This window comes from Lissotriton helveticus, chromosome 11, assembly GCF_964261635.1.
Source record: "Lissotriton helveticus chromosome 11, aLisHel1.1, whole genome shotgun sequence".
Taxonomy (NCBI): domain Eukaryota; kingdom Metazoa; phylum Chordata; class Amphibia; order Caudata; family Salamandridae; genus Lissotriton; species Lissotriton helveticus.
Window position 1 is genome coordinate 719,602,703 of NC_136072.1, and position 576,716 is coordinate 720,179,418.

The window sequence follows — 576,716 nt, forward strand, 5'->3', positions numbered from 1 at the left end:
CATTCTAAAACTCACTGCGAAAAGAGTAATGGAATATATCTAAGCTGGAGTGAAGGATAAGGTAACGTCGTTTATTTTACTAGCGAATGTGGATTTCTATGGCTGGTTAAAGTCCTGCCGAGATTTCATATGTGTGGTTAGGGAAACTTTCCGTTTGGAAGTGCGTAAATGATTTTGTAATTCCGTTCGAGTCAAACTTTGAATTGCTACTCTATGTGCATTCAGAGGGAAACGGGTTCGTTATTATGTGTTAGAAGGGTAGAGTAAAAGTTTACTTTATCGGCGAATGTATATTCTGTGAGAGTAGCGTCGTCTATTCCACGAAAAGAATACTTGTACGTCTGTAAAAACTGTCACTTTATTTAGCGAAACAGACAAATGGTTTGTTCTTTTGCCGTTATTAATTGAATTTCATTGAAAGAGCGTTCTTAAAATGGCGCTGTGAAAAGTTTTTGTGAAGGAGGGGTGAGCGCTGGGAGTGAGACGCGAGAAGCCGCAGCGGCTGTGTACGTCACAGGGTCCGCGCTGTGATTGGGTAACATATGTCACAGCTAGCGCACTGGTTAGTTCACGTGACTCTGACAAGCTGCAAGCTGATTGGCTCTTGGAGAAAGCAGTAATTCTATTGGTTGAGCAAGGTGGTGACGTGGCTTAACCTGATTGGCTTGTTGGTGTGTTTCGCGCACGGATTGGTTGGTTTAGCGGAACATCAAGAAAACATTTACGATCATTTTAAATTGAACACATTTGATTAAAACATGAGTTTTTATTATAAAAAAGAGGAGAAAAAGCTTACATTACTGCAGAAATTTAAACATTTTATTTCACCCGATAAGAAAATTGAAACGCGAGGTGAAAAATTACTTCATAAATACAAAACACCTGCAGCGTATATGGAAGGCGGATATGGTTATCATACTTGCCTTTGGTTTGATGCTTGGATGCAGTATACAAAAAGTGACGGTGTTCTAGCTTGGCCGGAAGATGGTTCATTTAATATGAGGATTTTGAAAAATTTGAGAGAGAAAATGACAGCTCTTGTTCCGAAACCTAGACCAACACAATTTGAGGCTTTAGTTGAATGGGAGAATGAGATGATTCAGCTTCAACGGGAGGCAAATAGTATGATAAGACCTCCAAAATCATCAAATTATAAACAAGAAACTCATGAGGATAGAATGCGTCGATGGAGAAAGGTAGATATGTACGATGGTCTCTATATTGTGAGAGAAATGATTACAGAAATACCAGGTCAAAAGAATACCCAAAAGAAAAATAATGCTGTTGTAGAGAGTGAATCAGAAGACCCAATTTTGGAAGAAATCTATTTGGCTAATAAGAAAGAAAAGCAGACCCCTTTGAAACCAGCTTGTTCTTGGTCTACTCCAATGGTTTCTACAGAAACCACACCAAGTGCTCCTCAATTAAATGATGAATCATACAGACTATATCCGAATAATTCTGAATCTTTTGAAACCCCTGAAAGGTTAGAAACAAGAACAAATTATAGAATTTTTAATGAAAGCCAAAATGTTCCTGAAACCCCTATGGGAAGAGAAGTTCCTAGAAATTCAATGGGAACTAGTAGAGATGAGGAAGTTGTAAATGTCTCAGAATATTTACGCTCAAAAGAGGAATTAATTCGATAATTAACAAAGGGCATGGAAGCAGTGACAGTTCCAGTAACGATTGGTCCTGTTCAACCTGTTTTTGATCAAGGGGAAGTTAGGCAGCCAGGTTTGACAATTCCTTTAAATGCAGAAATTCAGAAAGTAGCTGAAAATTTTTACTCAGAATTAACTGAAATACATCGAGAAAAAACAATGATGCCTGATTTAACATTTAATCCAGGTTCATTATGCAGAACTCCAATGTGTGCAAAATCAGATACTGAATCTCCAAAGAAAATAGACTCTACTTCAAAGCTTGATGTTGCAGGATTAAAAGCAGATTTAGAAGAGTTAATAATTGGCACAATTGGTCCTGACAGTTTAAAGCATTATCAAGATGATGAACTCTTGTTTATCTGCAAGAGCATTCAATGGAAAACTAAGAATAAATATGATCAATTAGAAGAATTGGCTGCTGAGTTCGAAATTGATTTGAATAAACAGAAAAATTTGACAAAACATTACAGATTAGACTTCACAGAAAGGGATATAGGGAATTTCAACACGATGGGGAGAATCATGCACATAAAGGATTTGATTGTGTACAACAAAAAATTGGGTGATCTGAGTAAATGGAGAGTGAAGTGGACCAAAAAGAAGGAAGAGGAAAGGCAAGAAAGGTTGGCAAAACAGTTCCCAATGAGAGAAATTGCGGGTGGTGGTTATGTTCATGTTCCCTGGTCAAGACAGGACATTTTATTATTCACAAATGATTTCCCTCGGCTGAGAGAGAAGCCTGTGGAATGGTATCGACAGGTAGACAGATTCATAAAAGTTTCGAAAGTTCTGTGGATTGATCTGGATGGATTTTTTTACATTGTTGTCCCATCAGATCTTTGGGCAGAATGCAAGATTGCTGTAAGCTGGCCAAAAGTGGAACCAGCTCGAGACAAAGAGACAGGTGCTCCAGCATCAGAAGTCATGGGATTGTATGACAAAGTAATTTACTGGCTAAAACAAAAGATTCCCCCAAAAGAAGTAGATTGGGTAAAAATAGACAGAACAAATCAGGAGCCAAAAGAGTCAGTTCATTCATTCTATGAAAGGTTATTGCTGATTTTCAAGCAGTACAGTGGCTATGAAAAATTAAATGAAAAGGACATGAGCCACTTCATTTACAGATTTGTTTATGGTCTTAGACCAGAAATAGGTGAAATGATCAGGAACAATATTGTCGGATGGCAATCAAACTCAGTTGACGATATTCTGAGAAAAGCAAAATACTGCAGTGATGAATTAGACGCAAAGCAGAAGAAATTAAAGGAAAAAGCAATGTGTGCACAAGTGAAGGTGGCTGAACATCAAATAGCAAGCCTAGAAAATAAAAATGTGAATTTTAATCAGAATCAGGGTCAGGGAAAGTTTAAAGGAAGCTTTAATAAACCAAAATTTAATGTTAATATTCAAGAACTGAAACAGAAATTGCCTTGTTTTAATTGCGGCGAGATTGGACACTGGAAGCGCGAGTGTAAAAACCCGCCCAGAAATTTAAAAAATGCATCATTAAACCCACAGATGCAGAACAATGTAAATCTGCAGCAACAGCTACAGTGTCAGCTTAATGAATTGAGTATTCAGCAACAGCTACAGCGACAGATAGTGAATCAGCAAAGCCAAATTCCACAGCCTCCTCTCCCAAACTGTGGTGGTGTTCAAAGGTTTAATTCAGAGACAGGATTCTGCGGTGGTGATCAGGTAATTAGAACACAAAACCAAATTTGTCGCATGCTTCTGGACAATTTTTGTTGACAGAGAACCAAGGGAGTGATTCTGATGACTACTTATGACGGTGCCTGAGAGAGGGGGAAGAGTGTGTTCTTGGAGCCACTCTTGAGGTTGACCAGTCTGGTCCATTTGTAAATGGTAAAGTGAATGATGTAGAAATCACTTTTCTTGTGGACACTGGTGCTACCCGTTCTACTGTTAGATCAGTGGAAATTGAAAACCTGCCTCTCTCTGGGGATACCATCCAAGTAGTTGGTGTAGCTAATCAGCAAATTAAAACAGATTTGACAGAGCCTGTGAAAATAGAAATTGGAAAATTCAGTGACAAACACAGATTTGTGGTTTGCAACAGCAGTCCTGTAAACTTGCTGGGAAGAGACATCCTATGCAAGATGAACTGCAAAATATATTGCTCACCGGAGGGTATTGAGCTACAAACCATGGAAGAAGATGGGCTTTATAAATTAACAATGTTAATGGTTGAAGCAAAAAAAACAAAATTGTTCCCAGTTTTTGATAAAGAAAATTTGCCTGAAGAGTTAAAAAGGACAGTTAAAACTGAAATTTGGGATTTATCTGGATGTGAAATGGGTCTGATGAAACATGTTGATCCAGTCAAAATTACTGTGAAACAGGGAGTGGAATTTCCTAACATTCTTCAGTACAAAATCAAGGCAGAAACAATTGAGGGTGTCATTCCTGTGATTGAGAAATTCATAAGGCAAGGTGTTTTAAAAGAGATTGAGAGTAGTCCTTGTAATTCACCGATCACGGGGATCAAAAAGCCAAACGGAACGTACAGGATTGTTCAAGACCTGAGAAAGGTTAACCAGATAGTTGTTCCATGTTGTCCAGTTGTTCCAAATCCAGCAGTGATTCTTTACCAAATTCCGCATGATGCAGAATGGTACACTGTTATTGATCTTTGTAATGCGTTCTTTACTGTTCCATTGCATCCAGAAAGCCAGGAAATCTTTGCGTTCAGGTTCCAAGGTCGTACCCTAGCATGGTGCCATATCTCTCAAGGGTATACAGAGAGTCCTTCTATCTTTAATGAGCTGTTAAAGAAATCATTGGAGAATCTAAATTTACCTGGAAGGTCAACATTGGTCCAGTACATTGAGGACCTTCTTGTTGCAGCAAAAACAAGAGATAACTGTGTTACAGATACAATTACTCTTTTGAATCATTTGGCAGATGAGGGACACAAAGTGTCTCCAGCAAAATTACAGTTTTGTAAACAAGAAGTAAAATATCTTGGTCACAGAATTGCAAAAGGAACAAGACAAGTAACAATTGAGAGAATTAAAATGATTCAGGGAATGCAACCTCCAAGAACACAAAGACAGGTCAGAATGTTTCTAGGAATGGTTGGCTATTGTCGTCAATGGATTAGTGGATTTTCGGTAATTGCGAAGCCACTGCAGAGACTGACAAAATCAGATGTGAAAGATCCAATTGTCCTAACAGAGGTTGAGATGGAGGCTTTTGAAAAGCTAAAAAGAAGTTTATGTGAAGCTCCAGCTCTGGGCATGCCAGACTATGAAAAAGATTTTGAGCTGTATTGCAGTGAAAGAGAAGGATGTGCATTGTCTGTGTTGATACAGAGACATGGCAAATTGAGGAAACCAATTGCATACTTCTCAGCAGTACTTGATCCAGTTGCAAAAGCATTACCAGGTTGCTTAAAAGCAGTTGCAGCAACAAGTGTGAGCCTTGACCAAAGTGAAGGAATCATAATGGGATTTCCTGTAAAAGTCTATGTTCCTCATTCAGTTGAGATTCTCCTTACCAGGAGTAAAACGCAGCACTTAACAAGTAACAGACTCACTAAATATGAAAAAATGATCCTGGGATCAGATAATGTTTCAATAGCAAGATGTGTGAATCTAAATCCTTCCACATTATTGCCTGATGGAATTGTAACAGAAATCAGAAATGAAAATGACGTTGATCATGAGTGCTTGGATGTTTTGGAATATTGCACCAAGCCAAGGCAGGACATTAAAGATGTACCATTGCCAGTATCAGATCATGTTTACTTTGTCGATGGTTCTTGTCTGAGAACAGAGGAAGGCTTTTTGAGAGCAGCCTACTCAGTCTGCACAGTTGCTGATGTGGTAGAAGCATCAAGTCTTGAAGGAATTCGTTCAGCTCAAGTAGCAGAATTGATTGCTTTAATTTGTGCATGTGAAAGAGCAATAAATAAGAAAATTACTATAATTACTGATAGTCAGTATGGGTACGGAGTTGTGCATGATTATGGACAACTCTGGTGTCAGAGGGGCTATTTGACATCAGCAGGTTCACCAATTAGAAATGCAAATCTGATTAAGAGATTAATTGATGGCATTCAATTACCAGAGAAAATTGCTATTGTGAAATGTGCAGCCCATAAAAAGGGGGAGGATTACATCACCAAAGGAAATGCTTACGCAGATGAGATGGCAAAGTACTGCGCAAGAAATGATTTTGCAATTAATCGAGAGAAGAACAATGAACATGTTTTGAGTTCATTAATGCTAACATCAATATTTGAGACATGGCAGGAAGTGAAAGATTTACAAGACGAAGCTGATGATGAAGAGAAAAACACATGGTTGAGAGCAGAATGTAGACGCGAGATGAGGATGGAGTTTGGACTTACAAAGATGGCAGAGTAGTTTTACCAAACTGCATGATTGCTGACATGGCCAGAATGTATCATGGCCTGGTACATATTGGAAGAGATTCAATGGTTAGGCTTTTCAGAGAAACTTGGTTTAATACCATATTCCGAACCATTGCGGAATCTCTTTGTCAGAGGTGTTTGACTTGCCAACAAATGAACCCGATCAGGAAAACAATTGTGGGAATGGGAACCATAGGACGGGAGGGTGGTCCATTCACCAGATTACAGACGGATTTCATTGAAATGCCACAGCATAATAAATTGCACTATGTTTTGGTGTTTGTCTGTTTGTTTTCAAGATGGGTTGAAGCATTTCCCACACGTCACAATGATGTAATTACTGTTGCAAAGTTACTTTTGAGGGAGATAATACCAAGGTACGGTTTCCCAGTGACTGTGGAGAGTGATCGAGGAAGGCATTTTGAAAACAGACTGTTAAAATTGATTTGTGAAGCTTTACACATTGAGCAGAAGTTGCATTGTGCATACAGACCAGAGGCATCTGGAGTTGTTGAACAGATAAATGGAACGATTAAAAACAGAATAGCCAAAATGTGTCTGGCTACAGGCATAAAGTGAACAGATGCTCTTCCACTTGTTCTGATGACTTTAAGAAGTACACCAGATAAAAATACAGGATTAAGCCCACATGACATTCTCATGGGCAGGGTCATGAGACAGGTGTTCATACCAGTAGGGAAATTGTTGACCATTAATGCTAGTGCAATTTTAGAATATTGCAGGAAACTGTCTGATGTGGTGACTTCTGTGTCTAATCAGGTGGGAACTGAAGTACAGTCAAGAGAAAAGGAGCAAGCACATGATCTGTCACCTGGTGACTGGGTAAGAACAAAGGTTCACCGAAGAAGAAACTGTCTGGTGCTGAGGTGGCAGAAAGCAAGGCAAGTTATTCTTGTCACAACAAATGCAGTGAAGTGCAGAGGTATAAAAAGGTGGATACATGCGAGCCATACCATTTGTGTACCTACACCTGAAAACTCTGATGAAGAAAGTGATACCACAGCTGATTCAGATTCAGAAGAAGAACCTGAAAGAAATTCAGATTCTGAAGTTTGACAAGCAGGTCGACATCAGGAAAATTCATCTGTGAATGGAAACCTGAATGAAAAGGATTTGAAAATCATAGTTGTAGATTCTGAAAATGATGAAGATCTGCTAGAAAAAGAAGTAGCAGAAGAATCTGATCAAGTTCGGAATCAAGACCAGGAGAGTATTGAAAGGCAGGAAAGAAACTCTGAAAGCAGGAACAAGAATTCTGAAACTGGGAAGTTGAAGGTAATAGAAGAAGAAGAAGAAGAAGACGAATTGGCAAGTACCAGTTACAAAGATAGAGTTCGTAACGGAGTGAAGTGGCCGAGTAAAGAAGAACCTGAGTCAAGAATTCGAATCTCTGACAGTGAATCTGAAGATAGTGATGAAGATTCTCAAATAAGGAAATTCAGAAAAAGAACTTAGAGAACTGAATGCAATGTGACTGAGCCAAAGAAGAAATTACCAAGAAAAGGTGATAATTGGCCGAGTGAAAATGAAGGATTGAAATTCAAGTTGATAAAGAAATCAAAGGAGCAGATTAATGAAATAACTAGTCAGGAAGATCCTGAAAAGAAAGATGAGACAGGGAAGAAAATAGAAGTTATTTCTAGAAAAACAAAGAGAACGTTAAAGCCAAACCAAAAGTACAAGTCACCTGAATGGACGTACATTATTATTAAACCTGTAGTTGAGGTGAATAGTAGCAGTCAGGAAGACATTGAAGAAAATAGTGACAATGATTGAGGCATTTTTCTGTTAAAATTTAGGGTTTTGTTTTTGGCGTAAGGCTGAAGAAAATGTGTTAGGTGACACAAGGTCGAAAAAATTGTGTTAGCTGGAAAACAATTTGTGACGCAAGGTCGAAGAAAAGCTGTTAGAGGGTTGATATAAAAAAAAAAAATTTAAAAGGGGGGTGTTACATTTTTGAGATTTTTAGATAATTTTAAATTTTTGTTTTATTTTTCTGTAAACAAGCTTAGTGAAAATGCCTTATGTTTTTGTAAACAATAGCTCAAGATGCTCCATCTTAAAAAGATGCTGCAAGATGTCTCTGATATGTGTGCTCTTAATAATTCTGCTCTGGTTAGTTTTAGCTGTCATCTTTCCTTTCGGGATCGATAAGGAGATGTACAAGGTCAATATGACGAGCAAAGCTTCAGTTAGTCAAGACAAACATAGTGCAACAAACAAAGCTAACAAAGTTATTGATCACAGACCAGAGATTCATCAAGATAGGTCTGTTGGTGATTTTTCTAGCAATACATTTTCAAGACTACTGGCTGAATATGTTAAAGTTATGGAAGTCAAAGACTGCTACATTTGTGTGAAATTTGCTTGCTTCTGTTTCTGAGGGAGTGACATACAATATGCTTCCTCTTACTTACGGCATAACCTGCAGTGTGGTAGCTAGTTTATTTTATCAAACTGGTCGTTTGGAGTATTATTACTCTAATTACGATGAGATCTTTGCAAACTTGAAAATAGAGAAGGCTTTAAATAAACACAAGCAAGCGAAACAGATGAGGGAATTTTTCATAGTAACTAACAAACGTACTTACGAGTATGTTTTTAGAAATAATTTGACATACAAATTGAGAGCTGAGGAAAAATATTTCCTGAACATTGTTGAGGAGAGAAGGGCAATCTATAAGAGAAATGAGATGGTCAAGCAGACCAAATCGAAATTCTGGCAGAAGGAGGATGAAAAATTCAATGGTAAATCTTTTGACAATGTTGCAATTCACATAGACAAACCAATTAGTGGCAAGCTTTGTATTAGAAGTGATAACACACTTTTTGATAATTATTTTGTGGGAGCTAGCAATTGTGAAGACACTTACCAGATCATGGGGGGTTGGGGATTTAAAGGTGGTAGAGACCCAATTTTTCCTGGAATCTTTTTTGTTTGTGGAGACAAAGCCTATTATAATCTCCCAGACCATTGGTATGGGACGTGTTTTGTTGGACTTGTTTTTCCCAAAAATGTTCATGTTGAAAGAAATACAGAAGGCTCATTTGAAATCAGTAATCATGTAAATAGGTACAAGAGAGAAAGTTTCTCAGAGATTTTGGGAGACATTTTTGAAGCAGTGATACCTTTGGTGGGTATAACTCAGAATGCAGGAAGTCAGAAAATTGTCCACGATAGTTGACAGATTGTCAACTGATACAGCTGGTGGTTTCCAATTAGTGGATACCAAGGTTATTGCAATTAGATCCATGGTAATGCAAAACCGTCTTGCTCTAGACATACTCCTAGCAAAAGAGGGAGGAGTCTGTGGTATTCTACATGTTCAACACTGCTGTACGTACATCCTCGATGAGAGTAGAAACATTGAGATGTACATTAAAAACATTACAGAGATGCATTCAGAAATTGTCCCTTTAGAAGAAAATGATTTTTCAGAACGTCTATCCAAAAGATTTCAGGCAATCAAAACCTGGTTTCAAGAGATTGGTGGTTCAGTTCTTGGCAAGATTCTAACACCTTTATTTGTAATAATTTTTGTGATAATTTTGTTGAAGATCAGTTGCATGTTACACAGGAGGAAGAAGTATTTGAGGGAAAAGAAGAGAATTTACAAGATCTGAAAGGAACAGGAGAAAGAGATAGAACTGGAAGAGTTTCGTAAAGCTCAATATGAAAGTTGTAGACAGACAGCTGAGACAAGTCTTTAGAAATACTAACACGGTGAAAACAAATCATGTTCATTTATAGAAAAATTTTGCAAAATTTTTGGGTGTAGTTTGGTGATTTAGAAATCACCAGATGAGGGAGTTGATGGAGCGAGATTTAGAAATGTATTCATTTCAGCTCGTGAAGTTATACTTCCATAATTAATTAATATTATTAATAATGTGTGCAGTGAGAAAACTAACCAACCTAGAATTAAAGTCACATTTTCATGAACACGCGGGAAATTAATATGTGTGCTCATAAACGTGCATTATGTTGCATTTGCATGTGTGTGAAAATAATGAAATAATTTTGTCTATTGTCATGTCAGAAACTAAATGCGGCTGTTTATTAATGGCATGTGCTTATTTTCTGTGTGCTCATGTTATGTTTTTCTGTCCTAAATGTTGCACAAATATGTTTGTTGCTTTGTTTGGCTTCTGCTAGGTAACATAGATTAATGGGTTAATAATTAGCAAAGGTGGGTGGGTAACAGAACGAACTTTATTTCTCACATTAATTGATGTTTTGTGTTTGTTTATACATTAGTTTTACGAATGGGCCTGACTAAAATGGATGACGGGTTGTGCGGTTGGTGAAAACTTGACCAGAGGAAAGTTTCAGCCATGCGCAGTCGTGCTGATGAAAAAGTCATCTTTCTGCTGAACAGACAATGATTGAACAATTTAGACCTGGTCGAGTTGAATTGTGTTCTCGCTGTCATTGTCAAGGACAGGATGCGGTGGAACCTGCCAAGATAGAGAGATGAGAGTTCCTCTCGGGAAATGTAACTTTTTGAGGAAGCAAGAGGATGGTAAAACTATGAACAATAAGGGCAAAGATGAAGCCCCGGACTTGGTCATAAGTGTGTGACCTCATGGTGGACTGTTGTGATTTGACCAATGAAATATCTGGATTAATGAAAAAACATACGTTGTTGTTACTTTAGTTAGTTAGTAAGGTATAAAAACTGACCCCTTGGGAGGGAGAGTGCGCTTGCTGCTCATCTTCTCCTGCGACGGTGACGTGCTAATGAACTTTCTTGGAGCACGTAAGCATCAATAGGGCTAAAAGACTTTATTTTATTCCTTTAGGTGAAGTGAGTATTAGACAGGGATGTTAGGGTTTAGGTAAATGGAAAACTGTTTATTCTTTTTAAAATATGCTAACTGATTTGCTTTTGACTGACAATACTTTTGCTTAATCTCTTAAATAATAATGTTAAAATAAAAAGATTCTAATAAATAAAATGCGCTTTCTTTAAATAATGGTTAATAAATAAGATTCTTAAACCACAAGCTGGCCTTGTTATTTATGAATTTTTAGGTTACCATTAGCAGATCTATTTGCCTCAGTGGCTTGAATAATTTGGGTATTGTTTAAGTATAACGAATATGTTCTACTGCAGTTGTATATAAATGTATATATTTGTGAATAGGTTAATTAGGTCACATGATTCAGTTGCTCAGAATATGTCATGTTAGCTTATGGGCCTTGTGAATGATTTATGATTAATGGTGAGTATTGTGGAGTTGGGTAGCATAGCTTATGGCATATTTTCTATAGGGCCGCTGGATCACATGCTTTCTGTGATTTGTTGTAAATTTGTTCAGTCATTTTAGAGTAATTAAGGTTTACAATATAGACCTCTCGACTGCTGCAGGACTCTTGCCAGAATCCAATGGAAAAAAGCAGAAAAAAGGATTCAGATTTGTTGGTTCCCCGGGGGCCCCGCAGATCCAAGCAATGTAGTTGGCAGCCACAACATGGAGAAAATGGTTTGTCCACCATAGGAATACCATAGTGGGAAAATAATAAATATTTCTTTTTTGGCATGTTGATGTACCGTGAGACTCTTGTGGGTGAAAGCACTCAACCCATGTGGTCCCACACACTCCAAAACAAATGAACACAATGTGGGGTTGGGCTCTGGCCAGTTGGCCACTCATGGAGGTGTTGATCACCTGCAAGGTGTTGGCTGACAACGGGGTTTGGGGGAAAGGCCTGGCCACAAGCCCGAGTCCTTGATGTGGTAGACAACTTCACATCATCATCATACTGGAGTGTCCGTGCAGAATATAATTATTTTCTTTTCTCCTTGGTGCTTCCTGGTTTTGCTGGGATGGAATAATGCAGGCATCTGTATGCATCTGGTCTCACTCTTAAGAAATAATGAGAAAATGTTGCCCTCCTATCGCGGGCTCCTTCTTTCTACAGAGCGAGGGCTTGCTTTTGGGATAGTTTGGATTGTTTAGTCTTTCTGATGGCTCCTTTCTTTTTTAGGGTTTTCAAATACACAGATTAACTTCTGCACCAGTAGAAACAGTTCTTTTCCGGGTATAACAAAACCAAAACTAGTGTTGCAAATCCCATCGTTTTTTCCACATTTGAGTTTAGTGAGAACTTTAATTACATTTTATTCGTTGAGATTAGGGCTTGCAAAGGGCAACCGGAAATTCTGAACTGTAGTGCCACTTTTCACAATTACCATGATTTGGGCCATTTTGACCCACAGCACCAGGATATGGAACCACGGTTCTAGGGCATGCCTTTGAAGCCATGAAGGATTTGCGAACACCTGAGATCACTGAAGAGATTTGATGGGTTAACATGACTGTATAATTCCACATTCTAGTACTTTCTCACCTTTTTGCACATATCATTTCCCTCCTTGCTCTTCTAGAACTCTGCAGTAAAGGTGGTCAAATAGGCATTTGTTGCTGTGCTTTCTTGTTTTGGTGACTAAGAACTTTTGAGAAAATTCAGCAAAGGCTTCTGCACATGACTAGTAGGAGAGAAGAAGTCCAGAAGAGAATGATCAGGAGAGCAATGAAGATAAGAGAGATAGTGACTTCAAGGAATCTAGCTCTTCACCTAAATATGCCATGATCCCTGAAAAAGATAAAAAGAAATCACCAAAATCTATGCCACCCAAATTGATTAAAATAAAATGGAGCCATGGCAGCAATGACAATGTACAAGCATCTTTATGCTTGACATGAACACTGGCTGCATCAAATCATGTCATTACTCCTATTGAGATTGCCACTGATTGACCTTCATCAGGAGCAGGATGAGAGTGACCCATGCTTTGTCGGAGCACCAAATCCAACCCATGGACGTCGCAGGGTGGATGACTGCCATCTCTCTCCAGCTCAACGCCAGCAAGTCTGAGGTCATGCTGGTGGGAAAGATCTTGCGCTATGGAGTGAACAGTGGTGGCCCACCACACTGGGCCTTGCACCCACCCCCAAAGAGGTGGTGAAGAACCTTGGGGTTAGGGTTGTTTCGGCCCTTAGTTTCCAAACCCAGACTAGGAAGGTGGCGGCAACATGTTTTGGCATCCTGCGTGGGCTCAAACTTCTGCTGTTTTTTTTCTACCCTTCCATCCGACAGATGATTGTCCAGGCATCCGTGTTGTCGAGACTGGACTACGCCAGCTCACTCCGTTTGGGGGCCAACAAGGCAGAGATTCTGAGACTGCAGGGAGTTCAAAATGTGGCCTCCAGAACTCTTCTTGGCATGCCTAGATGCTGCCCCACCTCCACCGCCATTCGTCAGCTTCATTGGCTGCCGGTGGCAAAACGGGTGGAGTTAAAGTCTGCTTTGCGTTCAGGATCTTGAACTCCCCTACACCTGGTATTCTAGCGGGCCTGCTCTACGCCTACATTCCTACTCGTCATCTTCGCTCAGCAGGTAAACATCTGGCAGTTGTCCCCCGGGTCAGGAGGGCTCGGGCCGGTGGGTGCTCCTTTCACACACTGGCAGCTAAACTGTGGAGTGTAGGTTTGTGGTCCACTAGGTGCTTATACGAGGAGCCAGGTCTTCATCCTCATCAAGAAGTGAGTAGGAGGCTCTGATGTGTTGAGGGAGGTCGTTCCATGTCTTGGGAGCGATGTAGAACAATGAGTGACCTCCAGTATTGCTTTTACAGATGCGGGAAATATGTGCGGGTTTCGATTGAGGCAGAGCGTAGGTATTTGGTGGGTTGGTTAAAGTATGTTCAGAAATTCTGGTCCTGTGTTGTGTAGGGCTTTGTATAATGGTAGCAGTCCCAGCATCTTGAGAAGGGTATGGTGGATGGTCTACATAGGTGTATTGCACGAACGTTACATATCTGAATGAGGCTGTTATGATGAGACTGGACATCTTGGTGTAGAACATTGGCATGGGATTGGGTACTCAATAGATGAGCTTAAAGATTGAAACAAAACTATTCTCTGTAAGAAGGACAGCTCTATTAGCTGTGTACTGGAATGCAGAGTGAGTGTTGATGAGCCCGGGTTTTTTCCAGTTAATAATTCAACCAATAATTCAACCTTCAGCCAGTGACGGGAACTCTAATATACCTTTAGATTTGGAAGACAGGGTTTGTGTAAGGCAATTCAAACACAACAACAACAAAAAAACTAAACCTGTATTACTTTTACATTTGTGTTTTATGAACACAATCTATGATCTAGCAATTATCACTCCAATGTTGCACTTTTTGTATATATAATTGTGACCATTTTTTTCCAAGTTGAATGTTTAAATATAAAAAATGTACACATAACTACAAAAGTATTTCATTTATGATGCCATTGCCACCTTCCAAGGGCCCAGGCTCCAATGGTCTAAACATGAGACGTCGGGCTTGAGGTGTTCTTTTCATTAGGTTTATGGTTTCTTTAACATGCTGCACATAAGGTAAGTTATTGGTGGAGAGTCCATGATTTGGTACGATATTGCTATTTTCTGAGTATATTGATAAACTATTGTGTTAATTTAGCCGATAAGCTTGTTCTAAGTCTGAGTGATCTAATGTCCATCCATCAACATCAACTTGCCAGATAGCGTCTGTTTCCTAGGTTGACACCTCTATTCTACAAATCACAGGCGGATTCCTCACATTATCCCTTAACCGATGTCATATACAAGCCAGAGGAAGTCAGAGGAAGAGACTATTCCATACAGTAACCGTTCCTTAGCTTAAAACAAATTTTGCCAAAACAGTTATTGACTCTCCAATGTTCCATCCATATCGAGCAGACCAGAAAGATCAAATCAGAAGAACTAGACCCATAAAATATGTTATTTTAAACACAGAGGAGACGTCAAAGCATTGATCATTTATTTGAACTGGACGGCAGTAGGGTACCTGCTGGATAATGGCTGCACTCTAATGAACCTCTGTGCTTAATTTGAAAAAAAAGCATAAGTGCTGGTGCCCAAAGTTTTGTTTAGAAGCCCGCGGCAGGGGCTATCGAGGGCCAGGGTGCCGAATTCAAAGGCAGAAAAGTCTTGATTTCACCTCATGCCTCTCTTATCCATCACCAAACAGGTTGTTTTTCATCCTTATTTTCTCCTTTGGGCACTGGTTTTCCGTTTTTCTCCAGCTCCCTCTTTCACTCAGTTTGTATTTTTCTCTCTCTGCTCTGGATCAAAGCCTTTTAAGGAAATATGAGTACCGGTCCCGAAATTGAAAGCCGGTAGGCACCCAACTGCAACCACTGGCTCAAACTAAGCACGCAAGACACCAGGACAGGGCACTTTTAGAAGACAAAACGTAAAAGTATATAAAGTGGAAATCAAAGTGATGAAAGTCAAGAATGTTCAGTTCACTTGGAGGAAGCAACTTTGGCAAGGCTGAGCAATTAGGCAATATCAGATGACAGCTCGAAAGGGCCGGAAACCACAGACATCGCTGTTTTAGATTGGAGGTTATGCGCATATTAGAACGTAACACTAGAGTCAGTGCCGACGATGAGGAACAGGACTTCCAATTTAATACCAAAAAAAGCACCAGCAGCAATGACTACACACTGCTGATCACATCGGTTCTGACTGGACTTGGGCAATTTAGCACGTGAGGAGAATGTCATTCAAGCTGCTGTGATGAGTCATGGTAATGAGTACCATTGAACTGGGTAACAATAAACATATGTTACTCAGCCCCAAGATACCCATCTGGGTGAGCGTTCAATTTGCAAATATACACATTAAGTTCTGTTATATTGGTGGAGTGTACTGACTCTCAGTGCCCTTGAGCAGGCGTCAGCAGCGTGGCCAGTGAGGACCAGGCCCATGAGCCCTTTTTAGTAAAAGTGATGTGTCCAGCTATGTGCCATCTCCAAGCATTGCAAATGCAAAAACATGGAGTTACAATACTTGCAGGTGGTCGCTGAACCTTGGGGTGGGCCATGAAGTCCCCCAAGAGAGAGTGTGAAGCTGCGGATATTATTCATCTTTATTGGGTCTTCAGGGTGCAATTTAGGGGTCAGCTCCCAGTTGCAACTCAGCAGGTTTTGGCATGGAAGCCCCTGCAGAGCAGTCTGTGTGAGGGCATCCCAGTTGCTTTTTGGAATCTACTTATCAAGGTGGGACCTCTGAGCACAGGATCACCTTTGCTGTTCCTAAATGGTACCCAAAAGGGTAGACTAAATGTTCTCCACCTTCCGGTGGTTCACCTTTAGTGTGCCCACGAGTTGCTTGTTGCCTCTGCATGGAGGATTTACATCAACACAAGCTAACAACATGCAGCCACACAAATGAGGAATCGTCTAGTTGCAATTGATTTTTTTTTATTTCATTTGCAATGCCCATTAAAGAAGGCCTCTTCTGTGAAACAGGCTCTACCTAGTACCGAAATTGGTGCTAGCATCCTTTCCGCCCTCTGGCCAGTTCTAATATACCACCTCTTGGTGCCAGATTTACAAATGGATACACAGGGCTGGTTTGACCCTGCATGCATCATGACTTGGTTTAACAGGTACAGACCGGAAATATGTTCCCTTTTTAGCAATTAGAAGGCCTATCCCAAATGCTTACACTCAACTAAAGTGCTGTGTTTATTCAGAACATAATGTAGCAGAGAAACATGGAGCAGAGATGCACACGCTTTCTGTGTTGTCTGCAGGATAAAATACTGAACAATTTTCAAGGACGTATTTGTTTTTTTCATTTCAACTGTTAGTAGTGTTCAAATTTCAAGGAGGTAACTTCCTGCCATTATGGCGTCCTACTTCTGTTAAGGTATATGAGGAGCGCAAACTTTTAGGTAATGCGGACTTCGAATGCTAAAGAACGGTTCAAATGCAAATATACCCAAAAGTTCTCGTTTCATCAAGATGGCAACACCCTGTTCTAGATCATGGGCTTAAGTCACAAGTTGCAAAGACAACAACACAAATTACTGAACTATGACGGACAAAGATCGCAGACTTGGTGTGAAATGTGACTGAGCGCCCACAAATTCCTGACATCTAAAAGTAGAACTGGCATCTCTAAGGGCTCTCTGGTATATTGTTTCTGGCTTAGCAATGGAAGTTTGGATCAAACACTCAGTTTTTCCTCCGAGAGATGCATGGTCAACAGCACCACCAGGAGTTTAGCTATCACTGGCAGTAGCCAGTACAGTAGTGACAAGGTCCAGATTGAAGACAGGTCCTAGCCTGCTCTTCAACAGCTGAAGTTAGATTAGAAGTCACTCACTCCCTTTGAATAATTTTGATAAAGGGACTACCAAAGCCCTGGCACTGTTACTCTGGGTGCACGGAAAGTGGGTAGAGGGATTAGCAGTAGAATGTAGAGGGTAAGGGGAAACTTGAGAGGAGTTAGGAAAGTAATGAAAGGTTAAAGAATTAAAAGAGATGAAACAATTATAGAAAGGAGAAGGAGGTAAATATTAGCAAATGGTTTAGGGAAAAGCAAAGCAAAATGGGCCGGAAATAAGGATGACAAAGAGAGAATAGGGAGAGCGCAGTGGAATTTATAGAAGAAAAGACAAGTGAAATTAGATAAATGTGAAAGAAAGGGAGGAGGAGAAATCAGATAGAATAAGGGGTCTTGGGGAAGAGAAGAAATGGATGCAGCCAGTCAAAAGAGGATAAAGGAGGATGAGGAGAATGGAGAAGAAAATATTGAGAAGAAAGAATTTAAGGGGTATCAGCACAGAACATTGAGAGACAGGGTATAAGGACAATTGGGGGCAGATTTCAGAGAGAGAAAGAGGACCAATGAAGGATGGAGCTAGGGTGGGAAGGATACAGGAAGGAGAGAAAGGAAGGTAAGTACAATAACAAACTTGGACACCTGTAGCTACCATTAGTTCAGCAAGTACAGTGATGCACAGGCTATGGGGTGTTAAGAGATCACTGCACCTCAATTATTGGATTTTTTTCATTACTGACCCAAGGTGCAGGGGCAATTTTCTGTACTTTTATTAGCACCCTATAACTCTTGCTACATCACCAAACACCATATAACAATACAGTTAATACATATTGGAAATATGCATTCTGCATGTTTATTCAGATTATCTCTAACCTGTTTCTACTCGTACCACCTCTAGCAACTTAATTCCATCCCACTACAGCTTACCTTAGATGGTAGGAAAGCCACAATACCCAAAATAATTGGTTTGAAGCAAGTTGCAGTATTTGGCCCTCCTAAATTCCTACATAAACATGATCAATCTATCCAGAGCACTACCATCAAATCACTTTGGATCCTGCCTCACAACTTAAATTCAGATTCCCAAATTAAGGGCTGATATATAGGTTAGCGGAGAGGTTACTCTGTCACAAATGTGATGGATATTCCATCCGTCATGTTATGAGTGCATTATATTTAATGGCATTGTAGTAAGCTGGCAGGATTTAACTCGCCAGTTGAACTATAAATAAAGCTCAAAATCTTACCTTCCAATTGATTTATGAGATTCTATGCAATAAAAAACACTTTCTCTGTCCAGATGGCTTCCTGCACTTCCCTTACAGAGTAGAAGATTCATAGGAGCAGGAATGAGAAATGTTGTATGTGGCCCACTGATATTCTTCCAGGCAGGCCACATCTTTTTCTGGTCTTACTTTGATCTTCTTTTCTCCTTGTGCCATCCATCACTGTAACCCTGTTCTCTTTCTTAGCACTTTGTGCATGGTGTAGTGCTACAGAGACTTTGGCTCATCACCAGTAGCGGTTCTTCCATGGGGGCGTTTGGGCGCCGCCCCCCCTGCTTTCTCGCCATGCGAGAAGAAGGCAGAAACAAATGGTAGTTATTTATTTATAACTACCATTTGTTTCTGCCTGCCCTTCTCGCATGGCGAGAAAGCAGTCAGCAGAACTTCCTGGTTACTCAAGCCTCAGGGCAGGGGGGAGTGGCTTGCCCACTGTTGTTAATACTGACTGTTTGGACAGCCTGAGAGGCGTCCAAACAGACAGTATTAGCAACAGTGGGCAAGCCGCTCCCCCAAGCCACCTCCCACTCTCCGTTCTGCAGGATGCAGACTAGGAGAAATGACGCGGTTAGGGCAGCCGGCCGAACCAATCAGCGCCGGCTGCCATGGAGGGTAGGGAGGCTGCCTGCAGCCTTCAGTGACGAGAGCCCACACCACGTCAGACGCAGCGGCGGCATTCAAAATCCAGGACGGCGGGAGCAGTCTCGGGACTCGAGTCGGGAGTCAGCGCAGAAAGCCAAGGTAAGTTTTTTATAAGCTATCTTGGGACGCCTTTTATTTCAGTGCTCGATGTGCTCCCGTGTTGAATCTTATTTATTTTCTGTTCACCAGTCTGACCCCGTTACCCTTTGGTTGTGCGTGCATCTGTTTGTCTCGCATTCATATTTATTTGGTTGCCGGAATTTTTGAGAGTAGTGAAACTGCCTAATAATAGTTATATAATTCTCTACAAGTACAAGATCACAGAAGCAGCAGCACCGCCATATGTTGGCCAGGCCTTTTTTGTCGTCTGCTGCTGCCGCCTTGGTTGGTGTTTACTGTTGTGTTGTTCCCTGATATTACTGGCACGAATATCGACTACAGCTCAAAAGAGTCAGACAAATTAATGCAGTCTACCCGTGTAAAATAATAGCTACACCGTCACTGTATATTTTCAAGTTCAAATTTGCCCCGATTTGCACATATTTATCTCGGGCCTCTTTTATTTTGGTGTCCGACATGCTCATGTGGAGCTTATCTATTTTGTGTTTTCCAGACCCTGATGTTGCTTGTGCGTGCCTCTGTTTTGCTCACATTAATGTTTGGTTGCCGGAATGTTGTGAAACTGCCAAATAATGGCCATAACATTCTCTACAAGATCATAGGAGCTGCAGCACCACCAAATGTAGGTCTGATTTGTGTTCAGCTTCTGCCAGCGGCCACCTGGTTTGGTGTTTACTTTTGTGCACTTGTTCCCTGATATTACTGCAAACACAGACGACCACAAATAACAAATGCATGAGGTATACCCTTGTAAATTCATAGCTACATCATCACTGCGTATCTCTACTGTTTACAAGCTCAAAATTGCCCCAATTTGCACGTCATTGTCATCAATCATGTGGGCCGGTTTTTAGTTATTCATTTTTTCGGTTTGCCAGTCTGAATAGATAACCATGATGTTGTGCTTGCATCTGGTTTTACACCTCTTTTACCACTGGGCACTCAACCATTGACTTTTACGCCCTACCACTTTCAAATGCCACCAGCCGCCACTGCTCATCACTGTTCCCCAACGTAATGAATATACTGAAGTGGGACGTGTGTAGAAGAAACCTCTTCCATCCACCACAGCCCCAGGTGTCACCACCTTCTTCATACAAACGATTCACACACACAGAGCATCAGCGACACGTCAGTGTGCAAAGCAAGCCACCGATGATCGACAATGGTCTTCGTAGTGTAAGTTTGATCCACATCAACAAACCTATAGTTTATTGTTTTTTGTTTATTGATACAATTATTATTACTCATGATTGTGAAATGAATAAAAGGGCGTACTACTTGCATATCACATACAGATTCACATCAAGGAAGTTACTTAACCCCTCCTAGAGCTAAAGACTTCAGGGAATGGTAGGTATCGTCAGGCCACTTTTTTGGCCAGTAAAGGCGCTTTAGCCATTAAGAAATGTTTTATCCAAAAAAAGTCCCACTGGAGAATATACTTAATAGTCTTCTATGTTCTGGGTCTGAGGGAGTAGTTGTATTAGAACAAATAGAGCACTCACTGTCACCAGTTTCACAAAACATGGAACTTGAATCCATTTTTGTTTCAGCTCTTGTAAAGGAAATGATCACAAGACATTTAAACATGGCAGCATAATTAGAATCTGCAAACTTAAGCCCACTTTGGTGGCGGAATTCACTCCCCCTCTCGTAGTTCCAAAATCACATTGCTCCGAGCAGGTACATAAAACAGGAGCTCTGTTCAGCACAGTGCCCGAAAAGCCCATTATAATAAGGCCCACGGGCTTTTATTTAATTATCTATTGTGTTCTGTGATTGTAGTTATTGGTCCATTCCGTTTGACAGACACATCTGATACGGATTTAAATTACAAATAACCGAGCCTGATATCTTGGTGTTCGGATGAGCTGCCGTGGCAAGCATATCTGGTAGCATGATCACAATATGACTCCATGCCACGTTCTAGATTTACTGAGGAACCTCTGGCCTGTGATCTTGTTGCCTGCTTTGTAAGTGTGAAGGGGAGAGAAAATCATTTACCAATTATAGTTTACCATTGTCCATGACCTCAAAGGAACACAGACTCCTAATCCATGTTTTTGTATATTTATTATAAAGCCAAGAACAATTGGACATATAAACACCTCAAGACGAGAGTGTAAAGATACATGGGCACGAATACAAAACTAAACCTACGAATGAAATGTAGACAGTGCAACAAGCATAAAATAACCAATTCCAAAATCAAGACACAAATGATTTTAGAAAAACACATCCAGAGCCTTCTTCATTGGTGGGTGGTAAGCAAAAGCATTATATGTCCATACACTACTTCTATCGTAGCATCCTTACTTAGCATTCCCCAGACAAGTTCCCAGAAATGTGTCATCACGTGAAAACTTCCTAAGAAGCACACTCATGTTGAATGGGTTGAGTAGCGTAAAGCTACAGAGCTCGTTCTAAGATGTTCTCCCCTCTCCAGTTAAGGCAGAAGTCCCTTGGGCTCTGTCCCTAACCGCAATACAAAAGTCGAAAATCACGCCCCCAATTATATCACTTGACCGCCTTGTCCAGTTATGCACTGCTTTGAAGGTAACTATCCTTGAAGTAATGATACATCCAGACTCTTGCTCGATGACCTTGGTTTCCAGGCCTTTCCAGACATGGAAGACATCCTCCTACATTATCAGCTCTGCTTGTTCAAAGAGATCCTCTCCTCCCTATGTCTGTCTAACTCCTGAAACAAAGACATTATTTGAACTAACGAGGACAAATCCTTGCACCTGCAACAGAAATGTGAAAAGAAAAAATATTCCACAGGCACATAAACTCCGATTAACAGTTTCGATCTAAGAGCGAACAGGGAGAAATGAAAGTTACGCCTACAAAATTCGGCTAACATGGAGAAATGAAAGTTACGCCTACAAAATTCGGCTAACATAAGAACAGTGCACATGGTTAAACTGCAAGCATATATGAGTTATTAATATACGCACATTATATGAGCCTTTATACGAAAAGTTCATTAGTCATGAATACACTTCACGCGTATATGATTCATCTAAATACGTATGTTTACTACGTTAATTCTTTGATTACATGAAGAAAATCTCTGGAACTTCACTTACACGTTATTAAAATTTACGTTCTAATGCCCTAATTTTAATACAACAGATTATAAGTGGATGCAAACTAACCATAATTACAATGCACCCCTCAAATGAAAAGCGAGGTTGCACTCTATCAGCCTCCCCCTCTGATGATTAGTGTCATCACAATCAGCATCCTTTTCCCCACAGGGAAGTCTCCCTGCAGAAAAGACTGACCTAAACAGAAGTCATAGCCAGTCTTAACTGTCTGAACCTTTTAAAATTCTTGAGATTCTCATAGTGAATGTCCTGCAGTCTTTCCATTCTCCTTTCCTGCTGTCTAAGAAAACTCTCAGCCTGTCTTGCTCTATGCCACTTATAAGCTCCGATGGCACCTAATAAAATAATGACACAGATCACAGCTATGATGATGGGCTTCAAGATATAACCAAAAAATCCTTTCCCAAGATTCGCAAACCAACTCCCAACCTTCCCAAATCCTAGACCAATTTTATCCCAAATTCCATCTGTGGCCAGGTCATGTATCTCATGACGTATCTAACTGATGTTACTTATATATTTCCTCAGATCCTTACTATGGTCTGGGATATAAGAACAACACTGTTAAACCTTCAAATCTTTACAGACTCCGCCTTTTTTTGCTAACAATACATCTAAAGCAAGATGATTTTGCATCACCATAGCTCTTATTGAGATCATCTCCCCATCCACAAGTAATAAAGACTGGGATGTATTCACTGACGACTAATCCACTATAGTTGACAACTTTCTAATCTTTACATCATTCAAAACTACTCCCAGACTCTGTATCAAAACACATCTCCCATAATCTCTCCTGCACTTATCGAGAGAAACGTGTATAACACTGTTTCCCTTCTAATGACCACAAATCCTTCATGTGATAAATCATGGGAAATACAACAGCTACATAACATGTACCATACCAATTTTGTGGAAATTGAACATATGCATTCCTCCCACATACAAAATACACATTCAGCACCACCTGTATTGGATCCTGCAAGGACTTCTTTACAGACTCCTCAATCCCAAAGATGTGATCACATTCACTCTGTACCACAAATATCTTATCATATTATGTATGTGTCTGTCTGATGCAAAGTTTCACCTGCTGTTGACATCTTGCTCCCTGGCCTGGAAGCAAGCGGACAGATAGATTGTGGTCAAATCAAAACATGATCCCACTGAATCATTTTACTTGGCAGTTCCTATTCCAAAACTATGTGTTTTATATAATTTCTAAACCGGTTTTTTGATTGTCACAGAATGCACTTTCACTCATGTATCACATTGACTACACGAGCCTCTGTAGTAAGCACTCCCTCCACTACCAGCACAACCACGCCTGCACATGAACCACTGAAGTAATTCTGTGCCGCAACCCGAAGTATGCCCCTTCCTTTTTCCAATGTACATTCACCAATGGCTGCCATTCAAATCGATGCCCTACATAAGCCACCCGGAGGAATTATTTTGGAATTACCCATTCCAAAATGGCCGTCGAAAGTTAAGAAAGACTAGCTCCAAAATGGCCGCCAAAAGTTGGCCTCTTTCTATTTCCATTCACACGATGCCTTAGGCCACACAAGCGTCCTACCGAACCAGACTGCAAAACACAGCAGCGGATCGAGAGGACATCGCTCCCCCGGCCACCCGAACCCCAGCTTCAACGTAGTCATTGTACTACTAAGGTAAAAGCCAGAACCCTCGTATGACCGAGTAAAGATTGAGGTATTCCGAAGGGTAACTTAATTATTGACCCGTTCCCTTTTTCCTTCCCGGTAATAGACGCAGCGGTGGTACTCCATCGGACCCCACATTGTAACTTATACGGCATCGAGACATAGGACATTGTTCCCCCCGGCCCCCAGAACACCACCTGTAAAGTGGTCAACAAACCACCAAGGTAAGAGCCACAACCGCGCACATATAGCGATTTTTCCTAACGATATCTCAAGCATGTTGAGATCCACTCCAAGTGGCACAGACTGATCCGCCTCCTCTCCCCTCCCTTTAATAGACGCAGCGTTGTTACCCCTGCGGGCCCTGCAGTTCAAATCAGACTGGTTGGACGTAGGCTAGCAGACCACAGGTAACTCCCTTTTAATTCACTGCTCGGCACTCAAACCAGTGCGCCGCTTTATAGTATTTAATTTTTAGCATTCCCCATTCATATTTCAGAAATAATCTCTTTGGCACATACAAGGACCGGCAGTCCATTCCCCACTGCACGGACAATCATATTCAGGTAAATATTCCTCTCTGTATGCCCTGAGAACAAACAAAAAACCCCGGGATGGTCATAACAAGTGTGTAATGGGCACCTTCCTTCCCCAGGTAGAGCACCCAGACCGCGATATTAACAACCCACGCTGTCACTCAACCTTCCAGGCGAGCAAGCCACACGTCCCCAATATTGAGAGCCTAGAAATTGGTAAGCCACTTTTTATCGGTCACTAGGGAGCATAAGGCGCAATCACTCCCAGGACACTGTATGAATGTACACGTTTGCTTGATCACTCGAAGGCTGCGGGAAATCGCTACAAATGGTCACGTATAGACTGTATCACCTGAATGAAATGAATTTAAGCAATTATATCCTCTAAGGTCTCCCGAACAGAGCAAAATTGTCAGCTAATCGAGATTCAAGACACCAACACCAGTCACTCATGCACTCGGTTATGAAAGCCCCTGAACCATCACTTTGCTCTAAACACTAATTAGAACACGTTAAGTCGATTCCGAATAATTGTAAAATGTACAAAGCAGCTGGACAGTTTGACTTGTTGAAGGTGCACTTTTTAATTCAGCCTTTGGCTATCACTTTTTTCTTCCTTCCTTCTTCCTCCACAACAGGAGGTTGTATTATAATTACAGGCAGGCAAATGTTGTCAATTGTAGTCCTGATGATGATCCCATGTAATTAGAGCAAAAGGGATCGAAACGTCGACTTTAAGTAGTGCTTTCACAACCTAACCATTGTGTTTTACCCTAGTTGTGTTTAGCACTGACTGGCTAATACTTTAATTGAACACTGATTTAAAAAGTGGCCAGCATTGCTCTTTTTTGCCTGTGGAATCCTTTCTCTTATATGTTGTTTGTCCCTCTTGAGTAAGGTACAGGATTTTGCCTAAAAACTATTCATACCATTGTTTTTCATTGTGTCTAAATAAATACCCTGTCCGGCTGGACAGAGGACAAATATAGTCTCCTGTTATGGCCTATATTTCACACACACTCTTTATTTTGATAAGCTTAGGACCTTTGTCTTTTGAAGTTGTAAATCTAAAGCTATTGGACCATAACTTCCCGTTGCCCTATGAGCTAACTCCTCCTTAGTCCACACAATTTTTTCATCTTTACTGTTAGGCCTAAATAATGATTGCCTATATCTATCTGATTTACAAATTTCTTTTCTATGTCAATTAACATACAGGTCAGATTGTACCTGTGAGCATAAGTCGCATCTAATGTAACAGTAGGTACAAAGTATTTTGCCATTCTCTCTTCCTGTTTGTAAGAATCATACTTATTCAGGTGCTTGTAAGTTTGAACCTCTGAAAGCACTACATCATAATTTGAAAAGTAATACTCGTAATGCCTCGTAATGCCCCTTGCCATAAAACATGCTACGCAATAAACTACAAGTGATACCATACGTCTGAGGTAGGTGATGATACCTAATTCCCTCCTCTACTGACGCTTGCAACTGCATGCACACATAACAATCTCTCACATCTGTTGTGTCCACATATTCATACAGCAGCTTTGCATATGCATTCAACATGTAATCACCTTTAGACAAATCTACATGCAATAAGCGACTAGTTTCCTCTATCATAGCTCTAGCAGATCCTACTGTACCCTCCTTTGTGCTTGAACCAGAAGGTGTGGATGTCCCGGGTACTCCCATCCCCTCAACCTCTGTTTCATGCGACTCAGCAATGGATATAATAATGACTACAGCTATAACTATGATTACTGCTACTATGAGTGTGCTAATTACACTTCTTTTTATGGTTCAAATTTCCAGACTCCATTTTGAATCAACTTTGGATATTGCCTTGCGCCTTGCAAGAGGATCAACCAAAGTTTCTTCCTTTCCCCTCACTTGTTGCACATAAGTTCATACGCAATGGCCTGGAGTCCTGGAATTCAATTGTACTCAGTTCATCACACAATTATTTACACAGTCCAAAGACTTCCATAGCCCTCTTTCTTCTTCTACTGAAAGGTCTTTACGTTTATTCTTCTTTCACTAGTGCCTAGGTTTTCTTCTTAGAGCACAACTTTCTACTCACAGTTCAATTTAAACCATGTATAAGGTCGGCGACAAGCTCTTCAACAACAGGCTGCAAAATTTCCATAAACAATATTGCTGATGCCCAAAAGTTGGAAATGAAAGCTCGCTTAGAATCATATTCCGTAAGCCACACAGCCTTGGAGGATCTATACAGTCAGTGTCAGAACTCTGTGAGCTTCTACTCCAGGAACCAACAATTCAATTTCAATATCAGTGCTGAGGTTCCGCGCCTCACTCCTCCAGATCTCAGTCTCCCGGACCCCGCTGTTCCCTGCATCTGTGATCAGATACGTCCACTGCGAGGCAGCGTACCTCTGGAACGGTACTCTTACGCTCCTTGATCTTCTCAAACTTCTATTATTTTGCTCTGTGTCGCTTTGCTCTGATTTAGACGTCTCAGATATTGGGGCAAGATCTCTTTCAGATACAAGTCTCAACGTCCCACAGCACTCAACCATGCCCCACAGTATTCCCTTCAGGTGAGTCTGACTCTATACCACTCGCAACATTACCGTCTCTCTCAGAGTCTATACCTGGGCCTTGTGTAGTTTGACCCCGCAGTCGACATGGTGGGTAACCAGCTTAGTCAGGAACCCCCACAGCTTGGCTAACCCTCTCCAACGGCCTTGTGAACAGTGAGAGGAGCCGTTTCTTCGGAGGGTTCTCGAGCCTGGCGGATATGGCAGGCGTGAATCCAATTCAGCAAGCCTCTGCACTTCACAGCAGTATTCGTCACCAAGATCACCTGATACGGACCTCACCACCATGCATCAAGGCAGTTCTTCCTCACATACTTGCAAACCAATATCCAGTTCCCCAGGCATAGGTCTCGCAAGAGGTCCTTCGAGGTTGGTGAAGTTGTGGCTTCAACCTGGTGAGACACAGATTGAACCACATCAGCTAATCCTTTGCAATAATCAAGGATCAAATAATTGGTGAAGTTTATCAATGCCATGGCTGGCACAGCAGGCAAGCACATCGCACTCCCCATCAATATTTCATGAGACGAGAGTCCTGCTCTCCTATCTGGAGTGCTACGCAAACTCATCAGTACCAAGAGTAGCGCATCAGGCCCATTCAAAGACGTTGAAGAGCACACTTTTGCCATACTCATTTAGATCATCCGGTTTACCTGCTCCACAATTCCAGATGCCTTTGGCCTATAGCTACAATGCAGTCTTTGGTTAACATGTAAGGCAGCACACAACAGTTTCATGATCTCACAGTGGAAATGAGTTCCTCTATTGGGCTCCAATAAAGTTGGAAATCTGAACCGCAATATCAGCTCTCTAAGCAGTAACTTGGCTACCATGAGACTATAACACCCCGGGTTGGGTACGTCTCCATCCATCAAAGTAACAGGATTTAACACAGAGCATCTTTTCAAGGTGACATTTTCAGAGGCCAATATGACTTGCTCATATTGGGTGAGCCTGTTATTTGTCAGATGCTGAGTATTGGTTCTCATCATCAGGAGCTCAACTGAATGTAACATAAACAGTAAAAGGATGACTGATCACAATACTTTCACATCCTTTAATGCTGACACTAGTTGCCGGAAAGGAAATGAGACATCCGGGCAATGCAGAAGCTACAGGATCTAATGTCGCTGAGCAGTAAGCCACTGGTCTATGGATACCCCCATATGTCTGGGTAAGTACAGCTAGTGTGCAGCAAAAGCAAAAGAGCGATGCTTTGTTATTATCAGGCATTCCCAAAGCAGGAGCATGACACAGGCTCTCTCACAGCTCCAGAAAGGTTACTAAACAGTCCTTATCCCATGGTACCTGATCACTTACATCCTTTTATGTCAGTTTCAGTAAAGGCTTCACCTTCTGTGAAAAATTTGGAATCCACTGTCGACAATAACCGACCATTTTCAGGAACATCCAAACTTCCTTTTGAGTTGTAGGCAGATTCATCTGCATGATCGCCTCAATACGATCTGGTGACACCATTCTCTTGCCTTTCTCAATACGATAACCCAAAAATTGGACTTCAGAGAAACCGTACTAGAGTTTGCTTGGTGACCGCTTGTGCCCGTTTTCTGCCAGGTAATTTAACAGACTAACAGTATCGATCCCACAAGCTTTCTCGGTCTCTGAAGCAATCAGGAGATTGTCGATATATTGCACAAGTACTGAACTCTGAGGCAACACTAGACTCTCAAGGTTCTTTTTTAAGATGTGATTAAAAATAGATAGACTTTCAGTATACTCTTGTGGGATACAACACTCTGTTAACACGTGGTTCCCCAGAGGGAAAGTGAACAAAAATTGGCTTTCTTCATGCAAGTGTATCGAAGAAAATGCTTAGCACAAACCAATGACAGTAAACCATTCTGCTTCATAAAGGATTTGGAATAGGATTACAGCTGGATTTGGTACCACAGGACAACATGAAATCAAAATCTCATTGACCTTTCGCATGTCCTGGACAATCCTATACTTGCCATTAGGCTTTTGCAATCCCATGATGGGTGAATTGCAGGGACTTCCTCTGATCTCCTTCAAACTTCCCTGTGCGATCATGGCTCTATTACAGTTGTTATTCCTGCCACCGTTTCCGGGGTCAGGTTGTACTGCAGCATTCTCAGAAATTCAACTTTGGGTTTATTTTGTATTCTAACTGGCTCAACTCCTCGAGTCAGTCCTATCCCCTCACCTCTAAAGTCCCACATCACTGACAACATCTCTCAAATTGTATGGCAGCTCATCCAGTGTTAGCACAGGAAATATTTCTGCACATAAATTTTGACTCAATAGTTTGAATGGAATATCATCATCATTGATTTGTAATTTTATTCCCTTGGGCATGCAATAGATGGTACAATTTAACTTGCTCAAAATATTGCATCCTAACAAACAGACTGGACTCGAATCGTACACGACAAACTGGTGACAATCCTGGAATGTTCCTATTCTTACAAGTAACTCATCTGTCAAAAGGTTGGTCATTCTTTTATTGGCAACTCCTAAAACTTGGATTGATTGTCCCGAGAGAGGTAGGTTGGGGATTAGTGTTGATCTCACAGTAGAACGGGTAGCACCAGTATCAACCAAGAATGTCATGGGATGACCGTCAACATCTGCCTCCACAACCGGTCCACTCTGATCTACCTCCAAGACTGCTCCAAGTGCACAGTCTTCCTCCCCCTCAGGCACTGTCACTGTGAAGGGTCTGGATCAAAATCCTCAAACGTCTCAATGAAAAGCATCTGTTGTTATGTGGGATTATCGGAGGCTGGGGTACCTGCACCTGCTGATCAAACCCCCCTTTTCATGGATCTAGGTCTCAGCACTGCATTCACGCACTTGAGTTATCTCCACATCTTGTATATAATTTGCTGGGTTTGCTGAACACTCACACTTCAAATGCCCAATCTTGTTTTTTTTGTTTTGTTTTTTGTTTTTTTGACTCATCTCATATGACCTCCGTAGCTATAGCACCATATCAATCTGTACCACCACCGATGTGTATAGCTTGGTGGTTCCACTCTCAGCTGATGTTCTTTACGGGGGATACCCATAACATGCAACTTGAGCTGACGAGAGGTTTTAATCATTGGGTCATCGTCCTGTCCCTAAGCTCTCCCAGATGCCATATCATCCAAAAGAACCCAAAACAGTCCCTTATCTGGCTTTTCTCTATAGACATTTACTCTTTGATCTAACGTTCTGAAATATCCCACAGAGTTCCACCAAGCATTCCAAGTGGGAGATATTGTCTGGCTCCACATTTTACAGATCTCCCCCCTGGCCAATAATATTAAATAAAAAAACAGTTTTTGTTGGGGCCCTATCGGATCTGCAATTCCCCAAGTGCAGGAACATAACCAAATATTATGAGAGATAAGCTCACCTCCATGATGCTGCCCAAGACCCTGGAGATAGTCTTACCCACATTTATCCAATATTTTTGTATCTTAGGGCAGGAAAAGAATACGTGCACATCGTCTGCATTCTGCTGACCACCTCTCAGACAGCTGGCTTCTCCACCACTCTTTATCGTGGAAATCTTAAGTGGGGACCAATAGATCCCATAGAGTGTGAATATTTTTTTTTTCTGAGTGCAGCAGATTTGATCAGGGGGTAAAGAATATCTAAAGATACTTGCCATAAGATTTCCAGCTCCTCCCTCGGCAAGTAATTCTCCCAAACTCTGTATGGCTGCTCCATCTTTCTATCTGCTGCTGCCAAGAGATGATTATACCATTGCGCCACTTCTTTTTTTCTGAGAGTTAGCTCTTGTAGTTCGCTTTCCATTCTGTTATCATCCAAAAGCGGCCAGTATTGACTCTTACACCAGGACGAGAGCTGATAAAACTTGAACCTGGACAATGTACAGTTAGTAATGTGGCTCCAATATTCCCATGAATGAAATTTAGCACCCAGTACCAGGTCTCTCCAATATATAACTCCTGCCACTTTTAATGGGTAAGCAAGAGTGTCCAGAAGACACTCCGGTGTGCCGGGAGAGTCCAAAACTGGAGCCCATTTACGGTAATAAGATATCCCTAAACAGTTTTGGCAGTCCGACCATAACCTAGCCCCCAAACGCAAGGTTTTCAAGCGGATTTGTTTGAAGAACTTAGGAGAACCAAACTTGTACATAAAACCTAGCTCCCCTTCTCCTACAAGCATAGCTCTAAACATACAACCTATCAGTGAATCATCCAGGGAGAGCAATAACATCCTACAGTTCTTTAATTGATAGGCCCAACAGTACAGCTGGAAATCTGGCAGACCCACCCCGCCTTGCTGGAGTTTACGTCTAAGTTTTTTCCAGGATAGCCGAATTGCTTTCCTTGCCCAGATAAAAGAAGATATCTTACCCTGGATTTTAAGAATGTCAGATTTTCCAAATTCTAAGGGGATGTTATTAAAAAGATAATTGAGTTTTGGCAGGACGGACATCTTAATCTCAGTTTTCTCATTACTTATCTTGTAGCCTGATAGAGTTCCAAACATTTGGGCTTCAGCTACATGCTCAGGAAGTGTAAAGTTAACAATAGATGATAAAAGGATCAGGTCATCCACGTGCAGTGCTACTTTTATTTATTTATTTATTTATTTATTTATAGTGTTTTATATAGCGCGGACATGACCCGTGGGTATCAGAGCGCTTAACATATGGAAACAGATTGACATAGTGATAACATTTATAACAGCAAGACATATATAGGGGTAGGGCAATATGCTTAGAAAAGGGATTACCTAAAGACATAGAAGAATTAAACAGTTGACATTATAATAGCAATTATAGCAGCAAAAACAAATCAGATGTGGGAGGTAGTGTGCTATCTACGGTGATTAAAGTAAGATATATTCCTAAGGCCTAAGTTGTTAGTATTAGAGTGTGCCTGTGTTTAGGTAGTGTCATAGTCATGCAGTCAAGTTCTATGAGGTAGTATAGTATATTATTAACAAGTCAATATCGGCGTAATAAGCCATAAGAGTAGTATGGGTATCGTTGGGTGCATCGAACATAAATATTAACAGGTTCAGGTATGGGTGATATCTTCCGGTGAGCGGTATGGAATAGATATCACCTAATAATGAGGTAGCAATAGGTTGTAAAGCCGATGCTTGAGTGGCATCAGTCGTTTGTCTAATTGGTCTTCCAAGAGTTCGTAGTGACTCCAGTCCTTTTTGGCAGAAATGATCGTATCGCAAGTCTGTGGTCATCTCAATATAGGGTATTTACTCATCATGTGGCTTTTCAGTTCCCTTTTAAAAGCTACGATATTTTGAATCCTCCTGATGTGAGGAGGGAGTGAATTCCAGACTCTGGGGGCCGCTCCTGAAAAAGCTCGGTCATAAGTCTTTTTTTTCTGGAAGAATGCCGGCCGCAATAGCAGCTCTTTGGAGCTTCTTGTTGTTCTGTTACCTCCCGATATCTTAATTTTCTTGGCGAGATATCTCGGCGTGTTGTAGTGAACCGCTTTATGTGTGATGCAGGCCATCTTCATTTTAATTCTAGCATCATAAGGTAACCAGTTTAGGGCCTTTAGGTGAGGAGATATGTGGTCGAATTTCCTAGTTCCTGTGATGAGTCTTGCCGCTGCGTTGAGACAGGCTTTTAGTGGTGCAGTGGATGTTTTTGGTAGGCCAGCTAATGTGGTGCAGCCATATTCGATCCTAGAGATAACTAACGATTGGATGGCAAGTTTTAGGTCTGCTTCGGAGATAAAGGGCTTCAGTTTCCTTAGATAGTTTAAATGGAAGCGGGCGCCCTTGGCCATCAAGTTGATGTGTTCTTTCATGTCTAGGTTCTTGTCTAGTGTAATTCCTAATGATTTGGCTGAATTAACTAGGGTCGGGGTGCAGTTCAGCGCAGTCACCAATTTCGCCCATTCCTTTGCCTCTGTGTAACTCCTTGTCGGTGAGATTAACAGGAATTCAGTTTTATTGGCATTCAGTTTCAGGTGATTGGCTGTAAGCCACTGCAATGCTCTTTTTAGAGATTCATTCATAAGATCAATGTCTTCACTGCAGGCAATCTTCATGTATATTTGGGTGTCGTCTGCGTACATGTGATAAGATATCTGTGAGGTCCGAAGAATCTCTGTGAGAGGTTCTACATACAAGTTGAATAGATCTGGGGATAGCGTTGAGCCTTGAGGGACCCCTATTGTGTTAGGGCATGGGGAAGAGGTTGCTTCGTTGACCCTGAATAGCTGAGTCCTGTTCTGCAGGAAGGAGTTAAACCACTTCAGAACGTTACCAGATAAACCCATCCTGTCATGTAGTCTGGTCATCAGAATCGCATGATTTACCGTGTCGAATGCCGATGATAAGTCCAGTAGTATCAGTAGGCACGCATGATTTTGGTCAAGGGCTTGTAAAGCGTCATCAACAATGTGTAATATCGCAGTTTCCGTGCTGTGACCTGTTCTGAAACCTGATTGGCAGTCGTCTAGTAGTGAGAACTTAGTGATATGTTGACTCAGTTGACCTTGTACACATTTCTCAAGAAGTTTGGCCAGTAGAGGGATGTTGGTCACTGGTCGATAATTGTTCGGGTCTGTTGCATCAGCTGTCGGTTTTTTGATAATGGGAGCTACCTGCCCCGTTTTTAGGCAGTCAGGCAGGGTCCCTTGTATTAGTGAAGCATTTATTATCTCCGTCCAGATTGGAACTAGAGTGTGACTGATTTCTCTTACACATTTTGCGGGTAGCGGGTCTTGGTAGTGATTGTTAGGTTTAAGTTTCGCTAGCGTTTTGGCGATCATTTCCTGGGTGTATAGTTCAAATGTGTCCCAGCTTGCCTTGTTTTTTGAGAAAAAGTCCATCGATGGCGCATTCGTCTCCTTTTTTGAAGGGGGCGGGGTCGTGATGTTAGCCGCTGATTTTGTGAGCTCGGCTTCTAGCAATTTAGATTTGTCCGTGAAAAATGCGGAGAATTTCTCACAGCTTATAGGGTTTTTTGGGTTCTCTTGGGCGGTTTTAGTTAGTTTGTTTGACTGTTGTTTTAGGATCTCGAAGAGTTTTCGGGGTCTGTTTGTGGCATTGTCAAGTTCAGCCCTTATAAATTCTTTTTTGGCGTTGGTTATCTTTAAGTTATATTGTTTCCTCGTTTTTCTGAGGTCCTTCAATTCGGGGGAGGCGGGATGTTGTCTCCATTTCCTTTCAGCCATTCTCAATTTTCGCCTGTCCTCGTTCAGAGCCTCATTAAACCAAGGATTTTTGGGTTTTTCCGAGACTCTTTTCAGTTTTTGAGGCAAGGTGTCATTGACAATATTACCGATTGAAGTTATGTAATGGTCAGTCAGCTCATTCACATTCTGCCAGTTGTTAGGAAGCTTGAGGTCTTTCTCACATCTTTCAACCAACCTTTCAATATTAGCTTCTTTAGTATCTCGTATCAATTTTTTGACCCTGTGCGGTTGTATGTTCCTGCCCTTTTTCATTGTAGGTATCATGAAAGTTATAGCGTGATGATCAGACCAGTCACGTGGGTCTATATCGGTAATTAGAATTTCTTTGTTTCTAGAAATTATCCAATCTAAAGTCGCTCCTTGTGAGTGAGTGGGCTGGGTGCATATTTGAGTGAGGTTTAGCTCATTCAGGAAGTCTTTGATCGATTTAACCATTTTGTCATTGCCATCATCCCAGTGGAGGTTAAAGTCACCTAGGAATATGTTGTTAGCGTCTGGGTTAGAATTAGCAGTTATGATCTCCATGAGATGCTCTGTAAACTTTGCATTATCTCCAGGTGGGTGGTAGATCGCATGCAGGTTGTAGCTCTGATTATTTGGTGATCTTATATTAAGGCCAAGGTATTCACATGATTCTATAGGGTCTGATTGGAATTGGTTAACCTTTATCTCTGAGCGATGAATGCACGCTATACCTCCTCCCACTTTCCTTGGTCTGTCTAACCTGATAATGTTATATTGTGGTGGTACTAGAAGATCCATGGTTGGGGAAGATGATTCATTGAGCCAAGTTTCCGTGAGGATGGCCAGGTCGATTTCTTTGTTGAGTATTAGAGCGGCTATGTCGGATGCATGTTTATTAGCTGATCGACAGTTAAGTAGTAGGCAATTCAGTGTTTTCTGTGAGTTGAAGTTGTTTCCGTTTTCAGCTTCGGTTGCATTTATCTGGATGGGTTGTAGGTTGTGGAGGATTGCTTTCCTATCCTTTGTTGAGGCCGTTCTATTAGGGTCAATAGGTACAACTTCGATAATCTCTTCCTTTTTCGGGGCCTGTTGTTCATAAGATCGAAGTAGGGCCTGAGCTTCTTCATTTGGAATGGGGTTGGTCCTGTTTGGTCGGTTGGGTCGAAGTATAATATTCTGGATGTGTGTGATCTTGGAGTTCGTGTTTATCGTCATCTCCCAAATTTTCTCAATTGTCTGTGAGACTTTTATTGAGTCTTGTGCCATGTAGCTTATTAGTTTTCTAAGCTCCTTCATTTCTTTCTGTGTTCGGGGTAGCTTCTTAAGTGAGGTAGGTCTGGCAGTTTGCGTTCTGTATTTGGCTCTCCTCCGTGATCGATCTGTTCTCAGTGTCCCAAAGTTTATCGTTGTATCCTTAATTTGGTTGTGATTCTGGATTCTATTAAGGGTGACATCATTATTTTCTATATTGTTAAGTTTCGGGGGTGTTTTTGTGGGTGAGGATCCGTGGGCCTCTAGTCTCGTATTCGAAGGGTGTAGGGGAAGGTAAATATTCTCTACTATGTTCCTTTCGTAGTTCTCGTCGTAGAGGGGCTCGCTCTGATCAGAGTTGTCCTCTGCCGTTGGAGTGGCCACGTGTGATGGTATCAGCGGTCCTTCTAGGACTGTCAAGTTCTTCTCTTCGTTTCCAATGATATTATCTACCGTTATCCTTTCATTTTCATTCTCCGGTATTGTCATCACACTTCCAGGTAAATCTCCGGCGTTAGATGTTTGGTTGTCAGTTAAATTGACATCTCTAATGACTGGGTAGTTGTTGTCAGGTGTGGTCTCAGGAGGGGTCACGTTTTGTTGATGACTAAGTCTCACTGTATTTTGCAGGCGATTTGGTCCTACTATGGATTCCTTTAAGGCTTGGAAAGTTATCTCAAATTTCTCAAGTTCTTTGTTAGTTCCTTGTATAAGCACTATTCCCGTTTTGTATATAGTAACGCATACATCTGTATTACCTCTTTGTGTTAATGAGGTCGTTATTTTCGTGCCATGTGGTATGTTTTTTACCGTTTTTATGAACAGTCTTTTTGTAATGATATTACGCCATTTAGCTGTTTTGTCTGTGTGGAATATTAGGTCATTCATCATTATACCTTTAACTCTATCAAAGTATGGGTCCACGAACAACGTGTCCGGGTTTTTTCTCAGAGTTGCATGTTTGAATTTTTTGGCTGCATTTTTTGATAGGGTGGAAGGATATTCTATATGTTTTGCATGAGATCCGGGCGACCTGTGGTATCTGCCCTCCATTTCCGCTTCTCCTTCACGTTGTGGGTCTCCAGCAGCCCTTTGTCTATTTAGGGTTAAGTAGTTCACTGTTGTGACTCACTCCAGACTGAATATTGACTATGGTTATTTCGATGTGTCAATATAATTCACTTTAGTGTTTTCAATATGGCAGTGATGATACTTTCATTTCCCATTCGTTATTTCAGTGTGACCATATAATTGGCTTTATTTAACTTTAGTTAATTCAATGTGTCAGTGCTGATACTTCCACTTCCACGATATAATTGGCTTTATTTGACTTTTGTTAGTTCAATGTGTCAGTGCTGATACTTCCACTTCCAAAACATTTCTTGCGCCTTGAGTGTTGTAGTTTCTGGTGACACTGCAGGTTACTTTCTCTGTGTTGTTTGATAATTCTTAGTCCTTTTTCAATTTCTTGTGTTATTGAATTGTTTCCTTCCTTCTGAGTGGGCAGAGTTCGATGTCTCAGTGTTATTTGGTGTTTCTTTGTTCTTTTTGTCCCTTTTCAGTTTCTTGTTTTCAGTTTGTTTACTTCCTTCTGTGTGGGCAGGCTTCGATGTCTCAAGCGGCCGCCATTTTAAGGTCAGGCGCGCCGCTTTTGAATGCTCCCGCGTTAGTTTTCTTAGTCCCAGTTCTTTCCCTTTGTCCTCCCGTAGTGCCGCTCACCCGCTGTCTCTCTCCGCTTCCTGTCCTCGTTCTTCCTTCGCTCCCGGCTCCCGCTCCTCACCCGCGTCTCAAGCCGCACCGACAGTGCTCACTTGTCACCGTTCCTCACCGCCTCGCACCTCAGCCGGTCCCCGGTCCCGGGCCTCCGATACCAGTGTCGCTCTGTCTTCGGCGCCAGTGACCCTCTTCTCTCGACCACCTCTGGGGACATCGCGCAGCTAGGGCGCCATGGGCGTTGCCTCCCTCGTGACCACCGCTCCAGCGTGGGGGTCGGTCAGTGCCCCTCTGTCCACTTCCCCTCACGAGTCACCGGGCATGGAAGCGCTGCATTCGGTCCTCCGGGCCGTCGATCCTCCGTCAGGCAGTCTGGTCGATCTTCCAGGCAGTCGAGTCTCAGCGATGGTGGTCCGGTCCAGCAGGGGTCAATCGTGGTGGACACTCGTCTCTCCCCACCAGTCAACCCAAGGTATGTTGACGCTTATTTACTTATTCCTTGTGTTGTGGGGGCGTTGGGAGGGGGCAAGGATGACTTTTTTGGTTGGGTTTACAAGGATTTAAACTAAAAATAGTTATCCTTGACCCAGGAGCTCTCACCGGAGCTCCTATGTAGCGGCCATCTTGTTGGCTACCTTTTGTACAAACCCATTTAGTTCAAAAGGGACAATCTTCTGGTTTAATCTTATACTCTGAGCTAGTGGATCTATGTATAAATCAAATAAAATGGGGGAGAGTGTGCAACCTTGCCTGGTACCTCGTTCTATCTTAACTACAGGGGAGAGATTACCATTAACCAGGATTTAGGCCTGGGGGACTTGTATATTTTTTTTCAACACTTCCCTGAATCTGTCAGCAAAACCAAAAAACTTCAGGACCCTATCCCAAAAATGCCAGTTTACTCAGTCAAAGGCCTTGGCCGCATCGACGGTGATGATTGAGAGAGGGCGATCCTGTGATGAAGCCAGGTCGATTGACCCAATTAGAGTATGTACCAAGTCTGACATCTGTCGGCCCGGCAGGAAACCTTTTTGATCCGTGTGGATTAGTGACCCTGCAATTTTACTAAGCCGCCTGTTCAAGATCCCGGCGAAGACTTTATATTATTAGCCACCGAAACTTTACGGTTAGGAGCGGACGCAGGCCTAACCATGGCACTTGTCATGTTAGACCTTAGTGCAGCGTTCGACACTGTAGCACATATCACCTTGCTACAGTGTCTGAACAGAGGTGGTGTGACCGACAGAGCACTCGGATGGCTTAAATCGTTTCTGACATGCAGAAGCTTTCAAGTCCAACGGGGCTCTTTTCAGTCGGAGGAGAAGATCTTAGAACAGGGGGTGCCACAGGGCTCCGCTCTGAGTCCTACCCTTTTTAATCTTTATATGGCCCCCCTGGCTGAGCTAGTTCATTCGTTCGGCGTAGAGATTGTCTCCTACGCCGACGATACGCAGCTCTTACTCACCCTCACCCAAACCTCGGCAGCAGGGGCAAATAATTTCCGAGCTTGTATGCAAGCAGTGGCCACCTGGATGGATAGTCATTGCCTTAAACTCAACAGCTCCAAGACTGAAGTCTTGGTAGTAGGTGGGGATCGGCGGCTCTGGACTTGTGACTGGTGGCCTAGTTGTCTAGGCGCTATGCCTATACCTTGTCCTGAAGCAAAGAACTTAGGGATATGGATGGATCCGACACTCTCCTATGAGACTCACATCAATCGATTAGTAGGCAAGTGCTATGGTGTCTTAAAGACTCTCAATAAACCCTGGACCTCCTTCCTTTGGAGGCTCGGCGCACTATGACCCACGCATTGATTACCTCACGCCTGGACTATGGGAATGTCCTCTTCCTGGGAGCATCCAGTAAAAGCATTGGCCGACTCCAGATACTGCAAAATGCTGCAGCTCGCCTAGTGCTTGGACTCCCAAAAAGAGCCAATTCCGCAACCGCTTTGAAGGCTCTCCACTGGCTCCCAGTGAAAAAAAGAATAATGTACAAAGCCCTCCTTACATGTCATCGTATCCTATGGCATAAAGCTCCTAGTTATTTGACAGGTCTGGCGACCTGGTATGAACCTCGCAGATCGCTCAGATCGGGATGCAAGGGCACGCTTGTGACCCACCGATATAGGAGAGAAAAAATGGGAGGCCGTTCTTTCAAGGTTGCGGTGGCCATAGGTTGGAACAAACTCCCTATCAGCCTCCGCTTGGAGCCGGCAGAACCTATCTTCCGTCGACTGCTGAAAACCCATCTATTCTCCTCATAAGGTCATCTGTTTCCCTCGCTTTTCCGACCCCCTCGCATATGTCTTCTTTCCTCTCCTTTTAGCGCAGGGACACGCCGGGATGGCGTAATCCATGCGCTCTACAAATGTCCTTATTATATTATTATTATTATTATTATTATAGTCGACGTTTAGTAAAGAGATTGGGCGGTAAGACTGACAAAGCGTTGGATTCTTCCCTGGCTTTAAAATCAAAGCAATAACTGCATCACTCCAAGAGTCACGCAGGGGAGATGTACCATCTAAGATGCCATTGTACAATTTCAGCCAGACCGGGACTATTTCCTCCCTCAAAATTGTATAAACCTCAATCGGGATAGCATCGGGGCCTGCTGCTTTTCCTTTCTTTGCAGCATCTAAAATCGTTAGAATCTCAGATCCCGTTATTTCTGATGTGAGGCTTTTCTGGCTATCCTCGGCTAATGTGGGGAGATGCTTCTCTTTAAGCCACCCATCAATATATTCTTCTGCCATCTGGAGATCTTCTTGGTAGAGTTCCTGGAAGAATTGTGCAAAGGCTTGTTCTATACTGCTTTTGTCCTCTACCACTTGAGAGCCAACTTTAATCTTGGTAATAAAGTTATTTGATCTATCAATACTGCTCTTCATTGCGAGGAGTTTACTGCAATTCTCCCCCTTCTGCTCAAAGTCACTCATTTTGCTTGCCTCCCATTTTTGGCGCAGAATCTCATTAGACCTGATTCTAAACTTCCATTGCAGCTCTTCCACTCTCATAATTAAATTTGTATTATCTACCCCAGAAGGACCGCTCGTCTTTAACTCTGACTCCGCCCCCGCTATCTGGGCTTCTAAGTCAGCTAGTTCTTTCCTCTCAGCCCTAACCCAACCCACAACCGCTCCTTTTAGTATCCCTCTTAACCAGGCCTTAAAGCAATCCCAGACCACATGCACAATGGCTGGGCCCAGATTCTCCTGGAAAAAGCTAGCAGTTTCTAACTTCAGGAAGCCAGGGGTTGAAGATTGCAGAAGAAATCTTCTGTTTAAAGTCCACCTCCTCAAAGATAATTATGGGGGAAGTTCTAGTTTCAAGAGTATGGCTCCATGATCAGTTAAATGTATGGGCAGGTATTCTATTGCACATATTTTATCAAGATCGGGATGCTCCATAAACACATAATCTATTCTTGAATAATGAGCATTCTTCTTGCTGTAAAAAGGAATATTCCCTCCTCTCACCCATTTTTTTCGCCATACATCAAAAAGATTAAGATTCTTCAGCATAGCAAAGAGATAAATTTTAACACGCCGGACTGCTACCAGAGTTCTGGGGGAGGACCTATCTAATTTATTATTTAGCAAAATCTCCACCCAAGATAGGGGCTGAATCAAAGTCTGCTAATGCAAAACAGAGGTTATTCAAGGGAGTAGTATCATCCTCATTAGGTCCATAATAACTAACTAGAGTGTATTTTGTCTCCCGACACTTGAGTTCCACTATAACCCAGCGCCCTCCGTCATCAACTTGAGACCTAATTACCTCTACCCCAGAGTTTTATTTTGATTATCACTGCAACCCCTTTCAAAGAGCATTGCTGGTCTGTTCCTATAATCTTATCCACCCATCTCAATTTCCCTAATAGTGCCTTACATTCTGACTGTAGAAGGTGAGTCTCCTGTACCATTATGATACTAGCTGAGCTATTTTTTAGGTATTGAAGAATCAAGCGCCGTCTTCCTTTCACCCCCCCTTCCGTTTATATTCCAGCTTAGTAAGTCAAGATGTTGCTTACCTCCCCGTAGGGCTATCCTCCATCATTGTCTTGTCTCCACCCCCCACTATAACTGCTTAAGCTACTCGAGTCTATTATTTCACATAAGATTTTTATTACACTTTTTTTTCTTTTTTTCCCCATGCTCCCCACCAGCAAACGTGAAAAACATTACCCCCCCCACCAACCCCACAACCCCCCTCTCCCCTGTGTGAACCCTCCCTGATTACCTATTGGCAATATAATATTACCTATTCGGGTCGGGCCCCCTGGCCTCAATCGGAAAAAAAAGAAAACATATTTAAACTAGTGACTTGTGTCGGGAGAGACCCCCTTTAAACTTAAAGTAAATCAACTAGGATTAGTCCATGCCAGAAAGCTATCCACTTCCTCTGGGAATCTGAAATTGTACATTTTGTTAGCCCATACAACTTTTTAAAAAAACAAGGGAACCGCAGCTGTACTTGGGCTCCCAAATTCCTCAAAGCATCCATTCTCTTGCCCAGTTCCCAACTTCTATCCTCTGTGACCCGGGAAATATCAGACCGAATCCTAAAGGTGGCGTCCTGTGCCTAGATGAATTTAAGTTTAAGGGCAGCCCCCAATAATAGCTCCTTTAGAAATTGGGATTGGATATAGATTAGTACTTTCCTGGGCTTTTTCCGGGCAGGATTCAGCTTAAAAGGATCCCTATGGATTCTCTGAATTTCAGACTCCCAGATGCTGGCTGTTGCGATTTGAGGAAAGGCTTTAACTAAAAGATCAATGACATAGGCCTTTAAACTGTCCCCTTCAAGGCCTTCTTTTAGATCTAGGATCCTGATATTGTTCCTCCTCGAAATATTTTCTAACCTCTCCAATTTCTCTGTTAAATCCCACTCTTTCTCCTTCTGTCTCCGCACCTCACTGGAGTGATCTTTAACCTCTAGGCCCAGATCCTCTACTTTCCTCTCAAGTGTCTCCATCTGATGCGTCAATGCAGTAAATTTTTCTCTAGGCTGGTGCAAGTGTCTTGTATCTTCTTTTGGTTTGATTCAGAAGTAGAAAAACATACTCCAATCACAATAGATGACTGTCTTAGTATCCCATGTAGCGCATCCGGACTTTGTGTTACTGAGGTCAGGGATGAATCGCCTGGCTCATCTACTTCAATCTGACTGCCACCTTCTGTCTCAGAAGCAAAAGAATTCATAGGAGTCTCGCTTAACGGAGCGTATCATTTGGAAACAGGGATTGAAGCCAGTAAATCCTGATTCTCAACTGGCGCTGAGGCCATCACTAAATCCGTTACTACCTGAGTGGCAAGGCTCCCGGCGGCCTGGGTATTAGTCATAAAATATGACTGAAGAGAAGGAGTCACGTTAACTAACTGCTGTTTTTTTTCTTCCTGCTCTTAACAGGAGTGGTTTTCCTACTTTATTACCCGCCTTCTTTTGCCTAAGACTTACTGCTGTTACTGCTGGAGTAGCTAACGCCTGACCGGGGTGATTGGGCTGTTCAGGAGGAGGACCCCCACTTAGAAGGGTGCGTGATCTCAGTTTGTATCTTTTACCAACAGGCACTTCTGATTTATTTGAATTGGGCAGGCCTCCTCTATTTTCAGGCTGGCCTGATGGCTGTGCCACTAACTCCATAGGGCAGAGGGTGCTTTCTTTCCTTGTCTCTTTAATCTCAGTTTCTTTGGATAGTGTTACAGGAAGTGTAACATTAACCTGATACTGGACTAAATGATCTGCTCCCAGAATATCTCTATCCTCATTAAGGTACCCCTGTAAATAATAAGAGCCCCCCCAGCTTTGGCTCGATATGGAAGATGAGCAGGGACTAGGACTACATCTATGACTAGTCTGCCAGCCACACTGAAGCCAGGCACGTCGATGTACAGCAAGTGCCCCTGCTGCCCTAAAGAACGTAGTGTGTAAGTCAACAAACATTCAGGTACATTCAGGGAGGCTCAGGGCAAAAAAGTATTAGGTGCAATTACACCCCCCTTTTATTTATTTACTATTTTTTCTTTCTAGCTCCTACCGTGTGCTTGGCTGAACAAAGTAAAAACCATTAATGGTAATGTTGATGTGGCAGGCAGAGACAGTGGAGCAGCGAACAGTGGTCCTCCTTAAGGTGCCCAAATCTACTCCTGTGATACTGTTAATCAAAAAGGGTCCACCTCACATTGGGTGGGTGTATATCCAGATGTCAATGGAATACACCTTCTTTGTTAAAATACCCCTCACACACCAAAAGGGCCCTTGGTGTCATGCTTCATCATCGGGGTCTTCCCGTCCCGCTGCGGGGCGGGGCAGTGCTGCGACAAGCGACTACGCTGGAGCACCTTTAGATGGGGGTGCTATGTGTTGGGAGTGAGTGTCAGTGGGGTCAGGAGTGATATAAGGTGTGAGTTGTTAAAAAATACCTGGCCTAGTGGAAAAAAGACTTTATTAAACACTGGCTGGTATTATTAAAAAGAAAGAAAAGTGAAGCGGAGAGATAGAGCTAATTAATGGGCTCACTCTCCTGTGTGGGTCAACATGTTTCGAGGCGTGAAGCCTCTTCGTCAGGACCTAGGGGAAGATCCCCCTGTCACTCACTAGTGTTTCTCCACAAAGGTAGAAAAAAGTGTATATACAGAAAAAGTGAGATAAATTTATCTATGTGAGTAACTACAATTACTAATTACAGCACATTTCTACTTTCACACTAGCAATGTAGTAAGCTTATCATTAGAGGAGTCAATGCCTCATGAGCCAGCTCAAGACAGAAGGGTAATGTGGGGTCCCAATCAGCCCCCTGCACGCTCGTGCTTCCTCCTTCGTCTGCGGCTTCATCTACTCCTGACCTGGAATCTCTTCCCCTTCCTCTTCCCTGTCCCATAGGGGGCGACACATTTTGGGTGCCTCCATGACCATTCCTGTCTCCGACCCAAAGTTCCTCCATTTATCTGTGCCTGCTGTGCTTTATCTGGATTTCTCAACTGTACCAATATTAGTTGGTCTTTCATATTCCTATGCATCACTACAGTACCAGGCATAATGCAAAAGTTTGTCCACTGAATTATTTTGCCAGCGGATAGATCAAATGCTGTTGAATCATAAAGCTAATCTCTGGCCTCAATCCTAGCACAAACTTGGAAGCAAACTGTCCCATATCCTCAGGGTCCAAAGTATCCAGCCCGCTGTGGTGCTTGAAGGATTGCAGAAGCCTCTCCTAATGGGCATTCACTGCCTCCTTAGGCTCTTGGGTGGTTCGATTATCTTAAGCCAATCAAAATCCTGAGGGGCAACCTTAGTCTGCAACCATGTGATTACCTACTCAAACCTTTTCATAACCTCAGGTAAAGGACCATGCATTACAGGATCTCTTTCTGGTTCTGCAGATGGCCAATCAACAGCAATTTTACACACATAAATATATTGGGACCACAATATCAAACAAAGTATTCAAATCAAACCACAACACTTTTGAAATGTTTACAAAGCGGTCAACTTTTTGTAACATTCAGCAGGTTTCTCCCTCAGCTGAGGAAAATCATTTGTAAACACTGCTAAATCACCCCTACTCCAAGGCACATGCACATACCCTCCACTCTGTACTTCTCGCAATAGGTAAAACCTCCACTCCTGTGGTCCCCCCTCCGGGAGGTAGTGTATCTCCCATCCCTTTCTTGACACTCTATTTCTTATACCACCTTTCTTCCCACTTCTCAAGCATGCTCCATGCGCATATTCCTATGACCAACTCTTGGATATGTGTTTTCAAACTCATTATTCTTTTTTCCTCCAATTCCTGATCACTGTAATTTAACCTATGATTCCCCTGCAACATTTAAGTTTTGGTCATATCCACATTGTATCTCTGACCCAGTTCAGTCACTTTCTCAGGTGCCTACCTTGCTGTACGAGTAATAGCCTTCACCACAAACAACAACTCATCCTGCTCATACAGTTCTATCCTTTCCAAAGGCAAATATTCCAGTCATTTTTTTCATCCACTTCTGCTTTCAAATTCAACACATCCAACAATTTTGCTTTCATTGAAGCCTTAATCTTTCCCTGACTCAACACATTAGTCTGTCCCTCCCTTTCACAACTCTGATTCCTCCGTCAATCTTCTGACCCTGTATGTAGTGAGACGTGCTGACCTCCAGAAGCTCCCTGACTCATTCCCACCTCGGTATCTTTCCCATAGGTCCTCTAACTGGAGCTTCCCCCATTCTCAAATCTGACTGGGAATTGGCCAATATTCCTGTCCATACTGTTTTAGACCCTGCACACACCTGTGAAGGGTCTGCGGTTGCTGGCAATTGTGTACTAGCTTCCACAGGCACCAAAAATGGACCATTCCCATCTATCATAACGATTACCCCCGAGCTGATTCTCTCTCCTAGTCCTATCAATTGTTGGCTGCTGCTTTCCCCTTGATTTGGATCATTTACAGACACTACAGGCTCAATGGTGACCGGTACCGTAAGGGCTCTCTGTAACAGTATAGCAGAGCTAACTCCACTAGTCTCAGGTCCTCCAAGTCCTGGCCCCGCCCACATCCTTCCCACTACTCTTGCACTAAAACCTGTCGGTGATGCCTCAATTCTGTTCCAAACTCACTGCACTTATCTATTCTCGCTGTCCCTCTTCTGACTGTGGATTATAGGGTGGGGGGCACTCTGCTAATAATTTGTCCAACGGACTGTCATCAGTGTCACTTCCATCGTCCCCATTCCTAATTTGAGTGTCTGCTTCCTTCACCAATAAGGGGTACAACCTTTCCCCCTCAATGGTATCCTATCTCCACCTCTTCAACTATGCATCCCATTGTTCATATGGATATGCCTTCACTGCTTTTTTCATCCTGCCCTGAGATCTTTCCCTGTCCTTCTTGTGACCTGCTCACATCCAAGCATCTAATGCCTTAAATGATGTTGGTCTGGGTGGGGGTTGTAACGAAGGCATTACTCCCCTCAACTGGTATAACACATCTAATCGAAATGACCCATAGCATGGAAAAGCCAATTCTCCCTCCTTCTCCTCCCTGCATGGAGTATCCTTGGGCAGTGCTTCTTCACCTACTCGAGTTACTACACCTATGTCTCCCCAGCATAAATCTTGCAGTACCCAAAAGCAGCACATTTTAAGCAAATTCCTTTCGCTAACATTTTTTCCTTACTTCGACTTCTTAATGACAACCCACCAATCCCAGCGCAGCACTACACCAACCAACCTATCACAGCGCGGCACACCCTGACATCACATGTTCATTCTCACAGCAGTTCACCCTCATTCACAATCTCACCACATGCATTCATTCTTACAGACATAGAGCCAAGTAACTGTCTGCCTTCCAAATGACCGGAGAGCTACAATAAACCAAAACCAAGTAATTGTCAGCCTTACTCAAAGAGCTATAGAATTCACTCACTCAAGAACACTCACACCCTGTGACCCACGACTAAGCATGGGCGGATCTAGCGGATCTCGCGTACGCGAATTTGCGTATTTACGGATTCGCAATCCGCGACAATACGCGAACTCTCGCGGATTTGCGGATTTTCCCGTTTTTTGTGTTGGCGAGCGTTCGCGCGGATTTTGGGACGATTTCGCAATTGCGAACTTACTTTTCGGCTCGCAACGGCCGCGACTATGTTGTTTCTACATCTGGTTTATCATCACAGGTTCACAGCACCCTCTGTTTCACCACTGCCACCCTCTGGGACACCCATGCCACCCTCTGGTACATCCTCACTGCCACCCATTAGGTTTGTTTATCACTGTAGTTTATGGGGGTTGAAAAAAGCAAGCACACCTCCCCTACTTCAACTGCCATGAATTAATTTGGGGTTGATTAATGTGTCAGTTATTTTGAAAGTTCCAGTCTGGCTGGCACCTGCTTCCTTCCTTATCTGTAATTTGCTTTCTGTTGCAGTGCAATTTTTCTTTCACAGGACCTTTATGGTCTACTTGTAGCTATTCTATGAGCCTGCTGTTTGGGTCATAGCAGGGTCATAGAATAGTTGCAAACTCTGGAGGGGCCCCTCAGGAAGCACTAGAGTGAATGTTACTAATGTTAAGTTTGAACTTTTGCACCTGCTCATTGCTTTCAGTTTAGCAAAAATCGTTTTTTCTGCAATTTCGCGCGTTTTTTGGGGCGCGAATCCATGCGAGATCGATTTCGGAAGCCGCGAATGCTTGCGAATACACTAAGTTTTTCTTTGCGACGTGTATGTTCACGTGATTTTGTGCGTATTCGCGAGGCGCTTGTAGCTATACGTTTGCCAAGTTACCCTAGCGGTCGTACACGGGCGCGGCCATCTTGTTTGCGTGACGTAATTCCGTTTCCGGCCGCTATGTGTAATCTCGCAAACTGTGCTGCTCGCTAGTACAATTTCGCGCGTGCTCGCGAGGAAAATCTCGCGCGAACTTACCCACGCGGTCGTGAACGGGCGCGGCCATCTTGTTTCTCATTCATTGCTATGGTTCTGGGCATGCTTTCTGTATCCTCTCTGAATCTCTGCCATCCTTTGCTTGTTTGAAGTTTATTTGATCTATTTTACTTATTATCTATCCCTCTATTTTTCTAGCTCTATATTTTTGTGTTTTCTGCTGCTTTTAGTTACTTTTAAACTACTTTTTTAAACTCTTTTCTTTTCTTCTTCACTATTCTATTTCTTCTTTATCATTTAACTTTATTTCTGCCCAGACCATGGTAAAGGGAGCCGGGAAGCACCCTGAGAAGGGGAAGGGTCCCGCACCCCGTGCCCGGCTCCCGTGCGGGCGTTTGAGGGGGGAGCAAGTGGTGCCACGGGAGATCTTTAGCGCGGAGGAGGTGGCCGCACTCATCTTCCACGTCCAGCGCCGCCTCCCCAAGACGATCCTGGGAGGCGGCAAGATCGCAACCGGCTATGGCATCCGGGAGCACCGGAAGCGGTGGGAGAAGGTGTGCCGGGCCATGTTTAAGCTCTCTGGGGTTCGGCGCACATATAACCAGGCCACCCACCGCTGGACAGATGTCATGGACCGGGAACGGGACTTGCTGGACGCGCTCGGCGTAGAGGTCCCCGGGCTTGGTGAGTAGTAGTAGCTATTCATCACTACTCTGTTTTATCCGGCTCTGTCATTTGCAAATCTTTGTTCTTTACCAAGAGCAATAATGCTGCCGATTACATTGTAGGTAAATTATATTTCAAAATCTTCTATGCATTTCAGGTGCACTGCTCTCCTTCTCAGTAGCCTTGCTTGCTACTATGCTTATTTGTTTTGTATTTTGTGTTCATTTCATTGGCCTGAGAAATTATGTATGAGTGTAGTGTAAAGATAAGAACTGCGTAATGCTAGACACTAAGGGTCATATTTTCAATTACCGGCGCATCCCTGCAAAGTAGCAGGGGTGCGGCAGTAATTGTGTGCCATGCCACCACCACCCATTGGCCCAAAACGTCACAGAAGCCTTACGCATCTGTGCCGTAAAGGCGGCGCATTGCTGGAGTTGCGTGCCAACGATGGCGCAGCTCCAGCAATGCTCTGGGGTACCCTATCTCCCCAATGCTGCATCAAGCCGTACGTCGGCTTCAAGCGCGCAGGGTTTGAGTCATGCATCATTGTCCTAAAAGTGACTGATTGACATCTTGTAGATTTCCCTCAGCCACTTTTAGGATTCGTTCCTGCGCAGGTACGCCCTCCCTTGCGCCGGAACGCCCCCTGATGGCGCAGGGCTTTACAACGTGATGCATATATACGCCGCACCAACACCATGGCGAGTCTTTTGTTCTGCCGCTGCGTCACAAAAGTCACGCAACAATGGAGGAAAATGAGCCGCAAGGGACTTCTAAATCAGCCCCAACAGACTGAAGTTCAGTCCTTCCTTTAGACACATGGCTATAAGAAGAAATAGTGGCGGTGGTCGGTGGATTGATAGTTTGAGTATTCACTGATCTGCAAGCAGGATGGACTTTGTCTGTCACTTCGCGTGCTGCGGACTGCTGCCTGCCAGGCCTAGGCAAACCTCTTTAGTAGTCTGTTTATTGAGTTACATAAGAACTTTCTAAGTCAACGGTCCGCAAATCAGGCAATACGAATAACGTAGTATACCACATGAGATAGATTCCGTGGAATAGTTGTCTATCTATTTGCTATTTCTCCAAAATATTTTGTTATTGTTCTTTTGAAATGTTTGATTTGGTTGACAAATCTCATCCATGTTTTCTGGTCTTTCTTTCTTTCATGTTGTACATCAGCTCCCTCCAAGGGCAAGAGGAGTCGGACACAGGAGGAGGAGGAGGGTGCTGTTCAGGAGGATGCAGGCCAGGATCGGGCAGGCGAGGGCTCCTTTGCTGGCCCCAGTAAGTTTAAATTTTAATAAAGAGTACCTATTTTTTCCTAGCGTTCCTCATTCGATTTTTTCTAAATCGTCTTTGATCTTCTTGTAGACTGGATATAAATTCTTATCCTGCCTCGAATATGACTCCATGTGGTATTACTAGATTATTCTTATTAGTCTGTCTGTGTAGCTAACTAAGATTGGACATTTGGCAATTCCATTGTACTCCCATTCTATTCAGCAATAGCTCTATGCACTGTCTCCTTACTGACTAGATAGTGTGGCAGAGTCATTTAGCTCCCGAAGTCACCGATGATTGATCCCCAATGATCTTTAGATTATCCTACGCAGGACAAGAGTACGGAGTCACAGTCAAGAAGTGTCAGAGGCACTCATGCTTGCAAAAATTCCAAAACCTTTAGCTCATCCACTCTAGTCTGGAGGACCAAAAACCACAGAGTCTATTTAAGTTTAATAGCTTTATTAAAGGTAAACACATTTATTAAAATCAACCTTGTCATAAAACTATTTAACTGAAAACGGAAAAGTGCTTAGTGCTGACGATTAATTGGACACATTTCTTGTGGTCGAGCCGAGCTCTCACCTGGTTTGAACTTAATCCTGGACTCGTGTTCTTAGAAGTCAAGCTTCTGTCTGTTAGGAGAAAAAGTGGTGCGTGTTAAAAATAAAAAGCAAGCATTCATCAGTTGTGCATAAAAGTGCAGCAAGACAACAGCCTTCCCTGGAAAAAGGGACATTTTTACTTTAGAGTAGACAGTCACAAATTATTACATTGTATTCTGTTTTTTTAACATTTCTTTATTACTCCTAGACCAAATATTATATAGTAGTGAGTGGTGTATTCTAACATTCTTAAATGTACTTTGTAGGTGGAACATCTGGTGGCGGGGCCAGCGCGGAGGTGGCGGTGTTGGGCGAGGACTCGGAGGACTCTGGGGAGGAAGCGGTGCAAGAGCCCGCGGACGGTCCTGTGGGGGTTCCCACGGTGGTGGCGGGAACAGGTAAGCTATATATTCCTTACTTATTGAGATTGAAGACTGCATAGTGTGCTTTCTGCACAGGTGTATTACAAATCAACCAGGTAGTAGCCTCCTCGAAATGTACTCCGACTTAGCTGTGAAGTTTTTGGTGAGAAGAATCCCAATAAGATCTTAGATGAACGTGATGGATGGGATGAACGAAAAGCGAAAGAAGGGTGTAAGTAAGTGGGACGCGAAATTTTATGATGGCTGGCAAAGAAGAACGATATGTGTTTGCTTGGCCCCCGAGGTGGCTGGGAAGGAAAGAATATGGTATGGTGCATGGCTGGGTCAATGATGAAGCAAGGATGGGTGGAAGGACAGCAGCCTGGGTGGGTAAAACAGAAACTGTATGTGTGCGTATACTTTGAATGAATGGATGCCTGGAGCATGGTATTCTCTGACTCTTAGATAGCACATGTGTATCTAGAGAGAGTAGATGGTCGCTGGATGAACTAAGTGTTACCTTGAAGAGCATGTACCACCGCACCCGCACGTCCGTTCCAGTGTAGGGAAGGCAAGGAAAAGAAATTGTAAATGTGTCCAATACTACCATGAATAGTAGCAGTACTTTGTATTGCAACTGCAAGCACAGCATATATCCGGTTATTACGGTGGACACTCCGTACCTCTCTTAATAACTTTAGTTTAGTTGTAGTACGTCATTCATGTGTGGGTGTATCACTGTTCACTCAATATTAAGCAAAGCACCTAAAGTCATCCCATATGTCATCAAATATGTCCCATGTGAAGTGATAGATAATCAAATTATTGAGCTTCTTCATTTTCCTTTTCTAGTACTCATTTGCACTGTAGGGTGAAAGGTAAATTAATTAAGCAGTAGCCCAGAGTATTCTCAGTGCCACCCGTAATAGAAAAGTAATAGCTTCACCACCTGCATGTACTGGACCGGTACAGTAACGCCAGTGTGTCTCACTCATCATGGTGTGCAACTGTTTTTCTCGGGTGCAAGTTCACTGTGCTGCCATTCTGCCGGCTTGCATAAGATAACGTACCAATTTTCCTAAACAAGAGAGAAGAAGAAGAATAAGACTGGGGTACTGTCATAGTCGACTGTAATGGAAGTCCATAGTGGTCGTAGAATTTTTTCATTAAACTACCACTAATGTTAGAGCTAGGATGCAGAAGTGGGAGGTTACATAGATACTGTCCTCAATAGTTATGTACTGTGCTTTCAATTTGCTACTTGTACTGTGACCCAACTTTCGGCTCAATCACTTTGTGTTATTAATGCTAAGGACTCGGAGCATTGGTTACAGACTATGTCTTTCTTTCTTCATATAGTTGCTCCTTCCAAATCGACATCACGGAGGGAGCAGGCTCGAATGGCCCGGCAACGGAGGCTGGATGCCACTGTCGCCGAATATCGGCGGCTGGTGGCCCTGGAGGAGGAGGAGGACACGCAGTCGACCGGTGCAACCACCACAACATCCTCGACTGGGACAGCTGCATCCTCCTCCGTGACCCCACGGGCCGCCAGCATGCGCAGTGCTCCAGCGGTACGGAGCCGGGCTAAGAAAGCCAACCGCCACCGCCAAGCAGCAGAAAGACCAGCTGCCCCCCACAGGAGCTGCAAGGCACGCCAGCGCCGCCTAGGAGTCCGAATGTCCTACCTGGAGCAGGAGGTCCTTACGTACAAGAACTTGGTGGAGGGCCTCCGCTTCGACCTTGCCACCCTCCGGAAGGAGTATGATGCCCTGGCCGCAAAATTCACCAGCACCCTCCAGTAGTGGAGTGTACCTTGCCCTTTTTTTAGAGACTTTTGGGGGGTGGGATTTGGGAGTTGGGTTCTTTTTGGGACTTTTCAAAGACAATCGTTGGGGTTAGGGAGGGTCTTGAGGGAGATTATTTTGTTAGGGCTACATAAATATACTTTTTTGAACTTTATCTGACCATACCTGTTTTTTACTGCTTTTCAGTCTGGTGGGTGGGGGACGGGGGTGTAACAGTAAGTTTGTTTTCCTGAACAGTCGTAGGACTTTAGTAGTACTACCGTCAATCTCTCGTCTAGTCCTAATACTCCATTATACTACCTCCCACCAAACGCTTATCTTACCTGTAATTTGTGTTAGAAATTAGGGCTAGGCCCAGGGCTGGCTCCACGTGAAATGGGGATTAACGTTGGCAATCCTGGGCGGGTGAAATTTCCTCATTGCGGTGGTACTAGTGGTGTGACACAGTGGCAGTTGCATGCCTATGGAAAAAAAGAAAACGTTTCCTGGTTTGTCCTTACTGTAGCATTACAACAGTTACGGTACGATCGAGAATATAGCAGGTGACAGTACACTAGAACAGTGCCATAATGTAGCCTAACAAATGGTAAAGTATTTGCTTGCAAGTATAACTAGTACTTGCGTTGAATTTATTTGACATTGGCTCCTACTACTAGAAGAAATAGTACTGAAGCTGAGTAAGTCTAGAAGATATCCTCGTATTCCTTCGCCAGCCTGTTGCTATGACCTTATCCTCCCCAGCAAGTGTGTGGAATTATTGATGTCATTTTAGTCAGACATCAAGCAAAACAAGACAGCCCGGGGGAAGAGGGTTAGGGTTTGGAAAATGGATGGGAATGGGGGTTTCTTTTTGGGTAGGTTTTGTGGAGAGAAGAAAAAAAATGCACAGCCTGGACAAACAATAATTGAAGATAAAGAAATCTTTTGGTACAAACTAAAGCTAAGCACATGCAGTCACACTCATAGAAGAAAACAATGGATACTGTATCTGTATTCTGTATGTTGTTGGAGTTGTCCTATTGAATTTGGTAAGTAAGTTGCATGCAGCAAACAATTCCTCTTATTAGCGGCACTCCTCCATTCCAGCTGACGCTTCGTCCATCAATGTTGGTGACCACTGACAGAAGACACCCTGTTCACTGCCTGCCTGGCGGATGTTGACTGAAACCCAGCCTGTAATTATTGAACGGCAAACAGGAAGTGCTATTACAATACCACTGATAAATAAATAAAAGGTATGTACGCTGTGTGGTGCAAAAAGTCACACTTTGATTTCCCTAATAGACAGTACAATATTTTTGAAATTGCGTGCTCTGTCTGAGTCACCTTTTTAAGGATAAATAAGTATGGCCAAAATATTATAGCGGATCTTTCCCCTCAAGGTAGGTGTACTGTAAACTGTGTTTTAGAACACAATTTGACCTTCCCAGCAATGCTCCCACCAAGACCCTTTCTAAAGCCAGTCGCAAAAATGTAGAAGACCCCCAATCAGATCTCCAAAAACGATGCCTAGCAGAAAAATGGTGACAAAACGTACTTTGAAAGTAACAGTAGGCCCAAATACACCCTTACCGACCGTGGATTGTATTCAAACCACTTGCAAGCAAGCAAAAGTATCCATAGCCAGCATCGCTCCAACAGTGCTCTAAAACCCCAGAACTGCGTTGCAATAGAACACCCCGAAACACATGCAATCCTGCTGCTAGGGCTAACCCTAACGAACCCTAACTTACAAAAAGTGCCAAAAGGTGTTTCCTTATGGATTTTGTCCAAAACACTTCTATCCGTTATTAGACCTTCCCAGGAATGCCCCAGCCAAGACCCGCCAACCCACCCGCAAAAAAGCACGCGACAACACCCCCAAACAGCGAAAAAGACAAATCTCATACTTACTATATCTCTCGGCCTTCGGTCCAAACGCGCTGTGCAGCTAGGTCATCATCATAACTCCTGTTTTCCACCACGGATTTCCTGAAAAGCAAATGCAATCAAGATTAGACTGTCGCAGCAGTGCTTCGACAGAGACCACGGCCGCAACCCACCCACGAACAGCAGGAAGCCCCCCAAAACGCTACATTGAGCAAGATGTCAGAAGAAATAGCAAGAAAAACGCTTTTCCTTAAGGATTTTGTCCAAAACACTTCAATCCGGTATTAGACCTTCCCAGGAATGCCCCAGCCAAGACCCGCCAACCCACCCGCAAAAAAGCACGCGACAACACCCCCAAACAGCGAAAAAGATAAATCTCATACTTACTATATCTCTCGGCCTTCGGTCCAAACGCGCTGTGCAGCTAGGTCATCATCATAACTCCTGTTTTCCACCACGGATTTCCTGAAAAGCAAATGCAATCAAGATTAGACTGTCGCAGCAGTGCTTCGACAGAGACCACGGCCGCAACCCACCCACGAACAGCAGGAAGCCCCCCAAAACGCTACATTGAGCAAGATGTCAGAAGAAATAGCAAGAAAAACGCTTTTCCTTAAGGTTTTTGTCCAAAACACTTCTATCCGGTATTAGACCTTCCCAGGAATGCCCCAGCCAAGACCCGCCAACCCACCCGCAAAAAAGCACGCGACAACACCCCCAAACAGCAAAAAAGCTAAATCTCATACTTACAATATCTCTCGGCCTTCCGTCCAAACGCGCTGTGCAGCTAGGTCACCAATCATCATAACTCCTGTTTTCCAACACGGATTTCCTGAAAAGCAAATGCAATCAAGATGAGACTGTCGCAGCAGTGCTCCCAGACCCCAAAACTCACCCACAAACACCCGGAACCCCGCCAAAGAGCACCTCAAAGGCAAGCAAGTCAGCAAAAACGGCAAGAAATTTCCACCTCATATTTGGTCCAAAACACTTTTATCCATTATTAGAGCTTGACAGCAATGGGCCCAAAGCCGTCAACTCACCCGCAAAGAAGTAGAACACCCCCACAAGTGCTGAGTCTTTCTTCATTGGGCGTAATCCAGCACTCTGCTTTGAGGGAAATCGCAGTCTGGAGGAGGAGGATAGAGGAGCATGTTCTTCTGAACTTGTGAACCTGAGGAATGTAGACTGCGGCACCTTCAAATCAATAAGCAAACAAGTGAAGACAGTTCTGCTGATGGGCTTGTTTTTGTGGTTAGGTGATTAAAGTTTGAATTAAATTAACTGTGCAAAACAAAGAAAGACAGACACACAGGAATAAAAGTGAATAAGGACGAAAAAGAAAGTTATTGATTCATTGTCTCATTTTCAGGGCTCGGTGTCAGGGAATAAGAATAAGAGTTCGTCATCATACTCTGCGAATTCAGGCAGGATGAGGTCAGCGTCACCGAACAGAGAACAAATTCCCTCATCTACGTTGCTGTCCTCCTCGTCTTCATGCGGCGTGCTTTCTCGTACTTTGTAATCTGGTGGTATGAGGTGCTGATTCATCTTGATCATTGTTAGCCTCTCCACATTTTTGGGCGAGAGGCGGCTCCGTTTGGGAGTTACAATGCCACCAGCAGCACTGAAAACACGTTCAGAAGACACACTTGCGAGTGGGCAAGACAAGTAGTTTATAGCCAGGTTGGAGAGCTGTGGCCACAATTGTTTTTTATTTACAACAAGGGGTGGTGAGGGACAGAGTCTCTGAATTAAGCAGAATACTCTCACCCTGTCAAGAGATCAGGGCTAGATCCAACATCGTTTTTTAGCTCACTGCACCATCCCAGTTTCAGAACCTGGCTGTATGCAAATTAGTCTGTTCCTGTCCCAGTGCATGATGGGAACAGGGCAAACCAAACTACAAAAGCCAATTCTTACACTGGGAAGGAAACAAGTTTCCGGGGACCGGTTTCTGGCATTACAGCCGTCTTCGGCCCGGCTTGCTTGAATCCTGATGGTGCAATGAGCAAGGGACTCATGTCTGAGTATACCCTTCCACGCTTAGGGTGGACAAAAATATTTACAACAAGGGGTGGTGAGGGACAGAGTCTCTGAATTAAGCAGAATACTCTCACCCTGTCAAGAGATCAGGGCTAGATCCAACACCGTTTTTTAGCTCACTGCACCATCCCAGTTTCAGAACCTGGCTGTATGCAAATTAGTCTGTTCCTGTCCCAGTGCATGATGGGAACAGGGCAAACCAAACTACAAAAGCCAATTCTTACACTGGGAAGGAAACAAGCTTCCGGGGACCGGTTTCTGGCATTACAGCCGTCTTTGGCCCGGCTTGCTTGAATCCTGATGGTGCAATGAGCAAGGGACTCATGTCTGAGTATACCCTTCCACGCTTAGGGTGGACAAAAATATTTACAACAAGGGGCGGTGAGGGACAGAGTCTCTGAATTAAGCAGAATACTCTCACCCTGTCAAGAGATCAGGGCTAGATCCAACACCGTTTTTTAGCTCACTGCACCATCCCAGTTTCAGAACCTGGCTGTATGCTAATTAGTCTGTTTCTGTCCCAGTGCATGATGGGAACAGGGCAAACCAAACTACAAAAGCCAATTCTTACACTGGGAAGGAAACAAGCTTCCGGGGACCGGTTTCTGGCATTACAGCCGTCTTCGGCCCGGCTTGCTTGAATCCTGATGGTGCAATGAGCAAGGGACTCATGTCTGAGTATACCCTTCCACGCTTAGGGTGGACAAAAATATTTACAACAAGGGGTGGTGAGGGACAGAGTCTCTGAATTAAGCAGAATACTCTCACCCTGTCAAGAGATCAGGGCTAGATCCAACACCGTTTTTTAGCTCACTGCACCATCCCAGTTACAGAACCTGGCTGTATGCAAATTAGTCTGTTCCTGTCCCAGTGCATGATGGGAACAGGGCAAACCAAACTACAAAAGCCAATTCTTACACTGGGAAGGAAACAAGCTTCCGGGGACCGGTTTCTGGCATTACAGCCGTCTTCGGCCCGGCTTGCTTGAATCCTGATGGTGCAATGAGCAAGGGACTCATGTCTGAGTATACCCTTCCACGCTTAGGGTGGACAAAAATATTTACAACTAGGGGTGGTGAGGGACAGAGTCTCTGAATTAAGCAGAATACTCTCACCCTGTCAAGAGATCAGGGCTGGATCCAACACCGTTTTTTAGCTCACTGCACCATCCCAGTTTCAGAACCTGGCTGTATGCAAATTAGTCTGTTCCTGTCCCAGTGCATGATGGGAACAGGGCAAACCAAACTACAAAAGCCAATTCTTACACTGGGAAGGAAACAAGCTTCCGGGGACCGGTTTCTGGCATTACAGCCGTCTTCGGCCCGGCTTGCTTGAATCCTGATGGTGCAATGAGCAAGGGACTCATGTCTGAGTATACCCTTCCACGCTTAGGGTGGACAAAAATATTTACAACAAGGGGTGGTGAGGGACAGAGTCTCTGAATTAAGCAGAATACTCTCACCCTGTCAAGAGATCAGGGCTAGATCCAACACCGTTTTTTAGCTCACTGCACCATCCCAGTTTCAGAACCTGGCTGTATGCAAATTAGTCTGTTCCTGTCCCAGTGCATGATGGGAACAGGGCAAACCAAACTACAAAAGCCATTTCTTACACTGGGAAGGAAACAAGCTTCCGGGGGGCGGTTTCTGGCATTACAGCCGTCTTCGGCCCGGCTTGCTTGAATCCTGATGGTGCAATGAGCAAGGGACTCATGTCTGAGTATACCCTTCCACGCTTAGGGTGGACAAAAATATTTACAACAAGGGGTGGTGAGGGACAGAGTCTCTGAATTAAGCAGAATACTCTCACCCTGTCAAGAGATCAGGGCTAGAAACTGGTCCCCGGAAGCTTGTTTCCTTCCCAGTGTAAGAATTGGCTTTTGTAGTCTGGTCTGCCCTGTTCCCATGATGCACTGGGCCAGGGACAGACTAATTTGCATACAGCCAGGTTCTGAAACTGGGATGGTGCAATGAGCTAAAAAACGGTGTTGGATCTAGCCCTGATCTTTTGACTGGGTGAGAATACTCTGCTTAATTCAGAGACTCTGTCCATCACCACCCCTTGTTGTACACAATTGTTTTTTGCCATGCCAATACTGCAATGGCTCATCATTAAGAAAGACCTCTGTTGAGTCATTCAGATAATCCTGCACCATCGACTCAAGGTCATCAACGGTTCCTCCACTTTGCTTACTTTTTGCTGTGCCTGTGACTTTTTTTCGAGAACCATACCCAAGCAAACTTAGCCAATCCTCTACAGCAGCCACTGTTACTGTTGTGTGTGGTGCAGATGATCCAGTTGCCGGTGTCTTTAACGGCTGAGAGGTCACTTGTGCCCCAGCCACAGGTGCAGAAGTGGATTATTGTGACTGGGGATGGCCTGCTGATGCTGATGCTGATGTACTGCCTTCTCCTTCAATAACCTGCCGTTCTTTTTCAAACCTCTTGGCTGACCAGGCTAGCCAATGTTTGTACTTTTGAACATCTTCATCAGTAAAAGGAAAGAATGCTTCGCCTGCCAGCGCCTTTTTGTAGCGTGGATCCAGAATAGTAGCACAAATGTAATGCTGTTCTGACTTGATCTTTTGAAGACGTTCATCACCACGTAGGCGCTCTAATAATTTCTCAGACAAAATAAAAGGGTCTTTTTTTTTACATCTTTTTCAAACTCAGAAGACACCGCCATCAGTTGGTGCTCCAGCATGCACAACAATGGGATAGCTTTTCCCAAATTACAGTCCTCCTGGCTGACTGCACGCGTGAAGAACTCAAAAGGACGAAGCATGTCTGTCAGGCTTTTAACTATGTCCCATTGCGCCGCAGCCATCCGCAGGTCCTCCTTCTGAGATGTACCCTCTGTTAAGAAATAGTGATCGAGTACCGTATACTGCTCATACAGACGCTCAAGCATGTAGAAGGTTGAGTTCCAACGTGTTGCCACCTCCTGGATGAGTGCTTGCACTGGCATTCGACGTTCAAGTAGCAGCCTCCTCAGATGCTTCCGGGCCTTAAAAGAATGGCTGAAATGGTTGCACATTTTGCGGCAGGTGGCCATTACCGCGAACGCTGCACTGTCTCTATCACTCAAGAATTTTTGAACTACCAGGTTGATACAGTGCGCCAAACACGGCACTCTGAAATAGCCACCCAGCGACATGGCCTTAACTACATTGGCGCCATTATCCGTGGAAACATAACCAATCTGGCGTTTTTTGGGGGATAGCATTTTCGAGACCTTTTTGTTAAACTCGTCCAAAATGTTTTCGGATGTGTGACTTTTCTCCAAGCCAAACATGGCTAGTGTTGCATGTTTCCGAGCAGCTTTGAAAACTTGGTCCGGGTCAACACCTGCGTTTAGCTTTGCTTTAACACCTGAAAAAGAGACCCAGTGTGCAGTGATGCACATGTAATCAGCGCCTGCGCCACTGGTCCACATGTCTGTTGTCAGATGTATTGTGTGAACAGCACTCTTCTGCAAAGCTGCCCCAATCGCCTTCAGCACATCTTCATGTAGTGCTGGAACCGCAACTCTGGCAAAATAGAACCGGCTAGGAACCTTCCATTTAGGGCAGAGCGTTGCCACGAATTCTAGAAAACCTACCGCTTCTACAAAAGAAAAAGGGAGAAGGTCCACAGCTAGCATTTTAGCCAGCTTAGTGTTATACAGACGCGTCAGTGGGTGGTTGCGTTCATATGGCACGTCTGAAGAAAACATGGTTCTAATGTTGCCCTGTACCAAGCATTTACGGGCTGATAATGACTTTGTTGACCCAATTTTGCTCGCTGGTGAACTTTTGTGCGTTGGTGTCTCACTCGCTCCAACACTCTTAGTGTGCCTCACATTGGGTGTGCTGCTGACAGGGGTACTGGGTGTAAGGGAAGTGTTTGACACGTCTTCTTCCTCCTCGTCATCATCAGATGCAACATCAACGTTTTCTTGAATTTGGGCTTCCTTGATCGCATCTAGGTGCGCAAACCATTGGACAGTGTGCTGTCTCCTAAGATGACCTCTCTGGCCTCCGGTACCATAGTTGGTACCTGACTTACCACGACTCACTGCAAGCTTACAAAGGGTACAAATGGCAAACTTTGGATTTTTTTGACAAACAGTAAAGAAGTCCCAAACTGGGGACTTGAAGTGTCTGTGGGGCCTGGAGGAGGTGGCGATACTGGTGGTGGTGGTCATGCTGCTAATGCCAGATGAAGTGGAGGATCTGGATTGCCCAACTTTTGTACGTTGTGCACTTTCACCGCCACTAATTAAGGTCGAGGTGGATGGAGGTCCCTTCTTGCCAGAAAGAAATATGGAAGCGGGACGAGTTGGTGTACTACTTAACTCCAATGATTGTGGTGTTTCCACTGCCTCCTCATCGACAATATCATCATCATCACGCTCAGCAGCTCTTCGGGCTAGGGTCAAAATGTCTGTTTGCTGCATGCCCGCTGGGGCTGCAGTGACCTTTATGATGACTGGGTCGTCGTTGTCAGAGTCTTCATCAGCAGCAGTATCCGCCACTTCTTGTTGAGCCTCATCACACTCCATAACTCTGAGACTTTGGACGAGCTTCCTTTTACGCTTAACTACCTTTGTCAGATCATGGTGTGCCTCACTCTCAGACGGCAGTGGTGCTGGTTCCCAAGTTTGATCCATATCATCAGAAGGAGGTGTGCTTGAAGAAGATGTAGACACCACCCTTGATCTCTTGCTTGCTAGGGGTGTGGAAGACAATGAATGATCATCAGGAGGAGTGGCTTCCTCAAATGATACCTCGCCTTGATTGTCGATTTCCTGATGTGCCCCTACTTCGGGAGGAGCAACTATTGTGGGCACTTGTGACCCTCCATGCACCTCTGCTTGCGCATCTCCTTGCGCTGCCTCTCCTTCCACATGTACTTGGGCTTGTACTTGCACATGTGATTGTTGTTGCGGCTGTGGTTGTTCAACACTCGTCAGATGAGCTACAACAACCTGTGTTGATTGAGGGACATTGCTGCTGCTTTCTTGCGATGAGCCAACATCACTGGTCGATGGTGATTGAACAAGTAGATTGGCTGACTCTGCAGCACTCAAGGGCTTGGACTTAAGTTGGCGTGGTGGTGGTGGTGGCACTGAGCCCAATGGAGCGGGGGTGCTGCTGCCAGCTTGGTCCCCAGCAGATCCCGCTGCTGCTGCAGGCATACTTTTTTTTTTACTCCCAAAAAAAGGGGCGGGCGGCACACCAGTCTCCTTGGTAACTTGCTTCTTCTGCTCCTTACTGGCACCTTTCTTGCTAGAGGAGCTACGGGTAACTTTTTTTGGGGCCATCTTCTTCAGAGCAGGTCAGAACAGCAGGCAGCAGTTGCACGAGTTGCAGAGTTGTCTGTGTCCAGACGTGACGTCGCGTGACGTTATGCTGCACACACACACCGCTGCAGGACTTCTTCCTGGCACTGGTGGTTCTCTTGAGTCTTGTGCACCTAAAAGCAATGGAAGACAGAGGAACATCAGTTCAGTTATACACCCCAAAAAATCGACAAAACACAGAAAAATCAGCACAATCCCATGCCATCCATGATGTTTACATTGAAGACACCCCACAGAAAGATTAGGGCCATGCAAGTATGCAACACTCACTACCCCTGGGCATAATGGAGGAAAAGTAGGCAAAATAAGTGCAGGCCTCAGACACTGCCTCTCTTCAAAATGGCCCCTTACACCCCAAGCCAGTCCACATCAACAGTACACCCCAAAAAAACAGAAAAACAGCCAAAAATCACCACAATCCAATGCCATCCAGGAAGTTTACATTAAAAGAGAGTGAGACCACACTACATGCCCCACCAGCAGCCCCAAAAAAACGACAAAAAACAATAAAATCAGCACAATCCCAGCCCATCCATGGCCTCAATGGTGTTTAAATTCAAGAAGACACCCCTCAGAAAGACTAGGCCCATGCAACACTCACTACCCCTGGGCATAATGGATGAAAAGTAGGCAAAATAAGTGCAGGCCTCAGACACTGCCTCTCTTCAAAATGGCCCCTTACACCCCAAGCACATGTTGCCTGTACCAGCCAGCACTCAAGATGGCCACCACCACCACCCACATGGCCAGTCCACATCAACAGTACACACCCAAAAAACAGAAAACCAGCCAGAAATCACCACAATCCAATGCCATCCATGATGTTTACATTAAAGAGAGTGAGACCACACCACAGGCACACTCAGTCCATGCACCACTACCCCTTGGCAAAAGGCCCCACCAGCAGCCCCAAAAAAACGACAAAAACACAAAATTCAGCACAATCCCAGCCCATCCATGGCCTCAATGGTGTTTAAATTCAAGAAGACACCCCTCAGAAAGACTAGGCCCATGCAACACTCACTACCCCTGGGCATAATGGATGAAAAGTAGGCAAAATAAGTGCAGGCCTCAGACACTGCCTCTCTTCAAAATGGCCCCTTACACCCCAAGCCAGTCCACATCAACAGTACACCCCAAAAAAACAGAAAAACAGCCAAAAATCACCACAATCCAATGCCATCCAGGATGTTTACATTAAAGAGAGTGAGACCACACTACAGGCACACTCAGTCCATGCACCACTACCCCTGGGCAAAAGGCCACACCAGCAGCACCAAAAAAACGACAAAAACAACAAAAAACAGCACAATCCCAGCCCATCCATGGCCTCAATGGTGTTTAAATTCAAGAGGACACCCCACAGAAAGACTAGGCCCATGCAAGTCACCACCCCTGGGCAAAGGGCCCCACCAGCAGCCCCAAAAAAACGACAAAAAACAATAAAATCAGCACAATCCCAGCCCATCCATGGCCTCAATGGTGTTTAAATTCAAGAAGACACCCCTCAGAAACACTAGGCCCATGCAACACTCACTACCCCTGGGCATAATGAATGAAAAGTAGGCAAAATAAGTGCAGGCCTCAGACACTGCCTCTCTTCAAAATGGCCCCTTACACCCCAAGCACATGTTGCCTGTACCAGCCAGCACTCAAGATGGCCACCACCACCACCCACATGGCCAGTCCACATCAACAGTACACCCCCAAAAAACAGAAAACCAGCCAGAAATCACCACAATCCAATGCCATCCATGATGTTTACATTAAAGAGAGTGAGACCACACCACAGGCACACTCAGTCCATGCACCACCACCCCTGGGCAAAAGGCCACACCAGCCGCCCCAAAAAAACGACAAAAAACAATAAAATCAGCACAATCCCAGCCCATCCATGGCCTCAATGAGGTTTAAATTCAAGAAGACACCCCACAGAAAGACTAGGCCTATGCAACACTCACCACCCCTGGGCAAAGGGCCCCACCAGCAGGCCCAAAAAAACGACAAAAATCAGCACAATCCCAGCCCATCCATGGCCTCAATGGTGTTTAAATTCAACAAAACAGTTGCATCATGCACCCCTAACCAACCCTGGTCCTACTGGATACTGTGGCTACCCACAATATAATTTATTTAATGCTCTGAAAAAGTTCCAAAATTGTACTTGCAGCAACTATAATGCCCCAAACAAACTTACTTGTGAAAGTTGATTTCTAATCCAAAAGTGATCCAAAGACAGTCAAAAAGGCCTCAAATCCAAATATCCAGCAGCACCCACAAAAAGTAATCCTTCCAGCTCCAGATCCAAATGAAAGTGACCAGGAGATGGACAAAGCACTGGGAGGAGCCTGCTGGACAGGAACAGGAAGTTGGAGACTGTGGGGCACTTCCTTCCTCCCCCCCCCAAAAATGGACTCCTTGCAAAAAAAAGCCATGCAAATGTCAACCTGAGGAGTGATTCTGATAAAAAACATAATTTTCTGAAGGTTTATCCTGTTTGCTGGTGATTTTCTTGTGCAGAATTGCAAAATCTCTATTTCGCGAGTGCGAGATTGTTCCTTTCCGCCGCAACTACGTGTTTGCAATTGCGAACTCTCGCGAGGTGTGCTGTGCAAGGTGGCAAGCCGCGATTACGTATTCGCGGGCGCCAAACTCCCGCGGGATCACGCAGCAAGATCTAAAATGGCGCGGCACTAGAAAAATATGATCGAGAAAAACAACTCGGCAAACGCTTAATGACGGAAAGTGAACGCCGTGCACCACGCCGCGCGCCGCAACCAAGCAAAAATCCGCCGCGAGCGGATTCACGGATTTTCGACAAATTCGCGAGAGTTCGCGGATTGCGAATTTGCTGAAAATCCGAAAAATCCGCGAGCGGAGCGGATTTTACGCCCATACTTACCCACGACCTGCGCCAGCCACTCAAATCACTGTAGTCTATCCCTGTACAGAAGGCTTTTAAACACATCACTCTAACAAGTCCACTCACACAAAGTTCCCTGTCTCTAGCGCGTCGTCGATAGCACTCCAAGACTTCCAGACAAACCAACTTCCAAACAATTACAACAAATTAGTGTTTCCTACACCACAAATATATCTCGGGATCTTACGCTACCCTCGAGCCCGATAAGCCAAACCTAAACTAAATCTCATGGACCATTTGTGTTTGGCCCAAAAGACCACATTCACTCGAATTTCATCCCAACTTCGCAAGACATCACACAATAAAATCACTGCAATCAAACACACACATCCCTGTTCATACTCACGCCACCGTTTACCACTGTCTTCGCCGCACCATCAATCTTCTCCGGTCTCCTTCAAAGGCTGTTGTTGTCCGCTGTCAGTCATTGGGTTATATTTTGGGGCTCCATGGATCTAAGTCTATTGTAGATTTTTCTGGATTCTGGCCTTACTTCAACAGGCAACATCATGCTCTGCTACTAACTTATGGAGCCAGGTACCACGTTCTAGATTTACTCAGGAAATTCTGACTGATTATCTTGTTGCATGCTTTGCAAGTGTGGAGGAGAGAGAAAATCATTTGCCAATTAAACTATACCATTGTCCATGACCCCAAAGGAACACAGAGTGCTAATCCAAATTGCTGTATATTTATTATAAAGCCAAGAACAATTGGACATACAAACACCTTAAGACGAGAGTGCAGAGATACATGGGAACTATCATAAAACCAAACCTACAAATAAAGCTTTTTTCCAGAACCTGTGCCGAAGAAGGAGGACAGGGAGGCCGTCTGCTTGGTGCCAGATCATTGGACCATTGGAAATCCTAGAACCTGACGGTCGTAACATAAAGAGAAGTTAATTGCAGTATGACTAAATGATACGACTAGATCCCATGATTGGATTGTATCGCTGACCCTACAACAGCTTTGTTCCTTTGAATTGATACGTAACCACAGATATGGTGGTCACCTTTGGCACAGCTTCATATGTATTGTTGAACAGCCTGATTACAGGTGGATGTCTAAAAGAGTTATAATCGACATCTGACAACAGTGCAAATGACTAAGCAGCATTGTGTTTCCTATTTTTAACCAAGAATAAGACTAGTCCTTAGAGACTAGAGAGAAAAAAAAACGTCCTGAAGAAGGTGCAACATCCATATAAACACCGAAACGCTGCGTCGACTCTTTGTTTTTTTTAATAAAAGTTTCTTTATGAATTGCATATTGTGTTATTTATGTACTGATCATAGGGCTATGCCTTGTGCCTTTTTTTTAATAAATAATAAATCCTGATATTTTTAACTAAAACTGTTGATTGAGTATATTGTAACTTACAGTGCTCCACTGACGTTGTTTTTGTGTATTCCATACCACATGGTATTTTGATGAATGTTTTTAAATCACTTGATTACCTACTCTTTAGGTAATGGTTTCTTACTGCCTCCTATATGTCTACTATAGCAGACGGTAATGCCATACTAGAGATATTTTATATCTTGTAATCAAGACTCATTTAAGTTATTGTCTTTCACCCCATCCTGTATTGGCTTAGAGGGTACCTCCCTTTCTGTTTTTTATACCCCCCCCCCAAACACACACACAAGGCTGACAAAGTCTCTACAGATCTGAAGGCCCAAGAATGTGTCTACTGATACTATAGCACCCGAAGACTGGGGTGCCAAGTAAGCGCTAGAGCGGCCCGCGGACCTTCCAGACATTGTACCTGCGTTATATTAAAAAAATTACATTGTGTCAGCAATCGCCCGGACTCGGAGAGACTCTGCTCTGTGGGGGTGGGGGAGGGGAGGGGGGGCTGATTGTCAGGGAGCTGCAGGGGCGGTAAGAGGTGAAATACCAACAAAGCTTAATTAACATGTAAATGGTCTTTTAAAGACCTGTGAAGTGCTCGGGTGCGGCTGTGTGTGTGCGCTGGGGAAGCTGTCTCAGCCCGCCCCAGACCCTATGCATTAGTATCGTACCAGGGTAGGGATTATTGCTCAGGTCGGGTTTCCTTTGCCACTGCTGCTCGGTCCATCTGCCCAGTATTCCCGTTGTGCATATTGTTAATATGGCCTCAGCCCTAGGCTGTGCTAGTCTTATTTGCGCCATTACATCTCATTCCAGATCTCTAAATAACACACATGGTGTGGCTCACATGTGCTTATACATTCTTAAGCTGACACCCTACCCATTACAAGTATTGAAATCGTTTTTTTTATTTGACATCTCAAGAAGTGGTGTAGTTATTTTATTGTTTAGGAGTCATTATCTAAGATATTTACAGAGTTAGGCACGAGGGAGATTCCCTGACTGGAGAGTAGTTCAAGTGTCTCATCACCTCTCTCTTAGGATAAATGCAGGCACGGGGTGAAGCATGGCACAGGGTGGGGACCATACGCCCAAACTCTTCTGGATACCCCACTGTTCTACACATCTCTTCCCAACACTGGATCTTAGGAGAGTGCATTGGTTCTAGATCAGCCACACATCACCAAAGCAAGTGTGACCAGGCCACAGAAGAACCCCAATTGCAAGCTATATGTGCAAGTTACCAGAAAAAAACAGAAGGTCTCCGAAATGTTTACTTATCGAATTTTACAAGTTGCCCTCACAGGATGTTAACTGAAAGGCAGCATATGCAGCATATTCTTGATCACTTGCACAAGCTTACACAGGCCAGTTTTCATGTAAAAGGACCACAGGCGGTCGATCATGCTTTTTTCACACAGGGTGTTCAGTTTGTGGCAGCAGGCATCCACTGGCACACCACACCTTTAACATGGTTTTAACAAAGTATGAGTGGACAAGGACAGACACATACTCCTGGAACAAACAATGCCCAATACAGACAGGGAGGCAGGGAGGGAGACAGAGGGAGGGAGACCGAGGTTAACAGAGGGACTAGAGTTTACAATCTGGGACCTCTTTAAGGAGCATCACCCCTCCTGCAGGGAGTAGGGTCAAGGAATACCAAGGGGCGGATGTGCAACCTTTCGTGTGTCTCCCTCAGCTGTTCGCCCTTGAAAACCGAGTGAAATATTTTCCAGGCTTCCCCATGACATGCCTTTGGAGCATGCTTCCAAAGGCACATTTTTTCCGAGTTCTCATTAATTTCCAGCGGCACATGTAGCCCTAATTATCTGCCATAAGGCTGGCACTTCACAGCCTCACCAGCATCTTGCCGGGAAAGTCTTGGCCTGCAGATTTGTAGCAGGAGCTGTTTAAATGGCTTAACTACGCATGAGCAGTTTGGTCACTGGTTGCTGCATGCATGATGAGAACTGATAAAAGGGAAATTCAGCCCAGCAGCGTCCAGTATGCTCTCGTCACACCAGTGGTCGAAGTGGGGGAAAAAGTAGGGGAACTGTGGGCAGAGAATCAGTGGGTGGATTGGGTCAGTGGGCGGAGTCATAAGTGTTACAGAAAGAGCATAATATCCCAACATTTCGCATTTATTTCCCATTTTACTAAACAGTTACAGCTTATTACGTTATTTACTGTAACCTATGGATACACATGTTTATGTAACTTTATATGAGTTATTGAAATTAAAATACATTCACAAAGTGGGATGCATTTCTAATCATAGAATGTCCTAAATATCCTTAAAAGTGGAATTGCAAGCCATTTGTCTCCCAGCCATGGAGTTTCTGGCATCAGCAATTCTCCTCCCTTTTTTGCCACATTAGGATAATCAGAGACTGGAAGAAAAACCATAACGCTCTAACTTATACCTTGCAATTTGCATACAGCTCTTACGTGACAGTTAATAGCTCACTGTTCTATGTTAATATTTTGACTTATTAACTTCAAGTAATAATAGGGTCTATCTGACAAAATCAGTAACCCACTGACCTATTTACATTATGTGTACTTCTCGAACTACTATGGAGTAAATTGTATTAGAAGCCAATTACATCTTGGAACTCGTAAGTTGTGTTTTAATTTTGGTTTCAGGTACTATTTTATTATTTTCAGCCAGGACAACGCAATTTATTTTTTGACGCTAGACACGTACAGTCTAAAAATCATGTACTGCAAATTGCCGCAGAAGAAAACATTTGTAAATACGTTTCCATCAAGGGAAGCATGACATACTAGAAAGCAACTTTACTTGCCTTGAAAAACACAGAAAGAGTAAGAAAAACACTTTCTGTTCTTGGTAGTAAATTGGTATATGTGAACATATTTTGATAAAGAAGAAACAATTTGCAAGTAAAAATGTACAACCTAAGTTCAACGGAAAACATTGATGGATTTGAATTCCTACATACTCAATCCCGCAGTGCAGATAATGGCTGAGTGTTTTGTCATGGTCACATACAGTATTTTAAACATCAAACCAATGGCTGCTTAACCGCTTGCGCGCTAACGCGTTTTCCCGCTGTACGCGGGAAATTCAAAAATGGCTTGTTTATGACAAAGCCAGCTCGTCATCCGCGCAGTGCAGGTAACGCTGATGACAAGCTGGCTTTGTCATCAGCGCCGAAGGGGTTAATTGTTAAATCCTTACATTTATACAGATGGGCCGCAAACCCAAGGACATTGATGATTACGTACAGGAGTATGCAGAATTCGAAGCTGTATCCCTTAAAGGGATGAAAATGTTCACATGGAAGTCATGTCGAACAACTGTTGACATTAAAAACAGGGCAGCGGATAATATCAAAGACCACCTGAGCAGCAAAACCCATGAGAGACTTTCTGCTCCAGTTGTAAAGGAGGCCCGCATGGAGCAAATGACCATGGAGCAATGCACAACTCGTGCACGTCAAAATATTGAAGAGGCTGCGGATATCCCGCACAAGTTTGTGAAAGCTCTGTGTGAAGGTGGTGTTCCACGTCACCAGACTGATGGTCCAATTGGAGACCTGATTAGGCAGCTGTGCCCTGCAGCAAGGACAATGTGCAAATCCAGTCAAATGTATGAAAAATATCTACTGAAGTGTTTGAAGCACAGCTCGGAAACATACGTCAAGCTGTAGCAAATGTCCCGATCTCGTTAACAATTGACGAAACCACAGAGGTGCATGGTGACCCAGCCATTGGAACATTGGTCACATATTACTGTGATGATGAAGAAAAGGGTCGCCGCTCAGCTTTAGTTGACACCACTGTATCTGATGAGAGTAATTCTGCTAAAATTGCCTTAATTGTATTCAGTGTGCTTCAAAAGTTGGGTAAATCATGGCATGATCTTGTTGCAATATGTTCTGATTCTGCATCCTATATGACAAAGGCAGTAACTGATTTGCGCGCTGCTCAGAGCATTAATTCCATCCATGTAAAAGATCAATGCCATCTTATACATGCTGCTGTTTCCTATGCTCTGTCTCAAGCTGAGAACCGGGACATGTATGATTTTGTTATAAAGGCTGGTGCAGTATTTAAGTATGCGCCAAACTTAAAATGTATTTATTCGCAAGGAAATGTAGACGGAAAAATTAGATGTCCAAGGGCAGTTGTTGTGATCCGATGGTTCAGCTGGTATGAGGGAGCAGTAAGACTTTTGGAAATATGGCACTACTTCCTTGCTTTTGTAAACAATGAAGAAGCCTCTGGATCCAAAATTGATCACCTACGTAGACTCCTCGGCCCCAACAGTGCAAACCACCAATCTTTCTACGTCAAGTTGCATTTCATTGTTAAAACCCTAACTGGTATCATGTTAATGTTAATGTTAATGTTACTGGTGTTTTGTATAGCGCTCGGCTACTCCGAGGAGTGTCCCGGCGCTTTATGACCTACAACAGAAACAAAGGGGCAGGCGAGAAAAAGGTATGGCCTACTGAACAAATAACCAAGATTTCAGGTCTTTTCTAAAAGCCAACAAATTGGTATTCCTGCGAAGAGCAATTGGCAGAGTATTCCAGAGCTGAGGCGCCAGGTACTTGAAGGACCGGCCCCAATCCGAGCTCTTCTTATGACTGGGACCACAGCCAAAGCCAGCGACTCAGACCTCCAGGATCTGACAGGATGATAGAGAGCCAGCCGTTTTTTAATGTATTTGGCTCCGGAAGCGTGCAAGGCCTTATGAGCCAGAGTAAGAGCTTTGAAAACTATCCGTTTCCGGATAGGCAGCCAGTGGAGAGACTGCAAGAGGTCCGATGTTCTGGCTCAACTGTGCAGGCCGTAGATGGCCCGCGCGACCGAGTTTTGAGCCACCTGCAGACGTTGGAGAAGGTACTCTGGCAGGCCCAAATACAGGACATTGGCATAATCAAGCCGTGACCCAATAAGGGCCTGCACCGTAATTTTCCTATGCGCCAGCGGGAGAAACTTAGGGAGCATCTTGAGGAGGCCAAAACATGTTCCAGTGATGCCAAGAATCTGGGACTTCAGCGCCAAGCCGTTATCGATTTTAACACCGAGGTTCTTGGCTATCATAGAAGCAGCCGACGGAGGAAACATGTTTACAGGCCACCAGTCCTGCCAGCTTGGATCAGACCGACAACCGAAAAAGAGCACCTCAGATTTATCCGAGTTGCATTTGAGGCCATTTAGCTGGAACCATTTAAAAACCGCCCAAGGCACCCTCGGATGCTCTCTCCGTCAAACTCAGACCCCTTCCCACAAGTGAAGAGGAGCTGGGTATCGTCTGCATACAATACGATCTGGGCCCCAAAAGACTCCGCCAGTGTCGCCAGAGGGGTCAGGAAGATGTTAAAAAGAGTAGGGCTCAAAACAGAGTCCTGGGGAACTCTGACCTCCAACATTCAGAGGAAGCTAGAGTCAGAAGAAACACATGCCCACCAAATATTTTCAGCCATATAGGTTGACATGGCTGTGGCATTGGAGCAAGACTATACACAATACCCAATGATCGCCAGTCTATTGCAAATGTTACCACAAAAAAAAGCAAATGCCCTAATAAAAGTGATGATTACTTTTAAAGATGCACTGAAAAACAAGTGGGATGCTGTCCTAGCTCGTAACATAACTGGGCAAATGAGTTACAGCTCTTTTTGGAAACGGGTTACAATCCTGGACCCATTCAAGAAAGTTCAGTGTAGTCAGGATTTCAATGATTTCAAAGATGTATTCATGTTGGTTAGAGCTTCTGATGATGTAATGAATGTTGTAGAAGAAGAATTCAAGAAATATGTAATGCACCCTATCCCACAAAAAGACATCAGTGCAATGACATACTGGCGTTCTCAGAAACAAGAATGGCCAACACTGTGTAATCTCTCTTTGAATCTCTTGGCAATTCCAGTCTCATCAGCAAATATTGAACGGGTTTTCAGTGGTCTTCAATTTATTAACAAACCAGAAAGAGCCTCAATGTCTGCAAAGTCTCTTGAAATGCACATGTGCTTGTACTACAATGGCAAAGTTTTCAGATGAATGTATTGTTTTGACCAATAACAACCAGGCGCTGGTGTGCATTGTCAATTTAAACAAATGTGGAAAAATACTAGCTGTAGCGGCGTCTTTTGCTTGTGGCAAAAATTAATGCGTATAAATACAGAAAAAATGCCCCAAAAATAAATATGGATAAATACAGACGGAAATGGCAAAAAAATAAACACCATAAAACCGGGAGCCCTAATTATAATGCACCCTTACAAATGAAAGAGCAAGGTTGCGCTCTATCACCACCAAGGATACAATGCTGCAGCCTATTGATTTTCTCTTACAAATCATTATTTTCAGGTGTCTTCGTGCAATGTGATCAACTGAAGTGACCAAGGACAACAGCTCCCATATTTCACCAGGATAATAGGCTAAAAATGCAGCAATGAGCCTTAATTTGATAATTCTAGACACATACCCACAAAGCCGACAGAAATACTTTGTATCGTCTTTGAAAGGTTTATGCGTGAATATATCATACAGTCCGGGGTTTTACTTTGCTCCTAGAGTCCTAAATTTAAAATGTACTCCAGGTACCGGAATGCATTACTAACACCTGGACTTGGTGAGCTACTCACGCATCTTTCTGGTTAATTTGAGAGCTCAGCTGCTGGTCTCCTGCAAAGACAGTCACCGGACCTTTATGCAAATCAGGCCAGCTGTCGGCCAATCCCTGAACACATCGGGGTATTTGGGCTCGATGCACCCAATGCCCTGAAAGCATTGTTTATGCAAACTGAGAAGTCGCTGTACTGCTCATGTTGCCGACCCCTTCATACCGGTAGAGTGACAAACGTGTTTTTTTCGTGTTTACCTGTGACCCTTACCCCCATTGAAATAAACCTGACTACACCCTGCCTCGATTTTCAAAGCTGTTCACGTCTTACAGAGGAAATGTTTGAGTAATCACATGTTCTTTGTCTCAGTACACCTTGGCAGGTAAACTGCTGGGAGAATCTCTCCTCAAGGCAGAGGCGGAGGGAAGGAGGAGCTGAGCAGGTACCTGGAGGGCTGATTTACTGGGACATTTCGAATGAGTCATGCTCCAGCTCCGCTGATATCTTCATGAACTGAAAACTTTCTGCACTTTTACCGTCTTGTGAACAACACCAAGCCATCGTTTTGCTTTAAACATGTAAATAAATTCTTGTTGCTTAGAAGCAATTTTTCAGTGTGGTTCTTAGAGGAGAGTGTAAGGGTTAGGGGGTTTATTCACAATGTTCAAAATCTGGGCTTGGAAGAACGAATGCATTTTGGGAGTTGTAGTTTTCGTGTCACTGATTGCACTAAATTGATTTAACTACCATATTACCGAAGGCTGGCTTGGGATTTAAAGCAGGGCATTCTTCACGGCAAACACCAGGTAATCAAGGACTAGTAGAGTCAAGATTACGAGTAACAACTACGAAGAAAACGCAAATAGGTTATCGGAGAACTTGGGGCAACTTGACGTCTCTATTTAGTCTATTAGGAAGAATTATCCATATTCAATTTCACATAGCGCCTATTATTTCTTTGTGTTCTGTTCCTAAGCACTTCCGAAGTGGCCAGACAAAGATGCACGGGGAATGAAGGGATTTTCCCAAGATCACACAGAGTGAAAAAGTGGTGAAGACTTGAATAAAATCTCCGGTCTAGTATTCCTCACTTGGCAATTTAGACTAAACTAGGCCACCTTCCTAGTACATTTCTCTACTCACCACTGTTCGAAGAAATGTGCACAAGTACGTACAGAGAAGCCTGTTACAGATCCCGGCGCCCTGTTCGATCTCACACAGGCATAGCCCCTCCCCTCCTTCGAAGAAGTGACATGTGCAATTTGCCATGCCGAACTTCCGCCTTCCCTAGCGTTGTTGTAACTTGAAAAGTTGTGCAACTCCTTCTGCAAACAACAGCCCGTGCCGCGCGCAGGTAGCGGGGAGGAGGGGGCTTGGGATAAAAGCTATCTTCCCCTTCCTTCCCTCCATTGAACAGGAGCATCGCGTGGGAAGCGGACGAAGGCTGCTGGAAGCCGAGACTCCGAGGTCTAGCCGCACCTGTCTACCCAAGCGCCCTGCGATGTCCCCCCTTCTCCTGTTCTCTGCAGCCCTGTTACTTTTCCAGCAGCAAGGTGAGCGTTTCACTGAGGTTTACTCACTTCAGTGAGCTGAACAATCCCCAGCAGGGACTGTCCACCCATTCAGCAGTTGTATTAGAAGTCCGGTCCCCTTCCACGGGGAAAGCGCTTTTATGTGGTCGGTGTGCTCCTGGGAGAACACACCGAACTGAAATGTACCTTGATGTGTCTATTGGAGCAATATTTTGACGTTTAGTAAAAGACAGCGCTCAGCCCTCTGGAGGCATGTTTTTAATATTTCAAAGACACGCTGCAGTCTTTACTAGCTGTGTACCACTCCCTGATACAGTGTCTTCAGTATCCCGAGTTTGAAAGCATTGCTTGTATTTATTGGAGGTATCACATTAGCTCGTAAGAGGTACGATGTGTACTGAATCGTCTGTAGTTTTTAATTCCGAAATTCTTTATTGTATATAGAATTTTTTTTTAATTATTTTTTTTAAAATAAATATTGAATACTTTTATACGCTCTGGTGTTGCTGATCGACTATATAACAACACCACATTATAACACACAGCACCCTGAATGTATCAACTTAATGAGCGCTATGATAAGTTTATGTGCAAACTGTATAGCAGAAATATAGCCCAATGCCCTTCATTGGGTAGGAGTTGTTGTGGGTAGTATGTTCACGTTTTTGGTTCATAATATCTTTGTTTATGCTGTGGAATAAGTACCAAGTAAGGTGCTGTAGCCTCGGGGTGACTGAAGGTCTGTGATTATGTGGCTGCAGTATTTGCATGTATTTATGGGGGTTCTCAAGAGGTTTAGCCAGGGACATCTTAAGGATTTTGGAGGCCCAGAGCGGATTGTATTTCGAGGCCCCCTGTTTGGAACAGTTTTAACTTTATGATCCATTTTCAGCTTTTTCCTGCCCTCCTTTGCTAGGTCCTGACAGCACACAGGCACACTAGCCCAAATTCTATATGTGTTTACATCTAATATTCAAGGATAGTCATGTGTGTTTTCAATATTGTAAAACAGCAGCTGCTCATTAATATTACACAAATAATCTCTGACACTCTCCCATTCATCATATATGAGGTCCTGTTTTGATCTAAAATAAACTTTATGGAAATTGCTTGAAACATAAATGCAACATTTCTCTGCAAAATGTCTGTAATAGACTTTGATCAATAAATAAATTAAAGAGAAGCAGAATTTTAAAAAAAAATCAGCGTAAGAAATATTGAACTATACAAAAGGGGATGATGGATGGAGCGTTTGAGCAAATCAAACACTCGCCCCCAGTCAACTGATCTGGGTTTAATCCATCACCATTCTTTAGCCCACTCACCCACCCCAGTTCAGACATGGCCATATGCAAATCAGTCTGACCCTGTGCCTCATGGGAACAGTCCAGCCCGAACTGCCAAGCCATGTCTTCCTGGACCGGAAACAAGCATCCTGGGACCGGTTTCGGATTCATAATCCTCATCAGCCAGGCTATCTTGAATCCAGTGGCAAAGTGAGCAAGGGACCCCTTTTGTACCGCATTTGGCCGCCATAAGTGTGGCAGGGTATGCTCACATGTGAGTCCCTTGCTCACTTTGCCACTGGATTCAAGCAAGCCGGGCTGAAGACGGCTGTAATGCCAGAAACCGGTCCTCGGAAGCTTGTTTCCGGTCCAGAGAAGGCATGGCTTGGCAGTTCTGGCTGGACTGTTCCCATGAGGCACAGGGTCAGACTGATTTGCATATAGCCATGTCTGAACTGGGGTGGCAGAGTGGGCTAAAGAACGGTGATCTATTAAACCCAGATCTTTTGACTGGGTGTGAGTGTTTGATTGGTTCGGATGCTCCGTCCATCACCACCCCCTTTTGTACCGCAAGAAATATTGAACGTCACCAGGGCAAACCTTTGCAGATCAGAGCTGGCTATCAGGGGTCCCTGGGCAAGAGCGCACTTAACCATCCCTTAAAACGTCTCTGGGGAAGCCTCTCTTAAATAGACCTACTTTGCACTTTGCAAATGTTAGCTGGTCATTCTTCGTCTGTTGATTGATGTGTGCAAATAGGAGAGAGATTTGCCCCAATGTGCTCTAACTTTTGTTAGGAGCAGAAACCAAAAACTCTTAATGTTCGGATATTTCAGCAAAGCAAAAAAGAATGTTTATTTGGCTTCGACGCCCAGTTTCGTTCTTCATTGCCGCACTGTTCCAGCGCCTTGCTGTATGGCTACTAAACCTATTCATTTGACGTCTCCATGCAAGAGAAAAGGTAGCATTATGATTAAGTCTACCAGTTTTCAATTTTTACCGATAAATACAGACAGCAAACGATCTATTTTAATATCTGGGTTTATTTTTAAATATGGATAACAATGGAAATGTTTTTTTTGTTTTTGAGTGATTCTAAATGCTTATAGTCATGACTGCCAGGCCAATAGCTCTGCAGATTGATAGTTGAGAAAGTAAAAAAATAAATAATGTGTATTAGTGAGGTTTAAACAGCTGTATGTATGGACAATGTTGATACTAACACGTACATGATTTCATACTAGTGGATTAATTTATCATTAATGGGTATGTTTGTCAATGAAACCTGTCTGGTGTTCAAGTATCCATGTACATTTATTGGTTAAATAAATGTGGAAATTCGTTTAAGATTACGTTTTTTTCACAAAACCCAAATGGATATATGCTGATAAAATAAACATGGATAAATACAGACGGAAATGTCAAAAAAATAAATACCATAAAACCGGGAGCCCAAATTATGATTAGGTAATCTCAGTTTACAAGTATTGTACAGTTTTCAAACATGTTGATATACAGGTCAAAGGGCTGCCATGCATTGTCTAAACTAAAGTATGAGTGCGAAACGTAGGGAGGAAAGAGACGCAATAATGCTATTTGTATTGACATTGGCTAACATGATACAATCTGAAATAAATCAATTATATTGTTGTGTCAGACTGTGGCAATTACTGCAAGCCTCTGCGTTGTTGTCACATCGAGGAAAGCCTTACTCTCTTCAAATCTTCAACCTTAGTTGTGTCTGTGTGTGGGTTATACATTTGGAGGCGTTTGCCTTGAAATGTTTGCTAACAATACATAATTCATTGATTTCTTAAGCAGACATTTGTGTAAATATTGAAAACTAGATCCACCCAACTGTTGACATTTATGCAGGCACACATTCATTATACTGCTTTTCCAGCTGACAAACTGATTTTCTAACAACATTTTAGAGTTTGTATGGGTCTTAAGTAGTGGCCCGTGAAGCATGATTGGTCTTTCTTTGATTTTAAGCAGCATATGTTGCATGTGGTCCCATGTCATGTGTGAGAGCTTCCACTTGTCATGGCTTTTAAGTACAGGAACTTTCATGCTTGAAACAACGCATACCATTACACCGCAAGTCGTAACAATGACTTGTGGAGGGGGGAGAAGGTGTTGGATTTAAAATCCAACACCTTCCTAAGGAAATGAAATGAAAAAGGTTCTTAATAAAGCGCACTGTGACCAAGCGGCTTCCCACCTCTAGCGCCAGGAAGCCGCTTGGTCACAGTGCGCTTTATTAAGAACCTTTTTCATTTCATTTCCTTACTGTCCACACAGACTAGAGCTGGAATAGTAAATCATACTATTCCAACACCCAGCGTCCCCCTCCGCAAGTCGTTGTAACGATTTGTGGGGTAATGGTATGCGTTGTAACAACATGCAGAGTAACGGGATGCAGGGTCAAGAGGCATATTCGTGCCACATCGCACCATTGATGGAGCCAGCGTCCCCTATCACAGCAAATGCTCTGTTAACGGTGCCGGCATGACCTGAGCAGTGCATTAGTGAAAGGCAGACTGACTGAAGCTGCTGGTCCACTTTTCTCGGTGACCAGTACACTGACCTCACTTTTAAAAGAAATGGGGATTGGTATCCTGCTACAGGTGGGGGCTCAATGAGTGACTCTACCCGAGAGCTGGGGATGCCTCAGCGGTGTCTTAAATACATTTTTTTTAAAAACACTGTCTTCTCTTCACTGATGTGAAGGCAAAGGCACCAAATTTTCTCATTTGCATCGCCGACGCTCCCCTGTAAATGAGGGAACACCCCTTGAGATTTCACCAGTGCTAAATGTGCACAAGGGTTTGTGTCCTCTTATGTAATACCAAAATGCCCCTGGAAAGCAATAAATGGGAGCATTCACCCTTTGGGCACCTAGGATACTTTGTATATTGTGCCCCCTAATAATGATTTGGTACAAAAGGGGGTGGTGATGGACGGAGCATCCGAACCAATCAAACACTCGCACCCTGTCAAAAGATCTGGGTTAAAGTTCGGGCTGTACTGTTCCCATGAGGGACAGAGTCAGACTGATTTGCATATGGCCATGTCTGAACTGGGGTGGCAGAGTGGGCTAAAGATCGGTGATGGATTCAACCCAGATCTTTTGACTGGGTGCGAGTGTTTGATTGGTTCGATGCTCCGTCCATCACCACCCCCTTTTGTACCCCCTAATAATGATTGGCACTGTATCTTCAGTCATGGACTTATAATTGATGATCTAAAAAGTCTGGGTGTTCTAACTTTGGTTTGCTTACTTTGAGTTAACTACTCCAACCCACCAGATAATAGTTTATAATTTAAAATTCAAAGACTTTAGGCAATATCTGTCATGACGAGTGAATCTGGCATCCTTAGCGTCTTTTAGTGTTCTCCTAGACGGGAGCTTTTTATTGGTCTACTCACCTTGAGGTTTCTAGGGTCGCAGCCACGTTATGATCCCTCCCTTTGCACAGGCCCTGGCTGGTGGCAGTGATTTCATGTGCACACTTCTCACCCAGGCTGATACATTCTGGTTTCCCTTGATAAATTAAATTCAGTTGCTTGTGATCTTTTCACATTTGTTGTTTGATGTGCTTGAAAGTAAGAATTGTGTGCATAGGTTGTTCAATAGGAACCGACACTTGAAGGTGTATATAAATGGGATAATTCACCGTTACTGGAGGCACTTTTTCCATGAGAATTACCGATAGCTGATTGTGACTGTGGGGTATTTTAACTATGGAGGATCGATGATGCCCCAAATACAGCAAGAAGGAAAAACCAATCGACCCCCCCCCTCCCCCATACACACATTCACTCCTTTCTCACCTGTTTATTTGGTTCCAGGTCAGAGGAGAATGCACATGATTTCTTTCCAGGGCAGGCAACCGAATGATGAAACTTGCCAGCTACATTTATAGAGTGACCACAACAATGTACTTTGTGGAAGGAGTCCAGCGTTGCCTTTCCGGCAACCCCGGGAAGCTGCTCCAAATAGCCTATCCAACATTTTGAACTTCTAAAGGGTGCACTTGCTGTGATTGGCAGTAGGCAACTGCCCATCTTCCAGGACTTGGAAATATAAACTAACGCTCACATCAAACTTATTGAACTACTTGTAGGCTAAAGAGCTACATGGACCCTGCTGCTGAATGTATAGCTCCTCGTTCGTCATCTTGGCTGCACACCAGTCTGAAACCTCGGCTCTCCTTCCCTCTTACTGCACTTGCCTATGTGGAAGAAGCCAACCAGCATAATGAGTCCAGACACACAGACACCGTGCCTGGAAGCCCTTTCTATCCATCTGCAAAGTTCAGAAGAGGGCGGACCCAAGAAACTACATCCACACGTGCAGGTGACCTGGGAGGGGATTTCGATTGGCCATCACATCGCTTAACTGTATTGACTTATTGTTTTCTTCTTTTTCACCCTGATGGTTGAATGGAAGTCCAGTACCTGGAGCTCCGAGTTGTAGCCATATGAAGAAGGGTCTGCCTTCTCAGTTGTGGGCCCTTTGTGCCCATGGCATGTACCCTTTACCTAGGTATGTCCCTCCTGGGTGATAATCTGTTGACCTTTAGCCGCTATTGCTCCAAGTAACGAAATGACACAATTTAACTGAATCCAGCAGCACTTAACTCTATTCTGTGTGATAGTCTTATCTTTCTGGAAAGTTTTTTTGTTTTGTTTTTCGGAATTTTATATTGCGCGGACTTGACCCGAAGGTATCGGGTATCAGAGCACTTTACATGAGCACCAGTTGCGTAACACAAGGACACATTCATTTTTGTTAGGCACGGGGAGATTACGTGATTTGCCCAGAATCGCAGGATGTTGAGCGTCATTGCCGAGTCTTCACATTTGAGATTGGCAGTTAGGCCACATCCTCTCCCTACAGTTTAACTTCCTTCCCTGAACAATCCAAGCACTTCCTAGTTATTTGCAGGTTAACGTTGGACTATATTTTGATTTCAATTGAGTTCTTCTGTGTTTATGAGCCAAGGTCTGCTAAGGATTGGGAACCGTAACAAAGTTATTCATTCTGATCCTCCATCTTACAGTGTTGTGATTGAGTGTCTGTTGCAAATAGAGCCCGCTTGAAAACAGTCCTTGGACAATTCCAAGAGCATTTTGTTGCTTACCATCACTTTGTGATTGTCCAGCATTTATATCAAATGGCCGTGATTTATGGCGGTAAGATCCTGCATTACACTTTCCGTGCTTTGCTTTTAACAATTAGACCCGCTTCCCTTGTGTACACATACTCATATTATTATGGTGTTGTGAACTTTCAAAAATCGATATCTCTGCCTAGACATTCATATCTTTATTGCTGCCATGTAACTGTGTTGTACAGTACTCCTTCTCATCTATTCACCACCACCTTTGAGCTAGGCCTTGAAACACTTTCCACCTTAACTCTCAGATTCCAGGAGGACTGAGAGCCCAGCTTTCCATCAGAGTATCCATTGCCTTCCTCACTTGGGCTCTCCCTCTCTCCTTCTCCCTTTTTCATTATTAAAGTGACAAATACTGTGACATGACCCTTCTTGCCTGTGCCGTGGATTGCCACATGCTGATACATATTAATTAATTCCTGTATTCAGTCATGTATTTGTACCTTCCTACTGTGGGACTAGTGCTTTGCTTCTGCTGAAGTCTCCTCTTCATATCTTACAGCTGTCTTATCTTCTGAGGGGCCTGGGCTGGGTTGCCTCTTCCTTGCCCCATGGTGAGAGTGTTCTTTTCATGGGCCTGGGCTGGGTGGTCTATTCCTTGCCCATTGATAGAGTGTTCTTTTCAAGGGCTCTCTCCTCTGTGGGTGATGGTTGTCCTATGTGTCTGCGTACCTTGACACCCTGTTAAGGATTGCCTTCTCGTTGTGCATTGTGTATTATTAGTTAATGTCCTTGTTGTTCACTGCTCTCCTCGAAAGCAGCCATGACTTCACAACACAAGTGTTCACACAGTTTTGCTGCGGTCCCTTGATATGTATTATGTAGGGGTGCAATTGACGCTCTCGGGTGTGTTGGTGTAATTTACATTGCGAACCTTAGGGCCCTCTCCAGTGTCGGACTGCAATATAGGCACAGGCACCACCATAAAAGTATTCCTTATGAGCAAATCCGATAGCTAAAAGCATACCACGTTTGTAAATTGGGGCCGCTGTGATCTTGTAAAGACTCAGGACCTGATTCACAGAGAGCCTCCGCCGTCAAGGTGGAGGCTTCACAGTTGTGGTGGTCTCCACACTTGTGGCTGGATCTCAGCACTGCAGTTTCTCATTCTGGAGATCCCATCATGAGTGTGGATATCTCGCCACAAGTGTGGAGATCTCGACACGACTGTGGAGGCTCTTTGTGAATCCGACCCAGATTCTATAGGTGTTTTGCGAGGAAATGGGGGCTACATTAATCTGTGGTGGCTGCAGGCAATGTTTGTGATAATATCAGGGAAATCAACAGTAAAAACCAGACGACCAGACCATCAAACAGTCCCACAAATGGCTAAAAAATTGGCCCACACACTGACATCTCAGACCAACCATTTGGGCACTGCCAACTGCCCTACAGACCAGGCCGACCCTGGGCCATGCTTTCTTACGATTTGGGTGGGTAAACTGGACTAATAGGCAGGTCTCTGCAGCACTCTCATATTTGTTATTACTTGGTTGTCCAGGGGCTGCAAGGATCCAGGGTGGTGGTAGGGGGTTGGAGTCTAACAAATATTCTTCCAACATATTTTATTGGTTGGCCCTTTTTAAATTAAAGATATTTATATTGCCCAAATCAATGTACAAACTCAAACACGTGACCTCACGGTCCCTAACAGACAGCAGCAGCGGGTGCATCCGCCCACTGACCTGTCATTCAAGCCGACCAGGCTTTATCAGTTGGAACTATTCACTGTCTGGAACATTTAATCTTTAAAAATAGCTTGCAGCCAGGACTTATTCTCATTTGCTTAAGTTCCTGCTCTTATGATTTCAATGTAAGCTGCATAAAGGACAGTTTATCCTCACATTTTAAAGGGAACATGACCCACACTTGGCAATTCACTTCCTGTGACCGGATACAATAATTCACTTGCAAAGTTTGCAATAGAGAGAGAGCAAACCGTGAAATGGCCAGTGGCGGCTGGTAGTGAACAGAGGTGGCAGTCAAGAGTGACGGGGGTAGAAAACAAGAGAAAATAAAGAAAACTTACCTGCTGGTCGCATTGCTAGCCACATTCTCTCCTCCGTAGCAGGAAGCACTAAGGCTCCCTAAGCCAATGACAACACTGCAATGCAGCGTTGTGACTGGTTCTCCTAAGCCAATGATAACGCTGCAATGCAGCATTGTGATTGGCCGGAGTGCCATGGTTCTGTGCTCAGACAGGGACAGGTAGCCACTGCATGTTCCCCACCAATTTGCGTATTGCAGCCTGGTGGGGAACATACAAAGTGCGCATGAATATTTGGCCAGCCCAAGACAGCCGGCCAACCATTCATGCACACTTTGAGTGTGCTCACTACTCTGTTCTGTTATTATCACTTTATTTTTCCTCTGCACTCCTCTTAAAGCAGTGGGGCGACGCGCCTCCGCCTTAGCGGAGGAGCCGCCTCTTGACATGGTCCACTGTGTTGAGTGCTTGCTGTTGACATTGGTATGTGATCTGCAAAAATCACAGATTCCTGTCATATGGGTTTAAATTCTGATGGGGCCCAATCAGCCTTTCATTTTTCTGAGGTCGATAAAGTGTATTAGGGGTTTACTGTTTCTTTTCTTAAGTGCGTTAGAATTCAGGTGCAAGTGTGTCATGTTTCTAACCAAATTAGAGTATTCTACATTACAAAGATGTGCATTTTGTTTGATTGGCTGCGAATGTAAAGTTTTATCATTCTTAAGTTAAGCACATTTATGTGCTTTGTTTTGTTTTCTCATTCTTCATTCTGTATCAATCCTGTCTTCAGCAGGACTGCGCCACCTTTCAAACATTCGCACCAATGTCACTATAAAAGTGCTTTTGGCAGATCTTGACACTATCCAGCGACACACAACCATAACAAGCAAACTGTGACCCAAGAAGAGAGTACCGGGCATAGAGTGAAAGAGTGCACAGTTCCTTAGTTAGTTGGTTATTTAATTTGTAATGCGCAACAGCTACCCACAATAGGGTTTCCTTAGCTGTCTTGTGCCATTGGTTCTTCCTTTAAACAGGGGTGGCTCCTACATTGGGGTGGAGGAGCGACTACCCACTGCTTTCTCGCAGTGCTAGAAGCAGAAACATAAAATGGTAAAACTACCATTTCATGTTTCTGCTTCTCGCACTGCGAGAAAGCTGAAGGGTTTGGTTGGGGGCGGGAGGGTGGGCGGGTCTGCTCGAAAGCAAGGGAGGAGTGGCTTGCCCAATGCAATGGGCCCTGACTGTTTGGTCGGCCCAAGAGGGCCGACCAAACCAGTCATGTGCACTCTCCCTTTTCTCTATGTGGGCTGCATGCCTACATAAAGAAAATGGCCTCCCCATAGGTGCCCGGCTGGGTACCGTCCCCACCAATCGCAACGCTGCCATTGCAGTGTTGTGATTGGCTTAGGGGAGGGGAGGGAGGCTGCCTGTGGCTGCTCCCTTTTCAGGAGAACAGCAGGAAAACACAGGTTCTGGCCAGGAGCTGAGGCGCCCCCTCGCTCCCCCCGCAATCCCGAGTGAACCCCTCACCTGACCGTCCCCCCACCCGCGAGTCATGGCGGCCGCAACTGCTTTTACACCTGCTTTTTAGGTGGGGCTTGGAAGTGCAGCTTTCTGCAAGACCGATCTTTACGAATTCTTTAGAATATCATGGAGTGGGCTTTTTTGCTCTACCCACAGAAGTATTACTATTGGACCATATGCTATTGGGTGCTTGCTGTATCATTCCGCCTCCCATGGAGTGTTTGCTATAAAAGGCAGAAGGGATTTTTTAACTAGTATTGTTTTACATTTCTACAGTACTGTGATTCATCACACATTAAATTATTTACCTCACAAATGCATGCATATATAAAGCAAACACATTTATTTCCCACTATATCTGGCTTTAAAAAAACAAAAAAAACAATGCTTAGTAAGAACTCGAAATGCAAGCCAGACTTCCTGATTTTTACATTACTTGCCCATTTAATATGGCTGAGGGCAATGATTTTTGGGCCAGAAGCCACTTGGTGCTTTTTGTGAGGTCACTTTCTGTGGAGCTTTTCAGCTTTGCCTCTCCCAATTGGAACTCTCTTTATTTCCCTAGCATCAGTGCACTGAACCCGCATTGCATAAGCCGACATTTTGAGTACTCCATTTTGCCTTTCACCCTTTGAGGACATAAATATTGTTGACTTTGAATAATGGCTACAAGTACCTGTTGTTCCATGTCACCAAGAACAGTGTTCCAATTCCAGAGCTCCTAGGTTTCCCAGTTCCACGTGTAATTAGTTTGTCAAGTCTAGACTTGTTTTGTTGCCACATTTGGATTTGTTGTCCTATCTAATCATTAAAAAAGCGAGACTACAAGTTCCTGATTTCAAAGAAAATGTGTGGAATGTTTGAGCTTCTCACGTGGAGCAGGGACATTTGAAAATGTTTTAATTGTAGGCTTTTGTTTAACCCAATGATGTTTGCTTGCCATATTCATGGTTAAACTTCATTTGATCCAAGTGCATTTCAAAATATGATAGAAAAGCCCAGCACTAGCTCACCACATCCTTGGTGACATGGAATCATAAGGTAACCTTAATATTAGCGTTTGTGTACAGTGCTTTGATGCTGCAGTATACAGCTGTAAACACTATCCACATATACACTAATCTAGTTATTCCATAGTCCCCTGCAGAAGAGGTTTGAAAATCAGGTTTTTCTGTTTATGATTTAAGTTTTTCAAAATTTGTGGCTCAACCTTACTGTGGCGGTATTGCTTAAGTCTTCTGATGTAGTGCTAATTGCGTTGTACACTTTCATCACAGATCCTCCTTTACAGTCTTTACTTCTGCTATTCATAAGCCTTTTCTTGGTCTCATATCTACTTTCAGAAACCACAATATGAAAGCGGAATAAATGAAAGAGAACTGGGCATCTGCCGCCTACTGACAGGTCAGAAATAGGAGCTATTTAGACATGATCACATCTCCCCTGCCCTGAAAATTATTTGTAAATGGCTCCAGATTGACGCCTTTTGCTGCTTCAAAATGGCCTGCCTCACCCACAAAGTCCTCTACACCAAGAAACAAACTTACGTTACGTCCAAACTCTCTAAGGCGGGCCAAATAAAAATCTTGGAGCACCAACACTCTGCATCGCATCCCACCAAAAAAACACAAACAAAAAGCCTTCACATGCTCCTTTTCTGGCAATGCACCCAAAATCAGGAATGCCCTGCCAATGAATATCCAGACTAAACACTCTTTTATGAGCTTCAAAAGACAGTAAAAAATGATTCTCCTCAACTGACACTTAAACCCTTCGGACTCCAACACTTAGCTCACCACTGGACTCTTTTTCTCCTATCACTTGTTTTCCCCTCCACAAACTGCTGTAAACCAACCCTCAATCAAGTGTGTATTTTACAATCGATGCTCTCCAATCACTGCCTTGTCTCTGTCTCCATCTTTGGTCTGTAAAGCGCTCCGATACCCCTGAATCTACTCAGTGCTATATAAAACTCTTAAAAAAAAAAAATGTGTTTTAAAACTCGGAGAGGCCTAGATGGAATAGGACCAATACCTTATTTATGATTCCTCCACTTCAGAATGCACCTTTTTAAAGGCTGTAAATCCATTGTGGCTGGTAAGTGTATCCTAGAATTGCTTCTGCAAATATGTTGTTTCTAAACCAACTAGCCGTTAATTCCACAGAATTGGGTTCGGATTTTAACAAGCCCTCCAATTGTAACTGCCATTTCAAGAAAAGTGTGTTAATGCTAGTTCAAACTGCCAACCTTTCTTTTTTGGTTTAGTTTGCTGTTTAAATCTCATTTACCCTGGATGTATGTGAAGGGTCTATATGAGGTGAGCATTTGAAATCCAATGAATACCAAAGTGGCCACTGTTTTTATTACCTGAAAAGTGTTTTGTAAGAAATGTAAAATGTTTCATGTGATTCATCCCTGATAAAACATCCTGTTGACCACTTACTATTGATTTACTAATACCATACCCATTTTCTGATGATGGAACTACTAAACTGCTGTAGAAAAGAATCCAATTCATTGGTGTCAAGTAGGGTACTTTAGTTTTGACAGATACTTGCTTTTCTATGCTTCTTTGATTAGTCATGGATAGTCCAGTGTTCAAAAAGCCAAATGCTGCAACTAAATCAACCTGGAACTGAACCTCTGATTTTGACTAGTGGTGAGGGGATCCCATTTAGTGAATGGAACGCATTGAAAATGGGACCCCTATATCGTTGTGTTAGATTGAATAGACACCATACATTCTGTGTGACTAGACGTGGCAAGAGTCAATACAAATCTTTTTGTGCACCAGTTCTCTTTCTTGGCCATTAACAAGTGAATGATGGCCAGGTAGTCTGGTATGCAGTAACTCCTTTACCTTGTTTGTCATTTCATATTCACTTGGCAGGTCATATATACATTTTAAGTGAGATATTTGTGGGCAGTCCACTTCTTGTGGTGAATGTACTTTTTTTCTTGGCACATGCAATGGCAAGAGACCTTATTTATGAGTCAGTGTTCTCTAGCATGGTGCTCCTCAATTAGTAATTGTGTATGTATTTTTTTGTTTACGTGGTTCTTGCACCCTAGTCAATTAATCAAGCACAGAAAAAGTGATGTAAGGAATGCTTGCAATTTCTCTAACCCCAGGCAATCGCTCTGGTTAGCAACCTATCTTTCTTTTGTTCACGACGCCACCTTAGTTTGGACCAAGCCAAATGCAACTTCGTCCTTACCCTACTCCTCATGGGAATAGTCCAGCCTGAACTGTTAAGCCAGGTCCCCCCTGAACAGGAACACCAGTAACCCAGGACTGATTTTACCTTAGTTATGGGCTCATCAGTCGTGCACAGCTTAATTCTAGTGACACAGTGTGCATGGGACCAACATTAGGGCATACCCATTCCACTGAGAGTGCGAAACGTCTCTTACCATGACATAGAAAGGGAACAAAATAAGGACACAATAATACTGCATGCAAAACTTTACTAATTTTGAATATATTTGAGTTCTAAAAAGTACTGGTGGTTTCGGAGGTCACTGATAGGCCCAGATTCTGCATTATACTGGCACCTTTGTCGGTCTACTCCAACACTCTTAAATCTCAGTTCTACATCATTGCCACAGTACAGTGTTAAAACGTAATATGTGACCACTGCGCCTTTAACTAGGCCGGGTCACCCCCTTGCTTCCTGCCGCTGCCTGCCTCCTGCTTCTCCGCTGCTGAACGCCCCAGCCGCCGCTGGGCCGCCCGGATCTCCCCCTGCCCCCCTCGCTGGACCCAGGGACACAGAACCGCCACCGGACGCCCAGAGGTTCCCGCCGCTGCCTCCCTGCGGCCCCGCCCACCACCAGCCCATTGGCCGCCCCGCTCCCGCCACCCAGCTGACCCGCCCACCCGGCTCCTTACTTATGACGCCCTCAGAGCGACCGCGCAGCGGACGCGCGCAGCAGGAGCACCGATTGAGCGCTGAAGGTGCGCCAAAGGTAAGCCCGTCTGCGCCCGGACCGCGCCCAGTGGCAGGACCCCTGGCCCCCACCGACGGAAGCTGACCCGACGGACCTACGACACCACCGAACTCAACGCACTCAACACCGGCCGAACCCCGGGCTGCTACCGAGCCACACCGAGACGCACCCACGGACCCTTCAGCTGCCACACCTGCAATTCACCTGCAACCGGACCCTCGCCACACCAGCACCCACCAAGCCGACCTCCAGCAGCACCCACCTGAAGTGCATCCTGCTCAACACCCGATCCGTCCACAGACACGCCGTCGAGCTCTGGAACCTGCTCGACACCACAGACCCCGACGTCGCCTTCCTCACGGAAACCTGGATGAACGCCTCCTCAGCGCCCGACATCGCCATTGCCATCCCAGACGGCTACAAGATCATCCGAAGGGACCGCATCAACAACACAGGAGGAGGCATCGCCATCATCCACAGGAACACCATCCGCATCACGACCAACACCGACGACACCCTCGCAACCGCCGAACACCTGCACTTCCAGATCCACGTCAACCCCAAGACCACCCTCAGAGGCACCCTCATCTACAGACCCCCGGGACCAAGCACACAATTCAGCGAGGACATCGCCGACTTCATCAGCCCACACGCCCTCCCCTCCGCCGACTACATCCTCCTCGGGGACCTCCACTTCCACCTGGAGAACAACAACGACCGCAACACCACCACCCTGCTGGACAACCTCGCCAACCTCGGACTCAAGCAACTGGTGACCACCCCCACCCACTACGCCGGACACACTCTCGACCCGATCTTCGCTTCCAGCAAGGACATCGCCTTCAGCCACGCCACGGGGCTCCACTGGACGGACCACAGCTGCGTCCACTTCAGCTTCAAAAGGACCACGCTCCACCATCACCAGAAACAGGCTCCCCGCAGAAGCTGGAACAAGATCACTGCAGACCAGCTCGCTACTTCCCTGAACAAGAACCCTCCCACCAGCACAACAAACCCCAGCCAAGCAGCCACCAATTTCACGAAATGGATCAGGGACTGCGCAGACGACCTCGCCCCGCTGAAGACCCCGCCGAGCAGACTCGGCAGCAAGAAAGCCCCATGGTTTAACGACGACCTCAAGAGCTCCAAGAAGAACTGCAGAGCACTCTAGAAAACCTGGCGCAGAGACCCAACACCGGACAACATGACTGCCCTCAAGCTCGCCACCCGAAAACACCACCAGCTGATCCACGCCACCAAGAAAACAGCCTTCAAGGAACGACTGGTCAACAACGCACACAACAGCAAGGAACTCTTCAACATCGTGAAAGAGCTCTCCAACCCCAACGCCGGAAACAACGACCTCACCCCTTCGCAAGACCTCTGCAACTCCCTCGCCTCCTACTTCCACAACAAGATCGCGGACATACACAACAGCTTCAGCACTCAACCGACGCACGCCACAACCGAACCACCGCCCCCCACCACCCCCCTCCGCGCCTGGACCCCGATCAGCACCGAAGTCACCATCCGCACGATGAACTCCATCCACTCCGGATCTCCGACAGACCCCTGCCCTCACCACGTCTTCAACAAGGCCGACGCTGTCATCGCACCCCACCTGCGGGAAATCATCAACACCTCCTTCGACACCGCCACCTTCCCGGAGAGCTGGAAGCACGCCGAACTCAGCGCTCTACTCAAGAAACCATCAGCAGACCCAACCGACCTCAAGAACTACCGCCCCATCTCGCTGCTCCCGTTTCCAGCCAAAGTCATCCAGAAGACCGTCAACAAGCAACTGGCCGCCTTCCTCGAGACGAACGGATCCCTCGACCTCTCGCAGTCTGGCTTCCGGGCCAACCACAGCACCGAGACCGCCCTGATCGCAGCCACCGATGACATCCGAGCCCTGCTCGACAACGGAGAAACAGCGGCCCTCATCCTCCTGGACCTCTCCGCGGCCTTTGACACTGTCTGCCACCGTACCCTAGTACAGCGCCTCAGCAACGTCGGAATCCAGGAGAAGGCACTGGAGTGGATCACCTCCTTCCTTGCCGGAAGGACACCGAGAGTCCGCCTCCCCCCGTTCAGATCGGAAGCCACCGAAGTCATCTGCGGCGTTCCTCAAGGCTCCTCGCTCAGCCCAACACTCTTCAACGTCTACATGAGCCCCCTCGCAGCCATCGCACGCCAACATAACCTGAACATCATCTCCTACGCCGACGACACCCAGCTGGTCCTCTCCCTCACTAACGACCCGGCCACCGCCTGAGCCAACCTGCACGAAGGGATGACAGACGTAGCCAAATGGATGTCGAAAAGCCGCCTGAAACTGAACTCTGACAAGACGGAAGTCCTCATCCTGGGATCCTCACCCTCCGCCTGGGACGACTCCTGGTTGCCCCCCGCCCTGGGCAGCACACCCAAACCAACAGACCACGCACGCAACCTGGGCTTCATCCTGGACTCCTCCCTCTCCATGACCAGACAAGTCAACGCCGTCTCCTCGTCATGCTTCAACATCCTGCGCATGCTACGAAAGATCTTCCGATGGATCCCCACCGAGACCAGGAAGACGGTCACCCAGGCCCTCGTCACCAGCCGTCTCGACTACGGCAACTCCCTCTACGCTGGAACCACTGCCAAACTCCAGAAAAGACTCCAGCGGATCCAGAACACCTCAGCACGACTCATCCTGGACATCCCCCGCCGCAGCCACATCTCCGGACACCTGAGAGACCTGCACTGGCTCCCGGTCAACAAGAGAATCACCTTCCGGCTCCTCACCCACGCACACAAAGCCCTACACAACCAAGGACCAGGATACCTCAACAGTTGCCTCAACTTCTACGCTCCCAAACGCCAGCTTCGATCGACCAGCCACGCCCTCGCCACCGTCCCCCGCATCCGAAGAGCCACCACAGGAGGAAGGTCCTTCTCCTACCTGGCTGCCAAGACTTGGAACTCCCTCCCGACCCACCTCCGCCTGACCCAGGACCACCTCGCCTTCAGGAAGCAGCTCAAGACCTGGCTGTTCGAGCAGTAGCGGACCCCCCCCCCAGCGCCTTGAGACCCTCCGGGTGAGTAGTGCGCTATATAAATGCTATGATTGATTGATTAATATGGTGCCTTCTAGATTTGTCTTGACTTGAGAGATGGAGGCTGCCTGCCAGATCTCCCTACAAGTCTTGTATATTGACTGAGGACTTTCACAAACATTAGGGCGTTAGTTAGAGTTTGGCAAACAAGAACCAGGTCATAAATGTGGCACACTAAATGATCCTCTGATTATAACTCAGTTTTAATACAGTGGATGAAGCATCTCTGGTGTTAGTGAGTGAATACCCATGTCTAAATAAATCCTTAGTTTCTAGACAGCCTTGCCATGTGTTATGCGGCTTGCTCCTCTTCACACTCTTCTGGCTCGGAGTCTGTACTGCTATTATGTTGACTTTCTGATGATGTTGGTTCCTTCTGAAATGAACGAGAATGATTGCTATTGCCAATTTTACCAACAGGGTTGTCTAGGTTCAGATGTTGTGATCACCTTTTGAGTTGGTTTGTGTAGTCCTCAACGATTCAAGTTGCATTTCCTCTTGCTCCGGGGTTTGTAGTCTAGGATGGTAGCCAAAGTAAACAAACCACTCACCTGTGTCTAGTTGCTGTTTTTGTAGAGGAGGACTGAAACTTCATAAAGCAAAAAAAGAAAAAGACTGTGGCGGCTGGCATGGGTGGTGGGGGGGCCATGGGGGGTCGGGGGGAGGTGGATGCAGTTGGGGGTCATGCAGGGGCGAATAAAAAAACGGACCTTCTGCTGGGTCCCTCGTCTCTGCTTCTGCCTCCGACTCCAGGAACAGAAAGCAGGCAGCCAGGCCCCCTCCCTTAAGCCAATCACAATGCTGCAATGTAGCATTATGATTGGTCTGAGCGCCGTGACAAGCCGCTCAGACAGGGGCTGGAGGGGTGAGCATGTTCTCCACGCAGGCTGTGATGCAGCCTGCATGGAGAACGGGGAAAGTGCGCATGACTGGTTTGGGCGGCCTGAGAGGGACGACCAAGCAGTTATTTGACACTTGGGAGTGGGCAAACCACTCCTACCCTGACCTGCTCTGAAAGCAGAGCAGTCCTGCCCACCTGCCCGCAAAGCTGCACTACACAAAGCATAAAATAACTCAAAATTATTATAATTTTTTATGTTTCTTCTTGTTTGGCACTGCTTAAAAGCAGTAGGGCAACGCTTCTCGACCATAGCGGAGTAGCCGCCACTGGGAAAGAGCTAGTGTGATATAAAAAAAAATGATATTAATGAGCATATTGCCACCACCGCCTAACCACCTCCCAATTAGATGGATACTGAGTCTCCAAAGTTGAATGCTGCAAGAAAACACAGCTTGGTGAGTGGATCAGAAATTCCCATCAAGCACACAACAGAAGCAGAAACTTTAAAGTGACACAAGATTAGCCACAGTGTATTTGACATCTTCACTAAACCAATATTCAAGCAACTCAGTATAGAATGCAAACAAACACAATACGTATCATTATTTCATGCGATTCGATAGGAAAAAAACGATATGCAAGTTTAATATTCTCAGAGAACCATAGACTTTGATTACATATTTTGCAAGCAGATATTCACATGCACCACCACCCAAGCAAAAAACAAAATATTCACGCAGTCCATGTAAACCAACATCCCTCAAACCATTTCTTGTATAGGCCGATTCATACAATCTTTTGACATCCACCCTATAGGTACTTGAAGAACCACTATCTCTTTTAAAACGTTTTGAGAGAACAGTGTACCACTACTGTTCAGCACTATATTCTACCCTTCTCTGCCCCCACACATTTTCTCCCTGAAGGTTTAGGAGGGTGACTTGTTTCTGTAAGACCCATTGGGCCTGAACACACTAAGAATTAATCTAACCACACCCCTACAAATGCACTCTCCTCAAGACAACAGCCCCTAGTGTTAAATGCCTTATCCAGAAAACGATTTGTCACTCATGGCATGGCCAGCTGCTGGCATTTTACCTTCCGTTTTATTAGTAGTGTTTTTTATTTCAACTACCACTTATGAATGCATTGCTACACTGCTTAGACCAGCATCACCTACCCTTCTCTGAAGCGCTAACACAAAGATCCCTTAGTTGTGCCAAATGAAAACCCCCTCTTATAACTTCTGGGTCTCTCTGTCCATATTCAACGTGGTAAATCGGATCCCACATGAATAATATTTCAATCTGGGCCACCACGATTGTTGAATGGAATGAACCCACTTGAGACTAGATGGAAATTATAAAGGGCGCTCATTACAAGATAGTTGAATGAATGTGATGTACACCCACCTACATTTAAATGCATGTTGATAAACCTCAACTATCATCCACACACAACTATAAAGGGTGGTGGACGTTTCATACTGGCAATCCAAAGCCTTCCATCGTGAAACACACTTTTCTCTTAGTTGGCATCCGAGAGATGGATTATGCATGTGTGTGTTTGTGAAAACATGTCCGCTGCATTCATGAGCCTGGGCTTGCATAGACTAGAAAGGTAGTGATGACTGATCAGGGTTAACGCGCCAACAGTCTGGTAACTTTCCTCTTCATCATTACCATTACCTGATCTATTTAACTCCTTCCCTCCTCCAGAAGGAAGAGGGCCAAATCACATTAGAGGAGAGATATTCCTCTTTACTCCTTTTGGGAGATTCTCTCTCTGAAGAGTTCATTCAAGCCTTTCCTCTGTAGATTGCTATCTCCCTGCCTCCTCTGCAACATGCTAATATTGACTGAAAATACTCCAGTAATCATGATCCTGTGGCAAGGTTGAACTTCACCATTGGACACAAGGTGTCTTCGGCTGAAGGTTGACTGAGATGAGAATGTTTTACATTTTATATGAATGACTGAGACCACGACCACTGCACCACATTTAGATTCATTTTTTTGTTCCCAGACAAGCAATCGCCATTTGCTTCCTACTTATCTCACTCTGCATCACCCAGGTGCTCCCAACCTGTCCTCCACACCCCCATCCACACATAGCAAACCATGAGCACATTATTCATAACCCCTCATCTCCACCAAAACTAAATGGATCATAAATTAAAGTCCTTGACATCAACATTAGTTATGCATTACTTTTCGAAGCTTGCATCATGTGCACAATTACAACTGGTAGATTGTATTGTCTCCCCATCAAGGAGCCCTGGTTCTCTGCCACCTCCCAGCACAACTTTAGTGACTTCTCACCAGCTAGGTCATAGCATCTAACACAATGACTATTTATATTAGATAACAGAAGGTAGTATTGCAGTCCTCCGCAAATCATCTTTGCTTTGTAACCACTAGGAGCATTGACCACCTCATCGGATATTTCCCTCTTTGTGGGTCAAGAGTGTCCCTTTCTTCTCCTCTCCAGATCCTCTGGAGCCAATTCTATCTTCAATTAATATCTATGACCTTGTCACCACATTTCCCATCAATTACTCAACATTTTTATTCAATTTTTGTCAACTTCAGACTTTGTTTCATGCATCACAGAACCTGCATGGGCATATTTTGTAACTTCTGAACACCACTCCTACCAAACAGTAAATCTCACTTCTAGTCTACATCAAAGGCAACAGGTATTCTTCTCCTCCATAAGGACCTTCAAATCCCACTAACTACATACTCTGAACTAGGCAGCCCACAACACGAGCTCCATTAACCTCGGACACCTTAGAATGTCTAAATATGGCCATTTCAAACTACCCTTCTGCGCTTCAAACCACCGAAGCAGCTATTTAATTTCTCTAGGGAATGGCCCATTGACTCCTTGCTGCAAGTCACCACAAGAAACTTCCAAACCCAGTTCAAAACTCTGAACATTATGCACTAATCAGACATAAAATTCCATCCATGCACCTCTGAAACCCACTCCTTGAGAATTATGTTACTGTCTGTGTTTTGGGAACTCCTCAAAATTAAAAGTAACATTGGTAAGTAAGTAGGACATGGGATACAACCATGCAGACCTCAGTGTTTTAAAAGCACTCTACTCTACGCACAGGATACTCATAGACACTGCAAGCCAGCCTACTGCATTGCTACCAACGTAGCCCCAACAAAAGTGAAGCACTCTTGAAATATATGAACAGTACACCAGACCCTGATTGCACTTTTGGAGATCGTGGCGACCCAGCATTCAGGGCAGATCGCTGAGCAATAGGGACAAGGGGATACATGATAGCTCTATATGGTGAACAGACAGATAAGCACTTGCCCATGCATAAGCAATCAGTTATACGAGTCTGGAAGGAGGCGACAAAGCACGTGGGGTGTAAGGGCAAGTTAACCAGTAGAACTCCACAGTGACAAGTTGATAGGGTTTGGGGCCCTTAGGGAGACTTTTAAGAAATGGGAAATTCTGGGGATCGAGAAACTAGAAGATATAAGGAGGGGACAGAAACCACTCGCATTCATGGAGCTCAAGGGGAGTATAATTTGGCGGAAACCGAATAGTAGGCATATTTACAATTAAGACATGCACAATACCATCATATAAGGGAGGGAGACACCCTTTCAAATCATTCCCCTCTGGAAGATAGATTGCTGATGGACCCAAAGGAGGCTAAGGCCACCTCCTTGACATATGAAAAGTTGCTCTATAACTCTCCCAATCTGATAGATCCTCTCCGGGCGGCGTGGGAGACAGAACTGGGGCTACTTGAGGATGACGACTGTGATAAGGCAGTGCAAAGGCCCAGAGAAGTGGCAATTAGAGCCAGGTTCTGTCAGATGCAGTTGTGCATACTGCATAGATCCTATGCCTCCAAGCCACTAATACATAAACTGGGATACGGATTGTCTGAATTCTGCGTTAGGGAATGTGGTGAAATCTGTACCTTTTTTCAGATTTTGTGGGATTGTAAATTCATTAATGAATACTGAAGGAAGTGGAAAAAGTCATGTCAGAAGTCACGGGGATAACCATTACAGTTGACTCACGCTGGTTTATTCTCTGTTTAACTGGGGAAGAGAAATGGCCGAAAATACACAACCATTTGGCTGAAAGTGGTTGCGATGGTGGCAAAACGAAACATAGCCCAAAAATGGGGAGCAAGACAGGTACGTGAATTGAGAGCTTGGGAAGTCTGACTTGGACTGGTGCTCTAGGGCAGAGAAAGTGATTTACAAAGCCAGCGGTTGTCCACACAAATGGGATAACATTTGGTGGGAGCGGCAGAAATACTGTGGGTATTAGGACGATCCGGGGAAGGGGTGCCTGCTCCAGATTAGATCAGAATACTCCAGGAGATCACTAAGGATTCGAGGAAAGAAATGCAATTGTGGATATAGTGTCAATATGATGATATATTTTGTATATGTACCTTGAATATGGTGGGACTGTGGTTTATTACTGAGCTTTTTCAATAAAAAAGCTCGTAAAAATCAAAACCGTACATCAGACCCAAAAATTAAATACTCTACTGACAATGCAAAACAATCAACAGATTATTTTCCAAGTGAAGATGGATAACAACCGAAAGAACATTTACAAGAAAACGGCTGCTATGCCCTTAATTCCGGGATGCAACTTGACCAAATAAATTCACTGCTCACCATCAACCTTCTCAACTCCTACTGCAAAGATCTTGCATCTTCCCCACTAGGAATGTCCATCCCCTGTGAACCACTCATGCCTCAATTGAACATAATATTTTTTTTTCCGTGAAGACATCTCGCTGATATAGTTGATCCTGGTGTGATTCTCCAGATGCTCAATAAGGCAAATTCCACTAAGACAATATCCCCTAATGCTGCTTGTTTCCAAGCTTTTCATTTCTCTTAAAGATCATTGAAAAAGCAGCACTGCTCAGATGGGAAATTCATTCAGCACAATTGCTCTTCTCCATGACTTACAGCCTCCATTCACTTTACAACGTAGGATAAAAACTATCCAGACTGTCGGTGTTAACATCACTGACAAACTCTGTCTTGCCCCTTTCTGCTCCATAAACATATTGACCATTGAGCTGTACACAAAAACTCACACTCACAAAGGATGATAAAGTATAGCAACACATACCCACCTAGTTGTCTATTGACACCAGGTTTCTCAAATAAATGCTACCACCTCAGAGTTCATCCTTGAAAAATGAGGCATATCCTCAAGAGTCAATTGTCACTGGTCCTCGTCAAGACCCCCCTGGGACCCTGGCTCATTCCTCCAGTACTATAATGACCGCTTTCCTTAAATGTCTTTGTTGATCATAACATCAACTGCTTGAAAGACCACCTCTCCATAATTAAAGCTCAATTTTAAAAGCTTATATGCATCAGAACCCTCTTTAAAAAAAGAGTTAATCCTAATTAGCAGCAGTGACCAGCATGGAGAGGTTGAAGAACTGATATTTAGTAGACTCTGGATGATTCCCACCACCCCCAGTGCACTTGATCTCCACACTAAGACCGACATCCCTGTCATGACTCCTATTACACATAGCCCGGTTTAAGCTTGCATCTCTGCGCGGAACAGATATATCTTCAGGAAAGTGAGTACAAGCCTCTTCTTTCTTCCCTCTGGACGGTGCATTGCCCTGGTTGTCTACATCAGACACACAACTGGCACAACGTCAGAGCATCCTGTATGCAGCACTGACTCATCAACGGACTGCAGAAGTAGAAGTGGATGACTCTTCTGACTCTAGTTCAGCTTACATCATCAACCATTAAAATGTGTTGACTCGTCTTCAATGCAGTTACTTTTAACTTACAATGCTTGGAAGACAAATTTAAGATGTCAGCTGACCAGCATGTCACATGTAGAAGTGAAACAAAGTCTATGCCTTGCACCAAGCTATGCCACAAGGATCTAGAACTACTTTTAGATGAGGATTCGCTCGGAGAAACCTCACTCTTTCTCATCCTAATGGAGCTGAAAACGCAACTCTTGAAGGAAAATCTCTAACACTTCCACCAAAGGATCTTATTAGACCAGCAATGCCCCACCTCTACCCAAATGAAGGTTTGTATCCCTACAGTGCACAGCACACCATTATTATACCAGTAGCGTTGCACAATACAAGAATCCTATTTAATTAAATGCTTCTATTTCTGGGCAGACTCAGTTTGCCAGTTAAGGGAAGTGACGCAAAGGGAGGTTTGTCACATTGAAAACCATTAGTTCATCCAGAAGGAAAGTCATAATTTCCAGGTTTCACAATCACTTTAAATCTTAGGCAAATCTCAAACTTAAAGTGAATGTCGGGGGCGGGCCCTTCGTAAATATGGGATGATTGTCAGCATGTCATTCTGCCATTTTGGCTGAATTGTTTTTTATCACATTTCTTCAGTACATCTGAGAGGATCTTTTGCTGTTCTTAGACCTTCATCACAAAATATTTGACAAAGTACAAAAAATTATTTATGAGCTTACCCTATATTTCTCTATATAGCTGTAGCAGAAATCATCGTGTATTCTCTACAGTCTTATTGGATGGCAGCAGAAAGGATTGTCTATCCGTGTGATATGAGGTGCAATGTTAAGTAGGATTTAGTAGTGAGGACACAGGACACTCCCATGTTATAGTGATGTGCCTATTTTGAGCATTAGGCACAACTGCTCGGCAGGAATTCAGAATAATAAAGGTACATTTTGCATCACCATTTCCGTTTACTGTTTATGGCAGGGGAAAGACCTGATGGCTATCTCATCTGATTTTTAAATTGAATTCAGAGTACTTTAAATAGAATCCCAGGAGAAGTAGGTAGTTCGAAGATTTCACACTGTTGTATACATTGCCCCAATTGAATACAAGTATTTGGCCATGTGTAGTGCTGGACTTACTACAAACGTGGAAGTTACTACAAAAATCAAGGATGTTAATACCAGAAAGTAGTAAACTTACTCAAAAGTGCAGTTTCGGAACTGGGCCCTTAGTGTCGATCTGGTACTAGTGATTTTTGTAATGGTACTGTTTCTGTCGATATATTATCAAAACTGGATTCCTGTTCAAAGCTTCTCTACACCATTCAAGTAAGTGGGTAGTAGTTCTAGCTGTGAGAGGGTGGTGACTCCTAGCTAAAATCTTAATGCAAGTTTCTTTTATAAAGGTAAGGCCTCCCCACTGTTGGTTCTTTAGATTCAGGAATTTTGGAACTTCAGTGTTTTAAACCAGGATGCTGTCTGGAAGCAATGACTCCAGATGTACTGGTTTTAGGACTTATTGAATCCAGCACATGTAGGGCAAAAGCCTTTCGAGAGACATGTGAACCTCCTTACTGTGGCTGTAGAATGCGAAGTTCTTTAGTTCAATGCAAGAGGTCTTGCAAGTTCAATGGTTAAGTTAACGTAATTTTGTCGCAACTGACCCTATTTAAATTGTACCAGGACTAAGCTCAATGTACTCTGTCTACTTGTAAAAAGTTGTAGAAGTCTATTCACATCTGGAACAGGTCCACAAAAGATTCCCAGTAGATCAACTTTTAACTTTAATGTCTAAAACTGGTCAGTATGCTCCTCTCGTTCATTATCTTTTCAGCTTCAGTGATCTTGGAAAGAAAATCCCCAAAAAGCCACAGCAGGCTAAGGGCCTCATTAGGATAGTGGTCGGACCACCACCGACAGGCTGTCGGTGGCAGTCCTACTGACATCCAGCAGACTGGTCTGACCGCCGCATTATGATGCAGTCGGTCAGACTGCATTGGTCAGAGGGGCTGACCGATGCATCAGGTCGCCGGTCGGGTCATATTCCCTACAATAGAGGCAGTGCCTGCGCAGGCACCTCCGCAGGGATTACGATGTCCTTTTCCGACAGCCTTTCAATTGCAGTCCAACTGCCATGAAAAGGCTGTTGGAAAGGGACTTTGAAACCCCCTAGCAGGGCCCCCGACCCCTGTGGGATTCCGCTATGAGACCTGTGGAGCACCTGTGGTGCTCCCCAAACATCCATACCCCATGTGCAAGGCATGACATGGTGCCTTGCACACGGTACATGGATGTTTATGAACATAACTTTTTTTTATTGTGGCTTGTGCTGCAGCCCTTTTTGGGCTGCAGCACAAGCAGCAATGGAAAAAGCCATGATTCCGACCGCCTACATGGTGGTTGCATCATAATTTGGCGGGTGGGATCACAAACTACTTGCCGGTTGGTCCCAATCCCTCTGCGATGGCAGTCAGACGATTGTCCCACCACCATCGTATTTGGGCCCCAAGTCCTGAGTATTCTGTGACTCATTTTCAGGTGGTTATCTCCAACTTCCCTGGAGTAATTCCCTAACGCAGTGATTCCAGTTAGACACTTGAATAGCTCTCACAACTATTACATCAAGAGGCAAAGTGAGAATGTTTTCTTCAAAAATAGTAAGATAATCATTCTCTATTCCTTTCTTCCAATATGAGGACCAATTGGCTGTCCATGGGTTCACGTGACCAGTCAGTCATTAGTAAATACCAGAGAGCAATCGTAACTGCCACCAAAGTGAGCTGTCCAATTTTCGTTATCATTTTATGCTAATGCATACAATCTCTATAGCTGCCTCCTCAATTATTATATTTAATGGGATAACTATATTTAGGAAGGATGAGGCTAGCAGTCTATTCCATCATCCCTTTGTGTGGCCGCCTTGGATCACAAAAACAGGCTCTGTTTACTCCCTGAAATAATCAAATTGCTGCATTGTGGTGATGCACATTATTGGAGACTGTTCATTTTGTTCCTCTGACTTTTACAGTTGTCTTTCCGTGCCAGCTGTGATGATAATGATAATTACCAATTGAATATCTAGTATTGATGTGTGTCAGGAAGACTCCACTTGATGTGAATATGAAATCCCGGCAGCCACAACATTTGTCCCTGCTGGTAATGCTACATACGCCATATTCAAATTGCTTTAGAAAGCCACTTGCTAAAAAATGCCACCTGCTGGTGAACCTTCCTAAATATACGCAAAATTCTGCCCTTAGATGCCCTAATCGGGCACCTCTTCACAGGTGGCTTCCATTAGCGCTGAAGACCTTGCCTGGATGGCCCACAAACAGCACATGTTCCACTGCATGGGACTGTCAGTACTGGAGATGTCCTGAGAGTTGTGCGCTGCCTTCACCAATGTGTCAAGACTTACTATCTATCTGTGCACTGAGGCACCTATGTTCACCAATTGGTTACACCATACCCAAGGAAATGGTGTTTAGAGCAAAAGCTCTAACAGCTTTGAATCATAGAACACCATTGCGGTGGTGCCAACCATGGCCTGATGGGAATGCCTGCTTATAAGAACTTATGCCAACCTCCTCTCCCCCCCAAACAACCAGTGGTCTATTGCCATCACATTGTCCTCAAGGCCACTACAAGCCAAGCTGTAGCATCTTCAGCTCAAGTGCACCGGTAGCCTGATTCCTTCTCTGCCTGGAGGGAATCACTGCTTCGCTTACCTCCTTCCTTTTGAAATGGGAGGGGGGGAAAGCGGACTGTGTTTTTCTGATTTAGACACATGCACACCAAAGACTTGTTTGAGACCATACCATTATGGGCCACTGACAATCCGTTTGATGACCACGACTTATGCTTTGAAATGCGGACGTTTTATTTACTTTATTATATTTTAACTAAGCGTTTCAGAAAAAAAAGGCTTGCTCGCTACTCGGTGCTAAACAGTAAATCCAGATGGTGACATAAAATTCCCTTATTTGCTAACTGGATTCACAGGTTCTAAGTTATTTTGTGGCTTGTGGCAGTGATCCAAAAGACTATTGGTGTTCAATCTGGTTTTCTATTTAAAACCTTTCTAGTTAGTTATTTGTTTATCTGTACAAAGGTAAGGTATTATATTAGCATTTTGATACTCCTATTATTCTGCATAGGAGAGATTATATTTTAGTTGTATATATTTCCGATTTGACTTCATGCTGGTTTTTACCCTGGGGATGTTCTGTAATTAAAGATGGATATTTATCTCCTTTCTTTTCTCTTTTCTTTATAGAAATAATGTATGTGGCTCCACCTGACATTAGAATGATATTGGATGTTAAATAGCAGCTCTTCGATATTAAAGCATCCTTAGGCTCAAAACATTAAACTAACTTTAAAGCTGTAAGCAATGAATCCTTGCCTTAAAATTTCTTGTAGGACATATAATTTAGGCATGAAAGATAACTGTATGCATATAATTATTGGCACTCCATCTTCATACTCTGAAACATATTTTAGTGCTTCATCTATGAAAATTGTAGCTGTGCTCTTAATATTGACATGCCTTCTGCATGGCATTACTTTTATTAGACATTTCTAACAATCCAACAAACTGATATGATTTTGTCTCAGTTTATATTGTGCCTCAAAGCTGCATCTTCAGGAGGAGTCCTTGTTTATCCAAACTATATACAGATTCTAAAGAGCTAAAAACACCATGAAGTTGGTACACATGCTCTGTGGTCATTGCAAAATTTCTGACTTGCAGTAGCAACCATACAGCTTCTTCTCCGTTTCCCTGATGCCAAGATTTGATCACAATCCACATGCTAACATTCATCCTCTGTTAATAAATTGTATCCTCTTCTTCCAATTTATCTTTTCTGTTTATTTCTTTTTTTAACCCTATTGTGGAAAGCAATGTTCGTCCATCCCGGCCTTTATCTCTAATTAGTGGATGGAATCTGTGTTCTTTATTTACTCAAGTTCTCTCTATAGCAAAATTCTCTGACTATTCCCTCTTTGAGTCAATTCCTTTTTTGGTATCAAAACGAGAAATCTTCACGCAGGGCCGGACTGGGAACCCAAGTAGCCCTGGCAATTTTGGTAGACCAACCCCTAGGGGTGGGGGAGGCTGCAAGTGTGAAGCACTGCTGCTTTTGTTACTGGCGGACGATATTGCAACACAGCTGAAAAACTGTCCCCCAACACTTCGAGACCAGCACCCACCCTTCCAACCTCCCGGGAAACGCCCGAAGCCCGCTATGGCCAGTACGGCCAAGTCTGAATGGCTCTGGTAGCACTACACTTTTGAAAATGCTATACAGTACGAAGGAAACCTCAAAACCTGGGGTCTATTGGGAGACACATTGAAGTGTTTTGTTACAGGGTAAGAAAATGAGAGGGCAATTAACTGTTTCCTTTTTTTTTTGGAGAGACAGCGGTTAGGTTATATTATAATTTTAAAGGTTGTTTTATTGTTATAGTTGTGCATATATATTGTGGCAATTAATGAACTCTCCAAAAGATGTGTTTAATAAGCACTAGGAGCATTGAGACAATATCCAATACGTTAATGTAATTGTTGGAAAGGTCTAATGACATTGATGAAATGAAAAATTAAGTGTATTGTGAAAGATGATTCAAATTCATTTTGAATTGATTTTTATTGTAGGTGATGCACTTGAAAACAATTTACGAATATAAAGGGAGAATGCTGATAAGCATGTACATCGCAGACTTTAGAAAGATATCTCTAACATAAAATTGAGTTTTCAACAAACTACATAACTGTAGCGGTAAGGCACATATGAAGGAAAGTTAGTGGAGTGATTTATTATGACGGCTAATAGTTTGCACTTTGAGTGTCTTTGTTATCCTATCAATTTGAATTCCCGAATAAGTACCCTGCTTAAAGTTCTTAGATTAAGAATTAGTGAAGTAAATACTTCCTTCTTTGCCTCCACACTCTTAGAGATAATGTGACATTTAAAAAGGAAGTGGTGACATATGACCTGTGTGAGACAAATTATGAAATGCAAAAATATGGGTTATTTCCAAGCTAGACTTGTTCATGTTAATTATTTTTTTCTAAAAGACAATAAACCTCACCAGAAACGCCCTCTTTAAATAAGGAACACTTACTTGTGTGATCAGTGCTATCCTCATTTAATGTCTGTGACAGTGATGGCTGGTCTATATGGTACACATTGTAGTTTGCTGAGCTTCCAGCTTCTTGCCCGGTAGGTAACTGGAGAGATCAGCTGCACCAATAGGAATTTACGTGGCAAACAAGTAAAATTGAAGTTTGCAACAATCTAGAAAAACAGATTTTCATCTCCAACGTTTAAAAAACAAGCTCATTAACATATACAGACCCGATTAATCAGAAAATAGTACCATCTTGTATAGAAAGTGGGCAAAAGAGTCCTTCAAAAAAAGGGTGGCCAGTATTGCAACCATAACAACAGGGAGTTGTTGCAAGGGGAATGCAGGAGCATAAAATATGCCATTGCAACATGTGCACCAATAAGAAGAGGGAACCCGTTAGGGTGCCACCAGCAGTGCTGAAGGATTTTACAAATCTGTGTGGCAGGCGAGAGAAATGTAAAGAAGTTGAATATTCTGCAGTAACTGTTCTTGCAAAAAAATTTGCCTTAGGGGATCTTGCCAGATGTAGCAGGGACTCCCAATGATTTTGCGTCTCCACTTTGAGCCAAGGAGTGAAGCTTCTTGGAGATTTATGATCATGGACATCAGTAAAGGGAGTAGCTGCTACCCCAGGCTTGTCGTTTAGTACCTCTAGCACTGTCTTGCTGCTTCCAGGGGTGTAATGAGGGCCCCCGCGGTGTGGGGTTGGGTGCAGGCTTATCCTACTGGAGGGGGGGCCCCCTCAGCCTCTACTGATGTGAGTGTGAGGGGCCCCTTCAGCACATCTTGCAGGGGGCCCCCTCACGTTTTGTCAAGCCACTGGCTGTCTATAGTCTGAGGGTATGAACACAGCAACAAGAACTGACAGAAAGCTGGGAAAGAAAAGTAGCAGAAAGCTTCAGTATATTTGCTATATTTGTAACAATAAGTATTGTTCACTGTCCTGTGTAATAAAATGGGGACTATGCGTGACTGACACCATCTCGCTCTGTAGTGCACAATGTATTAGAAAGGTATAAAAGATCTCAGTTCAGTTGAGGGGGTGAGAGTTACTTAGACAGGTTGATTAAGCAATGTTGAAATATGATGATCTGACTCCAAGCCTCTTAAAATAAGGTACATGTGGAGGCTTGAAATGATGTGTTACATCCCAAAGTTCATAAAATTAGTTATATGGAGGTGGCTAGCAATAAATCTGTTATTCAGCACCAACATGCCCAAACGGGGGAACGTGCACTTAACATCTACACGTTGTGTGTGATAATAAAATATTATTCAGACTTAGTTTTCGCCCTAAAATGTATGAAAATCGTTAAGTTGTTCCTACTATTGACAATCATTCCAATGGAAGTGATTTACAGATGAACCATAAATTATCAATTACTGTAAAATACCAATTACTGTGTGGGCTGATTGATTTTGGGAAATGAGGAAGGGATGTTTTACACCACTTGCAGACAAGGTAATCTCTAACTAGTTTTGTCTGACTTCAAACACTTTCCCTTACCTTAAAATAACTCCGTAGGGAAGGGGTGAGAGACACCAAACAGTTTTCTTTTCCTTTGAAATTGTCCTGGTACATTTGAGGCTTAGGAAATCTACAGGTATAGCACCAGTAATCTGCAAGTAACACAACCCCTCCATTATTACCGAAGACTTCCCCTAACAAAAGACTAGCATGTGTTGCCAGTGCTTGGAAGTCAAATGTGCTTGTTGAAAAAGATTTTGAAAAGTTTCCAAATATTGTACAGGACGCTAAAATAATGAAGCTGGGAACAAATACTCAGGAATCTGTCAAAATATTATAAATCATAGGCCCCCACTCAAAAAAATATGACATGATAGGCAATATTGCCATTTTTCCTGGTTTTTTTTTAGTGCTAAATGGCACCACAGTAATTGTTACACAAATAGTTAAAAACAGGATACATCATTGTTATGTAGTGTGTATTTGTACTGTGCGCATATCACCCAGGAGAAAGCAGGACACTTTGGCCCTGACTGGACCAATTGGAATAGCCAGGTCTTCAGTTTTTCAGAAATCTAGGACTGAGCTTACAGCTCTGATGTGTAGGGGAGGTTGTTCCAAGCTTTGGTGCCCATGTACGAGAATGCACACCTGCCAGCTCTGGCTCTTTGGATGTGGTGGATTGCTGTGAGCATAAACCTGGATGAGCGGAGGTGTCTGGTAGGGGTGTTGAGGCTGATGCAGTCATGAAGTTATGTGGATCCATGGCGGTGCAGGGCTTTTTATGCATGTGGGAGGAGCTTGAAGGGTGTGTGTTTCTGTACTGGGAGCCAGTAGAGGTCTTTGAGAAGTGGGGCTAGGATGGACGTTTGAGCATGAGCCTGAGCCTGGTTGCTGGGTTTTGGATGACTTGGAGTCTCTTGGTATAACGTACGGACATGCCGATGTTGAGTGCATTCCAGTAGTCCAGCTTGCTGGTGATCAGGGCCTGAATGATGGTTATAGATGTGTTGAGCGGAAGCAATCTGAATCCTTTTCTGAGGAGCCTTTAGGGTGTGAAAGCAGGAGGAGGCAACCAAGTTGATTGTTAGTTAAGAGTTGATTGGCCACAACTATTCCTAGACTCCTGGCTTGGTTAGATGGGTTAAGTGCTGGTCTTTTTTTAAGCTGAGCACCACCTCTGTCTTGTCTGAGTTGATCATGAGACAGTTGGTCCTCAACCGATTAGGCACATAGGACATGCAAGTGATTAGGCCGTATTCCAAGTTGATAGGGATCCAGAAGTTACCTATCATTGGGTGCTTGGCCTGCCTTTTGTTGACAAGTTTTCTAGGACTTTAGCTGCAAAGGGCAGGAGGGAGAATGATCTGTAGTTTGCCTGAGAGTTTGGGTTTGCTGAGGGTTTCTTCGGAAGCAGAAGTATAGTGTCAATTCCCCAGTGGTTCGGGAAGGTAGTGGTGGTGAGGGAGTAGTTGGGTGAGGGCTGCCATTAGCAACTTAGTCAATCTGGTTCATAAATAAAAGTGAAATGTCTTTCAAATTGACCTGATCTATTCATTAAACAACATCCATGGCACCATCAGGACTGCCCCAACCCTGGTCCAATTTACTTACGAACTGAAGAAATGCATCTTTAAAGAACACAATAGCATGAGGAAATAACATTCTCCGCTCTGAGAACCCAGCTTCTGCTTATATTTCAGATTGCCCGTATCTTTGACCCTACAAAACTCACTGCAGCCGTTTGACTTAGTTCATGCTATACAGATACCACACGCCTGGATACATATGTGTCCAAGCAGACAGCACCAATAGCGCACTCCTAAGGTAAAACATTAGAGATGGAGAGTAGGTGATTTTTGAAAAAGACCTCTCAACCCTTGTTGGTACTCTCATTTGACCTTCGTTACAAAATGCCAAATTGTGCTATTTCTTAACATCAAAACTGAAAGATTTCATATTGAACTGCAAAACACTGACGAATGGAACAAGATACTAAAAGTGAGAAAGCCAAAAAAGGGTAGACAATAGTATGAAACGATTAGAAGAAGGATGGAAAGAAAGAATGCGATGGAATCAAAGAAGGAAAAACAGTTTTAGAAGGAAAGGGATGCCAATACCCATGCAGCTCCGTAGCAAGAGCTGGGGTGGCTCACTGCTCACTCACTTATTGCCATATGGTTTAAAGTGGGGCGTATTCTATTTTTCCGTATCCTGCCTTAGAGGTGGTACTAGTCCACGGCAAGTCATGCTAGTAGTCCCCGGACAGCTGCCAGGCGAGGGACAGCAAACTGCAATAAATGGTGTCCTTTCACAAGGATCCGTCACAAAAGAGCTTATGGTATAATAATAATTAATCCTATTTTACTTTGGCAATTGTCTGATTCCCCCCCCCCCCTCTCCCCTGCAACCATCTAAAGACACGGCCCTTCCCTACATCTTGCACAAGGCTCGTCACATGCCTCTCTTTTGTCCCCGACCCATTTCACAAAGGACCTGAGCATAACGCATTTTTGACACGGACCGCGATAGTGCACGTCACAAATGTGCTGCACTCTATTTGAGAGCAAGATCCCCGGATATTGCGGGTTTCGGTGCCTCTTCACGTTTACCCAATATGCGTGCGACGCTTTTGGCCTGGACGTTTCAGCACTCTGTGTGCTATCCAGAGTTCCTCAATTCTTTGCAGCGGCAGGGTCTGAAGTAACTTCCTGACCTTGTCACACTGGCCTCCATGTTCTTCGTTTGTATAGATTGGTACATCTGTCCGCGTCTTCCACACTTACAAAATGAGCAATTAATGAAGCATAGCTTGTAGAATATGTCCGGCACCTTTCTCGCCTATGGCCTCCACCGAGGGATCATTGCACTGAAATAAATCTGGAACCTTTAGTTTTATTCCATAGCGAATCCTGTCATTTAAAGCATCTGGAGCAAAGAAGGGCGAAACCGACGATACCGGTTCCCTGGTCTCTTCAGCACCATCAGTCCCTTGTTTATGTCACCGTTTCTTTTACTTACAACCGGCGTCGATACTGCCACTTCCCCAATGAAGGTGAAAAGGAATTGGATCCGAACAATCGTTTTCACTACAAGGTTCGACGAAATGAAATTGATGTCAAAGCTTTATAGGTTAAGAACATGTTGGAAATAAAAAACCTGTAATCAAAACACGGACATTTTACATAATAGTAACTACATGTGGTCGTGAAACTAAGGACTGCAACGGAAATGTGATATCCAGGGCCTTTTTTGCAGTTAATTATTATTTGTGGGATGCTTTTGAATTTGGTAGCTGTGAAAAGAGGGAGATTATTGGGAGAATAACTTGAAAGAGAATGGTCGCTGTTCTTTTCTCCACTGCTTAGTCCCAATGTATTTCTGTCTTTATTTTCTGTCCATATTTGTTTGCCTCGCTTGTCAGTCTCGCTCTGTCTCTAGCTGCTGCTTCCTGTCGATCTCTATTCCTTTTAGTCCCATATTGCCCCCACTTCACCTGGCCTCTCTCTGTTTCTTACCTACCCCTCTTCCTATCCCATTACCTCTGCACTTTGTCTCTCGTGCCTTTCTTTTTTCAGACTCCTCCTTTTCTCCATGCTCTCTACTCTTTTCCACCCACTTAAAGTCTTCCTATACGTGATATGTCAAATTCACCTATTCATTTGGTCTCCCCCTCCCTCCCGCCTTCTCTCTCTCTCTCTCTCCCCCCCCTCCCCCATCCCTCCCTCCCCCTCACACTCTCTCCCTCCCTCTCTCTCTCTCTCTCAACCTCCAACACTTTTTCTCTGTTTATCTTACATTACTTTCCCCTAACCTCCCATCTTCCAGTATCCCCTTAAAAAAATATTACAATTGAAACAGCTGGCCAAGGCCAGTCATATTGACTTTGCCAATGCTTGTTTTTTTGCATGCATTTCTCTATAATAAACCTACAAGCCGGGATCTCAAACCTTAGAGTGTCTCGGTCAGCAGGCTTGCATTTTAAAGCTTCCCTCCGGCTAATTCGACCCGGAGTTTGATCTCCAGTTTGGGTCAAATGATAATTAAATACAAAAATGCAGTGGCGGCTGGTGACATTTGAAAGTGATGAGGCCTAAAATTAATGTTGTTCTGCGGCGAGCGAATCCCGAAAAACCTAAGGAGGTTTAGGGGTGGGACTACCGTTGAGAAAATTTTGAAAAAAACTGTGGAAAAATGGTGCATTTTCAAGCAAATTTGAGAAAGCAGGAAGGTTAATAAACCAATTGTGAAACTGCAGTTATTACTAGGGGTGGGCGGAATTTGCGTAGTCACGCTTCGTAGAGGTCCGCGAAATGGTAAAAAATCTCGGCTAGCACGCAGAAATTCCGCGAACACGCGGAATTGCTTGTTCCGCCTGTTTGCAATGCTTTTTTCCTGTTTGCATTTTGGTAGCGAACAAGAAAAAATTTGGCTAAGCCGCAGATTGCAGAATTTTTGGCAATTCCGCGTCCTCCGCGTAACGCGAAATTACCCAAATTCCGCAAGCGGAACGGAATTTACCACCCAGGCCTAGTTATTACATTAATAAAGATGTCACTCAACAACATAGGTAGCTGCTTATTCAGTATACCCAAGGTCATGTCGCTCGCTGCTCGAAGCATACGTGCTTGTGTTTCTAAAACTAAAATGCTGTAAAATATGTGTGTGATGTGCAGCCTCACATGCAGTCAGTTGCACACTGTACTCTCTGTGTAACTTGTTTAGTGCAGCAATACAGATATAAATACATGAGGAAGTCAGCCACACAGACTGAAAATCGTTCCCTTATAAGTTATATGTATCCTGTGATTATGTAAGCAAGATTCAGTGCTAACAGTGCACTATTAATGTATTTTGTTTTTAACATAACTGTCCCTTCAATGCCTGGTATGGGGTAGTAAAGGATATGGATTACCTACTGGCGGTCGCCAGTAGGTATATATAGTTAGGATTTTTTCTCTATGGGATTTTTGAAAATTCTATGTCTAATAACTTTGGCGTTTGTGGACGGAATTGACTGAAATTTTCAGGAAAATGGAACATTTTGTTTCTGAGCAGCCACTGAAAATTTGGGGGGGTTTCGTCAAGGGGATCCGAGAAAAAAGGGGGGTCCCAAAACGCGTTTTTCCCATGTTAATTTCCATAGGGCGGTTGGCCTCACTTTTAGCCCGAACGGCTGAATGGATTTGCACGAAACTTGGCAAAATTGTAGGGACTGTTAGCCTGATGTGCCTTTGCTAGGTCTCAAGATATGTGCTCCAGTGGATTTTGAGAAATTAACGTTCAAAAAAAGATATATATCTGTAAGCGCGCTCCGGGTAGCGCTCCGGTTCGCGTACTTGACGCGTAACGGAACTTCGCGAAGCGAAGCTGATTGGCTCTCCGGTGTCTGTCAACATTCTAAACAGTCCGGAGCGGCCGCCATCTTGTCTCTCGGTAGGATCGAGAGACAAGAGGAGGCCAAAACAAAGGGGGAAATGACCATAAGGGGGCATAGTAGATCCTCCCTGACCCTCTAGGTTTGATGTGGAGGCTTTAAAAGGGCCCCACGGGGCAAAAAAAATAATATTTTTTTTCTTTGTTTTTGCGTGGGGAGCGCCCGGTACGCGCACCGGGAAGCGGTCCGAGGAGCGTACTATGAGGAAAAAAGAAAGACAGGGTATACAAATTTGGGCAATTTTGTTATAAATGGAAGGTAGTTCTGAAAACTGTTTTTTTATTCTTTTTATTCTTTTTATTTTTTTTATTAATTTTCTGAACAATTTTTTTTTTTTTTGAAAACTATTTTGTGGTTTTTTTGTGTTTTTTTAGAGGAAATAACAAAAAAGCAGGGTTTGAACATGTCTCAACAGGAGCAGAAAAAAAATAAAAAGGATTCATTGTTTTCTCATCTTGTTGCATTTATGATTTTCTCCAGCTCTGTTAAGCAAAGTAATACTCTTCTCTCTATAACAAATAGTTCCTCCACAATATATACAAACTATTTTGTAGTGTTCAAAAGGAGCTTGAATATTGTCTGGGCCGGCGAATGAGCTTTGTCCACTGGAGGTGCTGGGGATGACATTTGGGGGATTGGCAGCAAGATCCCATACTTGTGCTTGGGAAAGATTATTAGGGTGCCATCGCTCCATGTGGCAAATCATTGTATGATTGCCAAAGCTGTATTTCTTGTTGGGGTTGCCACGAGAAAGTATATTTTTACATATCAAACAAGACACCTGGGGTGCATTGACCTTATTTTGTCCAGGTGGAATTTTAAAAAATTGCCATATGTAGTGCTCTTTAATATGGCTCTGCCTTGGTGTTTCTGGCAGGAACTGCCTTACTTGCTCTTCCTCCTCCTCCTCCTCTTCGTCCTCATTATCTTCCTCTCTTCCAAAGTCCAGTGTTGGAGGTGGTCCTTTTGGTGGTGGTGGTGGTGGTGGTGGTGGTGGTGGTTGCTGAGGAGCACCAGCTGCAGCTATTACAGAAGCCATTGTGAAAAATAGGTCTTGCTCTCTGGAAGTAGAAAGTAAGAATGAGGTAAAAACAAGGAGGGGTTTTCATCATTTGGGAAAAAAAATAGTTCTAAACCAATGAAAAGTGTTATTTTTAGGTCACATGACCTAGCCTAACAACATTAGGAAACCAAAAGTGAAATGAACCAATGAAAAGTGTTATTAACAAGTCACATGACAAATCACATGACCTGTTATGCTTACGTTACGCGCTCCGCGCCGCGCCCCGGATCGCTTCCGGGAAGCTGCGCTTCGCGGACCGGAGCGCTTCCGGGTGCGCTGACGCGGCGCATCATATGACGCATTACGCGACAACGCGATACTTCGCGATTACGCGATGCGTCACGATGTTGTTTTCTAACGTGGCAGTTGCGCAAACGGAACGTTTACCGGTTCGCGGACCAGGTCGCGGCAAGAAATTGAGCTAACGGGAAGCTACCCGGTTCGCGGACCGGAAGCGAAACAAAAAAATATATTAAAAAAATACATTAAATTTTTTTATTAAAAACATATAAAATATATTTTTCGATTTAAAGAAGAATACATTTTAAAGCTTTTGATATTTGCTAATAAAAAACCATTGAAATTCACTGAAAAAACCATAGGTTATACACCATATATAGTTAGGAATTAGCATTTACAAAACCTTGAAAATTCACTGAAAAAACCATAGGTTATAGACCATATATAGTTAGGAATTAGCATTTACAAAACCTTATTTTACTCACACAAAACCATTGAAATTCCATATATAGTTAGTTGCACTAACTATATATCGCGCACCCGCAATCCACTGCTGATGATGTCACATATTACATCATTCATGACATGGTCAGTGACATCACTGATGACATCACTGATGACATCTCAAATGACATCACTGATGACATCACTGGTTTGACATTACTGATCACATCACTGATGACATCATTCATGTGATAATACGATGAACTTCTTCAGACTCTAATATAACCTTAGATACACTCAGTGTAAACAGACACTCACAGACTGTCACTCATCCATGAAGTTACACACACACCTAGTCAGTCATGCAAAGAATCAATCACACCTCCATTTTCTCAACTATACAGTTATACACACCTTACTTATTCAAACACATACTAACACATATTTACTCTCTTATACAATCCCGGATACAAGTTCACAATGATCCATACAGCCACTCACACATTCACTGGCTCTTATGCACAGTTATTTATATATGTCAACTCTCACATGTACTGTGTTTTACATATGCACTTACTTTGACATGTAGCACTGAGATATCCATTCACTCACCAATACACTCATGTACACAGTCAACCCCCCATACAGCTGTTTCCACATGCACTTTTGAACCCATACATCTAGTGAATCAACTGCTCACACATCTATGCACAGAGTCATACACCTACCAGACACCCACACACACACTCAGTCTCCCATACAAATACATGGGCAACCAATCAATAACCCATATAGTTACTCATATAGCTACTGATCAACACATGCATCAGTTTACAGAACAAAAGATATAATGATGCAGAAATTAAGACAGTTTAGTCACTAACCCATGCACTCAGTGAGACACATTTAATCACTCACTCATACAGTCAGTCATGCACCTACTAAATCCTTCATCCAGACACTTATAAATCCACTCATTCTTCAATATGTAAGACATATTTTAACTTTACAGAAACATACAGTCATTGGATGTTGTCATCAGTGATGTCATCTGTGATGTCATTTGAGATGTCATCAGTGATGTCATCCGTGATGTCACTGACCATGTCATGAATGATATAATATGTGACATCATCAGCAGTGGATTGCGGGTGCGCGATATATAGTTAGTGCAACTAACTATATATGGAATTTCAATGGTTTTGTGTGAGTAAAATAAGGTTTTGTAAATGCTAATTCCTAACTATATATGGTCTATAACCTATGGTTTTTTCAGTGAATATATATATATATATATATATACACACAGAATTAAAAGCACACACTTATTTTACAGCTCAGTTGTTAACTCTTTGCACTGATGCTCAAAAACAATAAATATTTGCCACAAACTTTGGAGTGATTTGATCAATTATTGCCAATTTCCCAATATCAAGCTCCTAACCACCCTTTACACTTGCAGATTAGCCTTAACAATTGCAGATTAACTTGTTGTAGTGTACATTTGAATTTCTTTCAGGCCAGCAAGTACCCTGGGAGGGAGGCTTGATTTTGATTAGCTCAGCTCTCTGTCGGCATTCGTTTCAAAGAACAGGAAACACACTTAATGACTCTATGAAGTATTTCATTTAAAATATTGAGTCACGCAGTGATTGTCACTACTGCTGCTACTAGAGAGGACTAACAAAAAAACAAAGTAACATTAATATCTGCATATTGTTTGGAGCCCCTGCTGTTCTAAATCCCTGTTCTGCATTGCAGCCTGTGTCTGTTTCACCTAGAAGCAAGCAGGTGAGAAAGCAGGTTCAGTGTAAGACATTGAGAGTGGATGTCTCTCCCTAAAGAGGGTGAGTTTGCAACTGTGCAGGCTGCATTGCCAAGGAAAAGGTTTGCCCAGCCTTGTGTGTGAATATGAAGCACATGCCTTCTTCGGAGTATGCTTAATGACAGACTTAAATTCTGCTGGACCGGTAATTATGCATTAAAACACTCCATGATGCCTTTCACATACAATGCGGCACCCAAAATCTGGTCCATAGTCGAAGATGGCCCTTTGTTGCAAACCATGTTTGAAAAGCCCAAACACATAGCTAATCAACTGGAGCCTTTGCTTCCATGTTGCAGACCATGTTTATGAAGAGCTGATAGGTAGCTGAATCACCTGCTCCCCATCATTAACCAAAGTAATGGAGGAAAATGCTGAGCCTTCCTTGCTAGAAATTTGAATAGGCAAACTTCTGGATGGTAAATCGGCGCACAATCAGGCTACCTTTTTCCATCTTTCTACCTTCCTTTGTAAAGAGAGTGTGTTGGGGAGAGAACAGTGGGTAAAAATTAGATAGCGACAGACTGGTCAAGGGCAGTGGAGGATAGGAAGAAAAAAGACAGGATGAAAGATTAAAGTGAGCCCGACACTACAGCAAGTAAATAAAACACTCACACTCAGGAGTCTTCCAATTGGTGCACTTCAACAGTCTACGGTGGCATTTTCAACGACAAGGCCCAGCTGCTGCAGCTCATAACGAGCATTGGCATAGCCAATAGGTCTTGCCTTTAGGACCTTATAAGTAGGCCTGGGCAAAGCACTACGCTACGCTCGTGTAGTTTGCGCTACTTTGCACTACGCAGACTGTACGTAGCACAGTGCAAACATGCATAGCATAGCGTAGTCAGCGGTAATTTTTTACTTGCTCGTGGTCCTCCACATCTAGTTGGCGACCGCGAGCAAGCAAAATGACATCAAGTTGCTGATCGGGAGCATGGAAAATGAGCATGGAAAATAAACCTTCCGGCGAGATTCTCAACACGGGGAGGTCCGGTTTCTCATTGCAAGTGGTCGCTTATGCTCGCTACCCCTCGCAATGAGAAACTACCAGTCTGCGTTGAGAAAGCTGCCGCTCGAGTAAAAATCTACTTGAGCGGCAGAAAACTACAGCTCGCACTGTGCAAGATGCTGTTTTCAATGATTGCACAGTCCGGACAAGCATCCGGCACTGTGAAATCATTGAAAACGGCATCTTGCACAGTGCAAACAGGCTACTACGCAGTTCGCGTGGTGCTACGCGTAGCTCGCGTAGTGCAAAGTGCACATTGCGTAGCTTCACGAAGCGCTACTTCGCAAACTATGCCCAGCCCTACTTATAAGTGTTTAGCCATGCAACATCTGATGTTGTTGCACCAAGGATATTGTGCGCATAACGAAATACTTATGAGGTCCCAAAAGCGAGACCTAGTGGCTATGCCAATGCTTGTTTAGACTGGATGTGGTTTTCAGTGCGGGCACTGTCAAAGAGGATGCATGGGATTGGGACCGCATGGGTGTTTTTCCCTCTCTAGACAGTTAGTCAAGGAAATTGTGGAGTGCAAAAAAACGATGGATTTAGGCCCAGATCCTTGTACTGGGGTGAATGTATGACATTTTTCTACATTCTGTCCATCAACTGTGTTTTTTGCAATTTTCACCCCGAGTGGGCTGGGTATGCTCAGACGTGAGTCCCAGGCTCTCCACACCACTGGAGTCAAGCTATCCAGGCTGATGAAGGCTGATAGCCAGAAACCGGTCCTTGGATGCTTGATTCCGGTCTGGGAAAGACATGGCTTGGTAGTTCGGACTGGACTGTTCCCATGAGGCACAGGGTCAGGGCTGATTTGCATGTAGCCAGTGTCTAACCCAGGGTGGTGTGGAGTGCAAAAAAACGATGGATTTAGGCCCTGATCCTTGTACTGGGGTGAATGTATGACATTGTTCTACATTCTGTCCATCAACTGTGTTTTTTGTAAGGAAATTATTGAAGCATCCTATACATAGGATGTTAAACTAGCCCAGGTATGGCATAATCACTGTTAAGAACAACACAATTATCTGGGTTTTTCGCAGCAGTGGAACATCCTGCGAAGCAGACCCAAGATAAAAAAAATAACATTTGGGTGCTTTGCAGTGTTTGTTCCTGTGGCAAGGTGGTATTTGTAGAGCTATGAAAAGCCCGGATTCGGTCGGATGCCTGTGGATACTGCATGGTGAGGAATCTGCAGCGAGGCTGACTTCAGGTGTGCTTAGCTCTGCCTCTTTTTCAACGATCCTACGACTGATGGGAAGAAACCTACTCTGCAGGTGCAGTGATGTCCGTGTTCACCCAGTTATTTGCACACCACTGCTGCAGTCCATTCGTTTTTGGACCCGGAAAACATAAAAAAAAAAAAATAGATAAATAATTGAGCATCCCTGTCTTGGGAGAAAAAAATGAAAGCGAGAGGCCAGAGCACAAAATCTTTGCAGCAGCCTCCTGGTTCTTCACAAACAAAAACTATATGAAAATGCCAGTGGGTGTGGGGAAGGACATAAAAGGGGACAGCTATGACCCATTGGCTCATGTGTAGAGCATACACGCTTCTTACAACAGCCCAGCTCTGGTTAGGAAGTGACCAATACGGGAGCGGATGGGGCCCATGCACGCATCAGCAGTAGACGGCGACAAAGGTGGCGCAGACCTGCTGGGCCCCAGGAGTCTTGAGTCGCAGAGGTTCCAGCACATGGTCAAGTGACTCCAGGTGGGTGAGCAGCAAGTGTGTGGGATAGGGTAGCACACACAGCCACAGCAGCATCAGCGAAGAGCAGCTGGGGAGCGGGCAGTGACTAGCTTCAGTCTGAGGTCATTCTTTCAGAAGACAGAACAGTGGGACAGAGCAGCAGTCGGGCTCTGAGGTGTACTCTTTGTAACTGGAAGGGCACGAGCCCAGAAACAAGCTGCTGACCCTCAAAGTGGAGACCCCATGGCTGACGTGGGGTTATCATTGCGCCATGATGCATGCTCGGGCAGGCAGAAGTGAAGTATGATTGACAAGTGAATAGACCAGTGGGCAAACGGTCGGGCAAAATTACTTATCTGTATGTATAATATATATATTTTTTTCTTTAAAAAAGTAATCCGCCTTGAAAGAGAGAGAGTGTGCGAGCGAAAGAGAGAGCGAGGGGGGAATGAAAAACAAAAAGCGCGTCCCATGCTGTGTTTAATGACGCGGCCGCAGTAGCCTGATACCAAGTGGGGGAGGTGTGCTGTGTCTGACTGCTGGAACTTGCAGCAGCTGTGCGGAAGCACTCCTGCTGGTGCTGGCCTCTGCCTTGCGGGAGCGAGCAGCGGTGACGCGAGAGCCATATGTTTTCAATTAGTAGGCGCACTGCAGCAAGCTCCCGCAAGGTGGATGCCAGCACAAGCACGCGCGAGTGTGCTTGAAAAGGAGCAGACCAATTTCTAAAGGTCATCGCCTAGAGCAGCGCTGCCTAGGTGAGTCCTAAAAATCATCTCTCGGGCACTCTCTGCTGGTGCTAGAAAACAATTCTCAAAACAGAATACACACGAGGCGCAGAAGCATGCGCTGTGTAACTGTTCGGAGCATGCTCAGGATGAATCCATGATTTTGTGTGAAATTAGTTTGGGCATGTGGATTTAGATGAAAGTTGTTTGGACTACAGCAGTAAATTTCGCCTCCAGGGCCAGACTCGGATCAAAGTTCAGCCACAGATTTTTAACAATGCTAAGCAAGATTGGTGGCTTTTCCTTCACACTGAAGTAATTTCTGTGCCCTGGATTACTGTTCGATTTATTTCATGTAGGTTATGCAGGTATCCTTTTTTTATTTTAAAAATACAAACCGGGTGCATTCCTAGATTTTGTGCTGATAAACATGACTAACTAAAACAAAGTTAATCATACAGTAGCTTTACTGCTAATCTCGGCTGTGTTTTGTTGTGGAACGTAAATCTCCCCCACTCCCTATTTCTTTCTCCAAAAGCAGCGACTTCTTTTATTTTCTCTGGCTGTCTGCCCTGTCAAATGAACACTGACACCTAAACATTCATTCAGAGCTCTAAATTTAGGTTCCCCTTAAAAAGCCCTCATTCTTTTTAAGCTCCACTATTGCGTAGCAGGCGACATGTGGTGTTCTGACAAGCAGGCATATGGTTGTCAAAGCCCCGGTGCACCGAGAGGCCACTCGGTGGCTCGCAGTCCTCAAGCTGTCAAATACCACGCTGTTAAAACAGCCCTGTCCTCTCTTTCGCTGACGTCAGAGAGGCTAATGCATTTAGGATGGAAAGCAAAGCCCCCTCAATATTTTCGCTCTTCTTAAATAGGTTGGGACTGAAAACTACAGGACAAGCTCTTTGGTAGGGGCCTGGTTTCCTTGATTATATGCACTTTCATCTAGGTCCACGAAATGTGCCCAGAGAATGAATCGTTGTGAAGTAAGGAAACCCGGCTTCAGACAGCGAGTAAATGAGCCTGAGACGGAACTGGATATTCACTTCCGAGAGCCATGGAGGTATTTACAGAAAGACTGAATTAAAATTAGCGAAGCATATTTTTGGGTGCTTCTTTGTCCGGAAACTCGGCAGCAGCAACCCTGAGTAAGAGGGAAAAAATTAGCAAGCTTAGCCGGGAGGTTTCGACTTCTTCGCTGGTGAACTGGCTGGCCAAAAGGTTCAACCCGCGCGCTTTACAACACCAGGGGCCTGCCACAACAACAGACGAGGCTCTCGGCCTGCATCGCGCAATAACCACTCCACGCATCAGTTAGCGTAAAAGGCCATTTATTAGGACAGGCATGACATCAGCAATAAACATAACACATTAACTTTAACAATCCCCCCAACATCCTGCCATTCACCCCATCATCCACTCACGTGCTTCACCAGCCACTCCCCCTTCACACCATGACCTCTTTGCATCTCATTCACTTTCCCCCTTTCACTTTCCAACTCCTCTGTCATCTCCATCCATCGCACTCCCGTCTACCACTCCCCCCATCCTGCACCTGTAACCCCCTCCCTGAAAGGGTGATTCTGCCCGTCATGGACTCCCCACCCCTCCCAGTTCCCGCCACCCAGGGAACCTGCCCCACCAAGCGTGCACCTTTCGAACTCATACTCTCGGACACCAGATAGATTCATTCCACAGATGGCTAAGCAGGTCACGCAACTCCATTAGGTAAAAGGCATCCCCCATGTGAGAAAGGTGCACGCAGTCATCCCGGAAAAGAAGTGGCTGCTCCAGCTGAAGCCCGACATGAGCCAGCACGTTGATCCCCTTGTCCGCACAAAAGAGTCTCATAGCCCTATTCAGTTTCCTGCGTGTCCGTTCGACTGCCACAGGCTTGAGCGCACCCCTCCAAATCCTTTGTGGAACAAACTCAGTCCACACAATACAACTGCCAGCCAGATTGCGTTTCATCGCTTCCAAATCCCTCTGCATCAAGTGCAAAAGTGACACCCCCGATTGCTTCACTAAGTCATTCTCTCCCAAGTGGATGATGAGCATGTCCGGGCAGCCCAGCTGCAACACTTTCTTTGTGAGCCAAGGTAGCAATTCTCCCCAACGCATTCCGCTCTTACCCCACCATTGTACTTCGTGATGGCTGCTCCTCAGGCCAAGGTTACGGCCGTACACCCGCCTGGCAGCGTACTTCTCCCCACAGTGCACAAAAGAGTGCCCAACGATCCAGGTGACCGTCTTGGCCCCCGACCCACGAACACAACCTACGAAGAGAAAGAGATTAGTACCCCAGCAGAACAAAAAAGCAACAACAAAACAGTGCAGCCGGCCTAGCAGCACGCCCCACCCCTTCATTTACGCACATAACGCTCGCAGCATCGCGACCGCCAACGACCAATCCTCTGAATCTCCTCCCACGACCAACCCAAACCCGCCGCTGCAGTGGACGCCCCAATCCGAAACGAGTGCGTGCCAAAACGCGCCGGGTCCCTGCCCAACCTCCGCAAAGCCATCCGCTGGACCGCCAGCAACTGAGAGGACGTCAAGCGCTTCCGCGACGCATGCACAAAAATCTCCCCCTCCAACCTCCGCACTCGACCACAAAACCCCAGCCACTCTCGCACCGGGCACACACCCTCACACCCACTCTCCGACAACCATACCCATTTGCCCCGACCCAACTGGTCTGTCTTGGAACGTCCCAACCATATGCCTAAACGAACCCCATCCACACGCACATCCCCAAACACTCGACCCGGCGCTCCACGTGTCCCCAGCAACTCCGACACCCGAAATGCACCAAAAAACATCCAAATCATGCATAATCGGAAGAGCGCCACCTCTTCCCCATCATAACAACAGAAATGCAACTCCCTTAAAACCTGCACCAACAAATCAAACGTGACCGCCTCCCGCGGCAGTTCCCCCCCACCCATCTCCGCCCTCACCCGACCCCAACCTTTTAACATTCGGCTCAGCAGATCCGCCCTAGCCGGATCAAAACCCAAATACACCATGCTGTAGAAAGATACGCCCGCCAACTTGCCAGCAATCGTCGTCTGCGACAGCCCTTTATCCATGCAATCCAACACAAAGCTCATCACCCCACGCTCCCACTCTTCCTTGGACAATCGTCCCACTCCCATCTCTCCCCCACCAAGGACCCAAACTCAGCCCACGCCAACCTGTACGCCCGCCTAGTGGACCCCGCTATTGACCTTTCAACCAACCCAACCACTCTCACTCCCCCCAGGCCCAGATACCCTCCAGCACCTTGGTCTTGCAAGCTTCCGCTCCTGGCGCCAGCTCCCTGAAGCGCTGCCACTGCGAACGAGATAACGCATCCGCAATTTCGTTACTCACGCCTGGCATATGTTGCGCGCAGAACAGCACATTGTAACGCAGACACAGCAGCATGAAACTTCGCAGCACCCGCAGGTCCCTCGCCTTTTGGTTGTTCACCAAGTCCACTACAGTCATATTGTCCACATGAAACAACACCGACCTGTTCCTGAACTCCGGGCCCCACACCAGCAAAGCAACCAACAAGGGGAAGAACTCCAAAAATGCAATGCTCCTGCCCTGCCGCAGCCAAGGAGCCGGCCACTGCTCTGCACACCAGCGGCTGTCCCAGAAAATTCCGAAACCGGCAGCACCCGCCGCGTCAGAGTAGAGCTGAATCTGCCACACCATTCGGTCACGCGCAAAATCCAAGGACACACCATTGAAGTCCTCCAGGAAAACCAGCCACACTCGCAAGTCCGACCGGACCCCCAGCGTGATCCTGATCCTGTGATGCGGGAGGGCTGCCCCCGACATGGCCATGCCGAGCCGCCTGCAAAACGTCCTTCCTGCCCTCACCACCCTGCACGCAAAGGTCAACAACCCCAACAGGCGCTGCACGGACCTCAACTCCAGCTTCCGAACCTCAATCGCACTTCTCAAAGCTTCCTGCATCTCCGCCACCTTCCGTACCGGTAGCCGCGCCTGCCAAACCACCGAATCCAACTCAATCCCGAGAAAAGTCAGGCAACAACTAGGCCCTTCAGTCTTCTCCGGTGCCAACGGCACCCCAAAATCCTGTGCCAACAACTGAAACTGCCGCAAAGCCTCGCTGCAAGCGCCAGAGTGACCCGCGCCCACAAACAGAAAGTCATCCAAATAGTGAGACACCAGCCGGTGTCCACTGCGGTCCACAAAGGCCCACTGCAAAAAGGAGCTGAAAGTCTTGAAAAGCGCGCAGGAAATCGCACAACCCATCGGAAGAGCCATGTCCACGAAGATGGACCCATCAAACTGCATGCCCAACAGTGAAAAATCCGCGGGATGAATGGGGAGGAGGCGAAAGGCCGACTTGATGTCACATTTGGCCAACTCCGCCCCCCTCCCACAGGACCTCACCAAGCCTATGGCATCATCCACCGACGCATACAGTACTCTTGAGTCCTCCTCAGCAATGAAATCATTCACCGACCCTCCCTCAGGCCAAGACAAGTGATGAATCAATCGAAACTCTCCAGGTTCTTTCTTGGGCACCACCCCAAGAGGTGATACAATGAGCTCCGACATCGGCCAGTCTGCAAAAGGACCCGCAATCCTGCTCTCCGAAACCTCCTTCTCCAATTTACGCGCCACTACCTCCGGCAATTCCTTGGCGGACCGCAAGTTCTCAGCCCAACGTCTCTCCCTCGGCCCCTGATAACCAATCCAAAAACCTTCCATGAACCCCCAGTATAATCGCAACGCCGCTTCTTCATCAGGGTACCGTGAGAGCCATGGACACATGGCCTCCAACCTAACCGGAGTATGGACCCTTCGGCCCAGGCTGACCCCTACCCTTGGCAAGTTTCCACTGCTCTGACGGCGAAGCCAACGTGAGGCACTGTGTGACTGCATGCCGCCCCCCGCACTTTGAACACTCATGCTTGAACTTACAAGAGGGGCGGTTGCAGAAACCCTTATTGAAACCCCAACAGGCTCCCGAAGACACTGGCTTGTATTGTTGTCCCGCAGCCCCGGACCACACCGCCTGGCTTCCCAAACCACCTATACCTCCTTGGCTACCCGCCCCAGACTGGGCGGGGCGCGACTGAAAAGACCAATAAGTCACCGGAAGACCGCTAGCCGTATGAGTGGAAGCCGCCGCCTGCGTCGAAGACATCCATTGAATCCAAAGCTCCTGGTCCACCTCCCCCCATGGCTTGTCCGGATTGACGCTGATCCTGGACCTAAACTCCTCGTCGTAGCTCAACCAAGAAAAACCCCCGAAATGCAGCTGCGCCTTCCTAATCACGTCCATATACTTGAACAGAGCAATCGCCCGATCACCATGCTTTTTACAATATATACTCGCGTAAATCAAGAAAGCCGACGTCCAATTCTCCATCGTAACCGGCACCCTCGGCCGCCTGGTCAACTCCCATTCCTCCTCCTTAGACCCTTCCTTCGCCTGAATCTCCCTATGTAGCAGTTTAAACACATCCACATATTCGTGCCTCCAAATCTTCCCTCTCGTTTTCTCCGACAGATGCGAACCCAGGGGCACGGCCAAACCCATATAAGGCAACTTCTTGGGGAGCTTCCCCACTCCATCATCTTTACCCCCTAAATCCTCCACCTTGTCGGTTTGCGCACTGGCCGTCGTGACCTGCTTCCCCCCAGCAGCCGCCACCGGCTCCGCCCCAACATGGGCCCAAGTCCGTACAGACCCATCCCCCACCCCCACCGACCGGCAGGGCTTCTTCCTCCCTCCTTTCCCCCCGTCAGTCCATGCGTCCCACCAAGAGCCCTCACCTGACAAGGTTGCAGGAGCGTCCGTCTCCCGTCGCCGTGCGTCCGCCGGCTTCATGGTCCCCTTGGTGGCCCGACTGGCGCCATCTCGTGCCTCATGGGAAACACCTACCGTGGCGGATGCCACTTTAGCCCTGTCCACACACTGCGACTCGCGCAATTCACCCTCTTCCAACTCATCCTCCTCATCCTCATAGTCCAACCACTCATCCTGAACATCCAGTGGCACCACTTCCGTAACCACTCTCTTGGCACCCTTCCCTTTCACTCCAGGCATAAACTTGCATTCCAGCATCGATGGTGCCCGCTCCCTCGATGAAGGGCAGGCCGCCGCGGACCCCCCTGCTTCTTCGTCCCGGCGTTTGGAGGCCGTTTTGCGCCCCGCCGGCCCACCCCGGCCTCTGCCAGCTGACCCCGCTGGCTTGTCCCCGCCCCCCCCCGAGCCGTATGCGCTCGGGGAGGCCCCGGTGCCAACAGGTCTCTGATCCGTTAAGCCAGTCCCTGAACCTTCCACCCAGACCCACTGCCCGCGTGACCCAGGGGCCCCCCTGCCTCTACCTCCAGTTGCCCCCCTGCCACGCGCAGGCGCCAGGACCCCATCGCCCTTGAGCGCCCCACCCGCCTTCGTCCCCCTGGCCTCCTTCAAACGCTGCCACTCCCTCTCATACTCGGAAATGACGCGGCGCTGGTCGCGGGCCCTCTCCTCTTCGGACATGTGCTCCCACCTGTCATAAATGGACGACCGCCCAGGCACCCCCAGGCCCCCCCCCGGGCATAGGTGCTGCAGCACGCCCTGCCCCAGGCTGCTGTTGCGCCTTCAACGGGCCTTTGCCCTTGGAACCCTGCTGTTTGACAACCCCTTTCCGGCCCCCCGAAAGGTCAACCGGTTGCTCCAGGATGGTGAACTCGTCCTCCTCTCCAGACTCCCCCCCCTCCCCCCCGACAGGGTGAGCGCAAAATCCCCAGCCGCCGCCTCCCACTCACCCAGTTCCTCCCCCCACTGCCCTCACTGCTCTCATCGTACCCCACCAGTTGGCCCACCCTCCCAGACCCCCCGGCACGCAGTACCAGCGGAGTCTCGCCATCCTCACCGGAAAACGCCTCAATGGACTCGATCTTAGCCGGGAGGCTCAGCCGCCTCCCCCCTTTCTTGGGCGCCTCCTGCTGCTTCTTACCCCTAGCCTTCTTAGGCGCGCCCTCCCGAGCCCCAGTGGGCTCATCCATACAGGCTGCAACAGCTGCGGCCACCCCCGCTGACGCCGACCGGGGCGTGCGGGTCATCCCCACCCATGCCTGGTCCAAGACCCCGGGTTGCAGGAGGTCCGTCCTCCCCGCCCGTCCAAGAACCAGTAGTGCAGCCCTCACTGCCTCTGCATCAGGTGCTGCCATGCCTCTAAAAGCGTTTTTCTACCGTCCGCGAGATGCGTGAGGTTTGGCAACCTCAAATCCAGGCCGTCCGCGAGATGCGTGAGGTTTGGCAACCCCGACCCATCCGCGAGATGCGTGGGATTCCGCACCGCCGCGCACCGTACCGGGACACCGAGGACTAAAACCTGTAAAAATCGCCCAAATTGAGAGCCCACCTAACTGGACACAGTAAACCCGCCTACAAACGTCGCTCTGGGGCACCAGAACACGACCAAAAGACCCCTAAATCACACTCCACCTACAGCTCCTAAAACTAACTTCTTTCCCTGAGGCACCGGGGACAGGAAGAGGAAGTCCTTCCCCTTCCTGTCCCCTTAAATAACCTCCTAACCCCTCCCACCCCTGACCTAACCCCCTAACTACTTCCTGCCATGTCCCTAACTATCGCGCGAACACCACGGGGAAAAGACTGGTCTGCCGACCTGCTTTCCCCCGGGGGCCGCATTGCCAGGGCCAGCCTATCATGAATGGAGCAATCTATTTATTATTATTATTATTATTTATTTAAATTATTTATTTCGGAATTACTGCAGCCTGACTGTGAATATGTAGCACTAAAAATCGGATAGCGAGATTGGATAATGGCGTGTTGGTTATGCCATTATGTACCAGTGAGTCATTAATCAACAACAATGTGATTGTAAGGCATATACGTGCTCGCAACGTGCCATTTGTACACATAATGCTGCCATTTGTTAGCCACTTCCTGGACACACTCTTGGTTTAAAGCTAAGGGCACGGAGGCGGAAGGGAGGCTTAGACTTTACAAGAAAGGATCACATCCTGTTGTCCAGCAGGTAATGCTGGACTGTGACTAAAGCTTGGAAGATATTCCATAGCCAAATGCGTTGCCACCAGACCTCTTACCCTTTAAACGTTTTTCATCAGTACCGGGTTTCTTCTGTCTTTTAAACAGATGAAGTACTTACTTTTCTACACAGTGTGGTAGCGCTCTAGTGTTCCTTTAGCGGAACAGGAACCACGTCACAGGATGTGGTAGGCGGGGATTGTTCTCTGGCGCGCAGGCTAGAGGAAGCCAGCCCCGGCGCTCCTGTAAGAAATAAATAAGTTTACACCTAAAACGGTGTCATAGCATTATTACAATGGCGACGAGTCGGGATTACTAATACCCGAACGCACGCGACCCCTGAAATTGCACGCATCTCGCGTGAGAAGCGAAAAACGGACACGGAGCGCGGCAGAGGAGCCGGCAAGGCAGCAAAGAGCGTGGAAAGGGCGCCAAAACGCTCGAAAACGCACACAAGCCAGAAGGGGACCCCACACAGTTACCAGAGCCCAGAAAAGGCCACAGCCCGAAGTACCTATATCCCGAGGGAGTAGTGCGCACTGCGAGGCTGCTGACGTCACCACGAGGATCCCCTAAGCACCTGGCCAACATCACGGTGAGCCCTTGAAGTGCCTCTGCACCAGAGAGAAGAGGTGCACGCTGGCGGAAACCGCAGGCCCATCGAGTAAGAAGGGGGAAGGCAGCACACTAGCCACAACTCGCACCAAAGTGAGTGGACTGGAAGAGGACAGCGAGGGAGAACACAGAGAAGACGAGGGAGAAGAGCAAGACGCCCCAGGGAGTCCGTCCAGGCAAACAGTCACTGTACCAAAGCCCAGGAGGAACGCCCCAGCCATGGCGAGCCAGAGCACTTCCCTCACCCAACTAGTTCCATTCCTCACGAAAAGCGGAGAACCGGAAAGGAAATGGGAAGACTGGAAGAGGTACTTCCTTAACTATCTGGAGGCGCTAGAAGAAGAAGGGGACACCCCATTCTCGAGTAAGAGAAAAAAGAAGATTCTGCTCCACAACTTAGGTCCAGAAGGGCTCAGGATCTACGACACGATCGTGAAAGGAGAAAGAGCCGCAACGGACACGGAGGTATTTGACCATGCCATCGAAGACTTAGACGCACATTACAGGCCTGTGGTGTGCGTCGCCATTGACAGATTTAACTTCTTTCAGAGGAAGCAGAAGAGCGGAGAGTCAGTGGATGAATATGTTGTAGCGCTGAGAAAGCTAGCTGCCACGTGCAGATTTGGAGGACTGCTGGATGAATTCATCAGAGACCAAATAATCATGCATACCTCTAGTGCCCACATACAGGAGAAATTGTGGGTGAACGGCGACGCTCCACTCAAGGAAATCTGGGCGATGGTAAAGAAAGCAGAACTATCGAGAAGGTGCGCCCAAGCGGCGAAGAGAGACGCCCAGGAAACGCAAGCAGTGTGTAGAATAATGGCGCCAAACAGAAACGACCGTTGGAGGCAAAATGAGACGAGGAAGACCCAGGGAGGAAATAGAGCTGATTTCCCCAACAAATCACAGGTGGACAGCAAGTCACACAAGACAGGAAAAAACCAGTGTTACAGATGTGGGAGCAATAACCACCTAGGAAACGACAAGGCGTGTCCTGCTTTCAAAGTGAGATGTTCGTATTGCAACATCTTTGGACACTACGAGAAGGTGTGTCGCAGGAAACCGAAGAATGCCGTGGTGCGCTTGGTGGACCAGGATCTGCGAGACGAATGCAGCGATCAGGACGACAAAGGGGAAGAGGAGGAATTCCTGTACATTGACGTCCAGATTCTGGAGATGGATGGTTCCAACTCAGACAAGCCCAGGCTGGATATGCACATAGGAGGAATACCCTTGGAGATGATCGCGGACAGTGGAGCGCCCATCTCGATCGTCCAGAGGCAGGTGTGGGAAGACAACTTCGCATCGAGGATCAAAGGAGCACTCCTACCCATGGATGCGAGACCGGTAACGTACACTGGACAAAAGATCCCCATGCTAGGCTACTGCCCGCTCTTGTTTGAATTTAGAGGCCGTCATGCGCAGTGCAAGCTGTACGTTGCAGAGAGAGGCCCTTCCGTACTGAGTTGGAAGGACCAGGGAGCCTTGGGGATCCAGCTCAACCCAGGAGGCATAGAGAAAATCCTGCTCATGGATATGGAAATCAAGGAAGACGTGCAGCTGTGGCGGAAGACATATCCCAAGGTATTCAACGGGCAGATCGGTGAGCTGGGCAAGTACACGCAAAGTGAGGAACATCCCGTTCCGCAGCAGGGAGGCGGTACAAACAGAACTGGAAAGGTTAGAAAAAGAGGGAGTCATAAGGGCAATAGAGAGCGCAGAGTGGCTGTCGCCCCTGGTGGTAGCCCAAAAACCCAATGGCAAGGTACGTCTCTGCGTGGACTTAAGAGAGTTAAACAAAAACATTGTCATAGACAAATTCCCTTTACCACGCATCAGTGAAATGCTGGCGAAAACGAAGGACGTTGCATGGTTCTCCACGGTGGACCTCTCGTCGGCCTACCATCAGGTCAAACTCCATCCGTCGTGCACCCACCTCACGTCGTTCATCACGCTATTCGGGTGCTATGAGTTCGTGAGGATGCCCTTCGGCCTAGCTTCAGCCGCTGCTGTGTTCCAGAAAATCATGCACAAGCTCCTGAAAGACATGAAAGACGTCCTCTTCTTTCAAGATGACATTCTGGTGATGGGGAAGTCGAGGCAAGAACACAATGTGAAACTTCACAAGGTACTGCAGAAGCTGCAGGACAGTGGATTGACCGCCGAATGGACAAAATGCAATCTAGGCGTCCAGTCAGTCACATACCTCGGACATGAGGTGAGCGGGCAAGGGATAACGCCGAAGAAAACAAACATGAGAGCCATCATGGAAGCACCCACCCCGGAAAAGAAAGAGGATGTTCGGTCATTCCTAGGAATGGCCGAGTACTACAGCAAATTCATTCCTCACTTCGCTACAAAGACACACCACATACGACAGCTGCTCAAGGAAAGGAACCGGTTCCAATGGGGGAAGGATGAGCAAACCGAGTTCGACGCGCTCAAGCTGGAAATGGGAACAGCCATTCCCCTCAAAGGATTCGACCCCAAAGCGGAGTCAATTCTCACCACAGACGCCAGCGATCGAGGCTTGGGAGCTGTACTGATGCAGAAAGAGGAGTCAGGAGAGATGTCGACTGTCAGCTTCGCCTCCCGCTCGCTCTCACCCAATGAGGAGAAGTTCAGTGTGGTAGAGAAAGAAATGCTGGCAGTGGTCTGGGCGGTCGAGAAGTTTAGACAATACTTGTGGGGCGCCAAATTCCTCGTGAGAACTGACCACAAGCCATTGGTTCGCGTGCTGACATCCAGCGGACATGACCACGCTACACCCAGGATAGCCAAGATGACTCTACGGCTATTGGACTATGTTTATGAAGTCGAGCACATCCCGGGACCACAGAACAAAGTAGCCGACTTCCTAAGTAGGGCAGCCGCCATGGAAGAAGCACGGAACGAGGACAGACAAGATTGGGATGGGTACGTGGTAGCCACCATCCAGGACACTGAAGAGGTGATAAGCGCCCAGGAATGGGAGGAGGCCTACGGTGAAGATACAGACTTAGTAGCGGTAAAGAGTTATGTAGCTCACGGCTGGCCAGAGAAAAGACACTTAAAGGAGGAACTAAAGAGGTACTGGGAAGTCCGAGAGGAACTGTCCTTGGCTGAAAATCCAACGTTCTTACTCCGAGGGGACAAGGTGGTACCGCCCAGAGACTTGTTGGAACGACTGATGTCCTTGCTACATGAAGGGCACCAGGGAATCACAAAAACGAAAGCCTTGGCCAGGCAAGCATACTGGTGGCCTGCCATCGACGCGCAGGTGGAAAGACATGTGCGCTCTTGTGAGTATTGTCCAAAGTCGGACAAAGCTCAGAGCATGCTGAGACCACCGCTGGGAAGGTTTCCGATTCCAGATGGACCGTGGGAGATGTTGTCGGTGGACATAATGGGGCCAGTCCTGAACAAGGAAGGCACTCAAAAATATGTGGTGGTTGCCATCGATAGGTATTCTAAATGGCCTGAGATACAAATCTTGGAGCGAGTGGACACTGAAGCCGTGATAAAGTTTTTGCGCACTACGTTTGTCAGCGAAGGAATCCCAAAGATCATCACCTGCGACAATGGACCCCAGTTCACTTCGGAAAAATGGACAGCCTTCACCAAAAGAAACGGAATTGAAGTGAAGCACACCCCGATCTACCACCCGGCGGGGAACGGCCAAGTGGAACGCTTCAATAGGGTGATCATGGGCACCATACAGGCAGCCATTGAAGATGGAATGGATTGGGAAAAGGAGCTGGAGAAGATGATTTGGGCATACCGGATCACACCGGGTAGCACAGGCTACAGCCCTTTCAAGATCTTAAGAGGCAGAGAAGCGTTCACCAAGGACAATGCAGCGTGGAGGAAGTTGATTGTCCAGAGCAAGTGGTCACCGGCGGTGGTCAGGAAAAATTTGGAGAGAGCTCAGGAAGTCTACACGTCCCACTACAACAGAAGACGGAACACTCACAGCACAGAACTGGACAAAGGTGATTGGGTAAGGGTGAAGTTGGCCATCATGAAGAGAAAGGGAGAGAGCAAGTTCTCACCTCCCCTTAAAGTGGTGGAACCCTACGCCAGATCGGCTCTCCTGAGCGATGGTAAGATTTGGTCGATGGACAGAATGGCTAAATGCAGCAAGATACTGAAATGGGAAGAGGATGTGGAAGAAGGAACAGAGGATGTCTTGGAGGAAGGAGAAAGTGAAAGTGAAGAAAGGACAGGAAGGAAGGAGATAGGAACAGAAGGACTCAGGGCAGGTACAGAAAGAGAGCGGAGTGAAACGACGGGAGGAAGAAGCAGAGGAGAAGAAGGGAGTGAAAGGAAGACGAAGGACGAGGAAGTAGAAGGGACGAGAGAAAGAAGAGAGAACGAGACAACGGGAGAAGAGAGAATGAATGAGAGAGTGAAGACTCGAGCAGGGAGGAGAATTAAGGTACCTGAGAGATTCAAGGACTATGAAATGGACTGGAAGTAAGACTTTGTACATTTGGTTAAGGTGCATAAAGGGGGGAGATGTGGTAGCGCTCTAGTGTTCCTTTAGCGGAACAGGAACCACGTCACAGGATGTGGTAGGCGGGGATTGTTCTCTGGCGCGCAGGCTAGAGGAAGCCAGCCCCGGCGCTCCTGTAAGAAATAAATAAGTTTACACCTAAAACGGTGTCCTAGCATTATTACACACAGGGCAAATTAAACGATTTCGTTGTGCATGTAATTATGGTTAGTTCTAAAACCGTGTACATTTGGAAATAAATAGAAACTGAATGCACCCCTTGTTACCTTCTCAGCACCATCCCCGTTTAGAAGAAGGGGCAGAAATAGCTAATCTCTGGGAGGTTCAAGGAGGTTCCGGTCACTTCTGTTTTTTAGGAACTTGTCCAAGATACAAATCTTAGTCAAGTGTTACAAAAGAAAAACAAAACAAAACGAAAAAAACACTAGTGTCTAAAACGTCGGATTAAACCTTTATGAAGTCGGCACTTGCAGTTCACAAGAACCAAGTAAACATGCAGGGACTTCAATTTTCTACTTTATGAGCAAGAGGCTGATAACAAACACCAAAGTATGTTATGTTGGCACCTGTCAAGCCACAAGTAACTGAACCACTCACACCTAGGAAACTGCCTTGATGGAAAATAGGTGGTGAACAGGTGGGAGCGGCAGAGACCCATGTAATGTTCTCTTTCATCATCCAAATACAATGAACAACTGTTGTTCACCAAGAATGGACCAACGCCACCGTATCCCTCCTAACCTCTAAACTGACAGAGCATTGATATAAAAGCTTCCGACCTCGAGCTGAGGGGCTTCATGACTTGAAGCACCAACTTCTCCCCAGTATGACTTTTATTATATCATTTATGGAACTTCTAGCTGCCTTGTTCTGTAGGAATACATAGATCTAGCAAATCCCCAATGCCCCCCAAAATTCCCACCTCCAAACCTCTGCATCGCCGGAAACAAGAAAGAGGCACCCACACGTGGTTCAGTCAATTCTTTCATTGACTGCCACAAGTCTTCACTCCGATTAATGGTTATGTGACTGAGTGCCTTATTATATGATGGTGGTCGGACCTAAGTCCAACCGCCATCATATATGAGACGGAACCACCCGACTTGCTGTCGGTGGTGTCGCCAATGGCATTACAATGCGACCGCAAAGTGTATCTTTTGTATTGCGGCATTGGTTGCCGGCTGCAGCACACCGCGCAGTGCAAAAAATACACTTTTAGCATATCCCGGCACTATGTGGCGGGCACCATGCTGTGCCTGGCACTATCTGGCAAGCTGTGCATGGTGCACAGCATGGTGCATGTCGGTGACAGTCCCACCATCAACGCAATCAGGCCCTGTGTTCTTGGCAGCTCTGTAACCTTGAATTGCTCACCTTCAAATTCCTTTTCCCTTTTTGCTGCTGAGTCACCTATTTGTGTTTTTTCGGGGTCCCTCAATTGTGCTACTATGTTCAGAAGGCCAACTTTTCCACTCGATGGACAACTGCATTATTGCTTAAAATGCATCAATGAGAAGTAGGCATTCTCAAACTTCAGGCTCTTTTTATAGACTTTCCTCCTGATAAGTGACAAACTTCTCCATTAGCTCTGCGCAGCAGTCCAAATTCCCCACATTATGCTTTCTGTCTCCCATGTGACTGCTGGTGGATTTCAGCATCCTCTCCATCATGTACATCTTATCCTCTATTCCTTTGGAGGAAACTTGCTGCTCATTTAAGCTCACTATGATTAGCCTCACTCATAGGGTGTGAGTGGTCCCAGCACTCCTCAAACAGGGTTCTCTTATTCTCTATTAATATTGAGGTTCAACATCTCAATAAGAGATATTCTGAATTCATTTAATTGCAAGATTTTCTCTTTTTAAGGTATATCTGAGGTGTAGTTGTACATTCCTGCAGCCCCTGCTTCCTTGGAACATACTCTGCTCCTTACTCTCTGGAAACAAGGATGCTGGTCCACTGGTCCAACCTGCCTTACTCCCAGGGGTCCAGTCCTTTATGCAATCTGTGCCCAGTTTCACTCTGGTCCATAGAGCTTCCCCTGGGAGTTTGCACGTGATAATGCTTTCATCTAAGGGATCTAAATTAATTAGTCTTAGGTGTCACCACTTTAGGGCTACCATCTTGGGGTATGGGTCCGTGCAATCCTCTGACGTAAATTACTGGCCATCAGGCAATCCACAGACCAACTAAGGAGCCTGGTGGAGGAGTACTCAGAAGATGCATCTATGCAGGTACAAAAATCCTCATTGAGCCTGGACACAGGTTCTCACCATTAGGAAATGGCTCAAAGGATAGAGCCAATCAGAGCTTCAAAGAAACACTGCTATTTTGGAGACTAGCAAGCTCCATATTGCCAATATCAAAATTTGAATTCAATTTTGAGCTAAAGTCCTAAAAAATAACCTAACTTTTCTACAAACTCCTGATTAGAATTGAGAGTAATGGGTAGCTTTGCCTTAACAGCTTCTGATTTTTGCCGCATGTCCGTTTTGAAGATCCTCTGAAGTTAACACCTTCGGCCTCTAAAATTACTTGAGATGACAAGCCCTTCTCACATAGGGCTCATGCAAAAAGATGGAGAGGTGTTTGATCTCTTTCAAACTTGGTTGGTCTGTGAACCATAGCTGAATGTCTATATATTAAATTCTGTGAAATTATCATGTCCACTCCACAAACGAAATTCAAGGTGCAATATTACTTCACATCACTTTCACTCGTAGTGAATATTGCACATTGTTGATGATATTGCAGTCGGTGATCCCCCCCCCCCAAAAAAATTGAATAACTTATGCTTCATTCATTCTTCCAGGTGTAGTTTTTCAAGAATGTGACTGGGAAATTGACGAGCATGATGAGGAAGTGTGAGATTTCCCAGCTACTCATTTCTTAAGCGTCACAACAATATCTCCCTTAGTGTAGCGCACAGTTTTTTTAATACGTTTAGTACTATGAAGGAGAAAGGGGGCAATAAGAATGGAAGAAAGAATGATCTAGAAATGAATCCTAGAAATGTAAGGTCACTTCAAGCATGTCCATCGAAATATGAAGATTTAAAGGTCAAATCATGTAAGCAAATGATTAGTCTTATTGGTGATCTTTTGAGGGAGGGTGTTTGGTTCGGTGACTTGATCATCATCATAAGCTTCAATCTCTTGAAGGTACGCTACCTCACAATTTCTGCATTTTAATCATGTGCCTCACATTGGGAAAAAATGCAGCATTAACCAAGGCATTGTTGACCTGTGTCAACAAATTATGTAGATTCACACATTTTTGTTGATTCACAAACCATTGGGAGAGTTTTTTTGTTTTTTTGACAGATAAATACAGCCATAAAGCAATGTGTCTCCTGTCTGCATTTCTTTTTAAATGCGGAAAAATACAGAAAATTAGACTTCTTTTGAGTGACCCTCCAAGTTGTTTTTGCTGAATTTCAGGCTAACAGCTGAGTAGTTAGGTTGCATAGGGAATTAAAGAGGAGGAACAGACCTGCTTAATTAACAGCATACATCCGCGAATGGAAGTATAGATAAATACTGATAATATGGGCAAAAAATCAATATGGATAAATACAGATGAAAAATAAATATCAAAAAACCGGAAGCCATAATTGTAGGTATGTTCCTTTACCTTACACACAGATTCACTTTTTTCTCATTCCTTTTACAACACTTGTTTACTACTTTACCGGGGTTGCCAGCTACCTGCAAAACAGTGTTAATGACAAAAACGTGCTTAGCAGCCATAGTACATCAAATCAGAATTCATGACTATCTGGTGTGTACTTTGGCTCAGTTTAAATGTCCCGCTTTTCGGTCTCCCATTGTATTGTGAACATTGGAATGATTACTTTGCAGTGGAACTGTGAAATGTACAAATGTGGTTGTTCTTGTGGTAAACATGTCCGTGAATTTTGCTTCAATACGACTCCTGTTGTATGGAGCAGGCAAATGAATATATTAATGATGGCAGTCAACCACCTAAATATGTATACAGCTTAACTCTCCAGAAAATGTTCAAATAATTTTTGCTTAAAACGAAACCTTTGTCTGTGCTTAGTCACCAGTCTATTGTTGCGTCTGTCCTCCTAAATACAATTGCTATTAAAATTTCACTGGTATTTCTTTAAAATCCCTGTGATCCCTATTAACATAATTCTAAAATTTAAACTAATTTAAGCTTGATGACAGATAATCCATAGGCATACTGCAGCAGTGTTACAGCTGTGTTTTTGACAATTCCCACATCTAAAACATAAATAATTCTCAGACTTGTAGTCTGCTTGAGAACTGTGAATTTTTGGTTTCAAATGTCTAATCACTCTTATAAAATTGGTTATTGCCACTATTAGTAATTGATAATGTATTGCTCTTCACAGTGCTTGCCCTCGCACCTCTGCCTGGAGTGAAGGATTATGAAGTTGTGCGTCCACAGAAACTGTATTCCCGACACAGACGAGACACAAAGGTAAAACATGAGTTCTGACACGATTTCATTGTTGACTTATGAATATTTGAAGTGTTCTGAGTCGTAGATTCATTTGTACCAGCGAATTTTCCCATGGACACAGAATGGGAAAAATCTTTCATACAACAGCCGTAGTGCCTCGTTTAGAATTTGGCAGCCGGGTTACTGCATCACTAACGTGACCGTATTTCAAGTGCATTATATACAATGGCCCTTGTAATATGGACGACAGAATATCCATCACAATTTTTGTATTTATTTTTTAAGTTTATTAACAGTATACATTAACCACAACACAGTGACAGATTATGCAATACATTCATAATAGCTGCATTGACATCTCAGCTATATTTCGTGTATTGCAGTTAGTTTACATGCAGAATGAACAACAAATGGAAAGACAAAAAAGAACCGAAAATCAAAAGATACAGAACATGTGCTATTCAGTACCATGCAGCCGCCTAGAGGCCAAATACTGTCTGTCAACACACATAATACCATAGTTGAACATTATATTCCACTTTAGGCTATCCGCCCAAGAGCCACTAGCTATGTCGCATCTGGTTGTTCCAGCAGATAGCAAGTGAGGGGCGCCCAGCAGTTTTTAGGTCTAGAGGCCTCCGGCAGCTCCTCAGCATAAGTCTCCAGCTGTTCTTTACAATAAACCAATTCTTTTAGCCATTGTCTTATCTTGGGTGCTGTTCTGCCACCCCAGTGTTTGGCAACCGATTGCTTCGTCAATAAGGTAGTGACCGCTACAATGCGCCTGTTGCATGGCTTAAACTTTTTTGTCCGGCCCAATAAGCAAATTTCATGTGAGCAAACTACGGTCTCCATTATAATCTGTGTGAGTGTTCGTGTCCCGTCCAACCAGAAGTCCTAAATGGAGCCACATGACCAGGCCAAATGTGCAAAATCTGCTCATCCTCTCTGCATCTTACACATCTAGCATCCACTCGCAGCCCATATCTCCGCAGCCTCTTCGGTGTATAATACATTTGATGCAAACATTTGAAATGAATAATTATGAGATTACAGTTCGCCGTCAGGCGGCCTGTCAGCACAGAGCAAGCCACCCAATCCTCTCAGACGAACGGCACTTCCAACTACCTGTTCCAATTATCAAAGGAGGTAGGGCTTTTGGCTTCTATTTCTCTTTGGGCGGCATTGTACAAGCTGGTGATAAGCCCTGTAGATTCCCCCACTGATAAAGCAATCTGCAATGCATTCAGCCATTTCGGCTCTTCCGGGAAGCCTGGATTCAACGCCCTCATAGCCATGCGCAGGCTGGTGTAAACAAACCCATGCATTGCATTACGCTGTGACCCTGCTCTGATGTCATTAAGGGATAAGAACTTCCAATTTAAGTACATATCTCCCAGTTTGGTAATGCCCGCATTGGGCAGCTCAGCTAGTGCACCTGTCTGGCACGCGACTGAAATATCCGGGTGCGCTGCAATTGGCATAGCCGGAGCGTACAGATATTCATGTCTTGCACGGGCAGCCAGGGCTTTCCACGCTTTACCAGTGCACACAACCGTATCTATCTTTCTTGTTCCCTGAGTGTTGTGCTGCAGCATCATAGCAGTCAGCGTTATCTGCTTCCACCGCTACATGCAGTAGGTTACGCTGGGGGAAATACCAATAGTACATGAAGTGGGCCTGTGCACAGAGATAATATAATAGCAGATAAGGGGCTGCAAAGCCGAGCCGTTCAAATGGTAACACCAATATTTCCCAGCTGCATCTCAGTTTTTTACCTGCCCAAACCAGTCACAGCAAGCATGACTGCATGGCCTGAAAGATAGCTCTATTGAGTTGTAATTGGATATTCACAAACAAATATACTAATTTTGGAAGGAAGCTTATTTTGGTAATGGCTATTCGGTCGGCGAATGACAAAGGTAGGTGTGTTCATCTAGCAACCTGATCATTTAGTTTTGCAATCAATCACCCATAGTTCATGCTAATCAGAGTTTCGGGGTCTCTGTGCACCCAGACTCCCAAATAACGCACAGGTTCACTTGACCAGACCAATGGAAACTCCAAAGCCAGCTCCCCCGTGCACTGGGTTAGAGGAAATACCATAGACTTACTCCAGTTAATACCAAGGCTAGAGTGTCTTTGAAAGCGAACAAACTCCCTCATCAGGGGATCCAAATGCAACGCGGGTTCCCTCACATACAATAGCATATCATCTGCGTATAAGGAAATAGCGAGTGGGCGCTGCCTGAAGCCTAGAGCCACAGCAGCATGGCCTTGCCTTATCTTGCAGGTCAAGGGCTTCAGTGCCAGCAAGAACAGCATTGGGGACAAGGGACATCCCAGCCTAGTTCCTCTGCAGACAGCTATAGGATGAGACCACCCCATCGACTCTCACCCTAGCCACAGGGCCAGTATATAGGAGGCATACTCATTTCAAGAAAAATGGCGGCATCGCCATGCGCTGCAGCACCACAAATATAGTCCCAGCGAAGCGAGTCAAACGCTTTAGCCGCGTCTAACACTACAGCAGCAGCTGGGAGCTCAGGGTCTAGCTGATGCAGCACAGCAAATATGGTTTGTGAGTTATGTGTTGTGGATATTTTGGGCACAAACCCCGATTGATCCGGGAGGACCAGATTTGAGATCAGAGGCTGTAGTCTGTTAGCGATTATTTTTGCTAATATTTTAGCGTCAACGTTTATCATAGAAAGCGGCCTATATGACTCGCATCTATTGGCTCTTTTGTCTGGCATTAACAGTGTCCGTATGAGGGCCTCGCGCAGGGAGGGGGGGGAGCACGCCTTTCTCGTATGCTTCCGCGTAGACCTCCAACAGCCTGGGGGCCAGCTGGTCCACATACGCTTTATAAAATTCACTTGGCAGTCCATCCAGGCCCGCCACTTTACCATTGGGGAGCGACACTATAGCCTCTTTAACATCCTCCACTGTCCAGGGCTGCATGAGGTACTCGCGTTGGCCCCAAGATAACCAGCCCAAGGCTAAGTCATCTGGGTAGATGAGAATTCAGATTCTGGGACTGGAGGTACCCGCCCAGAAAGATCTGAGAAGAACCTCACAAACACCTGACTAATCACCAGTGTGGTATGTCGTATCTCAAGGTTGTTGTCCAACATTTTGACAATGTGGTCCTGTCCCACCAACTCTCACAGCTTGCCAGCCAAGGAGCGGCTCGATCTACCCCCTCACCATATTGCTGCGCAGTCCATCTCCTGGATCTATGTTGCGAATTTTTTGGGGGTTATTAAGGCCTCGCACGTTCCATGTCAACAATTTAACGGTACCACTGAGGCCTATCCATTACCTATTTGTGTCCAGCTATTGTAATTATTACAGTAATTTCTGATGGCACTACATGTCAAGACAGCTAACACATGGGACCTGCACTGCAACTGTATCAAAACACATACAAACATCCCCCCCCCCCCCATCTACTTCAGCACCCAAAACTTGCTAAAGCCATTCCAGTAACCACTAAACGTGACCCAAATACAGAACATAATCCACAAGTCGATCGCCAAAGTGCAATTAAACATCCCGGTTTAGGGAGGCTGCCGAACAAAATTAAAACATTAGTCAATCAATCAGAACACTTGTAAAGCGCGATACTTACCCGTGAGGGTCTCAAGGCGCTGAGGGGAGGGGGTGCCACTACTGCTCGAAGAGCCAGGTCTTGAGGAGTCTTCTGAAGGCGAGTAGGTCTTGGGACTGACGTAGGTGGGTAGGGAGGGTGTTCCAGGTCTTGGCGGCGAGGTAGGAGTAGGATCTGCCGCCGGAGGTTGGTCGTTGGATGCGGGGGACAACGGCGAGGGCAAGGTTGGCGGAGCGGAGCTGGCGGGTCGGGGTGTAGAAGTTGAGTCTGCTGTTCAGGTAGGCTGGTCCGGCATTGTGGAGTGCTATGTGTGCGTGGGTGAGGAGCTTGAAGGTGATCCTCTTGTCGACAGGGAGCCAGTGTAGGTCTCTCAGGTGGGGGGTGATGTGGCTGCGGCAGGGGACGTTGACGATCAGTCAGGCGGAGGTGTTTTGAATGCGTTGTAGTCGCCGTAGGTGTTTGGCTGGGATTCCTGCGTAGAGTACGTTGCCGTAGTCCAGTCTGCTGCTGACGAGGGCCTGTGTCACCGTTCCTCTTGTTTCGGTCGGGATCCACTTGTAGATCCTGCAGAGCATGCGGAGGGTATTGTAGCAGGAGGAGGAGACGGCGTTGACCTGTTTAGACATGGAGAGGGAGGAGTCGAGGACGAACCCTAGGTTGCCTGCATGGTCGGTGGGAGTCGGCGCTGTTCCCAGTGTGGTCAGCCACCAGGAGTTGTCCCAGGCTGAGGGGGTGGGTCCGAGGATGAGTACCCCCGTCTTGTCCGTGTTCAGCTTCAAACGGCTGTTCTGCATCCAGTCGGCGACGGCCTTCATTCCCTTGTGGAGGTTGGTTTTGGCGGTGTGCGGGTCCTTGGTGAGGGAGAGGATGAGCCGGGTGTCATTGGCGTAGGAGATGATGTTGAGGTCGTGTTTGCGGGCCACTTGTGCGAGGGAAGCCGTGTAGACGTTGAACAGCATCGGGAATTATAAACAATTGCCTTTCATGCAAGACAGATCCTTAGGCGGGGAGGTAGTACAGGTCAAGAGAAGTGGATCGATTTGGACCAATGATGGCGTGTATTTCAGATTATCCCGCTTTTGAGTCAATTAGACCATCCAGATCACGGCTCGAGTTGTGCCGGTTGCAGAATTGCAGGACGCGGCATCTCTGTCTTGCATGAAAGGCAATTGTTTATAATTCCAAGACAAACATGATTTATATATTTGTCCTGAAGATGATGCCATTTATCTTGTTTTTCGGCATCGAAACGTCGTCGATACAATAGGATCATATGTACTGAATATGCTTGTGAATACTATGTACAATGGTCACTCAAACTACAATCAAGTCTGTTCACTGATTATAAGTATACAGACCGATTTGCTCGTTCTTGCCTATACTTGTTGTTTTGTCTTGTTCACTGTGGGTCACGGGCTGTGCCCCCTTGACATTACTTTCTGATTGTGTGCATCGCCAAATAAATTCCTGTCCGGCTGGACAAAGGACATAAATACTATTCCAGTTTGTGTCTATTCTTACCCTGATCACCCAAACTACTAGGGTCCACTGTTTTTTGTAATAAGCTAAACTCCCAAGGTCCCTAGTGTACTACCTACGGGTTCCCTTGTTTCCTACAACTGTCAGCAGGAGTCCCGACCAGGCACAACAAGTTTCCCACAGGCACTGTATGCTATCTCAGTGGCCCCTGATCACAGATCCTGTGCCCAATTTCAGTTCAGTGAAGTCACAGCAACAGCGCTACTGAAGGAGCGCTGGGTCAGGGTACGGCAGGTGATTCCCACTCTGCCCGCGACAGCACCTGTTGATTTATCTATTGTGGGTACGCAGGGGACTGCGGGTAAGCACACAGAGCAAGAGCCACCAGTGCGAGAACCAGTACAATTATACCTCAATTGAGTCTGTAAGGCAGATGTGGAGATCTTCAGTGGCCCTACCAGCCTCCATATCCAATGCCGCCCAGTCAGCACACTTTCTACCATGCGAGTGTTCCAGCAGTCCTCACCTTCACCACCATCATCCAGTGGGGCACAGCCTTTCAACATAAAGGACCTGCCAATTATAATTACGCCTCTTCTGCCACGCTAGGAAGCGAAATCCCCACAGCAGCAGCAGGGGGCAGCCGATGCAGCGCAGGAAGCAAACTGGAGCACAGCATTCTATCCTCCAAGCTTAGCTGCTCGTTACCGCAGGAGGCCTCCATGGGCCTCAGCCGCATGTCCGTGGCAGGCCGCACCGACCGTGTCTTATATGTGCAATTAATGCTCAGCAGGTATGGTCGCTCTTACGGGCTCCCTGCTCCTTGGCACCCAGCAAGGGTCTCAATTAGGTCCTGCAGCCCCCAAAGTGCACCCGGTGTCCCAGCAGTGGGGATCGGCAGCACGTGTAGACCAGCAACTTGCTTTGCCGCCGCAACTACGAATCTAGCCTCCTCAGCATAATTGCGATGCATTCGGGCCCCAACACATTCAAATGATTCCAGGGTCACCAACAAGGGATCCCGCCCCACAAAGGCCCATGCGGCACCCTCTGCAGCGATTCCACTCAACCACCACCAGCAGGGGCCTCCCACAGTTCACGCAGCCGCCATTTTGCATTCAGGGCTGCTGCGAGCAGTAATGGCAGAATTGCAGGCAATCCACCACTCCGCAGCCGCCAAATTGCACGCCGCAGTCCTGCAGCAACGATTCCCTCCTCGACTGGGCACAGGCTGTTCAGTTTAGATCAGGATATTTGTCTGATGGAGTGTCCGGCCGGCGGAGCTGCACTAACGTGCAGCCATATTTCTGTGCACCCTCTAGCGCACCCCATATCCATTACAATTTGAATATCGTTTCTAACAAAGTGCAAGTAAAGCCCTTATATTTGATTCTGTTCCTGTTATTTGTATGTGTAATGGACATCATTGATCACTAGTTAGCAAGAGTAATAGTGTTTTCGTAAAACTGTGTCTCAACAATATGCTTGTGTGCAATTCTGCACACTTAGAAAGTTTAAAGAGCACATTAAGTTTGCTGAAACAACAACTCGATCAAATAGGCAAGGATGTACAATATGCCAATCAAAATGCATTGCAGGTATTTGTGTGACAAAATATTAATTGGCAGGTTAAACAACTGTTATATTGGGACCCAGATACATACTACTGAGACAGTGCCAATGTAAGGCTCAAGTGATTGGAAAAACCATTCAAGATGTAGGATTTCTTGATTAAGGTATCCCTACCTTGGGACCCTTTATGATGGTCTCATAGGTACCGCGTTAATGGCCGAGATGTGATCTGTGCATCGAAATGGGGATGCACATAATTCCTCGTTTATTTGTAGTCCATACTTCAGCAACAAATATATCTTTATGGGGGAAAATTATCTAATCAGAGACAATAACACGAGGGTGGGGTCTCTGTGTTTCTTACACGATCCTGAAAATCCCCATCAACAGTTCACAAGTCTGTACATACTTCCCTTACTTTGTAAACCCTTAAATCCATTCTTCTCCTTCCAATAAATTCTTCTCCTACTCTGTACCGTGGGGGTCAAACCTGTAAATGAGATTGTAAGGATACCAAGCAGTCCCTAACCAAAATTGCTTACAAATCACTCATTTGAAATAAATGTTCGTAATAACTGATTCTTTCCCTCTATTGCATGCAAATGTGTATTCTAGGAGTAAAAGTATAGATAGCTCGTAGCATACTCATTATACTACTCTAGGGACCAGATGTTACTACATTATCTATTTATTTGATATTGAGTAGAAAGCAAAGTTGAGTGTACGAACATTGCAAATTATTGTATGTCACTACTGTTGCAAATTTGCTTAACGGTATAACAAAAGAAAGCGTGGTTGTACTTCATTAAATAGCACTGGAACATTATCTGTTCTATTTCTAACAGCTCAGAGGAATTATGTGGATTATCGCAATACATTGTTGTATTTTCTATTCTATTATAACATTAGTGAGTGGAGCGTTATTGCGAAGTGGTCAAAAATGATTATTGGGGGACACATGTCAATGTTCGAAAAAGGGTACTAATGTAAGTTATGAGAATATTGCACAATACTCTTTGTCACCTAGAGGTGCCACATCTCCCTTGCATTTCATACACAGGCAACACATTACAAAGTTGCTAAGGTCGTGGGGAAGTTAATGTTCAAAAATTATTATTTTTGAAAAGCATTCCCACGTTCTCGTTAATGTTTCCTCCTACCCCTTACATCATCTTCATTTTATTATCTGTAGGCAAAATATCCAGACGAAGTGCATTATGGCTTTAAATTAAAAGGTGAAGACTTGGAGGTGCATCTTAAAAGAAACGAGTGAGTATTTTGTACTATTTTTGTTTTTCTGTTCAACTCTAGTACAAGCAATGGATGATTTAAAAGTGGCCGGGTTGTATTTATTTGCTGTGAAACGGTGTGTCATATACTTCAAAGCTGTTTTAAATAGATCACTGTGTCGGTGATATATTGGTGTATTGTTTGAGGAGACCAATCCGTGAACAGCTTTTAGCATTGGGCGAAATTGAAAGTTTTGATCAATTAAAAAAAAATTCCCCATGGGGGAAAAGGGAAATGTCTATAATGATCAATTGTATTTGAATATACAAACATTTTGTCACTTGAGCGAATCAAAGTTCTTTGCCAGTGATGGTCATTTACTGCCTCGATGATGGCCATTAGCCCTCCATGGTATGTTTTGTCACAAGTGATGTTCTAGTTGCCTCATAGGCGATGGACATTCATCCTCGTGTGATGCACACTAATACTAACAATTCACATGCTATTTTGGCATGTGTCGCATACAGATACACTAGAATTGTTGAACGAATGAATGAATCGGTGAATGACAATAGTGAACCAGCCTCACAAGTTCTTTGTATTTCCACATGCACAGCTTGAAATTCAAATATATGTAATGTGCTTTCCATAGAAATGCCCTCCCAGCAACAACTTCAAAAATACATAGAATAAACTATTTTTAAAGGAAAAAAAGCAAAAGCGAGCAAAGTTTAGTTAAACGTTCATTGTAACTAATTTTGGTAAATGTTTTTTTTTTTCTAATGTTAATCATGACTTCAGTTCTAGGGCCTATTGGTTTGAGTAAAATCATGCAGGCGTGTGCCCATCTCACACACTTTAGATTGGCTACTGAAACAAAACAAGAACTGTTGAAGCTTGACTTAAAACCCTCATTGCCTCTGCATCTGCATGCATGAGACAGCTACACTGGCAACCCATGCGCCAAAGAGCAAGATTTAAGCTGCTTAGTCATGCACACAAGGCCCTGTACCGCCACGGCCCTAGAATTCTTCAGAACAAAATCAAATTCTACGTCCCCACAAGATGTCTAACATTTAGGAAAAACCTTAAAACTCAGCTGTTTCTCAAGGTATAAGTACTGACAGTGTATATGCACCGAGGATTACCTCAACCATGCGTTTCCTGCTACCCAGCGCTATGATATCCAACAGGATGAATGTTGCGCTCTATAAATAAAAAATAAATAAAATAACAAATTGCCTACCAGTAAATCACACATCCAATCATTTTGCAGGAGTGTATCTGAAAGCATTATTGTAGAAAAGATGCTGTTGCAATTTTTGATTGGCATTGCTTGGAAGAAGCATGTGATATTCTCACAGTTTGCACCCTCTTTATTCCTGGTTGGTTCCTGGAGACCGACGAATCTTTTTGTTGATGTGCTTCACATGGTAGAACTTCAGATATTAATATTTATAGTATGTGGTGGCAAGACCATTGCTTGCCGTTGATGAGCATGTATCGATATAATTTACAAAATCGTACATAATGAATCTAAGTCAGCAGTTTCACATTGGTGGGGGGCAAATATAATGAAAGTGAGGGTAGGGGTACAGAAGGTCATACTACCGTCTTACCCACAAGATCCCTTGTAAGAGCAAAGGGTTTCTCACCGGCCTTGCTTAATCCATATTGCTGGCTAGCCTACTGGGAGTTGAGTCACTGCAATAGAAGCTGGGTGAATGAGTCATAAAAACAGTAAGGGGGTACTAAAGTGAGAGTACAAACCCACTAGGCGGGTGAACAGCTCAGGTGACCTGTACTTATAGTGCTAGAATAATTTGGCCACCCTCCTCTGGTCTCTGGTGAGGGGTGAGAGGGTGTCAAGGAACTGTGCCTAGACCACTGTACTACTTGACCAAGTCTGGGGCACTACGGTGAGGTCAGCAGCAACATTGCAGGTCAAAGAAGTCAATCCAGGGCCGTCAGGCTTCTTTCGTGCCAGAAGGGAAAGGAGTAGCACTTGGAGAAATGCTCTGGAAGCACCAACAGCAGTGGAGTCCCAACAAAAGCAAGTCCAACGGTGGTTAACACACTAGAGGAAATATCCTGCTTAAGTGTCCGAATTCAAGCTGGTGAGTCCTAGCCACCACCAGTAGGAGTCCACGAATCCTCAGATTGAATGATCGCAGTGCTCGTAGTGTTCATAAAGCATTAGCTTTGTGCACATACTCTAATGATAGTGTTTAGTGTTGCAGAAATTGCTTACGTTAACTATCATCCCAAACATTAAAAAATATATATAAATGAATGAGCTTAATTTACACATGAAGGCAAGTACATTCCTTGCTTGGGTGTAACTATTACACACCAAAAGCTATAATTCTGCTGCAACTCAGGTCGTTGGAAAAGGAGGCCAGTGGGAGCTGGCCCAATCAGATAACATGTGGCGAAACCTATTCGGGGTCTCCACTCAATATGCACCAAATTGTTGTTCATGCAGAGTACCAATTTGCGATTTGAGGGGTCTCTCTGGATGAGGGGGGGACACACAAACTGTTGTTAAAGAAAGCACAAAGACTGGAAGACTTAGAAGGACTATGGAAAATGGATGACGATGGTGCAGGCTGCACATATTACTAGCGGCTTTTGCACTTTTGCACTGTAGCACGGGTGATGCGACAAAAAGAATCCAAACACATTATGTCATTTCGAACTTTGAGCCCTTTTGGGCACAACCAGGATGAAGAACTACATTGCCACCTCTAATCATGCTTCCAAATGAACCCACAATCTGTGTAACAAGGATGCCTCCCTTGTAAATAGCTTTAATGACACCAACTTATTATAATTTTTGATTAGTTTTCTGAATGACTGGACTTGTAGACTATATAAGTTAGTTCAATCGAATAAGGTTGCTTTAGAAATGAAAAGTATAAATACTGTTTCTATTTTCAATACAGTGAAACCAAGAAGTGGTTCACAGCCCACTGGAGGGCTATAGAATTAGACATTCTCTCTCTGTTTTTTTCAAACTTAAAAATGTTAGTATATACATGAGGTTAACAGTTTCAAATATTCATACTACAAGTCCCAGAAACCCTGTGTGTAAACAGGAAGTGATGTAATTGGAATGAGTAGTTTCCTTTGATTGCTTTATTTAAATGTCAAAAAAATGGCCGATTTTGTAAACCTGTGAGCAAGATCTCTGTGGAGATCGAAACGCGTAAGGTGTTGCTGGTTTATGAAGTAAATAAACGAAAATTCCGGCTGAAATCCGAGTGTGGAGTCATTCCCTATCACACGAGAGTGCATGGGGAAAAACGTCTCTGCCAAGAGACAAACGGAAATATTTACATGCGGCTGGTCCGGCCGCGCCTCGCGTGCACCGCCCCAGAGCGCCCGGTGGCCTTGAACGTGGACGACATTGAAGTATATATATATATATATATATATATATATATATATATATATATATATATATTATTGTAAAGTAAAGCTCTACCATGTCAATTCATCTCAAGGCCACTTTTGGAATATGCGTCTGCTCCAGTTGCTATTACATCCAATGCCTCCTATTAATGAAATTAAGAAGATGATGTTTTTAGCCCGCGCCGCTCACCTAATCCTTTACCACATGGCTCTAAACCAAGAGATTACAAAAACCATCCAGATTTGTCGGTCCGTCAGCAGTGCTGTACAAATGTGCATTAGTGAATTTCAGTAGACCTTGTATCATTTAAAAAATAAAACAGAAAAGCTGGTATTGATTACGTTGCATGGTCAATGCTCCAAACTACTCAAAACCCAAAATACATTTCTAGCGAAATCCTAAAAAAATCACATGTTGTTTGGCTTTGGGTTTCCTGATTGGTACTGCCTTGGAATAAATGTTTCTACAATTGTTTTTACCTCTTAATATAACTTACAACTTTTCAGCCTATGCTTTTCCTACATTAATGAACTCTCAAAAACTATCAGGGTATTTGAATTCATTTAACCAATTTTTTTCTAAAAGCAACTCCAAGTTTTCCCTTAACAATATATCTTTTAATGGTTGTCTGTGCTTCCATTAGTATACTGTCACCACCCGATCTACCATTACAAGAGTTATTTAAAATGCATGCACATACACAATCCATTAGCTATGCATAGTTATGATTTAATTCCAGTGCTGACTTTAGGGCCCTCTTACACTGCCCGCCCCAAAAAATCATTGCTTCATAGTTATACTTTACCTTCAAATACCAGGTCCTTCAGATGATTAACATGAGTGATGTTAAAACTTTTTTCTTTTTTTGTGCGACATGGCTGATATCATGCTTTCAGCTTAATTCTGTTCATCTTGTTCTAATTGTGAGAACTCTAGAAGTGTTTGAAATCATTATCCTAAGGTGTATATCTCGGGTCCTGTTATCTTCCCACAAGCTAAGACTTTTACATTTTTCATGTTAATATTATTATTATTTACAATTTAGCAACATTTGTTTAGCTCAGACAATTGGGATTCTTTTATAGATTTATTGAATGCTCTATATTCATCCATAATTTAAAGCTGTGCCTGCTATAGGAGCAAAAAACGTTACTCTCTCCAGTTTGCTAAATATCTCTTTTGTTTTACTGGTTGAAATTATTTGGTGTAAGAACAGTTACAACTGCTCAAGCTGTAGGTGTTATATGTGCTTAGAATGAGTTTGGCCCAATCTCTAAGATTGTTTTACACTGACCTTCACCTAATATAAGAGACCCTATATTTTCCCCACCACTTGAAAAGGGGGGGCCCTCGGCCCCCCCGCACGCATGGCGGCGCGGCGACCGCCTCACCCCCTCTCCCCGCGGGTCCTTCGACGGTGGGGGCGTGCCCTGGGGGCGCGGCCCACCGCCGATTGGCCGGCGCCCCTCCTGACCCGGAATCAATGGACTGGTTCCGGGTCGGGGGGGGCGGGCGTGAGGAGGGGCCACCCGGCCCCTCGGGAATAAGAAGTAGGGAGCGCCCAGGAGACTCCCTTGTCCCTGGACGCTCCCTCGCTGAATGCTGTGCCCCGCGTTCGGGGCTTCTTTGTTTTAGTAATTTTTTCCTTTTTCTTTATTTAGGTCGGTTGGGCGGAAGCTTGGAAGCAGCCGCGTTGTGAGAGCGTCGGCAGGCCAGGGACGCGAGGCGACGGTGTTTTTTCCCCCTTGTTCTTTTAGGTTATCAAGGGCTTACGGAGACCTGCCGCGTGGAGCCGCGTCGGGAGATTACTGAGCGATCTTCGTCGACAGCCAGGAAAGCCTTGCGTGGGCGTCACACCGCAGGCGCCGGTAACAGTCGAGGAAGCACGGTGCACTAAGGTATCGGGTGGGGGCAGCGGTGGCTCGCTGCGAGGACAGGCTTGACAATCAGGAATTAGGCGCCGCTATTGTCTCTGGAGCAGGCAATTTTGGCGCGCTTTAGGAGGAACGACAAAACAGGCGTAAGGGGGCAAATTGAAAGTGATTAAGAGCACGCTCCATAGAAAGCAGCGAAGCAGGGTCGACCAGGGCAGCACCTGGAGGGGTGACCCTTTGGGAAGTGTACAAAACAAGGGGGCATTTGTGTAACTGTTTCTCACGCTACAGTGCAGTCTTTGGTTATAATTCAGTGTGCTGATTGTGCCACAAAGTGTGCAATTTTAAGAAAACGAGGAGACATTGCAGTATTTAGTTATAATCCATTGGCTATAGTCAGTCCACGAATGGTATAAAAGCAAGGTGACATTTATTGAAAGTGTTTTCATTAATATATGGTATTAACTGATATGTGAATTGTTGTTCAAGCATACAAACGTGGCATTGCTTCAAGTATTGGTCACTATTGTGGGGTATTAATTAGTCAATAACTTGTTGTTCAAGTAGTTGCACAAAAGCGCACAATAAAAGGGCTCAGGAGGGTACCGGTCTGTTGCATTAGTGTAATTTAAGGCCATTGATACAAGGAGTTTTGGTGCAACTGCTTTGTTACACGGTATTAATACTTGTTTTCAATTCCAGGCAACCTTAACTACATTATTGGCACATTTCAGCAGACAGTGCACGCAACGTGGTGAGGGCTGTGACCGCAGATCACCGTCGTCGACGAGGATACAGGAGGGGTCGGTAAGAGGGGTACGGGGGGCTAGCATTCATAGCTCCTGGTGGCCGCCGGGTGGGTCTACATTAGGTTTACTCACCCCCTTACATAAGCGGACAAGCCGCTAGTGTTGCGGTCGCCGTTGCATGGTGCTGAAAGCCCCCTGGTGACCCTCCATCTGAAAGGTACACACAGCTGACCGGTTGGGAATTAAGTAGGCAGCGGGTGTTTTTTGGGGGGTTAGCATCATGCCAGGTCCAAGGGGTGGAAAAAGGGGGTCCAACATGGAGGCTATGATGCGGGCTATGATGCGGGAGATGAGTGACATTAAACAACAGCTAGGACAAATTAAGGAGCGGGAAGCCCGGCTGGAGGATAGAGATGGCGAGGCACCGGGCCCGTCCGGGAGACCGGTCCGCAAGAGGGTGGCACCAGTGCCAAGAGGGGAATTTGTCACCCCGCAAGGGAAACCCAGGTCCAAAAGACCCAAGGAGGCGGTCCCCACCCCAGGCCCAGGGGATCCGTTACCCGCCGCACCGCCCGCGGTGGTCCCACCCCCACAGGTGCCTACACCCATTGCCCCTGTGGTGCCGGTGCCGGCAGGTCAACCAGTAGACGCTGGGGCTGCTTCCGCACCGGTGCCCACAATCCCGGGTACGGGCGGGCCACACCCGACGCCCGCTTTGCCAGCTGTGCCAGGACCACTGGGCATAACCCCAGTGGTACCTGTTGTCCCGGGGGGTAACGTAGATTCAATGCCACCCGAATTGTTAGCTCAGTTAACGGCCATGATGCCATGGCTCCAAAAAGGAGGAGCCTTCCCGAATTCGGTGGACCATGCAGCAGAGGCTGCAAGGTTCGTAGAAAAAATCAGGTCGGCACCGATCGCCGACAGTGTTGCATTGCCAATTTCTTCTCCCCTTGCAGGTCCAAGTGTTCCCCAGCTGGACGGAGTACGAGGGCAGCCGCCCCCGGTGCCCGCACTTGGTAAGGAAGTGGCATTGCCGCTCTTGGGGGACGGCGTAGTACCTTCCAGGAGCGAAAATCTAGCTCAACATGTGTCTTTAGCTGTTAAGGAAATGATTTGGGCTGATAAATACGTGTACATTTATTCTTTATTATTGGATAATAGGGAAATGGAGCAGGCAAAAGCACTGAAAGAGTGGATGCTCCCGAGTGAATGGAGGGCGCAGTGTACTAGATTCAGGGTTGAGGAAAATCTCAATAATTGGATGCAAGCATGGGCCGTTTTTACTGCAGTTAAGGCTGAGCGTCCTCCAGATCTGCAGGCTGCATTGGCTTGCTACTCGAGCAGGATTGTGGGTTGGAGTCAACAGTATTCTGGGGAAGCATGGAAAGGTTATGATGTTAATTTTAGAAAGGCATTGGAATTTAATAGAGCATTACCATGGGACTCGGTAGATTCCATGGCCTGGCACAAACAGTTCTCTGACACTGCACCTCCCCCTCAGTTCGGTGCGGGCAGGGTGTTCACTAGACCGCAGCAGCCCTTTCGGCCCCCCCAAACGAGTGAAGTACCTGGGAGATTTAGGGCAGGTGGGCCAGACAAGAAAGGAGTGTGCTGGGATTTTAATAAGCGTACTTGCACAAGGGCCGCGTGTAAGTTTAGGCATGCATGTGCCTCCTGTGGGCACCCCTCTCATCCAGAATCTACCTGTAGGTCCAAGCAAGGGAACACTGGACAGAGGGGTAGGGGAAGGCCACTGTGAGTCAGACACGTCACGCCCCCCCACTCCAGTGGATGTGGTGGCAATGATTCCATTCTTGAACAGATACCCTGACCACAAAGCGGCCACCCTACTCCAGGAAGGTTTTTCTAAAGGTTTTAGGATCCCGGCCGGGGGATACACAGGCAGTGCACACTGTAGAAATCAATTATCAGTCACACACAATCCGGCTGTTGTGGCCGCCAAAATTGACAAGGAGCTTTCCTTAGGCAGGATATCTGGCCCTTTCTCTGCGGTGCCAGTACACAACTTTGTGTGTTCCCCACTGGGAGTTGTCCCCAAGAAAGAGAAGGGGCAATTCAGATTGATTCATAACCTATCAGCGCCAAAGGGGGCCTCACTGAATGATGCCATTGACGAAGGTATCTGTAGTGTGAAGTACGCCTCTTTTGATCAGGCTGTGACCTTACTACAGGCCACTGGACCAGGGGCGCTGATGGCGAAATCAGACATAGAGTCCGCCTTCCGCCTCCTCCCAGTCCACCCGGGGGACCAACATCTTTTAGGTTTCACCTTTAGGGATAGGTTCTACATGGACAAATGCATGCCTATGGGTTGTTCTATTTCTTGCGCCTACTTTGAGATGTTTAGTTCATTTCTTGAATGGGCCATGAGACAGGTGACAGGCCATCAGAGGGTCATGCATTACTTAGATGATTTCCTCTTCCTCGGTACAGCGGGTTCTCAGGAGTGCGCACTTGCATTGCAGGAATTTTGCGTGCTCATGCGGGCTTTTGGGGTCCCGCTCGCGCCTGGGAAAACGGTGGGCCCGACCACCTGCTTAGAATTTCTGGGCATCGAGATTGACTCAAGGGAGAAATGTTTTAGACTACCTAAGGACAAGGTGCGCAAATTCAGGACGTCGCTACAGTTATGCCTCCGGAAGGAGAAGGTCACTTTGCAGCAATTACAGGAGGTGGTAGGGCAACTAAATTTCGCACTAAGAATCATCCCAATGGCTCGCCCCTTCTCTCGCTCCATCGCGCACGCGATGAAGGGGCTGAGGGAAAAGCACCACCGCACGCGCCTATCGTCTGAAATTCGCCAGGATATGCTTATTTGGATGGCATTCCTGGAGGATTTTAACGGTAGGGTGGTCTGGCCCGGCCCGCTCACTACATCAGCGGAGTTAGGACTATGGACCGATGCGGCTGGTAGTGTGGGCTTTGGTGCCATCCTAGGGAATAGGTGGGTCGCTCAACAATGGCCAGAAGAATGGAAGACATGGGGTTTGATCGGCAACATTGGCTTCCTGGAACTTTTTCCAATATGGGTGGCACTGATGGTTTGGCCCGAACACCTATGTAACCAATCAGTGGTGTTTTGGTCAGATAACATGACAGTGGTGGAATGTATCAATCAGCAGGGGGCGCGGTGTCCTTTCATACTTCGTCTGATCAAAGAGATTGTGCTGCGGTGCCTTAAACTGAATGCTACTTTTAGAGCCAAACATGTCCCTGGTGTTTTAAACAATGCTGCTGACTCCCTTTCTCGCTTCAAAATGCAGGTTTTCAGGGAACATCTCCCCACAGCAGACCCCTCGCCAGCACACTTCCCAGCGGTACTTTGGCAGATTGGTGCCCCAGATTACAAGACCTCGTGGTCGCTAGCTTAGCCCCCAGGACCAAGACGGCGTACGAAGGGGCGTTTCTGTCTTATTGTTCTTTCTTGGGGCCGCAGTGGGAAGTGCTTTGGGCGGAGGAGGATGGGTTTGCAGCCTATTTAGAATGGATGCACACAGAGGGGCGCTCAGTGGCTGCGGCAACCAGACATAGGGCAGCAGTGTCATTCTTCGCTCAAGCTAGGGGCTTCCGGGATCCCACCAATACCTTTATGATACGCAAGGCTTTAAGGGGATGGCGCCGTATTCAGGGACACCAGAAGGATAAGAGGAAGCCCATGGGGTTGGCCCGGCTAACAGCCTTACTGGGCACGCTGGAGACTGTTTGTAACTCAGAGTGGGAAGTGCTTCTTTTTAGGGCGGCATTCTCCCTGGCATTTTATGGGGCACTGAGAATTAGTGAACTTGTGGCAGGATCTAAGGCTGACATACTAGGTGGCTTGCAGAAGGCTGGGGTGACGATAAGGGGGGACACCATGTGGGTGATTATCCAGAAATCAAAGACCGACCAAGAAGCTAGGGGTCACACCATAGTTCTGCAACGGGCCCCCGCCAACCCGTGCTGCCCGGTGAGGCACGTGGAATCATTCATGGGGTTATTGGTCGGTTCGGCAGGCGGGGCGTTGCTCTGTCACGCCGACGGGAGCCCCTTAACCAGGTATCAATTCAGGAGAGTGTTCGAATTAGGGGTTACAAAAGCGGGTCTTGATCCTAGAGATTTCGGATCTCATTCCTTCAGGATTGGGGCAGCAACTGAGGCGGTGGCGGGGGGCCTCCCAGTGGAAAGAGTGAAGACAATTGGGAGGTGGTCGTCAGACTGCTATAAACGTTATGTTCGGATTGACATGCTATGATTACCTGTCACTCACGCTTGGTCTCTTTTCCGCTCTCTTACAGTTTCTCAGACCTGTTACGCAGGGGAGGAATTTGTCGTCGGGCACCGCCAATATTCATCGCCACGGAGCGGCGACCAGGAAACAACAAAGAACAATGTCTGGATTGTTGGTCATTCATATGTAAAGCGAGCGGAATGTGTCTTCCTGTCAGGTGTCAAGAAGGAAAGGGCGGCACAACTAGGGTTGAATATCACGTTCTTTGGCAGGGGAGGGTTGTGTCTTCACGAGTTTAGGGGATTCTTCCAAGGGCTGTTAGCACGCCAGCGGGCTCCACCGTCAGTGGTGATACTTCACCTTGGGGAGAACGATTTGGCAACACTGGGCAGGCGCACCTTGATTGAGGAGATTATCTCAACAGCGGGTTGGATAGCTAGGACCTGCCCCGGGTGCACACTAGTATGGTCACAACTAATACCTCGACTTCAGTGGCGGGGGGGCGATTCAGTCAGGGCGTTGAATCACTCGGTAAAGAGGATCAACACACGGCTGGATAGGTTGTTCCGAACCCCCGTGTTACAGTCAATACCTCATGGGTGCATCTGGGGTCAAAAGTATTACTTGAAAGACGGGGTTCATCTGACAGAAGAGGGTAATGTCCTATGGGCTGACAATATCTGGGCTTGGCTGGAGGGTTGGGGTAGAAGGATGTGTCCTTAGATAGGGGCTAGAGAGGGAGGCCAGATCGTCGGTTAACAATACTGGCCTGTGGCGGTAAGGTCATTATCGGTGAGCACATATTTGAGGTCTGAGGGGGCGGGCATCATCCTATGGAGGTTCCCGCCCAGGGGGAGGAGCCTGCGGGCCACTCCCAGTACTCCAGGGGCAAGGTAATATGCAAAGGAGCGCGGGTAGGAGTAGTTCACGCTTTCCTTAGGCTGGTAGCCACCCCGCGCGCGTGGACTCATGACGCCACCGGCGCAGAGTAAGGGCCCTCCTTTAGTGGGTAAATGGAGTTTGGGGCGTAGACCGGGCAATTCCCGGGGTAACACTGCGCATGCGCACTTCTAAGGGGAAGGCGCAGCTTGTAGGACCTGACACCGGTAGTGACCCTGCCATATGGCCAGAAATGTACAAAAATCAAGATAGGATGTTTAGTTAAGCTAGGAACAACTTGTATTAGAGTTTTGTTAAGGTCAGGCTCTCAAACTTGTTGATAACGATTGTATAAACTGAATGTCCTGCTGATTTTTGTATTTCATTGTTGATTATGCAATTAAAACCCTTTTTTAATTTCATACTTTAATAAATACGGCCGGGCGACTAGCGCCCGCCTTCCAAAGAGTAAACACGTCTCGTGTCCACGTTCCTTGGTGTTGGGTGCCGGAGTGGGGGGGAGGCGGCAGCTAGTCGCTGACCATGTGAAAAGGGGGGGCCCTCGGCCCCCCCGCACGCATGGCGGCGCGGCGACCGCCTCACCCCCTCTCCCCGCGGGTCCTTCGACGGTGGGGGCGTGCCCTGGGGGCGCGGCCCACCGCCGATTGGCCGGCGCCCCTCCTGACCCGGAATCAATGGACTGGTTCCGGGTCGGGGGGGGCGGGCGTGAGGAGGGGCCACCCGGCCCCTCGGGAATAAGAAGTAGGGAGCGCCCAGGAGACTCCCTTGTCCCTGGACGCTCCCTCGCTGAATGCTGTGCCCCGCGTTCGGGGCTTCTTTGTTTCCCACCCACCATCCCTTGGTACAAAGTTTAAGCAGCGTTATGTCCGGTCTAATGGTAAGTTTCATAGGTATAGACCGCGGGAGAGAGTAGGTTGTTGTGGTATTTTGTGATCTGTTGTCAGGACCTTTTTCCCTTTGTAGAAAAATGATGTGTGAAGTGAGCTATATTTGAAGATATGTGTCGTTAGGCCTTTTTTCCCTTTGTAGATATATGTAGATATTGTGATTATGAGCAACATGCGTGAACTGAATTGTAATTTTATGCCATGTGTCGTTAGGCCTTTTTTCCCCTTTAGCTATGCGTGGATACTGTTATTTATTAGCCAGTGTAGTTGTCCTTTAGACTTTTTCCATAGGTCGTCGTATTTATTAGGTATGGGGCATGCGGTAAGGTCATTATCGGTGAGCACATATTTGAGGTCTGAGGGGGCGGGCATCATCCTATGGAGGTTCCCGCCCAGGGGGAGGAGCCTGCGGGCCACTCCCAGTACTCCAGGGGCAAGGTAATATGCAAAGGAGCGCGGGTAGGAGTAGTTCACGCTTTCCTTAGGCTGGTAGCCACCCCGCGCGCGTGGACTCATGACGCCACCGGCGCAGAGTAAGGGCCCTCCTTTAGTGGGTAAATGGAGTTTGGGGCGTAGACCGGGCAATTCCCGGGGTAACACTGCGCATGCGCACTTCTAAGGGGAAGGCGCAGCTTGTAGGACCTGACACCGGTAGTGACCCTGCCATATGGCCAGAAATGTACAAAAATCAAGATAGGATGTTTAGTTAAGCTAGGAACAACTTGTATTAGAGTTTTGTTAAGGTCAGGCTCTCAAACTTGTTGATAACGATTGTATAAACTGAATGTCCTGCTGATTTTTGTATTTCATTGTTGATTATGCAATTAAAACCCTTTTTTAATTTCATACTTTAATAAATACGGCCGGGCGACTAGCGCCCGCCTTCCAAAGAGTAAACACGTCTCGTGTCCACGTTCCTTGGTGTTGGGTGCCGGAGTGGGGGGGAGGCGGCAGCTAGTCGCTGACCATGTGAATTCTGTGGCACAGAACTGAAGTGGTGCATGCAGGGTTATTTTAAATGTATGTAAAGATGTTCCTCTTTACCATGACACACACTTAACCACGTGGGTCAGTATCATGTATGGTAACTTAATCCATTACTGGATTTTTAGTGAGCAGAACCTTGCATATTTATACTGGGAGAAATGAAACTACAAGTTCCAAAATGCAAAATAATGTTAGCTAAAAAGGCCGACCTCTGTGTGTGTGTTGATGGTAACACTGATGAACGTGGCAGCTGTGCTTTTTCAGGATCACGGAACGTTCAGTTTGTACTATTGCTACTGTTTTGGGGCTACTTGGCACCCTTTACTTGCCAGTTTTCATCATTCCTACATTAAAGGAGCATAGAGTATATAACTGTGGTAAAGCAGAGGGTGCAAGATACCACCCATGCTTTAGGTCTGGCCTAAAAGCAGCTTTAGCAGGCTCACCTGCCTCGTTGTTGAAGAGATAACCATAATATAAAATGCAAGAGCTTTAGGTCAAACCTCTTAATCCATTTGCCTGCTCAAGTGTCACTTACGATTTGCATACACCCACTACATCGCACATGATGGGGCAATGGGTAAGCCCACTTCATTCAACGGCTCTCCTGATTGTGAGTGATGGCATGTGCCTTGTGCCTAAAGAAGTAATCCACTAAACTGCCAGAACTGGTTGGCCAATCTCTGCTTTTACGTCTTTGATTTCATGACTTTTTATGTTTATTTTCACAATTGGTCCTTTATTTTTACATGTTTTTTTGTAAACTTAAACATGTCTCAGTAAGACAATGTCATTTTTTCTTTTAAACTTTCAATGCCTATTGCATATGTTTTCAAGACAAATAGATTCCAAAACGTTGCAGGCTTGCCAAGGTCCGACTTCTTGGCTTTGCCAATGCATGCTTTCTGTGTGGCTTAGCCCTAAAGATTTTCAACTCTGCCATTTGTTTTGTCACCCCTGTCGTTATCCCACCGGAAGCCTTTCACTTTTTTGAGATGTTATTGTCCCCTCTTCACTGAGAAACCTCTTCGGATATCGGTGTTATGCCCGTTATAAAACCAGTACCAAATATGACTTTAAACAAATCAAATTTCATATTTCACACTTTAGAGTCGTTGCAATTTGCCTGCCCTTGCTGATAGCAGCATTTCGCATCTATGCACAGAACTCTGGTTCTTATTTGCCAGAACGACGACCCTTATGCACTAACACATTTCCCTACTTACATAGAATGCATAAAAATCCTTGATACATCTGGCCCTAGAAATGTTAATCACACGTGCCATTGCACACAATAATCATGCCAAAGTACCTACGATTGGGCTTCGTAATACATATGCACCCACTCCACCTACTTAGTTTATGTAGTATAGTGCCTTTCCGTAACTGGGGATGCTGCGAGTACTTTATTGTACTTTGTCCTGCTTGAGAAGCTTGGATCCCGAGTTGGCCGTCTCTTGTGGGTGACTCTCTCAAGGCAGGCGTGTGTGGTCATTAATATTACTTTAAGACAAATTGGAGGGTGGGTCTGTCTCTGTTATTGGCTAGAAACAGCTGGAAGAACTTCAAGTGCTGATACTTGTCTTTATACTACCGCTGTAGCAAGGCCCAAGTCAGATGGCCAGAACAACATCAGTTGTGATGTTTAAAGGCACTGATGGTGCAGACAGGGACCACAATCTCGAAGCAGCATTCCCTGTGCACAGGGCTGGTCCAGCAAAGCAGGCCAAGAGCTATTTCATCTGAAGGAGAGTGGCTTCCCCACTTCAGATCATTTACTGGGAGGGTACTTTTTTGGGTGTAGCCAGACCCATTAGAGACCTTGAAGGTTCTACAGGTAGCCCACTGCAGCAACTATGCACAATTCATGTGTGAAATTATAGAACACATGTATTTTTGCAGTTTCTTGCATAAATACATTTTTTTAGTTTTTTTTTTAAAGTAGGCAGTTTATGAATTTTAATGCGACACCAACTCTGCATACTTCCCGGTCCACAGATGAGTCCCAGTGCTCAGTCTGGCAAACACCAGAACACACTGAGATGACTTATGATCACCAGTAGTGCCGTACAAACAAATTAAAGTTCAGTTTTTGTTAAAAAAGGATTGCCGGTAAAGATTCAAGGATAAAAAATGTTATAAAAAATCACAGTTGTTAGGGTTGTCGACGCAGCGTTTCGGTGTGTAACGATACCACCTTCATCAGGACTAACAATTCTATATAGAAGAAACATACCATTAGATACATTCACTGGTTTATTAAAAGCACATTCTTTCAACAATTGTTTTATCCTTGAATCTTTACCGGCAATCCTTTTTAACAAAAACTGAACTTTAATTTGTTTGTACGGCACTACTGATGTTATATGACATTGATTTTATTGATTTGTAATAAACTGTTCTTTTAATTCCACACACATGTATTTTTTATGATTTTTTGACATTATGATGTTTTTAATATATGTTAAAATTGAGTAATTTTGTATACGTTTCTAGTAAGTCGGCATTATGAGTTATTAGGGCAATACAGGTAAGGGCATCTTAAGAGTTGAACCTTTTGGGACTTCTCAATTTCCTCACTTCAAATCTCCTTGTCCCTAATTGGATTATAAAGGAGACCTCCCTTTCTTTTTTACTGACTTATGATCACCGCCAGGATGACACGAGAGCTGTTTGTGAAACTGAACAGCATCTTGCTGCAGGGAGGAAGCTAGTAACTGCACCTACTGCAGGAGGGAGGCTGCAAGAGCAGAGCACAACTGTGAATATAGTCTAAATGATGAAAAATGGAGAGGAAGAGCCTCTGAACAGTGGACAGTGGTGTACAGTTGCGGCAGAGTTGACCAGCATCTGCTAGTGGTCGAGGAGAATGAAAGCAGAGGAGACAAACCTTTTATGAAACTGATAGGTCACTGATCGGAACCAGAAACCTTTATAGTGGGTTGGCACCCTGCCAGAGTTCAAAGTGGAACTTTAGTCTGCATTATGCCGCAGGAGCGATGACACGATAGCCATGGGGGAAATGTAATGACACCAATTCTCCACTCAGGCTGTGTAAGATCGAGAGGAGGGAATTGAAGTTCATCAGGACCGAATTTGATAACTGTAAAGGAGGGCACCGGTAACTTCTCTTGGGCTGAATCACTTCAGGGTAGGCCCCTAAGCGGTGTCAGGGATGTGAACATCCTCGAATCACTTCTGCAGAAAGTTGTGTATTTGAACATCATCTCCTCACTGCAGCAGAGGAGGTACACTGAGCACAACATCAGCACTCTGCATCTCAAGAGGGCATCGAGATAGAGATAGTATTTGACTTATTAATCTTTACATGCTGTTTGATTGGCCATTGGTAGCTGGGTTTCACGAGGTTCTTGATAATGCATCATTCGCCTCTATTCAGAGAAACAGAGGCACCCTCGTAGGTCATCTCGGAGAGGAGCACGAAGAAGTGAAGAAGCTGATTCTGCTCCTTACCCCCTATCCCTCCACCTACATTTTAAGAAAATATGAAGCACTGTTAAACGTCCTCGTAATTCAAATTCCACTCAATGCTAAGGTTACTGATTTTAATTAAAGCACAAATGTCATGCTCTGCACCTTAGACCAAACCCGGCTGATGGGCATTTGACAGTATCACGTCACAGGAGCAGTATTTTCTAACTTCTGTGGAACTCCTTGTTCCCAAACACATTAAAACATCCAAATTTGGGAGAAAGAATAATTATTCCATCGTCTACTTTAGATTCCAGATCCCAAGGCTGAGTAGTGAGATGTGTTCACCACGTGAATCTTCTGTTATACAAACTGAGTAGTAAAGCATATGAATACACCCCTAGGGATGTCTTGCAAAGACAGTCCTACAGAGAAACTTAGAGATTTCCAGACAGCATGTGGCCTTTAAATGGCCAGCCAGATTTCACCATTTAATTGCATTTTCTTTTTTGGTGAACTTGCTTTAATTTTACTAAAGAATGTAGATGGTAAATGTAGTTCCTGTATCCTTGAGGGGTTGATGGGAAAGCATTAGATTGAGAGAAAAATGCGTCCAGTAGTAAAATCAGAAATGAAAAGAGACCACCAGCACCAAGAAGTCTCCGAGCAGCTCAATGCTCTATTCATAACAGCCTGGCATGACCTGGACCAGCAGCTTGATGATCCAGCAAGCTTGGACTGATCTTGAGAGAGACTTTCCCCATTTGATGGCTGATTAAAAACCAGTCCAAAATGTTGTTACAATTCAGATGAATGAACTATGGAATCTCTTTAAACGACTGTGCGAAATGTGTTATTAGTCTTCGTTATCCTTACATAAAAATATAATTACTTCAAGCAGTAGTAGAGTGGAATTACTTCAAAAAGAGAAGACCAAAGTGAAACCCACATTTAAAATGTTGCCCTAAAATTAAGGCCTATTAAACCTGCATGTCCCCATATATCTGAAAAAACATGGAATCTAAACTCTGGAGAGCTACCAAATTTCATGAATTCTAAACCTCTCTTCTGGTGCTTCCAACTAGACACATTTAAGCTCACTACATCCGTGGTATTTCCACATTTAAGCTCACTACATCAGGGACATTTCCTTGCCAAATGAACGTTAGAGAACAATAGAGGTCTGGCTAGGAAAGAGCTCCACCAGGAAAATATTCCTGGCATGGGAAGGACTCGGTATACACTCTGGTCTCACGAGATTTGCATTCAGAGCATATAGCATTAAGACTTCTCAACCAAGGTACAGAAAGTACTGTTTTGGCAAAATATCCCGTGTTTCAATTTTAAATGAAACTTCCTAGAGTTGGTAATGGCGTGTTTTGAAGCAGGTAAATGGGATCTATTACTAATCTTACATGACTTATTGTTTTTTTATGCTTTTAAATGTAGACCAAATATTTTCCATTCCTTAGAGCTGCGCTGAATGTGCAGTGCTGCACAATGAGTGAATGAGGTATAGTGATGAGACTAAGTACACCAGAGGGCTGTATTACATAAAGTGCCCTCGGGCACAAGGGGCACCTGCTTTGTGTGTCCCTGGGATACTTTGGTATTTGCAGATGCTTGTGCAGCCCCTTCTATAATATCAAAAGTAAAAGTGCACATAACCGCGCCAGTGCTTTCTCAAGAGGCCATGGGCCCATGCAAATGAGGAAATCCCATTGCCTCTACTCCTGCACCATATTTTAGATGTGGGCACCGAGGCAAAGAAGCTGTGAGGAGACACACTGACAGTGCACCATCTAAAAGGTGGTGCATTGTCAGTGCATCCCCTGATAGCAGCCCTCTGGATGTGGAAAAAGGGTACTATGTATGGACCCCCATACATCCCCTTGCAGGTGAGGGCAGTCACTCCGTGCACCCGCCTACAAGGGGATCTCTAAGTCACTTTAAATGTGCAGGTGGGTTGCTGCCTGCACAGTGAAACGTGGCTGACTGCTTCAAAGGCACTCCATTTTTCACCTGAATGCATTGCCCCCGGGGCAGCGCAAGTTTGTGGCTGCCCTGGGGGCAGCAGATTCATGTAATAGGGCGCACTTTCCCTGTTTGCGCCCGGCGCACGTATTTTAAGGTGCGCCATGTGCACACGGGTAGAGTGCGCCCTATACATAATGTATGTAGCCAGGGACTGACCTGTGAACACAAAAGGGACCCCTGTTGCATCATTTTATTGACCAGCAACAGTGAGGGCACAAAGATCTTTACTCCCAGGGTGCTACCATAGTAAGGGCCTGCTTTAAGCATATAGCCTTAACAAATACATGAAATACCAATAATCTTTCCAGCTAAGCTTGATCTGACTAGGACCAAGTGTTTTTTCTTCTTCTTTTCTTCTTGTCTCCTTATTTGGAAAAGATGTTGACTGCTGGGTATCCCTTCAGTTTATTCTCTTCAGGTTTGTCCCTTTGGTTATTGCTTTGATTCTTCTCTTTAATTCAAAACTTCCATTGATCATTTAGTTACATTGGGTTGACCCCATCGTTGTATTCTTTTATCTTCTATCAAATTTTCTGTATTTGTTTTGTTTGGGATCACATTTTCTCCTTTAATTTGCTGGTAAGGACTCCCTCTGTAATCTCTCCTTGGGCACCATATTTTTCAAAGAACATAATAATGCTAAATACTTAAGTGTAGAGTTCGATTTTTGAATCGATCTAGAGTTTGCTATGTTCCTAAATATATTTTTGTCATTTAATCAACTAGGCTTACAGACAGTCGCGGCCAACATGACTCGTGAGTGTGGCTCTGGGGGTGTCGCCAGGGGGAGGAGAGGTTGTTAATTTTTAATTAAAAAAAGGTAATTTACCTTCTCCGGTCCCGTGTTGTCTCCGCTTCTCTGGCTGCTCACACAGGAAGCAGGCAGACTCCCTCCCCTCCCCGAAGCCAATCACAGCGCTGCAATGGTAGCGTTGTGATTGGCCGGGACGCTGACCACACTGGCGTCTATGGGGAGGCCATTTTCTCCATGTAGGCTGCATGCAGCCTACATGGAGAAAGGGGAGGGCGTGCATCACTGGTTTGGTTGGCCCTGGGGCTGACCAAACAGTCAGCACCCTCAGAGTGGGCAAGCCACTCCTCCCCTACCCTAGAGCAGGAATGCCCACCCCAACCAAATCCTTCTGCTTTCTCGCAGTGCAGGAAGGAGCATCATAAAATGGTATTTATAATACTATTTTATGTTTCTGCTTCTCGCATTGCAAGCAAGCAGTGGGGCGATGCTCCTCCGCCCACATGGAGGAGCCGCTGTTGCTTGCAGAGGGGTTAAATACTCTGTGGTGTTCACATCTTAATCGGCACTATGGGGAAAACACAGGGTTGCAGAAGAGGCTTCCACCAGGTGAGAGAGCTAGTTGTAAAAGTGATGATTACAGGACCCTGAGCAACACGCGCAACTAAGACGTGGAGACGTTTCCTCTTGCCTCGTGGGTGGTCTGGCATCCCCTCCTCTTGTGGACCTTTGGTTCTCTTCCATAGGAGTGCCTCAGAGCAGTGATCTCCTCTTCCCTCCAAGAATTCATCATTAGCCGGGTATGATTCTTTTGACTCGCAAAGCCAGCTGACGCCATCTTTTAGAACTTCCATGCTGTCAAAGGAAACATGGCGGATAAAAAGGAGAGTAAAGATGACGTCTTCGTGCTGTAGGCCTGCACGAGGAGCAAGGGTCATAATAGTGAGGAAGAGGATTCCCAAGTCAACGTGAGCTTGGCAAGAGATGAACAAACTCTCCTTATATGCATTAATGTGCTCCATACAAAACCTGAAGAGAGAAGTGAGGCTCTGATAAATGGAGTGGTGCAAATTGCATAGGGGTTTGTGTAACGTGCTTAATACAGTTTAGCGTAATCACATGAACTTGCCTAAACATTCTACAAGGTTGCAGAACAGAAGGGTAACGTGAGACAGTTGGCAGGGTATGCCTAGATGTGGGTCCCTTGCTCACTCTGACACTGGATTCAAGCTAGCTGGCTGATGACGGCTGATTAGCCTGAAAATGGTCCCGGGATGCTTGTTTCCCGTCCAGGTAAGACATGGCTTGGCAGTTCGGGCTGGACTGTTCCAATGAGGCAGAGGGTCAGACTGATTTGCATATGGCCATGTCTGAACTGGGGTGGCGGAGTGAGCTAAAGAATGATGATGGATTAAACCCAGATCAGTTGACTGAGGTTAGTGCTTGCAATGTTCAACACTCCGTCCATCATCTCCTTTGGTTTTGGGTAACATGAGACAGGCCGAAGAGCTCTTGCAGTGCCAGGACAGCAATTGATCTTGCATATGAGAGAGTGGGAGACTAAACCCTTGATGCCAGTCTGGCTACTTAACCCCTTCCATGCTCATGACGAGCTGAGCTCGTCATGAGTTGCGCCGCTTGCATGCTCATGACGCACAGCGCAAAAATGACCGCAGCACGCATGCGGTTAATTAGGGCTTGCCCGAACGGTGCTTGTCTGCCTTTGGGAGTTTGAGGGGCACTTGGGGTGTGAACCCTTGCTCAAAATGCTGGCTTTCCTTAGCCCTACAGGAGTAGATGTAATCTTGGCTTTTGAAAGATTTTGTAGTCCCTGTTCAAGTTGCTGCTTTTGTTGCCTTTTCCTCTCCTTCCGTGTTCATTGACTATATGTGTTCAGTAGTAGTTAGTTAGTTAGTATCTTTGGGCCATATGTAGGAACACATTTTCCCGTAGACATAGAATGGGTAAAACCCTTTGATACATCAGGCCTTTTGACTTTAAAAGCATAAGCGCATGGTGTAGTAATAAATCACCACACATGTAAGGTCCCAAGAACGTTTATTAGGTTCACAAGATAACAAGTGCTCCCAGCTTGGCGGCTTCAAATCTCATCAACGTTCTAACCCACACTCCAGGATGTAGTGCGGGTCATACCAAGGGAGCGTGGAAGGAGGGGGGACAGAAGGAGGGAAAGGGGAAGGGGTAAGATTACAACACACCTCCCTCACTATAGAAAAGGTGAGAGAAGGAGAGACAGAAAGGGACACCAGAGGGTGGAAGAGGTACGAGTAGAGGAGCAGGGTAGTGGGTGAAGGAAAGGCAGGGCAGAGCAGCATGCGGGTGAGGGGCGTGAAACCCTTTAATATGGATAGGATAGAGGAACAGAAAAAACTGCCCGATAACAGTGGTACAAAGACCCTGAACAGTATGTTTTCCAATGAACACGACAGGAGAAAGATGCATATTAGCACCTACAGCATGTCCTGTAATGATTTCCTGAATAGCTCTGTCACCTATTTATCTGAAAAACGATATAATGTTCTTAACCGTGCAAATTGAATTCAGCTAAACTATCAGGTTACGTCAACCAAACATTTAACAACAGTAACCGGCTGGTGCAACTGGAGTGTGCAACTTTATGGCGTGAGGAATCCATTCAATGGATGCACGTGGACGAGTTTGCTGCAACCTGACATATATGGAACTCAAGTGAATGTGTAACCACCTTTCCCCACTTGTCCCCCCTGTGCCTGAGGTTGCCACACCGTCTATTTCTCCCTTGGATACCTAACTCCTCATGCTGGAACTGCCACCGCCTTACGGAAGATTGAGAATGGCTGCACTGTTCTTTTCCCTAGGCAGCAGCTATGGCCAGGACACCCATCCCCGCAGACTACCTCTGATAAAATGAGTCTCTCTTTCCTTGTCCTGATCCATGGCAGTATTGGACCTTCTACTGCTCTCTCTTCCCTGGCCATGCGATAATGCAACCTTTATAGATTTAGTTTTCAACGGTCCCGGTTCATTGGCATGAGTCTCATAAGCTTTAAGTATGTCCTCCTGTCCCCTCTTGGGCTTGCCGTATTGAAACTTTCTGTGGCTTTAGTGGAGATCTGCATTTTCTCACTTCCCCTCTCCATAAGACCATAAACAAACCTTAGTAAGTATACAACTTTGTTCTCTCCTTTTGACTCCATTTAACTCGCACCTTTCACTCTTTCCAAATCAACGTTGTCCATCTACTCCTCTGAAACTTTGGTCCTGAACCCAGCCCACTTGATTCTTTTCCGCCTCTCAAAGCGATGGGGCCGGTTGATTTTATACATCTGCCCTTCTTGTTCTTTGGTTGTGGAATTTACGCACTCCACCCCACTTCCAAATTTTACATCTGACTCAATTTTTTGTTCCCTACAGTCCAGCCTCTCTATTTTCTTACGTATTTCTCTTTCCTCCACCTGACTTTGATATGTGTTTTTTTTCTTGATGCGTTCGTCCCCGCTGGCTTCTCTTCCATACTTCTTTGTACTTGCAGTTCTTTCAATCGCTGTATTACCCTTGGCTAGCTGCCAGTAAACATTGACCATTTCACCTCCAATATCTTGTTTGCCTTGACTCCGTGTCAGCTCATCCTTGTGTCCTTTTATCTTTACCTCAATGGAAATCCTCAACTTCTGTGGATCTTTCCACTGTAGCCTGTTGATAACATCCTTCGTTATGTATATAGTACTCCTGTCTTCTTTGCGGGACCCGAACAAATATAGTTGAACTTTTTGGTGTGCACTTCTAGCGTTGAGCTGCGACTCCATTCTTTTATTTTCAGACACTTCGCCATTTATCCTTGCCCAGTTCACTCCTTGCTTACTGCCCCTATTTTTACTTAGACTCTGACTAACCACCGTTGCATGGTCGAAGTCATTTGTACATTTTTTCCTTGTTCCACGGCTGGAGTCGGCCTGTGCCGTTGAGCGCCACACTTTCCCTCCTTTACGACTTGAAGATTTACACATATCACTCTTTACTCTTGTGACTATGGATTCCCTCTTCGTTCTCTTACTAATCATGTCCTCTTTTCTCGCTCCGGCATCGGCACAGGCTCTTTCTCCACGTTTTTTGTCTATTCTTTCATCCTCTCCATTCCTCACGGATATTTCTTTGAGCATTATGAATTCCCCCACTTCTGCTTCACTAGTCTTCTCTTCCTTCTTCACTACCCTTGATTCTCCTACATCAATCGCAGTCTGTGGGGCATTCTCTTTTAACACCTCCCATTTATTAAGATCCCGACAGTAGTTACTTGTCATCTTACTCACTGGGTCTGTTTTTATGGGGTTTCCTGTACATCCTAATTTCATTTGATCATCCCCCTCTAGAACAGATCTCTCTTCTACAGAAATGTAAACTTGGATCCAAGTGCATCCCTTCATGTGACCTCGATACATCTCTCTTCTACTTTCCAAGCTAATGTTGAATTCAGAGTATGTTACCAGGGATGTGTCTGCTTCTTCCAATGTACTCTCTAGTTTTACTTCCAATTTCTTTCTCCTCTTACTTTTGCTTATTTCATCGTGAGGTGACCCAGTGTCTTCTTTATTGTCAATTTTCACATCAGCCATGTAGATCATATACACAAGTGCCGTTCCCTTAACTTGCTCTATTCTTTTGAAATCTCCAACTTCCTCGAATACTGTGTTCCACAGTGTAAGCCCCTTTGTTAATTGCTTGCTATGTTCTTCTAAAACTTGCATGACTTTTCCATATGAATTCCTGTCTTCTCCCTTACTGATCTCTTTTCCCATATTGTTGTCGACTCTCCATCCAATGGCTCCTATACAGCGTAGCAACCTTTCTACTCTCTCCTCTGGTGTAAAAGGTTCTTTCATTTCCTCAAGGATGGCCAAATCATTGTAAAAATGTTCCTTCCATTTTCCCCATCCTGCCCACTTGACACCAGGTTTCTTACTCGATGACTCCGGAAGTGTCGACTTAAACATCATGCAGTTATCCATTAAAAGTAGCACTGGGTAGCCTCTTGGCTATGGGGTTAAACGGTGCTGCTTTGGTTATCAAGTTGGGGGTCAGTTGAAGGAGGGTCGTAGGTATGTTATGCTCTCACGATATGGACTGTTCAATTGAATTAAAACTTTGCCTAAAAAGTTATGCTGCGTGTCACTGCTATTTTGTTTATATATTCAGAATAGTCACCATGGTACTTCCCTCTTTGACCTGTATATTGCTCGTACCTCCAACCAGGTGCGCTTCCTTGCATCTGTGTCAAAGAGAAAAAACTCCACCTGGGGCTCACTTCGCTCCCTGCCCCTCTGAGTTTTCCTCACGCAGTTTCAACCCGCTGCTTCGGTACATTTATCTTCACCGACCCCAAGGTCAGACACTCTCTATATACTTCTGCAAACTCCACGCGCAGTTTCCAAGCGCTGGCTCAGTCGCTAGTGACAACAGGGATTAAACCCTTTCTCTGCTCCTTTCGGACGTTTCAACAGCAGAGGTGCTGCCTCAGTGAATTTACGATAGTGTGAACCCCGGTTCACTGCACCTATTGTTCCTCTGCTCTTAACTCATGCAGTTATGACTCACTGCCTAGATCGGTTTCAGCGGTTTCGTGTTCACCATGTTCCCCGCACCACTCCTCACATTTTTTCCACAGGCTCACTATAATTGAGAGTTATCAAGATTGGGTCCCCTTCAGTTAATCTTCCTGACCTTTGTCTAAACAAAACTCCCGAATACTGGTAAACTATTACTCACTCGACTCAGATCATTCGTCGAGTTTGGAGAGTCCCGCTTCACGATGCTGCCACTCTCTCTTACCTCGAGCGCCAGACACGCCGCCTCAGTTCAGTTTCTTGTGCAGAGACAGAAGCGGCTCTTTTCCCCGCTCCACTCCTTTCTCCTCACGCAGTGTCATGCGCTCCCCTCATAGACTGGTGAGAATCCCTCATAATCCTTCATGGGTAATGTTTTCCTGCACCCAAAACAATTTCTCGGGGACACTATACGTAGCCTGAGTAAGCCTTAACCTTCCTTCCTTTTCATCAATATTCATACAGGAAAATAATGTTGACCGCGAAGTCCTCTTTCTTTTTCCACGGTAGAAGCACTGGAACTTCCCGTCGACAACTCTGCAGTTACTTGGAGCAAGACCCGCTACGTCTTCTCCCTCATGAGTTTCGACTGTCTCTCACGTCCCGCTTGCCAGTCCACACAAACTTTGGAGGGGACTTGAAACACTCACCCTCGGCTTCTTCTCCTGCTGAGATAACCGATCACTGCCCCGGGCGGAACAGCTCTCACACCGTCACGTTGTGCTCACTCCGCCGACGCTGCCTGCTGCCGTCTCACTTCACTGAAACCTTCAATTACCGCTGGACTCACACAAAGATGCCAGCTGGAGGATCCACCAACTCCTGTCAAACTTGACACGGAAGAACAAAAATCCTCTGTTTCACACGGCACGAGCTCACCTTCATCGAGACCACACACCTTGCTTCAGATGTGCGTACTTCACGTTTTACAACCTCGATGAGTTCAGCTTTCATCAATACATCCGCTGTTCCAGTGACCTTCCTTCTTTCACTGGGTAAGCCTTCATTTCAAATGGTAATCTCCGCTCAAGCATCAAGTTGCTCCAGGGGGAAACACTACGCTGACCCTGGCTCAGCTCCTCCTCCTCCTCGTCGCCAAACAATGTAGTAATAAATCACCACACATGTAAGGTCCCAAGAACGTTTATTAGGTTCACAAGATAACAAGTGCTCCCAGCTTGGCGGCTTCAAATCTCATCAACGTTCTAACCCACACTCCAGGATGTAGTGCGGGTCATACCAAGGGAGCGTGGAAGGAGGGGGGACAGAAGGAGGGAAAGGGGAAGGGGTAAGATTACAACACATGGCTATTGACTTATGTCATGTCACTGATTCTTGCAATTCGTGCCCCTTTCGATTCACATGGATTTCTATGCTTTCTCTGATTTCCCCCCACCCCCCCCCCCCTCATTTTTGGTTCAAACATACAGAGCATCCAGCTGCCATATGGCCAGGTGGGTACTGTATATCTGCCTATTTTCTTTCCAGACCCTAGTACGATACTAATTTCCATGCCTATCTCGTGCATACCCTCATGCAGACAGACACTGTGTCCCATTACAAATGAACGGTCTCGTGGTGGTCATCTTTCACAACATGCACACCTTTCCCACATAGGCTCAAATCAAAGGCAAAACAATGCCAACCACACGCACTAGTCTCGGTAGCAATCCAGAGTTCATCGTAGTAAGCACTACACAAACGCTACTATACAATATAGGTCTTTGAGTGGCCTTTTTCAATGTCATTGAGCTTTGTTGAAAGGTGAGCTTGGGTGTATTGATGGGTCTCTCTAGAAAGGTGGTGGAGTGAGAAGAATGTTATAGATGCCTAACCTTGCCTGCTTTTACTTTCCCCCAACTACTTTAGATGTTGTCTCCCCTAATTACCATTACTGTGGCACACAATTATAATCCCATTTTGATGTTTGGATACTGATTAACTAACTAGTAGAACAGCAGTTTCGGTCCGTCAACCTACGTGCTGCAATATATATATAAAAAAATTGTTTGAAGGAACTCCGAAAGTTGGCTCAACAAAGCAATATCCGGTACATGCTTATTAAATTAAGCTCTTATATAATCAAGTCTGCCTACTGTTTCCTGCTGTAGCCTTTCTTGGTTTCCTCATGTAACAGAATTTATATAATGTTGATGTTTATTTCGCTAGTTTAATTAGTAAAACAAAGTTTAGTATTAGCTATGTTAGCAAACACTTTGCCATTCTGAACGCTCTATTATGTTGGAACAATTTAGCCTTCTAATTTTCTTATTGTACATGTTATGTTTGTGTTTTTTTACCACTCTTTTTTCGGTCTACCATATTTCTTCCAGGAAGTAGAACCTTGGCATTGGCACTGATCCTGTAAAGCATTCGCCTATCGAGGGAGCAATGAAGCGCTGTGCATAAGCAGGCTAGAGCATAAATCGAGTTCAGGCACATAACTGATGCATTGAGGGAAAGGAATCGAGATTGTTTCAACAATGCATTTGGTATGGGGGTACGTTCTTCGCTGTAGAGCTTCTGATAGAACATGAAATTACTGTAGGCTTCGGACCAATGTGAATGAATGTCTCCTGTAAAACATGCATTTTCAGTTCCCTTTTCAATTTCAAGAGTTTTGGGGCAGGGGCGTAGCTAGAGCTTGTGGCGCCCGGGGCTATTCCTCAGATTGCCGCCCCTTGGGGGCGGGGGGTGCTGGGGGGAAAAGGAGGGCGAGCACTTGAAAGATGTTAGAGAGACACGTAGTATTGCCGCTAATAGTTACCTCGATCACGCAAGTTACATGCACATGCATGACATGGTCAAAGGCTACACAGTTGAATACACCGGTGACTGGCAGTACAAAAGAGAATGCACAGACTGCACGATCTATCTGGGGACTCAGAAAAACCACATGTGATATCCATCAGAGAGCTGCTTGAACAATTACCTGGTAATCCCCTCAGCACAATGCAAACATGCACATACCTGACACTGTTCAGGGATCCATCATCTACAGCTGACATTAAATGACCATACATCATAGTCCCCCCCCATTAAAGCAGTGGGGACCTGCACAAATGTGACGTGCTCTGGGGACCCAAAACCAACTTAACAGTGTTGAAGCCTGTGATTCTTTATCTTTCAAAAAACGCAAATTAATTATTCACAGGGAATGAATCACTGTGTGCCCTTAATACTAAATGCAGCACAAAGGGGTCAGTCAGCTCCACCGTGCCAATATATGCATATTGTACCTCTTAATTGAATAACAAGGGCGCAAACAGGCCATCTGTGTATCTCGTCATACATCTTCATTGAATAACAAGGGAGCAGACAGGCCATAGGTGTATCTCATACCTCTTTATTCAATAACACGGGTGCAGACAGGCTATCCATGTATCTCCTACCTCTTCATTGAATAACAAACACGCTCACATGAGGGACAGGTTACCCATGTTCCTCATGACTCTTCAATGAATAGCAAGGGTGCAGACAGGCCACTAGAGTCTCTCATACCTCTTCATTGAATAACAAGCATTTGCAATGCAATAGGTCTCGCATTTGCGAGAGTTTAACTTATTGCCATTGTAATTGACAATGTCTTTTATTTACGTTTTAAAAACCAACACATAAATAAAAGGCATTGCCATTTACAATGCCAATGGCTCAAACTCTACAACTGCAAGACCTATTGCATTGCAAATGCTTGTTTATTTCAGTACTACTGTCTATCCTATGTCAGCTCCCCTGAACAAATAAACTGGGAGACGTTTAATTTATGTTTTAAATTCTAAATAATACATTGATTTCAGATCCCAAAAATTGGCAAAGCTCAACTAGTTTAGTCAAATCCATAAGTATTGAGACACTGCGTGGCAGAAATAGTAAGGCACCAAGGATACAACCAGTGACATACTATTCTTCATGTGCTTTCCATAAACCTTTCTTATGTATGGCAGTAATAAATTATTATTTAATATTTGAAGAGTCTTGGCTCTGTGATCTTGTGGCGCCCCGGTGTGCTCGTTTCAGTGGTTACCCTTGTTTTGCTTTTTGAATAGTCTGTGATACCCTATAGCATTTATTTGATGCGCTTCTAGACCAATAACAACAATTCTGCCCTCCGTGTGACATTTATGCCCTTAAACCCTTAAAGATGGTCTGTGTGAACATGATTGCGCTCTCCAGGACCACTGTGCAATCCTATTTATGCCCCCAAAACCTCAGTCTTACCTGTTCTGGAACTCTGAGGCATTTAGGTAGCATGCCTTATGTCCCCTGAATGTCCTGAACATCACCACCTTCTAAACATTAAGAAACACCCGTGCTACTCTATGCTCTGCGAGCACCCTCAACATGCCCACATGTGTTAGCAGGCCCTTTTGTCAGTGGTCTAAAGCTCCTGGGGTCCTCTCCTGGTCACAGCTGAGGTTGGAAAGCCTCCCCACTTCACACTACTCCTGCCCCCACACATTTATCATGTTGCTCTCCGAGCATCAACCACTTTCTCTTTCCAGCACATTCACTCAACATTCTTCATTACAACCTGTCCGCCCTTTGCTCACTACTAACACCTCCCAGGTTGTTGACTTGTTTAAGGTCTCTTCTTTTCTGTGGTGTAGATTAGGTCCTAGAGGCCACTTTTAGTCACCACCGACAGGTTGTAGCTCAAAACAAGATGAAGGACACAAGCCTCTATGCCAGCCAGGGGGGAGGATTTGTTTTGCATCGTTGCAAGCATTGTTAAACTCACACACACAGACATTGTGCAAAAAGGATTAAAATCGTGTCAAACAACCTTGGCATTTTATTTAGTGCAGTGATTAAAGACTTCACTAGAGTAGACTACGGCTGAAACTTAGAATGCCATCTCTCTCTATTCAAGGCGACTAGTTTGATATAATTTAGTATCTAGGCGCAACACAGCAGTGAAAACGCAAACATGAAACACCACAGGCATACTTACCCCACTGCTTGCCAGAGAAGTCCTCGAATTCCGCAATAGAGCCTTCTGGGGGTTGGCTGTCCTTTCCGGCACTAGAATCCTCTGCAAGAGCGTAGCGGTGAAGCGCGTAACGTGTCACTGCTACGTTCATCGTGAGGGCTGGCCAAAATATCCCTGTACAGGGCCGTCATTGGTAGCGCTTGCGCATGCCGCGTACGCTACAAGATTAACGGCCCTGGACTCTGTCTGAGGCTGTGACGGAGGGGGGGGGGCAACACCGGTCGAAGAGTCTGAGGAGACACAAACGCGGGTCTTAGTTTTTGGCAATTTAATTGAAAGCACTATGCCTGCAGTGCTTTCAATTGAATCGCCAAAAACGAAGTCCCGCGTTTGTGTTGTGTGCAAAGCCGTGCTGCACTCCACTCCATCTCCTTCTGACCTGCTTTGATAACAGCTCAGCTGTTACCAAAGCAGGACAGAAGGAGACTGAGTGGAGTGCAGCGCGGCTTTGCACTTTTAAACTGGGCCGCGGGCGGCCGCAGCACTGTAGGGCATTGTGGCCGCGGCCACCTTTATAATTTACTTGGGGACACTGTGTTTGTTTCCAAATAAATTATAAAGGCCGCCGCGGCCGCAATGCCCTCCAGTGCCGCGAGGCCGCGGCCGCCTCCAAAATGATGCATCCTGGGGCGGACCGCCCCCCCTGCCACCCCAGCTACGCCACTGTTTTGGGGACAGTCTTGTATGTGGAAGGATGCTGTTCCATGATCAATGAGCGAAGCTTGAGGAGGCTTTTCATTGGGTGTTTTGCTTTGTGCACTTCTTGGTTTCAAGTCTGAAGTTGTGGCTTGATGTATTGTTTTTTAGTGGTAAATACGTCTGCCAGATAGGATCCACTGTTATTGAGTTGTAGCTGCTGCAACATATCTTCAGATGTTGTATGCCTTCAGATCCAACTAGCGCATTGCCATCAAAGTAGGAAAGTTGTGTCTTCAATCCATTAGATTAACTGCAGTTTGCAGGTGGTCTTCAGTGGGGCCAGTGTGGAATTGGGTATGCCTCTAATGAGTATGTTACAACCATCAATGGGAGAAATTATCAAGGCTTTTCAATCTGGCAAGATTATATTGTGTTTGTTTTTTAACTTCATTCCACTGCGGCTTTATAATTATGCCATTCTTAGCCTTATTGTACCATAGAGTATTTCAATGTACACTATTGTGTTTCATCTGGACCTACCCAGGTCCCTGATCTTTCTTGGCGTGTACACCCCCTATCCCCCAATGGATAACTTAAAATTATACCACTTATCAAAACTCGATTTTAGTAATCATTTCTGTCCAGTTTCTGTATAACAGCCCACCCGCATCTAAAGTGCTTTGAAACGGTTTACAGTTTTATACTGGGATATACAAAAGTCCTGGGGGTGGGAGTGGCGGGGGGGGGGGTGATTCAACTTTGGTGATCCTTCCATGTTTAGAACATCGTACTGCCACATTTAAAGTGCAAAGTTGTAAAAATTATACAATCGTCACGGTAATGCTAAGTAGAGACTATTGCGGAAGAAGCAAATACAGCTCCATGATTTCTGACCACCTAGACTTGGCCCTAAAACTTTGGTTGCAGATATAAACATATGCTTTCTACATTTATAAACCTTTATGATGCCTTTAGGGCAAGACCCATTTAGGATGTTTTACAAATAAAGCAGTAAAACTACACTTAGATTTTTTTTAAATCCATGTCCGTGAGTAGGTTTACTACTTTCTGGAATTCATGCATTGCCATGGAAAGCTGTGCCCGGTATAGTTTCCTAGCAGATTCCATGGAAAACAAGCTGATTTCCATTCAAAATTCAGTTCCCTCACTATGGTGTCATCCACACTGGGGGGGGGGGTGTATTGTCAAATTCCATTACATTCATCCCCTTCTTATATTATGTTGTACAACAACTTCACTCTCAAGAACAGATTGCCAAGAAAACAAAGATAATCTGGTACCAGCTCTCTGTAGTAAACAATGTGAAACCATTCCTCCCAGAAAGCAACTTCAGAACTGCCAAGAAAGCCTTAATTCTCAAACGTATTGGGCAAATGCCCTGCCACATGGACTCCCAGACTCCACTATGGCACCTAATAAGGGCCTGATTCTGATCCGGTTAGGAAAGCATTCCCACCTAGGACCCGATTTATGACGCGGATAGGAAGACCTCCTAAAGGCATTTGATCCTTCCAAATCCGATCGGGAACGTGTTTTCCCGACCGAGGGATAGCTTACGATGCGGTTAGGAACATAGGCTTTTATAGAAGTCAATGGGAGTCCAAACAAATCGTATCTGTAAGCATCCGGATGCATCAAACTCGGTCATTCGGACTCTCCAGATCCGAGGTGGTCGGGAACTATTTCCAAGCCGATTAGATCGGGAAGATTTCCTAACCGAATCAGAATCAGGCACTCATTGTTTCCTACACTCCGTAGAATGGGCTCATGAAAGACCTGAATATAAATATGATACCGGCCCCAAACGGAAAGAGCTCAACTGGCTCCCAATGCTGGCTACCATCATTTTCAAAACCAGGTGCATTATCCACAAGCCATCTGGTGACTCCCGGCACACTTTCAGCCTGGACCCCATCAGTATGGAGGGAGACAAAGTAGCAAAAACAAGACCGTAGGCTCCCTCCATCAATTAATCCAGGTACTGGAATAACATCAAAGGAAAAAATTAAAGATGAACCTTTATAAATATTATTACATCAAAAAACGTTAAGGGTTTACTTCCGGTCTCCAACTTCCAGCTGCCCATCCTGTCAGTCGTTGACTTTATCTTTGCCATTGACTCTGGACAATGATCTGCTGCCTTTTGGCTAGGTTTGTACTTGGTTTGTGCTATAATATACCACATACATGTTTGCATACCTGCAATCAGGGGCGGCCTTAGGCATGTGCAATCTGTGCACCTGCACATGGACGCCAAACCCCAGGGGCCACCACGCCAATATATATCCTTAATATAATAATCCTCTGAGGATGGTTTCATATTTGCGTGGCGGCCCCTGGCAGGGATTTGGCGGCCTCCGGCTCTGTTCCACTTCCAAACACCCTGATCCCCCCCCTCTTCACTGGCCTAGGGCCGCCATGAGCCTAGAGCCGCCCCTGCTGCAATCTATGATCTGCATTGCTCTTTTCTGAAATGTCCTTGTATATCTGTCATTGAAAGAGGAGCCACAGGACCACCTTCTCATGTGATGTATAATGACTCTATCAAATAGGTGCCTTTTGCTCTAGAAGTAAAGCTTTACGGTCTGCTTTTTCGTTGTCATTGTAACAGTTTCTGACATGTGGTATGTAAGCAGTTTTTACTCTTTGAAGCGTTTGTGAAAAATGAGTAGTACTTAATTTGTCACCAGAAACATTTTGCTGTCACATATTTTTAGCATTGTGAGCTGTCGGCTTTCTTTTTATCTTTTGTGCCGTTTGTATCGTGACCTCTTATGTCATCCATGTCATTTGCACTAAATAATATGAATAAATTGCACAATGAGGGGCATTGTTTGCTAGTGTGTGCCATTTCTCTACTGGCACCTGTCATTTGTGCCTGCCTCGTCCGAGCTATGTGTACAGTTTTGTTGTACTAACAAGAGTGCTGAAGAATTCTGCTCGGTTTCCGGATAATCTTTTAAGCATACCGATCTGGGCATGTAGTCAACATTTAAAGTCTGGAAATGCAGGTTCTACGTCAGAGTGAGGTGAAAGGTTAATCTAGACTCCTCCCTGTAGAAATTTCTATAGTAGATACAGGTCTCAGAATCGCTTAATTTTGAGGGATTAGTTTTAACATGGCTAGCTCTTTTCTGTGTTAACCCCTTCCCTGTGGCGGGAATTCTGCTGCGGTGCAGGAATTTAATTAGGGGTGTTTTATAAAATGATGGATAAGCAATAAGCTAAAATTGTTACCATTTTAGGTCTACTATATGTATTTGAGTTTCATGCAACAGAACTTAGGGGCCAATGTAAACTGATATGTATGGAAATGCCCGATAATCCCTATTCATCTTTTGATAGCAGGCAAAGGAATCCTTTGATTACTTTGTAATTGTTACTCTAAACTAAATGTTCTGATAAGCTTTGGGAATTATTTCTCACCTAATAGCCGATTTTCTTTCCTCCAGGGATCTATTGGGCCAGAACTACACTTTAACACACTATTTACCAGATGGTCAAGAAGTAACAGTCTACCCTGACGTTAAGGTAAAGTATCCTAAAATATTATTGACTAACACCCTACTTTGAATGTAAAGCAATGATTTAAGCGGGAGACGTCAAGGTAGTCTAGACTTTCAAGCACTTCTATTAGCCGGTAAGACTTAATTGTTGGACATCGAGTAAAGACCGCATCTCAAACTTCTGTTTTCTTGGAAGAAAAAATAAAACTGATCAGACTGCTCTGTAATGCAATTGGGATATGAAGTTCCTTCACTATGTGGTAACTGACTTACTTGCAGCTCAATGATCTAAAAATCAACGTAATGTCCTGTGGTGATGTCACTTTATCTAGAATAACAGAATTTGTAACTTTTTTTTTTTAAGTGAACGGAATAAGAGAACTGTGCATAAAGAAATTCAAATTGGTATCTTTCTTTCTACAACCAATTCAAAAAAATTCAATTATTCCAGCTTATAATGGCACCATTGGTCAAAGGTCCAGGTACCAATAATACTTCAGTAAAGTCACTCACACATTCTGTTTATAGTGAGTGTTTCTTTCATGCACACCCTTTTTTCCATGTGTGTAGATATGCCAAAGAAAAACCAAAGGTGATGATGGACGGAGTGTTGAACATTGCAAGCACTCATCCCCAGTCAACTGGTCTGGGTTTAATCCATCATCATTCTGTGTGTAGATATGCCAAATTCATGTTTAGTGGTGTTCTCACCAAAATCCTCTTGTGTATTAATGGGAGTGCCTGGTCACAGGTGACGCTAGTGTGCCACCCTTCAACTCTGGCTGTGCTTGGTGCAGATGGTTGCCACATGTCTGAAGGGGATAGAAAGAGCGCTATCGGTAGTACATGAAATCATTTTAGGTTCACTGCAATTTAGCCACACATTGGGTACAGGGGCAGCATGGAGACATGAACCTGTGATTTAACCATTGACCTGTATTTTTGTGCAGATGGTTTGCACAAATTTGAGGTCACCGTCTCCTTCCTATATGAGTGTTGACCATGTCAAATGCTGCACCACAACTCATAGGATCTTCAGGGCAGAGGCGTAGCTAGAGCTTGTGGCGCCCGGGGCTATCCCTCAGATGGCTGCCCATTGCATACGCAGTCCTGTGATTGTGTGAGGTTAAGTCTCGACTCGAATTTTGAATCTCACCTCATTGTCAAATTTCGGGCACAGATATTTCTCACATGTATCATTGGAATGCTAGTTTTACATTGGTCTATTAACTAGTGCAAGTAAGTGTTAACTATCTGAACTCGCAGTTGTAGAGGGCTGCCCACAGCACCCCGGGCCACTCAATTATACTGGTGTGATTTTTAAAAAATACTTTTAAGCACATTTGTCAGCCTGCCTGACTGTGACCGCTATGTGTTTCTCACAGGCTCTCCGAGGCTTGCCCAGCAATCATGCTACCACGCACATGCTCACTGTTGCGGCCAGAGTCCGTGAGTCAGCTGACTAGTGAATTTATGTTATAGGCCTGAGGCAATTGAGATTTGTGTTAGGGGCAGGGTCTCTCACACCTTGTTAAAGTCTGGGCCCATCTCTCATTGTTTTGACCTATATGCCGAACGGCCTATGTCCCACCCCACCACTTGCGCAGAGACAGAACAATTCCACAGGTGTGCACAGCCATTTTAAAATAATGCTCATTACAGTATTCAACACACTTATTGTAATGTGTCCCCTTCTTACATATCAGTTTGAGTTTTAACTGCTTTTTTATTTCAGTAAGTGTGTCATTGTGTGGCAGTCGTCTGTTAATTGGCTCCAAATCACCCAGTCACACAAATTCAAATATGTATATCATGGAATTATTGTGAAGAACATTCAATCGCTCTTTCGTATATTATTGAAACTTTTTTTTTTTTACAAAACTGGAAAGGCTCATTCCTCGAAACATCGAATTTAACAATAGCAACTCTTGATAATGTAAAAAAAGACTGTATATATTTTCTGCCATTATTTTGTTGAAGATGTTGTGACAGAAAAATGTTCTTTGTGCTGACACAGTACTCTGTTCTCTAGTATTTCCTGTAAATTGACAAGGCCGCACCTGTGTTTAGGTGAAATAAAACAGAATATTGGCCTGGATAAGGTGATTGCAGACAGCAGTGCTGTTCTTCAAAAGCAGAAGTTATTTTGGTCGGTAGGAATATCGCAAAAATATTGCTGCAACAGTAATACAGAAAAACACGATCAACTAGCCATTTAAGAAAAACAGTATTGGTTTTTACTTTGAAACATATATAGTCTATCGATCAAATGTATGGCTGAGTTCGATCCCCCTCAGATCTGACTTAGTCACCCATACTTTCAACTTGACAAAATAAGTATCAATGTACTAGATTTTAATACAATGAGTTATTGATGCGCTTAGAGGCAACTCAGTGTTTGATACGTAATATTTGAACGGTAAATAGTATATTAATAAAAGATATGCTTTGAACTAGTTAAGTATATATATCAGATTTGCGTGGCAGTGCGACCGCCTTAGGATTTCATTATTCTGTTGTCTATTAAAAAGAGTGCGGTTAAATCGCATTATACCTATATTTAAGTACCAATCGACAATGCATTCTATTGTGGTGGCAGTATACCAGCTCAACATTAAAACAACAAAATTTACACATTAAAGCAATCAAACATGGAGATGCAGCTTGAATCCTAGCAGGGCTGACTCCAACTTACATCATTCCGTATTTGATCAAATGCGTTTGAGCAACATAAAAAAAACCGTCTTTCTAGTGGCCCATTCTGCCAGTGGGGCTGGTGTATATGGTCGAAGGCACGTTTATGGGATCAATCAATCAATCAATCAGAGCATTTATATAGCGCACTACTCACCCAGAGGGTCTCAAGGCGCTAGGAGAGGGGGGTCCGCTACTGCTCGAACAGCCAGGTCTTGAGTTGCAAGCAGCCTTGGAAGTCAGTGTCCCTATCACAGCAGTCTCCCAGCAGGTCAATGCAGTTATTGATTAGGCCCAGGTGGGGGCAGGCGTGGTGCTTCCAGGGAAATGCATGGCCTCCGCTGTCGTCAGTTGCCTCCTGCTGCATCTCTTTCCAATTTTAGCCCTACAATAATGGCCCTGGCTGCAGCTGCAGTGCAATGTGATAGCGCAGATTGTAGGCGCCTCGGCGTTCATCTGTTACCATACTGTAGGCACGGTGGACGAGCGCAGCCGGGCTACAGTATATACAGCCTGCCAAGTACCACGCATCGGGCATTAGATTAACGCATCTTGGGTGTGATGTCCGCATCACCGCCTTAAAATGCATTGTCACGCATTTGTAGCACCCCGACTACCTATGCGAGGAGCGCTGGGCAAAGAGCTACATTCAAGCAGGAAACGACACAGGGCTTGAGTGCCCTCCGTGCTGCCTGCCTGCTGTCTGAAATACACTGCAGCACACCTTTTTTCAGTTACAAATGTACCATGACACCAGTCAACACAGAGGTGTTTACTTTTTGCTGCTGTGGGCCCAATAATACCACCTAATCTTATTCAGATCCGCTTTGTGGTGCTAATCATTGCAACGAGGACCCAGCAGTGACTATGTTTAGTGGATCCGGGGGTGGCGACTTGCCTGGTGTTTTCTGGCAAGGAGCCACCTGTTATATGACCGTGATGGTGTCTGATTGGCGCTTGAGGCGGCATGTCTGGATTTCCTTATGTCTGGATTTCCTTATGACGCCTGGGTCAGCCAGGTGTCACACTTCACACGCGACTCTATGTGCTGTTTAATGCTGCAGATGAGGACGCGCTCTGGCTGTCAGTCAAAATTCCTAGTCTGCTGGATGACAGTGAGTAAACACAACTGAACTCACTTTCCGCCCTCTGTTTGTTAGCGCTCTCACCTACATTTGTTTGGTGTAGGCAAACACTACGCCGCTCATGGAAAATACATTCTCAAATTAAGAGCAGGAAAATCAGTCCCCACTCCCCCTGCCTGTCCACCGTTCACTTTTATCAACTTCCAGAGCAAAATTAATTTTGAATGTGAAGCGTGATCTGCAAAACTGATTGCAGCCCCACCCCCTTTCGTGCATGCACCATCGCGAATAAAGTAAGCCTGGCCTAGAGAGTCTTGCATGAATCTTGGAAGTATCTCACAAGCACAGGAAAGTGTCACAGGATCACGCACGGCAGCATCACCCCACTAACCGACGGTGCACTCGTTGCTGCGCACAGTTTGCAGGGCCTCCACATCAGCACCGTTCTTTCCCAACAACGGATGCTGTTGCTGTCCAGTCACACCCTTAGGGGTCCAGGCTCCAGGACCAGACCCTATAAGTAGCTGCTCTTATTTCCTTCACGGGCTAAAGCTCTAGGTTGCTGTGTTGCCTTACACAGACACCCCATTGCTCTCCGAATGAACCTTTTCTTTATAACAAAATAAACCTGAAAGCACTATCCATGAAAACATAAAAAATTATTTTCCCAATGATAACTAGTTATACGGGTTGCATAGCCAATTTCTGATATTCGTGTTTCCCTCGTCTTCATTGCTTGATTTTGCTCAAGAGAAAGCGTCACTCATTGTTGTGGAAATGTCACTCATAATTACACTCAAATTATAAAAATGGCACACATAGCAATCTGAAACCTTGGCAGCTATGTATATATTTATACAAAAACTATGCACCCAGACGTGCTGTGCTGTAAAATGTGACGCGAGTGAAAACAGGTCATAGTGTATGCACCTCCAGAGATACACAGGGCATGTCACTGGCCAGACATTTAAAGCCCTGATCCAGTCACTGTATAATATAACGCGCCTACACTGCAATAGCGTCCCGTCTAGGCACTCACGTCTAACATTGAGAGTGCTTCACAGTTTTTCCAGCATAAAAAATGCTTCAATATATGGCTCTTTGCTTCAGTTTTTTCAGCATAAAAAATGCTTCAATATATGGCTCTTTTCATCCCATTCCCAGGACTCCTACCTTCCAGCATTGCACTGCAGTCTTCCCGGAGGAATTGTAAATTGTAAATTGTAAATTGATACTTGTATAGCGCACTACTCACCCGCAAGGGTCTCAAGGGTCTCTATGCGCTTGTACGAATACCGCTGTGGAACCCATCCTGGCTTTCCCTGTGAGGTGTCCACTCCTGGGCACCCCCAAAGTGGAGGCCAGGCATCCTTAGCATTGTGGGGGCCGTTGTGGAGATTAAGCAAGCTATTGCCCAGAGTTGTAGAGTGGGACTCAATGATTGGAATAGGCACCGAGGCGAGAATTATCAGGTCTGTGAAATTTTTGAGCCCAAGGCCCACCGAGGCGGGGAATTGAACCCTGGTCCCGGGCTAGACCTCTGCATCAGGGTCTGCCCCTCTAACCATTGAGACACACTTCTCCACAATTGAAAACCACGCGCGAGGGCTGGGCTGGTCAAACATTATACCCAGGGCCGTCATTGGTAGTGCATTCGCGCGCTACAAGATTGATGGCCCTGGGACGTCACAGGACCGGACTCACAACCACAAACGCTGTACGTCACTCACCGCACGCACCACCCCTACGCTAGGTGGTGGTACGTCCACTGCAGGCAGGTGTGCTTGCCTTGCACTTCACATGGGGGCCTCGCGGCACTGCCGTTCCAGCGGCTTTTATAATTTATTTGGGGACACTGACACTAATGACTGACAGTAGTGTCAGTGTCCCCAAATAAATTATAAGGGCCGCCACCATGGGCAACAAGTGCCGAACAGCTTCTGCCCACAAGCTAGTGCCGCCTGGGGCGGACCGCCACTACCGCCTCCCCGCCCCACCTTAGCTACGCCACTGCATCAGGGGTCTCTTCGGGGATGAGATACAGGATGCTCCTGCACTGATATTGACCACTTGACCCTTGCAACATTGTAATGGCCTCTCCAGGGCACACCATTTAACTGAGGAGGGGAGATTAAGTGTTATTAATCTAGTTTCCTTTTACCCATGGGCCTCAATCTGCAGTATGCAGCAACAATAACATGGTTGATGGAATACTTGAATAATCTCAGAGACTGGTGATCACTTTGTCCCCAGACATGGCACAGGTGAGGGTTCTGTGCTCATTCCCATAGGATTCACAAACTGCTGACGTGCCAAAATAGGTCAAGAATGATCTGGGGGTTTGGCTTCTTGCGATGTCTGGAGGGTGCCAAGCATGGCATGTCGGGATTGACTGTTCTCATGAAAGCAACGTCAGTGATAATTTGCACAAGTCAGGCCTCTTTCTAGTGTGGCATGGTAGGTAAAAAACAATGGACTGGAATGGGGTCCGAGCAATGGCCAGTAGCTGAGATAAATGTAGACATTGCATCCATCACCTTGTTTGCAGCAGTTGACACTCTTTCTGCAAAATACTGTGTAGGCAGAGTCTAATTCATTCCCTCATTTCAATGTAAAATTTAGAACATCCACTTACCACTACAATGGACCTAACTTGCAATTGTGTAGCAGGTATTGCTGAACGTCCCCTGCAGTACCTTATATTCTTATGGATATCATGGGAGCACTAAAACTGGCACATATTTTCGTAGTACAGCATTGGATGAGCTTGTGATAGTGTGATTTGCCATAAAAAACTGCTTCCAAAGTAAAGTTTGTATAACTTAGAAGATTTATTATGAGGAAATTCATACAATTCTTGTGTTGCAATCTTCATTAACCCTTTAACCGCGGCGGAAATTCTGCCGCGATGCAGGCAAAATAAAAGGTGGGTGTGGTTCGGACGGCCCCCGGCCGTCCTCGGCACACGCCCACCGTAACGTCAGACGGCCCCCGGCCGTCCGACGCATCCAAGGGGTTAAACAGTTAGGTAAAGTTCTAAGACAACAGAAGGTATGCTGTGTTGGCATTAGACATGTCACGTGACAATTGTTTGTGTTCTTGTAGATTAGAAGCCGTATAACAGATGCCTACGGCATCTCCGATATCTCTCAAATAAATTGCTTCGGAAAATGGGTTATGGGACATGGAACTTAGCCTAAGCATAATACAAGTTAATTCTATAAGGTGCAATCCGGCCCTGGTCAACATTTAGTAATATCTGGAGGTTTAGTGTTTGTCCAGCCTAAGTCAGTGATGATAGGATTGATTGGCATTCCTGTAGGTCAGATGACCTTCGCTGTATGCGTTGAATAACGGATGATTATGCTTGACAGCCTTTTTCATAAGCTGCCTCTCTTAACTATTAAACTGAAAATAACTATCAAAAAAGGACATTTAGCATTGTGTGGATCAATCCCAAAAATGTATGTAGCATAGGTTACAATGGAAATTGCAATTGATGCAAAATGTGCTCATAAACAAAGAAGGACAATGCATACCACGTCATTGGCATAACATTGGCCTCTTCTGCCACTGTGGCACCTACGAGACCTATGCCTTTCAGGGATGGGGAGGGAAATCTGGCTACTAGGATACTTGTGAGGTGGCCAGACTGAGTGCTCCAAGCTGGCAACTTAAAAACTGCCACTCAAAGGCCACTCGTCCCATTTTGAAGGACCCATTAGCACTATACAACTGGTTTCTATCACTGGGTGGCCATTGGCCAAGAGGATCCGATCCATGTCCTAATCATACCCGCTGACAATGTAGTTGAGTTACATTTGAATTAATTGAATATAAATGTAACTGATTTGAATATCTTCAAAATCTGGCATGGATCAGGCCCTTCTGGAGGTACTTTGGACACTCTTGACTTAGGGCAACAGTCCGTTCGTTCATTGTATTGACAGTGCTACTACTGCCATACAAACTCTTGCCAGATGCAATAGCTCCGCTGGTTAGGGAGCCAGCTGTTGGAATGTTGCTGCCTGGAGCTACCCTGGCTGCTTCTATCCATAATTATGAAGCGTCTCGGCTTGTAACCATACCACAGCGCCCCTCCTTTCTTGTAATACACAACTGAACGGCGGCCTGAAATCTAGACTGCAAGCAGAGACATGTTATTTCTGCCTCACTGTAGCCTGGTTAGCGATAGATAGCTGTGCATTGAATGTTTTGAATGCTTTCCTAAACCTCTGTCAGTAAAGGTATACGCAAAAAGTGGTAGTTGTGGCGAATGCATTTCCACTGAAAACACTTTCTCTAATCACTGCCTACGCCCCCGCAGCCATCACATGGGGAAAAGACGCGGATGTGGGTTTAGTGGCCTGTTCAGGAAGCTTGCCACCTCCTGTGGGCTACTGCCAAAAGAATGGTGAGATTGCTGTAGACTGGGAGTGGATGCGGCCTAAAGCCCATATCTGCCGACTGCGAAACCAGCCTCAAGTCTCGGCGTGTCACAACATCCTGTGATTCTGGGCAAATCACTAAATTTAACAGTGCCTAGAAAAAATATTCATCTGACCTTGCCTAATGTAGTGGTGGTGGGGTGTGTGTATGTGTGTCTGGGGGTGTGTATGTGTGTCTGGGGGTGTGTGTGTGTGGGGGGGGGTGTGTGTGGGGGGGGGTGTGTGTGTGTGGGGGGGATGGGGGTTGTGTCTGGGGGTGGGGGTGTGTGTGTGTTTTACTTCGGGCCGAGTTCACACTATATAAAACAAAAAAAAAATACTAAAGTTTGCTTTCTCCCAGACTGTTTTATATTCATTATATATTTTAAAGATATTCCATGAAGTTCGAGTGGAATAGAATAATGAAACAGGCGCAATGGGCCGTCTTAAGAAGTAAACGTTCTTGAAAGGTGTGAGAGAGCACAAGTTTGAGAAAAAAATGTATAAGTACACCATATTTACAAGCACGTAGTTAGTTTAAACATGTTTTGCACACGAGTGTTTTATATCCAGGAGTGAAATATACAGAGTGTTTTATATTTAGTAGTGAAATGTATAGAATGTTAAGTAGAGTAACTATAATTATAACGGTGTGAGATTAATGTAGAAATGTTGGAATATATGTGAAAACCTCATGTTCTCATGTTAAAAGAATCATGTCCGAATTAAATGTAACTTTGAAAATCCAGTATTATGTGTAGGCCTTAGGGCAATTCACAGCAAACCTGAACGTGCTGCTAAATTAATGTGAGATAAGGTTGACATGGTTCTTCCAAAATGTACTATTGAACTTAGGGTTAAAAGTATATGCTTTATAGATGTGTTATTTTAGAAACGTATGCTAGTTAAGAATGTTTGCTGTTTAAATCAAGTTAACGTTTTAAGAGTGCAGGGACCTGCTGCATGTAAATCAAGTAGGCCAGAGCCGATAATGTCATGTAGTTTAAATTGTCATGTGCTCGTTAGGGAAGAGGTCGAGAGGTGTCCAGCACAGAGCTTTGAGAGTGTTTTATGACTAAAGATATGGTGGAGTCTGGAATTTGAGGCCCACTGCAGGATGAGCTGTATGCAGGTGCGAGGGTCCTAATCAGCTCGAATGAAAGGGACTTTGTTCAGTGGCGCCTTGCGCAGGCCTGTAGGAGTTTCCAGGAATTTCAGGGGGTATCAGCGCACTGGAAGAAGAAGCCTGGGAACCAAGGTCAACTATAACGAGGGTCTTCAAGAGTACCATCATGGAGTTTGCCGCGCAAAGATGTACCACGTGAGGGGCGTCCCAAGGGGCGTTCCTATCAGAAATGTGATTTGATATTAGGGAAAGAGACCCGGGAGGAGAGCAGAGCAGATGATTTTGGGAGCCTAAGGAAGCGGATGGGTAGGCAGATAGGCTGATCAGGAGAGACCCATTATCAGAGAAGAGACAAAGAGAAGTGCGTGATCTTCTTAGGAAGTCACCACGGCTGACACCTAGAGGGTTAAGATCTTGCTAAGTAGGGATGTCATTTAAAATAGTGTAGGGACAGACTAACCTTAATTTTCTTTTCTGTAATGACTTTGAGATTGCAACTTATATCTATTTTGACAACCCTTATGGTTTTTGAGCTTGTACTTATTATTTTGTTCTTCAGACTTAGATTATTCAAGAAGTTCATGTTTATAGTGATACCAATTTACCTTCTGAATCTCATTTAGAGAAGTTTGTATCTTCAGTTATCTTTGACTTTATATTAAATCTTTAAAACTTAAATTTGGTCAGTGGTCATTTAGAGTGGTGTAAGTTCTTAAATTGATTGACTTATTGCGAGATTACCTTTTACTCAAAGACAGGTACCAACGATTCAGTCGACATAGTTTGGGATTTGGTAAGATAATTAGTAACCAGTAATCCCGCGTTAGCAGTTGGTAGCAGAGTGAGGATGGTTATCTTCTTGAGGAAGATAATCTAGAGAGGTTAGTTTACCCCAAGGCCCGAGACGCCGAGAGACGAGCAGCGGAAGAATCGTGTGCCGAAAGGTGCAGACGGTGCGAGAAAAGCAGCAGTATCGGAGAGTGAGTATAAAAAGGGTCATGCGTGAACAGATTGCGGTGTTTTGTGTTGTATTTGTATTGTAATGTCTTGCGGAGTTGAATGCCTGTAGTGTGAATGAGAGAAGGTTGTGAGCGCGCGCAACCTGGTAAGCTGGTAACCTGGTAAACGGGTGAACTGGTGAAATCTTAAGTTCAGGCCAGAGCTTAAGTGGTTTTGGGTGTATCGAACATCCAGGGTAGTTGTCGACCATAGTACGGAGGTCACGAGGTACCATTGACCGCCGTGGATCCAAGATAGGGGGAGTGTAAGAGTGAGTGTATGAGTAACGGACGCTGGTCGAAAGTTACTGCGTGTGAGTAACCTATCGGAGAAGGCGATTGTCTGGAAGTAAACGGAAAGATATTTCGCCAGGTTAAGGTGACAACTACAGAAAGACTGTGGGCGTACAGTCAAGAAAGGTGATCGCTTGGACGGAAGTAATCATTTTTCAGAGTATGAATGGGATGCGTGCATGACCGAGGAGACGAGCTGAGAAAGGAGGGGAATTGCTGCGAAGGGGGACGGGTGACGTCGGCTAGAGCCGCGCTCTGATTGAGCGGTTGGTGTGACGTTAGCTAGAGCCGCGCTCTGGTTGGGCGGCTAGCGTGACGTCGGAGGAAAGTCGCGTACGGATAGGCCAGTTAGTGAGAACGGCGCTGAGATTGGTGGAGTGTCATCAGGAAGTAAACGAACGCGGAGAAAAGAGAAATCATGAAGTGTTTTAAGTGTTTGAAAGGGATTTTTAAACGTAAACGAAGTGAACATTATTACGGGGAAGAGGCTCCGCCGGAGGGTACGCCAGCTCATTATATGGCAACGAATGTGGGGCTGCATACCATATTGTGGATTGGGGCTTGGAATAAGCTTACGGAAGGGAATGAGGAAATGCAGTTCCCGAGGTACGGGACGTTTAAATTAGAGGTGTTACATCGACTAAAAGCAACCATGTCCTCATTGAAACCCTCGCCCAGACCAACACAGTTTGAGGCTCTTAATGCATGGATTAAGGCTGCACACGACCGAAATTTGAACAGGCGTCAACAAAGACTGACGCGATCGGTAAGGGCAGTGCGAGATTCCAAATGGGATGAGGAGGAAAAGCGTTGGAGAGTACAGGCTATTGAGGTGGAGAAAATGTATCCGATGAGGGAGGTGGCAGGAGGAGGAGGAAACCTCATGGAAGAAGACGAGGAAAGCGAGTCGGAGGACAATCTGATAAACAGATTGTTAATGGATAGACCACCTCCGAGAGTGGGGTTAATAGAAGATAGAGGGCTCGCAAGGGAAGATGGAAATGACATAGAGGGATATACACCACTCCCTATATCGGAATGGACACCTATCAAAAGTGGAGAAACACCTCCAAACAACACTGTACAGAGTGTAGTGGGAAGGTTTGTGGTGCAGAAAACGCCAACCACAGAAAGGGTTGAGTCTGTGGGATTGCCAGACGCTCTTCAAGTGCCTGTTACCATAGGACCCATAGTTTCGATCTATAATTCCGAGAGAGATAGAGGGGAACAACAAAGGCAATTGGATAGGGAAAGGATTGAGATGGAAAGGAGGAATAATGTGACAAACGCATGGAAACAATTGCCAGGTTCGGTAACATGGAACACCCCATTAGACACAACTGTCGGTCCCAATTCAGAACAGGGAGGTCCGAGAGGACCAATGGATCTAAGGGGACCACGGCCAAGATCTTTTTCAGAGTTAAGAGCTGATTTGAGGGAATGGGACGGGTCCGTAGTATCTCCAAGTAACAGGACAAGAACAGAACCAGAGTGGGAAAGCAGGGGTAACGGGACTGTATCTCATTGTGGGGCCAGCGAAAGCAGTCAGGGCCGGGAAGGCCAAAGTCAAGAGAATAGAGGGGATGCATGTCCTACAAATCAGAGAGAACAGCCGGAACAAAATACTAGGATTGTAGAATGTGAGGAAATGTCCCGTCTCTGGGGGAAAGGAGGAGATGAGGCGGTACGGGCTTTTCAGAATAGGTTTAGGTGCCTTCATCATACACTCGGGGAAGACGTTCAACATTGGAGAAAGGAGAACAGCGATAGGTCCCGCCACGCCTCGAATAATCAGGAATCACAGGGAAGTAGGGAAGAAAGAGGGAGTAATGGAACATCTTACCCTGCATCCCGTGAAACTAGTCAGGATGGGGAGAGAGGGGCTATGAGGCATGAAGGAGTGTTTCACCACCCACCCCGAGAAGATGGAAAGGCATGGGACCTAGAGAGATGGGAACAGGGGAGGACTCCCTATAATTCACCAATACCTAAACGTAGATCTCGGAGCTGGGATGGGAGAGATGCGGATGGAGGAGCTAAATTGAGTGTCTTGAAAGCTGAAATTAAGGCAAAAAGGCTTGATGTTACCAGTTTAAAATCAGATGTTGATGAGATAATAGATGGAACATTGCCTTTGGAAAGGATAGAATTGTATGAACAGGATGAGTTATTGTTCATGGCAAAGGATATTACTAGGAAAGCTAGAGCGTTTCATGAGAAACTGACTGATTTGGCAGATAGATATGCAGTGGATTTGTCTAGGACAAGGGCATTACAGAGTAACCACAGATTACAGTACGCAGACCAGGATCTAGATGAGAAGAGAACTACTAGATTAAAAACACACATAAGAGAGCTGGTAGCAGGGATAAGAGTGTGGAGGGAACTGGATAAATGGGAAGAAAGGTGGTCGAAAAAGGGCACAGTTAGGCGAAGTACAAATGTGATGACCCCTGAGGGAAGGGTAATGCAGATGGAGGCATTCCCTTTGCGAGAAATATCAAACGGAAATTATGTACATGTGCCCTGGAGTAGAGGAGATTTAGCTGCATTTACCAACTCATTTCCGAAGTTGCGGGACAATCCAGTAGAGTGGTATAAGCAGGTAGAGAGGTTTGTTAAAATTTCGAAAGTATTGTGGATTGATTTGAACACGTTGTTTGACATCGTGGTCCCATCTGATCTGTGGACCCCTTGTAAGACTAGTGTCGAATGGCCAAATGCTGAACCATTGAGGGATGCTCGGACTAATGGACCGTCTGAGATTGTCATGCGAAAGTATGAAAGGGTAATAGCATGGCTGAAAGATAAGATACCACCACAGGACATAGATTGGGTAAAAATAGACCGAACAAGGCAGGAACCCAAGGAGACAGTTCACGAGTTTTATGAAAGATTATTGAAAACATTCAAGCAATACAGTGGACTAGATGTAATGGATCCCAAAGATATAGGGCAGTTTGTGTCAAAGTTTGTCTTGGGGTTGAGACCTGATATTTGTTTGATGATACAGCAACATTTAATCTGTTGGCAGAACAAACCACTAGATGAGATTTTACGATATGCGAGGTACTGCAGTGACGAGATAGATTCTAAAGCCAAGAATCTAAAGGAGAAATTGATGGTGGTGCAAATGCAGTCCGCTGGGAAGGGTGGCCAGCAGAAGCAGGGGATGGGACGAAAACCAAATGGTCAGAGCAAAGATAATGAAGAAGGGCAGAGACCTAGGATAGACTTTGCCACTTTAAAGAAAACGACAAAGTGTCATCAGTGTCACCAGGTGGGGCATTGGCGACGCGAGTGTCCCTTTAACCCTGAAAATGGAGAGCTAGAAGTAGAAGAGCAGGTCCAAGAAGACCCAGTGCAAAAGGTGACAGTTCCGAGCAGTAAGGTGGCCAAAGGGGGGACTTCGGCTCCACGGGCCCAATTCCCACAGCCACCGAAGATAGCAGCTGGAGGAAAGGTCTTTAAACAAATGCCTCTGTTTATCGAGGAAGAAAAATGTTATTACATTGATCCATTGACAGGACAACGGGTGAGCAGTGAAGAGGACTGTACCCTCGGGGCAGTTCTAGAAGTGGATCAGAGAGGGCCATTTGTTGAGGCAGAAGTGGCAGGGTGTCCCACTACGTTCTTAGTGGACACTGGGGCTACTCGTTCGACTCTGAGATCAGCGGTAGTTCCAGACTTGCCAATGTCAGGGGAAACAATTCAAGTGGTAGGAGTCGCAAATAAAAGAATGACTAGTCCCTTGACAGAACCAGTGTCTGTGAAAATTGGAAACCACATGAACGAACATCAGTTTGTGGTTTGTGACTCGAGTCCGGTATGTCTGTTAGGAAGGGATTTGTTGTGCAAATTGAACTGCACCATATACTGCACCCCGCAAGGAGTGGAGGTACAGACTACCGACGAAGATGCTACTTTTAAGGTGGCCAATTCCAAATCTTGTGTAGAACTATATCCTACTCTGACAATAGAAGATCTTCCCCAAGACCTACGAGATGCAGTGGCGTCAGAGGTATGGGATTTCACAGGAGAAGAAATAGGATTGATTAAGGGGGTAGAGCCGGTAAAAATATTGGTAAAACCAAATGTTGAGTTTCCAAGAACGCCTCAATACAAATTGTCCCAGGAAACGATTGCGGGAATAAAACCTGTGATCGAGTCAATGATACAGCAGGGAATACTGAAAGAAATCGTGGGTAGTCCTTGTAACTCCCCGATTATGGGTTTGCAGAAACCTAGCGGGAAATTCAGGATAGTGCAGGATTTACGAAAAATTAACAACATAGTCGTTTCATGTTGTCCCGTGGTACCGAATCCATCAGTGATACTGTTTCAAATACCATGTCAAGCAGAATGGTTCACAGTGATAGATCTTTGTCAGGCTTTCTTTTCAATCCCATTGGATGAAGAGAGCAGGTATCTTTTTGCTTTTAAAATGGAAGATCGCGTTTTAACATGGTGTCGAATCCCACAAGGATTCACAGACAGCCCATCCATCTTTAATCAGTTGCTGAAAAAGAATCTTGAGAATCTAGTACTGCCACAGAATTCGGTTCTGGTACAGTACATAGATGACCTACTTGTTGCGTCAGAAACAGAGGAAGCTTGTAAAGCAGATTCAATTGCCTTACTGAACCATTTAGCTGAAAATGGACATAAGGTATCTCCAAGCAAGTTGCAGTATTGTTTGACAGAAGTACAGTATCTAGGGCACAGGTTAGAAAAAGGGAAACGTAAGGTGTCCCCGGAGAGGATTGAGGCGATAATGAAAATGAATGCGCCTGCAACACAGAGAGAAGTTAAAATGTTCCTAGGAATGGTGGGTTACTGCCGACAGTGGATAGTTAACTTTTCACTGAAAGCAAAACCCTTACAGAAACTGACGCACAAGGAGGTGAGTGATCCGGTACCATGGGATGAAGAATGTCTGGTGGCGTTTTTACAGCTGAGAGACGATTTATGTCGTGCCCCGGCTCTGGGAATGCCAGATTACGAAAAGTCATTTTCACTCTATTGCTGTGAGAGAGAGGGATGTGCTTTGTCAGTCTTGGCACAGACCCACGGAAATGCCCGTAGACCAGTTGCATATTTTTCGGCTACATTAGATCCAGTAGCCGCAGCGTTGCCCGGATGTCTCAAATCCGTTGCTGCAACGGGTGTCAGCATTGAAAGGAGCGAAAGTATTGTGATGGGACATCCAGTAGTGGTGTATGTACCACATTCAGTTGAATTGTTAATGACCAGGACGAAGACGCAGCATCTGACCAATAGCAGGCTCACGCGTTACGAGCAAGTTATACTTGCCGCAGAAAACGTGACTCTCAGGAGATGCTCTGTCTTGAATCCTGCTACTTTGATGCCATTACCTACGGTAATAGAAGGCGAAGGATGTGAAGACCACGATTGCCTTGATGTGACTGAACTATGCACGAAACCCAGACCAGATATTGTGGATGAGCCATTGTCAGACCCCGATGAAATTTACTTTGTTGATGGCTCATGTTTAAGAGACGATACTGGTCGGTTGAGAGCAGCTTATGCTGTTTGTACCATTACTGGAGTTGTGGAAGCCGCTTGCCTGGAAGGAGTACATTCCGCACAGGTAGCAGAGATTATTGCCCTAACTCGTGCCTGCATAGCAGGAAATGGAAAGAGAGTCACCATCTACACGGACAGCCAATATGGTTTCGGTGTGGTTCATGATTTCGGGCAGTTGTGGTCTCAGAGGGGTTACATGACCTCCTCTGGTTCGCCCATTCGAAATGGAGAATTTGTGCGATTGCTGATAGAAGCATTACAAGGTCCTGTTGACATCGCAGTAGTGAAGTGTGTAGCTCATACTAAGAATACAGATTTTGTGTCACAAGGTAATAGATATGCTGATGAAGTCGCACGCTATTGTGCGGAACAAAGTTATTCTTTCTCAAAGGTGGAAATAGAAGGTGCAGAAGAAAAGACTGAATTAAGTATGATGTTAGAAACTGTAGACACTTGGGAGGATTTAAGAATAATGCAGGAGAACGCACCTGAAACAGAGAAAAAGGCATGGGAAATAGCAGGTTGTGTGCGAAGTGAAATGGATTTTTGGGTTTCAGCAGATGGGAGAGCTGTGTTACCTGAAGAATTAGCTAATCCCATGGCGAGAGAAATACATGGTCCAGTACATCTAGGAAGGGATGCTATGATGAGAGTTTTTAGGCAGACTTGGTATTGCCCGAAATTCAGAATAGCAGCAGAATCAGTATGTAAGCGATGTGTTACTTGCCAACAGCTGAACGTAGGCAAACGAACACCAGTCACACTGAGTCACATTGGGAGGTCGGGGGGGCCTTTCAATAGAATGCAACTAGATTTCATCGAAATGCCAAGAGTCAATCGCCTTCGGTATGTGTTGGTGATTGTATGCGTATTTTCCAGATGGGTTGAAGCGTACCCTACACGTAGGTGCGATACACTCACAGTGGCTAAATTGTTGCTCAGGGAGTTGATACCGCGCTTCGGGGTGCCTGCCTCTTTGGAATCTGACAGAGGAAAACATTTTAACAGCGAAATAGTGAAGATGTTGTGCTCCACACTGAATATCGATCAAAAGCTGCATTGTAGTTATCGACCAGAAGCTTCAGGAATTGTGGAACAAGTGAATGGCACTTTGAAGAATAGATTGGCTAAAGTAGTGGCATCCACATCCTTGAGTTGGCCAGATGCTCTTCCTTTAGTGCTCATGAGCATGCGCAGCACACCTGATAGGAGGACAGGTCTCTCTCCCCACGAGATCCTGATGGGGAGGGCCATGAGACTTCCTACAGTTCCAACTACTGCTCTATTGAATATTACAGATGATCTGATCTTGGATTATTGTAAAGGACTGTCTGACGCCATCCATTCTGTGTCCCTTCAGGTGCATGCAGTTGAAGTTCCAGCAGCGAGGAACCTGTGTCATGACCTGAACCCAGGGGACTGGGTCTTAGTTAAAAAACACGTCCGGAAGAACTGCCTAGATGTTCGCTGGCGTGGGCCCTTTCAGGTAATCCTGATAACGAACACCGCGGTGAAGTGCGGGGGGCTGCCAAATTGGATCCATGCTTCCCATACTCGCAGAGTTCCAGCACCTGTAGAAGGAACAGCTCCCATCCCAGACGAAAGCCCGGAAGTGGAAGAAGAGTCGCAAGAAGGGATAGAGGCGGCTGAGGGGGTGTCAGAAGAAGTTGGGAACGCAACGGATTCAGAAGAAGAGCAAAGGCAGGACGGCAGTGAGACAGAAGACGCAACTGAAGGAGAGAGCAGAAGTGAATACGACTCAGACTCAGATCCGTATCGGAGCGACCAAGAACCAAGTGGGAGGACAAGGAATAGGAGAATAAGGCTTGGAGCTGCCACTTGGCCAACTAGGAGAAGAAGGCTAAGTTTGAGGTCGGCCCAGGAAGAAACGCTTACTCCTATATCCGAAGACTCAGATCCAGAAGAAGATATCCAGGATCAGGCCGAGGAGGGTCTTAGAAGATCAAGGAGGGTGCGAGTGCCTAGTAGAAGATACTCTACTCCCGACTGGACCTACCTCGTTGCAGATGTCTGGGAGACACAGAACAGGGAGGATCAGGGAAGTGGAACTGATCAGAACTGACCCGATCATCACAGTGCAAATAAGGTTTCTACTACCAGGAGCGGAGACCGAAAGGTTGCTGACACTCAACATCGTTCATCCTGCTCTCCTGAGTGGAATAAGAAAATTGATTTTAGAGACAGTTGAGTTTCCAGTTTGCTGTTCACGATATCCAATATTGGAGGGAACTCTTCTTCGTTTGGAAATGCTTGAGCGAGTAGTAGAAATGCTAGGAGCGCTTATTGTTGTGGATTAATACCATATTGTGAATGTCTTCAAAGGGGCGCAGAACTGGAAAGGTGAAGAAAGTGATCTTGATTAGAACGGACCCCTTTGTAATTGTGGATGTAGAACTGATAGTACCAGGAGTGGAAATTGAAAAAACGCTAACTCTCAATTTTGTCCGTCCACTTGTCTTGAGCGAAATAAGGAGAATAATCCTAGAAAAAGTTGACTTTCCATGTTGTGGGACGAACTGCCCAGAACCTGAGGGAATGATACTTCGAATGGACATTTATGAAGAAGTAGTGTCACTCCTTGAGTCATACATAACTTCAGACGAAAATAAGACTGTTGAAAAGAAATTGTAAAAACTTGTTGCAAGATAACCTAGCGCCGAGTGGAAGAAGAAAAGTGATAGGGGTTTCATTTTAGTGGATGGAGAAGGGCTAGGGTTGTCTATTTTCTACTGGACTTTGAACTGTTTTGCGGAAACAAATTGTCAAGCTTCCAAGTGTTCAAAGAAAGACATTGCAAGAGAGAAAGACTTTGTTTGAAAAGAAGAGGAAGTGAATGCTGGAAGAAAGTCAAAAACTACACTGTTTGAGAACATGGAGGCTGGCAACCCGAACCGCAGGGCAAAATGTATAGCTGTTACACTTTTAGGAGTAGTGGTTTCTCTTATAATTTTAGTGGTAACTGTTTCATTCTTAGCGGGACACGAAGGGGATGAAACCGCAGTTAAGGAGGATAAGGGAGTATCAACACCGAAAACTACCATTATTAAAGAGAAGGGAAACATCAATGAGAAAGACAAAGCATTGTTAGATGCAGAAATAAAAAGGCTTCACACCGATGAATCACAGGGAAATTACAAGTCAAATGCTTATGCTAAATTGCTTTATGAATATGTTGATGCCATGGAAGTAAAGGATTGTTACGTTTGTATGCAATTACCAGCTTCAGTGGAGGAGGGTATCAGATACCATCATCTTCCGTTGACATATGGAATAACGTGCAGTTTATTGTTGAGCATGTTTTATGGACGAGAAGGATTTGAGTATTATTTCTCGAATTTCGACTCGACATTGCCAGAGGTTCCGAATTTCAAGCATTTGAACAAATGGGACTACTACAAAAGCGAAGACAGACTACACAAATGGTTTATTCCATGGAAAACGTTAGATACTTCACATGCTCGAAGGAACAATCTGACTTGTCAAATATCAGAAGTTGAGAAAAAGTTTATAGCACAGGTAGATACTAGATATAGGAGGCAGAAGATTTTGAAGGCATCAGGGCAATGGGAAACAGATTGGACCAAGGAGGAAAGGGCACATCAAAGAAAAGGTAGTATTGGTCCAATTGCTTTGGATAAGGATAAACGGGGAAAACTGTGCATTCACAGGAGTTACTCATATTATGAAAACTTTTATGTAGGTCAAGTCCATTGTGAACATGCCTTTCAATTGGAGTATTACTCTAAGAACTTTTTGAAAGGGATGCAAGCAATACCAAATGTATATTTTGTATGTGGAAGAAGTGCCTATGTGAAGTTACCAGATAATTGGTACGGATCATGCTATCTGGCTGTTGTCTTCCCTAAGATATATCATGTTGAGAATTTAGACACGCCTAAGAAAGAAATATCAACTAGATGGAAGCGAGGGCTGGGTGCAGCAGAAGTAGTTGGAGATGTACTCGGTGCTGCATTCCCTTTCTTAGGATTGATAATGAATGACATCAAAATTAGGAGGTTAGCTACAGTCGTAGATAGGCTATCTGCCAGTACTGCAAGATCCTTGATGCTGATAGAAGGGGAGATGCAATCGATTAGGGCAATGGTTCTTCAGAACCGACTTGCTTTAGATGTTCTGTTAGCAAAAGAGGGAGGAGTCTGTAAGGCCTTGAAGGTCCAGGAATGCTGTACTTACATTCCAGACAATTCAAAACCTCTAGAGAAGTATATACAAAATATCACTGCCATACACTACGAAATTGAGGACCTAGCAAAGGTAAATGTGTGGGAAAAAGTAGGTCATGGAATGGGTAAAGTTGGAAGTTGGTTTGCCAACTTAGGAAAGGGTATCGTTTGGTACATATTGAAACCCATCATCATAATTGTGATTTGTGTAATCACTTTGTGGGGATTGGTGCGTTTGTATCAATGTTATAGAGCAAATAGGTTACAGAGAGCTATGAAGAAACAGGAAGAAGAGTTGACAGCGATGCAGGACACTCAATATAAGAGTCTGAAAGCATTAGAGAGTATGAAAAGAGGTGGAACTGCCCTGTCTTCACTTTAAAAGGTTCTACATTTTTAGTGTCTTGGTGATGATGACCCCTGAAGGTCATCAAAGGGGGGACTGAGAGAGCACAAGTTTGAGAAAAAAATGTATAAGTACACCATATTTACAAGCACGTAGTTAGTTTAAACATGTTTTGCACACGAGTGTTTTATATCCAGGAGTGAAATATACAGAGTGTTTTATATTTAGTAGTGAAATGTATAGAATGTTAAGTAGAGTAACTATAATTATAACGGTGTGAGATTAATGTAGAAATGTTGGAATATATGTGAAAACCTCATGTTCTCATGTTAAAAGAATCATGTCCGAATTAAATGTAACTTTGAAAATCCAGTATTATGTGTAGGCCTTAGGGCAATTCACAGCAAACCTGAACGTGCTGCTAAATTAATGTGAGATAAGGTTGACATGGTTCTTCCAAAATGTACTATTGAACTTAGGGTTAAAAGTATATGCTTTATAGATGTGTTATTTTAGAAACGTATGCTAGTTAAGAATGTTTGCTGTTTAAATCAAGTTAACGTTTTAAGAGTGCAGGGACCTGCTGCATGTAAATCAAGTAGGCCAGAGCCGATAATGTCATGTAGTTTAAATTGTCATGTGCTCGTTAGGGAAGAGGTCGAGAGGTGTCCAGCACAGAGCTTTGAGAGTGTTTTATGATTAAAGATATGGTGGAGTCTGGAATTTGAGGCCCACTGCAGGATGAGCTGTATGCAGGTGCGAGGGTCCTAATCAGCTCGAATGAAAGGGACTTTGTTCAGTGGCGCCTTGCGCAGGCCTGTAGGAGTTTCCAGGAATTTCAGGGGGTATCAGCGCACTGGAAGAAGAAGCCTGGGAACCAAGGTCAACTATAACGAGGGTCTTCAAGAGTACCATCATGGAGTTTGCCGCGCAAAGATGTACCACGTGAGGGGCGTCCCAAGGGGCGTTCCTATCAGAAATGTGATTTGATATTAGGGAAAGAGACCCGGGAGGAGAGCAGAGCAGATGATTTTGGGAGCCTAAGGAAGCGGATGGGTAGGCAGATAGGCTGATCAGGAGAGACCCATTATCAGAGAAGAGACAAAGAGAAGTGCGTGATCTTCTTAGGAAGTCACCACGGCTGACACCTAGAGGGTTAAGATCTTGCTAAGTAGGGATGTCATTTAAAATAGTGTAGGGACAGACTAACCTTAATTTTCTTTTCTGTAATGACTTTGAGATTGCAACTTATATCTATTTTGACAACCCTTATGGTTTTTGAGCTTGTACTTATTATTTTGTTCTTCAGACTTAGATTATTCAAGAAGTTCATGTTTATAGTGATACCAATTTACCTTCTGAATCTCATTTAGAGAAGTTTGTATCTTCAGTTATCTTTGACTTTATATTAAATCTTTAAAACTTAAATTTGGTCAGTGGTCATTTAGAGTGGTGTAAGTTCTTAAATTGATTGACTTATTGCGAGATTACCTTTTACTCAAAGACAGGTACCAACGATTCAGTCGACATAGTTTGGGATTTGGTAAGATAATTAGTAACCAGTAATCCCGCGTTAGCAGGTGGCAACCCGAGATGAGCATTGACGGATTCAGTTCCATCATTGTCTTCTTGGTCAGAATGTGTAATTATCTCGGCTCCATAAACACGTTCTATTCTAACAACTTTAAGCAGAGAAACCGGTTTTCTTGAGGGGCGAGGCTCCGCACCGCCCAAGGCATAGCTATCAGACTGCACATGACAAAGGGGCTGATTTCCAGGTGAAAACCTCGTGACTCTTTTTGTCAGCAGCGTCATCCAGGGAAGTCTAATGTTACAACTAGTCCTTAAAGGTGTTCACAAAGAAAAAGCAATCTTCTTTGGAGCGTAGTTCCAAATGATTCCCACAGTGCAGTTGTTTTCAAATGGCGCTTAGAAGCCTGGGGCAGATTTATGAAGGCCGTGCGCCGCCGGTGCGTCATTTTTAACATGGGAAAAAGTGACGCACCGGCGGCGCAAGGCCTTCATAAATCTGCCCCCTGGCATTCACCAGCTCTTGTTCTCGTCAGCGCCTTTAACCAAAGCTGAATTCTCAAGTCCAACAAACGAGTGCCGGAAGGAATGGGTTGCCTGAGAGCGCAGGGGTCCTGTTTCATACCGCCTGATTCATCAAGCTAAATTGCACTCGCAAAGGGCAAGATTCTCAGAATCTTGCCTTTTGCGAGTGCAATTTTTGCATTTGGGATTCATCATCCCAAATGCAAAATTCGCTATTTAAGAATTCGCACATTTGGGAAGAATTGAATTTAAGGAATCTCTATTTGAGATTCCTTAAATGCAATTCATGAAGCATTTTAAAATTGCGAAATTGCAATTTTGGGCCGCTATTTACCGAGAGGTCAGACCTCTCGGTAAATAGCAAAAACGTAGAAAAATGCATTTAAATGCATTTTTCTAAGTTGCATGTTACACACACACATGTCCTTTGGACATGTGTGTGCGCAACACCAATGTAGATGACATTTCAGGGGTGCTACAGGGTGTCCTTTGGACACCCCTGCACCCTTGAAATCGCATCCTTATTTGCGATTAGCTAATTGCTAATCGCAAATAAGGAATCACTCCCCATGCATTCCTATGGGCCTGTAGGCCCATAGGAATGCATGGGGAGTGATTCCTTATTTGCGATTAGCAATTTGCTACTCGCAAATAAGGAACATGTAGGAATCGCAATATTATTTGCAATTCCTACATGAATCCCGTTTTGCAAGTCCTTAATAGCGATTCCTTATGAATCGCTATTAGGGGCTCGCAAAACGGGAGAATGATGAATCAGGCTGTAAGTGTTTGCACTGTGGCGCAAATAGAACAAATACACTTTGTACTATTCTTGCTGCGTCACTCATATATACTAAGCCAAATCAATTGTATGTCATGCCTACTTAGTAAAAAGAAACGGAGCACGCTGAATTTGCCTGAAATGTACTTTCTCCGTTCCTTACTACATCAACACAGGAAACTAATATTACATTTGTTTGCTTTAAGTTTTGTGCAAATGTTTATATAAGATTGTCTGGGCTAAGATTGAAAGAACTGGGTTGCTCAAGTCCATTGGCTCTACATGGTAAAGTAAATCCACAAGTGACTTCCCCCGCTATTGGCAATCCTTGTGGAAATGAAGTGTCCTGACAAAATGCACTCCCGACTAATTGAGCAGCAAACATGGCAGCATGGCAGACTGAGCATCGAAAGATTAGTGGCACTCTAGATATTTTTGTAATTGCTTAAAATCTGATTGGAAGCATCCTGGAGTATTTGAGCAGCACTCTTATAGATTGGGACATATGGTTTCTGTATACTGCCACATAATGGCATCGACTCTGAAGGGTTTTTTGTTTATTGAGAAAATAAGATGGGTGGGATGGCTGGATTATTTTCAACCACTGACAATTACTATGGGAAGCATTCTCTACCATCCCATTCAGATATAAACCAAGCATTTTCAAATCAATATTGGCCCAGCCCTATAAGGAACACTCCATCCTGATTTGCTAGGCTGCGTCCTTTAGGAAATGAACTACAATCAACCTGTTTCGGCCGTATTGGGCATCCGTGAGGAGCAGCATGAGCCACTATGCATAGCAAACAGTGCAGCCCACATTTGAGCATAATTGTTCCCAGTAGTGCCTCATTAGGAAGAACAAAAAGTGATGAATGGAACGCGTGAATTAATACTCGAAATGTTGATGTGCTCTGAGCTGGAATGAGAAGAGCACTATGGGCTTTATGCTTAGGCACAGTAATTAACAGTGGTGTAATGGCTCCTGGCATAGAAAGATAATCCTATCAGACATGCGTTACTTCGTCCTCTATGCAATATAGACATACTCCATCTGTAAACTTCTTTGTGTCAAACACATGCTTTATATGCAGGCAAAAAAGAGAAAATAATACAATGGAGAAATATTGCTCCCTTGCAATACTTTACACACTGAATTCCGGGAATGTTTGAGTTTCCTTTCCCAGTTGCCTGAGAGACTTGGGGATTTTCAGGTAATCTATTTACAAATTTGTTTGACATGGTTTACAGATTTTTATTTGGTGTTGGGGGATAAAGGAATGAAAACCTTTTGGAGATGGTCGGATGTGCATGCTTTGTTCATTTGGATCTAGCAATACACTTTTTTAATTCATGGGCTGCACTGTCGATCAATTTAGTCCAGGTGTTGAAATACAGAAAACCTTCTAACATGCTGCCTAAATAAAAACTGTGGAGAGGGAGAACCAGCCAAAGATGATTAATTCTAAAGCAGGGGAGTGAGGTTGAGGAAGTAAAGCAGGACTTTAACCGGTCTGGAGAAGTGTCCTGTGTTATGATGGAAAGTAACGTCCGTAAATATGTTTAGCTTTCTTATCGTATAAAGTGGTTGGGACCTATGCCAAGTGTTTGACTACTGCATGTAATACTACATGCATACGCTTATGTATTCTTGCCTTTGTGAACCAGCCTCAAAGTGTGTTTACAGTGGCAGGGCAGTGAGTAAGTCTAATGTATTTTAATTATTTGCGTAATGTATGAATGTCTTGATGGAATGGTATCTACCACTGTATATGCTTGTTTTACTTGGTTGTTTTTATCTTTTCTTAATTGTAATGATTTTAATTAATCAACAAATAAATACTTACTTAGTGGCAGGGCAGTGAGAAATGCATTTTAAAAACTTGCAATGGCAAAGCCAACGATCTGGCTTTTTTTAATGAAAGTGCACTGATTAGCTACTTTGTATGTGTGATGATCAACTCAGTTTTCAAAGAAGAGGCTCCTTCAAATATAAAAGTCAGCCATCATATAAATCAGGGTCTCCAACCTTTTGAGTGCTAGGAGCTCCTTATGTAAATGGAAATCACCCCAAGCTACAAATATCGTTAGTCTTGTAATAGTGACCACATCCGACAAGATTACATTAGTGCCACGATATGCATGGTTACTAGAAGTAGTCGCCTCAGGGCACCAGACAAGGCTGTCAGCAGTAAGGTTAAAAAAGCTTTGTCAATTTGAAACGCCTCGATATAGGTAACACAAAAAAGCCACAGCTGCAATAGCCTTGGCACAAAGGTAATATTAGTAATAAGTCTCCCCACATGATTTATCTCTCAAAAATCAACATTAAATATATGTTAGAGACTTAGCCATTTTCTCAAAACATCAGTTTTAGAAATGGGGGTCTCTAGTTGGCACTGGCTGGCACCAATGTCCAAATAGGGACCCTTCTTCCTAAGTTGGGGCAAGTGGGTCATCCCCTTTGACAACCCCTCCTCAACCCTGTGGTAACGTAGCACGAGGAGTTAGGCCCGTCTCAGAGGCAGTGTGTGAAGCATTTATGACCACATATAATAAGGCAGTAATGACACCACAAAAGGACACAACTCCGGTATATATAGAAAAATAATGCCTTTATCTAACAGTTTAACTAAAAACTGTGAAACCGTTTCAACAACTACAATTCACGTCAACCCGTAGGGACTCCGAGATAACAACGTATTCACCAAAGCGTAACACTGACTGAGTTCAGGGCCGGGGCCTATGCAACCCATTGCGCACCAGATACATGTCGTTAAAAGGGGAGACAGCATGCAGCTTCTCAAAGAAGTGGAGACGGTGACAGGCGGACTCCCAGCGACCCCAAGTCTTGGAAGCTGAGGTTCGCAGCGTGTACTCACAGTGATTCAGGCACTCTGGGACAGGCGGGCGCTCAGTGGCAGCAGCGCGTGGCTGCAGAGGCCCCGGCTGGTGGTGGTGAGCCCATCACGGAGCTGCACGACGAGAGTCCTAACAGCGGCTGCAGCTCTCTTTAGCTGTGGCGGCCTACAGGACCAATCCGAAGGATGCAAAGTTGTCAATGGTGCGTGCGCTCAGTGGCCACAGCTCTTTTAGCTGCGGCGGCCCACAGGGCAAATTATGATGATGCAAAGTAGCAAAGGGTGTGGGTGCTCAGAGGCTACAGCTTTCTCTTGGCTGCGGCGGCCCACACAACAGATCACGATGATGCACAGTAGCAAAGGGTGGTGAGCACTCAGCGGATACAGCCGTCTCTTGGCTGCGCCGGCCCACGGGACAAATCACGATGATGCACAGTAGCAAAGGGTGGTGGGTACTCAGCGGCTACAGCTCACTCTTGGCTGCGGTGGCCCACAGGACAAATCATGCTGGTGCACAGTAGCAAAGGGTGTGGGCACTCAGTGGCTACAGCTCTCTCTTGGTTGCGCAGCCCACGCGTCCAGGGATGGCCTCGACCAGGCTGGCACCACAGTGGACGCTCAGCGCCACCCACCACTCGCTCTTACTGTAGCGGTCCACGCAAATTCAGTGGGAGGTCCGAAGATGCAGATTCCGGCAGCTCTCCCTCAGCTGCAGGGGCCCACACTGATACTGCGAAAGGTTGGAAGGTACAGATTTAGGCAGGCTCTCAGCGGCAGCAGCTCTCGTCTTAGCTGCAGCAGCCCACACAGGTTTAGCAAAGAAAGGTTCAAAGGTTCAGAGTCAGGCTGGCGCTCAGCAGTGGCAGCTCTCTCTTTGCTGCAGCGGCCTGCACAGGTTTAGCAAAAGTTCAGAAGATGCCCAGTGCGTGGTCCTCACAGTAGGACTAGAGGCTCCAGATTACTCGACTGTGGCCTCACCTGCAAGCAGAACTCCTCACACTGGAATTCCGACGGCTGACGGGGTGAAGTCGAATGTTCTTGAGACTTCGGCAGGAGGCTCTCTCGGTTTAGGCCCTCGGGTAGTTTCTTCGGCAAGCTTGGTGAAAGTTGCAAAGTCCTTTCCTCTGTTCACTCAGACAGAGTTTCGTCTTGACATCCAGAAGGAACACACTTGGCCAAAGTTCTAGCACAGCATTTTACACCAAAAAAGTCTTTGTTCTCTAAGTTTGCAAATCACTGACTCCAGTCAAACTCGAAGTTCCTATCAGGTTCCTAGGGCCAGATAGGATGATAGAAAGTAATCCTTAACAAACAGGCTACACAGATTTAAGCATTAGAGTTATCCTTATTCACACAGTCATTTATGTACAGGAAACATTCACGCTGTGGCACTGATTAGCAGTGGCACGGCGCCCAGAACATCTACATCCAGCCAACATACAAGACCAGAAGAGTAAAAGGGGAAGGGAGACCCACACCCATGATGCCAGGTCTAACAATCAGCTTATATGTTCTGAAAATACACACCTTCTTGTCTTGAATACACAATTTTGGCATGCATGCAATAATTCAACTAACCAAAAGCTTCTAATTTACTAAGTTAGGTGCACACAGGTAGGTGGAGAGCTATTAGTAGCTCACAAGTTACTAGTTGGAGAAGCCTGATATAAACCCTGAACAAGGTAATGGACTCGTTGTCTCAAACTTACACAAGCTTCCTTTAAAATGTAAACGGACTCGAAGGTGCATTGCCCTATCAATCCTTATCAAACTGCCAGGAGAGGTCGCTCCAGAAGGGACCACAAGCCATACCTAAGACCAGTTTTGGTCTATTTGAGGATATTCAGTAGGCCGGAGCTTGAGTCATGTGGCACAATGCGCACAGAACTACATCTGTGCAATATCTGTGCCCAAAGTTTTGGAGTCTTAACTATAAAGAATTGTGCTGAGTTTGTGGGATGAACTCCTTATATGAAGAATATTGCATGTGGCTGACCTTAAAAAGCATCAAACAGAAGCCTGAGGTATTGCCCTCCCAGATTGCCAAACCAAGTGTGGTTATGAAATCTTTGACTGGGCACCTGTTAAAATACAATATCATGCCTGAAGCATGCTAGCACATTTATACATGAATTAACAAACCTGGTTAACGCAGTCTGCCACACCTGTGAGATGCAGAAGATGATGAGAAGGTAACCGACATTTCCAGGAGTTTGCCATACCTCTATATATTGTTGGATTGAAAGTTAGGAGTTGAGTGAGGAATGCCATTACATGAAAGCCAGGTGTTTGATTCAGATTTGGTTAAAAGTTGATTGGAAAGTCCAACATCTCTCAAATGCCCTATCAACCTGTCAACTTCCAAAGACCGATGGTAAAAGGGAAGCCACTGTACTTAGAAGATTAGGAGGAAGGTTGTAACCCAGTGTTTAGAAGGCAGGTGGAGAGTGAACAAGAAGGCTGAGACTCCAAGAAGAACTACGTTCCAATACTATAGAGCAAGTGTACATACACATTAGTTCGGGCAAAAGTTCATTTATTAAGAGATAGATTTTGACTGTACCACAGTGTGAGAAGTTGGCCTGGTATATGATGTCCACAGTTCTGTGGGCACCTTGTATCCGTCCAAACAATCCCTTATGGTGGTGGTTGTAAGGCAACCTTATAGACAAGCTATCCTAGGGGTAGCATGGACTAAGCAGCCTTAAAGGCTTAACTCCAAAGGACATGTGAAGCCAGCTGTTTTACCATATGCAATCCTGTAATACCAAATGAAAAGACACCACACAAGTTATATATTATCAAAATATATGAATTTATGCTTAGAATAATCCACACTACTCTTTATGAGCAATGAAGCACAAGCGTTTAAATAAAAGCACAGTTGAACATAGACAAGTTGCACGTTTTGGATGAGGCCGGTGGCCACTCAAACCATATATCAAAAAAGTGGTATAACAATCACTAATCGATCTGGGGTAAGGCCTAGGGCCTTGTGAATCGCTGGGACTACACTGGACTAACAGCAGTTAGGACGGGAGTAGCCCGCGGGATTCGGGTGCAGTGCGGGAAGCACGGCTTGCACCAATGCAAAGTCAATGGTGCGTAAAAGTTACAAAGTTATTGCAAAAGGAGTCTTCCGACTGGACTAGGACTACCAAACTTTAGACTTAGGCACTAGAGGTGTGTACCAGTGTGGGAACACCAGCGCTAGTAAGTTACCTCACCCACAGGATGCGGGTGCACAGGTGCCAACCTGTATCGGGTTTCGTCACGCAGTTCGATGGTGCCTGAGGATGAAGATGCTGCAGGCGTCCAGAAGAGAAGTGTCCGGTGCGATCCAAGGGTGGACCGAAGTTGAAGGGTACCTGAAAGCAGAGGGGACAGAGTCTGGGTCACTAGCCAGTGACCAGGAAGGAACCAGGAAGGAACCAGGCAATGTCGGGCGCAGTCAGGTTGATGTCATGTGCATTGTCTCCGCTGCCACGTGGACTCTGGGGCACCGAGGATGTCCTGGAGTGGATCACGAGCTGTCCCACAAAGGCTCTCACTGTCGGCGGCGTCGGCTTCCAGATCAGAGTCAACAAGCCTTGGCAAAGACAACCCACACAGGATTCGAAGAAGGTTTAACACTCGGACCAGCAAGGTTTGAGCGGGTGCTCCTTTTCAGGGGAGCTAGTGCCAGTCTGGAGCAACCAGATCTGCTGTGTAAATTTGTAAGTTCGTCGGTTCTGGGGCCACTAGCCAAGGGGTAAGCGACCGGACCAACGCGTCAAGCAGAAAAATGCAAAAGGGCCCCACACAGCACTCGTCGAGTGTGGAGGGGTGAGCTTCGGTGCACAAGCTGCTCGGGGCTGGAGCTTCTCAGACTCCAATGCACAGCTTCGAGGGAGCCTCGGGTGCTGCACGGTCAGCGCTTCCCTCGGGTGCTGCACGGTCAGCGCTTCGTTGTTCCTCCAAGATGGCCGCTCCCACACTTCAGGTCGCCTCCACAGGTCTCAGCTCTGCATAGACTGTGGATCGGGCTGTTGGAAGGCAGGAAAGCTGGCTCTTGTTGATCTCTGTTGCTCGAGTTCTAGCAGGAACTGCAACAAAGCAAATGTTGAGGTGCTGGATGGTGCCTGTTTGCAGAGGGTGGTCACTCCTTGACCACAAGGGAGATTCTTCAGTCTTCCACGTCGAGTGGGATGTTGAAGGGTCCAGAGTTTCGTTTCATAAGTTTCAGTCAGGATAATCTGATGTGCATTGGCACTGCTCCCACCTATATTCCAAATCTGGGGGCTGGATTACCTGCTAGGTCCCTCCTATGGGTGGGACCCAGGAAGGGGGTGGTTACACCCCTTTCCCTTCGTCCAGTTTCGGGCCAGGACTGGGGCAGGATGGCCCCAGAACCGGTTTGACTGGAATCTGCCCAGGGACACCTTGTGCGCCCCAGGCAGTGTCTAGTTTCTTTCAACCCTCCCTGCTACAATCCACTATCTCCTGTCTGGGGTGGTGTGACACCTCCCTGTGACAGGAAACTCTTTGTCCAGGCGTCCTCTGCCAGGTTTTGGCCAGCAGCAGGAGGTCAGACATGTGTCTGTGGCAGCAGCGTCCATTTTGTGATGCTGGGGCTCTGGTTAGGATTAACCGCGTTTTCAGTAAAGTAACATGTCTTCTCCCTCTAGAAGGGTGGAATGCTACCCCCGTCGCCAGAATTGGCGAGGGGGTAGTATTCCAAAATGTATGACCCCAAACACGACATGTTTTGATAAAGCCAAACCAAAGTTAGCAATAACCGCGAGGATTATAATGCACTTAAGAGTATATGGTATGGCAGCATCACTAGAACAGCTATAAGGAAATGGTTCCGAAAGCTGCAGACAGGCTCAGCTCATGCTAGAGCACCATCTCGCATAAAACCAAGCACTCTGCCTCCAGGATTGTTAAGGACTGCCATAGGAGTGACTTATAGGTATATATGTGTCCAGATATAGGTTTAGACATAGGTATACTATATCTAAGCAAGGGGTGATTACACCACCTTGCCCCAGCTGTGTGAACAGCCAGTTGTGTCGATTTTAAGTACCAGCCAGGGGTGGCAAAAGATATGCTGCAGCCCCTGGTAGGCCTTGGATGCACCTATGCCCATGGCACCTATAGTGCACTGTATAGGGGCTGACAAGGTGTCCAGTACCAAATTGGTTATGTACCTATAGTACATGTCTGTGAATTTAGAGAGAGAACAGCAGGCTGAGGGTCTGATTAGCAGGCCCACAGCCACATTAAGTCGAAAACCAGTGAAGCAAAAAGCAAAAATTGGGGTGACCATAGGATAGCAGACCCTACTCTCCTACACACAGCATTTGAAAGAAAGTAAGAAGGTGTACTTTTTAAAGAAAAAGAAGTGTAAAAAGCTGGGTGAACCATGGCTGTTTTAAGTGCTTGACTGCATTAAGATTGTAAAATGCCCCTGCACTTGCCTTGCGTTCCCTTCTGTGACATGGTTGATGCATCTTCAATTCAAAGCATCACACCCTCCTCTTAAACCCGAAAACAGGGTTGTTGAAATCTGTGTGATTAAGGACTGCGAGAATGTGAACTCAGGACCATTAGACTGCACAATGACTTTTGTAGAAGATGCATGAACTGATTCGGCTACCATATGTGCTTAAAAAAACGATCTAGCAGCACACAAAAGACACAACACTTCATCTCTGGTGGTTCTTGGCACACCTGCAGCGAAGACACCTTCAGATTGCCAACTAAGAAGTGTAATTTTTTTTTTTTTAAAAGGCTACAGGCCTTGTTCCTTTCATTCTCCGAGGATCTGGAACAACATACTCGTATGCTTTAGGACCATCCCAACACTCCTCCAATTTAGGAGGACTTTGAAGACTCCCCTCTTTTAAGAACACTACATCACTGTTCAGTAGCAGCCCACAAACCATCTGCTTCTCCTAGCACTCATTGACTTTGAGCTCGTCTTTGACCCTGTGGCAAGTTCAACTGTATCTTGGCTACGTTCACACTATGAAAATAGCACATACGTGGGTACAAATCTTACATGTAGTTGTAGGCCTTTCCCAGTCCATGATTCATAGTGGTACACACCTCTCTTTCTTAGAAAAAAAATCCTCCCTTCCTCCCAGTTATATTCTAGTTGGAAATTGATAATAAAGAGGCCTTTTTCTGACAGATGAAGAAGTTTAAGAAGCCATCCGTTTTGCCTTGAACTTCTAATGCTAGAATTGAACTCAAAGCAACAGACATATATCCAATATTACAGATAGGATCACCAATAAATGACCTGATTATATTGCCACATGAAAACTGCTTTTCGAAAAGAGAAGCAGAAGCCACCAGAGAGAATACCTTTAAAGCAAAGACTCCTACAACACTTTTGTTCCACCTGGAGTTTCCCTAGTAGGCCGGAGCCCTTGGAGGCCGGTTTTGATAGCCCAATGCCACTTCTGGTGCCTCTGTCACTTTCACCAGCTTCCAAAATGTTGTCTGCAGAAGTCACAGGAAAAGGTAGAGGGAAAGCCATCAGATATGGAGAAGAGATAGGCGGACAGGGAAATGATGGATGGATGGACGGGCGGATGGATGAACGGATATAAAGAGAATAGTAGAGCGAGGAATAGAAGGGAATGGGATGGTTTGAGCATTTTTCCCAGCGATAATTTTGGTTCCCCTGTCTGGCCCTGCCAATGCAGCGCTCCGCCTTACATGGTGAGCACTAAAGAAGTGACATGTAGAGGCAACTTTAGTAGAATGTTTAAGAAAGTTAGCTGGTTTTAGGTGTTAGATGTGCTATGCTCATTACTGCACGCACAATAAAACACAGTGTACCCAAGCCTACACACACATATCCACAAACAACATGCATGCATGTGCCCGGGCAGCCACACAATAGTGTGGTGCAATGTCTCCATATTGTGCAGGTGTAGTCTGGCTAGGCGCATTCGTGGACAACAAAGTTAAAATAGAAGAAGGACAATAGTTCAATTTATCACCAATCAGAAAGCCCCTAAAGTAGCAATAATTTCAAAATAAATGTGCATGTTAAAAAAAACGCAATCCTCAAATGTAATCAATTTAAAATTGAAAGTCTCATGCATCCTAGAAGAATGCTTTGTCATTCTGGTCAATTTTAAAAATAATTTGTTATAATCAATTCATCAGTGATTATTTCATAATTGATGTTTTAGCAAAATCTCCTAGAGCTGCAATGAAGCTCTCATCCACTTGGGGTGGGCAAAATGTCCATTCTGCATGTGTAGCCAGGTGAAAAAGGGAGATTTAAGCATTCATGGAGTCAGCTGAGCCTTCCTGAGTTTGTATTATTTACTCCTGACTATGTGGGAACTCTGGTCCACCTCACCTATGAACAGTTCTTGGTCCACGATTTCCACCAATGGGACATTCGGGGGCAAGACATTTTAAAATGCAGGCCGCACCATCCTCAGGTCATCAGTAAGCACATGTGGAGGATGATGGTGGTCGTGGCAGAGGGAAAATTAGGGTGTCTATGCGTAATACAACTACATTAATTCCTAATATAGTGGCGGTGAAAGGGAGTGGGGTAGAGAAGAGGAAAATGGGCACTACCAACTAGCTCCAGTCCAATGGAACTACAACGCCTTATAAACAGTTTCCTGCTGCTACAAAGGACTGAAAAGCCAGTCCTTACTTTTTTTTTGTTTTGTTAGAGTTTTGCCATTTCTAAAGCTCAAGTAATTTTACATCCTTATCCATATGTGATCAGAGATATTAGAGAGGCTTCTGACGTTCTAAACAGGACCATCGGTTGGATCTCTTATGAGAAAACGCATGGTTTGTAATAGGAAGGCATACAAACATGTCCTTTAGCAGTAGTAGTAAGCAGTGTATTCAATTCAATACTTTCTCAGTGATTTTTTTTGTATATGTATTGAAAATGTTAATCTTTTTTATAGGACCATTGTTACTATCATGGTTACCTAAAGAATGAAAGTGACTCTGAAGCCAGCATCAGCCTTTGCAATGGTGTAAGGTAAGTAGCCAAACTTATTTTTTTTTTCAATTTTGGAACTCCAGTCTTTGCATCTGGTCATTATTGATACATTACCAAAGACCTTCGAACATACACATATGTTTCAACTAAGCTTTGATTAACCTTTTTGTTAATGATGTGCCAGAAGAGACAAAGATGTCTATAGGTAGGATTCTCGGATGACTATTCAACCAAGACCCTACATTCCTGGCCTTGGTTCAGATCAAAATAATGATTTGGCCAGTGGGTTTGTGGTGCTTCCTTGCTTCTCTGCTCCATTTCTGCTCGTCTTTCTGCAGCACAACCTGTTTAGAAATGTGCTCAACATGCAGATTTGCTCCAAATTAGCAGACACATTTAGGCCAAGTTCATCCCCTGTGGTTACAAATCCTATCCCTAAGCTAGTACAAAATACCTTGACATAGCCATTTGTGGTTGTCCTGAAAAGTGTCAGACCGCCACCCAAATGTTGCCCATTTAAAGGTGATAACATTTCAGCTTGAATGCTTGTAGGGAAAATGACATCTCTTCCAAATAACATGTTAAAAATGCAACTATTCGGATATGTTTTTTATTATAAAATGAAAAGTCCTCTATCCTTCATATTTAAATATATGAAGGGCACTAAAGGCATGAACATTTCTCCTTGTAGGAAGGTCCAACCAAGGTGAAGAGATCTTAATGATTTTGTATTCAATTTGAGAGATTAGCGATACAAAACTCTGTGGTGTTTTACGATTACTCAATTGCCAGTGTGTAAAGTAACCCATTCAGAAGTCATGCTGGAACAGATGGTATGTTTGTTTTCCCTTCACAGCGGATATTTTAGAACCAAAGAGCAGAGGTATTTAATCGAACCCCTTCAACGCGCAGAAGGCGAGGATCATGCAGTGTACCCATATGAGAGCGTTGAAGACACCCCAAAAACCTGTGGAGTAACAAACACTACATGGGAGGGAGGCAAAACGAAATCGTCTCGTGCCATGACTAGTACACAAGTAAGTCATAATTGTACATGTTGTGTTTTGTCTTAATTGTAAACTTTGTGTTTGTTGTAGAAGAAAATCATTGTACATCAATTGTGATAGCATTGATTTTACTATCATTTGCTGCACATTCTGAAACACCAAGTGGCATCTGGTAATGTCTTTCCAACTAAGAAGCTCTGTCATACACACGTACAAATATTGCACGTGTAGGCACACGTGTCTGCCTGTTTATGAGAGAACTTGCCGGCTAAACTGGTGGAAATGTGTTTTATTACACTACAGAATTTTGGTAGGATTCTAGTGACTTGCAGTGACAGCTCCTCTGTTTGAGCGAAGGAGCATCGCCCCACAAACAAAAGCCCCAGGCCAGAGCTGAAAAATAAAATGGTAAGGTTTATCTATTACCATTTCTTTTTTCGGCAACCGACACGTCCTGAACGGAGCATCAGGACGGGGCAGGGCTATTGCTGCTGAGTGGCAGCAGGGAGCTTTGTGCTCTCTATTTTTTTTTGGACAGCCATCTTGCGGCGGTCAGCCAAGCATGCACATTTTAAACCTCTCTAACCCAGCTGTCATTAGAAAAAGCATAGGGCTCCAGTGCTCTTGGCCTCTCCCACCAATCCTAGCGCTGCTGTAAACAGGATTGGGGGCACTCTGCTCCACCTCTCAGCTGGATTGCCCCTGTGCATACTGGGTCATGCAGTTCGTTTGTCTTCGCACGTGGAAAAGAAAGGGTTTGTAAGTATTTCACCAGGTTTGGTGTAAGTAGGTACTTGTTTTCTCCAGGCATCTCTAGACACGAGCATCGACTCGTGTTTCTGGATCAATATCCTTTGTCAGTATAGATAGGTAATGAGGCCACTGAATAGGCTGCCCAACGAACAGTCACAGTCTTAGGTGCCTAACGGACGCCCAGGTGCAGCCCCACTAGCTCGTCAGCTAGGGAGGCTCACGGGAGCCCTTAAACCTAGCGCTGCTCTCAGGCTGCATGAGAGCAGCACCAGAATTTGCTTGTGAGTTGGGAGCCTGCCTGCCTTGGGGAGAGAAAGATTGTGGAGGACGTTGTGCTGGTAAGGTAAGTGCCTTTTATTTTAGTTTATGTGCCCCCCACCTCACCACCACCATCTGTACATTCCAGCCGCCACTGGTGACTTGAGGAAGAAAAGACTTGAGTTTGTATAAAATGCTTATACTTTCAATTTAGGGTAGAATTTTTAAACTTTTTCTTCTTCTTAGAATTTTTCAACTTTTGGACTTCTAATATTAACCAATTTAGTTCTGATTTCTAACTACAAACCAAATATTTGCACTTAAACCGCACCTTTTTGGGTAGATCATCTCCCGAGATCTGTATTTCCTAACTCTAAGCTTGAGAAGTCACCGGGTTGAAAATAAAAACTGCAACCTATGTGTATCCTCAAACAGTTTCACCTTGTGGTAGCCATTGTGGATTGTGCTGGCACTAACCAATTTATATTCAGCTCATACATTGAAGCACTTTAAAAAACATGTAGCTTTTTTTTGACCAGCAGTTTTGAAGTTTTGTTGCGTTTCTTCTTCTGTATGGTAGTTTCTAATTGTGTTTGTTCTTTTGTTTTCAGAAGCAAGAATTCTTGAAAGCTAAGAAGTACATCGAGTTAGTCATGGTGGCCGATACGTCCATTGTAAGTATCTAGATTTGTATCATGATAGTAGCATGTGGTTATTGCACTCTATAGAACATATGCAGAGTTTTGCTGCACCCAATTTTTCTTGAAAGTTTCTGCCTCTTCCCCCACACTTGTGTCTGGGGCATACCCATCAGAGTGCAGCAGGTACAGTGCTTCAGTATTCAGAGGCACACACTATATTCCAATTATGCATGCACTGGAGTCAATAGCACCCTTGCTATACCATTGTGCAGTGCCTTAGCAAACATGACCCCTGTTAGAGGTGCCAGTTCTGTGGCAAGCATAAGATTCTATCCTTTTGTTAATGATTGGACAGAAGCCCTCTTTGATAGGCTCAGAAAGAGGTAGTAAGTGCTGATGCCACGGTGGATTTGTAGATATTCACCTATGCCACACTTTTGTGCGGGTTTGAGACCTAGAATCTTGTCAAAGCACTGCAGACTGCCACTACAGGAACCAATGATGGGTTCCCTGGGGCCGTAATTGTACAGAGTGATAATTTAGGACTTGGACCAGAGCTCTTAATCAAATATTATTCTGTGAATGAATTACAAATAATCTGTATAATTCAGTGTGACACCAATATACTGTCTATTTGCTGTTCTAATATCGCATTAATGTAGATAACTCGATTTTCCCAGACTCCATTACTTCTGCGGGTTAATAGGACTCCTCCTAGCCTGTCAATTATTTTTTTTGCCTGCTTCCCCATGTGAGTTGGAGGTTAGTCTGAATTAGGTAACTCTGAGGATTTATGTCCTTGTGCCATGGAAGGTTCTAACACCTGGAGATACAGGCTTGTACAAGGATGCATGGTGGTCCACAATGGTAATGATAGCTCTTGCTTGCTCATTTTTTACAACTTTCTAATGCTGTAAATAGAAGCTATTGGCCGAGTCGATGGTGATCGGCCTCAGAAGAATGAATAGCTAAGGTGTCCCTTTGCGAGGATCGAACGTGTGCCCTTAAGTTTATTCATTTATTTAATCACTAGCAGCCCGTCCCGACCTTGTCCGGGAGCAATCAGGCTTCCCCGACCCCTGCCCGCCCCGACATTGTCCAGCAGCCCGGGCCCCCGCCGCGATCATTAGTGCCCTTTGTTATTTGGGGCTCTTGGTATTGAGCACAGTGTACTTTTCTTTTGGAGCGATGCGACATTGCTGCTGTTTTGCTCTATCCATGACGTGACCCCCGCCTGCCCCGACATTGTCCAGCAGCCCGGGCCCCCGCCCGCCCCGTCCCCCGCCTGCCCCGACATTGTTCGTGGGTCCCCCGGAGCCTTACCTCAGCCGCCGGTTCTCCCCCGCGCTCCTCAGTTCACCGTTCCGCCTTTCCTCGCCGCTCGTCACCGCTCCTCCCGCCTGTCCGGCGCTCCTCCCGCCTCTCCGCCGCTCCTCACCGCTCCTCCCCCGCACCATGTCCGCCGCTCCTCCTCGCGCTCCTTGACGCCGCTCCTCCCCACGCTCCTGACGTCAGCACGCAGGGTCGCGGCCGGCGCTACTTCGAAGGGACTACATTTTTTTAATGTAAATTTTTTAAATAAGGCATATTTTTATAGTTTATATAGCCTATGTCCATCTGCACACCCTGACGATTACAATGATGTATCGGGTGTGTGGATTGGCGCTGTGGTTCCCGAGTTTACCCGCCTCAAAGGTTCAAAGTTCTTACTTTATAATAGTAGTATAGAGGAGGGTGCCTAACTACCCAAGCTGTTTGTTCAATTAATTACTTTCATTTAATTATAAGAGTAAAGATAAAACACTTTGCCATGTGCAAGACATACATCTGCTAGACATTTCCTCAATTCTGTACACATAATGGATAGTGTGGCAACATGATAAGAGAAAGAGACTGGGGGAAAGTAGTCGAAGACGTTTGTGATTGAAAGTAATATCGTGATGTGATTACAAGGAAGACTTCAAATACAAACGACATGGATTTGCTATCATTCAAGCTAAATTGGTTACTTTATCAAGTTGATAATGATTTCTTGTCTTTCAGTTCAAAAAATACAACCGAAGTAATGCACAGGTGCAGCAAAGGATATTTGAAACTATCAATTATCTTAATTTGGTAAGTGGCGTGTAAAATAAAAGTAACTATCAATGATCAGCATTTACCAGGAAAGAGTTCGACTTTTTCAAATGACCTAAGTCCACAAATTTGAGTGTGAAGTGAGGTGGGGTTTTACAGCGCCCAATTACAGAAAGTTAGGGAGCATATTAGGCGTTAAGTGCGTGCATAACATTACTAATGATGGGAGAGGCTGAAAGGGGATTTGCGCTTCCTCAGAGCTGCTCTCACAACAGCATCTTCTCTCCATTGCAGTACTCCGAAGCCTATACGAATGCAGCTTTTTTTCTAGGTCTGGCTAACAGGCTAGACTAAACTATTTTAAACAATTCTTTGAAATATACATTATTTGGGCTTGGCTCTGCCTAAAAAAAGTATTTTCCTCGCCATCATGTCATTGGTTACTTGGTGTATCATGCCTCCTCCTATGCTGTACCTGCATTGCAAAGCCTAAGGGTCAATTTTGCAACTCAAAAGTGCACTGAATCATGACACATTAAATTATTAATCAGATAAGAGCATAGATAACAAAACGTATTCCTTATTGTTTTGTTTTTCACTTTAGCAGGCTTTGTTAAAACCTGCTTGAGCCTGGAATTGGAAGGCAAACCAGGCTTTGCCAATGCTGGTTTCCAGCTTGCCTAAGGGATATGTACAGTTGTAAAAGGGGGCAGAGGGTGAAGGGGTCGTGGATAACCTGTTCATAAAAGTGAAAACATCAGCGAAAATATCTTTAAAAACATATAGGCAAATAATATTGTGCAGAAAGGTTTTAGCAATTGCAGAAACGTTACATAGGCCAAGCCTTCATGTATTAACAATAAATTAAATCTTAAAGAAAATAGTTAAAGAGAAAATGAGCAGGCTGTGCTCTTAAAGTCTATAATTCATAAAATGATAGTACACATGCTATTATTTCTAATTTTGAACAAGCTTCTATAGCCTCTTAGGAATAAAGTAACACACTTAAAGACTTTGGGGATTAAGAGTTTGGTAAATTATTAACAACCACTGGCGATTTACGGTGGCCAGCAGCGAGTGGTTATATGGTTTCTGTTTCACACAGCTAGAGCTGACAGACGTACATGAAAAGTATACACAAGAAAAAGGTTGGGGCACACATTTGGGACCTCCAGGGGTGGGAAAACTATCCTGGTTTGTACATAAGACCTGTGCATTAGATAAGGTCGGCCAAACCTATGGACCCCCCCCCCCCCCCCCCCCTGAGGAAGTGTCCCCGACAATATCGCGGCTTGAACAAGGTACAGCTTACAGGCTGCTTAGATTGGCTGAAATCCAGGGGAGCATAAAACTAGGCCGTCTAACCTCTGACTTCCTCAATTTTAATGACCAGTATTTATACTCCGTTCAGATTGGGTTGCCTGCCGGTTCATGCATTTACAAGCAAATGGTCAAAAGCTTCTCATAGTGGATATCCTGCTCGTAACAGCCAAGAAGAGTCAGCCATTCGTGGTTTTTTTTGTCCTGGCTATAATGCAGCCAGGAGGTATTGGCTCTTACCACTATGCAGGAACCTGGGGTGTAGGCAGTGCCTGGAGGCCTTTAGAGTTTTGAGAACTGACATTTATCCTCAGATTGTTTTTGCTGTGTCCTGTTTCCTCAACTCTGTGGCATAGGCGCCGCACGTTTTTAAATTCCCCCTGCACATATTAAATGTCCCTCTTCTTTTTCCTACTATTTTAACACTGTTAATTCATAAAATGTTTGTTTTAACCTCTTTTTAAATTTCAATATCTTTTTAACTGCTATGAAAATTGACCAACTCAATTGTATTTTTGGTTATATTTTGTAATGTTTACTGATGTTTTTGATGCCCAAACTTAGTGATGTATGTATTTTACCTTTTGCTTTTATGGTCTATAATGACCAAAATAAAGCTTGGAAATGGAATGGTTATATAGTTTCTATTTCACACAGCTAGAGCGGACTGCTGTACATGAAAAGTACACATAAGAAAAAGGTTGGAGCACACCTAGTACATTGCTTTATATGTTTAATAATTGGTACTGGTGCCCAAAGCGATGTTCAGATACCCATGGTTGGCGCTATACCATGTAATTGTGCTAAGTACCAAGGGTGCATAGTCGTGAATCCACCTCAGGTCCCTTAAATTCTCTCCCAAGCACTCCCTGCCCGCTATCTCACTCTTACAGGTTTCTGCTCGCTCCTTTAGTGACAGATTTCTGTCTTTCTTTTCCTCCCCCTTTCCGGTTTGTGTGTATTTTCCTCTTTTTCTCTCGGGAAATGTCTGATGAGGAGAAGTAAGTGCCAGTGCACAAAACAAAAAAATGCCCTTGGCTCCCACTGGTAACCATAGGCTCAAATTAAGCACTGAATGGTATCAGTTAGAAAAGTAATCATGTGGCTACGATAGGCATGCAGTTTTGGTGCATCAATAAATTTGTTTTCTCCTCACGGGTGGTCAAAGGGCTGCCTTGGTCATTTTATGGAATCAACTGATCTTCCACAAAGTCTACATAAGTATGGCCAACTGCGATGAAGAAACTGAAATTGATGCACTGAACTACATGTCTATCAAGGACTTCAGGATTTCTTATGTAATTGATACTATGTGTGCTTCTACCTTTTTCTTATGTTTCGACTGGACCCTTCCATTTTAGGGATCCGGCACACAACACCCGAGGTATTTGGGTGTTTTGGGGGTGTTCAGAGCACCACTATTTATTGCTTCAGATATACTTTTGGTGGGTATAGCACCAGTTTCTCTCTTTACTAATGCCACACCCTTGCAATAGGATGTGCAACTAGTTTTTCGACACTGCTGCCATTTTAATAGCATACATGATCAGACCAGTGTACATTTTAACCAGTGTGTACAGTAGTCCCATCTGCAATGGTAGAAATTATTATGGCTAAGAGCAAAGCTAAAATGACAGTAAGGAAGTGATATTTGTTATAAGTTACAGCTGGTAGTTGCACTTCTCTACTACTTTCAAATGTTGTTTTTTATTAAAACGTTGCAAACTGCATGAACGGGGATTGAACTGGTAACCAGAATATTTGAAGCAGCGAAGGCTTATTTAGATGTCCAAGGGTGCCACAGGGACTTTAATCTTAGCATTTAGCCTGTTCATAGAAAAGAAAATTCCTGCATCCAAAACTGACGTCACTAAAATGAGCACCATACATTTTTTAAGAATTCTAAGAGTGTGCCCTTATCACAAGTGCATCAAGAAGATACAAAAATAAATTTAGTGTTTGTGGTCCGTGTGAAATTATTGTATACACCAAGAATTTGTATTTTTTTTTTTAGATATTTGAATTCTCATGTCAGTAGAGGCTTGTAAATTATATTACGAGGTCTCTGAATTTTAATACAAATAACTACTAAATTACAACAAGATATGAAAACCACAGGAAGATAGAGCAGTAAGAAATATTAGTCACCTGATGGTGCTAGGCTAACATTTTACAAAGTCTACCTGTTCATTGGCTGGTGATCAGATTATAGCACCACAATGCCTATATGGTGGGGCGTGAGCAAGGTAAATAAGCGTTGCAAAATAAGTAAGGGGATCAGTCAAAAGAGTGAAACAAAATCCAAAGGAGACCATTGCATAAATCCCATTTTACAGGCACTTGATGTTTGCAAATTATACCTGAAAATGGTCCTTAACCCCTCCCATGCTCGTGACGGAACCGCTCCGTCACGAGCCTCGGGTAGGCTGTGCTGGTGACGGAGTGGTTCCGTCACGGCACACTCCGTGCGCCTGCGCGGCGCTGATTTCGCGCCAGCGCGGCGCGTTCTATTGAGCGGGCGGGGCCGTGACGGAACTGCTCCGTCACAACACAGCTCGCCCAAGGCTCGTGATGGAGCGGTTCCGTCACGAGCATTGGAGCGCTGCGCGGCCTCTCCTCCCCCCTAGCGCTGCGGCGGAATTGCCGCCACAGCGAAGGGGTTAAAGCAAGCTGTAAGTTTTTTGTTTTGTAAAAAATGTGTTCTTCTTTTATTTATAGGTTTACAAAGGAATAAACGTTTTTGTAGCACTGATTGGCATAGAAATCTGGCAGACCACGGATCTGATAACCGTGGATGCCTCAGCAAGCAGTGATCTGGACAGGTTTTCGGCTTGGAGAACTCAAAACCTTCTGAAAAGAAAAAGGCACGACAATAGCCAGTTTCTCACGTAAGTTGTAGCATGATTTTCCGTTGTTGTGTTTTCTGAGGTTTTTGTTTTGTATTAAGTCTAGTTAGGTAGTCACCTATTCTTCATCTTAGTTCATGCCATTGGAATGATTCTTTCCATATGTGCTATTTTTGTCCAGTGCGAGAAGTGGCTTGCAAGGGCTCTCTGGTCTGTTCTCAGGTTCAAAGTTTCTAACCAGAATAAATCAAGGTAAGTAGGTATGCCACTTAACCATTTTTCTTTCCTACTGAAGGATGTATCCATGTCATGAAATGGTCTCCACATACCATTTTTATTATGTATAAATATGTCAATAGTGGAAATAACTTGTATCCAGTAATCGTTTTTAATTTGGTATGCCCCCATATGGTGCAATCTCCTAATTTGTACTGGTGTTGGGGAAGAAGTTTGACAGTGCCTGATCAATTCTGCACATCATCAGCTAACTCATTAACATGGTTCAGCTATAATACCAATTGTGACATCATTTACCAGACATATATTCTAATGAACATGTCACAGATTAATTTGGCAAAACTGGAGAAGAAATCCACTAGAATGTTTTGTGAAATTGAATAACATGATGGGAATAGTTCTGTAATGGTATGATGTGGTAGGGTAGGAATAATTCTGCTGAATGGGAGATAACTACAACATACAGGGAAACAGAAGATGTTTCTGTGGCCACCATGTATTCCTCTCATCTATACTTTGCCCTGTTCGGCCTGCCGAAGGTATGTCGTTTCTCACCTTCTATAGTAATATCAATATAGCAAATCTCCGTTTTATTGTACATTTCTATATATACCCCAATTTAGACAACTTTTATTCCAATATTTGGTCCACATGATTTAATATGCCTAGTCATTGTTGGTAAGAAAGAACATCTAATAGAGAATTAATATGATAATTAATTTAGCAGTTTTCAGAAGGGACTCTTGGACTATTATGTAGATTTTACCAAATGTGTATTGATCTGGGAATAGTAAAAAGTTAATCAGAAAGCTTCATAATTCTCTTATACAATTCACACCTTGGTGAGTAAGGTCATCTATAGTTCAGTTGGGGGGGGCTTTTTCCTCAAGTCTCCACAACAGGCATCAATTTTATCATTCTCCCCTTTCATCTGTCATTCTACATACTTGACACACTATTTACTTCTCTTTCCAGGAATGTTGACTTTGAAGGGCCAACGGTTGGGTTGGCCTACGTGGGTACCATGTGCAGCTCCGACCATTCCGCTGGCGTTATTCAGGTACTTTTATATTAATGCCTGCTTGGAAGTCTGAAGCTAAAGGCGAGCCATAAACTGAACCAGCCTTTAAAAGAAATTGCCTCAGATTTCAATAGGGGGGCCTGTGAGATTTCTTTTTCCAGGGCTGACACTTTACAGGAGCACCAGTTACATTACACAAGCTCACATTAATTGTTTATAGGTATGGGGAGATTAAGTGGATTGCCCAGAATCATAGGATGTTGAGCTGATGCAGAGACTCGAACCTGATTTCCCAGTTCTAGAGTCAGCTGGAATGGCTATAAATCCACATCCTCGCGCTCTTCACAGAACTGAGAAGTACATGGTACAGATTTAACTGAGAGGTAGACACAGCCCTAGGTCTTCGATTTTTCTAATGGAGAGCAGCAGGTCCTAAATAGGATGGAGAAAAAGAAGCTTGGAATGTGAGGTTCTTAAATCTGGCGAAAATAAGGGTGTTACACTATTTGGTACCTGTTACAAAACTATAGTGCATGAAGCTCTCTACAGATGACTAAACACTTGGTTGCTGGTTTGGGTTTCGGCGTTTTTGTGGACGTTTCTGAGGCCTGAGCTGCTGAATGCCTATCAGTCACTATATCGATCATCCGACATTCCCATTGTTTAAAGTACCATGATCAGGCATGTGTCTAGCATGGGGTGAACTCATATATGAGAGAGAGAGAGACCAACTCCACCTTAAATTCTTTTGTGAAATGAGTACCACTAAATTGGGGAATAATAACTCCTGTTTAAAGCACTGTTGTGTTGAACGTCAAGTAAAAATGCATTATTAAATTCTTATATGCATCAGTTATGTGTAGGTCCGCAATAATGTCTTCAATACCCAAAGAGTGACAATCTGTGTACTGGTACTTGCATAATATAAATACGCATAATTTATGTTTGGAAATCTGTAGTTTTATTTATCAGTCTGAAGGGCTGACTAAACCTCCACAAACTTGCCTTTACACTGGTGTAATCTGGCCTCATTTCTGGCATTTTGCTCAGTGTGTTACTGGTAATGCCTGTGATTATTCCATTACGCCACATCAACTAGTTTTCATTGAAATAGAAATCCTGGTGTAGGAGCATGGAAACCATGCAAACAAACCGTACATAAGTAGCCTCGTGAAAAATGTACTCCTTAAAAAATTTTTTAATTTTGTTTACCTGATGGCCATTTCGAATAATAGCACATCATTTTTGGGCACTTCACATTTCTGTAAAGGACATTATTTTCCCTGACATCTTGGTGCTAAGTTGATGTGCTGAAGATGGGTTAAATGGGCAGTCTGGTGGGAATAATATTGCAAGGATGGCTATCTTTTTCAGTGCCAGGCAAGAGATCATTGTGCTTGTGTAGTTCTGAGAAAGTCTCATATTATGAAGGAGGGGCTTTTCACTGATGAGTGTGTTTCTCTTATTGCAGGACCACAGCAAAAGTTCAATTGCAGTGGGAGCCACAATAGCGCACGAGATGGGACATAACCTTGGAATGAACCATGACGCCAGTTCTTGCTCATGTCCGGAAAAGAGTTGCATTATGGCGGCTTCTCTGAGGTTTGAACATCAGCCTGCATGCATAAATGGGTGCCTGACCATCTCACGTACGCCAATGCATCTAATCTCGGATGTTCTCTCTCTTACTATTTTACTGTTTTGCTAATATTTGCAAATCCACCCGTCTTGAGAACCGATCAAGGTGGATCATGTTGATTTAAATCAGCCATGGCCCACCACATGAAATTCTTTTAAAAGTCAATAGTAATTTTCTTGTATGCTTTTGAACTGTTCTGTCCCAAAAAAAGAACACAGTTTGGTACAAAACAAATGTTCACTTATGTAATACCACAAGCAAATCAAATGTAGCTTCCTACAGTCCTTCATGGTTCCTTTGTGAACAACATCGAGTAGTCAGTCCTCTGTAATGCATTCCTTTCCTATTTCAGCCATTCGTAACCATATCAATTTTTAGCTGGTTGTTAACCCTGCCTTTAAAATAGCAAATGGAGCCTTAATTGGTGCCAAAAAAACAGCTTTTTTCCTCCATGTTTGAGACCCCCAGTGGCGCTACAACTGGGTGAGCAGCCTGGCGTGCCCGATACAGTGCTTTGAAGAGGACTACTGTTTAAAGGCAATTCATAAAACCTATTGTTTTTGTGTGTCGGTTTTTCTGTCATGTCCAAAGCCAACAATGTTGGTCAACATATTGCGCAAAGATATCAGATCAGTGATTGTGGGCTACAGTGATATGGGTATTTTTTGTCTAACCCTTACAGCTATGTAACTCCCAAGCTATTCAGCACGTGCAGTCACCAGAACTTCCAGGACTTCATTTTAAACAGGATGCCCGAGTGCATGAGGGCCATACCATTGGCCACCGATATGGTTGCTCCTGCAGTGTGTGGGAATGGTTTCATTGAAGCTGGAGAACAGTGCGACTGTGGTACCCCACAGGTAACGAGCGCCTCTTACTCACTTATGTGTAACACTTGAGGGGGATTATTTACTACCCTGAAGTACATTTATCTTCTTTAATTTCTGTTCGGACAATGAACGATCTTGGGCTTATGATTGCATTAAAATCTAAGTGGGATAGACTTCTGTAAAAACAACAACTTATTCTGAGTGCCCAATGTCATCTAAAGTAGTAAGGTTGTCTCCTGCAAGGTCTCACAATCCATGCTATGAATGAGGATTCTACAATAGAATGATTTGCTAAGCAGGTATTATAAGAGACATAAAATATATTCCTCCATTTCTAACATGGGTGTACTGAGCTGAGTTGTCCTCCTCAATTGAGCAACCTTACCATTGACCTCTACCGGGATGTTGTCTGCCAAGTCCTGTCATCAGACTGGACCACTGTTGGTTTTCAGAAATGCTAGGCCTAATCCGGTATTTCAAGGTGTGTTTTTAATATTTCTTCATATCACTATGACTGACTACATCGGGTAGTAAATGGAACTCTTTGCTGACTTGTTCTCTTGGTCACCTATCCAAAAGGAAATGTGCACTTAAGAAAAACCTTTAGTTAAAAAGCGTGGAAAATGAAAGTGGTGCAATCTCACCCCCAATATTGTTATTCCCCTGCATTTTAAACTTCTACTCAGTAACGATAGTCTAGCAATGTTCCTCCAGATAAATCAATATATCTTTATATCTTTAGCCATGAAGTCCCACTAAATAGCTCTAGCATTTGGTTTAACCTAAATAACTGAATGTTTTCTTTAAGCCCAGGCAAGATTAGCAAAACTCCTGAATCTTTTTGTTTTGCGAAATTTCAAGTAATTTTCTCACAGAATATAATACTAATGTGACCTCTTAAACAACCAGTCTGCTTGTCATACACTTGTCTATTTGCCAATTAATTAATTAACTAATTCCATATGTAGATACCTACATTTGTGAAATGGCGTTTAGGTTTGGAAAAGAATGCCTGGAACAGTTTGTAAAGACTCTCTCTATTTGCTGCATTTTTAACGTTCATGTTTGGGATTCTATTATTTCTTGTTAAGTCAGTCATGTTGGATACCAAGGGCCCAATTACGAGTCTGGTGGTATGAGAACCGCCAGACTTGTGGATGAATGATGGTGGCAGTTCAGCCACCGCCACACCTGTGGTCCGATTGCTCCTAATGACTTGGGCTATCGGACTGCCATGGGACCACCAATGCTGCCAGGGACCCGCAGTTCCCTGGAGGTGGTGTGGCCGTCCTGAGGCTGCAATATGCTGGGTGGGATGCCGTCGTCCCGCCAAGTATATTACGAGTTTCCTCTCCTTCATGGTTTTCATAGCTGTTCCACCGCCTTGAAAACCGTGGTGGAAAGGAAACAAAGCGGGCCCACAGGGTCACCTGTTCCTCCTCTGCATGGGTATGCAAAAGGGGGATATAACATGTGCCCCCCCCTGTGTGCATGCACACTAGGTCCTGCACTGCATGGACTTTCGCGTCCATGCCATGCAGGAACCTTGTGTGGCGTTCCCATTGCGATGCCACACCACTGCCTTTGAAAGAGGCACTGCAGTGTGAACCGCCTCAACGCCCACCCATAAATTGTAATCTGGTGGGCGGCGACTCTTTGCGGTGTGGGGGTGCGGCTGAGGAATGCCGACCGCCCCACACCACCAATAGCCATCCTCTGGTCCCAACAGTTTTATCCAAACTTGGGCTTTTGTTTCTCTAAATTATCCAATTAATATTGGCTTCCTATTTTAAGTTAGTATGCCACGTTTCTGCAATTCACAATTTCGGTATTTATTTATGTATAGGAAATAGATGCGTCGGAATTGGATTCTCATTTATGAAGATTTTTTTTTTTTTTGAGCAGCCTTTACACAGTAGTAAATTCAAAAGCGCAGTCTTCAATGTGCTAACACACTGAAATACTATCCTGTACAAAAGCGCATTGACTACTGGTGCTTCTCTGTGCCAACCTTTCTCTCTATATGCCTCCTATGTCTGTGCACCGATTTAATGCCACACATTTATGGTACAGCTGTTTTTGGTTTTTTTTTACTTGTGGTGCTGGTTCCATGCAGCACTGCTAGCTCGAGGAAATTAAGAGGGCATAAAAAGAAGCCGGTTGCACAGAGACATGGCACAAATAATCATTGAGTGTTTGTGCATGCCTCTCTTTTCATATGTTAGCATATTGGAGCCAGGTATATTGGTTTTGCAAGTGCCTACTGTTTTATTCTTGAAACCCAAATGTAACTGACCAATTCTGCTGTAAATTAATGTTAAAACGAACCGAAGAAGAAGCAATTTTTAATAAAATCCCAACTTTTCCCCTTAGCTGTGGGCAACAACCATACACACATTGGTAGTCTTTATTTTGCAGATATTTTGCTTCTGTTGGTAATGAGTAATTTAGCCTTCCCTACATGTTCTAAAAAGGTACTATCCACTAATAAATCTAGCCCTCGAAAATGCATGCACGTTTTTAACTCCATGTGTCCGTGTTTGCAGACTTTTTTCTAAACATGTTTTTTTTCTTTTAAAAGCTGTGTTTAGGCTTCTGCTGTGACAGTGCCTTTCCTTCTTCTTTTACATAGTTTTCATGTTAATTGCTGCAGTTTCCGGTTTTAGGTGTTTTATTTTTCTTGTACACAACAGTCAAATCAGTGTCATCCACATCTGGTCCTCTCAGTGACGCTCAAATAGTTGTAATCAACCAATGTGGCCTCTCAGATTGGTTCACTGAGCCACAATATTATTATCTTGGTTTGTTTGACAGGAAGCTTTCTTGCCTTTTTTCAACTCTTATTCAGTATGAAATGGACCAGTAATAACCAGGAGTGCGAACTTTAAGAATGATGGTGCTTTTGCTGTCAAATAATCCCAACCCCCACACTCCTCCTACAGACACAAACTGGTTCTTTCTTTAAAGGTATTCTTAACACTGCTGCGTTGTTTAAGGAGGAAAGATGATGCTAATCGGTCAGACACCAGGAATGTTGATGACGGGCGCGCCGGTATTTGGAAGCAGCCCAGACATGCTCACTGAGCTTTCCTTTGCCTTGCTTGAAACCCAGTATATTTCTTAGGGTTATCAGCTTTTCTTCTTGAAACGGAACATGCTTTTTTATGCTTTGCTCTACAATCGCTTTCTTTCGTCATTGAAAACGTCATTGTTCCACCTCTACTCGGACAACCAGACACCATCATGAATTGCTCCAGAGTCCAGTGCTTAATTTTTAATAAAAAATAAATAAGTGCAGGGGCCCTCGTCAGGACTAGGAGCTGTAGTTACACTGCATATTGCCACTGTACTAACACAACTACTAACCATCACACTTCTACACGTGTGACATATCAGACTGTTCGAAGCTGCCAAAGCTTTAAGAATAGCTTGGTTGGTTGGTATTAGTTGTTTTTAATGTATAATAAATTAACAAATAACTGTTTTTCTGCTCATCTTTATATTGCAAAAACAGTGCTGCCATGTGGCAGCTGTCATAAGTGCAGGTCCCGGCAATTAAGTGCTGGTGCTGAGCACCAGAAACCACTGGCTCAAATTACGCTCTGCACCAGACTCTGGCCTACTGGTGCATTTCCAGTCTGCTGCTTCAATGTTGCAGGACCTGAACCCAGACGTTCACAAGAACAGTAAATGACGTGTTTTAAAGATGCAACACTGTGGCTGGGTTCCAGACACCTGCAGGCAACATTCTTTATCACTCTCTCTGAACTTTACGGGAGAAAGTGTAGCAAAGTTGTATACATTCAAATAGCAGAAAAATAGGATGAACCACTCTCACTTCAAATCCTTATGCACACGGTCTCCAGATAGTTTTTTATCTCAATTGTTGACTGCAGGTGTGTTAGTCTAATTAGTTTATGGAAGTAAAACAGGAGTACAACACACAGAAAGGGCACACCTCCAGTCCAGACACCTTGTCAATCCTAGTAAATCTACATTATGATGAATTTACAACACATATATCTAGCAGATGAAGAATGCCATGCCGTAAAAGCAACCTTATTACGAACTTTTGTAAAAAGATAATGAAAGGTGAAAAAGAACAGCTGTTATTGAGTCTTACTGCAGTCACCAGAACTGTACTTCCACTGCCATATTGCAAGTGTGGGTCATGTTTAATAACCAGTGGTAAAATGCCCCTATTCTAAAAACCCACGAGGAAAAAGACAAATGAAAAATGTTCTGGAGCACCAAGGGCAAACCTATTGTTACCCAGCTGGCGATCCTTGCTCTTTAGGTCTCGCCTAGCGTTGCAGCGCACATGTGTTGGTCGCTCTGCGAGGCTTCTTGTAATCAAGCCAATTTCAGAAGTGGAGTCTAGGTTCCACCCCTTCTTTCCATTGGCTTGCGTCACAGTGCAGGCTAAACCCTTGCTTTCTATTGTTAGTGAGGCTTTTTAGTCCCTCCTTGTTACCGCCTTGTCTCCTTTTGGCCCCGCCCACCCGGACTGGATCTTTTACTCGTGGCATGACAGTGTCTTTTAATTAGCCGCTGAGCACTTTTTTTTTTCTTGTTTTGTATGCTAGGCTGCAGAATGGCACATGTGGTTTCTAGCCACCTGTGTGCACTATCTCGTGCTGACGTCCTCAAACTTCACTTTCAGCTGCGGTCTATCAATCTGGCACATGTCGCGTGCATGAATTCGTCAATTAAAATTGCATAAAAGGGAACAGAGGTTGCCTGGGGATGCAGTCGCCATGTCAGAGTCAGATCTCAGCAGCGGAAAAGGCCTGCCAGCCTGTTAATCAAGCTGCACCTGCAAGATAAACCGCAGTTCGCACATCACCAAGCGAGCAGCTGGCCTGCATCAATCCCGCGGGCAGCACACCCGTTTAAACGTGGGTCGCCGACAGACCGCGCGCACAGGAAGCAATCACTGAGACATTCGTTCAGGATGTTCTTGCACTCTCCAATCTATTCATTCAATTTTTATCAACTCCTTGCGCTGATCTGGGTGAAGTGGGGGTAGGGTTGTTACCTGGCCACCATTTTACCTAGAGTCAGACGGAAACCTCGACCTCACCCTAAAGGAGGCTGTCAACGGGATATGGCTGTGGGGGCATGGTTCTATGATAGTTGGCCATCCTGCTCTGAAAACAGACAGCCCCCTAGCCCAATTTACCTTTCAGCCTACCAGAGAAATACCAGAAGGCACCTCTGGCCTTAATTCTTTCTGTTTGAAATATTAACTTGACGTTGAATATACATGAGTAAATTACTTCAAAAGTATTTCAAAGTTTTACAGATTATTTATAAAAGTTTGTTAAAGTAATCAGAAGCAGAATGGCCATGTTAACAAGCATTTGCAATCCAATAGGTCTCGCATTAACAACATTTTAAGCTATTGGTATTGTAAATGACAATGCCTTTTATTTATATGTTTTCAAAACCAACACATAGATAAAGGGTTGTCATTTAACATGCCAATAGCTCAAAGTCTCGCAAATGCAACACCTATTGCATTGCAAATGCTTGTTTTCAATTAGTGGCGAAACCTGGATAGTTTACAAAGGAATCCACGATCTCGCATAGAGCTTGACCTTGTAATGCACTTTGCATTCATATCCCAGACAGCACTGTTAATCAGCGCATACCCGTATTGTTCTGTGCACCTTTAACTAAGGTTTATTATGAACACTCTGATTTTGAACTCGTCAATCGCAAATATTACTTGGACATCCCCTTATTTGTGATCCTTTGCCTCTGCCCTCAATTGGTGCATTCCAGCTCACCTTCTTCTTCATTGCTCTATTTTGGGCCAACTTAAAATAACGTAATGTAGACAATACACTACTTTTATCTATTTTAATGGAATTTATTTCACTGAGCTTGTAAGGATGAAAGGCTCATTTGTCCTTGCCTTGTTTAGAATTTGCGAATTTTACACCTCTTATTGCTTTGCAATATTATGAAATTAATTCTGCCTTCCTACACTCGGAACACTTCAAATTATATGACTGTTTCTCTGATACAATTTATCTTTGCTACCACTAATTCACTAACCCTACAAGACCAAATTAAAGACTCTATATGTGCACTAGTGATGTAACCAAAGAACAGAGGGCATACCTATAGTAGAATACGCCTCGATAACCTTCAGTCAGGGTCAGCTTTAGTGCAGGTGGAGCCTGGTGCGACAATACTTCTTGGCGCCCCCATGACCTCCTTCGCCGCAGATTCCCTCACCATCACACTTTTAACAGTGCCCCTCAAGTCTCCACAACCACTCTCTCTCATGCATTTCTTATGTTATATAGCACCACTCGCCCCACTGTAAGTTGTCAGTGCACTTTACACCACATACACGTTAGACGGAGACAATGAATCATGAGTGTGTAAATCTGTGTAAAGGAAATGTTTCTTCAGCAAGAGGACTACAAGGTGCAGGAGTCACAAGTCTTCCCTAATGGTACATAGAAATGAGAGAAAGAGTCCCTATCTAGCCTCGGATTGGGTGAAGCAAAATGCTAAGTGAACACTCCCAGACCCAGTATAAACATAACCACGTATTTAACAAATCACAATAATAAGGGAAATGAGATCAAACCAATTAAAAATGATATATGAAAATTTTGTACAATTTATTTAGTTCAACAAATACATACTTTTGCAAAAATATACAGTGCCATTGTTAAAACAAGATTTAAAACAAAATGTGTCAATGCACATCAAGAACAGATTAAAACTCACACAGTTGTCAACTGTGTGAATTTAAATCTGTTCTTGATGTGCATTGACATATTTTTTTAAAATCTGGTTTGATCTCATTTCCCTTATTATTGTGATTTGTTAAATACGTGATTATGTTTATACTGGGTCTGGGAGTGTTCACTTAGCATTTTGCTTCACCCAATCCTAGGCTAGATAGGGACTCTTTCTCTCATTTCTATGTACTGCTCCTTGTCCCTGATTGGATTCATAAGGAGACCTTCCTACTTTTTATATACTTCCCTAATGGTAGACAGTAAAGTTTAAGAGTGCTAGGTCTGGAGAAGCACATATTCAAAATGTAAAACTTAACACCATGGTTGGGGATTCTCTTTACTAATAAAAATTGATTTATACCCAAATGAACCCTTTTTGCAACATTAGGATAATAAAAGACTGGGGCAAAAAAAATAACGCTCAAATCTCTACCTTGAAGTGTGCATGCAGTTCTTTGATGACAGTTAATACCTCACTGTTCCATATTAGGATTTAAATTTATAAGATGCAAGTAACAAAAGGGGCTCTCTGACACATGCAGTAAGGCACTGACCTATTTATATTGTATGCCCTTTGTAATCTGCATGGTACACGTGCTTTGCAGCAGGCACTTCAAACCCCTTGCTACATTCTGGTGAGTCTAAAATTCCACTAGACAGCTGTTCTCTCTCTAACAGCTCTATCAATCACCAGTTATATTGACATTTTTATGGCTGCCTGAAAATTGCTGAAGGCCAGGAACACTGCCACGGGTGCTTTTAAAGCTTGATTGTACTTGAAAACATGGTGCCACCCCAAAGTCATCACCCATTGCAGTGGCACCTATTGCACCACCCTAGAGCCGGCCGTGCCTTCAGTATTTGTGTGGTGAGGCTATCTTTCCTATTGGACAGTGCCCTCTTCCTTTTCCTTCAGCCAATCCTCCTCTTTCCCCAAAAATGCCCCTCGGGACTCCCTGGCATTCATAACTTATATCATAAATGTCAATAATGCTAACCTAACAGAGGCAGCTCCTCCGTGAGAGAGGAGGAGCGTCAACCAGCAAACCAAAATGCCCCCAAGCCCCAAAGATGAAAAATAAAATGGTAATAAAGTTAATTTTAACATTTTATTTATCATCCGCCTGCCACACATCGAGAATCATGATGGGGTGGGGCTTACTGAGAGCAGCAGCAGGGAGGAGGGTGGGCTGCTGGGCACTTCATTTCAAAGTGCGGATGTCGGTTTGGTGGGCCGCCTTGCGATGGCAAGGCAGACATGCACACTTTGAAACCTCTAACATTTCTCTCTTAAGATAGCTGGGTTAGAGTATGTGTAGGTCTCCAGTGCCCTTTGGAGTGCTGAGAGCAGCTGCTCCCTCCAAACCTGGCACTGCTCTCATGTAGCATGAGAGCATCGCCAGTATTGGTTAAGGCACTTCATTGGGGCCTGCCCTGGACACCAGACTGCAGGAGGAAGATGTGCCGAGAGGAGGAGGACGCATCACAGGGAAGTAGATTTTCTTTTCTTTTTTACCCACCACCTATTTACCGGTCTCACGGCTCTCCATAGATGCCAGCTACCACTGTAACCTACTTGCTGTCCATTCTCAGCTTGCCCATGTAGCTCTATTCGATCTCTTGAATGGAATACTATGAATTTCAGTACTTCATAAAAACCAACAGCCTGGGGCCGTAAGGACATCAAGGATGTCTCATTCAACCTGGTATCCGAATGAGGGTCTTCTGTAAGGCCCTTTGCCACCTATTTTGCCATTTTCCCACAGAGAGTTAGTTCAAAACTTTATGCAAAACTATTTATATTCAGATGCATACAGCTTAATAACTGTCATTTGGCTTGTTGAGCTGTTGGCAATATGTTCAGTAAGCACTGTCAAAGCATAGTATTGTCTTTAGCTACGTCCACTCAAACAGACATACTCACCACTATCAGAAACATGTCACAAAAATGTGTTAGAGGTGAATTGACCTGATTTTCATTCCAGAGTGAACCATTTATTCCACGGGACCACATGAACGCTCATTATTCCTCCATCGGTGTGCACATTTCCATATCTTTTCTTCTGCCACGTCTTATCCTAAGAAATAAATCATGTTGAAGTTGGAAGGATAAATATGCAGTTCACTTTCTCTGCTAATTTATAGCACTGCTAAATCCATATAGGGCAGTGATCTTCAAAGTTTTTAATGCCCAGCCCCTCCACTCATGGGGAGGGACTTTGAGGTATTTATAACATTCTGCTCTCCCCATTTGTGACACATTCTCTCGGTCAGAACATGAGTGCCACACAGTTTTTCCACTAAACATATTGCTCTGTTTTCAACATGAGGCACCTATTAGCCAATGTCTGCCACCTTCCCTTGTGATCAATTCAGGGCTCACAGGGGGGTATGTCTCCCAATGTGAAGACAGCTGTTTTAGGGGTTATTTTGCATAATTTGTTTATGGAGCTAGAACTACCTCCTAAGTGGGTGTTATCCAACTTCTCTACCCCTGGATCATCGCTCAAGAAAATTATATTTTGACATTCCTAATTTAAGCATTACATCCATTCTTTTTTGTATACTTCAGCGCAATGACCCTAGTGGGACGGCTATGCCAAATGTGGGTCCAGTGCACACTATTCCACTGGAACCAAATTATACCCGAGTGATGACCCTTATAAGGGTGAAACCGGTCTTGAGTTGCTTGTGTTCTGTTTCAGGGAGAACCTGGCCTGACTGTTTGAGCTGGACTGTTCCTTTTGAAGAAGGGTGAAGACTGATTTGCTTATGGCTGGGTCCAAACCAAGCTGGCATGGTGTGCAAAATAACAATAGACTTGGGTGCAGCCACAAATAGTCACCCGTGGCTGGGATTATGTCAAGCGTTCAACCCATTGCTTTTTTGTATACTTCAGCACAGGCCATTAATGATCATTGGTTTTCATGGACCCTTTTCCTATTCCGTATTCTGGCCTGTGTCAATTTCCTCTGTTCCCTTCCATGCCAGCTGCAAGTGGGTTTCATTTTCTTCTTCTGACCTGCCTAATCAATATTGCCTGATCTGTTTTCCTGCTCCAGTTCATATCTCTGTCCTCCTTTTGCATCTCCAAACCAGTGTACCAATCTGCTGCAGGCACTGTTGTATGATGGCATCAATCAGTTGCTCCCATACCTAAAATTGACAGATTGCATTGCTTTTTCTCAGCCCGACACCCGTGCCCAAAGCAGTACCCAGTTGAGTAAAATGCCTTCCCTGCATTTATTAGTTTGATTTTGTAAGTAAAAGGTACACATCAAGACAATGCCAGTTGCATAAGTCAGTGTTCTTCGGAGCAACTAAACTAGGGAACTGCTCGAGCTCTTTCTGGCAAAAATGGGTCCGAAAATACTTGCAATGTTCACTTTACTTCAGGGAGAGCCTTCGTGATGACCACCAGCCAGCGTCTGACTCACAAACTTCAAAAGTGGGCAACCTGAGTGAACATCCAGGAGAATAGCCATACCTGCCCCCCCACACAGACACACATCCAAAACATGTTATGTGAAATCATTCATAGTTAGTCTTGGGTGCAGCAAATAACATTAAGAAGCCAAACCTTCCCGTATCTTTTCTTGTGTTACAACAAAACCAAAGGATAAATGAATTGAGATAAAACACCTGTAAAATATGTCAATGCCCATTCCCTAAAAGAAGCCTGTTCAATAACCAATATGTATTCAAACGCAAACAAGAGGGCTGAAGTGGGTGGGGAAATGTGTGCTTGTTCCATATGCTTTACCACGTGGTTTCCCATCCTACCCAGGCAGTATAAGTAACAAATAAATATCATGAAAACGGGTCTGGGCCGCAGTTTGAGAGTGGCAGCCCAAGTTTGTATGTGGGCTGCGCCCATCATGACCGTGGCAAACCGCACAATTGTGCCCCCAATCCCTGCAGAATGTAATAAGGGACTCTCAAGTGTGTCATATCTCGGATATTCATTGATCTTGGGCTTAAGAAGGGTTGAAGGTCCCCATGCAAGGCCAAGGTTATAGGAGTCTTCATCACCTCACATCCCTGCATTATCCAGTAATCTGGGCTGCACCATCACGATTATTGGGAATACTGGATCCGGCTACATAAGATTGATTACATTTCCCACAATAGCTAACACTTTTCACAATACAAGTTGTTGTGATAAGATCATACTTTTTTACATTCAACTGGTGCCCGCGTGTAATACCAGTGGGAGAATGTCTCCATAGGATTTCTATGTGATTTTAATGTTTCTCTGTACAGCATGTGCACAACTTTTTGATGGATTATTTTAGTTTTACTCATTTCTGAAAAGGTCAAGAGACTGTGTCATGACTCAAGGTCTTCAAAAATGTACTCCTCTATCAGGGAGGTTGTTATTCTCTCAGACTTGTGCAGACCGCTTCTATACAATATTTGGACATCTTACAAGTGTTATTTTATTTTTTACGTAATAGGAATGCCAGAACCCCTGCTGTGACGCTACGACATGCAAACTTAAGCCCGAGGCCATGTGTGCCGATGGGGAATGCTGCGAGAATTGCAAGGTGAGAATATTAGGAAGGAGAAATGTGGTGCTTTGGAAAAAGGCGTTGTAAAAGTGCCTGTCCAGTATTTATTGATGTGCCATCCATCCCTTGTCATGGGCTGCTGACTTTATACTATCTGTGCATGCTTTCAAACTGTGCCCCACTGATGATTAGCAGGTCTATGTAAAAAGTAACATAAAAATAGAATTACCCAAAATATAACTTCATTATAATAATATATGTATATGTTCAATTTTTTTAATGTCTTTCATAACAATGGCTTTTCTTGAATAACTTTCTTACCATTACACCAAGTTCAGGCTGCGCCAGCTTTCATTGTTTAGTGGTGGCGGGGTATGGACGACATTAAAATATATATGTAACACACATACATACTAGAATTCCTTGCTGTCTTTTTTGAAGAAACAACACACCTCTTGAAATATTTGATGGAAATAGAAAAAACAGTTTGCAATGTATGATGATATAAGCCCTTAGTCAAAAAAGGGCTTGGGAGAGTTTAAAGAGGGAACTTGTGATGCAGGACTGATTAGGGATGTGAATGGCAATCTTTCTGAAGGACATATTGTGATCATGTATATTGTGACACGAAGCAGAGTGTCACCCCTAGAGTCAAAGGGTTAAGAAGTTCAATAGCATCCCCTCTTTTGGGATATTGTTGGGGGGAATTTTAAGACAAGAAGTTCAAAAATAATTTTTCAACCTGCATGTGAAACTTTATACCACCCTGATATTGCAACTCATGGAAACAACTAACAAATACTTTGAAAATAACATAGAAGTGCCTGATCTAAGACGTGTTCAATACTAAACCACTGGCTGGTTGAATTCAGGATGCCCTCCTGTAGTTCGATACCCTTTCCGTCCAAATACTTGGAAAGTACAGGAACTATCTTTTACATCCCCAACAAATCATCAGTCTTAAACGGGTTGCCCTTTATTTTTATACCCTAGGTCACTTTGTCCAGAAACTACCACTAGATCCAAACTTTAACTTTTAACCCAACACAGATGTGCCCACTGAATCCTATCCTATCATATGTTCTGTCTGACGTGGTTCTGTAATTTGTCAATATTAAACATTTCCAAATCTATCATACTGTACTCGAAAAGGAGAAGTTTGTCCAAACTGGTATGAAACTGCTGTAATGTAGCTAGTACAATACGAAACCCCTGATAGATCATTTCTTCTTTGAGCATCATCAATTCGAAGGAGCTAGAGTAACGTAGTACATTATAGTCGTAAACATCTGCATACTCCATACCATTTAGAGATATAAATGAAGTCCAAACATTATTTGAGGAATATTTCTGACTGTCTTGCACTCCCGGGTATATATACCTTTTAGACTGCATTGCACATAGTCATGAAAGTATATTTTGAGTCAGTGACCCAAAGACACAGCCTTTTCTTGGTTTTCAGCCAAAGAATAGGAAATGACGTAGAATTTCATAAACTAAAGTTACTAATGACAATAGTAATCCAGTGGGATATCCTGTGTAGATAGGAACCTGTGCCAACTTCCCTCTTCGAATCAATACGTCTGTGCTTCTACAACATATCTATAGACCTTGACTTGCCATAAAAGGCTCAACCAATTTCCCCCTTAATTTTATCTCCGGTTAAACCACGTTTTACAAAGTGGTCATAGACCTGTCGACTGGTAATAAAAGTAACTTCATAATCTACAAAGTAATAAAGGGGAGGATCTCTGCTGCAGGCATTCAACCTTATAGTAGGTTGTCACCAAGTTATATGGCCAGATAACACCTCCTAGCTGTTGTGTGTGTGTGTGTGTATATATTAAAATAATTAGTTGTTTAAACCATTATATTTCGTTTTCTTCCCTTCTTTCGTGTTTGTATAATTTGAATCTTTTATTAGGAATACTGCACTTGCATTTTATATATTGTTTTCATAGAGTTTGATGCCTTAATTTTGTCCACTACTTATAATTCTATTTTAACAGTAAATGAAAAAAAGTGAACAGTTGCAGATGTGAATGGTAATAAGGAATAAGGGTCCCTTGCTCACTTTGCCACTGGATCCAAGATAGCCTGGCTGATGAGGGTTATGAACCCGAAACCGGTCCCAGGATGCTTGTTTCCGGTCCAGGGAAGACATGGCTTGGCAGTTCGGGCTGGACTGTTCCCATGAGGCAAAGGGTCAGGCTAATTTGCATATGGCCATGTCTGAACTGGGGTGGCGGAGTGAGCTAAAGAATAATGATGGATTAAACCCAGATCAGTTTACTGGGGGTGAGTGCTTGCAATGTTCAACACTCCGTCAATCATCCCCTTTGGTTTTGCCCTGGGAATAAGCAATACACATGTATTGAGGCAACACTGCCCCTTGCCATCTTTCATGACCGAGTTCCAGGACAAACAAATACCAAAGCAATAGAAAATGGTGCTCTTTGAGGAAGAAACAAAGTAAATCCGCCAACAGAAGGCATTAGACTGAATTTAAAAAGCAATTGGGGAACTAACACTAAGGGGGTCGTACACAATTTGGAATGCAATAATGTGCAGCAGATTTACTGTTATTTTCTTTCCACAGATTAAAAGTGCTGGGATTTTGTGCAGACCAGGCAAAGACGACTGTGACCTGCCTGATTTGTGTGATGGCCAAAATGCCCAGTGCCCAAGTGACCGCTACAGAGTGAATGGCTACCCTTGTAATAATGGCGAGGGATACTGCTACATGGGGACCTGCCCCACACTGAAGAGCCAGTGTGTAGATATCTGGGGAGCAGGTATGTGGGGAAATGTCAATATGTTACTGCCTTGACTACCATCACGTTGACTGGCCTCAACATTTCTGCTTGACCTGTAGCTCTTTCAAACATTTTTGATACAATGTGAAAAAGGACCGTGGATTTAAGTTAACCATTCCCTTTTTCAAAACCCATGCACCAGTTAGGTCAATTGAAGAGCCTTGACTACTGACTATATAGACCATGCTGTTACACACAATGACTAATAAGTCACCAATAACTTCAGAGGTGATATCACTGATAATAAACAGTACCATTGTCTCCACCTTCCCGATTATTGTGCTTCACAAGCTACCTGGTAGCATTGCAACAAATTCCCACGTCTTGCGCATTTATGACTAAGAGATTTGTAAGAGGCTAGTATGCTCTTAGTGAGAGAGTTAGGTTGTGAGTTAATAGTAAACTGGCTAAAGATATTTCGTTTGGAAAGTGGGTGAATGGTTGCATGAATGAATGGTTGAGGTGCGTAGTATAAATGGCTAGGTGACTGCAAGCACGTGTCCATTGAGTGATATGACGAATTTATCAGTGAGCAATTAAATGATAGAAAAAGACTGTGTAAACGTAATTTTGTTTGTGTGAATAAGTGTGTATTCCCTGACATTCAATGACATGCTGAATACCCTTTAACCTAGAGTCTTATACCATTGCATGCCTCTTTTCCACAATTTTACAGGGCCCCACCATAACCTTTGCTGTCACAATGCAGTGGGGATTACCGCTTACAGTTTACCTCGCCTGTGCCCTAAGGGTCTCCTTCTGGAATATTTTATACTATTGATATTTACTTTAAATTTTTCAGAGCTGCTTGATTTTAGTTAATACATTTTTACTCTATTGATTAAGTCGCGTTCAGAATTCTAAGTTCTAAAATTGTATTGTTTTTAAATGTTACCATTCACACATCTCTTGAGGTTCGCCTTGATTCTCATGCAAGCTTCTAAAGTGTCAGCCAGAGGATACCTTGGTGTTGGGTGATGAAAGATGGATTTTCCCTGTGAGATTCTCTTCAACAATTTCTGTGACTCTTCTATCATGACACACGTCAAGCTTTTTGGCCTTTCTCCCTGTCGGTTTGTGACTGAGTTAGATTTTTTACAAAAACAATCAAGCTTTGCTGGAATTGTAAATGGCCAACGTAGTATGACAGCAAACCAGTGACATTAGATTATGTTTACCCTTTTGCAGAAGCAACAACGCACTGGGACAGCTGTAGATCTGGGTCTCTGAGGGAAGCAGAGAAAGTGGGGAAACAAAATGTTTTTTTACCGTTGATGTGCTCTTACAAAAATCAGTTAAATGCGTACGTTTTTTGCGAATAAAAGTGTAATTTATATTGCAGATATTTCGAATTCATTGTGTTGATTTAGAATAATAGAGTTGCATATTAATTTTCACATTTTGAAAACTTGTTATGGGTTAATTTTCTATCAAAATATATTTTTTAGGTTAATATATTAAATTGATATCTGAGTGCTCTTATTGGTTGGTATTATTTACCGGTATTACTTTTGGGTGGATGCATGGATGAAATCCGTATTTCCCTCTGGTTTTTATTTTGACAACCTATTTTGTAAACTTGAAAAAATGAGAATGTCGAACGGATGTTATGATGACCCTTCAACACACACCCTCTATCCTCCGAGCACTTAGCATTAAGCTGTTATGGGGTTGACACACTGCTGAAGAGTTGCTTAAACTCTGAGATTAAACATTGACTGAATGTTATCGGAAGAATTAAAATCTGCCCCTATGGCAACATTTCTCTCAGAGAGGGATATCTTATGTCAATGCAAGACACTCGGTCTCCAAGGGATAACATATTTATTATAAAATTACCTTGGACCTTCGACCACAAAGAGGCAACTAGAGTGGGGTCTACTCACAAAGGCATTTTGGGGTATGGAAAGTATTACTATTCACGTACTCTTACATGCCTTTGAAAATGGGCCCCGAAACATCTAAAGTGAAAATATATATATTTATATATTTACTACAAATTTAAGTAACTGTCTTAGTTGCACCTTTAATAAAAGGGAGATGTACGTTTTGTGGCCATTTCACAAAGGCGAGAAGAAGTATGTAAAAGAGTATGCCTGTAGTACTATTTTCCCTGCTCCAAAATGCTTTTGTGAATTGGCCCCTGAATGTTTATTGCTCTGTACTTGGTACATGGGCGGACACATTTCTAAGTAAAGGATGCTAATGTCAAAAAGAACTCAAGACAAAAAAGCCAAGAATTCTAAGAATTTGCTTAGTTCCAGATGTTTAATCTTTAATGATCTCGTTTGAAAGATTGAGCCACACATTCTGACAACAAATATGACTTCCTTAAATCTTCCATCTTGCTACTCTGAGTATAGGTTGGTGCGAATTCATCAGGATCCAAAAGGTATATATAGTATTACAATAAGTGAAACGAGCAATTTAATGTCTCAAATGGGATTATCTATATTTAATTTGGTCCTTTCTGTTGGGTAATCTCATACTTGATGCCTTCACCTTCCTGAACCGGTTATTGTTGGCTTTTAGGACTCTGCACACTTTACCACTGTTAAGCAGTGCCGAAGGGCTTGTGCTCCCTCCTTAAAACCTTGTAGGATAGCCATATTTAAATTACTTGTAAATCCCTAGTAGGTGGTACTACCTGTGCCCAGGGCCTGTACATTAAATGCTACTATTGGGCCTGCAACACTGATTGTGCCACCCACTTAAGTAGCACTTTTAACATGTCTAAGGTCTGCCTTCCAGCCTGTGTTTGGGTGCACTTTTAAACTGCCATTTCTACCTGCCAAATAAACCTTTGGCCTAGACCAAACTTTCCTTTTTATTAAATAAATCACCCCTAGGGAAGGCCATGGACAGCCCAGAGGGTTAGGTGCAATATATTTAAAAAGTTTAATATCTACTTTTTAAGTTTTACATGTCTTGGTAGTGAAAAACTCGTACTGCAAGATCTACCTCTTCCATAGGATAGCATTGGAGCTACCTTATTACAATACGCTTTAATTTCAAAATGGGAGAAGTTGACTAGCCCTTGTTTGGTGTCTTCAAGATTGTAATGAAAAATTCAAATTTATGGTGGTCTGATTTTTAAATTACCATTTTAAAAAAATGCTACTTTTAGAAAGTTTAGAAACCAGTCTTGGTCCTGAGCATAACCCATAATAAGGGGAATTTGAAATGCATTGATCATGTTGCACAAGGGAGTTGGTGGTAATTATTAACCACACAAAGGCAATCCAAAAAGAAACATTGGATGCCTTTCTTTATCCAAACAAAATGGTGGTACAACCCCTCTAAATTCGTAATCATAAGGAGTTTGCTTAAAAATAGGGCAGAATAGGACCACTTCAATCATTGTTTGAATTAAAGACTGTTATAATGTTTGCTACAAAGTAGAAAGGGGAGGGCAACAGAGGCTCTCCAAAGGGTGAGACCCTTGACCTCAGAAGAACATTAACAGGATTAAACCCTCCTGTCCTGTATGTAATACAAAAACTCACTGGTTTTGAGGTCTTTCATGCATGGAGTAATGCAAACTTAATTATGGGTTTTAATCTCAAGTGGTTCTTATTCTGAAAACAGAAAAAGTTTATTGATTGAGTCTTTTTAATTGATCTCAACTGATGTTTATTCTTGAAAAACCTAATATTTATTTGTTCAGGCCAACCCGTGTTTCACGATATGTTCCTGCATCAGGGCCATACAACAAATTGTTAGTACAAGCACTCATTTTATAATAAACAGCAACATTTGATAACATTCCAAAGGAGATATGGGTGGAATAGTGAAGACAAAATAGAAAAGGTATTTATTCACCATAGATGGTAAGTGATAGTATAGAAAAAAAGTGTATTCACCAAGATTTAGTGAATTGAAAAAGTGATGGAAATGAAAAAAATTGGATGAAGCGATAAAAAACATTTATTTAGAAAGATCCACGTAACATTTTTTACATCAATTGTAGAGATATTGTTAAAGAACCCCATTTCTCTTTTTTTTTTTTTTTGGGGGAAATATGTTTTTATTGCAGGAAGCAAATAGAATCACATTATTGGCATCTGGCAGGTGATCTAAAGCAATGTCGACAGTATTGGTACAATATCTATACACGGCCATTCAGCCCACAACCCGGGGGTCGGGCGGCATGTGCCACTAGTTTTCAGTAAATATCCCCTCGTTCTGGCAGTGTAAAACAGGTGAAAAAGAATAAATCTCTTCTGCTTTTCCAAACAACCCAAATGAAATACCCTCCCCTCCCCAAACAGTCTTACCCCCCCCCCCCAGAGGAATGAATTGTCAGTCTTGATGGTACAGATCTCTGATGCTTGATGGAAGCGGATGGCGCTCCCCTTTCCTCTTTCCCCCTCCCTCCTCCCCTCTCATCATCGGCAATATAGTGTACGGTCAAATAGTATGTGATAAGAGACTTAGTCCTTCTTGTTGGGTATACCTCTGCAATAGCATGTTATTGGGACCTAGGCTGTTCCTCATCGGCACTATCAGAGTCAGTATGTGTGTTATGGTCGCGCAGGGCCTGCACCAATGTCTCCCAAGCTTATGTCGCCTCTAGAGCTCGCTCATCCCGTCGTCGCCTCGCCTGTTGGTATCTCAACGTGCTCTTACTTCCTGCCCACTTGAGAAGTTCATTGCGCCACTTAGTGCCTGTTGGACCAACTCGCGCCTTCCAGTGTCTGGTGATTTCCCGTTTGGCCAGGAGCAACCCTGAATCGATAAATTTGCTAGAAATCTTATTTTTGGGGGTATGTGGAAACCAATGTAGAATCCCTACAGCTGCATCTATCTGCAACGATCTCCCAGTTACTTCGGATAACGTGTCTCCCACCAACAACCAGTAGGAGGTCAGCACAGAACAGGACCATAGCATGTGAAAAAGGTCCGCTCCGGATGTCCTGCATCTGGGGCAGGCTGCCGTCTCCAGGGCGAAATATTTCTGTAGTTTCTCCGGGGTCAAATAGGCTCTATGCAAGATATAGAAGTGGACCAGTTGGAATCGGGCACTACGTGTGCCCTTCCAGGTCCGACACAACAGCTGGGCCCACGTGGTCTCCGGGATTTCCTTCCCTACGTCAATTTCCCAGCGGGTCTTAAGCACCGTCAAGGGGGTCAGTCTCTCATCGATCATCCTGGAATATAAGCATGACACTGCTTTAACCGTTCCTGCGGACATCATGACGTACTGGCACGCCGCCGACAGCTGTGGTTCTGCAGGACCAGTTTTCCAGTGTGCCTGGAGTGCCCTTGTGACCGCCGCGTGGAGCAAAAAATCGCCCCGAGGGACGTCGTATCGGTCCAGAAGCGCCTGGAAGGGCAGTAGCGTCCCGTCCTCATAGAGGTCACCTAGGGTCTGTACACCCTACTCCTCCCAAGCTCCCAGTCGAGACCAGTCACCGCCATGGGGCAATGCAGTGAGCATTCCCAGCGGGATCTCCGGGGCATAGGGTCGCGGCCTTCCCAGTTTGCGATGTACTCGGTTCCAGCACGAGCGTATGGTGCGTTCCTCCTGGGTGAGGTCCCTCAAATCGAGCCTCTGTTGCAGCGCAATATATGATAAGACATGTCTGGGTATGCCACTGCTCCGTGTCTCCTCTGGGCCCCGAAACTCTCGCACTACCTCCTGGGTATAGGTCTGTAGCTGGGCAGCCAAATAGTACGTCTCAAAGTCGGGCGCCGCCAGCCCCCCCTCCGCCCTCGGTCTCATTAAGGTCCTGAGCGCCACTCTGCGGCGGCCCGAGCCCCACAGGAACGCCACTATCATAGAGTCCAGGCCCTGGAAGCAAGATCTAGGGATCCAGATCGGAAGTGTCCGGAAGTAGTATAGCAGGCGAGCAGTGCCACCATCTTCAGTAGTGCTATTCGTCCCGCCACTGAGAGGGGTAGGGTGGACCAAAAGGTCATGCTACCCTTAAGCGCCCGGATGCCTCTGGAGATGTTGCCCTCGAGTGCGTCAGCAGGGCGATGGTAAATATGCACCCCTAGGTACTTAAAACAAACAGGCTCCCATCGGATCTCTCTGTGAATGTCCGGCTGGGGACTATCGCCGTGGACCGGGAACAGGTAGGTCTTAGCCCAGTTTACCCGGAGTCCCGACACCTCACCAAAAGCCGTGAGCACTGAATCAGCTCCGGCCAGGGCCGTCCTAGCGTCTTCAAGGAAAAGCAGTAGGTCGTCAGCGTATAGGGAAATGTACTGGTGACCCGACGCAGACCGCAGCCCCCTGTAATGGGCCCCCGTGCGGATCGATATAGCCAGTGGTTCTACTGCAAGGGCGAATAGCAATGGGGATAGCGAGCAGCCTTGTCTCGTGCCTCGTTCTACGGGGTATCGTTGAGAAATCAGCAGGCCCGATTTCACCCTAGCCACCGCCGAGGCATATAATACCGTGGTCCATCTCAGGAATCCCTCACCCAGGCCAAACCGCTCAAGGACCCTGTGGAGGTAGATCCACTCCAGGCTGTCGAAGGCTTTCTCTAGGTCTATCGAGAGGATCATGGGATCGGGAGCGTCTGTGTGATCACCCTCTAATAGTCGAAACAAGCGTCGGATGTTCATCGTAGTATTACGCCTGGGGATGAGGCCCGCCTGGTCGGTATGTACTAGAGAGCCCATATGCTCCAGCAGCCGTGCGGCCAATATGCTGCTCAAGATCTTATAGTCGACCGTGATCATTGAGAGCGGTCTTTAAGACGCTGGTTCTGCGCCCTCGCGATCGGGTTTAAGTAGAGGTATCACCAGGGCTTCTCGCATCGAGCCCGGTAGGCGTCCCAGGGTCTTCGCCTCCTTGTAAACCCACAGGAGTTTGGGGGCCAGGAGTTCCATGTATGAGGAATAAAACTCCACTGGGAGTCCATCAAGGCCCGGCGTTTTATTTCGCGCCATTTTTTTTATGGCGCTTCTGATCTCTCCCAGCTCCACATTGCGTCCCAAGTCCTTCGCCTGTTCTGGTTCCAGAGTGTGGATCGGCAGATCGCGCAGGAAGGCGTCCGTCGGAGTAGTATCCGGCGGTAATCGACTGCGATACAGCCGCTTATAGTAACCCCAGAAGCAGTTAAGGATCTCGGGCTGAGTATAGACCTCACCGGAGGTACGTCTCGTTGGGTTGGCAAGCCAAGCCAGCAGCGTTCCCGATTTGTCGCCCTCAGCCAACGATCTAGTCAGGTAAGCTTTGTGGTCATAGCTACGCAGTCGCTCAACCTCTACAGCCACTGCCTCCTTTGCCGCCAAGGTCTGTTGTTGGAGCTCCGGGCGGCCAGGGCGGGTAATTTCCAGTTCGCGGAGGACCCGATCAGCCCTAGCCAGATCTTCTAGGATTACTCGACGCACTCCAACTCTCTGCGTTATACAATAGCCTCTAACCACAACCTTAAAGGCGTCCCATTCCGTGGCTCTTTCAGCAGTCGTGCCCTCGTTCATCTCAAAGTATCCCGCGATCTTGTCCTCCAGGTCACTGCGGAACACCTGGTCCTCTAGCAGTTCCGGTCGCAATTTCCAGGTTGGCACACAGGGGGTGCCCTGGAGCCACCGGAGATCAATCAATAACGGATTGTGGTCGGAGATAGTCCTCGTCAGTTATTCAGACCGTACAGCCGAGGAAGCCACTTTTCCCGACCCCAGTAGGCCATCTAATCGCACATGCAACTCGTGCATGCCGGAGAAATGGGAGTAGTCCCGGGTATGCGGGTGTTGGGCCCGCCAGATATCCGTCAGTCCCCACTTAGTCTGCCAGTCTAACCTGCCCCTGGCCACCCGACGGGTCGGGGAGTCCAGAAGGGGAGGATGAGATCTATCCAGGTTAACATCGACCACCGAATTAAAGTCGCCCCCTAATAGGATGGGTCCCGATAGGTAGCGGGCTAAGGAGCCCGACAGCGCAGTCAGAAAGGCGAGCTGGTCCGTATTAGGCACGTAAATGCAGCAAACGTTCACCTCTCTTCCCCCCAGTCTCCCTGCTATTGCTACGTATCTCCCCTCTGGATCCACAGTGTGACTATCTACCTGAAAGGGTACCCCCGCTTTTATCCATATTAGCGCGCCTCTTGCATAAGCTGAGTACGTGGTGTTATACACTTGCCCCCGCCATCTACGCTGTAGCGCTAGTCCCTCAGATTTGGTGAGGTGTGTTTCCTGCAGTAGTGCAATCTGTATACCTCTGCGAACTAGATAAGCGTGGACTTTATGTCGCCTGGACTTGGTGTGCAGACCCCGCACATTCCAGGTGATGCATTTCAGAGTTGAGAGATCAGCCATTGTCCCATGTCGTGTCTTCCTGTCTCTCCGAACACACTACAAGCATGGGCAAGCACCCAGTCAAATCCATACCGATGACGAGTTCCCCCCTCAACAACAATAAATCAACTTTCGAACATGAATCCCTCACCAACCCCCCCAGAACAGGTTCCAAATAGTACCATCTAGTTCCCATCCAAACTGTACCCTCAGAAAACCCCCCTCCTACTAACCTGTCGGTAGCCACCGCAGGTGTGCCTTAAGGGCAATATGGGGGCCGAGCGTTGATGTGGGGTCCTCCCACTGCCAGCTGCATTGCGATCGAGCCCTATGTCATCAGGGCCTATGTAGGGAAGCCCCGCAACCCTCCACACAGTCAGTTAACTAACAGTTCCCCTGATGTGTTCCATCTCCCCCATTCATTCGCCCACCCCCATCCCCCCAATCAGAACTGGCTCACCCGAAAGTTTCATTGTTCATCAAGTAGGTCTTCCGCTGTCTCTGGGGTGACCACCGGGAGCTTCACGCTATCTGATTCAGATCCCTCCGTGTCTGAGTGGCCCCCACTCTCTCCAGGCTCCGATCGTGCAGTCCCATGGTCTCCCTGAGGGCAAGATATGGAAGAGACCATCTCCAGCGCACCTCGCCGCTCCGCCTCAGTCTCCACCGTAGATGGACGAGTAGTTCTGCCTCTGCGATGTCGGAACCTCTTGGGTTTCCGCTGTAGAATGTCCTCCATCGCGGATTGGGAAGAGGTTCCAAAACCATCCTTGCCAGCCCTGTACAATTCAAGCCAACTACACGCATCGTCTGGGGTGTCAAAGAACTTGGTTGAATCATCTATGATGATGCGGAGTCGTGCCCGAAAGAGCAGGGAGTACTGGATGCCCTCAGCTCGTAGCTCTCGTTTGACGGCCAGGAAGGAGGACCGACGTCTCTTCGTCTCGTAAGTATAGTCCGGGAAAATGTTCACACGGCTATTGTCCACCTGATAAGGTCCCTTCTGCCTGGCGGCCTGTAGTAGGAAGTCTCTGTCGCGGAAATGGAGCAGCCGCGCCACCAACGGACGGGGGGGTCGGCCCTGCAACGGCGGCCTGGCCGGCACTCTGTGCGCACGCTCCAATGTATAGAAAGGGGACAGCCCCTCCGGCGCCACCGCCGTCCGTAGCCAATCTTCCAGAAACGCCACCATGTCCCCACCTTCAATTTTTTCCGGAAGGCCTACTATCCGAATGTTATTTCTCCTGTTGCGCCCTTCTGCATCCTCCGCACGCTTCTCTAGGGCTTCTATTCGGGACAGAGCGTCCTTCACCGTGGCGTCCAAAGTTTTCTGCGCCGGTTCTAGGTGTCGCACTGAACCCTCTACCTCCTTCACCCTGTCCGAGAGCTTACCGTGGTCAGCTCTAAGCAAACCCAAGCCCGTCGCAACTTGAGCAATGTCTTCTCGGAGGGCCGATCTAGTCTCAGTGATCGCCAGCAGGATTTTGTCAAGTTGCTCTTGAATATGTGGGCTCCCTGGTCCTTCTAGATGTAGGCGCTCTTCGTTGTCAGGCGGCTCCACGTCGGAGGCGGTCTGGGCGCCCCCCTTAGGTCCCCTCGGTTTACCCATAGTTTTCAGGGTCTTCGGGAGGGTCTCAACAGGAGCGGGGGACGGTCAAGCCGGGGGCCTCCGTCGATGTGGCGCGGCCGCAAGAAACGGCGTCGCTCTTCAGTCTGTTCCACTGCGGCTATTAGCAGGCCCCCGAGGAGAGCAGGTCTCCAGTCGGCGGTCAAGTTGAGTGTTCGCCGGTAGGACAGTCCGGGATCGTAAGGCAGGTCACAACGTCTGCGGTCTAATTGCTCCCCACTTCTTCAGTGTGCTGAGCAGATGTATGCTCCCAGCTCCAGTGTCAGGGGCAGGGGAGGTCCTGGATAGGCGCGGAGAAAGCTCGGGGAGCAGCGTGTCCTCATAGAGCCCCAGGTCCCCACAACGGTAGCTGGCTCCTCAGTCGAGTATCACGGCACCCCGCATTGTGTCCTTGCAGCATGGGGCGGTGGGGGCACTCCACAGTTCTCAACAGTGACCCCAGAGCGGTCCGCCCTCCACCAAGCCAGGGGCCAGAGCCAGAGCGGCGGGCCGCCGCGGCAACCTCTGTGCGGCAAAGAAAGGGCCGCTTCGCCTCCTTCCCACGCAGCACTCCAGCACCGTTCTGCGGCAGCGGACCGGGGTCTTCCACGTCCGGCCGCCGGGCGTCTCCAGGCCCCCCAGGGGTCGTTCACCAGTTAAGCGCCATAGCGCCACGCATTGCGTCCTTGACTCAGGGGGTGGTGAGGGCGCTCCACAGTTCTCCCCTAGTGACCCTAAAGCGGTCCGCTCTCCTTCAAGCCAGGAGCCAGATCTAGAGCCGCGGGCCGCTGCGGCAACCTCCGCTCGACAAGGAACAGTCCGATTCACCCCTCCCCCACTCAGCTCCTCAAAGACGTCTCGCGGCAGCGGGCCGGGGCTCACCTCGTCCGGCCGCCGGGCGTCTCCAGTCCCCCCAGGGGTCGTCAGGAAGCAGGCTGTATGGTGTCCCCCCAGTGGGGGAAGGATCCTCTGTCTCGCTAGGGGTGTCGGGGGTGCCCGTCGCCTTCGGGTCCTCGGCCGTCTCCTAGGTCGTTAGGATGAAGCGGGCGCCATCTTTGCCTCCGCCGCGCAGTCCTCTCTATCCATCCGTTCCCCGACTCAGAGACCGCCGTAGACCTTCAACCGCGCTGATCGGTGGTCAGGTCACAGGGGTCTCCGTTGTGGGGTTCGGGTTTCCCTGGCAGCCCCCGGGATCAGGATTATTGATGGCTCGATCGCGGAGCCGAGCTACTAGGCGACCTCCGCCATTGGCGCTCAAGCCACGCCCCCTAGAACCCCATTTCTCATGACCCAAACTTAACATAACCGAAACCATAAGGTGAGCACAGCTGTATGTAAAATCAAGACAGGTAGACAACAATGCAAACCAATACAACCAGTGAAAAATCAATTTAAAAAGAAAGTTTATGCTTTGCTTATTTACAAGAAATCATATTGACTGGCAGGATGGAAGGGAGAAGCTGGGCCCAGCCCCACTTACATTTGGATTGGCTGTGTCATTCATCCACACAAAGAGCTGCATACCCCCGTAGTTAGTCTAGAACCAGGGTCAGGAAAGCAGGGCACCTCTAGGTGCTTGCTCAATGCATCTTTACAAGTATTTTTGATTCACTAGATTTCAAAAGTTATAACATTTGCAACAAAACGTGAGACAGACTAAGGGAGTAGACCATGTATTACAATACCTCAAATACATGTAAATAAATGTTGAGCTTTAAGCAGAAAGAAAATGCATGAAGGACAACGGGCCTATTTAATTTATTGAAGTGGTATGACACAGTCCTGTCCCCCCTCCCCAAAGTAGCTGGTCAGCTGTGTTTCTGCTAAAAAAACACAGAAGTCTAACAGTGAAAGGTTCTTAAAAGCGCATGACCTCCCAAACATAGTCTATAGCTTTTTTTTCAAACTTTCAGTTCACTGACTCTTTCTCTTAAAGAGAACGAAGGCCCACACACCTCCTTTCAGACTTCAGATTTATGATTCACACCACAGTAACTTCCTGCATTGACATGAGAAAGCAGTCTTAACTGGGCTTTGTGTTTAGACAATGGCACATCTCTTAACGACCATTTGTGCTGCAGCCAGATGGAACTTAAGAGTGATAAGAAAGTACTATATCACCCAGATCTCTTCATTGACTTCCTCTGGCCACCACAGGGCCGGACTGGGAACCCAAAGCAGCCCTGGCAAATGTTGTAACCCTGGGTGTGAACGTATGCTCTGCTCACAGACTTTGCAGAGTTTTTCCCACTCAATGCTCCACGTAGAGTGCGGAGTTCGAAAAACTCAGCATAGCGGCGCAGAGTTTTTTCTCTTGCGCGGCTCACCAAGTTGCTGAGGGTGAGCGAGGAAAATCTTACTCCAGACCACCTCCGCAGTCACGGCTGGTCTCTACCGCTTGTGTAAGAAACCTTCCACTTGCATTGAGGAAAGCTGCCTCTCGTGTAGAACATCTACTGGAGCGGTAGAAAGATGAAGCGCCCTCTTGCACTGCACATGGTGCCGTTCGTGCTGATTTTACAGCATGGCACAAACCCAGAATTTAAAATTTAGGTAGATGTATCGCACTCAGCCGCTTACAGAACTCTGCATAACACAGTGGATTTTTTTGGGCACTTCATGGAGTTCTGCATAGCGGAACCCCTCAAACTCTACCCAGGCCTAACATTTTGTCAGACCAGCCCCCGTATGGTGCATAGTGAGTGAAGCAAGCCTGACGACTACAAAGGGTGGTTTGGGGGGGGGTTCTTAACCCCCCAAGAAAATTTGGGAAAATGGTGCATTTTACAACACATCTGTCATTATATGTTCAATTTTATTCACTTTTAAGGCATAGTCGTATCCTGGTGCAAAGTAAGTCCATCCTTTTCTATCTGTTGGAGCTTTTCAATAATCCCCTCACTATCACCCTCCAACAGTGCCTCACTTCTTTCCATAGCCCCCCTCACATGCATTTTATTTGTTTTATAGTACCTCTCATACCAGTGTAGGGTGTCGGAGCACTTTACATCTCACACACAAACAGACAGTGAATCCTACATATGTAAATCATTGTATAGAAAATGTTACAAAAGGCTAAGGGGACCACAAGGTGTAGGATTCACATGCGATCTATACTTTTTAAGAGTGCTTCGAATGGAAAAGGACAAACTCATTATTCAGAACAAAACACAGTGGTTAGGGTTGACTTTAATATCTAGAGTTTATTTCTACCCAAACAGACCTTTTTTTAGCAACATCCGGATAATAAAAGACTCAGAAAAAACATAACTTTCTAACCTGTACCATGCAGATTGCATGCAGCTCTTTGCACATAACTCCCTGTGCTAGATTACAATTGCAACTTCTGAACTGCATAGCAACAAAAGCAGTAGCTCACTGAGCTACGCACATAAAATATTGTTCTTTGATGTGCATAGTACATGCTCTTTGCAGCAGGCATATTAACCCTCTGCCCTACCTTAGATGAGTCAAACTGCCACTAGACAAACATCCCATTTTTTCCCAGCAAGTACATTAAACACTAGAGTTAACATGACACTTTTATTGTTGCCCCAAAACTACTGAATATACAAGGAACTTTGCAGTGCTTTTAAAACTACTGCACGGCTAAAACAAAAATGGCCCCCACTAACAAAACAGCCCCTCCCCACCCTTCCAGCCTCTCAGGGAAACAACAAATGCCTGGTATGGCCTGTCTCGCCCTGGGCCACCATAATAAAATTTTATTTGACCTGCAACTCATTTAAATCTATATGTTTCAGTGCAGCCACGTGCAGTGCAGTGCAATTTCGTAGCACGCCCTGCATCGCAAAATGCGATGCAGCGCGTGCTACGAAATTCATTTTATTAATTAAATTGTTTACTTGCCTCCAATTATCCATATTCCGTTTTTTAGCACCCCCCACCCCGCCTTTCTGCCCCACCGGAACTCCCTCCACGGGCCGCGGCTGTGTCCGTTTTCTTTGACCTGCGAACAAGGAGTCTCCAGAAGGCCCAAAATACGAAAGAACAAAAATTAATTTCTTAGATTGGGGGCAAAGTTCAAACCAAATTAGGCATGGTCTCAACTATTCTCAAGATCATTCACTTACAACTTACAAAGAACTTAACCTGACCATTGTGTTTAGCAGACAGTGAAGGTCACTATACGTTTTTTTTAACTGTCATACTCTTTCCCCAAACATATGCCCAAGCCCCTCCACCATTCATGTTACTCCCAGGAAGAGCTCCTTCAGTATCCATGTACACTCTATTGTGTGTAAAGTGTGCTTTAGCTATCGGGCCTAGTTTGTTCTCAATTACATATTTAAATAAGTAGGTAAATATTTGTTTGAATAAAAATCAGCATTAACACTTGTCCAGTAGAGAAGTAAAATGCAGTTTCCCAAGTAGTTGAAGTAGAGTAGAAAAGTATAATGCAAGTTTCCCATTTCCATTAGAGAGTATTTCAGGTTTTTCCCCTTAGCAGTCTGGGATTGGTAGTCTTGTGAATCCGCATAGAAAATGAAGTAGAAAAGTACCAGAATGAATATAAAAGACCTGGACTGGATGAGCTGCTCATGCAAGGACCTGGGAAACTTGAAACATTGGCTTGATCAACCTGTTTGTACAATTCTAGCCACAGTACCAGGAGAAACGGGATATGTGGAAAATAGATCTAATCTATTCAAAAAGTTCCATTTTAACCAGCCCACTAGACTCTGTATGGCACTTGTTACAAAGCAAGTGTGATCTTCAAAGCACATGAAATGCTATATATATGTGATTTTTCTCTTCATATCAGGACTGTAACAGCCCAGACAGTCAGTTGATGGCATGTTTTCATCTCATGCAGTAAATAGAAGTTTGTTTTCTTCTGCTAATTTTGAGCTCTTGTTTGTTGTTGTGATGGCTTTTTAAAATGAACAAAAGTTACCCATTGACTAATTCCTCAATGCGCCTTGTAAATTATTAACCCCATGAAGGCATAGCAGGTAAAAGCGGGATGAGTCACTGCCTTTGTGTACATGACTGACTAGTAGATACGGAATTTATCTACAGACCTGTCCCCAACCATCACGCATTAGTCACTGGATGTCTTTGGGTGCAGTTGTGGCTTTAGATTAGTTAAGAATGATGTAATGCAGTGTTATAGTTTGTCAGCCTCGCAGGATAGTATTTCCTTTACCTGAGTAAAAAATGCTTTGATGGTAGGATTCTTTAAGATAATTCTGTTGTTATCAGGTGGCCAGAGTAAACCATGCAGACTATTATTCGGTTAAAGGTGATTTGTAAAAAGTTACGTGATGTAACTTTGCTTTTAACTTCTCCAAAAATATACACCTTTACCGTTCTTGTTAGTGGGCATCTGCTTTGGCATGCTTCGCATGTTAAGAAATTCCTTCCTCTTCTTTCGCTCATCACCAGGAAAACTGTAGTCCAGGCCTCGGTGACTTCCAGACTGGGCTACGCCAACATTTTGTACCTGGACCTGCCTGGTTATCTCCTTCAGCATCTTCAAGTGGTCCAAAACGCCGCTGCCAGATTGGTCCACAGGCTTAAACCCAGGACATACATGGCCCCTCATTTCAAAGTATCACACTGGCTCCTGATGAACGAGAGGATCAAGTTTAAGGCCCTGGTAAGGTTCTTCAAAGCCCTCCATGGTAAGGGCGCGGGCTATCTCAAAAGGAGAGCAAGTCTTTATATGCCGGTCAGATCCCTGCAATCCTCCTCTTTAGGATTTGCCTGCATCCCCAGAGTACACCTGGCCCATATGGAGGCAGAACCTTTGGGTTTTTGTGAGATCAAGCGTGGGACCAAATTCCGGCTTCTCTTAGAGCCATAACTGACTTGACAGCCTTTGGGAAACATCTTAAAACCTGGCTTTTCCGTGGCTAGACGTGTCTAGGGGTCCTGTATGTGTGAATCAACCAGCACCAGGATACTCTTTTTGAGTAGCTGTGTGCTCTACAAGTGCATTCATTCATTCTAGTACAGTCTCGGGGGCTTATTTAGAACTGGACAGATGAGGTATATCCACTGACAAATTGTGGGTGTTTTACCCAAAGCATTATGGATGGTTCAATGTCAACAGCTCCACCAAACTCTAAATTATGCCCTTGATTTCTACCCTCCCCCGAATCCAAGCACTACTTGTTAAACATCAAACATTGAAGACTAAGGGCCAGATGCACTATTTACTCATTGCAAAATATGGGTTGCAATTTGTGACCATTTTTTAGACCAATACATTATTTTCTGAGCTTACAGATGTACAAATAGGTTCGTTAGGGATATTCAGAGTGGTTCATAATCAATTGGAGGCCATCGGAGGGGTGCTGGCCATCTTTGGTCAGCCGACCACCATGTCTCGGATTGCCTTTCAATAAAATATGCTTTTTTTAGTGCATTCTGTTTTCCTTAAAGGAAGTGGCATGGGTTCAAAAGAAACGTTTTCTTTTTCTGTTTGAGAGTTGGCAGTGGTCCTGAGAGTTTGCAGGGGTCCTTTGGACCACTGCCTACTCCCTAAGAAACATATATTTTTAAAACTTTTTTTCATTACATTAATAAAGTGGAAGGAGTGCCCTTTCATTTTGTGAATGGATTACCACCCCAACATAGGGATTGGTAACATTTCAATGGTTCACAACTGTGATTTTTGTGTTACACCGTTGATACATATGGATAGGGATATTTATTTGGAAGGGACAGCTAAACACTTCTCTTCCAAATAGTGATTCCTTAACCATTTCTAAACATATTTTAGGAGTCAGAACATATCTTTTACATCTAAATTAAGTTGAGCACATTGACAAAAGCATTATTGAAGGCACAAACTCAAAATCAGAATGTTTGCTGCCACAAAATTGTGTTGTTCGTCTGGTCCTATATGGAGATATATTTGACTTGGAACTCCTTATCTTAGACTAGTGCTTTGATACTGCCAAAAGTGCTAGACAGTCCTTAGAAAAACCTAAAAAATGAATAAATAAGATATATTTTCTGGTGGAAGCTACTTACTGAAGTGAATTATGAGTCCTTCTTTGCCCCTGACTTGCCAACAACTGACATTTCTGCTCTTATGCCGTAACCATATTTGCCTAACCTTAATTCGAGTTTGACATCTTATAGGCAGGCTGCATGGGGATGGGGTTAAAAGCACCTGCTGCCGATTTCCTTGTGGCCTAGCCATTTTCAGGCAGTAATACAAATGTCACGGTAATTGATTGATATATCTAATGGAGAGATATTGGAGAGTTGTTTAGTCACAGTTTTGATTTGCTATAAAGTAGCACATAGGGTTAATGTGCCTGCAGAAATACACATGTACCAGGCAAATAACCGAATTGTTGTTCATGTAGAGCGCTCAGTGGTTTACTGCTTTTGTGGGAGAGATCCTTTTATTACATGCAGCTTATAAGTCACAATCCAAATACAGCACAGTGAGCTATAAAATGGCATTAAAGAGTTGCATGCAAACTGCAAAACATAGGATGGGAATGTATGTTATTTTCCCCAGTCTTTAATTCTCCTAAGATTGCTAAAGAGGGTTCACTTGGGTAGAAATAAATTACTATTAATAAAGTCAACACCATCCTCAGTGTTCCGTTTTAAATCTTGAGTTTGTGCTCCCCCAGGCCAAGTATTCCTAAATCTAATGTCTACCTTTATGGATCACATGTCACTTTTACAACCTGTAGTCCTCCTTGCCTAATGTAACATTTCCAGTGCACTGGTTTACACAAGCATAGTTCCCTTTCTCTGTATTATATGTGTGTGTGATGTAAAATGCTCTGACTGGTATGAGTAGCGCTATAAAAGTAATTAAAGGCACGAGAGAAGGACTCTGAAAGATAAGGGGCACAAATGGTGGGTGGTAGTGAGGGAATCAGTGGAAAATGAGGCCTCTAGGGGGGCACAGACAAAGATTGTCACACTGGGTGCCAACAGCGTAAAGCCGGTCCTGCCACTTAAACTCGCTCACAGACATAATTACTCACCTAGGCTAATGTTGAATCCATCAAAGAAAGGCTTTACTCGTGATATGCATGTCTTGAAGGTGGCATGTTGACAATTTACCAAATTAATAATGGCACACCGTGATATATAATATTAAATCTGTGAAATCCTCTTGAAAAGTTCTATACACTATCGTTTGCGGATAGTATTGTTCATCTGTTTACTAAATTGGTTTGGAAGTTTTACTACTTTTTCAATTGACTTTAATGCTGCTTTGCTGCTGCATACGCACGAGTAACTAATCACAAGTGCACTAAATGGTCTTTGATTTACTAGAGACCTAGCCCCTGTTCTGCTTCTAGAGAGTAGCCAGCCAATCATGTTTTATTGTTGTGGATGTACTTACTCATTGTTGCCCAGATCCACCCATTCATCTATCCACATAGCCATTCAAACCTACTCACTCACTCAAACGTCCAACCATTCACAAGCTCCGTCTTTCACCAATCCATTCCTTCATTTGTTCATAAATTAATCTATTTATTCATTTACAATGCAATTATCAATCGACTCTTCCACCAATCTATTCAACCAATCAAATCCATCTGTCTACACAAACTCGAAAATCTATAAGGAAACCATTTCGTTTGTAAAAAAAACTATGACTGCCAGTGTTTATTTTTCTTTGCTTTTGACTTATTCTGCTTTTATTGTCTCCCAGCCAGTGGTGATGAAGATGCAACGTCATGCTTTAATTCGAACAAACGAGGTCTTTACTATGGGTTCTGCACCTATTCTGGAGGTAAATACATCGCCTGTCCAGACAAGTAAGTGTACAGACAAAAGCCTTTAATTTGGCAGTTAGGGATACTGCGTGTGTCAATATATATGAATTGCATGTCACACGATGGGAGTGGTTTGTGTAGTGTCCAAGTAAAAAGAACAATCATGCTCTTCTACTGTGGTTTCTAATTTACTAATGTGCCGCTCGCCTGAGGTTTCAAGTGTCTGAACTTTACCCATTGCTACAGGAGTAGCTTGTTTGTTTCCCAGCTGTTTTCTGCCGACGGAGGGAGGAGGAAATCATTCACGAGGCCGCAGAGGAGGTGAGAGGCGCGGCCCCGGGACTGCGAGGTACAGCGTTCAATACCACCAGCTGTTTCCTCTTCCCGCGTGAGCCGCGCCCCCTCCCAGTGCCCGCCCCCACCAAGGTCTTCATAACCTATCGCGGCCCCCGCTACGCGGGAGCCGCTCGCCTGAGGTTTCAAGTGTCTGAACTTTACCCATTGCTACAGGAGTAGCTTGTTTGTTTCCCAGCTGTTTTCTGCCGACGGAGGGAGGAGGAAATCATTCACGAGGCCGCAGAGGAGGTGAGAGGCGCGGCCCCGGGACTTCGAGGTACAGCGTTCAATACCACCAGCTGTTTCCTCTTCCCGCGTGAGCCGCGCCCCCTCCCAGTGCCCGCCCCCACCAAGGTCTTCATAACCTATCGCGGCCCCCGCTACGCGGGAGCCGCTCGCCTGAGGTTTCAAGTGTCTGAACTTTACCCATTGCTACAGGAGTAGCTTGTTTGTTTCCCAGCTGTTTTCTGCCGACGGAGGGAGGAGGAAATCATTCACGAGGCCGCAGAGGAGGTGAGAGGCGCGGCCTCTGGACTGCGAGGTACAGCGTTCAATACCACCAGCTGTTTCCTCTTCCCGCGTGAGCCGCGCCCCCTCCCAGTGCCCGCCCCCACCAAGGTCTTCATAACCTATCGCGGCCCCCGCTACGCGGGAGCCGCTCGCCTGAGGTTTCAAGTGTCTGAACTTTACCCATTGCTACAGGAGTAGCTTGTTTGTTTCCCAGCTGTTTTCTGCCGACGGAGGGAGGAGGAAATCATTCACGAGGCCGCAGAGGAGGTGAGAGGCGCGGCCCCGGGACTGCGAGGTACAGCGATCAATACCACCAGCTGTTTCCTCTTCCCGCGTGAGCCGCGCCCCCTCCCAGTGCCACGCCCCCTCCCAGTGCCACGCCCCCTCTCCCTTTACACAGACTTAAGCAAGGCCATTAACGCGCATAGCGGGACGCGCGCGGGTCGCAGCCCGGGGCGAAGCCCGGGCAAAGGGCGGGCCCTCCGAGGCCTGAGGAGCCTGGGCCTGGGCTTGAACCTCTGCCCGATTCACCCCAGCCTAAAGGAATAAGTGCTCACGGTAACCGTAAGTCGGACGTCCATTCTTACACTACTTCCATTGACTAGGTCACTTTGCCATCTATATAGGGGTGCCATGAACTGCCGGGAAACCAGAAGCATGGCCGCAGCAGGCACTTAAAAACTAACTGGGACCCTGGATGATTTTATTGTCCGCACCAATGCATTAATCGACGAGGGAATAATACTAATGGACAGGAGAGTATCCCAGGACCTAGCTAATGCCAAGAGATCTTCGTTGGGCCTTATTGCCCAGGCACACACTCCCAATATTAACTCCCGTCATAATATTCATAACTCAGTCGATCACACTGAGGTTACTAGGGAACTAGATGTTTCAAATTCACAACTGGACTTGGAAGCTACCCCTAATCTCAACATTCTGACAGAGAGTGGATCAAACGCTACTGAGCTAGTTAATTTTCCCGTGGTAACTAACGTAAATCAAAGGGGTTTGATAGAAGGGGCAATCCCCAAACGAAAGGCAAACAACCCTACCACCCCCAAAGGGAAAAAAGCTCAAACAGCGCAAACTGTTCGATCTCAACAACCCTCAAACGCAGATCCGGGTATGGTTAGCAATAATTTGCCAGTTCACTCAAATGATATAGGGGGGGTGCATCCCACAAATTTTGGCTTACCGATTAGTCTTCCAGACGATACCATCCTAGATAACAGTCTGGAGGAAATTCTGGAACTCACTGGGGAAGTCACCAATCTAGCCATACAGAATCAAGATGGCCATGGGCAGAATATGGTCAATAATATAATTTTTAACACGATAAAAAGCCTACTGGAACCCATAGAAGCTAGACTACGCGGCTTGGAGACCATCCTGAAGAATATCCACAAGGAGATAAGCGCTCCATGCTTCTCTACGAATGCCAAGACACCTTATGCTGCGAGCACAGCTAACAAGCCATCCTTGGGTAATAACGTCACTGCGCTCAAAACTATACCTCCCAAAGACCCCAGTAGTACTCTAAAACAGGGAGGCACGAAAGCAAAGACCTCTGTTCTCAATTTACAGGCGAACACATCTAATGCTAAACAAACCCCTCAAGCTACTAAACAATCCCCCCAAGTTACAGCAAGCGTTCCCACTTCAGTAACCCTAAATCTCGATCAGGCCCCGCGAACTAAGGCTGTGGCTCGCAGAAACATCCATCTTCCGCCAGACGCCTGTCCCTATGTAGTGATTCTTACTGGTGTCACTGAAATTCCCCCATCGGAAGTAGAATCTCATCAGGCCCTTAAAAACAAGGTGTGTCATTGGCTCACTAAAAACCATCCCCTCCCGCCTAACATTCCTAGTAAAATTCTGATGGTAGAAAGAACTCCATGGGTGGGCGGGAATAGAAAAAATCCGCAAGGGGATTGTGTTGTGGTCACTTTCGAGAATACTCAGGTTGTAGAACACATATGTAGTAGAGCACCTAGACATCAAGCTAGCACTGTTATGGCTAGGCCCCTTTCGTATTTCTATCTACCGGGGAAGCAAACAGATAAAAGATGGAGCTGGCTAAGGGGTCTACATGATCAAAAACCTAGACAGAGGTTTACCATCCCATGGGAGGAACAATCATACGGATGGGAGGAGGAGGGTGATGTGGGCTGGAATCTAGTGAGGAGAAGAAGAGGCAGACCACTCCAAGGAGGTTATGTGGTAGGGCCCCAAAATAGTTACCCACAACAGTATTATCAGACTGCAAATGGGCAAGATAACTATTTTGACTTCCCAATTGCTAATCGTTATGAGTGCTTGTCAACCACGGACTGGGTTGACTGACATACACAGGGTTCACTAGGTGGTCAGCGGTGCCATAATTCCCAGACTCTTGTGTTAAAAGAAGATAGCATCGTGGATGTGCAGAAGACTAACTTAACTCTCTCTCCTGATAATTGCTTGGAAGCTACTGAGGTTAGAGGAGTGCATAACCTGCATAACTCTAATAAACCACTTTGTAAATTCCTTACCTGGAATATAGCGGGTATTACTGCTAAGGCCTCAGATCCTAGCTGGCAAGGGTTTGTTAAACAACACGACATAGTGGCACTTCAAGAAACGTGGGATACATCAACCTGTTTCTCATTAGATGGTTTTCACAGTTTTTTAACCCCAGCCGTATCAGGTGCGAGAGGGAGACCGAAGGGTGGGCTTCTCACATTATTCTCACTGAATCTGGCTGGGTCTTTTAAAAAAATAGAACCTGCTCCCAGGAACACGTTAATAATTGAGTGGGCTATTTCGGACCATCAATCCTTTTTAATTATTAATTTCTATAATTCCAGCGATGGTTCCTTTGTAAATGAGTATTTGACTACTCTGTTAGATTTTTTGTCAGTCTATAGACACGATTGCACTTCCGTCCCAGAGATGGTTATCCTGGGCGATTTTAATATTCACCCCTGTGATGGGGACTGCTATAACGACAGGTACGGAGGATCATTGGTTGAAGGGATCCCCCATTTTGAACACACGAAGGAGGGGGAGGGGCTTGAGAGCTTTCTTGCCACTTTAAACCTATTTGAAATGGGCTTTGGCACATATGAGATCAGAGCACCCACATTCATCGGGAGAGATGCTAATACCATCATTGACTACATTTTTGTATCATCAGGGGTGTTAGCCAGGGCTCGTGAATATAGAGTGGTGACCGCTATCTTTAGCGACCACAATCCTGTCTTGCTGACCATGGACTTGGACTGCCTCCTGATCGGGAGGGAAACAGGGGTGGTAGCCCCAAGGGATCTCACCTCTAAGGAGCAGGGGAGGAGGATAAAGTGGGAGAAGATTGTCCCCGAAAACTTCTTCCAAACACTAGCACAGGAAACAGAGGCAAAGATGGCAGTTTGCCTTGATCCTACTTCCTTGGGGCCTGAGGTTGTGGCCGCCTATACTGAGATATGTTTAAGTATCTCCAAGAATCTGGAGTCCAGGAATGGCCCGTAAGGCAATAAGTATATACACAGATGGTTCGATAAGGAGTGTTCGAAAAAACACAGCGCCCTACTGAAAGCACTCAAACAGAGACCCAGAGATAGGACCCTGCGACAGGGATATAAAACTGCACTTGCCAATCGCAAGACTCAGATTAAGGAGGAAGCTTGGGAGAGTTTACTATCTGTAGATATACTGAGAGACAGTAAGAAATTTTGGGCCATCATCAACCAGCCCTTTTTTACTGAGGATGGGAAATCAGACATGGATTGCGTGATTGAAGACGAAAGATGGCTTAATCATTTTAAACAAATCTATGAAACTGAGGTCCCAATCTCTCCAGCTAGTGTCCCTTCGCGGAATACCATGATCATGGATTTTAACATTTTTGAGGTTGAAAAGGCCATTAAAGACACAAGTAAACATAAGGCCCCGGGACCCGATGGGGTACCTGCTGATCTTTACATGCAGTATCCCCAATTCTGGTCCAAAATACTGACCAATGTTTTTAATGCGATACCTTCGGCAGGCTTTCCGTCTTCTTGGTCCACCTCTATAATTGTCCCGATTTTTAAGAAGGGGAACAGGGGGGACCCCGCTTGCTACAGGCCAATCTCCTTGCTTGACTCTGCTGTTAAGATCCTGGGCAGAGTCATTCTACAAAGACTCGGGGATTGGCTTGAGGGGAGTGGGGTCCTCTCTGACCTTCAGTATGGTTTTAGAGCTCACAGGGGGACCATGAACCAATGCTTAAACCTCCACCTCATTATTAGTAAATACACTGTGGTGAAGGAGGGGCATTTATATCTAGGGTTTATGGACTTATCCTCTGCTTTTGATTTGGTTAATCGCTCTAAACTTTGGTTTATTTTGCGGGATTTGGGTTTGGACACTACCTTGGGGAATTTTTTACATGACCTCCATCAGAATTTGTTTGCTTCCGTTAGGGTTACAAGGGAAGGTAGGTGTACTGAAAAATTTAGATCAGGGAGAGGGTTCAGACAGGGTTGTATTCTGGCCCCTCTTCTATTCACACTGTACATTAATTCCCTTGGTAAATCACTAAATTTAGCCACCTTGGACGTCCCGCGTATGGGAGGGTCTTCCATCCCGGTCCTCCTGTACGCGGATGACGCAGTCCTAATAGCTCGTACAGGCACGGGCCTGCAAAGACGGTTAGATCATTTCGGATCTTTCATGGAATCTTTAGATTTAAAGATCAATACACTAAAATCCCATGTCATGGTTACTGGCTCACGTAGGAAAAGCCTGAAGATTAAAACTTTTAGTTGCAATGAATCACGAATCTCTAGGGTACCTTTCTTTTGTTATTTAGGTGTCACCTTTGACGAAAAAGGATCCTGGGGACCTCAACTAAAAATGAAGGCAAATGCAGTTGCAAGATCTACTACAGGCCTTATGAACTTTTCTAAAAAAATTAGGTTCCAGGCCCATGGAGGCCATGATCCGTATCTACAAATCCAAGTGCCTGGCTATCGCATCCTATGGGGCTGACATCTGGGGCTATGTTCCTTCCCAAGGCATTCAAATTGTAGAAAATAACTTTATACGAGCTTTGCTGTCACTCCCAAAGTCATCTCCTACATACTCTATTCATAGTGAAGTCGGTTTGGGCCACATTGCTGACCTTCTAAAAATGGCCCCCCTGCTATGCTGGGTGAAAACCTGGACAAACGAGGAGATCACGTTGAACCATCTCATACTCAAAGACTGTATGGCCTTGGATAAGGCGGGTAGTATTCCCTGGCTAGCGTATGTTAGAGCGGCATGCGTGAAGCTAGGGCGCCCGGATATGTATTCTTCACCACAGGGCCTCAAGAAAGAAGATGTAGGGTGGGTAAAGTTGCATCTCCGGAACTTGTTGGAGTTAGAGAGGGAGGAGGTTGAACTCAATAAACCCATGGTGAGAACAATATATCAACTATCTATTCCTCAGTTATGGAACCTTACCTAAAATATGTGACCAAACTATACCATCGTTTTCTTTTATTGAGATTTAGGTTCAACCTTATCCATTTAGTGCTTGGTACTAATATAAAGTGGGGGACCTTTGAAAATACCCCACCTTGCACATGTGATAGCTTCTCAAATCAGGACACAGTTCACTTTGTGATGTTTTGCGAACACTATCTGGAGCCCCGAAAAAAAAATTTATATCCCATTCTGAAGGAACTTAATTTTGTCCAGGTAAGGCCTGCACTTTTACACCTGCAAATGCTTAACTCTGTGCAGGTCACATATGGTGTAGCCAGTTTTTTGGTGGCGGCTGCCCGATTAAACAAAACAAGACTTACCCAGACAAATACACATTCTGGTTGATACTTTGTCAACTTTGTTCTGGGGCACTGTATTAAGATTAGTGGGACATGGAGGTGCCTGTTTTCTCTGGACTCTACCTTATAGTGAATCTATTTTGTATTCAAACTTTTAAAAATAACCTCTTTTAAGGAAGCATTTTAGGAACTGCAACAGGTGTACAAATTGTTTAATTGTTAATTTTTAATCTATTCGTATGGTTTTTATCTTTAAAAATGAATTGTGTATTGCTTTTATGGTTTTAATCAACCGAATAAAGATATTTGACTGACTGAATTTACTAATCTCCTTACTCTCTTAATTAGGTTTCCTTTCTCAACGCCTTCCTTATTTCTGTTCTTCAAATTACATGCCATTCTCTTACACCTACCTCGTGGCCACTCCCACCTTGAGTCCTGATTTCACTTTTTTTGTTTAGTTAAATGAAGCATTTCTACCAGACATACTTTGTGGCAACAATGTGTTACATTAAATTATAGGTAGCGTTGTAGTTACTTAGATAAATGATGGTGCTGATAGGGAATGAATGGGGCAATCCGATGCTGGCATGTTGTTTATAATTTACATTACACATATGGACACATTTTTAACATTGCATGTTATACTTTTCCAATTTCAGGGCATAATGAGCAGAAGTGTTTTTTCCCAGAATCTCACATTGTTAAGCCAAGTGCTGAAGCTGGCCCCAAGTGTGGCCCCAGATTTGAAGTTTCACATCTTCACACTGATCTGTGTTTCTGTCCTTATTCCCGAGCCCACGTTCCCTCCAATTTATCACCCTTTGTTTCCTAATTTCCAGTCAACTAAATGCCTACACTTCAGGCCTCTGTGCGGTTGGACTGGCAGGTTCAGAGGCACACTGGAGGATGTTCATAGGTGACTGATTGCATCCTCTCCTGTTAGAAATGGGATTTCTGGTTGGCTAGGGTATACTCCTAAGCCAGGCAGAACCCAACACTCTAGTCAGGGAGTTACACACTAAAGATAACCCCTGCTCACCCCCTTGGTAGATTGGCAGAGCAGTCAGGCATATCCCAGAAAAAATGTGTAAAGCTTTTGCGCAACACACACACACTCACCAGTGACACACCACAAATAGAGAGACTCCTTACAAGGGTTATCAACAATATCCTTTGTAATGTACATAAAAACACATAGACCACAGTTACATGAATCACTTTGCCAACTAGGCAATAGTCTTAACATCACATGTATCATAACTCCCTTTGTGTCATATGTAAAGCACATTAGACCCCAAATCACATAAACCAACATCCACCTTGTCCCAAGGCAATGTCATGACAATGCATTGATCCTAAATCACTTTGTACAATACTTATAGCACATTATAACCTGAGGACATAAAACAGCTATAGTTTCATTACACATACATCACCAAATATCACTGTTATAACCATAAAACGTTTTATAGTGCAGCTCACCTGCCCCTTCACAACACTTTATGGGGTGACCCCACCTGGATCATTAGGGCACCATAACATTTGCGTGCCTTCCTGGGGGATTATGGTATTACTCCTTATACTCTTCTCAAAGGCAGAGAGTTCCTAATCAAGGGTCCCGTCCCAGACTTGCCCATGTTAGAGACCCCCAAGTAAACGGCAGCTGCCCACTCTGTGGTGCAGCCGCCAAGACAAGTACAGCGGGAGACCGGGCCGCTCTGCTCAGGCCGATGGAGCCAGCTGTGCCCCAGCAATGCCAGTAATACCAGCAATACCAAGGTGGTATTTCACTCGCACCCTGCCCCTGTTGGAGGGGAGACCTCACTGGGTCCTCTGTGGGTGGGATCACCTTAAGGCCCTGTACTGTGAGTAGGATTCTGTTCAGCAGTTCTGGCTTCTCCTTTGAGAATGCGGCACCACACACCGTGTAGTTCTCCTGTGCTCTGCCTCAGCAGCCCAGTTGCAGCTCTCCAGTTGTGCTATTTAGGATACAAGAGGGAAGATGGACCTAGGGCAGCACTCGGCAAGCGCTGGTTAAAGAATCTCCTGAACACGTTTCCCCTTCCTAGCAAAAGGGGCAAAGGACAATTGATCTGTTCTTCAGCCAGGAACAGCAACTGCAGGCCAGCCTACCCCTCAAACCGCAGAAAGGGTATTGCTCCTTACATGGCTTTTCAGGTCTCCTTCCAGGCAGGTTCTTTGTTTGAAGCCTTTGATTTGTCTGAGGCTACCAACAGGAGGCAAGAACACACAAGCCCTTAGAGGTTCTTCACAAGTAGGATACCACAGCTGTGCAAAAAGAGTCAGTCCTTTTCCTCCACCATCAGACAGAGGCAGCAACTACAGGCCAACCCGCCCCTCACAAAGAAAAGTCAGTGCTCCTCACACAGTCCTTCAGCTTTTTTTCTTGGCAGGGTCCTCTTGTTCCTTGAAGTAAACTAAAGCACTGGAGTTTTAGGTGCAATAATTATACACCATTCGGTCATTGTTCTGTGTGCTGTAAGAGTCTCTGAACCCAATCCAAACTAGTCCTGTCCTCCCTGTTGCAGCATGACCACAGGGGGCAGAGACAGCATTGTGAAAAAGGAGACACGGCTTATCCAGGTGCAAGCAAAACTCCACCCATCACTCTAAATGCAGAACAGGACTATTCAGCCCAGTGATGAGTCACCCAAGCTAGGCAGTGAACACCTCAACCCCCCGTGACTGTCTAGAGTGAATGCACATCCCCAGCTCCTGTCACTCAAACAACAGACGCTGAATAAACAAACAGCCAGCGGCACACAGAATGGTAAAGTAAGAAAATGCCCACTTTCTAAAAGTGCTACGCCAACAAATGATGGGCAAAATTCTGAATCAATCATACATTTACCCCCCAGTCAAGAGATCTGGGTAAACTTCTTTGTTATTTTGCTCACCATGCCACCCCAGTTTAGATCCAGCCATATGAAAATCAGTCTTGGCCCTGTGCCTCATGAGAACAGTCCATACCAAACTGCCAGGCCGGGTCCTCCCTGGAAGGGAAACAAGCATCCTGGGACCTGTTTCTGGGTATTACCCTTCATCAGCCAGGCTAACTTGAATCCAGTGGCACAGTGAGCAAGTGACCCATGTCTGGGCATAGCTATCCCACTTCGAGGGAAAGTGATATGCAAAAAAATGATGGACCGAATGCTGAAAAAATCATACATTCACCCCCAGTCAAGAGATCTGGGTTAAATCCATTGTTCTTTTGCTCACCATGCCACCCCAGTTTAGACCCAGCTATATGCAACTCGGTCTTGACCCTGTGCCTCATGGAAACACTCCAGGCCGAACTGCCAACCCAGGACCTACCTTGACCAGAAACAAGCATCCTAGGACTGGTTTCTGGGCATTACCCTTCCTCAGCCAGGCTAGCTTGAATCCACTGGCAGTGAGCAAGGGACCCACATTTGGGCATACCCATCTCACTTAGGGTGAAAAGTGCTACTGCATTCTGTCCATCAATTGTCCTTTTTGCATTTGTCATCCCGAGTGGGACGGGTATGCCCAGACGTGAGTCCTGTGCTCTCCATGCCACTGGAGTCAAGCTATCCTGGCGGAGGAGGGGTGAAACCCCGAAACCGGTCCTAGGATGCTTGTTTCCAGACCAGAGAGGACCTGGCCTGGCAGTTCGGGCTGGACTGTTCCCTTTGGGCGCAAGGTCAAGACTGATTTACATATGGCTGGGTCCAAACTGGAATGGCATGTTGAGCAAAACATGATAAATGTAGGCCCAGATCTCTGTACTGGAGTGAATGTATGACATTATTCTGCATTCTGTCCATCAATTGTTCGTTTTGCACTTTCTAAAAGTGGCATGTTCAAACTAGAATTTAAAAATCACCTTTACCAAAAGATGAGTTAATAAATTCTGAGTTCAGAGACCCCAACCTCCATTTTCCTATCTTGTCCGTATGGATAGCTACACATGTAAAATGTTACAGCACATCGCCAATGACAAGCCAATGGGACAGACAGCCTGTCAACAGTGTTAAACAAAATACCCAGGGTTTTGCTATCAGGACATGCCACACTCATTAGCACATGTCTTACCTTTCATATACACTGCACCCTGCCTATGCTTGGGGATAAACCTGTCAAAGGGGCAATATCTAAATACCTCCCATGTTGAAAACCTACCTGGGATCATCTCCCTCTTCAGGTGGTCAGAGGTCCCAGGCTCTGTAAATACATAGGGAAACTGGGGGTGATGAAGGAGGGGCTGAGTGTGGGTGTCCATGTGTAACAGTCTGTGTTGGTATATTTTGGTGGCTGTGATCTGGTGTATGCTTTTGTGTGTGTCCTTGTTATTGTGTCAGTGATCCAGTGTGTGCTTTTGTGTGTGTCCTTGTTAGTGTGTCTGTGTGCATGTCTGTGTTTCAGGGAGTGTGCCTGTATGTCTTTCTGTGTATGTCTGTGTGTAAATAAATCAGTGCGTCTGTGCCTACATGTGTGTCCCTATGTATATCCCTGCAGGTATCCATCTTGTTATAATTTCCCGTGTAATAGATCAAGTGTATGAGTGTAACTAATGCGGGGTCTCTGACCTTTTCTGTAATATCAGCTACTTGCATTCAGTGGAAATCATCCTGAGCTATTAATATTAGTGTTGTAATGTTGAACACTTCAGTGATTACATTGGTGGCCACCCCATTCAAGATCATCAGCAATGGACATCTCAGTGCATCAGGCAGGGTTACTAGCAGTAGTGATGAAAAAAAGCTTTGTCAGAGTGAAGTGTCTTTACATGGGTAATGCATAACATTAATTTTTGGAATGCCTTGGCACCAAGGTAATAATGAGTCAACCCCCCACTGCAGCGTGATTTATCACACAAACTTCAGCTTTAAATATCTTTTAGAAATGGAAGCATTTTTCTCCAAACATCAGCTTATATCATGCCTTAGCTATGCAAATAGTTCAAATAAGTCTCACCCATCCATTTAACCATAAACCCATCAACAGAGATACAGCCTTTCACTTGTTAAAAAAATAAAAAAGAACTGACTTATCGGTGCATTATTAGTGCATATTTACTTAGTAATTCTTGTTTGTATAGAGTGTAATATTGATGAATTTAACCAAACTATGACATTAGTCTCGCAAATAAACCTTTTATTCTATTGGCTCAATCTGAGTTGTTGCTTTTGGCAAAGCCTTTTACAAACATGCACATATATTTTGCATGTATTTGGACATTTGTGGAGCGCATGGCTACCTCCAATTGAGATGTCCCGGCGCTAAGGCGGACAACTGAAACGGATGCACAGTGCCTGGTTTTAAGGGCAGTTGAAGAGCCAGGTTTTTAGAGCTCGTTGGCAAGCAAGTTCTGATTGAGTCAGGCAGAGAGATAGTGGCAAGGCATTCCAAAATTGTTCGGTCCTGATAGAGAAAGCTCTGCCTCCTGTCCTTGCCTTGCAGAAGAGAGGAATGGTTAGGAACCGCAGATGGTTGGATCTCAGGGCCCTAGCAACATGGTAATGTTGAAGTCTGGCTCTCAGTTAAACCGGACCTAGGCCCCTGGTGGCTCTGTGCACCAGTGCGAGTGCCTTAAATTCTATGCGCCTGATGACGGGCAGCCAATGGAGATTTCTCAAGTGGGGAGAGAGAGAATGGCAATAAAATACCTTGAATATCCATCTGGCTGCTGCATTCTGGATCATTTGGAGTCTGCGGGTCAGATAGGCGGGGAGTCCAAAATAGAGACCGTTGGTGTAGTCTAGGTGGGCAGTGATGAGGGCATGGATTACCGTCCTTCTACAATTAAAAAGGAGGAAGTGGAGGAATTTCCTCAGAGTTCGAAACTTCCCAAAACAGGAGGAGGAGACTTGCCTAATCTGAGATTTACAAGAGCACTCATTATCGAATCTGAACCCCAGATTTTTCACCGAGTCCACAGGCTCGGACGGGGATTCAGTTCTTGAGACCACTGGAGTGCAGTGGGAGGGGGGGGGGCGGCTGGTTGAAGAGCCCCTTGGTTTTGTCAGAGTAAAGCTTAAGACAGTTATGAGACATCCAAGCTGAGATGTAACCTAGACACCTCCTGAAGTTGGCAAATGCCACCTCTGATTGATTTGTAAAGGAGAACAGCAGTTGGGTGTCATCCGCATAGGAGATCACCTTTACTCCACGGGATTCAACCAGTGCAGCAAGTGGCAGGAGGTAGGGGTTGAAGAGGAGAGGATTCATTGCGGAGCCCTGGGGGACCCCACATTGGAAAGGTTTCTGGAAGGACATGTGGGGCCGGAGAAACACTTGCTCTGTCCGGTTCTTCAGAAAGACCGGATCCAGGACAAGGCCATGCCCTGAATGCCCAGGCACTTTAACCGCTCCAAGAGGATCGAATGGGCCACTGTGTCAAAGGCCGTGGACAGATCTAGTAGCACAAGCATGGCTGTGTTGCCCTGGTTGATAGTCTCATGAACACAGTCAGACACTTCTAGGAGGGCGGTTTCCATGCTATACCCTACTCTAAAGCTGGATTGGGAGTCGTGGAATAGATTTTTAGATTCTAGAAATTCTGACAGTGGACTCTTGACTAGTTTCGCAAGAATTTTTTCTGGCGCCGGCAGAAAAGAGATAGGTCAGAAGTTTTTATATTCTGTGGGATCGGCATCGGGCTTCTTGAGAATTGGCAATGGGAAAGCTGTTTCCATACTGCAAGGAAAATGCCAGAGCTCAGAGAGGCATTCCATATCTGATTCAGAGGGGTATTAAGGCAGGTGGGCAGAAGTTGAAAGATCTGGGCAGGGCAGGGGTCACCAGGAGAGCCAGATTTACAAGCTAATAGGAGTTTTAAGGACTCATGAAGGGAAAAAGAAAGAAATTCGTTCAGCGCCTCAGTTATCTGAATGGGCATTGTGCTTGGGTGGGGTCATGATGGAAGGGAAGGTGTCATAGATGGATTGGATTTTGTCCTGGAAAAAATCAGATAGCCCAGCACAGAGGGAGATGGTAGGTCGTACAGTACTGACAAGAGCAGTGGGATTAGCAAAGTCTTGGACAATTAAAAAAATAGTTTGATGAATTTTCCGCTAATTCAATCTTGTGAGTGAAGTAATCCTTCATGGTGCCACGTTTAAGCTTGTGGAATTTTTTTAGGGCTTTTCTGTATACACGCTTGGCTTCGGGGTCGTAACATTGTCTCCATGCGCGCTCTAATTTTTTACATAGGCATTTCGCCGTTCCGAGCTCGGAGGAAAACCATGGGGCTGAAGGTCTTTTTTTGGTAGGGGGGGGGAGCAAACCATGGCAAGAGCCTTAACCACCCAGCTGTTAAAACTCACTGCATCTTCGTTTGGGTTCCCTGATAACTTGAGCAGGAGTGTTAGGAGTGCAGGTGTCATACTATCTGTAGTGACATTGCACCAGTTTCTCTTTTTCTCAGGGGCTTGCTGCTGTCTGGAACAGTGGTGGGTCAGCTTGAAACTTAGGGTAATAGAAAGTGGTCCGACCATGTAAGTGGTAGGGGGACCTCTACTCTCAGGTTGGGGTCATTAGAAAAGATGTCAAGTGTATGCCCAGCAATATGTGTGGGAGGGGTGACCAGCTGTGCCAGGTTAAGTCCGCCCAGCATTCGGCCAGCTGATTCGCAGTAGTGCATTTGTCATTGTCCATGTGGACGTTGAAGTCCCACAAGATAGTGAATTTGGCATGTTTAACCCCTTGCGTGCTGCCGTCGGCGCACTACCTCGCTAGTGCTGCCGTCGGCCAACGGCCAACACGGCCCCGCCCATTTTGCGGAAGTGCCGCACTGCGCGAAATTGCGGCCGCGGCAAAGGGGTTAAGGGGGAGGTCAGAAGCTATATTGCAGAGTTCAACTAGGTGGCATGCCGGAGTGTTAGGGGTCTGTAGACTAGGATCGTGAGGATGTAGGTTTACAAATATGGAATTGGGATTCGGGTGTACAAAATGGGAATAGTCCTAAAAATATCAAGATGACCATATTGAATTCAAATGCAAAAACAACAGTTGATTGACAGAATGCAGAACAATGTCATACATTCACCCCAGTACAGAGATCTGGGCCTAAATCCATCGTTTTTTTGCACTCCACACCACCCCAGTTCAAACATGGCCATATGCAAATCCGCCTTGACCCTGTGCCTCATGGGAACAGTCCAGCCCGAACTGCCAAGCCATGTCTTTCCTGGACCGGAATCAAGCATCCTAGGACCGGTTTCTGGCTATCAGCCGTCTTCAGCCAGGATAGCTTGACTCCAGTGGTGTGGAGAGCATGGGACTCACGTCTGAGCATACCCATCCCACTCTGGGTGACAAATGCAAAAACAACAGTTGATGGACAGAATGCAGAGCAATGTCATACATTCACCCCAGTACAGAGATCTGGGCCTAAAACCATCGTTTTTGTGCACTCCACACCACCCCAGTTCAGACATGGCCATATGCAAATCAGCCTTGACCCTGTGCCTCAACTCAAATTCAATACAGAAGCCGTTTGGGTTGAAACTGACCACACAAACGCATTCTCAGTCTGCTGGATGCCATCTCTTTATTTCTCAAACTTTGTTTGTCTAACCAACTTTGCAAAGGTATGCTGAGAAAACAAGGATTGGTCAATGGCTAATACTAGGTGTACTGGTGGGAATGAGGAGAAATGTTATTGTGTAGATTAAAATCATTTACATTAAAAACAATGACCAGAAATAACTGCAATGCAGGCCAGCCTCTCACACAGAAAATATTAGATGCCATTGACCTCTGTAATTGGTACATATTAATAAGTCAATGTTAATTTATAAAGTCATCTAGAATCATTATAGAACTATTGTCCATGAAAATGAGAGAATTCCCTTTTAAGATAGCACTGGTGCTGTTTGTCTTCAGGTGAGATCTGTTTTATTTACAGTAGGGGCAACAAGATCATTCAAGCCCCTTCTGTAACACTACAATGCTCCAGGGGTGCAAAAATCAGGCACACTCCCTCATTACTCTCCCTAGGCATTGAAAACAATATGGCGTTAGTTCCCCAGTTAGTTGTAGCAGAATGAGACCCCACATCCTGCCTCTCATGTGACACCTCCTGGCTTCCTTGGTCAAATCAATATTGTTTTTTTTAGTAGGCATACAAACATCAGCTTATTCCTTCTCCGAGCGAGGGTGGACGAGGAGCAAATGGGGAAGTATGTCTTTACCCTCTGCCAACAATTAGCTTTGGCAGAGGGTATAAGTTTTAGCCAGCAAGGCTGAATGGTGTATATTGGGGTGTCATGGAGGACACTTCATTGCTAGCCTCTAGACTAATAGGTAGCTATTGCTCTTCCTCTGAATTAATTTACCCTTCCCCTTTAAAATCCGACTCAAAAGACACCTACTTTGACTTTTTCTGTCCAGGTCTTAAAAATGTGTTTACAGATAAAAAGCATTAACATGTGCTCAGTATTCTGCTGAATTTGTCACTTAACACACATGGGTCATATTTATGGGCACTTTGTAGCTATGAAGTAGGTAAAGGCAGTACTTCATTTGAGCCGGTGGTGTCCAGTTTATGGCACTAGCACTTAATTGTTAGCACTGGTACTTATGATGAGTGCTGCCACATGGCAATTTAGAGACGAGCAAAACAACAGTTGTTTATTAATTCAATATACATTTAAAACAACTAGTACCTGTCACCCAAGTCATTTGTATAGCTCTGAGGTTCTTGAACAGTCTGAACTGTCGCATTTGTAGCAGTTTGATGGTTATTAGTTGTGTAGGTACTGTCATTGGTAGGGCTGGCAGGGGTAATGGGTGGTGCAAGCTGCGGTGGCCTTGTGACGAGGTTCCTGGCACTTATTTTGTTTTACAAATTAAGCACTTCATAGGACTTTAATACCTTCACAATTTAGGCTGAATGGCCTTCCTGAAACACTGGCGCCATGTTGCTGGAACATATAGCATAATCCGCAACATCGCTGAGATTTAATATTGAACCTGCACATCTCATGGAAATAAACATTCTTATCAGATCCACTTAAGGGAATGTATGACTGATAGGGTGATGGTTAGTAAGCTGATAAATGGAATAAGGTTGTGGTAATAGAAATGTGTTCTCTCCTGTCAACACTCACCCTCTCCTCCTAAAACCATGTTCCCATGTGAAACACAACCCTATCCAGGACCTTTCAATATCCTGACACTGTGCTTTGCATCCTTGTGGTAGAGGCTTTTTAGGAGTGCTGTAGGGGTGCACCAAGTGCCATGCCTGGGAAGCTGACCATGCTCTGCAGCTGTGACTTTTCTACTTGACCAGCGGCATTGCTGCAGCTCACCTCTCTTCCTCCACGTGGCCCTTCCCGTTACCTACTGTGCATGCAGCTGGAGCTGCAATAGTGGCTGTAGCGGCAGGGCTATGCTGCAAAACCGGTCCACGATAACAAAAACCGCACCATGGAAATGCTCGGTGCCCGCTACTGCCTGTTCGGCCCTGTGTCTCGTAAAGCTGCTAAAAGAGGCTACTGATACTATATTACTGCCACCCACTGACGCACAAGGGCAAAATGCGTGCAACAACGTAATCAAGTGTGCAATGTGGCTGAAGATTATCCTTCAATGGAAGGTTGGGGCAAGCCCCACGGCCAGGCGGCTGCTTCTGCCTCACTTTCTCCTCCTCACCCCCCTGCTACATTATTTTATAGATGTGCTGATGACAATGTTTATAACTTCATGAACTTTATTAAAGGGTGGCAACAGATTTTGTGTAGGTCAACGGATCTAACTTCCCAGCAGCTCTTGGATTTCCTGCGTTTGATACAGTACTATATTTCAAATTTTCACATTTTGAGAGCCTGAGGGATGTGTTTATGTACAGAGATGAGCACCACAGTCATGGATTTTTTTTAAATATTTGTTAGATTAATTTTGTGCCATAAAGACAACTAGGAGCACAGGACTGGCTCACTAGCTACTCAAGGGAAATACGTGTGTGCTAATTAATCATTCACGCCCTCATTCAAGAAGACTAGAAGAGGTCTAATAAGATGGCAAACGGCTGCTGATAATTCCTATATTCAAAAGCATATGAGGAGTCACTGATGATTAAGGCTTGATTTTAAAAGAATTTCTCATTACATTTCATACCCCTGTTTGTAATTGCAACTGTGATTTTCTTTTATTCTCTGTACACAGGGATATTAAGTGCGGAAAGTTATTCTGCAAGGGTGGATCCAACACACCTTCAGTATTTGCTACTACGCTTACAGTTGGATCTGTTTGCAAAGTTATCATCCCCACATCTGGATACGTGGATAACTTTGGGATGGTCCAAAATGGAACAAAATGTGGAACTGATTCGGTGAGTTTAAAATAATTCAGTTAAAATCGAACTATTCTAACCACTGAGTACTCCCCTAACGTGACTGTTAAACGCGACTTTGTTTGCAATTTGCTTCTGCGTTGCTTTGAGTGCCTCAGAAGCAAATATATATTCTGCCGGTTAGTTCCTTTGGTCACGAGGGTAAGGTGGATCTCTCCCATTCAGGCTCATCATCTTCCAAATAAAAAATATTCTGTAAAATTCCTAACAGTTATGGGATCTAAACTAAAGTTTGAGGAAAAAGATACATAATCTTCCACCTGTGAAAAGACGCTTGTCCAAGCACCAAGATGACTGAGGCCACTGAAGCGGTAATGTGGCATGTGTAGGATGCAATGTCACCATTTTGCTTTCCTTCTGGGAAAGTTTCCAGGTTACTTCATCAAGCACCGCCGCTCCTATATGAGAGTGCTTTGGAACACATGTGGATTTCTGTATTCGTTTAGTCTAATCTCTACCCTTGATCTGAATGTCCGGCCCTTACTTTCACCATTTTAGATTTCTAAAATATCTGTGCTCTTGGATCCTATCACCCAAGGGCATACTGTTGTGTCTTGAAATTCACTTAATGCTAAGAGAGCAGGTCGCTCTTTGATTCTATACTCTGGTCCTGTGAAGCCTGTCAACACACTGAAAGCAGTCAGCACAGGTGGAATTCAATATTTCACCTTCAAGTGCATAGCTGTCAAGATCCTGCATAACAGCTCCTTTTTATAATGTATCTATGACATATTAGTCCATATCCTTTCCATTATCTTCATTGGGCAATAGCAGAGTACATTAATACTGTACATTAATACCGCACATAAAGGTTTGAATAGCAAACACTAATTTTGACCTATAATTTTAAAACATCCTCTTGTTGAAGTGAGTACTAGAACATTGCCAGTGTATGCTTTATTACATTCAATAACATGAGGTAATGACTCGAAGTGAATTTGGTCTTGCTGATGTTCTAAGTTTGAAAATTACAGTTGATTATAACTTGGCATGGCTTCAAGAGAAGCAGCTCTTTAAACCTAAGCTTCCTTCACACAGCTAAGAGAAGAAAAAGTGAAGCACAACCCTGGTGAGGAGCTAATCTTCACCCAAGCCTTACATTACTGAATTATCATTGGAATAGAAATATTTACATTTTGTTTGATTAATTGAACACCATAAGTAAATTCCATTCTGAATGTTTCTATATAATGTTTTAGTTGAAGGACGTGTGCACTTTTGCAGTGTTTAAGTAAGTGGAAGGGCTTATTTATTGACCTTCTCTGTCATTTTTACTATAGGTGTGCAGCTCTGGAAGATGTCTCAACATGGAAAGTGTATACAAATCAACCAACTGCTCGAGTAAATGCAGAGGACATGCGGTAAGACCTAGGAGCTCTTTATATGAAGTGTTTGAGGGCACATGGGCTTTGGACTCGTAGCGAAAAAACTGATTAATATTCCCTCTAAAATGTATTCCAGTGGTTCCTCTTAGCAAAGAAAAGGCAACTCTTATCTCTGGTGGTATTCCAAAGTCTCACTTCACTTCACTCTTTTTTTGTTCTGACAGTAAGACTGAGGCATTGACCTTGTGTTAATGGCTCTGAATAAGCGTGCATAAGAGTATTTGACATTATGGAGTTGAGGCTGGCAAACAATCTTGACCATTGCAGACTTTTGCTCTTATACAATCAGCTAATATACTCAGCATACTTACTTTTTAAAGATTAACTAACATTGTAATGGAAGTTCTGTCGTCCTTTGAATATGCGTTTCATTGATGTCTGATGCTCTGTCTGTCCACTGTATCTTGTGTAGTTTGCAGCTGGGCTTTTCCTGCATATCAGCTTGTCTGAGGGGGCTCGTACATCTACTTGGGTTTGCAGCTGCTCATTCTTGCAATTAGTTGTTCTTTCCCTTCATTTGTAAGAACCTTTAGGATATCCTCTGGGTATTACGTTACATGGACATTTTCCAGATATCTCTACAAAAGCCCTTATTGATGCATCCACAGCCCTTTTCACATCTCTAATCTTGCCTGCACCTTTCTAAGACTTATGACAGTTCATTCTTCCCCCCAGGCACCCTTCACTGCTGTTTCAAGATGTACCCTTCACTCTCCTCATCACAAACCCCTTCCACTCACTCAGCATCGTCAAACCACCTTCATTAACTCCTCAATCCTTCGAATGCATTCACAATTTCTTCCTCTAATCTTCGCAATATTTTATAAAAAGAAATTGGTGTACTTCTGATGGCTTAGTTAAACTATTTCTCATTAACTAATTTTATAAACTCCTGTGCACCGTCTGTGAAATTAGCTACAATTTACTTTAAATAAAACAATCCCTCACAAATGCCCGTAAATGAAGTGTGTCAACCCCCTGAAGTTTAAGATGGGGGTCCTAAAAGTCGGTTTCTTTTAGTTATTTCCGTTGGCTCCATGATACTTGGCTGAGAAGCCCTATTCAGGAGACTCAAGAAGTTTACCCAATTATTTTTTTTTAAATCATGAATTAAGTACATCCTAGACAGGTCGCAATCACTTTCTAGCATTTTATCTATCTCTATATGTGTTTTTTTGTGTGCTCATTGTCTGTATTCGATTTGTAGGAGTTCTTAGTGTCTTACGATGAGCAGAAATATAATTGTTTACAATAAACATTGAGTGCCAATGTAATATTTTCATATAATCTGGGTAGGTGGCTCCATTGCAGGTTTTCTGATTACTCTGCAATTCACTGGCACAAAGGAGGAACTACTTTGGGAAATTACTGAACTCACTTTCCTGCAAACACCTTGACCTGTACTTTTCCTGTGGAAATCAATGGGGGTCTATTGTGTCCCTTCATATAAACGAAACCTTTCATAGATTCCACAGCCATTCCAGTGTGGGTAGTGATGTGTATTTTAAGCCCTTACTAGCTATAGATAGGTCCAAGGTAATGAAACAGTCGTGCATCCATGACGTTTTCCATTTAATTATTTGACTGCACTTGTCACATAATTCACCATCTGTGGCACAATTTAGTATATGTTACCAAAAGAATTTAGTTCAAATAAATCAAAAGTTACAGAAAAAAAGTGCCACACGTGGTGCCACGCAGTTATACTCCCGTTTGCGAGGTTAATTTGTCATATTTAATATGCCGATTGCTCCATTCAGGTGATAAAGCGTTACTAATGCGGCAAAAGCTTTTCCCTCAGTGTTAGCAAATTTTAGAATGACAAAATAGTCTGTTCATATTCTCTCAGATTGTGCTGAATTATTCCACACAATTTGCATTTTCTTGCTGCATAATTTAGTCAACGCTGTTACATAATTTGTTCGCCATTGGCACATAATTCCCATTGCCCTGGGTGGAGGTATGTACGAAGATGATCCTCTTCAGTGTTTACGTTCGCATGTTATGTTATGTTATGTTATGTTATGTTAATGGCATTTGTAATGCGCGCAGCTGCTCCAGCGAAGGAGCGTCCCGGCGCCCGACAAGGTAGCCACGCAACAGAACTAAAGACCAGATTTTTAAAAAAATGTAAGTTTAACAGAGCTATGGAAACAAAAAAGTCTTAACAGCCCTGCGAAAGGATAGCAGGTCGGCAAGGGTCCGGATTTCAAAAGGAAGTGCGTTCCACAGAGCGGCTGCCCGCACCCTAAAGGAACGTCCCCCAGCTCGACTACGTTTGAAACGTGGAGCTGCTGCTAATTCGAGATCCGAAGAACGGAGGGAGCGGCCAGGGATATAGGGGCACAAAAGGTTATGCAGTATTGGAGCAGAGGGGCCTTTTAGGATCTTAAAGGACATACAAAGCACCTTAAAGTGAATCCGCTGCCTGACCGGCAGCCAATGGAGAGCACGCAAGGTGTGAGAGACCGAACAGAAACTAGGAAGGCCTACGACTGCTCTGGCTGCTGCATTTTGCACTCGCTGGAGACGAGTAAGCTCGGCCTGATTTAACCCTATAAAAAGGGAGCTGGCATAATCTAGCCGAGCCAGAACCGTCGCCTGAACCACAAGTTGACGGGTTGCGGCATCAAAATATTTGAGTGCAGGTCTCAAATTACGCAGAATGCCAAAGCAGCAGGCCGCCATCCTTTTGGTGTGGCCAACAAAACTGAGTGAGGGGTCCAGCCATACCCCCAGATTTTTAATAGCCATCTCTCAAAAGCTCGCTACGTCACTCCCTCTTTGAAATATGGGCAGCGAATGTTTCTTCCAAACAACATTTCTATTTGGACTGTAATACTTGTAAAATAAATGCGTTTAGGTAAAATACTACACGGATATAGCTTTTTTTCCTCTTCCATATTGTAGGAATACCATGAATGTATTGTCTCGTTAGGCAAATTATTTTCTTTAAAAAAAATAAATGAATGAAAAAAGCAAATACACCTATTTGGGCTTCTGGGGCTTTTTTGCTGCTCTAAAAAATTGAAAAAGAGATTTAAGTTGTGCAATCAACTGTTCACAAAAGAAGAAGTTTACAGAATAGAGCTGAAGAGATATTCTTAATTATGGATGATCTTGATGAGCGAAAGGAATGAAACAGCAGTTATTTCAGACAAATTAAACCACAATATAACTTGCAGAGCTACATTATATCAAGATAATCTTTTTAAGGCCCTTGCTCGCTTTTCTCATGCAATAACAATTCGATGCAGCAAATCATTGACCATGTGGTGGTGTCCGTCTGTATTGCATCTGGTGTACATGTAAAACGCCCTGATACCTTCGGGTCTTGTTCGCTCTATAGAAAACTCTGAAAACTAAACAAAAACAAATGTGATATAAAGTTATTTCACTGTAGACAGGCCTTTGATGTAATTGGTGTGATCAAGAGTCTAGACCTCGTCTTTAGCAAATTTCCGAAAGTTCTGGGATGTCTTTGCATCATCTTCCTCTGAGGAATATTTTACAATGGACATAGGGTCACACTGTCTTAGGGAACAATGGCAACAGTGAATTTTCACCACATGGTACACAAGTGAAATTTGTCCTACCTCTACCTCGCGAGAGCCGGGTCACTAAACCGGAAGAGCAATGCAAAATATTTACATGTGTATAAAGTGCGGTTCCTCAAGCTCCCTGACACATATTTTGAGAATAATAGATGAGAGAGTGTGGAAAAAAGTTCTTGTTATTATTTGGGGCATATTTTATAGCAATGAAGAGGAAAACAAGCGTGTTTGTGTACAGGAAGTTAAAGAAAGACACAGCAAGCTACTTCATGGTCAATAATTGGGAATTATGCAAACCTAAAAAGTTCATACAACTCAAAGGGGGGTATAGGAGTTTATCAACACTTTGTATGGCCCTTATTTATAATGAAAAATGGAAACCACGAGTTTTAGCATCCAAGTACAATTAGCTGAAAAGCCAAGACTGACTGGATTGTAGGTGGATGACAACACTGGGCTAGGTAGAAACGAAGAAAGCAAGTTCTGGATTTGTGGAATGATGCAAAACTAACATGCAATGTTGTTTCTTTAGGTATGTGACCACGAACTGCTTTGTCAGTGTGAGGAAGGCTGGGCCCCACCCAACTGTGACACCACATCCGGAACAAGTAAGTAAAGACAAACTCACTTTGTCCGGTTTATTCGAAACCCTGCACATCTTTGTTGCTCCTGTCCCGTATTGTTTTGACTCCAATAGAACATTGTTTTGTAATGTGGTTTTTATACTAATCATGCTTCTTGCAGCTACATTTAAATTCATTTACTAGATTGTCATTAAGTCTCCCCAATCCAAATTTAAAAAATGACAATACGAAAACTAAATAGTTACTAGTATTTAATTTTTTCAAAGCCAAGACTATTAGCCCTGTTTCCAAATACGAAAACTGTAGTTGATTGCAAAAAAGCCTTATGTAATTAATTTTCGTTAAGAAATATACAATCGCCAATATCTTTTGGAAAACACTTTTCTTATTGAAGAGGAATGGTTCCAGCATCTGCCAATATTATCTGCTCCCCGATTCCGGAAGGTTTCGTTGTGAAACAAAAGGTACTTGCTTTGATTCTGGAAAGTAAAAAGTGACGTTTTTAGATCTTATTTTTTGTTTTATCTTAGAGCATTACTTTTCAAATATATATATATATATATGTATATATGTATATATATATATATTTATTACTTACTTCTGTTAGATGGGTTACCAATAGAATAAGAAAGTGTATTCAAGTTGTCAATAAAAATGATGCTAGTGCTTTTAAAAACAATATGGACTAACAGTACAACATTTACAAAAACTAGGAGCAAAATAAATGTAAGGATTACAATAAAATATTGGATTTAGTACCTACTGTTGCACATTATAAGTATATTGCAAGTTTCCAATGAATGTTTTGAACTTATAGCAGAACAAAGCTGAAAGCAATTGTTAGAAATTGAGCTTTCTGATTGGTAAAGTATACACCCTGTCCAAGCAGAAGCCACTCTGGGAGAATTGAAAAGTAAAAAACGCCAACTGAAGAGTTGGAAAAAATACCAACAGAGATCATAGACAATTGATTCGAATTGGTCTGTGTGTGGATACTAGTGTACACTAAATTACTGTACTGCACAAACACAAGTCTCAACCTCACCGCTGATCACCAGTGTTAGAAATCAATGTTTCTGGTTGGCAGAGTATACACCCTGTCCAAGAAGAAGCCGCAATCCTAGTCTGGATTAGTCAGATACACACCCTAAATTAATCTGTGCTCCCCCTCTGGTATATTGACACAGAGCAGCCAGGCTTAAATTAGGATGCAATGTGTAAAGTATTTGTTCAACACTTAAGTTACAGAATCACAATAAAAACGCCCCATAAAGACTTCACACAGTTTAGAACAATAGAGAATATTTATCTGAGTAAAACAAGTGCAAAACGACAAAAATAAATTCAGTACAAGTCGTGGTATGAATGTTTAAAAATTAAATCCAAAAACAGTATTTAAAAGTCAATAGCGCTAAAAAAGTATTTGAGGACCCGCTAAACCAGGGTAAAGCTAAAGTTAAGGCTGATTGCGATGGATTACAGGCCAGCTACAGGACCCACGCAGGGCTCGCTGAAAAAGTGCCTTGTATGGAGGAAGCGTCGGCATAGAGTACTCCCTGGGTCTGTTCCAATTCACACAGTCGGGTCCATATGTTGAAGTTATGCCTTACAGTCAGTGAGAAGGGTCAGCACTTCATTGTAGTCGGGCCTTGCAGTGGCGTCTTAGAATCAGCATTGTCGAAGCTCACAGTCAAGACGTGTGTCGGAAGGCACTGGTTCAGTTATGATTGATGCAAAGGGGTCATGACATCGATTTTTACAGAAACAGCTTCAGAACTCATTTCTGAGGCCCAGGGCTGGAGAGGGCTCCTTAGACAAAGGTTGGACTCATAGATGGTAGAGTACAGAAGCACCAGCAGAGTTGCAAGAAGTCTTTTGTGCCCCTGAGACTTCAGAGAACAAGAGGCAAGCCAACCAGTCCATGAAGAAATCTGGGTTTTAGGATGTAGAGAGCCGGTCCAGTCCCTGCCACTCCCAGTCAAGGAGCTGCAGACCACACAGCAGAGCAGGTAGCAAAGTGGCAGTCCCTCCTACAGCACAGCTATCAGCAGACAGCAGGCCAAAACAGTAATGCAAGTAGCAAAGTGGCAGTCCCTCCTACAGCACAGCAGCTCTTTTTTCAAGCAAAATGCCCATGATTCCAGCAAAGTTTTGATTTGGTGGTGTCAGGGTCCAGTAATTATACCCAAATCTGCCTTAGAAGTGAAGGGGACTTCAAAGAGGCCTTTGAAGATCAGATAGGTCCCTCTCTTTCCTTCCTTGTCTCTAGACTCCCTACTGGCAGGGTATGCAGTTCTTTTTGTGGGGACAGGTAAGGCCCTATTCAGGTGCAAGTGTCAGCTCCTCCCTCCCAATCAACCTCAGGAAGGCCCATCAGCCTGGTGATGGGTCATCAGGATGCAAATGTCACATCCAGCTCCCTTTGTGTGACTGCCTAGAGGGAATGCACACCCAACCCAGACGTGTAATCAGAGACCGCTTCAAGTGGGTGTGTGCCAGGCAAAGAAGTCCAAGATACTCTTGTAGTTTGAAAAGTCTTCGTTTCAAATAATATTTCCCAAATGTTAATGACACATTAGATACAAAAACAGTCCAAGAGTAAAGCACGGACTGTCTCGCTTAGACTGTTTTTTTCTGATCTTCGTTTTCGGGCATTACCTAGGCCTGGGAATTCCCCTGTTTGTTTAGTGTACTATACTGGAGCACTCACACTGGACCATATCGTCTTGTTGTTGTGGTAATTTTGCTTCGCTTGACTTAAGCCCTGATGAAGTTCTCGGTGAGAGAACGAAACGCGTTGGCTGAGCCTAATGTGTCATTAACATTTGAGAAAAATTTATTGGAAATAAAGACTTTTCAAACTACAAGAGTATCTTGGACTTCTGTGCCTGGACTACACACACTTGTAGCTGCATTTTCAGGATCTGGGACACAGAGGCATCACCTATTGGTTGGTGCCGGGGTTTCAGTGCGCAGGACTTTTGAATTTGGGAAACTGGTGTGAGGTGCAGAACCCTTAGTCCGCCGTTGAAGTTTTGCTCTTTGTAGTTTATTCAGAGACCAGCAGAGTCACAGAGTGTTTAAAGTAAAAAAAATGCCAACTTTCTAAAAGTGGTTTTTACAGACTCGCAATTTAAAATCCGACTACACCATAAGTTGTGATTTTAAATTGTGAATCCAGAGACACCAACCTCCGCATCTCTAACTTTTCTCAATTGGATATTACACTTAAAAAAAAAATCTAGGCAATCTCATTGCTAACCCATAGGAGAGAATAGAATTTCAGTAGTGAAAAACTAATGTAACCTTTTAAATATACTGCACCCTGCCCATAGGACTGCCTAGTGCCTACCTTGGGGGTGACTTGTATGTAATAAAAGGGAAGATTTGGGCCTGGCAAGTAGAGTAACCTGCCCAGTCTAAATGGCAGTTTAAGCTGCACACACAGGCTCTGTAAAGGCAAGTCTGAGCCATGTTAAGGGGCTACTGAATAGGTGGTTCAATCAGTGCTGCAGGCCCACTAGTAGCATTTAATTTACAGGTCCTGGGCACATATAGTGCACTTTGCTAGGGACTTATAATAAGTAAATTAAATATGCAAATTGTGCATAAGGCAATATTAGCATGTTTTGAGTACAGAGTATATGTACTTTAGCATTCGTTAGCAGTGGTAAAGTCCCCAGAGTCGTAGGGGCAGATGTATCCAGCCTTTTGCGACTTGCAAAGGCCGAAATTTGCAGAATTTCGGCCTTTGCGAATCGCAAAAGGCCTTTTTGCATGTTTTGGCATGCATCAAAAATCCTCAAAATAAGTAATAGCAAAAATTTGCGATTCCTTAAATGCTATGTATGTAGCATTTTTTAAATGAGATTTTTGTTTAAGAATTCGCAAATTACCACCAACTTGTAGTTTGCGAAGTCTTTAAAAAATGCACAATTTGGCATTTTTGATGGTGGCATGTGATGCACCCACATGCCCATAGGGCATGTATGTGCGCCATATGTACACACATGTACATTTCAGGGGTGCAGCAGGGTGTCTTTCAGACACCCCTGCACCCTTGAAATGATTGTCAAATTGCGATTAGCAAATTGCGAATTCGCAATTTGAGAATTACTTCACAATCATTCCTATGGGCCTCCTGGCCCATAAAAAGGCATGGGAAAATATTCCTTATTTGCGAATTCGCAAAATGCGAATTCGCAAATAAGGAAGATTAAGGAATCGCAAAAAAAAGCGTTTTTTTCATACATTCCATTTTGCTATTTCTAAATAGCGATTCCTTAAAAATCGCTATTTAGGAATCGCAAAATGGAATCCTGATACATCTGCCCCTTAGAGCCAACAAAAACAGATTCAGCGAAAAGGGAAGGAGGAATGCAAAACATTTGGTGTGACCTTGCAGAAAAGGCCATTTTCTACAGCCATGTTTCTTTTTTAAGGTCATGGAAACCAAAGGTGACTGGCAATATCTTGATAATGTAAGATAGGAGGTACTTTATTCATTTTAATACATGGTTACACCAGCACCCTTCCTACAAACCATTAAAATCCTTGATGTGCTGCTCTTTCACATGAAAGAGATAGGATGTTTGTAGACAAAGTATAAAAGTAGAATATGTAGTGAAAGTTAAATCCCCAAAAAGCAGTTAGATGTTTGTTGGAAAAATACATTCAAATCACCTCAACAGAAGTCGGATTTTGGAAAAATGCTGTAACTCGGAATGAGTAGAAAAATGCAGAGAGATTTTATCCTATTATTACTTAAAGTGTGCAAAAATACACATTTCCATAAATATCTACTTTTTATGGTCACTGTTCACCTATAAAAGAGACAGAAGAAGGAAAAGAAAGTTAAATTTTCGTGTTTATGCTGCAGTTTCTATTATGATCCATGTCCTGTCTTTCCTCTCGCTTGATGGCTCAAGCAGCAGGCATTGTGACGTCAGAACTTAACTGTAGTATGTTATTATAGTTGAGCAGCTATGACTTTTCTTTATTAGAGGTAACTAGAAATGTCACAAGTCTCCTGTGATAAGGGAATTAAGGACTGTATTTTGTGCAAGGAGTGCAAGCTTACATGTAAAACTGTAGCATAACCTGTCATAGAAGGCAACTTACATGCTCATATTCATGTCATGGAACCATGAATAACTTCATAGCCTAAAAAACTGTTATTCAACACTTACAGACATCATCATCATCGTTGTCGTCGTTCTCATCCTTGCTGTCACCATTATCGCCATTCTTGTGCTTTTGTGGTACCGTGGAACTTTCAAGAACAAGTTACAGAGGTAAAACCTGACTGTCCTTGTTACACGCATTAGAAAGAGACAACAATTCGACATGATGACGGTTGACACACAATGAAGATGTCTTTACTCTTTTGTGCATGTTCTTTCTACAGTGCAATTCTACATTAATCATCGTAGTGTTACCCCATTACCCATTTAGAATGTTTTCCCATGTTGGTCATGTTCTTTAGTGCTCTTTGCACAGGCCTCTGTCCATTTCTTTCCTGCCACTTATTGAGAATGCACTTTGTTTGAAATATAAACTATTGGACTAGAGCGGGGATGTAGGGAAGATGCTTGTATTGTTATTTTGGGTAATTCTTCAAAGTTAGTTTAAAGATTATGACAATGAATATTAACATTTCGATGCTTATTGTAATGATAATGTCCTTGAAACCTTAAATACTTTTATGAAAGTTCAAATGCTTCAAGTTAAGATGAACTTTAACATATTTTGGTTTGTCAACTTTTAAACAATACTGTACTTGGTCTTTCTTAAAAGTGTGCTGAGAGTATTTCAAAGTTTTTAGTATCCACAACTAATTTGCTGCCCACAGTAACTTTGAGGATACTTTATCGTCTTGTTTGTGGTAAAAATCACAGGTACACATGAGCATATTTTGGTGGTATTAACAGATGTCACCAAAGCCAATCTCTGGTTGTGCAATTATTTCTTATGAAGAAGTCACGCTGAACAATGTTCATGCTGTGAGGAGCCTCTTTTCGAACACTAATTGTGATGGGGTGCCACATTCTAATTAAAGTCCTTGAAAATGTTGTGAAAAGTGTTTTTAAATGTTTTCATAGTCAGAGAGAACACTGCAGACAATGGACAGCATATACGTTTTTCCTCGCCTAAAGTTTAATCTTCCTTGTCTCCCTGAAGAGATAACATGCCTCAAACACATGTATAATGAAATGACCCTCATTACACCTCACCAAACAAACATAAATTATATTTGAAATGCATGTTTCAACCTGAATTACTATCCCACCTAGTTTGGTAATACTGCACCACACAGGAGTTTGCCTGCACAGTTTGTGACCTGTAAATCCTGTTGCTGGCAAATACTATGCACTCAAGGTCTGCCCATCTCAGAACAAAGGAAAATATTTGGACTATTTCCAAAATCCCTAAGTTTGGAAGTCAACATCATGCAGTAATTGTACACTGGTAACCACTGCACCTAGTGGAACAGGCATTTACTATGATCACTATTATCCACCTTGATTGTGAAGGAGATATACCAAAGTCTATTGTTGGTTGGAGGGGCTGTTGATTAGCTTTGGGAATAATGCATACTTGCCTCAAAGAGTGCAGGAAATGGCTACGATGCAAAAGGAACACTGTCATAAAATGAAACAGTGTTATAGCCCATCATTGCACATCTCTTTGATGTCTATAGTTTTCCTATTGGATTAAGTACTTGGAAGGGTTACTGAGTGCTCACCACAATTTTAATTAAAAATCAACTGGAGTTTAATAGCCTTTAAAACTGTACAACATAACGTCATCTGAATGAAGATAAACTCTTATGTTTTTTCAGCTGTCAACCAAACACTGTGGCGGGCTTAAACAACCCAGGATTTGAACAAAAAACAAGGAACCAGCCTGTGATTGTTCACACACCAGAGGTAAATTGAATATTTCAGGTGTTCAATGTTAAATCGATATGTATGTATATGGATTGCATAAATGCATTTAGTTACTGATAGTTGATGCAACCTGCCCAGATACATGGAACAATGTATATTGGCATTCTGAAAAACGACTGCAAATGGTATTTTAAAGCTTAAAATGTCACTTGTGAATATGGAGGTCAATTGTTCTACATCTTATCTTACAAAAAAGCTCAAAACTGACTATGTTACCATCTGCCCGGTGGAAAGATCTAAAAGACTTTACTTCTGTCCAGGAGCGTCCCGTGCAGTTAAGAGTGGTGGGGTGGTGTGGGATGGAAGTTGACGGATGACAACGAGGCAAAATACATTTCTTTTTAAAAACACTTACCGTGCACACGCCGCATTGCTGAGGCGGCGATGCTGCGAGCGCAAGGAAAGTGGTTTTCTTTTTTTTTATATTTAACTTTTCCTCATCGTCATCTGTCGAGTCCCTTCCCACCCTGCACCACCGTTCTTACCTGCACGGACCACTCCTGCTTCTGTCATGGATTGTACCTCAAATCAGAAATACATTTAATTTCATAACTGTACGTGATTATTCAGTGTAATGCCTCCTTTTAAGAGTGACCCTTTGCTTAACAAGCTAGCTCAGGGAGGAAAATGAAGCAGTTGTGCTTGGCAAACATTTGGTCTCCTACCAGACTAGGTTACATTTATGAGTCAAGGCAACATCTATCTATAAAGACAACAGCCATGTTTCAACTGAGTTTTCCATTGCCTTGTGTTTAATTGCCAAGCTTATTGACAAATAAAGCCTATCTCACACAAAACCATGGAAGCTGTTCAGTGTACTTATTGGTTTAAGTTCAGAAGGCACACAGGCACCACTGAAATTGGACCAGTGTTTGTGCCACACAAGATTTATTTGCATTTAAACTGATGAATAATACGACAGGGAAGTTTATATCATAAATCCTTAACACAGAAATACTTTACAAAGGAAGGTTGAAACATAACCTGGCCAAGCTGATAACAATAATCAAAGCTTTTTGAAAATAAAACAAATTCTATTTTGATATGAGCTTAGTATAGAAGATGGGTGTGCCCATCCAACTGGACCACATACTTGGCAGACCTGATGTCTGTCACTCAGGTAAGGCTGTCTGTGTGGACTGATCGCACTATATATTATCAGCAAATTCTCTGCAGAAGTTTGTCGTGTGGATGCAATGATACACTTGCACAATTCCCACTTAACTGGTCATGGAAGAATAACATAGAAGGACACATTTTACTAAATGTATAGTGTACAAAGGAAATTTAAAGAAGAGCAAATCAGAATAGAAAAAAACGAAACACTTCTGCAATATTTACAAAATCAGCATTACTGATCAGACGGGCCACTACCTAAATAAAAAAGTAATAAGACATTTGTTCACAAGTATCAACAAATTGATGTTTTGATGGTTGAATGAGAGTAATTTACACAAGATAGAATTAACACCATGGTATAGTTCCAAAAGAGCAACCAACCAAAAAGAAGCACTGGTATTTATTTATTTGTCAAGCAAATGCAACACTTATGTTTCCATAAAGCTGACGCCAATTTATTGGATTCAAATATTTTGTCAGGCTTCATATTACCATAATAACTGAGAAAGTGGTGAAACCTGAGAAGAAATTACTTTTATCCTTCTAGGACATTTTGTTGCCTCGTGAATATTTAGTGGGATTTTTCTTCTTGCTGCAGGTTGATGGGTTTTGCAGAGATCAACACGAAAAAGCTAACTGATAGTATATATTGATGCATTTATGTTCTCATTATCTAATGAACACTAATCCAGCAAAAAAAGGTCTTCGTATTGCACATGTGAAAAAGTTGTCTCCTGCTATACCTGAATTATGTTATTACGTTACTTGAAAATTGCATCTTCCTAAAGAGGAGAAACGTTCCCACATGTCACTCCATAGAGATTTTTTAAGTGCAGCTTCTTCAGTAATAAACACAAATTCATCAAATGGTAGATCCAGTCCTAATTTATTTCCGTAGAATCTCATCAGTGTGTATGGTGTCATTCAATCACACTATTTAGGTAGTTATTCATCAGATATCCGTTTTTACTTGAATCATTGGGAATCTCAAACATACTCGGACTATTGAACTCAGAAGGTTGAAATGTTGATTCAGGCATGCAGGGACTTGGTGCAGTTCGCTACCAGTTACGCTGTTAATACCATGAAATATTATTATCCCGCTCATCAATGCACTGACACAGTCCTAAAAACGAAGAGGAAAAGAGCTAAAAAAATTGAAGATAAAACTCAGATACAACTATCTTTGCCACAGAGCGCACCAAACAAGTACCATAAGATAACACACATTACATATACACTACGCAACGTGTGTGATTACATATGTGGGACTTAAGACAAAGTGCATTTCATTTTCAAGTCACAACTCCAAATGCTTGGCTATGATTAGCCAAACGGTGATGGATGCTCATGTTAAAATCTGGAAGTGGTTTCAAGAAAACTGCATTCTAATCCCATACTCCTTCCACACTTGATCAAATTATGTGATCCTCGGGAAATGGCTTTATCTCCCTGTGCCTTAATGTACTATTAATGGAAACGCTTAGAAATTGGCCATATTCCAGTATGAAATACTTTGTAAATAACAGTTATATATTGCACCTTCATTTTAACCCTAGCCATCCAAATCTGCTTTCAATAAGGCCTCTACCTGTGCTTGGAGGTAAATTAGTTAACTGTTTATTTCAATGTGGTCCATAAGATTCCTATTTAAGTTTTTGTATTATCTGGCCCAGAGCATGTTGTGTGCAAGGACGCCCCTTGGTATGTTAGTCCTTGGTTTCGTCCATTCACAAAGTTTATTGCATTGTTACTCTCCTCCATTGGTGCTACAAAATCACATTAAGAAATCCTTGAACATAGCTGGCTATCTCTCCACGTCCTAAAGACCTAGCCAGCTACAATTTGGCCTTATTCTAGCTAAATTCTACATTTTTCTTTTAGAGAACAATGAACAGAGTGTACATCTTTGCCTTTCAGACAAACTTTTTTCGCATGTGAGATGACCTTATTCGCAGCATAAAGTCACCTATGTTATCAGTCAATGGAGTGATAAAGGGAAAATTAACTGAGCATCATGTGTTATTCACCCTCCTCTATCATTTAACATCCATAGAATTATATACCGACAGTCACCAGTAGGCAGTTTTTGTTGGGAACTAGTTAACATGGGAAAATATGTTTTTGACTTGCTTATAACTGTGGCGCCCTTTGATGTATCTTCATGAAACTTAAAGCCCCACTTTGTCTAGTTGTGCATGGAAAGTTTCTGGGTGATCTATCAAGCGGAAGTCAAGAAAAATGTGTTTCCCATGTTCATTCCCATTGAATCTTTAGACATGACTAAAGACTAAACTGCTGGCTGTAATTACACCACAGTTTCCTTAGTGGGTGCTCTTGGTACAGAAAGAGCCCTTTTTGTGATTTGGCATTTTTGAGATTTTATAGGAAAAATACATTTGTATATCTAGTGGTGCGGATGCTCAGCGAATCCAACAGAGCTCGTGCTGAGATCGGATTGGCTGCCAACACGTCAACCAGAAATGTTGCCAGCCATTTTGGGACTCTGACTCATTCGAGTCCCCAAAAAATAGATTTAAAAAAAAGAAGAGGGCAGGGTAGAAATACTCGGACCCCCCTAGGCCTGGTGGTGGTGTCCCATATGGATCCCACCAGGGGCCCAAAAAATGTTTTTCTTTCAATTTAAGCTGCGATTTCATGGAGCATCCATGAAACCACAGCAAAAATAAGCACCGGCTCTGCACTTGTTTTCTATATGTTCCTAGGTGGGTCAGGTACCAGGGATGGATTGGGCTGCCCCATGCAGTGGGCCGTGAGAATGGCATACTTGTTCTTATAGCTCTTAAAATGAGAACATTCATGTTATAGAAATTAACTACTAACTTTTCATTGGGATTAGCTATGTTGTGAATCGGCTATATCGCGTGAGCTCTATCCCAAAGCTAATTTTTGATAAGACATTGTTCTTGAGGGCAGTTGTGGAAAGAGGGAAGCCATCACATGGACAGAATGCAAGAAGGAGAGACTGTGTTCTCTGTAAAGGGTTACACAGCTGTCATGGGTCTACTACAGAAAGTCTGCTAGACCACAAGCTCCTCCAACTTCCGAGCCACCTGTGGAAAGGCACATGATTATGAATGTAAAAAATGGTGTCTCTAGTTGGCAGTGGTTTGCACCCTGTCCAAGTAGATACCCTCAATCTAATGGGGTTAAGGGAGTCACACAGTTAAGATAACCCCTGCTCAACCCCTTAGTAGCTTGGCACGAGTACTTTGGCTTATCTCGGAGGCAATATGTAAAGTTTGTGTACACATACAGTGAAACACTATAAAAATAGTCCACACCAGTTTAGAAAAATAGCTAATATGTATCTGACTGAAACCAGGCTAAAACAACAAAAAATCAACATTCACAAGTATCACTTTTAAATGATTAAGTACGTTTATTCCGTACAAATCAATGGATATGTGTGTTTAGGACAAAGTACCATAGGTGCATCACAAATCAAAGATAATACATAGGGGAGGAAAGGTGCTGGAAAAGTAAAACGATGCGTCAATGCCTTACTAACGTAGAAGAGGTGATGCGTTGGTTCCTTACTGCTCCACAGAAGTTGAGGTGTTGGTTCTTTACTGCTAGACAGGGAAAGTGATGTGTTCGTTCCTTACTGGCAAGGGAGCTGATTCATTGGTTCCTTACTGGCAGGGAAGGTGACGTGTTGGTTCCTTACTGGCAGGAGAGGTGATGTGTTGGTTCCTTACTGACAGGGGAGATGATAAGTTAGTTCCTTACTGGCAGGGGAGGTGATGGGTTAGTTTCTGGACACGTGGCCTCGGTTCCTCACTGTGGTGCGGGATCAATGAAGAATTGGCACCCAGGAACGATGTGTCAAAATCCAGATGCACTGCGTTGGTTTAACAGCGGTGAAGCAGGTACTGTGTCAATTCTACAGCCCCGAAGCAGGCGCTGCATCTGCTTTGGTGAAGGCAACACGGACGTCCGAGTTGCGGTGCTTGAGACTCATGCAATGGCGATTCTTCTGATGTGCTAAGACAGCAAGCTGGGGCCTGCAGTGAAGGCCATGGTTGGTTCAGCAAGTGGGAACCATGCTTCATTGCAGGCAGCAGTGATGATTCAATCTTTACAGGGTGGCATCAATTTGGGAAAATGCTGGGAGTCAATGGATGGATTTTCTACTTAAGATCAACAGATTTCACTTTCAAGGGCCGGGGAACTGGATTTGGCACCACCTGGCATGTCAGGATCCTCACAGAAAAACCCAGGCACTGGCAGGCGAAGTCTTTGATGGCCCTTATTCAGGTGTCCTTTTCGACTCCTTCTACCACTCTAGTTAAGGAATACCCATCAGCCTGGTGATGAGCCATCAGCATATGCAGGGCACACTTCACCTCCCCTTGTGTGACTGTCTAGAGTGTATTCACAAACAGCCCAGCTGTCATCCTAAACCAGACATGTATTTAGCAGACAGGCAGAGGCACAGAATACTTAAGCAAGAAATGGACACTTTCTAAAAGTGGCATTTTCAGGCAAGCAGTTTAAAAACTAAGTTTAACAAAAGATGTATTTTTAAATTGTGAAGCCGGAGACCCCTAACTCCAAATCTCCATCTATTCCCAATTGAAAGATACACTTGTAAAATGTTACAAGGCAGCTCCAAAGCTCACCTATTGGAGAGACGGGCCTTGCTATTGTGAAAAACGAAATTAGCAGTATTTCACTACCAGGATATGTAATACACAACAGTACATGTCCTACCTTTTAAATACATTCCACCCTGCCTATGGAGCTACCTTGGGCCTACCTTAGGGGTGCCTTACAGGGTTGGGCAGAGTTTGCAGCGTTGCACTACATGGAATTCCGTGAAGTTGCACAAAAACTCTGTGGAATTCCGCAGACTTCCTCTCAGCCCTAGCCTCCAATTTCCCTAACTGTCCCAGAGCGTCCTGTATCTGGTCCAAGGCCACATCTGCGAGTCTTATGTCATCCTATAATGGCAGTGCCGCCCCTGAAGCCCTTGTGAGCTTCCAGCTCTGCAAGCACATCGGTCACCCCGCCATTGCTTCCATCGCGGTCAGCAGGGCCCACTGACCCGTGCATGCAGATCAAAGGGTGCACCCACATTGAAGCGCCGATGCCTCAGCAGCAGCACTACACGTGACCTCGGACAGCGTTCTTCACACACCACAACCTCACTCTTACCTAAAATGATGCGCTAATCAAAAAGTCTGCCACAGCACTCTCCGCAGCTGAATTTCCCCAAAGAACCTGCAATTGATCTATATCTCCCAAAGTATGCCCGGGAAAAACAAAACCAATGACCCAGAAGTGACTGTCCAGCTGTACTTGGATCGGTACAACAGGGTCGCGTTACTTGTGAGACGCTTTGTGTCCGCAAAATGTTGTGGCCTAGTGAACTCTCTGATTCCCCTGGCATGGAGCAGTGCTATAAAGAGAGGTGGGGAAAATCCAGGCACATTAAACAAATCCTGTCAGGTAGGGAGAGTCTGATGCCTTGCCTTCTGTGCATGACTCTAGGACAGGTCAGACCTGTTTCATGCGCAAGCGTTATAATCAACAGTGGATTTGTCATATGATTTGTGATTATTGGGTCAATATCAATCTGGTTCAAGCTTGAGGTGTTCTTGATAATCAATTGGTCAGTCTTCTTTATTACACAACACCTTTTTTTACTTTTATTTAGCAGTTGAGCCGATAAAAATCACAAAGGGTAGTAACCTGTAGACTTAACCAAAGCTGCCAGCATATCTCATACCGAAGTCCCATGTCTATCTGTTGCACTCCTTTAATTCACCACACTCTGCCATATAACATGATCCGGTGGGTGGCGGGAGCAATCTCCACCATGCGGCGTAATCTTAGTTTTTTGCCAACTCCGCTCTTCCAGCGTAGCGTGGAGTTGGCAAAATCCACTGGCAGAGCGGAGTCCTCCGTCCATCCTTGGTGCCTTACATGTAATAAAAGGAAAGGTTTGGACCTGGTAAGTGGGTGCACTTTCCAAGTCGACATCGCAGCTTAAAACTGCTAACTGCTCACACTGACACTGCAGTGGCAGGCCTGAGACATGATTGCAGGGCTACTCATGAGGGTGGCACAATCAGTGCTGTAGACCCTCTAGTAGAATTGATTTATAGGCCCTGGAAACACCTGATACACCTCACTAGGGACTTATTAGTAAATCAAATATGCCAATCATGGATAAACCAACCACCTGTACCATTTAGACAGGGAGTACTTTCACTTTAGAACTAGTCAGCAGTGGTAAAGTGCCCAGAGTCCTAAAACCAGCAAAAATGAAACACATGGGAAACACTTTTTCTCAGCCCGTGCTTGATGGATCGCCCCAAAACTTTTGATGTACACCAAGGTTCAACGTGATATTTTTGGGGAAAATTTCGCGAAGATTCGTTAAACAGCTCCAAAGATGTATGAAGTCAAAAAAATGCTTTCCCTATGGAAATGTGGTCTTAACTATATCTCCATATCTCTATCGCTCGAAATATATCTCGATCTCTTGATATAACTCTATCTCTCGGTATAACTCTTATCTCTTGGTATGACACTTATCTCTCGGTATGACTCTTATCTCTCGGTATATCTCTAGCTCTCAAGATATCTCTAGCTCTCGAGATATATCTCGCTCTCGAGATATATCTCGCTCTCGAGATATACCTCCATCTCGAGATATATCTCGCTCTCGAGATATACCTCCATCTCGAGATATACCTCCATCTCGAGATATATATCGCTGTTAAGATATAGCTCCATCTTGAGATATAGCTCCATCTCCAATGTATGATTACTGATGACTTGTTTGAGTGAGTTGCATATTGAGCAGTGAGGGGGACAGGTGAGTGGAGTGTCATGTGAGTGCAGGGTGAGTAGTGTGCTTGTTTGACTGCAGGGTGAGGTATAGCGTGAACAGCGCAAGTGCATTGTGAGTGCAGACTGATCACTGTGAGTTCAGGGTGAGTGGTGAATGGTGTGAGTGCATGGTGATCGCTGTGAGTGCAGGGTGAGCTTGAAAATGAAGGGCGGGAAAGAGTGAGTTGTCTGAATGCAGGGTGCATTCCCAGACACTTGAAGTAGCTCAGCATGTGATTGACGGCGGCATAGGGTTGAAGATCTAAGTTAAACTATTGCTATTATGGTATTAAGCAGGAATAGAGGCTAGAGGAAATATATAATGTGCGGATCCTGCAACAAACTTCCAGTTTTATGGTTAGGGTTGTCAGCAGATTATTTTGATTGCCCAGTCGGTACAAAAACAAGCAGTCACCTAAAGCTGTATTTTAAGCACTTATCTGTGCATCCTTCGAACAGCAAATATAAATAGAAAGCACTTTTAATTGTGTTCTTGTGCTGCTTGAATGATCCATGACTGATAATTAAAGAGAACAAAGACAGAAAAGTCACATAATTAATGAATACATACTTTTTTATTTATAAGTCTATAGTGTCAAGAGGAGGTCTTTGCAGGCTCTTTAAACAACACAGCAGGCATTTTCCTTTTGGCAGCCCTACTTTATATTCCTTTTCATGAAATGCATTCTCAAACTACGGCAGTAAATGTAAAATACAAATGTAAGGAATAGGCAGAGTGGGGAACCAGGGGGTATTGGAACCAGGAAAAAACACTAAGCCTCTGTAACCAGTTTACAAAGGCATGTAAATATGCAAATGGTCTTTAAAGACCTGTGAAAAACTCGGGCGTGCCATAGATAGGACTCCAGACACTGCCCAGCTGAGCCCGCAGCAGCTCGAGTTGCACTGCAGCAGCCCGGGCTGAGAAGGGGGGCTGAAGCCCTTGGGCCTGGGCAGAAGTTTGACTGGGAATGGGTGGCCCCCTTTCCATTGCTCCTTGGCCCCCCTGGGGGTCGCTACCCACAGTTTGAAGACCCCTGATATAGGTGTTTAAAATAAAAGTAAATTCACGTTCAGGAGTCACAGAATTGATAATGAAGAACGTTTGCTACTAGCAAGATGTATTTCTTGCCTAAAAAAAGCATAAATGTGCATTTGCGAGTACTGTGAGTTTATAGGTGGTTTCACCCACAAAGATTGGTGAACATCCACAAATTCATAGATTTGTGGGTATTCACCAAAGGTTTAATATTTGTTAAACATTCTGTAAATTCACACACATTTGCCTACATTCTTTTATCATGAGTGACAGGGAATTGGGATTCTCCACAGGAAAAATAAGCATGGTGCCTATAAAGAAACAAAGCAGAGAGTAAATTGTGACATGTTAATGTACATTTGAATTAAATTAACATACAAAATTGTACACCTGCTGTCTTTCTTTATGTGGAAATGTTTATAAATCGGAGTACTCAAAGAAGTCATTGAATGCCCTAAATATGTTGGCTAATCCTAGAATTATTTGTGAATTAGGAATTTAGTCAGAATAAGGGACTACTCATACAGAGGGAGGCAAGCTCTTACTTGTTAACTTCTCAATTCAATCCACTTAAAACAGTGTTGATAAGTTCTGGGGCCAAGGTTTTTCTCAATAGCCTGTGGATGATGCTTTCAAAGGATGGGGAGCTAATACCAAGGCTGCTTAGTCTTGATTTCTCCTCATTCCTCCTAGTCTTCCACTAGACCGTCCCTGCTCCTAGAACGAACTCTTACAGGTTCTTTTTAATCCCTTTTTTCCCCATTGTCTGTTTTCTGTCTTTCTCTTCCTCTTTCTTTTCCCCTGTGTTCTCTCTATTGCGGTAGATGAAAGTTTGATGAGGAAAATAAGTGGCAGTGCTAAACTATGCGTGCCAGTGGCCCCACCTGAGACCACTGGCTCAAATTAAGCACTGGGGTTTGTCCTTTAATGCATCTATGTTCCTGGAGCTCAGTTTGTCATCTGTACATTAGTAGCACTGAAGTAGCTACTTCGGTTTGATTTTACCTATTATTTAAGTATCACTATTTTCAGTGCTGTTAAGTTTCTGCATTTCTTTTTAGCTGCCTACCAGGGCTCTTCTCCCTTCCCCTCCTCCAACCCCTACTCCTCCCAGTCAAGCTGATAAACCAAGAATCTCTTTTGTAAGTTTTAACACAAAAAGCCATGTCTCTCCTCCCACACCAATGGCAATCAATCACGTAGGGCATAAGGAGACATTGTAGCCCAAGGGCTGGGAGAATGTATCTTTGTTGCAAATGACCCGTGGAGCTGTCCCAAGACACAGGTGATCTAATAATTTACTAGATTCCAATCTGCTTGTCACAAAGTGAGTTCACATTTGTCATAAAATATAAAAGCAAATGCAGTTTCCTTTTTACGAATTTCTTAAGAAAACATTTAGAAAACATGAGAGCATTTCATTCATCCTCGTGAAGAGAACATTTGCTCAAATATTTGTTTTGGGCTACTTAAAATTCGCCCAGCCCTTAGGCTCACAATGAGGTCTTCCTGGCCATGGTGAAGATGTTTCTCAATAAATTGATATGATGGATTCTTTGATTGGGGTTATAGAATTCTGGGGCACAAATCCGCATGCACACAGCTAGTTTACCAATCAAAGCTTGAATTTTTGTTTTCTCAGAAGTAATCTAACCTTCTGATTTTGAATTGCATTACTGTTTACCTTTGAATTATGGGTTTCTCTAACAGATGCACTCCTCTGATGGACGCCATCAGCAGACCAGAGTTGGATATTCCAGCCCACAGTATGTTGTGGTGAGTTACCAGTATGTTTTTCTGACTTGTTTCTTCAAATGTGTATGAAGTACTCTAGCAGAATAATGGTGATATCAAGAAAATATTTCACAGCTTAGATCAAAGTTAACCCAAGCAAAGTTTTTTACTTGTACCTATTTTCAAGGATTTCAGTTGCGTTTCTGAGGAATACTATCTCAAACCTTACCCGACTAAGAAAACAATATTGTTGGCCCATCAAGCGATATACGATAGGTCGACCATTTTCCAAAGATTTGCCCCTTTGTTACAAAAGGCTCACAGATGAGTGTGAATTACACTGTGTGTGTATATACACTTTTGTTGGTGAAAGTTAATAGTAGGCTCCTGACTCAATGAACAGTGCCTCAGAAATCCCTGTAATTTCCTCACCATGGAATTATTGTTGAGGGGAATCCCATTAAAACTGGAGAGGGAGAAGTAACTTGAAGTATGATTCCTGCGTGTTTTTACAGGGTCTTTCGCACAGAGATGCTTAGCTGTTTTCAATGCTCTCAGAATTTATGGACCTCTTGTGATAAGGACCAACGTCTTTGAAATATGCTTGCATGACTTATTCAGGTCTATAGAATTGCACTTTAAATTGGACAGAAAATTATTTTAGAAGTCAAATTAATAAAAAACTGTCCCTTTACCGATGCTCTTAATGGTGCAAAGAGTGTCCTTAGGATCAATGGTCAGGGATTTGGTAGCATTTCTCCCAGTCTCCAAAGACTCACCCGTGTCCAACGTCTCATCCACAGCTTATCATTAAAAGTCTGAGAATTGCTCCTACCAAACCTGTGGCTGGATGTAATTAGCTAGGGAGATATGCATATTTTATGTAATTAGTAAAAACTATGCAAAATATGGCGTGCTTCTGGTGATAGTAAAATGTGGTTACTTAGGATGGTTGTAATGAATACATGTAAGTAGGGAACTGTAGTAAATACCACAAAAGGCTAATATGTGACTGGACCACAATATCACTGCATAAAAGTCTGAGAATTGCTCATATCAAACCTGTGGCTGGATGTAATTAGCTAGGGAGATAGGCATATTTTATGTAATTAGTAAAAACTATGCAAAATAGGGCGATAGTAAAATGTGGTCACTTAGGATGGTTGTCATGAATTCATGTAAGTAGGAAACTGTAGTAAATACCAAAAAAGGCTAATATGTGACTGGACCACAATATCACTGCATAAATACCAGCTAGTATGCATGCTGATAAGTAAATTGAATTGTAGGTTAATACTGCATCGCTAAGTCATTATGGATGCTCTACTTCTGTCGATGCAGTGGTTCAGGTCATCATTAGTAGATGTAGGGCTGTAACCCATTATCTGTAGTGTTTTTACTGCACTACAGTTTTCCTGTGCAATCCTGTCGTCTATCTCTTGTGAAATAGTATTGAGAGTAGTATGGCAAATAGGTGACTAGTTAAGAAACAAAATAACTCATTATGACTCAAAATCATAAAATTAACAACATAATTTTGAGACTTTCTGCCCACTACTGCAGGAATCCCTACAGCCACTATTATCTAGGAGCCTAATCATGATTAGTATTGTGGAGAAACTGTGCCATCATCGACCTGTATTGTGTAGGAATTGGCCCATCATCAATGCATATGTCACAGGAATCCTACTCATTAGCTCGTCCTGTGACGAAGTCACTCAGCCAGCATCGTGGACATTAGTTAGTATTGTCAAATATTCCCCCACCAGCCTATTTACCCACTTGAACTCCACTCTCCTCTTTCTGCTATGAACCCAACTCTACTCATGTAACTCTTTTCCCTGCTCATCAACACCAGCATGGCAACAACTACAACACTGGGCGACTTTCTGCAAGTACACATCACTTAATGCAAACAATACAATCACCTATCAGATTGCTCTCAAGGATTGTGGCCACCCTCAACTACCCAGGGATGGAGTAACAGCAAGTGTGTTACATCTAGAAAATGAGCTACAAATTCTCACTATCCGAGATATATCTGCTTCTCTTATATGGGAAGTTGAAAAAAGTTATGTGGACTAGAAAATCTTAAATCATTGCAAATCCATAATCCTCCACGCTTCTGCAAATGGATATTCCCACATGCTTGTAACAAAGAGGCAATTAAATCAGTTCTTCACTGGAACAAAAATTGCCTATCTTGTTCATTATATTTTTGCTCTCCCTATAATTGGTACCTGTGTGTTCGTTGTACTAGACCCAATTCTTAAAGCATTTACATGCATCTCAGTTTGTCATAAGAGCACAATGGACCTGATATACGAATATTTGGTCTCAAAATACTAGTTGTAAATTCTGACCAGTATTTTTTTGACCAGTAAATATTTTTAGGAACGGACCTATCAACTAGGAGGTCAGTTCTTAAAAATCCAAATCATAGTGGGTGACACTCTGACCTTCCTCATAAATATTAAGGAGATAGCTTGCAAATTGCTACATTTCAATTGGAGACTATCCCTGGGAATGGTGGCTGCCAGGGGCCAGTAGACCACTGTTAGCAATGGGATTTCTGGTTGGCTAAGGCTTGTGCCAAAGCCAGGCAGAAGCCACCACTCTAGTCAGGGCAAGGGAGTTACACGCCAAAGATAACCCCTGCTCAACCCCTTGGTAGCTTGGCACGAGCAGTCAGGCTTATCCCAGAGGCCATGTGTAAAGCATTTGCACACGCACACAACAGTAACAACATCCCAGGCACACTACAAAAGGAACTCCACACAAGGTTATATCAAAAATAGCCTTTGTATTCTCAAAAAACATTAGAATAGTAATCACATCATGTACACTGTGCCAACTGGCACTGGACAATATTTACAAGGGATTATGTACACCTGACAGAGCCCCATGGACCACTTTCAGAACCATCACAAAATGAACTTAGTAAAAGTAAATCAGATCATAAACATACAACCAGTAACCACTGGTAATCACTGTACTCAACATCAGCCTGTAACATAAACTACATTATGCACAGTCCCACATCAGGCGCGAATTACCTTCTGCGCCAACCTCACCAGCATAAACACATTATCCAATCTCTTACAAGTCTAAACACATTAGACCCTAACCTCCTAAGCATACCTCACATTAGGGGTGTACATCACACAGTGAAACATAATCTCACTAGCATAAACCCCGATATGCAAAATAACCTCATAATTATTAACCATATTTAGAGGTATCAAACAGGGTGCGTAAAACATACTAAATGCATTACATTTCCTAGCACCACATCGCATTAGCACATCCATCACATTAGGGCCTGGCGCCCTATAAATCTACCAGTCTCCCTGGCCAACTGGCCATCTCCAAAGGGGTTCAAATGCCCTGTGTCCAGAATGTCAGGGCACGTTGCCTAGGCAGTGACAGTCAGGGGTGCACCATCTGCGCACACCTAAACGTTGCAGCTGCCCACTACTTGCTGGGCAGCTGAGAACCATGACATGGGGGCCTAAACGATGCAGCTGGCACTAAGTGCGGCACAGCTGGGGATGGCCTGGCACCTCTGTGCCACCTCTGGGGCTCTCTCAAATAACTGGCAAAACATTGGAGTCACATAAGCTCTGGAATCATGCGCACATTGGAATCATCTAGGCTCTGAATCAACTTGTCCCCTGAAACGTGGCAGCTGCCCTCTAGCAAGTGAGGCAGCTGTAAATGATACTAGGGAACAGGCACCGGGTGCCCTCTGGCCATCACAGGGCATTTAAATAAACTTGCCCTCTTGGTGGAGCCACGTAGGCTCTGAAAACAATTGCCAAACGTTGGACTGGCCCGCTGCTAGACTGGGCCGCTCTAATTCTGGGCCTCTCCCCACCCCCCTTCCAACTGTCATCACTCACCGGCTCTCTGGGTGGGGAATCTGGGCTTCTCCCTCGCTGGGGAGACTCCGGCCCTCGCTTCACCCGGGCCCCCTCCTGGGACCCGGGGCACCTCTCTGCGGCAGCGGTGCTCTCTCTTCTTGCTGGCGGCCCGGGGCTCTCTACAGCTCACGGGAGCCCCGGGCAGCCGGAGGCCATTACACGGCCTGCTTCTTTCCACAGCATGGGCGGGCGCAGGGCTTCCTTTTTCAAACCGGAAGCCCCTCCCCCCATCAGGCACCATGTTGCCTGACTTCCGGGTGGTGTCTGGCAGCGGCCTGGAGATCTCTCCTTGCACTCGGGCTGCGGCGGTGTAAACGGGGGGTGGGCACCTGCCCGCTTAACAAAAATGAACGCAAAATTCCGGGGTGGGCACCCGCACATTCATTAAAATAGGAACAAGCGGCCATGCAGGGTGGGCTCCCGCCTCTCTCCCCTCCAGCAGGGGGGAGTCCCTAAGTCAGGATTCCCCCGGGAAAAGTTGCAGCGCCACACTGCGGAGCCCTCGTGCTCCTCACCAGCTGGGCAAATCACAAGCACAAATAAAGCGCTCCTCCTGGCAATCTTTGCTGTGGGGAAAATAAAGCACTCCCAGGGCGCTACAGCAAAAAGGTCCTGTAGGAAGAAGAAATTTAGCGCTCTCTAGGCGCTAGATAACAGAGACAGGTCTCTGGGTCCATGGCAAGGGGACCCCAAGAAAGAGATCCTCCAGGCATCCAGGGGCAGGGCAGAGCCAAGGGGGGCAAGCCCTCCCCTGGGCTCCAGCAGCAGCACGCCCTGGCAGATTCAGCACTCGGGTACAGAACAGAAACATGGGGTCACAGCCCCTTCTTTTATACACTTAATCCTTTGTCTAAAAGGTGCAGGCAATGGGAGAACCAGCTACAACTGGTGCAGGGGAACTCCTGAGCACTTTGTTTTGCTCAGCCCCTCCCTCCCTTTCACAGGACAGGCTAGGGACATCAGATGCACCACCTGGGGTGGAGCCAGCACTATGGAGGGAAGGCACAGACCTATTCAGGTCCCAGGTGCAACTCCTCCCTCCCATCTACATGCAGATCTCCCTATTCACCACTGGGCCGACACATCCTAGCTCCTTGAGCCAAGCACACGAGCCAGCCCCTGTCAATCACAAGCCAGACATACAATTCACATCAGGCAGGCAGACACTGCCCACAGAAATGCCAACTTCAAAAAGTGGCACTTCTCCACTAGTCACAATCAATCTGCGCACACCATTGCGCAGCATTTATTCTCACGACTTCACACATACTAAACTTGCCCCTGCACTCCTCTCACACCAGGAACTACCAGGGACACACATATCCCCCATGCATTCCTATGGGAGGGCAGGCCCATCTCACCACACATACACAGTGTGTGCACGCACTTTACACTGGACCACAGTGAAAAAGTGCGCAGAGGCCTCAAATCACCAACACCAGGTTACAGAAACATGCTAGGAGTACGCAAAAAGTTTCAGGTTGAACCTGCCAAAAGGGCCAAGTCCAACAACCACCATGGTTGTGGTTGCTTTCAAATGAAGCAAGCTTTCCATGAATACAAATGCAGCCCATTTTCCATAAAGGAAACAAAGCTGTGCTTTTGTTTTAATTTAAAAAGCAAACTTGTTTTATTTTTTAAGTTAAATAGTTGGCAGTGGTTCTCTGAACCACAGCCTACACTTCAACAAACTTTTAAATTATTTTTATTGTTTACATCCTCAAAGGGGAAGTGTTCCCCATTTTGTGAATACATTGCTACCTCCTTTGAGTTATCAGCTAAAATGCATTGCAATGCGTGAGATATCAATTTGGTATTTTGAAACACAATTATATTTCTTTTCTTTTCTGGAGATATAAATGTATTCTCCTTATCCTGGAAACCTACACCTCTGGCAATTGACATTCATACCAAACATGTAATGTAGAACCTTAAATTTAACAGTGCAAATTTGCTGCACTAGAAATTGACAGGCAATGGAAATCCATGAATGTAGTCATCTGATATCAAGAATATAACAGAAGAGTGAATGGTGATTTGTTTCTAAAAGAAAAACCACACTTGATTGCAGCATAGTCTTTATATGAAAAATTGATGACACTATAGATCTTGTAAATGTTAATCTTGCTTTTCAGGAGAGTTAAAAGGAAGTTCTGCATGAATATTTGTGTTTAGGGTAGGAGATCAGTGGCAGGAGTAGAATGGTACATCCAAGCTGGTTTAGGAGATCTACAGAAAAATAGTTTCAGGCTGAAGCTGAAATCATTGAATCAGTTATTGATTATCCTTTATTATCGGCTTGTCAATTTCTGTGCAGGCCTCTCCCAGCCCTGAACCTTCTCTCCAGTCTTTCGGTGTCAATGCAGTAAAGGTAAGCTTAAGAATGATGACTCTGATTTTCACATCCAATTTTTAGCACTTTCCCTTGGGGGCTCGGACTTTCCACCCTAGTCATAACTGCAACAGAAAATCTAGCATGATATGATTTAGAGTCAGATACATTCTCAGATCTTAACAGTGAACTATGTTTTGAGATTAGGAGAGTATATCCAAGGTTTTCGAATCATAAAAATAATTTGAAAGCCTAAAAATGTTTGTGAAGGAAGCCAATTGTGACTATCCTGTGATGTAATCACGACATTGATCGGTAAAGACATTATCAATTCATTATCATTCGATTATACATAGAGGATTCATTCTTCTTATTGAAACACAAGTCTGCCTCATATTAAGTTTGCTTTATCTGTCGTAAATTGCTCAGTTCTTGAAAATGACACCAGTTTGTGCCATTCAAGTTATTTATTCTCTTGAATGGCATTTCATTATATAAACTTGTGAGCATTGTAAGTGGCAACCCGTGCCTTTGGGAATTATATAATGTATGTCAACAAATAGGATAGTAGTAAAGCAAACAAGGTGAAAATAGTGTAAAAATATGTACTTTGTAATGTTCGTTTAATCTTCAAACCACATTATGGATATAATTTCGATTTCCATTTGTCTAAATGAAGGCTTATTTCAAATGAGCCTTAGGTGTCCCTAAAATCGGTTTCACATATTATAAAAATCGGAACTGTGAATGTACATGTGTAATACATCGTTTTCAAACTTCCAATTTGAAAATAGTACTTGCTGGAAGTACTTTGGCACTGAGACAAGTGAACACAGAGAAGTGAAAATCTTATGACGTATATGAAATATGGCAATTGTTTTCAAGTATTGCTTAGGATGCACAGGTACGTGGGGGTCTCATTTTACCATCGTTTGTACTGCAACTTCAAAGTACTTGCAAGCCCTGAGGAACTCTAGGTATAGTTTTCTGAGCAAAACACACATCGACTGCAATCTCCTATTTTTAAGAAATACAAGACCTTTACAATAACCTCAGCCGTTCCAGCCGTTGAGGCCACTCAAAAACGCACATTTATTTTTATTTTCACTATCAGTAGTCCAGCTACCTGATGTAAAAAGTTGAGTAGAGGGGTGGAGCATGTATGTATATGAGACGGGATGATCTGAGAGGGACCATCAGCCAAATTCATGAAAGGAAATCCGGCTCGCAAAGGGCCAGATTCTGAGAATCTGGCCCTTTGCAAGCGCAATTTTTGCATTTGGGATTCATCATCCCAAATGCAAAAATCGCTACTTGCGAAATCGCAAATTTGCAAGGAATTGCATATAATTCATGCAATTCATTAACCATTTTTCATTTGTGAATTCGCTATTTCTGGCCGCTATTTACTGCGAAGTCTGACTTCGTGGTAAATAGCGAAAACTTAGAAAAATGCACTTTAGTGCATTTTTCTAAGTGGTATGTTACACACACATGTCCTTTGGACATGTGTGTGCGCAACATCAGTCTACATTTTCATTTCAGGGGTGCTAAAGGGTGTCCTTTGGACACCCCTGGCACCCTTGAAATCGCATCCTTATTTGCGATTAGCAAATTGCTAATCGCAAATAAGGAATTACTCCCCATTCATTCCTATGGGCCTTTAGGCCCATAGGAATGAATGGGGAGTAATTCCTTATTTGCGATTAGCAATTTGCTAATCGCAAATAAGGAAGCTGTAGGAATCGCAATTTATTTTGCGATTTCTACATGAATCCCGTTTTGCAAGTCCTTAATAGCGATTCCTTAATAATCGCTATTAAGGACTCGGAAAACGGGACGATGATGAATCTGGCTGTTTGTCTCTTGAATTTTGCGCTTTAAACCAGTAACATCTTAAGGAATTTGGGGTCCCTGGGCCGAAGGTTTTTTTGGGGGCCCCTGTCTGGAACAGTTTTTAATTCATAAGACAATTTCGTATCGTTCATCAAAATTCTAAATGTGTTTCCAACTAATATTCAGAAATAGTGATGTGTGTTTTCAATATTGTAACAGAGCAGCAGTTCACTAATATTACAGAAAATAGTCTCTGTGACACCGTCCCGTTTCTCATATGTCCGGTCCTGTTTTTATCTAAGAATTTTTTTTATGCATGAAACATAAACACAAAATTTCTTTGCAAAATGTCTTTAACAGAATCTCACACATCATCCACATTAAAAATAAATGAAAGAAAATGGAATTTGAAACAATCTGTTTAAAAATTAATCAAGGTCTTCAGGGCAAGACTTTGCATAACAGAGCTTGCTCTGAGGGGGGCCCTGGGCCAGAAACCACTTTGCCCATGCCTTAAAAAACAAAACAAAAGGGAGGCTCATTAGGCATTACCTTATAAGGTAATTAGATAATTTTAAAATCCCGAAGTACCATGAACTGTTGTTTAAAGGAGAAACGTTTAACTCAATAGGACGGTTCTTTTAAGGTTTTTGTAAATAAGTGTATTTTGGATGTGTAAAGAAAAAAAAATCATTTGTATATCTAAATTATACTATCTGTGATATTTTTAAGGTTCATTTTAGAATCCTGATGAATACTTACAATGATGGAGAAAAAAGAAAAAGTGCAAACGTACTTCTGCACTCAGGTGCGCACCTTCTGAAAACATAGAGGCAGAAGATGGCAGAAACATTGTCTTTAGTAGAGCACAAAACACTAACGAGACTTTCAAAATCCTTTTTACATACAGCTTTAATAAATAAGCGCACTTGTTCCAAAATTGCCAAGTGGCCACATATCACATTTGACATCTTCAGCTAATCCTGCAATTTTATTTGTGTGCTGGAATTTTTTTGCCCAAGTTTATAGTATTAAAACATAGAAAAATGTAATAGTTCAACATTTTGTTCTTTTAATCTCTAGGAGTGGTTGAAAATGTCACATGTGACTTGCTGCCTCGTGGCTGAAACATAACAGCTTTTACCCCACCAAAAACAGCATTGTCAGAAAATAAAAAAAGGATTGCATCTGAAAACATTATTCTTATTTACTCTAAAAAATACTAAGTGCCTAAATACGATGTTGGACAGACTTAAGTCCACCCGACACAGTCTTGGTCCTGGGACCAACCGATCTCCGATCAGTGGTCCCCACTGCAGAATTAGGATGGCACCGAACACTATTTGGTCGCATTCCTACATTTCCCTAGAGGAGCATGCATTACAGCCATAAACCAGCCATAATACATGCACCCATAGGGAAATGGAAGGTGCTGTTCATCCCTGCACCTAGTGGTAGGCACCTAGTGGTAGGCACCTCAAGGTGCCTGTCAGGGGGTGCAGGGATCAACAGTGGTGCACCTATGGTGCCCCCTCAGCACCCCACCAGAGCCTGCATACACAAGAAGACCCTGCTGGGAGCTCCCAAACAAGCTTTCTGACATGGTTTCCATGACCGACAGGCTGGCATGGAAACCGTGCATCGGAATCCAAAGGGCGAAAAGGTCTGCCCCTTGGGATTTCAAGCCGGTTCCGACTGGCTCCTTGAAGCAGTCTGAACACAGCCGGAATAACCGGCGGATTTGAATTCCGACAGGCTGATACATAATCAGCCGGTCGGAATTGAAACCGACGAAGGGGGTCGTCAAGCCTCCGACCTCCATTGTAATAGGCCCTTAAGTATACATTTGTGGTAGGAATCCCGCCTTTGCACAGGGCTGCCATGTTTATCTTTTTAGGTCAAAGCCTACCAAATAACTCAGTTGTCTGGTTGCAAAAAGACTACTTGTGGGCATTCTGCAAGCTTCCATGGGAATGTATTGTGCCAATTGTTTACCATTGGCTTTGTGATTTGCAATTCACATCTTCTGGCTTTCTATTGGCAGGTATAACTAATGGACAGCTACTCTAGTCCAGAAGAATCTATGCTTTCAAGATTGAAGTAGTGAATAACTCTATTCTTTAGGGTAACTAACCAACCACTAATATTGTGAGCGTACTCATATACAGGGGAAATAACAATGCCATATCTTACTATTTACTATCTTAGTTTTCTAATTATCCACACAATGCACAAAGTACAAGGTGTGCAGGTAAACCACAAGTTTTCACCACAAAAGTTTTAAAAAAAGAATAAAAAAAATATAGTACAAAACGTTTGTATTTATTCGGCTTCACACAAATATATTCATGCACATTAAAAATACCTAAATGTATCGATTTGTAAATACAGTTATTCAAGATTTTGTTAAAAAAATGTATACATCCATGTTTTAAAATTGTTCAAGAGAACAAGTGTCGATGCAGCGTTTCGGTGAAGTTAATGAACACCTTCTTCAGGACTGTTTCTCTTAAATTTTTAGGGATCTGGGCTTACTCAGACTTATTACACAGTGTTGCGTCCTCACATGGCATTAGCGTACTGCTCCAATGCCGGCATCAGTATTTCTGCCTGGTATTATGTGTTCAATTTCTGTATTTGGTTGCTTGAATCATATATCCTGTCTGGGAGGAACCACCGTTCTTAATTCCAATATTGGAAATCACCTATATTTTGATAACACTGGAATCGCTGTAGCCGGACATTTGTCAGTTTGATCCTCGGCACTATTAAACACAGGGTTGACCTCAGGTTTAAATGCGATCTTATTTGAAATATCGGTCTCCCTGCTCCTCCTCAGTCAGTGTTTTTCCAGGTTTCTGTTTCTCATCAGGAAAAACGCTAACTGAGGAGGAGCAGGGAGACCGATAATTTCAAATAAGATCGCATTTAAACCTGAGGTCAACCCTGTGTTTAATAGTGCAGAGGATCAAACTGACAAATGTCCGGCTCCTCCCAGACAGGATATATGATTCAAGCAACCAAATACAGAAATTGAACACACAATACCAGGCAGAAATACTGATGCCGGCATTGGAGCAGTACGCTAATGCCATGTGAGGACGCGACACTGTGTAATAAGTCTGAGTAAGCCCAGATCCCTAAAAATTTAAGAGAAACAGTCCTGAAGAAGGTGTTCATTAACTTCACCGAAACGCTGCATCGACACTTGTTCTCTTGAACAATTTTAAAACATGGATGTATACATTTTTTTAACAAAATCTTGAATAACTCTGTATTTACAAATAGATACATGTATGTATTTTTAATGTGCATGAATATATTTGTGTGAAGCCGAATAAATACAAACGTTTTGTACTATATTTTTTTAATTCTTTTTTAAAAACCTTTGTGGTGAAAACTTGCTGTTTACCTGCATACCTTGTGCTTTGTGCATTGTGTGGATAATTAGAAAATTAAGATAGTAAATAGTAAGATATGGTATTGTTATTTCCCCTTAATAGGAGTACGCTTACAATATTAGTGGTTGGTTGGTTACCCTTAAGAATAGAGTTATTCACTACTTCAATCTTGGAAGCATAGATTCTTCTGGACTAGAGTAGCTGTCCATTAGTTATATTTGGTAGGGACATTCTAGATTTTTTACAGCATCATTTCCCCTGGTCCCTTAATTGCTACCTAAGGGGGCCTCCTGCATTTTTCTTTCTATTGGCAGGCTCTATTTGTTTTAGGCTGTCCAGCATGTCTTTATTCCTTCTGTGGAGCAAAGCTTGCTCATAATTGGTCAGTGTATTCTTCCACAAGTCCTCGCTTTCTCTAAACAGACCAATAAAGTTGTTCTTATCTTGTCACATTTGCTGGGCATTTAAGAACAGTGTTCAAATGTCAGGCTCTGTCTTCCGAGAGAGCTTTGTGTGCATTTTTCTTTGTCTAACTTCAAATGCGAGGATTTATGCAACAATCTTGTTGGGTACTGGAATAAAAAAGTTTTATTCTAGCCCACAACTAAATTTTAAATGTCTGTAAATGAACTGTGCAAATATTTCAGGATTAGGAAAGCACATTTAGTGTGATGGAAACAAATATTTTAATACGATCAAAACAAATCAGTACACTAGGTGATGTCATTTCTACACATTATTGTTTGTGCGTTGTATAGTTTTATCAGTAAAATGTAATGGTCATTTCAATTGAAAAGATGTTGTTGTAAGGGCAGTGCGCTACCACGCTTTGCATACACCACAGTACACCACTCCACTCTACAAAATTACTTCACTTTATGCCCCTCCACTCTAAGCCACTCCACTCTAAGCCATTGCAATATACACCACTCTGACACTACACTATGACACTTGACTCCATTCCATTTCACTGTAGGCCACTCAATGATCCTCCACTCAATGCCACTCTGACAATCTATGCCACTCTACAGCACTCCATGCTACTTTACTCCACTATACGCCACTCCACTAAGACACTCCACTAAGACACTCCACTCTGACACTTCACTCCACTCTAATCTATGCCACTCTACATTACTTTACTTCACTCCGTGCTACTCCAAGCTCCTCCAATCTACACCCCTCCACTCCATGATACTTCCCTCTACAACACTCCACTCTACAACACTTCACTCCATGCCACTGCCCACTACGCCACTAACCTTTAGCCATGGTGAACAGAAGCCAGACTGGTTAAACAATATGGCTAAAACAAAGTGGCAAAGGCAATAGCGGTTGCATAGGTGAAACAGATTGATTTTGCCAATGCTTGTTTGTTGGCGATCACAGCGATACAAAAGGGGGTGATGGACGGAGCGCTTGAGCAAATCAAACACTCACCCCCAGTTGGCGATCACAATATCTCATTAAAATGAGCTTATGCCACACTTAAAAGTGATTACACTGCCCCAAACTACTTTGGTATTCTACTGCTTCTGCCTGCCAGCGTCCAAGCAGAGCTGGGATTGGTCTATGTTGGGAGGGCTCTCCACGAAGGCACAGATACTGTATTTTGGGGTCTGAGACAGTGTTCCAACACAAAATAACGAGGCCCTCAGCAGAATGTAATGTGATGGCCTCGGAGTCTACCCTATCCCGCAGATATTCATCAGCCTTGGGGGTAAATGGGTACCCCACTGAAGGGTTCAGGGGGCCCTGAAGTGTTGTGGGCCAACATGCACCACAATGGCTAAAGGGGCTTGTGTTACCCCCTGCTGAGACAACCAATTAGTGAGCACATTCCCTCCGAGTTTTAGAGATGGTGCATGGCAAAAGTGTGCGAGTCACAGAAATAGGAGTTTAATGTGCCTCTATGCCTCAGTGTATTCAAACAAACGTACACAGTTCCTCTTGCAGCTTCTGAAGGTTCCACCATAGAGGATGGGGCACTGTGATATCACTTATTGCTTTCCACAATTTATTATAAGTGAACAGTAAGAGAACTGTATTGCGAAGTAGCAGGTTTTGACACCAGGACAATACTGTATTGAAAAATAAAGCACATAAGAAGATATTAAATTGGTCCATCTCATATCGCATTGGAGCATATATACATAGTTTTATAAAGATAATGCAGTATTCTAAATATAGTAGCTTTTTATCCTAGAGATGTACATTTTTTTTTTTACTTTTTCAGTCCTCATACGCCAAGAAATGTTCTCAGAGTCCCAAATCCATACCATCTGCTACGCAGCAGATGTGCCCCTCCTTGAATTGAGTTGTGACCTCTGAAGATCTTACTAGATGCACTTTCTGCAGATACCCACAAAATACCGGAATCCGGTAATCAATTCAGTTTGTCTATCTTCCCAGGCCCTAGAACTGATCTCGGGGTGATTTATACTGCAAAAAGGCATAATCATTGGACCACAACAATTACATCCTATCCAACCAATTAATACAGGGAATTCGGAAAAATTTCCTTCTCTTCCAGTCTGCCCTGTCTAAATTCAATGTGTATTTAATTGCATTAATCCAATCTAGGTATGAGGGTGCAGTATCTTTAACCCAAAGTTTACATATTTTTCTTCGTGCTAGTATAATTAAATATAAAGACAACTTATTTATATCTTGAGGGAGTGACTCATAATTACTAAATATACCAAAAAATATAAGTGATATACAAAACTGTATATCAAAGTTAAACCGGTTCTTCATACCTTCCAATACAGTAAACCAGGACAACTAAAAAACATGTGAAGGTCGTCCGCTTTTACCTGCTTGCACTTAGGACAGCATGGAGTCGGGCCTTTAGAAAATTTGGCAAGCCTAACAGGAGACCAATATACTCTGTGAAGAGAAAAGAGATGGTTGCGTTTTAAATTGGCGGAAGATACTGTAGCATGTGGTAAGTCAAAGGATACTTGCCATAACTCCTCCAACTCCACGTCCGGAACATGCTCTCCCCATAGCTGAGCTGGCAAGATGAAATCACCATCGTCTGCTTCCAGAATGGATCACTACAAAGTTTATGTCTTGATCTTCCTTCTTTCCCCCTGAAGAAGTTCCTCCAGCCAGTCTTAGTTCCAATTCCTAATCCAAATGCCTGGCTCCAGCTCTTAATTTGGAGGTATTTAGACTTAGAAAGATTGTTCTCGGTCAGGTTGCAGATCTCATCCCAACTCAACAACACCCCTTCAGGCAGCAACTGACCCCAGCTTTTTATATTAGCGTTCAACAGAGGTATAACTAATGAATCTTTAGTCCATTCTGGTGAACCGGGTGACCCCCAAACAGTCGCCATAGCTGGGTAGTATGAAATACTGGATCTCCTTACTTTGACCCAAGTGTAAGCCATATCTCTAAGAATCTTCAGACGCACTTTTTTAAAGAAGCGCGGATCCCCAAACTTCCACAGAAAACCATGAGAACCTCCTTGAATTCCTGAAAGCATTGTCTCAAACATTATACCAGTTTCAGTCCTGTAAGGATTTTCAAAAAGCATTATTCCGGCCTTCAATAATAACGCCCAAGCATAAAATTTCAAGTCTGGAACACACAGACCTCCTTTGCTCTTCTTCCTTCGCAACTTTTTCCTGCGATCCTTATACCCTTAGAAGCCCATACAAAGGAATTCCATTTAGATTGAATTTTCATTAACTTGGCTTCCTTAAATGCGATGTGGATATTCTGAAATAAAAATATTAATTTGGGCAGCAGCATCATTTTGATAATATTAACTCGCCCAATTAAAGTAAGAGGAATAAGTGACCAGCTCTTCAAAGATTCAGACGATTCTCTCTCGATTTTAGCCATATTCCTGTCTGTTAGATGTTCTATGTCCTGCGTAATTTGGACCCCCAGGTATCTTATCTCGTGTTTCAAAATCTGAATTGAAGATTTTAAGTTCCAATCCATACATTCAGACTTAGATTGATTGATCTGATACCCTGATATTCGGCCAAACTGGGCAGCAGTGCTATAAATTATGGGGATTGTTTGTGTAGGGTCTGAGGTATATATCATCATATCGTCTGCATAAAGAGACACTTTTCTTCTCCCAGTTCTTATATTTAAAAGGGGAAATATTCTGATCTTGGCTAATTTTCTCAGCCAACGGCTCTATATACAAGTCAAAGAGCAGAGGTGAAAGGGGGCACCCTTGTCTTGTGCCTCTTTTAATATTTATAGGTTCTGATAGGCCCCCATTAATCAAAACCCTGGCAGTTGGACGATGGTAAAAAGAAGAAATAGATCTACAAAAGTTTCTACCCAGATTGCACCTTTCTAAAACTCTAGCCGAATATGTCCAATTTACACGATCGAAAGCTTTAGTAGCATCGAGTGTTATGATCGCCATTGGAAGTTTATATAGAGATGCAACATCAATTGCCCCCACTAGCGCTTGAATGAGATCTTGTATGGACCGCCCCTTTACAAAGCCCTTTTGGTCAGGATGTAATAATCTACCAGCAACTCCATTTAATCTCTCTGCTAAAATTTTAGCAAGAAACTTATAATCCAAATTTAGCAGTGAGATGGGCCTATAAGAATCACACAGTGACGCGGGTTTAAGGGGTTTAAGAATAAGAACAACCGTGGCCTCATTCCAAGAAGAAGGAATTTCCCCTCCATCCTCAAAAATAGATGAAAAAAGCATCTGAAGAACAGGCGAGATATCTGGAGCTAGTGACTTATATAATTCAGCCGGTAGGCCATCGGGACCCGGGGCCTTGCCCCTCTTTGCCGAGTCTATTGCGCCCATCACTTCATTTAAGCCAATTCCTCTATTTAGATTGTTAGATGCCTCATCATCAATTTGCCTTACTGCATATTGTTCGAGCCATGATCGAATTAAATTGTCATGTGGGGCTAAGTCTTCTTTATATACCTGGTCAAAATAATAAAAAAATGCTTCCTGGATGTCAGAGATATTTTCTGAGATCACTCCCGTGTTGCCCAACTGAACCCCTTTGATCATATTCCTGCTTTTTTCTTGTTTTGTTTTCCAGGCTAAAAGCTTCCCACTAGCTTCGCCATATTCAAAATGAGCGAGAGAACTGGCCTGCCATCGCTTTCTAAGTCTAGAATCAAGAATCTCTTCCAATTGTAGCTTACATATTAATAATTCTTTCCGAATATTAACTTCCGCTGGTAAGTTCGGAACTAAAAGGTCGGACTCTAGCTTAGTGATTTTGGTCTCAATCTCTGATACCATTGCCCTAAATCTTTTATGCCTAGAGGACTGAATAGCGAAGATTATTCCTCTCAAAAATGCTTTATAGGAGTCCCATACAATTGGGAGTGCTGCTGACCCTAAGTTTGATTCAAAAAACCTTTCAGACTCATCCATGAGTTTTCTTACTGCCTCCTCCTCGAGCAAGATACTTCTGTCCATAGTCCATCTTTTATTACTGGGTGATCCCACGAGTTTCAAAACTAAGGAAACTGCCGAATGATCTGAAATGTGCGCTCCTATATGTTTAACTTCATGAGCGACACTACATAGCTCATCTGCAATTAAGAAAAAATCAAATCTAGATTTGTGACCCAGCTTTTTATTATGAAATATGTACTCCTTTTTCCCCCCCATTTTTTCCGCCAGATATCCTTCCAGCCTAGCTGATGTATAGTGTTTGTTAAGAGAGACCTTGAATTGAATTGAATTGAAATGAAATTTACACCGCGCGACTAAGCCCGTAGGCATCAAGGCGCCTAACAAAGTAAAATCAAAAAGGCAGAACCCCAGCTAAGGATAGGCTATGGCAAAAAGCCTTGTCTTAAGGGCCTTTCTAAAAGCTTGCTTTGAGGGAAGAGTTTTGATATCAGAGGGCAGAGAGTTCCACAGCCTTGGGGCCAAAGTTGAGAAGGCTCTGCCACCCCACCTAGCTCTTCGGACACGGGGATGGATAGCAAGGCTTTATTGGCCGAGCGCAGGGATCTGGGGGGGTATAAGGATTTAGCAGATCCCTTATGCCTCCTGATTTGTTCGTGGCCAGGGCCCCATAGATCAAGCAAAGAGACTTGAACGAGATCCTGGCCTCAATTGGAAGCCAATGCAATACTTTCCTAGCAGCCGTAGCAGAGGCCCGCCTTGGCAGATCTAGTACGAACCTTGCGGCTGCATTCTGCACCATTTGGAGTCGCGTTATAAGACTCTTGTTAATGCCAAGGTATAGGGCATTGCAATAGTCTAGTCTTGAGCCTATTAATGCAACTACTATTTGCTTTCTAGCTTGGGGGGACAGGTAATGTTTTATTTTCCTCAGGATGTTTATTATACCCCAGCAAGTGGAAATGGTCCTGCTTACTTGCTGGCCCAGCCCCAGGAGAGGGTCGATCATGACTCCTAGGTTCCTAGCCAAAGCAGTGGGTGTAGGGCATACTCCCAGAGATGAAGGCCACCATTCCGCCGACCAGATATCCTCCTTGCCTCCGAACACCAGAATTTTTGTCTTCTCGCCATTAAGCTTCAATGAATTGCAAATCATCCTTGTTTTAGGATTATGTGTAGACTTGAGTTTGTATGTTTTTTCCAATTGGGGATTCAAAACTAAATTAAAATCCCCTGCTAGAATTAAGAGATCATTAAAATCTAGAAGTTCTACCAACAATTCCCTAAGAGGGAGAGAGTCATCTAAGTTAGGGCCATAGTATCCTGCAAATGTAAATTTATGGGAGTGATATTTTATTCTTGCTATGACCCATCTTCCTTTTTTATCGACCCTTGATTCTTCCACAATAATTGCAGGATTTGCTTTAATTAGAATTGCAACCCCCTTTGTAGTGACTTGTTGTGATGTGCATATAACATGCTGAATCAATTTCTTACTATTACAAAACTCTCTTAACTCTGCTCTGTGCAATGCGTCTCCTGCAAAATAAAAATATGTCAGGCGCATCTTTCAGATATTGAAATACTCTCTCTCTTCTAGGTTTTACTCTCAGGCCATTCAGATTCCAAGGTAAAACCTTCATATATACCTGCGGGACTAAATTAGCCTGTCACATATTCTCCTAAATAAATGAAAACTGTTGAGTACTCTGATTTGGCGATTTGGACAATTTCTTTTTCCCACATGCTCCCCACCCAGTGCCCTTTCCACCCCTACTCTACCCCTCCCCTTCCTTGATCCCTCCCAGTGCTCCCCTGGAGAACGCCCCTTCTTCTTCTTGGCCTTGCTCATGGCCTTGAGGCTCCCTCCCCAGATACCCGGATAACTGTTGTATCTAAAGTAAAAATAAGCAAAATAGTAAACAAGGAAAGAAGAGTGAAACTAAACAAAAATGAGTCTATTTAGACAAAATATTTAAGATTTAATCAAAAAGAAAAAAAACAGGTTCCCTAATCATTCTCACCTGGCTCCCCTCTACAATCCTCCGTTACCAATTGGAGATACGTTTCAGCCTCATCTACCCTTTTAACGGTTCTCATTTTGTTCTTATACATTACTTTTAGGGATGCAGGAAATTTCAGTTGAGCAGTAGCACCCATTTGCCTAAAGGGGTCTAGTAATTTGCCCAGCTCCCACTGTCTAGATGCTGTAATAGAATAGACATCTGACCGGATCTGAAAGGTGAACCCTTCTGCTGAAAGAGAACTGCTTTTTAGAGCTTTATTAAGGATTTCATCCTTCAAGGTGTAGGTCAGAAAGTGCACTAAAATCTTTCGGGGTCTGGTTTTATTCAGATTTGACCTAAACTGATCTCTGTGAACTCTTTGAATGTCTCTACTTAGATCTTGTTCTGAGACTTCCACTGCAGTGGTCTGCTTGATAAGTTTAACAACAAACTCCTTGATATTACTTTCTTCCGCCCCTTCCGGAACTTTCAGAAGACGCAGGTTATTCCTTCTCTGCGCATTTTCTAGAGATTCCATTTTCTCCTGGTATCCCTGTTCACGCTGCCTTAAATCATCTATTTTCTTCGTGTGCTGGCGGGCCAGCGACTTTTAATCAGTGACCGTAGCTTCTAGTACAGTGGTTCTAGCCGCCAAAGAGTCAAACTTCTCCTCTAACTTCTCACAGAATGATTTTATTTCTTGCTGATTCTTCTGTGAGACCGCAAAACCGTTTTTCATCTCCTGACTTAGAGTTAAGGATTAACAGAACTGATTGGTCACTGAGCCTAGGCTCCGTATCCTTGTCCTCAGCCTCGGTAGACATACTGCTCCTCGAAGATATAGCTCCTGAGATTTTAGCTGGAGCTACAGTTGCTGGTATATCCTTTACAGTAATTCTTGCCATACCCTACTTATCAACTTCTGCACTATTTACTTTTTCGCACATCTCTGGGGTCTGCATTGTTAAGATATCCACTTGATCTAGGTCTTGATCTAATTCCCTTAGTACGTGATATCTATTAGGGCTAAGAAGGCCCTCTGGTAAATCAAAAGCAGTCGAAACAGTTGAGGTAGGTACTAGAGGTGCAGGTTTTAACTCTAAATAGGCTTAAAATATGTTTTTAGAGACGCTGGAGGTTTAACTCTGCAAACCGATTCTTGTGCTTTAGATTTATTTTTTACACCGGTCTTGTTGCTTTTAGACTTATATTTAGCCGATGCGATCGGAAGAGTATCTGTTCGACCCCCCTATTTCCCCCCTTTACTTCTAAGAGTATATCTGGAAACTTGATCACTCTTTAACTCAAAGCTGGACATAGGTGAAAAGTCAGCTCCCACTAAACTCACTTCTCCAGAAGGGCTCTCTGATAGATTCCTAATGCCGTTTGGAGCAACTTTCCTGCTGCATTCTGGGGAAGATAGTCCTTGCTGCTTCAAACCACAATTTTTCCCTGTGTACGATATCCTAGTTGCAGCCCTTCAACCTCTCCTGACCTCACTCGCTGCTCTAGCCCACTGTGCAACCCCCCTTCAACCCTGATACTATTCTCCCCCCTCACCTTCAGGCAGTCCATGTGTAGAGTGTCACTTTTGGCAGCTTCCACCGCTCCCTCGCTGTGTATTCCCTCCAGTTCCAAAGGCTAGCAAAGCAGAGTGCCAGAAACACGCTTGGCCCCCAGCTATATCGAACCACAAAGCTGTAGAAACCGAGAAGCCGCCTCCGCCGCCGCCCAGAGCCGAGAGCATGACCAGAAACACCGCAGTCGCCGCGCCTCGAGGCAACACACTGCGTCCTGAAAGTAGACGATTTTGTCCCAGAAACACTTCTTTAGCAAAGACAGACGGTACCGTATGAAATGCCTCTTCCCTTTTTTTCCGCGGTAAAGATTTACCGGCACACCAACATCACCCGGGTATCTGAGCCTCCCGGAGCCTCCCGACTAGCCACTCCTGCTAGCCGCCATGTTCTCCCCGAGATGTACATTATGATTGCACTGTAGTTAATTATCGTTAGCATAATGAATTAAACCCCAGAATTGCAACATTCCCTGTAATTAGAACCTTAACAATCATTTTGATGCTACAATTAGATTATGGTGAATTTTACAATGTCATCAGTTGAATACTTTGAAGTAAGAAAGTAGAATTCAATTACAGAATGATCACATTTGGGTTAATAGTGCTGCAGGAGAATTACAACATTATCATAGAAACTATGTAAAACATAATACATTCTAAATGTATTACTTATGCATAAGTCCACCACAAAAGCATGTATTTGGGTATTTTTGTGAATTTTGTTAACGGGGCAGATCAGCACAAACACCAGTAAATTTTGGCCCAAAGTCCAATTTACTAAGCTAGCCAGATTGGGCTTAGCATCAAAAATGAAAGCTTCATCACGGGTACAAACCAAAGGGAAAAATATAAATTAACCCCCAAAAACACAAGATTTTTTGTTTTTGTTTTATGTAGTGTGAACAGGACCAAAAGGTATCTGAGCACTTTACATGAGCTCCAGTTGCATTACAGATGGACACATTCTGTTTGTTAGGCACAGGGAGTTTAAGTGATTGTCCCAGAATCACAGGATGTTGAGCTTCCCTGCCAAGACTCAAACCTGTTTCCCCAGCTTCGAGGTTGACTGCTCTAGCCATTAGGCCACATCCACTCTAATGCATGGATGTTGCAGCCCACAGCACATAGCGAATGTGAGGGATCCTTCTGAGTTTCTATAGGAATTTGTATTGGAAGTATATGCTTCATGTTCACATTATTTGGTAGACACTCCTCAATCAAATCTGCTCCATGCTGTTAAGCTGTGCATTACACAGGTTAGCCTAAATAGGGCACCACACAGTGTATGGCCTCAGTTGGATTATCTTATTAGATATGTCCCTGCACTGCATTGTTTTCCCCACTGTGCACCCAACTGAAGCAAATTTGTTTCCTCCATGCTTGGATAATTAATAGAGCTGGACTTTAGTGTTCCTTCAAGTAGTGTTATTTCATCCTTTTCCTTGGATGGAGAAGGGAGTCTGCTTCTGATCATTTTCGGAATGTTGGTCTAGAACCTGTAGAAGGAGAAAATCAGTTTCCTATTTTTATTTTTTTCCCAATTATTGGTCTCCAGTCTCGAGGTTTCCAGGCTGTGGGTGTGTCGGAATGTAGCAGTGCTGATTAGTGTGCCATCCATGGTGCCTGGTAGATGATGCTGCTGGTCTTGCACATAATGATGGGCATGTAAGGAAAGCCACTTTATTTCCATTAGGGTAGGGGTGATGTGGTTGAAATGTTTCAGGCCTTTGATGAAGCGTGCTGTGACATACACTGAAGAACCGGGTTTTAGAACCCAGCGGCGCCAGGGGCACGCCCAAAGTCTTCGGATTCACCTGTCTTGGTATACAGAGACACGGAATACTTCTGGATGGCGTCAAAGATCAAATTTATTAGCTGCAGCTAGTAACAGTAATCCCAGCAACACAACACGGTGTACAACTCGGGAGACTGCTCAACTTTCATAGAGCAAGACATTACTTTTTATCCACATTTTACTCCATTATAAATGCACACCCACTGCGACAAACACTGACGAATGAAATACATTTTCCCACGCATTATTACATCGTAAAAGCTCGATTAACATTGTACCAACCCACAAGTTAATTATTAGGAATGTCCCAAATTCGATTTCTACAAGCCGGACAAACCCATAATTGAAAGCACTACCCATGTAATGAAAAGTCATAAGAAAAAGAAACAGTTCAGATGCTGAATAGGATAAGATATGTACAAGGGCACTAAAGCTAACGATATCCTGAACATTGATTGGCAATCTCAGACAACGATCAGCCAGAGAAATTGGCTTCACAAAGGGTCAGTTTTAGGTGATGGGGTCAGCGTCCTGCAGTTCACTCACAAGTCAGAAAAAGGTCTAGTTAATGCGTACATGAACAACGAAGCCCATGCAACTTTGTTCATTCGGTTACCTCCACGGGCCTACGTGAGGGCAACACAAAATGGCGTCACGAACAACTCGAACAAAATGGACTCTGGTTCGGGAATCGCAGAACCTCAGACCCTCCTTTTGCCATTACGTAGGCAATAACCTAAACTCATGTCAATCTAAATCCAGGTCTATGTCTATTCTCATCAGGTCATCAAGGTGTTGCTGTAGCATCATCTTATTATCCTTCGCTTCTCTCGGGACAGGTCTTCTCACACACATCCTAACACAAAGACTACAAATGACGGGACCACACTGGATGCACAAACAACACAAGAAAAGGATAGCTAAAGTCATACCGAGGTACATCAAAATCTTCCATCCCCATCTGGACAACAGTCCCCAAATCCATCCAGTCAATGACCAGTTCCCTTCGTCTACATGTATAGACTCAGCGGACTTGTATAACTTCAAGATGGCTTGGTACAATGTTGGGGCATTATCTGGTTTGAAAACACAGCAACTAGACCCAATCAATTTACATACCCCACCTCTATCCGCAAGTATAATATCTACAACCATACGGTTTTGTAACTTCATAAGACGATCCGCCTGAAGCTCAGCTGTAATATTGCTAAGAGCACCTGCAGTTTCATTTATAGTGGCCTCAACCACTCTCGTAAGCTGTCGAATATTCCTACTATTGGCCATAGGACCCCAAAAGGGCACGAAACCCTTAAAGAAGTCTCCAGCTTCTTGTGCAACAGTATCTTTCGCATCGATGACACCTCTACCATATCTTGTCTTATGGTAATTGAAAACAGCAGTGATGTAGGCGGAAGCAAAAATGCCACATAACATGTACCTGAGAAATCAGGTGGCAACCATGTATATGCTCTATCGTGACAAACAAAATGTGTGCCTTTAGCTGGCACGAACGGTGGAGAATTCTGGGATGCATAGACATAGTTGTGAACACACACACTCTTACCAAGCTGAGCTCTCGGATTCTGACCATTACCTTGCAGACAAAAATGACCTAGGTGGGGTACAACCCAAATAGGGGGAGACCTTTTTGGTCTCTCCTTCTCTGTCAAGCTAATGCTATATCCAGTCTTGTTCCAACCAATATATGCTCGTACTTCATCCTTAGGGATAGCATTATACGCATCGATATCTCTGATCATATCTACTATTTCCTGTATCAAGGCAATATTACTCGCATTATCTTTGACGGAACGTAAAGGAGATGCTTCATTCGCATAAATAAACATTGCTTGGAGTGCCCACACTGACCCATTAGGCAAAAAACGCAAAACCAAATATGCCATTCCCATATCTGTCGTATGCGGCATAAGACCACATACCCAGCAATTTGTGGTATTTACTACTAGCTGATTCTGATGCCCCAACTGTATGAATGAATTGTTAACAAATTCTGATCTTCGTGTCTGCTCATGTTCAGGCAACGTGTGAAACTCATACGGAGAAACAGTAGGAAAAGAAAGAGTAGGTTGGGACGTAGGTACATGCGTCTGTTGTGTAATGTAGACAATCCAACCTACACAAGCCAATGTAATATTCAAAAGCATCAAGAAACACAATATTAAAAAACATTTGCTACGAACCAATGTACACATTTTCATTTTAGAATCAATTTTCTCAACACCTTTTCAGATCCAAAAGACTCCATCCTCTAACGTGCTGCTCATGGCTATTTCCTTCTTCACTTAAGTGTGCGTCAAGATCGTACTAACGACCAAGAACCACAGACCTTTCGTCAATTCGCGGCTCACCACTTAAGGCTGTACCGCGACCCTGCAGCTGAGTCCGGATGGTGACTCGAAAAAGAAAAGAAAAATAGTGTCTTGTCTGAAAAGGGTGTAACTCACAACAAAAATTCAGATTTTATTTGTTCATTTATTTGTCCTTTGTCGGTCTTAGGTTGTAGCGCTCTCTGCTAGGCACAGTTTGCTCTTGAAAGAGTGTTTCCGGATCCGTTGTGTCCAATCTTAAATGCGGTGGCTCAGCAGCTTGCAAAATTTCATCGTCCGCACCTTCTGACTGAGTCCATTCCAAATGTGCATCGCTAAAAGGTATGAATCTAGGAATTCTTTCACATTCAGAATCAGCTATACCTCCCCACACCCACTTGTCATACGGTAAGGGCAATGGAACCTTTTTACAATGGGTACCATGTACCCAATTCTTTTTACCTGCTACCCTAACTGCAGTCCGAGTCGACAACAATACTAAACGCGGTCCAGTCCACCTTGGCTCCAAGTTCTTAGTTCGTTGAAAGTTCTTAGTAAGCACATAATCACCAGGTGGAATTGTGTGGCTGTCGGTAAACTGTCATAGACCTATTGGTGGAGAACACGTAATTTAGCAGTCAAGTCATGTAAGTAATCCACCAACATAGGGTACTCGATATCACTGTATTTCTTAGGCCTTGGCATACCCCAAACATTGGCCAGACGACCAAAAACAATTTCATATGGGCTAAGTCCCACACGAGAATGTACTGTCATCCTTGTTGACAAAAGGGCCATTGGCAAGGCATCTGGCCATGTAAGACCAGAGCTCGCTTGTATTTTAGCTAACTTCAATTTCAGAGTGCCGTTATAGCACTCAACAAGTCCAGCGGACTGGAGGTGATTCGCAGCATGAAATTTCTGATTGATACCCAAACCCGCACACACTTTCTTCATGATCTGACCCACGAATTCACTCCCATTGTCACTCCATACCAATCTCGGAAAACCATACCTAAGGAAATACTCTTTGAGCAAAACCTTGGCTGTAGACAAGGAAGTATTATCCTTTAGGGGATAGGCCTCTATCCATCTGGAAAAGGCACAAACAACCACAAGGACACACTTTAAGTTATTGCATCTCTCCATGTGAATATAATCTAGCTGTATCACTTCAAACGAATACGTTGGAGGAGCAAAATGACCAGCTGGAGTTGGAGTTCCCTTTCCAGGATTATACATCAGACAAATCATACAATGCTTCACCAAATTATCAACACATTTATGAATTCCAGCATTCTGCCATACTGGAGCCAACAACTTGCATATCCCTTTCGAACTAATGTGAGCCATTCCATGAGCCATAGTGACCACTGGGATCACATACGCATCAGGCAACAACCATCACTTGTGCTCCGACAACTCAACCCAACAACCTGTCGAATCCAACATACCCGTAGTTTCTCTCCACACACTCACTTCTTTTTCCGTAGCTTCAGCCTGAATCAACTTCACGCTTTCTATTGTGTCTTCACACATTCCACCAGCCATAACCCAATTAGCAGGGCCCGCAACATACATTCGACTCATCATATCCTTCGCCGTTTCTTTCGCAACTTCATCCGCAAACGTATTACCTCGACCCACATCATCCACAACCTTTCTATGTGCACTACACTTCACTATTGCAATCTGCTTTGGCAAAGTAAGTGATTCAAGAAGTTCATTCACTAATTGCCCATGCTGAATTTTCGTACCATGGGAAGTAAGAAACCCTCTCTCTCCGAAGCTATGCGCCACACCAAACGCATACTGACTATCAGTGTAAACATTCACTCGCTTTCCTTCTGACAACACGCACGCTCTAGTCAATGCTATTAACTCTGCTGCTTGCGCTGAATTCTGTGCTATACGTGCTGTTTTAACAACTGTATCTAAAGTTGTGACCGCATATGCTGCAGTCTACTCTCCATTCGAAAGCTTAAAACACGAACCATCTACCCATAAAGTACCATCAGCATTCGAAAGAGGAGTATCTTTTAAATCAACTCTAGCCTTTGTTTCCTCCTCTGTCCGGAGAAAACAATCATGTTGTTCCTGAACATCCGTCTCTACAGAAATTGGCAAAAACGTAGCTGGATTCAACACATTGCACCTTTTGATGTGCACATGGCTAGCCAAAAGCGTCAGCTCATAACCTGACGAACGCGCACTAGTAAGATGTTGAGTCTTCGTCCTATTCAATAGGGTATCCACTGCATGTGGGACCATCACAATCAACGTATTATCCAATACCAAACCGGCATACTGTCGAATAGAAACAGCCGCTGTAGCTCTCAGATAACTCGGCAACGCCCTAGCTACCAGATATAATGTAGCTGAAAAATACGCACATGGGCGCTGCTTTTCTCCAAATTGTTGCGTCAACACTGACAATGCACAACCTTCTCTCTCGTGTACATACAGTGTAAAAGGTTTACTGTAGTCCGGGGTACCCAATACTGGAGCAGAACACAATGCATCACGTAATTCAGAAAAAAAATTCTGACATTCGTCAGACCAAGGAAGAGGATACGGAGTATCTTTAAGAGTCAATGCCAACAGAGGTTTTGCTATCACAGAAAAATTTGGGATCCACTGTCTACAATACGAGGTGTTACCTAAAAAGGCACGCACTTCTCTTTGTGTGCATGGCAGTCATTTGGGCAATCGCTTGAATTCGTTCTGGGGTCAATCGTCTTCCCTCCTTCGACAAGAGATGACCTAAGTAGGTTACTTCTTGGTGGCAATACTGTAACTTTGAAGGTGACCCTTTATGATGAAGGTCAGACAAATGTCGTAACAAGGAAAAAGTCGTTTCTTTACAAATCTCTTCGTCATCAGCAGCGACCAGCAGATCATCAACATACTGGATAAGAGTAGCACCAGAAGGCAACACAAAATTATCAAGCTGAGTTTTCAGCGCCTGACTATAAATGGAGGGACTTTCGCAATAACCTTGAGGAGCACGTTTAAACCGAAGCTACGACCTCCTAAAGAGAAGCCAAAAATATCTCTACTTTCCTCAGCGATCGGAATACTAAAGAAAGCATTCTTCAAATCGATAACTGAAAACCAAGCAGCTGAAGCAGGGATCAGAGTCAACAAAGCAGTGATATCCGGGACAATAGGAAACTGTGGCACAACAATCTTATTGACCTCTTGAAGATCGATCACAAACTGATACACAGGTGGCTGAGAAGCATCGGTACGATTAAGGACAGGCAGAACAGGACTGTTACACACATTACCTCTTGTTTCTTCAACTACATCCTTCTCAACCAAATCATAATAATCGCTAGCAGAGCTCTCTCGCCATCACTTGATATTTTATATTGAGGAATACGAGGTAGCCTAGCATTTGTCTTAAGGGTAACAACATAGGGTGGAATCTGCAAGAGACCAACATCATTGGGACCCGTAGTCCAAAGTGTATCAAGAAGAGAACACAATTCCTGTGGAAGGCAATCTTTAGACAAATACATTGGTGAAATCACTTTCTTACCCATCGTAAGATGTACTCCCGAATTAGAACAATGTAATGTCGTGTGCAATCTTTTCAGCAAGTCCAAACCCAACAGATTCTCACCACAACCAGTCGTTAGAATAAGGGGAGCTTCCAATTCACAAGGAACAATAGAAAGGGGCAAAGGACTAGAAACCGGATTACAAACTGGGGCGCCAGAAAATCCTACTGAAACATTGGTCAAGCCAGACAAAGGTGCGCCAGGAAGTTTAGAGTGCATAATGGAACTCTTTGTCGCACCAGTATCCAAAAGAAAAGGTTCTGCCACACCTAATGTAATCACTTCAACATAAGGTCCACTCTGGTCTACTGGAACTGACACTACTGCCTCTCTTTGCCCATGGCTGTCCTAACTATCATTATAACCAGCACTCTCACTCTTGATACAATAGTCATCAGTGTAGTATTGGGCAGACTGAACAGTCGGAACATTCTGTCTGTCAAAACAATTCGTAGAATTCTGAGGGGGGAAGGAACGCTCATTCCGGGGAAACACACTATGTCCCCTACCCCTAGGAGCTTGTTGGAAACCACCACGACCTCTCTGACCAGATACACCATTCGCAACGCTGTAACAAAATCGGACAACTAATCTTGAAGTGACCTTCTTCTCTGCAATAAGCACACTGATTAGGTCCTGGCGGCAATCGCGGAGTGAAAAACTCGTGCTTCTGTAGCAATCTCTGAAACTGTGGGGATTGCTGAAATTGAGGCTGATTCGGACGAGGCGGATAAGCTTGCTGCAAAAGAACTTTCGTCTTTAGGTCTCTAGTCTTCTTCTCTACTTTATCCTCCTCATCTTTATCCCTATTCTCATAATATTGTGCAGTAGCCAATATCTGGGCCGACGAAGAAACAGCCCATGAACACTCAGAGTCCTTTAACTTATTAGAAAGTTCGGGAAGCAAATTAAAGACAAATTTGTCCACAAACAACCTTTGACCACCTTCATTACTCATGTCCTGACAACTATGATCGATAAACGTTTCCTCAAACCTAGTGAAGAAATCAGACACACTCTCGTCTTTCTTTTGTTTGCATGCTGCTAACTTATCCCAATTCTCTCGTAAAGGAGGCATCATAGTTTTCATTAAATTAATAATCCTACCAGGTACTTCTGCAACCAAGGGCTCAGGTTTGGCACCTCCTACCTGCCGACCATCTGCAGCAGTAATATTAGCCCACGTATCTCCTAATTCTGGCGCATGATCCTCATGACGGATCTTCACCCACAAAGGTTGAGGAACTACATTACCCATCAACATATCTATGTCAGCTAAATTCATAACACACGCATCAACTGTCTGGGACAACTCTTTGTAATAACCAGCAGGATTCTTACGGGGGTCAGGCAAGGTCTGCTTAAGAGCCAAGACCTCAGCTCTCTTCCAAGGAAAATGTACCCACATGCGCTGAAAATGAGCTGGTGCAGCCCGAACCCCCAAATTAGCATTAGCAACAACTGCCTCTCTCCATACAGGGGGAACCTCTCTCATAGGATACTGCTTCACTTTCCTCCTAACACAAGAATCCGGTTCGTACAATGTCTGAGGCGGTAGCCTAGACCTAAAAAAAAGTATTGTCTCTACGGCGTCTGCAACATCAGACTCCACTATCGTCCCTTTAGCAAATTCGGACTGAACATCAAGCACTTCCTGCGGAATCGGACCCAACTCATTATTTTCCCATTCCTGACGGAGAAAAGTACACATTACATCAAAAACATACCTTTGCTTAGGCGGCTCCCACTGTAAGAAAACATCCATAACCGCTTGTAAATTATACCTAGGAGCATTTAAAACCCATCTACGAGCCAAAAGATCCAACACTGCCCGCTCTTCGGGACCAGGAAATTGACTACGACTCTGCTTACGTTCCCAAAAAGGGGTCATATTTAGTGACCCAAAGAGTGGAGACAAAAGACTAGCAACAGTCTCAGTCATTCGTTTTCAAGCAGAAGGAGAAGAAGTTGCCATAAGGACAGGAGAAAGAGTGTTTTGAGGTGACAGAGGCTTAGGGACAGAAGTAGCAGGAGTCGGAGATACAGGAATGTAAGGTACAAGAGCTTGAGGCAAAGCTGATAGCAAAGCTGGCGGCCCTATAGGGGGCTGCACAGTACGAGGGAGAACCATCTGTGAAGCAACGGGTGGCTGAACAACAGCAGGGGGCTGAACAACAAAGGGTGCAACAACCGGGGGTAATGGAGGTGCAGTAGCACCCTGCACATAAGGGGGTGGTAATCTCAGTAATTGAGACATCAAAGGATCTTTTTCAGGGTCTTCAGTCACTTTTAAAAGGGAAGGCGGCAAGGCCGGATAACATTTGTCGATGGCCATGCAACGTTGTCTATCTGAGACTTCACTCGTACGATCTTCTTCGTCTTCCTTAAACTGCCTAGCAGCTTGTAGTACTGACATATTCTTATCTTTCCTATCTCTCTTTGCTTGCTTAATTTCTTGCTGTTTGGCTTCCAAAGGCTGAAAGAATCAAACATCGCCGGCCGGGCTTTCTTCCTAAATAGCGCAACTTCCAGATTATCTAAAATATTTAATTTGAAACTACCATGTTGGAGCCATCGTAAAACACCATCTTTCTTTGTATAGCAAACCCATACTTCATTATAGGTGATAGGACCCACTCCATGTTGTGAATAGAGCTCGTAAGTCAGAGTTCCAACCGGAGGTATCGGACACAAATCCTCCAATCGGGAATCCCTATTGCAACCACAACTAAACCATTTCCTAAATTTTCTAAGACCAGGCATCTTATAGCTCACTAATCTAGCTTCAAACTTCAAGGGGTTATCAACTATCGATACACTCGTAAATATACGAGCCCCTCGGCTTCGACTATTGCAATAACCGAATCAAAACCAAGAAACAAAACAAAGTCATGGGAGTGACCAACTTGTACTTAACCAAAATATCTGTCACGCGACCAGAAGACCGTCTATCGTCTCGCTCTACAAATCATCAATCGAGGGTCCAAGACAGGGCGACAGTCAGGGCAGCAGTCCTTCGTAGCCGTCGGAAAGTGGGAAGCCTCGCAGCAAAAACTTTCGGTCCACGTCGACATGCAGGGGTCGATGAAGTGGCGGCCGTCCTCCAGATTTTCCTCACGGGCTCCTCACGATCCTCAGGCTTGGATCGGTACCGCTGAAGTCGCCCCACATTGGGCGCCAACTGAAGAACCGGGTTTTAGAACCCAGCGGCGCCAGGGGCACTCCCAAAGTCTTCAGATTCACCTGTCTTGGTATACAGAGACACGGAATACTTCTGGATGGCGTCAAAGATCAAATTTATTAGCTGCAGCTAGTAACAGTAATCCCAGCAACACAATACGGTGTACAACTCGGGAGACTGCTCAACTTTCATAGAGCAAGACATCACTTTTTATTCACATTTTACTCATTATAAATGCACACCCACTGCAACATACACTGACGAATGAAATTCATTTTCCCACGCATTATTACATCGTAAAATGCACGATTTACATTGTACCAACCCACAAGTTAATTATTAGGAATGTCCCAAATTCGATTTCTACAAGCCGGACAAACCCATAATTGAAAGCACTACCCATGTAATGAAAAGTCATAAGAAAAAGAAACAGTTCAGATGCTGAATAGGATAAGATATGTACATGGGCACTAAAGTTAACGATATCCTGAACATTGATTGGCAATCTCAGACAACGATCAGCCAGAGAAATTGGCTTCACAAAGGGTCAGTTTCAGGTGACGGGGTCATAGTCCGGCAGTTCACTCACAAGTCAGAAAAAGGTCCGGTTAATGCGTACATGAACAACGAAGCCCATGCAACTTTGTTCGTTCGGTTACCTCCACGGGCCTACGTGAGGGCAACACAAAATGGCGTCACGAACAACTCGAACAAAATGGAGTCTGGTTCGAGAATCACAGAACCTCAACCTTTCACCTGAGCCACTGTGATGTTTCAGAGACTGTTAAGCAGTGAGTTGCATCCATCAAGACATAAGATCATGAAGGCTTTGTCAGCAATTCAAAAACATATTTTAAAACATAACAAAATGGTATTACATAACAATGAGTGCATATGACGTTGTCAGAAAAGCATATTATGATCATGATGTAATCACTGTTCAATATGGGGTATTTTAATATATATTTGATAACATTATTCAAATCAAACCCTATGTCAAAATATTGTCATACCTTTGTCCTATTAAAATACACTTTGATTTCCCTTCTGTAGCCAGTAAAACCAAGTAATGCACCACCTCCTGTTCCTGTCTCCAAGCCAGCTAGCACTTTTGTAAGTAAATTCAAATGCTAATCAATGTTGAGCGATAAAATACCTGTATTGTAAATATCAGATAGAAAGCGGGAAGTTAACTGGTTGTGATAGGTACCTAGAAAATGAGTTTAGAAAATAGGCAGCAAATACAGTGTTTTATTAGTAATGTTTGCAATAGGTTCAATGTTTAGAGGTGCTTGGCACTTTTGTAGAGGTCATAATTCGTGTAGACAAAGTGTTTATCCTACTGTAGTCTGTTGACTACATCTAAAATAGATGGCCACTGAATGACACCATCAGCATGCAAACACAAATGCCTCTAGGAAGTCCTCAGAAAGACAATTGGCACCAGAAACAACAGTGTTTCAAAACCATATGTACCCTGGAAAGTCAATGTGGATGCAGGTATTTAAGCTAAGATGGCTGAAATGGTGTATAACGAAAATAAAGGTAAAAAGAGTTAGTTAGGCATGGCGTAAAATTCCACTCCACTGCGCTGAGTTTTGCCCGGAGTTTCGAAAAACTCCACATTGCTGCACAGAGCAGAGTTTTTCCTCACACACGGCTCACCAATTTTAAATTGACGAGTGAAGAAAATTGTATGCCAGACCGCCCCATTAAGACTTCTCAATGCGGGCAGTCGCGGCAGGTCGCTACCACTCGCATTGAGAAGCCTGCCGGTCGCATTGAGGAAGCTGCAGTTCGAGTAGAAAGTCTACTCTAGAAGTAGAAAAAAGCAGTGCCCTCTGGCGCTATGCAAGATGCCGTTAGCACAAATTTTACAGCATGGAAGAAACTCCTCGCACTAAAAATCAGTGCCACGTACTGGAATATGCTGCTTGCGGACCTCCATGTAGCGCAACAGAGTTTTTTTGGCACTTTGCGGTGCTCAGCTTAGCGTGACTCTGTGAACTCCACCCAAGCCTACAGTTAATGTCCACCGAAAGTATATGCTGATAAATTTTTTGAGGACGGAAGTCTGGGCTGCAAACCAAAACCAGCCTGGGTTCATATGTTGAAATCAGGCCCACAATGTAGGAGGCTACATCAACAATGGGGTCATAATGGCTTTTATTGTTTGGTCAAGGCTGTCCATCCACTTGTGAAAGCAGGGTTATAGCCTGCATCTCTCCTGGAAAATGCCAGAAGGGCAAAAGAGTCAGTCTGGCCTTGAAATGATTTTCTGGTTAATGACGTCTCAATAGGTCTCAATACCCAAAGAGACATCATCAAACAAATGAACGTTTTAGAATGCGGATTGTCGTGAGTACCAAGACAGAATTTGGTAAAGAGAACCGTTTAGTATTGTCTATGTTGGATAACCCCTTAAAATTCTCAAAACAAATGTTCCCATACCTCTGTCAATAAACGTCACACTATCAGTTAACATCAAATGCCTGAGTTTAACATAGAGGTGATAGAAATTAATTTGTCTCTGGAGTATTTTGTTCATATACAGCATATTTTATTTTATCTCAGGGACAGCAACTGAACGTTCCTCCACCTGTTCCAATGGCAAAGCCAGGCCAGCCAAAAGGTCCACCTGTTCTCCCACCAGCTCCTCCGCAGGTAAGGCCATAGCCAAACTTTGGAAGTCAAATTGACTTCTTTACAAAGGTTAATTTATTTTGCACCTTTTGTGAAAGTCCTGAACATTATTGTTAACTGGGGAGTGGATGCCGCACTTCTGCCAGTGATGCCCGCTTTAAACTGGGGGACCAGATTTATTCAACATCCTGTGGACAGATCACTCAATCCCCCCCATGGCTATAAAAATATGAATATGACCATATGTAACTGATGCTCATGTAAAACGTGCAGATACCTTTGTGCTGAATTTGTGCTCTATGAAACTGCAAAAAAAGCTGAAGTTATTTCCCTTCTCACAGGAGGATAGTTCTATTGATCTATTCTCTTTCCATACGTTTGAACATAGGATCTGAACACTCAAGTTCTGACTCTTTGAATACTGCTCCTAGTTCACTGAAAGCTTTGTGTGATAGCTTACAACATGCATGTCATGAATGAAGATTATAGAGTTAGAATTTCCTCAATTCTAATTCTTCAGTTCTTATCATAAAATAGCTGTGCTCCCTATCTTAGACCCAAGTTTTGATCATTCAAGATAAAAAAAAGATCAAGTGCTTTTATATGTAGGGATGAAACAATTGTAAAGATATGAAGAATATGACCATAGAAGTAACTCACTGTGCTATTCAGTCTCCATATACCACTATCTGTTGGTTAAAGGTGAGATAATACTTGCACTGGAATGATAACCCATCAAAATGTGAGCATTATGAGGTATTGTACCTGAAATTCGAAATAACCATACAGACCAAAAATTGCTAGACTTTTTTTTTCTACTAATTAACCACAGTTCAGGGCACATTTCTGCTCCGATAGACCACCTTCCCCAAACAAGCTGTAAATCTGAGGGCATGCCATGGCAGGTGATAAGGTGGAAGCAGGCAGCATTGAGGTCAACAGCATTTTGTGCTCCCACCCCTATAGTGTTGAAGGGGGTTGGGTGTGGGTGAGGCTGTGCCTCAGTCTGGAAACAACCTTTATTACAAAGCCAGAATCACACTGTGCCTTTACAATGCCGGCAATAGAATGAACGCGTCATTACCAGTAATTTGTTTAGCACTTAACTTGTTACAACGACTTGCTTTAGGGGTGCATTGGTGGAGTGGTGTTAGATTTCACGTCCAACACCGGTTGTGCAGACTTGACTTGGAATAGTAAATTATACTACTCCAAAGTCCTTAAATGCTTTCCTGCTACTCTCAACTAATCCATGTGGTTGGTATGGTAGTTAACTTCAAAAAATCTTATTAATATCTGTGCAGAAAAAAGTGTTTCGTGTATCCAATCGAATTACAGTGGCACAGCCTTATTAAAGAACAATTGGATGAAGTGTCAACTCCTCAGTTGTTAATGTTCATATTGTTAACCCTGTTTAAAATGTTTTTATATCTAGGCTGTGGGCTTAAGATCTATAATGTAGATTGATTAAAGTAAAAATTTATGTTTTTTAATGTATGATATATGTATATTTTAAAGTATATAGTTTTTTTTCATTTTAGCATTTGTTTTTATAAAAACAGTCTATTAAATAAGACAAGTAAAATAAAAAGCCCCTAATTAAGAGTGTTGAGTTAATGCAACCACAAATATCACCCCTCAGAGGTACGATTACTGACCAGTAGGGATTTGAGTGTAAAAATAACAGCAAGCAAAACATTGAGGCCAAAATGTTGACAACCAGAATGTTGTGACGATAATTATATAATGGTTAGTATGGATTTCCTATTCTTAACTCCACTCTAGCTAACTTGTAGGTGTATATTTTTGGAGTTTAGTATAGTGACCTTCTACTTGAGATATTATTCATTATACACAGACATACACTATATTCTAGTTTTCTTTACTTTGGACACAATATTTTAGCATTTTGCTATTTCTGTCATAATATTCTGGTAATATACCACAGTAACTTTGTGGATAGTAAAAGTTGGACCTCAAGGATCCACTACGAAATGTGGAATTCATGGGCGGAGTCTGAATTAGTGCTTCTGATGCCCTCTTGTAATTCCTCGTTACCCCATTATTGCCTGGAACTTTTAGCTGCTTTGAGCATTTAGAGGCCCTGGGCCAAGTGTCCAGGAAGTTAGGTTTACGATATTAATCTTTTTCCCAATGGATCCAATAACTTCAGTTACCAGGCCCCTTTGGAGATTATATGCTGGGACTCAAAGATCCCAAGTTGGTGATGAAATGTCATGGCCAGTGTTGAGACTAGCATTGGTCATCGAGATAAACAGTGCTTAAGCTATTGAACTGTAGCATTAGATATTGTAGAACTAGGACATATTTACCCAGGGTAGCACTGTTTGCCACTCTCCATGCACTGTTGAGACGGATACACCTTTTGCAATGTGCTCCATGCATGCAACTCAAACTATCACACCATTGTAAAGTGACATAGTGATTTTCAACTTAATTTGCATGGGCAGTACAGTGGAGTTATTCTGCATCCTATGATTTTAGTAATAGACTGCACAAGCATTCACAAAGGTAATAAAGGAATGATCAGGGAAGAATGGACTTTTATTGAGTTAGTGAAACATATAATGTTCAGGTCCATGTGGATCACGGACTTTGTGGTATGTCCCATTGTCCAATCTTACCAAACACACAAGAGAAAGCTCAAACTACCACATTTGTCTCCAACAGTGGAGTTAAATCCATTTAGATTTTTACTTTCAATTGTAATAAATGTAGCTGTTGATTACAGGTGGTCTGCTAAGACTCATGGGTGCTATGTTCTTTTTCAGTCATGCTGACTCATACCTTCATTTGAGCCATCGGTATAACCAAAAGTAGGGAAGAGAAAGCAGAACATGGATATGAGGAAGCCAGTCCCATTCCACTATTTTCCTAAGACGCACATGCCAGGCAGAGGTGTTTCTAAAAAGAACTGAGTGATATGGCTGGACTTGAGCGGCAGATACTAGAGCAAGTGGCCATAGATGATAAAGACATAGGTTCGTTTGTGTGGAATGTACAAAATATCAAAATAAAGGGAAATCAGGATAACCGTGCTGACAAAGGGTATTCGTATTATTAACTTAACTTCAAAAAACCTTGACCACTTTGCTTTTCTAATCTTCATTTAACAAATAGGATCTTTCCCACTCAATAACAAGAAAGTCTTTAATATTCCTTTTTGCCTTTTGCCAGTATAAAAGATCTACAGAAATATAGCACATAAGACAAGTCCATCAAGAAAACAAACAGCCCCCCCCCCCCCCCAAACTTGGAAATGGTAACTCTGGACCGCATTCTCCCTCTTTGTTCACTGAATAACTCAAATTGGGTGCCCAAGTCCTTTCACATTGAGGAAAGACGATGCACACTCTACGATATTTTCCTTTAACAGAAATGTACACTATGAAAGCAAAGCCTTTTGACAACTGTTGAACATTGCAGTAGGGAATCACGTGGAGGTGCATTGAGGGAGCAATTGAAACAATGCCAATGTCATGATTTGATTATGTATAAACAATGTCTGTATTTGTTTTTCTACATGTAGGCTTTGAAACCTAGACCGAAGATTTAAAGCTGCGGAGAATATGTGCAGAAGTAACGGAATAGATACTGGAAGAGCATAGAAGTGGTCTTTCCATGTGCAATGTCACAACTCAGATCTCCTTGTTTTAGAACATGCACTTTAATGATTTTAAAAGAATACATTTTCAAATTTTTTGTCAAATAAATTTATTGCAGGATATATATTTTTTATAAGTGCTCCAATTTTATAACTCAAAATGCCCGGCTGTACTTAGATATTTGTCCATGATCGAGCTACACTCTTGATGTACTGTATGTTTTCTACGGTCACCAATGCATATTTTACAGAGTTGCAAAATTAGAGATTGGAGTATTTTTATGGGTTTACATGCTACTATGTCTCTGATCAAACCAAACACCAAAAACAACTTATAAACATCAAATTGTATACATGTCCCTTTCATCACTGATTGACAGTTGTGTCAAAAACTAGTGTCTAAAAATAATGCCTAAAACCATTTAAATTGACATACGCTGCTCAAATGAAGGGTTGAAGACCAACAACAGCAGTGCTGAAGGATGTGCATGTCTCCACATGTTGTGATACTATACTATTCTTGGACGTCATGTTTGGAAATAATTGCAGTTTTAGTGAGCTCTCATTATTTCACGTTTGAGACAAAGTAATTTCTTATTTTATTTTCTCAATGTCTTAACCATGATCATTTCCTTATTGCATTAAGGAATATCGTCCCAGAATGTTTTCTATTTTGTATTTTATAAGTTGACCCTGTTTCCTTATCAGAAAGTATGCTCTTTCCATAATGGATATTTACTTGTCCTCTTTAGTCAACAGCAGTTATTTTAATCGAGTGTATAGCGGAAGTAGCTCACAAGTTCTGATGTATAAAAGGGAGCATACTCACATACACTATGGTCTACAGAACTTTAGCTAATGGTATGCTTAATTAAAAGTACTTGATGACTGTCCTATGAGATTAACATCAGTGTAAAGAAAATATATTTTTTGCCGGCATGTAAACCTATAGTTTTCCAGAATTATTTAATATATGTGAAAATATGTTTTCATGTAAAGAAACTATTTGTGAACAAGTTAAATTCAGGTTTAACAGAGTTTATAATCTATTGGCCCATACTCCAGGAGGTAAGATTTATTAGAACTTCCAATTCATTCAATAGGTTATAACTATAGTTGTAAATATCATAGATTTTATATGCATTTTTTGGAAAGGATTAAATAAAATGCTCATTTTAAAATGATGGCCTCATTCTACAATGCCTTTATAGACCGGGTAGGAAACCAGATTGTTAAACTGTGGGGGAGAAAGATTACAGTCTAGATGTGAGCTGTGACAGAAGCCAAAACTATGTGACTCTTATTGAGTAAACTGGCATCTTTGAAGAATAACCTCTCACTCTTGCCATCTTGATACAAGCAGAAAGGCTATCCTGAGAATAAAATACACGTAGAAAGCATGCAACACTAATCTATACTACAGTTGAGAAATAAATGACCTAACATTGTCAAACAAATGTAGATAATACCAAATGATTGTAATAATATATAAATGTTTGTTTAGTTGGTTCGTACAATGAGAGCTGGGCACCCTACCTGAGCATGCTACAGTAATAGTGTTCACTAGAAGTTGGAACTCCAGCCTGATCTGACGGTATGGAGGATGGGACCTCGCCACCTCCCAAATCCGTAATTTGTATCGGCTAAATGTTTACCATTGGACTTAAAAAACAATGTCTGGAAAACCTTTACGAGGGTGGAACTAGAAGAAGTAGCTGAGCAGATGTCCACAAGGCTTGTAATGTTAATTTGCACCCCTACAGTAACCTGGAAGATCACGATCAAAAGCTCCCAGTGTGCCAAAATGCTAAAATGTGGCTGAAAAGGCCACTTCTCTTTGGATGGGTTTTCTACTTTGTCCCACTCTTTCATAGATAAAAAATGTCTGTCTGGACTTTTACACAAACTTCAGTAACTTTTTGTGTGATCCAAAGACCTCCACACTTTAATCAAAAACTGTTCGATACCAGGCTGTTAGTTCATGTTATAGGATAGCTCCTCTCAACTCCAGATCAGGTCCACAGACAAAATGTACAATTGATGCAGGTTTCTATGATTCCTCTGCAGCAGCTACAACACCCCAGGGACTTTTTTAACATGCCTATGTGAAATGTCTCCCATCTATGGGTAGTGATGATTATCCAGTTCTAAATGTTATAATGATCAATTTCTAGGCAGTCAAAGCTTCCCTTGAATCCAAGACCTTCTGTGTTCCCCTCCTTAGAACAGGGTTGTCAGTCTTTCTTTCTTTCTGGACCTCGGCTGTCACGTCCTTGGGGTAATCTCCTTTAGCTCTTGGAGCAGCTTTCCAGTCACAGAATCACGACAAAGCTGGAGACGCAATTCTTTCCACGGTACTCTATCAAGCATATAGGATTTTCTTTCTGCAGCTTTAAGCAAATCTTCTGTTCTTCCCTACTAATCATCTTGCTGTCTGAGAGCGATCATCGGTGGGCTTTTAAAAGGTGAACTAACCCTATGATTGGCAAAACAGTCCAAGCAAATAAAACAAAAGTTCTTGAAGTCTTTCCACTTAATGTTTTTAAATTTGAGACATTGTTCTCATTTTGTTAAAAAGGTCTTACTGGAATGGTTATTCCAGTGTCCTTTGCACTTTAGAAAATCAAAATGTCAGATCCCCTTATGCAGCCGCGGACGGTAGTGGGAGTACCGGCCGGGCGGTGACGTGGGGAGGGGGAAGGGCAGGGTGGGGGGTAGTAATGTATGGATTACGGACTATAACAGGTAAGTAACCATAAAAATAAACAAAACTAATTTTGTTGTGCGCACTGCATCGCATTTTGTGATGCAGTGCAAGCAACAAAATTAATTTTATTTATTTATATGTTTACTTACCTGTTAAAGTCCGTAATCCATACATTACTACCCCCCACCCTGCCCCTCCCCCTCCCCACGTCACCGCCCAGCCAGTACTCCCACTAACGACCGCGGCTGCCCTTATGTCAGTTTCTCACTCTCTCTCAAAAAAACCTCTTACCTAGGTTTTCTCACTTTTGCTTACCACGGATAAAAACAAAAATCACCACTCCTTCATGTCTTATTGGGTCACATCCTATTATGTGAGACGTTCTGATTGCTTAAGGATGACCCTATTACAGAAGGAAACAAAATACTGTGGCAGAGATTTGTGATCTTGGTGTGTGGATAAAGGCTACATTCTACATTACTTCGGTATTATTACAGTTTCCAAAGCAAGTACGGGAATTGCATGAAATGCTCAGGTAATCCAAATAAAATACATTTAAATACAGTTAATATAATTCGGGATAATTCACACACTATAGTCAGTGGGTATCCTGAAAAGGCATGACTAGAGACCTCCTAAATGTGTTGGACACCTATGATTTATGTCATCACATATGTTTGAGAACATTTACCACCTCATTGGCTGCGTCGGTTAGTTTACCAAGGCAGAGGGTTGCACTCCACTTCCCTGGCTACAGAGTGTGCAACATACTTGGATATCTCCACCAGGGAGGGAAACCAATGTATTGAAAGATTGATACGTGAGAATATACTCATAACAAACACACTGATTGGCTATGCTAGGTTACAAATTAGTGATGAATTTGTAGAACTAAACTCTCCAAATAATTTATGAAGATTATTAAAAGGAAAATTCCATGTTCTTGCTTATTTGACTGTATATTGTGTAAGGAGACACATTCTGTTTGTGCGTTATTCTCAACAGAAAAACACAGGGCACACAGATCATCCCTTTATATTCAAAGTTGTTTGTTATGAAATTATATTTCCAAAATAGTTTTCCCACTATCCATGCACACCAAGTCAGCAAGGTAATATGCTTGAATTGTCTACATGTTACTTGTGGCATGTTTTTTTCAAAACTGCTGCATATGTTATGTATAAGATTTGTATTATTAATCATGCACAATCTTAGAACACTGTGAGGTTTATTACAAGCCTATAGAGTAACTGATGCATCTCTGATGTAATCTGATGCATTCTATAGGAAAAAGTGACTTACCAGTGGCGCAAGGGGTTTCGAAGAAAAAACCCGGTTTCTTTAGCAGCAAGGACTTTTCACAAGAAGCCTTCCATATCCCACTGAATGGTACTGGTCCCCTGAGGCGAAAATTCCATACCATATTCTGGTAATGCATAGGTTTGAGTTTTATGAGTAATTTCATCAAAGGCCAATGGTAGCAAACAGTCCCATTCCTGGAGTTGGTGGTGAATACGCAGTGAAACGTAGGCCGTTCAACTCACATGGTCACTTAGGAATTGATGGAGCATGCACAATAATTTGAATGACAAATTCTGGTAATATATTGTCAGTTAACCTGGATGTTCAGGGATCTGTCGCTGTCTATGGAGTAAGTTTGAATATGGGCCAGAGATTTGGAAGCACAAGGCTGATGGAATCAGTGCTTCCATTTTCACAAGAATTTTTTTTTTAAGAAGCCATCAGTGCTGCACAGGTTCTGTGATGAAGAGGGTTGTTGTGTGGAGGATGCTAGAAAGCACACATAATCATTCAATCTAGATGTTTAAAATGGCAACAGTTAAAACAATCCTGATGTAATTAACGTATGGAGCAAGCATGGTTTGGTATTGGGCAACTGACGGCCCATGCTAGGCACATTAAAAGATCATTGAGTAATCCTTTTGGACAAAAGCTTGTTGCTTTACCCAATTATGTTAATTTAGAGTGATAAAAGCATGGGCTATTGATAACTACTAAAAAACCATACCAAACCACGTTTCTCTCCCGCATCCAGATGTTTTCGTTTTTAGTTCTGAGTTGGAAATCCTGATGAATTGCAATAGGATGTTTTAGTGCAAGCATGAGCTTGAAAAAAAATGATTCTCGAGCTTAGTTGAAAGTCTACTGTTCACTATTGAATGAAGCATTCTTCAGTAAAAAATGGTGGTACCAATTGTGTGGTCAACATAAAAGAAAAAAAATGTGTTCACTTGATCATACAAATGTCCGGCTTGTGGTGTGTTCACTGAATATCAAAACCACAATATTGATGCAACACAATTGAAACTACAATATCGAGAGGTAAGTAAGTCTAGATTTCCTATACCTAACTATATATATAGGTACAGTATGTATATCTTCAATGTATGTAGAGTTAGGAATAGTGTATCTGTTCCTTCCTAAATTCACTTGCCTCTCAATGTTTTGCACCTTGATATTCTGTCTACAATATTCTTGTACCACAGTATTGTTGGTGTTGATATTCAATAGTACAACCCGGTCTGCCACACTATTACTGTGCCACTTGAAATCATATTGTGACATTATGATGGTATTTTATAACTTGCTTGGATTGTTTTCAGACTTTCATCATAAAAATGTATTGGTTTACATTTTCTTACAATTGTTCATGTCTAGGATCAATGTCTTTTTTTATTAATAAATATCTATTTTTATTCAGGGATGTAAATTTCCTAAAACTAGTTTTTATGGTGTTGGAGATTATTGTATTATTTTGTGTATGTATATTTTGAATAAAAAAATCTGAATAAAATTCTTAGTACCAAATGTTTGGATTTTCTTGAAACATGGAGCTTTGATGTTTCATATGCCTATACTAATGCTTATCTAAATGTGTTGTGCACCATCAGTTAGGCCTGTAAGACTCGTTGCCAGAAGGCAATAAACCGCAAGTTATCACAGAGGCAACATTCTGATCTCATAATTTATATGTGTAATCATTTTGATTAGAAATTCCGGTCTTGTGAAACCTTGATTTGCAATCTCTACTACGGGGCCTAGGATCAGGCATCTGACAGCAGCTATATTCAATTACTTAATAAAAATGGCCATAGAATATTCTAACAGTGGAAATGTATAAAATGGAAAGTTTATAACACTTAAATGGTGTATCGCATCTGTTGATGTACTGAAGCACTAACAGGCACTTTGTGATAAAATTAAAGCAAAAATATTTTGCACTTCTTTTAGCACTAGCACTGATGAGCACTCACTCCTGTGCTTGAATGAGATGGAGCATCTTATAAGTAGATTTTGTATGTTATCAATGGCCCCTTTATACTTGTGTATCAGTAGTAGCAGCACATGAAAAAAACGATGCTGCGGCTTCATTTGCATATTATTCGTCATATGTCTGTGCAAAAGCAAACCTGAGTTCGGGCACAAATGCTATATGTCTTAGGAGTGTTTTTGCTCCCCGTGATTATGCGTGGGACTAAATGACCGGATGAATGATAATTGTTTGTAAACACATTCAGAGCGGTAGCACAAACCGGCAAGTCTTTCAATCCAATTCCTGACTTATTTTGTACATGTTTGTGAGAGACTGTAGAAGTTTGTGAACTGCACTTGTGGCTAAAAAGAAATGACGTAAAACATAAATATTTAATACATATTTATCGGTATGTGGATCTAAAGTTAGGTAATGAAAATCAATTACAATAGTTTGTGGCTGTGATGTTCACATAACATCATTGCTGTAGCAGACTTCTGTGGTATCTAGGATAAAAAAAAATTGGGTGGCCCACACTACCAATTATGTACACGATAAATGTAGGATACATTAATCGTTTAAAATAATAATTTTATCCTCTAGATTTTTCCTTCCTTACCATAATCCCCCACCATGCCCCCTTTCCCATGACCCATTGCATTCCCCCATTACTTGCATTTTTCTTCAGCACCACTAACTTTCGTCCACTTCTTACATCAAGCAGTATTTCTTTCCCCTCCTTCTCTTTCTCTACATTAACTCCTCTCCTTTTCTTCTGTACAGTTCATATATGCCAAGGTCCTCTCCCAAAGAACAGTTCCCTGTCTCCCAAATGACTTTCTGTTAAACTGGCCGGAATGTAATATTACTTAGAGGCCCCAGTGCAAAGTTTTTCAGACCGGCAAGCAAAATGAAGTTTTGACTTTTGGGTGCTCCATTTACCCTACTACAAAGGCCATTTTGGTCTATCACAATCTGTTGGTGTCTAAATGCCATGTCAGCACTGGTCCACTCTCTGCCCCAGTGACACATTGCTGGTAAGTGTGCCCACAAAGTCACTTCACCCCAAACTCAACATGTGCGCCTTTGCTAAACCAGATTTAAAGAGTTAAAGTCAAATGTGCCGATGGACCTCAATTCTCACCTTCATTATATCTGGCCATTATCTTTCTGTACTTTAATCATAAAAAGGAGCAAAACATGGCATTAAGAATCACTTCTTAGACCCACACAGACTAAATGCCCCACACTCTTGATTTAAGTCATCCCTTTGTAATCAGTAGTAAGAACTACACACCCACACATTAACCTCTTCCAGTGTACCTAGGCCACCCTATAAACTCACACTTGAAATTTCATGCCAGTAATTCACTCACAACTCTGTGAATGAACGTCAACACTGATGTGAACCACCAAGGCAGGTCAATTCAAAGCTGATTTTAAATATTTAAATATATAACGTCAGTGTGTAACAAAAACAGCTTTTACTTCAAGACAAAGGATATAGTTCTTTTTTTTAATTTTTTTTAAAGCGAAGCAGCAGTAACTGCAGTGAAAGTCTGGAAGTATGAGCCCCAAAATTGCTTAACGAGGCCCTACAAAAGATAGCTTTCCCATGACTTAAACCTTACCATCTTCCAGATCCTGCTTTGTAAATTTTTTAAGCCATTAATCTGCTACTATTCTATTGTTGTGAAATTCAAACCAGAACCCTGTTTAGTTTGGGGCGCATGGCTGTAAGCCCAGTGGTGTAGCAGCTAGAAGAGGGGAGGGGGGCATGCAGTCCACCCCAGGTGGCATTTTATTTGGGGTGGCGGCACTTCACTTGAGGTGAGAAATTTCGGTGAGCACAAGGTAAGTGGTTCTTATTTTATTTGCCTTCTACATCATCTGTAGATAGATTTATTTATTTACTTTTCTTTCCTTCGTTAACTTTATTTCGGTCACAACGGACCATAAAAGTACAGAATAAAATACACACACACATTATATTACAAGGAACAAGTAACATGAAACAAAACAAAGACAATCAGTCATATATGTACACCTACATTACAAGTTTAAAACCGATACATATTGAAATCAGATTAAACCGTACAAATTAGTTATCGGAAGTATACATTAAAATTTCCTGTGAATATATATATCAACAGTTTATTTCATTAAAAAAAATTCCTGCGTTTAAGCCACATCCCGTTTAAAAAGCGGGAGACGGCAAAAACGATAGGAGGGTGCGTACCATATTTTAATACTCTGAAGGCCTTCTAACATTCTCTGAAGCCAAGGTTCCTACAGATAGGTTTCACCCAACGATTGCGAACAGTCTGGTATTCAGGACAAAAAATATGGACGTGAATCTCATTTTCATGATGGTATTTACACGCTGGGCACTCAGTATTTTTTTTTAAGTCCCATTTACTAGTAAATTACATAAGCGGCAGACTACCCATCCTAAATTGCATATACAGTTTCCTTGCCGAAGCTGGAAAAATCAGATCAAGGAAGTCCTCCTTTTTGTAATCCTCTTTTACTTGGAGGAACTGAGATGTCAGTCTACCATCTGTGGAGCTCACGTGAAGAAACAATAGATTGTGGTGCCTATATTGGTATACCAGATCGGCCCTAGATATTGCCGGGCACGCTACTTCTGGATTTCCCCATAACTCGGGTAACCCAATCCTACTACAGAGTTCCTTGATATGAATTAACCACAGGATTTTCTTAATTCTAATTTCAGCCCACACATCCATGAACTCACTCCTAAAAAGGAGGTAGTTCAGGAACTGACAATAGTCTTTTCCAGTCGATAAGTGGTCTTAAGGCCACTTCCTCCTCAATGGGGAGTAGCCCTAGGTCCAGCCGGAGAGGTACTAACGGAGTGCTAACTGGCAGTCCCAACAGGTTCCTCATAAATGAGTGCTCAACCCTTGTAAGGCTAAAATGCCCCCAAAGCTCCGCCCCGTACATAGATGCCGCTCTTGCCTGTACTTAATAGAATTCTATAACTGGAGCAGCAGGCTTGTACACAAATACTCTGTGCATTTTCGATATCCCACCCGCCGTTTGAGTCAACTTTAGGGCAGCCTTTGATACTTGGGCATCCCATTCCAGATGTTCCATAAGGATGATGCCCAGATGCTCAAAGTTTTACTCGTTCCAAAGGTATGCCATCCAATACTGGATTTCGGCAGGTCTGCTTGGGTGGGTTAAAAATCATAAATTTAGTTTTAGATAGATTTATCTCCAGGCCTCTTGATGCACAGAAATCGGCAAAGCCATCCAAGGTACGTTGGATACACATTGATGTTTTGGACAACAACAAAGTTTTGTCCGCAAACATCAATGCGGGTACCCGACCTGAAACTAGCCTTGGGGCACCAAAGTCCTTTATACCTAATAATTGACCTATAAGCCCGTTTATATATAAACTGAAAAGGGTAGGGGCCAGGACACACCCCTGGCGCACCCCCTTTTTGACCGGGATGCGGGCTGACAGTTCTCCATGCTTCCCGCATCTGACTTGGGCACAGGTTTCTGTATGGAGCCTTATTAGAACATCCAGGAGGTATATTGGGATGCCAAGATCTAGAAGTGCACTCCACAGTTTTTCCCTAGGGACCAGATCAAATGCAGACCTCAGGTCCACAAAAATGAGGTAGAGGCTGCCACCCTCACTGTTTTCCAATACAGGACCTGAAGTCGGAATATCTGGTCGATAGTTGACGTGCTTGTCCTAAAGCCTGCCTGAAGGGTTCTCAAGATCTTATTTTCCTCAACCCAGGCCTGGACTCTTTCCAAGATTATTCGTCCCATCAGCTTCTGGGTAATGCCTATCAGGCTGATAGGCCTGTAATTGGACGGTAGTAGGGGGCAGCCTTTTTTGTGAATAGGGACTATTTCTGCACCTAGCCAGGTGTATGGCGGGTCCGTTCCCATTAAGATGGAATTAAACAAGACACAGAGACATGGGGCCCATATTTTTGGTTCTGACCGAAATAGGTCCCCTGGAAGCTTATCAAGACCGGGCACCTTGTTAGGTAACAATTTGGCGATAGCAGATTCGACTTCAACAATAGTAATCTCCTGTACCCCCCAATTGATACTCATGGAGGGAGTCTAAAGTTGAAGGTGCTAAATCATCATTGCCCGAGTAAGCATACAGGGTTCCAAAATAGGCTTCCCATACTGCTGGTGCTATGTTTAGTACTATCGCTGATCTACCATCCCTCCAACCGTCACTAACTATTGCCCAGAAGGATTTCAAATCCTTATACTGGAGAGCAGTTCTCAGATCTTCCCATTTATTAGCTTCCCAGGCCTTCTTCTCAGATTGTATAACCCGCTTGTACTGCAACCGAAGTTTCTTTATCCTCGACTTATCCTTGGCCTTTATAGCTTCTAATAAGTCTCTTTTCGTTTTACGACAGGTGGCATTATACCAAGGATGTGATCGAACCGGTTTTTCCTTAGTGCTTACTACTGGATAGAACACCCCAAGCATCTTGGAGGTCAGCTGATTCTGTATTTCTACCGGCCTAGCGTCCTGCCCTACTTGAGTGCCCAATGGCCCAAGCCCAGCCATTTCACTAAGATACGGCACAGCCTGCTGGTATATGTATGCTAGCTTTTTTGGGGAACCCAGTATATGGGGCCATTTTACTCTCCGCCTGTTGTTATGTAACAGGAGAGGTTGTTCAACTAAAATGGGCATTACTGGGTAGTTGGACAGGCCCCAGCTCCATGGCTTAAGTGTCATGACCAGAGCATTGTGGTCACTGTCTTTCCGCTGGTAAATCTGAAAATCCAAGACCCTATCCCAAGATCTAGATTCGGCCATGATATAATCTATGGTCAAAGTTTGCCCTTCTCTATTAAATGTAGGTAGGCCAGATCTATCTGATTTTAATCTCCCATTGCAGGCTCTCAGGGAAAGAGAAAAAATTAACAAATTTATTTGGAGGACCAACGGCGTCCACGCTCTAATGGGTGAGATCAGAGGTTCCGGGATATTCCAATACCGGAGGCTCAAACTGGCAATTAAAATCGCCCCCTATTATTACAGTGATCTCTGGGTCGAGGGTCAGTATGTAATCTCTCAATTGTTCAATGACTCTGGACTCTTGCCCACTCTGCATTGGCCTTGAATAAATATTAATTAGGGCAATTTGTTTGTTAGCTGGGAGGGATAGGAGGACACATTGTATATCCTGGGAATTTGTTGGCAGCTGATCTGCTTTGGCGCCCAGGTGCGTACCCACCCAGATGCTTAGCCCCCCGGACGGTCTACCCCTACCCCTCGTTGTGGCTGGTATATTAAAAGTGGCAAAGCCTCTCCATTGGTTATTATACAGGGCCCACATCTCCTGCATTAAACAAATGTCATGTTTTTCTACAAACAGACCCCAGTCTGGACATAGTAGTTTATTCTTGATCCCTGCCAAATTCCATGAGAGATTTTTAATATTGCTGTATGCCTCCCATGCTTTAGGATTCTTATGTGTCCTACTACAGCTGACTACCCCAGGTGATGATTCAACCATCTGCATCCCCCCCGTCACAGGGTCAAGCCCTTTCCCCCTCGGTGCTCTATCTCGGGCCACTCCCGTAGCTGTGCTAATTCCCGTACTACTTACACCCTCCTGTATTACTGGAGACGGGGCACCATCGTGCTTGCTAGAATTACCCCCGCTGCCATTACCTCTACTTGTCACGGAAAAGATCTCCCCTCCCAGAGGATCATATTGAGAAATGCTACGTTCCATTCCTGCAACGCCATCCCTGGCTTCTAAAAGACTCATTTTATCAACTTTAGCAAGTGGGAGCAAACTACACCTCGACCGTCAGTCTACTTGGTCCAAAATGCTAAATCTGTTATTATGATGGAACATAGCCAGAGCCGGGGAACAATTTTGGGATCCCTCCCAATTAGCATATCCTGGCTGGGAATTATAACTCGGGTTTTCCCTATCCCCCCAAGGCTGCATTCTTCTAATAGAGTCAATATGGGGATTACTGGATGCAGCCGGATAGAAGTAAGTTAGGGGAAAAGATTGTATTTGCATTGCTGAACTGCCTGCCACCCAGTTACAGATGTGCTCCACAGCCCATCCATTCCTGAAATTAACTACAACACAATCACCCTGAATATTTTTCACCCGGGGCCCCACCCAGTCCACACGTCTAGCAAAGAGAATTTCACTCGAAACCATTTCCGGGAGAGGCCTGTTGTAATTTAGCCAGTGGATACATTTGTTTTTAAGCTCACTGTAGACCGCCTTTTTTCCCTGGTTTAAAACAGGAACCCCTGCTAGAACCACCACATAAGTTATAGATTCTGGAGGGAGATCTATATGTGGTAACACACTCTTTCGTACATCAGAGGTCTTGACCATATTTGCTGATCGATCAAAGCTTACTGCCCTATGTGTCCCCCACCCTCAGCATTTCTAGGTATTGCTGGATCATTGAGCACAACAATGTCACTAGGTCTGTTATGGTGATCGTTGGGTGTAACAGTTGGGGCCGATAAGTCCACTAGGTCATTTATGGCCGGCGGGGTTACATGGTGGCAAACTGCATTCGTTGTCCTAGACAGCCCCTCTAAATTTCCGGTACCAACTCTAGCCCGCATACCACCCTCTGCCTGTGCAGGTGTAAACAATGATTCAAGATGTGAAAGTCTGAGTTCTATGGAGTTCAATCTATCATAGATAGGAAGACAGGTCTCAGTAAATATGTGTTCCAATTTGGCCCAGAAGTCTTCCCTGGGCTCAGTAGAAAAGATGTCACCAGTACTTGCTGAGGTCGAAGACCCGTATGCCATAAGCTGGGGTGTATCGGATTCAGCTACAGATCCTAATGTCGGATTTGACCCCAAGTTGCCACATTTCTGGATTTTTGCTTTTTTATTCTTCAGTGTGGCCCCACCACGCTTTCTTTTGACTGCTGGGTCTGGTGCCTGATAAGTCGACCCCGGTTTGGAACTGGATGCGGACCGAGTTAGCAATCTCGATCTACTTGCTCCGGAAGGCTCATGATTTTGTGCGGGGATGCCTGGACCAGCTACTACTGAGTCCACAGTAGTTGGGGAACTTGACAAGCTGCTGACTACTTTTGATGACTGGTTGCCCTCACCCATGTGACCAGAGGGCACATTATCTGCTGTTAATAGAGGCACTGGTGAGGAAGCCTGGGCCAGCCTGCCCATTGATGAGCGCTTATCAAAAACCGGCTCCATAGATAGCCTTTTTTCAGTCATTTCAATTTCATGTTGCAGCACAGAAGATGCCCTGGTCAGAAATTGGTCAAGTGTTCCCACAATAGATCCTCCTGGTAACGACTTTCTCCCCTTTCCCTCCTTGGCTGTAGCCATTTTCTGCTTTGATTACAATGCAGCAATTCCAGTAGTTTATAACAAAGTGAAAAGAAAAAGAGCGAAGGGCAGTTTTATTAATCCAGCAAATGCGTACTGACCTTCATATGTTGCTCAGATGGAGGGATAAAGAGAGGGGCCCCGCCCTGTCCTCGTTCGTGCTCGGACGGGCTCAGCCGGGTCCGCCCTTGGCGGGGGCAGCAAGCCGTAAATAGCGCTGCGGGCGGGAGAATGAGTGAGCCCAGGTGTGTTGCAGCGATGGTCTCCTGGTCCGAGTAGTCTCCCAGAGGGCAGCAAGTAAGGAGAAGCACAAATCCCTTCCCCCTCACCTTCCTGCTCCTACCAGCACCGGCTGTCGCTGGGCAGCAAACTTAGGGAACGCCCGGGGCGGCAAAAGCTCTAGCTACACCATTGAGTAAGCCCCGACTCCCACCCTCTCCGTTGTGACTGCAGTGCATAACATTAACCAGAAAATGACACATAAAACGACAATCCAAGATGAGTAACATAATACATTTCCATAGGTAGAAATTGTTGCAGTGGGTAGATACGAACAAAATGTATTGAGAAAAAATCCACTGAGATTACTGATGTGGCCGGAAATCTGTATAGGTGAACCTTGGGCAGAGAAAGCTGATGTGATTGGTTTCTTTCCAAACAACATACAAGGACTAGACGTTCTCCCTTAACTTCCAGTTTAATATCTAATACACATGAAAAATTGTGATGGGTGTAGAAAAAAAAGAAGAAAATGCTTTGATTTAAGTACTAGTAAACTCATTACCCAGCTTGCTGTGTGTAAAATCTTGGAGAAAGGACACCCAATGTCCAGCTAAATGAACAACAAAAATCTTCTCTACTACCCCTTAAGTGTTAACACATACAGGACTAACACTGTTATGAGTACTCTAAAGAAGTTCAATGGCACATAAACGAACTGGGTACACAGGAGGGATGGTAGGAGCATCATAAGGACTAGTACATGGAAGACAAAACATTGGTAAGAGCTTATTGTAAGCAATAGTCAGACCCATATACTAGTGATCCATAGTTTTTCATGTCCACTGTGCCATTCCAGACAGAAGTAGCGATACGCAAACCAGACTTGCAGGAACAGTTCAACGCTGACTGCCAGGCGAGGACCTCTACCAGCTGGTACATTTTTGGCTAAGTGAATGTTTTTGGCCTTGGCTCCTCATCAACAAGGCACAAACAATTTATGTCTTGTGGTGCTGTGAGCATGGGACCCACATCGGAGCATACTAATAATAATAATAATAATAATAATAAAGGGGGTTTATAAATCGCCTGGTGACGCCATCTCGGCGTGTCCCCGCGCTGCGGAGAGAGAAAGATGCAGATAGCAAGCTAGCCAGAAGGATTAGTTATTATACAGGTGGGTCTTAAGAAGTTTCCTGAACTGCATTTCAGATCCTTCTAGCCTTAAGCTAACCGGGAGTTTGTTCCAGTTGCTGGCTGCCAGCCGTCTGAAGGAGCGTCCACCCATTTTTGCTTTTTTGACATGAGGAATTTTTAGTAGCCCTGCTCCGACTGAGCGTAATGCTCTAGTAGGTTCATAGATCTGAACCAAGTCAGAGAGATAGGACGGTGCTTTATGCCAAATAATCCTGTGGCAGATTAAGAGTGCTTTATACAGCACTCTCTTTCTGATTGGAAGCCAGTGTAGTGACTCCAGGGCAGGACTGGATGCTGCTCTTTTAGGGAGTCTCAACACTAACCGAGCAGCAGTATTCTGGAGGACTTGCATTCGTCGTAGGTTTTTTTCCGTAGTACCTAAGAGCAGCACATTGCCGTAGTCCATGCGGGATGTCACTAGGGCTTGGGCCATGGTTCGTCGGGCCTCCAAAGGGAGTAAATCCAATGTGCGGTTGAGGATTTTCAGTATCCCAAAACATTTTCCCATCAAGCGATTCACATGGCCCTCATAGGACAGTTTGGGATCAATCCATATTCCCAGATTCTTTGCCTCTTTGCTGGGCTTGGGCGTGGGGCCCAAGCATGTTGGCCACCAGTCCCCTGTCCAGCTGGAGTTGTTACCACCAATCACCACAACCTCCATTTTAGAGCCATTCAGCTTTAAACAGTGAGAGTTCATCCAACCTGCTAAGGCCTGCATACAGGCCTTGAAGTTGGATGCAGCTGTGTCGGGGGCTTGGGACAGAGAAATCAGCAGTTGGGTGTTGTCAGCGTAAGAAACTAACTCCACTCCAAACGCTAATACCACTTCTGCCAAGGGGGCCATATAAAGATTGAACAGACTAGGGCTCAAAGCCGAGCCCTGCGGCACCCCTTGTTCAAGTGCGATGGCAGAGGATTTAAAGGAGCCCCTTTGGACCTGAAAGCTGCGGTCGGTAAGGAACGCTTTAAGCCAGCTTAGTGCGGCCTCGGTAAACCCTGCTTTGTTTAGACACTGTAGCAAGATGGAGTGAGCTACAGTGTCAAACGCTGCACTGAGATCAAGCATTATCAGTGCCATGGTATGTCCGGAATCCGCCTTTTGCCGCAGGGTCTCCGTTGCTCTCAGTAGGGCCGTCTCAGTTGAGAAGCCCGGTCGGAAGCCTGACTGAGAGGGATGTAGGAGGTTGTTTTTCTCCAAGTGAGCCATAAGTTGTACATTGGCCACTTTCTCGGCCACTTTGGCCAAGTAGGGCAGTAGTGAAATGGGTCTCAAATTTTCAAGCACTTCCAAACCAACGTTTGGTTTCTTTTTGATAGGGAAAACTATCGCTTTCTTCCAGTCAGCAGGGAGAGTACCGGAGGCAAAAGAGAGTTGAAGTACATGCCTGATGTAAGGTTCTAACACCGTTATACTTTCCCCCAACACCCGAGGAGGTGCCGGATCTCTTGGAGACCCTGATTTAATACTCTGACAGATGTTGGTGAGTATCTCTGTAGGGGGTACCACAAAAGTTCTGAAACAGTTCTCTATCCTGCTTGCTCCTATATTTTCCTCAAAGTCTCGCCCACAGATTATATCGTCTGAGAAGGTGGCGTAGATGTCTTGGACTTTACCAGCGAAATAAGTCGCTATTCTGTTGCATTCCTCGACTGAATCTTTTTCTAAAATGTTTCTCTCAGCTACTATAGAGATTTCTTTAAAAATTTTAAATAATTCTCGCGAGGAGTTATCTGCCTCCTCAATAAGAGTTTTATAATGTACAGCCTTAGTTCTTCGAAGTGTGATTTTATATTTTCTCTGTGCCTCCTTGTAAGTATTCTTAATTTGAGGGCAAAAATCAACCCGCCATTTGCGCTCTAATTTTTTGCATTCTGATTTAGCTATCTGCAGCTCAGGCGTAAACCACGGGGCAGACTTTTTATCTCGGGTATTCGTCTTTGATGGACATATCGGAGCTGACTCATCAAGTGCGTCTAGAATGCGCTTCTCAAGATTGCTATTTGCACTTTCGCAATTACCACCTCCTGGTGGACCTCCTAACTCTAGTCGTTGTCTAAAGGTGTCTAGTGAGAATTGCTTCCATTTACGTTTTGGATAGCTATTTTTTTCTCCCCTGTGAATATCAGTACTCGGGCAGTGGATTTTGAAAGGGATTAAGAAGTGGTCTGACCAGGGAACCGGCAGGGGCTGATTCACGCTCACACCCTTCCAGCTGCTAAAAATAGGGTCCAATAGGTGTCCATATATATGAGTAGGGGCCTTATTTTTTAGTTCTATTTGTAGGGCCAGTAGATCTTGCTTTAGGTCCGTAGCTTCCCTGGATCGATCATCTTCCAGGTGGATGTTAAAATCACCTAATATCAAAATTCTACTTTTCCTAATGGCTAGGTGAGCTATAGCCTCCACTAGGTTGGGTTTAAATTCCTTCAGATTCCCTGGGGGTCTGTATACCAGAATTCCTGATACAGTAAGCTGGGGTCCCAATTTGAGAGTGAAAAGGCCGGCCTCCGAGTTGTCAATTTGTAGGGGCACCAGAGAGCATTCAAGCGGGGCCTTTACGGCAATAGCAATTCCTCCACCCCTCCCGCCCTGCCTATCTAGTCTGTTAAGAGAATAACCTGGCGGAATGGCTTCAATTATATCCGGGTCTGAATGTTCATTGAGCCATGTTTCCGTCAGGAAGAGAACATCCATCCTCTCATCCAGGAGAAGGTTCCATATGTGAGTATTGTGTTTTCTTAAAGATCTACAGTTTATCAAGCCACCATTGACCCTTCCTCTGTCAGAATCATTAGGTGGTTCTCTTAGAAATGTAAAGGGGCAAGTGGGGCAGTTATGCAGAGTTAGTGCTTCCATCCTGTGCCAGCATATTCCCATATTTGCGGGGCACAAATCAAGCAGTTGTTGTCTTTCATAGCGTATGTGAGAAGATACGGAATACATAGGGGTCGTGGCCCCAGGCCCCGGTCGGCCGCGGACGGGCGCAGACGGGCTTGACTTTGGCGAGACTTCGGCGCGCCTTCGTCGCGCCCACTGCACGCGTCCGCTGCGCGACCGCTTTCCCATGCACATTTATAAAGAGACGAGTGTCAGCTAGAGCGCTGACCTGTCCCGTCAGAACCCGGAAGTGCAGTGCTTCTCCTCGCCCTCCGCCACAAACGCCCAGAATGGACGCGGCGGACCGGGGTGAGGATTAGCGAGGGTGAGTGACCCCTGAGCTAAACTCAGTCCAGAGGTTAGGTGCACACAATATTAAAATTCAGTTTTTCACTGTGACATAATACAATTACTTGTCGCGTTTAGAACAGATCAGTTAAAAACAATGCTTTTATTACTCTAAGCCACGGTATTGCTCATGGCCATATTCCAAACCATCTGGCTCCTCTCTGTCTGTAGCTGTATTTATTTATTTAGTGTATTTGTAGAGCGCAGACCTGTCACCCAGAGGGCATCCTGGCGCTAATGAACATAAGTTAATGGATTGCGTCCTTGAGTAAGAGAGCAGGTAGCATGTCACCCATCACTTTTTTTTAGTACTTCCCACTGAAGTGCCAAAGCAGACACAGGCAGCATTGAACACCCACCAACATACCAAATAAAAGGTAAAATCCTGATTTAAGAGGGGAAGAACCATACCCAGGAAGCCAATACTGCCCGAGATACCAGTGCTAACAAGAGATGAAAAGTACAAGAAGCTTAAACTGCAGACGGCACAAGCAGAGTAAGTGTTACGCACTGCACTTACCATAATGCATATCTGAGTGACCTGAGTGCGGGGATGGGAGGCAGTGTGCCCCCACTTCTTTGTTTGATAAGGCTCCCTTAAGCTGATGAGCTTTGGTTGATGCACCTGCACTCGGTGTGGTGAAGACAGCATAAAAGACTGTAAGCAGCATTTCCAGCATCTCTAACTTGTTACGCTCTACTGATCAAGGACAATTATCTTGAAGCATGAGTCTTGAGACACACATCAGTAGCTTCACCAACAATGGTGAAAGCTAAAGACTTTTACTGACGAAATGCACTGCATTTACCATAAAGTAGCTGAGCAAACGGAATGATTATTGCCCCTTTGGCTAATAATTATTTTACCTCTTGGCAAACTAGTTTCATGTCTTCCTCTGAGAAATACATCTCCCAGGATCTCCTTAGTTGAGTGGGGGTATCTATGATTTCTATCTTGTATCCCCTGACTGTACTTTGGACCCAGGGGTCCTGTGTCACTAGGTTCCAATTCCAGGGAAAAGGGCTGGTCTTCCTCCCACCTTTGCTTGGTTGCAAAAATCTGTAACCGCGGCCCAGGAAGGGTCTTGATGTGGTTTTGCCACAGCCGGGGAATCGGCACTGCATTCTCCTGACCCTGCCAAAAACCCTTTCTTGGGACCAGTGGTGATTTCTGGGGGTGCGGTGAGACACATGTGAAGTGTGCATGTGCCACTTAGCAGCATTGATGGCATTGCAGATTTAGCAGTGCGGACTGAGCTACTGCCAGCCCAATTCTGCAGTAATTGGGGGTCCTTTAAGCCAGCCCACAAATGACGCTTAAAAGTGCACATTCCGAAGGGAGGAGCTTCGCGCGCAACCGAGATGGCCGCGTGAGCACAGGGCTCCTGAGACCTTCGCCACATCCCGCATCTATCCTGAACATTATCCTGTTTATGACGACGGGTTATTGAAGACTCTATCCAGCTCATGTAATAGCTGCTTTCAGAAATCGATTTGGACTACGGGAACCGTAACTACGGCACTTCGAACTTTCGTGGCCTGCTCCATGACACTGCCTGGGGCTCAAGTCAATGTGGTGCCCAGGGAGTAATTGAACAACAACGGCGTACGGGGCCCTGCTCACAACCCCGGAGTTAACTTTCGGTTTCGTTTTTGGCTCCTCGGCCTTCTCCTGCCTCGAGACCGCTCTGACAACCCGAGATGCAATCTGACCCCGCAACTCCACTGTTTGATTGCCATCAAGTGTCTCTGGTCGTGTGACATTGGGCTGGAACTTGTTTCTGGTGATCCCGGTGGGTGAATCGAGAGAAGTCATTTTTACCAGGTCTCGAGGGCCCCTCAGGGGCGCAACACCCAATATGGCGGGCAAACCCGAAAGCGAGAAACGGAATACCAAGACCGTTCACCGGGGGGGGGGCGCTATTCAATCAAATATCATGGATCGTTACACTCATCCCAAGGGATCCCCCGGTGTTATGAGTAGGTCCCTGCGAGATGCGGGAGACGACTCAACGGCGGTGGACACTGCATGATGTCATGGGCGCCATTGCTAGTATGAAGACCTCTATCGGCCAACAATATGAGGCTCTGGCCCTAAAGCTTGACACTGTGGCAATCGATGTCAACTTGATCAGGGCGGATTTATCAAAGACTAACGAAAAAGTTAAATTCTTAGATCTGAAGCCCTCCAGCCTTACGACTGATGTGTCTGATTTACAGACAGAGGTTCGCAAACTGCGATCCTCTAATGATCTCTTTTCTCGCCGGCTGGAGGATTTTGAAGGTCGGGCTAGACGCAACAACGTACGTATTATTGGGGTCCCTGAAAAACCGGAAGACCCAACCGTGGATCTCCTTGTCGAGGACCTTATCCTAAACCATCTTGCCCCCAAAGGCCTGAGCAAATTCTTTGCGGTGGAACGCGCACACAGAGTGCCGGGCGGGAAGCCAAAGCTGGGCGCCCATCCGCCTCCCATCATCGCCAGAATTTTTAACTTTAGAGATAGAGACGCTATCCTACGGGCGTCGCGGGTAGGCGGCCCTACGAAGTTCGAAATTCTACGGTGAGCTTCTACCCAGATTTCACCCAGTTCGTTCAGAAACAAAGGATGGGGTTTCAGGGGCTGAAGTGACGATTGAGAGACATGGGTATGAAGTATGTGATGCTCTTTCCATCTCGGCTGCGTGTAGAACACGAAGATCAAACGTTTTTCTTTGACCGCCCTGAGAATGTGAGTGACTGGCTCGATACGTTGCCCATGCAGCGGAATCGCCCTGAACATTCTGAAGGAGCTGTAGGCGGCCCGTTGGAACAGGAGTGAGCAGCGGTTTCGGATTTCTGGACATTGTACACAACTGGCAGCTGTGGTTCGATGACTTTTATAATTGCACTATTTGTGGTGGAATACCCAGAGGTGGCGGGGGGGGTGAGACTCTTTCCTCCTTCGGGTTTCTTTTTGTAGACTAGTTTAATGTTAGGGCGACGGGCACACTGCAAGTTGGGGTGGCTTTTGAGTCTAACGCAGGGGTGCAGGGTGGGGGGGTATGTTTTGGGTACTTGTTGGGGGGTCGGGGGCCGTATCTCTGGGCTGCTCTTCCAAAGTTTGGTTTTGGTCCTGGTTTCATCGGCTGGGTGAAACTTTTGTACGAGGAACCATTGGCTCAGATTATGGTGAATGGTCGGGTTTCTAAGTCTTTTCTTCTTGGAAGGGGCACGCGGCAGGGGTGTCCGCTGTCCCCGCTTCTTTTTGCCCTCGCCCTGGAACCCCTGGCTGCTTGGCTGCGGTGGGAGTCATCGATGAGGGGTATTCGGTGGACCCTGGATTTTGAGGACCGAGTTTCACTTTATGCGGATGATATCTTGTTGTATCTTACGTCTCCTCGAAAGTCGCTGATCATATTGTTTGATGTGTTGAACTCGTTCGGGAGAAACTCCGGTCTTGTGATCAACTGGCCCAAGTCCTGTATCTATGTACTCTCTGGTGACTCTCCTTCTTTGCCGCGCGGTTGTCCCATTCAAGTGGTGCAGACGGGATTTAGATATCTGGGGGTCTTTATCACCTTGAACCCCGTGGTCCGTTATGATCGTAATCTGCTTCCCCCGCTCCAACGATTAAAATCCGATGTTGTGGCCTGGCGCAGACTGCCATTGTCCCCCCTCGGGCGTGCAGCTCTTTTCAAAATGATGTCTTTGCCGCTGTTTTTATACGCGCTGCAGAACACACTTGATGTCATTCCGGCGAGCAACTTTCGAGAGGTGGAGAGTTTGCAGAGACAATTGATATGGGGCGGACGTTCGCATATCGCCCTCGCCAAGCTGACGCTTCCCTGGTATGATGGTGGTATTGCACTTCCGGATATAAGGCGATATTATTGGGCTTCTCAATTGTGCGCGATTAATCATGGAATGTACGGTCCTGCGTCAAATCCTGCATTTTAAATGGATAAATGGCTGTTGCCGGGTGGCGATTATAACAGGGCGCTTTACACCAAATCTGCTGGGAAGAAACTTTTGGGCCCCACTAAGATAGCTGTGCGGGTGTGGCAATGTGCTAATGCGGCAATTGGATGGACGGATCGACTGACTCGAGCGACTCCGCTCTATGCATCTGAAAGATTGGGCAGCCTGTGGAAGACGAAAGGTTTCGAGAAGTGGGATATGATTGGTATTTGCAGGGTGAGCGATATCTGGGCCACAGACAGGGTTAAGACTTTTGAGGAGTTGAAAGTAGAGTATGAGTTGAGTAACAAGGAATTCTTCCGTTATGCGCAGATTCGACACGCGCTGAGTTCGGTCTTTCCTGCAGGTATTGTTATCCCGGAATCATCCCCGCTTGAAGATCGAGTACTTGATGGTTACGTTCCCGACAGCACTATTTCCTTGATATATAAGAAATTGATTAATGACCGAGTTGATTTGTTGGTCCAACTTAGAGAGGTTTGGACAAGGGATGGTCTGGAGTTGGATGACGAGGACTGGCAGTCGGCGATATCCTCACCGAAGGAGGTCGCGATTTTGGCTCGTCTCCGACTCGTACAGCTTAAGATCCTACACCAGATCTATGTGACTGGTCCTCGCCTGATTCGTATGGGATATTCAGTGGATGGGTTGTGTAGGCATAGATGCGGTTTAACCGGTACTTTTCTCCACATAATTTGGGAATGTCCGGAAGTGGTACGGTTCTGGAGTCGAGTGCATGATGTGATGGAGGTGGTCACGGGCATCGCGCTGTTGCCTGAAGCAAGGCGTTGCTTACTGAATGTTTGGGAGCCGACTGATTATGATGTGGCGCAGACTCAGTGGGGGACCCTCGGGAATATGGTTGCCAAGGGAGATATCGCGCAGTTGTGGGGCTCCCAGAGAACGCCTACGGTCCCGGCATGGAAGGAGAATATGGACTGGTGTATGTTTAGAGAGAAGACCGTGTATGTGGCGCGCGGCAGACCTAAAAAGTGGGGTGAAATCTGGGGCCAATGGAACTCCTACCGGGGTGATATATGCACGCCTCCCCTTGCGGATGCTCCGGTTGTTCCATCTTCCCCCTGACCTGACATTCCTAACGATGTTTTAGCTTTAATATTTTATGATTCTGAATTTCCCCCCTGCTCCCCCCTCCTGCATTGATGATTCATATCAAATTGTAATGCACTTCCTCCCTCGCTGAGCGCTTCTCCATCTCTTACTTACTTTTATTGCCTTGTTTGTTTTATGTTTATTTGTTAATAAAAAGAAATATATTTAAAAAAAAAGCGCACATTCCAATGCAGCACCGGGTGTTTACAGCATCAGCCCTGTACTTCCGTGGCTCCTCGTCTAATCAGCTGTCTTTTATGACTTCTCCCTTTCCAATGGTCAGTTTGTGACGACTTGGAAAGAGAGGGGATTTCAGCATTTGCAAGATGGTCATGCGCTCTAAACAGAATACACTGCGCATGCTTCTGCGCCTTGTGTATTCGGTTTACAGCATTAATGCAGAGATACTTAATGAGCTGTAGCTGGGCCTCGTTGAATGGCAGCTTCGTGGACCGTTAAAATGCAGTGCCTTTGTCTGCTGCGACACCGACCAAGAGTCATGTGCTAAGTGGTATTATCTCTTCTGTCTGTTTCAGTTTCCCTCCCTTTAATCCCTTCTTCTGTTCCTTCTTCCTTTTCCCTGTTCTTGGCCTGTAGAAAGTTTAAAATATACCAGAATGGGCAAACAGTCCTGGCAGGAGTGCAGCTGTCCAGAGAAAACAGCAGAGTACGTTTAAAAAAGAACGCAAGCAATACTACTTATAATAAATAAGCTGTAGGCGTTGAGTGAAATTCAGTAATTTTAATAGAAATGCTACAAGTTACATGTATTTCTCGACTAGTGCAAGTGTATGTGCATCAACTGGTTTTCTGTCATGTCAGTGCTTCTGAAATAGCAAGAGGATTGGGTCTAAGTCAGTCATTTGAGACCAATTCTGGCTTCGAATTAATTTTTGAACAGCACAAGTGTTTGGGACCTTAAGAGCCAGAACGATTGATTCCAATTGTTTAATAAATGCTGAAACTTAAGTGTACTTTGTCAACGATGCAATATTTGTCGCGAAGAATCACTGTGCTAAATTTTCACTTTTTGGTTCATTCATATGATATATTCATAATAATGGGTCATCCACAAGACTAATAAAGCACAAACTGCCAGGATAAGGTTCTATTGAAAGCACGCCATTATCTAGTAGGTACGCTTGGCACTTTCTCCTGGTCAGCTAAAGGATAGTCCGCTTTGTGCAGTGGTTGTTTTTCATTTTAAATATTTATTTTTCCAGCGATGCGATTAGTTATTCAGTAGTTTTAGAATATTTTGATTTTGTTTTTTAAGCCACAACTTTTGTAAATTTGATTTCTGAACCCACATATTTAAAAGTGCTTTCATGCGTGAAAAGTAAGAAAATTTAGTTTTGGTGCATTAAATATGTGCACAAGATCACACAATTTAAGTGTGGTAGCCATGATCTATAAATATTTTCTGGTTTCCCTTTGTACAAATCAACCAATAAATCGGTATCTATTTGTCTTTCATTATGTTAAGGCTTTGTTTCTAACCTCTTCAGTTTTTATGCAGTGCAAACTTGATCCAATGTAATTTAGTGCTTTCATGAGCACTAATTACATTTACATTCATTTTTTTATTGGCACATGTGAGATTAAGTGATTTGCCCAGAATCACAGGATAGTCACGCTGATAATTAAACCTGGCTTCTCAGTACCCGAGTGGTGAATAACAGTAGTGAAGTTTCACTGCTGAACCCGGTGCACAGCTTTAGGATGGGATCGTCCCAATTGATGATGCAATATTTTTCCATTTATGACAAAAGTAATCGAGGAACTCGAACAAGTTGGTAATGTTTTATTTATTATTCAACTTTCTTTAACATGTGAGATGAAAATGCATTTCTTTACTTCTCATGTCCCAGATATGCTCATCCAAGCCTTTTTCTGTACACGTCAGAATGCATAGATACATCCTTGGTAGCAAGTCACATAATACCCAATGCATTTCGGACTGTTAAAAAGTCCTTCTTCAGGGGTTCACTACAATAAAAGGATATTACAATTGGAACATGACTTCAGACCCCTGCATAAACACCAAATCAGTTACAGTCAACAAGTAACATTGCCCTGTTTGTTATCAACGCTTTCCCGCTAAACCATTATGCATATTAATACCACACCTCTGCTTGGAAAACAACTTTATGCAGCCCGGTAGCAAGCAAACAAGTCCAAAGACGGAAAATTAAATTTAAATGGAAGAATTTGGTGAGCACTGCAAACTTTTTCATGAGTTGTATATTTGCTCCTCAATTCCTAAGACAGCAGCTCTGACCTTTACACTACATCCTGGGTAGAGGGGGAACGACAGGCTGAAGCCAGTATAATAGCTCTATTTTTATATATCAATGGGGATAGGGAGCTCAGGGCCTATTTCTTGCCCATCTGTGATTCCCAGGGCATCGTTCTTGTCACCGCCTAGCGAGTGTGAGGAGGCCGCTTGCATTCTTTTTGTCTATTTTGCTGCTTTATGAGGGGGTGCTGCTGCAGTCCTTTTCCTTGGGCCTTACTTGCCCCATCTAACCCCTCACCACAGCGAGAGCTTGTAGTAGGCCATTTAGAGAGGTTTTCAAAATTTGTATATATGTTATCAAGGGACCCAATTATTTTATCTAGGGCTTTATTAACCAACAATTCCAACTTCCCCTCTATGTTTAGTTCAGGGGTTGTCACTGACATGGTTAGACCGGGGCTAGTAATCGTTAACAGAAGGTTATTTATTCCTAACTGTTTTGAAAAAAGTACTAATATTATTATTTTTCCATTTGGAAATAATAATAGCCAGTAGAATATATATTTTTTTACTAATAAAAGCGAGGAAATCTCGTGATGAAGGGTTAACAGCTGATCGAAGATCGTGTGAGAGCGCTGCAAACTGTAACTGTCCACATTGCCTAGTAACGGTGACCAAAAATGTGAAAAAAGCCTCTGTAATCGCCTCAATTTAATGCTTGAATCGTGCTTATTTTTTGTTTTAAAACATGGAGTCACACACGTAATTGGCGTGCGTGACTCCGTTTGCTAAGGGATTTTTCTGTAATGGCTCAGATCGGGTGCCCTTGTTAATTTTACCAATAAATTAGCAAGTAGAAGTGGTGCGGTAGTGGCGAGTGACCCGCGGTTACCCTGCGAGGGGTTGAGGAGCTTTTCGGGAGTCCGACAGCTGGACTCAGTGCGAGCTAGGTCAGTGCAGATTACATGAGAGCTATCAGCCGTTGTGGTAGCCTATCGGCCGAAGCTCATAGCAAAGCGTGAGTGTTTAAGAAATGCAATGTAGGTATGATTAAAACAAGCTTAAAAGTGAAGCCGGAGGTTCCTCTGGGGTGGGGGGGAGGTTGGGGGTTCAGGGTCTGCCGAGGCAAAGCGCGGAAAGTCTATGGGTCCCCAGGGGAAATGGAGGCAACAAAGAAAAGATATATTTAGTTTAGACTAACCCCCGCAGAGTACAACCAAACATAGGATGACATGGTAGGGTCTATATGGCCCAAGACATGACATATAAGGCTAATTAGCATACACAAATAACTATAAATTGCATAAGAAGCACAAAGTAAATGAGAGGTATTCATCTTGTGAGCAGCAGCAACAAAGAAGGAAGATGGCTGCACATCGATGGATTTTATACTATGTTAGAATGTCCACATTCTATTCAATAGTTGCTGCTGTGAGCTGGGCAATAACGAAGATTTGCATAATTTTAGCCTCTGTGTCATGCCATAAAATTATCCTGGAAAATGTGTCGAGACACACACCAGTAGCTGCACCTACAAAGGTGAAAAGTAAAGACTTTTACTGAAGAAATGCACTGCATTTACCATAATGCATCTGAGCAAACGGAATGCCGGGATGTGAGGGAATATGCTCCTTTTCCCATTTGTTGAGCACAAGCAGAGTGGGAAGGGAAGCAGGGCCCCAAACATTGAGTACTGGCAAGAATCAACCCATAATATGCCAGTGTGGAGAGCTTAGGAATCCAAAGCTACTGGTCATCGAATGTATTATGCACAACTTGCAATATTAGAAAAGAAAGCTCAAAGGGATAGCCGCGCATTCTATAAAATTCATAAATAATAAATAAATAATAAAGGGATCATGAGGATGCAGCTCAAAGACCAAGAACCAAGACCAGTAGTGCCTCTCAGCACAGCATGTAAACCCAGCCCATGCACAAAGTGACTTGGTGAGGAAAGGCCACCAATTATTAAGGTCTGTGGCAGGAGAGCCCAAATTAGGAGTCTCTGAATCATTGTGAGGCTGGAGGCGACAGCGCCCATATAACAACCTTACAAACTATCGAGATAACAGATGAAAATCTTTAATTGCTTGCCAAGAGTTGCATGGTAGAGTCAGAAAGAGTGATCTGAATTGCTTACCAGAAGTTGCATAGAAGGGGAGGACTCTACAAGAGCATGTTATCCTGAGTCAGAGGAAATCAAAATTAAGACATCAAATACCCCCAGATTTGAGAAGGTTTAATACAAGCCCCATGATAATCAAGATGGGAACTCAAGGGGTCAGTGAGCAGAACACACACCAAAAAAGGCAGGGAACACAGCCTACAGTCTCTTCAAGAAGTAAAGTTTAACAGGGTCTACAAGCCAAACTCACAGCCAGAACCCACAACAAAAATGATTAGGGTGGGGGCAAAAATGTTTAATAGGAAAAAGTGCTCCAACTAGAGTAAGCTCATCCAAGACACTCCATGCTCCCAGTCATCAGCTTAATATGGTGCTGACCCTATCAGAGACTCTAACCACCAAGCAAAAGAAGACCACAATGATGACCAGCATATTGGGTCAAGAGGGGGGATCCCTCCACCCCACAAAAAACAAGGCAATAAATAATGACTGGAAAGTACAAACACAGAAGGCCTCAACATCCAAAGCACCAAACCCCATGGCTCAATACACAAGTACTTTAGCACATCGTCTCTGGAAGACCCATCTCACAAAGGAAGGCTGGGAAGCAGCACCAGACTGGCCATGGCGGGCATCAGAAGGTTCTCCGGGAGTCTTGAAGAGTGGAGGCCCGTTTTGCAGCAGTGGAGGCCCGTTTTGCAGTAGTGCTTTAACATCAGTCCCCAGTAACAATAGGGAAACAATAAATGATAATCAGTCAAGAGCAAACAAACAATCTGAGAAACACCCATAGTTAAAGTCCTACCAAAACACAAGTCAAGAGTTGCAAAGTATACAACAAACAAAAGGCAGAAGTGTGCCATTCCAGAGAAAGGTTGCCCAGCCTCGACCTGAAAAAAGCATCAACCACAAACCCACATTGCAACAACACCTAGCTGTAAGGCCCCACCTGACTCTCAGCCCACTGTTAGGGAACTGGGCTGGGCATAAATGATGGGAGGTTTGTATTGGAATTTACATAGTGCAATCGGAGGTAAGAAGTAATGGAGCACTGTACCGGGGAGGGTTTGGGAGATGTTCTACAAGATCATATACATCAAATGGGATTATAAATATCTATATTATACATTTGTTGGCACACCGAGAGTAAGTGCTTTTCACAGAATCTCACGATTTTGAACTAAGCACCAAGGCTAGGATTCAAAGCTATGTTCCCAGGTTCCAGCTTGTCTGCGCCAGCCACTGAGCTACATCTCCTACCTAAGACAAGAATACAGCCAGAGACCTCCAAAACCCCAGTCTGACTGGGCAAGTACAATAAAACATTGAAAAAGAAAAGTCAAAGTATTAAATCCCACCCCTGAACCCCACCACCCTGCAATAAAACAGGATGAAGAAAAAATGGTGATGCAAGGCTCTTGGGCAAAAAGAGCATGGTTCAGTACACGCATGATATAATTCCCTTTCTCTGATGATGCCCAGATCCAACTTGGAACATAAGGTACCGCCATTCACCACCAAGCAGTAGCAAACCCAATAGTTTTGTGTGTGTGTGCATGCATGTGTGTGTGTGTTGCCTGCAAATCTACAATGAAGAACATTTTGGGCCGGAAGAATAAAGAATAAGGAATTAGACCCCTTTGGAGAATAGATTGTATTAGCAGAGCTAAGCTGTGCCCTCAAAGAAAAGTGCTATCAATCGAGTCAGCAGGTGAACTTTATGCAAATTATTGCCTAGTAGATTCTTATAACAAAGTATTTTTGTTACATCCTTCATCTTTAATTTGTGAATAGAAAAAACTGTTAATCCAACAATGTTTTACCATGACAGCAAAAAAAAAAACCCACAAAGGAACACACAAATGTGATTAGTGAACAGCACTATGTCTTTACCGCAGGCTAAGGTATTCAAACAGCAAGCACCTGCTAAACCAAAAAGCCAGTGCTAAAGTCAGCAGAGTAAAAACCCCATGAGTCTCAGTTTTCAAGCTACAAGTCTCAACCAGAGACCAACTCTACTCCTGTCACAACAAGGAATACAGGGAACAGTCCATCACAAATGGTTGTATGACAGAGGCATGCATGGCTAAACCACGCATGCCTCTAAAATGAGTCTGAAAAAACAATTTGTCTACAACGCAGTCCTTTACCAGGCATACTTGTACCAACCAAATTTGAGGTAAAGGCATGATTGGTAAAGTAAGGATGGGCATCTAACTCAGCTTCGCGAATGGACCAGAGTTTGCTGAGGTGTACCGCTCACCCCATGAGTACAACATAACAAGGCATGGCATGCTTCTGGTGACACAAGAGAGGACCTCTATGTCTCCATGATGGTCTAGCCATGCACTCTGCCTGAGACAGCTACAACCTACCTAGATCTAACATCCGTGATGCCATGCTAAATTTTGGTACACGAGTTCTGGCGTCTGGTATGGTGTGTGCTGCTTCTTTTTATGGGAAGAGGAGGAAACCGGAGGAGAATACTACGCCACCATGAACATCATGTTAGGCCACACAGATTGAAGGGGGCGGAGTAGGTGCCGGACCCCACATGATTGAACCCGGGATGGCAGATCATCTAATATATTGGTGGGTGTGACAGCAAAGGCAACTTGGGGTATATGTGACTGCCTGGAGACATGGTGGGCATCTGTGCAAGTGCGTGTGTTTACTGTTTTCATGAAACTCTGACAGCTGAAACAGTTTGCAATTTATTTATCTGTGCATTATCAGTTTTATTATCTCTCCTATGCTGATTGGTGAAGGTTTGACAAATTGTCTCATTAACTTCACAGTATGCTAGTTTAGGCAAAAGAGACAGTCAATGTGAGCAACTGCTCACACAGCATGAGTGAGTCCACCTCCCCCCTCCCTTCTCCCCTGCTCGGACAAGCTGGCGTGCTTCACACCCTCACTTGAGGCCAGGGCACCCCTCACACTTGCACCGCATAGGCCTAGAGGTTTGCTTTACTCGACACAGTTTAGCCCTAAAGATCTCTCAAACAAGAATTGAGATTTTAAAAAACAGGCTTATTGGGAAACAGCCACAGCCCCTAAACTCTTGTGTGGCACAAGAGTGTCTGCGGCCTCCTCTGGCCCATGGCCTGCGCTTGTTTACTCAGCTCCACGTCCTCATGCCTACGTGTTCCCAGCCACACTGTGACACTAACAAGCTCTTGCCACAGGTGGCGTGGGACCAGCCCCAGCTCCCAATTCTACCCACCAACTACGCTCTCTAGAACTTATTGATACTGGGAGATTACAAGTAGAACCCTTCAGTCTCCTTGTAAATTAGCAATTATTGGGGTTTGACTCTCCAGGTAACTCCACATTTACCTGCAAATGTTCATGCAATAGCTGCAATTGCTTTTATCTGCCGAATTCTGCAGATTGTACATGTTCTACTAGGAGGATCGGGATGCATTTTGCTGCAGACGGAACTCCGCGGAATCTCGTGGAGTTTTCACATAACTCACGGAATTCTGCCGAGTAGAACTCCATGAGCTCTGCCCACCCCTATAGTAAAGGGATATGGATGGTAAAGATCTCACCAGATCCTCCTTGCCCTGAGCCATGAAAACAACATGACCCCCAGAGACCTAAAAACAAGCTAAAACCCTTGAGCCCTAAATCAAAACCTCCTGAGCCCTAAAAAACAACCATGACTGCCCCCCTAAACCCTAAAAACAAACCTAGCCTACCCAAGCCCTAAAAACAAGCCTGAGCCCTAAAAACAAGCCGGACCCCGAGCCCTAAAATCAAACCAAATCCCCCCCAGGCTCTGAAAACAACTATGCCTCCCTCCTGAGCCATGAAAACTGCTCACCACCCTTAAAAACTACACCCACCCCAGCCCCAGCCCCACTTACCAGACCACGTCCCTGAGCTTCCTCCCAGGATCCTTCCTCTTCCTGTGCCAGCCCATTTGTGCATCTAGAGCACGCACTGCCTTAACCATGCATATGCATGGTTAAGGCAAGCGTGGTTCTGCTTGTGGAGAAATGGCGCACATGGCTCAGCCCGCGTTGTAAAGGCAGTTTGCCCAACCTCCCATCCTGCAAACACCAGGCACAGGTAGACACTCAACCAACAATGCACAAAAGAAGTATATTTCAACCCTTCAACAAGATGGACACCACAGGGAGGACCATACCCAGCACAGCACTAAGGCATTACACATAAAACCTTTCACCCTCAAAGCAATCAGGTAGGGGAAGGTCACACTAAATGGTTTTTCTGAGATGGAATCAGGGAGCTAATCCAACACATGCAAGGCAAACCAGGGCAGTCAATAAGAAGCCAATGCCCACCCTCCAGAGCTCTACACATCAACTATCAGGTAGAAAATGCAGGACCTGTGCTCGATAGTAAGTACAGAAGGAAGCTCAAATACAGCCTACAGTGGGAGAAAGGGTGGGTGAGGAGAACTGCTCTAGAAGGAATTACCTGAATACTGGGAAAAGTGGGATCACTTTTCTACCGGAGGTGCTCCCTACAATGTCAGAAAGACGGGAGGCTTGGACTAGGCTGTCCCATGATTTTCACAGAGGAGGCCATCTTTTTTGTACAATATGTCCATGTTGGAATTCCTGGACTGATAGGCAAACATTCAGTATCAGGGTAAAACCCTGATCTGTAAGGCCAGTGGCAGGGTATCACCCATATGATGTTGAAAGGAGGGTCTTTGGCAGAGTAGCAGGCCGGGGGACGGGGCACAGGGTCGCAGTGGCCCGGGACCCAGCCGGGGCTCCCAGAGATGCAGGAGAAGCCTCCATGTGCCCACGGGATCCCATCCCGGGCACCATGCCACACAGCAGGACCGAGGACACAGACCAGGGTGGGGAGGCCCTCAGGGACCCCTGCCGGAGCTCCTGCACTTAGCAAAACAAGGGGAGGCTCCCCATGCACAATGGAACCCCATCCCGGGCCTTTGGCAGAGTGACAGGCCGGGGGACAGGGCCTAGGGCTGGTGCACCCAACCCGGGGCCCGGAAGGGACCCTAGACCCAGCCGGGGCTCCCAGGCCCAGAGGCACAGGGAAACCTCCCCAGATCTGCCGGACCCTGTCCTGGGCACCCTGCCACGTGGCAGGACCAAGGACGGAGCCCGGGGTGGGGAGGCCACACTCCCCAGGACCCCTGGAAGCCACTGAACCCAGCTGAGCAGGGAGAGGCTCCCCCGGCACGACGGAACCCCGTCCTGGGCATTTGGTGAGGCAGCATGCCAGGGGACGGGGACAAGGGCTGGAGCCCTTGCCCCGGGGCCCTGCAGGGCCATGGACCCAGCCGGGGCTCCTGGGCTGGGAGGCGAAGGGAAAGCTTCCCCGGGCCCACGATACCCCATCTCGGGCCCCTGCCATTAAGCAGCAACAAGGACGGAACCCAGGGAGGGGAGGCCGCCCACCCCAGGGCCCCTGGAAGCACCTGAACACAGCCAAGGAGGGGGAGGCACAGGGAACCCCATCCGGGGCAGCCTGCCACGCAGCAGGCCCGGGGACGGACCCAAGGATGGGGCGGCATCCTGGTTCTTCCAGCTGCCGCTGAGGACCGCTAGGCCGAGAGGAATCCCAGAGTACCCTGTCCCTAGTAATCTGGAGGAAGGCTACCCTTCTTTCTGGGAACCTGTGCACACCGTGAGACTCAGAGAACCCTAGGCCTAGATGCGCACGACCTCCTGGAGCCCTGGCTGGGATCAGTGAGGCAAATGAGCCCCCATCGGGACTTCCACGGCAGCCTGGGCATCTGGTCACCTCATTGGAACGCCTTGTGTGGGACCAGATGGCCGAGGGGAAAGGTGCGACCAGATGACCGGGACCGAAACGACTCTCATCTGCCCGCCCCGAGCCTTGGTGGTAGGGCTCCTGCCTGCCCACGCAGGGCTTGGGGGCTCTGTGTCCAAGGGGGCTCACGGATCCTGGCTGGGACTCAGGCATGGGGAGGACCACTGGAGCTCTCGGGCCCGGACGCCCAGGGGAGGACTGCCCAGGACCCATGGAGCCTGTCCCAGGTACTTTGACACGCCGTGGGCCGGAGGAGGAAGCCCCCGGACGGAGGAGAGGTGTTGTCCGGGCATAGCCCATCTGGTCCCTGGCAAAGAACCGCCAGCCCGGGAGTGGTGTTCCGGCATACCCTGCCCTCAGTAATCCGGAGTAAAGCTACCCCTCTTTCTGGGAACCCGTACGCATCGCAAGACTCAGGGGACCCTAGCCCGGCGTGCCCAACCTACTGGAGCCCTGGCTGGGATCAGCGAGGCGAATGAGCCCCCATCGGGACTTCCAGGGTGGCCCGGCCATCTGGTCGCCCCAGTGGAAAGCATTGCGTGTGACCAGATGGCCGAGGGGAATGGTGTGACCAGATGACCGGGAATGAAAGGACTCTCACCTGCCCACCCTGAGCCTTCGCGGTAGGGCTCCCGCCTGCCCAGCAGGGCTTGGGGGCTCTGCATTGCGGGGGGCTCAGGGACCCCGGCTGGGCCTCAGGCCCGGGGAGGACCCCCGGAGCTCTCGGGACCGGACACCTGGGGGAGGACTGCCCAGGACCCATGGAGCCCGTCCCAGGCACTTTGACAAGCTGTGGGCCAGAAGAGGGAGCCCCCAGACGGAAGGGAGGTGTTGTCTCGTCAAAGCCCATGGTCCCCGGCAAAGAACCGCCAGCCCGGGAGTGGTGTTCCGGCATACCCTGCCCTCAGTAATCCGGAGTAAAGCTACCCCTCTTTCTGGGAACCCGTACGCATCGCAAGACTCAGGGGACCCTAGCCCGGCGTGCCCAACCTACTGGAGCCCTGGCTGGGATCAGCGAGGCGAATGAGCCCCCATAGGGACTTCCAGGGTGCACCGGCCATCTGGTCGCCCCAGTGGAAAGCATCGCGTGTGACCAGATGGCCGAGGGGAATGGTGTGACCAGATGACCGGGAACGAAAGGACTCTCTTCTGCCCACCCTGAGCCTTCGCGGTAGGGCTCCCGCCTGCCCAGCAGGGCTTGGGGGCTCTGCATTGCGAGGGGCTCAGGGACCCCGGCTGGGCCTCAGGCACGGGGAGGACCCCCGGAGCTCTCGGGCCCGGACACCTGGGGGAGGACTGGCAGGGACCCATGGAGCCCGTCCCAGGCACTTTGACAAGCTGTGGGCCAGAAGAGGGAGCCCCCAGATGGAAGGGAGGTGTTGTCTCGTCAAAGCCCATCTGGTCCCTGGCAAAGAACCGTCAGCACGGGAGGGGTGTTCCGGCATATCCTGTCCTTAGTAATCCAGAGGAAACCTACTCCTCTTTCTGGGAACCCATGCACATCATACACTCGGGGGACCCTAGGCCCGGACGTGCCTGACGTCCTGGAGCCCTGGCTGGGATCAGTGAGGCAAATGAGCCCCCATCGGGACTTCCACGGCAGCCCAGGCATCTGGTCGCCTCATTGGAACGCCTTGTGTGCGACCAGATGGCCGAGGGGAAAGGTGCGACCAGATGACCGGGACCGAAAGGACTCTCATCTGCCCGCCCCGAGCCTTGGTGGTAGGGCTCCCTCCTGCCCATGCAGGGCTTGGGGGCTCTGTGTCCAAGGGGGCTCACGGATCCCGGCTGGGACTCAGGCATGGGGAGGACCACTGGAGCTCTCGGGCCCGAACGCCCAGGGGAGGACTGCCCAGGACCCATGGAGCCTGTCCCAGGTACTTTGACGCGCCATGGGCCGCAGGAGGGAGCCCCCGGACAGAGGGGAGGTGTTGTCCGGGCACAGCCCATCTGGTCCCCGGCTAAGAACCGCCAGCCCGGGAGTGGTATTCCGGCAAACCCTGCCCCCAGCAATCCGGAGGAAAGCTACCCCTCTTTCTGGAAACCCGTTGGCATCGCGAGACTCAGGGGACCCTAGCCCGGACGTGCCCAACCTACTTTAGCCCTGGCTGGGATCAGCGAGGCGAATGAGCCCCCATTGGGACTTCCAGGGTGGCCAGGCCATCTGGTCGCCCCAGTAGAGCGCATTGCGTGTGACCAGATGGCCGAGGGGAATGGTGTGATCAGATGACCAGGACCGAAAGGACTCTCATCTGCCCTCCCTGAGCCTTCGTGGTAAGGCTCCCGCCTGCCGCGCAGGGCTTGGGGGCTCTGCATCCCGGGGGGCTCAGGGACCCCGGCTGGGCCTCAGGCACGGGGAGGACCACCGGAGCTCTCGGGTCCGGACACCTGGGGGAGGACTGCCGGGGACCCATGGAGCCTGTCCCAGGCACTTTGACAAGCTGTGGGCCGTAGGAGGAAGCCGCCAGACAGAAGGGAGGTGTTGTCTCTTCATTGACCATCTGGTCCCCGGCAAAGAACCGTCAGCACGGGAGGTGTGTTCCGGCATATCCTGCTCCTAGTAATCCGGAGGAAAGCTATTCCTCTTTCTGGGAACCCATGCACATCATACACTCAGGGGACCCTAGGTCCGGACGTGCCTGACCTCCTGGAGCCCTGACTGGGATCAGGGAGGCAAATGAGCCCCCATCTGGACTTCCAGGGTGGCCCGGCCATCTGGTCGCCCCATTGGAAAGCATTGTGTGCAACCAGATGGCCGAGGGGAAAGGTGTGACCGGATGGCCGGGACCGAAAGGACTCTCATCCACCCACCCTGAGCCTTCACGGTAGGGCTCCTGCTTGCTCACGAAGGGCTTGGGGGCTCTGCATCCCAGAGGCGCTCTGAGACCCCGGCTGGGCCTCAGGCACGGGGAGGACCACCGGAGCTTTCGAGCCCGGACACCTTGGGGAGGACTACCCGGGACCCATGGAGCCCGTCGCAGGCCCTTTGACACACTGTGGGGTGAAAGGAGGGAGCCCACAGATGGAGGGCAGGTGTTCCGGGTATAGCCCATCTGGTCCCCGGCAAAGAACCACCAGCCCGGTAGGGGTGTACCGGCATACCCTGCCCCTAGTAATCTGGAGGAAAGCTACTCCTCTTTCTGGGAACCCATGCACATCGTACACTCAGGGGACCCTAGGCCTGGACGTGCCCGACCTCCTGGAGCCCTGGCTGGGATCAGCGAGGCGAATGAGCCCCCATCGGGACTTCCAGGGTGGCCCGGCCATCTGGTCGCCCCAGTGGAAAGCATTGCGTGTGACCAGATGGCCGAGGGGAATGGTGTGACCAGATGACCGGGAATGAAAGGACTCTCACCTGCCCACCCTGAGCCTTCGCGGTAGGGCTCCCGCCTGCCCAGCAGGGCTTGGGGGCTCTGCATCCCGGGGGGCTCAGGGACCCCGGCTGGGCCTCAGGCACGGGGAGGACCACCGGAGCTCTCGGGTCCGGACACCTGGGGGAGGACTGCCGGGGACCCATGGAGCCTGTCCCAGGCACTTTGACAAGTTGTGGGCCATAGGAGGAAGCCGCCAGACAGAAGGGAGGTGTTGTCTCTTCATTGACCATCTGGTCCCCGGCAAAGAACCGTCAGCACGGGAGGTGTGTTCCGGCATATCCTGCTCCTAGTAATCCGGAGGAAAGCTATTCCTCTTTCTGGGAACCCATGCACATCGTACACTCAGGGGACCCTAGGTCCGGACGTGCCTGACCTCCTGGAGCCCTGACTGGGATCAGGGAGGCAAATGAGCCCCCATCTGGACTTCCAGGGTGGCCCGGCCATCTGGTCGCCCCATTGGAAAGCATTGTGTGCAACCAGATGGCCGAGGGGAAAGGTGTGACCGGATGGCCGGGACCGAAAGGACTCTCATCCACCCACCCTGAGCCTTCACGGTAGGGCTCCTGCTTGCTCACGAAGGGCTTGGGGGATCTGCATCCCAGAGGCGCTCTGAGACCCCGGCTGGGCCTCAGGCACGGGGAGGACCACCGGAGCTTTCGAGCCCGGACACCTTGGGGAGGACTACCCGGGACCCATGGAGCCCGTCGCAGGCCCTTTGACACACTGTGGGGCGAAAGGAGGGAGCCCACAGATGGAGGGCAGGTGTTCCGGGTATAGCCCATCTGGTCCCCGGCAAAGAACCACCAGCCCGGTAGGGGTGTACCGGCATACCCTGCCCCTAGTAATCTGGAGGAAAGCTACTCCTCTTTCTGGGAACCCATGCACATCGTACACTCAGGGGACCCTAGGCCTGGACGTGCCCGACCTCCTGGAGCCCTGGCTGGGATCAGGGAGACAAATGAGGCCCCATCGGGACTTCCAGGGTGGCCCGGCCATCTGGTCGCCCCAGTGGAAAGCATTGCGTGTGACCAGATGACCGAGGGGAATGGTGTGACCAGATGACCAGGACCGAAAGGACTCTCATCTGCCCACCCTAAGCCTTCGCGGTAAGGCTCCCGCCTGCCCAGCAGGGCTTGGGGGCTCCACATGCCGGGGGGGCTGATGGACCCCGGCTGGGCCTTCGGCACGGGGAGGACCACCAGAGCTCTCGGGCCGGACACCAGGGGGAGTACTGCCCAGGACCCATGGAGCTGACCCGGGCACTTTGACATGCTGTGGGCCAGAGGAGGGAGCACCTTGATGGAGGGGAGGTGTTGCCTGGGCATTGGCAATCTGGTCCCCAGCAAAGAACCGCCAGCCTGGGAGGGCTGTTCCGGCACACCCTGCCCCTAGTAATCTGGTGGAAATCTACCCCTCTTTCTGAGAACCCGTGCACACAACGAGTCTCATTGGACCCCAGACCGGTACTTGCAAGACCTCCTGGAGCCCTGGCTGGGATCAGGGAGGCGAATGAGCCCCCAGCAAGACTTCCAGGGCAGCCCGGCCATCTGGTCCCCCCCCATTTGAAAGCATTGCTTGCAACCAGATGGCCGAGGGGAATGGTGTGATCAGATGGCCGGGACCAAAAGGACTCCCATCTGCCCGCCCCGAGCCGAGCCATAGCGGTAGGGCTCCCGCCTGCCCTTGAAGGGCTCCGGGGCTCTGCACAAGGGACCCTTGTCTGGGCAGATGGACACTTGGCAGGATGTGGGCTCCCACACCCCAGGCCCTGACCGAAACCCAGGCCCCAGGGCAGGTCCCTGCTTCTCAACCCAGCCAGGCCGGGGAGATCGGGTAGCCTGCCCGGGCACAAGGGACCCCTGTCCCGGGCAAATAGACCCTAAAGAGGTGTGCTCGTTTTCCACACTTTTGTTTTCTCCAAAAGTCCACATCGAGGCCTTATGCCCATTCCGCCCATCCCTAGTCGAAATGGCAGTCTTAATCTGCACACACATGCTGCAGTGGCAAGCCTGAGACTATTAAACGAGCGACTTAGTGGGTGGCACAAGCAGTGCAGCAGGCCCACTGGAAGCATCCAATCAACAGTCCCTGGGTAGACATAGTCCCACTTTAATGGGGACATCCAAGTAAATTAAATATGCAAATTGTTGATAAGCCAATGTTACCACGTTTTAGGGAGTGAGCACACACACTTTAGCACTGGTCACCAGTCGTGAACATCACAGAGTCCAAAGGCCAACAAAAGCAACAAAAAATGGAGGAGTAAGGCAAAAGGTTTGGGGAACACCACCCTAAACGTGACATTTCTAACAAGGAGCTTTCCTGCTCAGATGAACTTTATAATTATGGTACATATCAAAGCAAATGTCAATTTATCTGATGGCATAGAGTGACCTGGAAAATTGCGGCAATATAGAAATTTTGATTAAAAGTATTTTGTTTTGAAACTACTTTGGTTAGCTCCTTAGGACTACAGACGTTTCTGAACCTTGCTCAACAGCTGCTTATAAATCAAATCATCCAGCTGAAAGATCACTGGTGATCTGGTGATCACTAACTATCTAACAGAAGATAGTTGATCCTACCTCCCTAATTGCTTAGGTATAACATCTCTGTCTGCATAAATCAATAATACTTCAACTGTATTCCTTTGATGTCGCACCAAAATCGGCAATGTGATGTAATCCTCTTAGCAGAAGCAGCCATCTGGGCTCTAAATAAAGCACCATTTCAGCAGTATACAGCATATTTTTGCCATAGTGATTAGGTCTTCAGAGCTAAAAATATATCCTTCTCGATAATCAACATGGCTAGAGGCTCTAAAAATGGTACAAACATTAGAGGTTACAGAGACATCCTCGAATATTTCCACGGGAAGTTTTAACCAGTGTGGCCCAGTACCATAAATATTAATTAGGAAAGATGCTCTTTAATATATCAAAGTGAACTGGGAGGGGAAATCGAATCATTCCATAATTAGCCATAAAATCTATCAGTTCATCAGACCAAGCACTTTTTGGAATCCAAAATATAACCACTAAGGAGGCCTCTACATTGTCATCTAAATATGTCTAGTGCTGCTAGTATTCATTGAATGACTAGATTATTCCTGGAGCAAACCCACCCAACTCAGGTTTTATTACCAGCGCGGACTGGTAACCCAAAGCAACCCTGACAATTTTCTTGGATCAGCCCCTGCCTGGCCCCGGGAGGCTGGATACGCTTGCTTGCTGCTTTTGTTACATGGGTCTGAAAAACTGCCCCAGTAACAAAACCAGATTCCACTACTGCAAAACCGGACCCCACCCTTCTGCCCACACCCCGACCTCCCGGGGAAACTCCTGATGTCTGGCCCTGTTACTTACATCTCCAATAAACCTTGACATGTTTTTAATTTTCAATAAATAGAATTATGGGTTGATAATATCCACACAGTAAGGGGAAAATACTAAGAACACGTTTCCAAATGATGGTGGTATTTCACCTCCTACCAATAAAGAGAGAAACATTTTAATGAGAATTGTAGCAACTTCCATTGCAAAGTCATGTATACTAATCGTTAGCTGTCCCTTTTTCATGTGATTTTTCATTTGGGAGATTCTGAATAGATTCTATCCCTCCCTGCACCTGGATATTGTCCAATAACAGCAATCTATTTCCTACCAACTTCTGAGTTGAATCAGGTTGGACTTGCTTATTATGGCAGGGTTCCTAGTGCATGCCGGGACCTAAAGTTATGCTCAGAAGTCCGCAGCGAATGCTATCATAGGTCAATGTGCCGAATACCAAGGCATTGTAGTCTTGAATCCACCCAGGCCTCTCTCATCCAACGCCAGTCACTGCCTGACTCTTTATCACACTCTTTCAAGTTCTTTTTTCTTATCCTTGCTTTCTTTTGTTGCTACTATTTTTACGTTTTATCTCCCCCCTTTATGTTTATCTTTCTCATGTTCTAGGTAAAAGTCTGATGATGAAAATGTAGTGCTGGTCCTCAAAAATGAGTGCCGATGGGCCCTATCTGCAAACACCGGCTCAAGTTAAGCACGGGATGTTCCTACTATTCTTACAAAGACAGAGTTAAAAGTTTTAAAAGCGCTCACCTTTTACCAGGCCTCCTTCAATCACTTCAGTCACACGCTGCATCTCCATTATCTTACATCTGCTGTTAAAAGATGAACAAACATCTAAAGGGTGAAAGGTCTATTTGCAGAGTTGAGACATTCTTGTTTTTTAAGTTCCATGTTAGTTTCCGATTCCATTCCCTCGATCTATATAGCTCAACAACCTTTGTGAGGGCTGGTTAAGCCTGCCAGGGCACGTCAAGATGCATTTACCGATACTGAGACACGCGTAAATGCCATTTCTGCTTACAGTCGTTGAACGTTTTTAAATATAGGCCCAACGAATTAGTGAACCGACAAATTCGAACATTGATTGAGCGATAGTAAGACAATACGTCTTCTTCCTTTACATTTCCCACGAGGAAAGCTTGATAAACAGAAAAGCATATTTGCAATTCCGATTAACAAAACTTTACTTACACAACTTAAACGTTCTTCTATACTTTCACAAATAGAGCGTTACCAAGCAAAACAATTGTGGCATTTAAAAAGATAAAACTGCGTGTTGACATTCGTTTAACGGGTTTGTGGAGCTAATTTCCTGGACTTTCAGCAGGGCTAGGATATCGCCTAACCTATAACTTTGCGCCATCTGTTCATAGTAATACATATATATTTGGTTCTTGCTAACTTCCAGTGCTTAACAGTTAAACTCACAATTCAACCATGCAATACAAGTCAATTCAAATCAACTTTATTCGGTTTCAGAAATATAAAACCATAAAAGTTAACACTACATAAAAGTTACCATAAAATCGACACAATTCATCACAGTTAAAACACATTCTACAGCAAACCATAAAAGTCTGAAATAAAGTGCAATTTACAAGTACCATGAATCATGATTCATGCATTAATAACCCGCCAACAAAATTGATAGCTGTATATACCTTAAAAATGGACTTAAACTATGGCCCTTATTAATGTTTAATCAAGACAAGCCCTAGACTTCACCGCAGATTTCAAGTAGCCAAGAACAAAAAAACTATAATCGTCGTTCAACAGTTGTAAATACAGGGGAGCTGGGCGAGCCTGTTTAAAGTTCATCCTCTTTAAAATCGGCACAATAAAAAACTTCAGGGTAACCTCATAAAATGTACAAAATAATGCAAAGTGTAGCAGATCCCGTGAGACTCTCCGTCGCAGCCACTGGATGCTAACAACTGCCCTCTACTGCTCCCGCTTGGAATGGCAAGCCAGAGGTGAAGAGGTCCAGGCGAAACCTGGTCAATAAAAAACGTTCATAAATAGTTTATAACCTGTGACGACCCGTCACCACAGAAAACAGTACACCAGAACTCCACGTTAGATACCTTCCCCCCCTACCTTTCTCCCTATCCTCTCCTCTACTTTCAGCCATCTTGGTAGGAGGACTGTACCTTTAAGGGAACCACACACTGGAACCAATACTCCAATCCGCTGACAACGCCATGTGATACCGGAAACCGGATGAAAGAAGACAAAGAAGGACCTAGCAGTTGTTCAGGAGGAAGACGCAAGCCTCTGGGAGAGCAGAAAGGAGTCCGCACCTTCATAGTGCCACCGGGAGCCCAAGGAGCGGAGGGAAGAGCGTCGGAGATGGAAGACGAGAAGACGCCAAACACTGAAGAACCAAAGAGGGAGCCGATCCCTGTCCGACAGAATGCGGAAATCAGCCACGTCCCAGGAGGGGCGTGGCTTCACAAGGTACGGACTAGGCTGGGGTAGGTCTGGGGTGCAATCCCCTCCAAAGACAGGAGGGGTGGGTGTACCTAAAAGCCCAAAGCCCCCAGCGCTTTCTGCCCGTGTACCGAGTAAACATTAATGCGCGCACCGCGATAGAGCAAACACGGGTGATGGTATCGGGTGCTTGGTCCCTCACACCTTTCCCCTGAAAATGCTAGTGGGCAAAAGAGCTCCATACTTATATCCTTTTTTTGTTTTAATGGTTTGCCTTCTGACATCTGCTCTCTGAGACCGAAAGAAGAAGAGAAGACGATCGTCAAGCGTCCTGAAGAAGAGGACAACCCCTTTTTGTTTCACCCCCTCGGACATTCCTACTGCCCCATCAAAGACAGAGAATTTGTAAAAATCATAATAAACCATCCTTACCTCTCATTATAGCGTCTGTCTGTTTCTCCTCTGGTCCCCATTACCCCAGGAGGTAAGGCTCTGCTAGTGATGTTGTCTTTAGCAATAAAAATGTATGAACACTTGGTTTGCGTAGTTCCAGCTCTTCCCTCTCCAATTTCCTTAAGCTGCCTAAGGACTCCCTTGTTATCCCCACATCCTGTTTAGAGATTGTTTCAGGATTGATATACAGTTCAACTTGTCTTAACCTTTCAAAACTACACTTAATATATCTGACCCATGGTATACTGAGCGCGTGATCAATAGAAATACACTTTTTAAAGATCGACTGACACAATGATAATCCCTCGCTCGACCAGATTTTTAGCCAGAAAATTAGGGGACGGAATGCCAAGATATCACTTAAATAAGGCACCCCTAGTTCCTCGTGTACCCAAGTTAGATAGGACACAGGGAACGCCCAATAAACGCTTCAAAAGCTGTTCTCTGTTACCTGAAGTTCATCTGTGTTGACATGCCCCCATAATTCACTTCCATAGGAGGCTATCGCTACACTCTTAGCTTGGTAAATTTTCAACAGTGCTGCTATCGGTCTGTTTCCCAGCTTACATGCAAAGTTAAAGATGTCCGCATTCACCGGCACCAGGTACCCCTTCTTTCTTTGTTTAAGTGGGCCCCATTTCATATGGGCGTCCAATACGCCCCCCAAATATGAAAAAGCATCTGTGTGGGGTACCTTGGCCGAACCTACCCTGAATTGGAACAATTTTTGGGACGTCTCCCCACTTGCATGAGATAGGACTTTGAGTCATTTATGGATAAGTCTCGATCCGCCATAAAGGTGGAGAAGGCATCAAGAAGGGTTTGTAGCCCCCTAGCAATCCTAGATATAAGGACTGCATCGTCTGCATAAAGTAATACGGGGTGACCACATCGGCCTACGTGCGGATAGTCTTTCCCTGTTGCCCAAAGGGCTTTATCTAGATCATTAATGTAAAGAGTGAATAAAAAGGGGGCCAAGATACACCCTTGGCGCACACCCCTTTTAGTATCAAAATTCCGTGGAACAGGTAGGTCCTGCGAAAATCCAACATTGGCCTTAGTTTCAAGGTGTAGGTCTTCTAGGAAGAGGACGATGTTGCTGTCTAACCCTATGTCTTTCATGGACTGCCACAGTTTGGTCCTATTTATGCGATCAAACACAGAGGATAGGTCCATAAAAGGTAAATGGTGCGGAGCGTGCAACCGTTTATTTACTGAGAATCATTGTAAGGTTGAGGAACTGAGCCACTGTGGATCAGCCTGGGTGAAACTGATACTGTACGCTAGATAAGATATCATGTTCCTCAGTCTAGCTGGTCAAACTATCTAAAACCACACGGCCCACCACCTTGACAACTGAATTCAATAACGAAATTGGTCGGTATCAGTGTGTACTATCTCGGTCGCCCTTTTTAAAAACTGGTACGATGGTCTATGTAGCCCAAGACTCAGGGCATCCGGTCTTTGCCACCGCATTAAATACAGCAACAAGTACCGGGGCCCAGAAAGAGGGGTCAGATTTGAAGAGGTCCGGGTGGATGCCATCAGGTCCCAAGGCCTTGTTACTTTTAAGCCCGGCAATTCACCCCTCGACTTCCCCCATCTCCAAGGTCAATGCGGGAGTAGCTTCCTCATGACCTGGCTGGCAAATCAGCTCAGGCGGGCTCGCGAACATGGTTTTAAAGTGGAGCACCCGCTCATCCTCGGTGATGTGTGCACCTATTGCATTGCTTTCTACATGCTCTAAAAAGGGGTTGATAATGACGTTCCAAAATCTAGAGCTATCCTGTGTGTGCTTGCCTCGGACCACTCCCTCCAAGCCCCCTCCTTTAGAGCAGACTTGCGCTTAGCCAATTTCAGCTCGTAGTCTTTACGACATGCTCTAACTAGGGTCTGATTGCTAGGGCTCCTACTAAGAGCATCCTGCAACTTTCTTGCTGCCAACGAGCAGGAAGAGTCAAACCATCTGGGGGACTGGGTAATTGCTCTGTGGGCTGGGACACTTAAAAGCTCACTTAATCTAGCAGAAATAGTATTAAAAGCGCTAATAACCTCCCCCAGAGGTGTGTGCAGTGAAGTGTAGATGCTTAGTTCACTGGCACATGATACTGTAACCATTTTATAGAAGGCATCCAGCGAGATCTGTGTCCACTTTTGCCTTTTTCTACCGTCTGTTGGTATCATTGACCCCTTTTACTCAGCTCCCCTTTTACGTGTCAGTAATGGTCCACAAAAATCGACAAACAATGGATTGTGGTCACTAAAGGCACTATCTTGCATAGTAAAACCACAAAAAGAGGATTGTAAGTGTGATGAAATTAATATGTAGTCAATGATTGTGCCACCACCTCTTCCTTTGAATGAAGGGATGGCTGCCTTACTACGAGGATCAATTAATGCCATGAGGGACATTAAATCCATTTCATGTAGGAGGGGGTGCATAACATCTCCCTGGCAGGGTGCTCAAAGTAGATCCCCCTCACACGAGGGCAACTTAGATCAGCCAATCTTGACACCCTGGGGTCTCCACATGAATGTTTGTTAAAATCCCCTGTGTTTATGAGGTTTTGAAGTTCAGCTGTACAGTGTTGCCTCCAAAAAAGACCCAACAGGGTGATATTACACCCTCCATTAAGGCTTAATACAGAATTATAAAAATTGATGAGACACAATTTTTAGGTCCTTTTCTTAACACCAAGGGTTGTATGCATGGGCTCGGTGGAGACAAAACCTGTATCTGGCAGTCTGCAGCTACCGAAATATAAATAACCAAACCACCCTTAGATCTGCCCACCGCAGATTGGGCAGCCAGAACAAAAAATGACTTATAACCCTCAAAAAATAGATTACAATCTGCCAACCATGTTTCCTGCAAATAAATCACTGAGACTTCGTTTCACAAATGCAGTCCACAATGGGTCAGAAAACTTTTTAGCCAACCCTCAACGTTCCAGGATATAACATTATAGTCCTATAACGTAACCCCCCAAGGCTTTGCCCTAGAAAGTCCTGCTGCATTGTAAGATTCAGTGTCCATCGGTGGTAAACAACCCTGTGAGTCACAAGCATCCAGAGTGGCCAGTGAAGTATATCTATTAGACAGCTCCAGAGGTGGTGGGCCAAGGTCCTGCCGGGGCATGGGCATCCAATCAGGATTAACCAAAGATTCTCTGCATAGGGCCATCAAAAGGGACAATGTCAGCAAGATTCATGTAATTACTCCCTGTTGGGTCTAGTTTTTAGAAAAACCTAAGTGGTAGGGCCACAATGGTCAACTTGGAACAAAAAGGAGCATGATATGGATCTGAAAACAAGATTCTCTCCGCTAAATGAGGCCTATTGAAATTTACAATGACACAATCTCTGGTATATGATGTCTGTGCGCTACCGATCCAACTCACTCTTTGCACCATGCTGATATTTTTCTCCACCCTTACTCCGAGCGATGTGATAACCAGTGTATGACTTTGTTTTTTTAACTGGGTTAAATCCTCCTTCATGCCCTGTGCAAGAGTTGGAACATTCCCAAGTACCGCTACATAAGGAGTAGATTCCACTGGCAAATGTATAACTGAAAGACGCTGGATCTGAACTTCCCCTCTCCCCTGTGATGGTACCCCTATTGGGTGGTTCTCTTTCTGGAGCAGGGGCTGCATAGTCAATCTGCCTCTTGGGTTATGGTTTTCATTCTGAATGGGCACCGGGTGATTTTCTCTTATTTGTCCTCCCTGGAGCTGTGGCTGACCCCTAATAGTTTGGGGCAAGCTGTCCAAGTGGGGGGTGACTGATAGGGCACTTTGCCCTGGTCGGACAGTTGGCCCTCAAGTGGATGCAAGGGGGAACTAGGCGATGAAGGTTCGACAAACTCTGTTCAATCGATGCCTGACGATGGATAATCGGGCCAGTTTAGAGTCCAACGTTCTTCAACATTGTCTGGAAAGATTCCAGTGCACCCATCAATTCTAACTTGTACAATGTTGGCGCGATAATTTGGTCTTTAGGGAGCGGATTAAGTTTTGATCTTTTGCCTTTGCTTCCCGTTGTTTAAGATATCCTCTTGGTGTCTGTTCCGGTCCCTGCCCCAATGCCACCTGGCTCAACCAATAATAGGCTCCCTTGCCTAGATGCGTTTGATGATACCATATGCTTGCTGGGGGTAGACACCAGCACCGCTTGCCCTTGAATCGAGTTTGCTTCAATACCGCCAAGGTTGTTAATAATACCGGCAGGAGAAAGGGGTAGCCGTTGGACTGTGGGATAACACACTGTCCCACAATTGTCATGTAGCCCAGTGTTATTCTAAGGAAAGGGGTGATCATCATCAGCGCTAACCAGTGACGCAAGTGTATCTGCATGCATAGAGAGTGGGGAAGTAGCAGGAGACCTGGAAAGACGTCGATTAACCAGCTCGATCTCCTTGTCCAGGACTGCTGCAGCATGCTGGAGGAACAAATCCATGGTGGTCACTGAGGCGGAGGTGCCTGTTGTGGCCCTTCCAGGGGCTGCAGTCACCTTGCGCCTGACCATAATATGTCCAATTGTTTACGTTTTAAAGTACTTAGTTGGCTGGCGGGGTGTTGCTCCGGTGTTTCCTCCGTGAATTTAATGGATATAGAAGACTCAGTTCTAAATTAGGCAAGTAACAGGACCAAAGTACCTCAAAATGCCTCCCTTATAGCCCGCGTAATTAATACATATGCAGGTATAAGACTAATTAAGGTCAAACCCATTCCTACCTTGTCCTCAGCCACTGGGGATGCTGCAACAGGTCAAGAGTGCTCAGCGGTGAAGACGGTGGCGTTCCAATGAAGAGGTGAAAGGTTTTCCAAGGGCAGGCCAAGAGAATGGGCCCAGCCTCGACCGGTTTCGGACGGGCGCAGACGGGCCCGCCCATAGCGCTGTGGGAGCCCTGGCCGGTATAAGAGCACATCCTGGCACAGACTGTGATGTGGGCGGCATGTGCGCCGCTTATCGGTGCCAGGAAAGGGAGTCTCCACACCCCGGGAAGTTCAGGCAGAGGCAGGTAATAGTAATCTGTGAGAGCGGGCTCCCCAATACAAGTCGAAATGGGCATTCAATTAAGATTTTATTTTCAGTGCGCCTTATTTAATACCGGTGAAAAAGACTTTTGTGATGACGGCAGGTGCAGGGAGAAAACATCTGAAAAACATTACCCTTAACAACCAAAAAATAGATTCTGCAACCGAATATTGCTACCTGGGAATTACAATAGACAACAAACTGTCCTGGAAAAAGGCAGTGGAGGCGAGGAAACACTGCTTTAAAAGAGCGACAGCGGCATTAGTGACGTTTTCACAAAAACTGGGAAAGCGACCGCCCATGGAACTTCTAACGATATATAGGGCCAAATGCATACCAACAGCCCTGTATGGAGCAAGTTTATGGGGTCATACAGACGTCACCTCTTTGCAAATAGCAGAAAACAACTTTCTAAGGTTTCTTCTGATGGCCCCAAAGCGATCCTCAACCTTTGCTTGTCACGCAGAATTAGGTGTTCCACACATTGAGGATCTTGCAAAAATCCAACCGCTACTTTTATGGCGCCGGATCTGGTCTTCGGAGAAAAATGACCTTACCAAAACGATCGTGGCAGACGCGATGGCATCAGATCATGCCCTGAAAATCAAATGGTTAGCCTACATCAGGAATTTTTGCATTGACCTTGGGGCAGAGCAATACTACTCAAATCCTGGAAAAATCAGAGAACTTACAAAAAAACAACTAAAAACATTAGCCCTGGGACATTTGGAAAACCTGAGAGTACAATCTGAAGTAGGTAAACCGTCCGTGCAACACGCGATAATGGTCCAATCCACTTTTTTAATTCAGCCCTATTTAAAACTTAACATTGGTATCTATGATCGCTTTTTATTGACAAGATTCAGACTAAATACATTCCACAGACTGGTAGCCTTTCCAACAGCAAATGTGTGGGACCCGAGCCCACCCTCATGTCCCTGTGACGAAAAGTCAACACAAATTACTCTCCATACTGTTTTGTTTTGTAAGTTCTATCAGGAACATCGCAAGATTTGGCTGTTGACCCTATTAAAAACCTGGGGTCTCAGACAATGTCGCCCTGCCATGCTGTGCTTACAGCTTTTGGACACTGAAGCCACTTGCTACCATGTTCTTAATTTCCTGAAGTGTATACATAGACACAGAAAAAATCTCTAAAAAGCAATCTCCGCAAATAATGTATCGTCTTTTTAGATGTGGAACTTATTGTTATATGTAACTACCTTGCACTTTCTCATACGAATTGTTTTACTAGGTATCAGCACGCTTCTATGGATTCCTCCTAAACTTTTTAGATGTGGAAATTATTGCTATATGTAACTACCTTTCACTTATCTCATATGAATTGTTTTACTATGTATTAACATGCTTTTATGGATTTCCAATTCTGAAATTCCGAATAAAGAAAGAATTATTATTATTACCGGTGAATATTTATGCATGCATTAACACTGGCCTAATTTTTCATTTCTGAAAAAGTAGTAGTTTGTTAAAAAAATGTGTCCCCGGGGGAAGCTGATTCTAGGCATTTCCTCACGTTTTCACGAGTAAGGAACATTGAGTCCAGAAGGTGAAAACGAACCCCTAGAGAGACCATGAGTTGCCATTGAGCACAGCATCAATTTTTGGAAAACCATAAAATGTATGTATTCTATTACGAACGCATGCTTCATACATTAAATGTTTTTAGTATCACTGTCTAATTAGGGACATTGGAGTGGCATATGTAGGGCTGGTCCCTACATGGTCCTGAAGAAATGCTAGGGGTAGCATGAAACATGTCGACCTTTCACTGAACCAATCCCCATTATAGGTTGGTTATTAGTGATATCACCCCATTTTTAATATACCTGACTAGGAGCAAAATAAATATATTGAGGCCCACTAAGCACGGTATTTTTAAATTCACACACACCCACTCCACCACTTTGCACCACATATAAGGGCTCATTAGGATGGCGGACGGACTTGCGTCCGTCCGCCACCCTAGAGGAGGAGGGACCGTCCGCAGGGGCTGCGGCGGTCCCTCCAGTGCAATTAGGATGTGACCGCCAGGGTGGCGGTCACATCCTCTATCTTTAACATTGCGGCGGGTGCAGCTTCAAGCTGCACCCGCCGCAATGTTAAAAATGCATACATTGCATTTGTATGCAGAAAGCAGCAGGCACCGCGCGGTGCCTGCCGATTTCTGCATACAAATGCAGGGGGGTACCATAGGTACCCCCCATGTGCACCCCCCACTCCCCCTTCACCTAGGGGTCCGCAACGGGCCCCCGCAGTGAAGTTCCACATGCTTATCCACGGCGGAAAATCCGCCGCGGAAAAGCATCTTTTCAAGCCCATCCTAATATGGTGGACGGTGTCTGAGAGACACCACCACCATATTAGAGCTTTTCCGCCGCGGTTGTAAGCCAACCGCGGCGGAAAAGCTGCGGACGGAAACCAGGACCCACCAGCCATCCTAATGTGGCGGTGGGTCTTTGGGGAGTCCGCAGAGGATTTTCCGCATCCTCCGGGCCGGCGGTGGCTTCCGCCGGCCCGGAGGATGCGGAAAATCCTCCATCATAATGAGCCCCATAGTCTCTCACATAACAGTGCTCCTGCGTAGTTCGTGAGTCGTAGCACGCCCCTTTTCGTAGAGAACTAGGAGGGCCCCAATGATGAAGCATGTCACCGTGGGGCAACCCCGGTGAGTGAGGGGACACTAGAAAGAATTTTTTCTTTCTTGGCAGGTACCACTGACCAAACAGACATGACCACAACATGAGCTAGGTCTATGAACCCAATAACTTGGATTCTTGGTTATACATATTATGCATACATAGCAGGGCTTTTGTTCAGCAGAAGTCGCACATTGGTCGGTTGCACCGCCATTCACATTATGCTTCTGCCCACCAGAGCATGGGACACTGGGTCAGACCATGTCCCACACTGACTCTTTCGCTTTGAATTTCTGCAAGACGTCTTTGCACGTTGTTCACAGCTGCCTGAATATCGTTCCTTGCTCTACAGTGACAAAACTGCTTCTAAGTATGCTTTTAATTTATTTAAGTTTTATATTGAATGCTGATTATTTTGTCTCCATTTCGGGTGCCTTTTCGGGTTGAGCCTAAGCTACGCATGTGCTGTCTCTTTGAGACATGCCTTTGTATTCGTCCCTTCGATTGTTGTTCAAAAATGCTTGCTTATAAAGTTGCTGAGTAAAGTTTGCAAGTGTCATTGTAATAGCAGAACTCCCTGTAAACTGAGTGCATGGTTAGATGGTAATGCATTGTTGTCTCCTTCACAAATAATGTTAATAAAAATGTATGGAACATTTGAAAGGTTTGCTTTTTAGGTCTCGGCGTGATCCAGCGCATGCGCTGTTCTGGCCAAGACATTTAGTAGGGCTTTTAAAAGTGCTACTTTCCCGGCGATCAGCTTGCTAGAACGCGCACAAGAGCACGTGCGCATGCGAGAAATAGCAAGCTGGTCGCCAGCAAGGTAGCACTTACGGTGACGCGCGCGCACACCACTCATGTCATTCCTGCCATGACGCGCGCTGCTGCGCGCGCATCCCTTGTTACATCTGGTTCTCCCATTTGCGGAAATATCGGACCCTATTTAAATGGCCGAAAAACCGATTTGTTCCCATTTCATCTAAACTAACTTAAAGAGCGCGGTTAAAATGAAATAAAAACATTTTCCTCCTTGACGCTCTTCTTCGTTACTGATGAAAACACAGGGCAAAGAATCTAATTCCCTACAATCCTTCAGGTTGTAAGAATCAAGACATTCACAGTTTTAGAACCTCAATATGCAACGTTTGAAACTGCATATTTTTCTTACCACGAAAGATTTATTCCACTCTTAGGTCACATATTTTTTGTGCAAGCACTTTGAAATGGACCCAGCGCCAGTTCAGAGACTAATACACATCTTTCCATCTTCCCTCCGTGATCTTTTCTTTTTTTCATGAAGTTAATGGTGTACTTGCACTCCCACTGGTACGTAATGGTTCTGGAAATTGCCCTACTAATCTGATATGCACACCCGGCTTCCCTTCTTAATTGTTTCTTTTTCTCTGTGTTTGCTTTACGTACCCACCTTGCCAGCATTTTTGGGCACTAGCTCTCCAGATGCCAGGTATGGACAAGTAGGAAAAAGAGCCATAAGATGTTGAGCCTGTGTCCCTAAAGTTAGCACCGGCGAGCACGGCAACCATCTGCACAAACTCAACACTGCGTGTTCTCGTGCGGGTGCCAAGCGTTATCACTTAACTATCTCCCGCCCCGAACTCAGCTCACACATCAAAACCTTCTCGAAGCTATGAGACGTGTGCATCAGTTTACGGCTCTATACCTGTATAAGGGCACAGCTCTCGAGTATTGGCAGCTTTTAATTTCTGAATGGCAGGTCAGCTAATGTGGCCTAACACATGTGTTCAATGTTGCTGGCAGCTGTCCTCAATTCATAAAAGTGTTTCTTGGAGCCAGCAGCGTACCAACGTATCCTACCCACAAGTGATCTGTCACTCTCAACGGGAAGGCACTGCTCCGATGTGTAGAAGGTATATTAATGGAAATATAACCATCTCACCCTCCTGTTCATCGATACAGGTAAAGCTCATTCTTGGAAATGTTGTGCAAAGTTCGGAGAATTGTTTATTTCTAGCCACCACAGCCCGGTTCGGGTTTAATCTGTGGGCGAGGCGGACACGCTTCAGATTGTAGCTTCTTGAAAGATGACAAATAGAACATCAAACTGTGCGCTATGCAGAATTAAAAAGAAAACTTATTCTGAGGTGCAGCGTGACTCCAGATTATTAACCCATCAAAACAGTTCCATTCTGAACTTTCCATTTCAAAATTCTGTTCAGCTGTTCATGGCCTATTGGTTCGCTAGGACCCAACCAAAACTACACCTCCCAGAATGCACTTGTTTTGGTTATCACGCACGCATTTCATTGGCGATTGCACTTTGGAGACTACACATTCTGTGTGCATTAACACCAAGAGCCAATACAAGTATAGTTCCCAGCTCAATTTATCTGCACGCCTCAATAGGAGGCTCTCCTTCCATCAAACTCCGTTTTCTATTATCCTGTTAAAGGGTGGGTTCGGGGGGCACTTATACATCATGTATGCTTTGGGAAGGCCTCCCTAGTAGTATAAATAAAGTGTCAGTGTATGACTGGATTTTGATAAGATGGAATTTAATAGTTTCCGAGAACCCCCTTCTATGTTGTTGCCTGCTTTTCCCACTGGAGATGCATAAAGCGCACAATACCACACCAGAAGCCCGACGGGCGATATATAAATGTGGGAAGGAACGAGTTACTGTAAACGTGGCTTGCCTGTCTCAGTTGCAGTACTATTGCAACACATGCCTTCCCTAAACCTCTGGGCCATCCGTGGCAAGGTTTGTGTTGCAGTTTGTGCAGGAAGAGATAGCTTTGTCCCCGAAAGTGTCCTGTGCAAACAAACTGTCTCTGGTGCTGCTTACAATGGCCGCAGTCAGCTCACAGCGCCCAGTGTTACTGTCAACAAGCGGCCTCCATGTCCAAAGGGTTTTTTCCTGGCGGGTGTGGTCTTTAAGAAAGTACCATGTCGTCATCGTTTTGGGTCTAGGTTCTCTAATTTGTCAAACCATTACTCTGCATTTTGTTGTTGGGTAGGCTGTGTGAAGTCCCCTGGCCATTGCTGAAACGCAGATAACTGCAATAAATGTAGAGGCCTCCACTGTAGGGTTGGCAGCTCCCCCAGGCAATACACAGGAACTCATGGGTTGTAATCAATCAGCATTTCTCGGGGCCCAGAGTAACCACACGACACTGACAATTGGTCCCTTCTCTGTGTGCCATGGTACGCCCAGCCGTGCACAAAGTATAAAATAATGGGAAGACCATGCACGGAGGCGCACATAGGAGTGTGTACGTGTAATTCTCAGAGGCCCGCAGCTGTCTTCACCGACTTGGTTCATGCTCCGAGAGCGAATCGAAATCTAGTCTGCTCCTTGTGAGGCGCAGCATCTCTGCACTGTAGAGTCAGATGTTGATATAGGTTGTTTTTGTTTCACACACAGTGTAGTGTAGAGTCGTCTGTTTTTTCCTCAATTGTGGGAAGAACTCTTGTATTCTTCACACAAGGGCCGCTTTATGCTGCCCCTATGGACTGCAAGCTCTCACCAGGCTTTGTGCGTATGTGAAGCGCAATACCACCTCAGCACCAGGGTAGCACCACCTCAGCACCAGTACAGCACCACCTCTGCACAATTACACCACCACTACTCTGCATGACCTGAGTACCAGTGCAACACCACATTAGCACCAGCGCAACACCTTCTCAGCACAGCACCTGAGCAGCACCACCCCACTACCAGTGCAGCACCACCTCACTACCAGTGCACCATCACCTCAGCATCAGCGTAGCACCACCACAGCATCACTGGCCACCAGCGCAGAATCTCCTCAGCATCACTCAACATCACCACAGCACCACCTCCGTATGAACACAGCACCAACTCCGCATCAGTGCACCCCCAGCACAGCACCAACTCAGCACTACAGTAGCCCCATCACAGCATCGGCGCAGCACCACCTCAGCACCATTTGAGCATTAGCGCAGCACAGCACCAACTCAGCATCACTCAGCACCACCTCCGCATCACTGAGCACCACCGCTGCACAAGCACCCACCACCTAAGCACCATGTCAGTATAACTTAGCATCACCAGAGCATCAGCACAGCATCACTTCGGCACCAGGACAGACAAACTAGAAGACATTGTATATGTTAATTCTTTTTTTAGTAGGGTTGTTCATTTGTACATAATGTTTACTTGGGTATATATAAGGTAACAGAAATGCTTATAACACTTTATTATAACTTTTTAATATGCTGTACAGCTTCTGCACTGCTCTACAACATAGTTTAAAGACATTGGCAAAGCCAATAGCTCTGGCTAAACACTTATAAGGTCCCAAAGGCGAGACCTATTGGCTATGCCAATGCTTGTTAAATAAGCAACGGAAAGGCAATAGGAATGTGTTGTAATGTGCTAAGGCTTTTAAAGTATTACCACTATATTAAGGACAGGCAGACCTTTTGGTTCTGCCAATTCTTATGTTAATACCATACATTGTTATATGCATTTTGTTTACAATGTTTGGTTTATTTTAAACTGTCAGATTCTACGCCCTTATGCATGACTGTGTAGCCATTACCATATATGTGTACCATTCCTGGCAAAACATTAAAAAATCATACTGCTTTGAAAAAAAGAGAAGCACTCTTCTGGGTGGATTTAAAGCCCACTGTTTCAATATGTTAAAAAAAATTGGTAACAATAGGTCTTCAGTCAGATGTGCTGTCGGACCAAACTAAAGATATCACTGTATACTTGTTACATCAGTGAATGTTTTTAATTTCGAAATTTGTATTGCACACATAGGATGGCCATATTGAGATGGTTCAATGTTAAATGTTTTTGTTTTATTTCTGTGGCATACACTTGCAAGAAGTTTTTTTTACAAATAATCACCGCACCAGCTTGCCAAAGCCACAGCTAATTGCTTTGCCAAAGCTTGTTCAATGTTGCTTGGTCGGAAAGGAACTCAACCCAGCCCCACTCACCATTATACAGACCATTACAAAGAGGAATGTCAATATTTTATTTTATTGTATGGTTTTTTTTTTTTTTATGACTGCACAACTGAGCTTTCTGGGGCTCAGTTCAAACACCAACTCATTGCATGCACTTTCTTCTGCCATTCTCCTTGGTTTCAGCTGCCCTTAGCCATATGAAAGGCACCATTTATATGTTGTAGTGTTGCTTGTATGTAAAAAGTACTCTTGTGAAGCAAATGGGCTCTCATGTATTACATATAAAAATACCAGTTCCAAAAGAAATATTACCTTTAAGCAAATACATATTTGCACATTAATACTTGACATTAAGATTAATTAGGGAAGAAGTATCCAACCATTATTGCCACTTAGGGCTTTCTTCCCTAACAGGTTGTGCCACAATATGGATCGCCTCTCTCCTTTACTGTAATTCAAAAAGAATTACTCCTATAAGTCATGGAATATAGCCTGGCTGCATTTTTTATGTGGGTAGAGGGGTATTGGACATGGATTGTCCATCCCCCACCCACCTGTGAGACCATTGTGGTGATGGTGATTGCATACATATATTGATGCGTTGCTGTAGTGATGGCCATATGCTGTGTTATCAAGTTAAGATGTGCAATATCCCCACTATTTTTACATTTCAATAACAATGTTAAGGTATGACATACTGTTTCTACATTGTCTCAAAATGTTGATCCAGCATGCTTATTTTACTCTGTCCTTCTTTTAAATCTGTAAGGATTGTTACAGTTGCTGAAGGTTCATTGTAGTGATGCTTATTCAGACTGTCATGGCAAAGGGTATATTGTCTTCATACTTCTCTATTTATATTTAGATATTTTCACTATTTTTAATCCCCTTCCTTCCCCTCCCTTCTCTTATATTCCCTTTCCCCATTCGCTCCCATCTTATCGCAAAAAATCCATAAAGACTTTAGTAATTGATAATGAGTTTATTGTTGAATTTTACCCTGCTATCTTGTTATTCACTTTTTCGACATTCTTATGTATAGTACTTTTGAACACAGAATAGCAATCATACAACGTCTTAGGATGCAGCATGTGTCATAAGCACACAATAAGCTTCCAGAGCTATGCAGCTGGGGCTGGAAAACACACTACCCATGATAATTACTTGCCACTGGCAGTCATCTTGATGCCAGAGACATCTTGAGGATTTTTGGGGCCAAGTGCAGAACTTTTTTTTGTGCCCCTGCTTGAAACAATTTGAATGTACTGCTTTCACCTAATTCAAGCCTTGCTATGCCAAACAATATGGCATTTGTTTTAAAAGGGTGCAAGCAAACAAGCCGGTATCTCAAGCTGCCCTTGTATCCCAGGAAAATAATACCAAAAGAAGGCCTGAATGGGTATTGATTAAACCATTTCTTTTTGTGCTTGATTGTAAATCTTTTTATTTTGCACAAACAACATTTTACATGAAATTCTTTGTCTGACTAGCCTTTTTCTTTCAATGTGGGAAAAACATGCAAGGGATGTTTAGGCAAACAGAGTATAATATTAAAAATAAAACACACTTACATGGCACTATACAATTTAGCTTTATTTGCCGGATATACATAATCAACCATAAAGCCCCCTTCACATAACTCGGAGGATGTTCGCCATTTCATTTAGTAAAATCTGATGATTATATTTCCTTATTTCTCTAACACTGCCTTGTCCCTCTCTCCTCTTCCTATGTGCACACTTCTCTGGCTAGACCGTGACCTCCAGCTCTACCAACTAGGAGAAATGCAATGGGATGGGGCTGGGCGAGGGCAGAATAAAGAGAGCATAGTAGCAAGAGAGGTGAAGTAGAGGAGTAAGGAGGGAAATATATACATGAGTTAGAGAGATAGCGGAGGTAGGAAGAGATGAGGTAAAGAGAGAAAGTAAGTTAGCCAGGAAGCCAGATACAGAGAGCTAGAAAGAGGGAGAAGTGGGCAAAGAGAATTAGAGAGAAAAGTAGGATTATTCTGTAGAAAGAGCTAGAGATAGTGAGAGACAGTAGAGAGAAAGTGAGGGATGGAGTACATAGGTTGATAAAAAAGATAGACAGGTATTGTACAGAGAAGGGTGAATTATAGAGAAGTTGTGGTAGAAAATGGCGCACACCTAGAGAGGTGAGCTAGTGAGGGAAGGATAGCGATGCAAGGTAGAGAGAGAAAGTGGTGATGTGCAGAGGGGCAACATGAGAAGAGATGGACAAACACAGGTCAGACAAGAGAGTAACAAGTCAGAGAGAAAGGTAGAAAAACTGGTGAAAGGTAGAACAGTAAGCATGAAATAGAGGAAACATTTCATTAATAGCAACAGAGGAATTAGAGAGAGGTGATAGAGATGATCTAGAGAGATGTACGAGTCAGAGAAAGAGAGAGGTGATGTAAAAAGGGCGAGTTAAGTAATAGATGGCTATGCAGAGAGAGATCAGATTAAAAATCAGGTAATACTAGAGAAAAAGGGGTACACCTTGAAAGGTAGACAGAAAGGAGTGAGATAGTGACAAGTGAGATTGCTGTTGAGGGTACACATGTAAACAGAGAGGGGATGGGGAAAAGTCATGGAGTGAATACATTGAGATATCAATTAAGAGCTTAGTTTTCTAGGTTGGTTGCACACTCTAGTGGTTGAAAGTGGGCTTTTCTTGCACTATACAAAGAGGGCAATGCCGCGGGGTGCGCAGTGGACGTGCCCAGTGGGCATGGCACTGGAGTTCTAAAGGTGCGCTAAAGTCAAAGTCTGTGACCATCCACGTCTGGACCATGTCCAGCATCAGTCTTGCTGCCGGTGAGCAGGGCGAGCACCTTGTAGTGCAAGTATATTCTAGGGATGAGCTGTTACTGGCTCAAAAATCTCCTCTTATTCCGTTGTGTGTTCATATATTCAACTTCTACACGACTAACTTGAATGCTATAACTAAAAGTCCAACTTGCAATTTCTCTTTTATTCAGTCGGATGGCACCCTGTGTATGCACTGGTGAAGTATGAGTCAGCATGTGGTTCTGCAGAGCCTCATTATTTCAGCTTGCCTGATTAATTGCAGAGCCCTTTCAAAACATACTTTTGAGATTTGTAATTTGCTACAAGAGAATACATTTGATGTGTTGCTCCTGACGGAACCGTGGATTATGAACTGCTCCAGTCCTGACATTGCATGGGTTTCTAATTCAGTTTATTAATAGGATTGACAAAATAGGTGGTGGTGTGGGAGTAGTGTACTATGCTACTTTTTGATGCTCAATATCTAAATTGGCTGATATTGGGACTATAGAACGTCTTTCCTTCTTTATTATTGCGGATCCCTCTTATACAATGGCCGGGGTCATGATTTACAGACCACCCAATTGTTCCAATGAGTACCTCAGCTTACTGGAGGACCTGGTAAGTCAACTATCCATATTGCTCTCAAACATACTAATGTTAGATTTTAACCTGCATATTTATGACAATCTTTGTAGCAAACAGGTTTTGACTGCTTTAGAGGGTTTCAACCTAGTGTAACACATGCATGAGCCCACCCATATGTTGGCCCACAACATGTTCTAAATGTTTATACCAGTCCTGCCCTTAAGTTAACATGATCCGACCACTTCATGATTCCTTCAAGATTTTCACCAATCAACCCATACAACAGCAGCCACTTTTTCAGTAAGTGTCTAGACCTTGGTGCCAGATCTCGGAGCCGCAGGTATCAGAAGCTCCTTTATTGATCCCTCTTGAGCTGACAGGTCCAGTGGATTCTGATCTAGCTAAGGTGAATAATCTGCCCTTGACCTCATTGCCCATTTTGAAACAGTATCAAAGAGCAGACTGAGACCATCTATACCTTGGTTCTCACCAGCTTTAAAAGCAGAAAGAACACAATTTAAATGCTTAGAGCGTAAATGGAGGTGATGTTGTGGTAAGGTGGCGAAAGCTGCATATAAGAGAACTTTGATGACTTTCTGTAAATCTTCACATAAGGCACATAAGAAGTTCAACTGCTCTTTAATTTCCTCTCCCTCTAATAAACCGTGTGAACATTTTAAGGTGTTTAACTCCTTTCTGTCCCCCTTCCCTACATGCCCACGAACCATCGCAGAACCCTGGTCCAAGCTATGGTCATCAGCCGCTTGGACTATGGCAACGCCTTGTTGGCTGAAGTGGTAGAGACCCTGCAAAGGAAACTGCAAGTGTTTCAGAATACTGGGCCAGGATGGTATTGAATCGCCCAGTGGGCTCTCCCTCGGTTCCCCTATTGCGAGAGCTTCACTGGCTCTCAATGAGAAAGAGATCGTTTTTCAAGATCTGCTGTCTCACCTACAATGCGCTTAATGGAAGAGGCCCTCAATACCTCCAAAAGAGACTTGTTAAACATGTACTGAAGAGAAACCTCAGATCCGGTGCTCTGGGCCTTCTACGAGTGCCGCGTATATGGTTGAGCCATAATGGAGGAAAAGCATTCTCATATCTGGCTCCAAGATATTGGAGTGAGCTATCTGTTCTCCTCCGAAAAATCTCCATTTACAGCACTTTCAGGAAACATCTAAAAGCGATTCTATAATAATTATACTCTCGACTTCTAGTCTTAGGTCAAAATTTCTAGTCAAGCGCCGAGATGCCTCCGGGAGATTCGTGTGCTATAGAAATAAGATTAACATAACAGTGCCACACACATTTGTTAGACTCCTTTCGCTAGTTTTGTGAAGAGCTCTCGGACTACTTCAGTAAAATAAAAGTGATTTATTATCAGTTTCCCACTCAGAGGATGTCACAAAATCTCCTGGATGAGATTTCTTCTTCCGGCTCACTACTCTATAAGTTTGACCCTATCTCCCCAGAGAACTATTTTTAAACTGGCCAATTCTAAATCTGTCTCGCCTCTTGAGCAATGTCCCCATAACATTCTTAAATTGGCCACTCTTCTTCTCAATGCTATTCTTAACAAGTTGAAGATTTTCTCCCTTGAGTCTGCTGTGGTGCTGGGGAGCTGGAAGCAGACCTTCTTGCTCCCAGTATTAAGGTAACCTAATGCAGACCCTAAGGTGCTTAGAAACTTCAGACCTATTCTGCTCTTATCAGCAGTAGCCAAAATGTTGGAGGAAATGGTTAATAGACAACTCTCCATTTTCAGAAAAAATACCTTCTACACAATACGCAATATGGCTTCCCGGCAGGTTATAGCATAGAAACCGCTCTCCTGAGGTCACTGAATTCAATCAGATCACTGTGGCAATGGTTGTTCAATTGGATTTATCATCAGTGTTTGACACGGTCTCACGCTCTATCTCTAAATTGGCTGTGGAGTGCTGGAGTCCAAGGCTAGGCATGGGCTTGACTTAATTCCTACCTGTAAAGTAGAGCACAAGCTGTTTTCTTGCCTATTTTACTTCAGACTCTAAACCAATTGACTGTTTGGGCCTCAGGGTTGAGCCCTGAGTCCGACCCTCTTTTTTGTGTATTTGGTGCTTCTTGCTAGTCTAGTGAAAGCTTGTGGTTTTTTTGCTCGAATTTCCTACGCTGATGATACTTAGCTGCTACTGGCCTTCAAGATTAATTAAATAGAAGCATTACATTCTTTCAAGCATTGTCTGAAAGCCCTGTGGGAATGGATGAATGACAATTGTCCCAAATTGAATTCTGAAAAAAAAGAAAGGGGCATATTATCAAGGAACGGCGTTAAAATTATCGCCGCTTTAGCAGCAGAAAACTGCTGCTAAAGTGGCGATAATGGGTTTGATAATATGCCCTTGAGAATTCCAATAGAAGCCCATGTTCTGGTGTTAACATGGGCTTCTATTGGAATTCTCTACGGCATATTATCAAGCCCATTATTGCCGTTTTAGCGGCAGTTTCCTGCCACTAAACGGGCAATAATTTTAACGCCGTCCTTGATAATATGCGCCAAAATAATTTTCTTTGGCATTAGCGCCTACCCAGATTGTCGGATCAAAAAGAGGGTGCTGCGCTGTTCCTCAGGAGGAGAAAGGTTGAAGTCACACTAAATAGGTGCCACTGGTCTCGATAGGATCACAGTTGGGCATCCATTTTGTTGGATGTAATGCCCTCACACACCCTTGCAGGTGTCATGCTTCATCATCTGGGCTGCTCCTCGTTGGGTCGGCGGTGTAATACCCAATAGGCTCACCTCAAAGAGGGGCTCTATACCAGAGATCTTTTTCCAACAGCCGTTTGGTGAAGTGCGGGTGTGGGGCCAGGAGTGTGTAGACTTGGTAGTGAGTTAAAATAAGGCTGGGAGTACCTGTCGGAAATTCTTTTTATTCTGGGGGCCTCCTGGCCTAATTAAAAAGTGTGAAGAACAGCACTTGGCGGAATTCGATGTTCCTATTTCAGTGCTGGTTAATAATCTATAGGTACCCCCAGCCTTATTTTAACTCACAACAAAGTCTACACACTCCTGGCCCCACACCCGCACTTCACCAAACGGCTGTTGGAAAAAGATCTCCGGTAAAGAGCCCCTCTTTGAGGTGAGCCAGTTGGGTATTGCACCGCCGACCCAACGAGGAGCAGCCCAGATGATGAAGCATGACACCTGCAAGGGTGTTTGAGGGCATTACATCCAACAAAATGGATGCCCAACTGTGATCCTACTGAGACCAGTGGCACCTATTTAGTGTGACTTCAACTTTCTCCTCCTGAGGAATGGCGCAGCACCCTTTTTTTTAATCCAACACTTTGGGGCACTCGCTGCACCTCGACCTCCCACTCCAGGGGAGTGGAAATTCGCCCTACACCTCTGTTCCCCCTTGTTAAATAGACGCCTACCCAGATTCTAATAACTGGTGGCCTCCAGAGTGCAGTGACCCCCCCCCCCCGTTCCCCGCTCCCCCAGTTGCCTTCTTCATGTGTAAGAAATGTTGGATTTTAATTTGACTCTAAACTGTCTTTTGAACCACAGGTGAAGGCTGTATCTGCTAGCTGCCTTTTCACATTGAAATCACTTAGGAAAATAATCAATCTAGTTCCTGAAGCTAATTGTAAAACGATTGAACATTCTCTGATTATGCCCAAGCTGGATTGTGTGAATAGTTTATACTTGGGCCTGTTGTTTTATTTGTGCACCATCTGTAGATCATCCAAAATGCAGCAGTGTGACTTATACTGAAGGTTCCAGTGCACCTATTAGTTTTGCCTATCTGCGTCAACTGCATTTGCTGCCCAATAGTACTAGCTGAATTACATTTAAGCCATTAATTTTTGCCTAGAGAGCCTTTCATCTAAAACATCATCTGTATTTGAGTATAAGGCTGAAGGTGTACGGCCAGAGCAGAACCTTGTGATCTAATGAAATCTAATGCAATGCTAGTGCCGAGGATGTGCAGGGCGAGAAGAGGGAGAAGATCCTTTGCGTGTTCCTGACTGCCAAACTCTGGAGCTCCCTCCCAATTGCACTCAGCCTCCTTTGAACAGATCATTTGCAAACAGCAAAAGACTTTCCTTTTTCTTGCTTAGGATGTATGTTCTGGGATTCTTGTAGGTTTTAGTTTAGCCCAGGGGCGCTTCCTTGGAAGCAGCTCTGCGCTTTATAAATTCTATTGTATTTAGATAGAGACAAAGTGCATTGTGGTAGAGAGAATTTAGGTGATAAAAAGATCTGAGTTACAGAGGTATGAGAGAAAGGTAACAGGGAGTGGTAAGGTAGTGAGAGGTCTGTGAAATGGAGAAAGAGATGTGAATTATAAAGATGGCTAGGAAGATTGAGAGGTGAGATAAATAGAACTATAAAGTGAGGTTCTTCGGTTTTCGACTTCGCCCCGTATTCGGCCGCCATTTTGTGTCCCGTCGCCATTTTGTGTTGCCTTCACTCAGGCAGCATGGCGAACGGAGTGTTTTTGCCTTTTCCAGCTGCTACGTGTCTCTTCTGTTAAAAAGTAACCCCCTGCCCTTGTTTATGAAACCGATGTCATGGTCTGGCCGAGTCTACTAATCCATGTCTGGGCTGATTGATCCCTGTCTCGACTGACTGTTTGTCTCTCCCTATTCTTTCTTCACTTTATCTAATCCGACTGGCCTTCGCTATTCTCTCCTTGTATTCTCTTGTTACACAACTATCCTTTGAGGCACACAAATACGTCCTGCCACCTGCAAATTGGATTGTAGGCACTAGCACTGATTAACTTGTGGGGAAGGGGGACACACAAGGTCTGAAAGAAGGGTGTATTTGGGACATTTGATAGCTTGTTTTACAACTTTTTCTATTGGCTAGCCTTGTATGTATTGGGGGTATACGTCGTAAATATGTGTGTTATAAAAGATTGTGCGCCACGTAGTAAAGTGGCAGTCTCATAAGAACCTACTTTGTACTTCTGGGGCAACTGTGCTTAGCTCCAGCTAATAAACCTGGTTTTCTACGCCCAACAGAGTGTCTCGTGTCTCTGTCCGACAAGGCAGGTGAACTCGGAGATTTAAGGCAAGCCCTGCGCCGCCAGGCCCATATGGCCCGGTTCTTCAACTGGCGCCCAATGTGGGGCGGCTTCAGCGGTAGCGGTTCAGCCCGAGGGTCGTGAGGAGCCTCGCAAGAAAATTCCGGAGGATTCGCGAACCACGTGAAGCGACCCCTGTATGTCGAAGTGGACGGAAGGGCTTTTGCAGCACGGCTACTCCTTTCTGACGGCTGCTGACGACTGCTGGCCTGACTGCCGCCCTGCCTTGGCCCCCTTTGGTGATGACTGGTATTGCGAGACGTTAGACGGACCTCTGTTGGCGGGAGAGAACACTTAGTTAAGTATTCGTGGGTAGCGCCCACTTCTTTGTTGTTTGTTATTCGACCATTTCAATAGCTGAAGCCAAGGGGTGAGTACGTTTGTGCTGTGTTATTTGCTCTAACCCCTTGAAGTTTGTAAGTAGACCAGTGAATTAAAGATGCCTGGTCTTAGCAAGTTTAGGAAGTTTTGTTGTCTTGATTGTAATAGGGATTCCCGGCTGGAGGATTCTTGTCCAATTCCTCCGGTTGGAACTCCCACTTATGAGCTCTATTCAAAACATGGTGTTGGCCCCATTGCCTTTAACGAGACATGGATCCGATACACAAAGAAAGATGGTGTTCAGCAGTGGCCACAAAATGGTAGCTTTGAGCCTGACATATTAGACAATCTAGAAGCAATTTTGTTCAAAAGAAAAGCCCGGCCGGCAATGTTTGACTCTTTCTGCCTTTGGCGTAAGGAAGCCAAACAGAGAGAAATTAAGCAGGCAAAAAGAGATAAGAAAGAGAAAGGTATGACGATTATACAGACTGCCTAGCAGTTTAAAGATAAGGAGATTGATCAGGCGATTGAAGTCTCAGAAAGACAGCATTGTATGGCAATAGATAGATGTTACCCTGTGTTGCCTACTTCTCCACAGAGTAAGGATCTTGACGAAGATCCCTTACTGTCCCATTTGTTGAGCTTGCCTCCACCCTATGTACAAGGTGCTAATGCACCCCCATTGTTACCACTTGTCCAGCCACCTGTTGTTCCTCCATTTGTCCCGGCTCTTCCACAATTGCCCCTTCCAGTATTGCCACCCCCGCCTCCTTTGCCACCGACTCATGTCCCTCGGACTCCTGGACCTCAGTCTCCTTTACTCCCGGTTCCTCTTGTAACTGTCAGCCCCTCTCCTGCTTTGCTTAATGCTTTGTCTCCAGTTCCACTGTCTGATTCTCCCACAGCTCGTAAACGATTGGTTACTGTTTCTGGCCTTTTCTCCCCCCTCTTTGGGTGTTTTAACCTAACTCCTGCTCTTTCTCGAAGGCAATCCCGTAGTCAACTCCCAGGTTCCGACGAGCGAATTGTGTTGAACAATCTTGCTCACAAATGGATCATGAGTGGTCCACAGTATAGTGTGCATGATATCATGAGCACCTTTCACCAGTGGGATGCTCCTAGACAGAGATATGTTTTTAATGTTATGTGTGACACTCTTGTCAAAGGATGGGAAGATATGGATTTGGGTTTAGCTCCCCAGGGTCTGTTAGACGTACAGGCTACGTTTGATAAAGGACTTATTGTGGGTTCTGAGGTTGAGGACGCCGTAAGGACACTTGTCACTTTCAGGTCTTTATTTTCTTCTCAGGTTTTTCCTGAACCTGATTCTGTAGTTAGACAGAAAATGAAACACTACCCTATGCGAGAAGTTCCTCCAATATGGAGAGATGCGGTTCCACAGTCAGGCAATTTTCCGCCTGTCCCTGCTCATTTCCAGCATATATGGGTACAAGTCCCCTGGAAACGATCTGAAGTTTTGGCGCTTAAACAGTCTTTACCGGACCCTCGTAAAAATCCTGCTGGGTATTATAAAGAGCTGTCCCAGACTGTGGGTGCGTGTATCATGAATTAGGCCGATATTGATATGCTGATGGGAAATGTAGTCCCACAAGCGTTATGGCCTCGGATTCGTATAGAGGACCACGATCAAGCTTTAGGTGGTAATTGGGCTGCTATAACTGCCGCAGATGCAGCACAAGTAGGTGGTGCTAAACCCGATGCTTTGATTGCAGAATTACCCGGTAGGATCATCACTTTAATGAAAACAATGATGCCTGCCTTACATGTTAACTGGGATAAGTTGGCTCCGTGTAAACAGAAGAAAGATGAGAGTGTCTCCGATTTCTTTACTCGTTTCGAGGAGACGTTCATCGACCACAGTGGTCAAGATATGAGTACTGAGGGTAGACAGCGATTATTTGTGGATAAATTTGTATTTAATTTACTTCCAGAATTATCGCATAAATTGAAAGACTCCGAAAGTTCGTGGGCTGTTTCTTCGTCTGCCCAGATATTAGCCACTGCTCAGTATTACGAGAATAGGGATAAGGAGGAAAAGGATAAACTCGAGAAAAAGACTAAAGAATTAAAAACAAAGGTTCTTTTGCAACAGGCTTATCCCCCTCGTTCTGCTCAGCGCCAATTTCAACAGCCTCCCCAGTTTCAGAGGTTGTTACAGAAACCTGATTCTTTTGTTCCGCGACCATTGCTAGGTCCTAATCAATGTGCCTATTGTAAAGAGGAAGGTTATTTTAAGAATAGCTGTCCGGTTTTATTGCAGCGTAATGGTGGATTTCCAGGGCCGCAAGGCCTTGGTGGTTTTCAGTCAGCACCCAGGGGAAGAGGGCGAGGTGCGTTGTCTCAGACACAGCGTTCCTTTCCCCCTCAGAATTCTATGAATTATTTTGACCAGCAGAATACTCAGTCTGCACAATATTACAATGACGATTATTGTGTTGAGAGTGAGAATCAGGATTTTCACACTAGCTAGGACAGCCATGGACAAAGCAAGGGAGTCGTATCAGTTCCAGTGGATCAGAATGGGCCTTATGTTCAAGTTGTTGCATTGGGTGTTTCAGAGCCATTCCTTTTGGATACTGGTGCAATGAGAAGTTCTATCATTCACTCCAAACTCCCTGGGGCACCTTTGTCTGGCTTAACAAATGTTTCTGTAGGATTCTCTGGCGCCCCAGTTCATAAACCGGTTTCTTGCCCTTTGCCTATCTCAATTGGTCCTTATGATTTGGAGGCCCCGCTCATTTTAACGACTGGTTGTGGTGAGAATTTGCTGGGTTTGGACTTATTGAAATGTCTTCATGCAACATTGTATTGTTTCCCCTCTGGTGTACATCTTACTTTAGATAAGAAATTGGTTTCTCCTATGTATTTGTCCAAGGACCAATTCCCATCCGAATTGAATTCCCTTCCTGCTACGCTTTGGGCTACAGGTCGGAATGATGTTGGTCTGCTCGAAATTCCACCTTACATGGTTACTATCAAGCCTAATGTTTATTTACCACGCATTCATCAGTATAAAATTACCAGCGATGGAGAAAGAGCTCTGTTGGCTATCATCTATGATTTAGTTCAGAAGGGTGTGGTTGAAGAAACAAGAGGAAATGTTTGCAATAGTCCTGTTCTACCTGTTCTTAAACACACTGATTCTTCTCAGCCTCCTGTATATCGTTTTGTGATCGACCTTTGGGAGGTTAACAAGATTGTTATACCCCAGTTTCCTGTCGTCCCAGATATCACTGCCTTGCTCATGATGATACCTGCTTCAGCTGCCTGGTTCTCAGTTATCGATCTCAAAAATGCTTTCTTCCGCATTCCTATTGCTGAGGAGAGTAGGGATATTTTTGGCTTCTCTCTCGGAGGCCGAAGTTTCCGATTCAAACGTGCACCTTAAGGCTATTGTGAGAGTCCCTCCATTTATAGTCAGGCTTTGAAATCTCAGCTTGATGCTTTCACTTTGCCCCCAGGTGCCTCTCTTATTCAGTATGTGGATGATGTGTTGATTGCTGCTGATTCAGAGGATGTTTGTAAGAATGTGACTGTTGCGCTGTTGCGTTATTTGTCTGACTTGCATCACAAAGTGTCACCCTCTAAATTACAATATTGTCGCCAAGAGGTTACCTACTTAGGTCATCTCTTGTCGAAGGAGGGAAGGCGATTGACCCCAGAACGTATTCAAGCAATCGCACAAATGTCTGTACCATCCACACAAAGAGAGGTACGTGCCTTTCTGGGCATTACCTCTTATTGTAGACAGTGGATTCCAAATTTTTCTTTGTTGGCTAAACCTCTGCTGGCACTTACTCTGAAAGACACACCCCAACCTCTTCCTTGGACTGACGAATGTCAGAAGAGTTTTTTTTAACCTACGTAGTGCCTCGTGTTCTGCCCCTGTGTTAGGTACTCCGGATTACAGTAAGCCTTTCACACTCTATGTTCATGAAAGAGAAGGTTGTGCGTTGTCAGTTTTAACGCAACAATTTGGAGACAAACAGCGGCCATGTGCCTATTTTTCGGCTACGTTGGATCCAGTAGCCAAGGCATTGCCTAGTTGTCTCAAAGCTACAGCAGCAGCAGCGATCTCTATTCCTCAATCTGCTGGATTGGTACTGGATAATACTCTTGTTGTTATGGTACCACATGCAGTGGATACTCTTTTGAACAGAACGAAAACACAGCATCTTACGAGTGCCCGCTTGTCTGGGTACGAGCTGACGCTCTTAGCTAGTCATATACACATCAAGCGATGTACTACTTTGAATCCAGCAACACTGTTACCCATTCCAGAAGGGAAAGACACCCAAGAACAACATGATAGTTATCTCCGTACAGAGGAGGAAACGAAAGGCAGAATAGACTTAAAAGATACACCACTCGTGGACCCGGATGGGATCCTATGGGTGGATGGGTCTTGTTTCAAACTTCCCAATGGCGAGACGATTTCAGCTTATGCTGTTACCACCTTGTATACAGTAGTGGAGACAGCACGCATTAGACAGATGTCAGCGGGTCGAGACCTGCCCTCTGTTTAGCCCCGTAACAGACTTTCCATCTCCTCAACAGGACTGGGGTGACCCCTTTAACGATTGCCTGGACTACGGCGAGGCCAGCTCCGCCCCTATGACACGGCGTTGTGTGGGCCTATCAGGACCGATCCCTTTGGAAAGAAAGGCGGACACGGAAGACGCCAGTCTGTTCGTAGCCAGGGACGACACGGCGTGGAGAGGAGGAAGGAGCCCAGCAGATACGGACCCGGAGGACGAGACAGGAGAAAGCGGAGTCGGCGAGATCCCAAGAGAAGAAGTTGCCTCGCGGTGTGGAGGTCCGGAAGGTGGAAGGAGCGTCGGCAATGAGACGAAGGAGGAGGACGCAGTCCCACAGCGAGGAGAACCGGAGGAGCGAAAGACCGCCCAGGAGAAGCCAGGAGGCCACCGGCATCGCTCATCGCCCAGCCACGCGCAGGAGGACACGTGGCTAAGCCATGTACGTGAACGTTTGCGTACCTTACTGTCGTTTAAGCGGGGAGGAACCGGTTAGGTGAGAGGAAGGTGTCGGGCATAGGCTATCTACAGCTCATCACTGCACTTTCGGGATCATAGACAGAGTGGTCGCAATTGGTGGTGGTTGCTACCCGAGACACGAACGTTTCCCTCACACCCCCTTTCCCATATCATTTGAAACCTAGGAGCTGTGCACTAACAGCCACGTTTTGTTTTCTTTGTTTTCCTGCGGGTGAGCTGGAAGTGGGACCCTGAAGACCGAAGAGGAAGAACCTTGCGCAGACAGCCGGCCACAGTGATACCTTTTGTGCTTTGTAAAACACTATCTACCTGCTCTACTGAAAAAATAAAAGACCTTGACCCTACCTCTAAGTGGTGGCTTCGTCCCTCCTTGATGACCAAAGGTTACAACAGAATTCAGCCCAAGCAGCTGCGTTGATTGCCCTGACGAGAGCGTGTTTGTTGGCTAAGGGAAAGAGAGTGAATGTTTACACCGATAGCCAGTACGCCTTTGGCGTGGCTCATAGTTTCGGCCGTCTGTGGAAGGAAAGAGGATTCTTTACTTCCCATGGGGCTAAGATACAGCATGGTCAGTTGGTAACTGACCTTCTCGAATCACTTGCTTTGCCTACCCAGATAGCAATTGTGAAGTGTAGTGCACATAAAAGGATCACTGATGATGTGGGTCGCGGGAATGCTTTTGCAGACGAGGTAGTGAAAGAAACAGCGAGAGATGCTACAAGTCGCATGTATGTTGCAGGCCCTGCAAGATGGGTCAGAGAAGGAGGAATGTGTGAGGACACAATAGAAAGTGTGAGGACGATTCAAGAAGAGGCTACAGAGAAGGAATTGAGTAAGTGGAGAGAAAGTACGGGAATGTTGGACGCGACAGGGTGTTGGACGGAATTGTCAGAAAACCAGCGTTGGCTGTTACCAGACACCTATGTATTGCCTGTAGTTACTATGGCGCATGGTCCAGCCCACATCAGTGTGAAAGGGATATGCAAACTTCTGGCTCCAGTATGGCAGAATGAAGGAATCCCTAAATGTGCGGAAAATGTGGTGAAACATTGTATCGTTTGTTTGACGCATAATCCAGGAAAGGGAACCGCAACTCCGGCAGGTCATTTTGCTCCCCCTACGCATCCTTTTGAGGTATTACAAATAGATTACATTCATATGGAACATTGCAACACCCTTAAGTATGTTCTGGTGGTGGTGTGTGCCTTTTCCAGATGGATAGAGGCCTACCCCCTAAAGGATAATACTGCTTTGTCCACTGCCAAAGCCCTCTTGAAGGAATTCTTCCCGAGGTTTGGTTTGCCGCAAATTGTCTGGAGTGACAATGGAAGTGAATTTGTAGGCCAAATTATGCAGAAGGTGTGTGCGGGTCTTGGTATTAGGCAGAAATTCCATGCGGCAAACCATCCTCAGTCAGCAGGCTTGGTAGAATGCTATAATGGCACTCTCAAGCTCAAACTGGCAAAGATTCATGCCAGCACGGGTCTTGCTTGGCCCGATGCTTTACCTTTGGCACTCCTATTGATGAGAACAGCTGTACACTCTCGCTTGGGACTCAGCCCATACGAGGTTGTTTTTGGGCACCCAGCTAACGTTTGGGGAGTCCCTCGACCTAAAAAGTACTCCGATATTCCGTATCCTATGTTGATTGACTACTTACATGACCTACCACTAAATTGCGTGTTCTTCATCAGCAGGTTCAAAACGCTTTGCCGGAGGCCTCCGCGGACCCAGGGCACTCCATCCAACCCGGAGACTGGGTTTGTCTGAAGAATTTTCAGCGGAAGAAGAATCTGGAACCTCGTTGGGGGCCGCCTCGGCAAGTTCTACTGGTTACACGTACAGCATTAAAGGTCGCCGGAAAGAAGAACTGGATCCATGGCGTGCACTGCAAAAGGGTACCTTTGCCTTTGCCTTTTGACCAGTGGGTCCGCAAGGGTGTAGGTGATAGTGAGGGCGAAAGGGTCCCTCGGTTGGTACCTTTTAGTAGTACACGTCTGGATTGGACAAAATCTGAAAAAGAAGACGACGATGTGTTGCAAGAAGCTGTACCATCACATCTGCGATTGAACACAACAAACCCAGAGACTTTGTTTCGAGAGCAAACGGTACCTGACAAGACCCGGTACAACCTGAGACCTAGACTGATTAAGAACAATTAAACTTTTTTCTTTTCCTTTTTCTGGTTATACTTTTAAGAGACATTTTTTTTACCATCCGTCAAGTTGCAGGGTCACGGTAGGAGTCTTAGGCTGTGACCTGAGTAGTGGCAGTAGGTCTGCAGGACTTGCAGTGTCATAGGACGGCTAATAACCACAACTAAGTGATCTAGGAAGATTACCGTGAGCAACGCTTTAGAGGATGGATATTGAATTGGAAAAGAATGATAAAAAGCAAGAAATGAAAAGTAGATATAAGAAACTGTTGTTTAGTCCATGTGGCGTAACCTTGTGCATTTTAATATGTTCATGTATTTTATTGGCTTGTGTGAGTTGGGTTGTTTATATTATGCAGCAAGCACCTGTTCCTACTTCTGTTTCCTTGCCTTTTTCCACTACTGCTTCTCCGCATCAGTTCCATACACTCCCAGAGCACGAACAAATTAGGAGAACAGAATACTTTAACAATTCATTCATCCAGCTGTTGCATCAGCATCAACTGGCAGTTAATACTACTGAGTGTTGGGTTTGTGGACTCATGCCCCATAACACAGAGAAAGGGATGCCATATTTAGACCTTCCATTTTCTTATGAAGGTTCCGCTTGGGCCTATTTGGCCATGTTTTCCAATGCATACCAGAATCAGCTTCGACATCCTCTTGTTGGTCCATATGGTGGTGAAGCAGATTTTAGTCATAGTTCTTTGATAAAGGGAATAGTGGCAATGGCCAGAGTTGCCGAAAGTGGTAAGATTCCCGTTGATGAGAAACGAGCGTATGATGGTTGGAATGTGACTTGTTACGTTACTAGCCTCACAGATAAGGCTAGACGAAGGGGATCCCCACCAATTTGGACCATATCCCATCGAGGCAATTTGTGTTTACAGATAAATGGTCAAAATACTAAAAACCAACAGGAAAAGAGTGTTTGTTCCCGTACATACATCTATTCATCCCAGATTTCTTCACCATTAGTACCATCTCAAGGCACATACTTTGTCTGCTACGACAGAGCGTACACGTGGCTCCCCACCAACTTTTCAGGAACGTGTTATGTGGCTTTTCTTATCCCTCCGACATACACTGCTCCTTCAGGTCATCGCAGAAATAGATATGGCAGAGGGGTTATCGATTCCAAAGACACAGCTGGACATGAGGGAGGGAACTTTTTCAAAGGTTTCCTTCCTTTCTGGGACCCAATGGCCATTAGCAGAAACATTAGACAGTTAGTTTGTGTTGTTGAGGCTACCATAAATGTGACTTCTGGAGCCTTGAGTAACCTAACAGCCGAACTTCATGCGGACCGCCTTATGACTTTGCAGAACCGGATGGTTCTAGATATTGCTCTTTCAGATCGCAGAGAAGTCTGTAAATTGATCGGGTCTAGTTGCTGCATTTATATTCCTGATAATGCCCCTACAGTATACCAAGCCATCTCTAAATTGCACGTAATTTCCGAGTCGATTCATGTCCACATGGGGATGGAAGGTATTAACCTTCCTTGGAATGGTTTTGGCCATCATTTTCTCTTGTTGTCTTTGTTTACAGTGTGGCCCTGCCATCTGCGGTGTTTGTGCCACCATGTGTGTCCCAAGGCCTGTATCACAGAAAGCAGAGCACATTAAAATTATGTTGCAGCAACAGCTCGACGACCTCATGGCTATTGACATCGACTCAGACTAACATGAGTCCTTTTTGCTTTGCCTGAGAAATGGCAAAAAAAGGGTCTGAGGTTCTTCGGTTTTCGACTTCGTTCCATATTCGGCCGCCATTTTGTGTCCCGTCGCCATTTTGTGTTGCCTTCACTCAGGCAGCACGGAGAACGGAGTGTTTTTGCCTTTTCCAGCTGCTACGTGTCTCTTCTATTAAAAAGTAACCCCCTGCCCTTGTTTACGAAACCGATGTCAGGGTCTGGCCGAGTCTACTAATCCATGTCTGGGCTGATTGATCCCTGTCTCGACTGACTGTTTGTCTCTCCTTATTCTTTCTTTACTTTATCTAATCCAACTGGCCTTCGCTATTCTCTCCTTGTATTCTCTTGTTATACAACTATCCTTTGAGGCACACAAATACGTCCTGCCACCTGCAAATTGGATTGTAGGCACTAGCACTGATTAACTTGTGGGAAAGGGTGACACACAGGGTCAGAAAGAAGGACGTATTTGGGACATTTGATAGCTTGTTTTCCAACTTTTTCTATTGGCTAGCCTTGTATGTATTGGGAGTATACGTCGTAAATATGTGTGTTATAAAAGATTGTGCACCTCGTAGTAAATTGGCAGTCTCCTAAGAACCTACTTTGTACTTCTGGGACAACTGTGCTTTGCTGCAGCTAATACACCTGGTTTTCTACGCCTAACAGAGTGTCTTGGAAATTTAAGGCGTGCCCTGCGCCGCCAGGCCCATAAGGCCCGGTTCTTCAACAGATGAAAGAAAGGTCAAGTGGCTGGCAGAGAGTTTCAGGGAGTGGCAATACAAATCTAGCAGTGAGGTGCAAGGAGAGGACTGTTCTAGAGAGACATCTGAGGTACTGAAACGCAGTACACTGTAGATGCAATGTTATAATAGCTCAAGAAGTTCATTTTCCCACTGCACTAATCTGCAAACATCCTAAACATGTTCCAATCAAGTTCTGTCTCACCTGTTTGCCTTTCTTCCTATCTTCTATCATTGGCAAACATTTTGCTGAGATGGGTGATAACACCTGCCATGTACTCCACTCCTGAATTGCAAGAGAGGTAGGTATAGAAAGTGGTATAGAAAGCAGTGAGGTCCTCAGAGGGAAGGCGAGAGAGAGGTGTGGTAGAGAAAAGTGTATTGAGAGAAAAGTAGGAATAGACACAGGTGAGGTACAGAAAGTTGATAAAGAGAGGGAAAATGTATAGAAATGTAAATTAAAGGGTGACCTAGAATAATTGAGATGGAGTAAATTGAGAGACAAGAGAAAGAAATATTATATTTTAATTTAGTAGCACCAACATGAGCATAATTGTGGACAGACTGAGCACACATTGGAAGCTTATGTGAAGGTGCATGCCCTGCTGTCAAATTAAAAAATGTATTTCTTTTTTATGCACACACTTGTTTGGGTTTGTTTTTATTACTTTACCAGTAGGCCATTGAAGGTTCTGGCCTTGGGACATTGCTTGCTTTGCCCATGCTCTAAAACGGCTCTGCATGGTGCAGCACCTGCAATGTGTGCTGCTGCAGATCAAGGCAATTCAGTTGTTAGAGGGGTGCGATTCTTAAGGTGTGCCAAATTCTAGGTTGTGGAAGACAGGCCCAATCTCACAGGCACTGCTAATCTGCATAATTACAACAGGGTGAGGATTGCTGATGGTTCAGTGTACAAGTACCTGATCTCCACATTGGATCTCAGTGCTGTGTTGAATATGGTCTTTCTGGCAGAACCCCTTGATTTAAGTTTTAGGCAGCTGTTAATTAAAAAGGAGAAAGTCACAAACTAATATCGGACTTTGGGGTGCTCAGGATCAATGTTAATCCCCACCCCCAAAGGGTTAAAACAACACCCTGTGATATCCTTCCAATGCCTTACCTTGATGCATGCCAATCTGCTGCATGCCACACGCTTTTTAATAATTGAAGCTCGAGCCGTTGGCTTTTATGGAGGAGAGTTATTTGTGATCTAAGAATAGAGATTGCAGATGTTACTATTAATCAACTTCTGGTTACTCACATTACTGACCACTGAAACGTAGGAGGATGAAGTTTGAATAGGAGGTTTTGGAAATCAACCATGTGATGTGCAGCTTACACCAGGGGCTATGTTATAAATAGGGCTACTACTCCTCCTTGTGCCATGGCGCACTGTTGAATAGGTGTGCAGGGTCCAAACAGGGAGAGTTTGCCCTATTATAGATAAGGCACTGCCCCCAGTCCTTTAACTCATGTCTGCCCTGGGGCAGCTCATTAATGAAAGGCAGACCTCATGTTTGAAGCAGTTGCATTTACAGAGTAATGGGCACTTGGCCTGCTTGGGAAAGTAAGGGAAAACATACTCCTGCAGATGTAAATGTAAATGTAAATGTAAATGTAGTTGAGCTTATATAGCGCACAGCTACCCGCAGTGGGTTTCCCGGCGCTTGCTTAGGGAACCCTTCCTGGTATTCCCCTGTGAGATAGCAGGGTATCCACAAGGTGAAAGTCAGGCATCCCGCCGCGAGGGGCCGTTGTGGAGATTAAGCAAGCTATTGCCCAGAGTCACAGAGTGTGAACCCGTGAGTCGAGGAGGCACCGGGGCGAGAATTATCGAGTCCGTGGAATTTTTAGCCCAAGACCCGCCGAGGCGGGGAATTGAACCCTGGTCCAGGACCGATCTAAGCTTCCGGGTCTGCTGCCTCTAACCCCTGAGCCACACTTCGTGTGTGACTGCACCCACCAAAAGGGTGATGTTTGGGGGGGGGCGATGTGTGCTCTTTTCGTCCACTTCAGGGGTCGAATTTAGGGGGGTGGACACACTGAATGTTCGGACAGTCTCTTTGCCTCTGCAACCATCTATATGATATAAAGCACAAGAGACCGGGACACAAGCCGTGAGGGCAACGGCAGTTCCTAGCTGTATTGCGGCCAGAGAAGGTCCGGTCACGCTGTGAGGGGAACGGCAGTCATCAGACTACATTTCCCAGCAGCCTTGGGGGCCGCGCATTCCGCCCACGCCACCAATGCGCCCAGAGGCGCTGAAAGCAGGGGGAGCGCCTGGAGCCCCGGGGTCAGCACAAGAGACCGGGACACAAGCCGTGAGGGCAGCGGCAGTTCCTACCTGTATTGCGGCCAGAGAAGGTCCGGTCACGCCGTGAGGGGAACGGCAGTCATCAGACTACATTTCCCAGCAGCCGTGGGGGCCGCGCATTCCGCCCACGCCACCAACGCGCCCGGAGGCGCTCAAAGCAGGGGGAGTACCACTCGCCCCGCGAGTCGCGCGCGGGAGTGTCCCGGGAAAAGCCCGGGACAAGGGCGGGACCGTCTGTGACGGTCCGTGGCAGGACGAGTCAGGGCTGGGCCACGGACTTTGGTTCTGGGACAGATTCTGGGTCCCTTTGATCCCGTGAGGTATCCCTTATCGGACTTGGTAATTGAGCCCACCACCTATTCATATCCATAGTGTGACTGTGTTTGTTTTTTGTTTTTCTAATTTTGCTTGCATTCCTGTTTGTCTGTTCCTAGTATTTTAACATTATATTTTAAACGATTTAAGGGAATATCATTGTGTTCCTTACTAAGGCTTATTAAGGCTTTTTGGATTTTTATAATTTGTTGTAAGCACTCTGAGAGAGACAATTATGTCTAAAGGCAATAATGTCAACACCAGTCCTGCCTTAGCTACTCTTGACAATTATCTTGTTAAAGTGGTAGACAAAATTAACAAAGAACGTCGACTATCATTGGGTCGGGGTAGCCCCTCTGTTCCATTACCCAGTCCACCTAAGTCACCCACTTCTTTGTCTACATCTCTAGTAGATGTTAGTTGCAACTTGGATTTTCCTGTGCTTCCAACCACGGCTACCCCTATAGAATCAGAGCCTAACTTGGTCACGCCCCAGGCTCCTCATGATAAATTAGTATCAGGCTCACCGGCTCCTAGAGCCCAGAGGGTGTTAAGATCTGGGAGGAGTCTTAGTAGGATAATCCTACCAAAACGGGGGGGGGAAACATAACAAAAAAAGACCTGGGCCATTACCCAACAGCGCTGTTAGTGACCCAGTAGCAGTTACTAATAATTCTCAGGTCAAACTAGTTCCCGAACAGTTAGAGCTCTTGATTAGCATTATTGATGCTAAGTTTGATAATATTATTAAACCTTTAATGGACAAACTTGACACTATCTCAGGGGAGGTAAAGAGGTTGGGAGACCTTCTGAGTTCACATATAGGGTCAAATGTTAGCCTAGAAGTGGGTACAAGGGTTACTGGATCTATAACGGAGACACTAAAGATACCCAAAGAGGGATTATGCCCAGCTATTGTAGCTGTATCCAACCCTGTGCCTACGGTGTGTTTAAATACTCCTACTACTATAGCCCCAGAGGATAAGCCAGGGCCAATTAAAGAGAAGACCAAGCGATATGGTTATTCGCAGCCCGACCTACCCCCAGATTATGCCCCATATGTGGCAGTTTTAACCAATGTCCCACCAGTCAGGGAGACGGGGTCCCATAGCAATTTGGAAACTCATGAATCTTTGAAGAATAAAACCGTGGGTTGGCTTAATCGAGAGTGTGGTTTCCCAGTAGCTCTGTCTGATCAGATTCTAACCACCACAAGAACTAAATGGATAGGGAAGTCACATAAAAATATTAGTGGTGACTGTGTAATAGTAAATTTTAAAAACCCACATCTTGCCACCACCTCTTTGATCAGAGCTACCTCTCGCCACTGAACGACCAGGGAATTTCACTCAGACTCCTGGGGTTTTTCTATAGACATTTATTTGTCCAGCCTACCAACGATTCTATGGGGAGTAGAGGTAGTGCCCCTAGTGTGTCCAGAGGTTTTGAGGTGGTAACCTCTAATCGTTACAATCTCTGAGCGGCTTAGACTCCAACGATTGACTGGACTCTGACCAGGCCCTCTCCCTGCCTGAAGTAGAAACTATACTTTGTGGAGGAGAGTCAGAAGGAAATAATATAGGGCTTCCTGTCAACGTAAGTGAGCACCTTGATTGCCGTATGATATACAGCTCTGTGGATGAATCTGATTAATCTGATTAATCTGATGGGTGTATTGGGGGTCTGACTGCAGTAGATAGGCTAAGTGTAACCCTCCCTAATTCTAATGATACACTGGACAATCATTGTATTAGTCCAACCATTATTACCCCGGTTGAAATTATGCAAAAACCCACTGGCCCCCCGAGCTGTTTTATTGCCAGTTGGAATGTTGCGGTTTAGCGTCCAAAGACGATTGCTTGGGGTGGTCAGAATTTGTTGATCTTTTCGATATCATCTGCTTCCAGGAAACTTGGTGTAAAAATGTTACCGGTTACAACGGTTTTGTTTCTTACCAATTACCCGCTACGGCATCAACATCTGGTAGAGCTAAGGGAGGGCTTTTGGTTTTGATTTCTGTAAAAATCCCCATTATTGTTAAAAAAACATGTATTAGTGGGGGTCCATTCTCAGATTTTATGGTTGTCACAGGAAGAATTAATTGTTATAATAACATTTTCGACAGCACAAGGCATCTGGTGATTAATGCTTTAGAGAGTGCCCTAGTTGACATCATAGCGGGTTCGAATGTTATTATTTAATTTATTTTGTCGGGGGATTTTAATATTGCAGTTTGTCCCCTTTCCCACCAAAGTACTTGTGGGGTCACCAATCGTTTTGGGGATGCCGATCTCCATTTCCCCCATAACAAGTACGGGGAATCCCTGAATAACTTCCTAGCGGCACATGATATGGAAATATTGGCGAATGAGAAGAACGATTTAGGTGAGAGTATCCCCACTTTTTCACGTAGGGGGGCTAATACTGTTATTGATTTTATATGTATGTCAACTAATCTTATCCCCTGGAGTTTAGCCCCTAGGGTAGTAGATATCATGCTTAGCGACCATAACTGTGTTACTATTGAGGCCACTCTCTGGAAAGAAAAACCTGTACCTGATTCGGGTGTTATTGTTAACATTGAACCCCATAGACCGAACGGTACCAGGCTAAGATGGAACGGGGATAAAGCTGAAATGACATCTAATTCAATTATAAATAGCTGCTTATCAGACATCACTGCGATCCTTGAGCATGCTGACGTCACTGTCGATCCTATTGGATATTTTATCAGAATTAATTCCATTATTGACAAAAAGTTTACTAAAACAGCGGGGCGTAAGTCCGACCAACAAAGGGGATGGTTCGACCACGCCTGTACCATTGCGCTAAAAGAGCTTAAAGTGGCACTGGCAGTCAAACCTAAAGCCAGGAGCCAGGTGTCCCAGCTTAGAATAAACTATAAGACAACAGTAAAGCGAAGGAAAACGGAGTTACAGCGTGAGGCCTGGGATAAATTGACACAGGCTGCTGAGTTAGAAAACTGTACATTATTTTGGGCTACTGTTAATTCCCCGTTTCTTAAAGATGAGAAAGTACCAGAACTAACATCTAAGGTCAATATGGAAACATGGATTTTCTATTATTTTTGACTCAGACAAAGTCCTGGGTAATTGTAAGGACTGTTGGCCCATTGTCCCTTTGGATATTACCATTACTGAGGTTTTAGACAGCATTAGCGCTAGTAAAGGGGGAAAGGCTCAGGGTCCCGATGGGGTGCCCATCGACGTCTATAAGATAGTCCCCGAGGTATGGGGACCAATGTTGGCTAAAGTTTTTAATTAAGCTGTCTGTCATGGGATACCCCCAACCTGGGAGGAATCAATTATTATACCCATTTTCAAGAAAGGCGATCGGGGGGATGTGAAAAACTACCGTCCCATCTCCTTGTTGGATTCCTCAGTGAAAATTATGAGCCGGGTACTTTTGGTTAGATTGGAAGAATGGGCAGAAACCAACGGTATCCTGGCAAATTGCCAGTATGGGTTCAGAAAAGGGCGTGGGACGATTGAGCAATGTCTAAACCTCGAACTTTTGATCGGGAAATACACCCAGGCCAAGAAGGGCTCTATTTATCTCTGCTTCGCAGATTTGGGTAGCGCTTTTGAGATGGTGGACCACGCAATTCTCTGGGCAAAATTGATTGAGATGGGGGTCCTTGAGGGTATCGTCTTTTTTTTGGCCCGACTCTATGTTAAATTACGTACCAGCGTTCGATATGGTTCTAGCGGGGAGTGTACCACCAAATTTAAGATCGGGAGGGGTATAAGGCAAGGGTGTGTTCTCGCTCCCTTGCTTTTTACTCTTTTCATTAATGAAGTGGACACCGTTTTACAGACAGTAGTGGCAGACGCCCCTAGAGTTAATGATTTCAACGTCCCGGTATTACTCTATGCGGACGTTGCCGTGCTACTGTCTAGGCCTCCAACGCTTGATGGATGGGTTTTCACAGTTTATCAAGAGTAGAAAACTTGTGATTAACAAAACCAAAACCTATATTATGGAGTGTGAGCTGAGTAAGCCCCACTCTTATCATATAGAAGGACAAAGGGTTCAAAAAGTCAACAATTTTAGCTATCTTGGTATCACATTTTCTAAGAATTGCAGTTGGGCCAGTGAGCATAAGAATGTTAGGGCTAAGATGATGAGGAGTGCCAACGGGGTGTTTACTTTTGCCACCAAATTAGGGGACAAACGGATAAGAGACATGCTTAAGATCTTTCAGTCTAGATGTCTCTCTACTGCCCTATACAGGGCAGGGGTTTGGGGTTTGGCCCCGGCTGGGAGCCTTCAGGTGGAGGAGAATGTCTTTTTAAAAAACTTTTGTGTTTGCCAAAATCCGCCTCTAACGATTTAGTCCACAGAGAACTCGGAATCCATTATTTAAATGATTTGATTCTCCTGAGGCCACTACTGTTATGGCGTTCCATCTGGCTGAAAGAAGGGACATCCCTAAACAGAGCCATCATTAACGATTGTCTCACTGTTGATAACCATTTAAAGATTCCATGAATTAAATATATTATCAACAGCTTTCAGGAGTTCTATGGCCTTAATATAAATATTGACAGATATGGGGCCTCAGACATATCTAAGTCTGAAATGAAGAACATCTTTTTGAATCGTAAATCAGAGAGGCGGACCTGTAACGAAGGCAATTTATCCACCTGTGTGTTTTACAGTAGAATGAACGAAATAGCGGGCTACCAACCATATTTGACCCAAGTGACCAGAGTTTCACATCAGTTTGTTCTAACAAGATTAAGGGTGGGGATTGTGCATAACCTGGTTCCTTTCCCTTCGCTGAACAAGCACCCTGTTGGTCCTTGCCCGTGTGAAAATATCGCTGCACAAAGCACTATGCACTTTCTTTTGTTGTGTCAACTGTATGGGAATTTCCGTAAAGCTTTTTTAAAACCTATTTTTGTCAAGTTTGGTGTCAGGACAGTACATGATTCTATGAAATTGCTTTTTAACTTGCACCATCCTGATGTTTGCTTTTTTACTGCTACTTTCCTGCTTAAAGCGATTAAAGTCAGGAAAAGTATGAGTTTTTAAATATTTATTCCCTCCTCGCCTGTATATTATGTTTCTTTTTAAATATTGGCTGTTTAACTGTAAACGTAATTGTATTATAATTGTAATTGGAATCTTTATTATATGTGTGCTTTTATGGGCATTTTTTTTTGTTCCGAATAAAGCCTTATGAAATTATGAAATGATATAAAGCTAGTGCAGCGGTAAAGTGGTTACCTCAGTAGCATGGGGTAAGCCAGTGTCTCACTCCTTCAAGTAATATCAAAGTACCCTTTGGTATCATCACCGGGCCTTAGTAGCTCAACGACTCTTCACCACCTTAAGGAACTGACACATCGCTGTCAACAGCAACACCTTACCTCCTCTGGAAAACCATGATGGGAGCACACTGCTAGCTCTCCTCCGGATCGCCCCTCTGCATTCTGGTATATGCAGTACGAAGAGTTTCAGAAAAAGTTTGTGAGTGTTTCACCAAAGTTGCAAGTAAGTGCTTGATATTTCCAGTATCTCTAGACACGAGACATGGCTCGTGTTTCAGGATTGTACCCCTCATCAGTAGAGTAAAGTTCTGGGGTGGTTGAGAAGGCCGCCAAACAACCGTCTCAGGCTTCGTTGCCTCTCAGGCGCGCAGGTGCATCTCCAAAAGCTCGTCAGCTTAGGGGCTCACAGGAGCCCTTTAACAGGAAAACAACGATGGGAGCACACTGCTAGCCTCTCCTCTGGATCGCCCCTCTACATTCTGGTATATGCAGTACGAAGAGTTTCAGAAAAAGTTTGTGAGTGTTTCACCAAAGTTGGGGCAAGTAAGTTCTTGATATTTCCAGTATCTCTATACACGAGACATGGCTCGTGTTTCGGGATTGTATCCCTCATCAGTAGAGAAAAGTTCTGTGGTGGTTGAGAAGGCCGCCAAACAACCGTCACAGGCTTCGTTGCCTCTCAGGCGCGCAGGTGCATCTCCAAAAGCTTGTCACCTTAGGGGCTCACGGGAGCCCTTTAACAGGAAAACCATGATGGGAGCACACTGCTAGCCTCTCCTCCTACCCGAACACTTGATGCCTAATCTCTGCTGATGACGGATAAAGATCCAAAAACACGTGTCCAGAGATGCCCAGCACAACTGTGTGATTACTCAAGACTTTCCTAAAAGCATACACGCTTGTGAACTGCATTGACCACAATGCTCAGGGGCAAACCCGCTGGGAGGTGGAGCGGTGTGCTCCCACATTGGTTTCCTGTTTATAAAGGCTCTCTCGAGCTGGTTGAGCTGACGAGCTCGTGGAGATGCACCTGCGCGCTTTGAGAGGTACCGAGACCCGAGAACACTTTGGCAGCCTGCTCAGCAACCCCGAATACTTGAAGCCTAATCTCTGCTGATGACGGATAAAGATCCAGAAACACGTGTCCAGAGATGGCCAGCACAACTGTGTGATTACTCGAGACTTTCCTAGAGCAATACACGCTTGTAAACTGCATTGACCACAATGCTCAGGGGCGAACCTGCTGGGAGGTGAAGCGGTGTCCTACCACATTGTTTTCCTGTTTATAAAGGTTCCCTCGAGCCGGTTGAGCTGATGAGCTCGTGGAGATGCACCTGCGCACCTTGAGAGGTACCGAGACCCGAGAACACTTTGGCAGCCTGCTCAGCAACCCCGAATTCTTGATGCCTAATCTCTGCTGATGACGGATAAAGATCCAGAAACACGTGTCCAGAGATGGCCAGCACAACTGTGTGATTACTCGAGACTTTCCTAAAAGCATACACGCTTGTGAACTGCATTGACCACAATGCTCAGGGGCGAACCCGCTGGGAGGTGAAGCTGTGTGCTCCCACATTGGTTTCCTGTTTATAAAGGCTCCCTCGAGCCGGTTGAGCTGACAAGCTCGTGGAGCTGCACCTGCGCGCCTTGAGAGGTACCGAGACCCGAGAACACTTTGGCAGCCTGCTCAGCAACCCCGAATACTTGATGCCTAATCTCTGCTGATGACGGATAAAGATCCAGAAACACGTGTCCAGAGATGGCCAGCACAACTGTGTGATCACTCGAGACTTTCCTAAAAGCATACACGCTTGTGAACTGCATTGACCACAATGCTCAGGGGCGAACCCGCTGGGAGGTGAAGCGGTGTGCTCCCACATTGAATTCCTGTTTATAAAGGCTCCCTCGAGCCGCTTGAGCTGACGAGCTCGTGGAGATGCATCTGCATGCCTTGAGAGGTACCGAGACCCGAGAACACTTTGGCAGCCTGCTCAGCAACCCCGAATACTTGATGCCTAATCTCTGCTGATGACGGATAAAGATCCAGAAACACGTGTCCAGAGATGGCCAGCACAACTGTGTGATTACTCGAGACTTTCCTAAAAGCATACACGCTTGTGAACCGCATTGACCACAATGCTCAGGGGCGAACCCGATGGGAGGTGAAGCGGTGTGCTCCCACATTGGTTTCCTCTTTATAAAGACTCCCTCGAGCCGGTTGAGCTGACGAGCTCGCGGAGATGCACCTGCGCACCTTGAGAGGTACCGAGACCCGAGAACACTTTGGCAGCCTGCTCAGCAACCCCAAATACTTGATGCCTAATCTCTGCTGATGACGGATAAAGATCCAGAAAAACGTGTCCAGAGATGGCCTGCACAACTGTGTGATTATTCGAGACTTTCCTAAAAGCATACACGCTTGTGAACTGCATTGACCACAATGCTCAGGGTCGAACCCGCTGGGAGGTGAAGCGGTGTGCTCCCACATTGGTTTCCTGTTTATAAAGGCTCCCGCGAGCCGGTTGAGCTGACGAGCTCGTGGAGATGCACCTGCACACCTTGAGAGGTACCGAGACCCGAGAACACTTTGGCAGCCTCTGCTCAGCAAACCCGAATACTTGATGCCTAATCTCTGCTGATGACGATAAAGATCCGGAAACACGAGTCCAGAGATGGCCAGCACAACTGTGTGATTACTCGAGACTTTCTTAAAAGCATACACGCTTGTGAACTGCATTGACCACAATGCTCAGGGGCGAACCCGCTGGGAGGTGAAGCGGTGTGCTCCCACATTGGTTTTCACATTACCTCCACTGCTCAACCCACTGTCCCCGAGCGCCAACATGCCAACAACCTGCATAGCAGTATGTAACCAACGCATCACCTGTTCTTCCAATGCCTCACCTCCCCTGCTCCATACATCATCTTTGATTTTTAACGCATTTCAGGTATCTTGCCCTGGTCAAGCGCAACCATTGATTTCTAAAAACGATAACTTTATTTTTTAATTTTGAAAATTTATATCTTGAGTTGAGTATGTTGGATATTTGGTCTTCTTTTAATCAGATAAGTATTTGCTATTTTTCTAAACTGGCTTGGAGTCCTTTTGTGGTGTTCTCACTGTGTTACTGTGTGTGTGTACAAATACTTTACACTGCCAGCTGGAGACCCCATTTCTAACACCCATATATACATACAGACAGACCACAAAGGCACATATGCTCACAAGTGTGCTGGAGAGGACTGAGTCAATGGATACATGGCTGAAAATGTAGATGGCTGTTGGTGTTGGGTGATAGACGGGTCAGTCACAAATATAAATAACTTCAAGTGGGGGTGGATGGATGATATTAAAGAGGGGGTGGTGAGTGTATGAGTGAGGGTGTACGATAGATGCAAGGGTAAGAATGCGTGAGATAGATGAACGAATGAGTGGCTGAATGTAGATACGGGTAGATAGATGCACAGGTGAAAATGTACTACTTGTTTGATTGTGAGCATTTGGATGTTTAAATTGCAGCAGAGGGTGGATGTATTGATGTAGCAAACTGAAGAAATCAAATGTAATTATCTTATATTCTACAGCAAAATGTTATGAGCAAGTATAACTGAAGGTCCTCATCTGGGAAACAAAAATGTCTCTTGTGTGCTAGAATAAACTGGTCAGCAATAGCCAAAAGGTTGAAAGACATTGGAGTAGCACATTACTTTCTGTTCTCGCACATTCTTGGCGTTTAAGCAACATTTTACTATTCGATTCCATTCTGACTAATATATTTTGGTTTCTTAAATTTCAAATGAAATCATTTGAGGAAAAAAATGATTCTATTCTGACTACATGAATTTCTACATCTACTACAGGCATAGTGCTACTTGCAGTTCATGTCAAGGTGCGTACATTCAAATAAAGGCGTGTAAATGCCATTTTTGCTTACGTTCAGTGAACGTCTTTAAACATTGGCACAATGGACTACTTTACGGACAAATGCGAACATAGATTGAGAGATAGAAAGCAATAAAAAATGTTTGTTCAACTTGCACGAGGATCCATATAAAACGAAAACACATATTTTACTTTTCTGTGTTAGGAAACAGTCTGTATAGAGATGTAAACAAGAGATAGCTTATGACGATTGCTACACCCTGTTGCCATTCCTTAGAGAAGTATGTTTGAAAGAATGGCTCTAAAGATTTCAGTTAAAACATAAATTAACTATTTAAATGAAACTTATATTCCCCGGAAATCCATGAATGAATCTGCTCTTTACAGAGCCTCATCAGTGAAAGAGCTCATTCATTTATCCTAACAATACATTATGTACTCATTCTTCAATAAATGTGCAGGACTCATAGGTCATCTCACAATGCAACACTTGATATACAAGAGAAGAAAAGATAAGTGACCCTGAAGCCATAGTTATAAGTATGCATTCACTAGATTAAGGCATTGATTTCAAGTACATAAAAGTAGGAATCAAGAAAAGGAAAGATTATGTTCCAAGTCTTCAGATGAAGGGTCCATCTACTAGCAGGCAGTAGAATATAATACATTCAGTGGTTCAGTACTGTGTTAGAAGGCATAGGGCAAGCACCCACAAAGGAGGACCAGCAGATTTGTTCCGAAGGGTTTAAGTTTGCAGGTGTAAATAGTACTTCTAGTTTTGACACAGTACCGTTTAAAAAACAAAACTGTGAACATCCATCACATGCTGTGTCATACAGGTTAGTACAAGTACAAGAAAACATTGTATTGATGTATATTTGTAATTATCCTTCAGATTATGTGAGCAGTGAAAGACAGTGATAGAAGCAGGAATGTATCCTCAATTCTAGATGTAAACTAGAATTCCATGTTTGTCGAAGATGTGTTAGTGTTTTTCTTAACATCATAATTTTAAGGGCATAGTCAGGACTATGTGGTTCTTCTAATTTCTTGATGGTACACTAAGCCTCCACTTTAAATTGATAGTGAGATCCTTACTCTCCTTTACATTTCTATGTCCAAGTGAGGAATAGTCCTGTTTTCAGCATCCTTCGAAACTCCTGGTAATTAAGGTATCCAGTATCTTTGCTGGCAATGCATTCCTGAGATTGGGAGTTTGGAGAGAAAGGGATCTACCATTGGCAATTTTCCTATAATATGGCAATATAGTTAATTGTGGTGCCAGATGAAGTGCAGCTTCATTTTCAGGGAGCATTTCTTGAATTTCATTTTTAAAAATGTTGGTCCTTTACCATTTATTGCGGTTGTTTATTATATACAGTAGTCTGAAGGTATATCCTCTGGCAAGAGGCATCCAATGCACATCTTCAAAGTGAGTAAGATGTGATCATGAATCTTAAAGTGCAGAAGTTATCTTGCTGCTGCATGTTTAATTGTTTGGAGCCATCTCATATTAGAAAATGATGCTACATTGCATTGTCAATTGGAATAGTCTAGATGTAATAAGAAGAGCAAAGTGATTGCCTGGTGCTGCTTCTGCAGGAATCCAAGATGAGGGAAAATACATTTGAGTGTTTTCTTGTGGAATGAGGATTAGGCCATTTGGTTGGACTTGAGTATCATGGAGCGGGCTCAATCCCTAATATTGTGTAAGATTTGTATGTTGGAAGAGACTGCTCATCTCATTCCTGGTTCTTCAACCTACTTTGTTAGTTTGTTGTACTTTTTCCATTCTTTAGGATTTACGTTTTTGAGGTCTTTAGTTTGAAGTGGGTCTTGATCATCAATTGGTCGAAGTCTTTGAGACAGTCATCTAATTTTGAGAACTACAGGTGATTTGGTTTATCCGGTTTGAAGACTATGTGGGTATTGTCAACTTAGTAGCATTTAAGGCTGAAAGAACTGATGAGTAGCTAAAGTGATTGAATGTATACATTGAACAAAACTGGTGAGATAATTGATCTTTGTGCAATTCCACTAGCAATTTTGTCTGATTTAAATGAGCATTAGGGGTACAAATAATGCTTAACTTGTATTTAAGGTGGGAATTGATCTATGCAATGTTTATTCCTTTGATATTCAATTACTCAGTAAGATTTCATGAAGTATAAAGTAAAACAGAGCTAATACATTGAAGAGAATTTACGCTTCTACTCCCTCTTTATCCAATGTAGTTTTCAGGTCATTCTTCCTGGGCAGAAGCCTTTTTGGTGTCAAATAGGTATGATACTTTTCTCCAGGTGTTTTGAGATCTGGGAGAAGACATACGTTTCCATCAGTTTTCCATTAAGTGACTTAGCAGCACCTCGTAAATATGGGAAATGGCGCTATGCCACAGGAAGTGGTGCTCCGGTGGCGAATGGGACTTGAAAATATGCCTCACAGATTCTACACAGCCCACCCCAGGCACCTTATTCTCCATAGCTTACTGGTAGTATTTTCTAGCCTATTATGTTTGTCTATTGAACAGTGATGGATCTGGCAGTAGTGGGGTAATTCTTGACATATTGGGGTCGATTCCGATTCGGGAAAAAAAACGTCCGTACGATTTGTATCCGGAGCCCTCTCTGTACGAATCGTACCCGTCTGTCCGAGTCGCGAAGTACGATCCGTATTCCGTGAATCTGTCCTAATCGTCGCGATCCGTACGTATTGCAAGGCTGAAACCGTGAACCGTACGACTAGTACACATACCGTACGACTCGTACACATGCCGTACGATCCGACGAGTATGATCCGGTCCGCGGTATGAGGACGCTATTCGTACTGTCCACGTCAGGTAAGGGCGAGTCGTACGGAAAAGCACACAAACACATACCTACCATACGGTCCGTACCTCCCATAATCGCAGGGGTACGCAGCGTACCCCTGTGATCACGGGGTGTACGAGCCGTACCCCCATTGTACGATCGGTGTACGAGCCGTACCCCATGTACGATCGGTGTACGAGCCGTACCCCCATGTACGATCGGTGTACGAGCCGTACCCCCATTGTACGATCGGTGTACGAGCCGTACCCCCATCTTACAATGGGGGTACGGCTCGTACACCGATCGTACATGGGGTACGGCTCGTACACCGATGTACAATGGGGGTACGGCTCGTACACCGATCGTACATGGGGTACGGCTCGTACACCGATGTACAATGGGGGTACGGCTCGTACACCGATCGTACATGGGGTACGGCTTGTACACCGATCGTACAATGGGGTACGGCTCGTACACCCCTTGATCGCAGGGGTACGGTGCAAACCCCTGCGATCATGGGGGGTAGGCACCGTACCCAGGGAGGGCGTTCCGTACCTGTTTTGGCGCAAACTCTGCTTTTACCGCTGTTTTCAGCTCCCGTAGAAAAAGGGTCGTACTTGCTGGGTCGTAAAAACCAGCCGCGAACTGTACAGATGTGGCGTACAGCGGGTTCCGAGGGAGAATCGTACGGAGATTAGAGTCGTACGGTGTCTTGTACGACTCATACGGAGTACGGCTCCTGGTACGAATCGTACTTCGTCATACGTACGGGGGACGTTGCAGGGTACGATTCGTATGGGAAAAACACTCCGAACGGCTATTCGGAGCGGTTTTTCCCGAATCGAAATCGACCCCATTGTGTCCACTTACAGCACAAAGTTGGTAATTATTGAGATATTGTGCAACCCCCCATGCTACAATGCTGATCCTGTCATTTTAATATTAATTAATAACGTACTGTGGGCAAGCACGAAAGTATGGTTTCCACCCTAGTGTAATTTGGAGTCTCACCCTGACTTAATGGTGGTAATTCTGGGCATATTGGAGTGGTCAAGGTATAACATGGTGTGATAGTGTCCATTCTTAATTAATTAAACTTTAAAGAGGGTCAGGAAAAAAGGAAAACCAGTTCACATAAGCATATGAAAACTGTCCATTAGTGTACAGCTTTACATGCAGATACAGCACATACCTATTTCATATGCATAACAGATATTGAAGCATTAAATGCTTTTAGCATTAAAGTTTGGGATTTCAGTCTTGTCAATTTCAAACCTGTTTAAGTTGTTTTCTGTGTAATATGTAATTATGAATGATCAAGCTATAAATACACTAAATAAAATATTTTGAAAAGGTATACATTGTTAGAATCACAACTTTAGGAAAGAAAGAAATTAGGGTATTTAAATAAAGAGACTGTGAGCTTACATTTATTCACCATTTTCGCTAAATACTTCTCAGTTAAGGAGTTCTTTGGGCTGTCAGCAGTAGTAGGATATGATTTGGCATGCAAAAGAATATTCTTCACGCTTTTTGCTATTTGTTTGCTTTTAAGCCGCATTTAATGGTCGCTGGTCTCTGTTGTTTTCCAGGCGCCCATGTAGGAAAATTACTCTCAGAATGCAGCAAAGGATCCCCGTAACACACAGCTTGTTTCATGGGCACGACTAAAAATCAGGGAAACTGGTTACCAAACAGAAAACCAGTTACTAAACAAACATTTTGATTTTAAAAGAGCTTATTTAATCACCATGATCAACATTTACCCATATACCATAACATTGAATTATATACTTTAATAGTATAACTCAAGAGGGGGTTTCCTAAAATTCTGTATTTTACCAATTTTACCAGTGTTGCAAAGGACCCAATCATGTACCTTTACAGTTCTGCAGGTCCTGTCAATGAAACATTCCAACATTTTATTTCAAAACTGGACTACTGAACTGAGCTGCAAATCATCATCAGACAGAATAACTGTTTTGGCCACTGAGAGGCTTGCCTGTCCATAAGATGCACCACTGTTTTGGTCTCCTCCCTCTTTTATTGAAAAGCTATAAAGGAGCAGTAATAAAGGAGAAAATACTGATGCTTCAGTCTGGTGATAGAGCTCGGTGGGATCTTGTATGGGGAAGGCGGTGATGATAAAACAATTACCCACCCTTGGAAGCATTTCATACTAGACGTAAGGGCTTTGATACAAAGGGCCATATTCACAAAGTTAAAATTACATGTATAGATGTAATCACAAGTAAAATTAGTCCTACACTTTGTAGTGACTTTACAACTTATGGCTATTCACTATTTCCGAGCCGAAAATTATTCCAAAGTGTCCTCACACCTTGAAACCAAGACAGAAAGCCAATTTTACAAGTGTAGAGTTATTACTACTAACTTTTCACACATAGGAAGCGGTATCTAGTACCGGAGTAGAGATATCACTATGATATATATAGGTATAGGAAAAGTAAAAATGTTACTATACTTTAAGATAATTTAGTAAAAATATTTGAAAGTTTTTTGTTTTTTTTCACTTTCTTTTTTTTTCTTTTTCTTTTTTTTCCTTTTTCTTTGTCCTCATTTGCCTTAGCCCGTAAGTGTGGAAAACCCCAACCACCTTTTCTTGCCTGCGTGGGCATACGCCCCTGAACCCTTAAGCTCGTCCCAATTGCTGCAAGACAAATGAATTTTAGTGGTGGAAGAAGTTACCGACTTTTTGAGGGCTAGCTAGATGACTCCATGGAGGTGTTTTACCACCTATTAGACCGCAATATTTCCCAAAGGGGGACCAAAACCCTGAGGTCTGTGGAGCAATAAGGCATAATCATAGGACCCGGGGAAAAAAGAAAAAAAAAACTGAAATCCTAACTCCACTGTACTAACAGTTCCCAGAAGGCTATTTTTTGTTTGCTACATGATCTGGCCATGTCCACCCTGGAGACTTGGTAGAGGGACGTCAGCCAACCGGCATGTGTTGGGGCAGCTGAATCGACCCAAAACATGCAAATTTGTCTCCTTGCCAGAAGGATAGCGTAAAAGAGGAAAGATCTCGCGTGACCAGGGATTTTGTCGTCAATGCCAAAAATAATTAAAGGGAGGGTGATATTCAACGAGGTTTTAAGGATAGACTCCAGGGAGACTTTCACTTCCTCCCAGAAGCTCACTATAGCTGGACAGTCTTTAAACATATGAATGTCAGAAGCCTCTGGCAGGCCGCATTTGTTGCATTTTTTTTCCATCTGGTACTTGGATAACTTTAGAGGAGACAGATAAGCCCGATGTAGCGTGAAGAGATGATTTCGCCTCAGCCAAGCTGGTTTCACTGTTTTATAGAGAAGATTAAACGAGTCGATCCACAGCGGCTCACGTTGAATCTCAATCTCTCCACCCCATAGCTCGTCCGGAAGTTTAACCGCATGCGTGCGGTCGATATTCTTGTCCTGCGCTGGGCTTTACAAAAACCCATTATTCATGACGAGCTGGGCTCGTCATGAGCGTGCGAGGAGGCTACCTCATGACGAGCCCAGCTCGTCATGAGCGTCGAAGGGGTTAAAATCCCCATCTATCTCCTCCAGAAGCATCCAATACCAAGTTGAAATCTCCTTGCCACCCCATGGTTTTGTCACCAGTTGCAGTTCAAGGTTACTGGTTTTACCCAGGGGGGCCCCCTTCCTACATTGTGCTTGGGCCCAGCTATTCAGCTGCATATGTTTAAACCTTGAAAGGCTCGGCTCAACTTTCTCCAATAAAGCGTCCCAAGTTAGCATAGGACCCCCTAACAACAAATCTCCCCAGATCACTATCCCGGCATCCCTTAGGGGTTTCGCCAAGCTATCCTTAAGACATGGTGGAGTGCCCGGTGAGTCCCACATAGGTGCCTGATTTGAAAAGTAGCTTATCCCTATTTTTTTTCGAATTATTGACCAACTCTTGGCAAAGGATTGTATGCATTTTAATTTCACCTTCTTGAAGAATTTTTGGTCCCCAAACTTGAAGAGAAAGCCATCCGCTGGTAAATCTGCACCCTCTAGCATAGCCCGGAACATAACCCCTTGAGATGAGTCTATAGGTGTTTTTACGAGCATTCTTGAGAATGAGAGTTGGAAGGCCCATGCGTAATACAGCAGGTCAGGTAAAGTCAGCCCTCCCTTCTCCCTTCTTCGCCTCAACTTCTTCCATGCCACTCTTGTAGCCTTGTAATTCCATATAAATGAATTTATCTCGCGCTGACATTTGTCCAACAATTTAGTGTCAAATGACAAGGGGATGGAGTTAAAAAGAAATTTGTATTTCGGGAGGATGGCCTTTTTTTAAGTTTGTTCTCCCCAGAATAGATAAGTGGAGCTGAGCCCAAGACTTTAGTTGTTTTTGGCATTCCTTTGAAACTCGATCTAAATTGAATTCTGCTATTTTCCCCACCTCCTGAATACTTCTAACCCCAAGATATCTCATGGAGGTAGTCACGGTAAGGATGTGAAGTAGTGGTGTTCCAGGCCATGATGTCAGTTTTATTGGCATTTAATTCATACCCCGAGATTTTACGGAACTCCTCCGCTTTTTTTATGACCGTGGGAAATGCAAGGTCTGGGTCAGATGTCATAATAAGGATATCGTCTGCATAGAGCGCTACCCGCCTTTCCCACTCACCAAATCTGAACGGCGGAATGTTATTCGCCTCTCTTAAAGTTTGAGCAAAAGGCTCAATATAAAGATTAAATAGGAGGGGGGAAAGCGGGCAGCCCTGCCTTGTGCCTCTTGTTATATTAAAAGCCGCTGTCAGAGAGTTATTTAGAAGTAATCTTGTCGTTGGTGCTTTATATAGGAGAGCTATCGTTCGACGTAATCTCTCCCCTAATTTGAATTTATCCATAACCACCGCCAAATAGGCCCAATTAACCCTATGGAAGGCTTTAGTTGCATCTAACGTAAGGGTAGCCAAAGGAAGAGAGAAAGTCGATGCTATATCAATAGCTCCCACTAGGTCATGAGTCAAATCTGCAAGTTGGCGCCCCTTTATAAAACCTTTCTGATCTTGGTGAATGATAGAGCCAATGACACCCTCCAATCTATTTGACAGAATGGCAGAAAAAAATCTTGTAATCTGTATTAAGGAGTGATATCGGACGGTAAGACCCGCACTCTGTCCGATCTTTCCCGGGTTTAGGTATCACTACTATTGTCGCGTCACTCCATGACTTTGGGGGATCCCTACCTTCCATCAGAATGCTGTTAAAGATGGTTACTAAGAATGGAGTAATGACTCCACAGAGGACTCGGTAAAGCTCCCCTGGTAGTCCATCAGGACCCGCAGCCTTCCCCCGCTTTAAATGGCTGATGGCATTACTGACCTCAACCTCCGAAATCTCTGTCTCCAATTGCCTACTATGATCCGATGAGAGTTTGGGCAGAGACACAGTGTTAAGCCAGGCTTTTGTTCCTTCCTGGTCTTCCTCAATTTCTTACTGGTATATTTTATGAAAGAAATCCTGAAATGCCTCCCCAATACCTGAATTCAGGTATTAATAGCTTCACCCTCTACCTTTATCTCTCTGATGTACTTGCGTGTTTGGTCAGTTTTAGTCTTCCGCGCTAGCCAATTTTACAAGTGTAAAGTTATTACTAGTAACTTTTCACACATAGGAAGTGGTATCTAGTACCGGAGTAGAGATATCACTATGATATATATAGGTATAGGAACAGTAAAAATGTTACTATACTTTAAAATAATTTAGTAAAAATATTTGAAAGTTAAATATTAATGACAACTAATAATATATATATCTTTCAATTCAGAGAAAAATAAAGTTGCAGCTCTATTATCTTAAAGTATATAATTAATAGAAACATTTTATTAATGTGCAATTATTTATTTAAATAGTTATTTCATAATCTTACCTACTGTAAAATGTTTTCAATTTAATGTACATGAAATATTACAAAGGTTATTGTTAGACCCTTCAGCCTTACGGTGGTCTTCCCCCAAACTATTTGCTTTCACCCCTCCTGTTTATGCTGGCCTTAAGACTCTGTCCACCTTACCACGGTTGTAAGAGTGAGTGTGTGTGACTGCCTCTATGTAGGAGTGAGTGTGTGTGTTAATACTGAAATGGGTCTGTGAATGGGTATGTGAATGGTTGTGCGGGAGTGGGCACATGAGAGGTTGTATTTGGGTGTGAGTGGCTCTGTGGATGATGCCATCAGTGATGTCATCAGTGATGTCATTTGAGATGTCATCAGAGATATCACTGACCATGTCATTAGTGATGTAATATGTGAAGTCATAAGCAGTGAATTGGGGGTGTAAGTTATAGTTATAGTTCATGTAACTATACCTGCTGAATTTCACTGGTTTTGTACGAGTGAATTCTGAGCCTAAGTATAATGTCCCTGTAACCTTTGTTTTTTTCAGTGAATTTCTAAGATTTTTAAATTCTATTTCCTAACAATAACGACCCTGTAATCTATGGGTTTTTTAAGTGCATTTCAAAGATTTTTCAAATTCTATATCCTAACTATACCATACCTATAACCTTTGTTTCTTTTAGTGAATTTCTATGTTTTTTTAACTAGTAGTTGCATTTGCAGAGTGGTGCAGAAAGGGGGTGGGTCTCTGACCAGCTCTCAGGAATACTGCTGTGTCGGAATTACTGAAGGTAACGGGAGGGCTTCTGGGCCCCCAACAACCCTCAGCATCTAAGAGGACTTCATCTCCCAACCAGCAGTGTGTCATAAGGCGCATCTGCAGAGTGGTGGAGAAAGAGGACGTGGCTTCCGAAGACCTCTCAGCAATTCCGCTATGTGGGACTTACTGGAGGTAACAGGTTGCATTTGTAGAGTGGTGGAGAAAGGGGGTGGGCCTCCGACCAGGTCTCAAGAATACTGCTGTGTCGGAATTACTGGAGGTAACAGGAGGGCTGTTGGGCCCCCAAGGACCCTCAGCATCTAAGTGAACTTCTCCCAACTAGCAGTGGGCCAGAAGGTGTGTTTGCAGAGTTGTGGAGAAAGGGGGTGTGGCCTCCAAGGACCTCTCAGTAATCCCATTGTCTGTGACTTACTGGAGGTAACAGGAGGGCGTTTGCCCCCCGAGGGCCCTCTGCAGCCAAGGGGACTTCATCCGCTAGCCAGCATTGCACCAGGAGGCACGTTTGCAGAGTGGTGGAGAAAGAGGGCCTGCCCCTAATGTCTTTCAATTTTTTTTATTTGTTTCAGGAGAGGGGCCATGTGGCCCACCTCCCTGCACCGATTTTGGCACAGTGACCTTATTCATCAGGGACTGGCCTTTTTGAATTTTTTTAATCGTAAAGGGAGGGATCTGAGTGGCCCTCCCCCCGGGCTGATTTTGGCCCGGGGATCCTATCACCCGGGGACTGGTCTTTTTATGTTATTTTATTTGAAATCAATAATAAGGGGAAGTGGGCCATGCAGCCCCCTCCCTGGCCGATTTCTGCCCTGGGGCCCCTCTTCCCCAGATGCCCAACCTCTCGTCTCTTCTGGGTGACCTGGTCCTTTACAGTTACTTATGTTAGGGACTGAGGGGGGAGACTCTAGGCCCCTGAGCTACCTGCCGGCTCCCCACCTCCTGTGGGAGCCAGCATTTCTTTGACAAAGAGGGAGCTGCTGAATATGCAGCAATTGTTCATGAGTAAATCTACACATGTACGTTTACTCTTAAACTATGTAGTAAATATATTACCTTTGGCTACCCAAAATTTCAGATAGTCAACTACAAAGTATAGACTTGCATGTCTTACCCCTGAAACAGGGGGTGGAGCCAAATTTACAAACACAAGGTTCGTACTAGTAACTTTTCAAATGTAGGAAGAGTTCTCAGCACTGGCACTGAGATCTCTCTTTGGTAAAGAATGGGGAAAATGTAAAAAGGTTCTTCAACTTTAAAAAAAACAAAAACACCTTTTAGCGCTTAAAATTAATGTAATGCAATTTTACATATTTCCTTAAAATGTAGAACAAAATTAATAATGCTATAGCACTATTAATTTTTTTAATTAAATATTAGAATAATTGAAATATATTAAATTAACATTATTTTTTTAATTTCTTTTTTTCAAATCCCATCAAAACTAAAATGAAAAAAGTTATGCATAGATTTGATTTACACTGAGTTAATTATTTTTATCATATTTTACTTATATGTTTTAATATTAAATTAAATATTGATATATTTTCAAAAGTCAAAATAAAAGAATTTCTTTAAAAGGAAATTCCGATGGGGTTCTATTTTAGGATCTTCCTCCATTATTTTCTAAAGAGGTTGTTACAGTATCAGTAGTTACCCATGTGGGGTGACTTACTTCAGAGCTCAGCAGAAGTATATTTAGTACTGTTATGTGCCCTTTTTGGCTGTATTAACTTTAGAAATGCAGTGTGTGAATATCAGTGGGCTTATTCCTTTGTGGGGGGTGCCTTTTCCTCACTTAACCCCTATGTACCCCTCCTTAAACCTCTCCTTATTCCTCTCTGAACCCATCCCATTTTGAAGTGAGTATTACCACTCCCCTGGTACCATGGACAATGACTTCTAAGATGCAAATATGCATGTGTGAGGATCTCACTTGTAGGTTGTGAACTGCATTTTATAGTAAGTAGTATTACTATAGTACTATTTTACGTACAACAAAAAATGCAGTTTGTGAATCAGGCTCAAGTTCTACAGTATAAAACCAAAGTGGGATCAGAAAGCAAACATGAGTATTTGAAGAGGAAGAATGCTGAGTAATTAAGAAGGATCAATATGTTAAGTAAAGTGCAAAGATAGAATAAAAGGAGAACAATTGATAAAAAGGCTGGTCTATAGGTTCTGAAGTCTAGTGCAAAGAGGCCCTATAGGAATGATTAAACACTACAAATGTTAGAAATCAGGCCAGTATAGAAACATAAGTAGTTGACAACTGAAAACAATAGGGAGGACGAGGTTGAAGTCTAGTGCAAAGAGGCCCTATAGGAATGATTAAACACTACAAATGTTAGAAATCAGTCCTGTATTGAAACATAGGTAGTTGACAACTGAAAACAATAGGGAGAGCGAAGGATAGATAGAATGATAGAATTATAGAAGTAATATGCAAGTGATATGTGTAAAAACAAAAGCAAATTGCAATGATAAGTTAAGGAAAACAGCAAAGCGGGGGAGGGAAGTGAAAACTAATACTGGTCTGAGGCAAGCGTTTAACTCACTGGATATTTTAATATTTTTTTCTAATCAATTTCCAATTACTCCAAATGCTATGAAATCTCTGTGAGTCAGCACAGACATTTCAGGTGACTGCTAATTGTACGTAAGTAAACAAAAAGGTTCTGGGTGGGATGCTGAAATTAATCTCAGCCGCTGGTAATTACTCATGGCTGCATCCCAGTCCAGCTATATGCAAATCAGCCCTTATACTGCTCTAATAGTAACAGACTAGACTGAACTTTCAAGCCAGGTCCTCTCTGAATCAGAACATAAGGAACCCATGATCGATATTGCACTAGTTGGGCTATTCAGTCAGACGCAAGTGGCTCCAGTGGCAAAGTAAGAATGGGACCAACATCTGGAGATACGAGTCTCATTTAGGGCATTACACAGAAGTAAATAGGGAAATTATTGGTCAGATGGTTGAATTAATCTCGGCCCATCACAGTGCTTTTTTTTCTGCTCGCAATGGCAAATCTGTTTGCACCCAGTCAGATTCAAATCAGCCTTAATCCTCCTCTAATAGGAACAGTCCAGTCGGACCTACAAAGTCCCCTATCAGTTGAGGTTCGACTGTTTCTATGAGTAGCAGGCTCCATATTGATTAGCAGAAAGGGGGCCTTTGTCTAAAGTGGCATGCAGGGTGAAAAACGATGCACTGGAATGTGACCCTAGCGATTGCTAGTGTCTGAGATTAATTCAAACATTCCATCCATCACCTTGTTGTTGCTGCATTGTACAAAGGTATTTCATCTTGAATTGTTAGGGCAGTTTTATTGAATCTGCTTCTAGACCTCAAACATTGTTGAATTTCAACTGACCCTTTACAATCAGGCTCCATTTTCACCACTTGAATTTCTAAAACCATGTCAGGGTTTGGGCTATGTCATATGAGGCAGAGCTTATGCATGTTAAAAAAGCATGTCACATTCAAGACAGGCTTAATAGCATGTAAACATCTGCATTTAATATACATGAACGTGTGTAATAGGCTCGATATTAACTGGGTGTGCTTGATTGTTGTATTCAATGTTTAGAAACTCCATGTTTTCTGACACTTTCAAATCAGCAAAACAGAGAAGAAAAACGTAACACTTCTGTGGTGTACTAGTTGTAACTACAACTCGAAAGGAAGATGTCATTTCAGAGATCTGCCTTAGAAGGAAGAAGGAAAAAGTAGCATTAGCTTCTGAAGCTGTTTTTATGTTTCTGCAAAAGGGACATTGTCTGCACAGTATTGCAGCAAAGCAAGAGCTTAGCACCAGTGATCCCTCTTTGCTTCATAACACATCTTTAGTGATAAAGGTTTTTAAGGTAATGATGCAGGGGGGAGGTTCGACACATCGACTAGTTCCTGAGGGGAAATGCTGAAGAGCTAAACTTTGACTGCTCGCCAGATGACAGCATAATGTATGTGAATAAATTATACATGGTTTGGCATGGTATGAAATATTGTAAAAAAAAGTACCGTCAATCGTTCAATGGCCAAACAGCATTCTAGGCAATTTGAGTAGGAAATATACTAATAGGTTAAGGATGTGTGACGAAATATGATCAGAATTAGCTCAAATTTGCCCTAACGTGCATAGTAAATATGGTGTTGCTTATCATTTGCATATTTCTGATGCACATCTTTTACAGATTAATAATGCATGGTAAGTACGTTATGAAGTAAAATATCCAGTGTGTGGTGTAGGGTCAAAATATCGAGTTATTTAGTTCGACTAGACATAATATCGAGTAAAAAATATAGAATGGACACAATATCGACTAGACATAATATAGACTACCAAAATATCGACTAGAAAATTTTAATATCGAAATGAATGGACATAATATCGAATCAAAAATATAGAATGGACATAATATCGACTAGACATGATATAGACAACAAAAATATCGAATTTTGGGTAAGTTAATATTAATTTTTATTTTTTGTGTAATATAAATCTGTAGCGGGTTGTGGGTTTATAGGGGAATAGGGTGGGAAGTAGTTTAATATAATTAATTAAACATGATAATTAATTAATTGGTATTTATTTTGAATTAATTGTTAATTATTAATTTGTAATTAATTAAAATGTAATTGGTAATTAATTGTAATTGATTAATTGTTAAATATTTTAATTTTAGCAATGTATTTTCTGTAGCGGGTTGTGGGTTTATAGGGGAATAGGGTGGGAAGTAATTTAATTACAATTAATTAAATATGTTAATTAATTAATTGGTATTCATTTTGAATTAATTGGTAATTAATTTTTATTTGATAATTAATTGTTAATTAATAATTAATTTTAATTAATTGTTTAATTCACAATTATGTGAATAATATTTAATTTTCTTTAGCGGGTTGTTGGTTTATAGGGGAATAGGGTGGGAAGTAATTTAATTATAATTAATTAAATATGTTAATTAATTAATAGATTGGTATTTATTTTGAATAAATTGTCAATTCATTTTTAATTGGTAATTAATTAATTGTTAATTGATAATTACATTTTATTATTTGATTAATTGATAATTATGTGAATAATATTATTTTATTTTTAGTAGCGGGTTGTGGGTCTATAGGGGAATAGGGTGGGAAGTAATTTAATATAATTAATTAAACTTGATAATTAATTAATTGGTATTTATTTTAAATAATTTGTTAATTAATTTGTAATTAGTAATTAATTGATTATTAAGTGGTAATTAAAATGTATTAATTGTTTAAGTTATAATTATGTGATTTTTATTATTTTATTTTCACTAGAGTGGGGATATTAAAATTTACCCCTATGCTATCCAACGTTTTCCCTACTGTTGCACTCTCTGGAGTGGGAATAGTAATTTTTACCCCTACGCTATCCAACGCTTTCCCTACTGTTGCACTCGCTGGAGTGGGAATAGTAATTTTTACCCCTACGCTATCCAACGCTTTCCCTACTGTTGCACTCACTGGAGTGGGAATAGTAATTTTTACCCCTAGGCTATCCAACGCTTTCCCTACTGTTGCACTCTTTGGAGTGGGAATAGTAATTTTTACCCCTACGATATCCAACGCTTACCTTACTGTTGCACTCACTGGAGTGGGAATAGTAATTTTTACCCCTACGCTATCCAACGCTTTCCCTGCTGTTGCACTCTTTGGAGTGGTAATAGTCATTTTTACCCCTACGCTATCCAACGCTTTCCCTACTGTTGCACTCTCTGGAGTGGTAATAGTAATTTTTACCCCTACGCTATCCAATGCTTTCCCTACTGTTGCACTCTCTGGAGTTGGAATAGTAATTTTTACCCCTACGCTATCCAACGCTTTCCCTACTGTTGCACTCACTGGAGTTGGAATAGTAATTTTAACCCTTTCGCTATCCTACGGTAAAAATATTGTATATGTTTTGTAAATAATATGTAATATGTTTTGTAAATAATATGTATATATATATATATATGTATTTAAAATATATATATTTTTATTAGTTACATTAAGTATTTCTCAATTTTACGTTTATTTAAGTATTTTAAATATGTTTAAATTAATTTAAGTTATTATTATATTACTTTTAATGTACTTTTAAGACATTTAAAAAAAGATATTTTGACAGTCTATATTGTTTACACTCGATATTTTGGAGTCGATATTTTTGTACTTACCTGTTTGAAGATAGGAAGTCGATATTTTTGCAATCGATATTTTTACTTCTATATTTTGTCCTTTCGATATTTTGTCTGTCGATGTTGTGTCAGTGATCCCAGTCTGTGTGTTTACTGATTTTGTTGTAGAGGGGTGAAGCTCCGTTAAATGGTCTACAGAAAATAGATTCCCTGACCGGTGCGTCTTACTCCTAACCCTCCTAATAGAGAAAATAATGCATTTGAGAAGGAGTGAGAGACATCTACCAGGTTCCTTTTCTCTTCGGTGCAAAGGGGATCTAGTGGGTGTGAACCAAATAATATTGGTATGAGCAGTCACAGCTGGCATGACTCGCGGGTGGAAGGGCAGGCGCATGGGCATTTGCCCAGAGGGAATTTAATAACAAAAAAAAATAATAATAAACTTACCTTCCTGGGTCCAGCGCCATTTCAGCTCCTGGCCAGATCCAATGGAACAGGAAGCAGGCAGCCTTCTTTCCCTTGCCTAAGCCAATCACAATGCTGCAATGGAAGCGTTCTGATTGGTGGGGAAGGTGCCCAGCCAGGCACCTATGGGGAAGCCACTTTCTCCATGTAGGCTGTATGCAGCCTACATCGAGAGAAAAGGGAGAATGTGCATGGCTGGTTTGCTCAGCCCCAGAGGGCCAACCAGTCAGGGCCAGCAGCATTAGCTAGCCACTCCTCCCATGCCCTCCAGCAGACCCGCCCGCCCCCAACCAAACCCTTCTGCTCTCTCGCAGTGCGAGAACCAGAAACATAAAATGGTAGTTTTACCATTTTATGCTTCTACTGCTCTCACTGTGAGAAAGCAGTGGGGCGACACACCTCTGCCATAAAGGAGGAGCCGCCCTTGGTATTAGCAAGACAACTACATGCCAACCTATATACCCTACAATAGAGTCATTCAGAAATGCTCTTTTGCTTATATTCCTTGAACCTCTATAAATATAAGCCAAATTGAACATTGTATGGGCATGTTGAGGGATAGAAAGCAAAAAAATCAGAAAATATGTTTTCTACTTCTACAGCATTTCGTATGAGGAAATATTGATAAAAGACCTGTATATCCAAGTTTGCTGTGTTCTGAATATAAAATGCTAGTAGTGGAATATAAATATTTGTTTAAAAAATGGCTTCAAAATCACAAAGCAAAGCAAATAAACTCTAAGCTTACATTCGTACAACATTTTTGAGAACAGAATATAGCTTAGGACTTCGGTGGACTGTGATCATAGTAGGATTTTGGTGGGCTTCCTACACTACTCAGTTAACACCATCTGCTATGTGGCGTATTTCATAAAAAAAAAAAATTCTGTGCATTTTGTAAATGTTCCAGAGAAACTTAAACCATGCAAAGGTAAAGTTAAGAAGATGTGGCCAAACATACATGTTAACATTTTTTTTAATGTTTAATTATTGAAATTTCGTGGCTTAGTTGTAAAACATGAGATGCACCTTTCTTTGCCACTCGTGTTCTATTATTCCCAGCCACCCCGTGCATTGTTTAAACATGATCGAAACAGTGTTGCTTTTATGTATCACAAATGTGTTCTCAAACACTGCTATTAAATCACCAACAAATGCAATCGAAATAATATAAAATAAAGTGTATTCAAATGTTGACATCAGCTAGCCTAGTCTGTCCAAAAGCCCCTTGACAGCTTGGGTCTCTTTTCTCTTTTACTGCAAAGATAAGGAAAAACCAATAGAACTGAATAGCAATTGCTTCCCTGGGGGGGTGCATGCCTAGTTGAATTCTCTCTGGGTCTGTGGATGTCACTGCATCTGTCAGTTCCCCCATTCAGACTTTTACAGTGTACACGACTGTCAGCATGCCTCTACAGTGCATTGGAACACCAGTGGAGTTAATATGATGGCATTGCAATGTGACATGCATCATACAGTGCGTGTTATGTATGAGCATAGCTGTAGCATCGTCCCGCCTGACCCTCAGGCTGAGACAGGACAGGCAAGCAACAGGAAGAGGAAGTGAGGTAACCGGAAGCAAGTAGTCTGTAAGCCAGTGTGAGGCTGGCAGGGAATAAAGAAGGAAGCATGAAAGTTACTCCTGTGTTGGTGTGTCATTAAGAGCGCTGCGACACTGGCGACGAGGATGGGATCACATGAAACGAAAACCCACACGCAGCCCATCGCTCAGCCACCCCATGTGGCCGACCACCGAGCCCTGCAGCGGAAATTTTCATCCGCCGAAGCCACAAGCCACCTAGCTGCCTGAGTGAAGCGCTGAGAAGCGAGAACGTGTGCACCAGCAAGTTTAACCACGTACGTGAGAAGGAAGGCGCATATGCCAGAGTGTGCTCACCGCGTGCTCCCCTCACCGAGTGATCCCAGGAGACTGAAGCTGAGTCAGCGCGGCAACAGAGAACAGCGCCCGACTCCCAGCGCGACCAAGAAGACTGAAGCTGAGTCCGCGCGGCAACAGAGAACAGCGCCCGACTCCCAGCGCGACCAAGAGGCGCTGAAGCAGAGGACCGGGGACAGCGCGCGGAGCAAGGGTGAGTTCAAACCCTACCGCTCCCACCATGCGCGCTGCCTGAAACAAGACACGAGGCTGAATGTCCTGCGCGGCGGCCATTTTGAAGCCAGGCGCTCACCCATAAACAGAGCCAAGCAGTGTCCATGGCGGCCATCTTAAAGTCAGGCGCCAACCGGTCCTAGAACTAAATATCACTATCAGCAGCAGCCGAGCCAGTGAGCGGCTCGTGGAGCCACAAAGACTCAATATATATTAATAAGAAACAAAGAGCCACGGAAAGGCATACATTACAGCGTGGAACTAAAGGCATAAATCACAGCGTGAAACTAACAGCACGCCGGTACAGTCTGGACAAGATTTAACAAATAAAGCCAGCCAGCGCCACCAAGAGCTCACCACCTGCAGATGTCCGATCAGGGCCCGGACAGTTCCTCCGACCTGGCCAATACAGCTCCCAATACGTCTGGCGCGACAAGGCCACGAAGCCCAGCTCCCAGTACAGGAGGGCCAGCTCTTCCAACCAACGTGCCCACGATGGCGACTAAGCCCATTGGGGCCTCATTCATGCGTCAACCGCAGCCACTACCACTGACCCCAGGCAACAGTATGGGTCCGTCGTGGAAAACGTGGAGTGAAGACTTTGAGGACTATATGGTTGGCTCCCTAGTGCAAGATGACAAGCAAAAGATTGTAGCCTTGAGAAATCTGATTGGTCCAGACATTGCACAAATTATCAAAGAACTGCCCAATGCAGCAACTGCCACTTATGATGAAACCAAAGCTGCTCTTGATAGACGTTTTCTCCACAAACGCAATGTGGATTATGAACGCCACACGTTCAACCTTGCCATGCAGGAGAAAGATGAGTGCATGAGCGACTTCATTATGCGCATCCGGAGACTTGCACGATACTGAGACTTCGACAACTTCAAAACAGAAGATGCCCTGAGACTCCGCATCATTGATGGATGTTCATCCGAAATACTACGCCGGAGACTCCTAAAGAAACCATACACACTAGACGAAATCGAGGAACTGACAAGAATCAATGACCAGGCCGAGGACTACGCGAAGCGAATGGGTACACAGAAGTCATCAGATCACAAAGACCACGCTCTGCGCATTCACGCTCACAGACCATCCCGGAGCAACAAGTCCTCGTCCACCTCTCGCAGGTCCTACCCGTCACGTCGAAACTCACGACACAAGAAGTCCACAAAAGCCACGTCCACCTGCTATAGATGTGGGCAAGATTACCCGCACTCAGGTCAATGCCCAGCAATCGGGCAACGATGCCACCGATGTGGAAGAGACAATCATTTTGAGGTTGCATGCCAAGCCAAACAACCAAGCCATAGGTCCTCAACCAAAGGACATGAGTCGCGGCATCATGCCCGAGCCGTGAAAGAGAGAGGAAGAAGGTCCTCCAGTTCATCTAACTCCAGCGCTCAGTCTGCATATTCACCGCAGTCAAGGGGACGCTCCGGAAGTAGCCACAGCACCAGGCGTCACGTGTCACACTCCTATCGCTCACGCAAAGACACTTCCAGTGGATCGCCATCACGCACTCTCACATCACAAGATAGTGACGAGTACATCTGCATGGTAACTACCCCGGATCGTGATGAGTACATATGCATGGTTGCTGACCCGGATCGACTGAAACGGTATCCGAAACTCGACATCCTGATAGGTGATCACCTAGCGAAATTTGTCTTGGACTCTGGCGCCTCCCTGAACTATATCTGTGCCTTAGAACATCAGAGCATGAAACACAAGCCCAAATTGGAACCAGCAGCTGTCCGCGTCTTCACGTGGATGTCACGCAAGCCACTGCCGTGCCTGGGCCGTTTCCGCACCACTCTCACGTTTAAGGACCGGTCAATTGACGCCTACATTCATGTAGTGGAGGGGCCAGACCTGGCTGACTGCCTCCTCAGTTTACCCACGGCGGAAAGACTCAAACTCGTGGAACTCCTCTACATGACGGAGGACACCCCAGACATCGTGGCGAAATTCCCCAACCTGTTCAAAGGCCTTGGGAAGCTCAACCATTTCAAGGTAAAACTTCACATCAACGAAAACGTGACACCCATTGCTCAGCACCACAGGAAGGTGCCGTTCCATCTACAAAAGGCAGTCGATGATGAACTCCAAGACCTCCTCAGAACAGACATCATTGAGCGCACGACGGGTCCCACCCCTTGGGTATTGCCGGTCGTGGTAGTTCCGAAAAAGGGGCAGGACAATAAAGTCAGGCTATGTGTCGACATGCGCGCGCCCAACACCGCTATTGAGCGGGAACGCCACCCTGGGCCGCATATCAGTGACATGATTACCAAACTGAATGGCGCCACAGTGTTCTCCAAACTAGACCTCAACAAAGGTTACCACCAGCTGGAGCTTCACGACAAGTCGAGATACATCACGACTTTTACCATGCACCAAGGTCTATTCCGGTACAAACGCCTGAACTTTGGTATATCCTCGGCTGCCGAGATCTTCCAGGAGGCCATCAGGCGAGTCATCCAAGGCATCCCAAATGCTTTTAACTACAGTGATGACCTGCTGGTATTTGGGAAGGATCAAACGGAACACGACACGGCCCTGGACAGAGTGTGTCATGCACTGATGACTGCGAATCTAACCCTCAATGCTAGCAAGTGCGAATTTCACAAAGACACTCTAAAATTCTACGGGCACATCTTCTCGAAAGAGGGCATGAGACCGGATCCCGAGAAGGTAGCGGCCCTGGCCGACACCCAGAAACCTAGAGATGTCACAGACCTACGCTCGTTCCTTGGCATGGCCAGCTACTGCGCGCGCTACATCCGCGACTACGCCACGATCAGCTACCCGCTACGTGAACTCACCCGCCAAGGCCAGCCGTTCGAATGGACAGAGGCGTGCCAACACGCATTCACCGTGATCAAACAAGCTGTGGGGTCGGCCATCAACCTGGCATACTTTGACACGAAGAAGAAAACCGAGATCACAGTGGACGCCAGTCCTGTGGGCCTGGGCGCCATCTTGGCCCAATACCGTGATGATTCGGAGCAACGTCACATCATTGCCTATGCAAGCCGCAGTCTCACAGACACTGAAAAAGCATACTCCCAGCCGGAAAAAGAAAGCCTGGCTGTGGTGTGGGCTTGCGAACATTTCCACCTTTTTGTGTATGGCAAACATTTTACGATCATCACGGATCATCAGGCGCTCATTACGATCTTCGGCAACCCCAACGCAAAAATGCCACCTCGCATTGAGCGGTGGGGACTACGCCTCCAGGACTACGTTTTCTCCATTATTCATAAACCCGGGAAAGCGGAAAACCCAGCTGACTTCATGTCACGACACCCGCTTGCTGGAGCCAGATCTGCTCTCTCTGTGGCCGATGAATACCTCCACTTTGTTGTTGACGCAGCATGTCCTCCCACGGTCCCTGTTGAGGCCATCCAGGAAGCATCTGCACTTGACCCTCTCATTCAAGCAGTGATGACCAGGATTCGCTCCAACTCCTGGAGAGACACGAAGCAATCCTCCTCTGAACAAGCTCACCTTCGCCAAGACTTAGCTGCCTTTCAACGGGTGCGCGAAGAGCTCTCCATCAGCGACAATGGTCTTCTTTTGAGAGGGGGGAGAATCGTAATTCCACTCAAACTGCGTCAAGGGGTCATAAACTTGGCACATGAAGGGCACAGAGGCATCAATGCGACCAAGAAAGCTTTGAGGGAACGAGTCTGGTTCCCCTCCCTGGATCACATGGTCGAGACAACGCTAAAAGACTGTTTCACATGTCAAGTAGTCAGCAGAGAAGAACCGCCTGCACCATTACAAATGTCCGAGCTACCAGATGGAGTATGGCAACAGATTGCAGTCGACTTCTTCGGCCCTTTGCAATCAGGACAATACATCATTGTTGCCATGGATGAATACTCCCGTTTTCCTTTTGCACAACTAATATCATCTACTCGAGCAACGACTGTGATCCCAGTGCTCGATGAGATATTCGCGGCCTGGGGTATCCCCTCACGAGTAAAGACAGACAATGGACCCCCCTTCAACGGCCATGAGTTCACGAACTTCGCAGCCCATCTCAATTTCAAACATCAGAAAATCACTCCGTTGTGGCCACAGGCAAATGGCATGGTGGAGCGATTTATGGGGACACTAAAGAAGGCACTTCAGCAAGCAGAACTGACTCACCGAGACATCCAGCAGACATTAAACGAAGTACTAAGAGCGTACCGCAATACGCCGCACAGCACCACTGAACAGTGCCCAGCAACTGTGATGCTAGGAAGAACACCTCGAACAAGACTACCCATGTTGAACGAGAATCCTCAACGACGAAATGTCACTGTTGATCATAACACCCTTGTGGACATTGATCACACCAAGAAGCATAGAATGAAGGTATATGCTGACCAACGCAGACATGCCAAGGACTCCACTATACATGAAGGAGACTGGGTCATAGTGCGAAGCGATCGGCGAGCCAAAGCAGACAGTCGATATCTCGACACCCCCATGCAAGTCACCAAGAGGAAAGGAACCATGGTCACAGCCAAAGCTGACCACAAGCAGATAACGAGGAACATCTCGCACTTCAGAAAATGCAACCGGCGCGGCCACCAAGAGACCGCGTCAAATTTACCCTCAAGTGACTCCTCCAATCAGAGTGACAACAGTGACCGAAGCCACCACAGTCCTGGACGGATGGTTGAAATCACGACTCATCACAGTCCAACACCCGGACACAGAGAACGACCGCAGCGTCAGATAAGAAAACCTCGACGTCTGGTTGAAGAAATGTAGAAGTAGTGAGACTTTGAAAAACAGGGGAGATGTAGCATCGTCCCGCCTGACCCTCAGGCTGAGACAGGACAGGCAAGCAACAGGAAGAGGAAGTGAGGTAACCGGAAGCAAGTAGTCTGTAAGCCAGTGTGAGGCTGGCAGGGAATAAAGAAGGAAGCATGAAAGTTACTCCTGTGTTGGTGTGTCATTAAGAGCGCTGCGACAATAGCTATCATAGCTGCCATCTATCATTCAGTCTCCTACGACGAGGCATGTATCTGGAAAACAAGCCAGCACTTCTAAAGCTGAAGCAAAGTGGCAGGGAAGCCACTGGGGTGAACATGACCACTACCAGAGCAGCTCTAAAATGTAATTGAAGCTCAAGCCACACCTCAGACAGCGAGGGAGGAAAGGGTGGTGAAATGTTGTTTATGTTAAGATATTTCAGCTGGATTTACTTTGACAATTACTACTTGCCCACTATGGCCTCAGAGTGTGACATTGTCTAGGAAAACTAAAGTACGCTGCGTTTAGTTGAGCCTGCAAAATATTGTTGTTAAAAAGCAGTTCTGATCAAAGAAAAATTGGACACAAGTCTCTCCGGCTTGGACCCCGCTAGGAGCTCCTAATGGGTGTGCGGCACATAAATGTATAACGCTCTAGGAACGTTTCTAAAGAAAGATCACATGGGGCTAGTTCTTATTGTTTTAGCAAACTGATCTAAGCATTCCACCATTAGAAAAAGAGAAAGTTCAAGCGAGTGGCCTTTAAAAGAATCTCTAAAGAAAGATCACATGGGGCTAGTTCTTATTGTTTTAGCAAACTGATCCAAGCATTACACCATTAGAAAAAGAGAAAGTTCAAGCGAGTGGCCTTCAAAAGATTCTGCATGGGAATAAAGCTCCTACAAAAGAGATATTTCCAATGTTCATGCTTTTGATGCCAAAAAAACAAACCCACTGTGAGGAAAAGGTTCCTGGTTGTTAGTCAAACCAAGATGGCTATAACAAATTAAATACTACAGGCCCTATTCACAGAACTAACTTAAGACAAGATCCTAAACTTACTACTTTTGGTATTCACAGAAGGCATTTAGTAGTAGTAAAGTTAGGACTTAAGACAGACTTAAGACAGACTTAAGACAGACTTAAGTTAGTATTTTATCTTAAGTCTGTCTTACGTCTTTCTTAAGTTTGTCTTAAGTTTATCTTAAGTCAAACTTAAGACAAAATCCTAACTTTACTACTACTAAATGCCTTCTGTGAATACCAAAAGTAGTACGTTTAGGATTTTGTCTTAAGTTAGTTCTGTGAATCGGCCCCTACATTTTCGAATATTTGTGAATTTACAAATCTTCCATTTTGCATTTTCTGCAACCTTTATTGATCTGTTATTCAGTGTATCAATTACTTGTTATCCTTCCCTTTGCTCCCTTAATTACTGTGGAATGAAACAATCTATTCCTTAATCCACAGAAGTAGTCAAAGGAATACAGAAGGAACTGACAAGGACTCAGTACATGTAACATCTTTTATGAGGGCCCTTAACAATTAATACAGAAAATAAAGTCAAAGATAACAGCAGCTATCATTATACCAAGTTTTAATAATGTAATTATCAATCTACGAACTAATCCTGTCAATCCTTGATGGACCTCATCTCACTGGTATTGGATGACAAAATGGTCACACATAATGGGGAATGGTAAGTACAAATACAAGTAGTGGCAATGGGGGACATCGTCCTTTTCCAACCTGTACATGGGACTCTATGAAAAGATACATAGTTCGACACTTTGTACTTCAGAACTTATGGAGCACGTTTTATTCTGGGCCCTTTATATAGATGATGTTCGGTTATTCTGGTGTGTTGGTACAGGGACACGTTATTACTTTTTACAATACCTCAATGATAATACCTTCAACTTTAGATTTGATCATCATTACAGCACACAGAGTATAGACTATCTAGACGTCGCCTTATGCTACCAGCTCTCATCCTCCCTCGCAAACCAGGGCCATGTCATTTGGGGAAATGACTAGAATCAGACATATTTGCAGCCAGGACTCCCTCTTTCAAGTGGAACTCCAGAAAATGGAGAAAAGGTTCAGAACACGGGCTTATTCACCCCATCTCTTAAAGGAGTCCAAAGACAAAATTCTGAAAGCGAAACATGAGTATTTACTCATAACTAAGAGAAGAGGATGGGGCGGAGCTTGCCGGCAACCGCGAAGGCTGCCAAGCCTGTAGCTCCGCCACTCTGTCTCAGCTATCCTAAATTATCCTTCACCAGAGCACGTTTGCTTCGGGTCCCGGACCCCTCCTAAGCCCGTCGACCAACAGAGCAGCCTGCGGAGCCCTTTCCCCTGAGTTTTGGTGTCCCCTGCACCGGAAAAAGCGTAGCGGCGGGCCGCGACTTGGTGGGCATTGAAGCCGCGAGCCTGAGTGAACTGTGAGGCCGGAGGACGTGACGTGACGTGCGGCCGGAGTGAGAGCAGACAACGTGGGGCACTGGCGTGGCAATTGGAGACCTCGGAGCGAACTGTACAACCGGAGAGCTAGGTGAGGCGGGGGGGTCTCTATTCGGGATGCTGGCGACCTCACGGGCCCCTCCCCCCTGGCCTCCACGCTTAACAGAAACTGTTGGGGAGAGGCGGAGGAACCACTGAGGACCGGCGCAAGGCCTGGGGGTAGCGCTGTCTCCCACACACCCAGGCCTGGAAAACAGAGCTGCTCAGACATGGGGAGCATACTGCGCGGAGCCAGGGAAGTAGTAATGCTGAAGGAGAGGCCTCGCCCCCGCGTCAAGTGGACATTCCAGCGCTATAGCGTGGGGGTCCCCGCGTGCCCCCACTGAAGCAGAGGCGAGAGATTTAAGGGAAGACCACCAGAGAAGGCACGGGCTCCAAGAGTTGCAGTGCAGTGTTTAACTACGCCAGGAGGGCTCGCAGTCGCGACGCTGACGGGAGGGGTAAGGCGACACAGGGGCCAAGAAACCTGCACAGCTAGTCGCAACATATAGTAAGCACCTCCCAATCGATGGGTGGACATTGGTGCCGCCACTGCAAGAAGGGGAGTTACTAGTAGCTGGAGGGGCAGAGACATGACCGCGAAGAGAGTGCGAGGTCGTGATTTTTGCGGACACGTCGGAAGTGAGTGGAAAGTCATCTTCACTGCGTGGTAGACCTTGCAGCGCTCCTCAGACAGAGAAAAGCTGTGATTGAAGTGGAGGGCTGCATTGCTAGTGCCCAGGACTTGGAAGTAGTGTTTGCTTAAAAGTCCTACATAAACCCAGTGGACTGTGGTGTGGTGCATCGCAGACCCCGGCAGCTTGCGGTCTCCCCAGGTGCCCCTTCACCGACACGCTCTCCAGTCTACGCCGAAGGCAAGCTATCAAGATGGGGAAGGTTGACAAAACACAGAGCAAATTGCCCTTTGCGCAGAGGCGCTTGCAGCTACAAGGAGCCCCGGCAGTGGACAGCGCGATTGCACAACCGGAGGAGGATCAGACTGCAGGATCAGACATTAAGACTATGCTCTTTTCTATTGAAAAAGGCCTGCAGACAAGCATGTCATCGCTGGGCACTAAGATCGACGCGCTAACCTATAGGAAGGACCGCATGGCGGAGCGCCTTGAAAAACATGATGAGAGACTTGATATGTCGGAGAGAAGAATAACAGAGGTGGAGGAGGCTCAGACGGACCTGGATACGGGCCCCAAGAAACTGGAAAAGATCATGCAAGCTTTACAAGATAAGACGAAGGATTTGGAAGCCCGCTCACGACGCTGCAACCTCCGCATCATGTCTTTTTTGTGTAAGTCAACTCCCCAGGTAGAGCGATTGGGAATTATACCGGTGTCAGTTGAAGGCTTGATGCCATTGGACTGGCATTCGAACAATGGGACTGCTGACATTGGGGGGGGACTGGAGCCCGACCAATATAGGGGTCACAACTGAAAACTGGACATTAATCTGATTGACTCCTCACGGATGCACTAGGGTGGGATCGCTGTCAGACGGCGGGGGCTGGGACGGGGCTATTTCATTGCAGTCATTAGTATTATCTCAGTGTTCTAATGATGCACACCGCAGGACGTGGCGGCGGTAGGGGCGCCAATTGACAAGCGAAATGTGCAACACCAGAGTATATAGGCTGTCTGGCGACCTTGACCCTGCGCGCAATGCATCCCGGAGTGTTCTTTGATCCAGTTGAAGGTAGGGGAGAGTGGGGAGATGGGTGGGTTTGGGCTCGGCAAGGCCAGGTTGTGGGAGGTCTGCTGTGGGAGGGGGGAGGGGGCGTTCTGTGGTTAATTGTTACATAAGGTTGGGGGGGAGGGGCTAGGATTCCGACTGCACACACTGCCCACACCGGGCCCACACCACGATCTGTCTCCGAAAATACACGTATCTTGGGAGAGATGACATTGTTAGCAAATGTGCCAGCTTCCACGGGAACAAAGAAGAATCCCTCTACCTCCAGGACACAGAAGCAAGAATGTGATAGGAAACACACTCCTGTCTACTGTCCCCTAAAAGTATGAGGGAATAAACCCAAGGAGTGTCCACCACTCTCCTCATACAAGGGGGTCAGCTTGCGGGAAGAAGTGCTTCAGGTGATGGTCCAGGCTAGGAAACAAAATCAGGATGCTCTATATAACATACACTCTAGCTAGACATCACTGTAACACTTAAAACATTGACATGCGTGGTTGTACCAGGTATTCTTACCCCAGATAGAGGTCGTGATCGCCGTATGATGAGTTCTGTGATGAGGGGAATTCAGGAGACCCAATAACAGGCCAGGAAAGACAGAACTCACAAAGGACTCACACACCAAACACACAAAAGAAACCAAGATAAGGAATGAGGTGTACCGCCCGGCTGTGTAGGGGTCAGGACAGCGGAGCAGTATCACACTCAGGAGGAGAGACACCCGGCCCCAGGGAAAAACCAGGGCGGAGCTCTCACTCTCAAAGGGTATCAAAATAAAGGGGAGAATAAAAGATGCCTTTGAGTGCCACAGAGCAGGAGGCTGTAGAAATGAAACGAGCAGGACGCCCGCAAAATGTGTGAGGAAAGGTAGAGGAAACATCCAGGGCTTGCTCGAGAGTGGAAAAACAGAAATGCCGAAATACCGGCAAGAACCTTGCTCACTGAGCACGAAGAAAGGCGGGCACTGCGGAAATGGACAGCAACAAGATGCAGAAAGCATTTTCTCCACGAACGCCCAGAGAGAGCTGCACGCCACGAAGAAAGAGTTTCAGGAATCAGGAAGTAGGACAGGGGGGCGTGGCACTGGAACAGTAAGCCAAGCAACGGCTACGTTCCGACGCACCTCTTTACTCTCGCTAGGGAGCGTCAATAAACACACGTCATTACCGAGGTTAGGGATAGGGGATAAATACCGGAATTCCTGCACCAATCCCACATGTCAAGGTTTCTCGCAGCCTCGCTAATTCCTAACAGACATGTACAAGTGAAGTGATTTCTAATGATGAGCCTGCTGTGCTTCGGGCCCTCACCTGATTACCGCAAACTTAGGAAGGTGCTGAGTTACTTACAGCGACAGAAGGTGGATGTGGCACTCCAACAGGAGACACATCTACCGCTTACAAGCAGAATACTACTCAGTAGAGGGTTGGCGGGCAATGCCACAGCTGCTGGATTCACGACACACTCAAGGGAGGTTTTGACCTGGGTTAACCCTAGATCGAAGTTAACTCTGACTCTACTACAGGCAGACCTTGAGGGACGCTTTGTGATATCCAGATGCAAAGGGATGGTATATGATTTAATAGTCATTAATGTTTATGGTCCTAATTATGACTCCCCGGATTTTTATAGTAAACTGGCTCATATTACCCGCACTTACACAACTGCACAGATGCTGTGGGGGGGCGACTTTAACTTGGTGCTAAACCCAGCGCTAGACAGATCAGCAGACCCACCGTGTAGACCCTCGGCTGCTGCACAAATGCTGCAAACAGAGCTTATCAATTTAGACCTAGAGGACGTATGGAGGTGCAGACATGCAGGGCGGGAAGGTTACACACACTATTCTGCCTACCACGACATTCACACCAGAATAAATAAAATGAAAAGGGTGTTAGTTGGTTGTTGCGAAAAAGTAAAGTTGGTACAGTTGAGACATTAAGAAGAATGATAGAAGTTTATTTTGGAAGCATGGATGGTATCTTCTTCCTCATAGATAGCAGAGGTGTATGTAGAGCAGACGCTCAGTGGATGAAGTGTGTTACTTTGGTTGAACAGCATGTCCATGCAAGAGTAGCAAAGCAGAGGAAATCCAAATACTAGAAGTTGTGATTGTTCAGAAATTATCCCTTGACTAACAGTACAGTAGTTTACTTTGGAAGCACAGCATATATTGTGTATGTATTGTATAGTTGACATTATATCAAGTCAAGTAGTCCCTTCCTCCGGCAATTATGGGTACCACACTCAGTCCCTATGTTAATAATTTTCTTTCAGCTGTGTCAATCATGGGTGGACTATCGCTGTTGTTCACTCAATCTATCACAACAAAGCACCTAAAGTCATCCATCATATAAGCAAAGATCATGTGATCGGCTGGATACATGATCAGAAATGAATAATCTTCATTTTCCTTTTGTAGTACTGAAGGCCTAGGGGGGGCAGTGCAAAATATAAATTACATTGAGCGGTAGCCCTTGATGTAACCGAGTATGGCCAGTGCCACCCCTATAGAAAAGTAAGAGCTTACCTAGCCCCACCTGCATGTACTGCTTAAAGTAAAGCGAATCCGCGTCATCATGGCTTGTGTCTGTTTTTCTTGGGTGCAAGCTGACTTAGCTGGCATTTTGCCGGCTACCACAAGTTCACGTACAAGTAATTTCTTTCACAAGACTAGAGAAAAAAAGAAGACTGGTTTACTCTCTGACTCTCTGACTATGTAGTGAGTCCATAGTGCTGCTAGTAGAATTCCTCAAACTCCCACTAATGTTACAGGCCTACAAAGACAGTGAAAAGATACATGCCATAATGTTATACTGTGCTTGCAAGTTGCTAGTGTTACTGTGAGACAACTTTCTGTTGAATGATTTTGTGTTATTTTTAAAGAGTATTGGTTACAGTATTTTTCTTTGTTTCTTCATATAGATGTTCCACAAAAGCTCACCAGAAAGGAGATGGCTGTCCGGGCCAGGGCCCGGAAGCTGGAGGCCATTTGTGCAGAATATCGCCGGCTGTGGGCTCGGGAACAGGAGGAGGAGGCGGCAACAGCTGCATCCTCCTCCAGTGCCGCCGGGTCCACCAGCCAGCAGCCTCCAGTACCGCGCCGTGGTCCGTCAGCCTCCCGCCACCGCCGCTCAGCTGCAACAAAATCAGCAGCAGCCCGCCAGAGCCTGGATGGCATGCCTGCACCGGCTACACTGCCGAGTGGACTACCTGGAGCGCACGGTGGAGAAGCAGAAGCACCATCTCCAGGATCTCCGCAGAGAGCTGCGGGGCCACCTGTCCAGAGGACACCGCCGGAAGTGACTGTGTCCCTTGCCCCTTTTTTAAAAACTGTTGCGGGGGGTGGGAATTGGGAGTTGGGGATTCTGAGGGACTTTTTGCGAGACATTGAAATGGACATTTGTTGGGGTTAGGGAGGGGGGTGGTTTGGGTCTTTGGACTAGTTTATTTTTGTTAGGGTAAAAATATAATTATTTATTTTACATACTTCAACATAGTGTACGCGTTCATAATACTTTATGGAGTGGTGGGCGGGGGTTACTGCACATTTGGTTTCCTCAAACTTACCAGCATGAATAATCTAAAACATCCAAAAATGTACAAAAGTGCCACTAACAGAGTTAGTGAATTCAATTGGCCTACTAATACTTTACTAGTACTACTGTCAGTCTCTCCTCTCCTTCGAGTCCTAGCCCAATATTCTACCTTCCCAAAATGCTTATCTTACCTGTGATTCATTTTTGAGAATAGAGCTAGGCACAGCGCTGGCTGCATGGCAAATGGCGATTACGGTTGCCCATGAAATAAATCCAGGACAGAAATTCCATTGTTGTGGTTGTAATAGGAGTAGTACCACACTAGCAGTAGGATCATATGAAAAACAAAGGAAAAAAAATAGACATTGAGTGGCTTGAGAGGAGTATTAGAAGGACAGTATATTTGTAGCCTAAGCAATACTGAAGATAAGTATGGGGGAAAAAATGTGCATGGATGATTATGGCTACAACAAGAACAGTGACACAGCAGTGTAACAAGTCTTGACATGTAGGAGGATGATGTTGGTGATGGATCCAATTGATGGTCGGCATGAAATTCAGAATTCATTTGAAAAAACTCATTGGTGTTTTTTTAAGCAGAATTACAATATCCTAGGATTCATCTAGCTGCCATAAAATTGATTTGAGGAGGTAGCTTGCATCTTATCCTCCCCAGCAAGTGTGTGGAATTATTGTTGTCATTTAGTCACACCTCAATGAAAACCGCACAACCCGGGGGAAGAGGGTTAGGGTTTGAAAATTGGATGAGAATGGGTTTTTTTGGGAAAGTTTTGTGGAGAGAGGAAAAAAAACACAGCATTGACAAACAACAAATGAGGAAAAACAAATATTTGGATACAAAGATATCCATAAATCTTTTAAGGGACATAAAGGAAGTGCATGCATGAAGTTGTTTGCTAAATGGATGGTTTGGTTACTGAAAAGTAGTACTAACTACAACTTACTAAGTAGTACTAAACTATTAGACAGTACAGGGCTGCTGTAATTACGCAATTTCACTCAGAGAGAGAATGACTTAGTAGTACATTACATTAGTTTTAAAAATAGCAAAGAAAGTTATAAAATAGCTGTAGGGATGAATTTGAAGCAGAGAGTCGCACTCATAGAAGTTCACAACAATAAGTTATTTAAAGATAAGGAGAAGTGAAGAGGATACTGTAACTGTATGTTGTTGTTGTCCTGTTCAATTTGGGAAGTTGCATGCATCCAGCCATTCCTCTTATTCGCGGTACTCCTCCATTGATTCCATCTGACGCTCCCTCAATCAATCTTGGTGACCAGACACACTTTCCACTGCCTGCCTGGCGGATGCGGAATTGCGGTTTGATGTTGTTCCCATGGCACAAGGTAAAAGCCGGCCTGCAATTGTTGATGGAAAAACAGGAAGGGATATTAAAACAGAACTGGGAAAAAATATAAGGTACGGTGTGTAGTGCAAAAATAACAGTTTCAGAGGCGACAGTATTACATACGGGCATCATTTCTAAAGTGCGTACTCTGAGTCTCCTTTTCAAGGATAGTAATTGCACACAGCAGGCCAGGGCCATGCAGACGGTCAAAGCAGGCACCACTGAGTGAACCGACCTGATGATGTAGCATACCTCTTTGACACCGACAGACAAAGCATATCTAATTTTATGCAGCAAGCCACATAGCCACAATTTTACATGAACTGCTGTCTGGTCTCTGGCATACATTACACTGGCTCAACCACTCCCATACCACGACTAGACAGACATGAAGGTCTGCTGTGGTTGTTGTTGACTTGTTTACCTGTTGTTTGCCACTCACAAAACTGCCATATCTTATCCGTAAACCGACAATGATGATGATCCATCCATCCCAGTGAGTGACTGTGTAAAGAATAAAGATAATATGTAACTTTAATCATCATGACTCATCATCATCATGGTATTTAATGGCAAACTCAATGTTGTTTACACACTGAGTCCAAGGACATTTTCCATATTGAAAAATGCAACGTAGTGGCTGCCCCCTGCAGTAGAAATACAATTTGTATTAAACAAGGTAACAGAGTACACTTGAGTTACATTTAGTGTGTAAAAGATTAAATAATAATAACAGAACACATAGATAGGATTCACTTCATGCACAACAAACAAACAACAATTGCTTTCATCAGAGCCAGACAGCCAGTGTTGTCCACCACTGCATGCCATCTCATCAATCATTACCTGTTCCACTTGTCATCATCTTATTCTTAAGTGAAGGGCCACAGGGCCAATTTCAGAAGGTGCAGTCAGCATAGTGAGTCATTCCAGTCCCACTTCTTTTGAGGGGGCTCGTGTACGGACTGAAGCGACAGTTTCTAGATTCTGCATAATCCGGCCATCTGCCTTGAGGGAAATGGATAGGGGGAGTCTGCAGGAGGAGGATAGAGGAGCATGACTGAGTTGTGAACTTCAGGAATGCAGACAGCGGCACCTTCAATATGGAAAATAAGACGAAGACAGTGCTGCTGATGGATTAGTTGTATTTAAAGTTTTGTTGTGCTAAAAGGTGCAAATCAAAGAAAGACACACAGAAATAAAAGTCTAAAAGGACCGAACAAAATAAAAAGTAAGTTTTTCAAGCCTAGTTGTCAGGGAAGTAGAGCTCGTCCTCAAACTCTGTGAATTGAACATGGAGTAGGTCAGCTAACAGAGAAAAGCTTCCGTCTCCTAAGTCGGTGTCCTCTTCTTCCTGCGTGGATTCACGTATTTTGTAATCTGGTGGTATGAAGTGCTGATTCATCTTGATCATTGTTAACCTCTCCACATTTTTGGGCAAGAGGCGGAACCTTTTTGAAGTGACAATGGTACCAGCAGCACTTAAAACTCGTTCCGAAGACACGCTTGCGAGTGGGCAAGACAAATAATTTATAGCCAGCCTGCTGAGCAGAGGCCAGTGAGGCTTTTTCCCATACCAATACACCAATGGGTCACGATCAATGTAGACCTCTTTTGGGTCATCCAGAGGCCTGCACCATCCACTCAAGGGCCTCCCTGGGTGGTGCTCCACTTTGCGTACCATGTGTTGCCTTTGCATCAACACTGGAGCGAACAAACCCTTGCTGAGTTATCCAATCCGCTTCCGACAATATTATGGCTGGGTCTGGTGCAGGTGATGATGACGAGGATACTGTTACTGCTGTCGGTTGCGGCTGTGAGGGAAAGTGACTGCCTTCGGCCACAGAAGTGGACCTTGACGCCGGATGGCCTGCTGCTTCAGTGGTACTTGTGGTGTTTCCTTCAATTTCCTGCCACTCTTTTTCTAACCGAGTGGCTGACACAACTAGCCAATGTTTGTACTTTGAAACATCTTCTTCATCAAAAGGAATGAATACTTTGCTTGTCAGTGCCTTTTTGTACCGTGGATCCAGAATAGTGGCACAAATGTAATGTTGTTCTGAATGTATTTTTTTAAGCCTTCATTGACAAGTAGGCGGCTTAATAAGCTCTCCGCCAACCGATATGCGTCTTGTTTGTGAACATCAGCTCGGTACGTTGAAGACACCGCCTTCAGTTGTTTCTCTAGCATGAACAACAATGGGATAGCTTTGCCCAAACTACAGTCCTCCCTGCTGACTTCACGGGTGAAGACCTCAAAAGGACGAAGCATGTCTATCAGGCTTTTAACTAGGTCCCATTCCTCCGGCTCTAGCCTCATGTCTTTCATAGCAGCAGACCGTATGTTAATGCTATTGACATACTCATTGATTACCAAGTACTGCTCAAATAGACGTTCAAGCATGTAGAAGGTTGAGTTCCAACGTGTTGCCACCTCCTGGATGAGTCCCTTAACTGGCACTCCACGTCTACGTTGAATGATCCTCATCTCCTTCCAGGCCTTAAAAGAATGGCTGAAATGTGTGCAGATACTTCGGCAGGTGGTCAGTAACTTGCTGACTGTGTTTTCTCTTTTCAAGAAATCTTGAACAGTAATGTTAATGCAGTGCGCCAAACACGGCACTCTGAAGTAGCCACCATCATTCATGGTCTTAACTATATTACTGCCATTATCCATGGAAACATAACCAATCATGCGACTTCTTGGCACCAGCCATTTAGAGACCTTACTCTTAAACTCATCCAAAATGATTACTGCAGTATGAGATTTCTCCATGGCAAACATGGCTACTGTTGCATGTTTCCAAATAGCTTGAAAAATTGTGCCACTGTCAACACCTGCAGATATCTTATCAATAACCCCTGCAAAAGAGACCCAGTGTGCAGTGATGCACATGTAATCCACGGCTTGGCAACTGCTCCACATGTCTGTTGTCAGGTGGATAGTGTGAACAGCACTCTTCTGCAACGCTGACCCAATCACTTCCAGCACATCTTCATGTAGATCTGGAACAGCAACTCTGGCAAAATAGGACAGGCTAGGAACCTTCCATTTAGGGCAGACTGTTGCCACAAATTCTAGAAAACCCACCCATTCCACAAAAGAAAAAGGGAGAAGGTCCAGCACTAGCATTTTAGCCAGCTTTGCGTTATACAGACGTGCTGTTGTGTGGTTGTGTTCAAATGGCGCCTCCGACCAAAACTTTAATAGTGGTCTGGACTGTTTTACGTGATGATGATGATGATGCAGACTTCTTCAACCCAGTTAGGCTCATTGATGTACTTTGTCGCATTGGTGTCTCTCCCAGACTCTTAGTGTGGCTCATACATGTTTCTGGGCTACAGCGTGTGGGCGCTACCACTGCAGTGCTGCTGCCAGGGGTACTGGGTGTACCAGAAAAAATGTCTGTCGCTTCTTCACTTCCCTCCTGCACGATCAGCCCCTCGTCATCATCAGATGCAATATGAATGGATACATTTGGATTTGTTGTACTTTTGTATTCCCGGATCTTCCTTATGTGCGCCTCCCAAATGATAGTGTGGTGTTTTGTGCACCTAAAAGCAAAGGAAGCCAGAGGAACATCAGTTAAATAAATGTTGCATATGTTATGCTTCAATTAATATTTTCAACTAGGCATTTATTACAACACACCCAAAGACCCAAAATAAAAATGGCAATTCTAATCAAAAATGGATGTTTACATTAATAGAAGAGAGACCACACAGAGAGAGTTGTTTCATGCACCACTGAGTACCCCTGGGCATAATGGATGAAAGCAAGGCAAACTGGGTGCAGGCCTCAGCACACTGCCTGGCTTCAAAATGGCCCCTTGACCCCCAGCCACATGGCCGGGCCCTGCCTGGACCAGGCATCAAAATGGCCCCCACCCACATGGCCAGCCCCAACACCACCCCAAAAAGTCAAAACAAACACACAAAAATCACCACAATCCAATGCCATCCATGCCCTCAATGATGTTTAAATTCAAAACACCCCACAGAAAGACTTGGTCCATGCACCACTGAGTACCCCTGGGTCTAATGATTGAACGCAAGTCAAACTGGGTGTAGGCCTGAGCACACTACCTGGCTTCAAAATGGCCCCTTGACCCCCAGCACATGGCCAGGCCCTGCCTGGACCAGACCTCAAAATGGCCCCCACCCACATGGCCAGGCCCCAACACCACCCCAAAAAGTAAAAAAACACACAGAAATCACCACAATCCAATGCCATCCATGCCCTCAATGATGTTTAAATTCAAGACACCCAACAGAAAGACTTGGTCCATGCACCACTGAGTACCCCTGGGCCTAATGGATGAAAGCAAGTCAAACTGGGTGCAGGCCTGACCACACTGCCTGGCTTCAAAATGGCCCCTTGACCCCCAGCCACATGGCCAGACCCTGCCTGGACCAGGCCTAAAAATGGCCCCCACCCACATGGCCAGGCCCCAACACCACCACAAAAAATCGAAAAACACACAACAATCACCACAATCCAATGCCATCCATGCCCTCAATGAGGTTTAAATTCAGGACACCCCACAGAAAGACTTGGTTCATGCACCACTGAGTAACCCTGGGCCTACTGGCTAGTGTGGCTTCACAGGCACCCCAAAAAAAAAATCCACATATAGTGAGCTAAAATTCAACGACATAAATGAGGTTTAAGTAAACTCACAGAAACAGTTGTATCATGCACCCATGACTAACCCTGGGCCTACTGGATACTGTGGCTACCCACAATATATTTTTTTTAAGTTGTGAAAAAGTTTTAAAATTGTAGTTGCAGCAACTGCAATGCCCCAAACAAAGAACACCAACTTACTTGTAAAATCTCAAATCCAAAAGTGATACAAAGTCCAAAAAGTCCTCAAATACAAATATCCAGCAGCAGCCACAAAGAGTAATCCTTCCAGCTCCAGATCCAAATGAAAAGTGACCAGGACTTGGACAAAGCACTGGGAGGAGCCTGCTGGACAGGAACAGGAAGTTGGAGACTCTGGGGCACTTCCTTCCTCCCACCCACCCCAAAAATGGATGGACTCCTTGCTCCAAAAAGTGCAGCCAAATTTCAATCTGAGGAGTTATTCTGATCAAAATCATCATTTTCAGAAGGCTTGTGCTGCCTGCGGTGGATTTCTTGTGCAGAATTGCAATTTTTGCAAGTTCGGGAAAGCGAGCTGTTCAAATCTCCCGCCGGAAGTCAGCTGCGCGCCGCATCTACGTGCCGCATCTACGTGCCGCATCTACGTGTTCGCAATTGTTTACTCCTGCAATACGTGATCGCAGGCCCTTATGAAGTACTCGCGTTGTCACATTCTTGCTGTGCAAGATGACGGGCCGCGATGACGTACTCGAGGTCGAAAAACGTTTGCGCGATCACGCAGCAAGATCTAAAATGGCACAGCACACGCAAACCGGAAGGAAAAACAACTCGGGGAACTCAGAATCACGGTAAGTCAATGCCGCGCACGCGATATTGTATTTTTGAAGCGCGACCAAGCAAAAAAATCCGCCAGCTTGCGAATTGCGGATTTTTGGGCAAATTTGCGCGATTCGCAGACCGCGAATTTGCCAAAAGTCCGCAAATTCTGCAAACGGAACAGATTTTCAGCCCATACTTACATTGAATAACAATTCTTAGAATTATCTGAATGGATGTATGTGTGAATGGATGATTGATTGTAGCTAGAAGGTTATATAGTCTGTTTCTGTGATTCAATGTGAACAAAGCCTTCACATTTTTTTAATGAATTTATTTCGCAATAAATAATTTTTTATTTTCCTATTCTTAGTGTCACTACCACCATTCATATCTGTCTTAGTATTGTTGATAAAGTAGCCCTGTGAATTTCACAGCACAAAAGCTCTCAAATCAGGCCTATCTGACATCTCATCATAATCCCTATTGAATTTCTTAAGGCAACTGACTGAGGCAAGAGCCCTTACCTTCAGTGATTCTAGATATATGATGGGCACCCCATTTTAGGGACTTCTTATACCAGAACCCTCCATACTTGTATTCCTTTACTATCCCTGGCTTGGTGGGACCCAGAAACCAATCAATAATTGGTATTTTATTACCAAAGCACAGTACTTTTGTTTTTTCCATATTCACTACTAGTTTTTTTATAATTACAATATTCCATGAACACGTCCAGCTTTCTTTGCAGGTCTATCTCTGTCTGATCAATCATTTCAAGGTAATCTGCATTCAAAAGACATGAAACATGTTTGCGATCTATGTTAGGTCTGACACCTTTAGCCCCCTCCCCAGAACTGACGGTCAGTCTGGTATAAATAAAGAGAAGAGTGTGCGAGCCACAACGCACCCCTTTCTTTATCCATTTTCAATTAATATTTTCAGTGTCAAAGTTCCCCCAGTATCCATGATTACCTGTACCCAGTTATAGATGTTTAGCTCCTGAATTATAGAGAGGAGACCATTTGGGATATCCCACCTTGTCAGTGCCTCCCATATCCACCAAATTAAAAGCCGCCCGGAAGTCAATGAAACAGCAGCACAAGCTGCCTCTCATCTCCACCGACTTTCGTGCGATGGACCAGGGAAAAGCAATGATCAATGGTGGGGCGCCCTTCCTTAGTGTCCCCTGTTCAGGGGCCACAATATGATTTACTTCTGCCCAGTATTTTAACCTCCAGATACAATTTTTGCAAAGACTTTTTCTTCTACATCCAACAAGTTTATTAACATATAACGCTTGCGGATGGGTCTAATAATCAACCCTCTCCAGCTTTCAGGTATCTGTCCTGTCAGGTATACTCTTAAACATTTGAAAGAAAATTCAGCCCACCAATCTGGCTGCCGCTTTATAATTACAGCTGGGAGATTATATGGTGCAGCTGCCCTAGTCAAAATTAAATTTGCTATAATGCGTCTGACCTTACTTGAAGAATAAGTGGGATCTGATATCCTCATTTATGTCATTTCAAGTGGTAACCCTCTACACTACGGGTTACCCCTTCTCCCATATGTTTCTCCCAAATACTCCTCCCAGGCCCCTTCTGTCACTGCACAATTCATAGCCCCCTGTATCTTACAGAGCCTTCCAGAACTAGTTTCCAGATTATTTTTAAATATTTTTTGTCTATTTTGCTTCCAGAAGTTTCCCCCAGGATTTCTATTTATGATTTTTTTTTTTATCCCTAATTAACCTAATATATTTTTTCTTTATCTTCTGGAGGCTTCTATAACTTGCAGTGTCATACCTTAGCTTAAGGCTTCTTTCATCTGTGCTGTTAATTTCCGACATTCCTTATTCAACCAATCATTTCCTTTAAACAATATGTTCTGGTTCCTATTATCACCATCTTTATTCCCTTTTATTTCAACCCTTATACATTGAAGGACTTCCTAAATGTTTTCTAGGGGTGTCACTTAATCTTTGGCTCTGTTGTAATCTGCTTAGTTTTTCCATGCACCCTTCAGACATTCTTGTGGTGAGACGCCTAGGGTATTCTATTTGAACAAGCACCATTTTATCTCTTGGTTTCTTTTCACCCCCTACTTACTCAAGTATTATGGGGTAGTGATCACTCCCCTCGGCTTGCACCACCTCAAAATACCTAACTAAATCAAAATTCCAGGCGTGCATAAAGATATAGTCCATAGGCCAGTGTTGCTGTTATCTCTTCAACGTTTGACTAACGGGATAGTTAACATCTGTCCTTCCATTCAAAGAGACTAAACCCTTTGATGCCAAATATTATCCTAGGACCATATTTCATGCTGCTAGATCAGCATCTGGTAAACTGGCATAATTTATCTCATAGACCGATCAGTAGCTCTTTACTCCATGAATCGACCCTACATGGGTCCAATTTATGATTGAAATCCCACAACAGAATAACCAGCTCTCTAGAGTGTGATTCACTCAGGCCCTCTATATCTTCCTTGAATTTTCCCAATTCAACCCTGTATTCCTTACCCCCACCCCCTGCATATGCACATTTACTCTAGTCATACAATCATATTTTGGGTCCGAGTCCAGAAGATACACCCTACAGGCCAATGGCAAGCTACATTTCACTTTCAACGGTGTCACCTTTTTTGCTATTTTGGTAGAGGCCAGGATTATTTGCCCCCCAATAGGGTGTCCCTTTGGCTCTTCTTAGCCGATCCATTTGACTGGAAAAAACTATCAAACCTAGGGGTTTTATCACACAGCCAACTTTCCTGCAAACAATCTTATGCAAGTCAATCTATCTCTTGAAACTTTCTAATTTTGACATTCTCCTGTAAACATTAATATTCCATGTTAATACCCTGAGGCAGGTTGACGACCCAACTTTCTAATCTATTTCACTTAACCGCTCATCTTCTACATGTGCTGGTGAAAAAAGGGCCTTATTGCTATTTCCTAGTATAAGTCTTTCCCTTTGTCTAGCCATTTCAGTTTCTACCACAGTGATTTCAAGGCCTTCCAAAATCCCTGCTCAATCAACCAAACCTGCCTTGATCCCATCCCTGCATGGTGCTGAAGAAATGGTTTTTCGTGTTTGCTATGTGTGTTGTCATCTATGCTTCGGTACTAGCCGAATCCCTTCTTTTAACACCTCCTGTCCTGCTTTCATTAGTCCCAACTTAAACAGACAAGGATACACTAGTGCTTTCGTAACTTCATTACCTTTATTATTTTCCATAAACCCACTTGTTTAAGGTCGTTTGTCCCTATTTCTTTCAAATTTGCACTTTTAAAAAGGAGAAAAGTAGCTCATGTCAATTTAACGGTTGTAACTTTCTCACCTTCTTACTTCTTTTTTCATACTGTATCTCGGGGAAGACAGTATTATGTATAATTTCACACAGGACTTGACATTGTTTCAGTTTGGATATATATCTTTTATAGATTCTTCTGAGATTCCCAATGTATTTGTTTGGACTTCTTTGGCCATTGATCCCATCCCTGCATGGTGCTGAAGAAATGGTTTTTCGTGTTTGCTATGTGTGTTGTCATCTATGCTTCGGTACTAGCCGAATCCCTTCTTTTAACACCTTCTGTCCTGCTTTCATTAGTCCCAACTTAAACAGACAAGGATACACTAGTGCTTTCGTAACTTCATTACCTTTATTATTTTCCATAAACCCACTTGTTTAAGGTCGTTTGTCCCTATTTCTTTCAAATTTGCACTTTTAAAAAGGAGAAAAGTAGCTCATGTCAATTTAACGGTTGTAACTTTCTCACCTTCTTACTTCTTTTTTCATACTGTATCTCGGGGAAGACAGTATTATGTATAATTTCACACAGGACTTGACATTGTTTCAGTTTGGATATATATCTTTTATAGATTCTTCTGAGATTCCCAATGTATTTGTTTGGACTTCTTTGGCCATTGTCCATACTACTGGACACTCGGGTATGTTTTGCTTCTATCAAATTCCCTGTGCTTTCTATCTTTCCATTTATCTCAGTATTCACACCAATTAATAAATATTTTGGGTATATCTCACAGAGCACATTGTATGCGATGCTCAGGTGACTATCTCTACTATAATCCATGATTGGTAATCTTTTTGGCTTTTTATTAGCTTTCATCTGTCGACCAAATCACCAACCATGGGCACTGCTTTACCATGTGGGTGAATTGACGTTTTAAAATATTAATACACAATTGTCACATTGCCTTGGATCAGGCATATGTATTACTTACATATACTTCAATATCTCTCTTCACCTCCCTACGGCTAATGTGGGGTTGCCACATATTAATATTACCTTTAAAGTTCTTGTGATATGATGTTATACACTGATATGTATACATATTCCTTGCAGCTTTGAAAAAGTCAATCAGATTAAACAAGTGCCGGCTGCTTCTGATTGTACATATCAGATATTGTGAAAAACACAAATGGAATAAACAATTCACAGGAAAAAGAACTTCATGGACTTGGCAGTTTTTTAATCACTTTTAGACTACTCATTTTGAAAAACATCAACTAAATCGACTTCTAATGTGTGCTTCGGTACTTAAATTTTGCTTAATTTCTGCCACGGGCACTGTCCTAAGCAGGTAGACACCCCAGGTGTGGTAGGGTATTCAGTACCATGATAGCACTTCCACGTTACATTCAAAGTCATTGTGCATGATACTACATTTCTAACAATTGTAAATATGCGATGTATGATTATTGTTGGCATAGCCACCATTTGTGTTTGTCCATGATCCCGGCACGGATAAGTCTCTGAGTGCACAGCCGCCCTGCACAGTCATTGCAGTGCAGTGGTCCCAGTGCATGGAACATAGAGGCAGTCCTGAATGTGCTATTGTAGTTGCAGCTGCAGCCCCACTAGGTATGGCAAGTAGTTGTAGCTCTGGGTTGGGCTGATGTCATCGTATCGACTGGCAATTTAGAGAATTGCAGCCCAGATAAAGCTAATGTCATCATATTGCAGTTGAAATTCGAACCAAACTGCTGGTTGTATCCTTGATAAGGGCAATGGCTTTCTGCAGCTTTCTGCACCTGACTGTCATAAGCCAACCTGAAGCAGTAATCATTGAGAGGCAAAGAACACTTGTGACCTTGGAAATTCCTTACATTACAAAACAGAAACTAAAGTACCACACCTCATGCCTACAATAAAAAATGCAGTGATAAGAGAAAGCAGCCCCTTGCTAACAAAAGTCCTCATGAAATTTCTAAGAGTAGCTCTGTCTCCATTCCCTTCACTTTTGTGTTTAGGTCTCCCTTTTGACAGAAATGCAGCCAACACACTTCCACTGACAGATAAATGGCCCTAATCATCAATCCTGTGCTACGCCAAACAGGGATATCCAAATTGGATCCCTCTGGCTTCAGCACTTATACTCCACTCACTCACACACATAGCCATACCTCTGTATGTGTGCTACACACACTAAACACTAGACATACCTATGACAGCACACTTTATACAAAAGAGGTTGGTAAGCCTCACTCACAGTGAGACAGTTAAAAGTGTCTGACCACACTATGAATCTTTCAAAATAGAGTATGCCACCAACATTTCATGTGTCAGAGCCATGAAAGTGACTGTGATTCTCAATCCACAAAGGAGGCAATCGTAGTGCGTTCCTTCAGGTCCCTAGACAGGTCAAATACCTCTCATAGTTAGGAGCAGGCTTAGGCATCTGCACCTATGCTTAGAATGGATTGATGCAAGGAACAAAGTAAAATTTAGGATATCTGACATGCATGCTGCCAGAAGCTCAGGGCCTGGGAACACACCAGAATAACGTGCAGAGAACATTACACTTCCAGCAAGAGATGTTCTCCATTTATTCTCCCAAGGGAGCATAACGTTCACTAGAACACCAGGGCGAACATGTAAAATAAAACATTGAAGTTAGTGAGCTGGCCCCTCCTGGGATTGGGATGCCATCACACACACCAGCCCCTTGGTCTTTTACCCCTTTGGAGAGGTTGTATCTACTCTCTGCTGGCCCATAATTCACGCTTATGCCCCAAGAAATCCCAATTTTCTCTCAGTTGCTATTAAAGATGGTTGAGGTAATGGGGCTCTAGGTCGGGTTCCTACTAGGAAAGTGTGGTAAGCTGTATTCTATGGACTCCTCTGTACTGACTATTATATAATTATTTATGACGTACTAGGGATTCTAGATTTTTTAGATTCTAGAATTCTTATCTAATCTGTGGTCAGTACAAGCCTTTGTTATCAAGGGATCTGTCTTGGGACCATTTCCTCAGGAATAAATTCTTCTTTTCAACTTGAAGACTCCAGACCTTTCTTTTATTGGAGGAAACTTGCTACAGAAAGCCTGCCAGCCCTGGGCATTTTTTAAACCTAGAGATGCAGGGTAACCCAGGGTGGTGTGGCTTCTGTGCATCTGATCATGTTTTATAACCCAGATACCCCAGCAATCATCAACAATATGAATAAAAACACCCATTTTACTCTCACTTGACATGGAAACGCTGCTGTATTTAGGTAGAGGGCCGGCTGGCACACAGGGAACCTTACCAACCATGGGCATTTATAAAACCTAGACACCAGGAGAATCTAGTGTAGTATGGCAGGAGCAGATTGCAGCTTGCTGTCTCACCCAGAATGCCCTATGAATATAAAAACTGTGCCTACGGACATTGACATTTCTCTCTGTTTCCATGGCGGGTGGCCACAATATGGGGCTTGGAGTCAGCCAGCACTCAGGAAACACCATCAATCCTTTGCATTTCTACAAAGGTGGACCCACAGGAATCAATAGTGGTGTGGATTGTTTGGATCCCAGTTTTTCCTATTCATGACACCCTACAAAATTCAGAGTATACGTCAAAAAAGCAATTTTGCACACATTTGTGTGACAGATTTCCAGCCAATGGCAAGTAGTTTGCAATCCTGTATTTCCACATCTTACAAGAAAAACAGTAGATCACATGAGTAGATGGCTCTAACACAGGTGACAGAAACTTTCCACAGCTGAAAACATGTGAAGTTCTCTTTGACACTACATTGACATCACACAGTCCAAGTTTTGTCCGGTACCTGTCTAGTACACTAGGCACACCCACAAATTAGGGTACTGTTTTCATTGGAGAAATGTGGGAATGAAATAAAGTAAGATGTTTGCTCTTGACTTGGGTTACAGAGTTTCCTGTCATAAAGTTAAGACATTGTGGGGCAGATTTTACATTTTTTAGGGCAGCTCAAGGCAGCAAGTCACTTTGGTATGCTGTGCTGCACTGCACTTTGTGAAAGGGAAAGGACAGAAATGCGCCACAATTACCATTAGGTGGCACATTCCTATCATTTTCTTTCGCTGGCGCATTTTTGGCTACCTAGCACCACCGCTGACACCCTAGCGTCATGGTGCAAGGGTGCCTGCATTGTAGGCATGATTGCTTTAGTACAAGAAGGGACATCTTCCTGCACAAAACAATCCTAAGAGGCATTTTCCTCTTTCTATGTGTGCTGCACACACGTAGAAAGAGAAAACATGAGAAGAAACAAAGATATTCCTTCTTGTTAAACCTCATCTGGGGAGGCGTAGTATTTTGATGCATTCCCAGGTCTACCACTAATGGTAACTCTGGGAATGCACCTAAATCCATGGGTGAACGCGTGGCAACCCCCACACTCCACCCATGGAACTCCTCCAAGCTGCAGAGTAACCTGATACTCTAGATGTATCAAGCCATGCGAGATGGCCATGCATAGCTTGATAATTCTCACTTAGGTTTTGCGTCACACTTGCGCCCCCTTATGTGGCTCAAGGGTGAGGCAAAACTTTGATAAATCTGGCCCTGAGTTTCTTTGCACATACTTTAACATTCAAGGAGCATTCTGGGTAGAAGGCAGTCGTGGGATCCTTGAATGCCACACTCCCCTAGATGGCTCTATTTGTCTAGTTTTGTCCAGTTTTCAGAAATTTCTGGGTCTCGTAGATTTCCCTGATTGTTGGCCAATCCCATGCTCAATACTGCAGTATCTCCATGGAAAGTGTGAGAAAATTGTAACTTTTAGGCATGCATATGGCATTGTTGGCATTAAAACATAAAGAGTTTGATGTAAGCCAAACCACACTAGTTTTCTCTATCTACATAGTTTTCAGAAAAGCCCAGGAATGGACCCCAGGCTTAAATACTGCAATCATCACTACAATGTAAGGATTGTGGATGATTTTAGGCATAATTGCAATGTTTTAAAGGTATTCCGAGTGTGTAAACATAGTGATATTGACAAAACGTTCATCTTCTGGGACTCTATTGGGTTTCTAGTTTTCCTAAATTTCTTATGTTAAAGAGTTACCCTGAGTGTATGCTTTTTAAAAGAATTAATATTTTGAAGGAAACATTTTGAAGGAAAAATATAGATATTTCAATGTTGATAATTTCAGCCTATCCTGTTCAAAACAATAGAACCACCTCAAAAGCGAGGTATTTGTTGGAATAGGAGATGTGTCAGAATATGGGGCACTAGCATATATTTCGATCATAACAGATTGCCTACAATTCTTGCCTGGGAGGAGACAGAACATCTCACCAAGTTGGGGTAATATTTTGGGAGGGAAGTAAATGGAAACGCTAGATGATTGGACTTTACTACATCCCAGTAGATTCCGGAAAATTCCCATGGAAAATATGTGGAATATCAATGGTTTCAACCAAGGTTTCATGGGTAAGAAAAGCGGTGGCATTAATGCAAGCCACACCACCTGGGATTCCCCACATTGCCCACTTTCAAAAATATCTTGGGTAGTTTAGTTACCTTTGGTGCTTGCCAGATCCAGGCCAAAATATAGCAGCTGCGTACATCCTCAAAATAATAAGAATTTGACTGAAAAATCTCGATGTTTCCATGTTGCATTTTGGAACCTCACCTCTCCCAAGCCCTAAAGGCCCACTGTTAGAAATGGGAATTCCTTGTTGGCTGATGTATGCACCCAGGCCAGGCAGGGACTACCACTCTAGTCAGGGTAAGCTAGATACACACTAAAAGACAACTTGTGCTAACCCTCTCGTAGGTTAGCACAGAGCAGTTAGGTTTATCCATATTTGTGCAACACAGCACATGCATTAACACAATGAATACATAAAAACCAAATCACACAGGTTTAGAGAAGAATATTTATCTGCATAAAACAAGACAAATCTACAAAAATCCAATCAGTAGAAGTCGAGATATGAACTTTTAAGGATTAAATGCAAAAACAGTGCTTGGAATTCAATAGCACTGAAAGGTTACATGAGGTTGCGCTAGAACGGGGTAAATCCAAAGTTAAGGCTGACTAAGATGGAGGGCAGGCCGGCTACAGGACCCAAGCAGGGCCCGCCGAGAAAGTACATTGGATGGAGCAAAGCGTCAACTTGATGCGTCGATCTTTTCCACACAGTCGGGTCACTGCGTCATCATCTACCAATGCTGAGGTGAAGGCAATACATAGTCATCGAGCTGCACCAAGTGTCGTCGTGGGGCTGTGCAGGCTGTAGAACCACCGTCAATGAGAATCCGTTACTTTGGTGTCGAAGGGCAATGCATCAGATCCAACCGGCGCAGTGGTGACGGTGCATCGGTTTTGAAGCAAAACAGCTGCTGAGCCCACTTCGGAGGTCCAGAACTTGAAGAAGGCACATGTCAGACCACCACAGTCCTTATCTGGAGCCTGCGATGTAACCTTGCAGAAAGGGTATGAACCAACTCCACAGTCCTTTCTCTCTTGTTTGCACTGTATCTCAACTAGACAAGGAGGAAGGCTTGGGTACTGAGGAGGAGGTCCTGAATGTTTCAGGTTTGCCTCTGTCAAACGTAAGTGGCTGAAACTTACAGAACAAGGAATAGAATCAAACACTAGAAAGGCATATGACATTCCTGTGTAACCCCGCTCACCATATGCTTTGATATCTACCTCAAAGGGGGAGGGCTAATGTAGGATCACACATTGGGTATAGGTGGACGGTCATGAAAAGGGAAAATGTGAACCACTCTGCCAGAAGGTTTCGCTATTAAAGATGAAAATGCGTGTTATGATACAGAACTAAATCATGCTCCAGCATACACATAAACACCATTAAGCATGAGAGATGGAGATAACAGTATTAACATTGATGTGATTCACTATGTCAGAAATCCAGGAAAATATGAGAAAGTATGTAGGCACCACTGAACGTTTCTCACCGTCCAGCGCATTCCATAGTGTTCATTCAGATTTTCTGAAGTAAGGCAAATGTATGAAGCAACACCATACAGGAAGTATGCTGCAAGTGTGAGGAAGAGGGTTATTTTCCAATTGGTGCTCCAAGCACGGGGAAAGCACAGATAAGTGATGTGCTTTAGGTGAGAGAAAAGAGATGACCCCATAGGTACTCTCAGTCCATAGGTAGTCAACAAAATAATAGATGAGGTGCTTCAAAGTGCTTTGGGCAAACAACAAAATAATAGATAAGGCGCTTCAAAGTGCTTTGGGCAGACTAAAAAATAACAGGTGTGCTCCAGCACGTGGGCAACAACACAAGAGACACTACGCCCCAAGCGCTTTGGAAATGAAAGCAACAGAAGAACGTGCTCCAGAGCTTGGAAAAATATACAAAATGAAAATACCTTTGGCGCATGGGCAAATACAAAATAGTTGCTCCGCTCCAGTGCATGTACTCACTCATTTCCGTGGGTGAGAAGTTCTATGTTACTACAGGCTCCTTGCAGGTCTATAGGAAGGGCTGGACAAAACAAACATGCTGCTAGAAAATGCTGTCAAAGGATTCCTTTGGGTCAGGGTGGTAGCTCTGTCCTCCGCTGAGGGTTTAAGGGGCTATTCGAAGTCAAAAAGTGTCTCTCTATAGTAAAAATCTCAAGACAAAGCAGCGTTGGGTTCTCTTACCTGAGTCTAAATACCACATGACCCAGATGTGAACCCTGACCTACTTTGAACTGGCGCTGATCCGGAAATAGTAGGTTGCACCACTTATTACATAATGAGTTGGCACCCTTCCTCCCTGCACATGGCTGACAGGTAAGAGATGTTTATCTTTTCTATCTAACCTTCCCTCTCTATCTACCTTCTTTTTCTCGGGAGAAGGTGAATCGGGCATAGGAAGGTTACCGGAGTCCAGGCCCATGAGATAACCTCACAACAAAAGAGTAGCGGGGCAAGATTTTAATGGGTGACAGGCATGAAATATACAGACAAAATGAGGGCAAGGCTGACATTTGACAGAGGTTCCCAGCAGCGTTACTTTGGACCATACCCTTTCCAGTCCACAAGGTAGTACAGATTGCCCCTGGTTCTGTGCGAATGCAGGATATCCCAGACATGTTGCTCTTGGCCGTCTATTACGTTTGAGAGAGGTGGGGAGTTGACTTGGCTTTCTGGATGCACTCTTTTTAGGAGTGATACATGGAAAACTGGATACATCTTCGTGGTTTGGGGTATGTCTAGCTTCATGGATACCTTGTTAATAACCGTCACTATGGCATATGGAGCCAAATAATAAGGTAACAACTTTTTTGACCCATGCAAATTAAGGTTTAGTATGGAAAACAACACTTTGTACCACAATGTATATGCTGGTTCTGGCTGTCGATGGTGACCGGCTGCTTGCTTGTAAGCATCTTTGGCCTAACTGAGTTCAAAGCGTGCTTGCTGCCATACAGCATGTAAAAAGTTATGAAATTCCTGACCTGTAGAAATGAGACTGGGTTTAGAGGACTCCCATGGCATTACGTGTGAATTTGGACCCTGGAGGCAGAAAAAAGGGACACGCCTATGGATGGATGTTGATTGTTATTGTGTGTGAACTCTACAGCCCATATAATTTCATACCATTCCTTTTCCATGGTAAATAGTAGGCATCATTACATATTGCTCCATAGTTCGGTTTGTTCTTTTCACCTGGCCATCTCTTTGGTAGTGATAGGCTGAAGAGAGACACACTTCCAAGTCCATAGACGAGCATGACTCGCCCCAGAAATGTGAGACAAACTAGGAACGCCAGTGAGTTATCAAATCAGAAGGCATGCCATGTAATCTTACAACGTGTTTCAAAAAAATACTTGCAAGTTCCATAGCTGTGTGGAATTGTTTAGTGGCACAAATGAGCCATTTTTGACATATGGTCCACTAAAGTGAGGACGGTAGTATACCCTCTTTTGGTTTTGGGTAACTCAACTGCCATGGATGGGAGGGGCATATATGGGGTGTAGCAATCATACAGAAGGTACATGTGGTGTTGTACCCTGTGCACAGATGGTGCACCTGCTTATGTACTTGTGTGTCTTTGGCCATTATAGGCCAACAAAAGTGTCTTTGTAGGTGTTCTTTAGTCTCATAGTAACCTGGGTGATTGATCAGGAGATGATCAGGACAGATATACATGGCCTGGCGTTGATGCTCCACTGAGGGTAAGTAGCATTTATTGTTTTTACACAGGAGCCCATCCTGGTATGTAAGTTTATGCTGATTCCTAGTCCATTACTCAGGTGTTTTTCCACTTACCTCCCAACAAAATGTGGATAAAAAGGTGGAGGTTAAGATTAGGCCTTGGAAGCAATGTGTGAGTATGATTGTATAGGGTGTCTGTTTGGTCTGAGAGTCATCTAGTTTGCCTATTTTAGAAAGAGTGTCAGCTTTACAATTCTCTTTTCCAGGACGATATGAGATGGCGAAATTATAATCGTTAAAAAACAGGGTCCATCCTAACTGTCTGGCAGTCAGGGCTCTAGTAGCACGGAGTAACTGTTGGTTTTGGTGATCTGTGTGGACTGCTATGGGTTGCCTAGCATCTTTTAAGTAATGTCGCCATTCCTCAAAGGTATCTTTAATGGTAGGGGCTCATGGTCAGGTATGGTGCAGTATTTTTCTACTGGGAGTAGCTTTCAGAATCATAGGCTATGTGGTGTAACTGTCCTGTGCAGTTATTCTGTTGTGACAAAATGCCCTCTAGAGCATTCGTGGAAGGGTCAGCTTCTACCATGTAGGGTTGCTCAGGGTTGGGGTGTACAAATATTGGGGTGGGTGTGAATTTGTTCTTTAGGGATAGGAATGCATGTTCAGCATCTGCCCCCCAACTAAACTTGACACCCTTACATAACAACTGGATAACGAGAGCCATGGTCTTTGAGGAATTGTCAATGAAACACCAGTAAAAGTATCAAATCCCCCAAAACTCTGGACCTGCTTTTGGTAGTTAGGGAAGGCCATTAGAGGATGGAGTTGACCTTTCTAATGTCCATTCAAATACCTTTGGAGCTCAGAATGTAGCTAAGAAATTCCCCATTTGGTGGCATGAAACATGCTCTTTTTCTACATTACATAAAGCTATTCTTCTGTAACTGTCACAGAAGAATGTGATCAGGCATATTCTTGGTGAAGATCAATATCAAGATTTTCTCTATATAGATGACACAGCAGACGTCAATGTATTCCCTTAATACCCCATCTATAAACAACTGGAAGGCAGCAGGGGTGTGGTAAAATCCAAAAGGCATGACCTAGTACTCGTAGACTGTGTATTTGGTTTGCATGAGGTCTTCTATATGTCACCCTCCTGGACTCTGACCAGATGGTATGCCCCACATAGGTCCAGTTTAGTGAATATGGTTGTCTGTTTAACCTGAACCAAAAGGCTGGTGATGAAGGTAGGAGGTAACTTTTTTGCTTTTCTGTCATTCACTGCACAGTAAGCTGTACATGGGTGTAGATTGCTCTCTTTTTTGTGACAATAGGAAGTGTGCTCGAGGTGTGTGGAAGAGACTATTCCCCAATTGGTCCTCCAAGCACGGGGAAAACACAGATAAATGCTGTGCTTCAGATGAGCGGAAATAGATGACCCCATAGGTACTCTTAGTAAATAGGTAACCAACAGAATAATAGTTGAAGCACTTCCAAGCAATTTGGGCAAACAACAAAATAATAGTTGAGGTGCTTCAAAGCACTTTGGACAAACAGCAAAATAATAAATGAGACACTTCCAAGCACTTTGGGCAGACCAAGAAATTACAGGTGCACTCCGGCGCATGGGAAAACACACAAAAATAAAGACGTGCTCAGCGTGTAGGCTAAGACACAATAGTTGTTGCACTCAAGTGCATGTATTCACTCAATACTGCTGGTGAAATGATCTATGTTACTACATGTTCCACACTTGTCGAAAGGAAGGGCTGTACCAAACAAATGTGCACCTGGAATATGCTGCCAAAGGATTCCTCTTTGGCAGGGTGGAAGCTCTGTCCTCCGCTAAAGGTCAAAGGGGCTCCCTGAAGTCAAAAGGCAGCTCTCTTGTGCAGAAATCTCTCGATGAAGCAGTGTCAGGTTCTCTGACCCGGGTCTAAATACCACATGAACAGTATCTCAACCCTATCTGGTTTGGGCTGGCAATGATCCGGAAATAGTAGTTTGAACTACTCATTGTGGCATGAGTTGGCACCCTTCCTTCCTGCGCATGGCCGGCAGGTAGAAAATGTTTATGTTTTGTGTCCAACCTTTCCACAGAAGGCAGAGTCCAGCAGCACCAGGAAAATTGCAGGAAGTCTTTTTTTCCCCTGAGACTTTAGAATACAGGAGGCAAGCCACCAAGTCCTTGGAGATCACCTGGATGGAAGGAAGAGTCCTGTTTTACTTCAGCAGAGTCAGGGAGCAGCAGACAGTTGGGTAAAAAGCATCAAAGCAGTCCTTCCGCAAAAGCAGTCCAGTTGAGTTTATTAAGCAGCACATCAGCCCTTCTGACAGAGGTTCAGTTCAAGATACAAAAGTGTCTAATTTTAGTGCGTCAGAGAACCAGTACTTATAATTAAACATCCTTTGTAGGGGGTGACTTCAAAGCAGCTCTCTGAAGTGCACAAGGATCCCTTTCAACCCAGTCCTGTCTGCCAGGCTATATGTGAGGGGTAAATCAGTGCTTTGTGTGTGGACAGGACACTACCTATTGAAGTGTAAGTATTAGGCCATCTAATTCCTTCCTTTCTTCAGAATGCAGATGAATTCAGATGCGTGCTCAGGATGCAGATACAACTCGCCTTCCTGTATTTGTGGCTGTCTAGAGGGAATGCACAAAGTGTAGCTGTCACTGAACCCAGACGTGTATTTAAGACAGGCTGTCAGGCATATAGAACAGTAAATCCAACTTTACCAGTAAGGAGGATTTATCATTACCATTCCAAAGATATGAAACATAAAAATGCTACAGGAATCACAGCTGAAAATTCTATTACGGAATTACCAAAGCTGGCCTGTGTCACTACCAACTATAACAAAATTATTTCCTTTCTGTGTATTAATCTTTCAGTCGGTGACCATGCGGCCTACACACTTCAATTCTTGTTACGGTATAATTGCCGTTGTTTGATTACCAATAGTACGCCACACATGAATTTCATTCTTTATAACTCTCAAAGTTTTATTTATATATTTTTTTGTAAAAAGGTTTTTATAAAATGAAAAACATATTACATCGATACACCTTGTGGATACACCTATATTTGTAAAAAGTGTGCTCTGTTACAATTTTAACCACTGTCTAACAAATCCAAATTACGGTATCCAATGCAGAGTCACACCACAGTTTAAAAATCCTGGTGTAGTCAAATCAAATTAAATACATTATACAAACAATTTATGCACAATAAAAAGTCATTGTGCATAAATTGTTTGTATAATGTATTTAATTTGATTTGACTACACCAGGATTTTTAAACTGTGGTGTGACTCTGCATTAGATACCGTAATTTGGATTTGTTAGACAGTGGTTAAAATTGTAACAGAGCACACTTTTTACAAATATAGGTGTATCCACAAGGTGTATCGATGTAATATGTTTTTCATTTTATAAAAACCTTTTTACAAAAAAATATATAAATAAAACTTTGAGAGTTATAAAGAATTAAATTCATGTGTGGCGTACTATTGGTAATCAAACAACGGCAATTATACCGTAACAAGAATTGAAGTGTGTAGGCCGCATGGTCACCGACTGAAAGATTAATACACAGAAAGGAAATAATTTTGTTATAGTTCTTATTACCCAGTCCTTTCTGGTCCCTGGGAGACTCTCTAATTTTGGAGACTGTGTCACTACCAAGACATGTAAAACATAAAAGTACATGTTCTGCATTTACCCTCATGGTACCATGCCCCTAGTTTTACACAGGGTCTACCTTAGGAATGACATACATATAATAAAAGGGGGTTTAAGGCATGGCAAGTAGTTTTCAATGCCAATTTGAAGTTGTAACTGCACATACAGGCCCTGCGGTGGCAGGCCTGAGGCAGGTTTTAAATGCTACTTCTGTAGGTGGCACAATCAGTGCTGCAGCCCACTAGTAGCATTTAATATACCAGCCCTGGGTATATGGTATACTGCTTTACAAGGGACTTACCTTTACAACAAATATGCCAATCAGGTATACACCAATGTCATTATGTTTAGGGGGAAGCACATGCACTTTAGCACTGGTGAGCAGTGGTGAAGTGGTCAGACTCCTAGGGCCAAACAGAATCAGCAGAAATGATAGGCAAAAAGCAAACAATCTGTGTATCCCAGCAGTTTCAGGAAATTTCCAACAAAGAAATGTGCAGAAATTCAGTGATTTTAACACGGGGAAGAGTGCACATAGCACAGTACAACGTTATAGCATACACTTTCTTGCACTGCACTTTATTCTTATTTAAAAAAAGCTATTGCCACATTTTGGCTGTTTTCTCACTTTCCACAAGGAAAAACTACCAGCATTGGGTACCTTTATAATGCCAAACATGTTGGGGGAAATTTATGCAAATTTGGCCTATTTAGTTTTTGTCAAATACTATTTAAAAGGCTTAAGCAGGAACTGCCTCAAGTATCAAAATAGGGCCCGAAATCAGAGGAAACAAAACCCTAGCAGTTAAGTGTTTAAAGTCTCCAATTTCAGATGCTCAGATGTTTGTACACGCATTATGGTGTTTAGGCAGAATGGAATTCTCTCCTCCAACATGTTAGTAAAGAATCATGTCTTCTTAAGTTCTATTATCCTCTGTAGGACTTAATTTTCTCACAACTGTTCCTTCTCTTGCTGGGCATGCTGTGTTCAAGTTTTTCGTTCAAAAGTGACAAAATATCTTTTTTGGATGAGCTCAGCGAAACGTAAAATGCCCAATAAATAAATAATTAAATATGCACTTTGCCGTGGCAAGAGTAGTTATTTGCAAGTTTCTAGGTTGAACTGATTTCACACATAGGAGAATATTGAGGATACAGGCATGAACAAAAGTTAGAACGGAAACAAAGTTACAATCAAGGAGGAGAGAACCATCAGAAAAAAAGTTATTGGCATCACAAATCCTATAAAGCAGACCGAGGTAAATACAAGCTTACTTAAAATGTCAGTCTCACCAGTAGCTGTCATTTCAGTTCAGGTACTGTTTTGAAATCTAGGCCTTCAGGCACTTTATTGGGATTACAAGTCAGACAAACATGTGAAAGATAAATATTAGGGCATTTAAAATGTCACTCCAGTGGCTGTCATATCATTTTCTGTACCATGTCGAAATACAGGCTTTCATGCATCTCTGTATTTTCTTGGTGTACAATTGTTTGCTATTGAAGCATAAATGCACCTAGGACTATGGACTATAAAATGGCAATAATATAATTTCGTACTGTATAAGGTTACAGAATGAGAAAAAAGTACAATATATATTTGAGGCTAGTGCAGTGAGAGGCAAAAGTGGGGAGGAGCAAGAGAGATTTAGCAGACATACAGTTTTGGTGCAGTCTCCCCTTTAATAACTCGAAGATGCAGAAAACCAGTTTACCTGGCGATCTTGTCAGCCCTTGCTTTGGTTGTCCTCCAAGTTTCGATTATTTATACTTTTTGTTTGTGCAATTTTACATAGCACAAACTCTACCCAAAGGCATTGGATCGCTCGCTCTACATGAACACCAGCTACATTACACAAGGAGACATTCGTTTTTGGTAAACATTGTGAGATTAAGGGCCAGATGTATAACAATGTTTCCAGTTGCAAATAGCCTACATAGGGGTTTGCGACTGGAAAAATGCCTTTTGAAATGTACAAAATGCAAAATGCAATTTGGTAACTTGTTACTGAATCACAGCGTCCCTTCCAAAATTTGAATCGGTACAGTATGTATTACTGTTTTGAGACCGAATTCCGGTCGCAAAAAGGTAATACTTTACCACCAGTTTAAAAATGGTGGTAACCCATTTGCAAAGGGGAAGGGGTCGACCCCTTCCCCTTTGAGGATGTAAATATAAATACTTTTAAGAGAAAGCTGTGGTCCCACGGACTACTGCCTACTATTGAAACAATGAAACTTCAAGGTTTCTTTTATTTTCTTTTTTCCTGCATTTTAACCTCTTCCATGCTCATGACGAGCTGAGCTCTTCATGAGCCACGGCGCTCTGGTGCTCATGACGAGCTCAGCTCGTCATGAGCCGTGGAACGCTCACACGCGGGGATAATTCCCCTGCTGTGCTGAGCGTTCCACGGCAGGTAATGCACCTGTGACGAGCTGAGCTTGTCATGAGCACAGGAGCGCCGTGCCTCATGACGAGCTCAGCTCATCATGAGCATGCGGGTGCCGTGCGCGCCCCCCCCCCCCCCCCAGCACAGCGGGAAATTAACCCCCGCAGCGAAGGGGCTAGAAAAAAGATTGCTTTATTAAAAGGTAATCACAGACATGGTGGTCTGTTGACCTCAACAGACCACCATTCCTGTGATGGCTGCAATTCCTAGTGAGTCGCACACTGTGACCTACCTCATGAGGTAGGTTGATTTGTGACCCCTAGGAATCCCTAAATGAAACGCAATGAGATTCATACATGAGGAATACTAATTTCCTAATTGCAATTCAGAGAGAATCGCAAATAGGAAATCTGTATTCCTAATGTTTGTACATCTGGCCTTAAGTGAATTCCCATGAATCACAGGATATTGAGCCAGCGCCAAGACTTGAACATGTTCTAAAGTTGCAATGCAACACAAATCACTGCGTTGCCTTACTCTGCGCCAGGGAGGCATTTAATTGACAATGAGATGGGTCTTCCCACGCATTACCATGGACTGTGAAGCTGCCCAAATTTACAAAATCACGCAAACCTGGGGAAGCACCAAATAGTTACGCCTCTCAAGGTGAGGCGTAATGAGGAGAAATAACTCTATTTCTTCTTGTTTTATCACCTTCTATGTGTGCTGCATTTTGCAGCACGCACAGGAAGAGGATAACGCCTCTTAGGATTGTTTTTGTGCAGGAAGGTGCCCCTCCCTACACAAAAACAATGCTGCATGCAATGACGGTACCTTTGCACCATGGTGCAAGGGTACCTACGTTGGCGCTAGGCTGCCAAAACAGAGCCAATGCAAAAAGAAAGGACAGGAATGTCCCCTATTGTATAAATACAAGGTATTCCTGCCCTTTCACTTTGGCGTAGGATAGCGCAGAAAGGTGTCTTGCTGCTCTGCCCCGGGCCAAAATCTCGAAAATAAGGGCCCAAGTGAAAATGAAGGGCTGATGTTTGGCACAGAAAAGGGCTGACTACAGTTGTCAGACATATGACATTTTGGTGCCCATGGGCAACACATATTCAATATTTTTAGATTGCCCATCATTGGTACCTAAGGTTTACTTTTGTTCTCACCATGGTTGGCACATATTTATCAACTTTAGGGTGCTTGTTATTTACTCACATTTTAATGTTTTTGAGCGCCCTCTGAATGGCCCGGGAAGGGACACCGAGCAGAGCAGCAGAACTATTGAGCCATATGCCATGTATCACTGTTTTGCCAATGCTCTTCAACTACTTACCATACACAGGTGATCTTGATATGGGACATTCATATGTGAAACTAACATGCAACAGGCTCTGAGAAAGTCCTACCTCCTTTCAGATGCACTAGTCAAACGCTTTAATTCCACCCGAACACTGCAGGCCTTCAGAGGTGCTAACATGCTGTCTGAATGACAAGACACTATCCCAGACGTGCTAACATGGCGTCTGACTGACAAGACACTAGCCCAGGCGTGCTAACATGGCGTCTGACTGACAAGACACAAGCCCAGGCGTGCTAACATGGCGTCTGACTGACAAGACACTAGCCCAGGTGGTGCTTCAAAGGTTTCAATCAGCTTGTAATTATATATTTTACACGGAACTGATAGCCTCTTAGAGACACCAGCAAGACATAACCGCGCCTTCATATCTATGCCTGCCAAGTGTCAAACTAAAAATAATTGATTTCATAATACATATGACGATAAGATTATAGAAACAACCATGCCAGCATTGTTAAAAGAGATATTTTGCTTTTCTGCCTCGACTGATGTTTTCTTTAGAGACTGAGAACGATAATGATGTTATTTATTTATTGTTTTGCATCATGACATTCTTGGGTGTTTGTAATTTTTGATATAAGGAGCAGCACATACTTGAAGAACCTCTCTTTATTGTATTCGTTTTGACATTTCCTTGTCTTGAGGATTAAACTCAGACAGATAAAAACACACCCATTTTGTCACCTCTTACTGGATTGGTCCTGTGTGAAAAAAAATGGTGGCTTTGCAGTTCCAAGAATGATTCACTGTGGCATATTTGGCAAGGATATTGTTTATGAGTGGAGTGGTAGGTTAATTATCTGGCACAATGCACAGGAGGGTAGGTTTTTACTGTAAATCTCGATATTGTCTGCGTCATAGCATAAAATAAACACATCAAGTTCCAAAGAAATTAACCAAAACAAATATGAATCTAAGGGAAAATATATTGCAATTGACGTTGCGGGGTCATGTTATTGTCGTGAGAGCATGTGCTCTGGTGCTCTACATGATAATGAAACGAGGCCGTCGAAGGGGTTGCACGATGCATTACGCAGCTACCTTAAGAAGTACAGACAGTATACAAGAGCACCATAAAGCAAGCAACACGGCTGCCCAGGAGCAGAAACACAGGCAAGTAACTCCTTGCTGAGCTGGCAGTGATGACAACGTGATTACAAGAAGCGAAAACTGTCCTGGAAAGTAAAGAAGGAGCCCTGAGCATAAAACTGGACCTCACACAGAACAACATTAAGTCCTAACAAAGGCTGGGTTTTGGGGAATGAAAACCGAATTAGCAGACTGGAAGACGTGGTCCTTGACATGGGAGAGTCAAAGTCAAAGTTCAGACCTGAACAATACAATGTTATGTTATGTTATATATTGATTTATAACGCGCTCTGTTAGTCGGGACTACCCTGGCGCGGAGAGGAAACTGAATCAGAGTAATCGGGGAACAGCTATTCATGATGTGTAAAAAGTTGAGTTTTTAACAATTTTTTTAAATTGATCAGGTTGGGAGAATGTCTTAGAGCATCAGGAAGGGCGTTCCACATCTGAGCTCCCCTAACTGTCAGAGATTGCCCCCCCAGGCGAACTCTCTTAAATCTGGGAACGACTACCTGCTTTCGGGAGGCAGATCGCAGCTGGCGGGTCGGTAGATAAAAAGCAAATCTTTTTGCAAGGTAGGGTGGACATGGTCCATGCAGGGCTTTATAAACGAGTACTAGAGCTTTAAAACACACTCTTTGGGCCACTGGAAGCCAGTGAAGCTCCCTCAATTGCTTACGAACGCTGAGTCTCCTCGGGATGTTATAGAGGAGTCTCACCGTCGCATTCTGGACTACTTGTAGCTTTCTAATCAGAAAGTCAGGTGCCCCGCTGTAAAGGGCATTCGAGTAGTCCAGGCGGGAGAGCACCAATGCTCTGGCCACTGTTTCTTTAGCCGCTTGGGGGAGAAGGGGAAAGAATCTTCGAAGGGTGGTCAGAGTTCCAAAGCAAGTCCCAGCCAGTCTAGAAATCTGGTCACGGAAACACAGATCGGCACCAAACCAGACTCCAAGGTTCTTAGCTATCCCACCCTCTCCCTTAGGGCAAGGTAATCCACTGGGCCAAATGGACTCCTTAAAGTCAGTTGGAAATTGGCCGTAGAGCAAGATTTCTGATTTGGCCTCATTGCACTTGAGGCAGGCTCTTGCTAGCCAAGCAAATACAGAGGATAGGCATTGGCGAGCTCCTGAAGTGCAGATATTCTCCTTATTCCAGGTAAAGAGAAGTTGGGTGTCGTCAGCGTAGGCCATTATCTTTGCACCCAAGTTCTCTGCCAGCAGAATCAAAGGTGTTAAATAGACATTAAATAAAAGGGGGCTAAAGGTCGACCCCTGTGGTACTCCAGTCTCAACTCTGCGGTTAGAAGAATGAAAGGGAGGTAATCAGATTTGTTGGGACCGGTCAGACAGGAAAGACCTGATCCACCCAAGGACCATGCTGCCCGAGATGCCAATATCCTCCAGCCTAGACAAAAGCTGGCGGTGAGGCACCGTATCGAATGCGGCAGAGAGGTCCAATAAAATTAGCGCCGCTCTGCCGCCTCCGTCCAGGCATTCCCTGATGGCCTCTGCCATCTCCACAAGTGCAGTCTCGGTGCTAAAAGAGGTACGGAACCCCGATTGGGCCGGATGAAGTGCCCCTGAGGATTCCACGAACCTCTCCAGCTGCTGAAATGCGGCCTTCTCGCATACTTTGGCAAGGGCTGGGAGAAGGGATATGGGCCGATAGTTTGATGTAATCAGTGGATCGGCAGTGGTTTTTTTAATCAGAGGGAGGAGTTTGGCTTGTTTCCACTGGGCGGGCACCGTTCCCAAAGCTAGTGACTCATTGACCAGAGCAGTAACCATAGGGGTAATTACTTCGGCCACTCCACTCAGAACCCTCGCAGGGCATGGATCTGCTGGAGACCCCGACTTCAGAGCTTTTAGTATGGTCATCACATCAATCTCCTCAACATAAGTAAATTTAGACATCTCGGCTTTAATGCACAGGACTGTGGTCCACGAGGGATGCCCAAAGTAAAACAATGTGGGAGTCTCTGTAGCACAATTGTCTGGTCACTTCATAATTTAAAGAGACCATCACCAAGGGTGTATATTAGTCACTAAACCTAAGGGGGGGGATTTGAGCCTCAGTTTTTCCAACAATCATGATGGCACATAATGTTAAAATACATTATGTGACAAGCAAAAGAGGGGCTTAAGGGGAAGTGAAGTGGAAAGGGAGAGGAATTGATGTATTTACCTAGGATAAGCTGTAGGTTTAGGTACTGATCAAAAGTGCCCATCCTCTCAGAATCACATATTGCACACTAGAAAGCATCTGCTTCTTCTCTAACCAAGCCTCCAATTTGGAGGTGATAATTCTGTCTAAGATCAAAAAGCAGGGTACTTTTTTGTTGCATTTCTTAAACAGTGGAACCACCACCGCTTCTTTCCAGGATGGAAATAATTGGCCAGATGCAGCGACCCTTAATACATTCATTATGATTTGTATTTATTTATTTATTTAAACAGTTTTACATAGCGCTAGCTAGACTCGGAGGTATCAGAGCGCTTTACATGAGGAAGAGCATTGTTTCAGAGCATAGTTACCAGTTACATAGTTACAAGTTACACAGTTTCAGAGCATAGTTACAAATTGCTGGAGCGTTATTACATGCGTTAAAAACATATACGTAAGGGAAAAAGCAGGCAAGGGGAGAGATTCAGGGGACAGGATAGGAGCAGGGGAGGTAGACAAAGAATGAAAGAGGGAAAGAGATGTGGGAGGGTGAAGGAAACATAACCGGGAGAGAAGGAAAAAACGTGGAAATGCTGTCATTTCCACACCTCTGCTGTGTGTGGCTCCCTTTATGCTGTGGGTTCTCTCAGAGGGGTCTTTGCGAGTCCAGGGCATAAATACTGTACCCCTCCCCAACAAGGGGAGAGGGAGTGCTTGGCAAGGAGCGCCATTCCCACACCTCCGCTGTGCGTGACTCCCTTGATGCTGTGGACTCTCTCAGAGGGGTTTCTGAGACTCCCGGGTATACATTCTGGATCCCTCTCTAACAAGGTGAGAAGGAGTGCTTTGGTAAAGGGCACTCATCATGGTGGTAACTTTAGGGATAATGGCGTATTACTTGGTAACAGCTTTAGAATCTGCCCTTTAAACAAATTCACTGAGACCCCATTGGGGTCTGGGGCTTTCCCAAGGCGTTCAGGTTAATAGTAGGCCTGGGCAGAACTCATAGAGTTTTGCTCAGTGGAATTCCAAGGCGTTCCCAAACAGGTCCGCAGGGTTCTCCTGAATTCTTCCAATGGGTGGAATAATGCTCGGCCACCCCTTTGATCTGCTTTTTCATGTGAGTAGTGTGTTCCACACTGAAAAATCAGACCAAATGGCACCATGTAGTCCACATGGGCACGGTCATTTTGTTTTACCTGCTTTCTGTTCTGTGCATGTTGTTGGGCCTGATTTTTCTATCAATCTAAATTCTTTCCACTCATTTACCTTCATTTCTATCAGTGTGTGTCTGTGTATTTTCCATTTTTGTCTTTTTTTTCTTTTTCAGTGACTTTTCTGTACTTTTGTTGGTTTTCCCTTAGTTCTTCCTTCCTAATTCCTTCCTACTTTTCCTAATTCTTTTTTTCCACCCAGCACCATGGCAGAACAGGGTAAGACAGAAAGTGGTGGTGTCAGTGCGGCTGCTAGCCACACACCATGTGGTCGCTGGTGCCTCCAAGGTCTGCACCAATTTTGTTCGGTGGTGGAGGTGGCGGCACTGATTTCTTTATGTGCAGCACCACATCCCCTCAATGCTGGCTGCAGGAGGCAGGCTTGGGAGTGGGTATGCCCTGTGGGAGCATCAGCTGCTGTGGGGGAGGTTGCGCTGGGGCATGTGCCGGAGCAGCGCACCAAGAAGCAGTTGGCGCACTGCTGGAATGACATGCTTAACCGGAAACTGAACCGTCGCAACCTGCTGGGCGTCAAGGTTGCAGGGTTTGGTGAGTACTTATTTATTTGTTTTGTTCTACAATGGTATTTTTTTCAAATAGCATGCTGCTCACACTCAGAGGTAAGATAACTTTATGTTACAAATATTATGTGATCCAGTTTGAGCGAGTCAGGTGCTTGGCGTGACCTAATTGTGCTCTTCGGCGTTCCCTGGGATGATTGTTTAAGAAGCCATGCAGACTCCTTTGTCCTGTCACTAAGTTAGTGGTAGTAGTAATATCTGTGAGTTAGCGTTCTCTGTGCCTTTCTTTATGTAGTTTATACAGTCGTAAAGCAATCCCCCAGTCACGTGTAGTATGCATCTATGCATTGAAAAGGGAGACTGAGTTGGCCCATCAAAGGGGGTTGGGATGAGAAGCAAAGATCATTTGTTGCAATGCATTAGTAGTTCCAGATGCAGTTGAGGCTTAGGAAATTTGGAATAGGGCTTAGGAACTTAGGAGTATGTGAACTCGAGTCAATGCTAGTACTATGGGTGAACTGATTTTGCAAAGTACAATGTTACTATGTTTGCCTTTGAAAAGAAATAATGAAATACCAGCATTTGTAAAGCAGGAGAGGTGTCCCGGTACTGGGGGGTGTCGGGAAGATTAGGCGAGCTACTGCCCAGAGTCACATGGTGCTGGGCTAACCTGCTGCCAGCACTGTGGATCGAACCATGAACCCTATGGTCCGGAGTCAGGCACCCTGGCTGCTGCGCCACACCTCTTCCTCTTTACCTTTCACTGTCTATTATTCTTTGGGGAATTAACTGTTTCACTAATCAATTTTTTTAACCTTCTTTAGTTTTTACATCAGAACCCAAAGGCAAGAAGGGGGCATCAGAGTCCGGTCAGGGAGCCGGGTTGCCACAATCAGTGCTGAGGTAGGTGGAAGTATCACCACCACCAGCGCTGCGGCTGGCGGATCTGCTGGCCCCAGTAAGTCCTCCTGTCAATATATTATTATTATTTCCATAACTTTTACCTCTCCCATTTAGAATAATCTTTTCTTGTTTTTTTTATAAAGTGGCCTTTTTTTCTAACTTCTCTTTGTTCTATCTAATGTTTGTTAAGCTCTTGTTATTATCCTTTTTTTTAACTATATTTAATATTTCTGTAGCTGACTTACTCCTGTCTGTACTCTGTACTAGTCTGTAGCTTTCATCTGCTTTGTTAGTAATCTTTCTCTTTGTCCTTATATAACTTGTGGACTGGTACTGTAAGACTAAGAGAGCAGATTTTAGATACTCTACTGTAAAGATTGCAGGCCCAAGTAAACTATTCTACGTATGATTGTTGAGAAAACTTTCTTTTTCTTGCTCTTGCTCAAACAGTACAACAACAGAGTGGCCGAGGTCATGAGTGGACATCCCTAATGTTGTGTTGTAGAATGTATTATCATTTATTTGTACAGTATACAAGCAGTTTCAATGAAAGTGCAGCATGGCAGGAATGTATTATGAGGAAGGTCCCATTGCATTTTGCCAAACAAGACCATACGTCCTTCATTGACCGATTTATTCCACCCTTTCATTGCATTTCAATAACTCAGAGTCATCATAGCCCTGCTCCTCCATTCAAATCAAATCAAATCAAAAAATGTATAAAGCACGCTACTCACCCGCTAAGATCTCAAGGTGCTGGGAGGGGGTGCGGGGGGGAGTCGCTACAGCTCGAACAGCCAGGTCTTGAGTTTTTTTCCTGGAGGAGAGATAGTCGTTGGTCAGCCGTAGGTGGGTGGGGAGGGAGTTCCATGTTTTGGCCACCAGGTAGGAGAAGGATCTTCCTCCGGCGGTGGATTTGCGAATTCGTGGGATGGTGGCGAGGGCGAGGCTGGTGGAACGGAGCTGGCGGGTGTGTGTGTAGAATGTGAGGCGGTTGTGGAGGTATTTGGGGCCCATGTCGTGGAGAGCCTTGTGTGCGTGGGCGAGAAGTCTCAACGTGATCCTCTTGCTGACGGGCAGCCAGTGCAGGTCTTTCAGATGGGCAGAGATGTGGCTGTGACGAGGGATGTCCAGGATGAGTTGTGTAGAAGCGTTCTGTATGCGCTGGAGTCTCTTCAGGAGTTTGGCCGTGGCTTCAGCGTAGAAGGTGTTCCCGTAGTCCAGTCGGCTGGTGACGAGGGCCTGGGTGACTGTCTTCCTGGTTTCGGTGGGGATCCACAGGAAGATCTTTCGGAGCATGCATAGGGTGTTGAAACAGGATGACGAGATGGCTTTGATTTGCTTGGTCATCGTGAGGGATGAGTCCAGGATGATGCCCAGGTTGCGTGCATGGTCCGTGGGCTTGGGTGCGGCGCCCAGCTCAGAGGGCCACCAGGAGTCGTTCCAGGCAGAGGAGGTTGGTCCCAGGACGAAGACTTCCGTCTTGTCTGAGTTCAGTTTCAGGCGGCTGAGCTTCATCCATTCCGCGACGTCTTCCATTCCTTCCTGGAGGCTGGCTTTGGCAGTGGCAGGGTCGTTGGTGAGGGAGAGGATCAGCTGGGTGTCGTCAGCATAGGAGATGATGCTTAGGTTGTGTTGGCGTGCGATGGCTGCGAGAGGGCTCATGTAGACGTTGAAGAGGGTGGGGCTGAGTGAGGATCCTTGAGGAACGCCGCAGATCGGAAGAGGGGGAGGCGGACTCTCTGGGTTCTTCGGGCGAGGAATGAGATGATCCACTCCAGGGCCGTTCCTTGGATTCCGGTGTTGCTGGGGCGCTGTATCAGGCTGCGGTGGCATACGGTGTCGAAGGCTGCTGATAGATCCAGGAGGATGAGAGCAGCTGTTTCCCCGTTGTCGAGCAGGGACCTGATGTCGTCAATGGCTGCGATGAGGGCGGTCTCGGTGCTGTGGTTTGTTCGGAAGCCGGACTGCGAGGGGTCGAGGGATCCGTTAGTCTCAAGGAAGGCGGAGAGTTGTTTGTTGACGGTCTTCTCGATGACCTTGGCAGGAAAAGGGAGGAGCGAGATGGGGCGGAAGTTCTTCAGGTCCGTGGGGTCCGCGGTGGGTGGGTTTCTTCAGGAGGGCGCTGAGCTCGGCATGTTTCCAGCTCTCCGGGAAGGTGGCGGATGCGAAGGAGCTGTTAATGATGTCACAGAGTTGGGGTGCGATGATGGAGTCGACTTTGTTGAAGATGTGGTGTGGACAGGGGTCGGTTGGGGAGCCGGAGTGGATGGTGTTCATCATGCGGGTGGTGTCATCGTTGCTGACCGAGGTCCAGGTGCAGAGGGTGGTGGTGGGGGGCGCTGGTTCAGTGGTTGGGTGCGTGGTCTGTGCGCCAAAGCTGTTGTGTATGTCGGCGATCTTGCCATGAAAGAACGAGGCGAGTGAGTCACAGAGGTCTTGCGAGGGTGTGATGTCGTTGTTGCAGGCCCTGGGGTTGGAGAGCTCTTTAACGATGCTGAAGAGTTCCTTGCTGTTGTTGTCCAGTTGTTCTTTGAATGTTGTCCTCTTGGTGGTGCGGATCAGCTGGTGGTGTTTGCGGGTGGCGTTCTGAAGGGCTGTCATGTTTTCTGTTGTCTGGTTGCGGCGCCAGGCTTTTTCGAGGGTGCAGCAGGATTTCTTGGAGTTTTTGAGGTCGTTGGTGAACCACGAGGTTTTCTTGCTGCCGGGTCTGCTGGGAGGGTTCTTCAGGGGTGCAACGTCATTGGCGCAGTTGATGAGCCACTGAGTGAGGTTGCGGGCTGCTTCGTTGGGGTCTGTCGTGTTGGTGGGAGGGTTCTGGCTGAGAGAGGTGATGAGCTGGTCAGCGGTGATCTTGCTCCAGCTTCTGCGGGGAACCTGTTGCAGGTGGTGGTGGGATGTGGTTCCCTTGAAGTTGAAGTGGACGCTGCTGCGATCTGTCCAGTGTAGTCCGGTGGACTGGCTGAAGGAGATGTGTTTGCTGGAGGAGAAGATGGGGTCGAGCATTATGAAATATTTTTGGATGGCTTGACTACCTGACTTCTATACCATTGTCCCAACTAACAAAATGCCCAAAGTGATATTTTCGATAGAAGATACTGCTAACCGAACTGTAGTGAAGTATTGTGGTTGCATTTTGTTAAAAAATAAAATATGGTTAGGTGTATCTGGCATCTAAAATGGGTAATGTTTTTCTAGCCGCACAGACCACCAATGTCAGGGCCAGCAGCAGCGACATTGCACCAGATGCGGCAGTGGTTTGAGGGGGCATACCAGCGGCAGCAGGGACGGGCAGTGGTAAGTCACATTGCTTGCTTATTGACAAATTCATTACTAGTATACTCACTGAATTTGTTAAGAGAGGCAAATATGAATCCCACCCATCATCATTCATCAACTCCCTGTCCATGGCATTTTGCCACCCATGACCTAACAGCAGCATGATTGAATTTGGCACTGCAGTGTTGGCTGTGTAATGTGCATCTGCTTGAGATAAGGCAGCATTTTCAAAGTTTTCAATGCATTGCAAACTCAAAACATGATAGCTTTCGCTTCCCTCCCAGTGCCCACTCAGTCACCTCCTAATCCTAGTACATCACTCCTTTATGCTTTCCTAAGTTCTGTCCCAGCCAACAAAAAAAACGAAAAATTCATTCTTGGTATGTGCCAAATTTTTCTGGTCAATTGATTCATATATTCCATTACTTCCATAAGGATTTATGCCTATTCAAATTCTTCCCTTTCGACATTCATCAAGTACAGTGACAGACTGCCAAAGCTTAAGCACATGATGATGACCTGTGCCAGTCCACTATTCTATAGCGAAACCTCTACTTACCCAGACTAATCCCTCTAACTTACCCTGCAGTAGAGTATGTTAAATTTCCTTTCCTTACTGCCAAGCAAATGTATTTGTTGAAAATAATTTGTGGTGGAGGGCAAGACCAGGGACCAGGCACTGAATAATGAATACTTAAGCCCTGATAAAGTCCTGATTCAGGACGAGACGCGTAGGCTGAGGATGTTTAGAATTTATGATTATAAAGAATGGATGGATTGATCTACAAAATTTGTGAAGAAAAACAAATTGAATGAATGAACTATTACGAATAAAAACTTTGCAACATCGGAAGGAGTTTGGAAATTATTGGCCTGTGGATTGGATCAGTTGTATTAATGTATAATAATTGATTGATAATAGTGACATATAATTTACCCGCTCCTTTCATTGCATATGTGTTTAATATTGAATGGTCCTATAGCGGTGGACCTTTGAGAGTTGAGCGCAGGGATTGGTGTAATATGATCAGAATCAGTTTGGTAAGGACTGGTATAGACAACAATGTGGAATGGCGATGGGGTCCAGGTTTGCTCCGTCTCTGGCATGCTTTTTTATGGGCGGTTTTGAGACGGAGCATATTTGGGGACCATCTGGGGCAAGATGGCAAGAATTCATTGTGTATTTTGGCAGATACATTGATGATTGCTTTATAATCTGGACAGGCTCTGAAGAGGAACTGAATAACTTTTTTGATTATATCAATAACAATGAGTATAACATGTCATTTACGATGTCCTCAAACAAGGAGAGAATTGTTTTTCTCGACATTGAGCTGTTTGTGGAGGATGGGAAAATTAATAGTGTTTTGCATAGAAAAAGCACTGCATGTAATTCAACACTTTTTGCTACAAGTGCTCACCCCAAGGCTCAAAAACATGCAATACCCTATGGGGAATTATATAGAGCACGGAGAAATTGTAGTAAGGATGATGATTTCCTGATTTGCTCACGTGATATGGAATCGAGATTCTTGGCAAGAGGTTATGATTATGAAACCATCAGTAAAGCGAGGGATAGATCATCTAAACTGAATAGGTTGGACACATTAAAATCCAAAACAAAAGCTACTGACAGGGCACAACCTATACGTCTGGTGACTAACTTTCATCCATGGTCCCATAAAATATACAATATACTGAAGAAACATTGGCATCTGTTGACATCGGACCAGACGATCAGTAAATATATTTCAAAATATCCCTGTGTGACATACCGCAAGGGCACTACGCTAAAAGGATTAATTAGCCCTAGTTACCCTATGACCAAGAGTAGGGACCGAAATTGGTTAAATAAACTGAACTGTGGTTCATTCAAATGTGGTAGATGTAGTATGTGTAGACTAGCTGAACAGGGTGTTAAGGAATTTCAACATAATAACTCGCAGTCTTATAGGATTTATCAACACATAGATTGTGGTACGAAATATGTTGTTTATATCATCAAATGTAAATGCTCTAAAATGTACGTAGGCAGTACAATAAGATGTCTTATGGAACCTATAGCTGAACATTTTAGAGCCTTAAAAAATGTGAATGGACGCTACCCACTAGCAATTCATGCTTGTGAATGCCCAAGTCAGAGCAATAGCAAATCCTTTTCCTTCTATGGTATAGAGAGTATACCCAATGATGTCAGAGGAGGAAATAGAGAATTGCGTCTGTGTCAATGTGAAGCACGTTGGATACTCAAATTACGTGCAGTTGAGCAGGGAATTAATATCGATTCAGAATTACAATACTTTTTGGGTAAATGATCTAAACCTATTGTAATTTTTCTTCAGTTCTAAATGTCAGTACAAACTTATTTGAAGAATTATAACGGATCAATATTTTTTCTGTCCCCGCTTGAACTATGTATTATTATCAATATGTTTATGTTTCCCTTAAACTTCGTGAAAGGCTGTACAACTTGTATTTTTACTGTTTAAAGTTACAATTGTTCTTTAAAATTGATTATATAATATGTTGGTTGTATAATTGATATAGGGGTTTAAAACTCTGTTATACCCGGGCATGCATTAATGATTCTCTCCTTTTTCATTTTCATTTTTAACTTTGGGCTTACTTCATTCTCTCCACCTTTTTCACCTTCTATAGCCACTGCCTAAACTTTCTCTTAATTGGTAAACAGGCGTTTGTTCCTAACCGAGCATTCTTATTTTAAATTAACTGGAGATAAGCTTAACACTTGCCCCCCCAAAAAATGTACAACATGCATTTAGTATTATCATTGCCGAGATATACAATCTAACTAGCCCAGAATATTATGGCGCTTTGATATTGAGTAGGGTTATTTTGGTAGACCCGTTGTGATTGGCGGTTTTTTGCTGATATGAAATATCTTGTGTTTCCCCTTATATATGCCCTTGTAACTATTATCATACTACTAAATTATAACTTTTCTTTGTAAATAGAGTTATGAATAATAACGTATTTCGAATCAGACTGTTCAAACATGGCGCGCTTGTAGCATTGACTACTTTGGTCGCGCAGTCCGTTTTCGTTGTCTATAGCCCTCAAGGATAAACAGCTTATCCAATATGGCGCTGGTGTTACACGCCGTATCGGAACAGGACAGGAGACACGCGTTCGTTTATAAATCCGGGGTGAGTTGGGGGCCTTAATAATTGCCTTCGTAATTTGTGTCTATATTATACACTGACGATATTTAAGATCCCTGGTCGTCTAATGGCATATAGATAAAGCCATCTTAAATGAGTCATTATATGAACACGTAGCGTACATAAAGGGTTACAAATCAAATCTTTTCGCTAGTTTTTTTGCAGACAATAATGATGGTTCCGTAGCACATAGGCTGACATTGCCTGAAAATATTAATCGTAAAATTACACAAAGGAAGACTGTAACCATTGGAAGTTGTGTTTTACTTGAAGGGTAAGAGAGCTTGATTAATATATTTTGTCATAACTGGGTCGTTTTAAATACTGTTAACAATAATAGGAAATACAAGTCTAAGGAACTTGTATTTTTATGTTTCCTATAGAGAACTAAACAAGAAGGGTCCTTGTCTTGATCCTGCTTCATATGATATCTAGAGTGAGAACGTTTCAGGGTGAGTCCTGACCACCTTTATGGAGTATAGGAATTTTAGTACCATGGTGGTGGTTTTTGGTATATAGTGTAAACTTTGCACTGACCAATAATTAAATCACAATTGGTTTGTTACTATCATCTGTGGTATTGGTGTTTATGAGTTGGTTTTTAATTGTTTCTCTCTTTTTTCACGGTCTTCCTTTATACTGTTCTTTTGGGTATCACAATATTTTTGCTTTCACATTTGGTAATTTAGGGCACTCCTTTTTCTTATTGACTCTGACAGTCACCAAAATTCTTTGGTATGTATTTTTTCATTTTTCTTTTTCTTTTCACTTGATATCCTTCTTGGGTTGTTGGTGCAGGTAGTTTTTGATGAAAATTGACTCCCCATTGTATGGGGTTTTATAATTGGGTACATATTTATTGTTACAGCCCTGAAGAAGTCATTGGGTAATTGCCCTTGATGAAACACGTGTTGGCGTTTGGCTGTTGTGTACTATATCAAGACTGTACCTTTGTATCCACAAGTCTTCGTGATCATCTATGGACTAAGGAAATAAAAACAAGAGCCTTCTTTTTACCTTGGATGTGCCGATATGGACAATCATTTGTGAACGGATAATATCTGTAATATTAACAGACACATGCATTTGTGCTCAGGGAACCCTCCATGGTTTGTTCAATTGTGACAGCAATTATCTTATAATTGCTGTTCTCTGACAGCGTCAGATGGTAGCTGTCTTTGGTTCCCTTTGAAGCCATTCAAGAATATATGGTTTTTCACTGTTTGCTATATGTGCTTTGCGCTGGTAATACCTCACCATCTGTTGCTATAACTTGTTCCTTGTTTAGAGGTAGCGGCAGGCCTTATAGCTCACCATTGTGGTGTATATACAATCAAGATAATGTGTTCTAGACAAGAAAGGGGTAAAGTAGCAGAAGACCTGTTCAAAAATTTAAATGCAGGTGTTTCAATCAACAAGGCAGTAAATTCAGGTAACATCAAGCCCAATGAGGGACTAAAATCCAAGTTTATCCGATTAGAAAAGCTGAGAAAAACTGAAATCTCTAAGTGGTGGGATGGTGCTACATTAAAAGAATATCAAAGATTAGAACGAATCCCAAGGGGGCTCCGTTCTCAGATATTTCCCACCTACGATGACTTGGAGGAGGATTTGTTGTTAATCTGGGAAAAGGAGTTAACTGAGAATTCTATGAGGCTAATGAACATTCTAATAGAGAATGCTGACAGAAAGGTTTTGAAGGCAGTTGAGGAGGTGGACACGTTGGAAAAGGAAATAAAAGATCTAAATATGGAAGATGTGGGCAAAAAGAACTATTCTATACTAGAAGATATACTGACTAAATATGAAGAGGATATCAAAGCCAGAAAAGCACACAAACTAAAGAGAGATGAGAAGGATTACTGCAGTGGCAGGATATTTACTTTTGCCAAACGGTTTGACCATTTGGTCAAGCAAGATTTGCACAGAGTTGAGAGTAGGACCTCTATTATGAGTGAACGTAGCTCGACATCAACAAGTACAGTCTCGAGTCTTGGAGATGGTGGGAAAGGAGAGGGTGCGACAGGAGGCAGCCCAGGTAATGCTTTTTTACGAGAAATAATTCGAATTTGAATGGGCAACAAAGATCCCGCCATAAAACCCAGAGAGGAACGTCCAAGACAAAAAGAGGGTGTAGAGGGAGAGGCAGGTCCAAAGGTGAGAGAGGGAATGCACACCCGTTCTTGGAACAAAGGCAAGCGGGATTAACACCTATAGATTTGGGTATCCAGGTGATTAATCTCTCCAATGAAATATTATCTGATGATATGTTATCTGTTTTGAGCAAAGGTTTAAGTTTCTGTCCGACACCATTATTTGATATGTCTAATGTCAAGATAGACTTATACAAGTTTGCTCGCAATTTAAAACTAAAAAAGTATTTTTCTTCTAATTCTGCGATTAAAGAAAGAGAGAATAAACAAACTATTGTGAGCAATCAATCTATCCAGGATATTCGTGACACCATGCTTTTATTGTCTATTACTGAAAATGAACATGACCCGATAACCTTGCATCAGGTATTAGAGGATTTAGAATACTGCTCAGATGCCAGTGAAGATAGTGGTCTAAAACCAAAATCAAGGTGGTCTCCACAATTACCGGCTGGCAACAATGTTGAGGTTTTCAACAAAATTGTAATTAGTGAGCTTGACAAATGTGAGGAGAAAATGAGAAAATTTGATAAGAACTTTGTATATGTGCATAATCTCACTAAGGGGGAACAATTTGCCTTAAAACAACTTAGGACTAATGATAATATCATTATACGTGAGGCAGACAAAGGTGGAAACATCGTTGTAATGCAGAAGTCAGCGTAAGAGACTGAGATTTTAGGCCAACTATCCAACAAAGAGTGTTATCAGAAACTTTCTAACAACCCAGTATTTGAAATTACACGTATTGTAAATAATGAATTGAAAACCTGGCACAGCAGTGGATTACTTAATGACAATGAATATGCTTATTTAAAAATTGATAAACCCCGTTATCCATGCATTTACACTTTACCTAAAGTGCATAAGGATCTGAAAAATCCTCCAGGAAGGCCAATTGTGTCTGGTATAGGGGGCCCGATGGAAAGGATTGCAGAGTTTGTGGACATTTACCTGCAGCCCTTTGTGATTAATTTGGCCTCCTATATCAGGGACACAAAACACATCTTAAACATACTTTCAGATTTAACTTGGGATTCCTCAATGACAATGGTGACACTTGATGTAATATCGTTATACACGAATATCAAACACGAACAGGGCCTGGATATGTTGGAGAGATTCTTATACAAAAGACCAGCAGAATTTTTAGATCATTCTAATTTGCTACTGTCAATGTCAAGATTGATTCTTAAACATAATGTTTTTCTGTTTGGTAAGGACTGGTATAGACAACAATGTGGAGTGGTGATGGGGTCCAGGTTTGCTCCGTCTCTGGCATGCCTTTTTATGGGCGGTTTTGAGGCGGAGCATATTTGGGGACCATCTGGGGCAAGATGGCAAGAATTCATTGTGTATTTTGGCAGATACATTGATGATTGTTTTATAATCTGGACAGGCTCTGAGAGGAACTGAATAACTTTTTTGATTATATCAATAACAATCAGTATAACATGTCATTTACGATGTCCTCAAACAAGGAGAGAATTGTTTTTCTCGACATTGAGCTGTTTGTGGAGGATGGGAAAATTAATAGTGTTTTGCATAGAAAAAGCACTGCATGTAATTCAACACTTTTTGCTACAAGTGCTCACCCCAAGGCTCAAAAACATGCAATACCCTATGGGGAATTATATAGAGCACGGAGAAAGTGTAGTAAGGATGATGATTTCCTGATTTGCTCACGTGATACGGAATCGAGATTCTTGGCAAGAGGTTATGATTATGAAACCATCAGTAAAGCGAGGGATAGATCATCTAAACTGAATAGGTTGGACACATTAAAATCCAAAACAAAAGCTAGTGACAGGGCACAACCTATATGTCTTGTGACTAACTTTCATCCATGGTCCAATAAAATATACAATATACTGAAGAAACATTGGCATCTGTTGACATCGGACCAGACGATCAGTAAATATATTTCAAAACATCCCTGTGTGACATACCGCAAGGGCACTACGCTAAGAGGATTACTTAGCCCTAGTTACCCTATGACCAAGAGTAGATACCGAAATTGGTTAAATAAACTGAACTGTGGTTCATTCAAATGTGGTAGGTGTAGTATGTGTAGACTAGCTGAACAGGGTGTTAAGGAATTTCAACGTAATAACTCGCAGTCTTATAGGATTTATCAACACATAGATTGTGGCACGAAATATGTTGTTTATATCATCAAATGTAAATGCTCTAAAATTTACGTAGGCAGTACAATAAGATGTCTTAGGGAACGTATAGCTGAACATTTTAGAGCCTTAAAAAATGTGGATGGATGCTACCCACTAGCAATTCATGCTTGTGAATGCCCAAGTCAGAGCAATAGCAAATCCTTTTCCTTCTATGGTATAGAGAGTATACCCAATGATGTCAGAGTAGGAAACAGAGAATTGCGTCCGCATCAATGTGAAGCACGTTGGATACTCAAATTACGTGCAGTTGAGCAGGGAATTAATATCGATTCAGAATTACAATACTTTTTGGGTAAATGATCTAAACCTATTGTAATTTTTCTTCAGTTCTAAATGTCAGTACAAACTTATATGAAGAATTATAACGGATCAATATTTTTTCTGTCCCCGCTTGAACTATGTATTATTATCAATATGTTTATGTTTCCCTTAAACTTCGTGAAAGGCTGTAAAACTTGTATTTTTACTGTTTAAAGTTACAATTGTTCTTTAAAATTGATTATATATTATGTTGGTTGTATAATTGATATAGGGGTTTAAAACTCTGTAATACCCGGGCATGCATTAATGATTCTCTCCTTTTTCATTTTCATTTTTAACTTTGGGCTTACTTCATTCTCTCCACCTTTTTCACCTTCCTTAGCCACTGCCTAAACTTTCTCTTAATTGGTAAACAGGCGTTTGTTTCTAACCGAGCATTCTTATTTTAAATTAGCTGGAGATAAGCTTAACACTTGCCCCCCCAAAAAAATGTACAACATGCATTGAGTATTATCATTGCCGAGATATACAATCTAACTAGCCCAGAATATTATGGCGCTTTGATATTGAGTAGGGTTATTTTGGTAGACCCGTTGTGATTGGCGGTTTTTTGCTGATATGAAATATCTCGTGTTTCCCCTTATATATGCCCTTGTAACTATTATCATACTACTAAATTATAACTTTTCTTTGTAAATAGAGTTACGAAAATTACGTATTTCGAATCAGACTGTTCAAACATGGCGCGCTTGTAGCATTGACTACTTTGATCGCGCAGTCCGTTTTCGTTGTCTATAGCCCTCAAGGATAAACAGCTTATCCAATATGGCACTGGTGTTACACGCCGTATCGGAACAGGACAGGAGACACGCGTTCGTTTGTAAATCCGGGGTGAGTGTTAACGTAGGGTCCGATTATGATAAAAAAAATCCTTGGAATAGTATTGGTATCACATAGTGTACCTTATGCCAGACCAGTTGGGGGCCTTAATAATTGCCTTCGTAATTTGTGTCTATATTATACACTGACGATATTTAAGATCCCTGGTCGTCTAATGGCATATAGATAAAGCCATCTTAAATGAGTCATTATATGAACACGGTAGCGTACATAAAGGGTTACAAATCAAATCTTTTCGCTCGGTTTTTTGCAGACAATAATGATGGTTCCGTAGCACATAGGCTGACATTGCCTGAAAATATTAATCGTAAAATTACACAAAGGAAGACTGTAACCATTGGAAGTTGTGTTTTACTTGAAGGGTAAGAGAGCTTTATTATTATATTTTGTCATAACTGGGTCGTTTTAAATACTGTTAACAATAATAGGAAATACAAGTCTAAGGAACTTGTATTTTTATGTTTCCTATAGAGAACTAAACAATAAGGGTCCTTGTCTTGATCCTGCTTCATATGATATCTAGAGCGAGAACGTTTCAGGGTGAGTCCTGACCACCTTATGGAGTATAGGAATTTTAGTACCATGGTGGTGGTTTTTGGTATATAGTATAAACTTTGCACTGACCAATAATTAAATCACAAATTGGTTTGTTACTATCATCTGTGGTATTGGTGTTTATGAGTTGGTTTTTAATTGTTTCTCTCTTTTTTCACGGTCTTCCTTTATACTGTTCTTTTGGGTATCACAATATTTTTGCTTCCACATTTGGTAATTTAGGGCACTCCTTTTTCTTATTGACTCTGACAGTCACCAAAATTCTTTGGTATGTATTTTTTCATTTTTCTTTTTCTTTTCACTTGATATCCTTCTTGGGTTGTTGGTGCAGGTAGTTTTTGATGAAAATTGACTCCCCATTGTATGGGGTTTTATAATTGGGTACATATTTATTGTTACAGCCCTGAAGAAGTCATTGGGTTATTACCCTTGACGAAACACGTGTTGGCGTTTGGCTGTTGTGTACTATATCAAGACTGTACCTTTGTATCCACAAGTCTTCGTGATCTCTATGGACTAAGGAATTAAAAACAAGAGCCTTTTTTTTACCTTGGATGTGCCGATATGGACAATCATTTGTGAACGGATAATATCTGTAATATTAACAGACACGTGCATTTGTGCTCAGGGAACCCTCCATGGTTTGTACTAAGTCACAAGATAGCTGTCAACACTTCCTGGTTTGGAGTTTTGGCAGCCAATCAGAGTGAAGCTCGTGCCTGGGAGGAGTCGCGACTCCTCAGTGATCAGATATCAAAAGTTTTTTTTTATTTCTCAGGAACTACGGACCGGATTTACATCATCAAAAAAAAGGTGTCTTACTGAATAAAGGGCTACCTTTTTGCCAAATTTGGTGTAATTCCGTTCAGCTGTTCGGGCTGTAGCCTGTTACAATTTTTCCTATGGAAATTAACATGGAGAAAATGCGTATTGGGACCACCTTTTTTCTCGGCCCCCGCTTGACGAATCAACCTGAACCTTTCCAGACAGGAGCTGACCGGACACCCCATTAGTTTTGAATGTTTCGCGAAGATTCGTCAAACGAAGCCAATGTTATTGGCAAACAAAATCCCACTTTTGGAATAGAAACAAGGTCCTAACTATAACTACCTACTGGCGACCGCCAGTAGGTAATATATTTATATGTATGAGTGTATATATATATATATATATATATATATATATATATCAGGAACTTCGTCTCCACATCCAATCTTCAGGGCTAACGAAAACGGACCCAGGTAAATATATATATATATATATATATATATATATATATATATATATATATATATATATATATATATATATATATATACATATATATTTATGTGTCACCTTATGCCTGAAAGGGATTTTTATATATATATTTTTTTTTTCAGCGCGGGTTCCAGTAACGCGCAAAGAGGCCCCCGCTTTGTCCAAGCAGGCTCTGGACATCTGGATTCTGCTTCGGTGGATTTGTGTATCCGGGTTACCGGAATTACCAGAGCCCCCCTGTGAGTCCGGGAAGAGGTGCGGCGGTGTTGAGGCCATTCAGCTTCACGCTGGGTGAGGTTTGAGTCTCAGCCTTGCCCCCGTCTAAAGCGATCCCCGTGACTGCAGGGTAAAGCGGTTGGGGACTGGAGGAGACAGCGCATTTCATGAGCATGGGACAAGGAGGGTTCCCAATTCAGGCAGTTTGTACCCGCTCCACGCAGCACCTTCCAGATACGAACATGAACATTGCATGCTGGGACTGGTAGGCGCAGAACTACTAACGACCTACCACGGCTGTATGCATTAGGTATTTACCTTTAAGGAGCGGCACCCTGCACAATCTATCAGGAAGGGATAGATACTTTATCTGGGATACACGTCTCTTCCTGAATCATTTACACCCCTGGCGCTGAAGAAGGCAGCAAACATGCCGAAATGCATTCGCCGATTGTGGGTGATGCGGGACTGTTACTTGCCTGTGTGATGGAATAAAGATGTTTCCACCGGTTCCCCTGCTGTGGCCTCTTCACTTTGTCTTCGGAAAAAGTGCGGGATTTGGATATTTCAGTGCGGGTTCCAGTAACGCGCAAAGAGGCCCCCGCTTTGTCCAAGCAGGCTCTAGACATCTGGATTCTGCTTCGGTGGATTTGTGTATCCGGGTTACCGGAATTACCAGAGCCCCCCTGTGAGTCCTGGAAGAGGTGCGGCGGTGTTGAGGCCATTCAGCTTCATGCTGGGCAAGGTTTGAGTCTCAGCCTTGCCCCCGTCTAAAGCCGTCCCCATGACTGCAGGGTAAAGCAGTTGGGGACTAGAGGAGACAGCGCATTTCATGAGCATGGGACAAGGAAGGTTCCCAATTCAGGCAGTGTGTACCCCCTCCACGCAGCACCTTCCAGACACGAACATGAACATTGCATGCTGGGACTGGTAGGAGCAGAAATACTAACGACCTACCAGGGCTGTATGCGTTAGGTATTTACCTTTAAGGAGCGGCACCCTGCACAACCTATCAGGAAGGGCTAGATACTTTATCTGGGATACACGTCTCTTCCTGAATGATTTACACCCCTGGCGCTGAAGAAGGCAGCAAACATGCCGAAATGCATTCGCCGATTGTGGGTGATGCGGGACTGTTACTTGCCTGTGTGATGGAATAAAGATGTTTTCACTGGTTCCCCTGCTGTGGCCTCTTCACTTTGTCTTCGTAAAAAGTGCGGGATTTGGATATTTCAGCGCGGGTTCCAGTAACGCGCAAAGAGGCCCCCGCTTTGTCCAAGCAGGCTCTGGACATCTGGATTCTGCTTCGGTGGATTTGTGTATCCGGGTTACCGGAATTACCAGAGCCCCCCTGTGAGTCCGGGAAGAGGTGCGGCGGTGTTGAGGCCATTCAGCTTCATGCTGGGCGAGGTTTGAGTCTCAGCCTTGCCCCCGTCTAAAGCGGTCCCCGTGACTGCAGGGTAAAGCGGTTGGGGACTGGAGGAGACAGCGCATTTCATGAGCATGGGACAAGGAAGGTTCCCAATTCAGGCAGTGTGTACCCGCTCCACGCAGCACCTTCCAGACACGAACATGAACATTGCATGCTGGGACTGGTAGGCGCAGAACTACTAACGACCTACCAGGGCTGTATGCATTAGGTATTTACTTTTAAGGAGTGGCACCCTGCACAACCTATCAGGAAGGGCTAGATACTTTATCTGGGATACACGTCTCTTCCTGAATCATTTACACCCCTGGCGCTGACGAAGGCAGCAAACACGCCGAAATGCATTCGCCGATTGTGGGTGATGTGGGACTGTTACTTGCCTGTGTGATGGAATAAAGATCTTTCCACCGGTTACCCTGCTGTGGCCTCTTCACTTTGTCTTCGGAAAAGGTGCGGGATTTGGATATATATATATATATATATATATATATATATATATTCATACTAATATTATAATGTCTATTAAGCCCTCCAGTGGGCCTCAGAGTAGTTAGCCGGTTTCCCATTAAGCCCACCGGAGGGCTTAATAGACATTTGAATTAATTGGGGGCATGAATTATGGACAAAGGACACAGACCCCACCGAAGAGGAAACATTGGCACTTCGTTTCCCAGCACACATTTCACTGGAGAAGGCATGCTGGAAAGAGATTATAAAACGTGATGCGGTCCGTGTTTTTGTCTTTTCTCCCCTCCCTATGATTAAGGTGCAGGTGCACGGAAACGCATCAGGGACATTTAAATAATTGGAGAGTTTGGTGCGGTTTGATGAAATAAAGGCTCTGATGAACTATCCTGCTGTTGAGTGCTTTCTAAAGCTCGGGGGCTTTCTTTTGGAAATGTTAATACACGGCAGCCTTGGCCGTGAAGGAATGCACCGCCTGACAAGGTAAACAGGTCTGTGGGCTGCAAACTGGCAAACTACTCTGAGGCCCACCGGAGGGCTTAATAGACATTTGAATGAATTGGGGGTATGAATTATGGACAAAGGACACGGACCCCACCGAAGGGGAAACATTGGCACTACGTTTCCCAGCATGCATTTCACTGGAGAAGGCATGCTGGAAAGAGATTATAAAACGTGATGCAGTCCGTGTTTTTGTCTTTTCCCCTCTCCATATGATTAAGGTGCTGGTGCACGGAAACGCGTCAGGGACATTTAAATAATTGGAGAGTTTGGCGCGGTTTGATGAAATAAAGGCTCTGATGAACTATCCTGCAGTTGAGTGCTTCCTAAAGCTCGGGGGCTTTATTTTGGACATATATATATATACACATATATATATATATATATATATATATATATATATATATATATATATATATATATATACACATCCAACCAGCGTATTCTCTCCTTCGGTCGCGGAAAAGAACAACACAGGAGCCGTGGCCTCTATTCTTAGTGCAGGTTTATTTCAGACACAACGTGTGTATATATATATATATATATATTCACTGAAAAATCAAAGATTTTAGGGAAAGTTATAGTTAGTTGGACATTTCACTTGTACAAAACGGGAAAAATGTCCCCGTTACAGTTAGTTCAGCTAACTTTAACTTGTGCCCCTGCAATGCACTGCTGATGACGTCACATATTACATCACTCTTGAGATGGTCAGTGACATCACTGATGACATCACTGATGACATCTCAAGTGACATCACTGATGACATCATCCATGTGATAATTTGATGCATCTTCTCACACCCTAATATAACCTTTGATTCACTCACAGACTGCCATTCTGAAAACAATAGACACTCCAACACCAATAACTACATACCCACTCACTGATTCTTAGGTTTACACACAAATCTACTCACTCATCCGTACAGTCACTCATACTTATGGTCACTCAGTACAGGACTATCATATGCACTCATACACCTATAGAGACACTCACACATCGCCACTCATCCGTAGAGGTACTCACACACCTAGTCAGTCATAATCACACTGCCATTTACTCACCTATACAGTTATACACACACCAGCTCACTTACTCATGCAAATACTAGCACATTCTTACGCTCTTATACAATCACTGATACAAGCACACACTCATCCACTCAGCCACTCTCACAATCACACACTCTCACTTATAGAAATGTATATACTCCAACACACATATATACAGCCTTTCACATACATAGTTACTCACACATGTACCACTGAGATATACATTAATTCATTAACACACCCATACACAGACTCACCCACCCATACCTTCCAGTGAGTTATATTTAGCTGAACTAACAATAACAGGGGAATTTCTCTGGTTTTGTACGAGTGACATGTCCAACTAACTATAACCATTCCTAAAACCTATGGTTTTTTCTGTGAATTTCCAAGGTTTTTTAAATGCTAATTTCTAACTATAATGTGCCTGAAACCTAAGGGTTTTTTTCAGTGAATTTCAAAGGTTTTTTAAATGCTAATTGCTAACTATAACATGCCTGAAACCTATCGTGTTTTAAGTTAATTTAAAAGGTTTTTTAAATGCTAGTTCCTAACTATGCCTACAGAGGTAGGGCATGTGAAGAAAGAAGAAAAAATGCACAGAAAGAAGCAAAAGAAATGCAGAAAGAAGCAACAGACGTCCACAAAGACGAAAAAAAGTGCAGGAAGAAGCAAGACATGTGCAGAAAGAACCAACAGAAGAGAAGAAAGAGGCCTTGTTGCAAAATCATCCTGTGCCCACAACTTTTTTGGATGGATACTGGTGGTAACTGACTTTGACTAACCAGGCCAAGAGCCAGTGCTATGGTAAAAGACACTTAGAATACAGTCAAAACACCTACATACACTAGGGAACACTATGCATTGGGGTACCCCTGTGATTAGCATTACATCCTCTGTAAGGCCCTAGTACATAATAGGGTAGGGGGATTAAAATTACCTCTAAGTCAGTGGTGTAGAAATATGCTACTTTAACTAGTAGTCGCATTTGCAGGGTGGTGGAGAAATGGTGCTGGGCGTCCAACCAAAGCTCAGGAATTCCGCTGTGTAGGACTTACAGGAAGTACCAGGAGGGATTATTGGCCCCCAAACTCCCTCAGGACTAAATTGGACTTTATCCCCATCCCGTAGTCTGCCACGAGGCACGTTTGCAGAGTGGCAGAGAAAGGGGGCCATGGCCTCCGACTGAAGAACCGGGTCAGAACCCAGCGGTGCCAGGGACACACCTGAAATCTTCAAGTTCCACCTGTCTTGGTATACAGAGACACGAATACTTCTGGGTGGCGTCAGAGACGATGTTTATTAGCTGCAGCTAGTAACATAAATCCCAACAATGCATCACAATGTATATTCCTAGGAGACTGTTCAAATTACTAAGGCAAGACATCTCCTTTTATACACCATATTCTCATTATAAATGTACACCCACTGCGCAAAACTCTAACCAATAGGGCACATTTTCTAACTGAGTATCACATTAACAAAAACCCAATTTTCAGTAACCCAACCCAAAAGTTAATTATTAGGAATGTTCCAAATTCATTCTTTGCAAGCCGGACAAAATTATAATTGAAAAGCACAACCCATGTAATGTCAGAACATAAAGGAAACAGTAATAGATGCTGAACAAGATAAAACATGTGCAAGGAAACTAAAGGTTAACGAGGTCCTGAACATTAAGTGGCAATCTTAGACAAGGATCAAACCAAGGGAAATTGGGTTTGCGAGGTCAGTTTCAGGAGAAGAGGTCAGTTTCTCTGCAGTGCTTTCAGAGTCGAAAGAAACCTAGTTAATGTATACATGAACTCAGAAGGCCAGGCCACTTGTTCGCCGGGCCTCTTTCACAGGCCTACGTGAGGGCAACACAAAATGGAGTCAGGCTCAAGAATTACAGAACCTCACGACAAAGTTTTAGCAATCCCACTGTGTGGGATTTACTGGAGGTAACAAGAGGGGTCCCCCAGGACATCCTTGAGGGCCAACTTCCCAAACTATTACCTCCAGTCAGTCCCACACAGCAGCACTCTTAAGTACTCATACCAGGCCACGACCACTTTGCCAACCACTCTACAAACATGCTCCCTGGTGCGCTCTTGTATGGGGATTAAAGTCCCCTTCACTGCTGGGGGTCCTTTAGGGGCCAACTAGCCTACCTTTTACCTCCAGTAAGCCCCATGCAGTGGCATTGGTGAGAGGTAGACAAAGGTCATGCCCCCTTTCTCCACCACTCTGCAAACACGCCCCCTGGTGCATTGTAAGTTGGGGGATTAAGTCCCATTGAATCCTGAGGGCCCCTCGGGTCGAACTAGCCCACCAGGTACCTCCAGTATGTGTCACAGAGCTCCATTGCAGAGAGGTGTAAAAAGCGGCGTGACCTGGACAACCTCTCTGCAACGCAGCTCTGTGCCGCTTACTGGAAGAACCTGGTTGGCTAGTTGGCCCCAGGGGCCTTCAGGATTGAAAGGGAATTAATTCCCCAACTTAAAAGGTGCCACAGGGCGTGTTTGCACACATGTCACCTCAGGCCCCATCCCCCTCCCTTCACCACTGTGCAAACACGCCCCGTGGCGGGTTTTAAGTTGCGGGATGAAGTCACCTTGAATCCTGAGGGTCCCTGGGGTCCAACTAGCCCACCAGGTACCTCCAGTAAGCGCCACAGAGCTGCGTTGCAGAGAGTTGTAAAAAGGGTCGTGGCCTGGACCACCTCTCTGCAACGCAGCCCTTTGGCGCTTACTGGAGTTACCTGGTTGGCTAGTTGGCCCCAGGGACCCTCAGGATTGAGGGGGAATTAATTCTTCAACTTAAAACATGCCACAGGGCGTGTTTGCACACATGTCACCTCAGGTCCCTCCCCTCCCTTCACCACTGTGCAAACGTGCCCCGTGGCATGTTTTAGGTTGGGGATAAAGTCCCCTTGAATCCTGAAGGTCCAACTAGCCCACCAGGTACCTCCAGTAAGCCCCACAGAGCTGCGTTGCAGAGAGGTGTGGCCTGGACCACCTCTCTGCAATGCAGCCCTGTGGCGCTTACTGGAGGTACCTGGTGGGCTACTTGGCCCCCAGGGACCCTCAGGATTGAAGGGGAATTAATTCCCCAACTTAAAACGCGCCACAGGGCGTGTTTGCAAACATGTCACCTCAGGTCCAGCCCCCTCCCTTCATCACTGTGCAAACGCTCCCCCTGGCACATTTTAAGTTGGGGATAAAGTCCCCTTCAATCCTGAGGGTCCGTGGGGTCCAACTAGCCCACCAGGTAACTCCAGTAAGCGCCAGAGAGCTGCGTTGCAGAGAGGTGTAAAAAAGGGTGGGGCCTGGACCACTTCCATGCAACGCAGGCCTGTGGCGCTTACTGGAGGTACCTGGTGGGCTAGCTGGCCCCAGAGACCCCCAGTATTGAAGGGGAATGAATTCCACAACTGAAAACGTGCCACAGGGCGCGTTTTCAGAGTGTTGCTGGGAGGGGCGGGGCCTCCGGCACGCATGCTTTTTTTATTGTTTTTTTTTTGGAAGGGGAGCTGTGTGCCCCTCGTTATTTTAACTTTTTTAGGGGCCTGGGGACACAATCTCCGAGGGCCTGACCCCAATTAAAAGAAAAATACATATATATTAACGGGAAGGGGGGTGTGGGGCCCCCCTCCCGTGGCCAATTCCAGCCCGGGACCCCATCCTCCGGGGCATGGCCAAATATTGTTTTTATTATTATGGAGGGAGCTGCGTGGCCCCCCTCCTTAGGCCATTTATGACCCCAGGGACCCCATCACCCGGGGCCGGCATTTGCGTGTTTTCATTTATTTTTAATTACTATTGGGGAGAGGGCCACGTGGCCCCCCTCCCGGGCCTCTCCTTGCCCTGGGGACCCCATCCCCTGGGGCCTGGCCTCTTGTTGGGGATCGTGGGGGGAGCCAGCCGCTCCCCACCTCCTGCGGGAGCCGGCATTGCTTTTACACACGGGGCGCTGCTGACATTCGTTTTTAAAAAACTTTTTGGCCGGATTCGCGCACCCCGCACGAATTTGGCCGATTTTTTTAAATGCTTTTTTAGGCCCTGGGAGCCCTTGTGGGACCCCATGAGCAGGCCTAGGGGGTCAAGGTGTTTCCACTCTGCCCCCTTTTCTTGTTTTTTGCATTTCTTTTTTCTCTTTTCTTGTGACTCGGTTCTACTGAGTCATAAGATGGCTGCCAACACTTCCTAGTTTGGAGTGTTGACAGCCAATTAGAATAAAGCTTGTGGCCGGGAGGGTTCACGGATCCACCGCGCCTCTATATACCGAAACTTGAATTTTTTTATTTTCTCAGCACTACTGAACAAATTTACACCATTAAAAAAAAGGACGCTTTCTGAAGCAAGCACTACATTTTTGCCACATTTGGTGTAATTCTGTTCAGCAGTTCCAGCTGTAGCCGTGTCTAAAGTTCCCTCTGGGAAATTCATTTCTCAACCTCTTTTTTTTTTATTTCTCAGGAACTACTGAATGGACTTACACCATTTAACAAAAATAGTTCTTTCTGAAACAAGGGCTACCTTTTTGTCAAATTTGTTGTAATTCCGTTCAGCAGTTCGGGCTGTAGCCGTGTCTAAAATTTCCTACGGAAATTAACATGGAGAAAACACGTTTTGGGACCCCCCTTTTTTCTCAGCCCCCGCTTGCCGAATCACCACGAAACTTTCAGGATAGGAGCGCTCCATAAGCTTTGAAAATTTTGCAAAGATTCTTCATCTGGCGCCAAAGTTATTGAGAAAACAAAAAAAGCTTTTCTTATGGAAATTAGGTCCTAACTATAACTATCTACTATATATATATATGTATTAATCCATAGATAGTAAAAACACATATTTTACTGTTTACCAAGCATATAAAGGACAAACTGAGAAAGAGCATAACATCAACAAATTACAAAAACAAGTAAATTAACGCACAAAACAGTAGAAAATGCCCTATAAATTATTCACATTTCAGTTTAATTCATGATGAGTCCTATGATAGCAAAATCTGAATGTATTCTGCTTGCATTAGGAGCCAATGATTTCCTTGCTGCGCCTGATAGTGCCCTAGTGGCTTGGAAAGCTACAGGAGTTGCAATAATATTACCTAGAAAACATAGAAGATGCATGCTAATAAAATACCTGTCATTCCTCCCTGTAAGTGGCGACATTCCTTCATATGCTAGGAATACCAATATTAGCACATACTTTATGTAATTCACGCTCAATTATGCCTGTGTATCATAGGCCGTTATGCAAGCAAAGAGAATCGACCATGTGTACACCATAGGTCGCACTGGGTGTCAGTGGGTCCCTCACACTCCCAGAGTTTAGCATCACTACTCCTGCGGCTTGAATTATAGCTGCTTACTAGTCTCAAAGTTCTAACTTTCTTTCCTCTCTCCTCTCTGTTGTCATCCTTTTCATTTGCCATCACCGTCCACTCTATCCTTTATTCCACCCTACACTACCTAACACTGTATCTAGGACGCACAGCCGACTCTCCCTTTAAAAAGTATCAGAAGAGGCAACCAACTTGGCCCTATCCAACCTCTGGGCCCAGGTGCGACTGCACCGACTGTACCACTGATAACAATGCCTATCTATAAAACGTGCAGCCAATCAAAATTCTGCTTTGGTGTTCTAATGCATCATCAAGAGTTTGTGTTTTTCCCAGTAGTTCTTCTAGCAGTTATTAGTGACGGTCCATAGGTCTAGTGGTTGCTGTTAAACACTTCCGGGTTCCTTCTCAATCACGTCCATGTTGTGCCATTAGCTGGCAGGGCCGGACTGGGAACTGAAAGCAGCCCTGGCAAATTTTGCAAGACCAGCCCCCGTCCGGCGCGTAGCGGACCAGCCCCCATCCAGCATGTAGGGAGCGAGCGCAGCGAGCGAGCCCGACGGCTACTAGGGGGGTTTGTGGGGGTTCTCCCCCCAAGAAAATTTTGAAAAACGACAGACCCAAATGGTGAATTTTACAGCACATTTTACATTACATATTCAAATTGTATCAACTTTCAAAGCACAGTAAACAGTAGATGATGACCTTAAAGAACATCAGGTTACCCACCCAGTCATATGTATTCATAGGCATTCTTTCAGAGAGCACCAAAAATAGACACAAGTAGTGAATCAGAGAGAACAAAGTAAAAGTGACGGCCACTAGGGGGGTTTGGGCGGGTTCTCCCCCCAAGAAAATTTTGAAAAACGACAGACCAAAATGGTGAATTTTACAGCACATTTTTTATTACATATTCAAATTGTATCAACTTTCAAAGCACAGTAAACAGTAGATGATGAACTTAAAGAACATCAGGTTACCCACCCAGTCATATGTATTCATAGGCATTCTTTCAGAGAGCACCAAAAATAGACACAAGTAGTGAATCAGAGAGAACAAAGTAAAAGTGAGACCAACCCCCACATGGTGTGTAGCGAGCAAGCGCTGTGAGCAACGACTAGGGGGAGTTTGGGGGGTTGAACTTCTATCCCCCAAGAAAATTTGGGAGACAGAAAGGCCAAAACAAAGCATTGTTCAACACATTTTTCATTACATATTAGATTGTATTAACTTTTAAAGCATAGTAAATGATTACCTTATAGAGCACCAGGATACCCAGTCATAAATCACAGACATTGCTACAGTGAACACTAAAAAATGAAATGTCAAGCAAGAAACATGAATTCCCTCTACCCCAACCCCCATGCGGATCCGCCAAGAGGTCTGAACACTCATGAAAAACAAATGAAGACATCTGCATAATACATTCATTGAAAAACATATTGTATAGAAACGCTGGGAGCACGAACAAGCACTAACTGCAGGAATAGGTCTGGCTATGTTTTTATGTGAGGAGGAGAGAGAGGGGAGAAGTTAGGGGGAGAGAGGGGGTGGCAGAAGAAGGGAAAGGGAGAAGTAGAGGGAGAAAAAGAGGAAGAGTGAGAGAGACGAAGGAGGGGAATGAGAAAGATGGGGAGAGGGATGGAGAGAGAGAGGGGCGAGAGGGAGAGAGAGGGAGAGAGAGGGGGGAGAGGGAGAGAGAGAGAGAGAGAGAGGGGCGAGAGAGAGAGAGAGAGAGAGGGGCGAGAGAGAGAGGGGGCGAGAGGGAGAGAGAGAGGGGGGAGAGAGAGAGAGGGGTGTGAGAGAGAGAGGGGGGTGAGAGAGAGAGAGAGAGAGAGAGAAAGAGAGAGAGAGAGAGAGAGGGAGAGAGAGAGAGAAGGGGGAGAGAGAGAGAGAGAGAGGGGAGAGAGAGAGAGAAGGGGGAGAGAGAGAGAGAGAGAGAGAGAGAGAGAGACACAGAGAGAGACACATCTGCTATTCAGCATGTCTGAAAGTCACTGAAAAAGAGCTGAGCGGGTGCAGGCCACCTCATAGTGCTCTTTTGTGTTAGGAGGGGCATGACAATAAACTCAACATGGGGGGGTAAAGAGACTTGGCATCGGCTCAACATCCTGTGATTCTGGCCTTTGAGTGACTTTCAGCCATGCTGAACCGCAGATGTCCTGCTAGACAACATGGCTAAAAGACATTAACATTAACACAGCCAATAGCTCTGACATTGCTGGGACCTATTGAGTTTGCCAATGCTTTTTAGTGTTTTACTGTATGACTGATGTATGAGCTCACACAGCGGCAGGCTCTCACAGTTACATGTGATCTCAGCTACTCCAGCACACAGCCATGACACTTTGTCACAGAAGGTTGCACACTTACAGCATGTGCAGTAGTAAAGACGGAACTGCGTATGTGCCTGAAGATGGTGACACAGCCATAGGTGCATATGCAGGCCCTCACACAGTCACAGGTGTTTATGCAGACCCTCCACAGACACAGGTGCTTTTGCAGACCGTTACACAGCCACAGGTGCTCGTGCAGGCCCTCAATCCCACAGGTGCCCATGCAGACCTTCACACAGCCACAGGTGCTGCACAGACCCATCCCCCAGCCACAGGCACTTGTGTTGAGCCTCCCACAGCCACAGGTGCTTGCGTAGACCTTCACTCAGTCACATGCGCTTGTGCAGACCCTCCCACTGCCACAGGCACAGGCACTTGTATATACCTTCCCTTAGTCACAGGTGCTTGTGCAGACCTTCACACAGCCAGAGGTACTGTACGGACCCTCCCACAGGCTCTTGTGTAGACCTTCACTCAGTCACAGGCACTTGTGAGACCCTCCCTGGCCTCAGCCATAGGTGCATGTGCAGACCCTCATACTGCCACAGGATCTTGTGCAGACCTTCACACAGCTACAGGTGCTGTACAGACCCTCCCACAGCCACATGCTCTGTGTAGACCCTCCTACCTTTTCACGCCTTTGTGAATTAACCCAAAACATCCAAATGTCTATAAAGTATTAATATTCAAGGAATGTTAAACATCCAAAATGTCAATAAAATGGGAAATTCAGATACCTTTAGTAGAATTCGAAAATACTGTGCATCTTTGCTCTATTATTGATACCCAACGTGGACATTTCGTGGTCAGTTCACTGAGGCCTGTGATAGTATGTAATGGGGCCCTCTTGTAGCACTACTTCTGGTGCTTATAAATGATTTTGCGAATCGGACTCTAAAGCTTTCATTTACTCAGGTCTCAACAGGGGAAGAGGTTGTAGCCTAACGGCCAGAGTTGCCAACCTTGGAGCTGGGAAACCATATTCGAGCCTCTACGTCGGCTCAGCATCCTGAGATTCTGGGCAAATTACTTAATCTCCCCATGCCTACCAAAAATGAATGTGTCCTTGTGCAATGTAACTGGTGCTCATGTAAAGCGCTCCAATACCTTTGGGTCGAGTTCGCGCTATAAAAAACTGCAAAAAAATAAATAAAAAATTGCCCTGCCATTACCCAAATAATGGAACCTTTACGTGACCTTGACTAATGCTTTAACATTGCTGTTTTATATAACCAGTGATTTTACTGTGCAAGTGCTGCGCTGAATAAAACCGTGTCCTAAATAATAAATAAATGCTAAAACGAAATGCATGTCTGCTGTTGGCAGCGCGCGCGCCGCTCTTTCCACTGCCTTTAATTTAAAGGGTAATTCCACAGTGTAAATGTTGCTGTGTTGACTGAGGGGCTGTAATTATTTACTCCACCCTTTCAATGCGGCATTACCATTTACAATCAGCGCAGATTAGCCTTCTAAGCATCAACAATCGCGGGACTCCTCCCCAACAGCGTGGGAAAAAAGCACAGAGACAGATGCGCCTCCCCAAGGCACGATAAAACGACCACCAGAGCAAACATCGTGCAGCAAAGAAAGATTCTGCGGTTTCAGAGATGGATTGGCAACTGAACGTTAACCCACAATATTTTGGGTCCAGTCTATGTGAGCTTTCAGTTCAAAACCTCTGGAAACGTGAGAGCCTCAGCCTGGTCGTAAACCAAAGGCAGCGTCGGAGGCCTAGCACACCAACCCCGGGGGGGGAGCCGCGCACAGGCCGGCGATTATTCCACCTTTATTCATTCTACCCAGCGGCAGGCAAAAACATCAGGAAGTGCACAGTAGGGCTGAGAGGCGTTTGCCGCCTGGCCTATAAATAGTTTTAGAGATGAAAATATGGCACGCCCAAGAGCGGTTTTATTCTGGTAATATTTTTGCTAATGATCCATACAGTCCGCCCAGTTGACCGGAACCCGAGTAGGGCTTCTCGTTTAATAAAAGGACGCAACACGCTCTGCGAATCCTTGTACAGGTATTACCTTCCCACGTCATATTTTTGTAAGTAACCAGAGGCAAAACAGGGGTTGAAAGCCTCGCCTCACCGTATTTAGGTCTCGTCTGGCCTACAGAGTGATTTTATTAGCTTAATGTTTTCCATACAGAGTCTGGGGGGGGGCGGAAAAACGGACTTACCTCAGGCCTGCTGAGTGCTGACTAGTAGTGACTACTACAGACACAGCGGGGTCGAGGCTAGGTGGCGCTAGCCTACACAATCATGTTATGTGTGGCCGACTCACCGCTCCTCGCTCTCGTCACTGACTCCCGGCAGTCACGCGCACAGTAATTTCAATGCGCATGCGGGAATTACACCCCCCCCGGCCGCACCCTGGAGGCGCGCAGAGACGCGGTAGAGGAGGAGACAAGACAATTCTGCGCACTGCGCGCACAGGCACCTCCTCCTATGTCGTTGGTGTTAGGTTGCACTTGCACAATACTGTCAATACATCAATGCACCGGTCAATCAGGCTTGCTGGCGCTACTGCTATTCTATAGGACCGAGCTGCCTCGTAAGTCGTAATTTGGAAGTCTGTCCCTAAACTAAGTGAGTGACGTGACGTTGTGTTGTGGCTGCGGCCTGGGGGACCGATTTTCAGTCCGACCGTCACAGGCTGTGACGGTCGGACTGAAAATCGGCCCCCAGCCACAAAACCGGCCCCCTTTTTCAAAACCGGCCCCCACCCCCTCCAGCCGACCGGGGGATTGCCCGGTGCCCGGCATTGCCAGTCCGGGCCTGTTAGCTGGGTGGACATTGTTAGCTCTCCCGGCTCCCTAGTTGGATTCTTCAGAGACCAACAGTCCCTGGAGGTAATACCACGAGTCTGGTACACAAAACTGACAAGGCTGGGACTAACAGCCTGTCAACCGCTTTTCTCCAATGAAGGCGATAGATCAGAGGTAGAGAAATCTGCTGCAGCCGGAGAGGGTGACAGGGAATAACCTCCTTTTCTCCCTCATGGCCAATGGTAATAACTCCTGGCTCTGGGGGAACAGATTGCAAAAGCCAATAGCTAAGAGCTGTGAAGTAGGGAGGGCAGAAAGAACATTGAAAATTGAAAAGGAAGTGAATATTTTATCCGGTGGGGGACGGTGACTGATGAGGACTTTCGCTAGAATTTGCAACCTTACTCTTCCTCACCACTGTTTAATTATGTTGTTTTTCATAAAAAATACCCCCTGGGCGAATCGGATCAAACTATCAAAAAAGGTGTAACCCTTCAAAAAAAATATTTCTAACCATGCAACAGAAAAGTGCATCTAGTTATTGTTTTCCTTGTACTTACTTACAATGAATTTGCGACTCGCAAAGTACAAAATGGATTTGCGACTTGCAAAGTACGCATCTGGAGTCCTTGCTATTTGAAGGCAGGAGGGCATGAAATGGGCACCCCCCATTTTCTTGTAGACCACAAAATGTTGATTGAATATTGAAAGTGTTTGGGGTGTTCTATTCACAAAGAGGAAGATGTGTGTGTGGTCAGCTATCACCTTGTGACCATACTGTTAGTGGGCATTGTAGACACAGTCCAGGGAGCTATTGCCCCCCCCCAATACGCCATGCTAATTCGCATCATCCCAAATCTTTTTCAACATTGCAACTCCTCTCTCCTTTAGAGGCAACAACGGCCATTTAGGCATTATGTGAGTGGGGTGCATTGCAGGTATGGGGGAGGCTTCCTCGCTGCAATGTCAGGCATTCAGTAGGATGTTCAAAAAGACTGCTGCCTCATCAACGCCAGTCCTCCGCTCTGAGGCTAGCTCTGAATCCTGGCCGGGGGGGGTCGGGGCCCAGCAGCTCTTCAGTCCCTGTCAGCAGCCGGCCCTGGAGCGTCGGTGTCAGTACGTGGCCGGCAGGGGGCGCCTTCTCCTCCTTTTGGCTGAAAGCACCAGGGGAAGGGCCTAAACGCCCGGCTGTGCGTGACTCATGCATGTAAATAAATAAAGCGCCCGGACCTGCGTGTGTATCACCCCACTGACCTGTAGGCACCGCAGCCTTGTGTCTGTACCCCTAAATCACTTAATTTCGTCGTGCCTACCAAAAACAAGCATTTGCAAATGCTTGTTTTATCTAACTTTTACCTTTTTAGGTCTCGCCTAAATAGCGTGAATGCGCTGCAATGGAAGGAGACATTTAGTAATCGATTCGCCTTTTCAGCCAAAAACGAGCACGCTTTGCAGTGCCTTCAATGGCAACGCGTGCACGTTTGGCGATTCCCTTTGGGGGAGTGAGCTTTGACAGATGGTTCCTGCGCGCTACCGCAAGGGAAACAGGCACAGGCCCCCTCCTCTCTCCCCCCCCTGCTGCCTCCTCCTCTCCTCATCTGCGCATGCTTTTTTCACTCACCGCTGTGTTTTTCAGCCTTTGCTCTGGCCCGGTGATGTTGTCCTCAGTTCCCCTCTGGGCACCAAGCCACTGTTGGCTCCGTGGCACACACTTCCAGCGTCTGGCCTCCTGCTCGGAATGCTTAACTTGCTGGCACGTGTTTTTCTGGGCACCCTTCCCGCGCGTGATCCGCTCCCGCCTTTGAAGTTCAGTAGGCACTTGTTGGCACACCGGGACCACGGCTCACTATGTCACGGCGTGCAATGCATGCCTTCTCAGCCCTGCCAGGCCTTCCGGTTTTGTCATACATAATGTACGTTTCGTGGACCTTTCGCACCCATTCCTTTAACCAGCTTATGGCATCATGGGAAGCATATTTAGGTATGATTACTGGTTGTATGTTTACTTTAATTCCTCTCAAAGGGGATGGGGAGTGAGAATATGAAGAAGAACCACAACCTTTTGGAAAGAGACGAAGAGTGCTGTATACATGCGCAGTGTGTATTCTTCTCTCACAACTGTGTCGCGTGAAGCCGCTGCGTATGAGGGATTGCAGTGCTCATCTTTCAGACCCCGTTTGGGGGGTGGGGCGCAGGTGGGAGGCCCAGTTGGAGGGGGTAGTGCTGATACGAGCAACAGGGCCCCCGACCTGGTGGTTGAGATGGTTACTAATGGTGTCCTGGTGTTTGTCCTATTACGTCTGTGTAAAGTAGGCCAGGTACACCCCCTTTCACAGGTGCTCTCGGGGTAGTGAGGAAAAGTAGTCCAAAGATTCTCAGGAGGGTGCGGGGCAAAAGCGAAACACTCAATAGCCAATTAACAGACACAACACTTATGTTTTCGGGCCTAGTGCTTGTCATTAGTAGGAAAATACTTTATCACCTAAGCAAACCGTAACAGGACTCGGATGTGAGTGGGGCTGGCTCAGGTGCAAAATTAGAACTGTAACTATCATACCTGAAAATGTCCACCTACTGTTGCACTCTCTCCCTATTGTAGGAGCTGGTGTAATGCCTAAAGTGCTTTCATTCTAATCATAGGAACAGGTGCTGTTCACTGGGTCTCTCAGGGCAGTTTGCAGTTCAGTTCAGAAGTGTTTTCCCAACCTAAAGGGATTGTTTGGGTCACAGTCACTGTAACCAACTGATGAGTACTCATCAGTTGGTTTCCATGAGTCTTGAGGGACGTAGCTTTATGGTCGTTAAACTTTCCCTCTAACCCCCTTCTAGTTAGTATCACAGTCACTGTACCCACTGCAGAACAGGGCCTTTGCTTCTGCTGTAGTCTGTAGTTTGAGGCCTAGATACCCGCTGACTTTGTTATTGTCTGCTGGCACCGGCAGGCAGTACTTGATCTGGCACCGTGTTAGTTGTCTGCTGATGCAGGACTTCAGCAGAGTTTTCTCTTGGTACTGCAGTTGTGGTGAGGAAGCAGTAGCATAGCAGGGCTGCTCAGGGACCAAACCTCAAGGCAGGCATGGCCTCGGGCCCAAGAACCGATGGGTGCTCATTGTGCAGTGAAGCCTCTGTACATAGACTACTTTGGCACCAGACCAAATGCAGAAGTGGGAAATGTGCCAATGTTTACTCTACTGCACGTTCTCCGGCTACTAGGCCAACTTCCTCAAATAATTTTGGTTTTGAGAGGATGCTGACAGTAGTTTCCCTCTGCAGTGACTCCACACAAAACCATAACTGAGGCCCTGTGATGACATCATTGCTTAATGTCATGCCACGACTCCACTGATATGTGCAGAATGTCTGTTATTATTGTTGCAAAATAGCGCAATTTTGTGAAGTTTTGGCTTTTCGAAATGTGTATTTCTCACAACGCTAGCACAGTTTTTCTAACTGCCTATATATCACATGACAGTAATGTTTTCCTTTTTATTAAAATGCTTTCCACGAGCAGGAATATACCAGATGTACTTAAATAGGATGTATGACATTACAACGCATGCTTTTACCACGCATGCCTTTACAACGCTGTTTTTACAATGCATGCCTTTACAATGCATAGTGCTTTGGGGCACTGGATAGTGAATAGTTTAATTTACTATTCCAACTCCAGTCCCCGTGGATAGTAGGGAAGGTGTTGGATAGTTAATTAAACCTATTCCCTAACCTAAAGCGCCCCCCAGCGCAATGCGTTGTAATGGTTTGCGTTGTAAAAGTTGCGTCGTAAAGACACTGCGTGGTAAAAGTTGCGTTGTAAAGGATGTTTCCCACTTAAATATGTTTGTTTTGACGCTGATGGCATAATTATGTGGCTCGCACTGAAGTGGTGCTGCCACCTTTGTTAAATAAGGTACAATGGTACCGATAAGCCACTTCCTTGACAATTACTCGACCAATGTCAATACTTTTGGAGTGTATGGAAGCAGGAACTTATGGTAAGAACATACGTCTCATATATGTCTATTCTGAGGAGAATTTCGATACACATCTGAAATGGGGAATATGTCGGCATGCCATCAGTGCTTGATTTGTGGAAAAAGTCAAGTGCAGGGGCCCAGGTTTTTCCTGGGAGCCTGCTATGGGCACTTGTTAATGCAGAGGTTGCAGAATACCAGGACAGAGCAACATTGGTTCCATCTCATGCGCCTTTCTTCCACCACCCTTCTCTTTCTGTCTCTTCATCTCACTCTTGCTGGCTCTTTTCCATCCCATTATTCTGCTTTTGTCACAGTTTTTCTTTCTCTTCCTCGTTTTTTTCGATCTATTCCGCCTTCCTCTCTTGCTCTGGGACAAAATCTGATGTTGTAAAATAACTCACAGTCCTCAAAAATAAGTGCCGGTGCTCACCACCTCCCTAAATTAATGACCAGGTGCCACATCTCTTATTTAGCATTTGTCATGGGCGTCGGTCTCACTCAGAAATAGATTAGCAAAAAAGTTTGTGTCACTTTGTAACACGAAAACGTTGTTCTGGGAACAGTGTTATTACTTGCAGCATCAGTTACACAGATATTTATGCTTTCTAGTAGTTTGAATTTCCAGTATCTACCAAAAGTGCACCCATTTAGTATGCATGCTTGTCCGGTCCTCTCATAGTATGGTCTGTGTCTGTTAAACAACGGTGTTAGGAAGTCCTTGTAGAGGATTTGAAAAATGGATGGTTGTGAGAGATTGTGTAGGCAGAGATGTCCGCTACATTTCTGTGCAGTGTGGTTTGCTTACGTTTGTCCAAGAGTAAAGTTGTGTGTTTTTTTTCATCCTTACGATCTTTGGAGTATGTTCATCAACAGTATCACGGTTTTCTATAAATCCACAAATGTATCAAATCCACAAAACCAGTTACCACTAAATTGTCATGGTAGTGATCTGCATGAGATATAGATAGATGGATAGATTTATTTAGTTATATTTTGCCACACTGGAAACCCCAGTGAGGCTGTGCAGATACGCAGCTGTCCTGATATGTCGGTAGAGGCAACTCCATCAATGCCCAGTGCAACTGACTAACCAACGCAGTTCTGGAGGGGCACAGTTGCTAGTACACTTCTCACTTATAGTCTTGATCTCGTGTGGGTGCATGACTGTGTACTCAAAATGCGCTTGTGGTAGTTCACCTTAAGGTGTAAACTTCACTTTGAATTATGTCTATTTTTTTATTAATTTTAGAACTAATGCATACAGTTTAAGTCCAGCACCATTTAGGTGTGGGGCTCTTTCTAAGTAAAGTAAGTGGGCATTGTATGATAAGCATTGGATTTGGAGCACTACTTTTTCTTTCACAACTGCCTCTTCGTGTGTATTGGTGCATTAGGACAGGAGTGGTCTTTGTGTGCACAGAATTGGAAAAGCTGAGATGTTCCTGGTGGCAGATGTCCACTATTTCCCCTGCACAGGACTGAGTTGCATAGCCATATTGACATCTCTGCTGGTGGTCGAGAAGCAGTGGCGGCTGGCATGGATCGGTGGTGGCAGGGTGGAGGACGGGGGTCGAGGAGGCGGAAGGAGTAAAGTAAAGAAAAAAAAAAAAAACATACCTTACCTCCTCGCTGCTCCTTGTCGTCCCTCGTCATCATCCCTCTGCTGTGCAGGAATATTGAAGCACACCTAGGCTTCCCCCACCAATTACAATGCTGCAAAGCCTTAGCAGATGAGCTGCCACTGATTGCAGGCTGCTAGTTTTCCTTCTTTATGAAGCAAGATTTACTGTCAGGTGGTAGAGTTCTTTTAACATCTTTTCCATCACTACAGTTGGAGTTGCATTAAAAGTGCAGTGGTGTATTAGGTCGAGGATTGGCTAAGTGTGAGCTAAAGAAGGGACATTTGGGGTAACATGTCGTGTAGCAAATCATGATTCTGTGCCACATTGTGCATCCTCGCCAGTAGCTTCACATTTGTATTATGTGAGGGGTTGAAGTAGTATATTGTGTGAATTCGTAGTTACATTTTGTTCATCCTTCTACACTATCTTGCCATTGCTTAATTCGTAAAATATGAAGTCCAGGTGCTCATTAAGTTTCAGGAGGCCACACCCACTTTCCCTGGCACCACCCACTTAAACTATTGGCTCCATCCACACCCTCAACTGGCACGGCTGAAAGCCACATGTAATACCCAATCTGAATTCCTACCATGGTAATTTGATGATTGACGTGATATGGGTTGGTTTTCGAGCTCCTTGGAAAGTATATCGTAATAGAATCAAAAGAGACTGAATGTCATGACTTTTGGAACCGAAGATAATTAACTTTTTCTAACCGTTAAAGGCCTTACTCCAAACTAATTCTGATATCACTATTTACTTCTGTTGTATTTTGCGTCTCCCCAGGCTTGACCCTAAACTGCCCCGGACCAGTCTATTACTAAAAGAGAGTAGGGTATATGACATTATAGAGCTCAGCGATACAAGCCCACTATGAAGGCATCTATCACATAAAGAGTATATTTGACTCTGCTACAGGCACAATATGCACCTTCCAGGCATATGCACAACCAGTAACTGATTTATGCACATCATACAGTCCTGCAATATGCTCAAAATTGTAATTGTATTTATATAGTGCTTCCACCCCTGACGGGGCATCAAAGCACTTTTCGGTGCATAGCATGCTACTCCGGAACCCAAAAAGAATTAGTGGTTGTTTAATATAGGGAAATGTATGTTAATTTGAGTGAAGGACATGTGAGCCTATTAGTTTCATTGAATGAGGTAATGGAGGAATAGAAGAGGGAAGCGTCTAGAAAGTGTTATTGAAGAGGTCATAGCAGCAAAATGAGGTTTGGGATGGGTTGAGGGAGGAAAGAATCTAGAAATGGTTATTAGGGAGATCATAGTAGTAAGATGAGGCTTGGGGTGAGTAAAAGGAGCGATGGTGGAGGGATAAGTCTCAAGAATGAGATTTACTCTCACAAGTGCATTATGGATAGGCATAAGCCGAACATTTCTTACCCCAATTGGCACTGCTTAGCCCTTAAAATAATGTTCCCAATATACAACAGTGCCTTTTGCTCCCTAACATGAAGGTAATACTCAATGATGTAGCTGTCAATCCCCAACCAGCACAGAATACATTTGACAACAGACTATATAGAGGTCTTTGTCTGACAGGGTGCATAGAAGAAGAGACAATGGACCAAAATCATTTGAACTTTAATACCATCCTGTTTTGTTTTCTTGTATAGCACCCTCAACATTTGAAGGCTAATAAACACAACTGTACAAAATGCACTACACACAGTATTACAAATGCACAGGACACTTGAAACAGCCAAATACACTCTGCTGGATTTGAGAATATGTTTAGCATTCTGTCATTTTAAAACTTAAAACGTTTAATGAATAAATACATTTTGTAACACTCAACCCGTAACCTTGTAGCAAAAAAAAAGGAAAATCACATTAAGCCTACATATTAGTATTTGTCGTTTCTTCATTTTTTTAAATCGAATTGAAAAAACACATGAATGTGTCTTACACTTTTAGAAAATTGATGAAACTCACAGCACCTGTGGCCAAAGTGCATTCTGGCTGCGTTGTTCAAAAAAGAACGGAACAATGCTGTGTCACAGTAGAGTCTAAAACGTCTTTGTGCCAAATCAGCTTACATGTATAGTGGGGCGAGGCAGGGATGCTGCAGCGCCTTACGTACCATTAGCAAAATAAAATCCAGCATTTTGTATTCGTGACTATTCCAACTATTAAGAGTTGTATAAAGTAAATGAGAAAAAGGGCTTCAAGTTTTCTGGATTTTAATTGCTTTATTTTCCTCGAACTCAAAAACACTATTCCGTAATATATCCCCACACAAGGTTATAATGAGGTCTGCAATCGGCTGTGTGGAGGAGGGTGGCCTTTCTGGGGGTGGCCTAGGGCATGTCATTGCTGACTTGAGGTAATACACAGACAGCGGACGTGCTGTACCTTGCACGTACACACAGTTACAGACAGGCTCTTTGGTGAAAATCCAGCGTGAAGAGAAAATAGTTAAACTCAACTGATGCAGTTTCTTTAAAATCAAACAAGCAGCAAATGCCATGTAGTAGTCTCCAGCACTCTGCAGTTATGCAGGTCGCAGATAAAGGCTAGTTTAAAGCAACCTGGTAAGTGACAGGTTCCCATGCACTGAATGGGGGAAGTGAAAACCTCCCATGACATAAAAAAAAAAGAAACATTATTGCCTGAAACATTCTGCTGAGCAACTCCCTAGACCTTCAGGAACCAATAGGGAGCTGCTGAAGGCTTATGTGACAGGTACCGGACACGAAGAGTCCAGCTTTCTTCCGCTCCTCAAGGGGCTCTCTAACATGCTCTGAGGGAGGGGGGAAGGGCAAGCCATGTTAAGCGCAGAAATAAAGACAGCTCTTGGAGAGCCCGTTTGCTTTTTTTAATTAGTGAAAGCTTAAAAGTTGAAATTTGGTTGCCAGCCAGGAGAACATGTGTTGACAAATGCGTTAGAGTGAGAGGCTGAGCAGCACACACTACGTGGTAAAAGTAAAGCTGTCTCATTTTGTTCATGTATTTTTGAGAAATTATGTTTACCACCACTGCCTCCTGAAAAGAATTTATAGCCCTGACAATAAAGTGCCGGTGCTGAGCACCGCAAAGCACCGGCACAAATTAAGCACTGATCTTGGCACTGATTAGCAGGTGGTCATCGCTGAGCAGTTTACAAGTTACAACTGTGGCAACATTTTTGCACTTCATCCTAGTTTCCAATTTAGTTGGAATTGAAGTGCAACTTTATCAAAATTTGCCTGGCCACAAAAGGTAGATGCAGTACACCATAACAAACAAGCATTGGTATAGCCAATAGGTCTCGCCTTTGGGACCTTCTAAGTATTTAGTTATTTATTTATTTATTTATGGGTTTCTATAGCGCTGGAATCGACTCCAACCGGAGTATCTCTGCGCTGTGATACCAGATAGAGTCCAACACTATGCAGATGAGAGAATGGGTCTAGATTTTATCGGTGAATAGCAGAGTTTTGAGTTGCTTCCTAAACTTTAAATGATCTGTGCAGAGCCTAAGGGTCAGGGGCAGTTTGTTCCACAGTATGGGCCCCGCAACAGATAGGGCTTTCCCTCCATGTCTAGTTTTTTTTACACGAGGTACAGCCAGCAGAAAATTCTCACTAGATCTCAACGATCTGGAGGGAGTATAGAAGGTAAATTTCTGCTCCAGATATGTAGGGCCATTTCCATTCAGGCATTTGTGAATGATACAACATATCTTGAACTTGGCTCTTTGTCTAATGCTCAACCAGTGTAGTTTCTGCAGCAGAGGTTTTGATGCTGTTCTAGGGGGAGCATTTAGAACAAGGCGGGCTGCCGTGTTCTGGACCACCTGAAGCCTGTCTAGAACTCCTTCATTGGCCGAAAGGAGTAGCCCATTACAATAGTCAATACGACTCAATATAAGGGCTTGCACCAATGTTCTTCTGGAGGAGTCCGGTAGCAGTGGAAAAATTCTACGCATCATGCTTATGATGTGGAAGCATGCGCCAGCTACCACATTGCTGTGCTGTTTGAGCGAAAGGTCCTGATCAAGGCGTATCCCCAGATTTTTGACAATCTGTTTAGGCTCTGGAACAACACCGAGATCAGAGGGCCACCAGTCAGGGGTCCACAGTAATTTGGCGTCTCCAAACAGCATTACTTCCGTCTTGCTGACATTGCACTGTAGGAAGTTGGTGGACATCCACAGTGCGACGGCTTTCATGCCATCGGAGAAGGAGTTTCGTATTTCTGTGGTGAGGTTACGAAATGGGAAGAGGAGCTGCGTGTCATCCGCATATGACACGGGGATGAAACCATATTTGCGCATCACTCTTGCCAGGGGTGCCACGTAGATGTTAAAGAGTGTTGGGCTCAGGCAGGAGCCCTGTGGCACCCCTTTCGTAATCCCCACCTCAGTTGATCTGTATTTGCCCATGGTGACAGTCTGGGTCCGATCTGTAAGAAAACTCCTTAGCCAGGCAAGGGCGTTGTTCTTAACCCCTACGTTCGACAACCGGTCAATGAGGATGTTATGTGACACGGTGTCGAACGCGGCTGAAAGGTCTAATAACACCAAAATCACTGAGTAGCCCTTGTCTTGAAACATGTGCAGATCGTCAGACACAGACAGGAGGGTGGACTCTGTACTGTGTTTCGGCCTAAACCCAGATTGAGAAAAGTCTAGGCCGCCAGCTTTCTCAATGTAGCTAGATAGCTGACGATTAACATGCTTCTCAGCTAGCTTACCCAGATATGGCAGCAACGAAATAGGTCTAAGGTTAGACAGGTCAGTCCACGGAGTTGTGGTTTTTTTCCTGACTGGTCTGACCAAAGCTTGTTTCCACTGCTTAGGGACAGAACCTGTGGAAAGGGATAGGTTAACAAGTTTCTCAATGGTGGGAGATAGAATTCCAAGTAAGGTGGGCATGAGTCTTGCCGGGATGATGTCATCAGGACTTCCACTTTTAATCTGCGCCATGAGCAGGGATACTTCTTTATGGGTGATAGGGGAGAAGAGGTCCAAAGTATGAGAGCCGCTATCAAGTTCTGCATCCTGAAAAATCGGGGCTGTGTTTGTAGTCAGGGTATTATTTGTATTTACTATTTTAGCATAGATAAGATCTATTTTATTGCAGAAGAATTGCGATATATCATCGCAAAGTGATTGCGACGGTGTGTCTTCACTCTCACATGCTGTGGGATTGGTGAAAGAGTGAAGGACCTGGTACAGTACTCTAGGAGAGTTATCTGCAGCCATGATAGTGTTAGTAATATGGGTTTTTCGCGCCATTCTGATAGCCTTGTGATATATGCTTAGGGCGTCCCAGTAATGTGTCCTATCTGTTACTAGATGGGTAGATCTCCATATTTTTTCTAGTTTCCTGGCTGCTTTCTTGAGATTTCTGAGCTCTTCAGAGAACCAGATCTCTTGTTTTTTGGCTGGTCGGGGTCTAAATTGCTTTAAAGGAGCAATCTTATCTATGGCAATTTTGGTGTCTTTATTGAACATGTCAATAGCTTTATCGATGTCATCAGGAATCTCATGGTAAAATTGAACAAACTGTTCAGAAAACGAGGCCTCATTAACCTTATGCCATTGACGTCGAATTTCGGGGATATTGGTCACAATATCCTTGGTGCAACAACATCAAGTGTTGCATGGCTAAACACTAATAAGGTCCCAAAGGCGAAACCTATTGGCTATGACAATGCTTGTTATTTCTTCATGGGTCCCAGGCACAAGATGGCTGCCAACACTTCCTGCTTGAAGTGTTGGCAGCCAATTAGAGCCAAGCTCGTGCTTGTGTGGCTAGGTCCCGCCCAGATATATAAAGTTTTCTTTTTTTTAATTTCTCAGAAACTACTGAACGGATTTACACCATTTTAAAAAAAGGTCTCTTTCTGAACCAAGGGCTACCTTTTGCCAAATGTGGTGTGATTCCGTTCAGCACTTCGGGCTGTAGCTTTGTCTAAAATTTCCTATGGAACATGGGGAACACAGGTTTTGGGACCCCCTTTTTTCTCAGCCCCCACTTGATGAATCACCCCAAAACATTCAAGACAGGAGCTGACCGAAGCGGGCCACTAGTTTGAAAAAGTTCGCGAAGATTCGTCAACCGGTGCCAAAGTTATTGGGAAAACAAAAAACGCTTTTCCTATGGAAAGTAGGTCCTAACTATATATATATTCACTGAAAAAACCATAGGTTATAGACCATATATAGTTAGGAATTAGCATTTACAAAACCTTGAAAATTCACTGAAAAAACCATAGGTTATAGACCATATATAGTTAGGAATTAGCATTTAAAAAACCTTATTTTACTCACACAAAACCATTGAAATTCCATATATAGTTAGTTGCACTAACTATATATTGCGCACCCGCAATCCACTGCTGATGATGTCACATATTACATCATTCATGACATGGTCAGTGACATCACTGATGACATCACTGATGACATCTCAAATGACATCACTGATGACATCTCACTTGACATCAATGATCACATCACTGATGATATCATTCATGTGACAATACAATGCATCTCCTCACATTTTAATATAACCTCTGTTTCACCCAGTGTTAAAAACAGAGTATAATTTTTGAAACCATTGACACACCAATACTAGTTACTACATACGTACTCACTGATTCCTACGTCTACACACACATTCACTCATTCACCCATACAATCATTCATACATACAATCACTCATGTTTACAACACAATCATATGCACTCATACACCTATACAGACACTCACACTCTGCCACTCATCCATGGAGTTACTCACACACCTAGTCAGTCCTGTAAAGAATCAATCACACTTCCATTTTCTACTCTATACAGTTAAACATAGAGCACCTTACGTTTTCAACCATATACTAACACATACTTACTCTCTTATACAATCATTGATACAAGTACACATTGATCTGTACAGAGTCACACACCTCCCATCCAGCCACACACACACTCAGTCTCCCATGCAAATACTTGGGCAATCAATCAATAACCCATATAGTTACTCATATAGCTACTGATCAACACATGCAGCAGTTTACAGAACAACAGACATAATGATGCACAAATTAAGACAGTTTAGTCACTAACCCATGCACTCAGTGAGACACATTTAATCACTCACTCATACATTCAGTCATGCACCTACTAAATCCTTCGTCCAGACACTTATACATCCACTCATTCTTCAATATGTAAGACATATTTTAACTTTACAGAAACATAGTCACTGGATGTTGTCATCAGTGATGTCATCAGTGATGTCATTTGAGATGTCATCAGTGATGTCATCAGTGATGTCACTGACCATGTCATGAATGATGTAATATGTGACATCATCAGCAGTGGATTGCGGGTGCGCAATATATAGTTAGTGCAACTAACTATATATGGAATTTCAATGGTTTTGTGTGAGTAAAATAAGGTTTTTTAAATGCTAATTCCTAACTATATATGGTCTATAACCTATGGTTTTTTCAGTGAATTTTCAAGGTTTTGTAAATGCTAATTCCTAACTATATATGGTCTATAACCTATGGTTTTTTCAGTGAATTTCAATGGTTTTTTAATAGCAAATATCATAAGCTGTCGAATGTCAAGTACGTGGTAAGAATTTTTTTTTTCGTGTTTATGCACACTGATCTGCTTTGATTGCTGCCCCCCACCCCTCATTTCTATTAGGAGTACTCTCTCTTTGCAGATAGTGAAGGGTAGTTAACGCAGCCCTTTCCCCCTTTGTAATCCGTCGTGCCTGCTTCTCTCTCCATTTGATTGATTGTTCTCTTTGGTTCATTCTCTATTTACAAACAAGCACAGAGTCGCAATACTCTGTTTAGTCTTTGCAGATAGCGAAAAATCGTGTAAAAAAACAAAAGGAATCGAGCAAAATCAGTAGGCCACTAATGGGATCTCTTTTGACCTCGCTAAAATAGAAACATTAGGAACAACCTGTTGAAAATAGCAATGCGTATGTATATAAGCGGCGTTCATTTGTGTTCACAGTACCCCTTGTTGATTGTTTCAATCGAGCATTGAATTGTTCGAAGTTAATTCTCTTAACGATCTTCTCTACCTGCAAACGAGGAAGAATAGGAATATTCTATCTCCCTTTGCAGATAGTGAAGGGTAGGTAACGCAAGCCTTTAACACGTCGTACCTATTTCATTCCTCATTGATTGATTGATTGTCCGAACATTGACTGTTTGGGAATTAGTTCTTTTTGGAGGTATTCCCTGTTTGCAAATAAACGTAGGAAAATCTTTGCAAGTAGTGAAAGGGTACGTAATGCGGACCGTTCTCCCCCGTTGTAATCTGTCATGCCTATCTACTCCCCACTGATTGATGCACCTTTTTCACCCGGACCATTTACTAGAGATACGTCATCTGGCCTGACCAGAGAGCACCCCTAGTGAAAAGGACATATGCAATAATAACGAAGTGATCACTGTATCCTGTTAACAGAAACTTTACCATGAAACAACCTGGAAAGAAAAAAATAGGAAAACGAAAATCAGTAGGCCACTGATGAACATGAACTTTTATTAAACAACGAACAAAGAAACGATAACATAACGTAATGATAAAACCTATTAATGTCCTAGAAACAAGAAAACGTTAAAATATGCCAGTGGTGAGAGACCAGAAAAACAGTAAGAGAAACCAAATCACCCCTCGCTGTCCCACCGCCTGCCACGCCAAAAAAATCGATAGACTAGGGAAAATGCAAGTCAGTAGAACATCCACCCCCACTCTGGAAACTTCCAAGGTGGGGCAGGGTTCCGGCTACGCCCAGCCGGGAGCAGCCCATATAAGGCAGGTCCTGCTGCCACGCCTCGGCCAGGAGATCCTAACGTAGGGTGTAGCCGGAGGAGAGGCCGAGACCAGCGGGACCCGGCCAGGGGATTGCCTTTACAACGCTGAACAGTTGCAGGGGGGGGGAATGTCTCCTCGACCCTCCCCTCTCTCTCCCAGTCCGGCCGCGGTGGCCCTTGAGAGTTGCAGGTAGTCCCGCCACATGCTCTTCCGGTCCGACCACCAACGGTCGGGGGGCCGAGGCCGACGGGATCCGGCTGCAGCCGATAAACCAAGAAACCCGTTCATGGGGCCAGAGCCAGGGGCGTCCGGCCGACATCCACCGGAAGCCCGGCCCGAAGACGGACGGGACACTTCTTTCTTTTATAATGGCTGCGACAACACTGGAGGGGGATGTCTTGCACATGCCTCCGACCCCCCCCTCGTCCTCATCGCCTGGTCCGGCCATAACAAATCTCAAGCGAGACGCCGTGGGGTGCACTGGGAGGGAGAGACGGTGCGAACAGGCCTCTCCCGCCTCCCCAGGTGGAGGCTTCCCAGCTGCACCCTCAGCGCTCCAGGCGGTGGCATCCTAACAACTACAGTGCTGCACAGTTTCGGAACGACCTAGATAACGGTTCTTCCACTGTGGCCATGCTGCAACGTCTCGCCCGGCAGGGTGGAGCCCGTCCGCTCATGTGACCCCGCGATCGCCGGTAGCTGCCGAACTCTCAAAATGGCGATCGACCTGGCAAGAGCGGGCCCAACATAAAGAAATGGCCCGGTCACTGGTTGACTCCACCACCGTAGTCCTCCACGACCTTGAAGATTCTAGAGGAGCCGCGGGAGTCTCCGACCCCCGATGGGGAATGACTGCCATGATCGCCCGTGGAGTGACGAAACTGTATCCGCGGGACGTCGGCGCTCCCATGCTGGCGCCAGCCTCACTTTGAATTACTACAATCCTGCAGACCTTACTTCCGGTGAAAGCACAGTGTGACCCGGTAGGAAAAATTATTGCACCCCCTCCCCTTTTTGACTGATAGTTCAAACCACCGATCCTTTCCTTTGCCCTTTTAACGGAACTTTGGACTGCCTCCCCCTCTTTTACATTTTCTAGAGAAAACAAAACATTAACCACTACATTAGCATAGCAGTTGACACCAGAACTGTTTTCAAATTGAAAACCAACAACATCTTCAACAGAATCCTTTTTGTTTCTGCTGTGACCCTGCTACAGCACAGGCATTGTCCCCAGCAGTAATTCTGCAATGCCGGTAAGAATAGCTGTGGTGCCTACTGGACTCACTCACCCCCGCGGCGCCCCACGCCGTTTTTTGCTGGGCGGCAACTTACTAGACATCACTTTCGTGCCATCTAGATTTCAGCGCGTTCTGCTGCCTTGGAACTATTCGCACAACAGACCGCTACTGACAAGAATATTTCATTATTGGTGCTGTCAATTTCAATAAATCTATTGGATAATTAAAAAGAAATTGCCACGGTCTCTTCGTTGTTTAAATGTTTTTACTGTTTTTGTTTTGTTGTATATATTTATATGTTATTAAAGTTTTATATTCCTACTACTTTGTTGGAGTGCTATATATTTTTAATGTGACACATAATTGTAAAAACTTTGATGTACAAAGAGTCATTCCTGGAATCTTCCGCTTCAGGCTCGGTCCCCTCCCCAATCACAATACAGGATGGTTTTCAGATAGTAGGAACGCGTGTGCTGTGACGGATCACATCGGGTGTGGGCCTTGATCTACTATAACTCCTTTGAAGAGGGGTGATTCTTTACAGCTGGGGCCATAAACTACATCTGCAGGGCTAGCTGATAGCCTAGGACCGGCCTGGACATTCGGACACAGAGGAAGAGGAGTGTCAGAGGGTGCGGTAGTGAATAGGGCGAAAGGGAGGTGTCGGGCGGGCACAGAGTGTGATTCTCAGGGAAGAGCAGCGCAGATGGGGGAAGGTTTATTGCCCATGCATAAGACAGAGAGCGGTGGTGACCAGTGCCTGGGGGAGATGCTTACGAGGGTGAGGAGCCATGCTACGAATCGACAGCGTGCAGAGAGTGGGTCTGGTCAAGACATCTAAAATGGCTGCCGTGCACGACAAAAGTGTGGCATTTCAAAAAAGGCAAGATGGCGCAGACAATGTTTTTCAACACTTCCTCATTTCCTTCGAATCGAACGTTAACAGACGTTGGGGCATATTACCAAAGTTAAGCGATATTTATCGCTAACGATGCTTACCAACCAATTTTTTACCACTAAGCATCGTCAGAAATTATCGAAGATAAACCTTACTATTATCAAGGTTTATCGCAAATGCGATAATAAACGGCCGCAATGCATGAATATCGCTAAAAAGTCAGCGATATTCATGCATTACCGAGCTAATACTCTTAGCCATGTTATCCACCTCCCATTGGATAACATGGCTAAGAACTGCTCAGGGCAGGTGTTACTTTTTGGAGATATTCGCGCTTAGCGCGAATATCTCCAAAAGTTGGTAATAGGAGATAGATATCTTGCATGTTGTAATGCAAGTTATTGTGGTATATGGAACTCATACCATAATCTCTCAGGAAAGCAGAAACTGATCCTTTTGGGACCGCCTAAAAAGGCCTAGGGGGTGAGGAGTACTCTACTTTGCCCCCTTTTCACGTTCCGAACTATTTTATTTTACTCTCTTCTGTAATTACACAAAATACCAGCGATAAGATGCATCGGAGACACACAGTGAGAGAAAGGAGGCCGGAGATGAAGAAGACATGTCAAATACACATTGGAGATAATATAGTGGCAGAAGGGAAGTAAATATGAGTAAACTTACCATGTAACATAAAAATGTTGCACTCTATACTATAAGTCTCATTTTATACTACAATCACTTCGCTACAACCTCATAAATTAAAAATAAAAATAAATAATGTCTCAAACAATTTTTGATTTCTAAATATAAATTTATTCTTCAGAATTTTCTAAATTTGAAACAACTAGTAACATGTCCTCATCAGTAATTTCCTCTTCAATCATCTCATCTGGAATCTCCTCATTAAAAGTCTGCAATGATGATTCTTGTAACTCTATGGTCTCCAAACACTCGATAAATTCGCCATCAAGAGATTGATCAAAAAAATCATTCAAGTCATCTCCTCCTTCTGACAATATTTCATTATTGGTGCTGTCCATTTCAATCAATGTAGTGGAATCATTCAAGTCATCTCCTCGTGACAATATTTCATTATTGGTGCTCTCAATTTCAATCAATGTAGTGGAATCATTCAAGTCATCTCCTCCTTGTGACAATATTTCATTATTGGTGCTGTCCATTTCAATCAATCTAATGGAATCATACAAGCCATCTCCTCCTTGTGACAATATTTCATTATTGGTGCTCTCAATTTCAATCAATGTAGTGGAATCATTCAAGTCATCTCCTTGTGACAATATTTCATTCTTGGTGCTGTCCATTTCAATCAATCTAATGGAATCATACAAGTCATGTCCTCCTTGTGACAATATTTCATTATTGGTGCTCTCAATTTCAATCAATGTAGTGGACAATTCAAAAGAAATTGCCACGGTCTCTTCATTGTGAGCCATTTTATTTTGAAATTGCTTGCTGTAAATTGCAGAAAAAAATAATCACTTTCATTTATCGTTTTTAGTAATACATAATATAAAACTAACTTCATCAAGTATTTAGTATAACAGAAGGACTGCAAATAAATAACAGAAAACATTTTTCAAATTATCTTCAAGTGTACAACATAGTTCCCCTTACAAATTAACAACTCACCTTTTTAAAAGTAGCAGAAGTGTTAGTACTGTGTAAATCAAACACCAGAAATTCACCACCAAAAATTCCTCACAAATGTACCTCAGACAGTAGTATCACAAAATGGCTGTGGTTTCCTCTCATTTGACATATATACATAACCAATTAACTTTCATCACACACAAATACAAAACCAAAGTAACATTTTAATTGGTTCTAAATTTCAACACTTTCAAATGTGTTTTCCCCATGCAATTTTCCATAGGACATTTACATACGTCTACAGCCTGAATGGCTGAACGGAATTACACCAAACTTGGCAAAATGGTACATCAAACCTAAGAGGTCAGGAATGATCTACTATGCCCCCTTATGGTCATTTCCCCCTTCGCTTTGGCCTCCTCTTGTCTCTCAATCCTACCGAGGGACAAGATGGCGGCCGCTACGGACTGTTTGGAATGTTGACAGACGCCGGAGAACCAATCAGCTTCGCAAAGCTCCGTAACGCGAAAAGTACGCGAAGCGGAGCGCTGTTACAGATATATATCTTTTTTTCAACGTTAATTTCTCAAAATCCACTGGAGCACATATATTGAGACCTAGCAAAGGCACATCGGGCTACCAGTCCCTAATATTTTGCCAAGTTTCGTGCAAATCCATTCAGCCGTTCGATTATTATTATTTTGTTTTTTTTTTGCCCCGCGGGGCCCTTTTAAAACCTCCACATCAAACCTAGGGGGTCAGCGAGGATCTACTATGCCCCCTTATAGTTATTTCCCCCTTTGTTTTGACCTCCTCTTGTCTCTCGATCCTACCGAGAGACAAGATGGCGGCCGCTACGGACTGTTTGGAATGTTGACAGACGCCGGAGAACCAATCAGCTTCGCTTCACAAAGCTCCGTTGCGCGAAAAGTCCGCGAACCAGAGCGCTAACCGGTCCGCTGTTACAGATATATATCTTTTTTTAAACGTTAATTTCTCAAAATCCACTGGAGCACATATATTGAGACCTACAAAAGGCACATCGGGCTACCAGTCCCTACAATTTTGCCAAGTTTCGTGCAAATCCATTCAGCCGTTCGGGCTAAAAGTGAGGCCAACCGCCCTATGGAAAACTCAATGTTAAAAACACGTTTTGGGACCCCCCTTTTTTCTCGGCCCCCACTGGACGAACCCCCCCCAAATTTTCAAGGGCTGCTCAGAAACAAAATGTGCCATTTTCCTGAAAATTTCAGCCGATTCCGTCCACAAACGCCAAAGTTATTAGACATAGAATTTTCAAAAAACCCATAGAGAAAAAATCCTAACTATATATACCTACTGGCGACCGCCAGTAGGTAATAAATAAATATATATATATATATATATATATATATGTATGGTCCCGGCCGTGGGAGAGCTCTGAAGCTGCAAAGCGGACCTGCTGGAGTCAAACGGCGACCGGCGCTAGGGGCAGGAGATCGTGTTTCACGAGTAACTATTTGAGCAGCAAAGTGAGTAAGACTTTTGATGTTAGGCACAAGCAGACACAGCGTGGCAATACTCACTGAAGTTTTCATTTGTGGCACTACAATGACCAGAAGGCTCTAGGTGAGCCACCGCCCACATGAACAGGTGAAAAGGATTATCAAATGCCGTCACCACATCACGCTGTGCGCCAGAAGACTGCCTCTGAGGAAATGCGAGCAAGCATGAAACGCGTCAGGCAATAGTCTGTTTATTTTAATTGTGGATTTCCTTGCTGCCTTGCTGCATCATCGTGAATAAAAGCGGTAAAACTTACCTCCTGTATGTGGCTCTCCTTCATGGGAAAAAACTTTCTTTGAGATTAAAACGGCTGGTCCCGGCCGTGGGAGAGCTCTGAAGCTGCAAAGCGGACCTGCTGGAGTCAAACGGCGACCGGCGCTAGGGGCAGGAGATCGTGTTTCACGAGTAACTATTTGAGCAGCAAAGTGAGTAAGACTTTTGATGTTAGGCACAAGCAGACACAGCGTGGCAATACTCACTGAAGTTTTCATTTGTGGCACTACAATGACCAGAAGGCTCTAGGTGAGCCACCGCCCACATGAACAGGTGAAAAGGATTATCAAATGCCGTCACCACATCACGCTGTGCGCCAGAAGACTGCCTCTGAGGAAATGCGAGCAAGCATGAAACGCGTCAGGCAATAGTCTGTTTATTTTAATTGTGGATTTCCTTGCTGCCTTGCTGCATCATCGTGAATAAAAGCGGTAAAACTTACCTCCTGTATGTGGCTCTCCTTCATGGGAAAAAACTTTCTTTGAGATTAAAACGGCTGGTCCCGGCCGTGGGAGAGCTCTGAAGCTGCAAAGCGGACCTGCTGGAGTCAAACGGCGACCGGCGCTAGGGGCAGGAGATCGTGTTTCACGAGTAACTATTTGAGCAGCAAAGTGAGTAAGACTTTTGATGTTAGGCACAAGCAGACACAGCGTGGCAATACTCACTGAAGTTTTCATTTGTGGCACTACAATGACCAGAAGGCTCTAGGTGAGCCACCGCCCACATGAACAGGTGAAAAGGATTATCAAATGCCGTCACCACATCACGCTGTGCGCCAGAAGACTGCCTCTGAGGAAATGCGAGCAAGCATGAAACGCGTCAGGCAATAGTCTGTTTATTTTAATTGTGGATTTCCTTGCTGCCTTGCTGCATCATCGTGAATAAAAGCGGTAAAACTTACCTCCTGTATGTGGCTCTCCTTCATGGGAAAAAACTTTCTTTGAGATTAAAACGGCTGGTCCCGGCCGTGGGAGAGCTCTGAAGCTGCAAAGCGGACCTGCTGGAGTCAAACGGCGACCGGCGCTAGGGGCAGGAGATCGTGTTTCACGAGTAACTATTTGAGCAGCAAAGTGAGTAAGACTTTTGATGTTAGGCACAAGCAGACACAGCGTGGCAATACTCACTGAAGTTTTCATTTGTGGCACTACAATGACCAGAAGGCTCTAGGTGAGCCACCGCCCACATGAACAGGTGAAAAGGATTATCAAATGCCGTCACCACATCACGCTGTGCGCCAGAAGACTGCCTCTGAGGAAATGCGAGCAAGCATGAAACGCGTCAGGCAATAGTCTGTTTATTTTAATTGTGGATTTCCTTGCTGCCTTGCTGCATCATCGTGAATAAAAGCGGTAAAACTTACCTCCTGTATGTGGCTCTCCTTCATGGGAAAAAACTTTCTTTGAGATTAAAACGGCTGGTCCCGGCCGTGGGAGAGCTCTGAAGCTGCAAAGCGGACCTGCTGGAGTCAAACGGCGACCGGCGCTAGGGGCAGGAGATCGTGTTTCACGAGTAACTATTTGAGCAGCAAAGTGAGTAAGACTTTTGATGTTAGGCACAAGCAGACACAGCGTGGCAATACTCACTGAAGTTTTCATTTGTGGCACTACAATGACCAGAAGGCTCTAGGTGAGCCACCGCCCACATGAACAGGTGAAAAGGATTATCAAATGCCGTCACCACATCACGCTGTGCGCCAGAAGACTGCCTCTGAGGAAATGCGAGCAAGCATGAAACGCGTCAGGCAATAGTCTGTTTATTTTAATTGTGGATTTCCTTGCTGCCTTGCTGCATCATCGTGAATAAAAGCGGTAAAACTTACCTCCTGTATGTGGCTCTCCTTCATGGGAAAAAACTTTCTTTGAGATTAAAACGGCTGGTCCCGGCCGTGGGAGAGCTCTGAAGCTGCAAAGCGGACCTGCTGGAGTCAAACGGCGACCGGCGCTAGGGGCAGGAGATCGTGTTTCACGAGTAACTATTTGAGCAGCAAAGTGAGTAAGACTTTTGATGTTAGGCACAAGCAGACACAGCGTGGCAATACTCACTGAAGTTTTCATTTGTGGCACTACAATGACCAGAAGGCTCTAGGTGAGCCACCGCCCACATGAACAGGTGAAAAGGATTATCAAATGCCGTCACCACATCACGCTGTGCGCCAGAAGACTGCCTCTGAGGAAATGCGAGCAAGCATGAAACGCGTCAGGCAATAGTCTGTTTATTTTAATTGTGGATTTCCTTGCTGCCTTGCTGCATCATCGTGAATAAAAGCGGTAAAACTTACCTCCTGTATGTGGCTCTCCTTCATGGGAAAAAACTTTCTTTGAGATTAAAACGGCTGGTCCCGGCCGTGGGAGAGCTCTGAAGCTGCAAAGCGGACCTGCTGGAGTCAAACGGCGACCGGCGCTAGGGGCAGGAGATCGTGTTTCACGAGTAACTATTTGAGCAGCAAAGTGAGTAAGACTTTTGATGTTAGGCACAAGCAGACACAGCGTGGCAATACTCACTGAAGTTTTCATTTGTGGCACTACAATGACCAGAAGGCTCTAGGTGAGCCACCGCCCACATGAACAGGTGAAAAGGATTATCAAATGCCGTCACCACATCACGCTGTGCGCCAGAAGACTGCCTCTGAGGAAATGCGAGCAAGCATGAAACGCGTCAGGCAATAGTCTGTTTATTTTAATTGTGGATTTCCTTGCTGCCTTGCTGCATCATCGTGAATAAAAGCGGTAAAACTTACCTCCTGTATGTGGCTCTCCTTCATGGGAAAAAACTTTCTTTGATATATATATATATATATATATATATATATATATATATATATATATATATATATATATATATAAAAAGTTCAAAATTGTGACTAGTGCTAGCTCCTTTTAAAGTGCCGCCTGCCGCAAATCCGGACACTGACCCAAAGTAAGTATTTCAAAAGTTCTTTATTCTGGTAACGTCAAAAATATATATATATAAACGTAGAGGGGTTCACCCGTATGGGGTTAAGCTATTATCTGCTGGCGGCAACCTCAACAAGGTATCACAAACACCCTCAAATTGCCAGACGTGTTTCAAGCTATGCTTTTCCTCAGTGGCATTACGATGTGTAGAAACAGCCTCGTTGAATGGAAACACCTTTTATTTGAGACACAGTCCCGCCCCAGTGGGTGCAAGGCATCCTGGTACATATAGTCTCAAAAATGGTTGCCAGACTTGATGTTTCCTAAAAAACCCGTTCGGGTGCTGCTTGTTCCAAACTTAAAAAATTCAATCCCAGGTGGGAATATACAAGAGTTCTACATCTCATATGGGTGACGGTGAATGTTTAAACCATTGTGCTGCTGCCCATCGTAACAAAGCAGCAAGGCCCCCTTCGTTCCAGCAGAGGCCCGCGGTTGCGAGCCTCTTGGATCCACCATATCCGCGCTGGGACTTCCTCGCGGCCAGACCAGCCACAATACAAAAAAAGTAGAGGGGTGCCCCAGGTGAGGTCATCACACCCGAAGGGGTTAAGCTCTTATCTGCGGGCGGCAACCCAAACAAGTTATCACAAACACCCTCAAATCGCCAGACGCATTTCAAGCTATGCTTTTCCTCAGTGTCATTACGATGTGTAGAAACTGCCTTGGTGAATGGAAACACCTTTTATTTGAGTCACAATCTTCCCCTCTTATATTACTCCACCTTCAATCTCTTATTACTGTAATAAGTGAAAGAACCTGAGCCCAAGCAGGTGACTTCAGATGACAAAATATCATGAAGGTAAGTTTCTATGGGTAGGCAAAGTTTTGCTATATGTAACCCCACATCTATGTAACTTGTTTTTATATATATATATATATATATATATATATAAATTTAAGGTAAAGTGAATAAGTGAAAGAACCTGAGCCCATGCAGATGACTTCAGAGGACAAAGTATCATGAAGGTAAGTTTCTATGGGTAGGCAAAGTTTTGCTATACTTAACTCCACATCTATGTACTTTGATTTTATATATATATATATAATTATTTTGTCCTCTGAAGTCACCTGCATGGGCTCAGGTTCTTTCAATTATTACAGGTGCTATTCAGTAATAAGAGATCCAAGGTGGAGTAATATAAGAGGGGAGACAAATATTGACCGTGTGGAAGATTGAGACATGATAATTGACATATACATCACAGTTCAACCTAGGATACTAGGGTTGAATAAATATCACCAGTGTATCCTAGATTACGTTAATTCACTCTAGGTCAGTCATATTACACGTAAGCTGCTCCGCTTGCTTTTTGAGCTCAGTTGGTCTTTTTTCTGCCGCGGCCCATGCAGGTAAGATTGGTGGGTCAGTGGGGCCGGGTGAGGGGGTATTTTGACGGATGATGATGATGAGGGAAAATTAAATAAATAATACATTTTCCTCATCATCGTCCGTCGGAATCCACCCCTCTACCCAGCCCCACCGCTCTCACCTGCACGGGCCACGGCTGCTTCGTTTGAGTAATTTACCAGTAAGGAAAAGAGCAACAGATGCAATTCTAAGTGGCATTTAAGAAACATTGCACTATTTCTTGTACAATACAACAGGATAATGAGATTAAAGTTAGCATTATACATTTAGAAAGATCAGTATCCTGATTTTGTTTCAAAAGAAGCCCCAGCGTTGATCATTTCCTTCAGAAAGGGAGTAGACTTTATCTAATGCCTGGGATTCACTCGTTTAGTGGTTCATACTGTAACCACTTTGCCCTTGGCAGCACCTCCAGTCTTTGTTTGTGAAAATTAAAATGTTATTCCAATGTATCATAACGGGTTCAAAGAACACAGTCAATAACACAGTCTGAAACGTGATGCAATACATATAACACCACACAGAGAAGTGTATATCTTGTTCCTATTTCCTGAATGTTTACCATTATCTTTCAGTTATTAAACTCACCTCAAAAAGGAACTCCCATGGCTAACACGTCATTTGTCGGTGTGGTATGCCGATTGGCATCAGAAAAGTTGGCAGAGAAATAAGGAGTGAGTCGCTGGAGCAGAGGTGACGTAAGGAATGGTTGGCAGTTTTGGCACCACACACCCTAAGGAAGTGGTATTAGTGCGCTTCCTGCCTCTGACCAGCGTAGTCTGTGCTTTCTAGTTCACCCGCTCATAGGGCACACAGTTTCTTTCAATGACAGATTGGAATCTGATTTTGTCTTCATAAAGCAGGGGGCGGGCTGGAAACCAACAACCTATTTAAAGGTCAAAAGGGTACTGCTGACCCACAATGGTAAAATACCCCCTACATCTGGTCACATTCTCTGCAATTTAAGAGATTACTGGAATGGATTTCGAGCATTCACCTCCTCCTTGTTTGCAAGATGGAGGTAGTGTATAAAATTGTGGATAACCCTGTCCTGTGTGTCTCAAAAAGGGTAGAACCCCGCAGAAGTGAAGGTGTTTCCTCAACCCCCTTAATTATTGGGACCAAGGGATTGAAGATAAGTCATGTAAATATTTATGTGTAAATATATACTGGAATGGAGTCCGTACTGCTTTGTTTCTTGGTTATAGCATCAGTACGGTAAAATAATGGCCTCTCATTCTGTCTATAATATGTATGAAGCAATTTTGACAATAAAAACCTCATGACAGAAGGACTGCTAGACAAAGTAATTAAAAAGAATAGATAAACACGACATAGCAGTTTATAATAGGCTTTTAAATGCAGCAGCATACCTGCTTTACCTGTCGTTGTCCCGATCTGGAAAAGCACAGAGAGTGCTTAATTTGAGCCAGTGGCTGCAGGTGGGGCCCGCCAGCACTCATTTATGGGTATCTGGCACTTATTTTTCCTTATTTTGCCTTATCTGACTTTGGCCCAGAGAATAAGAGAGAATTAGCACAAAGGGGGAAAAGCACATGAAAGAGGAAGACAGTGACAGTAACAAAGAAAGAAACCCGAAATGAAAAAGAACCCTAAAGAGTGAGCTAAAGGGCCAGTTACAGTCTAATTTCGTTTAAGGCCATAAAAAGGAGAGAAGAGAAACAAGGCAATACTTTTTCTTTGTAAATTTCGTAGCTTCAGAGTTTAAATTTCCAATATTTTCCAGGGTGCTGTCTACCACAGTTTGGAAATCACGGACATCTTCCTCTAACCTTCAATAGCTTTGTGTCTCTTCTCTCTTTTTTTTCTGGCCATAGACTGCATATCTTGTGGAAATCTCTCTTTTTCTTGACAATGTGTACTGCAGTATGTGGAATCAAGACTATGAAGCCTTGGTATTCGGAACCCCTCCTATTCGGGCCTCCTAGAAAAATGTTGGGCTCTGGCATGTATTCTTTTATAAATTAAGTACTGCACAGAGGGAATCCTATGATAGAATATAATCTTACATATCTTTATTTCTTCCAACTGTTGACTCTCTACCCAGCTCACCTACTTATGCAAAAATCCCAAGTTAGCCTGATTGAACAACTAGGCGATTCCTTTGAAAGCCCAACAGCTGAGCTGAAGGTGGGGGTCCTTTTCCAGATCTGTCATAAGCTTAGCTATTTCGCATCTACAAGGCATTAAACCAAGCCCTGAATGGCACTCGATGTCCATGCTGCTGATACCTGAAACTAGCAGCTCTACTGCAGATATGTTGTTCATATTCAGCAGTTTAATAATACTGTGAAGAGCTACATGTTGTAAATAAGTGTACAATGATCGCATGAAGACTCGGTTTAATTACTGCTCCTTCAGAGGGAGGATCACTCTGCCCACCAACGGCAAGGCAGATCGAGTGAATTCTCACGCACAAGGCAGGCAAGCACAGGGTAGGATTTCTCACCTGAACAGTTAAGTTGTTCCTCTTGCTTTGGTTTTTGTTGCTGCTGCGGCCGGTTTGTTCTTATTTTCTTTCTCCCCTTTACCTTGAAACTGAAGCGAGTGACTCTCATTTTAGTCTTCTGGAGTTACTCAGGTGACACGTGTGACAGATTGTTACTTATCCTCATGTGGAGGCTCAGCTTACAGATTGCTTTTTTTCTCCAATTACTAGTGACAGATGAGTAATACCTGCAGGTGATTCAATTTCATTTTTTAAGTTTAGATTTTAGCACAGCTGGTTTCTTCTCGTTTATCTTCTTCTTAATATGGTATTTCTTTTTTTTCTTTTTTTTTACTAGGGGCTGATTTCTTCAGGCTTTCTTGCGTTTCAAAGGTTTTTAGTTGCTTTTTCTCTTGTTTTTGGCCGCAGTTAGATGGGTTTAAGGTGTGAGGTGCTGCTCATGCTGCGAGGACCTTCTTAGTCTGCTTCTCTGGTCTGCCTACCTGGTCTGGTCAGCCAAGATCGTCGCCAAAATGTTGTAAATAAGTTGATGTAGGAAGCAGGAGACTTCTTAGTAGTTTCAGGATAGGTTTATTAAGTTACAGCAGAGCTACACACCTCACCAGCTGACCAGACCATCAACTGACAAGTGTGGAACATTCAGGTTCAACATAGATTGTAGATTCTGGGAGGCTTAGTAGGTAGGAACAAAGAGAAAGGTGTAATGACAACATGTGGCCATGTTGGGAGGAGAACTAGTTTACTACACCAAACTCTGCCGCCCAAAATGAAAAAAGAGAGCAGATATAGGTAGTTCATTTCTGGTTGGAATGGAGTAATGATTGGCTGAGCATGCTGCTGTTGAGTAGGGGTTTCCAATTCAGATTGTCATTTTACTCAGGACTACTGATCACTGAGACAGGAGATTTGTGGACAGGGCTACAGGCAGCTGTGCACGTAATGCAATGTAAGAAATTGAGGTTTCTGGTTGGCAGAGTATATACCATGTCCAAGCAGGAGCCACAATTCTAGTCAGAGTAAGTCGGGTTTGCCCCAGGTGAAAAGACACATTGCTGGAGTGGCATCAGTTTTCAGACACACTCCAGCAATGCCCCAATTTTGTGACTACAGATCTGTCAGGAATATTGACATATCTGTAAATCCTTGTGACAGGGAGGGTCATACAGTAAATATGGCACGTTCATGGTGTCGCAAGGGTGGCACTATGAAAAGTGTTGCGCCACTGTTTTCCTTGCAGTGATGCAACACTTCTCATAAATGAGGCCCCCAAACTTTGGAAATCGAGATATGAATTTTTAAAGATTACATCCAACAGTGCTTTGAAGTGATCATCGCTAAAATGTTACTTGAGGTCATGCTAGACTGAAGTAAATCCAAAGCTCAGGCCAACCACGATGGGGGCAGGCTGGCTACAGGACACACAAAGAGCCACAAAAAAGTACCTTGTACGGAGCAAGTATTGGCATCGAGGACTCCCTGCATCAGTGTTGAATCGTCGGCGCTGCATCAAAGTCGAGCCTCACAGCGGTGTCTTTGGAGTAGTGCTGCATCGTCGTTGAATCTCGCAGTCGAGACCTGCATCGCTGTTGAATTGGCAGGGCATCAGAGGGCATTGTGTCCGTTCCAATCAGCACAAAGGGGTCCATGTGTTGCTTTTTATAAAACCGACTGCAAACCCCACGTCTGAGGTCCAGGACTGGAGGGGGCACTTCAGGCACATTTAAGACTCACAGATGGCAGAGTCTAGCAGCACCAGCAGAGCTACTTGAAGTCTTTTGTAACCCTGAGAAATCAGAGAACAGGAGGCAAGTCAACTAGCCCTTCAAAAAACTTGGGTTCAAGGATTTAGATAGCAGGTCCAGGCCCTCTTACTCCCAGGCAAGAAGCAGCAGGCCATCTCCGCAGAACAGGCAGCAAAGTGGCAGTCCATCCCATAGCTTAGCATCAGCAGGGAAACACAGCAATGCAGTTAGCAAAGTGGCAGCCCTTCCTTCAGCACTATCCAACAAAAAGGGTTTTGGCTTTAGCGCAGTAGGGCTGCGCCACTCATATATTCAACAAAACAACTGCCAGTACTGCCCAATCTATTCAAACATATAGCAACAAACAATAAACAAAATACTGTCCTGCAAAGACTAGCCGTTCAGTCTGCACTAGTTCATCAAATCAATTTATTAAGTCAAAATGTTTTTCTTTTTCGAAATTTTTGATAGATTTCACATTAGATTATAAACCATATTTGAATTTATTTACAAGGGGAGCTCCTATTTAAGTGTGCTACTATATACAAGGAAGTGTGAGAAAAGGTTTAATAAGTAAGAAATAGGATATCAAAAAGAAAATTTATTTGGTGCAAAGTCAGACATTCATTTCACATTCATTCACAATCTGCGTCTCATATATACCCAACATAATGGTGGAATGAAATCAGAAAAGAAAAGAAAAGGAAGGATAAGTGGAATGTGTGTGAAAGTGTCCTGCCTCGATTATTTTCTTCCTTCAGCACAGCAGCTCATTTTCAGGGTAAAATGTCCTTGTTTCCAGCAACGTTCTGATTTGATGGTGTCAGGGGGTCCAGTACTTATACCAAAATGTGCCTTTGAACTGAGGGAGACATCAAAGAGGCCTTTGAAGATCACAAGGTCCCTGCGTTTCCTGCCATGGCTCCAGACTCATTACAAGGGTATGCAGCTTTTTGTGTGGGAACAGGCACAGCCCTATTCAGGTGCAAGGGTCAGCTCCTCCCTCCCAATCTACCTCAGGAAGGCTCATAAGAATGGTGATGGGCCTTCAGGATGCAAATGTCACACCCCTCCTCCCTTTGTGTGACTGTCTAGAGGGAATGTACAAAGCCCAACTCAATAAACCCAGGCGTGTATTCAGAGACAGGCGGAGGCACAGAATGGTTAAAGTAAGAAAATGCCAACTTTCTAAAACTGGTATTTTCAGACTGACAATTTATAATTCAACTTCACCATAAGTTGTAATTTTAAATTGTGAGTCCAGAGATACCAAACTTCAAATCCCTATTTTTCCCAATTGGAAATGACACTTAAAAGATGTTTTAAGGCCATCACAATGTTAAACTATGGAAGAGATAGGCCTTGCAGTAGCAGTTCTTCACCACCAGGACCGGTAAAACTCAAACATACATGTCCTACCACTTAAATACATACCACCCTGCCCAGGGGGCTGCTGAAGGCCTACCTTAGGGGTGATTTATGTGAAATAAAAGGAAAGGTTTGGGCCTGGCAAGTAGGTTACCTTGCCAAGTTGAATGCAGTGTAAACTGCACATACATGCTCTTCAGTGGCAGGCCTGAGCCATGTTTACAGAACTACTGAGTGGGTGGCATAATCAGTACTGCAAGCCCACTAGTAGCATTTAATTTACAGGCCCTGGACACATATAAGGAACTCTACTAGGGACTGAAAGGTAAATTAAAAATACCAATTGTGGATAATGCAATATTACCATGTTTGGAGTACAGACCAAATGCACTTTAGCACTGGATGGTAGTAGTAAAGTGCCCAGAATCCTAAAGTCATCAACAATGAAGTCAGCAAAACAGGAGGTAAAATGGCAGAGGAAACCATGCCAAGGATGCCCTGTCTAAGAGTGACAGTGATCCTCAAATATTGACCCTCCAAATATCAGTACATAATGCAGTTGTACAATAATCAAATCCCTCCACTTTACATGGTACTTGTATTCATATTACGGAAGAGCAAATAGTTGCATAATCGGTGTAAGAAATGATGGCCTTGAGAAAGAGTTCGGCGGTCAGGTTACTTTGTCACAAATGTGACATAGGATATAACGCACTTGTAATTCAGCAAGCGGGACATCAGCCATGGTTGTGTCGGTGTTTGGACAGAATATCGTTTCCAAAATATCAGACACTAACACCAACGCTGTGCTCCACACCAATAGGACTGAGGGCTATTGCAGTCAGTGAACCAAGGAATACAATAACCACTTTTGCCCCCAAATGTAACAGACAGGAGCTGAGAGACCAAGTTAAAACAGCAGACATTCAAAGGAACAACCCCAGAAGCCCTGCAATCCACTAATACATCATCATTCATAGGATGCTCAACAATTGTAGTCTGCTTAGTCAGGATGCAATGGCAAACGTATATCCAGTGAAGAAACACTTAAGATGCAAGAACACAGGGTACAAAAATAACAATTATAATTCAAGAGTAAACAAGGTATAAAAATAAACGGATAATTGCCCAATTATGGTCCTAGGACCAGACACAGAAAGCATTCCAGGACGTCAAGTCACCACAAAATATACCTTGAAGCAATTAAGAATTCATGGGAAACTAGTCACTAAATAGCAACCAGGAATATCAAGTTGCTGAGCTGTTAGATAAGAGCATGAAGATCAACACGAAGAATCAAGAAAATAGCAGCTAATGTTTGGGTCACCACATTTTAATGGCACCCTAAGTGGACCCAAAGTTTCTTTAGTGGGTGCCCTATTAGATGCCCCGGCGCTGAGCCGTCCCTAGCATTTGTGCATGTGTAATGAGTTTGAAGTCAGTTGGGGATAGTGGAAGAGACAGACATGGCTGCCTGCCTTTTCTATCCTCTTTCAGTTCTTCCACACACCTGCCCTCATGGCTCTAGCCCCCACAATAGGCGTTATTACCATGTTTTTCTCCCTTCATATATCAAGGGATCCCGACAGGCGGAGCCTTGACGGATGCCAGAGGCGCTAGGCAGGTGGACCAGGCCTGCTGTGTTAGATTTAAAAAAAACATAGCAACTGAACTTGGTTTAGCTGCATTGTGGTAGAAAACACGGATTGGAGTAACTGCTGAGATTTTGGTTGGCGCAACGACAAAAATGATGCAGCATATTTTAAGCTGTGAAACCATACGAGGTGAATCACTGCTTGTAATTCTAAATCAGTAAATGCCAATGCCTGCAACTAGGACTTTTGCGATATTCCAGGAGAGCTGTTTCCTCTTATGTGTAGAGTCTTATTGCAGACAGTGCATCTCCCAGGTACTTCCTCGCCCACTATCCTCATTCTTCTGCATTTTTGTCCATGGGTAGTAGTGCTGGGTACAGGAGGTATAGAGATGATTCACTGAAGGCAGTTTGTCATCCTTCTGTAGACACAGAGCATACAGATGCCGCAAGGTAGTTTTTAGCAGAAATCATCCCTGGCGCGTATTTCGTGTAACCATGGCATATGAATTAAAATCTGACAATCAAGTGTAAAATATGTCTGTTCTGCTTCAACAACTAGCTTGTAACCACTATTGTTTCATGCATAATTTGCCATTGAAACAGCTAAACAAAAATGTAAACAAACATGAATCACAGCTTACTTATGTCCTCATCTGGCTAGCTCTCAATGTACCTCACTTGATAGGAGACTTTTAATTGCTTACTCTAGTTAGCAGAAAATCAGTAGGAAGGAGAATTATAGAACATAATGTGACCTCTTTTCATAATATTTACATTATGTCCATTCTTTTTCACCACAACAGTTGTGATATTTCCTATCAGATGTTCTGCACTAGGATGGCTTAAAAAGAGCCTTGAATAATACAGTTCCAGCTAACCTGTGCTTAAATAGTGAAAAACAGAACAGGGCCTAAAATGGTTCTGAATATTCATTCACAATCCATGTGAAACTTCAGGCCTCAAAAAAATGGAATGCTTGAGGGAGCTATGTAGTTGAATTGGCCCATGTATCATTGGCAGAGGAGGGACATCTAGTAGAGTAGGAGAAGGAAGGAAAGTAAAAAATAAAACAAAAAAGTCTAATACTGATAGTGTCTGTGTTTGTGTGTGTGCACTGTTATGTGTGTTTGGGTGAGTATCTCAACTGGCACCAGACAATTTGGGTTATTTGGAGCTAATTTCTGGCATTTCAGAACTCACCATGGATGATTGGCACTCAATGTGGGCGGCAACATGATGGCCCTGGAGAACTGGTAGTTCTTCTTAGTATTTTTGACTCACAAATGGCATATTGTTGGTAAATCCTGGTGAATTGAGAGGACAATTGGAGGAGGGTGGCCACTCTGTGGTCAAAATGTTGGCCCTGGCATTTGTGTGGAAATTCAGATAGTAAGTTGGTGGCAATTCTTGATATTTTGGTGCCATTGTTAACGGGATGGCACACACCACCACCATCTAAGGAATGCCGCCTCTGTGGTCAAGGGGAGGAGTCACTAAAACACCTACTATGTACTTGCTCTTTTCTACTGAAGACTCGGAAATCCATTCTTCAGGAGATTTTAAGGAAGGAACAGATAATAACATGTAGAGCTGCAGTCATCAGGTGTCTTGCAGGGTGTTCGATTCCCCTGTCCCGTAGTGCCATAAAATTCAGGAAAAAGCAGCAAAGGAACTGGAAAAAGTTGATTCAAGCCACGCAACCATTAAATAGTCTACTGGCTTACATTTTTAAATGCATTGTGATACCTGTTAGTTTTCTAATTGTGGTCATGAGTCTAAAGCCTTATTATGTCTCTTTTATGTTTTTAAAATGCTGATTAAAAGTACTAGAGTTTTATGATGGTTTGCTATCCTTTTATGACTTTTAACTAATCAATTAAAGTATATTACCTACCTACCTACCACTGGCAAAATGCTGACCCTGGCAGAGAGATGTTTGTTTTGGCATATTGGGTCATTCAAGGTATGGTGGTTTCCAATGCTGCCCTTGACACATTACTGGCTTGTCTTAATGGTTTGACCTCTTACTCCTGACCAGTTTGGCAGCTAGCTCATCCATCTTCAAGTGACTTCGACTTGCATTTAAAACTACTTGCCAAGCTTAAAAATCCCCTTTTATCACACATAAGTCATCCATAAGGTAGGCCCTAGGTAACTGTGAGGGCAGGGTAATGTGTAAATGAAAGGTAGGACATGCACTGGTATGTTTTGCATGTCCTGGTAGTGATAAACAGCCTAATTCATTTTTCACTACTATGAGGCCTACTCCTCTCATAGGTTAGTATTGGGAATTCCTTTATACACTTTTAAGCTGCAATTCCTGATCAGAGAAGAGTAGCTTTTTTATGTTTCATATGTTTGGAAATATAATGACAAATCCTCCTTACAGGTAAAGTTGAATTTGGCATTACCATTTTATAAATCCCGTTTTAGAAAGTGACCATTTCTCTGCGCTTATAACGCTATGTAATTTGCAGCCTGTCTCCAATACATGTCTGTGCTGTGTGAAAGCTACACTTTGTGCAATCACTCTGGAAAACAGCCACAACACAGGAAAGATAGGTGTGTCTGAGTAGTCATCTACATACATCTGCATTCTGATGGCCTTGCCTGGGCAAGATGGAAGGGAGGGGTTAACACGTCACTTATCCCGTCCCCTCACAATAGATGGATTACCCCCCAAACATAGCCTGTCAAAAAGGACTGGGTTGAAATACGTACTTCAGAGAGCTGCTTTGAAGTTACCCCTAGATCAAAGGCACTTTTGGGTATAAATGCTAGGTCTCTGACTTCATCAAACCAGACACTATTACTACTACTGTACAGATTGCCTCTTTAGATAAGTCTGACTGCTCTGTGTTAAGCTACCTAAGGGTGAGTGCAGGTTATCTTTTAGTGTGTATCTAGCTTACCCTGACTAGAGTAGTGCTTCCTGCCTGGCCTGGGTGCATACCCAGCCAACCAGGAATCCCATTTTTAACAAGCAGCATGATGGATATTAACGTGAGAGAGACAGACATAGTTTTATCTTTTACAGTATGCTGATATCCTTGAACAGCTCTGCAGGTCTCTTTATGGTATTTATTATTATATAGTCTGCTTAGCTGGTTACTGCACTGGGTTGTCCTATGCGAGATTTTGTGTATAGTTGTGCTCCTGAGCTGGCATGGTTGGAGGGAGAGCAAAGTGGAGAGGTCTAATGGGTTTGGTATTTTTATTATCATCCCATGTCTGAGTGTCATTGTGAGATGTAAAGACGCTGTCAGATGTATTGACATTACGGACCTGCATTGGTGGACTATACTAAAGCTGTGTGAATTGTCCAGCAATGAGTGAAAGATCTCTTCAATTATTCCATGGCTGTCATTTGGTGATGTCTTTGTTTGGCTGTATGATGCTGGTGATGGACAACCCTCATAGCTCATATGTCTTATGTGATTGTAAGAGGTGTGAGTTGCAATTTGCAGCTGATCGCTGAGTGTTATGGTCTTGGCACTATAGTGGGCTGTACCTGTTTCATAATGAAGTACATAAATATATAATGCTACCGCTAACCATGGGTCACCCCTCTTAGCTTACCTGCATATTGTTTTCAATTTGGGGTTGTGAGCTGAGGGTTGTGCTTTAGGGTGTGACTATTTTCAGTTGCCAGTTTGCGGGTGGTGTAGGTAACTAGGATATAGCCATGTTTCCAACTAATTAGAAGTGAATATGCTTATGGGTGCTTCTAATGTTGGTTGCTAGTGAGTGGGCTTGTACTTTGAAAGCAGTGCATCCTACAGATTTACTGTTGAAAATTGAATTATGATAAGAGATGCAAACCTGGAGAGCAGTGTTCTGTTTGGCTTGTATTGCTGAATTTAACTTGTAGGTGTATCTGTATTTTTTCTTGGGAGACTCTGTGGACGGTGCAGAGTTCCTTGTGCATTTCCCTTCTACCTGTAGGTAGCCAGTGGAGTGACATCAGGACAGTTTATATCAAGTTCTAAGCAGTCTTGTACTGAGCTTCTAGATAAAACTGTAAGTGTTTGCCAGTAGATGACACATTTTTCTATTTTTGTTTGTATTACAATTGGTTGTTTCTAGGTGTCCAGGTGCACTGTACTGTGGTTGCAGCATTGTTTAAGGAATTCCATCATGAGGTTGTTTGTCTATTGATTCCTCTCAGCCATATCTGAGCATGTTCAATTGCTCCACATTGCTTTTATAAAGACTGTTGCATATTGTGTGTGCTCACTTTGACTTCGTGGATAGCCTGCATGGTGTCTGTAATGATTCTGAACATTGTAGATAAAATGTTCCCATAATTTATGATGACAATGGAACCCATACATTTTTTAAAGTTTATACTAAAACGAAAGTCTCTAAAATTATAATTAAACTGCAGACCATGCAGAAAACAGCTCAATGCTATAAGAGTGACCCACACAATAATGGCAGAACATGTATTCCACCATACGCTGGCAGCACAATCCAAGCTTTACAGGAACTGAAATGGCATAGCAGCTCATCTAACACAGTATCTGGATGTCTCCAACTCCTCCACAGATATTGAGACATTCACTGCATGTACCTGGGGTTTATGTCCCTTGATAATGAGCTAACTTCTGATGAGGTGAACATTTGACATCAGATGTAGCTTAGGAGGCATATGGCAATAAGAACATAAGGCAGGCAAAATTGTGTGAGAGGCATTCTGTTCAATCATCAATGTAAAGGCTTCATTTAAGAGAAGTATGTGTGTTTGACTGGCCATCTTAGGCCGACCAAAACACACCTGTGAACTTAGGTTTTCTCTAGCCCTAGTTGCATTGAGCAGTCAGGCCGGTGAAACCCCACGAACTGCAAGAACATCGTTTTTGCGTAGCCATGTTTCAGTGAGAAACAGAGCATCTAAATTCAAATACGAGAGAGGTGAAACATGTGTAAGGCATATTTCGGGAATGAGCGAGTGATCAGAAGGCTGTAGAAACCAAGCACTGTGCAATTTAAAGAACTTAAACGCTTCCTCTGATTTCATCACAGTTTCCCGGACTATACTTGTAGGCCCCCTGAGTAATTTTAAAAGAGTAATTCCATCAAATTAAAAATATAAGAGGAAATTTGAGTCTCATCAGAGAATGTAACACATTCAGGTTGCAGAGAATTAAAATGTATTAAAGCACTTCTAGAATAGAAGCGAGGAGTTACTTTACAAGGGGTACAACAAACAGACTGGCTGGTGCTGGATGCAGAAGGGACATGGAAATTGAATTAAATAGGTGAAGAAGAGCATGAAAGTGGATAACAAGTCTGTGCACCTGCACAAAACAGCACCTATAGATTTCCACTAAGAGTAAAGATGTCGCGCAGAAAAAAAACCTCTCTACCTGGAAACAAGTAGTGGACCAGAGTGTGAAACATCAAGCCCAAAAGTAAGTTTATAGAGGCTCTATTTTAAAATGGCAGTAAACTAAAAAGTCTATCACGCAGCCTATCCACCAGGTGCCAGCCACACGAGAGCACACATCGAGAAACCACACTTACCCATTAACATACAATAAAAACACAGTAATAAACACAAATAAAATAAACCCCTAAAATGCCTTCCATTCTGACAAATAAAAGTAATAGCAACAGACCAGATCATATTATCTGCAGAATTATCTCATATGTTAATATCAGTAACGAGGTAACAAGTCAACACGACTAAGGATCAGTAGAGGTTGCTACCGGTTGGGGGTGGTGGGGCGGGGGAAGGAGGTGGCTTTAGGGTGGAGGAATGTTATAAAAAAACACAGACTTACCTTTAACAGCGGGTTGCCGCCTCTCCTCCGTCCTCCGTCCTCCGTTCTCCATCCTCGTCCTCATCTGTCACGGCCCGCGGCAGCTGGAAGCATCCGGGCAGACAGGTTCCCCATAGCCAATAACAACTCTGCAATGCAGCGTTGTGATTAGTCTGGGAGCTGTGGATTGGTGATCAGACTCAAACAGGGAGCCTGTGCATGTGCCTGATCAGGTTCTGTAATGCAGCCTGGTAGGAATATGCAAAGTGCGCATGAACTGTTTGGTCGGCCCAAGAAGGACGACCAAACAGCTCATTTGCATTTGGGGATTGCACAGCATTCCTCCCCTGCTCTTGCCAGCCCCACCTGCCCCGCACTGCACACAGGCAATAGGAAAAAAACAATGACAATAAAGATCGTTATTGTCATTATATTTTATTTTTTGCGCAGTGGGGCAATGCTCCTCCACCTTAGTGGAAGAGCCGCCACTGCTAAGGACTGTTCATTGGCAACCCTCACAATACTACTGGGATAATAGGAGCAAACAATGTGCATGTAGCAATGTACTGTGCTGCAACCCCTATCTCACTTTTGTCATCATGCATGGTACATAGCAGTGCAAAACATCTGCCATGGCATTTGTTTGATGGCAGGATGATCACCTCATGCACATTTGGATAACCCGAAATTAAGACGTCAGTCATGTGTGGAGGTGTGGCACACATGTATTAGGCCTTTAGCATTGGGGTGTTGACATTATTATGATTGTTGAACGTGTCTTTGTTGTACTGGGACTGCAGCAGTATGAGGTTAGTGATACAAGTGTTGTAGGCATCAGGCTGTGGGTCAGATGAATAGAAATGTATATATATGATATTAAAATTGTTTTTTCATTACATTTTGCTACTTTTCTTGGCAATCACCAGCATCCTCCATGAATACAAAGCATCTGTCATCACCATCGCTCTTTGAGACTGTGCTTTCCCAAATTGTCAGTTGTACACACCAACTGGTGAGCGTGCCGTTCAACATGATCTCACTCTTGCCATCATGTAGTGGTAGTATATCATTCCTTCCACATACAATCGTTTGGAGCCATCACAGAATATATTTTCTGTATCACATTCTATTGTGTTGTTGGAACTCATGTGCATTCTAGTGAACCATGACTGTTGAAGAAATGGTTATTGACAGATAACTGTCCTCTACTGAGTCAATTTTGTAGCAATGCTTTCTGGATCAACACGTGTACAAATATAATCATTGTTTCCAGTGACACCATGTTGACTACCATGCAAATGATGCAAGTGTTTGGTTGTGCTGTGCTGGTTCATGCATATACAGGGAGTAACACACATAGTAGAGCATTGTAGGCACGTGGTGTTCAGGTATATAGCAATGTGTGGAAGTACATTTGATGCTGGAGCAGCATTCATTTGATCCATGTCCTCTTTGGTTAATACCTTTCGTTACTGGTAGTCGAGAACTATTCCGTATGCTCATTACATATTGAGTTGGTCCAGGGTAGCATGTATACACGACTGAGACATATGCATCCCAAGTGACCTAATACTTGGATGCAGATGCAGTAAACCTAGCACTGAAAAGCATTTGTCTTTTCAATGCATCGATCGTTCCCCAACACTTCAGCTGCTGGTTTCTGGCTGTGCAAAGATGTTGGTTAGGATTGTCCTTAGCATAAGTGTGATGTCATGAAACGGAGCCACATTTAACGGAAGTCCATAGTAAGTCACGCCAGGCAAAAGCTTCGTTGTATTTTTAATTTCCGAGAGAAAAATAGTTTGCAGGCATCGAGATTTGTAAGACTGCCAATTTAAAAGGAGGAAATTGATGTATGGAACATCAGAGGAAAAAACTAGATTGCTTGCAGAATACAGATATTGAATACCATATGAAGGCTATACGAGTCTAATTTAACCCCTATCTTTAAATAGATACTCACATGTAGACTAAAGAATTCTCATGCTTAGCGTGACGAATTACCAGAGAACAGCCAATATAAATATTGCTTTAGAAAACATAAACTCAAAGGCTGTGCCACTAAAAACACCTTTTCCACGAACAAGATTTCAACACTTCTCGTGATGTGGCTCAGTATCAAAACAAGGTATTACTTTTCCTTTGTTTAGAGGCCATGTAAGCACAACCATCAGTAGAACAAAGGAGTAAAGTCGTTAATCTCACATGCTCCTTATCTTTTTGAGATCTCATTGTCACTTTGAAGGTCAGTGCAGAATTAGGTCTTCACTTCTAGACGCATGAATATTGTTATTACTTAAGACAGAAACATCCATCTTAATTTAAATGTTTTTCCCACTTAGTCAACAGGTAACAACTAACAAGAAATTGTTGATTCCCTAATTCACACTTGGGTGGAGGTGTTGCCCCACCATTGCCCTTCTTTAGTGACTGGTAATTTTTCCTTCGATCTAGAAGGCTGGTAGACATTGCCATAGTGGAGGCAGGGCATCGCCGTGACAGTAGCATTAAGGATACCCTGTTCTGCAAAGAGACTAAGAAAAGCTAGCAGGCAGATCCAGAGTCTGAGATCTACAATCCGACCTGTAGCTTGGATCCCAAGTAATGACAACACCTTGAAAGCAGGGGTGGCTCCTCCATTAGAGCGCAGGAGCGTCGCCCCACTTAAATGCCCCCAAGAAGAAAATTAACATGGGAATTCATTACCATTTTATTTGTCATCCTCTCATCAGGAACTGAGCATCAGGACGGGGTGGGAGTGGCAGCAGGGAGGAGGGTGGGCTGCATATTCACTCGTCTTGATACGGCCAGCCAAACATGTGCACTTTGAAACCTCTAACGCAGCTATCTTAAGACAGCTGGGTTAGAATTAGTGCAGGCCTCTAGAGGGAAACATCCTTTACGACGCAACTTTTACCACGCAGTGCCTTTACAACGCAGGTTTTTCAACACAAGTCATTACAACGAATTGCGCTGGGGAGCGCTCTAGGATAGGTAATAGTTTAATTTACGATCCAACACCTTCCCTACTATCCACGGGGACTGGAGTTGGAATCGTAAATTAAACTATTCACTATCCACCACCCCCCAACGGAAGTCGTTGTAACGACTTCTGTTGAAAAACCTGAATTGTAAAAGCATGTGTGGTAAAAGCATGCGTTGTAACAACGTACATCTGCCTCTAGAGCACTGGGGAGCACCTAGTGAGGCTGCTCTCTCCAATCAGGGCGCTGCTCTCACAGCATGCAAGCAGCACCAGGATTGGTCTAGCTAGTTTCCTGGTGACCAGGCTGCAGTCACGAGAGGTTCGGAGCATGAGGTCCTGTCCTAAACTAAGTTTAGTTTTAATATATTTGAAGTTTATTTGTGCACACCCGCTCATTTACTTTTATATTTTTTTATTTTATTTGACCAAGCGCAACAACCTCCCTCTCCATTGGTGCCAACCACCACATATATTGAGGTTTTAAAGTACAAAATGCATTTTGCAAATGATGACATTCTAATTGAAAGAATAGCTGGAAAATGCACGTAAAGTGGTACTCAGCCAATAATTATATGTACAATTTGATGGCATGTAAAGAAAAATCGAGAGGGCTTGGAACTGCAATGCTAAATTGTGTGTTTTAAGCATAAAATTGGTCTGGAATCTTGGCTGAAAATAAACAGAATGTGTATACAAATTCACATAGAATTTGGGAGGCGTGGGGTTGGAGAGATCCATCTATGAAGAGAAAGTTAGAAGCATCTGTCAGAATGTAATGATTTTTAAATGCAGTTTTAAGCAAACTGGCATTGACATAGGCATTGATATAGTTATACTGACCAGAAAATCCAGCCAGTGATGTTGCAGGTCTATAGGACAAGTGCTTTGGGCACAAGCGCACCCCAGACCCTGCCCAACTCTCTCCTACTACATGGAGGATTATTGATAGCTGGCCCCTGAATTGTTCCAGTTTTCCCTGCTTAGGATGCCCTCCGCAAGCATCACCCGCTACCCCTGGCCCACAGCAACCCCTCTGGTCTTAATTACTACCTGCACAAAGCAAGTGCTAAATGGGAGTGGAAAACTGCTAATTATTTCGGCTGAAATGGGGATCCAGATTTCTACCCAGTAAAACTAGGTCCACGTGTTATTCCAGGAGAAATAACTCATAATAGCCAGATTTAGTTGCAGGGATACCACCCGGAAATATAATTTCTGGCTACAATGTATCTCACACCTAAAGCCAGCTGACTCGTAAACGAAGCCTCCATTTTAGCCATTGTCTTTGCCGCTGAATGCATGATGATTACCTTTTTGGTGCTCAAGTGACCAAGAACCTTCAATATAAAATAGCGACTGCTCTACCTCTGACTCCCTGAATAGTCCTTTGAGCCCTATACAACAAACTCTGTTAGTTAATTATGGAAAACAGGGATTAGACTTAAACAAGTTTCAATCATCCCAAGATGGTACATTGGTGATTCCTATAGTGATGAACTCTGCTGAGTTCCCTTACTCTTTGCTTAAGTGGCAAGAAAATGTTACCTTTTTTGCCTGGGAGGGAGGGGAAAGTGAAGGTAAAATTTTCTAGGGTGTCTGTACTCCCTTACATTTCAGTACTTTCCTGGAATGTCACAGAGATGCGCGATAAACTGATTGAGAGTAGCTGGTTAAATCTAATATCAACTCACCACACTGTGGACCCTATTTACGAGAACCTAACGCAACGCGGTGCCACAAGTCATTTTGCTGCACCACACTGCATTAGTTTCAAGACACAGGGATGCAACATATTTACAAAAACATGTTGCATCTTTGTGCTTTTCCCTGCGCTGGCGCACAAACTGCTGCCATGCCCTGGCGCAGGCACCTTTGCACCATGGTGTAAGGATGCCTGCATCATAGGGAGATTGTTTTGTGCAGGAAGGGGCACCGACAGCAAAACCCATGTAACGCCCCTAACACGTAAAGTGTTGCATGAAAAGGGGCGATATTTACAAGCACACCTAAAGCCACGCAGGGCGGCTTTAGGTGTGCTTGTAAATATCACGCAGCAGGTTGCGCCGTCGGTGTATCACGCAACCTGACGCAACATGACGTACCAGTGGTGCAAGGGACTTGTAAATAAGCTCCTGTATGTCTACAATAGACCTGGTACCGGTCTGTGATACATGTAAAGTTTTTTTTTTTTATATTTTCACAACAGCCATTGCATTTTTTTCAGGGTATCATAAGGGAGGCCTTATTTCCCTTACCTGTACCACTTTTACAGCAAGAGTAACGAAGACTAAGGCAGACTCTACATTTATTCAAATAATCCTTTTGACTCTGCCCGGCGTACCCTTTTATCACCATTATTTTAATTGTAGCAATACTAAAATTATCAATTCTTTAGCGCACGACTTACAGACGGTTACTATAACATTAATGGAGGATTATGAAATTATTTTTGGGGGGTAGATTTTAATCTTAGGCTGTGCTCTATTACGTATGATAATGTCTGTGGTATTCCTGAAGAAAGTCAGTCTCATCTCCTACATTTTGCCCATAATCCTTGTGGGGAAAAGCTGAATAGGCTGTTGATTATGTATAATCTGATGTCACTCACAATTTGGAGGCATGTAAAGCACCACAACATATGACATTCACGGGTATAGAGCTATCTAAATCATGGGCTTATAAGGTATGTCATTTTTGCATTCAAAGCTGTGTCCTATTTGATCACAATCCACTTATAAATCAAGCTCCTCATGATAAAATGGGATCCAGTGGAAATGGCGGATATTGAGCCTAGTAAATATCTTGTAGACCTAGTGGGTAAGTGTAGCCCCAGGTTGAGATCTGCCTGAGTGATGCTTTGGATCCCGAGGCAGTTCTGGGGGCCTTTGCAGAAACCTTTCCCATGACTGAGACCAATTGACCTCACCAATATGTATTAACTTGCAGAAACAAACTAAGTGGTTTGATAAGTTATGCTCAAGAGCTCATAAAAACGTATTAATAGCCATGAAAGCTACACTGAGGGTTCCAACACACGTAAAGAAATGTTAGGAGCATTATAAAATAGCTGTCTAACGTTGGAAGGCAGAAAATAGAGAGGAGGAATGGCAACCGCTGGTTAGTGCCTCTTCCAGAAATTATGATAAGCAATTCTGGAAGATAGTAAATGCCCCATTTTTAGGTCGAGCCGAGCGTGGCAGCACATGTGCTGCTCGCTCTGCGAGGAATATTGTAGTAGGGTATGTTTTAGAAGTGGAGTGGAAGCCCCGCCCAGACTTTTCATTGGCTGATGGCATTTTCTTTGTAAACATTGGCTTCCAATTAATAATGAGGCTTCTTAGTCACTCCTTGTTACCGCTCTGTCTCCTTTTGGGACCGCCCATCAGGACAGGATCTTTGTCTTGTGGCGGTGGACTGTCCCCTTCATTAATCGGTAAGCGCTCATTTTTTTAGGTTGAGCCTAGCGTTGCAGCGCATGCACGCTCGCTTTGCGAGGCATGCTGTATTAGGGTATGTTTTAGAAGTGATGTGGAAGCCCCACCCATATTTATATTTTTCATTGGCTGGGGTCATCGTCTATGGTAAATGCTGGCTTCCGATTGATCATGAGGCTTCTTAGTCCCTCCTTGTTACCGCCCGGTCTCCTTTTGGGACTGTCCATCAGGACTGGATCTTTTACTTAGGGCGTTATACTGTCTCCTTTAATTAGTCGGTAAGCACTTTTTTTCATTCGTGCAATGGGGACAGCTTGTTTAGGAGCTCTATTAGGGCTATCATCTGGAGGAGGACAACGCCTCAAGCGGCCGGATGAGAGCAAAGGCTGCACGCAGATTGGGTTGTTAGTTGCGGAAGGAAGTAATGCATTATTACTGTTTAAGACCAGAAGGGCCTCTGGGGGCTTGTCTGGTTTATTCTGGTAATTTTCTGTAAGGACAGGGTGAATGAGGGTGGTGCTGACAGGCTTCACTTCATTTGGGGTTGTCGTGGCCTCATCTTGTGAGACGCTGGAGGATTGCTTCACCTCAATAGGAGAGGGTGCAGGCGCCGGCAGACATAGGTCTGTGTCACGAACCGTGGGATTCACATGAGAAGGATCATTGGAAGAGGAGCGTGCGAGGGTGCGACTGTCCATGCACGCGGAGCCCTGTGCCTGCTTCCTCATGTCCCGCTCGGCCTTCTGCATGTCCAGCTGTGCCGCCCATTTCTGCAAAGAGTCGACCGCTTCATGCTCTTGGCTCCAATCTCTTATCTTGGAACTGCGGGTGTTGAGGGAGCGGGAGCGGTGGGGCTGATCAGACTCGCCTTCCCCACCCGAGTCGGGCAGCCTGGCGGTGTTCATGGAGCTTCCATACATTGCACTCTGCCCATTTTCTCCGCTTGGGTGGTCTGTGGGCACCGCAGGAAACATGTTCCCACCTGATCTCCTCTGGCTAGCTGGTTTAGGCAATAAGGGCCAGATGTAGGTGGCCGTTTCAGGCCATTTACCGACCGGTACCGGCCGATTTTGGCCTTTACCGATCGGTAAATGGGTGACAGGTATGTAGGGGGCATTTTTTTACCGATTCGGTAAAATTACCGAATCAGTAATTTTACCGAATCGGTAAAATAAAAAAATCGGTAAATTTACCGAATCTGAGGCACCCAGATGTAGGTGGGACTCTTCTGAGTCCCAGAGGCCTTACCGAATCGGTATTTTACCATCAAATCCAATTTGATGGTAAAATACCAATTCCGGTGTGCATGCACACCTATGCCATGTGACAGGCAGACCTGCCCTTAGGGCATGTATGCCTGCCACATGGCACCCGAGCCTGTTTTGAGGGGGGCAGAGGGTGTCAAAGTGACACCACCTGCACCCTTGTGAAAATCGGTATTTACCGATTCGGTAAATACCGAATCGATAATGCCCATTCATTCCTATGGGCTTCAAAGCCCATAGGAATGAATGGGCATTACCGATTCGGTATTTAGCGAATCAATAAATACCGAATTTTTCCAATTCGTTATGCCAGCACATCTGGAATACCTACATATCCACCCCTCAGATTTACCGATTCTTAATTATCGAATCGGTAAAATTCGGTAATTTTCGGTAATTAAGAATCAGTAAATCTATTCTACCTACATCTGGCCCAGTCTTTTATTGCCCGAAGGTCGCACCACCTTCCCTCCCGCCTCGAGGTGATGACTCGACTGGGACCCTGCACGTGAGATCACAAAGTGGTGTCAGAGATGACCGGATGCGGCACGCAGCATAAAGCCTTGAGCTGAAATGGCAACATCATCTTATGAAAATGTACAAATTAAATGTGTGATTGCCAGGGCCAATTTGTATTTTGTTGCCACGGGCCTTCTCCGCCTTTGTTTCATTACTTTAGAGTCAACAATAGCTAATTTTAATGTCCAAATAATCTCTCTCTCCTCAAGGGAAATCACCTACATTTTCAATATTTACATTATGTATAAAAGGAGCAGGTAGGTAATCCTTATTAATGAGTAAAATATTGTTTTTGAAAGCCAGTTTTAAGGGTTGAGACCGGATTCGTGTTATCCTTTCCCTTTTTTGTGTGCAGTGTAACATTTTAAATCGAATGTTATTCTTTTAGGTGACTTTATAGTAAAATGATTAATTTATGTAATGGAAACGTTAACAAAAGACGTCATCCATTAAGGGAGTAGTGAAAATGTTAAAGGTTTGTTAGCATGAGAACCTTTATGGGTAAGGATTCATAAGACAACATTTGCCTAGGAAACTACAGGATTGGAACTGGGTTTGAATTCCCGGTGAGTGAAATGAAAATGTAATGTAAACTAGAAAAAAATCCAGCTTGCAAATGTTTTTTTTTCCCACAAAAACTTCTGGGTAATAATTTGTCCACTGATGGAAGATTTATTTCCGAAAGAGGCTGCTTATAGATCATTTCTTGAGGTTAAAAACTAGCAACAGTTTGAAGAAAAACATTATACAACCATATTTAGCGGGCTGCAATAGAACGGACTTCAAGATGCAAATGTTCACATGCTATGATATTTGTATTGTTTTTCGACCAAAACTAAGGTTAACGTTCTCACAGCAACATGATCATGTCCCTGATGTAGGAACCCTACGTTACAAATAAGACAGCCATTGGGAAACACATCAACGAGACTATTCAAAACACACAGGAGGTAGGAACTTTAGAGCGGCTGGTTAACTGCACTGACAACTTCTCAAAAACATGTAGAAGGTCTGTTGGCACACTAAGCTTCGTGAATGAACTTTTTTGTAAGCTTATCTGTGTTTCAATTGGTAATTATAACAATGCGGTTCGACTGTTGGAATAATTTACATGCTGTGATCATAAATTTGACAAGGCTGTTAGCATGTTGCATTACTTCACAGTTAAAGCACAATTCAGGGATATCTTCATGTTAAAAATCGTAATTTTCTAAAGGTGCGCTTGGAAATAATTTTGTTTCCGATTGGCGAGCCGGGCATCATTATATGGGCAATGCTTTCTCTGCCCATCCCACAGAACCTGCAACCAGACGTTTTTAGTATCCTGTGTTTCTATGACTGCTGAAGCTCGCGAAGAATGAAAAGGCCAAATAGAAGTCTCACACAATCCTTTTTAGGTCGATCCTGGGCAGCGTATGCGCTGCTCTGCGAGGCATGCTGTATTTGAGTATGGACCTGAAGCTCCCCCCACTCTCTGCCCATATTTTTCAGTGGCTTATGTCATTGATCTTTGTAAATGCTGACTTCTGACTCGTTAATAGACTTGTTAGTCCCTCCTTAGTACCGCCTTGTCTTCATTTGTAACCTCCAATGCGGACTAGCCCTTTTACTTCTGTTGTTACACGGTATGTCCTATTTAGTCTGTAAGCACTATTTTCTTTAATGAGTTTCTCCTACTGCAGGCACAACATGCTTTCCTTCAACATTCAAAACCAGAATAAACCAGAAAATAAGATTCAGAGCAAACATGTACAGTAAATCACTTTTCAGTGTTATTTAATCACACTGATTGCGCACATGAATCATTATTGGGGGCTTGGCCAAGATGGCGATCGTGTAGGGTGTGCCTACCTGATGCTCTGGCCTGAGAACCAGGCACATGACCTCTATCACCGCCGGTGCCGCTGTAAACCCACGCCCGACACCTCCAGCTTTACCTCTGCACAGATGTAGCCCCCTGGTGCCGCAATTGCCGTGTGGGGTGGAGTGGAAGACCGGCTCAACCCGCGACACTCCGTCTGGGGCGGCAGGATCTGAGGCCTACACTTCACTGCCGCGCAAGGAGAAGTGGCTGCCCACCGCGTGATCAGCTGGAGTGAGTGCCGCAACAGCTGGGGAGGGTCCCTTGGTGCGGTGAGCATGGGTTCTGGCATGGACCGGCTGGGACTCCCCCTGCAGACACTGACGACTGCCAACAACCCTTTCTGGACAGAGAGTGGAAGCAGACAGAGCTGCGCAGCCAGGCCCTCGGGATCGCACTGCAGGAGGTGGAGGCTACTGGGTCCAGTTGGCGGGGCCTTGTCAGCCGTGGCGTGCCATCAGAGACTGTGAACTCCCTAACAGCCCCACCGGAGCGGGCCCCCTACCTGAGGGCACTGAAGCGCCTAGAATTTGCTGCAGCAGGGGAGGCCATCCCCATACGCTCCCCATTACAGAGGCCCTGCAGCATGGGTGGACAGCCTGCCCTGCACCCATCTTGATCCCTGACTAGTTGAAACTGAGTGGGAGCCCATTGCAGGCAGGACGCACTCGGGCCTGACGCGAAGGCCCCTTCAACGGAGAAGCGAAGGGTGCGAGAAGACCCACTGGTGGACCCAGCCACGACTAGGGGGAGCCAGGTTGCAGACACGCTTGAGCCCGTCCCCTCGTGGCAAGATGGCAGCTGCCGCCATGCAGTGGAAGGAGAGGTCAGTGAAGGAGCTCCTTCTCAAGCCCAGGCCATGGTGTCTGACTCACCTAGAGCAAAAGGGGGCTCCCCGAGGATCCAGGGTCAGAGTGAGGTGGACGGCCCGGTCAAGTGAGGTATCCTCAAGTCCCTGTTTGCCACCCTAACCGGTAAATTTCTTGCCATGAAGAAGAAGCTGGCGGCTGAGATCTGAGCAAAGACATTGATTCGGTGGGAGAACGCGTAGATGACCCGGCGACACAAGTGGCGGCGAGGGATGACGAAGTGACTCATCTCCAACAAGAGGTATTACGTCTCCAAGAACAGCACCTAGACCTCCAAGCCCATACAGAAGACCTGGAGAACTGCTCTCTGCAGAACAATATCCGCATTCGAGCTATTCATAGGGCCTGGAGGGTGAGGACATCGAAGGCTTCTTGGAGGACCTCTTTCGGCACATCATGGGGTCCCCTCCAGAGCAACCAAATCAAGCTTCATTGAACACATCGCGTTGGACTTAGGCGACTGGCAACAGCTCGCCATCCTGACATCCTGACTTGTGTTCACAATTTCTGTTAGACCTGGCACTTTGGCGTGAGTTTCCCTTCCACTTTTTGCTGATGTGCCTCAGATGTTTTTGCTGGTGTTCGCTGCTCAGGGCACTGCACCACGGCCAATCCATGCCGCAGTACAAGTGCTCCCAATGTAAAGTGTACCTATAATTGATTTCCATGATTGGCTCATTGGCTTTACTGTCAGTCCCCAGTAAAGTGCCCAGGAGTGCCAGGGCTTGTGAATACCAATACTGCTAGTGGGCCTGCAGCGATGGTTGCACCACCCACAGAAGCAGCCTTTTAAAATGTGTCTAGGTCTGCCATTGCAGAACCTGCGTGCAGTCTGGTACTGTCATGCTGGCTGGGCAAGTGCACACACTTGCCAGCCTCTAAACCTTCCCTTTGCTACATATTAGTCACCCCTATGGTAGGCCCTAGGGCAGGGTGCATTGTAAGTTTAAGGTAGGACAAGCCCTGATGTGTGTGGCATGTCCTAATAGTGAATTACTACCAATTTTGTGTTTCACTATTGTAAGGCTACCTGTTCTCATAGGCCAAGATGGGCTGCTGGAATTATTACACTCTATAATACCAGCAGGCTCAGGGAACATGGTAGAAGGTCAAGTTTAGTATGCCTGAACTCAGAATAATAAAATACTTCTTTTAGTAAAGTTTATTTTAATATCCTGTGTTTGCAAATGCTACTTTTAGAAAGCTAGCATTTGCTTGCCTAACCATTTCAGCCCGCCTCTGCTAGGGTGTGTATCTGACTGTCTGGGTTTTGTGAGTGACAGGGCTGGGGGATGACAGGTGGTGAATGCAAGGATTACCCCTTGGTGGGAGGTGGGAGTGCCCCTGGACTCTGAATAGGGCTGTGCTCTGCCACCACAAGGCTGGCTCCACTTCCTGGGGAGCGACTGATGACTCAGCCCAACACCTGGCCCAGGAAGAGGGAAGCCTGTCAACAAAGTACTCCTGGCTGCCCCTGTCCTCACAATGCTGGCTCCACCTCCTGTGGAGCGTCTGATGTGCCATCCCTGCTCCCTGAAAGGAGAGACCCAAGTTTACCCAACACAGTGCTCAGGTACTGAAAGAAGTTATGCAGAGCCCCCCCTGGCCTGTCAGAACAAAAGAAAAGCTGTATAAAAGTGGGAGCCCTGCTCCTAACAAACTTGGTCCTGTTTCCCACAACAAACCTCTGCCCAGCTAGAAGGAAGAAGCTGAAGGACTGATCTGCTGTCTGCCTTGCTGAGGAAGGAGAGGAGAAGACCTACAAAGGACTTTGCAGAATTGTGCTTGAGACTTTCTCCAAGGGCTTGTTTGAGCTTGCCCCCTGAACGGAACCCCAGGACCAGTGGGTTCCTTGTGCCTTCGCTCGCCTTGTGCCGCGAACCGTGTGTGCCTCTTGCTGGAGCTGAGACTGCACCCCCATCGCCCCCTCCTAGGGCTGTGGCACTCGAGAGCTCGCCTGCCCTTTACCCGTGAGAGCCTCGCTCTGTTGGAGTCGCTCTCTGCCCCCGGGTAAGGCTGCCTGCTCCTCTGCCCCTGCCTGTCATTAGTAGCGTGCTGAAGCACTCGCTCGCCCCTCCCGCTGGAAATCCTCCGAGGCTGGTGATCGACGCTGGGACAGCCGCCCGCACGTAGGAACGTGCCCTGCTGCCCAGCTTCACCCCCTTTGAGACTTTACAGGCCGCGCCGCCCCCTTTGGGAGACCCCGGTACAGTCGGTACTGAGGTCGTGGGCTGCGCCTGCCTGTGCGCACGCACCCGCTGCAGTGAAGGTCCGAAGTCACACTCGTGCCCCCAAGCGCACCAGACTCCTACGAGCCGTCCCCCTGCCCAAGGGACGACTAATCTAAGAAGTACACCTGCCTTTTGTCCTCGGTGCGCTGAGGATCTCCGTGTGCCCTTCCCTGAGCGGATCGTACGCTTGCCAGAGCGCTCCGTTTTCAGCGCGCCCTCCTGACACAGCCGCCGCGCACTGACCCTCTGCACCAAGACTACTGAATTCACACCGGGGCTTGGGACCCGCAACGCTTTATTTCCCCGTGTGGCGTGCATAGTAAGAGAGTACACCGGGCTCGGGGCCCGCAACGCTTTATTTCCCGGTAGTACGAGCCGCACAAGCTGGGTACGGCTCGTACCATTGTTTTCCATTGCCATGCCTCGCGCCTCTGAAAAGTGCTCACAACGCTGACATCACCCCGTAGTACAAGCCGCACAAGCTGGGTATGGCTCGTACCATTATTCTGCCTTTCCTTAAGTGTACGCTGAGCACCTCATCTCCTGGTGCGCCACGCCGTACGCCTCCTTCTCTGGAAGCGGTACGCCGCGTACGCCTGCTCACGCGTGAGGCGTGAGCATCAGAAGGGGAGTTTTCACCCGTTTAAAGCGTCCAGTAGCACTACAAAATGCACAGCTTGTCCCAAAGGGCCCCAAAGTTGCTGAAACCCTGCAAAGATCATCTTGAGACATAAGAAAGCATCTAAAAACCCTAGAAGAAGCATTTCGTAGGACTAAGACCACTGCCAAGTAAACTAAACCTGTGGGTGAAGGAACTTTAGTAATTTGAACTGTATCAAAAAGAACATTTGCCTATTTTTCTTTTAAATCTTGTGGCCTAATACTGTGTTGAATTGGTCTTGTGATAAGTCCCTGCTGCATAGAAATATATTTTTACATAAAGGAACCATATTTTTACAGAACCTAAGCCTGGTATCCATTTGTGGGGGGAATCAGTGTCTTTTTACTGTGAGAGGTCATGAATGCTTAACTGTAGCGCCCCGAAGTTTAGCCTTGTCTGCTCGCGCCACTCTACCTAAAAGGGTGAGCAGGGGTCATTCTGAGGAGTAGTTCCCTTGCCCTGATTAGAGTGGTGATTTCGGTCTGGCTTTGGTGCCAACCTCAGCCAGCAAAGGAATCCCATTTCTAACAATTTCCAACTCAAAGAGCGAATTCTACTTGAGGCCTGAGCCAAGCACCCTATGGACTATCGTTCTAGCAAGCCTCTCCTGTTCCAGGATCTGGCGGCCTCCACTCTCCAGAAAAGGTGGGAATTCCAGCCTGTTACACAGTTTCTTCGCTCCAGAGAGTTCTCCTACTCTTGGGGACACCCGTTTAGGCTTGTCTTTAAATGGGAAGGCCGGCTACACCAGGTGCGCTCTCTCCGGGAGGCGACATCCCTCCTGCCGCTGCCAGACACGATCGACACGACTCGCAGGAAAGATGCACCCCAGCGCAAAAGGAACATTGTATTACGATGGTAGCGGGTGGGGAGGTAACCACCTCATATCTGTCCTGATCCAGAGACAATGGCAGTAGAATGCCAAGCCGTCCTCAACTCGCTGACGGGGGACTCTTGCTCCGCTGAATAACGTGGCTGCTTGGACTTATTTAATTGACATGGCGCCGGGAAATGCATTGCCGGGGCGGCGGGTTGTTCCTGCAGTCCATCTCTCGTTTCTCCACGGGGCTCACCGCCCCAGACAATGCTCAACTCTTAATGTTGTTCTTCAATGTTCTTTGTTTGTTCAGGACTGTTCGGGGTTCTTTTCTTCCTCCCTCATATTGCTTCCGAATGATACTTGATGACTTGGCCTTCTCTCTCTCTCTTTGGGTCCGACTGGGCTGGGGATCAGCTTTGTGGTACTTCTATGGTTTCTATGGGGATGACTGATATTAGAGTAATATCTTTGAATGTTAAAGGACTCAACAACCCTACTAAACGGAGGGCTATTCTTTCCTACTTGGAGAACTAAGATGCTCACATTCGTCTCCTTCAGGAGACACACCTCTTACCCACAGATACACACCGATTGTGCTGTACGGCCTTCCCTCGCCAACTGTTCTCCTCTAGGACCACCAAGACGGCAGGCGTAGCTATTTTAGTATCTAATAAATTCCCTGGCCATATAGGTGACAAACAGGCTGAGATAACTGACCGACTGGTGACAAATTCCTTTACACTGGGCACTTCCCACTTCACAATTGCTACTGTTTATGTCCCTAACGGGGGTCAAGAGGGTTTTCTGAGGGAGGCGATGCACAAGGTAACCTCTACGCCAGATAGATTGCTACTGGTAGGGGGGATTTTTATTTTGCCTTTGATGACACAATTCACAGGTCGGTGCAGAGATGGGGTCAGGCGAGGACATTGTCCACTTCAGGGAAATGCTTGCTGAACCAGGCGGGCCTAAGGGATATTTGGAGACTTCACAATCCACGCTCCAGGTAATACACATTCTATTCCCATCCCCACAAATCTTACACATGGATTGATTACATTCTCACTTCAGATACACTGACCCAACGAATACATGCTGCCGACATACTCCCGTGTCCACTGTCTGACCACTTCGCAGTACAATCCACACTGACCTTCCCTGCTGATCGGCCCACACAACGGTTTTGACGCCTGCGAGAAACTATGCTCCAAAGCCCCTCCGTAGTTCAACAGGTTGACTCCGGTATTGTCAACTATCTTGCCCTTAATGATACCCCTGCAACACAAATCACTACCCTATGGGAGACCTTGAAAGCGGCTGTACGAGGGGAACTGCCAGGTATTGCGGCTGCGGATAATAAAGCAAGATGAGAGAAGAGGGAATGACTCATGGTAGAGGTGACGGAATTGGAACGTATCCTCCAACGGACCGGGGCACCTAGGGTTTGGAGGCAGTTTAGGGAGACTCGGGCACAGTTGGCGGGTCTTGACGGGGACAAGACAGAGTTTGCCACCCTCCGCCTGAAGCACGCCTTCTACGTGGTGGGGGATAGATGCGGGAAGCTCCTCGCCAATAGGCTGCAGGCACAGAGACAAATGTCCGGTGTTACCGACATCTTAGAACAGCGGGGCCGTGAACTCGTCACTGACCACGACATAGCGGACGCAGTTCGTGGCTTTTATGAGGACTGCTACTCTGTGCAGTCGCTATCTGCTGATGGCCCTGTGCAATACCTTGAGGGGACCCAGACGGCAAAACTTGGGCAATGCCAAGCGGCAAAACTGGAGGCTCCTATCAGAAATGAGGGGGAAACATCCTTTACAACGCAACTTTTACCACGCAGTGCCTTTACGACGCAACTATTACAACGCATGTCATTACAATGCATTGCGCTGGGGGGCGCTCTAGGATAGGGAATAGATTTAATTTACTATCCAACACCTTCCCTACTATCCACGGGGACTGGAGTTGGAATAGTAAATTAAACTATTCACTATCCAGCACCCCTAAGCGCTATGCGTTGTAACAGCATGCATTGTAAAAACTGCGTTGTAAAGGCATGCATGGTAAAAGCATGCGTTGTAATGTCATACATCCGAATTGAGGAGGTTGTTGCAGCCCTTTCTCGCTTAAAACTCCACAAGTCAATGGGGCCTGACGGCTTCTCTTCGGTTTTTTACAAGACATTTTGCCCCGTACTAGCCCCATTACTGCTGCATCTTTTTAACTCTGTAGGTGACAGCCCGGAGACGACACTACCTTCCACAATGTTGGAGGCCCTGATCACAGTTATACCCAAGCCCGGCAAGGATCAACGCCTATGTGCCTCCTTCCGCCCTATCTCACTCCTCAATGTTTACTGGGATTTTAGCGCAGAGGTTCTCTTCTCACCTCCCTGGTTTAATTGACCCTGATCAGTCTGGGTTCGTCCCCGGCAGCCAGTGCCTGGATAATACCAAGCAACTACTCCACCTAGTGGACCGATCTGCATGCTTCCCGGCGGAATGTATGATATTTTCCGTCGACACCGAGAAGGCGTTCGACAGAGTCCACTGGCCATATCTCCGGGCAACTCTCTCCCATTTTGGGCTCCCAGACCGTTTTGTAACGTGGGTGTTCTGTAGCTACGCGAGTCCTGCTGCCACAGTATAAGTGAACAGGTCTGCTTTGAGCACCTTCCCTAGCCACAGAGGGACGCGGCAGGGTTGCCCCCTGTCGCCTCTCCTATTTGCTCTGTATATGGAGCCTATGGCCCAGAGAGTCCACGCCGACCCCGTCATCGGGGGTCACGGTTTGGAGGAATGCAGGGCCGGACTGGCCATAGTGGGCACAGGGCGTTTCCCCGGTAGGCCGCTAGGGTGGGGGCCAGTTTTGGGTCCCTGGGGGGCCGTTTTTGTTACCGGGGGTCGGCAATGTCGGCCCCCGGTAACAAAATCGGCCGAAACCGGCCGTCGAAAACTGCTGAACTGCACTCCCCCTGACCCCAGAGGGGGTCAGCTGAGCAGTTTGCCAGGGCCGGTTTCTGTTCTCAGTCCGGCCCTGGAGGAATGGAGCACAGTCCTTCCCGGCCCTCCTGGCAGAACTGGACAGATTTGCCTTGGCGTCGGGTTCAAAATGAACGAACACAAATCTCAAGCACTCTCTCTCTTGCTATCTCCTGACACCCTGCGGCTGCTGCTGCACTCTTATCCTGTTCAATGGGCCAAGGGGTCTCTTTCGTATTTTGGGGTGCAAATCATTGATGCTATTGACTCTGCTAAGACACTCAACTACACGGCACTGCTTCGGCAGTTTCGGGAGTGCCTCTGGAAATGGAAGCCACATGCATTGTCATTGCTGGGCTGCATAGCGGCCGCAAAGATGGTAATCCTACATAAAATTCTTTACATATTTCACACTTTGCCGCTGGTCCACCCGACCGGGGTTATTCACTCCCTACAACACGCCATAGAACGTTTTATGTAGCGCAACCAGCGGGCTCATATGAGTAAAGAACTTGCATATCATAGCCCGGACGAGGGGGGGTTGGGTATCCCGGACCTGGTGGCTTACTGGCGAGTGGCCCAGTTGTGGGCACTCGTGGATTGGTCGCGCCCAGAGTCAAAAAAGCACTGACTCTTTATGGACTGCTGGCCAGTCCCTGTGGGGAGTTCCCTTCTTTGCCCGTAACTGGAGACCTCGGAATCTGTACCTCTTGGAGGTGACCCGCCCCACACTTTTAGCCTGGGACAAAGTGGCCATCCACAGAGGATTAACCACCTTTCCCTCCCCAATCACATCCATTGTGCGCAATCCTGACTTCTCTCCGGGACTGGATGAGACGGGATTCCACCACTGGAGGTGGGAATCCTGTTGCTCCATCGATCACTACTTCGACCTTTATTTTCATTGTCTTTCTCAGCCAGCTTTGTCAATTCGATGCCGGATTGCTGTCCGATGAATGTGCGGCATCTACTGGCCTGTTTTTCTTGATTTTGAAATTCAATAAAAGAAATTTAAACAAAACAAGCTTTACATTGTTTGATTAATATTGCATTTCATTGTAATCTTCCCCATTACAATACCACAGCAGATGTGTCACAAATGTATCATATTTCCAATGATGGTAAGAAATATAATGTTACAAACATATATACAGAGACATTGTTGACAGTACCAGTACTAAGCTTGAGAATATCAAATCAGTGTCGTAGATCCTACAATATTAGAGCTCTGACATACTTTTTGAGTAATTATTCTTTGCACTTTATTAAAACTTATTTTGCATTCCTGTTGTGTCACAACAGCAATTTCTTTTTGGTAGTAGTTTGAGTGAAAATTGCGTTCAGATGTGTTTAAAACTTGATTACTGGTTCAAAGTTAAGCAATGTCGAAATTACTGTAACTGGATACGGGAGTTTATACTCTTGGCTTTGAAAGTAATAACAAAAGTAAAGCATATCACCAAGCACCTGCCGGAATAATGATGCCTTACAACGAGTGTTGGACTTTCTCCTCACTCCTGATGACTCATTCATCCACCTTGATTGGGTTGGTAAAACAGGTGATGAGTTAGCTTATATTCATGAAAACTCCATTCAGTAGACAAGGCGGAGAGCAAGAGTGTCTTCTGTTTCCAACAAGCCTCAGCTGAATTGAAAACAGTGCACACAGATTCCACCAAAATCAACGTGATCTATATAACCACAAAAAGACAACTTAATCTTTGAGAAACAGACCATCAATATAATAACCCAAGGAATTGTCTGTATCTAATCCATATTTTTTGGTGACTTCAGTTTATGCTGGAGTGACCATACTGACTTACATGCCTCACACTTTTCTGATTTCTTAGTGAGCAATGACCTTAGTTAACACACTGTCATACCTACCCGTGAAAGAGGTGTGATCATTAGCCACATAATTGCTCCACTCTATCCAGGCTGACTGACTGGATCACTTCCTTGCGCAATTCTCCCTCACCTCATAACAGTCATCTAAGGCCAACAGAAGAAATCTAGATAGAGGATGAAAGAATATGAAGCCATTGACCAAAACAAATAAACCAAGATAGAAAACTTTCAGAATGCTAGAAGGTTCATGGCAATCCATTTCATCCTTGGAGAACCTTGATAAACTTCGAAAAGGAAGTAAGTAGTACTACTAATATATTTTTGGGGTAAGCACATGATTTATTCAATTTTAAACAGGAGGACTATTCTACAAACATTTTTGAATTAGTTAAACAATCAATAAAACCTCCAACCAGTTCCATATATAATAAGTCCCTGAGCAAAAGTAGAATCTATTTGCTATATTCTTTGAAGAAGAATTTGACAAGATTAAATCCTTCACTACTGTCTCCCATAACTCAGGGAGAGAACTCTAAGACTACCTGGTCAGAAGCCAGAGGAATCTCATAACCAGAGTTAAAACTCTTCAAGCCACTTTCTTCATTGAACTCACTACAATCACTACCTTCCTCCAGCCATTCCTGGCCAACCTGATAACTGCATCACTATTACAATGTGCCATTCCAGACTACCTAAAGGTTGGTGAATTGATGGCTCCCAGCTAAAAAGCCAACAAGCCAACTAACTACCATCCCATATCAAGCTTACTTTTCCTAGCAAAAGCTTTCAAAATCTGCATGGAAATGCAATTGAAACACTTTATTGAAGCAAGCAACATTTCTAAATGACTACCAATTAGATGTTTGATGTGGCTGCAGCACAGAAACAGAAATACACCAGACTGTAGGCAATAAACTCCTTATCCTCGATAAGGGTAACTTCTGCCTCCTTGCACTATTCAATCTTTAATTGTTTTTTGGCACAGTCGAGGAGGCCCCAATCTTAAAGATTCTTAAGGAGAAAATGGGACTAAAAGTGATCGTACTCATCTGATCTGCCTCGTAACTTGATCATCTCTGCCAATCTACAAAAATCATGAATTCTCATTTAGCTCATGACCTCTGCATCTGAGAGAACCTCAAGGCCTATACTTTTCAAACACTCTTCAGCTTATACATAGATCTCTCAGTTCTCTCCCCAAACTCTCCAACATTCCATATCACTTCTAAGAGGATGACTTTACCTTTATACTAAAAAATAGCCTCCTCTAAGGGCCTTGCCCACGAATGACAGAGCCTAGAAAAAAATGTCAACATAAACTAAGCCCCAATAATTCCTGCTGAACTTGTGCACGAATTGGTTAAACCCAGGGCAAACGTGGCTGAAAGCTCTGTTGCCTATAAATCATAGAGAGCACCTGCCAAATATCAGGTCTTCATCCTCAACAACAGCCTCAACCTTCATCCCCAGAGAAGAACCTTAGCTAAATGAGCTCAGTTCTAAATCTGTTGTGTGGTATGTAATCCTTCCTAACTCATGAACATCTTAAACAAGTGGAAGAAAGCTCTAGTTATTTCAGAAATACAAGTTACAAAACGGCTATTTGACCAATGATTCTCAAACTGGTCTAACTCTCCTATAAAATGAGATTCCTCTGGTGATGTCAACATCATATGTGTTTTACAACGAAAATGACTCACACAATTGTTCACCTGTATATGCAAATGTTGTGAATTTATAACTTAAGCAAATCTCTCTTACACCTGTGAATCATATCCATAATACACAAAACAACAAAAAGCTAGACTAGAGAAGAGGGAATGACTCACGGGAGAGGTGACGGAATTGGAACGTATCCACCAACGGACCGGGGCACCTAGGGTTTAGAGGTAGTTTAGGGTGACTCGGGCACAGTTGGCGGGTCTTGACGGGAATAGGACCGAGTTTGCCACCCTCGCCTGAAGCACGCCTTCTACGTGGGGGGTATTGATGCGGGAAGCTCCTCGCCAATAGGCTGTGGGCAAGGAGACAAATGCCCGGTGTCACCGGCATCTTAGACTGGCGGGGCCATGAACTCGTTACTGACCACGACATAGCGGCCGCATTTCGTGTCTTTCATGAGGACTGATACCCTGCGCAGTCGCTATCTGCTGATGGCCCTGTGCAATACCTAGAGGGGGCTCAGACGGCAAAACTTGGACAAGGCCAAGCGGCGAACCTGTAGGCTCCTATCAGAATTGAGGAGGATAATGCAGCCATTTCCCGCTTAAAACTCCACAAGTCCCTGGGGCCTGACGGCTTCTCTTTGTTTTTTTACAAGAAAATTTGCCCGGTACTAGCCCCATTACTGCTGCGTCTTTTAATTCTGTAGGTGATGGCCCGGAGACGACACTACCTTCCACAATGTTGGAGGCCCTGATCACAGTTATACCCAAGCCCGGCAAGGATCGACACCTATGTGCCTCCTTCCGCCCTATCTCACTCCTCATTGTGGACTTAAAAATCTTTACTGGGATTTTAGCGCAGAGGCTCTCTTCTGACCTCCCTGGGTTAATTGACCCTGATCAGTCTGGGTTCGTCCCCGGCCGCCAGTGCCCAGATAATACCAAGCAACTACTTCACATAGTGGTCCGCTCTGCATGCTTCCCGGCGGAACATATGATCTTTCCCGTCGACACCAAGAAGGCGTTCGACAGAGTCCACTGGCCATATCTCCGGTCAACTCTCTCCCATTTCAGGCTCCCAGAACGTTTTATAATGTGGGTGTTCTGTAGCTACACGAATCCTGCTGCCACAGTACGAGTGAACGGGTCTGCTTGTCAAAGCCAGTCAGTCAAAGCTCTTTATTTCGATTAGTTAAAATCATAAAAGACAGTGCAGAAAAACATACAACCACACATTTAAAATAGTTAAAAAAATAAATAAGCATGCGTTTGTTACAGTTCATACGTGCACTATATACAATACAAAAATAAAACATTAAAAATATCATATACAGTTTTCCTAAAATGCCCTAAGCCCAATAAGGAAAAAGAATCAGGGGTACATCAAGTACAATTTAAAGTGCATCATTGGAGTTTTCAAATTAAAACCATAAGCCCCCTATTAGTCCTACTATATAATTATATACAAATAAGTCTCTTATTATTTATCCGGGCCGCAGCCACCAGGAAACTCGCTACGCTATAAGTGACATGCAGGCTACTAAGCATTTGCAAATATAGAAGGGCAGGCCTCACTTGTACAAATCCGGCATAACGTAATATTGGGTTTAACATTTTTTTACGCGCCTCTAAAAAATGCTCACAGAACATTACAAGTTGAAGGGTGTCTTGTGTAGAGAACATATCACAAGAACATGGTGCGGCATCTTCCGGTTTCCCCCATTTGGGGAATATACCCAAACTAAGATGAATAAGATTGAACCGAAATCTAACCAATAAGAAGCGGTGAAACGGCTTGGTAACAATCTTTAGATACGGTTCAATGGATGGGGAAGTTAATAAACCATAATTGCTTCTCACACCTGGTTTTCTTAGCTCCTGCTCCTCCCTTTCCGCCTCCAGCAGGTTCCGGAAGTTATATTTAATCCAACCTATATCCTCTTTCTTTATGCCCTCAGGTGATGTGTATATTTCCGGTCGTCCTAGTCTGGCGCACGCCGCTCTAACATATGCCAACCATGGGACCCTATCTGCCTTCTCGAGGGCTACACAGTCTTTTAGGGTCAGGTGATTAAGGGCAATCTCCTCATTTAACCAGGTTTTCAACCAACAAATCAACGGGCCATTTGTAAATGATCTGAGATATACCCCAAGCCTAATTCAGTATGTAGGGAGAATGTAGGAGTCGATTGTGGTAGTGACAGAAGAGTCCTAAGAAACCTATTTTCTACAACTTGTATTTTACTCAGAGGTATGTAGCCCCATATGGCAGCCCCATAAGAGGCAATCGCTAGACACTTAGATTTGTATATCTTCAACATAGCCTCCATGGGCCTAGTTCCCAACCTCTTAGAGAAGTTCAAGAGGGCTGTTGTGGATCTTGCTACGACATTGCTCTTCAGCTTCTGCTGGGGCCCCCAATTGCCCTTCTCATCAAAGAGGACTCCCAGGTAGGTGAAAACCAGGACCCTCGTAAGTTCCACGCCATTGCACGTAAAGGTTTTAACCTTGCTGTTCTTTCTTCATGCTCCGGCCACCATTACATGAGATTTTTTAATATTTACTTTTAGGTCAAGGGACTCCATAAAGCTGCCGAAGTGATCCAACAGCCTCTGTAGGCCCAGTCCCGTGCGTGCAAGTAAAACAGAGTCGTCCGCGTAGAGGAGGACCGGGATCCCCAATCCCCCTATGCGCGGAGTGTCCAAAGTAGCCACGCCCAGGGACTTTTCGAGGGCGTTAATGTAAATCGTAAAAAGGAGTGGGGGCATTATGCAACCTTGTCTGAGCCCCATCCTAGAACTAAATTGGCCTGTACACCGACCTTCCTGTGTAACCCTGGCAGAGAGGTCCTGGTGAAGGTCACTTAAAAAATTAACCAGAGATGCATCCATACATATTTCTCGCAGGATTAGCCATAACTTTGAACGATTGACTAAATCGAACGCAGATGATAGGTCCATGAAACCCAAGTATAAAAGTCCCTCCTTAGCAATTGTATATTTGCTTATGAGGAGGTGTAAATTTAAACATTGGTCCATGGTACTCCTAAGCTCTCTAAAACCATACTGGAGGTTAGAGAGCACCCCCCTGCCCAGCAGCCAATCCCCCAGTTTCTGTAGAATGACTCTGCCCAAGATTTGTACTGCAGAGTCTAACAGGGAGATTGGCCTATAGCAGGCGGGGTCCCCTCTATTGCCCTTTTTAAAAATAGGGACTATGACCGAGGTGGCCCATGAAGGTGGGAAACCTACTATGGATGAGGCATTAAACACATTGGTCAAGATCTTTGCCCAAAAATTCGGATACAGAATATATAAGTCAGCAGGTACCCCATCGGGGCCTGGGGCCTTATGCTTGGACGTATCTCTAATAGCCCTTTCTACCTCGGCTAGCTCGAACTTGACAGGATGAGCATACCGAGCAGTAGCTGTAATAACTGTCGGTGATTCCCTTTGCTCTTTATCATAAATATTCTTAAAGTGTTGGTGCCAGCTATCATCAGGAATTACACAATCCGTGTCTAAGTTCTCCTGTTCCGAGAAGAACGGCTGGTTTATGGTAGACCAGAACTTCTTGCTATCCCTTAAAACGTCAATGGGTTGGAAAGTGTCCCACGCCTCCTCTTTAATTTCAGGTTTGCGTATGCCGATGGCAATGTTAGTAGGAAAGCGACTAGGGCCCTATCCCTCGGCCTTATTTTAAGTGCCCTGAGTAGGGCCCCATGAGCCCTCGCGCAGTTACTGTCAAACCATTTATAGGCTTTCCTTGTGTGCGCTCTACAACCTTCCTCTAAGTTCTTGGCAATCTGCTTACACACCGCTACATAAGCTTCTATGGTTTCAGCGCCCAAAGCGGAACCATCGAGGCAGATAGCGAGGTTAGCCTCGGCTTTAATGGCAAGGTCCTCGAAGAAAGCTTCCGGGACAACCCTATCCCATTTAATCCATCTTCCCTGGTCTTTTGTGGATAAGTTCCTATGGGCACCCCCCCTTGAATCATTGTGGTCAATCAAAACCCCAGGTCCACATCCAGCAAAACCGGATTATGGTCACTGAAGGTTGACGTCACCACTCTGTATGCTAGTGTCTTGGCCAAGACTACAGGAGATAAAAAAAATGTAGTCAATGACTGAATTTGATCCCCGTCCTATAAAGGTAGGAGCCCTCTCCTCCCCCTCTTCAATGCCTGGTTCAAATAAACTCATATTGTAGAGGAGGTCCCCAAGAGCCTCTCCCTGTTTGCTATGCTCGAAATGGGGAACCCCCCCACTCATTGACCCACCATATTCACCTCGGTAACAGCCCCATGTACAAGGATGTTCGTTAAAATCTCCCAGAAGTAACACTCCTGGTACAAAAATCTGATTGAGTTTGTAAACTGACAAGAATTGATCCAAGGCACTAAGATGCTCATTCTGCTGTGAGCCATCCTTGGAGTTATAAAAATGTATTATCAAATATTTCTGCTGATCAGAAACAGTCCATTCAATTATTAAAAAATTGCCAGAATCTGCATCGAGTTTTTTAAAGGCGCCAGCAAGATTAAGCGAGAAGAGGAAAAGTAAGCCCCCCTTTGGTCTCCCCACAATCCCAGGAACAGCAGGAATGGCAAAACTAAGGTAACCGTCCTATATAAAGCTAGACGCAATGTCCCAAGTTTCCTGGAAGGCTAGAATATCGTACTGCCTTACAAACTCCGACCATATAGGATCCGTCCTTTTAGATCTAACACCTGCCACGTTCCAGCTCAAGATTTTACATGAAGCTGTCTGATTTTGGCCACCTACCACATCCCTCTGCCCGACAGGTATGGCGGGTAGTCAATCATTCAACTCCATCTGAGAAAGAGGAGAAAAATGATTTGAGAGACCTATCTCCGCCCTAGATTGAAAACGGGGCGGGGAAACTGGTGTTGTGGTATTAGGAGCCCTTTCCACCCTCCGTGACAGCCCCTGTACAGGTCTGTCGTTAGCCCGGAGTAGTGTCGTCTGCAAGCTGGTACGAAAGGGCCGTTACCAGTTTGACGACAGATGGTTTCCGTTTGGCCTAACAGGGGGATTGAAAAAACCCAAAGGGAGTGGTCTAATACCCTTATTAACCAGATCTGAGGCATCCCAGAACAATCTTTCAGCACTGGCCCGATTATTAAAATTTACCACCACACAATCCCCCGGGATATTTTTTGGACAACGCCCGACCCAACTGACCCTCCTTGCCATGATGACAGAGCTTGTAACATCGGCTCCTCCACTACTAAACTGTAAACACCACTGCCTAGCTAATTTCATAAGGTCATGGGTTGTTTCATTAGTACCAGCCCTAGCTTGGGGGGCCCCTGAAAAGACAGCCAGCAGAGGGGCAGCCTCCGGAGGCAACTCCAGATATCTACCCTGTTGTGGGTCCTGCCTATAACCCTCTGGAGCGGATTTTCTCATATTACTAACTCCAGAATTGATACTCCCCAACCCGTCCCTCGTAGGCACATGCCCAACACTGTCTACAGCCTTAACAGAACTTTTCTCCCTAAAAGCCTCATGGTCCTTAATCACAACGTCAACCGTAGACCTATTGGCAATTGGTCCTTGAGGCAGAGCAGAGCACCCCTTTTGACTTATATGTTGTTTAATAAATAGATCAATTTTTTACACAGGTATTAAGTGTGTCCACAATGTCTTTAGCGATGGCCACAAGTGCGGGTTCCAGTCGCGATATAAACAGGTCCTCTGCGATTTTTCCAACATAATCCCTGAGGCTGGAGTCCATTGAGTTAGCCTCAACCAGGGTTTTTTTCCTCCTAGATGATTTTTTAGATAACCTACGCTTAC

At 44.4% G+C, this 576,716-nt stretch overlaps 1 protein-coding gene across 2 annotated transcripts; it reads left to right on the forward strand.

Moving 5' to 3' along the window:
• Window positions 1-73,774: 73,774 nt before the first annotated feature.
• LOC144791816 (zinc metalloproteinase-disintegrin-like VLAIP-B) lies at window positions 73,775-336,935 on the forward strand. 2 transcript variants are annotated; one of them, XM_078666597.1, is made up of 26 exons: window positions 73,775-74,074; window positions 135,271-135,359; window positions 143,198-143,274; window positions 177,201-177,279; window positions 211,614-211,690; window positions 212,508-212,688; window positions 214,281-214,343; window positions 216,354-216,425; window positions 220,425-220,594; window positions 221,765-221,849; window positions 223,282-223,412; window positions 224,132-224,309; window positions 235,501-235,590; window positions 238,154-238,349; window positions 256,892-256,997; window positions 274,751-274,916; window positions 276,218-276,298; window positions 280,409-280,484; window positions 285,652-285,754; window positions 287,302-287,389; window positions 297,494-297,574; window positions 298,143-298,208; window positions 304,407-304,460; window positions 330,540-330,599; window positions 332,061-332,150; window positions 335,680-336,935. In XM_078666597.1, exons 1-26 carry the CDS (start codon window positions 74,023-74,025, stop codon window positions 335,704-335,706), a joined length of 2,538 nt encoding a protein of 845 aa, XP_078522723.1. In that variant the 5' UTR covers window positions 73,775-74,022; the 3' UTR covers window positions 335,707-336,935. The 2 variants fall into 2 exon arrangements, with proteins under 2 accessions (XP_078522723.1, XP_078522724.1); XM_078666598.1 differs by lacking the exon at window positions 297,494-297,574 and having other exon boundaries at window positions 73,828-74,074.
• Window positions 336,936-576,716: the final 239,781 nt, after the last annotated feature.

Coding starts and splice junctions, on each gene's coding strand:
- LOC144791816 (XM_078666597.1), top strand. CDS start 74,023: ATGTCCCCCCTTCTCCTGTTCTCTGCAGCCCTGTTACTTTTCCAGCAG. Junction 297,575..298,142: donor ATAAACCAAGAATCTCTTTT/GTAAGTTTTAAC, acceptor TTTCTCTAACAG/ATGCACTCCTCTGATGGACG. Junction 332,151..335,679: donor TCCCACCAGCTCCTCCGCAG/GTAAGGCCATAG, acceptor TTCTACATGTAG/GCTTTGAAACCTAGACCGAA.